Source organism: Hetaerina americana, unplaced genomic scaffold (genome assembly GCF_022747635.1).
Source record: "Hetaerina americana unplaced genomic scaffold, ioHetAmer1.1.p SCAF_7, whole genome shotgun sequence".
Classification (NCBI taxonomy): Eukaryota; Metazoa; Arthropoda; class Insecta; order Odonata; family Calopterygidae; genus Hetaerina; species Hetaerina americana.
The window spans coordinates 64,916,798-65,493,513 of NW_027287316.1; the positions used below are offsets into that span (position 1 = coordinate 64,916,798).

General features: G+C 39.7%; 4 protein-coding genes and 2 long non-coding RNA genes across 13 annotated transcripts in view; 3 read left to right on the plus strand and 3 right to left on the minus strand.

Moving 5' to 3' along the window:
- The first annotated feature begins 44,960 nt into the window (after positions 1-44,960).
- Positions 44,961-50,173, plus strand: LOC139696785 (uncharacterized). The gene is made up of 3 exons (XR_011702658.1): positions 44,961-45,036; positions 47,652-47,746; positions 49,616-50,173. It is a non-coding gene; the product is annotated as an uncharacterized lncRNA (long non-coding RNA).
- On the minus strand, positions 50,166-74,592 carry LOC139696784 (Y-box factor homolog). 4 transcript variants are annotated; one of them, XM_071595622.1, is made up of 9 exons: positions 74,436-74,592; positions 73,450-73,513; positions 71,349-71,382; positions 71,030-71,252; positions 68,809-68,990; positions 66,255-66,596; positions 59,374-59,406; positions 58,985-59,047; positions 50,166-51,829 (listed from the first exon to the last, which is right to left on the minus strand). In XM_071595622.1, exons 1-9 carry the CDS (start codon positions 74,494-74,496, stop codon positions 51,770-51,772), a joined length of 1,062 nt encoding a protein of 353 aa, XP_071451723.1. In that variant the 5' UTR covers positions 74,497-74,592; the 3' UTR covers positions 50,166-51,769. The 4 variants fall into 4 exon arrangements, with proteins under 4 accessions (XP_071451723.1, XP_071451724.1, XP_071451725.1 ...); XM_071595623.1 differs by lacking the exon at positions 59,374-59,406; XM_071595624.1 differs by lacking the exon at positions 58,985-59,047.
- Positions 74,593-75,396: 804 nt separating this feature from the next.
- LOC139696647 (nuclear pore complex protein DDB_G0274915-like) lies at positions 75,397-105,978 on the plus strand. Of its 2 annotated transcripts, XM_071595462.1 has the most exons (10): positions 75,397-76,119; positions 76,200-76,418; positions 77,694-77,793; positions 78,099-78,199; positions 83,389-83,519; positions 89,155-89,324; positions 89,750-90,101; positions 92,948-94,873; positions 100,337-100,450; positions 105,029-105,978. In XM_071595462.1, exons 1-10 carry the CDS (start codon positions 75,446-75,448, stop codon positions 105,127-105,129), a joined length of 3,888 nt encoding a protein of 1,295 aa, XP_071451563.1. In that variant the 5' UTR covers positions 75,397-75,445; the 3' UTR covers positions 105,130-105,978. The 2 variants fall into 2 exon arrangements, with proteins under 2 accessions (XP_071451563.1, XP_071451564.1); XM_071595463.1 differs by lacking the exon at positions 100,337-100,450.
- An 11,578-nt stretch (positions 105,979-117,556) lies between these two features.
- Pino (protein pinocchio) lies at positions 117,557-484,634 on the minus strand. The gene is made up of 5 exons (XM_071594810.1): positions 484,593-484,634; positions 327,069-327,143; positions 123,848-123,917; positions 120,664-120,922; positions 117,557-119,557 (listed from the first exon to the last, which is right to left on the minus strand). Exons 3-5 carry the CDS (start codon positions 123,904-123,906, stop codon positions 119,384-119,386), a joined length of 492 nt encoding a protein of 163 aa, XP_071450911.1. The 5' UTR covers positions 123,907-123,917; positions 327,069-327,143; positions 484,593-484,634; the 3' UTR covers positions 117,557-119,383.
- A 57,668-nt stretch (positions 484,635-542,302) lies between these two features.
- Positions 542,303-548,388, plus strand: LOC139696460 (uncharacterized). The gene is made up of 3 exons (XR_011702623.1): positions 542,303-542,383; positions 542,791-542,965; positions 546,059-548,388. It is a non-coding gene; the product is annotated as an uncharacterized lncRNA (long non-coding RNA).
- A 1,099-nt stretch (positions 548,389-549,487) lies between these two features.
- The window catches only part of LOC139696265 (serine/arginine repetitive matrix protein 1-like), a 50,444-nt gene continuing 23,215 nt past the window's right edge, over positions 549,488-576,716 (minus strand). For 3 of the 4 annotated variants that reach the window (XM_071594955.1, XM_071594954.1, XM_071594953.1), the window contains 7 exons: positions 566,060-566,353; positions 562,240-562,456; positions 557,733-557,831; positions 557,347-557,522; positions 555,698-555,867; positions 552,581-552,848; positions 549,488-550,479 (listed from right to left, as the gene is read on the minus strand). In XM_071594955.1, coding sequence (XP_071451056.1) covers positions 550,379-550,479; positions 552,581-552,848; positions 555,698-555,867; positions 557,347-557,522; positions 557,733-557,831; positions 562,240-562,456; positions 566,060-566,353 — 1,325 coding nt within the window. In that variant the 3' untranslated portion in view covers positions 549,488-550,378. The remainder of the gene's footprint in view (positions 550,480-552,580; positions 552,849-555,697; positions 555,868-557,346; positions 557,523-557,732; positions 557,832-562,239; positions 562,457-566,059; positions 566,354-576,716) is intronic. The other variant, XM_071594956.1, reaches the window with a different exon arrangement.

Consider the following 576,716-nt stretch of genomic DNA (forward strand, 5'->3'; position numbering starts at 1 on the left):
CCCCCTATCACAACAACAAAGTGGAGTTTTATCAGAATATGACAGTCTAACTGGTAGATAGCAAATTTTGCATGCTGACCAAAAGGGTATTGTTAACCTATTTGTGTTTTGCCTGGTGAAACAATTCACTTAATTCTTGTTTTGCAACCTTGTTTGATTGGTTATCAGTTTTTTCAGGGCACAAAGAGGCAAGGAACTATCAGAACAACTAATATACTGATAATGTGATTCTGAATGCTTTTGTCCTCGGATATATATTCATACTATATGCTCCTAATAACCTGGGAAATGACAACACAAAATGATGGTAAACTGAATAAGAGAGGGAGGAAGCTTAAAGGATACCTGCAAATTAAAGAGTAACAGATTGATTGGTTCTGGTGCAGCAGTTTCCACATTTGGAATGCTACCCATTAAGGGAAGTGCATTTCATAAGCACTCAAGGAGACATAAATAGGCTTACTTGGCTAAGAAGCTAAATTAGCTCACAGCATGGTGGATAGGACACCCTCCTCCCCAGCCATTTTCTCATTCCCCTCCAGATTAATGCTCATACATGATGACTCCCCTAACAGTAAATATGATCTACCATATTATCTAAGATGACCTAAAATCTCCAGCACCATTGACAACAGAGTGTGAGTACTAGTCCATATATCACAAAAAGATTACCTTAGGCAAGTGCAACTCTCCTATCAAATCTAGATTCATCGCTTTCAATTAATAGAAAATGCGATTTAGGAGATGAAAATTCAAAAATAAATTCTTCAAAATTTACAAAACGCACATATGTAAAGATGATTCCCACATGATAACCTTTATTAATGACTGGATTCTATCCTCCAGCTAGAGCAAAAGTGTATTTTAAATGCAAAAAATTTCAGAGTGTAAAAATCATTCGCAAATGATTTTTACACTCTGAAATTGTTGCATTGAAATGGATATTAGTGGATACAACCATCAAAGAGCTACCGTTGCGGCATCTCCCGCAGTTTCTTGGAGTGTATCTTAAATTTCAAACATTATAGCCTTATTTCTCCAAAATTCACCTGCATCTGAACATCTGAGCATCTCATCAGAGAATTAAAATTCACATGGAAATTGCGAAATTGAAATAATAATGATATCATGAAACAGAAGGTCATCACATTAACGTAAGGTGATATGTATACACAATAACACTTTAATGAAATTAAGTTATTGGAAGTTATCTTTTACATTCACTTATAAAATAGGAACACAACCTCTCCATGGAAATCCACATGAGTTCATTAAGCTGTATTAATATTATCACATACTTCGATAAATTTCACTCACCTCGAATTAGACAAAATGATTGTGATGATGAATAATCTCTGCAGATGGGACACCCCAATGTTGCTGGAAAAATTTCACTAGGATGACTTTTTGAATATTCTCCTTTCTGAAAATAAAATATATGCTAACATTATGATTAATTAGAAATAAACATATTTAAATTTTCATTATATTCAGCGACAAAAATGTTTTGAAGTAATGTAGTTTTAATGTTTTTAACTAATAACTTAATATGGGCCACATTACTTTTTCAACAATGAGAGCTTTCAATGAATTAAAATTACTAAACATCAAACAGAAATTCATATTCAAGAAAAAATAAAATATGAATGTCATTACCTTAAGAAACAGCTTTTATAAAATCATTTGAACTTGCCATAATAACCGGATTTTGTAATAAATGGCTAGGAAGGACTCCACAAAATTAGTTAATATAAATTTCTTTACTCAATGATTTCAAGAGCCCATTTCTATTTTCCCCATATAATGATATTGAATAGGGTAAGGGCACTTAACACCATTTAAATCCAAACTAAGCATGTCAGGCATGTTGCATACCTCGCCGGTCGCGTTCATATAGCGATAAAGACACAAATAACAACAAAGCTCAATGACGAGCTAAGTACCTCCAAAATGCAATAAAAATACAATAACTGAGTTTCATAACTGAGAGACTTATGAATATTCACTGAATCATTTTTTCTCCCTGCTTGGCTTAATAATGTTCTTCAGCACATTAAATTTAGATGGTTTCTTGTTTGCTAATCTATTTTAATATATTTTTTTTAAATTTGTTTCAAAAATAACCTCGGCGTTTTTATACAAATTTCTGCACAGTATTGGAATGTGGGCAGGTGTGTCACTGCACATAATTAACCAAATATGCTTCTCGCAATTCTAACAATTAGTGTGTGTGCACTCTGATATCATGGCACAATTTAGATCTGCCGTAGAAATGCATTTTACTGAGAAGTTAAAGCTGATAAATAAAAATTTTGCTGTGGAAAAGTGAAGTTTTAACCGAACCATTTGCCAAGTATATTACAAAAGTTATTGGCAATAGATTTTAATAGCATGCAAATATAATGATTCCATAGTACGGACCTTGACTTTGATGCTTCAATACTAATGCTTAATACTAGGAGTTTAATATTATTTTCTCTTTTTAAACATATCGCAGCATACTTTTGAGTTTCTTTTACAAGTTATACAATAATATCACCAAGAACAAACTTCATAATAATGCTGATAGTAACAAAAATATCTTAATTCCATGATTTTACCAGGCTCAATAAATTCCGAGAGTACTCCGTATTTTCTAGTTAGGCCGCGACTATGATCCATATGCATTATAATTGATAATTGAGGTGCAAAATAAAAAAGTTTAAATTTATGAAAAACCCTAGCCAACAGAAAATAATTTCTGAGGTCGTGTTTTACAAAGGTAAATCAATCATAACAAAATTTTTCCAAGAAACAAAAATAATGCCGCCTTAATTGAGAAAATATCCTATTTACACTGGTTTTTGGGACAATCTACAAATAGACACTACAATCACATTCGCAATTGCCGCTTTTGCTCATGGGTAGGGCGGGAACGAGGGTCCAATAGCGTCATCTCGGAGTTCGGGGGAAAACAAGTAATTTCCCCATTGCGCAGTACCATCAATTTATGATTCCGATTATATTTTATGTTTTTTATCCAAACACGGGAACATATTACTCCGAATATTTTAAGACTTTTTCGAAGAAAAGATACACAACAGAAATTCACACTCATATTTTTGTTCCTGAAAAAAGATCATGTTGTAATCAAAATGTTATGAAGAGCCTGCGTCCGACCAGGATTTGATTGCGCGCCTACGTATGTATACGTACCCGCAGAGCTCTGGTGAACAGCGGAGTTGCCCAACTAAGTTTCCGAAGGATGAAACCGTTTCCTAAGTCTACCTAAATCCTTACAGGATTTGCAATTAAGATCATAATACTTTGTACAGAGAGATATGCGAAACATTAATAGATACCGTTACAAATATTTCCAGGAGCTTATCTATTTGTCGAATATTGGCAAACCTTCCTCGCTTACCTCTGAAATTAAGAATGACCTTCTCCAAGAGTAAATGAAATTTAATGAAATTTTATTTGCTGGCAATAATTTATTTCAGTAATAGTGTATGATGAATTTGCTAAATTTCGAAGGCAAGAGATTTGTTTCCACTATAAATTTGCTTTAAGGTGCTAACACTAAACTCACAGAGTTGAAATTTGATGAAAACGAGGTAATGTTTCGCCGCATAATCATTAGAAATCCGTGAATCGAGAATGGAATAATAAGTTCCGTCATTTTACTCCAAAACGAATTCAAGAAGTCACACAATAAGTGGGGCAGTTTTTTCCAGTACTTATGGAGGTCACCCGTTGTATTCATCGCGACGCTTTTATCAAGACGACTAAGATAATGCCAGATAATTGTTACTTATCATATATAACTGCTGATAGATATTAAAATACATCCATTTAATAAAAATGAGGGCACACATTACAAGAATATTAGGTGTAAATTATAAGCTTTTGAATGTACTGAAAATGTCACCGTAACAAGGAACATAGCCTAAGTCAAAGGAATCCATTCTCTGACAAGGCGTTAATTTGTTGATATCAATGTGGCAGGCAAATTCAACAAGATCAGGCAAAATAAAAACAACCGTAAATTGTCAAAATATTCACATTACGCGAGTCTATACTTCTATAATGAATTGATATTCCCAAAAAGTAAGGCTGTGTTACCGTGTGCATAAACAGAATAACAAATTACCGTCACACTGGCCTTGTCTGAGATTTGAGTAGGCAAAATAATTCAGCATAATACTTCAATTCCTTAGGTATTACCTTTAATCACCATAAGGCAGCTGGCGAACGTCACACATTAAAAAACGGAGCAATAAATTTCGCGCTGCGACAGTCATTTGTTTACCCACCATTCCCGTATGACAACACATCAATATGTGAAAATGATATAATTGTAATATTTTTTATTCGAGTGGAAAAAGTGTATAAATTGTGACCATCAATGCTGATTTACATTAATGGAACCTTCGTCTTGACCACGCAAGTGTATTTTACTTTTATAACTCCGAATGAATAGTAGGAATATACATTATACTAACTGCCATACTGCGATGTGCAGTATAAACAAAATTTTTCCATCGATTATTTCGTCTTTCCAATTCATAATTATTTCACTGTCCTAAATTTTCCTGAAGCAACGTTTCCCCTCCATTGTGTAACATTATTGAGCATCAGTTAATGGCTGGATAATGAAGTGTCAAATTTGATGTTTTGCAGGGCAAGATGAGCGCCCCACGATTTGCTAGGGGCAGCAAGAGCCGAATGTTTCTTTACGTGGGTACAGTATTTGCGTTCGTAGTTGCTGTTTGTATAATACATGAAACCCAAGTTCAACTTAACGAAAGTCGAAAGACCGCTGAGAAATGCCAGCATCAACAAGAGTCATTATCAGCGCAGCTTCAAGGTATATTTTGACCCAAAACTTTATTAAATGCAGTTTTTATGATGCTTAAAAGCTTCCTCAATGCCATGGCCAATACCATATCGGCCTTTCTAGTGCGCACACAATGCATTTCCCTATTTTTTCAACGAATGAAGCCGGCCGTAGTTATGTGGGCTATAAAATGTTAACATATATTTCAATATTTGATAACTTATTTCTTTTTATGTTACAGTTATATTCGAGTACAAGACTCGTTTGGAGAAATCGCTTCAGGAAGAAAAGGCTCTTCACCGGAAGAAGAGGCAAGAGTTAGAATCGCTTGTAGACAATGAAAAGCAAGTAAGAGAAAAAGATGGCATCGAATCGATGAACAAATTTACATCTCTTCAACAGCAATATAAAATTCTACAGGTAAAAATTAACCCTCAAGAGCACTTCATTTATCGAATGCATTCCTAGTTTGTTTACTCTAACCTGAGTAATGTTATTTAGATTAGTTAGAAACAAACAAGTGTATAGAGTTGCGATTTTCTTACGCCTAATAATGTGTTGTTATATAGCTACTGTAATTTCACCAACGCTATGATGTTTCATTTTCGTTTAAATTTAATAAGGGTCAGCATGAAGATTTGACAGAAGACTGCAAGAAACTCAGGCAGGCCCAAGTGGTTTCAGCAGGAGAACGCTCACGTCTTGAATCAGAGTTGACTGCTGCTAGGCAAGAATTGGAGCATGTACAGTCTCTGCGTGACAAAGAAGTGGAGTCATTGAAGGTAAATCTTAACCTCAAGACACTTGCTCATAATGCCAGAATTGATCCTATGGCGTTGATTGGCTTGCACTTTGATGCATGCCAGTTAATTGTTAGCATGCATAATGTATCAAATCACATTTGATTAGGAATGAATCTCACCTCTTTGGAATGTCAATTTTCTCCATTAATAGGTATTCCTCTTTAATTTACTCCAGAGGATAGATGTTTAACCACGTCTTGATTAATCTAATGAACTAGAACTTTGTGTATCTTTGGTGCTTTGCTTGGGTTAATAAATGGTGATTAAAACAAGCTATTGGAGTGCAGAATGAGTATTTAAGATTAAAATATACATTTAATTATTTTTAATTGACACAATGCTCTCATACTGTGTTGAGTTCTGGGATGCCATAAGGTATGACAATAATATGTTTTACAGTAATTGCTGTCTTTGTTTTGTTTGTATTTTTCATGACTTCATTAAAAACCAGTTAGCGGTCAAAAGAGGATATTATTATTATTATATTCAATAGCACCGAATCTATTGCTATCTATTTCCCTTCCTTATTTGCTTAATTTTCTCCCCTCAATCACAATGGCCAGCATCCCACTTCCAATGGAAATGCTCTTCATCCATTTTTCCTGCCTCTGTTGGATTTCTCTAAACAATCCTCCCTTACCATGCCTAGCACTTCCTCGTTTTTTTTCCTTTTTGAAGTAATAACATGCGATCAAATATATTAAAATGTTAAGGTTAGTGACTCAAAATGGGTTCAGCAAGATTCCTTGTATGATAACATAATGTGTGTAACACTCTTTTTAATTGAAAGAACATCAGTGTTGTTACTATTATATACACAGAAAATCATATCACAGGAAATTAGATAAAGAAAAATTTCGAAGTGTTCATTATTTAGAATATTCAAAGTAGTCCTGGCTTTTGAGTACTGAAACATTGTTCATGATATTTTTATATTAAGGTTTCTATGAATTGGAGCATTTCATGGATTTTTCCATAGGCTTTACAAGAAAGAATTTTACAGTAATCAACCCAAAAGTTGGTTTGATAGGTGAGGGTAGAGCTTATCCAATACTTGGCCCAGGAGTATGTGAAATTCACAGATTAGGGTAATGTTAATAAAAGATAGTGTGTAGTTCCGCATGTGGCTGATGCCGAGTGTTAAAACTTATGCAAACAAATTCATCAAACAGAGAAACTTGGCGAACCCATTTTATGTCGTTAAACATTCTAACCTTACCATTTTAATGCATTTAATCTAATGTTTGTTTTATTCCTAGAATGGTAGCAACATACTATTTTGAAGGCATTCCTATGGATAGAGTAAACTAAAATTCATTTTTTTTCTGTGAGTCTACAGTTTCTAATGTGTTCTCAGGAACAAAATTCATGACTTTCTTCTTATATTTTAATTGTAGAAGTTGAAAGTTTGCTTAAAGTTTCTTTAAATTAAAGAACCCACAAAATACCAAGAAACAGTGGACTTAATGATAGTTTGGAAATAAAATTTGGAAGCAACAGATATAATATAGTTGTTCTCCAATATCAAGTAATTGTTTTAGGCAATCATTTAATTTAGCTTTGCAGAAACATAAATTTTGTCTTTCAAGATTCCATTCATTGACGTTCATGTTGATTACTGTGGTTTACTTATTTTAGGCATTCTCATTCTGAAATTAACCATGACTTCTATTTAATATATTTTGTAATTTGATAAGAATGATAAATTCAAAGTATTTGAGTTGTGCTGAACTTTTATTTAATGTATTCATGCTAATGTGTGAATTTCAGGACTGCAATTCTTCAATTACGGTTACGAATTAGTAGTTTCATTTTTTCATGAGAAATATGTTACTTCAAAGTTAGTTGTGACGTGGTGATTCGCAATAGGTGAATCAACTCGCAAGTAAAGTAAGGAGTCCACTGTTGTGGCCTCAAAAAGATTTTTTCATCATCATCCTAAGGTGCTTCTGCCTTCAAGTCAGATAATCCCAGTTTTTTGAAATTGTCCACAAAAATTTTTTAAAAAGAGATTGTTGTTAATAAAAAAATTGTTAAGGAGATCCATTAAAAGTTTTAACTCTGCTTTCTATACTAGTTTTCTGTTGATCTTCCCTAGAGAAATTACTTTTAATATTGGTTCTTATATAATATACTTAAATATTTTATAAAAATCCATGTTAATATAATTAAGTGATGGCCCAGTTTTTTTTACTATTACCATAGTAAACCCATGTAACACACTGCTAAAACATTAGCCTGCCTAACACTTTTTTCCTTGGTCCCCTCAACTTTCCCTTAAAGGTGATAACAAAATCTACCATTCAAAACATATTCTATATTGAACCCTCTTGAGACCCTTGCTCATGTTGGCAGCAAGTTGAGCATAGTTTGAAGGTATATTTTATCCCTAAAAAAGTGCAGTTTAGGTTGAACTTTGACTTTGAAGAATTTATTAGACATCATTTCCTTTCTACTAACACTGATAATTGGATGAAATTTATGGGTAATCTAGTAAGGTTGTGAGGTTTTGAAATTGAATGTTAGAAATTAGATGTTTATTCTATAATATTGTTGAGATTAATTGATATATATCTTTTTTAAAAATTTTAATCTGTGTGGTTGAATTTAGTGATGAATAATTTTCTTTAAAGTTATTCAGATGCATGTATCAGATTGAATGTTGTTGGGCATAGTGCTGTTCCATTACCTAGCTTATTTTATTCTTTACTATATTGTGGTGATCTTATTGGAGAGATTAAGTTTCATTAATACCATTTAAATGTGTTGCCTTTCAAGTAAATATGGCTCTGTTGTTGATTCTATTTGAGAAGTCCATTAGGCTGAGGCTGGTCCTGATTTATCTTGAAAAATATGGCACATATATCTCTCAATTATTGAAACTTCTCCTGCAAAATCTTAATTTAATGGAAAATTAGGCAATCACAGAACAAAGTGTTTGTTCTAAACCTACCAATGTCTTCTATTGTCATTTTTTTGCATGTTTCTGCCTAGTCTCAATTTATACCCCAGTGTGTTCAGTTTAATTTTCTGCACATTAATTATTCCACAGAAGCACCATTCACTGTCCTTCCTAAGTTTCAAAAACATATTTCACCTAAATAACCCCAGTGTCAAATATATTTTGAATGAAAGTGCAAGCAAATGCATGAATGCACTCACTGGTACTTGCAGAACTTGGTACGTAATTACTTACTGGTACTTGCATGATGTATTAACTTTGTAATTAATTCCTTGATCATTATTCCAATAAATTAAATTATATCCTGGAAAACAGTTTAGAAGCATTATCCTTTGCATTAACAAGTGATTAGTATGCAGTAGTAAATTCAATCACTTTTAGGCCAGTGTAAGCTCTTCCACCAATTACACAATTTGTTTCAAAATACCACCTTCTTACTCCCCATTTCCGTCTCTTTCAAAGCAACTTTGTCATAAATACTACCTTGATCAAAAATTTCCCGGAATTTATTCAGAAAATTAAAAATACAAGTTTATTCATCTAAATCTATATTGTCCCCTTCAAAGTAATCCCCATCGACTGCAACACACTTATGCCAGCGCTTGATCCAATCCTCGAAACATTTTTTATATTCGGTTTTCGGTATGTCCATCAGTGCTTCCTGCGATTTTTCCATTACTTCCTCTCGGCTGCTAAAACGCGTTCCCCGTAATGGTTTTTTAACTCGATTGAACAGAAAGAAGTCACAGGGAGCCAAATCAGGTGAATTCGGTGGCTGTTGGATGGTATTTGTTGCATTTTTCGTCAAAAAATTACGAATAATGATAGCACTGTGCGACGGTGCGTTATCATGGTGCAAAATCCACGAGTTTTCTGCCCACATTTCTGGTCTCTTTCGGCGAATTGCTTCACGCAAACGTCTCATAACGCCCAAATAATACTCTTTGTTTACTGTCTGGCCTTCTGGCAAAAATTCATGATGCACTACACCGTTGTAATCCATGAAAACCGTCAGCATTGCCTTCTTTTTTGACTGAAAACGACGTGGTTTTTTTGGTCTCGGCTCATTTGGTGAACGCCATTCACTTGCCTGATGTCTGGATTGCGTGTCGTACTCATAAACCCACGTCTCGTCTCCAGTAATGATCCTTTTGATGAATGTGGGATCGGATTCAGCCTCGCAAATCATGTCTTTTGCGACGTCAACACGGTCTCTTTTTTGCATGAAATTGAGGTCTTTTGGCACCAACTTTGCTGCTACACGACGGAAACCCAAATCATTAACCACAATGTCTTGGGCGGATCCATAGGCAATGTTCAAGTCCTCCGCTATTTCTCTGATGGTTAATTTGCGGTTATTGACCAACATTTCTTTTACTTTATCAATTTTTTCACCGACTTTCGATGTCGATGGTCTGCCACTGCGTTCATCATCTTCGATTGACTCACGACCACTTCTGAACCGCTCGTGCCACTGGTAAACGACCGTTTTTTTTAGAGAATCGTTGCCGAAACACTTTTCCAACATTTCCCACGTCCGTGCGCCACTAAATCCGTTTTTTACGCAAAATTTAATACAAGTTCGTTGTTGCAAATTTAAATCCATTTCTGAAATTGTAAAAAATCGCCAACACACACAGAGATAGATTTACTCTTGGCTACGTAACTTTTGCAAATGTCAAGTTATGACACTAAGATTTAAAGGGAATATCAACAACAGATGTACCAATTTAACAAAAAAAACAGAACTCAAATCGGAACGATGGGAGCGCCACACGGGGTTATTCCGGGAACTTTTTGATCAAGGTAGTATGTCCTCCAAATTTGTTCCATCCATAAGAAAACCCACTTAAAGTAGTGAGGAACCAGTTCACCCTCAAGCCAAATCATCACCACCCACTGAAGGGTCTTTTCAGTATATATGTATGTGGAGGTGGTGAGGGAGGCATTGTAAGGCTTTTAGTTAGCCAAGGGATTACAGTCATTGCTGAGCTGAATAGAAAATCAGTGTGATAGGTTTGGGATGAAGATTAAAACAAAGAGAACAAAGGTTATGATGCTTTCGATAAAGAGGAAGGCTAACCTAAATATCAAACTATAAGTTCACAACTAGAGCAGGTGGAACAGTTTATCTTTCTAGCAATGTTCTGGACCAAAATGGTCATAGTAGTAGATGCATAAGATATGAAGAATTGTGTTAGGCAAAGAAGGCTATTGGTTTAGGATAATTTATTTTCCGCAATCTCCTATTAATAAATTCTTGGCTATCCATGATAATGGATGTATGATGAAGGAAAGATAACCAAAACACATGGAAAATATGGCTGTGGCATAAACAAATTCATGTGAATTAAAATAGTTAAAAAAATAAGTGATTGCAATTAGGAAGCAAATAAATATTTTTTATTCCTTGTGATTAATTCGAGTTTTTGAGTAATGGAAAGTGTAATTCCTTTTCCATTTTCCGGAATCCTCAGCAATTAAGAGAGAAACCGCAAGAAATAACTTGGAATATCATCCTAATGTTATTTTTAACGTGGGTTGCATGTAATGCTGATGTAAATTCACTGGGCAAATAAATATAAATGAAAAACTATATGTCAGATAAATAATCAAGTCCTTGGTAGGACATGAATCCATGTTTAAATTTTAAGAGCTAAGAAAAAGTAGAGTTGTATATTACAAGTTTTAAACTCTCTGTCTCTTTCGATAATGCACATGCAAGTAAGTAGTGTTCTATAGCTAGTTTTGGTATGCGTAGATTTATGTTTAAAGGTACATGCTAATAATTACCTCTTTTTGTAGGTATACTTGTTTTAATATCCCATTAAAACCTTATGACATTTTTCTACGTATGTAATTGATAGGTTACCTATCTATCATTACCAATCAGTTCCCCTGGATACTTTTTTGCTAGTCCTTGCCCTGCTTTAATGAAGCTCTACTATTTCTCTTTCTTTCTCTCTCAACAGACACAGTACCTTGAAGTTGTAACAGAGAATGAAAGGTTGAGAAATCAATACAGTGACGTAGAATCTCGAGCACAACATTCTGCTGCTGAATTGAACTACTTAAGCAAGCAGAATATTCAGTTGCAAAGAGAGTTGGGAAACACACAAGTATGTAGTGATTGAGATTAGGTTCAAAAGAATGTGACGTCTTGTTTGACCAAGAGATGACAAAAATTACCAAATTGGCCCGGGCTTGAAATAAAACAATTTGAGTGGTCACATTGTTTTTATCTTACTATTGGACATGTCATGCTTAAATATCTGGGTTAAGTCAAGGCCAATTTGGTGATTTTTTCCGCAATCTCCTATTAATTTATTTTCACTTTATCAGTCATATAAATGATTAAGTTCCTATTCAGTGTGCTCCTGAGTATTTTAATTTTTAAATTATTAATGCTTTGGGTCTTTTGGGTTCTTTTCTGTCCATCTTCCAACTTTTTCCTAAATTTTACAAGTGTATTGCGAATAAATATGCAGTGATGATGTCTAACATGGTAACCATTATGCACATTGCTGTTTTTTTAATGTCATGTCTTTTGACTGTTGTTTTTGCCATTTCACTATTAATTTGTGACTTATGAATATTCACTGAATCATTTTTTCTCCCTGCTTGGCTTAATAATGTTCTTCGGCACATTAAATTTAGATGGTTTCTTGTTTGCTAATCTATTTCAATATATATATTTTTTTTAATTTGTTTCAAAAATAACCTTGGTGTTTTTATACAAATTTCTGCACAGTATTGGAATGTGGGCAGGTGTGTTCACCAAATTCACCAAATATGCTTCTCGCAATTCTAAGAATTTGTGTGTGTGCACTCTGATATCATGGCACAACTTAGATCTGCCGTAGAAATGCATTTTACTGTAAAGTTTAAACTGATAAATGATAAAATTTTGTTGTGGAAAAGTGAAGTTTTAACCGAACCATTTACCAAGCGATTACAAAAGTTGTCGGCAATTAATTGTAATAGGATGCAAATATAATGATTCCACAGGACGGACTTTGACTTTGATGCTTCAATTCTAATGCTCAATATTAGGAGTTTAATATTATTTTCTCTTTTTAAACATATTGCAGCATACTTTTGGATTGGTTGGCAATGAATATTACTTTTCAGCAATGAAGCATTGGTTCCTGTTGCTGTTTTCTCAAGCTCAAGGGTTGTTTTTTTTAAGGCTCTAATTAGTTAATTGATGCATCTCATTTTTACATAGATAATGTAATGATAATCTGTAGGTATGAATAAATTTAATGATTGGTATTCAAATTACGGTAAACTCTTGACTTCCCATGTGCAGATTTTACATTTTGTGGATTAATCGTGCATCCTAGCTCTTCTTAATCACCTTGGAAATTTCGATAAAATTACAATTGTGACGATAGTTGCATGGTTTGAAACTTCAATAAACTTTTTTAAAAAATGCAAGCTTGAAATACTGCTGTTTTCTTAAAATATTTTAATTCAACAAATGTTGTCAATATTATTTGATGTGTTAATTTAAACATTATTTTACCAACCATACTTTCCCATTATCGTTTCCCTATAGATTTATCAGTCCTGAATGTATCATATTCTCTGTTAGGGCAAGCAAATGCATAGCTTTATTGTGCAACAAACAGGGGCGTATTAACCCTATTTGCCGCCTTACGCTATAGTCAATGTCTGCCGCCCCCTAAAGGAATTAATTTTCTACATTTTCATGTTAATAAAAAGAATGTATCCAATATAATGCGAACCAAATTCAATGTGTCCACAAGGTCCTCGCGCCTAACAACAGGAACTAGCGAAAAAAGGAATAGCGTGATCATTCGCAAGACAATGACTAATGTAAACACAGGATTCGCGCTCCTTGCGGCCTATGGTGGAACCTTTTTTCTAAAAAAGAAAACGCTCGGGATTTTAAATCAATATGTTCGCATTAAAAAAAATTGAAAAAGCTGATGAAATAAAAATTCCGGGACTTGTGCCGCCCCCTGGGAGCTGCCACCCTACGCCATGGTGTAGTTGGCGTACTGGTAAATATGCCCCTGGCAACAAATGAGTCAATAACTATCTACAATACATTGTTTAATCGGTGTCACATGATGAATATGAATTCAGTGGAGCAATTCTTTTTTTTTTATTCATCCTTCCCTAGTCATTTGTTTTTCCTGATTATATGATCAGTTCAAGTTTCTGAGGAAAATACGTTTTAGTATTCATTATGTGATATTTCTAGTAAGTAAAAGGAAGTCTATATCTCTTGGTCTGTTTATGGTTAAATACTAACCAATAAGACTTCATAGATTTGATACCAAATATCATATTTGATGGTGATGATTGGTTGTTGCATGAGACAAAGAGTAATTATTGACAGAAAAATAAGCTGGTACAAAATTGAAAAACAGGAACTCAAATTGGCAAACCAAAGTAATTAAGATATTCTGCATGTAAAATTTTCTCTTGTGTTCCTCATGGAGCAAGTGAAAATACAGTACACATGTGGTACATAGTGTTACTTTTGAGTTTTTTTTCATTTCCATTGGTTTAGCCTTAAGGCTAGTGAATTCATGTGAAGACAGCCGTTTCAAAAAACCCTACCAGTGGGAAATGTATTGAAATTATAATTGCCTATGTTTACTGTATGTCTTATCCTATGCAGAGAATCACTGATTTACTTCACTGGTAATTAAAATTTTCACATCGGTAAATAAATATCTTCTGAGTTAAATGGAATTTCACTCCCTTCCAATGTAGAAAGAGCTGGCTTCTTGCAAGAGAAAGTTTGGAGACATCGCCACAGGCGTTGTGAACAAAAAGAATGTGGACATTGTTGCAATTGTGGATGCCCCTGCTCCTAAAAAGTTGGCCAGCTCGAGTCCATCAGTTTCAGTAGCAGTTCCAAAGGCTGAAGAGGACTTGGGAAAGAATGTCCTCCCTCAGCCAGGGGTATTAGCACATCAGGTTGGTTAATGCACACCCGTCACACTAATGGTGATGGACTTTGTATTTTTTCTGCATGGTTGGAGTTTTATTAAGGTGTTACTTTTTTTTTAACGCCAATTCTGTATTATAAAAATATTTTGTGAGTTTATTTGTGGATGAACCAGAAAGCTGTCCATTTAACTCATTGCACATTTTTTTTTCCTTTTCTCGTGTGTATTTATCTCACACCACATTATATTTGAATGCAAATTTCTATTTTACCCTAGTATTATGCCATGCTATCCCCAAATGGTATTTCTCTTAAGGTTTTATTGGGAATTTAATCTCCTGGGTTGTTTCTGTGGCCTGTATCAACAGTGATGAACAGCTACTGGTGGAATAATTTTGCCCATCTACACCTCTTATCAATTTCACAATCCCAAAAGTTTGATGCCTTACATCCTAAATGAGGTTATAATGCATCATCGCCTGGGGTGGGTGTTCTCATCTCACCAAATCTTCATAGAGCATTGGTTCACTAAATTTCTGGTACAGCTGTGATGAATTATGAAACTCTGTTACATTGCATAACACTGTTAAGTTCTCCTGAGTAAATTAAGATATATCAATATGTCTTCACCATCAGCCGAAGGAAAGCACCTACGAAAATGATGATGATGCAGGCCTAACCTTTTTTTAATCAAGGATTGTTTCATTTCTCCTTTCTTCAAAAATTGGCACGAAACAATTTGTTTTATTACACCATTGTTTGTATGTCACACATTTGAGGGGTATAAAAAAATATATTCAGCCTGATAGATATTCATTTACAAATTTTAAAATAGTTATTTACCTAGTTCCATTGTTTTCATTTTTGTGTTTTTTATGTTTTCATGAAAAAAGGCAACAAAATGGTGCCAATTGTCTACTACAATTTACGCATTTTGGATAAACATCATTTTATAGGTAATATTTAATACATAAGGGGGCAGATTAGTTCCAGCCTTATACACACCTTTAACATATCAAGGAAATGTTGATATTACATGTTTTGTTACGCAATGATTAAATGGGTTCAAAAGAAATGAAATTTTCAAATTATATGCTGTTCCTTAAGTCATCCTCCTCAGCTTAATGCAGTAGGTCAAATTAGACATTTGTTTACTGGCAGGTGTTGGTAGTCCTATGCTTTATTGCTAAGGGTGGATATCAAGGGGTTGGACAAGTTATTTATCAATTATACAACAATAAGCGAGTCTTGCTCTAAAAACTGTAGCGAACAGCATTCATCATCCTTTGATCACCTAGGAAATTGGCAAGAGATTATTTACACCAGGTTTATTCTGGCTTCACTTCTTTTATTGGTGTCGCTGACATAATCATTGCTTTGTTAATAATTAGCTATAAATCCTGTTCACTAATGGTAGATTTCCTTTTTTAAGAAGAAAACTGAAAATTCTCTCATTTTCATAAACTTGAGCTTAGTTTAGCAAAAGCATAGCTTTTGCAAGCAACATCACGTAAAACTTGTAGAATATATATCCTTTGGTGCCATTATGATTTGAAATCTTGACAGCCCGATTGTAAGTTTTTCATCAATCGTCTTCAATTTCACTTCCCTTGAGCCAGAAATTGAATTATTCATGCTGTACAGATTTCCATGCTTATCACAGTCACTAGGTATATCTACTCCACCTTCCCATTGCAGAATCACTATTATCGATAGTGGGTTTTCAGTGTTGTTCGTCTTGAGTGATACCCATCACCCCAGCTACAGAATAACCCCAATTGACCACTATATTCAGTGATGGTTGACTATTGTGACCATGTTACACTCCATCCATTATTTTTTACAAAAAATGCTCCTTGGGAACTTCTAGTGTTGCCGAATTAAAGGACTACTGTATTTTACATGGCACCTTTATTTATATACATGAAATTGAAAGTGATGATGTAAGCTGTCAATTACCCAAGGGCACAAATCCCTTTAACCACTCCAGTTATAATTAAAGAAAAATTCTTATGTGAGCATTTTGATCAACAATGATACCATCATAAGGTCATTTGAACTCTTGCTTGACAAAGAAATTAGTGCTGAACTGACCTCTTCCCATGCCAAGCCCGCTGGACAATTTTCTATTCCCAGTGATGGTCACAATACTGATTGAAATATTGACAAAGGGTTCGTGCATGAGTATATTTTTTTAGGTTAAATTATGGATACCCATGGACAGTCCTAACAATTTGAAGAGTAGGACATTAGTCGTTTTTTATTACTGGAAATTTTTTGACATTCTACATTTTGATCCTGAATTAGCTTTTATAAATGAGAAATAGTATATTGTTGGTGGTCTACCATATAAGTTAGATTGAATGGAATCAAGTTTGACCTTCCTATATTTCTTAGTCTTGCCTAACAAGGCGCCATTTGGCTCTCTACACAGTACAATAAAAACTTAAATTCCGCTTACATTCTACTTTCCTTCATTCTGTCCAACATGCATATTCTTTTCTTCCCCCTAATACTCTCCCCCAATGTTCTCTCCTCTATATGCAATTCTTCAACATTTCATCACCAATCAATATGTCCTGCATCCACCTTTTCTGCCTCCTTTGGACCTTCCTCAACACTCCACTCTCCTCTGCCACCATACCTATAACCTCTTCATTTGTTTTCCTTTCAATTAATTTTATCTTTTCCTTTCTCGTAAATGGCCACATCTCAAAAGTCGCCAATGTATGCCTATTATCTCGCTTTAACTTTCTACTAAATACAAGAAACATTCTATGTCCAAGTTTTAACGAGCTTTTTCTTATCATCCATACTCATTGTCCCTGTCATCAACTGCCTCCTTCTTGTGAAAGATTCTTTGCCTAATGCTTTTAGCTTCTTGTGTCCCGTCTACTTAAACCAGCTTGGTCCAAAACACTCCCGAGATAGGTATACTTTCACTTTCTCTTTTTTCCCTTCTCTTTTATCGTTTGTCTTAGCCTTCCCTAAGCTCAAAAACTTCATAACATTTGTTTTGTTCAATCACACCCAAATAAGTCAATACCGACAAATAAATATATTTTGGTTTAAAAGCGGGTATAGCTTATTTTAGTGGCATTGGTCATGTTTATCATGCAAGCTTTGTGGGTGGTTTCTGATTGACATTGCACTTCTTCCATCCCCCCCAATAACACACTCACTCTATCCTAAACCCTTAATCACTTCTCATAAATACCAATAAGATACTGTGAATGAACTCCACGTTGGAGCGGGTGTAACAACTCTTCTATTCTGTTGTGTGTGGAGCTGCCGAGTGATGTTTTTTGTGTACAACACCGCAGTTAATATGGTCACAATCACTTAATACTATATCACTGGAAAAAATGTGGCTGGCATAGAATCCTCCTTAAGTTCTAACCTTGAAAAGTCAATTATATCAACAGCTTGGTTAATGTTTGATCATTTGGTGGAGTGCGTAATTTACTTAATTGGTGAATATATGGTTTTTCTCAGTGGCATAAAACTTCTGTAAACTTCCTTCTTCTGACCAAACTACCTGTCAATAAAATATCACACCTCCCTTTCCTTTTGCCCGACCCTTTCTCTTAGGGTCTGATACAATATATGGATACCCTTGTCTAGAATGAGCCCTGCCTAACTCAGTCATAACAATTTGAAACAGTCTTGTTTTTACTGCTGAGACAATAAGAACAAAGTTGTTTAGCAGCTATAAAGCTCAAAGCATGCTGAAACTCAGGTGTGCATTTTTCATGTGAAGTTCGGTCAGTGCATCAAGTATTACAAAACAAATGCATAGGTCTCGGCTCAGTTTGTTTACATTAAAATAATTGGAGATTTATTTTAAAATGATAAAGCATTTATAAACTTCTCCAACTGTTGGGCCATAGTGATACGCAGCACAAATGTAGAACAATGTGTACATATCTTATTTTTAAGGAAGTTACGCTATGTGTTTTTGAGAAATATCTTTTTTCCCTCTTATAATGGTTTGACATGAATGCAATCAAAGTAATTGTCTTCACTGATGAAGACAAGGAGCATGTGTAAAATTCTTTATCCAAATGTGTCTGGTTTCATTAGTGAAATGAGTTTATGATTTCCTAATTTTAAGTATAAATGTCATATTTTGCTTGTATATATGTCTGTGTTTTCTTTAAGTTTATTGGAGATTTTACTGTTTACATAGTTCACTTTTTCTAAGCGAATGTTTTCCTATTTTTTTGTGAAAGGTCATATTTCTTTCTGTCATTGTTGACATTCTTTTAGATTTCAACTTTCGGTCATTTTTAGTGTTATTCTTCAACTAATATCATTAACTTATTGGAGGAAGTTTTATTTATCATTATGAAAGTATGGAAACTTAAAAAGTTAAATGGTGCAGAATTCAACTTAGCTGTGTGCTTGCATGACACACCATTATTTTAGATTATCAGCATCTTCATCTTATGACTACTATCTTGGCATGAAATAAGACTTTATGGTGTACCTATTTCCTATTAATTGTCTTTAGGGATTAAGTATGCTTCAAATATAAGAAAACTAATTTAGATTTGCATAAGAGGAGAGATGGACTCTTCTAATTTTGGGACTTCTAAATGGGTAATTTTTTTAAGGAAAACTTCCATCAAACTTACTATTGGTTTTAAACTCTGGTAAAGCTTATCTGTATTAAGATTTTGTAAACTTGTCAAAGTCTTTTCTTTCCTGCAATCTTTTTTCTATTACTGTTCATAGTAAATTGTTAATTTATGTAATTTATGCATGCATGTAATGTGCCAAACTTTCAGAACACTTACACTTTCACATGCATTTAAAGAAAGTAAATGATTTAATTTTTTCTGCATGTGTATTTTAATGTGATGTCATTGCTTCTTGATGTTTAAGTATGCGTGTGGCATAAAACATGATGTACTTAACTGCTTTGCACATAATATTTTTGTATCATTTTTTGATGGATCTATGGATGAATAAAAGATCATTTAAGAACAAACATTCAAAGCAAATAATTATTGTTATATCTGAGACTGTTAATGGGGCCCTTGCCAAATTTTAAATTTAATTTCTCCCTTACGTCTTGCATCTACATAAGCTTGATTTACATTAGCCATCGCTGGATTCACAATAATATCATTTTAGTTATTGATCATTGCATTATTATCAGGCCATAATTGTAATTTAGTGATAAGTTCAATCTCTATTGATTGAGATCATAAAAATTGAAGTTAAGAAGTACGGCCTACATTTGTTGGTTTTCCATTTCATGCCAAAAAATCAAAGATAACTTTTTTTTATCTAATTGAAATTGTTGAAAGTGAGGTATTGTTTTAAGTGCCAACTTGCATGGAGTCAAATCTTCTAATGGTGGTGGTTAGAGTGATACATATTGTGCTATTCTTCCTATTCTTTATGTCTGACTTGACTCGGCTTTAGTGGTGTGATTTTTAGGCTTTAAGAACAAAGTATGATGTAACTGTGAAATATAGTATATAATTATTACTGGAGTTTGTTAATTTAAAAATTCAATCACCAAAGAGCTCTATACCACAAAATGTCATGTGAAAGTCTCAGTTATGAAACAGGTTTCCTCATAGGTATTTGAAAAAATGCATAAATGGCTTAAGTTTTTTTTGGAAAAGCTAAGGATGAGGACACAGTATTGGTGGAGGTATAAAATGCTTATTTCTATCGTTAAAATCAGTCAGGGTTGTGAGTGATGTCTTTAAAAAGTAGTTACTGAAAAGTGAGGAAGCTTTGAAGGAAGAGGTGGACCTTGCATGCATGCTTTGTTTATGTTTTGATTTGTTGGTCGCTGTCTCCTCTTCTGGCCCAAATTCTGACCACAATGAATAGGTGAAACAAATGTTGTGTTGTCCTCTGAGTATGGACCTAAAAATGTAACTTTAAATAAAAATTAAAAATTCAGAGAGTATGAAATCTTAAGTATGACTATGGTTTTGGAAGCCAGCCAACTGAAATGAAGGGAAATAGAATCATGACTTTCTTATGTTCACGCTCTATCAAATAGGAAATATAGAAAGGCTTGCCTTTGACTTGCTTTTCTCACAGCATCTCACTTTTGTGTTATCGAGTTCCTTCTTTAAAATTAATCTGCCAACAATTGTTATAAACCACAAAGGAATCAAAGTCAGTCTCCTTCTGTTGGTATTCTGATACAAACTTTTGCTTGACCCTATCACATTGCAGATGCTTTTACACCATTATAAGTGCAGTAGGTTAGGTTCCTTCTCAGCAATCTTAAGAGCAAACTGCCATCAGAAGTAACAGAGAATGCATTGATAGTGTAAGGAGGTAATTTGGTAATAGAGACAGATACGCAGCCAGTAGCTACAATCCCTGGGTCCTGTATTGTGTTCATCAAGCTATGCTGGAAATGCTTTGCATCTCAGTTGATGGTGAAAATCGTTGTTCATTTGTGGGTAAAGAAAGAAACTTTGCACTTCCACATAAAGATTTAATATTTCACGACCACGGTTTTGATGCTTTGCATCATCATCAGGCATCCATCATCAGCGCAGCATCTAAACCATGGTCGTGAAATATTAAATCTTTATGTGGAAGTGCAAAGTTTCTTTCTTTACCCTCATCATGAAGGAATTCCTCAAAGATAAACCTGAAACTGTTATGTTTATTATTCATTTGATTTGGTTTTAGTGTTCATGAGGTTTTTGTTACACTAATGATGCAGTATTGACAGCAGAGAGCTCACAAAATCTAATGGGAGACCAGGGTAGCTTTGATGAGGCTACAGATTGAATGAAATAAGAAGACATGTTTGAGGAGGAGAATCAGAATAAAGATTTCATGATGAGCTAGACAGTGACATAATTGAACCTTTGGATGATTTTGTTCATCTTGGCTGAATGCTTGCAAAAGTTGATGGCATAGATAGAGAGAGAAAAATTGTGCGGATGACAGCAGAAAGGTTTTTGGTATCGGACACTGGGGGAAGGTGAGGTAGAGATCCAAGATCCTACTGATGCCATGCAATTGCCCAAGATATAATACCTGTTCTATTCTGATCAATCACACTCTACCTTAAAATAACCTTCTGAATCATCATCCTACACCTCCAGCAATGTTTTAGACATATTTTTTTAAATGTATACTATACCCTGCCTTTTCAATTGGGCAATACTACACTCAGCACAATACAGCACTCAATATGACACTAAACTGCTAGCACCAGAAGAAATATGCAGGATTAGAGTATTGAAAAATAAATTAGTAAAAGATTATGTTTTCAGAATATACATATCCATCAATCAGACTTTTAATTGTAGCTATTCTGGAAGAGAATTGAATGATGGGAATGGACATACATACATGTATAAATCTGTGTAAGTTTTGGCCATGTTGCTGCATAACCTTTAGTGTGTAGACCACAGGATCACAGGTTCTATTGTAATCCTGATTTCTTTTGGAAATCTTGATTTATAGATAGGAATAATGTAAATAACAGGCAATCATAGCTTTAACCCATAAATATCAGATGGTGGCATTTGTTCAGACACTTGGAGAAATAACTAGGTAGCTGCAAGAGGTAATATCTGAACTGAATTACTCATGGTTTTGGTGAAAATGGTCGGATGTGTTTTCATAGGCTTATTTTGTGAGAAGTGTTGATCTGAAGGTGGTCAAGTGAAATCAGCTCAATTTTAATCTCTATCCTAGAAGAAGGATAAGTGGCAATATTTAAGGACTCTTTTAAGATTTAAGACTCTTAAGTTTTATTTTGCTGTACAGCATGTATTGCACTAAGACTAATAAAAATGGTGTACTTTTGAGTTTTCATTTTGTCATTCCTGTTTAAGATAAACTGCCATGAATTAAGAAAATTTTAAATATGATTCCTCCAAAAGTGTAAAAAATCAAAGTTTTACTGTAGCCTTTTCATAAATCAAGAAAATTGATTTTTAGAGCAACCAGTTTTACACTAGTTTTACAATAAAATAAACTTCATCATTGAAGTTGAAAGAAATTTAATTTTTAGATTAGGTTAAATTGTATTAAAAATTATTATTCACAGTCACTATGTAAATATTAAATTCTGGATACGTGTAAATAATTTAATATGATGCAAAAAAAATCCATGTTTAGTGAGTATAAACCAAAGTGCTCTAATTTTTATGGCTTTTTTGCTTCATTATCTTCAATTCCTTGGTTATACAAAATGGGATACCTGTTTGCATGAGATAAAACTAAATATCCATTGATGAAAAGGGGTTTGTTCTTAGTGAGATATGGTAAAAAACATACTTTGAATGAATAATGTGGTGCATAATATTTACTGTACTTAAAGAGAATGAGAAATTTTTTACAAAATACAGCAATCAACACCAAGTAATTATTGACATTAGATATATGATACAATTCCTCAACTAACGATTTAAAAATTAATATCTCTTTGGACGAATTCTGTTTGCATTTGGCATGATGATTATAATGTGGTTCTTGCTGAATTGAATGTAAATGCAGCAATAATCAGGTGCAGGCATGTATATATGTTATTTAATCCTCATTGTAATGTTGTATGAAATGAACCTTGTGGATGTATATGGAAAGATAGATGAAGGTTGGTATAAGCTGCTCTAAGTCTATGCTTTTGCTTTTTTCTGTAGTAAGGTAGATATTATTTCCAGCTAACCACTGCCTGACTAAAATGCCACCAACCTCTATAAACAAATTTAAGTGAATGTCACATGCATGAAACCAAGCATAGAACCAGAGTAAAAGAAAATTCCGTGAGAGAAATTATTTCAAGAACACTGCTTTGAAAGGTGGGTGAAGAAAAAAAAAGAAAAGGTAATTTATTGTGATGTTGAGAGTGGCATGGGACAGGCTATACGTAACATCAGAATATGATATGAATTTTACTTTAACTGCCATTGCTTCCCTAAATTGGAAGTGTTACAGAATGCTCACCGTAGTCATCAATGAGAATATAGATCTTAATGCTAGTCTTTATTCATAATCTATTGATTGTATTTTTTAATGATGTACCATTATTCAATAATTGTGTCATGTATTGCAGAAATCATGAAAAAGCTATCATAAAAACTTTAACTCATTCCCTAATAGAACACCAGGATTCCCTAATTGAACTCATTTCAAAAGTGTTATTTGTTCCTTTTTAGCAATAGCATTGATAAGTTTTTTGCGTTGTTATTTTTGGAACTTAATCCTTACATGCATAGTAAATGTTGTATTGGAAGAAGTCATACAAAATGCCTGAGAACTACTTGGGATTGGAATTGGTTTAACTTTTACTCAAAGTGTCTTTGCCTCACATCTAAATATCCCAGAATAATTAGTTCAAGAATTGGAATAAAAGATTTTTGTTCATATGCCAAGGAAAGGGAGTAATGAAATTATTTATGTTCATTATTTATGTTCCTTGGGCGACTGAGGATATAAAGAAAGTGACAGGTCACTTAATGGTTTTAATTTGACTCTTTAAAATACCAATTTTTTTAAGAAAAAACTGGTGTTCATCTCTTAACTGTTATATTATATCGAACTCTGCTCTCCCTGAATTTTCCCTCCTGTCTATTCTTTTCATTTATAAATTTTTAGCAAGAAGGATAACCCATTTGTATGGTGCATGTCAACACTACATGAAACCTAACCTGAAGAATAAAAGTAAAAATCTCTTCTCCTCTGAAAATGATAGAATTTGCATTCTTCCTGAATTGTTCTTTCTTTAATATAATGTATTCTCACTGAACTACAGTTTGCACAGAAGTTACAAGACTTAATGATTTATTCATCATTAATCTAAAAACACCCATTTTTTGGCCTTTACGTTGGATTTTCAAACTCGAAAATAACAACAAAGGCGATTACTAACACCCAAGCCCTAGGTAAAGGAAAACCCAGACTGGCAAGAATCGAACCTTTGACCTCTGGCTTGGCAGGTAGAGGTTGTACCTCACTGCCACCGGGTTGGCATTGGTTTTTCATGTAAATCTAAATTATAGTTGTTACCTACTTATTGTAACCACAGAGCAGCATTATCTTTATCATTCTTGTGATCATAATCTTACAACTTTCCATGCAAAAAAAACAAAATTGCCCCATGAACACTGTAGGAAGATCCTTAATAATTTTGTTTTGGGAAATTCATGTAACTAACAGATTAGATATGAATTCTCTAATACTCTACCAGATGGAAACTTTTTCATGAAAAGCTTTGAGGTGGTGTTCATCAGACATGCTTAATGCAAAATATGACCTTAAATATCAATATTTGAATGACTTTTATCATTATTTATGATTTTTTTTCATCCTCTTAGCTAAATAATGTATCATGTGCTCACTGTTTAATTTGCAATATACTTTTGTTTGAAAGAAATTGCCCATTACTGCACCTAGACTCACCAAATTGCACATTTTGCCACAAGATGGGTAGATGGTGGCTCTTACTGAGAGCTTAGCTAGGTTGAATAAACCCTGGACATTTTTTCAAATATAAATATTAGATTTTCCCATTTTATCAGTATGTACTGCTGCCATTCATTTTCAAAACAAATGAATCAATCAATGTTTCTGGTATCTGATCTTTTAAAACAATTAAGGAAGCTTTCTAATCAGCCCTGAAAATCCTAGCCCCATCATAAAATATGAAAACATATTCTTTGGACGTAATCAGCAATTCCTCTTGAGAGTAATAATCTCTGATCAACTAAATAAAACAGTTTCTGGCATGACTTAGTGTAAAATCTTCATATTGAAATTGAAAACTAAACAACTTGGCTTTTCGACATAGAAAATTTTTTATTTGCATCCAAGGTTACATTATGGTATAACCTAAAGATATTATACCATAACGAAACCTAGGTCGTAAATGAAAAAAATTCTACGTGGAAAAGCCAAGTTTTTTAATTTTTAATTTCTCTGATCCCCTGCTGTTCAGATTTGAAAGAAGATACACTTTTAGACAACCCTATTCTCCTGGGCTCTGGTTGCAGATTATTAGCCAGAGGCTTCACTTCATGAGAAGGCCCCTTTTGATGGACTAAGTATAGTGGACATTTGTGGAGGCATTTAGAATGATGGATTGGATCGTAGTGTTAGGCAAAGGAAGGAATGGGAGAGAAATAGGAGAGTACTGTTTAGAAATTAGAAATTATCACGAGAAGAAAGCAGTCAAGTGCTGCATAAGATGGGATTTGATAAAAACTAACACCCATTTCAAACATCACCACAGGCATATGTACACATGGAAAAATGTTGTGAGAAACAGGTAGGTACCAGTACACTATGTCATGCTTGAACATAGATTTAGAAACAGCATTATCCACTCACTCATCATTCCACTTGTGGGTACAGATTTAAATGATAGTTAAGTTGTCATGAAATTTACTTTAAAATTCTAAAGAATTAAGAGGAGTAGGAGAGTGCCAAAATGGAATGGTGAAGGTTTAATTGGACAAATAAGGAAGGAGTAACAAGAAATACTTAATAAATATCTAAGTGAGGATCAGGGAATGAAAATAGTTGGGCAAAGGTAGGTGGAGCTCAGAATAGGATAGGAAAGAGCAGCTTTGACAAATATCAGTTAGGGTTTAGAAATGGGAGAAGAATGCATGATGCCAGTGCAGTGATTTAGTCAGCATGTGTCATAGGCGTTATGGATTTGGAGAAAGCATTCAACCATGTCGAGTGAGCAAAGTTAATTGGAGACATTGGAATGGACACAATGGAATATGGGAGTAGACGGAAGAATAGGCAACTTTTTCTAAACTTGTGCATGAAACTTGGTAATGGTAGCAGAGAGAGAAATGGGATGGGCAGTGATTGGCAAGGTGGTGAACAGGGTTGCCTCTTATTGGTGGTACTTCTCAACTAACATGCTGAGGAAATGTTGAGGGTGGCACGGGAATGAAACTAAATGGATTCTTGAGAAGTAAGGAGGTTAAGTTAAATATCAAATTAGGAGATGAGAGCTTTCAGAGCAGTTCATATATTTAGGCAGTATTTTTAGGGAAAAGGGAGCATTGCAATGGTGACATTAAGAAAAGAATTGCATTGGTAAGGGAGGCCTTTTTAAGAAGAAGAGAAATGATGACAGGTACACTGGGTAAAGATGTGAAGAAAAAATTACTAGAAACTTTAAATTTAGAGAATAATGCTTTGCGAATGTGACACCTGGTATTCAATTGTTTCTGGCTCAACCTTGTGGAAATTCATGTTAATGAAATTAAGAATACAAAGTAACTTTCCACTGTTCTTTATTAGCGTACGACCGGTTTCAACGCTCAAGCGTCATCATCAGGTACAAAATAAATCAGTCGCAGTTCCACTTATAATAAGTGGAACTGCGACTGATTTATTTTGTACCTGATGATGACGCTTGAGCGTTGAAACCGGTCGTACGCTAATAAAGAACAGTGGAAAGTTACTTTGTATTCTTAATTTCAGTGACACCTGGTCTTTAGGCTAGAGGATAAGCATAGATTGAAAGTTTTTGAAATGTGGGTGTGGCGAAGAATGGAGAAAATAAGTTGGACAAAGAGGAAGACAAGTGCTGGAATCTTGACCAGGGTGGGCAAAGAGAAGAAGTTGCTGGAGGAAATCTGAAGAAGGCAGAGAAAGTGAGCGGAGGATTTATTGAAATTTAGTCAGAAGTTGAAGGCTATGATAGAAGGGAGAAGGTTAGGGAAACAGGGTTGAGGAAGGAAGAGAGTGGACTTTCTAGACAGCATGAAGGCAGGCAGAAGTTCTAAAGAAATTAAGGAAGAAATATTTCAAGCCAAAGAAAAAGGATGTTGTCACCATGGTTAGGAGTAAATATTTGTTAGGGACCATCCAAAGCCTACCTTTAAATAGTTAGAATAACTTGAAGGAATTTAGAATGATCTGCATTGAGTGTGCATTTAATGAGGAATTGTTCGATGTAATTAATGCTTTAAGGTTGAGATTCTAACTGTTAAATTATAGCCATCAAGTTTAAAAGTTTTCATTCAGATATCCCTGCCATTCACTAGAATATCTGAGTGTGAATCAGCTCCTCTCTTGGCCTATTTTTATGTGCATTTGATATGATTAAGCAAACTTCCAAATGTATGCGTGGCTTAACTGAAAGGAGGAACAAAGCTTATTCATTCCTTCAAGCTTATAGATGTCACTGAATATCTTTTACCCCCTTGATTCTAATATTAATTATGAACATACGTCATGCAAGGGAATATTGACTGATTTTCCTAGAGGCATATATATGAAACATTTTAATCAATATCACATTATTTGAAAAGTGCCTTAGAAATAATTTACATTGTTTATTCGATTGTGGAATTATTGTTTCAACTAACTGTCATCACAAAGTTGATAGTTACGAAAGATTTGGAGACTTAATTAAATAATTCTCTGATTATTCTTTTGCTTTGAATATTCTAATGGGTAAGTAATAAACCTTGAGCTTTTCCTTGAACTTTGAATATATATTACTTTAGACATAATTAAGCGTGAATCAATGTTGGTGCATGACTCCTGTCACTGTATAGTGTTGAAAAAATGTAATGCAAAAATTATTGGCATCCTTGTGAACCAACGGGAAGAGATCATTCTCTGATGGCACAACAACACTGACTTGAACTGGTAGAAATTCAGAACATGCAAATCCTATATGCTTAGAGCTATTTTACTACATTGCCTACATCTAATTCCAAAAGACCTATATTTCAGACTATAAATGGTTTCCATATCCTTATGTGATGGTAGTTTTCTTTAATTACTATCACCACCATGGTTGCTAACCATGATTAAAGATTATCTCATTCATTAAAACCTGTCTAACCATATCATAGCACTCGCATCTACTTCATGTGAGGTAAAATTTGAGATATTTCACTAAGGGACGCCTTTCTACTTACTGATGTACTCCAACAACTCTATCAATGGAGTTTTAATAATAGCCTTGGTAAATTTATATTTAGCATGCGAGTAGGGAAGTGGAAGGTTACAAAATCTGACTTTGAATTAGAATAAAAGGAAAATATTTTCTCCTTGTGCAATGTATTAAGTCTTTCGGATGAAGTAAGTTTTGAACATTTGCTCCATGTCTGTAATTGAGAATAATGAAATAGTACATTTGAAAGGAAGCAATACGATTTGTCAATTACCAATGCATATAACGAACTGTAATATTTTATGCATATGACTGCACCCTGTTCGGTCATGACCCTGTCTCTCCCCATTTCTCTTTAGCAATTGCCTGTGATTTTTTGCATTGTGAGGTCTCATGTTAGTGGTTCTCATCTGCTTCAACGTATTTGTTTAACACACCTGTTTGTTACCTGTTGAATTCAAATCAGGGCTTCAAGCAGTTATATCTAGCTATGTAATATAACTGTAACCTCAAATTTCCACTTGTGTCCAAATGAGAGTTGTTCTGTATGTGCTAAGTTAAAGAGGAAGTTTTCAATTCAAATTCTATTTTTAGAGTTATAGAATGGAAAATAGCTCTCATGGGAAGAATTCCAATCACAGTTTTTGAAGTTCAAGAAAATGTGTAGAAGCAGTTATTAACACAAGCCCACAAATTGAATTATTGTTAAATAATCAAAATTAATGGACAGAAGTAAGATTTTCCCCAACATTTGGACATATTTATCACTACTTGGAGTCCCCTTCTGCCTTACAGTATAACCGTGGCCCTATGGCAAAAATCCATGCCCAGGTGTGAACCAAATTTCAGCCACTCCTGGCCCATTCCCAATGGATCTGGGATTAAAACGGGAGTTATTAAACCAATAAAAAAATGGGCCTGAAGGGGAAGAGGAGAATGAAGGATGTCTTTTCATCCAATGAAAATTACTCACCTCCAAATTTCCATTCCCATCTCTGCATGTATTTTGGCCTAGGCAGTATGGTGACAATGGGTAGGGCAAACACCTGCTTGGTAAATCCATGCCTTGAATTCAAAGTTAGCTTCCAAAAGATGATTATAAGCTGTTCTATAGGAGGTCAGGAAATTGTTCCATATCCAGGCGCCACCATTGCTGGGAGTAAGGTGTTTGCTCAAAATGTCAACTTAGCCACTTGTCTTCTTCAGCTATGGTTGAGTGCAGCCTCCCTTGGCTGTCTCTTCTCTTCTCAGAATGATCCATATCCCGCATATCATTTGTACGATAGACTGGTGAAAGCACAACACCATCATGCTGTGAATCTCACAGTAGGAAAGAGTCTCCTCCAGCAAACCTACAATCTGATATATTTTCCTGAGGAAAGGATGAGCAATAATGAGCCAGAATTAGAGTTGTAATGTATGTAAATCTAACACATGACAACAGTATGCATCAAGAATCTAAGAAAATTCTGTTCTGGCCTATCATTGTACTACTCAGTAATTAGATATTCACCAGTAAAATGGACTAAAAGGATGCGGGAGTAGGTAAATACAGGTGAATAATCACTAATAAGTTAGCCATGACCCCTTTGCCAGTATAAAAGAGGGACTCCTTGCCATTGGGAAGCTATTTAGGGTTCCATCAAATGCTTCCATTTACAAAAACATCAAACCTGCCTAATTAACCCAACCATGACTATCGTTAATATTTATCTGGATTTTGATGTCACAAGTGCTAGCATCTATTTTGCAGAGGTCGGTTGGAGAATTTAGAATTCTATGAGAGAATAAACTGGCTTCAGCTTCTCTATCAACAAGTAAGGGTGATTTTAGATGTTGGCCATTCTCTTTTTATAACATTTTCATTTTGTGGGATTAATTGGTAGGCTCATAGTTTTATGGTGGATACACCTTTTCGGATTCTCAATAGACCATCGACTTGTTTCAGGATGAGTTGTTGAAAAAAAAGCCTGGACTGATTTATCACCCATGCCTGATGAGATATTTGGTCCTGCTATCTTTTATTGATAGACCAATATACTGCCAACACGATTAAGCTAGTGAAAAAAGATTTTTCTCTTAACAGTGGTGGTGATATGTTTTTTTTTATTTTTGTGCAAAATCATGCACATTAACGCTTGAATATCATTGCAAAAGTACTTAGTATTTTCAAATTGTCAGTCAAAGTCAAGGGAAGATTTATGATTGTACAATGAATATTGTTGCGTAGGCAAAGCCTTCAGAAAATAGCAACAGAAGTAATTGGAGGGTTATGTTTTCATTGTTAATTTTTAAACAAATAATTACAAACATAACAGTTTCAGGTTTAACTTTGTGGAATTCCTTCATTATGAGGGTAAAATCAGTACCTTGCATATATATATTTAATGTCATCTTACATGCAAAGGGTAATATTTCCCATTACAAGTCCAACCACAATTACCATAGTCACTACACAAGGACCTGCAATGACCTGCACCAACCATTTGTCAGGACACACAATACTGCCCATGGGCCCAAAGCAATGGGCTTAAGGTTATTCAATAAACTTCCCCATGAAATTAAATATGAAACAACAGTACCTGTTTTCAAGAAAAAGCTGTTTAACCTTTTAAAAAATAATATGTTCTATTCTGTAAATGAATACCTTGAATTGTCGCAATGCGTCAATTCGGGCTTAAACAATTGATATGTAATTATACTAGTGTATTGGTATGTATATATATATATATATATATATATATATATATATATATATATATATATATATATATATATATATATATATATATATATATATATATATATATATATATTGTATCTCTTCCATTGTGAAATTGTGAAAATTATATTTGACGTGTCCTATATTTGTGTATGTATGAATATGCAACAAATCTCCGGACAAATAAATGTGTTATTATTATTAATGGAACTTAACATTTCCACCAAAAAGATTTAATATTTCACAACCATTGTTTCAATGCTGCACATCATCATCAGGTAAAGTACATCAACATTTTTCAACTTATATAGTCTGGCTCCAAGTGGGGAGTAAGGGAGAGGAGAGGGGGTAAGTTAGGGGGAGTAAGGAAGAGGGGGTAAGTTGAGTTTAGGTGGTCGGTGGAGTGTCTTAGTACCAAGGCAGTGATGATCATCAACGTTCCCTTAATCAAGGTCAAACCATTGTAGACGAACACCCCCCCTAATTAAATGTAGAACACAATGTGTTTGTTTTTTTCCACCTCTATTTCTAAGAACGGTGGAGTGTTACATTGTGTTTTTCATTTAATGATCACTTAATTAAATTAAACTTTCACAAATTTAAGCCAGTTACCTTCTAATACATAGCCTCCCCCTCCCCTAGACAACTAATAGGCTGCTGCACCTAAACTCAACTTACCCCCTCTCCTCTCCCTTACTCCCCACATGAAGCGAGAATATATAAGTTGAAAAATGTTGATGTTGAAAAATACCTGATGATGATGCGCAGCATCAAAGCCATGGTCATGAAATATTAAATCTTTTTGGTGGAAATGTTAAGTTTCTTTTTATCCTCAAAATAATTAAAACTTGTCAATATTTCATAAGAACATTATTAAATGCTTTACTTTTTGTAAGTAAACCCTCCCATTATTCAACTAAGATTCTGTCATTGAGACTTTAAGATCAAACAATATAACAAAGAAATGTTGATTCTGAGGTTTGATTTTCTATCTTGATGCGAGTATATTTCCCACACATCTCCATAAGTTATTTTTGCAGTGTTTTATGTGCATTCAACCTGACAAAACCTCTTCCAATCCAAGAGAATTCCTGACGGCATTGGTGAAAATCCGAGTAATGATATAATTAGGGTTCTCACACAAGATATTTTTCACCTTTTCCAGTGAACAGTAACTACGAAAAATCATTTGCTTAAGTTACAATACTCTATTTTATAATTAATTACATCAGTAACCTTTTCTTACTAATACTGAAATATCTTAATGGACGGTGCCCTCACATTCCCTTGTGGCAATTAATGAATTTTAGCCTTTATTTTGTGAAACTTCATGATTATGGGCAAAATACTTCGTATACTTCTGGGCAAGGAATATGACTAATTGATTAAATTGGTCAAGAGAAATCTACAAGTACACAGGGTGCGGTGCTTAAATCCGGACAAGTTTCTTTGAATAAGATTTGCTCGCCGGGTTAGCGAAACCTTCCCCAGACTTCTCCGAAGCATTATACTTAGCCACAGTATCGTAAACAGTTGATCTGGGGTACCAGAAGAATCGAACTATTTTGAAATATAATGCCTAGCACAAACACTTTCAATAATAGCGGCTCTTTGATTGTACTCCGCACTTGTACATAACATCTTGGCCATTTTGAGGTTATGACTGTTTACTAGATGCCCATAGCTTTTAAGAACACCAATCACAACATCCAGTGGAACTACGATATAGCAGGAAAGAATTTGGAGGTACATTAACCAATTGAATGATGTTTTTTCATACATCCATGGGACTAAAGATTCCTAATTTTGCTTTGAAGAAATATGCCAGCATCATGCAGAAGGCTGTTTATATTAAATGTATGTCTTTAACTATGGGTAGTGACCATTTTGGTGATAAGAATAATGGAAAACTGGTATTGCAAAAATATGTGCAATGATTTACCGTCTGTAATTAGAAATTTATTTTAGCATTAGACTTAGAAAATGTTCTAACATAGCTTCAAACATGCAGGATATGAATATTTTATGTTATCCCTGGTTTAAGTCAGTGTTATCATGCTGTCAGAGAGCAATCCATAGGTGTTAGTTCATGGATAGGATATCACTTTCAGACACCAGTGATTTTTGCTTTAATTTTTCTCCCCCTGTACCATTTCAATTCAGGCAAAATAGTTGCAAATCAAATGCACAATTGTATTTGTATTTCACAAAGCAAACTGTTTTTGTCATGAAAAGAAGTATTATTTGATGTTGGAAGATCAAGACGTGGGTATATTATGGAAGTTAAGTAGGTTGAGGTTAGATGTCTGTACCAAACAGTAAAGACTGTGAGGCTAGCTATTCTTGTCAATGAAGTCCATCCATTGACTAAGTGGAGTTGCTACAGCCGCTCTTGGTAGTCATACCCTCTCATATCTCTTCAATGCATTCGTATATGTATTGTTTCATCCATCTCTGTGCATAGCATAACTGCCTCAAATGTTTTCTTTTACATAATACCCTGTGCAGGCACCATTCAGTCTAAATATTTGTGAAAAAGATATTATCTAAATAAGTTACAGTTAATTTGAAAGTTGCAAATGTGATACACTTAATTAAATCATTCATTTTGGTCTCTGCATTGCATCTAACTATGCATGAACTGGAACTTAGACCTCTTTTTGATCTAAACACTCATTTTGTCATTACCTTAGTATTGAGAACATTTACATGTAGTATGAAAATTAATTTAAACTGAATATTGTAATATCTTTGACGAGAAGCATTTGCTAATTTATTAATCCCTGATTCAAAAAGATAGTCACTTATGTATATTCAAGAAAAACATGAATTTAAAGGTTTGACAATATTCCTCAAAATTCATTTTTTGTTGTTGTATTCATGATCTATATTTTTTTGTGGTTCCAAACATAAATGCCAAAATAAATTTTGTTGAAATTTTCTGGGTGCATAATATCACCTATTATGCCATGCTCCAAGCCTAAATTTATTTAGAAATTTTACAGGATTTTTTATTTAGAAAGATTACACCAAGTGGTTCTTAATTGAAAATTTGAATTGGTGGCTATTAATATTTCCCTCAAGTATTTCAAGTGAAAAGCAAAATAATTGAAGTATTTTGAGTGAAACTCATAAGCCTAGTCTTGTTTCCTACATGGTGTTTAAATTATGCGATGAATCTAAAGGTGTTGAGATTTCTTAGTATAATCAAAATCTAATCATCTCCAATTCTAAAAAAGGGGGAACTTTGAAATGTCTATAGCTCTTGTTTTTGTTTTTAATCTCTGTTTATCTAAAAATTTTTCATTACCCAGCAATGATTATAATGTCAGCCAAAGTATTTTATTCTTTTGCTAAACATCACATTTTGTAACACCTCTTTGTAAAGTCAAATAATATTTGCAATGCCAATATTGAATTTTATGCTATATCTACCTATATTCAATGGCAATATATTATTCTACAGAAACTATACACCCTGAAAATTTGCAGTTATTGGCCACACTATGCTCTGGAATCAATGAATTCATGCCTAAGAAACTTAATGGTAGATGAATGATCCAAAATAGCATGACAGAAAAGTAAGATAGGAGCTAAAGAAGAAAACTATTTCTGCATTTAAAAACACGGCTTAACTTAAATTCAAAATCAAGATGAATATTGTCAGACATTTTGGCCTGGTGACATCTATGAATAGTTGGAAACTGCTCCGAAAAAGCTATCATTTAAAGTATCCATTCGAAGGTGTCTAGAGTAACTATGAATCAAACAGTTGTGAAATCATAACCTATATGGGGTTGTTCTAATAACTGTAGTCCAAACCTAACAAATCCTCTGGTGCAAAAGAGTTACCTGAACGAGTACTGTATGAGTTTACCCCAGACATTGTGCCTTTTTTAGAAAATTATTCTGCCAGTCAACAAGGGAAATTGTCACTTGGCTTGGAAATATCATGCACCACTCCCATGCACCAAACTGTGAGTAAATACAGTCCTGTAAATACAGGCAAAGAATCCACCACAGTCTTTATCAGTATTCAATTCCGAGTAACATCCCTCCTTGATAGTTGAAATTACTTTTACAATCAGCGCCATTTTGAAATGTGTAGACTGTGAAACTTTGGTAGATTTTTGTCATTTACATTGAGGAAAACAAGAAAGTGACTGTGACGTTGATTAATTCTAAAAGTGCTCTTGAATACAGTGAAATTATAAAACAATAAGCTACTAAAAATAAATGAAAGACAAATTATTATGATTAAAAAAGTGTCACCTTTCTAAGGAATTTGATTGGGCCCTCTTTATTCCTTATACAAACCATGGATATTAAGACACTATTAATTAACACACCATTATGTTTTTTGCTAACTATAGGATCATTACCAAAATATAATTCACAGGCAGGCCATAAAGCTTTTAAAAATGCACAATAAATCACAACTGGTAAAAAAAATGTTCCTCATAGCTCTAGAGAATCGTACAGTTACTACCTGCACTAGTTATAATGAAAATTAATTAAGGAAATTAATTAGGCACACGTATGTTGATTATGCGGTAGTATCACTCTAATATAGGTAAACATAATATAAGTAGGTATAAGCAAACCGCCATTTCATCAAACAGAAAAGAAATACGAGTTTTTCGACTCATTACATTAAGGTTTATTTTCAATTAATATGCAAAGAAAAGATCCCCAATTTATCATAAACTATAGAAAATGAATGAAAAGAATTCTTTACTAGGAATCATAGAATGCCCACTCACTGCTCTAAGATTTAGCTTAATGGAAAAAACAAATTACAATTTAAACCCAACACTGAGGGTTTCAAACCTGCATTCCATGGAAAGGTAAGACTGCAGTAATAAGTGAGGGAAATAATGAAGACGGAATTTTTTCCCTATGCTCAGATGATGATCACAGAAGTTGGAGGCATTGGATACAACTATTTATGTTAATCAAATACTAAACTATAACTAGTTACATGCTCAGGTCATAAAATTTACCTTAATATATTGGCATTCCTTCATACATCCCATGCCCCTGTAGAAGTAGGAGACAACCAATGATGGTGGCATATTTTCCTTGCATGCATCCTTCCATTAGTTTCATGCTTCTTCCTCCAGTCCTTGTCTATCCATTTGCCAAAGCTTCAAATATGTCTCTCCATGAGGATTCCCTCTCAATTCATTGTCCTTAAGTCATCCTAGTTGTGTGTAGTATCTACATATTAGCATTTTTCTTAAAGTTAGACATTCTTCCCCACATCAATATCACCATACTCCCCTTTCCCTTCAACTCTTTTCTTAAATAAACTAGTATCACATTCATAATAAAACAATTCAAACTAAGGACTTGGTTATTGTCTTTTGTAGTTATACAATGCAAAATTTCTTCTCAGCCTCCCATTTTCTTTTTAAAATCTATGTATCCCAATTCCCGCTTTTCTCCATTAGTCGGTAGATAGTCAAAGAGAGATTATTTTACGTGTGAAAAGAGCCTCTCCGCGAAATAATAGGGAAGCATTAAATATCAATTCTTTGTCAAATCCAAATCTTCATCAATATCTAAGCAAGTCAATTTTTTTTAAAAGTATATGTCCCCTCAAAAAGGAACTTTTTGTGGAATGTGATTTAAATTAAATGGAAAGAATGCATCTCATTGTTGTTATTCATAAAAAAAGTCCCTTACTGTCGAAGATAATGCAACCGGACATGCAAACTTGTTTGCCATGGCTGCATACGTTTCCAGCGTGCAAATAATAAAACTTGAATCTTACAGGGTCAGGAGGAAGGAGTGAGAAATCTAAACATCTTTGATGCATGACCAAGTAAATGCATAATTTCAGGATGCAAGTTTAAATAAATAATTTTTGGCTTAAATTATTAGCTTATTGAGTGACAAATATGCTGATGTGAGGTGAAAGTCACACTTATGAAAAGTATGTTAATGATGTGTGTGTGAATATATTATATATATATATATATATATATAACGATTGTAAGGAAAAACTCACACGAGCGGCACAATAATGGGCTGACTCACTTGTGAAGGCCTCTGAGAAGGCCGAAAGCTCGAACAATTTATCGTGTGAGTGTTCTTTTAAATGTTGCTATTCTTTTCTATTTGTGTTATATTGTGTCAGCCCATATACACATGTCAACCCATATATATATATATATATATATATATATATATATATATATATATATATATATATATATATATATATATATATATATATATATATATATATTTATATATATATACACATACAACATACATACATACACACCCTCACACAAACTAACTTAATAACTACTGGAAAGAAGGAGGACTGGAACAAGAGCAATTCTTTTAAAAAGAGATTTCACGGCTAATACTACTCATCCTCTCAACTTATTAGCACAGTTTAATCATCCGCTCTGCAAGGAAAACAACACAATTTGGGTGCAAGTGTTCATTGTCTACCATTGCTTTCCTCTTGCATTTAATCTGATTCTTCAGTTGAATAGCCATCGTAAAGTTCTATGATGATGTCAAATATTCAGTTTTCAGAAAAAGCACTGTCGATTGACTGCTATTCCTAATCTGTGAATAGACACTCATGGCAATGTTGAAACAAATGGATATACCCTTCCTAGTTATCTTTATGTTGAATGTTCAGTCTAAAACATCTGAATCTGCTGATTAAATTATTGTACGGCAAAAAGAGAAGCTCCGCGCCCAGGTCAGGTATCTGCCAATGTTTTGGATATTGCTACTGTAGATTTCTGTGGTTACGACAGGCATAGAACTAAAAGGGTGAAGCTTGTAACAACCAGTTTTTCTAAGGCTTCATAGCAATTTTCTAGGTAAGTTGAGGCTGATCTGAGCTTCTTACATTTCAGAAATAAATAAACTAGGTAGTCCCTGTGAAGTAATCAGGTACATAGCACACTGCTGGCAGACTAAATCTTATTACAAGCTGAAGAAATATTGATTCGATTTTTAGTAACATTGATGAATAAGGAAAGTATGGGATCAAGAGCTCTTTCATTCTCCCTTTTGTTGAACGTACTATATTTATTGGACAAAATCAACAACTAGAGGGTACAGCATTCCTTTGCAGAGGGTATAAAATGGGTATTTCCTCTACTACTATTGGCAGTAATTGATTCCTCATTTACTTTACAGAACTCAAACTAAAGTTTACTCAACGTTTTCGCAAAAAATATGATGCTCTTAATAAGGTTCGTTTTGAGGGCATGCAGTGAAAATATTATATTTTGATGCATGTATTTAATTGTTAATTCATGTTTTTTTGGACAGGCAGCAGATTTAACTCCGATATACTATTTTACTATGCTGTTTTTCTTGGAGAAAGTATGATTTATGCAAGCACTCGTTAATAAATGCTGCCTTTTGGTGTATTTGCTATTCTGCATGTGTATGACTACCACATTTTGTGTGTGAGCCCATCTCTAAGAGTCTGGCAATTGTGAATTTGCTGGTCTGGTTCAGTCATATGGTAATCATTTTGTGCATCATTAACCAAAGAGAGTGGCTCAGACATAAAGAAAGGCATTATGTGCTGATATGTAATGTTGTACACTAACAATATTAGCAGTAGTGTTGCAGCTGCAATTTGATTCAAACTTGCAACATGATGGACTTTTACTTTTGTAAAGGTATCAAGCTCCACAACGCATGGTAGTCTTGTAATGCACTCAGCTACGCCTAAAGGAAAGCTTGCGGCTGATCGAGGGCAATCAAACAACGTAATCCCAGTTCCACCACCACAGGGTGCCCAGCTGGGGGGCGCAGCTGAAGTGCACAGTGAAGGAGTGGAAAGGGATGAGGCACAGCAGGGTGCGGTGCAACCACCCATCGATGGGGTGGGAGCCCGTCCCCCGGACTCTCCACATAGACAGCCAAACGATAAGGAACTGCAGCATGAGGATGAGTCGGTATGTGCTGCCACCTCTCTGGGGGCACCTAATGCCTCAAAAGTTTACGGGAGTTGTTTAAGAGTGTGCAAACCAATTCGATCGTTTCACTTGATTACAAAATCCAAAGATGCAGTGTAGAGTGGGCCTCTTGAATTTTTTTTCTGGACCATATTTTCCTAGTGCACAAAGGTTGTGAATTGATATCAATGTTATCCACACAAAATATTTTGAAATACCAACCATGCCAACACTCAAACCCTGCTGCCTTGACTGTGAAATTTGAAAGTGTTGGGAAATTTAATTCCAAAATTCACTGTAAACTTGACTATTGGAGACGGGATATTTCAAGCTAGAAAATTTCAAGAATATTCATTACCTGGGGTGAACGTGGCAGTCCTGGTGGCAAAGCATTGGACTCCTGACCAGTGGGTCAGAGTTCGACTCCAGGGCACCCTTAGTTTCACCAAAGCTGTGTGATTTTTGGGGTACCAGAACTACCTGAGAAACCATAGTTTGCACAGGGAAAGGAATCGTTCCCTTTGTCTATCCTGATGCATGAATTTCCTATGGCATTGGGTTTAGTATTTGGTTAACTCTTCCTTCACCTATCAAACATTCATGTTTAAAACTTGGGTTGGATTTATCACATGAGGAAGAGTCTCTTCAGCTGAGAAGGGGCTAATACTTTTTGTGAGCTAAAGAGGTGAATCTGGTCCAGAAAATATTAATTTGTTTCAGCCCAACTTAATCAATTCTAAACAGTCTGTCAGGAAGTAAAGGAAATAGAATGAACATCCAAACTTCTTGCATACAATTGTGCAAAGTCCATCAACCGTGACGATGTAATAGGATTTCAGTTCACAATGTCCCTGATAGACCCTCTCTCTTAAAACACTTGATTGGCAAAAATGAATGAGAAAACTTATGTTCATAGTTCATTGCATTTGAAATATATTCAGGATATTGGGGCATTAGGGATTCTTTCTGCTTTTCTCTATATTTGGTGTCTAGCTTTTTATTCTAAAAAGTGCTCCCTCTTTTTAAGCCTAAATCCCTTTAAAACTTGTACACATTAAATCAGTCTAAAATTATGGCAGAAATTTGACATTCTCGTTAAGCAAGGAGTTTAATGAGTAGCTTGGGAATGGGTATCTAATAAAGAATAGAAGGATCAAGAGTTAAAGATCCATATCTAAGATTCTTACCCATTAAGTCTCTAGTATGTAGTGATGCAATCAATTTCTTATAAAAATTAAGGTAACTATTCCCTTTAACAGTAATTTTTCCTAGATACTGATATAGGGAAGGGTTTTTTTTGGTAATTAGGGATGGGTCTTTATAGCATCCAGTATAAAGTCAGCTAGTGTCTTTAAAACAAATATTAAGAGTTAGGGCTACTTGGAAATTAGTCCTCTTTTGTGAGTTGACAAAAAGAAACATTAAGCTTATTCATATCAATGCCTCAGTCATTTTCATATCAATAAATCCAGCATCACACACAATGCCATTGAATTACTCCTTGTACTGAAAAATAGAATTCATGATTGCAATTTAAAATATGTACTGTTGATGCACTAAAATAATCAATCATAATGGAAACATTACTAATTGGTGACTGTCACTATGAACCTGATTTATATGCATCCATGAAGCCAAATAAGCGAGTGATATTGCTGAAACATTTGAAACATATCCAAACCTTGATTCTTCAGCATTGAGCAATTTTTGCTGCGGTCACAAAATCTTAGGGATAAAATTATGAATTATTGAGAAGTAATGTGCGCAATTGATGATAGGAATACAATGGCAACCTGGGTTAACCTAATGAAAAGGTCTTTATCTGTATTTTTCTCTGAATTCATAAATATATAAATTTATATTTGAGAAACTCCTGCCCTCTTGAATCTAGTGCCCTTTATCTAGCGTTACACAGGTTAAGACCAAAATATATACCATAGAATTATATGTGATTATATCCCTATCAAAACATCAAGTAAGTATTAATCTCATTCCCACAATTTTGAGCAAAAATTGCAAAGGCTTAGCTGCAATGGGTATTGATAAAGGTGATGAAGAAAATTGCAAGAATCCCAAAAAGGGGAAGCATTCAATATCATTAGATCAATGTCATCTAAATTTGATGGTAAGGTATACATTATTTTACAGTGATTCCATATCATCAGTCACTAGATTTCACATATTTTGAACTTTCTTCTTATGTACTCGTATTTGTTTGGTTGAAGTGAGTGTGCATATTTGATGCATCCTAAATTTACATTGTGATGTCCACAGTGAGTGTAAAAGTTGTGCTGCTAAATCTGATTGCTAAATGATAATGCCTGCATGTGAGAGGCATTACATTTGTACTATTGTGATTGATTGAGTTTTAATTAGGAGTGGACTTTAAAAGTACTGCTCAAGTTTGTATTGATGCATGGTAATTTTTCACACCAGAGTTAAATGTGATCAATTTTTTTACACATCTGTAGTAACGCATAAATGTAACGATTAATCATTTACAGCAACAGTGACATTCCATGTAAATATCCTTCTACACACCTGCATTTCATAATGCTTATACCACATATTCAATGAAGTCCTACCTTTCCACATTATTTTCATGTACATTGAATTGCTAATGTTTCATAAATTCGTGAAATTTTCCAAAAATTTAATTTGTTGAAAATGCTGAATTAATTTTTGCATCAGAAGACAATCCTAATATCAAATAGATTATTTCTTTAAAGACATAACAACTTGGTTGCCAAAATTCTTGGTAGCAGTTCATTAATACTGAAAGCTCCATTTTGAAAATGTCATCCATAAATGGTAACATCCATAAATTATAGTTTACATCTGGTTCCGATAACTATTCAATCTAATATTTTTGTGCAGAAATTGAAAGAGGTTGAGCACCATATGGAAGTAGGTGATGGTGTTGGTGTTGCTCCTGATTTGATGAAGCGCAACGATGACCATAATAATGACAACAAAGAGCATGCATACCGATCGCACGGAGCAGGCATGCAGTGGGGTCTGGCACCGCCTGCTGTATATGAACCTCATCAGCAGGCAGTTGTCCCTCTGCCGTATGCATTTGAGAACCATCTACGACAGGTAAGAAAGAGTCCTAGTGTATTTGATGAATGTTCCTGCATTGGTTCCAAAACATAGTTGGATAACGATAATTCATCTGTATTTTTAGGGTGGGATTGAAACTGAAAAGTCCCTTCTCCCACCTAACAGCTATTTGTCAAATTTGGGTACAAGAACATGGAATATATCATTTTTTAAACCATATTAATGGAAATTATCATAAAAAATAAAGCAAAAATATAAAAATAATAATGTAAACAGGTTAGATACAACTCGAAAAAATAATGTGTATTGAAAATATGTATGAGGATTTTAGCCTTATGTGCTAGACGAAAGGACATATCATAAGGTAGACACCCACATAAAAAAGGGAATAGTTTATCTACCCCTATCTTAACCCTACCTCACTTTACCCCTTCACATAAATCTGAAGGATTATAGTTAATCACCCACGAACAGATGTGAACTTAGGACCCATCAGTGGGATATGTTTTTCTAGATATAGGGGCCTCAGTATTTGTGGTAGCAAAAATACGTATGTTGAAAGTCATTGCTTCAACTGAAGTTTGATAAATAGAAATGTTGTTTACCAGCTGATAATCAGAACAAATAGAAAGGAAAACAAATAAAGAAGTTGTATACATAGAGGAGGAAGATAAAGTCAAGGCAAGGACACAATCAGAACATGAGATGGGGTGTAGTGTTTGCTATAGAAAACCCTGTGCTATTAGATAAATGTCTCTTCCCCTCAATGGGCAGCATTCTATGCTATAGCTAGGGTAGCCAGTATTTAGATGGTTTCCGATTCTTTGTTTTTCAAAATTGCAAAATGCTGAAGAAATGAATAGGCACAAAGTATTATGGAAAAAAAATCATTCCTATTGAAGAGTATTTATCCACCATGGCATTGTCACTCAAAGAAGTAAGTACCTTACAAATACCACTCAGATGTAGTGCAATGGTCGTTAAGAAGGTTTCTCAGTGCAACCCTTGGTCAGCCTGATTACTGGCTTGATTGATCCTTCAATTAAACAAATGTGATGCAAAATACTTGATCTTCTTGTAAAGCGGATAACTTTGAAAGAATCTAGTTTGAAAAATCTCTAAGTAGAAATAATTCAAATGAAAATATTTAGATAATTTCTTCTTCTACCGTGTACTATCTATTTCCTGGTTACTTCTACAAAATTCCAAGTTCTACTGCTCCATTTCAGGTTTTTTCCTAGATTTTTCAGATTCCCAATTTTGAAGGATGGCTGACCCAACCTGTGGACTCACATCCAAAACAAACTCAGCCACTTCGTGTGATGTGATGCTTTCATGTCCCTTGTTCATCATTCAAATTAGCTGGTAGTTTCCTTATCACATGAATATGATATCCTTTTAAATGCATAATCCCAGAACTTGAGCCAGCACATGTGTGAAAACGAAGATAATATTGATCCCCTTCTTTGCACAGACATGTGCAAAGTGAATTGTAATTCCTGTGATGACCGAGACTGGAAGAAACTTTATGACTGCAATAAAAGAGCACAAGGGGTGTAGAGAAACCAGCAACACCTTTTTCTATTGGCTAAACATCTCCATGGTTAACATCAATGTAACGTAGATGCTGAGATCTTCAAATTAAGAAGGAAGGCCTTGGGAAAGAGATATAAGGGCAATTTGGAAGTTGCATGTGAAAGAGGCTCTTTACAAAATGACCATGTCTATGTTATCCATATCCTTTCCCTTTGAAATGACACACTTCCTCTTTCTTGCCTCTGCCCAATGCCCTCAGCTGGACTACACAACACTACCTCCACGGTGACACAATTCACTGGCAGTACTTATTCTTAGTTATAAATAAGTACTCTATACCACTTGGTTTTGCTGTCCAATACCTAACGATGGATTAGTGAGCCAAAATGCTCACCATAATACAATTTACCAGAATAGTGCAATGCTTTTATTCTCGAATAAAGTTAGCAATGTTAATTGATTTCCATGATATTGTAACACTTAATTTGAAGGAGACTGCAAGGGTTAGGGCCTTTCATCAATTTCAGACTCCTGAAATGAGCATTTGGATATAACTTACCGTAAATAATACTTCAGGCCAATTTCAATGTTCATTAGAGGAGCTGTTAAAAATGATGAGACTTTTTAAGCAAACAGTGCTATTATTATTTTATCCAAATCACTAAAAAATCTCACATGCTGGTGCTCAGTGCATTCTTATATGTGAACTTTTGAGTTAGTTGACAGGTAGTATACCTATTAGACATAACACTACTGTATGTACCTTTGTATTTGAAATACACCAATATAGAGCTACCACATCTCAGATGTTACGAATCATGTAATTTTATGGTTAGTACTCTTCTATCATTATTTTAAAATCAATGTTTTTCTCCTTTTACCTTAAGGCACAACATAAACCTTACAATGGAGACATTCTGCAAAACAGTTTATTACACCGCGATGCTGGTCATCAAAGGATATATCACCAGGAACTACCCAAGCTTCAGCCTCCTCTGGCACTACCTCGCAGCCAACATGACACTAATGCTGTCCTCCAGCACCCTCTGCCAATTCCCAACCGGAAGCCTGTTGGTGGCTATGGAATGAAGGAAGTTGACCACCAGCCCTTGGGAGAGGAGGGAGAAAGGGCAGAGGAGGAGGCGAACTTGGCACGCAGGTGGCACATACGAGATCCGCAGAGACCAGTGGGTGGATTGTTTCCATACCATGGTGGCATGGGAGGGGGAGACTATGGGAGGGAGGATGAAGGAGAGGAGGGCGAGGTGGGTGAGGGAGGGAAAGCAGTTGGGAGAGGGGCGAGGGGTCAGTGGGGAGGTGGGGAACACAAGGAAGCCCCGGCCAATGCACAGGAGGACTTACAGCTGGAAGAAGGCGATGAAGATGGTAAGACATATACGTGAATGATTTGCATAAAACAAAAATTGAGCATACTGATTATCGCATAAACAAAAGTAACATGAATTCTGAATCAGAGCACTTGCAATGAATCCCTAATGATTAAATTGTTAGAGGTAAAAGGATAGCATCTCGGATGTGCAAAATATTTGACTACCATTATATTAAAAGGATAAAACTGGTCAATTTTAATTTTTAAGCCATGGTTATGATGACCATGGCTTCATCATAGCCGGTTACTTATCAAGACTTTTGATAATGGACCTCCAAATTGCATGAGTGTGGTGGAAGGGATGGTTGGGGGGGGGGCCTCAAGTACATTTGGGGAAAGAGGGGATGCTGGTAAGATACATTTGTTACCATTCACACAAACTCTGAGAAATCTGATTGAAACGATGTGATTCTGTGAATCACTTCACAGTCTTTGGTGTTGACTTTTCTCCATTAATCTCCCACTTCATTACCATCCTCTCTCACAATCATGCATGGACTGAAAGATCAAGTAATGTACATTTGAAAACAGGCTATGAGAACATCGTAGTGCTAGGTTTCATTCATTCCTTAAAAGTAGTATACTGCCTATTAAAGAAAGGTTTTCGATGGTCCATGACAACTATCATCTTCTATGTATCATGGGAACTTTCTGTTTGTCCAACATAATTTCTTTCATTTCACTATAACTACTTCCTGCCTCCATGTTGTCTGAAGAGCCTATTCTCTTCCTTCCTCTACCCTGCTTATAAAACATTCTCCCAAATCGAAAAAACTACAACTTTTAAAAGGAAATTAATCGTGTGGCCTCTAAGTATGAGTGCACCATGGTCCCATGGCTTCCTTGAACTTTGGTTACGGGAACAGTCTAAGATGAGGATTAAACATAAAAGATGTGGGTATGGTGGAGACTGGAAAAAATTATTTGGACAGGAAGGAAAATAAATGCTGAAGTTTTAAATAGGGTGAGCAGAGAGGAAATTGCTGTGGTAAATCTGAATAAGGTGGAAAAAGTAGGTGGAGGAAATATTGGAAGGTAGCAGAAATGTTGAAGGCTATGATAAAATGGAGATAGATTACTGTTGGGGTAGTGTGGGAGGAAGGAACAGAATAGGCTTTTTATACAGCAGGAAGAAGTTACAGTGAAATGATGTAGGGCAAACAGAAGGAAATTCCCATGCTACATTGATGATAGTTGTTAGGGACCATCCAAAACCTACCTGAAACAGGTGGAATATCTTGAATGGAATGCTGTAAGCAATGAAAAAGCAATTTCCTATTAATAGAATGGCTTTATGCTAATTTTTGCAACAAAATGTTTTGACCAAGTTCTGGAGCCCTAAGAAGCCACATGAACTTCTTCCTATTCCTATATACAGACTGTATGAGCATGAAGCATTCCTCATTTCTGAATTGTTTAAACAAAAGAAATTTTTGGTCAAACCTTCACGATAGCATTACTGCGACTGTGAAACATTACTGAAAACTCTGAATTAATTAGTCTGCAGTGTGTAGGCAGCAAATGGATTTAAGTAACCAAGCTAACAGTATTGTTTACTTTTGAAGTATTTTGTGGTAGGTCATTACTTTTTTTAGTCTGATCTCAGATGATACATTCACAATGTTTAGGCATAATTCTTTCCTGCTTATGACGATGGTTTTCTATTCACATCAAAGCTACAAGCTTTTTCAAGTCGATATATTTCAGTTAAATCTAAAAAATCATGAAAAATAAAAATCCGGTTTTACTGCCCTCCCCCCCCCTTGTATTTGAAAATTTGCCATAAATTGAAAGTCAATTAAAAATAACAGTAGGTCCGGTTGAAAAATGTGGTGCGCACCCAAAATGCATTTTTGCTGGGAAATGTACATCAACTGTAGTTACAATAATTGCAGTAAATCACACAATTCTTTCACGGTTTCTCCTTCTGGGGTAGGCTGTCTTTGTCTTCTTTTCCAGTCGTACATGCTCTTTTGTGAGAGAATTCTAATATACGCTCTAATCATCCTCTTAAACCGCATTTCACCGTAAATGACTGTCTTGGGCATTCCTCTTCCTCCAAAACCTGTTGCCTCTTCTCAACGGATCATTTGGTAATTCAGCTCTAATCCACTCTCTCAATATGAACCGATGAAGTGTTTGCATCCATATTACTTGTCTTTCACCAGTGTATTCAAATCACATTCTGTCATGACCTACTCATGCTTTATCTTCCATTGCCACCACAAGTAAACCATACACACATTTATTCAAAATTTATCATTATCCTGGAATAACCAAGTTTCATTCCTTTGAACTTCTGTGGGTAGGAGTACACTTGATGCTGACTTAGACAAACATTTGGGAAATTTCAGCTGCTGTCATAACATATGAAGAAATTTGCTTCGATGTTGCTTGACAATAATTAAGATGTTGGTTATCAGGCATGAAGCAAGAGATTATTTGCAAAAATAGTCTCTTGTGGCTCATAATGATGTGTAGTCATGTAGTCTCTCTTCAAGTTTTAAATCAGCCTCAGTTGGAAGTATTTACATAATATTCAAAACATATTTTAAATTGATTTATTTTTTTCAATTTAATGAGGTTTCTTCTCACTCCTTCGCTATGACAGATGAGGATGTAGACCAAATTGACTATGGGGCCAATGAGGCAGCAGGTGCAAATCCTGGGGAGAAAGAGCCTAAACACCAGTCTTTGGATAAAATGGTAGGTGAATTTCTTTCGAAGGTCTCTACATCACCAATTCGTGAATATTTCTCAAATATTGATTTGACGTCATAATTAATGGCAACTATCTTCTTTTCATTCCTAGTTATTACTTTGCATATTTAATGAAAAATCGTGGGTTCGCCAGTCTTTCTTGTGTAGAAAAATAATTATCATTATTAAAATTTGTTAAAATTAATCTTCTAGTTGACCTTGGGTATTTAATTCTATTAAGCTGTGGTGTCTTGATGGAATAATTACCTCAAAAATTTATATGGTGCCATCATTGAACAAACATTATTTCAAATCTAATGTTACATGTGCATTTGTGTCATTACAAATCCAATTTTGCATTTTGAAAACCAAATAACCTTAGTATCTCAGTGAGCAATTTTAAGCAAAAGGATGATTTTCATTTAAACCAGCATCATGAACCATGGACATACATGTATTCCTCTCCAATACAATAGGCTTGTTTCCTCAATAGCATGTCAATTAGTGAACTCCCATGAAATGAGGAATTTTACATTTATTTGGAAATTAAAGTGACGGATGCATTCCTCAAAAACTTCTGAACACTGATGTTAATATTTTGATTATAAAATCCTATTTCCCACATACATGCTCGAGCACAAAAATACATAATACCAAGAGCTATTTACTTTGCACTGGTATCACTTCATTTAGAGTGAAATCTATTATATTAGCTATATAAATGTCACTTGAGATACATCACATGTTGAGGAATTTGCTGCATTTTACCATTAGATTAAATAAATTTTGTTTCTTAAATGTCATTAGTTGACAAAAAGCAAAATGTCTCCATGTAATTGTTATGTTAATTAAGCTTAGCAGCTGGGATCATTTTTAAGAAGTACTTTCAAATATTTCCAAGATTGGTTTTTAATTTCTATTGCCAAGTCCAGCTTATAAGCATTCAGTCGTGCCATTAAACTTCCATGTGTGAAAAAGCATTTTGTGACATTCTAATGGTCTATTTCTTACCATCCTCTTCTATCATCACCTAGTGCCTGGCTCCTATACATTAACCATAGTTATTTCAATGGTTTCAATATCTTCTGCCCTATAAAACTCTTGAAGATAAAGGTTATGACAAGAAATCCTACTCCGTGATAAACTGTATTTCCTGTCAATTGCATCTTCTGAGAATCAGTTTTATCAACACTTTATAATCAAGAAGTACTTATTTTCAACAAATTCCCCAAGACATTTTGCCGGTTTCAGTAAATTGCATCTATACTAGAATGCCAGCACTGATAAGGGAAATTCAAGGAACCATGTCTAATGATATTGTAATGGGAATATTATTTAACTATTAACTTTGGTACCAGTAGGATCTGGCACACTACTTACTTAAATGAAACAATATGATAATGGAATTAGCTGAAATTATGAAGTTTATAATCCTTCATGCAAGCACATTGATAATTGTGGAATCATTAAGGAATGTGCAGCAAGAAATAAGATTCCTGATTACAAGGAACTAACATATGTCTCGAAATAACTCTCAATATTAAAATTCTATGAAATGTTGTCTAAACAGAGAACAATGTTAGTTTTTAACAGTAGTCATTTCTCCTCACCATTCCTTCAAAGATTTTTTATTGACCCAATTGCTTCTTCCTCATACACCACAGGGAATATAATTCATGATGCCAGCAACTCCCTCCAGTATAACCGTAATTTCTCCAAATATTTCAAGAGAGGACAGCTTTTTCTATCAAAAAAATAGTTTAATATTACTTTCTGATACTAATCAGCACAATGTTTGATACTATTACTAACTAATACCATTTTCCTCATTTACCTTTTTTGTTGAATATTTTATTAACACACATACCTTTGCAGGACAAGAAGCATGAGAGTGTAATGGTGAATCCAAAGTGACGGGTCAAATCTTTCCTTCCCACCGGCCCCCACAGAAGAATTGGTTGAAATGGTGATTTCTTCATCACAGCTTGTGTTTATCCTACTGTGTAGGAGTGTTCACTGTAGTGTGTTGACTGATGGTGTGTGTGAAATTAAAGGTTTTCTATTTATTGATGGTGAACAATGAGTGACTATTCTTGCCAAGACAATGTCAAGAAATGTGATGAAAATCCACCTTGTCGTAAGATCAACCTATTAAATGCTTCTGAACTTGCTACAAGGAGCAACAATAATGGTATAATTATCAGGTGAAGTGTTTTTTACAAGTTTCATTTGGCTTTTATCAGTGCAAAAGCTGATAAATGGGTGCATCAACTGCCAAATATGTATAAAAAAATTGTGATTTGACCAAATTATGTGACCACTGTGGTTGGACTCTCTTTAAAAAAATCATTTTACTTGTTTTTATGTGTGGCATGAATCCATGGGTTGAAGTACTAAACATCTTGATATCAAATAAAAATAACTCTTTCCATTTTTTTGGCTTGTTTATTCAAAATGCACATGTTTTGTGAAAAATTATTTTTTTGTACAAACGTGGCAGACTTGCCATTCCCATCCGTTCACTCATACCTGAACAAATGTAACGGCAACCAATAAATACATCACTGACCCAAGTGAACCAAAAAAGATGTTTCTTTACCTTTTTTTTATTTCCTCAAGTGCTTTTAAAGCCAAAATGTCGGGTCTTTATCAATGCGAAAAAAAAGTTTGCTGACCAGACATGCTAGTTGTTTTGATGTAAAATGAGTTTCTTTTAAGTTTTTTTTAAACCCAACCCCAATCAACGGGCACTACCAACCACACACCTGCTTCTTCCTCCCTCCCCTGCCCAACCCCCCTAATTCCCACCCACTGAATACCGCCTGTGACCCCCTCCCACGTGTTGGTACGTTTTTCTCAAAAACACATGCATCGTTGGACAAGCATGGGGAACACTGTTGCCAGAAGAGCCAAACAAGACCTTGCCAGCAGGCATTGTCACCACCGCCATCCCACCCAAGCCAAATATTTTTCGCTTTTAAATTGGTATGAGGTGCACGAAAAATTCACATCCGATTCCACCACTTAATCAGGGAAATGATCGCGCGCACATTGCCCTTCATGGCAGTGGGTGGCCTCATGCAGTGACATCTCGAGCCCATAAACTAACAACTAAAAAAACCGCCAAAGGGCTCTCTTTAAATGGCTACATGCTGAGCAGGTTTTCCTGCCAGTTGGCTTTCGGTACACAACAAATTGGAAAAGAAAATTAGTATTACCTGCTCTCAAACCCCAGGCACAACAAAGTGCATGCGCTAGCTATCCTGGGCCCACTTATTACCTCCCCTACTCCGATAAAAACAACAAAACAGCACAGAGGAGCTCCATTACGAATAAACCTGGGAAAATTTTTCAAGCCAAACACAAAGTTCAACACTTAACAAAAAATAAACAATCGTCAGGTTCACTTCCCAGATCACCAAACAAATTACCAAACGAAGCAATTAACATCAATCAATCAAATGCACCACATGCTCACTGGAAAATAATAGCTTTCAAGAAGACTTAGTGCAACAAAAAACAGTTAAATCAAATTGTTTCCCCAAAATTTCAAAGTATTGTCATTTTTTTGTCACCGTAACAAGTCCCATCTGATGTTTCATATCGAGCCTTGACGTTTTTTGGTATTTTTTGTGGTTTTTTTTCCCGTCCCTTCACGGCAGCCTAAGCAAAGCAATACGTAGAGAAGGCGGTGTCTTTCTCGGTTTTTGTTACCACTCTATAAATCAGGTCTTTCATGCACTAAAACAAAATGATGTTTCGAATAAAGATGGACTTGGACAACAGCTGGATCTACTAAAAAGGTTGTGTTAAACAAGACGGTGCTTCTCCACCTTCCACAGAATGCCCACTCGCTCCCTTCCCCCTGCGCCCCTTGATGCTTCCCCTTCCACCTCAACCCCTCAGCCCCCCTCTCTTCCCTCATCCCCCACTTCAACTCTCCATGGCTCCCCTGCCCACTGCACCAGAACCACCTCCTTCCACAAGGGGACTGGGTCAAGGGGAAGGGGGACCACCCTTGAGCTCCCCTCAGGCACTGCTCTCTGCTGTCGTGGTATTCTGCACCTCTTGCACGGGAGCCGCTTCCTCCTACAAAACAAGGCATCAGAGTAATTAACACATTGAATGAAACACTAATAAGGCATTTCGAGTCAACTAGCCAATGTAATTGCCACGATGACAGGCACTTGGTATAGCACTTAACCACTCTCGCATGCGATTTGCATCTCCGCATGCCAGTTTTAAGGGTTTGTAGAAGGACAAAAAAGGCACTTCAAACTTGGCTATTAATATAGATCATGCTACGTTTTGCATATGCTTTCCTTAAGTCTCAAGTGATCACAATGTGGATGTAAGTTGGCACATGCCGTTTCAATTCCCACATGACTGTGTGGTGAGAGAAGTTTTCTTTTGCGCATAGAAAGTGGAGGGGTGAAAACCCAAGAGCCCAGCGGTTGTATTTTTGTACTTAACAAACAAAAACATGTATCCCTCATGACCATGCACAAAATTTTTGGTACTAAATTGCTTCGGGCGATGTTGAACTTGTGATGGATTATTATGGTTTAGGAACATTCCAGACATGCTTTCACTTTATTCTAAGTAACCTTTCTTTACAACCAATCCAGTGCGGACAGCCATTGGTGAAAAAGACCACCAATGGAATTAAGTCTTATGCATAAATTTGTCTAGTTGTGGGGAAAAACAATTTCGATGAACCAAAGAGTTAAATTTCAGATTGCTGTCACAAGCAAGAAAACATATAACATAACTAGAATTGGTAATAACAATCATAGGACTCTCTATCCTTTAACAGCATCAGTGAGTCTTTTAAAATTGTTTTCACTATTTATTCATTAATTCTGAATATAGAGTATCATAATCTTTGCCACTTCAGCAAGCTAGAATCTGCAAGTGTTAGGAAGACAAATCGATCTATCAAAATGATAAATTGAAGATCCACAATAAATTTATAAGAAGGTCAAAGGACAAACTACATAGGTTAAGGGACGCAAACTCTAAAGCAGAATCCATTCATTATACAAGTCTTATTTCAGTGAATAGATAAAAAGGAGGAGTTTTAATTCTTACGTAGATGAAGTATGCATCTTTCTTCTTCCTTTCAAACAACATAAAATTACTGCTAATGTGAAAAAGCATAGAGATCAAGTATGAAGGGTGCTGCACATCTCCATTCTACGCTTAAATTAATTACTGGGTTTCCTGTTTTTCAGCTTCTTGTCACCACATTTACTTTTCTATCCGTAAACTAAATGAATTACAATTTTTTTCAAATTTTTCTTCTCAAGGGACACTATAGAAGTATTTGACATGTCTTAAATTTTTATACCTCAAAAATCTCTACTAAATGAAAGTACTCTGAACAAGTTTCCATCCTCATTGAAAGTAACAATTGAAAATAATTAATTACATTTTCCTTTCCCAGATATGTATACAAATCAAAACCCATTTCAAGCAATGGGATAAAGGGGCTTGAACATCAAATATGCTGTTGAGCAAAACATTTCAATACTGTCAGAATCAACTAGTAGAGATATCCACAAAACTTCCTTGTCCATTTAGTTAACATAGATCATTTGCCGGAAAACAAATAAAATTTCCATTTTCTTAGCATTTGTTTCCTCACACCATATTTCATCCAAACTCCTTTAGTGTGAGCAGCATTATGCATTATTTTACCCAATTCATCCATTTTCTGAGATAAGGCAGTGAAGCAGAAATTTTATTGGAAGTGGGGGGCCAATGCTACAAAGTACCAAATTTTCCCATCGATAACGGGCACCCAGAACTTTGTAGTTATCATGAATTTGTATAGATACCGTGCACCCAGGGCTTCTTAGTTATCTGGAACGTGTACAGATGCCGCGCATCTGTATATGCATATATATATGCATGTAAAAATTATATATAGTGTGTGTAAAAATTCATCTATATCAGATGTGTGTGTGTAAAAATACATTTAAGTTTGAATTATTTCAATTTTCATTACATAACACGCATAGTCATTTTTTCGATCATCTGAACATGTTTGTATAGATAACGCACACGTTATCGATGGGAAAATACGGTAGTTAAGAATGACATTTACTCTATAGAAACAAACCATTGCCACTATTTCTAGATTTATTCCAGAGTTCCAGAACATATTTATGCTTTCAAAATATTTTAAGTGATGACAGCCACTTGGTAAAAAAACAAGTTCAGTATGAGAAATTTAGATAAAAGATCTAGAAAATGATTACATAAAAGGTTGAATATAAATACTTGATTAATAAAATGCTATTCTGTTCCATCACCTCCAATAGTAGTCCAATAACATATCTCTCTACCTTTGCTTCTCCCCTAATGAGAGCCTTTAACGGTCAAAAAACATATCTTTAAGGCTAGACACTGAAAAGTTTGTTCTCATCCTATTGACATGCACAGAAGCAGCCTTTTCATACAAAAAAATTGAAACAAATCAACATAATTGTACATTCAGTTCTCGAATAAAAGATTTAAACAGTGATGAACAGCAGACTCTATGGTTTTGAGTGGCTAATACAACGGTCTATCTTAATAGACACTGTTCCAATGACATTGCAGTCTGTTTTTGTTAGGTTAGACAACAGCAATGCCACCTACAATATCAAATGAACTTTCATCCTGAAATGTGAAATAATGTAGAAGCAATCCAAAACCATGGCATTAGTCAGTCTCCCAATTTCACTCCTGACACGACAAAGAATGAAAACATACCCATCCAATAAGTGCCATCTATTATTATATCTGCAACATTTTTGTGAACTTATGCACATAGACCCCAGTTAGCTGGGGTTGGGGAAGAAAACCACTGAATTGTACACAAATGTTTGGCATCATAGGTAAAAGTGAGTGCTTTTGGTACATCAAGGCTAAGATAGAAAGCTTAGTAGTTACTAATCAGCCTCCTGGAGACTACAAATTATCATGATGTGAGTTCATGTTTGTCAAGAAAATACAACAATAAAAATGAAACTAAAGAATGTAAAATTGAACTAAACAGAACCTTACACATGCACTGAGGGGTATTGATGTACTCTATTCTACTGATAAATTTACACTACCTATACCAAGTTTACAGAGAGATCAAAAGATCTAGAACGTGCAATACTCCAACGGATACAGAAAAATATGCACCACCAAAATCGAAAAAAAGTTTACTTTCCAAATAGTGGGGTCACCTGAATCTCAGAGCTATAGAAAATAATCCCATTTACACATTTTAAGGCACTTTCAAATTACAATTTAAATGCACCTATCATTAAAAACCATACCCAGGCATTCTTCCACCAATAATATAATGAATAATCCATGTTCAACTCCAATTACGCACCTCTTAATAGAGAAAGGCCTTCAACTATGACCAAAGGTAAAATATATTTTTTTAATTGAAAGAGAAGTTGAAACATTGGTTCAAAGCTTCAATGCCAACTGAAATTTCATGGCTTTCCAACTTTACTACTCTAGTTAATGAATACAAGATACATAACTCATTGTTTTCATAAAAAGCAATCCTGCACATAAAGATAAAAAAAATCAACATAATAACTGAAGACCAATTAAAATGTACCATCAAAGTCCTATAACATGATAACAGTGGAATCTGCCATCCTTAACTTTTAACATTACCTAGTTCAGGCTGGTCAAATCAGTGGTGCCTACAATCCCTACAAGTTTTGATGCTTTTGACACTAACTGTCTACAAAGAATGTAGCCTCTAATCCCAGAAGAACCAGACCCTGAAGTTGGAAAGGTCTGACTCAAATATTTAACAAGCATTTTTATCACAAATAATAAAAATGCATATTTAACTAGAGAAATTCCAAAGTTACTATTCATTATCCAACACACAAAGCAAGCGTTGTACATTCCACACAAAAATTCACAGCCAAACAAAAGCTTTGGCAAAAACTAAATAATTTCATAGTTTCTTTTAAATAGTATAATTTGGCATACATTTTAACACATGGATTATTGGTTAAAAAGAAAGCCATAATGATGACCTTACCCTGCCAGCACCAAATATATCATGTATTGTGAAAAAAATTGAGATTATCCATAAATTAAGCTAACGTACACCAGGAAGTGTGAAAATGCATTGGAGGAGGGTATCAGGTTTTTTACCATTCACTCATTGCTCACTGGACAGATAATTTTAATTCCTATTAAACTGTCTGCATTAGGGTAAACTGCATCTGGCAAGACCAGAAGAACCCCATACTTTCTTTGCGAAACCTGTAACTATGTTTGGATATTGGCACAACATCTTAAACTAAATCAACGGTCTTCCACATTCAAATCAATGTCACAATTGTCAACTCGTTCAAATCAGATTTGCCAATTGATAGACTCCTCTTTCCCTGACCCCTTCATTCATAAAATATCTGACGGCCACTTTTTCATGGTAACTATGATAGGAATATATCAATACTACTTCAGTCAAAAGTAGTTTAAATCCATTTCAGGGAGATTCAGAAGGAGAACAATATTATGCATTTTAGGTACAAAAGAATTTTCAGTATTATGTAAAAAGTAATTGCAAAGCCATTAACTGTAATAGTTTATAAGCATGACATCATGATATAATCGTTATATTTCTAAGCTTTAGAATAATCACCTCCACAAAGCCGCACTCCCAGAAATAAATGCCGATGGCAAATTTTTTAAAATAATAATTTTGAACAATCATACCTCCTAGTTAACATTATACACCTTATGAATCAAACTGTTAGTGTTAACGAAGTAACCAAATGCTACATTACAGAAGAAATTGATAATTCAATTCTAATTTGCATGTGCAGTCATTACTAAACTATATTAGAGCAGCACACCTATCAAATGACTTGAACTGAAGCACTTAAAATGTCATGGGGAGACCAATATTACTTTTTAGAGCATATTTCACAAAATATGGCCACAGGCATGGAAAAGCCCTAAAATTTACGAAAACAAGAAAGGGATAGTTTGGTTAGCAAACATGGGATACTTCATCAATGAGGATAGACCTCGAGATATGATGTTCTCGCTTTTACTACTGCTAGAGCATTTTGCAGAAAAGGCAGAATGGCAATACTTTAGAATTTAAATTTCATTCTAGCAAAGAGAAAAACTAATCCATGCCTAAAGAAGCAGGGAAAGAACATAAGACGAAAAAGAAAAAAGATCGAATACAGCAATATCTAAATGCACTTGAGCGTTTACCATACTTGGGTCTTAATTGCCAGTAGTCATTTTATAATTACTTATTAGCTAAATAATATGACTTGCAGGAGAGTATAGCAATTACCACTGATATAAGGATAACAATTGAGTAATTATAAATGACTTCTGGTAAACTTTTATAACTTTGCATGAAATGTCATACTGCACAAATAATGAATTCCAACGGTTGATAATAAGTCCTGAACTAGCTTTATATCATGATCTGGGTTATCTTGCTAATATACCACTACATGATTCCTCCATATATTTTTAATAGGCAATCATGAATGGGAATCATGACTGTACTTAGTTTTTTAATAAATTTTATAGGCTCCGATTCAAGTGAAAGGTAATCAAGAAACTTAGCAATTAAGATCTCACATCCATAACTACGCCACAAGAGGGAAAGTGAATCTAAAAACTACTTATTGCAGGTTGTCATCAACTTACAACACATTTCATAATAAGAACATTCAACTGTATAACTATCTGCCTACTCAGTTGAAATTGGACTGTATCCAGAGTTTTAAGAATAGGGTATATACCTGGTTACTTGCTTACCCACTTTACTTATTTGATGAATTATTTTGTGACAATCTTCGTCACATTTAAGAATTTATGTTTATATATGAAGTAAGATTTATATTGACGACATTTTATATGTTTTACCATTTTTCAAAATGAATGAAGTATTATTATTATCTATCATCTATAAGGCTAGAGGCTAATCACATTATATTGGAATGGGTTGAGAATGTAATATATTAATGGAAACAATATTTTAAACACTTTTCCCATTGATTAACACAAAAATTGTGTTAAGGCACAGCAGATACTGTAGAGCCATATTAGTACTTCTACATGTCTATATTTACTTGGATTATGATTTAATCAAGGTGGATATTTAACCGCCCAGCACATTTCTGTGACAGTAATCAATTATGAGGTTAATTCCAGAAGTGAAAGAAAAGGTTTCAGAATGTATGCATTCATTTCACAAAATTGAGAAGTTATCAGTGATTATCATCAGCACAGAATTACCTATCATCTAAAATTGCTATCACAAAAGTTAAAAAACTTAAGTGGAAAACATTTACCAAGATGCAAAAAAAACTTTAGAACTAACAAACTCACCAAAGCAGATTAGAAACGTATGCTCTAGTATTTCAACTTAACATACTCTGCTTAGTGCTAGGTATTATTATGAAATATTACACTATAACCCAACTTCATTGGAGTTCCTAGAATACCCATCTGCCAACCAGCAAAGACCATATATTAGATAGACAAATATCAAGAGTAATAAAAAAATAGGCTGGCTTGCTACCAGCCTCTATGATGAGTTAATGAAATATGGATTCAATTTTTTATTATTTCATTTCAACATAAACATATAATTAGTCATAGTATGGAGCAACCACTGTTGGCGCAATAAGTAGACTCCACATGTCCAGTTTACAGGTAAGCCATAACTAACTATACCTTATTTGGGCAAATAAATGTACCTCATTTGTATCAAGATTCTTGCATGTGTTTTATCAGGATTCCAATTTGAATATATGAACCTTAAAAAGGAATTGCGCTTATGTTTGGGTTATGTAAGCCAATGGTACACTATAGACTCCCAACCATTGTGAAAATGATAAAAGAGACCACGTGGGAATCATAATAGTTGCATAATTGGGTCGGAAATCATTCTGAATACCAATAAAAATAAACTTGTTGAAATACTAATTTAAAAATGGTGGGTAAACCATTGGATATTTAAGACATTTAAAATATAATTTTACTCCCTAGTAAAAGCTTAACAATTTTTAAACTGGATGCTTTAAAGCCATATTCATTTAAATAATTCAACTAAAATGATACATGGTGAAACATTGGAATAAATATGCTTTAATGATTTAAAAATGCATTTGCCAAAATTTGTTCACTAAGAATTATGCTTTTTAAGTGCTATGTCACCGACTTTTGGGCGTAAAAATATTCAAGTATACTCACTTTAACACTAATAGGATGAGGAGGAGGAGTATCTGGAGTGGATACTGGATCAGACTGCGCAGGCTGAAAGAAAGAAAACGTGCACCATTGTCAACATGCATCCATTTAGGGGGAGTTGCAGGGATTCACAGATAAGAGAAAGAGACAGGAAGGTCTAAAGAAAATGCTCCCATGCCACAATGGGGCAATAAAATTCAACACAGTAATGGATGCAATTTGGGAAATGATGAAAGGAACACCCAACTACTTTCACTAGGCTATATAAAGCATGACAGAAGAAACTGCCTAATACAATGAGTGCTATAGTTTGAAAATTTTAACTAACAATTAACTAAATATTACATATAGATACACTTCTCTAAGTAATTTGATATATATTTAATACTTGCCTTATTTTCCCAATCATATCCATCTCCATCGCCCTTGAAAAAAGTAACACGTTCACATTAAAAACAATTAACAGCTAGAATAAACACGAGTTACTTTTCCCCATGGGCAGATAAAGAGAGTCACAATGATGCCAGCAAGTTCATGGGGTCATTTAAACAAACTCAACATAAAGCATTAGCTTTGATTTTATTATTCAATTTTAGTTAGTTACTCTAATAAACAGAAAACCAAAATGTACAACTTGCAAATGTTAATGATATTTTTTTATGATAATCAATGAAGCCAATTGAATCTAGAGCACATTCATTTTAATGAAATAACTCAACGGAAGCATTCTAATTTAGCAACGAAATTCATTCTATTCAAACTCTTCAGGCCAGAAAAGTAAATATTTCAGGCTCCAAACAAAGCCAAAGCAATTGCAGACAAACAATAATTATGTATACATTATAATTCTGCAAAAAACCAACAAAAATGCTAAAAATTGGTTTGATGGTGAATGAAAATTTAGGTTCAATACATGCATATAGTACTGATTTTTTAAGTATTTACATATGCTGTCACAATAAAAATCCTGCAAAATATATATCATGCAGGCTACATAGGCATGCATGTCATTCAACACTCCCTAACTGGAAAGAAGGCCACAGGGAAACTATAAAAAATGGTAACTTACAAAAATTATTCCAAGTTCATGGCTATGATGATCAAGGGATTCACATGCAGCATAAATATGCTAAATTTTGGGTATAATTATGTTTTATGAAAAATTGGTATCTCTGTATCCTCTCAATCTTACAAGAGCGTTTATGTTTGGTTGAAAATATTATTTTTATAACAAACAACAAGAACTGAAGATGAAATTCAAATTAAAAATGGTACATAATAGTACTAACAGAACAATATTATGAAATGGCAAACAATCCCTTGCATGAGATCCTATTCTAGAATATAAATAACAAGAATTTTCACCTCTAGGATGGCCTTTAAAATGAGACTAAGTCATCTCACATAATTTTATAGAATTGCTACAATTGACAGTAAATTGATTGCAATCACATCACTATTTCACAGAAACCGCCATTATATGAGCATTAGGATGCCAGTCAATGAACAACAAAAACTAAAGAATTATAGGCTTACCAACCAAACACCACACCGCAGCTAACAAAATATCCAAAGATATTATTATCAGTAATAAACGTGAGCACAAGAAATAACTCCTGTACACGACTTTTCTCTCAGAGAGTTTTTGAAAATCACTCTTACCTACTTTAGTAGCAAATATATTTCTAAATCATTAGGTTAAATACAAATACATCCTTGATCGAGCTGCATTTTTGCATACAGTATACATGGTGCGGTGCTTATTTCAGGAAAAATTTCAATTTGCATTTCCTGCCATACTGTAGTTCCCCTGTCGCAATTGCCATTCTTGAAAGCTATAGGCATCTAGTAAACAGTCATAACCTCAGAATGGCGGAGATGTCATGTACAAGTGCGGAACACAATTGATGAGCCACTATTATCAGAAGTGCTTGTCCTGGGCATTATAATTCGAAATAGTTTGATTCTTCTAGGACCCCAGACCAACTGCTTACAATATTGCGGCTAAGTATAATGCTTCCAAGAAGTCTGGGGAAGGTTTCGCTAACCCAGTGAAGAAATTTCAGTCTAGGAAAAGCATGTTTTACCGGATAAAAGCGCCGCACCCTGTATTATCTTTTATGCATGACCTAAAAACCATTCCCTTGACCTAAATTTAGGTATTTACGCAACTTTCTGCGACCCTGGTCTTGCCATTTGATGAGGGGGAATTTCCAAAATTAGTTTTGTTCCTTCAATGGTTCAAACATGTTCACAGTTCAAATGTGTCATATAATGATAAAATCATCATGAAAAAGTGATTATACTTGGGTATGAAAATGGGCACACAAAATATTTCAATTCCAAAAATCAGGAATTAAGGTTTCTAAGGCAGATGCAAGTTAGCATTTAAGGGCCCTCACACTGATGCCCCCAGTGTTAATATCAACATTGAGAAAAAACTTCCAGAGCTACTAATGTTTTACTTCTGATGACATGAAATGGTTATGAGATTGACTAATTTTTAAACTAGTCACTACATCGAATTTGTAAAGATTCATCACAATTACTAAGCAGTTAACTTTCCATTCAACTTTCGCACCGTAAACTCAAAAAAAAATCAGTTAATATTAACCAATTAAATAGAAGACACTAATAGGGCACCCCATTGTTTTGTTTTAATGGACTATCTCAATGAAAATGTTTTAAAATTTAAAACAAAATCGGCAATCTTACTTTTAAGTTTTATCATCAATTTTCTGCTGCTGATATGAATGAATATTAGGCACCATACATTTTCAAACATGCTGGGTATAAATTAATGACTTTGGATAAACTTTTAGTCAAATTAGAGATTAATAGTTTGAATATTTTAAAGAAAAACAAACCATATCACTATAAATCCCATCAAATCATTCAACACAAACATTTTACAAGGATCAGTATTTCTCTTATAATTACATATAAGCATTCTCGAGTGTGCAGTAAATCTTCATTTTTCAACACTTTCCTTTATTGGCAGAGAAAAAAGCCTGAATGTTGGCATAGAATTAGTGTGAATGAAGAGAATACCTTGCAAATAAATAATAAGGGGGTATAAAAACTTATCAAAAACAACCCTTATACTTGTAGGAGAAATAAACAATTCAGTAAAAATAAATATGGAGAAGCAGGCATTTCTTCTGTACTGTGAGTGACACTGCAGGCTAGCGTGATCTGTGACAATAAATTTAATCATAAAGGTGTTTTAAAAGCATTAGAAACTTTCCCTGTTACCACAAAGGTCTAAAGAAAGAAAACTACAGGGATTTCCTCGCCAGGTTAGCAAGAGGTAAAAATAGAAAAATTTTCTTTTTTGTCAACTGCAGTTAACTCTAGATTTTCCATGTGCATATTAGGCAAGCTATCCTCTTCCTCTCACCTCAAAATTTTAATAATTTGCAATCCTGAATACAATTAAATACTCATTAATATTGTATAACTCTTTAAAAATAAAAGTTTAAAATACCTGGGTTACTTCTTTAAAGTTTTCTATTTCATAAAATCAAAACTTGTCAGTAGTATTTGATGTTTACATTTGATCATTTTTGTATTATCAATACTTCATCGTTATCATTTCTCTAGCATTCATTAGCCCTGCGAATTCCATATTCTTTTTAAGTCGAGAAAATACATGATTTACAACACAATAAATGTCATGAGCTACCTAAACCATTATTTTAATTGGTACCAGATGACTAATGTGAATCCATATAAGGAATCCATTATAAAGTACTTTGCCAGTCATTTATTTTGTCCTGACTACATGATAGGTTTAGCTTTCTGAAGAACAAACATTCAGCTATACACTTGATGATAGTTCAGTTTTCTTGAAGAACTATTTTTCCACCCTAATAAAATGGCTGAAAAAATGTTCTTTTTGTCCTTAAAAAAACTTGAATTAATCATAAGGATTGAAAAAGTAGAGACTAACACCATATCAGTTTATCTGATGACCACATTTACTGCATTTTTTGTGTTTTCCGATTATTTAGGCTTCATCATGCATCCATTAGCATGGATATTTGAGTCTACTATACACAGTTACAATTTCCTTCCAATACTACATAGCTTAATTTCATGATCAAGTTCCTTTCAGATAACATCAGGGTGGCAGATGTAATATCCGAACTGAGTAATAAATAAGATGACAGATATTTTCCTGGTCCCTACTCCTTTTACGGCCAAGGAAGTTACCCTACCTTGTTTACGTGCACTGCTGCAAGTACAAAAACTAAGCAACTAATAATTATAATGTTAAAACATATGTAGGAAATAAATAATCAGGACAAACTGAATTTGTTTCCTTAAAAGTACAATATCACCACAATGTGTGGTTTTTTTTCATGAAATGACTGGTTAACAAAGACATTGACATTACAATGAATTAAAAGCAGAATTTTCTATTTTGTTATAAGGCACATTAATTAACTGCCCCTCTTATAGCTACCATTCACCTATAAACTTTATTTTATCAACATCATTGATACTGCACATAGTACACATGCAATTTTCTTTAAGAACCTAACTGCAGTGTATCTTTAACTTTACCCCGATCAGCAACGTGGTAGGAGTAGTTACAAATTGTCTCTCATCAACTACATTTTCTTTTCTCCTTTTCAACAACAATTAAAATTTTCAGACCCAAGCCATATACATCATTTGGTTATTTCTAATGATGCTAGCAATTTTTCCCCACAAATATAAATATAATTTACCAATTACAACTATAAACAGAATACTTCAGATAAAAAAATGTGAAAATAGCTTGACGGCCTATATTGTACTTCAGGGTGTAATAATAACCCAACCCAGGGAGGCAAAATTCAAAAACAATTTTATGCAAAAGGTTATCTGAAATCCACAAAAATTAATAACATTTTATACGAAAGAACTTCCATCAGCAATATCAATTGCTGAAGTCAACACAATTCTTTAATGGAATAATTTTGACCGTTGAGGGAATGGGGTTGGGAAGACAAACAGTGAAGAAAGATCCCTTAAACCCAGCAATGAATAAGTTCCAGAAGTGCAAGATATAAAGAGAATTTACCCTTTAACCAAAAAAAGTTACAATGTGTTTTTATTTTCTTCACCATTTAAGCCATGAAACAAATTTTAACATGGTTTTTTTTGACAATTTCTTTATTAAATACTATACATGTAGTTGAAGTGTGGCAGTAGCAATGGCAGACACGCTGCTGAAAATAACAATCAATCCTAGTCTACTATTATTCCCTGGTAATATCTCCATTAACTTTGCCCACTCAAGACAGTGGAATGCTTCCTCAAAACCCACAAGGCACACAACTATCCTCATATTTACCATGTTGATTTTCACCAGTGCTCTTATCAATGGCATCATCACAGTGCACTGCAACGGCATCATTTCCTTTTCCACTTTATTAATCCAAGCTGATCCTTGCCGAGGTTAGGGTTAACACTATTCTGTAATCCTCTATTGATGATTACTCTAACTTGGCCACAAGTGAAATTAAACTTATCAACCTATGGTCATCCGCACTTTACCTTTAATTTTTGTGATTCGGATAAAAATTAACCTGGGAAATCTTCTGAGCATTTTCCTTCCTTATAAATACTGCAATTGAGTTCAAAGAGAATCCTTTCCTTCACTTTTTTTTTAACTCATTAGTGAATCTGTGGGAATATTAATTATTCCTGCTACTTCCTTGTTCAACATTTTTTCCAAAAGAACTTTTTCAATCTGGTATTCCTGGACCCAGGCTATCCTTATCTAAACCACACTTGATTTCTATTTTGAAACTGGACGGTCTAATATAATTACATTAAGTTCTTCTAAACTTTTCTTTCCACCAACCATGAACCCCTTCTAGCTGGACAGTAATTATATTCAGAAAGATTGAAGTGCTTTAATGTGGTAAAACTTACAGCAATAAAAAAATTGGAATGTTCAACAAAGTCATATGAATGTAAGATCTAACAATGTTTCAAGTTTGGAACAGACCAGTGCAATTCGTACATTACATTACATCCTTACAACAGAGCTGTGTTGAGTGCATTATCATCCTATGCCAGATCAGCTATAATGGAAATTCTTACTTCAATTTATGCTAGTTTAATGGATATCCATTAACAAATGTTGACTGGCTGGGTTGCATTTCTGAATCATTCCTTATGGCCATACCAGTGTGATAGTGCAACTACATCCAGTCTATGGGGTGCAGGGAGCTTTTGGTTCCCATTACTACAATGTCCAAAGTCCTCACAAACAATGAAGACTCAATAACATTTTTGTTGGTCTAGTGAGCTTCTCACCTCAGATTATGCAGTGACAGGTACGTTTCAAGAGCACAACATTTTAGAACCATCACACAACTTTCTTCATGGGAATGACAGAAAAATGCCTTCAGTTAAAAACACAAAAAAGCATTCAAAACAATACATTTTTCACTCTTTTGTTATGTGAGCATTACTGACATTCTGAATTGTAAAAAATGTGTGCTGCATAGGCTCATATTTACACTACAGTGGGTATAAGATGGCTTGATTTAAATAAATTAATTTCTTGATAAATTATTTCAATGCAGAGGAATATTAAGGGAAGCATGCAACCAAATTTTAAACACCTAAATAACTTATGTTCCCCAGCCGCAATGAAGTTGCAGCAATCCCAACGAGAGTATCTTATAACAGGTGACAGGATAAACAGAATAAATACCCATATATTGTGGTACACCTAGCTTTCATAAACCCTAATTTATTTTGCTAAGTAGCACGGTGGGATTAAAATGAACAATCATGCACGGTAAGTTGCTCCACAGTACACTGATGTTGCATATGATGCAATATCAATTGATATTTATTTTAAGGCTTGAAAATATGAGTTCATATTTTAAAGTCATTTCTGAAGAGAAACATATGCCCCATTCTTTCCAGTAGGTCATATTGACATCCACTTCTAAGTAGCAATTTTCAAGGAATGCATTAATCATCCATAAGATGAGTAAAATGATTAGTTACTTTATTGTACTAAATAACCTTAATGACACATTGTCAAAAACCTTTACTCAGTCTTTAAGAGCAAGGTGTGCATTGCCATCATAATAACAAAGCATGCCAGTCTTTGCAACCATGCAGCTACACAGTTTTGGGAAAAAATGTGAATAGAGTATCAGTGAGAACTGTTTACATGAGATGACACCTTTGCATGCAATTCATAACAGTTCTTAACATGCTACTACACAAAAAGAATATGGAAATCACTTATAAGTACCTTTGACTTTTCACCGTCACTCTGACCAGAACGTGCTGAACCTCCACCACGAGATCGAGGCACACGTCGTCGGTTATAGCGCGGCCGCCTATTGCCACCATCTGCACCAGCCCCACCCCTACCACCCCCTTGTGGTCCTGCACTGCCCCCTTCAGCTCCTTCCCACAGTTCATTTCCACTGGTATTCATGCCATCCTGGCTCCTCGGGCGACGGCCACCACCGCCACCACGGTAGTTGCGGCGCATATATCTCCGTGGAGCACCACGCCCTCTACCTGCAGTGCCTCCACCCCTCCCACCTTCTCCAGCCTCTTGCCACTCACCACCTTCTTTCCCTTCACCCTTCACAAAGAAAATGCAGAAAATCAAATATTTATACATATACTCAAACACTTCAATAATATTCCTAACAAACAGCAACACACTTGTTACTTAAATACTGTAAAAAAAACAAACTTAAACATCCCTACAACACTTGGGTATTAGTGCTCGCAAGTTTAGACAGAGAAAGAGTATCAGATTTTTTAAATTATTCATAAGACAGTAAGAGAGTACATGAAATCAAACACAAATGTATTGCAATAAATTTTCTGGATAACTCCAAGGAATATTTTCCAATTAGATCAAGAATATAAAATCAGAAGTTTAAATGTAACCAAATAATTAAGTGACAGCTTTATATTTGAATTCACAGGATCAATACACAACAGTTAATAGTTAAATTCCTTCATTCCTAGCCTGTATGTCCATTTCCCATGTCTCATTGATTCTTGCTCCCCCCAGATAGATGCCATAGGGCGGCTCAAGAAGGATCTATACAAATGTAGTTGACAAGTGCTTTGTAACATCATTAACTTGGAAGAAAGAACTTTACCAGAGTAAAGTTCACCATGAAATCCTCAAAAAATCAATTAAAAACTTGTTTCATAATTAAAAATGGGTTTTTAAAGCATGCTTCATAACATACAAATGTTCTCAGGGCTTGGGCAGCAAAAAATACAATTCAATTAGACCTTTTACAATACCGACTTCCATAGTTAAAACATATTAACTGTACAAGTAATTTTAAACACCCATATTCCCCGCATTCATATTCCCTAAAGATTGCTTCAATTAATTTCAATTTGCAATAAAATAACTTAGTTGCTCCTTTATTTTCCAGTTAAGCTTTCACATTTTTCCTCAGGGATGCTCTCAAATTCTGGAGATTTGAGTAAAATATCTAAGGAAAATACATATATTCACAAATATGCATAATGGAGAGGAGGGCGAGGAAGTCAAAAATCCAAATACGAATTCTATGTAATCTCAAATGCAAGAGACATTGTTTATTGAAATGAGTTACTTCCTTCAAAAAAGGTGACCCTTCTTGGTAAAAGGGGAAATCAAAAGTGTTGGGAATGCATTACTTCAATGACACAATGTCAACACACAATCTGAAGAAATTTAATTCTCTCAACACACACCATAACACGTGAGTATCACCAGCAAAATTTTCTACCCAGCATGACTTTTTCTAAATGACTAACTCTTCATCAATAGGAACAACTCCTCCGTCTTTTACAGGTTCACTCTTCTTGGCATGGAGTTCTCATACATTCAAAGCATCCTCTCTTTAATTTTCTTTTTTAGAACTTCCCAGCTGCCCCTTTTCATAGCCAAGTGACTATTTATCAATTACTTGACCCCACAAGTCCCTGTTAACATATTATGAGCAGTACAAGGCCAAACAGATATATTTCATCAAGGTTTCAACTAACTAAAGCATTTAATTACCCAATTATTACAGGTTTACCATGTCACTGGTCACCATGTCCTTTAAAATAATTTTTTTAGTTCCAACAGCTCTCCAAATTTTTAATCAATTGAATCATAACCTCAAATTTGTATTCTTTACATTTTAAATTCATAAAATCTTGCCACCTTATGAAGACAGTAGCCATTTTTCACCATATTTTATGAAAATATCTTCCTCATTATCAAACTTTGGTTTGCATTGGTTCACTTTACTCTTTCCCTACAGTGAATACCCCTTTACGACATCTCAATCTCACCTTAATTAAGTCAATTAATAAATAGTACCTTCGCATGGTATGCTGCTGTGAATGTCTCTCTTCATACTCCTGTTGTGCACTATCATATTTTTGAAATTTCGTTGACATTAGGCTTATCAAAAATGTTCCATAAAATACACAGTTGAAAGCTGCACTTTATTTTGAGAATTTTCCTCAAAGCTTTTCTCACGGCTACTTAATAGAGCATTGGTCATACAGCTGATGACAAAAAAGCTGAACACCACGCTATTTCTACAACGATCAAGGGTAGAGGGTACTAATTTTGAGTCATAATTAAGGTGCCTATATCTAAAAACTTATAAAATTCCTGCTCATTGGCCATTTATTTATTAAAGTGAAGTAGAACGCAACCCCCAGCATAATTTCACTTTTCAAGCCTCTGAAATATTAAAAAAGCAGGCTGTTTCCTGTAATTAATCTAGAAATGGAACTTTGGTCAAGAAAGAACCATCATTTATAATGATCCATTAATATCCTACCCCTTCCTGTGGTTGACCCTCCCGGTTGGGCATAGATCTTCTGGGATTGTAATAATTTTCTGGGCGTGGCCGGTAGCGTCTCGGTCTCCCCGGGCCCCCAGCACGCCCTTCTCCAGCACCATCTTCACCTTTGCCTTCACCACTCTCATATCCTCCTTGGTTGCCTCCATACCCATCATAGCCTAAAATCAAAATTATGTAATTGAAAATAATTTAAAAACATTAGGGGGCCGAACAAGCATTAATGATTCAATACTCTAGAAAACTGCAACACACCACAGGAAACATTTTTGCTTTATTTGAGATTCCTCTGAAAAGTTAAAATGCAACACAGACAAATTTGTTTAAAAAAATATTGGAATTCAAGGAGTCTTTAACATAGTATCCCACACAGAAAAATAATTTTCAGTTTGATGCAGAACATGATGCTAAAACTAATGAAACATGATTCTGTCAAGCCAATTATTATTATCATAATTCCCTTTCAATCATAAAAATGAAAAGAAATTAGCCTGCCAATTTCCAGTTTGTTATTTCAAGGTTTCGCAGTCATTTCATTTTATTTTAATGCAATACGGGCATGTAATTCATTAGCCCATCAAACATGTATTTACAGCTCCCCATGTCAGATATAATCTTTAAAAGAAATATCAAACAACTCTTCGGATGATGAAACTCGGAACTAATTAATAAATCATGTGCTGGATTTATCAGGTATTTGATTAATGTAACAAAACACAATAGAATTTTTATTGCAGACTAGTTTCGCTGCACTGTTTCATCATTTGGACTCGGCAACCCTTGTCTGCAATAAAAATCCTATTCAGTGAAAATACAAAATTTGAATATTTCTTGTTTAATCATGATGGAATTCCTCAAAGTATTGGCCTTAATCATCTTGAATACAATATTTTTAGTTGTGAAATCCCGAAGAAGATATAAAAGTGAACTTGCTTCTTATTTTGGTTGATCAAATGGGCATCTATGATATGTCAAATAATTGAATGAAAAACTAGCACACCTTTAATAAAAATCTAGGATGCTATTTGTATCTTGAATTACATTTATAGGCCAGGCATGAACATGAGAGGGCTGACATTTCCAGGAAGTGGTGGATGAAGGTTGAAATAAGAAATGTTTAATGATTTAAGGAGGGTTTGCATTAAAGCGGACAAAAATCAAATTTAATCAGGGAAAAACATACGTCAAAATACTCGAATTAGGATATTTTATAATTTTAGCCTGTAGTTTTGGAGTTCCGTTGAAAAACACCTCAAAATGTTTTAAAATGGTCCACACCACATAGTACACAGCTAGCTGCCCATAGCATTTCCATCTTAACTTGATGAATAGAAGCTGAACTAACATCAGCCTCATGATTTTCCCATTAGCGACATAAATACGAAGTTACCACCTAATGTCAACACCTGTAGTACAAATCATTTGAATTTACTGTAATTTGAATACATAGTCAAATTTAAGGTATTCACATCACACTAAAATGCTAATAAATCAAAATGTAGGCAGTTTTAGAATCCTAATGTACAGCTATTATATCGTAGAAAAATTTATTCATGAAGGCAGGTATTTGATTAATGGAACAAAACATTCATTAAGCTATGACATTTATATTCTATTCAATCGATGATGCAAAGGTGATTTCAAAACATGAAAGGCTTGTTGATCCATGGTTTCTTCCAAGGTTTATTATCCCCATATGCTAAAGACAGCATGTAAAAAAAATTGCATCAGATTATTCCACGCCCCAGGGCCTTATGCCGTACCTACCATACCATATATCAGCAGGCCTGAAGTAACTCCACACACTCCAATTAAGTGAGCTCTGGTTTAAAGGGAAGAAATTTTTTGTCTTTGTAAACACAGCACAACAATTGAACCATGATAATTTTAAGCATCCTTGTCTCTAGCCTTTACAGGCTATTTTTTTCAAATTTTAAAAATTAATTATTTGAGCCGAGATATGCTAATTTAAGAACTATTCGATTTGAGAACTTAAAGAATTTATTAATACTAAATGTTTATCTATTGTTTTGATAATCCTACATAGGTTTTCACATCAACCAAGATGATGTGGGTGAATTTTTGCAACAACGATACAACCACAACCGTTCCAGCTCACTGAAAGTTAAGCCTACAAAAATAAATTTCCACAAATGTTAGAATAAAGTCAAATGCTTAATAGTAAATGAACATCACTAACCCTCCCTGGGTCTTGGGCGTAGACGCCGCCGAGGGTAGTAGGTATTGCGAAAGTTGCGTCTCTTGTCAGCAGCATATGGTGAGCCTTTAACGGGTTCTCCATCAGGGCCTGTTACATTTGCTGCCTCATTCCCTTTTTCTCCAACAACAACATCAAACACTACAATTTCTCCATCACCTACACTTCTTACGGCTTTTTTCGGGTTGTTCTTGGTAATGGCTGACTATTTTAAAAATACACCGAAATATTAACACAATTAGAAATATTTTTTTAACCCTTCATAATAATACAATTGCTTAAACAGACAAAATGAACTTACTTGATGGACAAATACATCATCTTTGGTGTCATTTCTGAAAAAGAAAAAACCCAGCAAACTCAGTTCATGTTTTATTAGTGTCAATCTATTATTAAATGATTACAAAGAAATCAATCGAGTTAAATAGATGATTTGGATGAAAAATTAATCGCGTGCAGCAGTGGCTCAGAACGAGTAGTACACCAAAGTTTCCCATGCATTAATAGTGGTAAATAACCTTGAGGGCACATTTTCCCCCAAAATATTTTAAAGTCTTCACTCTGGAATGGATTATTCATTTGTTTGCATTTTACTTTCATTTTCACAACTTATTTTCTAAGGTGAAGGAGTGAATTTCGACATTTCCATCCACTGACGGTAGACCAGGTATTTCGTGTCGTGAAAATAAATAAGCCTATTACGATCAATCATGACACAACATAAGAGGGGAGCGGCAGCATTTACCGCCCCGGGGAACAGCGTGGGTCTTCTTCACATCACACACCTAGACACGTCTAAATACACGGGGCCCCCCTACCTACACAAAGCCAACAAGGTCAACGCTCCCGCGAGACAAGAGCTACGAGCTACCCAACAGACTCCCGCGCGATGGCGGCCCGCGAGCTAATCTTACACAGAGTCAGGGGAGGCAAAGAAAGGCGGATGGAGGGGTACGTGAAGGCGGAAACGGGAGGGGATGGCTGCAGAGAACCCACGGTGATAGTTTATGAGATCGCAAGGAAACGCAATGTAAAAAATGCGCGCATAACAAGCACATTACATTCTCTTCCGCATTTTAAGGTGAAAATATCGCCATTGCGGAAACGGGTGTACGCTACATTAGTGCGTAAGCGCAGGAACACAAATTCTACGTCCTACATATTTCGGCCGGGATCGATTTTCCTTGAAACGCGAGGCAACATTTCAGGAGAATTTTACTAGATGGAATTTACTGGATAAAATGGTAACATATGGATTGCAATATTGCGTAAGAACTTTGTTACTTCAACGCCTTCTGAATTTACTACAGCTACAAATTATATCAAGTCTCCAGAATGCAAAAATCGATTTCGAGGCATCATCTCATGATGGCCTAAAATTCCAACAGGAGAGAACAAATTTCCAAAAGAAAAGTAAAAATTCAAGTTGCGCAGCAGCAATTAAAAATATGTATGAAGCGAACGGTAACACGGCCGTATGAATATTATGGGAAGAGTCAACCCAAGCCGTACTCTTAGAGTCTTATAGTCTATACTATATATACATACGAGTACGCCTGGGGTCGACCCTCCCCATAAAATTAAAAAGATTAATGCGAAAAAAATCAAATATCTATGCATCAAATTGTTGGCTGAAGGCAATGCACAACCCTCTTGTAGAAAACTAATCTTCAGCAATAATGCGGCGATAAATTATTGAATTCCAATTTTTTTAATTGAATGCATTGAACGTTCCCTTTAAATGCTTATCTAGACGTTGCTTGCAATCCTGACAAATCCTATGCCTGCTTACGCCAAAAATTTTAATCGAAACCAAAGATTAAAAACGATCATCGTACCGCAAACGCAAAATTGTAAACGCAGGATTTTTGATCTACGGCACTAGTTAAAAAAAATCACCCGAATGCATTTTGCAATTCCGTAATATGAAACAGGAATCGCAGTGAAGTCGTGGCAATATCTCCGCACGTGCTTTGAATGGAAAAGAGATACGAACGTCGATAAACTCTAAGGTCATCAATTTCATAAACTTGGGTCGAACTTCATCGCGGACAGGCGTACAGAAACAACGAATAATGTAGTGTCCATAACGTTCTTTTGAAACTTTTTGGCTGTACTTCCACTCCACCAGAACTATCGATCGGGGCTTCTGGGGAGTAGGGCGAGAGAAGAGACGCCAAGCGACAGACCAACTCAACAAAGCATTTCCTGGGTTGCTCATACACTCGCGTACCCTTACCACCGAAGACCCCGACCCAATAACCATCAATCCTTCTATTTTTATCACTCCATTCCATTCTCAGACAAAAAAACCTTCGTCTTGCAGTCAAGAAATGACAGCAAGTTACCATTGAAAACAATAAATACAATTTTTAAATATTAATCTGAAATTTGTAACTTACCTATTGATGAACCCGTACCCACTTTTAACATTGAACCATTTCACAGTCCCGGTCACTTGAGTAGCTGAAATAAATAAAGAACGCCCATGAAAATAAATATTCTCAATGTTTAAAAGTCACTTTCTAACAAAAATATTAAATATTTATTTCGGTAGAAATTTCAACGAATAACACACGATGGGTTGCTGCATCCTAAATAGTTGGCAGCATCCCAAAACTGTTGGGGAAGCAGAGAAAGAAAACGAGAGACGGGGAATGGCAGAAGGAAATTCTATAAATATATCGATGGTGTCTTGAGAACAGAAGTGACTAATGCATTTATCGTTTTCTAATTCTTATATTACAAGCCATTTAGAACGCAAAGCGGCTGGGGAATTCCGCCCACGGTCTCAACCAGAATTTTTTCTTGATATACCTTAAGTTGGTAATTAATGTTGAACCTAGCTTAAATTAAAACGAAAATAAACAACATCTCAATTAGCAACGGATAATAGAATATTTAAAAAGATTCGTGGAGGGGGTATATTACAACAAATACAATGAAAAATAAATAATTTCATATTAATAATTTCATTAATTAAATATTCAATTAATGAAAAGGAAATTTTTGTTTAGGGTTATACTTCCCTTTATAACAACCCTCTTATTGAAAATTATTTGTAGTTCAACTTCTGGGCTCCATCATTTATGACGTCATAGAACATCCTCGCGGATGGACGGAGGCAACCGATACAAATTTAATTTATACGCATTTACCACTCACGGATGCCAAACAGGTTTCACTGCCTTCGCACTTCGCCTGCTGTTATTAATTCCCATATACGTGTTTAAATGCGGATAATACATTATTTGCACATTAATAATGAAAAAACCGGGAAGTCGACATGTGATGCCTAGACGCTCACTGAGTTTAAACATGGAGGCGTGTGTGTAAGGCGGCAATTAGGAAATTTCAAGTTGTAGTAAAGAAAAATGCATGCTCTCACCGATGATTTGCTTAAGTGGGGAAGCCTTTGGTTGTTCAGGCTGTTTCTCCGGGTCAGCCATGACGTTCCGGGTGGTGGAAAGGTGTTAAACACGCCGTACCGATGTTCTCCTTCCTTCCTTTAGCTTTGTTACTATCCTTCTCAACATGGCGCGGTGCGCTCCGATAAAAAAGAACAACGGTGATCCTCTGTGATTGGCTGAATACCCTGAACCAGAATGAAGTCAAATTATTTCTCTAAATTGGATCTACGAATCACTTAAACCATGAAACGAACCTGTTTTGGTATTGTTTAATTTATCTTAGTTTTTAATAAAATATTCCACTTGTAATAAAAAATTAAATAGATCCGAGTGAATTCTAAATTGTCTTTCACAAGAATTGATTATAGTTGAACTCTGTTCATTGTAAACAATGGGATGTGTCTGCATATCATCTTGCATCCAACTTAATACTACACTTCTGTGATATCGTATATTCAATGAATATAACGCCGAAGGCTTGCGATAACCAGGGATAAAATATAATTTCGTAATTGATATAATTGTAAGAGCTAGAATACTCCATTCAAAGAGGCTATAAATCTTGCACCACGTCCCTCTAGGCTTCAAGTTTATATACAATTAAGAAGCCAAAGCGAATTAAAATTATAATACATAAAAATATTTACATGCTGCTAAGTACAAAAATGATAACCTGACCATAATTGACCAAGCATTTGAAATATTATTGATATAGCTTACGAAAAAGCATTCTATTCACGCAACACAACATAATTTTGAATTACACTCAACAATTAATATGCTATCTACAATTCTTCATGTATGTCAAATATTATCCATTTAGTCATGATAACAATACATTAGATCATCCTCTCACACAAAACGACGCTTGTCGCTGCTCATGTTGCTTACAAGAAAAAAATTGAAGCGGGTATGAGCGAGCAGGAAGCGCCTCCATGATCAGTTGAATGTGTAAAAGTTTAAACATGGTTATTAACACTTAAAGAAAATGTCGCAAATACATCGCAGAGCTGTGTCATGTCTTATAGTATTCTTAGCTTTTGTAGTGTCTCAATTTTCAACTGTTCTTGCGTTGCCCTTAGTTATTGCAGCGTTTTTGTATCAAGGCTTTAAGATGAGTGACCATACAGTAAATGTTCAAAACAGTCCTCATGGTCGGAGTTTGGTGTCTTCTCTGTATTCGTGGGCTGAGTCTACAGTTTCATCGCTTGTTGAAAAGTATAAAAATTTGAGTGATTCGGGAACCGAACCCAGAAATAGGTTGCCTATGCCAACATCAGGCAGGACAAGAAACATCACAACTCCTCAATCGTTTCGCCCTCCTGCTGATCGTGTTAGTCACATGGAATCTATTTACCAAGGAACGAGTTTCGATCCAAATGCAGTTGGTGATTTCTTTGGTAATCCTACACCTTCGTATTCTGGGGCTACATCCATATCTGAAGGAAGAGGAAAGTCATCGAAATCAAATAGTGAAGGTTTTACTAAGCCCCAAACCAGCACCAGTCGATATGATAATGACAGCTTTTCGCATAAAAGTTCTCCTTGGGGGTACAGTCTTAGTCCCCAACAAACATATAGTGCGGCAGGTTTCAGCCCTGTGACAGTTACGCCATCCACTTTGCCAGCTTCGTCAATATACAACACAAGTAGAGACGCAGAGTAATTATCATAAGTTAAGTTAAGTGTTTTAAATAACAAAATTAGCCCATGTGCCCTAATTTGAATTTTTCATATTGCAGACTCTTTGCAGAAGTGAATAGCCCTGGATTTTGCTCTCGTCTGTTGAAGTACCATTCCGAAGCAGAAAATCGTCAACGGCTGTATAAACGAACCAAACAGTCCCATCTTATAGATGCAGATGCCTATGCTTCACCACATCTGGATTTGCGTCAAAGACCGAAAGTAAGAACTCCTTTTCGTGACCCTCCTGCAGCACAATATGATGACTCCGAGTCAAGGTAAGAACTTAACGTGGAAGACTTAGGTTTCTACCACGTTATTTTGATATTTTTCATTTGGAAGGTTGTAGTGAAACTTATTTAAGTGGTGGCTACAACCTGAGTTACTTATTGAATAAGGGATTTGTAGTGTCACTTATTCCTCTTTAGTTAAGTCAAACAATTATTAACTGAAATTTACCTCAATGCTAAAACAAAATACCATAAATTATTCTTTCTAAGTCATTAAAAAATTAATTGGTGTACTTATATCTGTGCGTGTAAAACCATCACTAAAAGTGATGTGACATAAAAGTGCTGATAATATGATGAAACTACCTAATTATTGTAGTGACTATGTCAGAATGATGCAGAACAGCATGTGATGGGGGCAAAACACCATAAAGAAGGACCAGTGAGAGTCAGTAGTTGGTTACAATAATTAGGTTCTTATTTTGCCTTTTACAACCTGTAAAATTCGCCCAAAGCCTTTTTATATGCTTATCTAAAGGGCTAATCCATTCAGAGAATTGAGTTTCTTGTGGTCACTCCCACCCAAATGTCTAATTTATCCATGTGAAATTGTATATGATGAATGAAATTAGTTTTTGGGGTGTGTGTGTTTGGATATGTATATTCAATTGCATAGTAACATAACAATTTCCTTGTCCTAAATGTGTGTTGACATTTAATTCCAACTATATATTTGAAATATAAGTATTCTATTATGACAGTTATTATTGTGATTGAGTAGTAAATTTGAATGTATGCATGAATAATATTCATGCTAATGAAGCTAACATTTTGAAATGCCTGAAATAAATGAATTATTTTATATGTAAGTAAATGGCACTTGCATCTAGCAAAGATGATTAGTTGTCAAACTGAGAAAAAGTCCGTTTGTATAGATATATTATTGGAATGGGGTAACTTAGTTGAGGAAATCATGACTGATTTTGCAATTAGCTCTATTTTAAGTGATATATCTATTGGGTATTCTCCTTAAAAATAATAACTTACCTATTCTAGTCACAGGGAAAATAATACCGTCACCAAGATGTCTTCTCTTTAGGGAGGGAATTAACAAATTTTTAGTGATGAAAAATGTTCAAGTGGAAGATGAATTCATAATGAATCATTTTGTCCATTGTGCAAATGTGATTTTTTAATTAAACCTATCAGGGTTTATAAAGTTAATAAAAATGTCTTTGGCTACATTTTTATTATCTGGTGCTTGCTTTTATATTTTGTCATTTGAATTAAAACATAATTAAAGGAATCCGTGGTATTTTGCAGTCTCTGTGCTAGGTCAGAAGAGCGGCCAACTACGGAGGAACAATCGAAAGCATTCATCGCAGCTCTGAAGGCATTCAAAAGGAAGCGTCTGAGCTCTGAAGTAAGGATTCTTATGAAATAGAATATAATAACTGTGTTTAATTTTTGAATGCATATTTTATAGGGCACCATAAAATTCCTTTTTAAATTTCTGTGGTCATGTGTTTTGAATTATTGTAATTCCCTCTCTTTAATTATCAAGGTTTTACAATAAGCATTCTTCGGTTTTCTTCATGTTTACTTTTAAATAATAGAATTCAATGTAAAAACTCATAATTAAGAAATAATGAAATTGTTAAGATAGGATCAGCTTTTATTAAAACCATTCTTATCCAATTTTAAATCATCATTTCCTTTCAAATTCAGGATGAGCAAAGTGATGCCAAAAGGCACCATCCCCAAAGTGACACTTCATCTTCTTCATCTCCTGCTGTAATCAATGGCGTGCTCTTGGAACAAACACAAGCGTGAGTGTATACCAATTTGCTGTGTAAAATGGGCATTTCATTGAAGATGTGTACAATTGTCTTCCCTTTTCCTAATCATGCATCTACATCTCCCACCTGCAATTATGAAACTTATGGTGCCTATCTTAATTAACCAAAGTTGAACTCTCCACACGTCTTGTTGCAGGGGTAGAAAGTGGGTTGATTGGGAGGGAGGGATGGAAGGGGTAAAGTCTGCCCAAAGCAGGGCAAAGGAAGAGAAGATAAGATGGATTGAAGCCTTTAAGGTTGTGTTCTGTTTTTTTTAATGGTCTCGAAATCCCTCACTTTACATAGCTTTTATGTATATACTGAAACTGTGATATAGAAGAGATGGGAATTGCTTTTGAAGCAGAGAAAAAAATCTGGTAATGGCATTTTAGTGAAGATTTTCAATGGGAGAAACATTTACAATTTGATCTAATGGTCCATTGAATGTAATGAAATTCATTATTCTCAATCATTAAATCTCAGTATGTCAATTGCCAAGCAATGATAAGCTTAGTAGTTGAGGAGTTAGACCCAAAAATTAATCAATCGCTGTAAAAGAAGTGAGAACAAGCTGAGTGCTGGTTCATTAGTAAACCACTTGCTTGAGATGTACTGTATCGGATCTCTCCCAGCTTTGTGTAACATAAAATGTTGAAGTAAAAATTTTAATGGTATGACTGACTAAAGAAAAGTATCCCAAGAAGTACCACTATCAAAAAAGGCGCAAAAATGACATTGTTTTCTTGTGTAATTATGTAAATAGTGCAGAAGTGAAGGATTGGTTAAATGGAATGAGCTTTACCACTCAATATGATTATTTATTTATTTATTTATTTGCCTGAGGATCTGGGTACATTCATGTTCCAAGATATACGGCACGTCAAAGATCTTAACATAAAATACAATACATTGTTACATATTCAGAAACTCATCAATAGTGTAGAATAAGTGTCGCATGAAAAATTCCCTCACTTTGAATTTAAAGGTTGACATTTTTTCTATGCTCTTGATAACCAGAGGAAGGTTATTATATAATAAGAGTCCCATGTTATGGGGGGAAAAAGTAGACTTGCAAGTTCTGATGAAGTTCACATGTAGATGACTGCAGGTCCTGGTATAATGATTGTGAATACTATTGTTAGTGGTATATAATGAGATATGGCGTTTAGCATAAACAATAGCACTTAGCATGTACACACAGGGAAGAGGGAGAATACAAAGTTTTTTGAATAGGGGGCGACATGGAGCTCTAAGGGGTTCATTGCACATTATTCTTAGTATCCTCTTTTGGATTTTAAATACAACATGAGCACAGGGTAATGGGCCCCAAAAAAGAATACTAAAAATTACGTGGGCATAAAACTCACCATAATAGATAGACATAAGCACTTCATTATTTACAGTTTGCCTGATAGAACGTACCGAATAGCACGCGGAACAGAGTTTTCGGCGTAATCTAGAAATATGGCTTTCCCAGTTTAGTCTACTATCCAGGGTAACACCAAGGAAGGAGGCATTATCACTCCTTGGAATAATCACATTGTCAAAAGAGACGGAAATATCTGTCATAGGCTTATTTTTATTTACAAAGTATATTAAATTTGTTTTTTCCTTATTAATATGAAGAAAATTACGATCACACCACTCTTGCAAAAGGTGGATAATATTGTTAGCACTTGATACGAGGCCGTTGATTGAAGAGGCAGACACTAAGACATTTGTGTCATCGGCATACAGGAGGGGAAGTGTATTAGGTACAGAATTAAGCATCCTTGGGAGGTCATTTATGTATATGAGAAAAAACACTGGGCCAAGAACAGATCCCTGGGGAACCCCGCAGGATATTGTTTTTGCAGGCGATACATGGGATATTCCATCTTTCGTAACACTTACACTCTGTTGTCTGTTGTTTAGATAAGATTTAATCCAATTATATGGAGTACCTCTTATGCCAGATTCTTGAAGTTTCAGCAATAACATATGGTGATTGACACAATCAAAGGCCTTGGAGAAATCAAATAATAAAACAAGAGATTCCAGTTTATTGTCTAGGTCAGACAATATTTTGTTTATACAATGGTAGGTAGCAGTGGTAGTAGACATGGATTTTCTAAATCCATGCTGGTAGGTTGATAGCAGTTTGTGCGATTCCAGGTACGATATTAATTGAGAATAAAACACTAATTCAAAAATTTTACTGAATTGATTGAGTATAGATATTGGACGATAAGAACTCATGTGCTGTTTATTTCCTTTACCTTTATAAAGGGGGATGACTTTGGTGCTTTTAAGAGATGATGGAAACTGACCAAGCCTAAGAGATTCATTGACTAAGAATAATAGAGGGGGTTTAATGACATCAAAGGATTTTTTAATGATGATAAAAGGAATGCCATCTGGACCAGAGGTGTACTTATTTCCCATTTTGTTTAAGATATTAGTTAATTCAATGTCAGAGCATGGGCGGAGAAATAGGGAATTACATTGGCTTGATGTTTGTCTATGAAAGCTTTGTTTAGTCACGTTGGGTGACTGGTGAGAAGTGAAAAAGTCATTAAAAGCCATGGCAATAGCAGAACTGTCCTCAAGTTCGTTACCTTGAGAGTCCAGTAACCTGAGATTGGGGGTTAATGATACACGAAATTTTGACTCCTTGATAATTTTCCATATTTCTTTTGATCTATTTCCAGCATTAAATATTCTACGATCATTAAAAGTTCTTTTTGCATTACGGAGAAGACATTTGTAATTCTTTCTCATTGCCTTATATTCGAGAGGTTCTATAGGCATCGATCTGTTTTTGTAATGGAGAGCCATGTTTTTCATGACTCTGGATGCATACTGGATTTCATCAGTGACCCATGACTTTCTGCCCTTAGACAAAGACGAATTTTTAATTTTAACGGGTAATACAGGAAAACAAAAATCAAAATAGGATAAATATGTTGAGTAAAAACAATTAAAACCATCTTCAAAGGAGCTCATGGAGTAAACATTGGTCCAATCATGACACATAAGCAAATTGCAGAAAGCATTTACATTCTCATCAGAGAACTTTCTCCTGTAGCTTGTTGTAACCTTGTCAGAGGCATTAATGCAGAATGTGGAGAGTAATGGATAGTGGTCAGAGATATGGGATATTATAACCTCGGTTTTCACGAGTCGATAATCAATATTTGTAAAAATATTATCAATGGCCGATGCAGAAGTAGAGCTGACCCTGGTGGGTTTGTCAGTAGTTACATTTAAGTTAAACAGGGAAAGAACATCTAATAGTTCAGATTTTTCTTTGGTGCCACGAAGGAGGTCACAATTAAAGTCACCAGTGACAACCAGGAGGGGTTTATCAACTGAGTTATAAACATTGTTCAGCATGCTGGAAAATTTATCAATAAACACATTGAAATTACCACAGGGAGAGCGATATATAGTTAAGATAAAAAAACTGATATCACAGAAGTGGACAATAGTCACACTGGATTCGAAAACCTGTTCAACATTGAGACAATTATATGGAAAGGTTACAGAGCTAAAGGTTAAGTTCACAGAAACAAGAATTAGGACTCCACCATTTTTGAGTGTGGACCGGCAGAAAGCGTCGGCCACAACATAGCCAGATAACTGGAAAGAAGCAAGTTCATTAGCCGTGAACCAATGCTCATTAATGCAAATTACATCAGGCTGGTGTTGAGAGATAAGCACTTCCATGTCTAGTTGTTTGTTCCGCAGACACTGAATGTTAACATGAAGGACATACAAACTTCTTGCTAACTTATTATGCCACAGTATGGAGGCAGAAATTCAAGAAAATGCATGCTTTATCATTTTGAAGTGCCGATGGTAAAAGACAAAGTTGGTTGTAAAAATTGTTTAAGTTTTCATTGAAAAAGTTTTGAAGTTAGTAAAAAATAATCCTGAAAAAAGTGTTAAACATAGAAAAAAAATGAAGCAGAACATGTCTAAAATATATTTTTAGAAGTGTAAGAAAGGATAGTAACTGAGAAAGTATGAAACTCAACTCCAGGTATCCATGATTTAAAGCAGGATCATAGCAGCCATAGCTTAGAAGTAGAGGCATTAGTAACTTTAATGATGGGTCGTCTCTATGGACTAACTGAAACAGCAGAAGTATTATTTGGCACTTAAGTCTTTTATTTTTCCATGATATCTTACTTTAATTGTAATCAAAGAACTCGTTTTGCTTATTGCATGAAAAAACATTTAATTTGACAGAGGAATATTTTATCATTCTTGTTTGCAATGTCTGACTTGGTTGCTATGCGTAAAATAATCATTTTGTTTTGTTAAATTTATAAATAGTGGAATACCATTGTTGAGTTGCTGGTATTAAAAATTCTTACTTTAATGCAAACAGTATTAAACATTATTTAAAGTTATTTTGATGCTAATTCTTCATTTGTCTGTAATTCAAAATGCTTTAATAATCTTGATAATTTTGGCATTATTGTACTCTTTGGGAAAAACGTATCAAAATATAATTTTTATTTTTTTGGCAATAAATTTATTTACTTTATTATATAAGCTAAGAAGGCAAAGCTCAGTCTGATTGGTAATTAGCTTATGTTATAACACATTTGTCTGGTATGAATCAGTAAAACATAGATACAGGAGATTCAACAGCAGAACAATATCACCTTATACTCTAAACCTTACCATTTTTAAATATATTGTTATTACTCGGGGAGTAAATAATGAAACAGGTTACCTATTGATTTTTAATTAACTCCAGCCATCTTCTGCATTATTAAAAAAAATGTTTCTTGATACAATAACTCTGCAGTTCCTGGGTAACTGCCCTAATTAATGGATATTTTTTTGAAATTTCATCATGATTAATTATGACTATAAATAATCAATGGCAGGTTAATAATTTCTGCATATTCAAAACCATTGTCAGAACCATGTACTCTCTGAAGTTTTGTCTCAACATAAAGAACTAATTTGCTTTTGAGCCTCACCATTGAGATGTAATTTTTCAAAGAAAATGTTTCTTAGACTTAAAAACGGCTCAGTTTTAACACAAAATGTGTAACGGTAACTTGTGGCATCACATTAGCAAGAAAGCGCACTCTGTTTGGAGCATCATAATTGGGACTGGTGCCAATTCTGATTGTTTTTGCTTTTGAATGGTGTTTCTTATTGCTGTGTTCAATTTTCAGGAATAAGAGGTCGAGAGAAGAGGGTTCTCCAAAACTTACGAAGCCTATGGTGAAGAGGACCCGTAACAATGAAATCTACAGCTCCCTCAGCTCAAGTTTGAACATAAAAACTGGCACTAAAAGAAAAGCAGGTAATTATTCAAGTGTAGTTAACAGGCCTGCTATTTTCCCAAAGTGTGTTCTTATGCACAATCTGCCCTATCATCATAATAAATTTCTTGTAATCAGAATTGTGGAATGATCATTGAAGAATTATTTTGTCATGTGGCATGAGTAACATAAATATATCATCTGATATTTTGGGATGCAATTTGTTAGTTCTCTAATTTATTGTAAAATGATTGCAAATTTGAATCTATTATATGGTTCTGTTTCAAATCAAGTGCTATCTAATAGGTTTCAGAGTAGATTTTTCATTCAGGAAAACTTATATTAGTGATTACAGATTCTACTATAGAACATTAAGTGGCTGCACCATTGGATTGATGAGCATTAGCAATAGTTTCTCTTAAGTTAAAATATGTGTTAATTATATTATGTAATTTGAAAGAAGCAGTTTTAATAAAAGGGAGAATTACAGGCAGATAAATGGGAAAGGAGGAAAGAATGGCCTAAGATAGTTATTATGGGTAATCTACCAGTTAAGGTAGGTTTTGGATAGACACAAGCTACCAAACAATTTTCTTGTCCCTCCCAACTAAATACAAGCCAACATCCTACTCTACAATAAGCCTGTCTTCAACTCCATATTCTTCCATGCCTGCCTTCATTCTGTCCAACATCCCTATCCTACTCCTTCCACTTCCTCGACTGCCAAATATTCTCCCTTCTATCACAGTCTTGAACATCCCATTGCTAATCAATGTGCTTTGCGTAGAGTTTTCCAGCCTCCTTATGATTTCTCCTAAAAATCCCCTCTCCTGCCACACCTCATTTGCTTCCTTTCTGTCCCCTTAACATTCTCCATCCTTCTCCACACCAACATTTCGAAATTCTCAAGTCTACGTGTATCATCCTGCTTCAGTAACTGTTTCCACATCAATATACGTAGCTATGCTCTGAATCAATTTCCTCTTACTTGTGGAAGCTTCTTTGCTTAACACAATTCTTCTCCTTATGTCATTATACTATTTTGACCATATCAGTCTAAAACTTTTTCAAGATACGTAAACTGTTCCACCTACTCTAGTTTTTGCCCTTCTATTTTAAGGTTAACTTAGCTTTTCTCTTTCTCGAAAATGTATTACCTTTATTTTATTTACATTTATTCTCATCCCATATCCATCACACTAAATTTCCAATTCACTCAGCAATATTTGCCATCCATTGGCTAACTGACAAACCAAAGCTTGATCATCAACAATCCTAACGAATTCCATTCCTATTTCCAGCTCTTCCCAAGCCTCTTCAATCATTTCCTCCACATGCGAGGTCTGTTCAAAAAGTAGTTCACTTCAGTAACAAATTATTAGTCAAGGTCCCCTTCAAAGTAGTCTCCTACCCAACATATACACTTAGCTCCACAGTTTTTCCACTTTTTGAAACAGTCGTGAAATGATTTTTCTGGAATGCACATAAGCTCCTCTATCTAATTTTCTCTATCTCAGGAATTATGGCAAATATTTCTCTTTTGAGCAGGGTTTTTAGTTTGGTGAACAGGAAAAAGTCACATGGGGCCAAGTCTGGTGAGTAGGGTGGCTGCGGAAGTACATTGGTCTTCTTTTTGGCTAAAAACTCACTAGTTCTGAGAGACAATTGAGCCTGTACGTTGCCATGTTGAAAAAACCACTTTGGCATGGACTGCAAAGTATAGATTATGTGGCTTTTAGCACTCATGTTTAATAAAGAGGGAAAAATTACAATTAATTATTTATTCTTATCATACTGGATTTTGTGGAAAGATTCAGTGTGTGCAGTTTCGGTCTGCAGTATTTAGTCATTTCACTTGTCGTTCCACCCCATGAATGAAATAATTAATGTCATTTATCACATATGTTTTGCAAAATCAACCTTACGAAAACTTTGTAGACACTCCATGTACTTCTGTGATTTGCATACTTGAGTTTTAATGTCTATACGTAAAGGGGAAATGAAAGCATTTTGGTGTGATTCATTTGTTCATCCAGAGGTTGGATAAACTGAATGTCATAATGAAAACAATAGCTCTTTGTGGAGTTTAATCTACTGTCCCCATTTCCAAGTGTGTAAACCTGTTTTTATTTGGAAAGAATGTAAAACCCAAAGCCGTACACTTAAGGGCACTTATAGGGGGAATATAGAAGGGGGTGGGAAAGTTATTGTTTGGCGGGAAGCCGGATGCCAGTGACCCGTCACTCAAACAAATGAAAATTAAAATAAATAGTTCTACCAATTACTCCCTTGATCAGGTATTTGCACACCAAATTGACCTTCACAAGTCGCAACCACACACACACGCAGGGTTTACGGGGCGGGAAGCCCGACGCCAGTGACCCGTCACTCAAACAAATGGAAAATAAAATAAATAGTTCAAACAATTACTCCCTTGATCAGGTATTTGCACCACAAATTGACCTTCACAAGTCGCAACCACACACCCACACAGGGTTTACGGGGTTGGAAACCCGGCGCCAGTGACCCGTCACTCAAACTCGGACGACACAAAAGTACAGTGCTGGAGGGGAAAGTGCCGAAAAACCTGACACCAGGTGTTTCGCCTGCTAAGCAGGCCTCTTCAGAGAAGAATGATTAGTCGGAGCCAAAATATGTAAGTAATAGTTAAGTAGGGGAGGGGGGGATGGTAACGGACGGGGGAAGGTTATGGGGGGGGGAAGCACGGGTGGGTGGGCGAGGGGCCAACAGGAGAAGGTACAATTCTTGGGAAATTTGAAGGTCGAAGGGGGGATTCTTCTCTGAAGAGGCCTGCTTAGCAGGCGAAACACCTGGTGTCAGGTTTTTCGGCACTTTCCCCTCCAGCACTGTACTTTTGTGTCGTCCGAGTTTGAGTGACGGGTCACTGGCGCCGGGTTTCCAACCCCGTAAACCCTGTGTGTGTGTGTGTTTGTGACTTGCGAAGGTCAATTTGTTTGCAAATACCTGAGCGAGGGAGTAAGTGTTATATAATTTTTATTTTATTTTTTCATTTGTTTGAGTGACGGGTCACTGGCGTCGGGCTTCCCGCCCCGTAAACCCTGCGTGTGTGTGTGGTTGCGACTTGTGAAGGTCAATTTGTGGTGCAAATACCTGATCAAGGGAGTAATTGTTTGAACTATTTATTTTAATTTTCATTTGTTTGAGTGACGGGTCACTGGCGTCGGGCTTCCCGCCCCGTAAACCCTGTGTGGGTGTGTGGTTGCGACTTGTGAAGGTCAATTTGTGGTGCAAATACCTGATCAAGGGAGTAATTGTTTGAACTATTTATTTTATTTTCCATTTGTTTGAGTGACGGGTCACTGGCGTCGGGCTTCCCGCCCCGTAAACCCTGCGTGTGTGTGTGGTTGCGACTTGTGAAGGTCAATTTGGTGTGCAAATACCTGATCAAGGGAGTAATTGGTAGAACTATTTATTTTAATTTTCATTTGTTTGAGTGACGGGTCACTGGCATCCGGCTTCCCGCCAAACAATAACTTTCCCACCCCCTTCTATATTCCCCCTATAAGTGCCCTTAAGTGTACGGCTTTGGGTTTTACATTCTTTCCATGCACTCGGCCGTAGTACGTTCTTTATCTATTTACTGTTTTTATTTTGCTAGGAAAAACGAACGACATAAGTCATGTGGTTCTAATGCTTGAATAGGTAATCTTTCCCAAAGGTCACTGCCATTTATCCATTTATTTCACACTTCATTAGCTTTTTTTGTTTTTTCATTGGAAAAATACCAAAACAGTTCAATTATGGAATACCAAAATAGTTCAATGATGAACGCCGCAACTCATCTCGATATTACTTTTATCCTTGACAGAATTCCTTTAGCAAAAGTAGCCATTAAATAGGTGGTCTGTGCAAACAATGCACAAACTGGTGCAATCTGGTGGCCATGACACAGACTATAGCCCCGCCCATTAGCGGCGCTAGTTGCCTGAGACCCAATGAGCTGTTCATGCTTGGCAGATCGTCGAGCTTTGCATATGGTGCCAGTTATGTTAGTTTCTGTTGTCCTTGTTTTTACTGTTTGTCGAAAATGAAAATTGATGAAATCACGGAGCAATGAATCAGCATCAAGTTTTTTGTGAAATTCTGGTAAAATTTATCAAGAAATTACTAAAATATTGACAGCTGTTAACGGTGATAATGCTCTGAAGAAAACATCCGTTTTCAAGTAGATTAAGTGTTTTACAGATGGCCAACTAGATGCCACAGATGATGCAAGGCCTGGACGACCTTCAACCGGGGTCTGTGTTGATGACAACATTGGTCATGTTGTTCCCTTGTCCTTACCAATTGTCAAGAAACTGTCCGAATGATAGCTTGAATTTAGGAAAATAAAGAATGTACAGTATTTTAACCAAACATGATGGGTGGATCCTTCACCATGACAATGCACCTGCACATTCAGCATTGATTGTTCGCCAGTTTCATGTGAAAAATTCAATCATCATCCTTGATCATCCTCCTTATCCGCCTGCGACTTTTTCCTATTCCCAAAATGCAAAAATGTGATGAGGGGACATCACTGGGAAGATGTGGGCACAGTAAAGCAAGAAATGATGAGAAAACTAAAAAGTCTAACTGCCGAGGACTTCCAAGGGTGCTTTGAATGGTGGGAAAGAAGATGGAATAAGTGCATAGAACGAATGGAGAGTACTTTGAAGGGGAGGAAATCGATGTAGACTAAATTTTGCAAAATAAAGTTTTTATGGCATCAGTTCGCATATTTATTTGACAGAGTGGTATACTGCACTCGTATGATTTTAATGGAATATCTTCAAATATGTTCTGTATTAGGAAGTTAGGACATTATCCCAGATAGAAATTTTTATGAAAATATTATTGTCATATAGGAGTGCCGGTAGAATATGCCGGTTATGAGATGATTTTATGCTTTCATGTCACAATTGTTGTCAAAAAAGCATTACTGAAGAGGGTGAGTTTTAAATTCATATTTCAAAGTACTTTTACTCCTTCTGAAATCACATAATACATTATGCTTAAACCAATATTGGTGAGAACCTCAATACATGAATTAGTTTTCAAGGAATGTGGTACAGTGAACTCTTGATTATCTGTGTTAAATAATGCATGATGATGAAGCATGGGCAAGCATCATCCTGATAATAACACAAAACATCCTGATGATTATGCTACATTTTGAAACCTAGGTTCTTTGAACAAGTATTTTATGTAGATAGTACAAAAAGGTTTGAATGAAAACATTGAATACTAGTGACAAATTGTTATTCTGTGGATTCACAAACTTTTAAGAAAGTCGAGGTATTTCAATCTGGTGATTTTTTTTTTGCATAACAAAGTTTCAAAGCATTTAATCACCTTGATCATTGTAATTTTATTAAAATTTTGAGGTTCTGAGACGAAAGTAGCACAGATAATCTTCAGTTTATTGTACTTCAGTTTTAAGAGTCAAAAAAATTGAGTTTTTTTTGATGAATTTTAAATTTAAGAAAACATGCTTCCAAAATGCTGCATCTTGTTATCAGCAAAATGTGTTATCAATTTCCATATTCATTATTCTGATAACAATTATAGGCTAGCTAACTTTGAAGGGAAATATGTCAGCCTTCCGCAGCGTGTTTGTTTGAATCTTTACAATCAATTTGTTTATTGTTGCAGATGACAACTGGACAGAGATTGCCCCAATTCCAATAGGAAAGTATTTGAAGAAAAGTCCACACAAGGAAGGTCCACTAGAGGAAAATGCTGATACAAAAAGTGCAGAAGAGCTCAAACAGAAAAGAGAACCGTCTGCATTGCCTAAGCATGCAGCAGAGAGAAATTTACAGGTAGGTAAAGGCTAATGTGTCCTGCAAAGGTATATATCATGAATAGCATTACTGAACTGAATATTGAGTATTGCAAATTCCGTATTATAAAATTTGCATATGGTAAAATCATATGTTAGTAATTCTTAATAGATAGGATGGTAGGGAAACTAACTGTGGATGCTAAATGATTTTCATTCCACAAAAACATAGAATGTCTTATAGTATTAATGCTAGTTACATGTTTTGTTTTTTATGTGGAAAGCCTGGTATTTTTGCTGGTATATCATAGGCTTTGTTTTGGCTCTCTAATGCGGTCATTGAAAAAAAAGCTATGAGTCATTTGTTCCTATTTCTCTGTGACAAAATAATGGTGAATGCATTTTTTTAACGTCAATCTTAAAAGTGCACATTGATTGATCACTCTTTTTCATTGTTTTCTTTAGAATGTGGGTCAGAGAGAGACATCATCCCTCACTGTAAACGTTCCGAAACAAGTAGATCCTCAGCCATCCTCATCCCACCACATGTTGGAAAGTTCAAGTAAAGAGTCTGTTCCTTCAAAAGATGAGGACATAAATAGCTACCGTGGAAGACTTTTTTTTAAAACTCTATCCCGAGGGAACATTCCCAGTCAAGCTGAAAGGTTGAAAAGAAGAAGTGATGACACGGTTCCATGGGTTACTGCACCAGCTGTCAATAATGAGCCAATATGTGATGACGATGGCAGACCCTGGTATGAGTCGGAGGCAGATAGGAGGAGATTGAATTCCTTGTTATCCGTCCTGCGATCTAATGGTAAGAGCAGAACCTTGCTTAAAAATAGCGATTTTCAAAGCTATTTTACTCTCAGGGTTATAATACTCGTCCATTTTGTTAATTGATTATATAAAGATGGAATTAGCATTGAATTTTTCTATTGTAACTTCTTTTGAGGGAGGTCTGATGTGACGCAGCTTTAGCTTTGAGCTAAGTTTTGTTTCTTCATGAAATGTTTTATTGATTGATGGTGGTATATATTTGTTGAGCATGGAGGATTCCTTCACTAAATGCACGATTTCTCGCACTTAAAATATTAACCAGAAGAAGCTCTGTGCTATCACTTATTTAACCAGACATTGAATTTATGACTCCCTTTTGCCGTATATGTGCAAAAAGTATAATTTTAGACGTCGCAAAAACTTTGAAATCTTGAACTTTAAACATGTTAAAAAGTAAATCTTTTTTGTATAAAATTTGATTTTTTATTGTATCAATTGCATTTGTAGACGGTACGACAACTATCTAAGTTTTTTTTTCTATTTTTTACCAATTCATATTTTTTCCAAACTAATAAATTCAATGCTCCGAAAGCTTTTAGCCTAAATTTTATGTTATTTTCCCTAAAAATTATAATAAAATTTTACAATTAGGTTAGAGTGTTTCTAAACCTTAAATAACAGTTAATTGTGAATCATATACCTCCGTATGTGTTTAATATCTTTTTTTAATTATTTGGGTAGCTAGGAAACATCACTGGAGGCATAAGTTTTGGCTGCTTTATCTTTCATTATGTATAACATTTCCATCAGAAGGCATTTGAGGCAAGGGCATCATGAGAGGGTCATGGTAAGAAGAAGATGAAGGAACAGTTTAAATCCTTCCAAAGTAAATTGTCTCGTGTGTTTATGACATTGGGTAATGATTCTTCCCACTATAGAATGGTAGCCCAAAAAGGCCCTTTGCTACATGCACCTTTTCTCTGAGGCCTCACGTGTCAAAGTAAGAGTTGGTAAGAGATTTAGATCATAAAGGTTTATTTCACAAAGGGCAGTTTTTTCAATTTCATAATTTCAGAAAACAATATGCAAGCTCAGAGGCTGTTGGATAAGTCATCAGCAGAGAAACAAAGTCTGAAAGAATGCAAGACTTAACTAGAAAAGGATTTTAAACACTTACTGATGGAATTACATTTGTGATCTGTTTTATTACATTAATTGCTGTCATGTTAGTTAGTAGATAGAAACACCAATATTAATTTCATACATTTTGGTAGGCTAAGGCTAGAGATACATGATCATTTTTCAGTAGCTACATTTCCTTGGTAATCCTCATAATGTTGAACCAAAACATAATGATCCACTTTATAAAATTCCTCCACTTTTGGCACATATTCAGAAGAATGTGTCAACAATATATCCTCAGAACAAATGTCTATAGATTAATTGCCGATTCTTTGGGGAGGAAGGCTATTTTTGATAGTATATGAAAAGAAGGGGACAGAAATATGTAATGAAACTTAATATTATTACAAAATTGAATGGACTTTGTTAGAATTGTGGAAAGGATGCAGGTTCAGCTGATTCAAGTACGAGGAGAGATACACAGTGGATAGTTTTTCATTCTCTTTTGTCATGCTGTGAGATTGAGGGTCTGGGTATGCGCATTGGTAACTTTTACAGTGATCTAAAAAAGACATTCAACTTGATGGAAAAAATATATCTTCCTCAGAAACTTTCCAAAATGGTGGAAAAGCAAGCAATCAGAAGTTGTGACTAAAAACATTATCTAAAGTTGACATTATGGAATGATATATAGATAATGTATTTGACTGTAATGACCTAATGGACATATTTATGATTTCCTCGGAGCATTACCCAGTAGATAGAGAAACTTTGAAATGGCATCTGTGATTAAGAACTCAGTAGTTTCAAATTCTCCCCAACGACTCTGAAATACACCCCAAATAACAAACTTAGCGGCATTATTCTTAAAATAATACTTTGCCAAAATAACATCTCATTAGTAAAGAAAGGTTTCATTTTCCATTTTAAATTCAAACTGCTGTGAGTCCAAGGTTCAAAGGAAAAAAAATGTCTCCACTGCTTAATGAAAAGAATAAGAGAGAGTGTTGCCTCATGTATCTGGTTTATGATGATGAACTACGATTGTGTCTAATTTCCTGTTTTAGAGCATTTTATGATTTCATATTTATCTAAGAACATAGTAGTTCATGGACTAAGTACATTTTCAAGATCCTTTCTGAATTTTTAAATATAGTTTTTTTATCTCAGAATTTCTACAAATAATCCTCAATAATGGAAAATATTTCATCTAAAATTTTATCGTATGAATTCGAAAGTAAAAACCCTCGTTGTAAATAATTTAAAAAATATTTGCTTCCAATTTAAACCAAAAATTTAGCAATTTTGGACATGGCCTCTATATATTCTATTTCTAAGAAATATAAATAAAATACCATGATGTTTATTGCTTACTAATTCTCTAATGCTTGCATATTTTCTCATGGACCATTACCTGTACCAAGCAGTATTACAAATACTTTTTTCTTTCCTTAATTTGTAATACTGCTTGGTACAGGTCATCATGAGTGGTGAGATTAAAACTAATATCTTTAATTAAGGAAAGAAAAAAGTGTTCGAGGAATATCATGAAATTTTCACTGTGGCAAATATGTTCAAGGCATGTTATTTGAGCTAAATTTCAAAGAAAAAATCCTACAGTATTTTATATAAAAGAATTAATGGTCTCTGCTGTTATAAAATATCTTTGTATCTGAATTAAATGGCGAGGAAATGTTTAAATTTAGGGAATTCAGGGTTCCGAACATTTCCAGCTATTAACTCATCATTTTCATGTTTCAGAATCAGCATCCCATGAACCACCTACGGAGGATGCCATTGATGCTCCGTCATCACAACCGGATGCTCCAAAATTACAGTCGAGCACCCCTGATCCCAAAGGGGCTGCTCCAACCATAAAGTTAACAGAAAAATCAATCTCAAACGCTACCCTAAATTTAGGAGAGCAGCCATTGACAAATTCCAATGCAGTGGGCAGTGATGGTGAATCAGAAGCCCTGGATAAAGCTGTTTTGACAATACCAAATTCCCAGGGTACACCTACTCTTACATTTGGATCAGTACAAAGGCCTTCACCAAGCTCTTCTGCTCTCCTTGTGGCTACAGAAAAGAGTGAATCTGTTCTGTCATCAGCTCAAGCCCCTGCACCAGCTATATCATTCTCTACATCCTTAAACTCAACTTCAGCAACCACTTCTTTACCTGTTACAAGTATTACACCTGCACCAGGTGCATCTTTGGCAACACGGCCCACGCCCACATCTTCGGAGACGACAACATCCGAGGCTCCGTCTAAAATCATCACATCTACTCCATCAATGGCATCATCCGGACTTTTTGCTTCTCCTTCCACTTCCACATTCATTATACCGCAACAAACTGAAAAAACCGTCACCACAGCATCCACATTTACTTTCGGTGTTAGTTCATCTGGTGCTGCTTCTTCAACCGCAGTTTCGAGCTCCAGTTTTGGTTTACCGACATCCTCAGTAAGTACCCCAGCTGTTTCATCTCTGCCTCAGCCCACAGTGACACCCTCCTCCTTCACGACATTATCACAGAATCCATCCACAGCACTCGCAACCAATTTCACCGTTTCCAAATCTGATGCTCCTACTTCGTCAAGTGGAGGATTTTCTTTCGCTCCTTCTTCCTCGGCTGCGCCATCCACATCTGTGCTAGGAGGATTCTCAATTCCGAAAACCACCACTACAGACATTTCATTTGGAATTAGCAATGCTCCCACATCGACCTTTGTGAGCAAGTTGGCCGTGACCTCACCCCAAAGCGAGTCCACCCCTGTGACGACGAGCACCAATGTCACCAGTACCAAATCGTTCAGTTTTGGAGCCACCCAACCCACTGTACCCCAGGAAAGTGGTGCAGCTCCCTCTGCGAGCGGGTTCAACTTTCAGTTCGGCTCCAATGCCCAGTCAAATCTTACAGCACCCAAGGCCCAGGAAACACCTGCCGGGTTCAAGTTCTCCTTTGATTCCAACAAGGAAGGGACAGGGCTCTCTGTCAGTCAGCCAAGTGTGAACCCCATTGCCAAATCGCCAGCTTTCGGTGAAGGTTTTAATTTTGGAGCCAATTCCTCCAACGTAAACAGTGAGGAGAATAAGCCGATGACCTTGGGTACACCCATGGGATTGACCCCCACATTGGCGGGACCTGCTGCTGCTCCATCCACCAGTGGTGGATTTAATTTTTCAGCTGACACCAGTGCCTCAGCATCCATCCCTAAGCCTTCCTTTGGGTTTGGAGCCAGCAACACAGGTGGTGGAGCGACAGGCTCTGTGCTTGGGTCATCGGAAGGAGGTTTCAGTTTTCAAGCCAAATCCACCGAGCCTCCTCAAGCGGCACCTTCTGCTGCAGCTGCACCAAGCCTGGGGTCACCCTTTCAGTTTGGAACGAATTCACAAGCGATGCCATCCTCCACTCTGCAGCCTCAGAATCAAACGGTAAATAGCCCTTTCTCGATTGGGGCAGCCTCGGAGCAGAAGTCTACCGTTCTTGGCGGGGGATTCTCATTTGGGAGTACGCCCTCTGCGAGTATTCCTCCTCTTCAGCAGAGTGGGTCAGCCTTTGGTCAATCACCAGTCCCAAATTTTGGTTCACCCGCAATGAATCCGATGCAGAATCAACAAGCAGCTCCCGCGCCTTCCCTATTTCAATTTGGCTCTGGGGGAGGCGCCATGCCACCACCAGGTAAGTACCTTCTCAAGTAATCAGATTTGCCAATTGTATTTCTTCTGTGACGTTATAACCCCAAGAAATGACTTGTATGTGTGCTCGTTAGGTTTTTCATTGCCCTTAGTTTCATTGTCTGTAGCATCAAAATATGTATATACATAATTCCCAGTAATCATATTTGTTCTTAGTGCTGCTCAATATTATTACCATGTTTAGCTTGCTTAGCATCTTTGCATTAATCTCGAAAGTATGCTGTTGCCCTGTCAGTAAGTTATGTTTTCACTTGAATCACTAAGTATATATGATGTATGTCTATGTGAGGGTATTGTTGGTACGAAATATCTACCGCCCATCCAGAGCCATGTATACTGTGTGGAAGAAAAGGATACCCCACTTAATTTGTCATTCTTAAATTAAATTTGTCCTAAAAAATTTTTTGCATTCTGAAGAAGTATTTTTCTATAACCTTAAAATGTGAAAATATTGTAATTGAAATTTATTTATTAATCTTTCTGTCTGAAGATGGGTGACTTGCAGTTCTCAAATCTTCCCAATTCAGTGCTAATTCTTTTATCCTGCTAAAACTCCTGTGTCATTAATTCCTTTTTATTTTGCCTAGGTATTTGCCCAATGGTCTTTCTCATTGGACCTTTGCTTCTGTTATGTTCTTGAAAAATCAACTCTGTCAAGGTGTCTCGATTAATCTTATTTTTCATCTTCTATTTCTTAATAGACTTCCTCATTCCTCCCTTTATTTTTTTATCCATTTTTCTCGAGCACTGACTTTCAGAGACTCTTATTTATTATTGATCTTTTTTCTGATAGTCCACATATTCTATCCTTTAAGTCTCTCCACAGAAATATTAGTCGTATTTTCATCATGAATACCATCTAAACTTGAACTATTCAATGCCTAGAGTCAGTTATTGGAAGATTTTACTTTTAGTTATATGGCCGAATGTTGATGGCTGCCATTGTGCATTATATGGAAAGCCCCATATTTTGATATGGAACTTAGTATTAAAAGTTTCAGTGAAGCCTGTTGTTGGTAACTTTGGTTAGTAAATGTAAGTGATTAACTTACTGACAAGGTCCTGTTGTAGTTTCAATCGAATGTAATACTGAAGTCCATAGTAAAATACTTATTAAGTTAAGTATGCTCCATATCAAAGTTCCACAAATTTGTTTTATATGGGCATACTTTTAAAACTGTTGCTTGGGATTAATTGCCAAACCAAGCAAAAAATTACAATTATTTAATTTGGTATGTTTAATATTAAAATACATGTTTAGTTTTATGTTTATTTTATGTAAACATGTAGTTTTGCCCTGTATTAAAAAGTACCTTGGGTGAAGTTGTGTGTTCCCAAGGCTTAACCGAGTAATAATTCTCTGTGGACAACATTTTCTGGTACTTTTGACCAAATCTGTTTGCCTTCTCTGCTGCTCAAATCACAGTGCTGCATGATGGTAATTTGTAAGAGGTACTAGGATATTTAATTTCAGTATTGTATTGCTGATTATCAAGAACTATTGAGTATATTTGGTTTACCTTATGAAAGATAAAAGACTAAAACTCTGCTAAATAATCTGATTCATTTGTCTTGGAACTGAAGAAAGAAAGGCAAATGTGTTCACTGTTTCATTATTATCAAAGTTATCACTCTGTGCGCAGAAGACTTAGAAGCAGATAAGTATTGTCATGGGCTTTTTTTTATCTTTTGTCATTATTATTAATTGAATACTGGAACTGAAACAATTTGAGAACATACTTGTCTGAGTCATGAAAATAATCACTTAAGTCATTACCATTATTATCCTTTTTAAAAAGTTGTTACTTTTAGAGTCAGAGCTTGGGTAAACAGAGGAACTATCATTGTCGCAGGATAATTGAGATTGGAGTAGATTATTATTGCTAATGGTGCATGGTAGTGTAAGGACAGTGGAGTTGAATATTGTTCACATGCTGATCTTCTAGGATTGAGAATAAAGAGGGTTTTTATTTAAGATTTTCTAAACAACAGTGTTCATTTAACTTTAGAAATAGTTTGTGAAATGTGTCGGATGAAAGGGAAAGCTAATGATTTCACAGACAAATCTTCCTAAATATAAATTAAAAAGTCTAGAAAAAGAAATTATTACAGGTTTTGCACCAAAGATATGTGAAAAATCAACAGAAAATGATATGTCAAATGCTAATGGGTTGCTATTAGGCTTTTAGGAATGGTATTCCCTGATATTTAAGTTTTTTAAGTCAATGCTTAAACCCTTTTTGAAAAATACACTTGCTAAATGTCATTGCTTTTACATAGTATTCCCATATTTTTAAAATCTCCTACGCATATAGAGAAGCTCCGTCACAGTGTTATATTAACGGCTAAATATTAACTAAGTGGTTAATTTGAGTATACCTCCCTCATTATATTTAATATTTTGTGCATGTTAGTGCTTTTCATTAAAATATATATGATTAATGTAGAAGAATGTATTGGAATTGGTTAATATTTGCTGTAGGAGTTTGATGTATTTCATAGTTTTTATTCATTCCTGTAATATAACATGTTAGTTAATTATGTAAATATGTACTGTTTGATATGAAAATTAAATTTGCTAAAGGTTTTGAGGTTTGAAAGAAATTTGCTACTTACACTAAAACTGAGCCTTATATATATCTTTATAATGGAATAGTTTCTCAATGAAAATTGTTGGTTTTGTTGAGTGTAATGGTACCCCTAGTGTTTTGGCATGCATTAGTGGTGATGAATTTTACAAATGACTTTAATAAAATGTTTGCCAGCTTGCTCTCTCTGTGTATATCTCATGAAGGGAATCTGGGGATATTATTATTTTGATTCTCAACAATGTGCCATGGAGAGACAGGATAACTATCTTATTCCTTTTGTAAATTAGAGTGATTAAAGTTCAAGGGTGTGGGTTGTTAAAGATTGTTGATTGTGGTAATAGTTGATCACTGATTGAGGACAATATTATTTTGGATCAATAAGTAAAGCCACTTTATGATGAGTGTACTGTAATGTCAGGCAAGTAAAAAAATTTTCATGACCATTATTAAAAGACTACCTTAAATTTGTCGTAGATTCATTAATTCAGGTTGCTTGATAGTAATTTTGATCTTGGATCAAAACTTTATTTCCCTTTTATACCTCAATTTGGAAGGGTTTAGTTGTACCCTCAACAGGGTGTGATTCCAAACATTGTGATTCGTGTAGGTTATCATTTTAGTTTTAGGGAACCATCAAGTCTAAATGAATTGTCAGGATTCAAGTAAGGGGGTGCTCATAAGTCATAGACTGGGTAGGCCAGAATGTTGCTTTTACAGCTGAAGTTGATATTATAGAATTAATTTTGAGCATGAATTTGGGGCCATGAATCTGGTCACCAGGGTCAAAAAGGTACTTTTATCATGCTTTATGTACAGGCCATGCAATCCAATTATTTTCAGCTGGCATCTGTAGATAGCATGCCTTCTAGAGTGCACTAAAAATGTGTCCCGAGCATTAAGCATAATACAGACAGTAGTTAATTTTTATAATTTGTGTTATATATTGGTTCAGTGGTATTCAACTAATGTGAAATTCCTCAGGGAGCTCTTTTAAGAGTGAGAATATTAAAATATTAAAGACTCATTATTTTTAATGTTGTAATTATATAGCAAATATACTCATCCGCTATTTATCAAATTTCTTAGCAGGCATCAATGATATCATAATGAAAGATATTGAAAGTTATCAGCATTAAATTCTAGTAGTGCATGAGTTATAATGAAGAGCATTTTGTAATTTTTTTCTGTCTCAAACTATACAAATTGTCAAAGGGTATACTTTCTATCCAATATTGTGAACTCATTGCTCAAAAGAGTTACCTGTGCAGTAATTCTGGCATTCATGATAGAAAACTTTTCATATTGCTATCACCATAGGGCTTCAATATGTGTCTTTTTTATGCATAATGTGTTTTTATGTTTTTATATTAGAAGATGCATTACAGAAATAACTGGTATTGTGAAAGAGAGGATTCAAAAATACAGAAAAGTATTGATAAACATTAATGTGTGAGGAGGAAGCATATGATCCATTCAGTAGATATTCCTTGCCAAGAAATTAATCAAAAAATGTATCAGTATTTCATATAAATCACTTTATTATAACACTCTGCATTAAAATATGGCAATCTGACCTTTTGAAGACCACTCTTCCGTTTTAAGAAAATATCTATCGATTGTCAGCAGTTAATATGAATTGATAATTGGCCCTTTTTTCAGGTATTCCTTAAACTTTGATACAACTAAATTTAATGCATGATCTTTGTGTAATTAAAATATTCCTTGAATATTCAATGATATGCAATACTATGATAGAGTGGGAGGGATTGACGGTAGTGAAATAGCAAGATAGCTGGCCGAAGGTTGCATTTCAGTAAGGTCATACACCTAAAAATGTTTATAGGATATATACCATAATTGAAACACTAGAGCATGAGTTTAATATATATAAATTGGGGTGCCTACCTTAGAAAAGGGTAGGTCAGGTAGACTAGGGTAATTTAAATATGGCATGTGCGCATGTTCTTCAGAGTAGACGTAACACAGAAGTGCCGAATAGTGCATTACACAGTAACAAACAATATAGAAACACAAAAAAAGGAACTCTCACACGTTATTTCTTGATAATTTCGACGGAATTCTACTCCGTCTTCATCGGAAGATAGAGAAGTAATCTAAGTATGTATGTGTGTGTGTGTGTATATATATATATATATATATATATATATATATATATATATATATATATATATATATATATATATACAAATATATAAAAAACACAGATGTAGATTTTTAGAATATAGAGACACAAAGAAAGGACACTCACAATTTGTTATTTTACGTTTCGACAGCACGGCTGTCGTCTTCAGAATCAGAGATATATATATATATATATATATATATATATATATATATTTATATTATTTATTTATAAATGAAACTGAGAGAAACAATCATGTTCCTGAATCTTTGTAAAATTTAAATTTATTACTCTAATTTTTTACTAATAAATAATTCCCTTCACTTTCCAATTCCCTTGTTCTTCAGATTACTGGGTAGGGCAAACATTTTTCTTCATTGGGATCACTTTAAAAGTATTAAGAAGGCACTATCAAAGATCATGCTTATAATATTTTGTTAGATTTTTGAATCTTCTCTTCTCAATCGACTTTATTTAATGCACTTTTTAATGCTACCGCAGTAGATTTATCTCTCATAAGTATAATCATTCACTTATGTCTCACTCCTTGAAAAAAGTGGTGGGGGGACTAAAGAGAGCTTTTAAAATGTGCACATGGGCTGCCTTTCATAAACAATTTGAATACCACTGGCATAGTTTAATGTAGACTAGTGCAATTGCCACTTATTTTGGTTTCCTTTCTTCTGGACTCTGCTAACCCTTTCTTCATTAGGTATGTCCTCAGGGGGCTTTAACTTTGGGGGAGCAACAGCTCCTGGAGCTCCTCCATCTGGCTTTAACTTCAATCCAACGGGGCCTTCAGCCACCACTCCATTCCAGTTTGGTGGTAAGGGATAAAATATACCTTGTACCAAACTTCCATCAGGAAGCATGCCCAACTACCCTTGGAATGACTGTAGTCAAAGCACATGAGATCTGTATTTGCATGACTATTATGTATTTTTGTGATGGTGAGGTCATCTTATGGTCCAAATGGCATAAAATTACCCCAAATTAAAATGATCTGGGATATGTAATGCATCATATGCTGAAAGTATGCAATAGGGTAGTTTCCTATGTATCTGAACTGTGAATTGGTGTGCTGCAGAAATTAAATGTACGAATTCAATGGAAATAATATGGAAGGAGAAACCTTCCAGTATGAAGAAATTTAGTGCTCATTTTCAAGTGAATTTATAAAGGCTATTTACTTCATAGGTATCTAGATGACCATGTTGATGACAAGTCCGGGACCAATTTTTTACTGCTTAACGCTGAATTTCCATTTTTTGCTTGTCATAATTTTTGTCCAAGGTTTTAACTGAGTGATATTAAAGTCTTTAGTTTCAGATTTTATTAGAGGAACCTTGGATATTATTGTAAAGATAGATGTGACTATTTTGGTGAAGTATATATAAGAAAGATAGTCATTTGCAATAGTCTACAAGGTTAGGGTAGGTTCTAATGTTCCACAGAGCCGCACACTATTGCTTACCTAAGCCATACTAACATAGCACAAAATTTAAGGAAGATATGCCCTATGATATTGTCTCAGTAATTTACAACCTATAATGAATATTGGAAACATTTTACTGTACTGCGTATTTTGAATAAGTGGCTTCTATGTTTATCATGCAATTTCATCTTGTTCTTTAAAACGTACGGGTGTATTTCAATGATACTGATGTTAAAATGGCCTGTACAGAAATCTAGTTTCTATTGATTGACTGAAAAGGTTTTCTAGTGACCCTAAACCACATTTTTTTCATTTGTTGAGGTATTCTTTTTTGCATTCACAAACTGTTTTCAAAATTCATGGCAGAAAAAAAGCATTAATAATCAGTTGTGTAGATGTCCCTACTTCATTACTGTAGCAGTTGTCTCTGCTCGCAGAGCTACAGTGAGACCTCACCTGCAGGCAGAACCGTATGAGATGGCGAAAGCATGTGCAACACTAAGTCACTCGGCCAATGGCCAAGGTTCACCTTCATCTCGGCAGTTTGACCTTTATTTTTCTGCAGTTAGGCTAACGCTAGACCTAATAATATTTTATAGATGCAGGAGACAAATGAATATTAGCATCACCCTAAAAGATGTACTTATATTCTTCTTGTATTAGAAATCTGCCATCTAATAATTGTTTTCCCAGTGGCAGTGTGTGGACTGCCTACCAGCATTCTCAGTTTGTCATCACATTTTCATGTAGCTGCAAATTTTACTTACTTCTAATTCTAAAAAAACCATGCAGGTATATAAGTGGTACAGCTTCAGACTTCTTGTCATCTAGGTGCCACATTCGCTAGGTGCAATTTAGAAAAGTACTTTAGGAAACTACCCTAGTGCATGTTTGAACTTTTTTTTAATATTTTGTTCTCAGAGTCAAGAGTTCCTTTTTTGCTACTGGAAACAGTGCACACATTGGTCAAAAATTTTTCTTATTTTTGATGCTCGGTATGCTAATTTTGATTTCACCTTTTGTTCGAGAGCATAATTAATTTAGAAAACAGTACATTTCATATTTTCTTGAAATGAAAAGGGCAATTTAAAATATAATTGCATTGTGAGTGCTTGCTTTCTGCCCCTCCCAAAACCAAGTAAGAGTGCTTGGACTAGCAATAGTATATACTTGTCATTTTTTTACGCTAAATATTTTTCCGAATTCAAGCATTTGGAGTTGTTTTTTTTTAACTTATGGCGCAATACTTTCCCAGGGGTGGCCCACATCTTTCTAAAACAGCAGTAAATTCTCCCCCTCCTCGGTATTCTGTTGTTTATATGTCTTTTAATGCATTCACAACCTGCACAAGTCCGAGTACTCGAATTTTTGATTGAATTATTGCAATTTATTTTCATGAAATGAAGAACACAATGTATTTTTTCACTTCTTTATTTTGGAACTATTAGTTTCACTGCTTAGGTTTCATCATCTGGTACCTGATCTTGACGCCTAAGCGTTGAAACTTGTTTTGCCAAAATAAAGAACAGTGGAAAAATACATTGCGTCCTTCATTCCATGAAAATGAACTTCCACCAAGTTGAGCCTGAAACCATTGAATTGCAATTTATGTATGTGACAACTTTACAATTATTTGGCAGCCAAGGGTCAAGCTCTTCCCAGGAATCCAGTTCTTCTAATACTGCACATTCTATATTTATTTAAATTTCTTTTGGTTGCCCTTAGAAGTTCCTTTTCTCTTTGACGAGTTAATATGTGGTATCTTTATCTTTTTCCCCTTGTTTTAAAATTGTTGTTTTCTTTGTGCAGCGTCAAATTTCACGTTCCTACATAAAATATATTACAAAGAGCGATCGTTAGCAGTTCATTTGAATGACTCTCATGAATGAAAATGATTTAAGCAAAATCGTAATGAAATAAATCATTTTTATACCAATCCAGTTTTCATGTTTTGGGAATATTTCTGTCCTTGCAGTCAGTCTGCTAGGATAACCTACCACCCTCACTAAATAGGAAAGGTTTTTTTTATATGGCTATGAAAGTGATTATTCATGTTTTTTTTCAACTTAATGAGTTTCTGATCCCTGAACAAATTAATCTAACTTCTCTGAATGACTATATAGATACTAAAGTCGCAAGAGTTTATTGAATATCTTCATTTCTGATGCATGCCAATTATAAGATTGGCAGTGCCAATATGATGATGTTCTTCATCTAATCAGGTGTAACTTGTAGTCATATTGCTTAGTCTTTCGCCCAAATCCTTATCAAAATCTTAAGAATGGTGTTAAATACTAAAATGTAGTGCTAGATGCAACATAGAAGATAATATATATCATCTTGAGAAAGTTCTTTTGTATGATATGTACAGAATACTCCATGAATGGTGCTAGTGTAGTCATGCTTTAGAAAATCTATTAATGAGTTCATTGTAACTTTAATAAAGCTTATCTACCTTTATTATTTCTTGAATAATGACACACTAAATCAACTAGCCAAAGCCACTTTTTAGGAATTTATATTCTATCAAAGCTAATGACTGTAAGTCATAAATATATGCTTCTAAATAATTATAGTGACAGTAATTAATATCTTACTCTCTTACATTTTTGTGCCATCGTCATCACTTCATGTAGCAAAATTTTGGCAAAAATATTTTTGGACACATTAAATCTGTACAAAATTTGATGATATGTACTGTAATTTCGCTAAGATATTGACTTTTGAACCAAACTTCTAAGGATACGAAAGGATACAGAAATAGTAGTGATGCATCCACACATCTAGGGAAATGAACCGAGTAACAATCGATTTTGTCATGTATAATGCAGCTGAATACCACAGCAGTATTTCAATAAGATATTTACCTATCATGAATCGCCCAAGCGTAGAACATTATGATTAGTCATAAATGTCCATATTTGATTTGAAGGTGCATTTAACTCAGCATTTGTCAGTAAATGTCATTTTTAGCTCCGGGCTACAAAACCCTATCCAGAGACCCTCAAAGCTTTCAGAAATACTCTTATAACACTGGCATTAATTAGAAATTGTGTGACTTGTTCTTGTATGAAAATCATGCTAAATTTAAACACTGAAAATAAATCAAATTTTAACAGGGGATTGTTAAAATTATGTGATATTCATACTCAGTCAATTCCATCTGAATTTTTATCAGTAATCTCAAAAAAAGGAGGTATACCACAGGAAATAGTCTCAGGAAATGACCCTCTCTGGAACAAGAAAGCTTTTTTTTGCAACCACCTATTTCTAAAGCCACTTCTGTCTTGAGAATTCTAACTCGAAAAAGCCCGTTAAAAAGCATGCTGTGTGTGCATCATCTAAACCTACTCAACTGCTGTTTCAAGCATTGATGATTTCTCTTTGTTAATGATTTTATCGTATCCAAATGCAAAAGTTGTATTAAAATTAGAATGTCCTAAATGTTACCTTTGAAGAAGTTTTCATTAAATAATATCTCACATGAATCAGGTTAGTATATTAAAAATTTTACCAAAGCTTTCATTGTCATTAACTTATCATTTTTATGTCTTCTTTTATGGAGATTTCATTTTGGAAAGCAAAAACTTTTATTTGATGAATCATAATGTCTCTAATCCTAAAAGCATGGATTTAGTTGAACCTCAATCTGTACTTAATCATTTTAATGTCTTTAATGTACATTTTCCATTGAATGAAACCTATGCAATGCTTTGTCAATTACAGAAATAATCAGGATGTTGCCCACTTGAATTTATGGGTCATGTGAAAATTGATAAAGTATGCTCAGTAACCAACCATGAAAAAACACAGGCTACCTTAACATCCCCATACTTGCTATTGTATTTTGACCAGTCAAATAATAAAATGGATACGCAACTTTTAAAAAAATATTGCAGCGTCACCATGAAATATCACGGTCTGAAAATAATTATTCTTCTAACTTAGGGATTTTATTTCCACCTGTAGCAAACACATTGCAACCAGGCATGCAAGCACCAGCCATGTTCAGTATTGGTTCTGGATCTACTGCCCCACGTTCAAGGTCAAGGAGTCGTCGACAGAAATGAGTGAAAAGTCCTGCTTTCATGAAACTTTTCAAGAGCTAAGGCCAGGGTGACAGCATGGAAAAATATATTGCTGGTAATACAAGAGGATAAGTGTGAAAAGTTAAGGCGATGACACTGAAGTGATAGTTTTCAAAGATGTTGGAACACTGCATTGAGCAGAAACTCTGAAGAAATAAAGATTGAAAGGTCATGCACCCCTGATTATTGCTTAGCTATTTGTGGTCAGTTTGAGCATTTTCACTCTCTCAAAATCGCCTGAAATGGTTTCTCTGTGCTACTAAGACAATTATTTATTGTCGTGTAAAAAGGTGACTGCCGTTGTGTTTTCCTCATTGAAGAATATGGACATCTATTTTGGTGAATGTATGAACATGATTATGGAAAGTTTTTGATTTTTGGGTATTGAAAATTTGTGGTAGAGAAATAAAAATTGTGTTTCTTGAGCTTTGATTCTCATAATGTTTAGATTTGGCTGGGATTAATTATTTTCTATGTTACCAGAAGAGTGAGAAAAAAATGCTATGTAAAAAGTGAATGGGGCTGTGTATCCTTCAATGGAGAAAATTGTTTTTATTTTATTTTTTTATTTTGTGAATATTGTGCCAATGGTTTTAATGCTCTTGGGTATTGGGGAATGAATGATTTCACTTAAGAGTACCAGTCGCATTCATGGATATAGTTTTCTGAAGTATGAAACGAATCGTCTTTTAATAAGGGAATAAAAATGTTTCGTCAACCTTGTGCAAAACGTTTGTGTGTCTTGCTGTTGATTTCTCTCAGATGAAAATGACTGTATTGTGATTTTTTTATGTCTCTATATGTCATAAAGGTTTTAATGTTATTTTAAGAAATTATGTGTATTTAATGTTTTTGCAAGACTTATTCGTAAGCTGTGAAAATTTGAAATAAACTTAGATAGAAGCTGTTGCTTTTTATTTTGAAGGTGTTATGATATATCGAGAGGGAGAATTGTTATAAATTCCAATAGTACCACTAAAGAATATAGTTATGTAATGTTTTCAAAGTAATGTTTTAATGTTAATGTAATGCTTTAATGTTTCAATGAACACGGACGTACATGATGCCATTTCTTTTCATGTTTTCTCAAAGCAATTTGACGACACTAATGAGCTGTAGATATAGTGCAGACAAAACATTTGCTGTATTGTGCCAAAAACAAGGAAATTTAAAACCTCATTTTAAGTCAATGGGGTAATTTGATATTTTTGGATCAATGCATGCTGTTTTTGGTCCAATTTATTCTAAGAAAATTCAAGAATTTGGAGAGGGTTAACCAGGAATGATCATGCATTTGAATGTTTCTGGCTCAACACTGTGGAAGTTATTGTTCGTTAAATGATGAACACAATGTATTTTTTCACTGTTCCTTATTTTGGTACTACTAGTTTAGGCGTCATCATCAGGTACCCTAAGTGTAAGTACCTGTTGATGACACCTAAGCGTTGAAACTAGTAGTACCAAAATAAAGAACAGTGGAAAAATACATTATGTTCTTCATTTAATGAAGGAATGATCATCTTTGACAGAGATGATGTTGAAACAAAAAATAAGAAAAAGTATTTTGAAGTAATTGATGGCATCATCGCGCAGGTAATGTACAATAGATATCAATCCCAATCCAGGGGGCCAGCGGAATGTATCAGGCAATTTGGGACTGCAGTGTGTGTTGTAATACTATAGTGACATTTTATGCTTTAGGCAAGCAACGCACAACAGATGAATGAATGGAATAGTATTTGAAGTAATACTATTCCATTAATGGAATAGTATTACTTCAAATACTATTCCATTCTGGGAATCGAACCCAGGCCCTCTGGTCAGTAGTCCAATGCTCTACCCCCTGGACTACCGCGACCCACCAATGATGAATATTAGGTTTAAATTATTAAAGGTCTGATTTTAGACTTGTATACTGTATTGCTGTTATTTCTACTGCTCATAGTTCTGCTAAATCGAACTTGAATCTAGGCAATAACATTTTATTAAAAAAATTCGTTTCATCGAAACAAACAAACTGGGAATATTTTTCCCTTCTTATCTTATAAAGCAGAAATAGATAAGTATTAAGCTCCCTTATGCCTTAATGTGCATGTCACCAATATGCTCTGCATTTGAGGGGAAAACCTTTGTTTTAGGGAGTCAGGGACTGGGAGGTATTTCATCAATTCGTCTTTAAGTACTTTTAAAAACTTGGCAATGTTGAATAAAAAAAACCATAAATACAGTAATCAACCTGAAGGTCGGTTTGGTTGGTGATTGTAGAGTTCACTCAGTACTAAGCCCAACGGCGTGTGAAATTCACACATCACGGTAGGCCAGTTCCATTCCCTATGCTGGTTATGGTTTCTCTGGCAGACCTAGAACCCAAAAAATCTCATAGCTTCGGTGTAGGTATGAGATTTTCACGGGCAAGCCTCTCCGGGCTTGCCTGGGAATCGAACCCAGGCCCTCTGGTCAGTAGTCCAATGCTCTACCCCCTGGACTACCGCAACCCACCAATGATGAATATTAGGTTTAAATTATTAAAGGTCTGATTTTAGACTAGTATACTGTATTGCTGTTATTTCAACTGCTCATAGTTCTGCTAAATCGAACTTGAATCTAGGCATAAAATACAATACTGATAGTTATTAGTTCAGTTTCTTCCATTGTTTTAATATTTTAACTACGTAAATGTGGAAAATTACAAAAGCAATCTTACCTATAAATATGAGGTGTGTCAGAAAACTATCAGACCTGCATTCATATCTCCGCATTGGTACTAATCTTCATCATCCGGGCCGCGGCATCCTTCGAAGTAGTCTCCATTTGATTGAACCGCATGCTCCCAGCTGTGCTTCCACATCCTAAAGCAGTCCTCGAACGCAGATTTCGGAATGGCCTTCAGTTCACGCATCCCATCATTCTATGTCATCGAACCGCTTTCCTTTGAGTGCCATTTTCAATTTTGGGAATATCCCCAAAAGTCGCAGGGAGCTATTTTGGAACTGTACGAAGGCTGGCGAAGCTGTACAATCTTGTGTTTTGCCATAAATTGCTGCTCAAGGTTTGATTAATGTGCTGGCGCATTATTGTGGTGAAGAAGCCAGTCGTTGATCATCCAACCTCTTGGAGCAAATTCATAGTGCACAACACACAATAAAAAAAAGAATTGAAAGTGCAGGTCGAATGCTTTTCGGACACACCTCGTATATCATTATTGGCTTGAGACCGACATGGCAATGCTACATGGAATATTTGTACATATTTGTCTGAAAGGTGCTTGTAGAATGGAACCGAAATTGATGAGTGAAATAGTCGCAACATGAATAGATGTCCTGTGTGAATTTGAGGGGTATTTGATGGCCCCCTCGTGAATGATAATGGTATAAGTATTAATATAATAAGTATTGTGTGCGTGGAGAATGGATTTTCCTCAGCACATGACTGATGCATGAATCTACTATTCATTTTTCTGCATGAAAACGGTGTTTCTTATGAACATTTTTGATCAGTTGTAGTGAGTGCTAGTGAAGGATATGATGGCAATGACAGGTGCTGAAAGTTGAGCAGACTAAATTGGTGATCTCAAAAGTTGTTCTGGAGTAAAAGTTGGTTGAAAGAACGAGTAAAGCTTGTAAGCTATTAAGGCTGTTGAATTGAAAAGCTGTGGGATAAAACTGTATGCATATGGAAAGAATGATAGACTTTGGATATGCTTTACTCAAATCAGGCAGAAATGGCGCTATCTATTGAAAATGGAACTTAGAGAGATGTATAGTACATCAAAAGGAATGATTACTGAATATGGTCAAAAAGTGTGCCAAAAGAGTACAGTTGGGAGAGCATACAGTGATGTGTGGTGAAATGAAGAAGGGGAAAATATTGTTTGTGGGAAAGTAGGGGCACATAAGAGGAAAAGCACAAGGTAAGGAAGCTTCAGAGCTAGTACAGGATGCTCAGCAGTGATTTAGCAAGGACAATGTGATCACAAGGATAGATTAATAGAGGGGACAGGTCAATTTGATGTTAAACAACCCTCATCATATATTATTTCTGTCAACAGTACCCAAGAACTCTTCCCAATAAAATAATTCCTTGCTGGCTCCATACAGTCATTTATCAAGGATTTTTTTTTATTTAAGTGGTGGTTTCATAGACTCAATGGCTTAAGGAAGGTGGCCATAGTTGAAATGAAAAATCAGGAGCTATCTGAACACTCAAAAATAGTCCATAATTCTAATTCTGCCTGACTAAACTAATTAATTCATGCAAACCACTCCCCAACCCTGCAAAGTCAGCAGTTCTTGTTGATGTACATGAGGTCAAATCTCAGAGATTCGAGGGTCACAACTCCCCCATATCTATACCACTGATGCTTATCATATAATCTAAGGGAAAAGAACAAATGCAAAAATGTTTTGAAAGGGAGGGAGAAAAGTAAGGGAGGAATGCAAATGATGGAAACAGAAAATATGCAGAATGATTTTTGATTTCAAAGGAAATAAGAACCCATTTTGGAGAAGAATAAAAAGGACAAAATTAGGACATAGCATAGAAATGAATGTAATTGATAAAGAGAGTAGTGATAATGAATGCATATACTATAGGTAGTATTTTTATGCTAGTGGGCAATGTGGTAAATACCATTGTGGAATTGACTGTGGGGAAGTTTACATCACCAAAACTGAAGTTAGAAAAGCATTGAGAATTTTGTAAAATTGTAATTGTAGACAATATATCAATCACAATACTGTAATGAGGATACAAGTTATCATTATCTTGGTTTTGTGAATTATACTTATATTTTCAAACTTTAGCATTACCAAAAAACTGGAAGAACAGAAAAAAACCATCTTTGTATAAAGGGAAAGAAAGTAAGGAGGAATATAATTATTATAGAGAAATCAGTCATTTCAACATATGCACTGGGGAAAGTATTCAGTTAGGTATTGGCTGAGAGAAAACAAAAGGTAGTTGAAAAGTTGACATTCTACAAAAGTTACTTGAAAAGTGAATGGATGTATAAAAGAAGGTATAATGTGTTTTTGTAAATTTTGGGATGGCAAATGGCATGGTAAGTGGACAAAAATTGTGGAAGATTTTGCATAACATGGGAGTTAATGAGCATCTATTAAATGCTATAAAAATCATGTGTTGTAAAAAGTGAGAGAAAACGATGAGTGACTTGAACCCTGAGCGACTGATTTGGATCAAAGCATTGGTGTGAAACAAGAATGCAAAATTATTACCATGGCTGTCCAATATTTACATACATGCATGAACAAGGTAGGTGTAAGGTTCGAAGATCCAAATACGAAATTGCTCACTGAGGGCACACAAGACCTTCAGGGAATGGATAACTTCAGGGAAGTAAAAGAATTGAGGTTAAATACATTTAAGAAGAAAATAGATGTGTGATATGTTTGGGATGATCAATTGCATAGTGAGGAGAAAAGGTGCAGTAACGGCTCAAGTGGATTAGTTCGTACATTTCTGTAGAGTGTTTGTGAAAGATAGTAGCTTGGAATAGATAATAAAGGTACTATATACATGAAAGGGAAATAAATTGAATGTTTGAGTAGGAAAAATAAAAGTGCCCAAAAATTTTCAACTCCCTACATTATTACATGAAAACAAAATTAGGGTGTGCCAGGGTAAGGGTAAATATCAACAAAATGAGGGCATTACCATTAGTATTTCACCCCTAAGATTAGTTTCATGTAGCCCTCTATTGTCTTCTATTCAGTGATAATAACCTCAACCCCTGACAGCTTTTCTGTTTTAAATACTTGTTAACTTATCCTATACACTTTCCTATTTGTCTTCCCTTCAATTATGTTTCCAACTAATTCATGTTGACTTGATGTGTGTCTAATACATTCATAATTCTTCTTTGCCATGGAGTTTTCGATATGATCTTTTCTTCTTCTGTATTATTCCTCACTTTGTGTGCTTTTTGCTGTTCAGTGCAAAAAAAATGGTGGTGTTTTGATCCTACTTTCTGAATGTTTTTCCCATATTCCAATTGGCTTCTCACACGAATTTCTCAATGAAGAACAATCATTTGAGTCCTGTGTTGCCAGCTTCAAAATGGATACTACAGTTTTTATGCGCTGTCTATTTATCGTTCGCCTAATAGTGACTTTTCTGTTTTCCTGACCAAACTAACGAAACTGTAGGAGATAATCCATGCGTCAATCCATGACCTTTGCATAATAATTAGAGGTGACTTCAATTCTAATTTTATGAACGATTCTAAAGCTAAAGAGGTATTGATGGATTTACTAAAGTCATTTAACAACTATGCTACCAACAGTGAACCTACTAGAGTGAGTGCTAGTTCTCAAACCGTTTTAGATAATGTATTAACTAATATCAAACTTGAACTTGTGCAAACAAATACCATCAATGCCCACCTATCAGATCAGTACCCACTTCTTTCTACAATTGTTGTGTCCACATCCAACGAAATTAAAAAATACTACAAAAGGTATTTCTCTGATCAGAATATGATCGCCTTTTTTGACTAATTAAATTCCCATGAGTGTTCCGATTTGTTTTTCCTAGAATATTTCCATGTTTGTTTTTTTCCAGAATATTTCTATTCCACCTATCTACATTACTTTGAAATCTGCTTTCCCCATGTCCTGAAGCATACAAATAACAAAAGCTCATCTGTTAAATACAAAAGTCAATGGGATTCTGATGAAATTCGTTGGCTTTCAAATAAAATGAAAGATGAAGTGTATTACAAAGGCAAATCAAATCCAGCTGACTGTCAGGAAATTTCAGTACTCAAGAAAAGTTATTGCCAAACCCTACAGTGTGCTAAAAAATCTTTCAACAACCATAGACTTACCAATGCAGGCAATAAATCTAGAGAGATCTGGAAAATTATTAACAAATACAAGGGTACACATAATTTACAATAAGATCATTGACTGCATGACTGTTGGAAATTCTATTCCAGATTACTCTAAAATGGCCTCCATTCTGAATGATTTTTACCTACCCCATCAAAATCTCACAGTTTCAGTTGATTCGGCTAATTATTCTCAAATTCCTAATGCATGCAATTCATTATATATATTCCCCTGTTCAACCATGGAACCGACCAACATTATCGATAAATTCCCTAACAAGTTTAGTACTGGATTAGATGACATCTCAGGGATAGTCATAAAAAGGTCATTTTATACTATTAATGATCAGCTGTTATTCTTAATTAATGAATCCCTAAAAACTGGAATTTTCCTAAGCCCTTTTAAATCAGCCAAAATAGTGCCAATGCACAAAGGCAAAGGTTGAGAAGTGGCAATGAATATATACTTATATACTATGAATATATGCTTATAGACCAATATCCCTTTTGAACCAGTTGGGGAAAATATTTGAAACAGTTTTCTATCACCGTCTAGTATCATATCTTGAAACATATAACCTATTAACCACATCTCAAACATAGATTAAGAAAAACAAGGTCCACTACAACAACCACATAGTGAATCTAATACTTTTAGGATTGGATAATAGAACTGAAACTTTGGGATTATTTTTATGATTTCACTAAAGCTTTTGACTTTGTCAATCATCAACTACTCTAGTATAAACTGAAATGCTATGGTATTAGAGGCCCACCCTACAAATGGATTGAATCATATCTAAGTGAACGGCATCAGCATGTGGAACTCTCAAGAAATGGCTCCAAATTTATTTCTCCAGGTAGAGAAGTAACACTGGGTGTTACCCAGGATTCTTTACTTGGCCCTATTTTATTTTTAATTTATATCAATCATCTACCAGATAAGCTTAAGTCCATTAAGGGAATACACCCGTTAATGTATTCTGACGATACAAATATTATTGTATCAGCCTCCTCAGTGAACACTTTGACAGAAAGAGCAGCTGAAGTAGCTCAGAATTTCAGTGAATGGTGTCTTCTTAACTTCCTAAAACCCAAAAGTCCAGCCTGATTTATTTCACTAATAAAAACAAAGTTTCCACTGCAATCTCAGTAGATGTAGGAGGTGTAAGCATTCCCCAAAATTCCAGTACCCAATTCCTGGGAGTTATCCTGCATAGAAACATGTCTTGGGAGAAACACATTTTCAAATTACGCAGAAAGTTAAGTTTCCTATGCTTCCTTATTAGAAATATTAAATATTCTGTAAATCTAGAGGTCCTTCTATGCATTTACACTGTGGTGAATTTTATTCTCGAGTTACTTTTAGTCCTCTTCTTGGGTTCCTCTCCCCATGTGGACATAATCTTCAAAATCCGAAAGAGGATACATATTATGAGCAATGCTCCTTGCGATGCACCATTTAAACCTCTCTTCAAAAGACTTGGTTTATTACCAGTACCTTGCATATATATATTTAATGTCATCTTACATGCAAAGGGTAATATTTCCCATTACAAGTCCAACCACGATTACCATAGTCACTATACAAGAACCTGCAATGCCCTGCACCAGCCATTTGTCAGAACACACAATACTGTCCATGGGCCCAAGCAATGGGCTTAAGGTTATTCAATAAACTTCCCCATGAAATCAAATATGAAACAAAAGCACCTATTTTCAAGAAAAAGCTGTTCAACCTATTAAAAAATAATATGTTCTATTCTGTAAATGAATACCTGGAATTGTCACTACACATCAATTCCGGTTTAGCCAATTAATATGTAAATATACTAGTGTATTGGTACGAGGGTCATCCGGAAAGTAGTACCCGTTCGTGCCGCATGAAGTGCTGACGACGCGAGTAGCCGCTGGACGAGGTCAGATAGCTTCAGTGGCTTGTCTGCCTTCTCTGAGCCAAGTTGCGTGACGCTAGCATTGCCTGTGTTGTTTCTGTGATTGTTTACAATGTTTAAAAAAATTGAGAACGCCGCCAGTTGTGAAGTGAGGGCAGTGATTAAATTCCTCAATGCAAGAAACGTTCGCCCATGTGATATTCATCGCCAATTAAAGGAGGTGTATGGAGACAATGTAATGGACGAGTCGTCTGTTCGGCGGTGGTGTCGCAACTTCAACATGGGGAGGGGGAACACACACGACGATGAGCGTTCGGAGAGACCGTCTGTCATTACAGACCAACTGGTGAGCTCAGTTGACGAATTCGTGAGGAACGATCGGCGCGTCACAATTGATGACATCTGTGAGCATTTTCCCAATGTTTCTCGAACAATTGTTCATGAAATTGTTAAACACCATCTGCATTATGCAAAAATTTGTGCAAGATGGGTCCCTCGCGTATCTCAATGAGCTGGCGGCGAAGGACTATGCAGCAGGAATACAGAAACTTGTCACACGTTATGACAAATGCCTTAATTTGCTTGGAGATTATGTTGAGAAGTAGTTTAAAGTATCCTCTTTCAAATAAAATTTTTTATGTTTGTTAATATTTACTTTTGTGTCTTTATTTCACGAACGGGTACTACTTTCCGGATGACCCTCGTATATATATAATTGTGAAATTTATATCTGACGTGCCCTATATTTGTGTATGCATGAATATGTAACAAATATCCACACAAATAAATGCATTATTCTTATTATTTCTCTGCCTATTTGATTTTCAGCATTCTACTTCACCACAATTTTCGAAACGCTTCTATTTTTTGCTATTCCACTTTTCCCAAGTTCCATAGAGTGCCATGCTCCATACATTTTAAAGAACTGCTTTATCTGCAACAACAGGTTCTTTAAACATAATAGATACCTCTTCTTCATGAACACATTCTTAGCTTGAGCTATTCTTTAGCTAATGCCAGCCAAACTTCTTCCATACCAAGTTATACTGCTGCCCAGATATGTTGATAAATTGCTCTCATTTTGCTTTTTAAATTATGATATCTGTCTTCAGCTTCTCTCCTCCAGGGACAAGGTTTTTTGATGTCTTCTTGCTGATACCCAAATCATATTCCTGAAGTAATTGGTCCAAAGCATTCAGGGTTGCTTGCAGGTCCTCTCCTTTTTCTTCAACTACAGCAATGTCATCTGCAAACCGGAGTATGTTGATCCCTTTGCTATTCACCTTGACATCTTTTATGCTCAATTCATGTGCTTCTTTTATTACCTCATCAACGGGTAGGTTGAATAGTACTGGCCAGAGGTTGTTGCATCCTTGCTTAGGTATTGCTTATTTGGGCTTCTAGTTTCCTTTCATTTTTTATTTAATGAATGCTACCTTGATTACTGTAGAGGCAATGGATTATTCTTCTGTCATTGTAGTCCATTCTAACCACTTCTAGTATTTTGAAAATCACATTCCATTTGATATTATCCTATCCACATGGGGTAGGTGTGGGACATTTGAAGGGAGTCCATGACAAACATATGGAAGATGGGTGAGGAATGGATGATTAATGAAAGTATGTGTGTTAAATTCACAAAAAAATAGACATGCATGAAAGAGGAGTGCTATGTTAGTTTGATCATGTTGAGAGAATGAAGGAGAATCAAATTAATGAAACAGATGCATGTAAGAGGAGAATATGGTTTGAGACATATGAGTATACTGAGAAAGACAAGAGTGAATATGGTTGTGACATGGTGGTGGAATAAACTAACAAAATGAGAAATATTTAACACATCTCAGGATCAAGATAGCATGTATGAAAATGATTTATACATGCAAACTAGGCAAAATCAACAATCTCTTAGAATATGCAAGGATCTATTAACATGGAAAGGACTGTTACAAGGTAGCTGTTTCCTAATTAAACCTACAAAAGCAGGTTTTCTTTGGTTTTCCCTAGCTTGAAAGGGAACGATTTATAAATGATGAAATGATCAAAATGAATCATTAACACAATTTTGCAATACAGAAGAGGAATACAATTGGTGAGAGGTACAAAGAGTTTTATTTTCTCTAAACCTTTTTATATACTACATGTACAGTCAAAGGCCTTGAATGAAGAGGCTACAGCCCTTGGCCATTGGCATTTGCCAGTCAAACCTTAGCCAATAAAGTGTAGTGGGGAAGGGTAGACATCACCAAAGTGACCTTTAGTGAAACCTGGTATTTTAGGAGACCCAGCCACTGGAGTTCCATGGAAAAGGAATCCATATGATTAGGAATATCCCAATTCATTTTATTGTTGTTTAGGTGCCAATGACAATGAAGTCTTCAGTGAAGCAAGGTCTGTCCATCATTCATTAATACCACACACATTTAAAGCTGACCTTTGTGAGGAGGTATCTAATCAATTCTAATTAATTCCATCATTTACCTACAGTGAAACCTTTGTTAAACACTCAAAGAAAAGCTCTAAGACTTTTCAGACTATCTAACTGGAATTTTGCCATGGGGCCATGATGATTGTCTGGCTGCTTCCTGATGTACACACAGATGTATATATGTAGGTGTTTTTGTAAATATATATCATTTATACTACTCATTCAAATTATTCACATGTAAATATCATAAAAATGTCAAACTCATATTCATGCGATATATTTCAACCAAGTTTTAAAGCCAGAAGAACTTCTTGAGGCTTTGCTACCAGCCTGATCATTTGAAAAATTCATTACCTTGATTAAATTCTTTGATGACTACCTATATTATGTCAGTGTTGGTGTCTAGATGTCATCCAATAAATGACATACTCAACTGATGTTGAACCTTCATATGGAATATCTGTTTCCAGGTGCTTTACTCAGTTTAATGGCTTCCGCTTGTAATGGTCTGGATACCACATCAATAGAACATTGTCATGTCATGAACATTCAAACCAGCATCATGGAGCCTCATTAGACTTGTAAAAGTTGCTTTCATTTCCTTCCCGAGATGTTGAGACAGAAGATAAATATCTTAATATGAAAGGACATTCATGATCCCAGCAATGATATTAAAAAGCTTTTATAGCATTGGATTTTAAGCATCAGTAGGATTAGAAGTCAATCAATACAGAGAAGAGCCTTACAGATAGGCCCCTAAAAGCAAAATGTTTAAATACCATTTTCTACATTTATCTAATTAATTATGACAACTCGAAAGAAGGGAGAATGTCAGGTATTTAGTGAAGTGCAAAGGGAGCAATTTTGAGTCAATGCCACCAGCACAATGCATCCCAAGTGCTTTTTCCAGACAGGAAAAACTTTGTAATGATCTAACAAGGAATTACTATACACATCTAAATTTTTTCTTTTAGCTTGCCAATACAATATTCAGGTTCTACATCTTAATATTACAAAATATTTTATCTTTTAAAGACGTTTTTATTACTTATTTTATGCCAATATGTTACTGTAGTCTTTTCTTATACTTTTCAGGTTTCTTTAATTCTCAGAAGTTGAACATAATACCTTTCCACCATCTCGTTGGCATTCATATAATTTCCATTCAAGAGGAAATGAAGATTCAAGGATATAGTATAAAAAAATGGGAATAAGGTTTCCAATAAAAATGACATACTGTTTTGGTGTAGATACTTTATATTTTGAATAAAATTAATCTATACAATCTGCTCATTCTGCAGGCTATATACAAACAACAGCCTTAAATGAGTACACTCCATTTACTCTTCCCAATGTTTATCAGCGCATGTTTTATAACAGAGGGCATTTCGTTAACATGAAATGCCAAGGCTTTTGGTGGGGAAAGAAAGAGTAAATCCGTGGAAAAGAAATAGATAAGGACAAGGTGATGATGGTTACATATAAAGATCTTTTGGAGAATATATATAGAGGGTAATTCAATAAAAAAAAGCACTGAAACATAAATTATTTACAGCCATTAATACAATCAGTCAGTCAGTCTTTGAAAGATAATTAACAGCACAAGGAGAAGACAATGATGCATATTTGCGGTGAAGCATAAATAAGAAAATTGTGTAAAAAGCATCACCCAACTTCATGAGCACACTAGTCTCAGTCAAAAATCACAACAACTGCTTTTCTTCGGTAACTTCAAGATGTTTACTCTCAGACTCACCTGCCCTCTCTCAAATTAACTCTCAACATATTTGTTAAATGCCTATTGTACATCATCTAGGAATTTCCTACAGACAAGGATACATCACCCATAAAAAATTTGGATGTTGGCACTTGATAATACTTGAATTATTCATTTCGATGCTCTTTTTAATTTATATTACGATTTGAAACAGTTTTCAAGTTCTCTAATAGTGGCGATAACAACACAAAAATGGGGAGATATAGGGTTGAAGGAAATTCATTCGCATTAAATGTATACCCTCAACTACTCAACAAGTTTCCTTATGCTTCGTTTACAACATTTTGATAACAAAAATTTGAAAAAAAAATGGTCAACTAACAATTCTGACCAGAGTGTTTTTATTATAAAAAGAATGCAAGATAATAGAATGCACTTTTACGTCATGAGCACTGTGTGGGATAACAGCAAAGATCAAAGAGGCTCACACACGAACTTTCTATGAAATTTGATTTAACACGGAGATGACATGAAAAAACCATGGCTACGGTGAGCATTTATTTTGACACGAAAGCCTAGGAATCGTTACATATTAAAAAAAAGTTGTTAGTACAAAGGAAACAATGGGGCCATTGAAAACAAAATCTTGCTAATACAACCGAGTGAAATAATAATGCCCTAAAGAGCATGAACAAAATTCAGTACTTTACACACTTCAGTGTTAAATCTAAGCAATTACGACAACTCTTTCGTAGGAAAAAATGCATCGTAAAAAAAAGTAATTTAATCAAATACAGGTAAAAAAAATGACCCCCCAGAAAGACAACATTCATACGTGTGAAAAAAGTAAAGCAAAACGTATCGGGCTGGCTTCCCTTACTGCAAGCACAAGCTACATGGTTGTCCTCCACCCTGCATTACCCTACTTAATATTTACATTTTTCTCACATAATGATGATGTTGGTCGTCGCTGAGAAGACCATATATAAGTCTTGTCACTCACTTAAAAAGGAAGTCCCATTCCTCTCTTTATCACTTCTATTTCTGAGACATGGCGTAGCTTCTACTTCATACACTATTATTCATTCTGTGAGATGCATGAAGATCAGATCAACTGCTCTAAACACGTTTAAAGGGTCATTAAGCAGCCAATGCAAAAATTTCTGTTGTTATCTTTCCAGTCACTTTTTTATTTCACATCACACTGCACCACGAGGAAGTGACCAGCTTGAACATCAACAGTCTTTTGTTTGTCAGAGTTCCTTGCTGGAAACCCTGTGGCAAAGGTCTGATGGGTGACTCCATCTCCGCTTCGGTACTCCTTTGCCCAATGGTGAATGACTGCGTGGTCATGTTGATGATGAAATAGGGGAGAGGGCACCCAGCCGACTGCTCAGTTGGTCAGCTTCGGATGAAACCTGACCAAGGACTCGAAGGGATGTCAGGACAACAGCAGTGGGGGCTCCTTCGTCCTCAGGCAGGCCACACACACCTTCCCAGCGAGCTTTACCAGAGGCATGCGACTGTGGAAGACCACAATGGGGTTAATGCAATGCCAATAATAATGGCAAAACAAGCAGAATACCTTTGGCAGTATAATTGCTCACTCATGACCAAGGCAAAAAAAACTATGCATGATTGAAGCACAGGATATTGAAGAGGTGTTAATTAATATTAAATTATTTCATTCACTCTAATTCGCTGTCGTTCGATATAAACGAACTGCTTAACAATGTGAGTGGGCTTTTGAAAATGAAAATGAGCGGATTTATGGATTTAAGTTTCAAACGTTTCATCTTAGTTTAATTTTAATGAACAAAATCATTTTTTTCGGTGCAGGAAAAATGCAATTAGGGAAACAAATCTGCAGGAGTATACACTTAACCCGAGAACATACACTCATGGCGTAGAAAAATTAAAAAGAGTTCATATGGAGCGAATAAGAGGATCATTAATTTGTCCACAACAGTTTCGGCCGGATTCGAATCTCGATCTCTCTCCAGCATGCGGCGATTTTTCTTGGCGTGGAAGAGGGGAAAGCAACTAAGGTTGTCGCTTGGATATCATAAGTGTGTCGGCTATGAATTTATTTCACACGGAAGGAAGGCCCAGAGGATCTTTTGACGCTCCGGGAAGGGAGGGAACCCGCTGCGTTTCCAAAGGCGATGAAAAAAATCACACCGAAGACATTTACGATGAGTTTACATCATAAGCTCCAAACTCAAAACAATTACTGTTCCCCCCGGATGCAATTTAGCAAAGAGAGATAAATTCCGTACTTTCGAGAATCCACAAATTAATCAATCCATGAGAATATGCCGCCAGTAAAATCAAAAGAGTCGCGAAATTTTTTCCGCACACATTTTTTTACACTCTCTGTTTTGGCAAGCCGAGAAGGATGCGAGATGTATTTCGACCATTCGAGGTGAAAGAAATATTTTTCCTTCAGAAGCAAGAAATTCATATTTATTGTCCCAACATCTATCCCGTAAGCCACCGGCATGGTGTATGGCAGGAGGTTCCAACGCGAAAAGTTGTGGTCACCTACGTGAAAGATTCATGACACAAGGGGCCACTTCCCCCTTCGCCTCTGGGGCAGATCCTCACCACCAATGCTACCACTACTCACCAGGGTGAGGTTGCGCCTCCACTCCGTCTGACACCGGCCGCTGCAGCGAGGGCACGGTCTCGAGAGGGCGTATCCGCCACATTCCCCGCAGTCGAGGGAGACGTGCTCCTCGCGCCAGGACACGCCGCAGGAGAAACATGACTCCTGGAGCTGGGCACGCACCTCCTCGATGGAAAGCACCACCTCCGGGAAGTGCGGGTGACCCTCGGAGCCAACCTCGCCTCCGTCCTCCAGGGAGTCTACTCCCTTGGGTGCGTTGCTGCGAAGGAAGAGGAAAATGGACCACGTCAGGGGACTCAGCTTCACCCGGCGAAGTTTTGAGATACACAAGGGCATTTGTCTTCCCTGGTTCTCTCTCTCTCTCTCTCTCACACACACACAAACCCTTAAAATCTTTCGGGAGAGGCTATTGTCAAGAAAATACTCCCGCTTTTGGGTCATTCAGGTGACATGACAACCTTTTATCAATTCCCTCGACAACTCCTCTTCCCAAGCCTGCTTTTCGCACATCTGCCTCACTCTCTCTTCCTCTCTCACACACACACGAACTGATTCATACACGCTCTTCTGTCTCTAAGACACCCAGCAATTTCTCCTAGTCTTCGTACTAGCTTCACAAACGAATAAAACTGTCTCTTCAGAAACTTCGCGGAATTCCGTCATAACATTTCGTTAGTTTGTTATAAAGCGGCTCATAAACAAAAGAATAATATCCAACTCACGACTTGTGCTCCAACCCATTCACCGAAAAACGAAAAAAATATAAAAAAATAAACCAAGTGGTTAGAGATCTTCTTCGAACACGTTAACCATCAAACAATTCCCTCTATGTATTCCTCTCCCCTTCCGATTTTCAATCGCGGAATAACATTCCTAGAGCAGAAGTAGTACGCTTTTCCCGAAGGACCAGCCACTCTATTGCGCGCGCGACGCTAGGACACCGGTCTTTTGTTTTTCACTTTCCTATCGCTCTCCGGAATTCCAATTGGCCGGGAGAGTCCATGGGATTCCCCGACCGGCCACCTTCTGCTTGTCATAAGGATTCCCATGGAACGCGCACAATAAGAATTCACTCGGCGGAAACACCAATTAAAATGAGACGATTGCGAAAAAACTTAGAATCAACGAGCGAGCGCGATATTCTGATGACGAAAGCTGTCGGTGACTGCAAAGATTAACAAAAAAACCACTGCAATCACGACTTTCTCGCATAAAAATTTATTTTCACGATATTTCGAAAGAATAGTCAACATTTCTCCTCGACACATTCGCTTCTCTGTCCTAAACAACCACGAAAACTTTGCGGGCATGAAAATTTGAAAGTGAGACTATTCCTGTGTGGATTTTGAGGGAAAAAGCGTGCAGGGAAACAAGTTTTTCCATCTACTTTCCCCCCGTTTCCCCGGTCAAAAAAAAGCCAATTATAAGTGTTTCCAGATTTGTCTACGCAACGATTCGAATATTTTTAAAAGACTTTTTCCTGTTTTCTTCGGTAGTCAAGGACTCGTGGATCGTTGGCCACAGTCCGCCGTACAGAAAGACTGCACGAACACGTACTTGTTTCAGATGCAACCGCCTTCATTTCGACATCCGCATTCAAGGAAGGCGCGCGTACGTTAATGCCAATTGGCCGTTTACTCGAAACCACAATTAAACTTGAGAGCCGAGCATTCATATTTCAGGAACATTTTTACGTCACAAAACAGATACGAGCTAAAATAGCTACACGAGCTATTGACACTACACACTTTTCGAAACACACGAGGATGTCAATAAATTTCGATGTTACAATAAAAAAATTCTACCTATCTCCGAGTTCGGTAGAAGAAAGTACAAATAAGTTAATTGAAAACGGAGGAAAGAGACTAATCGGGGGTAAAAAAAGAGGGGTGGAAGACAAAGTGCGATGATATGGAAAGTCTACAAAGGAAGGCAAATGATTACTCAGGGGATGATCACTTTGGAATCAGTAAGGGGAGAGGCAAGCGAGATGCCGTAACAGTAATCACTAATGGAGAAGACATAGAATATAATAAGGATGTATTCGCTTGCTTCGTGGATTTTTAGAAGGCGTACGATAGGCATGGGATGAGAATATATGTAAACAAAACAAAGTTTGTGATGAGGTTTTCAAGAAAGTCGACAGCCAACCTAAACATTAAAACATGAGGGCAAAAACTAGAGCAAGTGGAACAGTTTGCCTTTCTCGGAAGTGTTTTGGACCGAATGGTTATAGCAGTAGGAGGGACGGAGGACATGGGGTGTGGAGAAGAATGTAAAGGATGAAATGCACGGAAAGTAAGATAAACGAGGAAGTGCTAGGCATGGCGGGGAGGAGAGAGGAAATGGGAGAAACCCGAAGGATGAAGGAGAGAGATGACTACAGGGTGTTTTGATTGGCATAACGTAAGTTGAAGGCTGTGATACCGGTGGGGACGCAAAGCAAGCGAAGGGAAGGATTAGGCATGCTGAACGTAATGAAAGGAGAAAGGTAGAATGCGGAATTGAATTAAGGTTCACCATAGCGTCGGATGTTAAGTTTTGTTTTGTGAGTAAAGGCAAGGAAATGTATGGTTGTATCGTTGTATAAGCTGCAACCATCAATAACAACACTTATCGTAATAATGAAAACATTATTGTGGGTCGTCCGCATTATTTAATTCTTCAATAATTTTATCGAGGATATAACAAACATAACGGGCGGACAAAGTCGCGGTATTACGTTACAAATAAAACTCTGTTCACTCTCGCAAACTTGCGATGCACGCAACCTTGTCTACGGCGCGGCATTTGCGCGGTTTTTCAAAATCGTCGGCGGAAGCAGGCAAGCTGGCTTCAGTCGGAGATGGTGGGGGGCTGGAGCGGATGTCGTCGGTCAACAGTTCTAGTGGGTTAACTCCTTGCGGGAAACTTTTCGCCGACTTTCCTAAGTCACATTTACCTAGCTGCGGGACTGTCGAGAACGTTCTTCTCATCAAGAATAAAATAATGTGTCCGCGACAGGAAAATGATTCGCGCCATACTCTCGCAGGAATTCTCCCAGTTCTAAATTGGCGACCTTCGAGCGAGTGATTAAGTCCACAACGCCCGACCACACTGCACCTAACACGGCGTACAGGCACAACAACACCCAAAGTTCGAAGAGAGAGAGAGAGAAAATAACTAAAAGCTACCATCGACTTACTTGATTATTCTTCTCCTCCTTCCGAATGGATCATGAGGCTGCACACTTGTCAGTGACATGTTGGATGGATCTGGAATGAAAAAAAAATCAAGAAATTAAAATTCGCAACTTCAAACATACAACCCGAAACTCTGAAAGAACACACTTAAACTAAAACAAACTGTGACACGAAATATTTCCGTGGCGGCATGTTTACGTAACCGATTGCCAACGCGAATACATCAAACATCGATCGTAACTTTCTTTCACTCTCGTACACTTCAAAAGTACTCCGCGACAGTTACGAACACAAGAGGTTAAACGATCAACTTCGCAAACCCGCCCCACGATATTGCCGCGGAGTCGCCGCTAAGACATAGCGGAGACGGAACTTGAGACCGTTTGAAATTTGAATCGGAACCACGCCCGATAAAATTTCCGCTCCTCTCTCCTCAGTCGATCCGAGAAGGCGCGACTATTTGGGCGCAAAAGATGCGTGAACTCGAACCAATCGCGGAATCAAAGTAAAAATCCTCACCCTTTACGTCAAGCACGCCAGGGAAAAGAGAAGCCAAAACAATCCGACTCTCCTTCAAGTCTGCTTGTCTATGTCCACGGACGATAGCACTTTTCGTAATCCACAATGTTTATGGTTCCTCAGAGCACGACCGAACAGTTCGCCGACGAATGCTGTACTGGTTGTTTGCCGTCCGCTTTCGCCACGAGCCTGCCTGGTGAGAGGAGGGGAGCAAAAGGACGAAGGGGAGGGGGGAACGGAAGCCTGGAGGGGGGGAAGGAATGATAAAAAAGAAACATTCCCAAGCCTGTGCTTCCATCTAGCGGCCCCACCCACAAACTGCCCTCCCCTACGGTCTGGCGCCTACGCTGTGCTCCTCCCCCCACTCTCTCTCTCTCTTTTCCTCTCCCACCCCTCCCCCCCTTCAGTCTGACGGCTAAGCCACCCCCGCAGCATACAACAAGAGAGCCCGCCCGACCTCCAACGCGGACCGCCGGCCACCCTTTCCATCTCCCTTGCCCCACCCCCTTTACCATCCCCCCCTGCTCTCATCCTTTCTTTCCCGAGCCTGTGGAATTTTCCACGAACGGGTAGCATAGGTGCATGAAAAGGGGGAGGGAGAACAGAGGGGAGGGGAGAGCGTTGCAGCGCGGGGGTTGGTGGACTGGAACATTGTTTCGTGTCCATTGTTACAACGTCGATGCAAACACAGTGGAGTTTTTGATTCACAAATTTGAACTTTTAAAGCATCCAGAGTGGTACAGAAAAAAAACAATGAAATTAAAAACTGATGAAAAAACGAATACATACGAATTTCCGAGCAGTGCTGATACGGTGATCTTTATTCGACAGATTTCTCAGTTTGGAGAAGTTCTAAGGGATGGATCGTTGTAAAGACACCATTTTGAAACCGAATTTTAACTTTCAAATGATTCATTGTTAGTCCGTGGGATCTCACGGATCTCGCGAAAACTGCAAGAGTTACATTCGGTGATTCGCGGTAAACTGACACCATAAAAAAAGGTTACCCTAGAAAGATACTCCGCATGATCTTGAAATAAATGGCGGTTTATTTGGTGACTGTTTCGAAATTACATACCGATGGCGAAATTAAGAACATAAGCAGTTTGACAGCAGTGCATACGGGAGTTGCATTACGCCAAGGATGCACCATTACGTATAAAAAAAATAGAATTCTCCAACTGCTGACCCTTGAAGGATGAATCGGTAACACTGTTTACAAAGTAGCATTGAGGCTATTATAATTAGAAACCTACCATTCAAGCAAGGTGTTGGATTGACAGACGCATTCGTTCTGTTTCCCGGACGTAAATTTCTGTGCCTTCCCGAACAAAAACACAACCGGACATCCTACTCTACAACAAAATCCCTCTTCATCTCTATGTACTTCCTCCCTCCCTTCATTCCGTCCAACATCCCTATCCTATTTCTGCCCCTTCCTTACTTGCTTAATATCCTCCCCTCTATCACAGTCTTCAACATCCCATCTCCAATCAAAATGCTCTCCATCCATCTTTCCTGCCCCCGTATGATTTCTCCTAACAATCCACTCACCTCCCTCACCATGCCTAGCACTTCCTCGTTTGTTTTCCGTCCATTTCACCTATCCCATCTTTCCCCACGTCCACATCTGAAAAGCCTTCAATATACATACACCCACCACCTCGTTTCAACAATCGCGTTCCCGCGCCTTACAAAACGATGCTCCATTTCAAAGATTTCACTAATCTTTTCTTAAGCTCCTTACCCAACGTCCAAGACATCAAACTCCTTGTGAAAGCTTCTTTGCCTGAGGCAATTCTCTTCCGATGTCCCTACTTCTTAGACAATTTGGTACCAAAACACTACCGAGGTAGGTCAACTGTTCCAAGTGCTCTAATTTTTGCCCAACTATTTTAATAATTTTTAATTTTATTGAAGTCTTTCTCGAAAACTGCAGAACTTAGTTTCATTTACATTTGAGTTAACGTGGCAAATAAATCTAACAAGGTAGATTTATTAGGTAATGTACTGGTTAAAGTAGGTTTTGGATGGACACAACTACCAAATAAATATTTTGTTACCCCTAACAAAACACAACCCAATATCCCACCCTACTAAAGTTCCTCTTCATCTCTGTGTACTTCCTTCTTCCCTTCATCCCGTCCAATATCCTGTTCCTGCCCTTTTCTCGTTTGCCTAACATTCTCCCATCTATCACAGTCTTCAACATCCCACTGCCGATCAATACGCTTTTTATCCATTTTTCTTGCCTCCTTATGATTTTTCCCAACAATCCCCTCTCCTTACCCCCCCCCCCCAAACATGCCTAGCACTCCCTCGTTTGTTTTCCTTTTGGTCCATATAACAAGGTTGATATATAGTTAAAACATTTAAAAACTGCCTAGGTAATATCGTGCAACAAAGAGGAGCAAAGACTTGAAACGCAGTTCATAAAACATCACACTCGTTAGTAATCAACGCTCACTCTCAAATACCCGACTTTTACAAAATTCACGAGACATTTCACAGATAAATATTGAACAATTTTCTATTCGATTGCTGACCTAAGCGAAGACTCCAGATTAAACAGTCGGCGAGAAGATGAATAGGAAATTCAGCTACTAACATCATGTTATTGGCCCTTCTTAGTTTCCGGGAAGAGTATGAAAGTTTAATAATTGACTTAACACGCATTATTGAAATACATAGTAGGCCAATATGCTTCGATATCTGGTAATTTACAGCTCTTTATGATGACACAGTATTCACTATAGATAAGACTCGGATGGAGATATGAAGCCCAAGGCCCTAGTTCTATTATAAATTGTTTTGAGTAGTAGTAGTAGTTTTGAGGGGAGGCGACCGACAGCTGAGGTCATTTGCGCCATAGGGGATGGATAGGAAAGGATGAAGGGTGGAGAGAAACCCGGCGTCGGCATTAGCCTACATAATGGCACTACTGCATTAAAATGAATCGTTATTTCCATCTACTGAACGTGAACAACAATACCACTGATAGCGATATTCTATGAGCAAATTACTAAGCCAGATGGTCTAGTTATTTGCACATATAGTAGTTAAGGGTATGACCGTATTCAAGAAAACGATACAGAGATTTTCTGTTACAAACAGAAACATTAAGCTACTCGAAATATTATTATTTCGAACTGAATAGAGACAGTAGTCTCCAAAACACAAAAACAGGCCAAGGGTCATAGGATTTTCACAATATTATATCTTTTTCGGGCGTTTATATGTAGGACATGGACAACTCGGGATCTCCCACACCTTCCTCGAGACATAAAATGTCTTCTTTGACTCAAGCCTCCACAGTTTTATCGGCTGATCCGGAATGTTTTCTTTTAATTCGGCTTTAACGACTCAAGAGCTCTTAAAAACTCGATCATCCGCTGATGCAATTCCAAGTTGACCGTGGAAAACCTAACGAAACGTTCGCGTCCAACCTTGTGGCTAAAAACGAGGTAGGGAGGAGAACCACGAACACTTCACACGTATGGAAGGAAACACGAGAGTTCGCCCCGATCCTCATAAAACTCTTTGACGAGAGACCGAAACGATTAGGGAACCCTGCCTTCAAAAATAAATGGGGCCGCGAATACAAAATACGGAGTCGGGAATTGAGTGAGTGATAAAAAGAGAGGGTGACCAGGGAGACCTAGACGAAGAGAAGTAGAGCAAGGTGTCGCTGGCTAACTAGATTTTTCGCCCATCCTGAAGCTATTATTTTCGCTTCAAACAATCCATCTTTCATCCCGACGCGGGGATGGAGGAGAAATAGGGTTGTGGCGGATGACACTTCTCAGAACTTCGAAATTGGCACTAGATAAAAATTAAACCACACACACACAGAGGGGCAAAGAGTGTAGGGGAAGGGGGATGTCACGTGCCAAAATATACCCCCTCTCCCAGACCTTACAATTCCAAAGGGTTTTTCGGAGGATGCGAAAATTAGGTTTGCGTCCGTTCAACTCGACAACAAATTCACCTCTCGCATCACGTGAAAAATACCTTTTTTTCTAAGAGGGCGATGAAAGAAAAACGGCAAGGCCTCGGCCCCCATCCCTCGCGAAGAGTCCCTTTCCTTAATCCAGCGGGACTTAAATTTTTCTCCAGCAATAGCTTTGGCATAATTGAATTAAGATCCGACGAGTCAGTCGGGACGGGCCAGATTGGCTTACCAAAAGACGACTGACACTGTCAATTACTCCTCGCCTCGTCTCGGAGTTTCTTTTGCTCTCAATCAACGTCTTCCACAAGTGCGCAGCATTCCCACTGCGAGGGCGTGGTGGGGTATGTTACGGCAACGGCCATGAAAATGGGATGAAAAAAATTCATAAAAGGGGAAATGTTTTCAAGCGCTAAGCCCCTCCCCCTTACTTCTGCTTGCCTTACAGTTATGTTTTGTCAGGGGTAAAACGATTAAGCAATGGAATATTCCCATCCGCTTGTCGATTTCTCCCATTACATCCCCATTTTTTTGCCTGCAGACTTGGATCATTTTTCACGCATGTAAACTCGTAAAACTCGTAAAAAATGACACCATCACCTTAAGTTCAATCCGGCCTCGAAATCTTTCTTCTTTTCATTCGCTAAACCAAAATGTTTTCTCGCAGCTCTGCGGAACACCACCTTGCATTGTCATAGCAACTTATCGATAAAACCGCCTCGAGGCGATTGCGCAAGGTGCAGAAAAAAAAAGTATCGAAACGAATAACCTCGAATCATTTGAATCGACGCAAACGAGGATCCTTACAAACGTCGATCGAATCCCTCTACTGAGGGAATACAAGCTTTTGTTTACGTCGGAAGCGCTAGAAAATTTTGGAGGTCAAAATCTCGAGTTTTTGTAAGGAAGGGGTGAGGTGCAAGATGCCGAAAATGCGTGGGCGGGGAGTGACGATCTTAACAACTCCTGCTTCCCCCACCCACGACCCTTTATTTCTGTAGGGCACTGTTGTGTTTTCTCTAAGCTCGGCCGCAAATCGTCCCCTTGGCACAGTAAAACGCCCGGCTGGCCCTCCCCCAACGAACGGTTGGGGAGAGGGGGGGGGTCACCAGGCCTCCAAGGAAAAAGGGTATTGGTACTTTTGATGATGGACGCATTGACACCGATACGACAATAGCGATATCCGTCGATACTAGACGACTCTCCGCTAGGCGAAATCTTCGGCAAACATTCCGTAAAAACCTCCATGCACAGAGCAACAATGCGAAAACCTACAAGAGAGACAACGGTTCAGGATCTCGAAATAATAACAACAATATAGATTTGAATATCGATACTGAATAAACACATCAATAGTTAACATTGCATAGCCTTAATTTTAAGACATCGCTCTCTCCCAAGGTACGTACTATTCAATGTAGGTACGTCCTAAAGCAGTTGGGAACGGATACCGTGTTAATCTGCAATATACAGTTTTCAAGGGCCTGATGCTTATACGTGGCCTAACCTGTGACACCCAGTGCTGGCTAGTATCTTACACTCGGCGAAGGCGAAAAAATTAAACCATTTTTTTAAAGTTAGTGGCACTACAGTATACTAATTCGGCCAATTAACGAGCCCGAAATCACTGATTGAATCGCGAGGCACAAAACATAAAAGTGAGTTATTACTACGGTTAAATCAAAGTGAAGCATCCGAGAGAGAAGAAAGCATCACAGGGATCGGTGAAAACGACAGAACTATATCGACGGAGCATTATAAAAAAAATAAAAACAGAAGTACCGTCAAGTGCTTAAGATGAATCAAGTCGATCGTGAAAGTTTTAAAATCTCATCATCATAAACCGCATGCGCCTATAATTTAATTACGTTAAAAAAACAGATGTACATGCACCACCGATTTAGGAGAACATTACATAATCCGAGCCAGGATTGCCTATGAGCAACACTCAATATTTTATCCGAACGCTCAAAAAAAAATGACCACCAAACGTTTATCTTGAGGAAAGTAAGAGCTTTGGGAGGAGCGATTCTGTGTAAGCGTTCCGTCTCCGCTTCTTGCATCTTCCGCTACCAAAACAACCCATTCAGACACGCTGATTTGTTTACTTCGCCCGAACGAATATCCGCGAAGATGAACGCACATGCGAAAAAAAACACGAATGCGATTGTCAAGGCCACGCGGTCCCTCTATTTGGATCCCGAAAATCTGGACAAAAAATGTTCCTGTCTCATCGTATCCTTTACGCAATCGAAAGAAAAGAGCGAGGATGATAGCGTGGATTAGTTTTAGCAGGAAGGAAGGGCAAGGGAAACTGCGAAGAATCCTTTCTGCCAAAGGTCACAGCGAACAAAAAGAGATCCCATAGCTCCGAGGTCGATGACGATGAAGGCACGATGCTCGCGAGCTCGCCGGACTTGAGTGAGACGGTCGCCGAGGTCGTGGAGGGCTTCCAAGCGTTTATGCGGAGCGATGGACGCACTGAGCGAAGAAATAAACAGTTCCTGGGCACGGGAAGGGGAAGAGGGCTTTATGCCATTCAAAACTGCCAAAAATCCTCCACCAAACCTTTAACCCATCCCGATGTTCGCAATGATCAATTGGAAACGATCAATCCATCTGAATACGATCGGAAGATCGACCAAGATCACGAGAAAATATCGAAGCGACCTTAATCCCTCATGCTTAACTGGCTTAAGCACTAGACCGCGGACATTGAGAGATCCGGGTTCGAATCTTGGTCGTGGCGAACGGTTTTTACGCTTGTGTGCACACCAGCGGATGACACCGCCAGAGTATCTCACGCGAATTTTTCTCGCAGTTCCTCGTACAACCCAAATGCACGACAACCCAGCGAACGTTTTCAAATTCCCCAATACACAAGCATACCGTTGACTGGCTACAGACTTCAGAGAATGGCTGTACACCTCCTGTCGACCGGGAACGACCCCGGCGATTGATTTCCACCTCCCGAAAATTTAATAAAATACCACCGACGCTGCTTCGAAATCGAGACCCCCCTTCTCTCCTCCTCCCCACCCGAACCCTTTTTTCGCTCACGACGACCCTGGGCGGAGGGGATGCACACACGCACGACGGTCGCAACATCGTGACCGCAACACACATCGGCGGAAAGAGGAGTGGATTATTCGTCCGCGGTCAGGACGAGACGACGCCGATGCCTCGGGAATTCGACGACGAAAAAACGTGATATTACGGTGAGGGAGGAACGAAAAAACAACAATCCCGCGGGATCGTTTTTATTTTAATTTTAACCAATGATGAGGCACGACAAAAGAAAACGCGCAAAAGTGAGGAATTGGAGTTGGCAAACGGTTATGAGGAAAGTGGGAGGACGACGAAGAAAGAGGATACCGCTCCCGTAGTTAAAATGTTCACGGAAGTAGGGGATACGGTCAAACGTCAACACACCCTCCCAAGAGGGTCGTGTGTCGGCGCTGGAGTTTTTGAGGGTGGCGGGGAGGAGAGAGAAGGGGTGGGGAGTGAAAATAAACATCTAGGGACGTGGCGACGGGGATTAATATCCCGAGAGAAGTAACCACGGGAACAGGTGACACCGCAATGCCGCGAAAGGAAGGAAGGCGGAGAGCGGGGCGGGAAAGAAGGGACGGAGGAGAAAGGGGGTGGAGAGAAAAGACAGAGAAAGGGGCCTGAGAGGCGAGGAGTACTACAAAGTGCAAAAAGTCGAGGGGGGGAGGGCGAGGATAACCTTCCTTCTTCCCTACCCGGAGTAAAAGTCAAATTCTATCAAAGTTACAATTGACGAATGCGAAATGTCCGCCAAATTCATTTTCGTCAAGACAGTCTCGACACTATTAAAACCCCTTGATACTTATTTCATGGCGAAGAGGTTGAGGGATTGGAGATTCTAAGGAGGGGGGGGGGTGGATTTTGGCGTCATCTCAAGGCAAAGCCCATGAGTCGGCGAAGAGGGGGGGTTTAGGATGGAGGGACGGAGGCCTGGAACTGCGCAGGGAAATTCAAACCCAAAAAGCAGTGTTTTCATATTTCGAAAAAAGGTTTAATTACCGAGCGAGCCCGGACAAATAATACCCCGACGACCCTACACTCCAGAGGGGGAGTTATATCCACATCATTCGGGTCGTAAATTATGTTCAGTGGGGAATTTCAACCTTCACCTCATGACGGATGGGTTTATCCCGTCCCATTGACGCACGGCTCTCGCAAATTGCCCCTCTCCCTCTCTCTCGTATAATCTCATTCCTTTCTTTTGCCACCTGAGATTCTAATATCAACAGAGAAAAAGTTAAGAAATATATAAATTAAAAAAAAATCAGAGAATAACCACATGCGACAGGACGAATGATGCGATAAATCACAATCGGAATTCACTCTTGACGGTAGGAATCGTACAAATTCGATAGATATCGAAATTGACTTTTACGGTAACAATAAATTGGCAAAACAAGCATTTCAAAACCAGATGAATTTACAAGAAAATAACCATTTAATCTTGGAAACCAGAAAAAAAGTTCATCGAAACGTTCCTTTGGAGTGTATTGTTTTATGAATGTGAGATATGGACGATCATGAAAGCGGAAAGAAAAAATCTTGAGGCATTTGAAATGTGGACTTGGAGGAAACTAACAAAAACAAGCTGGGTAAAAAGAAAAAGCAATGAACAAGTGTTGGCAGAAGTGAAAGAAAAGAGATCGCTCTTAAGAAAGATCAGACAAAGAAGGACAAAATTAATCGGATATTTACTACGGCATAAGCAATTCCTTAAGAACATATTTGAATGAAAAGTTGCAGGGAAGAAACCAAGGGGACGTTCTGGAGCTGTTTTCTTCAAGAACACGGAGCATGAGATGGACGCATATCATATGCCAGCAAGAAGGAAGAAGCAGTGAATCGAGAGACGTGGCCACTGCGACAAGGCACTGTCTTTAGTATTTGATTATGCTAAAAACAAATAAGGACAAGGGATATTATGGCGTTCATTAAATCTTGCGCCTTATTCGACTTCATTTCAAGCACTTTGAAAACATTCTTAGAAGAAAAGACCGATCGAAATGGAATAATATTCTCTCGAAAAATTTCAATCTCGCACACACCTCCGACCCAGCGGCCAAAGACTCCCGAACGACACCGGAAGCTGGGTAAACCAACCGTCCCACTTCCGTTTCGAACTCGCCGACCACTGAGACAGTGAACAATTGAACGATGAGCAGACCTTCCGGGCAGCAGAATGAGAATATTACCATACATGTATGCGGTCACCTTCATCAACAGCGGGGATATTCTAATTCGGAGGGTTGATGGGTGAGGAAGAGGGGCGGAGGTCTGCGGTCCGGAATCGCAGGAAACGGGGCCAAAAGTGAGAGAAAGAAAGGGGAAGGGCTCGCACGTGAGACGAGCAAACCAAGTGACAAGACCGGGCAATGTTCAGGACGCGAGATCCCCGTCGCCGACTGACATTGGGTGCGTGGCGCGGGCTTCATTTTTTGCGGGAAACACGCGTTATTAAACCTCGGCGAAGGTCGCTGCGCCGCTGTTGTTGCCGCTTGGGTGCCGAAAATAGGTTTTCCGCGACCGTTGGGGACGGATGAAACGAGAGGCCTGAACACGGTATCTTCGCCCCGGGATGAGACGGGGGGTCCTCGGCGTGACGCTTAGACCTTAAGGGCGAACCTCAAGGGTACGGCCGACCGTCGGATTGAGTCGTCCTCCGGGCAAGTGAGCGACGGGCCCCATTAAATGTGCGTCGCGTCTTCGCGGAGAATCCATCGCGAAAACAGATCAGAGGATAATCTAAAAGAAAAAACCCTTGAACTTTGATTTCGGCGGTGAATTTTAACCGCTAGAGCATGTTGCATGATTGAATGTAATTGAGAGAATTAATTTCTCGAACTCATCATTTTAAAATCTTCGCAAAAAACTTTTTTTTAAATTTTTTCACTTCGTAAATTGGTCTCGAATGACACTGTTATCTTTCAAGGACGTACGAATTGGAATTGCTTCAATTTTTGACCGCATGAGTATTCAAATCATACACTCGATTGCATATTTTCCTCAAAATTGTACATTCACCATGCACTGCATTTTTTTTAAGTTTAAGTGAAGCGTTAATTGCAATTTTCTTAACATGAGCATTGGAAATACCACATTATTGTCCGAATTTACGAGAAATGTGAACAAATTTGCCAGTTCCCATGCAGAAAGGTTTTCCAAATGATTTCGTATTACCATCATAAGAATAGCATAGGTTTATTTTTCTCACACGTAATTTTAAGCATAACTTTCATCCATTTTCTTTTAAATACGAGTAAATATTGACAGTTCCATGGCGCAATATTAAACGAACATTAAATCAAAGCTCATAAGGAGGAAAACTCCATTACTATTGATCTTAATAGTGCTAAAGAAGTGGTTAGCGTTGAGGGAGAAGGCTGCACGGAAATTTCCTCCGAGGGTGCAACGCAAATATTGAACCAAAGTTGAGGACGCGTCGATAAAATGCCTCCCAGTTTTCATTGGCCGACGGATCAAAACAAACGAGGCGAGCACGCGCAACCGAAAACGCGCGGAGCACGCCTATCGTTTGGGAAGAACCACACACTGACCCAATTCCCACAAAGGACTCGGAAGAGGTTTTAAAGGAAAAAAAACCACGGAAGCCCTCTTAATGAGGGTGGGATGGGGTTGAAGTGGGTTTGGGAGAGGGTTCTCGACTGATTACCGCTTGTTTCCATTTTGAAAAATATCAAAACAAGAAAGATACGTGCGGGCAGCTTGGGATCAATGATTCGAGAAAGAAAACGAAATGCCCTTTCTGAAGAATGATTAAGTCTCGCCAGTGTCTCGGGATGGTGTAGGAACGGAGGAGACACGGGCGAAATTGAGGACTTGAACGAATCCGGACTTATTGACCCAGGAAGCAACTACGTATCCGTTGATACTAGGACGGCAGAGGGACAAAATACCTCTCCCGAATCGGATCATTTCTCCGAAATCTCCGGAGTTCAGAATAATTCAACGGGTGGTCAGTTTGTTTCTGGATTCAATCGATTTCATTTTCAAGAAAAATAAACCAAAATCTTTTCTCTTCCACGATGTATAAACGCACACTGACTCCAAGTTACAACCATCATAATGATAAAACTTTGTTTGTTTGGGTAATTTAATTCTGTCGCTGTTCCACGAAACAAAATCTGCGGAACGACTTCTGAACCAGCCTTGACGTTCATTAAGGCCATGTCACCGCAAAATTTGTTTATTTTCCGTAGGACTAAATAACATTACATCAAGATTCGTTTCGCCCCATTTAATTCTTTTTGCCCGCCCAACAAGAAATAGCCCAAAGAAACATTAAAACCACGATAGACATACGGACCTGGGGAATAAAATTCTTAATCTGTGTCACGTGGCTGAAAACAACCCGCAGCAGCGGAATGCATTCCCGAGAACTTCCATGATTGGAAAAATACTATCCGGTCATCATTATTCGAAGAAAAGTCAACTCGAAATGCTCTGTTCTGCACTCTCAAAGGTTCGTAAAAATACGTTCACCCGACGCGAAAAACCACGAAAGGGAAGTTCTCACACAGAGTTTATGGGCATGATTTCAGGTAAACCTCTTCGCCGATGCGTTTATTTATAAAAACACGTGTCCGGGGCGAAGATCGCACGTTTCAAAACATGGTCGGAGTGCTAACAAACAAAAAAGTGCGTTCCGAAATGGCTCACGCCATGTTGGATTTTTCGTCCCGAGAGGGGTGGGGTCCGCGAGACTGTTTCGTTAAGGCGGGGTTTTTTTTCGCCGCGGCGATGGAGGCCTGACCCGTTTCTTAAGGGACGTGGGGAGGAAGGGGATGGCGTGCGCCAGGGTGTAGGTGGTGTACGAGAACCAGGCCGGTGTAGTACTTGCAACTGGGTCACGAGGGATTTCCTGCTCCATTGGGTTTACTGCGCAGGGCCAAGGGTTTTTTCGGGGGTACTTGCGTGGACTGGGGGGGGGGGGAGGGAAGGTCGAATTCAAGAGGGAATTGGGGGGGTGGGTGCACAATGGGAGGGGAAGACGTCGTGACAGACAGAACTCGTGCGCAGTTAGATTTCTTCAGGATACATGAGTTTTCAAATACCATTTCAGGTCCCGCAGAATAAGGTTACAATTTACATGAGCAAAACTCTCGCCAGTTAAACATTGAACGTCGAGGATTCCCGTCCTCTCACGAGGAAATACACAATTTATCGTCCTGGAATGAATTCTCCCTCTCGACGTACGCGATTCGCGATCAATTTAGCCGTCAAAACACCCAATTAGCTCAATTAACAACACGGATATCTTAGATGAGATTGGCAAACTGAAGACTGGGCAGGAATTTGTCGCTCCAATGCTAAGATGTCTCGGAAGTCAAGAGGGTAGAGTGTTCGGCTACCGACCGGAGTGGCCAGGATCCGGGGGACACCTTGGGACGCCTCCAGCTAAAAATCAGACCTGCTTGATCTTCTGGATATCAGAACCCAGTGGGAACAGGAGGTGGCATAGGGAAAGAGATAGATTACCCCTGTTCTGAATGGGCGAATTTCGCATGCTACAGTGCTTACGTTATAGTAGACAGAAGGAGAGATCTGCCCTTAATAATGCAACCAAACTTCAAGTAGAATACTCTTTGAGATGATGCTACGATTAGTCGCTAACGGTATCATTTAAGCTGCAACATTATGACCCTGGAAATATTTCTTGAATAGCTTTATATGAATGATAACATGCTCAGTATTCAGAGAAATTATTATGTTTTGGATTCCTAACGCGAACGGCGCATGGCGACAAAACGTTAAATAATACATTTACATGGAAATATTTCATTTCAGAGAATTAAAACTTATGCTTCTATCCATCCTTTCCAGAAATAGCGGGCTTCCTGGCTCGAATTTCGGGATCGGGACAATAGGATCACTTATGGTGTCTCGAAAACGTTTCGTTCCCGAATTAATTGAGTGTCCCCAATCAACTCGAGAAGGTCAAAAAGTCATGATTCGCGGGTGGGAGGCTTACTTCTCGCGGGGCAGCTTTCAAGAGATGAAAATACAAGCTCCAGATTTTCGTACGATGTGGTGGCCGAGGCCTCATTCGTTTCGGTAAAGGCCCTGGGGAGCCTACGCTGTCACGATTTCAAGCCCGGAAAAAAATACACGAAAAGAGGTTATTTGTGGCCACAGTAGAGAAGCATTTAGAAAAACGATTTAATTTTGCCAGCCCCGTGCAACGAGGGCTATTCATATCTCTCACAAAAATAGGAATTAACGTGACCCCTAACATCCACGGAACACTTACAACGGCCAGGATGAGGAGCCAACGAGATGAATCTTGAAAATTCGGTTTGCCCAATTTACCACGAGCACACGAGACCCATTTAGAATAAGGGTGGGTGGCCACCAGGGTATTAAGTTGAGATGCACGTATTTGCAACAAAATTTTCATTCTCTGTTCTTCACCCGAGAGTCGACGAAAATAAAATCCAATCTCTTTCGTAAAGTATTGAAAACTTGTCTCGTATGTGGGAGGATCATATACACAATTAGGGAGTTAGTTTCTCAGGGAAATGACCGACTATTACGTAATAGATATTCAAACTGACTGGATATTTGTACGCCTCACTTCTTCGACTTCAATTGTGCTTCTGTGATCCACTGATCGTTTCACTGGGGATATAAAAAGAATATGGAATAAAGTAATTTACCCTAGCTTTCCCCTCCAGCGTGTTTATTTTCTACAACGGAGGCTACCTTACGGCACGCAACCTTGGTGCTAATATAAACACCGCCCGCCACCATAACGGAGGCTGAGATCACCTTCCGAAAACGAACGAGGGAGAGAAGACGAAAGAAGTGACAACGGAAAGAGGAGGAGCGAGCGGAGGGGAAGACTGGGGCGGGGGGGGGAAGAGAGAGAGAGATTTTTGGAGAAAATAGGGATAGGGACGGCGGTAGATAACCAGAGACCAGAACAGCTGTGGGGGGTGGAGAGGGATTGGCGGAAGGGGGAAGAGTGAGGGTTGGGGAGGGAGGGGCGGATGTGACGCAACGGGAGGAGGACATCACAACCCTCCCGCCCCACTACCGCGGTAAACATTGCCCTCATCCCTCGAGAGTTAACCCTCTCCACGTGGAGAGCAGGGGAGAGAATACACGAAAGGGAGGGGGTGGCACAAGCCATCCCATCTACCCGACACTCCCCACATGCGGACGACGACAGGTGCACCGGACAGCCGCCCAGATGACGGGGCGGATGGGGAGGGGGGTAGGGCGGGAAGCGGAAAGGCTCGGACGAGGGTCAAGGATTCTCCTTCGCTTCTCCCAAGGCCCTGAGCGACACCGCTCGCTCGCCAATTCTCAAAACTGACCTGCCCGGATGAAAACGGCGCGCGTTTGCAATAATGCAGATTGTAAAACCTTCACGCCAGCAATGCACCCGGAAGAACAGAAAGCGACGCGCGGCACGAAAAAGACGTTGAAGACCTAAAAGAAATGTCGTGCCATCTCTCTTACTGTTTCCTTCAGTTTATTTCAAAGAAAAGTCACAAAGAATTGAATAAAGGAATGATATAGGGCACAAAAAGGAAAACGTCTGCTGAAATCGAAGTAAATGACTGTCAGAGATCGTACAAAACCTACCTTTAAATAAGTAGAATACCTAAAGTGAATTAATTTTAAATATGAAAAGGTATTTAAAAATATGGCATCTCTAAATTTTACGTTTAAAAGTTAATTCTTAAAGTTTTGTTGGTCGATAAGCACTCTAAGGTTATCAGGTTGCTTCCGTGAACAGATCCTTTTGGCTGGAATCGCTGGCGTTGCAGCGATCTTCTTCAGGTCCGAAGATGCTAATTGAAGACACTTCGGACCTGAAGATGCTTGACTGCACATGCCAGCGAAACTGTTACCCAGGCAAATTTATCAACACCGGAGCAATCCCATAACCCGATTGGTGTCATCGGTACATCGTTGCAAAAGCCTTCGCAACAAAACACCTAAAAATTGTAAAAAAATTGATTAACGTAAAAATTGATAACATCTATTTCACCAACACCATGGAGTGAAAAGAGAAAGGGATTAATATTTCCAATGTAACTTGCTGAATTCGCTGTCAGGCGAGGAGAAAAAAAACAGCATTCCATTTATGGTTGACCTATAAATCGCCTTTATTACTGCAATCGGAGAGGGCGATTGAAACGAGACAATAATAAAGGCGGAAGCACTGTCCCAGAAACATGTACAGCCCCTTGAATAAAAAATACTTCTGGATGCAATTTCCTTTTAGAACGGCCGAGGAGATCATAAGTTCACACGGACAAAATGTTTAGATCAATGAATGCAATTTGAGGAGATATATGCAGTCAATACGGTTAAGTACGAGAAGAATATGCGGGTCAGCCTTAAATACAGGTAAGAGATAGATTCCAGGGCAAATACATACAAATACTCATTTTTTCCCCGAACAATCAGAAATCATAATAGTAAGAAACCGAAGTCACTTTAGAAATACTAGTATTAAAAACATTGAATTTACAAGTCGGAACAAAATTAAACATTGCAAAGATGTTAGGTATACTTTCAGGTGCATGTGTATGCTAGTTGGTAGTTGGGATGTTTGCATGTGTGTGGGGTGTCAGTGTTCATGAATGTATGCCATGCTTTTTTGTGGATGCATGAATTTGTGGTATTTGCATGCGGTTTTTTTTTGTTTTCTAAATAACGGGTGGTGTCCTAACACCCCCCGCCACACGCCCTTGCGGTGGCTCGCGGGGTATGATGTAGATGAAGTTAGGTTTCATCATCCGGATGGTGGGAAGATGCAATTGAAAGGTAAAAGAGAGGTGTTACCACGCTTTAGTTAGGTCACGTTAATTAATTTATTTATTTATTTATATACATCCTGCAAGCCACCACCAGGGTGAGTGGTAGGGGGTGAACATACTCGTGCACCAGAATAATTTTACCCCAACATGACCCTGCCGCGGTCGAACAATGTTATTGTGATCCCTTATCGTTCATGGAAAAAAAAATGACAGCTTAAATCTATCCGTTCAACACTTAATCTCTCTAATTTTGTTACCACGTTTGAAATACACGGATAGTATTTGGGAGCCATGGATAGAAAACGTTAATTCAGGAATTGGAAAAGATTCACAGTAAATCCACCAGATAACTTAAAAATTACTACAAGAAACTAATAAGGGAGGAAGAATTAGTTTGGGAGCCCTTTGATTTACGAAGAGAGCAAGCAAGACTTTTAGAAAGGTACGGGACAGCTAGGTTATCTTGCAACACAAAGGGAATTATTATGTAACCAAATTAAATTTCTAGATTCGACATTCAGGATAAAATAAGGAAGATGGGACAACGTCACAGACAGATTCAAGTATTCGTTTCTTCCTTCGCAAAAATCGCAGTCATAAAAAAATCGAACCCAAGCTCCCGAAAAAAATGAAATAAGACACAAATTTAATGATTTATTCAATTACGGCATGATATATAGTACATACGCATGCAAGCGTGATTGTATCTGCAAGAGTATTTTTTTAGTATTAGTTAATATAAATTCAAATGCACGAATGAACTAATGTTTCTGCACGTATGGATAGAGTTCTAACATTCCCCGCCACACCGGTTTGTGGGGTAATGCGCAAAGTTGAACGCAATTATTTTGAACGGAACCTTTAGGTTGCTGCTGCTGCAAGGCCGTCGAAGGCGAGTGAGGCCTTCTCGCATTGGGCTCGAAAAGCAATGATATATACGCCAGCCAACGAGTTTTCTCCTTCAATTTCAACTCTCGAGAACAGTTTTAAATCATTCCCCGGTAAATCTTCTCATCGCGAACGTTCAAACTTCCCCGAAGTGGAAATACATACGACCTTCACTCCGTCACAACGCCCGAAATAGAGAACTTGGGTCACCTTTCCGAAAAGCTCGGGTTAGGAGGAACTTTATCGCGAAAGATAAACTCATGGAAGGGACAATGTAATTTTCGGTGATTCACGGAAGGGATAATTGACCAGCAGGTGACCTTCATGAGTGACTACATGGAGTTTCCTGATCTAACATGTCCAGTGGCTTGTGAACTCTCTGAGTCACTCTGCATGGGTAGGCTAGTCAACTGATGAAAGAGATGGCGGCGGTCGGGGCACAATGGCAGGCCGTCGTAAATGCGTAGAAGCCTCGAGGTGAAAGCTATCGAGAGAAAGTGCCCAGTTTAGAATAATTTCAGATCGGAAACATTCACATCCAAAAGCAACGCGGGGCATAAAGCTGACGTACGACGGGTTAGGGTGAAGGACATTCGAAGTGTGCGACCTATCGCTACGTGGAGGCCCTCATCAATAGGTTTGAAATGACTATATGGACAAGAAGAACTTGGACGATCCGAAAATCTACACGGAACCTACGGAAGCCAAGATCTAAACGGAGGAATAGAAGAATGAAAAGATTCAACTTTGGGTTATTCTGTGTTTTTCTCAATGCCACGTAGATCGTGTAGTACTGAGTGGAGTACTGAGACAGACAGTATAACGGATAGATTTAAAATGTAGTTTTTTCCTCGTACCATTAGAGATCAAAATATACACGCCACAAATCGCGTAGGAGATAATTAGTAGTGACGGTATATATATATTTGGTCGATTACCTTCAAGACCCATATTTTTAACGGTTCTATAGCATGATTTGAATACATGTATTCTGTTATTGAATATTTTTTCATGTAAGTGCCTTCCTTCGTGAGATTAACTTTACCCCAGTGAATGATGACACTAATATTTGTGTATAGGGGACATGATTGGGATTGTGTAGGCACAGCTGGTGACCTAACACCCCCCTCCACACGCCCTTGCGGCAGCTTCCGTGGTATGATGTAGATGTAGAAGGTTGAGTAGATGTAGGCAATGCTTTGATTTACATAAACGTTCGGATGATAGTATATTTCCAAATATATCACAGCAGTTTAATGTTAAGGTAGAGATAAAACGAAATCTGTTTAGCTTTATTCATTTGGTAAGAAAGAGAGATAAGAAATTCTTTTCCTCAATAAATTCTTTCTGCTTGTTTCTTCTGAAAAGAAAAACCGACGACTTTTAGCTCAAGGACGACGTACATAGTAACACTAAGAAAACCCGCGAAATATCATAGGCTAAAGGAGGCTAATCAAAGTATTGACGCTAGGGAGAAAAATAAACAGCGCGCGGTGCAACGCTGCAACAATATCATCAAGCACGTGACCTCACCAAGATGGAACGATTCCCTTCATTTTCTCAGCAATTTTAATGCAATACTAATTTCCCCCGCAGGCAAAACTGAATTCAAACAATCGCGGCAGGCACCAATACTTCCAGAACGTGAACGGAGGATTAATCGCTGACCATTTTTCCACTTCCATCACATTGAGGACATAAATTAAAACACCGCTTGAACAATTACGCGGGCATTGAGAAATTCCCGAAGAAAAATAAGCTTCCAAAGGCTTATTCTTGAAGGAGTTTACGTGGCCAACGCATGTGCAGAGAATTCTCAAGGAATTGCTCATTGGGTAATACTTATGGCAATCCGGCGAAATAGGCGCCACTATCCTGCGAGCGCAGTGAAATAACCATTACGAGCGAACTATTAATACGAATCAGAGGAAATTTCCATATCCTTCACTTCAGTCCCTTTCAATACATTCGGGATTGACCAACCATTATTTCTCCCCGAGACGACGGGGTGCTTATTTTCGCTGCCCCGCTATTACGTACGTACGATCGCACTGAGAGTTGAACTTTCGTTTTTAAGTATCAGAATGATGAAATCCGAAGTTCACACCGAATCACGAGATACAGAATGCAATGCAAGAACATGCTTTATTTCGGTTGCCACATTGGGCACTGATTTTCGCCATCGACTGTGTGAAATTCGGAGAGTTGATCGAAGGAAAAGGACAAAAAAATAACAAACTAAACGCACACCTGAAACATAAAGAATGTTATTTTTGCAATTTAGAACGATAGAGAGAAATTTAGTGTGCAGAATGCCACGCGGTAAAACTACGAATCAAAGGTCAACCTTAGATCTGCCATGACTTCATGAATGGTTTATATATATATATATATATATATATATATATATATATATATATATATATATATATATATATATATATATATATATATATACATATATATATATATATACATATATATATATATATATATATATATATATATACATATATATACATAAATATATTTATATATATATATATACACATATATGTGTATGCATATCTATATATACAGATGTAGATTTTTTAGAATATAGAGACACAAAGAAAAGACACAATATGTTATTTGACGTTTCGACAGCTCGGCTGTCGTCTTCAGAATCTTCTGATTGACTGAGAAGATTCTGGAGACGACAGCCGAGCTGTCGAAACGTCAAATAACATATTGTGATTGTCCTTTCTTTGTGTCTCTATATTCTAAAAATCTACATCTGTGTTTTTATATATTTGTGCGTCGCCGAAGAGCGTTCCATTTCGAATATATATATATATATATATATATATATATATATATATATATATATATATATGTATGAATACGTGTACGCGCTTACAGTGGAGGGCAAGTAAGAACTGCGTTCCCTGGAGACCAACCTCCAGGGGCACGCCAACTTGTTCACTCGTAAAAGTGACCTGTCTAGAGCTCAGTTTATCCAAGAGTGTTGGTCACACACCCTCGTGATGTGAACATATTGATGCTTGGTTTTCGCAATGCGAGGGCCACTATTGTGCAAACACTGCACCTCGTTTCAACGTGTTCATTCAAGGCACAGGAAAAACTTCAGCACAAAAAGTTACCGAGACAACGAGCACAAGGTTGGCATTTTTCATAAGAAAAAAAATCAACTTAAAAAATAATTTCAATCATCAAAAAATATTACGCAAAATTATGTATTTTTGAAATTGCGCAAAATTATATATCATAGAGATAATGTCTCTACGATCATGTCGTCGTGAAATGCAGAGGGGAGGGATTGCCAGCGAACTGCTTCGGATGAAAAATTAAAATACCACTCGCACAGAAAGAAATATTATATCTGCACGCGCATCAAGGCAATTTCAAAAAACATTTAAAAAATACAAATGAGGAACATCGCACGCCAGCGTAAATTATGTACCAGCAGACTTCGTAACATTTTACGTAAACAAAAGCTTCTCAAATTAAGATAGTATAGCGAGATCTACAACGAAACTACTTCATTTCCTTTTCGATATTTATCGTTAGGTTCGATAAAATTACGTCACTCCTACATGATACATAAAACAAGGAACTCGACCAGAAACATTTTCTGTGACTTTTTCCTGCATAAATTCAGCAGCTGCTAAACGGGTGGCATTTTAAAATAAACTGCTACTCGTTTAGCTACAAATTCACACATGCTAATATCGACACGGATCAAAACTGACCCTGAAATTCTCCAAAGGCGCAATTCCCATCCAACTATCCACCACGGGACTCCACGGCAAACGATAATACATCGCCATACCGGACGTAGGCGATGGCCACTCCTGACTCGCCAGCCAAGCGCAATCTCTCGATTTCATGGAATGAAAACATCTTTCCCCTCACTGGACAAGGAGGGGAATTACTCGAAGCTTCTGGAAAAGAAAATTTTCATCGCGAGGGCACCCCGATGCCTTGCCCGAGAAAACGCTGCCGTAACCGGTCGGGGAGTCGGGTGTTGGGGAGTCGCGGCTGGCGGTCGGTTGTTGGTTGCTTGACGCACGTGCGAGCTTAAGCTTCGGGACGCCGGGTGCAGGCGACGCGGGAAGAGGGCGGGGGGGGGGGGGGGAGAAGGAGCGACTGAAAAACACACTCACGAGGGTAGCCACGTTTGTGTCTGACGCACGTGAGGATGACTGATATCCCGGGAGGAGATTCGGATATCGCCCAGCGACAGCCATCTCCCAAATCGACCGGAATATCGTATTGGCTAAGGTATATCGAAGTTGCGTCCACATCGTTAAGAACATCCATCGATTCTATCATCAATATATCTTATTGAATACAACTACTACGACCACAGCACATATCGATTATATCTTTCATAATGGAAAATATATAATATCTTCGATATCCTGACGACGATATAGTTTGATATTACACATCGTTAAATGCCATATTGACTATAATCAACATTCGATGTGTCAGTTTCTTAAAATTATTTATATCGTTCGAATCGATATCAAATAACATCGAATGGTGTCGATATATTATCATATCGAGCAGCCATCCCCGTCAATGCGATGGAATGATGCAATTTTTGAGTTTTCGACGACCCATTGCAGATCAGGGATATTAGAAATATCAACGTGATATATTCATATAAGCAAATAAACCGGGCAATTACTTTATCCAAAACCATATTTCGATATATTTCGCACAAGTTAGGGTGAGAATCGATGTACCTGAATATTGCTGGATCGCAGAACTCTAATGGACATGCACACTTACATTAAATTTATATTGCGATGTGGATGCATCGACTTCTTACGATATTCATTTCACCTCGCGCCGCGATTCTCAAATGGGTGATGGCCGGTAGAAGATGATGGGATGGTAAATACTAGAAGTAAATAATGCGCAGCATATACGCGAACGTTTTACTAAAAAAAATCAAGGCGAAGACTGAAGAGCTTCGATATTTTCTCTCAATACCCGTTTAGGTAACACCACAATGTGTTTTTTTTAATGTTCTTAGGTCATCTTGCACACTTACTGAACGAGATTTTATTGAATTTCCGCGTTCGAATATTAAAAAAAAATATAACGCATCGATCAAAAGTTTGCTCACGACCACAACGATTGTCAAAGCACTACTTAGCTTACCTCAGTACTCGAAGAATAACCAAGGAAATGGATTTTAATAGGCCTCTTGGATTTGCAACGCACCGATGAAGGTTATACACTATAAGTGACACTAGTGAATCACCAACTACTTACTACACTGCGTTATTTTTATTGAGTACAGAGAGTGCACGTTAGTAGTGACTTTACTCATAAGTTAGCGAACACGTGACCCACGAGTTAGCAAATACCATCTCAAGGCCTTCCAGCTCCATCTCAAACATTTAGGAAGACTGTATGACTTAAAAAAAATGAGCCGTGTGGGTTCCAATAAGTCAGTGAAGGGAGCGCTGACCATGGTTACACAGTAATCAACTTCTCCTGGGACTTGGAGATTTCCTCATGAGCGTGTTTTCACCAAAGCAATGAAATAGTTGACCGCTGACTGGTCTGATCCCACACTACAGAGTTGAACTCTTACAATTGAAAATGCGTTACCTGGGCGTAAATGATGGCAACGGCCAGAGGGAATAACAGAAAGCATCGTGTATAAGAGATAAAAAAAAGACTGTAGCATTGAGCTTAGTCTTCGTAAAATTTCTTAAAATTCCTAAAAAATATAATCCCGTAAGAGAAAATAAGTAAATACACAAAAAAAATAGTGAAAAAGTCGTTGGGATGTAGTCATGTACGTATCGGAAACTTGGCCGTTGAGGAAAGGGGATAACCGTTGAGTGCAGGTTTTTGAAAAGAAGGCGTGGCATGGGAGGAAAGAAGGCTGCTGGGAGAAATATGCAGGAGGCAAACAAAGTTGATAGGCTGAATGTGGCATTAGAACATTGAAGACTCTGGTAGAAGGAAAAAGTCAGGTTAACGAAGTGGATGGAGGAAAAGAATAGACATGTTGGGAGGCAGAATGTTATGTGGAGTTGAAGAATGATTGATTATAACGCAGGGCGTAAGAATAAGTGTCGGATATGTATATACGTCGAGTTAGATTAACATGCGGAACACCCGAAATAATAATAACAATCCAACAACCAGAGATCGAACGAGCATTGGAAAATGGGGAGGGGGGGGAGGAGAAAATAGACCTTGGGAGATGGGGAGGAAGAGGAGGAAGAGAGGAGTGAGTGCCATAAGTCATTGAAGAATCACCTAAGCCACTCGGAATGACGGGCGAGGACTGGTGACCGCCTAAATTACCCCACTGGTGCTTGTGTCACACGCAGGCGTACACAAACCTTGGCGGCGGAGAGTAGCTCCGGGGGTAAACTACGACGTAGAATAGTCTAACGGACCCAGCGCGGGAGTGGTGGAACCGGGGGGGGGGGAAGGGGAAGTCTCAACCTGGATTCCCATGGACAGGTGCGGGAGGAGGGAAAAGTGGTGCTCTCGAGAAAAAGGTTTGACACATAAAATGCAAGCGGCGCGAAGTGCGACGTTCGTCTCGACGCGGCAGTAGGAACAATCGAGAAGCGACGTCAAATGGGACACCGAAAACGGGACGCGCCCACTGTTCCGTTTCAAAACGCTGACACTCCCGAAGGAGTGGGAGACACGAGGAAGCGATAGGAAAAGAGAACGGGAGAGATGAAATGGAAAAAGAAAACACTTCTTAGCTCTGGGTCCTCGGCCTCGCCGGTTTTGGATTTAGCTCGCAATGGATCGGAACCAAAACTAACAAATCAATCCCATCGATTGACATCCCCAGGTAGTCCTTTGGTCAGCGTGGTTTACCGTTCAAAATATTGACAGGGAAGGGAATGCCCACGCCGAAATCACCCATATCTCGCTATGTATTTATCTCATTTCTGATGTGACACTGTTGGGATCGAGTCGATAAGTTTTCCGTTGATGATTCGAGAAAGAACATTATGAAATCATTCTTGGAATTTATCTGAAAACGCAATTCAGTTTTTTTTATATTTTGGCTAAATTTTGCAGAGCTAAAAACGTTGATTATACCAACTATTTGGACATAATCTGTGGATTTTTTTGCGTATTGATTAAAGGCCAAACGTAATTCCAATGGCGAAACGAATGCTTACCTTCTCTCCTACTTCTTTCCACTTTCTTCAATCCAGTCCTAGAGCATATTCCGTTCGTCCATCATGTTCAATGCGTGTACTTTTGATTATATTTTAATCGCAATAAAGCACTCTGCGATCTCTTGAGCTCTTCTCGTGTTGTAACAATTTCCCAAATTGCACATCGGTCGTATTCCGTCACCTCGTGAATACAGACATTGAGTGCGCCATCATGAAAACCAATCCTCTTAGGTTATCATACACTTGCACGGGGATTTAAAAGCGATGATGTCACGAAACACCATGGAAGAGAGATCCAGTCACTCGACGGAAGAAGCAGAAAGTGACCAGCTTGGGTACGAAAGCAACACTGACAAATGACAAGGCGATGAATACTACGGGAATTCAAATCATCTCTTGGCGCTGTTCCATCTATAATTCACTTAATCACGTGACGAAATTGAAGCTGCTATTAGTCATTTATGAGCTGGTTCCAAGAAACCCACGCGACGCATATTGAGAAACTCCGCTGAGGTTGGCGAATTTTTTTTGGACGGAGAAATATGTGAGTACGCTCCAGAAATTTCCCAAAGCCTTAAACGGTGACGACGTGGGGGCCAAATACGATGCGACAGCCGAATGCTGAAGACACGAAACCACTGCCAGCAGCCAATGCCTGGAGTGACCAGGAATCACGACCAATATTTACCATCGGGAATCAGTGAAATGCCAACAAAAATCAAGACATTACAGAAGACTTCCTTTCAAGTGAATGGTGATTGAATTAATTTCGCCTAAAAAGATGTTAGGCGAACTTAATTAAATTAAAAAATAAAGATCTGATACGAAATGAATTAAATAAATGAATAAAGTAGAAGGGAATGCATGTATGCATTTAAGAGTATTCCCTGACATTGTTTTTCCCCAAAAATTCAAATTATTGACAGTACAAATCACTGTTTTTTTTACTTTTAAGAAATTTAACCATAATCTAAAACCGAACGACAGTTTCATACGCACGATAATTTCATGAGGTTTTTACGCACATCGTCGACGGAAAACTTGCCAAAATTATAATTACGAGAGAAATTAATTAAGGTCACCGCGATTGATGTTCAAAATGAGCAACGAGGACCGAGTGGAAAGTTTCAAAGATGGCAGAATATAATATCCAGCAAAATTAATTTAAATTAAGGATCCTCATAAATTCCCTGAAAATTAAAAAAAATGCACGTAGACCTATTGAAACAGGATGCTAGCGAAGGGGGCGGAATAATGGAGAAAATAGGTCGGGAAATGGAGAACTAGGTCGGGTAACATTGAACTAGGTCACCGTAAAAACCTGCTTCCATTAGCCCGGGAAGACGAAATTTTCTGGGACGCCAGCATCATCGAAATTAACGACTTAACCGCCGTATTACGCCGTTACATTCGCAACAATGTCGAAAGGCCTATTCGATCGTCGAATGCATCAGAACGAAGCATCACGGAGCTCTACGTTGTGCGACATTGATTGGGTGCGGCGTGGATTGGAAACTGAAACGGTACGCGAAGGGAGGAGGGTGGGGGAGGGCAGTGGGAGGAATGTAAAGGGTTATAGGGGAGGTGGAAAGATTGTGGGGGGGAGGGAAAAAAGGGAGAACAAACAGCTGTTCCGTGTCGAAACCAAAAGGACGGCGGCAAACAGCCTCCTTTCTCCCGACCTGAATGCGGCCCTACGATTTTTATTTTGTTTTATTCCTATGCAGCCGTGCACGGAGGCTCCCAACTAGGTGGCGCGGGGGAGGAGGGGAGATGCGGCAATCGAAAACAATTGCGCAGCGGCGGTCGCAGTAGGCCAGGTTGAATTAGATGACCGTGCTCCTCCGCCATGTTGTTGACGGCAGCCTTCGGAGAGTGAACGACGGAGTTCTGCAGACGTTACTGCGAAATAATTAACTCAACTAATTCATCAGCGGCGCACTACAACTTAGCCGTGACTAGCATACTAATGCAGAGTTGGTCACGGACTGTGATTGAACAGTATTAGAGATTTGGCGCTAAAGTATCCACTTCTGGACCTCATATTCGAGGGATGAAATGTTTATGTATGCATGAACATGTCTCGAATTGAACTCTAGACTATATTCAATCATGAAACCCTGAAAAATCATCACAGTAAGGATATAAAGCATAACATCGCCACCGGAGAAGATCACTTCGGTCACCACAACTCAATCCGAATTCGCGACCTTGTCATTCACGCGCACGTATTTTAGACCGGTATTCGCGTCTTGCTGATAAATGTAAACATCATCCTATCGATCAATGTAAACACGCTTTTAACTCACTCTAACTTGCAGTATTCATTAAACACATCCCGACCCGTCCGATTGTTGTTGTAAATTATCTTAATTGCATCTTAGTCTTTACAAATATAATACTTTGATTGGTCAAAATAAAAAATCTGCTGCCAAATCGTTGCTATCAATCATAACCAACGATGTTTTTTACTCACAATTACTGAGCTTTCTCTTTCTTTAGAAATTATACAGTAAATTGCTATATCACGCAATTATGAAGTGCATCTCAAATGATAATCCACATTAAAAATTAATAATTCAATAATGCTTTAATAAACAGAGAGAAATTTGACACAGTTCATCATTTGCCATTACACAATAAACAATTTCGTTTCTATCACAACAACAAACATTTCTAAACGTTCTCCGTCACATTTAAATTTATACTGTTGGGTTTAAAATAAATAACGGTTTGTCTAAAACGAAGATATATTATCTTAAGGCCTGTGTATAACACTTTCGAACACTATGTCAGGTGAAGGAAGTAATGATTTGCTTAAATGTAAAAGGGGTACGAAAAAATGTTTTACTGAAATTATGAAAATGATATTAAATGAATTTCCGAAGGGTCACAGAATTTGTAATGAAAGTGTGCAAAACAAACGCGGTCGTGTGATTGGCGTCGTCAGGACTTTAATCGAGCCGACTTCGATAAAATCGCCCAAATAATTTGCGCATGCAGTCGCGGATTTGAATACCTTGCCTACAAGGGAAGAGGGCCATCTTCTCGCCGCGAAAATGAGGCCTGTCGGTCGCGACAGGTGAAGCGGATCCATCTAACGTGAGGTGTATTTTAAAGGTTAGTGGAACAGAGCCCGTGGAGGCGTTGGTCATGCGAAGAGGAAAGTGGACAAGTTACAAGGGGCAGCGGGAAGGAAAAAGACGCGCGTGTGGGAGGCAGGAATTAAAACGGAGAAATTGGCCTGTGATGGAGCAGACTCGAACTGTATATCTCGTAAGAGAACCACGCCCACCGCATTGCGCAAGTTCCGCTAGTAAATTACGCATACGCTGATTGGTATTTCAATGACGACAGCTCGCTTTCTCGATATGAAATACGAAACACCCTGGACTCTCCCGAAAACTGAGTTTGGCCAAGTCTCTCGAGAGTCTGTGAGGACCTGAAAGTCTATCAATCAACACGATGCAATCAATATCTCTTTCTTCACAAAACGTGAAAGAAAACAAATTGCAAAAATTAACCGACAAGACCCACAGTAGGTGGTGATAAGAATCGGGTTACGAAAAACCCTCCAGAACTCACCGCTAGCTTCATTACAAAATATATAAATAAATAAATATATATACATACACATATATATACACACATACATATATACATATATATACACACACATACATATATGTATATATATACACACACATATATATATGTATATATATATATATATATATATATATATATATATATATATATATATATATTTCAATGCGTGTCCTTTTACGTGTTATCTATTTTATTTTTGTGTCCTATTATGCCGTCCAAATGTTATATTGCTCTCGTGAGTGCTTCTGCGTCATTGATATATATATGTAACGACGACAGAATTATTCTTATTTCGAAACATGATTTGTACATGTCATAAACTTTCTTAGTTGTACCCATGGTTTCGTCTACCATGTTCAGACGAAAGAATTTCAGGAATTAGAGGAGTCCTGTTAAAAATGGGCCGCACAGAGACCTACTGACTTAGCGGAATAAGTCTAATTTGAGACTCCAAAACAACTTGCAAACACCTCCGAACAGCATTGGAAATGCACAAATGCTGGAAATTTAATGATCGTCAAGTTCTTCAAGATTTCTGTAACTACCATTTCAGCTGAGGTCGGAAGTAATAACTGTGGTTTGCAAAAAAGTATGGCGTAGCTGTGGATGGTAAATCCCCGCTAAATTAGACATTTTCCATGGAAGCTGGATAGAGATTACCGGCAATCAGTCGAATCTGAATGGAGGCCTCGATCACCCACAGACTCTCCCCGGGAGGCCCGATTTCAGGGACGGCGACGATGGGTGCCCATCAAAGTGGGCAATGGCCCACCCTACATTCCGAAGGCGCACCCATTCGGCCTGGGAATTAAGAACTCGGAAAAACTCTAAAATTACTAATGCTCGTTCAACAAAATAAAACCCACCACGGAGAAAAATTTCCTGGACCCCAAACTCCCTGAGAGTATTCGATAACGCACCATCCTAGCCGCCTGGCATCCCTGTCCCATTCCTGACTGCTTCTATTTCCGTCATAGGAGACCGGAAATGCTCTACAACCGTAAAACTTAGACAAATCGACCCAAAAATGCCGATGGACGCATACGCAGAGCCGTCTATTCGATTTAGAATTGTCTACATGCAAACTCTACCAAATCTTCTGGCAAAAAAAGAGAGAATAGTGGAAAACGGATAATGGCAGACGTAGTGACTCGGAATCACATGAAAATTGCAAGTCGCAGTGACCCACCAAGCAAACCGAAGAAGTCTGGCGTTAAAGTGCCCACCCAACTAGTGTTGATCGTTTCCTATTAATTTTCCAATATCGACCGCGGATTCTGAATGCATAGATATTAAAGTGGCAACGACGTATCGAGAGCTATAATAGCCGAAATAATACATAATATCGAAAATATCCTCATTGAATACATCCACAATATTGTTATCAAATATATCGTCCATATCAAATATCCATGATCATAGATCGAAGATAATTAATGAGACTCTATGCATCGGTTCCTGAAAATGATAGAGATAGAGAAACGGATGAAAAATAATTATCGGCTCTCCAATCATACGACGGCTAAAATAATAGATATCGACCTGTCCGATTTGAGGAAAATATCGACATGGTGTGGATACTGGTAGTATGGTATGGTATGGTAGTATGGTATGCTAGTATGGTAGTATATCGTCATTTCGCACGGTTCTCTACCCAACACTCGCCGCGACTCCCTAAGGAACCGATTCGGATCCCAGACGATGGTCCTAAGAGGAACAAAACAAACTGAAGAAAGTCATGCGGACGAGCAAACAAGACACCGCCAAACCCCCCCTCCCCCCCTTGTTCGGTGTTTCGCCACTTCGACTCGACGTATTTTCCCGACCGACACGCATCCTCCAAACCACCCCTGCCCTTTCCCCCCTCTCCCCCCCGGGAGAAATCCGACGCGGGGCGAGAGGGAACGTGAAAGGCCGCGCGGATCCGAAAGGCAGACGAGCGACAGAGAAAGTTTTAACGGAGTGGTGCGTTCCCAACCCCCTCCCCCACCCCCCATCCACTTGGATCCAGAGGCCTCTCTTCCACGAGGGATATCAAATGAGCCATGGGATCCCATCCCGGGAAGAATTTGGAAGGATGGTCGCACACCCCTCAACGCGGAATACATTAACTCCCAAAAAAACATTAAAGAATAAAATAAAATACCCCAAAAAAATCTAGTCCCTCAGGGTTTAACGGTTGAATGTGAATGGTGATGAGGTGGTGCACCCTGTGGTGAAAAATGCACGAAATCACTTATTAATTTCAATCGCATTCATTCTTAATTAAAAATCCTCCCGTGAAATGTGCTCATGAGGAGAAAACTCTACCGGAACAAAAGAAATATGTACCAATCCGCCCAAATAGTACCGCTTGCTGGGAACCTATCTGAAAACACATTCCCTTTCAATCGCCAATCCACCACGCTCGAGTATTCACGCCTTTCCTACTTGTGACTCCTTTACATTCTCGTGATTAATTAACATTAAATGCACAAGAATATATCAAATGGCGATCACGATTTTTTTTGCATTCGCATGATCATTCATCTTCAGGCTCACTTCTGCGGGATCCTATTTTCACTGATGCGAAACCAGAGTTTTTTTGTATTACGAAAGATTTTAATAAGTGAACGTTTTGAACGGATGTCCGCCAGTTCTGATGAAGGCATTATTTCATAGAAACCAAAATTAAAGATGGGCAGTTACATGCGTTACTTAATGGAATTCATCATGCTTCAATTTCAATGCAACAATTTATTTTTAAACAATTTATTAGCGGATGACTCCGTTAAGAGTTTCTGTTGCAGCATCTCCTGCAGTTTCTTTGGAATGCTTAACTTTATTCATATTACAATGCAAAACTATAACTTTTTGATTCCAGAATATTTTATCTGGATAAGATCCGCGTTTCGACTCCAAACGTCATCATCAGTTTAGAAGTGAACTTGAGAAAAAAGTAAAGTTTGGTAAAGTGGTAAAGTTAGTAGAGACTCACCAGTAGTAAAGAAATTTTCACACTTTTTATATTACACAATACTCATTGAAAAAAAATCAAACCTTGGTATTCAATCGCCGTATTTTTGAGTTCATAAATCATATCCCGCCCCCTTTGTGTAAGGGCCTGGGTTCACCCACGAAGTGAGACCAGACCGCCTCCGCCACTATCGCCACCTAAATCATCGTCCTCCGATCAAGCACACACACCTCGCGCACTTCCTGGTTTTCGAACGCTCGGGTGATCGAGGGAGAGAGGTAGACCCCGTACCCCCTTCTCCGAAGCCGCCACCTCATCTGAAAGCTGTCCCGAACTCACCTCGTTCTCCTCGTTTGTAGGTCGAGGACGAAGGAGGCTTGCTTCGCGGGTCTGAAGGGAGATATTGGACGGGAGGAACGGATAGGAGGGTGGGGGGGGGAGGCTGTCGCGGCGTGAGGGAGGGAGGGGATGGGTTGAGTGGGTGGAGGAGGGGAGAGCTATGATGAGAGAGACATCGAGAAGACAGGAGCGGACGAGCAAATCAGAAACCCCTTCAGGGCCAGACAGAGGAGAAATGAGGGGTGAGTGGGAAGGGGGAGGGGTTGTTACAAAGCGGTTAACCTTGAACTTACGTAAAATAAAAGATGAGTCACACACTACGAAAATACCGGCCCCGAATTTGAGGGAAAAAATTTGCACCGAGCTTTCGCTAAACGGGAATGGGTAAAAAAAATATGATGCTGTCCTGCCTTGAATAACGAGCGACTCCACGGGCGATACTTCCACTATCGAGACGTATTGGATGGATATTGGAGCGATGTCGACGCCAAGCAACGAATGAATACTTCTCAGCCACTCCCGGGATGGGTGGAGAAGGGAGAGCGAAAACAAGGAAGTCCCATTTTCGGGGATATTCATGGGAATCCGGAAAGGGTGATGTTTAAAAAAAAATGGTCCCAATATGGAAGCACGATTCAAATATTAAAATGGAGCATTGTCATCAATGACGAAGGCAGGCAGGTGCGAGAGGCGAAGAAAATTCCGACCGCCTATGGATACAGATTTTCAGATGGAACCGAAACGATGCCCGCCGATAAAATTATAATTATCCCCCCCCCTTGCTTATTTTTATGAGCTGACGTATCGAAGCTCGCTTCCGAAGGCTAACGAAATTTGCGTGCAATAACAGGCGCAATAAGGCAATTATATTCATTGGATACCAATGCAAAAGTGAGTGCTTTTTACAAAGCCACACGTAATTGGAAGCAAAAATAAACCCGGCATGCTGAAATCATCTGGCAAAAAACAACCTGGGGCCCACAATTTTCGACAATGGAAGGCAAAAAAAATCAATTTTTGGCGATTATAGTTCTGATATCAACATTGAGCCCCAAGTTTAATTAATTAAAAATCTATGTCTTACTCTCAAGGTTTTTTAACCTCGACGCAACAAACAAATTCCAGTACACGCATTCAATTAAACGAGTGAGGGAATGCTTAAATTTTACTACCACCAGACTTCCTTTTACATCCACATCCGTTATATTTGGAGAGGCGGAAGAAGTTTGGAGTGGACCCGTTAGCAGGAAATTCTGCGGAATGGCACCCCGAAACACAACACTCTCCCTTCACCTGGAGAAGGCCCGCGAAGGGCTTGGTCCAAGTACGTACCCAGACTCGCGAACTCATTGACTCAATGAGGGGCAGACATCAGCGAGACAAAACAAGGCCGCTCCTTCCCTTCGTCTCAACCATCACTTTCTTTTCACGACTGCGAGACAAGACGAATCAAGCTGAGTGGGAAAACGCCGACAAAATTCAACTCGCGGATCCATTACAAAACGACGTAATCGCCCGAAGCTCGGCATCATATAGTCACGACTTGATCGGTATCATACAGTCTTTCTAGTTGTCAAATTCTAGCTTGAACGTTATTGGACAAATATTTACACTACATTCTAAGGTGCAATCGTTTTTTAGTTGATAGTACATGTATTTGCATGCGTGTAAGTTGAAAGGGTTTTTGCATGAGTGTATACGTCACTGTGGGTGTAGGTTTTGCATGGATGTTTTGATTTTGCATGTGGTTTTGTTCTCTTTTACTGGTGGTGATCTAACAGCCCTCGCCACACGCCCGTAGGGCGGCTTCCGAGGTATTGTGTAGATGTAGATGACACACGGGCAAACTCAATGTCACACTTTGTGTGAAAGAACGTAATTCAGACGAAATTCCACGTTATTGCGAGCAAGTTTCATGATTTATTTGCAATTTCCTCATTTCCCATCGCCCTCTTCCAGTCACACTTTCCAACACCCTCTAACACTCGTATAAGAGCTGAATAAAATTTGGCAGTAGATCATCCAACCCTGGTCATTTAAACCCGCAGATTGGTTTAGCAGGAGAAGTTGAGATGGATCTACCAAATCAAACAATGGTCCGTTATATCGCGGAAGCTAGAAGGGAGATTAGTTCATTTCCCTAAGCTGCCATTTGATTTCTTGCATCAATCTGATACCAAGAAACTCGGTCATTTCACCGACGGCGTCCAACCGAGCGTGTCCGGAGACCTCCACCAGATTTGGACACGAATATCTCCGGGCAGTAAGCAGAGAATTCCCTTCCACCAAAAGAAAAAAAAACAAGATCATCCCTCTTTGCTCTGGGGTCGATTGCGAACTTTTTAAGTGATCAATCATTGTTTCCGCCATTACAGAATTTTCCGGTTGAAACAACGGTCGGACTTCATCCGTGTTAAGCCTAAAAATGTCGGGCAAAAGTCCAACGGAAATCACCAAGCTCTCAAACCATCCCGTGCTAGGCGGTACTGCCCATTTAGCAATTCCATTGTCACCCTTTCTCGACAGAAAAGTTTTTGCTTTAAGCCACGACCAGAAGGGATATGCCAGTTCGGAAATGCGACCGGAAAAAGAACATGAATTTCCCAGGTTCTCCGACCAGTAGAATGCGCTTTGCTTTCTTCCTTCGTTCTGAAATCAATTCGCTTTTCACCCCTTGCAACATGCCTCATTTCGAAAGTCGAGAAAAAAATTGCAAGCCACGAAAGTCGAGGAGAAGTAATAATGCCTCGGGTTGTACGCGAAAGAAACGAAAGTAATCTTCGAGTAATAGTCAGTCCCCTCGACTCCAAGATCGCTGGCCGCGAGGTCCACGCCCGTCAGAAAACCCCCAACAACACTTTCACCATCCTCATGCGCTTCAGCAAATTATACAAACGGAGAGGAGGGCGAATCGAAAGTACTTGCAGTGCATTGGAGACCTGTGGGAAAACAGAACCAATCAGGCCGTCTGACCTGATTACGTGTCTCCGGTCGCTCGCCAATTTAGCTCCATTGACTTCTATCGGGACATTATGTCGGAAAATGCGCAGTTCGCAAAGCGGTCGCAAAAATGCCCACATCAAAATGAGTAAAACCTTCACAATCACTGAGGGAAAGAGGTGAAAATCATGCCTATCACACTGAAAATCTTTCGGATGCATGCGATTTCATGATGAGATCTTACTCAGGAAGACATCAAGAGGGTGAAGACAACTGAGTGCAGGGCTGTAACTTCTGACGAATATTTTGGGACAAAAGGCTTTTCAAGACAAAAACATGGTATGTTTCCTGATGCAGATTCTATTTCGCTTGACATTTACAGATGCGAATGAAATTAAACGCGGCTAGTAGGATAGGACAATGGCGAGCAACCGGTCATTTGTGGTCCCGGAGAGAGGAACTCCTTCCTTCACGTCCTTCGAAACTTTACTCTGGTCGTGGGAGCCGGGTTCAAATCAGTTTAATGTTTCGGCCCAGCCTTACTCAGACCCACTGGAATTTTGTGTGTTCCAGGACTTTCCAGAATAGTTTGCAGAACGTCGTAATCAATGCCGAAGGCCCGCAGAGAGAAAGCCAAGGATGATTTACGAGAAGCGAACGGAATGCGTTGGCGCAAGGGACGACTATGAATGGGTGAACGATGAAACTGGCTAGGAAATTATCTTGGAGAGTTACTATAAACAAATCATAGATACAATGAACTATGATGACGAGGGATTGGTGCTAGCCCAGTTGAGCCATACCCTCACCTATCATACCAACTGAAACAGTAGGTGATTGCAGTAGTGCGTAAATGAATGTACTTAGTAGATGGAATAATTTGAATTGCATTCGCAATGCATGTTCATTAAATTTACAACACTTTACACAATATAAATAAACACTTCTAACAATAATGTCTACCTAATCCCACAACACTTTTTCAATACCTTTTTCCGTCAGTGTATCACTTTAAACGGATATTACTTGTACACGAGCCTCTCGCAGTTTATTCACACGCGGATATGTGTTTATATTCAATATGTTGAGGGTATAACGTTTTGGAAACTGAAACAAACTCACGTTTTGCCTACAATGAGACAAATCAATTTTCCTCTTCTAGTTCGATAAATTTTTCGGACTAGGAGGCATGCTCTGATCTCTGAAAATTTATATTTATATTTTTATTTTTATTTTACACAATTACGTTGCAATTAGGCAAATTTCCTGGTGGCAACGGTCAGGTTAGGTCAAAGATAACTACTAACAACGAAAATTACATACGAACACATAAAAACAGATAAGAGACAAAATATTTTTACATAATGACACTTCCACATCACATACAAACAAACTTCCACATCACATACAAAATACCATCCACATCACATACAAACAATATTTTCAAAACTACAGTGTAGTTTATTACCCAGTGGCTACTTTACATTTAAACTTAAAACTTCTAAAATTGGATGGAAAGGGCTCAAACAAACCTCCAGGCAGCTGGTTCCAATCAATAATGGTTCTATTTAAAAAAGAGTATTTTTTCTTATTGGTTTTTTGAGTCCTTATTTTTATTTTGTGGCTATATATATATATCGTATATATATATATATATATATATATATATATATATATATATATATATATAGCTATTACGACGCGACCGACAGGAGGACGTCTGCCTTCGCAAAATGCCACTCGACCTCAGTTATGCAGATTTTGAAGGATGAAAGACTCCGGGAACGTTCCTCCACTCGGCATTTCGAAACGTGCTGGAGCCGAGGGGTGGATTATAATGTTGCTGCGCCTGCGTCGATTGGACGCGAGGGACGAACGACAACGGCCACAACATTTCGACCAGTGCCCACCCAACAACGGAGATTCCTAACGGTCGTCGCGTCGAGCCAAATGTGCCCCCCTCTGTGACGTCACCAATCGTTTCTGAGAAAACAAACAAACCCTGGTCGAAAAGCGCATTCAAAAAAAAGAGAGAGAGAGAAAATAACGTTCTGGAGACGAGCTGACACTTGGCCAGAAGAAATCGAAGCCGTCACTTTCAAATTTATCCCAACGGCCCAAGTTCTGCACGCGATTATTCGCTCCCGTAAATTCTAATTATGGCAAACGAGGGTAAACTGGCTCTTTTATCGCCGGGTCGACTACAATCCCTCCCCCACCGTCTGATCGAAAGTTATTCGGGTTAGTTCAATGATCAGCGAATGGAAAGTCACTGGAAGAGACTAAAAGAATTTTGCTTTAACAAATCAATCAGCGCTTTCGCGAACGCTGTCGAACATTTCTTAGGAACTTTTAATCCTCCACTCACACGTGACCTTCTTCACTGTCTTTAAAATTCAGTATCATTCTTCTAAGAACCATCACATTTCGCAGTAAAACTCACCTGTATCAGCAGTTATAAATTCATTAAGAAAGTTAATATTTACATGAAACACTGAGACCAACCTCGCCTTTTTTTTAAATAGGTACACAAAACGAAAGCTATCGCTGATTCATCATTGACTCACTTAAAAAAAAACTCACACCCGCAAACAAAATGAATAACGCACGTATGTCCATTATAGCTGCATGAAATTTAATCACTCGATTTTGCTATCGTAACTCACGATTGCCGTAAATATCACGACATGTTATCCTCAAGGCGAGGATATCGATAATGCGACATTTTTACCGCCGACGAACTGCGCAGGAGGAAATATCATCCCATATAAAACACCGCGTTTTCTAAGATAATAACGAGGTGAAGCAGGAATGTATACGAGGGCACTAAAAACGCAAGAGGGAGGGGGCGGAGGTTGCCTCAAAATGACTCAACAATGACACGCAACACGCCCACGAAAACGCGTCGTCATTCCCAGAATGTAAGAAAGGATCCTCCCCCATCACTCACAAGGAACGGGGGGGGGGGAAAGGAGGGTGAAAAGGGAGAGGGGGATGAGAAAGTGGCCTCCTGGCTGGGGTTGAGTCCTTGAGACGCTCCTCAAGAGGCGACGACACGACAGCAAAGGAGACTCTCTTATGCAAAGATGAGGAATAGCGTAGCAAGGACGTGTTCAGACGAGAGGGATGGGAACTCTCCTTAAAGGGTCCCAAGTCCAGCCGCGTGCCGGGGCAGTCCAACCGACACCCAAGGCAATGAATGGCATTCGCACGAGCCGACTTAAATGGTCGTTGGGGAGGAACGGGGGAGGAGTGCGAGCCAGCACGACTCACCCACGATGACCTAACCAATCTCTGGCTTCGGTTTAATCTGCCCGTCACCGTGAGAATATGCCATTACACCAAACAATACCACAGCGTTCACTCTATCCTATAACATGCCTTCACATCCCTGTCTATTGTCAAAACGAAGTACTTCTAACTTCACTTGTCAACCAAATTTATTTGAATTTCAACAGCGTTAAATTATCATGAAAAAAATAGCAAGTACCAGGGAACGAGTTTGGTTTCCCGAAGATAGGGATATTGCCAGCAATGAGACAACGGGTGAGGATGTACTGTGCGATGAAATCGAAATTAAAAACAATTACGTAATAAAAATAAACACGGCGCAGTCATGACGAAATATAACTTCTGATTCTACGGTGCCACAAATATTCTCGTAAATAGAACGCCCAATTCGATCAGCCGTTAAAGATCTGATTTGAATAAATGGAACCGAGCAACCTTTCTATACCATTTTTTCGTTGAAATTTCACTATTCCGAAAATTTCGGAGCTAAATATTGTAATTGATAATCGTCCTCTGCCACTTGCGATTGCGAAAAAAATGTAAGACCCGACAGGTATTCTCCGAGAAAACGATGTTTTCCGATTCTTGAGTTTTGGCGGATCATTTTGCGCATGGATCTCGGGTTTTTTTTATAAATTATATTCGGATATGCTCTCTCCAGCTCTTTTCCCTATGATTTTTTTTCCAAATCGCAGAAGATTCGTTTCTTGAGATCCGAGATCACTTCCACCTAGTCTCTCGCTCTTTGACCGTCTGGGTCTCAAGCATCCGCCCGTCGTCATCACCTTGGCTTTGTTTTCTTTTATCCTCGGGCTGCACTTACACATTACCTACAACCTTTACGTAAACAAAAAAAATATGTGAATATGCTACCACGAGAACGGTGTCTAGTATCACGCCCATCATTGCGCCAAGCCAATAAGGGATGGGAGGGAGTGGAGAGGGGGTTGGTAGGCGGGGGAGGGGGGAAAGAGCGTAACTCAATTACGTGATTGGCTCGATCGAGGAAGGGCCGCCAACGGAGACTCACCGCGCTCGGGGGTACACTTCTCTTCCTCCCCGGCCTGGCACGCGGGACGAACCAAGTTTCCCAATGCCAGGCAAGGTCAGCGGTTCTTCCCTGGCGCGCGGCACGTTTCCCAACCACGAGCGAGCCAACCGGCAACCTCGAAACGAAAGAAGCCGCTTCCTCCTGTATGGGGGGAGGTTCGGAGGGGGATTGAGTACTTGCAAGGTGACTTCTGGTTAGCGCGCCTAGTTACGTTCGCCCCATTACGTAAGCTTCCAACTGCCTGCGGGCAATTCCACGCAGAACCCGAACGATACCCACTCTTTTGGATCTATAAAAACAAGAAAACTCGGAGAAAGAGACCGAATTCGGGGTAGAAACACAGCGAATCTCGTCCATATGTAGACGAACCACGAATGCCAAACCAAGGTGGAGTGAAAAGTTTTTATACCGAAAGGAACACACGAAGTAAAAGTATAAATTTGAAGGGTGATATCTATTAGGGATGAATTTGAAAATGTATGAAGAGCTCTATGGTGGGAGAGATCATGTCAACAAAATCAGATAGATAAGGTGTGGAACATATTTGAGATGTCATTTTTCCCATGAACGACACGGGATCAAACTAACATTATCCGACCGCGATAGGGAGGAAAAATAATTAACTTCAAAAGTAGTCTGGTGGGTGATTACCCGCTGTTACGTACCCTTGCAGTGGCTATCAGGGTACCAATTACATGCAGATATGAGTAAGTAGGCGAAGGGGGAGAGACCTCCCCCAGGGCTGCGGGAGGATCGAAGCGGAGGACCATCTTGCTCTTTCACGTGTTTGCATTACGAGTTTGTGCTCATAAATTTATTATGGATCAATTTTCTTCGTCTCCAAGTTATTTTAAATTTCAATATTGCCTCCCGATTCCACAATAGTCTCTATTTCAATCCGATAGAAATAAAAGATACAAATAAATCCACGAAACCAAGGTCGAAGCATCATTGAGACATCCCTGCAGTGGACGACGTTTCGCTAGAGAAAGAAAGGACAGAGATTTCGAATGCCAGCGGGAGTCTGAGAGGGAAAGGGAGGGGGGGGAGATGGGTGAGGAAAGGGATTCACGTGCCTCCGCCGACCGTACGAAAAATCACGTGGGGCTACACGCGAAAGGGGGCGCGATTTCCCTGTTTGCATTTTCCTGCTTTGCATGTGGCAGGTGCGAAAGGGGGGAACATCGCATCGTTCCGGCGAATTTTCCCGCGCAACAATAGGAAAAGGTGCATCACTGGAATGAGACATTTCCTGGAGTTCGCTCCACAGAGGGATAAGCGTGATCTCTTCTTCTTTTCCGGTAACCTTCCACCTGAAGATGAGGACGCTGGCGAAACAATCATCACATCGAAAAAAGGGAACGCGGTGCGAAGAGATCAAGGTCTCTTGGCAACGAAACCTACGGATGAAGAACAGGAAACAACAAGGGTGGTAAAGCAGCCCATATACCGGAGTCTCACGCCGTAAGACCTAACTTCGAACCCTGGCGAACATTTTACCTTTACCGATCCCGAGTAGTAGTAGTAGTAGTATTAGATACAACAGAGGCGACCGCCAGCCGAGATCATTTAAGTCAATAGGATGAGTATAAGTGGGCAATTTGGTAGAGCCCAGGGGCTTAGGGAAGGGGAAAGGAATGAGCGGAGGGAAACCCGGCGTCGGTATTACCTTACCCTTCAAGAAAGAATCCGATGGGTTGAAAATTTAACGTCCCTTCTAACGTATGGCTTATTGCACTAGAAGTACTCTCTCCGTGTGAAGTATGCAATGGAAAAAATCCTTGAAAAATTACCACTGAAAGAAATGGGATTCGAACCCCGAGCCCTCTGGGTGGGGAGAGCCATTGCACACACCATCGCACCAAATCCATCACCGCCGATCCCAACTATAATAATAATTGGAGACAATGTTCAATTTGATGATACGTACAGAATCCTGTCCTCCGGATAGGGCATTAAACCGTAAAGGAACCCTGCGATCAGGTCAATGCCCACGTATCTCTCCACCCTTCTTCACCTTGTTAAACTCCTATCGCCAAATTATCCTCGATGGAGCGAATGACCGCCTCCCTTAACTATTTTCTCTCGGGCGAGACTTCCTCCATGACCGCGGTGGAAAAAGGAAATGGAAACTTATCGGCGAATGTACTGAATTTCCGCTTTCCAGCAGGCTATCAGCTCGGAATGGCAATCAACAAATTCGAGAATGTACCGCGCTCGGCAAAAATTTTCTGTCGATATAAATGCAGACGACAACCCTGAGGGTGCCACTAATCCCAGGATATCTACTAGGGGAAACGGAATTAAGAATCTCGACATGCCCTTCTTCAGACTTTCCGAAAAACAGCAGGAATAAAATATTAGCCATTTAGCTTAAGGAACGCACAAGGTCAGAGGCATTGGATATAGATACATTCTTATTTGATTTTGGGTTAAAAACTTTAATCGTTAAGTGGATGGGTAAGGCACTGGGAGGCGGGAGCTCCTTATCATGGTCCACAGCGACGTCACCACTGGGTGGGGGTGGCGGTGTATACAAACAAACGATATGTGCGCGGTTTAATGCCGGATAATGGCGTGATAGTGACAGCAGTTTGAGTCGTAAAAATGTTTTACGACGGAAATTTCTCCCCAAGTCTATCCCATTTCCGCTGGACGCGCCAAGGAATCACAAAATCCCACGTGACAGAACTTTAGTCTGGGGTGGGACAGAGAGTGAATGGGAGTTGTTGGGTTGATTGAGCAAAATGAATGACCTCTATCGTGAAAACGACTGGGCAGAGAAAATTATGTTACCGAGTAGTCCAGCTATAGTGAATCTAATATGTATCGCATTTTCCTTCCTTAAAGAAAAAAAAAGACTAATAGTTCACATCCGTCAGGGTCCGGTTATCTTATGAAACATTGCATTGGGAAAGCGTAACGCTCTGTAATTAAGGAAGAACTCAATACTACGCAATGACTTGAGCAACCTATGAAAATACTCTGCGTAATTCGCAAGGGCATCGGATAATTCCACCGTGGAACTTGGTGGATGGTGAAATGTCTGCGTGCGCCACAAAACAGCCAGTCTAGAGGATTCCAGATTGGGAGGACAGGAGGGCAGCACATTAAGCCGCCAAGCACATCAAATTCTTTCAAAAAATATATATATGCTACTGAATTTTTCATTCGCTGGAACTTCAATGGATAAGGTTTCGGAGTCGGTTACTTAAAGGAAACAAACTCGTAGGTGGTAAGGGGAATTCCAAGGAGAGATTTTCCATTAATATTCGACCATTCACACTAAAGTTGCACTGGACTCGAGAATAACGTCTCGGTCGTTGACAAGCGTTGTAGGATCGCAACAAAAAAACAGTGATCGAACACAATACGTCAATTTTCATTTCACTTAAACCTGCTCCTTTGATGGGCCATTATAATGGTCTTTTGGTGCGGGTATCCATTTCATATTGAGCATTCCCCATTTCGCAGTAGCCATTGCTGAATACATTAACAATCATTAAAACGCAGCGAAAAGTTTATCCGATGAGATTATCAAAATAATTGCGTGTTTTATTCTAATTCTTAACAACAGCTCGTCTCGTATGCGTTCAGAAGTATTTTACACCTGGATGGCGTATTAAATGTTATTATTATTTAGAAATATAACATTTAAGGCACGTTTTGGATGGAAAAAAGAAAGTGAAACCCTAAGCCTCACCGAAAAGATAAAAAACTGACATCCCACACTACACTACACCGTTCTTTCAATCCTAATGCCTACTAAATCTCTTCATTCCATCCATATGCATATCCCTCCCCACACCGTTGGCTCATTTGCGAAACCATTCCATCGATCATTAATATACTCCGGATTTTTCTTTTAGCTTTACAATAACGCATGGAAGCCGTTGTAAAAACTATCAACAATTTGTGAATTTAACATTTCCATTGGCAACCTTCATTCATTTCAATGCAACAATTTCAGCCTGTAAAAAATCATTCGCCTTGACCGGTCAAGGCGGATACAATTTCCTGCATTTCAATACATTTCCTGCAACCTGTATACAATTTCAAGCATTCGCCTTGACCGGTCAAGGCAAATGATTTTTACACACTGAAATTTTTGTATTGAAATGCACATTAGCGGATGACTCCGTAGAAAAAAATTACTGTTGCGGCATCTCCCGCAGTTTCTTGGACCCTTCATTCAAGCAACACTTAATTTTGATGTTGCATACCTTGTGTGGAATCCCCCCCTGCCACACACCCAAGAGGTGGCTTGTGGGCTATAATGTATATGTATGTTTTGAACAATATCAAGTCTGCTGTTAACCCCATTGAAGAACCGGGCGAAATGATCACCGGGAATGCACAGTCGACCGGGAATGACAAAGAACCTTTACTCTGACACACCTTCCGTCTCATGTCACGGCGATGTTTAACCAGAACGAAGGCCTCCAGAGGTGTGGAGAGAGGAGGAAGGGGAGAATATTGACCATCAATCGCACATTTGGCGACTCGGAAGGCATCCCATCCCCTCCGCGGTCGGACCGCTACGAGCCTTGTCGGGAGCGGGTCGAGCTCGGGGCGCCCGACAAATGCTCGCGAGTCGCTTTCCCATTATCTTCGCGATATTTACCCCCGCAAGAGATAACGAAGGAGAGAGAGAGGGGATTGTTTGCCCTACGGGACGATGAGGTGCCGGCGGAGGCACGTCGGGTTATGTACCACGGCGCCGCGTGTCTCACTCCGGGGAAGAGAGAGACAGATAATGAGGTGGGGAGTGTGGAGGAAACTTACTGCGTCACGGAGATGAGTCAAAGAGGAGAAGAAGAGAGTTTTCCAGGTGTGAAGTCCTCGGGAAAGGGGAAGGGGGGGGGTGGGACGGGCGGAGACAATGGCATGGACAGTACGAAAAAAAAGGCGGAAGGGTGGGCAAACATTCATTAATACGCCCGGGTGGATGGTGGTCGTGGAGGGTTATGGAGTCATGGCGCTAAGAGGCGGCGAAGGGAAACACGAGTCACTCTTCCGAGTAGCACACGATATAAAAGACTTCGCAGCAAACACGCGCGGGAAAGGAAGAGAATGCATCCCCACCCGATTTGGCGAAGTTTTTAAAGTCTCCCGAATAAACTCATCGTCTCTCTTTACCTTCTCCGACGCCGACGCGTGAGCGAAATGAATTCCACGAAAACGCATAACTACGGATGAATCCGTGCTTTTAGAGTCGTCAGAATTTTATTCAAGCACTTAAAAAAATAATAGAGCGCCTTCTGCTTCTTAAACTCTTTTTCTCACTACTGCACACAATTCGGAACTTCACGCTTTCTAATGAAGGAAACCAAAAAAAAGGTAGGAATATGGCCGAGGGAAATTCCCACCATTGGTCCGAGGCACCTGCTTAAACTTTTAGGAATTTCATGAATGATGATTAAAAGATGCTTGGTTATTTTCCAGTCAAAATTTATTTTATATTGTACCGTGGTCAACAATGTAAATATATCGTGGGGAAATTACGGAGGATCTTATATTAGCCACATACCAGTCTCTTCGCATTCACGCAACAAACACTATATTAACGTGGACAGAAAGAAATAACACTAGTAGTCGAACAATTCAGCGCTCAAACTATGAAATTTCCTTTGCATTAGCACTCCAAATGGCCAAAATAAATACGAAACTTGTATTGATAAATCAGTCAACATATCCGAAAGACATCGGGAGAAATTGTGGGCAGAACTTCGTGACCTTGACCTACGAGTATTCAGAAATGGATCTCTACATTTCATCTACATTTGTAACTTAAAACTGCCACTGGACATTAAGCTTAAAAGTTTAATTAACCGTTTTCTTATTATTACATTCATTACTTCGAAGCGCAATTTACCGTACGGAGACCAGTCGTTAAAAAAATATTTTGTTTAACTCGTGGAGGGATTAAGAGGTTTCACGTTTTTCGCGATAGCGTGAGTGCTTGACTCGATGTAAAAACATCTATTCGCCAAGATCCCAAGGGCACACCTGTCGCTTGCTGAAAGGAGTGGGGCGGAGAGGGCATTGTACTCTCAAAGCTGTAAAGCCACTGCACTGGAACTAATCGCGGTACGAGCATTTTATGTTTCGGAAACTCCCACAAGGATAAGATCTGTGCATAAAACTCACGTGGTGACACAACCCCATGCAAGTTGGGCGGAATTAGGAAATTCCCAGGGCCTTTCTTCAAGTGTTAAACCCATTCTGAAGAAAATACACCGAAACCTACACCACTACTCTGCTTGCAGTAAAATGTTTGCCGTTGCGAACAATACCGACGATAACACTACTCTCTATTGTTTTCATGTCGCTCTCTTGTTCCAAACGCATTCTCGCCAAGTGAACGCATCAGGCGATTGGGTGAAAGTCTGCCACGTTCGAATCGTATAACGTCATCATCATCGGTACTTCAATCTGAATATTGACTTCATGCACCCCCCTCCTCTTCCCTTTCTAATACCCTAACTCCATTATTAACCCCGGTCTCCTACCCCCTCCCCCCGTACCAAACCGATTGCTCTACCCTCTAACATCCCCCTTTACTAGCTTTACGCATCTGTCCCTCGATGCCTCGGTGAAGGACACATAGAAAAAAATGACATTCAACAAAAAGACTTTTCTGCGCGAATAAAAAAAAATTCCCCTCGCAGAGCACTTCGAGAGGTAACGTAATATTTCTGAGAAATTGCACGAGCAAAATGATGCCGCGGGGACAAAAAAAAAACAGATGGCCCCTCGAGAGCTCACCCATCTGTCAGCAGATGACATGGGTGCTCGAGATATCGATCGCGAGGGCGTTTTAGGCAAATTTCCAAAGGTTTATACATATACGCCACAGCTACCATAAAACCCTCCCTTAATCCACCACCACCAACAACCCTCTCACCCAAATTTCAAGGTTGATACACCTCCAATTAACCGAAAAACGACAACCTATTACTATACTGTCAATTCGGAACACCCCTGTCGTATGAATATGTGATCACGGCAGCCCCATTAAACTAAATTTGCATTTTTGCACAAGTTAAATTTGGAGAGTGACCCAATGGGTGGGACGTTTTGCGTTTGGGTATGAATCTTCGGTGATGCTTTTTTAGGGAACCCAAACTAAAAATCAGACAGTGAACATTTTCCTGTAAAAAGAACTTGAGGGAAATCGCACGTTGAATAGGAAATGGTGTCCAACCTACATCTAAATCTACGCCATACCCTGCAAGCCGCACAGGAAGCGTGCGGCAGGGGGTGTTAAGTAACCGGCATTTGGTAATCAAATAGATTAATGTTCGAGGCTAATGGTTTGTATCTCGGTTCATCGACCGCAGTGTTTTCTTCATTCTTCAGCTTTAATTTTTTGTGATCGCAAATTGCAGGAGGCTAAGGAGAGTCCCTGTATCTATTGGCGCTGCAGCCTATCTCCCTTATCTTATCCGAATGGCCCAGTCTGCCGATATAATGAAAGGCATTAATAATTTCTTCGGCGTCATAGGGGCGGATCCGGTTTTTCGCCGCACCCCACCAACAGCCATTCACATTAACGGCCGTAATTAACAAAACAAGATATTAACAATTTGGCGATAGGGAAGTTTCCGCGGACCCAACACCTCCAAGCGGATGAAAAAATAACCAACTGAAGGCGCGCTATTCCAAAAAAAACACGTGTGGACGTTTTTTAATAGACCTCGTAATTCCAATCTAGTATCTTGCACCTCCTAAATAAGACTAAGCCTCGTCTTCTCTATTCGTGCTTCGAGGGACTCCCTTCTCATTTCCTTAACCGATAGCGTTACACTCAATTAGTGGTATTTCATCACAAATCTTCATTGCACCTTTTCTCTCTCTCAACTCCATCACTGATGGGTCCCAAATGGCTTGACGCATATTCCGAACTGCGGCCTCGCCAATGCCAAATAATGTTTCTCTATTATTTCATTATAATTACTATTACACACAGTACCCTACAAGCCCTTGGTAGGATGAGTGACAGGGGGTGGTTACGCACCAAACTACTTTTGACCCAAAATTCTTTTCCTTCCTAGCGAGGTCGGACAACGTTATTCGGATCCCTTATCATTCGTGGGAAAAATGACAACTTAAATCTATCCGTTCTACACTTAATCTCTCGAAATGTATTGAAATAATCCTATTGTAGTACGATGGGGATAGTAATACATTTTTAACGTCATTATCGTGTACATACAGTATGTCATTTTGATAAAAAATTTCGTTTTTGATGTCCTTTAAGTGCGGTCTGTCAAATGAATATGATAACACAGGATCTCCACGCCTTAGTTTGCGTAGAAATTGACATGTTCGATGTCAATTTCTACGCAAAATAAGGCGTGAAGATCCTGTGTTATCATATTCATTTGACAGACCGCACTTCAAGTACAGCAAAAATGGAATTTTTTTATCAAAATGACATACTGTATGCACACGATATCTCGATGCAACATCCCTTATTTTCCAATGGGGTCCGTTTGAGGGAAGCATGTCTTGGGAGTTGCCCGCAAGTGAGGGTGTGTCCGTTATCAGAGGTTCTCCTGCACTCACACGTGAGGAGGACACGTAAGGGGATCGGACTGAGATGTGACCCGTGAAACCCCTGAAACGGGGGAAGACGAGCTCGCCCACCCACTCGGGAACTCCCCGCTAGACACACACCAGGGCAGGACTGAAGCAACTGACACGACGTTGAGTCCAGACGATACCTTCTTTCCCTGCTCAACCCAGCTGAATGTCCGTCTCGAGCTTGCCGAGACATGCCGATTCGCCGTCTTGGTGGTGTAGCTGCTGACTAGGAACAACGGAGGCAGATGGCTCCGTGAAAAATCTTCAGTCCGGAATGTCTCATCTCTAACCCTCAGCTTTTTCTTCAAATTTCAACTAACTGTTCCCACAATCTGATCTCCTTAAGCGATAATATGGACAATGCTCACATGAGCTGAAATTTGATTATTTGAGCAGATCTAAGGTTAAAGAAGAAATATTCTAAGCATGCATAGGTTTATTTCGTATCGTTCGTCTGATGGGGGGGGGGGGGAAGGGCAAAGGAAGACCACCACGCGCGCCAGAGAAATGCACGACTAGGCGAAAGAAGAGGAGTGCAAAAACAAACAAAAAAAACACGAGACCCGCCGCGTCGGACGTGCACCGCGATCCATGGAAAGTCACGCACGCCCCGGCGACCTCGCCGGAGACTCTCCCCCCCCCCCCCCGTGAAGGAGCGCGTCTACGGGGAAAAAATAAAGGGGAGGAGCGAGAGGGGGTTGGGGACCGCGGCGAACACGCGTGCGTCCCTGGGATGGAGGGCGATGAACCCGCACGGGGTGCAATGGCGGGGAGAGGGTGGGGAAGGGGGAAGGGATGGAAACGAAGTGCGAGGGCGGCACGCACGCACCGACTCCCGGGCGATCTTCACCCGAGCGTGTCTCCTCCCTCTTCGGCCACACCCCCCAATCCAAGTGAAACAACCCTCCCCCCAGCCCTCACCCCGAGAAGACGCCCCCCCGCCCCCCAGAGAGAGGCCGCGGCCAGGCCCGGCGCAGTAGTACACGCGCACGCGATGCAACCCGCTGGAACGGGCGCCCGAACCCCTTCCAAATGGAAACTCTCCCCTTGGTTATCTACATCTACGCAATACCCCGCATGGACGTGTGGCGTGGGGTGTTAAGATCTCCATGACTGTATGCATGAATACACACCTCTGTATAAATTTTATTTGCAGCAGTTTACTACTACCGTGTGTGGTGAGGTGGAATTGTTCAGTATAAAGAGAAGCGATGAACGTAGGAAGTATAAAAGCGAAGTGGAACAGTATAAAAAAGCGGTTAAGGTTAGATGCGGCTGGGTGACCAACCACAATTATCAACCCAAAGTTTGGTTTGTAGTTGAGGGTAGAAGTTAACTAGTACTAAGCCCAAGGGCGTGTCAAATACACAATTTCAAGAAAATAAGGGCAGTGGTGGTCAGTTCTCCCTATGCCGACTGTGGTTTACCCGAAAACTAGCAAAGCCTGAGTGAAGTTTGAGAGTACCTGGAGGCGTCACCCGGAATCGAACCAGGGCCTTGCGGTCATTAGTCCAGCGTTGGACCACCACGCCCCCTTAGTGTACTACGATAGGGTATATTTTTTATGAAGTATGGCACTACACACCACTGTACACCTACGCTCTACCTATTATTACGAAATATTATTAATCCCTTAACTACAACTCTAATAATTCATTCTTACCGCTGTACATTCGCTACCTCCCTCATAGCAATCTAAATACTTATTATATTCCTCCCTCTGTCTCGCATTCCTAGAACTCTCCCATTAATTATAGCCTTCAGCAACCCATTGCCCCCAAGTATTTCATGCACACCCATTCTTGTCTCACCATTGAATCTCTCCCAAAAGCCGTCTCTCTTATCCTACCCAGCCTAGAAGTGTACCACTAGTTATCACAAATATATATATATATATATATATATATATATATATATATTTGCGCATGCGCACAAACACACAGGCTTATTTACACAAAGCATTAAAGAGTGTGTGTGATTCACGCTTTGAATTTATCCATTTGAATTCAAAACTGAATGTGGTTAGTCTACATGTACATTATCTGACTTAACTTAATGTAATTTCATACATGCTAGATTTCAACAGAATTTTAGAACAATGTCAACCGGGATTCCAATGCGTACATATCATTTTCAAGACAAGACATTGGGTTGAAAATGACGTATAAATACGTGACAATGCGTACATATCATTTTCAAGACAAGACATTGGGTTGAAAATGACGTATAAATACGTGACAAGCGTGTGAAAAATACCTAAGTGTTTATCTAAGTATTTGGAGGAGAATAACTTGCATAAGATATCCCGGTAGTGAATGTCAACAAAGTCCTGAAAGAAACTGAAGATTATTGCCAGTTAAGGTGCGCCAGAATAAATTACTCATTCCTCCCAATTCTATTGACCAAAAAGAACCTTTTCCGCCATCGTGAGGCTCTTACGTCGGGGACACGGATTACGACACGATGTCAAAGTAACAGTGACGTGTGAGAGCTAAAACCCCTATTTCCGTGACGACGCATCACTGCTGATTATCGCCTCTGAGAGACTTACGACATCTGGATCATTGCGCAAAGACACTCAATATTTTCGCTATCGTTACGTTTATGACACAAAGGACTTTGGCAATTGGCTAACTCTTGACGCGAGTATTTTTAACATGCATCAATTAGGAGGCATTAAGATTATAAATAAACGCCCATTTCAAGAAAACGTAATACAGTGATATGCGGCAATAAACTTTTAAAAGGGTAAGGCATTAAAGTATTAAATGCTGGATGGGTAATGTGGTTTGTCCCCTGGGTAACAACCACAAGGACCAGGGTTCGAATCCTGACAACGGAAAGATTTTTTCGGTGGTACCCTAAAATGAGCCATGCGGAGTAGTTAAAATGGAGACTACCACCCTCCGTCGGAGGAGATGTGCCCACTTGGCGTCTTTCGTTAACAGTAGGATATCGCCGATGCCTTTCCACTACAACCACACCTACCACTACTCGAACGCGCAACTATGACCAATTTTATCACTCGTACTAAGGGGCTAATTCAGGAGAAGTAGTTTACCTATATTACTGTGGGAGGCGAACTACATTTGCACCATATTTCGTCTATTGAGAGAGTTAAAAAATGTTCAGGGAATGGGGGAAGATTGTCAGAGAATTAGAGGAGAGAAACTCGGCGACGGTATTAGCCACCTTCAGATGAAAGACCAACAGGTATTAACGTCACATCCAGCTGAAGGCGTGCTCGGAACTTTTCTCATCATGACACCCAAATATGGATCGGGATAACACTGAAAAATCCTGCGACCTTCGGGATTCGAATCTAGGGCCTTTGGGGTGGGAAGCCAGTACACTGCCTACCGCACCAACCCGGTTACATTCGGAGGAATCACCCTAAGGCTCCTCATTCAAAATTCAAACCGGTGCTGGTTGACGCGTACGTCCCCTCGCGATCCCCCCCCCCACACACGAGGCAAGGGGAACCTACGCACGAATGGGACGCCATCAAATCTCATTGTGGGGGGAGAGGAGCAGAAGGGGACGGTTGAGGCGAGAGAGAGAGAGAGAGAGAGGGGGGGAGGGGTTGGGGTGAAGGGAAGGAGTTGGAAACACGACACGGTGACGGCCGACCGTCCAAAGGATGCAAATTGGGCGAAAGCGGACGCTTTTTGTGCATGCGCGTGACGTCAGCGGTGGGCGCATGTGGGCCCGTTTCCCCAGGGAAGTGGAAAGGGGGGGGGGGGTACTCGCATATCGGGTCAAAGAGAAGAGTCTGTTGCTCAGACAGGGCGGTAGCCAACGGCCGATCGGAAGAGAGGGGCGTTTGTTGGTGGGGGGGGATGATGAGAAGGAAGGGTGGAGTTCGCCTACATACGTCACACCAGATAGATGCAGACGCACATCACGACGCTTATCGGCAAAAAAATGAAAATAAACGTCAATATATCAGCATATACGCATGTGTGTATGTGTGTGTGCGTGTGTGTGTGTGTGTGTGTATATATATATATATATATATATATATATATATATATATATATATATATATATATATATATATATATATATACACGCCATATGATGTAGAAGCACTCACGAGAGCAATGCAATATATGGACGGCACAATTGAACACAAAATAAAATAGATAACACGTTAAAGGACACTCATATTTAAGATGGTTTGAGCTTTCGACCTTCTCTGACGCCTTCGTCAGGTCAGACTGGAAGGTCTTGGACAGTGACTATGGAGTCTGGGGAGGGGGAGGCGCGGGGAATGCTGGGAAGGGAATTAAAGATGGTAGTTAAGCGTGGGAATTTTAAAAGATCGGAAAGCTTATTAATTATGCGGATTCGCGAGTTCTCACCTCTACATTGGTGACTGAAACGGGTAGGGATACTAGGAATACTGATGATGATCATATATATGTGTACGTGTGTGTGTGTGTACTACATCAGTTCCTTCTTTCCGCAGAGAAAGGTGGTCTTGCCACCGGAATTTCGGAATACGTGTGAGTGTCCTTTTTTAAGTGTTTTTCTATATTTTCATTGGCTAACGCCATCTCGATCCTTCGTTTGAATTTTATGTATGTGTGCGTGTACATAAAACGTGTACGCACAAGTTTATTTAAACAAACACCAATATAATTTGAAAGAAAACTGCCGTGAAACTGACGAGCGCATCCTCTTCTGCTGATGGTGGTGCCGCCGCCTGGTGCCAGAACGTCCACTGACCGTGATCCCCACGACAATTATTCTTCTATGTACTTATTTAAGTGGCTGTTTAAAGAAAGTAATTTGAATGACTTTATGGGAAAATTACTCATTATTGCGTGTACGTTCATATGTATAAACAATTACTTATATATATATATATATATATATATATATATATACACACACACACATATATATATATATATATATATATATATATATACACACACACACATATATATATATATATATATATATATTTATTTATTTATTTATATTGCACATACGCATACCTATGTTCTGTGAGCCGTCCGTAAGTTCAAATGACATCTCCACATATCGTTGAAAAAGGAATAAACTTTTTTTTTCGGTCCAAGGATAGCACGTTTCTCGACGTCAACGAATTTTAATTTCCTGCGCAGGCGATCGCGGAAGGAGTCCCGCCCTCAAGAAACCCATGGGCGAGCGAAAATCGGCGAGGCGAAAAAAATTATATCCAAGGCCTCATCAAGCTTCGGACTTCCGGTCATCCTTCCTTTCGTTTCGGCGCACCCCTGAGAGAAAAACATCTAACCATACGTACCATATTACCTAGGGTAACAATTAATTTGAACTGAAATATAATCGCATAAAAAAATGAGCTTATATGTAAGCGTATTTTATTAGGAAATATTTCGCATTATTTTCCCCGGATATGACATTGACAGGTGGGTCGCGGTAGTCCAGGGGTAGAGCGACCAAAAGCCTCTCTGGGCACCTGCAGCTCCACCCAAGCTATGTAACTCTACCGAAAACCTACCCAACCGACCTAAGGGTTGAATACTGTGTGATCACGTTAATTGAATTTGCACACGCCATTGAAAAACAATAAGGGAACTAGATATTTTTTCCCTAATCAAATCCGGGTAGAATTATTTTAAGAACAGTTATTTATACTTTTCACTCATAATCACTGAAAACGATTTTGGTTTGGTCACATTTCATTCCGTTGACGAAGCGGAAACGGGCCGTTATAATCAGATCACTTCAAGTACATGAACGCCAGTGCACGCCAGCGCCAGTTTATGAGTACAAACTTCTCATAAACTGGCGCTACTAAAAAAATGATGGCTCGTATGAGGAAAATTTTAGCGCGAAACTCTTGCACTTTTACTGGCTAAATAATAGAGGCTAAATCTATTAGATCTTGTCCAGACAATACTGAAAAGTACGTGACTATCAAGAAAGTTCTTAATCGATGAATGACGAAAGCTTTCGCCCGGCGGACGATAACCCTATCGCCGGACGGACACATGTGCCGTGTGAACCGAAACATTTCCGCGTTATGACCACACTTACATGACTTGAGGGCGGAAAACAATCCTCGGGGTTGCTATGATTGCACGTGAACTTCCTGAAAGAGGTCACTCCCTAAGCCAAGGACGACGCGGGCGAAACGTCAGCGTCCCCATGCGAACAGCTGGGTAAGTGTGAGGGGATGCGAACCGCCGCATAAACCAAGAGACGCGGAAAAGCCGTCCATCATTTTCTGATCCACGCTCTTGCTGCCAATGACGCGATTTCCCTCCGCAGAACACGGAGGAGATAAATAAAACAAGAGTGGGGGGCAGGGGAGGGTTAAGAAGAGGGTAGGAATGAATCCCACTTCCTCAACGTGATATGTTGGTCGAGGGGCGAGAGATACACCAGGGCGGAGTCATCGCGATCGGGGAGAAGTGCGCAAGGGATAAATAAACAAACGAACGGATACGGGCGGAATCCCGACGTGTTTGAACTCCCCCCTCCGCTCCCCCCTTAGCAAGGTCTCCGAGGAGCTACTATAATTGCAGGTTGGAGGACGAGACGGAACCACAACAGCCGTAACTCCTCTTAAAAACTCTCCCGCCGTCGAGAACGTTAGGAACTCGATAATTGGCGATGCTTGATCTCGCGCCTACGGGAGCACAAATACATTCATTCACGGGCTCATACAACTTACACGCATGCCGGTATTAACGGCGCCAACACCGTCCTGCACGCTCGAGAATCACGCCAAGGTGCCTTTGCAGATGTGGGCGAGAATTGACCACGAGGAAAACGCATCGGAAATTTTACTTCCCCGAGGATGATCATCGTGAGAAAGACGCTTCATATCAGATATCCTCCTTTTCGAAAATTTGATCGACGTAGGGCCCCGGCGCTCATTGGGCGGGAGTGGGGCACTTAATGCCAAGTGGCCGGTTGAGTGTTGGATGGGTGGAGTTGGGAGGAAGTAACGACCAATCTCGAACAGGCACCCGAACTTTTTAAGGGTGTGGAAATAACTAAATACCTCCCGGCTACCGTTACTCACCTATATTCCCAATACTTACTAATTTAATCATACCTAATTAATTCAATTTTCCCCATCTTACTTTCCAGTTCTGCTAGACCTGTTTTAGCACGGTGGAGGTCTATGATATTATTGGTTGTGGTTCATTTTTATTTCCTCCTTTTTCGTATATCAAAGAACGTTTTTAGTGGGTGAAATAAACAATTGCTCGGAACTGAGTTTTCCTCTAACATGCATACCGATTTACAAATCTTTTTGGGTTGTTTATAGTTCATGTTTTTTTCCTCTTCTCGACCATTTAAACGTCCTTCCTCTCCCTTATCCTTTATCCATTCCAACCGGTTGCTTGCACCCCCTGCCACACACCTTTTTGGTGGCTCGTGGGTTATCTGTGTAGATGTAGATGCACTAAATGCGTGAAGGAACTCGAGGAGGTATTCATTTCGCAATAATTTAAACTGGCGGCAGTGGATTCTATGATTCGAGTCATGGTAAGCAGAGTGATGCAAAAATTTAATTTAAGAAAAAAAAGAGAAATACATAACATGACATAAATCATGTAATTTAATATGTTTGACTCACCCAGTGTCTTCTATTTATTTAGATAAAAACGATCGTTTTAATGCCTTGATATCCCGCAATTTTTTACACACCTCATGTCGCTCTGTAATACTCCGTCTTTGAAATAAACGAGAAAGTCGTATTTATACGACTTTCTCGTTTAGGTCAGTAAAAGCACATTACTGTCGCATTAAAATATAATTTGACAGGGATCGAGACAAGATCATTTACCTTTAACAGAAGCTCCGTTGTATAAAACAAGGACAAAAAATTAATCACTCTGTTGCTATTTGAACAATAAGTTCATTATAAGCACTCCCCCGTCGAAATATTGACGACAGTTAAAATTCCAAGACTAACAAGGTTTAATGGAAATTCGGTTATATAACAGACCAAACATTTTGTTTACCCTCTTGATTTACAAATAAAGGGCATCTCGATTGTATTTAATATGGGCAATAATGTTATTAGGAGAGAATTCGATATTTATGACATCGAGTGCATAATAACCCTCCTTCCTTCATTAATGCTCTTTGAAATGGCAACAAAAAAGTCGATATAATAAGTCACATTGAGCCAATGAGAATAAGTTTACGAGCCTTTAAAATGTCACGATCCGACCTTGTCGGAACGCGAACCACTGGACCAGTGAACAGCAAGAGTCACCGAAAAACCACCGCCCATATCCTCGCCGACCCTTCCGCTCTCCATCGCCCCCTCCTCCCACTCTGGGCCGCTCCAAAAGGCACGCAGCTCGGTGACCTTCACTCCACCGTCAAGAGCAGAACCCATTACGGGGTGTGACATGACCGAGGGACAGATATCGCCCGACCAATTACCGCGCCTCCCGACCCAATATCTCTCGCTTTCAGTCTGGTGAGCATCCGCCCACGCCCCCCGCCACACGGGAGCATCTCCTTCGTCCATCTTACCCTTCCCTCCATCCCTCGTCATACCCATAAACACACCACATCCACAACTCCCTCGGCGTGGGACGTGGGAGACGGTCGAATACACATAGGTGCAGACGGGTGAGGTCGTGCCGAAATAAATGGTGACCTTCTCCCAAAAGCGGACCTCTTTTGCCCATCTTTTCCAGCATTTTAAACCACATGTGCGAAAGGTTAATCTACGTCGACAAGAAAGACAGCAAGGTGCCGCAAGGGCGTGCGTGGTGGTGGGTGCTATGACACCAGGAGACCATTCAGAAGTATGGATTGGTACATGCATATTCATATACCTTTTGCTCGAAACGAAAACAGTCGCACACTCACACACATTCATGCCAAGACTCCAACTTCTAATTTTACGACAATTTTATTTTTAAATAAATACATTCGGATGATTGGGCCCGAGTTTGCTGTGATATTATTTGCGTATCGTGCGAGGGAAGAACGAGTACTTTAACCAGTCCGAGGTGGCGTCAATCACTTTTATTCATTCCTGTTTGCCCACTGTGTGAATGTAATGAGGGAACAATATACATACGTGTAATTCTCTCGGTGTCGAATACAAACTCAGGTGTCCTGAACCTTTCTAAAAGTCTTAAGTATTGCCTGATCTTTTCGCAAATTAAGGAAATCCCTACCTAATTCCTCCAACATACCTGTCACGCTCACTTTTCTTCATCCGAGCGCTCTTCCCATGATTTGTTTCATACCATCCATCAGAAATTTTGAAGAAAAAATATGGATATGAAAACTAGCAGTTGATCCACAACAAAATACGCTTTAACTATCAAAAACCTTAAAAAGAAAAAAAGCCATCGCTATTCATTAATGATAGCAGAAGAAGACAAAGAAGAATAATCAGACGATATTAATTAGCACATCATGTTTGACGACGCTAATATAAACGGGTGTCGTAAGGTTCACCCAGCAAGTATGCATTGAAGAAAACTTTTTTACAAGCAATAAAAATATATTTTTCTCTTAAGAATCAGAGAATGTCGACACATCGACTCGCGATATGAATGAAAGGTATCGCACATTGAACGTAAATTGACGTATTATTCAACAAAAACGGATCCGAGCGTTTATTTTAGTTTGCATTCACATTTGTAGACACCTCGTATTCGCATTTGTTTACGCCTAAGTCGATCGAATTCTCCCTAAATATAACGATACACAAATATACTCTTATTCCATCGATACACACTCTCCCTATCGCATCACCTCGATAACTCTTTTTTGTGAGCCGAGGTTGGAAGTGGCAATGTGAACGGATCGCGTCAGCAAGGGGACAGTATGTGCATTTACATCGCCATCCTCGACGACTCTCATACACCGTAAACACATGCACAATCAATGATTCGATATTTCGAGCTATCGCACGAAAAGGACCGAAGAAGAGAGAAGAGAGATTTGAACGCTTCGGGAACCTGCTCCCATCCGGGCGGGCGGACAGGTGAGGTGAATGATCGATCGGATCAGAGTTTTCGAGGATTCATTCATCCGCGGAGTGGAGGGGTAGGGTGGTCCAGTACGATCCAGTGCCCCGGAAATAATTAACGAGCGCATGCAGGGTGCTCCGGGGCGCAAAATGAACGGGACGATCACACGATTTCGCCCGGATGGACCCCCCGTCGCCGTGTCGCGAGTAAACCAAAAGAAAACACCGACGGCGACTTTGACAAATTGAACGCAATTTCGGATAAATTGACGAGGAAGGCAGGCTCAGTAAATTCGATAAAAATCAGGACCTAGTCACCATCCCCGCCGACTTTAATTACACGAACAGCTGATCCGGCGATGCAACGACAATGCGACGTAAGGATAGACCTAATAAGGAGAGTCCATTGAAACTTTTCTGAACGAACAATAACGGGATTATGAAGAGAGAGAAGGAGAGTGATCCGGCTTGTACAATGGCTTGAGTTACACCTTTCCACCCCGAGTACCAGGGTTCGAATCCTGGTGGTGGTAGAATTTTTCATTCCTATCCCGATCTCTGCTTGTGGTGGAAATGCAGAAAATGCGACAGATGAAGTACGCCGTCCGTCGAATGGGACGTCAAAATGTGTGCCCCCTTGGCGCCTTTCGTCAAGAAGAGGCTAATGCCGATGCTGGGTTTCTCTTCACCCATACTTCCCTTAAATCCCTGAAAATCTGGCGCCTCTGCAAAGTTACCCACCTATCCGTGATGACATAAGGAGCTTCAGCTGTCAATGGTCTCGCTAAATAACTATTTAAAAAAACCGCTTAAGCATACACCGCCTTATAAACTTTTGATACCCCCATCGCGTGGCAACTGAAATAAGCTTGGTATAAATCAATGATCGATCATTTGCCTATATGCATGCCTATCTGACTATTAGGTCACTGACTACAAGATCACTGGGCACAAATCTTGCCCCGATGCCGACACGAAAATTTGCACTTTGCTAAAAAAACGACTGTCATTAGCAGCTGACAATTATATCTTCCATTTTAAGAAACCCTAGCATGGGACCCCGTTAAACGAAATGTCAGAGAGTCGGGGGCACAAATTTCATCTCCGTATCTTAGGTCGGACACGGATGTCTCAAGAAAGAAGAAATAAGTGAAGCGATCTCATGAAACTTCTCAACGAACAGAGGAGAACTTACTACGGTTAAAGAATCCATAAAGCTCTTCCACGGTGCACAAAACTGTCAAAAGTGGCCCAAAGAGGCAGGTGGTGAGGGGGGGGGGAGTTTGGGAGGGGAATAAAAAAACCCTGGGAATTCCCCCGGTCCAATTGAAGGGATGAGACCGAATGACCCAAATTCCCAACATGCCCTCCCGCCCCCGCCGACCTTCCATCCACCCACTCGCGGGAGATATCGTTCTTCGGGAAGTTAAACAGGGCCGACCTGCCGACGGCGCCGGGCCGTCCTCCCGCGCCGGAATCGATACTGCGTTCCCAACCAACCCGTTGCAGCGGCGCAAGGAACGCAGCAAACCTCCCCCGACCGAGTCAAGAATTGGGTCTCCCCGACTCTTGAGGATGGATAGAGGGAGGGATGGTGTAAACAAGAAGGAGTGGGGAGGGGGGAGCTTATTCCCACCCATCCACGCCCTAATACGGATCGCACACGACGGAAGGTGCATCCTTCAGGAGTCTACTGGACCAATTCACGCTTTCCGATCTTTCGAAAGAACGGAGGATAAAAAGAACTCTCAAATGCATCGCAATATCCTCCGTCGGCACAGTGATCGCTAACTTAACGTCGAACGGAGAAAACTTTTGAACGCGGAACGATCTAGGCACATATCCCCGAATTAGTCTAATCTTAACTTTTCCAATCGATAAAAAAAGAACGATTGAATCTAATCCTGAAAATAAATTGGATGATCTTCGATATAGTTTGAAAATACTTTTCCCAATCACGAAACAGAACCGCGTACAACCGCAAAATGTACGCAAAATCTCTTCAGCTGTATTTATGCTTTGATGCTACTCATCTTTAGTTTACGAGCATTTCCAAAAGATTATTACTTGTTTAGTATGCCTTCATGAACCTGCCTAGTACTGAGCGCCAAAGGAATTTGCATTAATGAAACATTCTTGCCACAATCTCTTTAAATCGTGCCATTTGAATTGAAATTTTTGGTGAGTCTCTGCGCCAGATGACTTTCATACATATGCATTTATGTTTCTTTCGTCGAATAAAAGAGATAAAGATTAAAATAAGATACCGCTGTATTTCATCCAGCACAAGGACCACTTATGATCGCAGATAAATTCTTGGGATCTCAAAGCGTTTCCTTAATATAAAACTTACTAATTTCAAAAGTAAAAACTTATTTGTTTACACATAAAACGGATCACATACCTGTAAAACTCTCCCGCCTGCAATGCGTAAATCGCAACAGCACTGGGTAAACCAATCGAAAACGATTCAATTATACGGTAATGCCCACTTCAATAATAAAAGGTTAATTCACTACACATTAAACAATAAGTTTTCCGCCAAAAAATTTCGCCGAACGAAATATTCGAATATTTCGGTGGAATCTCTCTTAATGTTCTTCGCCCATTGGTTAAGCTTATTCTAACACTCAACCCTAATGCAAATACATAATTAATAAAGTTAAAACCGGTAAAAGGCAATTCCATTTTCAGCAACACCTAAAGTTAATAACTTTTAAATGGAACTTTTTTCACGGGAAAATTCATCGATACTTCGGGCCCACACTAAAATTAAGTTCCCTAAACCCTGACAAACTTTATCGCAGTATTCGTGCAATATTTACTCATGGAGGAACAAATATTATCTCATGATTAAATAATAAACCTCTGGGAAAACTTTTCGCTACAAAAATCCTGCCCACAACGCACCCCGACCTTAATCTCCCGACCCCGTGGCATCCTTAAGTGCCGGCTGGGAGGGCCTCGATGGTGGGGTGGGGAGGAAGCTGAGTGAACGAATGGCCGCGGGAGTAAAGGGTTGAATGCGGGAGACGCTGCTGCCATCCGCCGGGGGCCGGTGCAACACCCAAGGCGCGGCAAAGCGACGCAAGCCAACGAAGAATATTTCCCTCCGAAGGTAGGGCGGGCAGCAAGCTCCCTCCGCACCACAAAAGGGGCGGGTGCGCGTGGCCCATTTCCGAGGGAGACAAGAGGAGAGGTGGGGGACCGAGTGAAAGGGTGTGTTGGTGCGGAGGCGGGATAGAGGAGGAGGGGAGAGACAGAGAGAGAGAGAGAAAGGCCCCCGGTATCGATTCGGACGACGGGTACCCTTTACCCCCACTCTTCCGCCCCCCTTCTCCCCCCTGGAGGAACCCCACGAAAAACCCAACGCAAGCCCCCAAGGGGGATGCCGAAGGGGGGACGAGGGGATGTACCGAAAAAAATGGCCGAAAAAGCGTCCCCCCTTCCAAATCCCCGACCACGCACCCTGGGGGACATACTGCTCCGGTTTGAGGGTGAGGTGTGGGGGAGGAGGGTTGGTCCATCGGCTTGATGGACGCCATGACCTCGGTGAGGGCGAACCCTCGCGAAAATCAATTTCCCGCGGCTCTAAACGCGCGAAAATGGATGAGGAGAGGGGGCCAGGGTGCTAACGTGACGGATTCGACGGTGAGCAAAGTGGTTCCTCCACCCGCACACCCTCGGGATCACGCGGGGCGAGATCGGTACGATTTGGAAGCGTCGACGAGCTCCTCGTGTTACAAGTGACTCAAGGTACGGGTCCAACTCGTACGGGTCGAAATCGTCTCCCCTCTTTAAACATTTAAAACCGTATTATAGCGGCTCTATTGGAAGAACAGACTCTCCATAAGCCTCCCGTAGCACCAAATAGGCCTCAGGCTTATGATTCGTTCAGATCAAAATTTCAATGTATCCTCGCGTATTCCCTAAATCGTTACCGTAGGCAAACTGAACATGTCGCAAAATACAACGGCTTCCACTGACGCAAATCTGGAGTCAAATCAATGAAACTTGTACCACTTACACAATGCACAATAAGATAAAAATACAAAACAAAATCAAACAGACACTTGCAAAATAATTCAACCGGATAAAAATCTACATATTAAACAGACATAAATATATATATATATCCGATATATATACGCCACATTCGACTTTCAGACAACTTTCGTTGGCGGAACTAGTTGAAGTGGCACTAATAATTATTATGTGCGCACATTATAAAGTAATTATTGTCATTTCATAATATACCCGGTTTTTGAGTTATTACAAAACTCAATGTTCAATATAACAATAAATAATAACATCCGTAAGTTCTAAAATGGCGTCTTCCACCATTTCGACCTCCCACTTTTGAATGCGTAACTAAGGAAACACAGTGAATTTAGACAACGCCGAATTGATAGTGCGGTGAGAATGTTTAATGCGTCAATATACATAAATTATATTGATTTATCAAAAAAACATCTAATTTGATCCGTTCATTTTATTTATATACACTTTAAAGGAAATATTTCATACTTAAAATGTTACAAAATGCCGAAAAATAGGCAGAGGAAGGCGGAAAATGTCACATAATTGGAAGTAAGGCTATCAACATGATTTACTCAGGTGATTGGCGATGTGCGGAGACAATGCAAACATTGAAATGTAAGTCATTATTGTAGAACGGTACTCCATACTTTTACTCTCTCATGGGAAAGTTTTGATTTAACAGACAGGAATTTTTCTGAATCCAAAGGGAAGAAAAAAATTTAAATCACGGCGAGAATGAAAAAATATTCATCCGCAGAGGAGGACGAAGAAGAGAGAAGCTTTATGCAAGCGAGCAAACCCCACTTACGAAGTTCGATCTCCTCCGATTTCCCATTACTTCACGCATTTATTTATTGGGATGGCAACATGTTTATGACCAGTTGAATGTGATAAGATGACATAGGGACCCGGGGGCGTAATACGAGCATTATTTTCCCTCAGAAAAAGGAGTCACTTGACGTTAAAGCCGTTACATAACGAGAAACATAATCAAGAGGATTTCACGTAGCCAACCCGAGGTTGTGCGAACGGACTTGTAACAATCATCCGTCGTCACACAACCAATCACATCTGTCTGTCTCCTGCCCCAGCAACAAAAGCCCGCCGAGTGGACCTGACCTTTAGAATTTTGACCGTGACCTAGGGGAGATAAAAGGTCAGAGGAATAGCTTCTCTTGCGTACCATCCGATGGCGCCGACCATTAATCAATAATACATCGGGAAAATCTCACACCGATTCATTGTCGGTCACATTGATATCCCTCTGTGGAAAACAAAACAACAAAAAAAACCAAAAACGCCTTTTGAGGATGAAAACAGGCCGAGATTTTAAACGTATGGTCTGATATTATCGCATACGTATCGATCGATAAGACGAGTTCTTGTTTGCAACCCAGACCAATGCTTGAGCACTTTACGGAGCGCACTTTTTTTACGAAAAATTTAAAGTTTAAAATCGAAGCTAAAAAAAAACCCTGACCCGGTACCCCTTCGAGCATGAGGGACGCTTCTAAAATTAAGAGCTCCGAAACATATTACACCCACCTTACCCTTAAGGGTTACTCGCTATTTTCGGGCGCACAAGGAAGCCAACTAATGGGCCAAGGCGACTCCTCGATGACTGGCGAAAATACTCGCGAAATTTGGGTTGCTAAATGACATGTCGCCCATCTGTTTCTTTCGTTCGGCAGCTCATGAGCATCAATCCGCATTCGCAGACGGAGGGAGTTGAGTCCACCCAGTGACACATTTGTCGAGCACCCTGCTGACAAGAGCGTCCACAGAGAGGAAACAAACATCTTTTCTTTACGCATCAACACTAGTCTCGGGCAAACATTCGGCGATTCTCACGAATTCTCGCTACGACCAAAAATGTCGACGCTGGATATCTCCAATTCTCAAAGCTTCTTCAAACACAGTTAAAAATCACATCACAACGTGACTAAGGCTGAATCGGTAAACCTATTTCAGTGGCTATGAATCGCAATCCACGAATCTGCTAATACAAATTAACTTGGCCGGTGAACATAAAAAGTTGCCAGGTGACGACGTTCACTCGGGTGAAGCCTCGATATTTTCCGCTAGAGCGCGTATTTCATTTTCTCCAAACACGGGCTGCATCATGGCTGTACCAACTCCGTTCTGAGAAAGGTGGAAGACGACACACGACGGTGCAATCTTGAATGCCACGTTGTCACGCTCTCCTGAGACTATTTCATCGGATTCGCCATTAAAAACACTCACACTACGATTCACAATATGGGAAAGCTATACAATCATCTCGAATAGGAATATTCCAGGATTGATTTTACAAATGTAGAACACTGCCATCATAATTCTACAAAGTACATCAATATAAATACCCCGTGATCCATCAGAAAGGTGTGTGGCAGGAGGTGCGCACCAGGTGGGAAGGGCAAGGGATAAGGGAGAGAAAGGGTGTTTAAAGTGTCAGGAGAAGGGAAAAAATAATCACTAAACATCCCTGAAAAGACGTATATGGTGAGGCAAACTCATGTAAATCAAAAACTTAGTTTCAAACAAGTATTACATTCATCCTCTAAAGAAGTTGTCGGGGATACTAAAAATGAGAGAATTACAATGAACCACAAATATTCATTCAACAGACCATCACCCAACCAAGACAGGTAGTACTCAACGTAAATTGCACATAACAAATGCCAAGTAAGAAAATCAATACTGAGAGGATTAAGTTAACAACGAAGCTATAGATATGTTTTTCACAATGTTTGGGAATACCTATTTGCCACTACAGGAGGGGTCGTGGGTACAAATCAGAGAGGTTCCTTTTGGCCCGGTTTTAAGTGTAATACACCTCGTTAAAATAAATCGTTAAGTAAGATGGAAATCAAATTAACGTGGAGATCACTGACAAATCCGATATAATAAACAATCAATATATCATTATTGAATGTGAACATCTTTACCGTAATAACATAATATTCAACTAATTGAACAGTTAAGCGGTCAGTCTTTAACTTAACCAGGGGTCACAAAACTGAGTTTTGGCCTAAACTGGATGTTAAAGTACATTCAAAGTTTACGAGAAATTAAAAAAAAAACTGGCCTTAAACGCGCACAGATAAACCGAAGGTGTCGGATTTTGCGGGTGACAAAATTTACGGGAAAACTTTACCTGTCACGGAGAAAGGCACAGCTCCCCCTGCTCCACCCTGGCCTGATATTTTCACTAACGTTGTCGTAGGCTTGGAACGAGATGAGATTACGCATTAAGTTAAAATTCGAGTTAATTACTGCGAAAAGACAGGATAGTTTTAATGGTGACCACCAACACTTAACGCGCTCTTGATAAATCTAGAGCACGACTTGCGTCATCATTTGTGGTACGGGGTCAGTGCTACAGGGGAAACTGGGATGCAACACTAATAATAATAATAATCATACACACGAGGGGTGGGGGGGGGGGAGGCCACGGGATTAGGTCATTTCCCCGATGAGATGCGGGCTACCGCATCGAGGAAGAAAGTGACATTAAAACCCCCGGAAATTTCCGAAGGAAGAGTCACGGAAGAACCGATCGATTTCACGAGTGGCGCAACACCCGTTCCCAAGGGGGGGAGGGGGTAAGGTGGATGGAAGGAGGGGGTGGAAAGGAGAGTGGATCGATGCACTCACTGACAACCCCCTCCTCCCCTCTCCCCCAAGAGTGCACTTGGCGCAAGTCCCCGAGAGGCGATCCCGGTCAGGGATTCGACGCGGCATTTGGGAAACATATGGTAGGGAACAGGTAACGCGACGTGGCGCAGCGGGATGGGGACAGGCACAAGCGCGCGACCCGTTTGGGCCTCCTACTTAGATGGATGGATGGATAGACTGATGGGGGGGCGGGCTACCAACCGGGCGACCTAGCCGAAGGGGGAAAGTCGTCGGCGACTGGTTTCGAGTTTGCTCGCTCCATCGCTGGCAGTCGGGCTATTCAAAAGAGTCGACGGTTGAGAGGGGGCAGACAGTTTCGCTTTGAAAAGTAACGCTGAACATATGATGGATCACGAAAACAAACATATGCTGGGAGGGAGGAGTTGGGGGACAAGTGTGACGAACGTTACACTTGTCCCCCAACTCCTCGTGAAACGTGACCGACCGTTACAAAGCTTGGGGCGAGTGACGCCGTGTGACATCCCAGCCACAAATCGTGACCGGCGCGAGCTGCTCAATACAGCGTGACGAGCGTGACAAAATGACCGTATTCGCACACAAATGACAAACTATAATTTCCAAATGTTCGTGGGCAATCACTTGTTTAATGTAAATGGGTTAAAATTTAAAACGCTCGCTGCTCTGGCCTTCAATGGTTGACAGACAGGTCGCCTGAATGGTTCGACTGAATACATACGTATTGTGGCACGCAAACATGTATGGGTGGAGGAAGGAGTCGGGACGAGTGCGACAAGCAATGCAAGACTCGGTACCAAGTCCTCATTAACGTGACACGATGAGACTTAGAGACAGACTAGTAACCGGCGTGATGACAATTTGCGAGGGATCAAAACAGATATTTCGGATGCGATAGTTTTACGACGCTCTGGGTGCCTTCTAGGTATTAATGCCAACATAACGTAAGTTCGTCTCCACCTTTCCCCAAATCTCGTCGTGCCGGTGACATATAAGCCCACAGGCTTTGAAAAATGACAGTACATGTTGCAAAATGAACACGACAAAGACAGTAAAATATCATTATCGCAAAGCAGTAGCAGGGACATCGGCTTCTGACTGGATAAGAGCCCAGGTTCATTCGTGTGATGCCTCACCCTATCTGTGGTAGAAACTAGCTACCACATCTTCCCGGGAAACCGAAGGCGGGATAGGGAAAGAAAAGCCCCCCGCCCCGCAGCATGAATGTGTGAATTTCACATGCCCTAAAGGGCCTATTATGAGGTGGCCTATATCCTCACTTCCATATCAACCTTTTGGTTGATTACTACGGTTTTAGAACACTGTCGCGAGGAAGGAATGATAACAAACTGTTATCAATGGAGATAGATTTGGAAAGTAGTTAAAGAGAAATGTTGGTTGAGGTGTTGTCGAATATTTCTGGCAAAGCCTGACATACTAGAAAGGTAAGCAGGAAAGGTAAAATAAAAGTGGGACGTAGAATATATCCCCTGGGAAGGCAAAAGTGAAATTGGTGGATATAAAGTCATCCGACTAAGTGCCGCAGTTGGCACTAGAATAATTGTATTGGTCTTCTGAAAAGAATAGCACCATCTAGGTCGCTCGGTGAGATGGGTGGGAAGCTATAAAAAATGCTTAGGAAGAGAACGATATTTACGACGAGATAGAAGGAATTGAGGGGGCAAGAGCTAACCCCATATCATTCAACTCGAAAACCCCCTCTTTTCCAAATAGCCACAAGAAAGTACAACTGCCCCTCGGGAAATTGCAGAGAACCAACTGGTATGGTGCGGAACGTAAGAGAGAGAGAGAAATTGATGGGCGGAGATTCTCTAACGCCTTTCGGAGGAGAGGGGGTGGGAGGCCTACAAACACCTCTCTCCCACCCCGACTCCAGCACACCAACAACACCTTACCACTTCGCTCTCCTCATTTCCTGTTCACGATGCAACCCAGCGAGTCGGGACATCGTCTAACGGCAACGGAACGGGAGTGCGTCCCAATTACTAGATATACGACGCATTTCGTCGACCCGGCCAACCGCCACAGGCGTGAGGAAAAGAGTTTCCCACTTTCGGAGGGCGCATCGAAGTCATCCGGAGTCCGTGCAAGAGAAGGGACGCTGTGGAAAAAAACCTGAGGAAGTTAAATTTCCCCTTTGCAAAAAGGTACATCCGGTTCGCAAAGTTCGCAACACACACTGCTAAAGAGAAAAGAAATTGCGGTTTGTCATCGTCGTCTACTACGAGTGCGACGTGATTTTAAGAGGAGGGATATGGAAAAAATGAAAGAAGCCACCACGCACATAGAATTGTCAAATATTCAACATATCTATACATATCATGAAATCGCATTCATTTCTCCGTTAATATAAGGTCTGTATAAAAAAGATGAGACTGGTCTTTCTACGCGCCAACTGCTTAACGGATCACAATCAGTGAGATGATGCCTCATAGCGGCGTCTGTTAGAAGTAAAACACCGCCTTCACCCGGGCCCTATCTCGACTTGTCTCCGCACAACAGCGATTCTTATCTGAGCTTGAAGAAGCTTTCCGTACAAATTGTCTTGTGTCGGTGAGAGTGAAGTTAATAGAGAAACAGCGCGTTTGTATTGAATATTGTTTTCACTTTGTAGAGCCCAGTATAAACGCCGCTCCCAGAATCAATATGGTCCAGATTAATCTCAAAATCGTCACTCGCGATGATGATGCTGTTTGTCTCAGCATACATACGTAGAAAGCATCGCTTAGCGAGCTACAGAAAACAGCAAAATAATCATCGGCTACCCTGATTCAATTATCCCGATAAAAATCTTTAACTAATCAACTTTTCTCACTTAAATAATTTAGTTGACCCCAATTTTATTTGACGTAAATTCCGCTCGTCAACTTTCGAAGTCGTCCTTCCAAGCCAAATTTCAGCATTTTTCACATTTGGCGCCAAAATGGTCCGTGGGAGCGCATTTGCAGAGGTTGAGGATGAAATCACGACGGGGGGCTTATTCAACTTTCCCCTCCACCCCCACCCCCCTCCTGTACCTCCCCCACCGACATCCGCCTTCCTCCCTACGACGTGTCTACGGGGGGAGGGGGTGGGGGTGGGGAGAGAAAAGGATACGGAATTAAGAAGACTAAATTTAGCGAGTCTGGTTTTAGCGGCTGATGATCCCGAGTGTCTCTTCCTTCGGGAGGGGGGAAAGTCGAGGGGATCGCTTATGTTACCTCACCCCCCTCAATCTCACCCCCCTATCAATCGGCCACCTTCAACCCCTCCCATCCTGCATGCTTGTATGTAAGTTTGCTTGTATATATTTAAGCGGTGGACGCAATTAGAAGCAACTACTTGAGGATAGAAATGCGAAGCGGACTTCGCGGATGGGAAACCTAATCCCTGAACGAGACTGCATTCCACGGTGTCACCAGCCATACGCTTCGAAGCAAAGAGGGGGGAGAGGGATATCGGATTGCAGAGGAGACCGCCAACAGTCTAAGCCCCCCTCCCCCCCTACGGGAAAGTTAACGGCATATTTTCAACAAGTTCTCGATAATTTTCCCCGACGAGAAACTTGATACAGGATGTAAGAACGAAGCGAAACCATCAGATAGGAATAAGCTTCGATCGCGTTATGGATTAAGATGAATTTCAATAGCTCGTCATGCACCCGAAGGGCAGCACCACCTCTTGCATCCAAGTTTACAAGGTTGCTGTACAACACACAACGTCCGACCGGTCCGTGAAAAATTTCAACAGCTCAAGAGAGCTTGTGCCACAAATACATGGAATTTTCCGCTGAACTCTCTCTCTCCAGTCAGATCGCATTCCACGCTAGACTAATGTAAACAAACAAGACTTACCGGCCGAGGTGTAAGTGGGTCAGCCGAGCGTCGGGAAACAAACGTTGCAACTACTCGTGATGCTTTCATTAATCTCGATGAGGTGTTGCCAATGTACACAAACAACATTAAAACAAAAGTCCACTTGAACTCAGTTAATTCGTCTAATTAAATCTAAATCGGGCCGACATTACAATAAGCTCACTTTCAAACAAGAATAACAAGAAAATAAGACCATAAATGGCAGAGTCGAAATTAATTCACGAATTCAATTTTATTCTTTGTCTCACTGCAAATAGCGAGGGCACTTATCTTTCTAGCATGGGGGCGATTTCAAAACAAAAACACAACGGTTGGCGCCAAAGCGGCTTAGTTTCGAATTTGGTACTGGACAAAAAAAATATTTACGTCATCGGTAAATTGAGGGTCGGCAATCGATTAATAAGTCGATCAATCAATACGTCGATTAAAGCATCGCCCACAAATAAATCCACGCGTCGATGTGAGATATCGCGACCAGTCCTTGGTGGGATTCAAGGAGTGGATAAGTGCCCTTAATTTTGAAGTCTCCCTAGAAATTTCCTTCGCGATCCCATTGAAAAAAATAATCTACGAAGCGAGTCCAACAGCTTTCTCCAGTTAGAAGGACAGACGGTTCCGAGGGCATTACACAAAAAAACACTTTCTCCCGAAGGAAAGGGATCTTGTTTACCAACAAAAAAAATATACGTCGCAGCATCAAATTGTGGAGCGAGAGTGGAAACTTTAATAAATAAGGTGACGGATAATTTGAGCAGTCCTATGAAAACACGAAAACAGAAACAATCGGAACGGATACATATGCATACAAAACAGCACTGACTGGATCTTAAAAAATATTTTTTTTAATTGGCCAATTAAAATACATGTTTAAACAATCACGACGAACCAGCCCAATAATACTTGCAGACTCTCAGGAGAAAAAAGACATTCATGGACACATGCCAGACGTAAATGAACAAAACGAAACAGAATCTCACCTTTCTGTAAAATCCTTGATGAAAACAAAAGGGCGGGTCTTCCTTCCTTCCTTCCTTATTTCTTTACACGACGAGCAAAATGCCTAGTCTGAGCTCGAGACTTCAGCCTAAACAATGGGCCCGAACACTTCTGGTTCCTCTGGAGGAGGTACCAGCGAGGTCGACTGCTCTCCGGACAACCACGAGGTGGGCAAAAAGGTAATGTTTTGGTCCGCGAGCGGAACCCAAATACAGTCCATAAATAGCAAAGGAGGCGAGGGGGTGGGGTGGGAAATAAACAATCGAATCTCTCGGGGTGGAGAAAGATTGAATGTTTACGCTGGAGGGCGTCCGGCAACGCGACTTCCTGCTCGGGCAGCAAATTTGCGACTGAGCGCGACGGTTTGTGTTCTATAGATTTCAAAGGCCGTGGGACTGGGACGTGAAAGGTAGCGAGGGGGGAGGGGCGGAGAGGGGGGGGGGAGAGGGAGGCCGCGGCTGGCGGAAGGGAGAGAGAGTGTGTGTGCGGGGCGGGGGGTGGGGGAGAATAGGATAGAGGAGGGGGTGTTATGTTTGGAAGGGGAGTCTCTCTCTCTCTCCAGGAGAGGAACGGCGAGTGGATGTGGGGAGAGGGATGGGATCGAGAGAAGGGGGGTTGAACCAGCCACTCATCTCCCGCCTTCATTCCCACTCCCCCTACTACGGACGAATCCTCCCCCTCTCCCATCGCGAGGCTGGTGACGTAGGCCGACGAGAGAGAGAAACACAGAGAACGGGGGGAGAGAGAGAAGAGAGGGGGGAGGACTTTGAGGTCAGAGAAGATGGGGTGAAACTGGAGGGAACTCTGGGAGTGGGGGAAATAACCCGAGGGTGGGAGAGGTGGGATGGGGGGATGGTGGTGGTGGCTGGGAGCGGGGGATGAAAGGATGCGAGAGGGAAATTGGAACCCCCATCCTCCCCCCCCTCCCGAGATTGTGTAGTGCGCAATAGGAAGGGCGAGGTGGGCGTACTTCATTCATTAGAACACCCTCGCCCACCACGCCCCCCACCCCGGCAAACCACTCGCTCGATTCCCGCTTTCCCACCCATTCCGACTACTCCCCCACGCCACACCCTTTCCACGTGTAACGGGGGAGATCCTGGCCCGCGGGACTGGCCGGGAGGGGGGGGAGGAGGTTTAGCATCCTCCAGGGGTGTTCGTTCATCCAGACTTGCGGGGAGTGAATGCGTGTTTCTTGACGGGATACGATGCCACCCCTCGAGATTGAGTCACGAAACTCAACTTCGCTGTCTGAAAATGCAAGAGGACATCAACGGAGCGTGGATCTACTTTGAGCCAACTTTAAATAATTAGACTGACATGAACGATTATCCATCAAACAATCTCAAAATATATTTCTGTTGAGAGTTTCATCCTCGCGCACTGTTTTTGAGTACAACTTTTCGCTGAAGTTCCAGTCGGCTTCTTCGGGTGAAGAAGCAGACGAAATCGTTGGGCTAAAAAGACAGCAAACGAGGGCGAAATTCCAAACAGAAATCCAGTCACCAACACTATTCCACGAAATATTTCATGAAAAATTTATCAAAGGTGTTAATGAGGGAATTATAAATTTTAAAATAAAAACGCAATTTACGAAGAGTAAAAATTAAATGTTGGATACGTAGAGCAGAAAGAAAAAATACTAGTATTTGCTCTGCAATGGCCCTCAGAAAAAGGGAAATATTGCAAAGAGATCGAGACTACCGGCTAACTACGTGAATAACACGAGAAAAACAAAAATATCAATCTTAAATAGATATAGAAGTACAGAAATAAAGTAGAATCTTAAAAAAATTCCGAATTATTTAAGTATATCGTTATAACTTCAATAATATCTAAGCTATGTCTTTCAAAAATGTTTAGGTTTACGCATATCGTATATATATATATATGAATGAAAAAAATTATAAAGGCATTTTCCGGAACATTACAGACTGATCCAGAAACTGAGGAAATTGAAACTAACGCAGGATTATTTCAATCCAAAAGTCATTAACAAGCGTCAAATTGTAAATACCACTAAAATGATAAGTTTTTGGGAAAACGCACATTTCTGATCCCTGTAAACCACATTGTACGCGCATTTGAAACTACGCCCCTACTATACAACTAAGGCTTTGACGCATAAAATTGAAACACTGAAATTTATTCTTTTGCATCATATGATTACGAATGCTATTCTTCAGTACAATGACTGTAACTGCAATTGCAACTTTCGCTTCAATTAAATAGTCACTATAAAAATTCAAATACGTGGAAGACAAAAAGGATTCAATTGAAAATCTAAAAATATAATCTACGGGAGGTACAATGATTTAACGACTAAATTTGAAACATAGCAAATGCTCAGTCATACGCGCCCTATTGTTCAGGAGAACTTCCATGATTGCTTCTCAACTTCTACGATTATCTCTAACATTACCCATTATTGCATGATGTACATAGACAGGTGTGTATAAATGAGTAGGTGTGATTGTTTATGTGACAACATGCATATCTATATGCGTGAACGAATTCATATATCTGCATATAAGACTGGTACCCTAACAACCCCCGCCACACACCGTTAAAGCGGCCAACGAGATATTGTGTAGCTGTAAATTTCCTCTTCGTGAAAATCTTTTCAATCACATTCACTCATAACTTTCTGGGTGTACCCATTCCTCTAAAACAATTTCTCTCACGTTTCAGTAGGGAGGCGCACTACTTCATTTGTCTCAGGCAAGACACTTCCAAACCGCATTCTTTCATTATCCATACAAATCCCCACCAGATAATTCCTATTTTTTAACTCGCAATAATTTTATAAACCAAGTCTATTCTGAATTTCATCGAATTTCAAACCATCTTCTCCCTAGTGTTCCCCAACGCTGACCTGGAGATGTCGCGATGACACATTTAATTTAATCGCCAACGCGCCTGGGGTAACATCGGCCTGCCCCACGTTCTACGTTCTCGATGCTATGGTGACCCAGGGCACCCGAAGCGGGCAACAGGCCGGGACGTAGCCCGGGAGAGAGGCCGAGGAAAGCGGAGAGGGTCACAGGAATGGGACCGGACAATAACCAATCGCGTGAACCACTCACCCATAAAAAGTTCCGTTCATTCTTACCCGGGCGTTCCTTCGAACAAAAACGTCACATTGCGTGCCAGAGTTTAAGAGTGGAAAAGGGAGAGTATTGCGCCGCACCTTGCACGCGAATATCACTGGAGAGGGATGCGGAGTGAAAGGGACCGGCCTCCCCTCCCGCCCCTGCCCAGGGCCACTCCCTCGGATGAGAGAGAGGAGATGTAGCTGCCGCCGCCCTCGGCCGCCCACGCTGCCCCCCTTCCTGTCCGCGCTCCTCTTCCACCCGCCCCTCGTACTTACAATCCAACCGCGTAAACCCCGAGGGGGGAGGGGAGAAAAGGGGTCGATGAGAAGAGCGACCGCAGGACCCTTACCCACTCCCTCATCACCACAAACCCACCCCGTCCCCTGTATGTATCTACGATGATTTCCGAGAAACTCTGGAGCATTTCCGAGTCGCAAAACAGTGAAACAAAATAGAAGAACAATTTCCCCAGAAGATGAATCAAAGGCTTCGTGAACAAATGGTCCAAATTACATGAAACTAGAGAGACCCTAGGGCCAAATTTTAAAGGAGTTCTCCATGCTTTAAGGGAATTGAGAGAATACGCTTGGGATACTGAGTAAGAAGAAAGATGAAGTGTGATCAAGTGAGTAAGAGGAGATGAAGATGTAACGGGGGGAAATTCGTGGAAAGCACAAAGGGTGAGCGGAGGAAATATTCAGCGGCAGTGAGATTTTAAATGCCAAATGGTAGATTCGACCACTGGGACGAAATGAGGGGAGGTGGACACCGTCACACTCATACCAGAGTACTCGTTCTTCCCACCAACGATACGCAATAACTGAACCCAAGATCCCGAAAACATTCATTTAACTTGAATATTAGAATTTAATAAACTGCTCAAACACAAATATTACTGCATGATGTATGTAGGTAATGAATGTGCAAGAAAGTCCATGTACATGCGCTAACAGGTACTGAAGTGTATGAATACATTATTTTTCTGCATGCTGGTGCCCTTACAACTCCCACCACACGCCTTTGCAGCGGCTTTCTTGGTATTGCGTAGACGCAAAAGATAGAAGGGACAACGTTGGAAAAGCGGTCTGGAGATGGGAAGAGAAGAGGTATTTGGTTGGCATGAATTTAGGTACGAAGATCTATGAGAAAGAAATAAGAAGCCTACTCGATAGGTATTGCACAATAGTTGTCACCGTCTTAAATCTACCTTTGACGGGTATTCACCCTTTTGAGTGATTCCCATTCTCGAAACGTTCCCAACTTTTCCGGCGAACAAGTCGACCTTTCCCGATTTTTCTAGCGGATGCTTGGCACCAGATTTTTCTTTATGTGGATCACTCTTCATTGCTTCGCGAACCACTGCTTTATCTGAAGTCAATAAAGCTTTAGTTTCAGGTTTTGGGAGGTCCTACAAGCGCCATGGACTGGGGTAGTCACGAACTGATCTCACAACTGAAAGAAACGTCCTTATTATTGATAATTACAGAATTTTCATACCACATACACTATGAGCATATCAAATTCCCAAAATGTTCATAATAATCGTCCACTATTCCGATTTTTGTCCCGAAGTTTTGAAGAATTTGAGTAATTGTCGACTTTTTCCCGACTGAGTGTTGAACATGAGGTAGTTTAATTTCGAACGAAGGCATTACTATCACCCCTGGGGGTTGACATCAACCAAAAATCTCTTCCTCCACCGATCCACAGTTCTCCTGATCAGCATACCATTCCAGCCGACGACAGGACCCCAGGGAGTGAATTTTCAAGTCATAAGTCGTGTAACATATTCCACTAAATTGTGGAATAGATAGAGAATGTATTGCACGAAATACATTCAATGGAGAGCAAATAGTCAAACAGACATGGTTGCGGGGAATGAGTCTGGGTTTCGTCGTAGCGTGCTAATCGATACCAATACTTCTTTTGGCGGGCTAATTAAAAAATCTACACTCCGAAAATACGCACTCGCATTTTGGAATATATTAAGCGCGTCAGAGCACTTGAACAGTTACCATACAAGTACTTGATAAATGTTGTCGGCATGGATTGATTGAAATTTTGAACTCGTATATCGGTGTAATTTTTTCACTTAGCCCTCTACCATGCACGTCAAAAACATAATTTTACGAAAAGTCATTGATAGTTAGGGGGTAATTGTTGGAGTCGGTTTCTAAATCGTTAAATTGAGAGAGTTGATTCAGGACATAACGTAATCTGTGACAAACAACGCCACTCCTTAACACTTTTTCAACACATTACCTCGCTGTCCCTTTTAACGACCCCTAAACACGACAATGGATTCATCTGCAATTACTGCGGATAATTAATAGCAACGAGGAGTTTGCCATTGCCCCAGGAGAGTGGTTAAAGGCTCGGATGTCCCGCGCGAAATCTGCCCACGCGACGGGTGGGCGTGCGGCTGGAGGTGGAATGCCAGGGGCGGCCGCCCGTACGCCCGCGCGGGAGAGAAGCACGCGCCCTTTCAATCGACCCAGCGCGGAGGGGAGGAAAGGGGATAGAGAGAGAGAGGGGGGGGCCTGTTGCGTACGCCCAGTGAGTCGACCATCGCAAAAATAGCAACACCGAGACAACCCTTCACCTTATGAATGACGGAATGAACTAAAAAAAAATTAGGTCCCGACTCGCTGAACGAGCGATTGACGCGATCTGATAACCATTGACGCCATTGCTTATAAATGCCAACGAAAGCGATGGAGAATAAATTTAAAAAAGGGGTGAACATGCACGGGGCGAAACCGCAAAATTTCCCTCCAACAAATAATGTAAAGGTATCCGCCCATAATGACCCTGAAGAACTCTGTCGATTACGATACATCGGACGAGGAGCAAAGCTTCTATGGAAACCAAAAACGGCGATTCACCGGCAAAGAATGCCATCTGGGAACCGATGCACGTTACCCTTACATTATATGTACAAGTAGTTAATAATATTAAGGCCATTCGACCATTTACGGTAGGTTTTACATAAACGCACACAATACCCACTGATACATTTTTAAGCATCGCCTAATAAGATCCAAGCGAACGTTCAACACTACAAAAACCCTTATACAATTCAGCAAACATTCTACCTCTCTCTTCCCTTCTGCCCAACCTCCCTATCCTTGCCCCATCCTAACCTCTCTTGCCTAACGTTCTCCCCTCACATTCTTCAGCATTCCATCGCCACTCAAAAGTCTTTGCATTTCTCTCAACAACCCTCTCTCCTTCCTAGTACTTCAATGTGGGTTTTCCTTTCCGTCGATTTTACTTTTCCCACCATTCTCCAACCAACATCTTAACAGCCTTCGTCTAAGCCTATCATCTTACCTCAACGACAAATTTTTCTGCGCCGCTGAAAGTTACACTCCGAATCAAAACTTTCACAAATCCTCTACATCTACGAGTATCTACATGACACCCTGCAAGCCACCGCTAGGGTGTGTGGCAAGGGAGCGATTCAACAGCAGACATACGCAATATCAAAAACATTTTCTCAATCGGTAGTTACCAACAGATATACACATCAATTATAATAGCAGAAATAATGTTAAGCCCAGGTACATACACTTCAGTATATTAGCGTAAAATTCTTCTCTGCGCATGCGAGACGAGCTGCTTGGAACAAGAACGACATCAACTAAGGTGAAATGAAATAATGCCAAGACACTAGGCTACCTAAAACGGAAATAGGAAAATGCATTCCTCCCCACCTAGCGTAGTCGTCCTACCCCACCTTAGTAGAAGTAGCTTTCAGGGGATGCGACCGACAATTAAGGTCATTTGCACCATTAGGGATGGATGGGAATGGAAGGGTGGAGAGAAACCCAGTGTCGGCATTAGCCTACTCTTGTCGAAAGGCGCTAAGGGGTCAGCAGTTTAACGTCCCATCCGACGGGCGTCGTACTCACTCAAAATGCTCTCCTCAAGTACGGGACGGGGTACCCCTGAAAAATATTTTGTCTCTCAAGGAATTGAACCCATGCCTTCTCGGTGGGATTCCTGTGCGTTAGCCACCGCACCATCCCGAACACCTTCGTAGTCGATTACGATTATTCTTATCCCTTATTTTTCCTCAGAACAACCAATTTCCAAAACATTTTTATTTCATCCTCTCTCCGTTTTCTTCGCGTGGGGCATAATTCTGGTCGGGGGTGACAAATGTTATTATAGATTTGTAAAATGTTGTTATGGTAAACTTAGAAGCGTATCCAAAATATTAGAGAAGCTAGGCTGGGAATCGCTCAAGGAGCGAAGGTTGAATTACAGATTGAAGTCCTTGCATAAATTGAATGGAGGTCTCTTTAGCAGTGATGTTGAAAATGTATTATTACCCCCACCGTACTACGGTAGGCGAGATCATGTAAATAAAATTAGAGAGATTAAGTGTAGAACAGATAGATTTAGGATGTCATTTTTTCCACGAACGATAAGGGATCATAATAACAACATTGTCCGACCGCGGTAGGGTCATATTCAGGTTAAAATCAGTCTGATGTGTATTCACCCCCTTCCACACACTCTGGCGGTGGCTTGCAGGGTATTAGAATAAATAAATAGAAATACTTCCATTTGCTTGTTTAAAATTTTAATCAGGCTGGCATTTACTGGACAAGAGGAGTGCCATAACTGCTAATACCGTGACAACAACACGTAAAGGTTAGTTTAAATATCAACACCCCCCCCCCCTTATTCAGTATTTAGATGACAAGATGCAACCACATCCACAGAAACAGCTACAAGTATTTTTTTAGAAAAATAGAAAACATCTCCGTCAACGGGGAGCTCTCGAGTCAGGCGCAAAAACCCAACTTGCGTGTCGAAGTGATGAAGTATACATACTTGTATATCGATGGAACACCCAAACGTCGATTTCATCACCCTCTTGGGATTTCGCCCATCCTTCCCGCCCAAGCACGGTGAGAGGACGCTCTCACGTTAAGCACATGAGCCCAGTCGGAATGGCGGTGTTTGTCACTCCCTCGACTATCGAATCCTTTTCGATATTACGTCACCGCGCGAAGCGATTCGAAGTTTCGTTTGTTCCACCCGAAGCCGTATCTCTCTCTCTGATTTGCATCGCTCCCTACTCCGCGGTTCTTGCCGCGTCCAACGATGAATTTCAAACACATTGACATTTCCGAATATCCAGGACGAAGTTGACAACAGGTTCATGCATTCTTTCCAACAACTTCAGAAGTGATAACACCCGAATAATGAACTTGAACAAGGGCATTTTTTTAACGCACGTCGGCAATAAATATTTCACACGCGACCAAAAAAAGAAGTAAAATAAATGAGGGATTAAATATGACTCGAATTTATCACTGCGAATGTGCTATCACTCAAGCACTCGACGACCACACTCAAGCTTGTCACAGGAAGGTCACCCCGACAATAGATCGATTAACATAATCGCGAGGCAGGTGGACCGACTGGGGAACACGCAGTTCCATCGAGCGTGTGTCTCAGGATTTTTCGGATTAAGGCAGGTTCCAAATTACAGTGCATAAATAAAAGAAATTGGTTCAACGACGAGGAAAGGGCACTTGACGTTCTTCATGAAAACGCCCACCGAGGATTCTAAATAACATAAGCAAAGCGATCTAACAAGTTAGTGAAATGAACTGCGAATGATTTTGGTGTCAATTGTGTGGTACGCGATCGTTTTTAAACGATATCCGAGAACAATATTGTTCCCTGGTTGAATACACTAGAGAAAGAAAAAAATGAAACGAATAAATGAAAGGAAAAGATTTGATATTTTTACCCTTTTATGCTGGCTATTTTGTTGCTCTACGGAAAACAAATTGCTTACTTTTGAGGGCCCTTCCGCTTTTCATTGGTTAATCTGTATTCTCATCCTCAAGTCTTCTCGGTCATTGCAATCTTCCTTTCCAAGCATCTATCCATCAGCACTAAGGTTATTTCTTCTCTCCATGTTTTTCTTGACCTTCCACGTTTCCTTCTTCCTGGTGGTGACCATTCTAACATGGTCAATGGCCATCTTTCGACCTCCATTCATCGAACATAGCCTTCTTGGAAAGCTCGTCTCTGGATTCTTTGTACCACTGATATTGTCATGCCCAATACTCGTTTAATACCCTCATTTCTTTTCCCTTTCCAACTGGGATATCCTCGCTGATCTCCTTATCCACTCCATTTCCACAACTTGTGATTTGCTTTCCCAGCGTTCTCTAAAAGTCTAGTCCCCTAAGTCTTCACATTATCTACTACTATTTACAGGATCCTCTTTTTTATCTCCTTAGGTATAATAGCAACTCTACTCCATAGAACCCTATTCAGTATTTTAACTTCTCCCCAAGCCAGCAGTATCCGGTATTCTACGCCTTATTCACACCTTGCTGATTCGTGAACAATGGAGCATATAAACTGCTAACTAAACTGTTTTACTACCCCGACGATACCTTGGGGAAAATCAACATCTTTTCCAACTCCTCCTTCTCCCAGATATTCGATTTTATTCATGTTCACTCTAGGTCCCTCTCCTTCAAACGCTTCCAATAACTTCCTTATCATAAAATTAGCATCCTGCAGGCTTGGAATATACCCAAAGTCTGATCATATGCAAGCAATAGAGGGTATATTGTTCCATGCCTACAGGGGAAGCCGACACCTCCACAGAATGCATTCCATTCTTTCAACCCTCTGCACATATATGTTAAAAGGTTTTGAAAAAGTTATATTTTACTGATGGATTAGTTTGCAATGATCGAGAGACCACACGGAAAACACTCACAATCGTAGTATAAAACTGACTTCAACTTTAAAATTTAAATAACCAATTTTTTACCTTTTAAAATAACTAATTTTTTACCTAATTTTTTAATTAACTAATTTAATTAAATTATAGTAAAATATTTTGAATAAAAACTATCGGTAAAATATAGCAAAAATAAAATATTCTGAGCAGAGGAGTTAATTTTGCGGACATGAGCAATACATCGGGAAAGCCAATTACTTACCCACTGCGCATTCAGAAAACTCCACGCATCTTTTTAAATGCGGAATTTTGTAAAATCAATTCATAACTTTTTACGTATTTGTTCATAAAGAGTCCCTGGGTATAGAGGGAATTATCTGGTTCGGCCGCAAGTCAGCCTTCATTTCTCCACTTTCCATCAAGTTTATTCTCCAAACAACAATTCTACACCAATCCCAGACGACAAATTAGTGAGATACAAAAAAATGTGACAAAAAATTCGTATTGATTGAAAATACCTGAAATGACGTATGCATCGAAGCGGAATGCTTCGCATTTGAGTACAATAACCGCTGAATATCCTGCTTTAATGATTATTTCATTATAAAATCATAAATTATTTTCTCGAACACAACGTTTACGAAAACGCGGGTTTCATCAAATGAGACAAGAAGATGCCATAATTTCCATGGAATTCCAAGTCTTTTATAAATTCAACATTTTTTCTATCCATTTTGAGAATTAGCTACATCGGCAATACACCTTATTATTATAGATGGAGGCCGGTCATGTAACACTTTGCTTGCATTTTTGCGAAGTCTTCTGCGGAATGGTGACGATGAAAACATTTATGCTGAGGATTTCATCCGCGCACAAAACCAAACGGTTCTGCCGACGTTCCGGCCGACTTCTTTAACCGAAGAGGTCGACTGGAACGCCAGCGAAACCGTTGCGTTTTCTAACGTTATACGGGAAAGAAACACCCAAATGAAATGCATTAATTTGAATTGCATAATCAGGACATATTATACCTAAATGATAAGCGGTCAACCGTCAGCGAGTAAGTTTCGGGCGACTGATTTGGGTTCTTAAGGGCCTTTAACTTAATGAGGCATTTTTTTTTAAAACAAACATATCCGAGTGAGGAAAATGAATCCGTCAACATCCCGTCCATCGGAATACGGAGAAATACGAGTTAGATGAGGCTGACCAATGACGCGGGGTACTGAAACGATTAAAAGCCAATTCGAGTGGAGTGTCGCGTTAATCGAAGGGCGGTTTGCGCTGGTTAACGACCGGGTGGGTGCGACGACTCTCCGGGCGGGTCTCGGATCTAATTCAACTGATGACGCGACGCAGTCAAGACGCATTATCGACCGCATACAAAGCTGCAAGCGCTGCATAATTGCCGATGTACTATTTAGAGTTGGATTTTGGGGACAGGGCGGTGACTTCCTCCTCGGTTCTCCGAAACACTTGACGCAACTGCGGATCCAACTTTCACGATCCGCAGCCCGAGATCAACGTAACTTCCCGTGATAAGTTTTTACCCAATAAGAGAGGCTCCAAAAGACGGTCACGACCCATCCCTCCCCTTTCTTTTTGGCTCTTGACACTCAAAAGAAAAACCTCAAGGCTTTCAAAACTTGTAAACAGGAGATGAAGAAACGCCGGATGAAACTCCGCTTGGGTTTATCACGGGTATTCTTTTGATCCCAAACGATTTCGATCAGTGTGGAATGCCTATCGCACTCAAAAATGAGCTCATTAATTAATGTTTCGCATGTGTGTGTGCACGAGTAGTAATATGAAAAAATCACAAACCACCAATAAAAGAAGGATACACATAGCATTCATTGGGAATATGGAACCACATAATATACGAGCTGTGCCCTAAAAGTAACGGGGGTTTTGTAATTTTGCAGGGTGCATAGAGCACGGCATAGTGCACCACGGGTTCTTGTCATAAGGCCAAACGATCAATAGAGATGAGTTCTACATAAAAGTTCAACGTCGTTTGCGTTAAGGAGTACGAAAAAAAACGCCCGTATTTGTGGCGAAACAATTCATGGCTTTTTGACCACATTTTTTCACGATAATACACCAACTCATACAGATGGTTTTTTTAATATTTGGCCAAAAACAGAACTGCAATGATGTCCCAGTCACCATATTCGCTAGATCTGGCTATGTGGACCCGCGTCGGGTTTTTTCTGTACCAAAAATATAGACAGCCTTCAAAGGACTGCCGTTTTACAGGCATAGATGAGATTAAAAACGCTTCGCTTTGAGAGCTAAAAACCATGCCAAAACGATCAAGTACCAGAAATGTTTCGAGGATTGTGCAAGCGCTGGCATAAGGGCATATAGTATCCAATGGGGATTACTTCGAAGGGGTTGGCACTGAAATAGACGAAAGAATAAAATTCTTTCCAAATAACTCAAATTCATGTTATTTATTGAAAAAACGTCGTAAATTATTGCTAGCAACTCATCTCGCATACGTAAATCAGTATTTTCTACTTCAACTTTTTCTAGTATCCTGCATGCTAGACTAGGGCGGGTGGTATGGGCGTTATTCCACACCAGGAATGAAACATCACCATTATGTTTTGCATAAATGAGAGTCACCAGTAAAACAAGAAGGGAGAGAAAGAAAAGAATGTAGGGCACCGGAAGAGGATGTACTCGCGAGACTTTCGTTTTGTTTCGCTCTTCCCTCGTACGATATACAACGATAACAATACCGCACCCAAGAGTCCGAATACGTTCTTCTTTAAAAACTAAAAATTTAATGATTAAGTCAAACACGTTCATTACTGAATGATTTACAAACACATGCGCACGTGTTCTGTGTGCGTGCGTTAGCGTATGTGAGTATATACATATTCATACGCACGAATGACCTCACATTTGCGCATGAATGGCTGGAGCCGCACGCATTTACGGCAGCCCGCGGGGTATTGCGTAGATGTAGATGAAAAATTTTTCAAATTGTTAATTTATTTAAATTTAAAAATAAATCATATATTTTAATACTGTTTTTTATTTTTTTATTCATGGAAATTTTCAATATATCACATTACTGGGGATCCACCTTTATGTCATAAATACAAGCTCGAAAATAATAGAAAACATTATTCCACCGCGTACCACTGTGATTGTTGCTGGTTCCAGCCAACTCCTTAGGATAACGGTAGAGTTCATAGCAAAGCTCACGACAAGCGGTTTACTTGACGGAGACCACCGAATAAGGAGTGTCTCTTATTTGCCATGTGCATACAAATATTTCGGGTTGTCAAATCCGTGATATGGAATATTTTACGCGGCCACAATCGTGATTTTTAATTTAATATATCCTTGACCGGGAATTGAACCACGGATCTTTCGACTTGCCGCCCGATGCTCTAACCACTCGAAATATCGAGGAAACGTAATTTACACTGAAATCAATAGGGGGTTTATTAAACCAGGTGCCCCGATTCTTTGGCCAGAAGATGGCGTTAGGGAGCAGTTTCACCCACCAAAGGAGAAATGGACGACACAAGAGAAAAGGACAGCAGGGAAAGCAATCAAACAACGCCATGAAGGATATATACAGTGCGTTTCGTGCGTTGGTACGAATAGCCAAAAGAAGTAGACGAGCCAAATCACACACACATATAGTATAAATGTGTTTGGTTTTACTCTTCCGAAAAAGGTAAAGGCCACGTCATGTGAGGACTATAGGACAATTAGTTTGATATCCCACGCAGCTAAAGTTGTTCTCAGGATCATAAACATAAGGATAGAGAGTAGGGCAAGATTACTTAGGGGATGATCAGTTTGGATTAGGAAGGGGAGAGGTACGCGTGATGCCATTGCAGTAATGAGATTATTAATCGAGAGGAATATAGAACACAACCAGGAGGTATTTGCCTGTTTCGTAGATTTCGAAAAAGCGTTTGACGGAGTGAATTGGGAAAAACTAATGAGTATATTGCAGAAAATAGGAATAGATTGGAGGGAAAGGAGGCTAATCCGCAACCTGTACATGTCTCAGACTGCTCAGGTGCGGGTGGGAAACGGGGAGTCAGGATGGGCACTGTTAGGAAGGGGTGTAAGGCAGGGTTGCCCATTATCACCGTTGCTGTTCAATCTGTATGCAGAGGAAATGATCAAAGAGGCATGGGAGGAACTCGAGGTAGGAATGAAAGTGGGCGGGGAATTCGTAAAATCAGTTAGGTTTGCTGATGACCAAGCTTTAGTTTGTCAGTCAGCCAAGGGGCTGCAAGCATTGCTGAGTGAATTGGAAATTCAGTGCGACAGGTATGGGATGAGAATCAATATTAATAAAACAAAGGTAATGCGATTTTCTAGAAAGAAAAAGGCCAAGCTTAACATTAAAATAGGAGGGCAAAAACTAGAGCAGGTAGAACAGTTTACGTATCTCGGTAGTGTCATGGACCAACACGGTCAAAGTAGTAGGGACGTAAGGAGAAGAATTGCGCTAGGCAAAGAGGCTTTCACAAGGAGGAGGGAGTTGATGACAGCGACTTTTAGTAAGGATGTTAAGAAAAGACTCGTAAAAACTTTGATATGGAGCGTAGCTATGTACGGTGCGGAAACGTGGTCATTGAAGCAGGAGGATAGACGTAGATTGGAGGCTTTTGAAATGTGGATGTGGAGAAGAATGGAGAAGGTGAAATGGACTGAGAAGAAAACAAATGAGGAAGTACTTGGTATGGTGGGCGAAGAGAGGGGTTTGTTGGGAGCAATCCTATGGAGGCAGGAAAAGTGGATGAAGGGGGTGTTGACCGGCAGTGGGATGTTGAAGACTGTGATAGAGGGTAGAATGTTGGGCAAAAGAGGAAAGGGAAGGAACATGATAGGGATGTTGGACGGGATGAAGGGAGGAAGAAAGTACTCAGAGATGAAGAGGGACCTGATATAGAGTAGGATGATGGATTTTGTTTTTTTTAGGAGTAATAAAATATTTGTTTGGTAGTTGTGTCCATCCAAAAACCTACCTTAACCGGTAGATTACCTTAAAAAAAAAAAAAAAAAAAAAAAAAAAAATATATATATATATATATATATATATATATATATATATATATATATATATATATATATATATGTCGCGGTAGTCCAAGGGGTAGAGTGTTGGACTACTGACTGGAGGGCCCGGGTTCAATTCCCGGGAAAGCTTCTCTAAGCACCTGCAGCTCCACCCTAGCTATGTGATTTTTCGGGTAGCAGGTCTTCCTGGGAAACCATAACCGGCACAGGGAAGGGAACAGGCCCCTCAACCCTGAGGTGTGAATTTCACACGCCATCTATAAATAAATATATATACACATATAAACCATAACCATGCCCGGGAATCGAACCCGGAACCTTCCGGTCAGTAGTCCAACACTCTACCCCTTGGACTACCGCGACCCATATACAGGTATATTTTTTAATGGATACCTGTATATATATAATGGATATATATATATATGTATATGTATATATATATATATATATATATATATATATATATATATATATATATATATATATATATATATATATATATATATATATACATATATAGACATATGGACGTACTGACCTACTCTGTGCGTCAAAACAGCGACCAATTGGCTCCCTCCACAACTTCTCACGCTACACGATAACGGAGATTACTTTCTGGACAGCTATGGTACACGTTGTGACGGCAAGACGACCATCTTCAGATTCTGAAAATGGTGTTCTTGCCGTCGAAATGTCAAATATATTCGTGGACTCCAGATAAACTTCAGCAACCATTAAAAATGTTCGGAAAAATCTACTGCACCCAATTAGCTTGCAACGCTGAAATATTTACACATAATACTATATATATATATATATATATATATATATATATATATATATATATATATATATATATATATATATATATATATACTATATGTACTTGTATCAGTATTGGAAAACAAAAAATATAAAATTCACGCTCCTCGATATTTTATCTACATTTCAAGTGTTTACAGGCGGATAATTTTCCGTATGAATAATGATTATTTGGCAAACAAAAACAGAGATTTTCCGCCAATTTCATTGGGTTCCCTGAATTTTGAGACAATATATCTTTTCGATACATAACAGCGAAGCCATTGTAGTACCAAAAATGATTCAATCGAAGGCATTTAATCGTCGTGGGTGAAGCGTCCACCAGCTAACCCAAAACTCAACGAATTCAAATTCCACCCTCAGGGTTTGATTTCGTGTCGCGTTGAAATTTTGTTTAAGCAGTTGAACCTTCGAACGATAAGATTATGAGAGAATTGAAAAAAATAAAGGAAATACTCCGACCACTACGCGAAGCGAGTGGTATTAGTTACACACGCTTGCGTCGTATTCGCGCGTCGAAACAATGAGAACGTTTTCAAAACAAGTGAGCGTCGTCGCCCGACGTTGTTGGGAGTCGGGAGGGATGGGCAGGGGGGACAGACTAAGGGTGGCGAAGGAGGGAGGGAATGATGATGCGTACGGAGGTCAGCGACCCCCCCCCCCCACCCTCTCCCACGGCTAGCATTCAGACCTCAGACCTTCCCCCTTTCCCGCCGTCCGTAAACCGCCATCAACGAGAGCGAGGCGCGGCAAAATGGTAGTGAACGGGAAAAGGGGGAGGAGAGGCGAGGGTGGATCGTATGAGCGTACGGTTACCCTCTAAGGGGTGGCAGCGGGGGCCCCAGCCGGGAGGTAGGGCTGGCAGGAGTGGTGGAGGCAAAACACGAATGCAGTCGCTCAGGGACCAGAGTGGGAAAAGAGTAAAAGATCACGGGGGATTGAGGAGGGATGGGGTGACGGGGGTGGAGGGGGGGGGGGATGGGTACGGCGTCGTTGGGAGTGAGAATGGGCTCGTACGTAGAGGCTACACCTCCGCTTCAAAACCGATCGATATTAAAGGTTCGAACGGATATTTGAGAGAGAAGTAAACTCGGGACGAGGGCGAGGCAAGTCCTTTTCCCTTCCTTCCTGGAGTGGAAAGAAAAAAGACGCCGCGCAAATCTTCCAGACATGCCAATCGATGTTGAGCAACAAAGAGGAATGAGTCGGAGGGGAAAGTTTCCAACACGGATGATGAAAAAGAGGAGGGGAATCGAGTCCGGGAGTAAAAATAAAATAATTTCTGCATCGTATTTGCAACCTGTAAGCCACCGCGAGGGTGTGGGGCGGGGGGTGATTCTACAACAGGGATGCAACGTCTAAGCTTTGTCTGCTAGTTACGATACCAATGACAATGAAAACTATTTCGAATAATGGCATTAATGTCAACTATAGCCACATGCACAAATATATTGGCGAAAAGGGAATGAAAATACAATATCCATATTTCCTCGCCTTTTCAAAATGCATGAGGTCAACTTGCAAATCAGACATGACAGCTGTACCAGTCGCCATGTGAACATTTAGTGCGTCATCAGGATTTTACAAAAATGAATCATGATTTGGAACTACATTATGATTCGTTGCGCATATTTTTCTTTAGTTTTAACAATATATCAAAGGAAGAAGCCCTTACTAAGGAAAACGGAAGACAAGGATATGCCACGTACTGGCAAGTGTAATACTTCCCTCCATATTATACGTTATCATTCAGCTATCACCATCAACCACAAAACGCCAGGCATAAGAGAGGAAACATGAATACAATACGAGTGTTGCAGCATCAATACTTGCAATATTGCGTGATGTGTCGTTTCACCGAGCGGTCAGCAATGCCGGGAGAAGACCGCGGTGGAAAGGACAAGACAAATATTGTCTGAGGGATTTGATCGAAATTAAGTAATATCACTATCTCAAGGAATTGTTTCGCATACATGCGATTGTTGATCATTATTTGGTCCATGGATTCCCTCAAGTGGAATATTTAATTAATTAAAATTGATGAAATGTTTTAGCATACATGATCTACATTACCAGATCTTCCTGGGAAACCATAACCGGCACAGGGAAAGGAACTGGCCACCCTACCCTGATGCGTGAATTTCACACGCCGTCGGGCTTAGTACTGGGTAGACTCTACCATCACCTAACAAACCGACCTTCGGGTTGATTACTGTCTTTTTTTATGATCTACATTATATTACGTAGAATAAAAATAATTACTAACGAAAGGGGTTTCGGGGATAAGTCGAATGGATGCCCCAAGATGCATCATGGGATATCATCAAGCACGAAGAAGATAGCCCAATTCGCGGTCGAAAAAATCTGCAATGTGCTCTCCCAACAAGAATTATTTTATTAAAAAACAAGAACTATTTTATTATTGTACCAACAAAGAATTTCGTCTTCACTTGAACTACACATATATCTAAATATGTATGTGCGTGTATAGGTATGTATTTAATCCTTCAAGGAAATATTTTTCACTTGTGATTTGCTCGATTCCGCCTTCCCCACCTCTTCCGTATTTGTCTTTAATATGTGTTCATGTCCCTTTTTTTACATCTATTTCCATGTGAATTTATATATGAATAAAATAAGGAAGAGGGCCGAAAGCTCAAACAATCTACAATGTCAGTGTCCTTTTAAGTGTGTTATCTATGTTATTTGTGTTCTATTGTGCCGTCCAAGTGTTATATTGTTCTTGTGAGTGTGTGTATATATATATATATATATATATATATATATATATATATATATATGTATATATATCTAGAGAGAGAGAGATATCACGGTGAATCATACACACTTAATAAACAGATTTGAATTGGTTTATAACATGATTATTTTTCGTGAAATTCCAAAAACCGCCTGGAGTAAGAATTTGGCTGCTCCAAACTAAGGAACTCTCTTCAACAATAAAGATAGTAGCTCCCACGCTCGGCGTCGTAGGGTGTGGTCGCTGCGCGGTGCCCCAACTTTCTACTCGCCACACGTCGCGGAGCACACCACTTGGGTGGGCGAGTTGATACTTATACATCTATAGGGGTTTCTACGGGGCTTCTTAGAGCTTTGTCTCCAAGAATTTTCATGATTTAAGGGCGGATTTTCAATTTTTCAGCTGAGATTCAACCTTTTCCCAAGGGATAAATTGCATACTCAATGTAAACGTGTTTCTCATATTTAAATTAACATAATGCATTACAAATGTATTCATATGAGTTTCAATTATAGGATCGTGGTAGTACAAGGTTAGAGCGTTAGTCTACTGACCGGTGGGCCCAGGTTCGATTCCCCGGCACACCTCTCCCGGACACTCTTAAGCTTCACCCGAGCTAAGGGATTTTCCGATTCCAGAACTTCCTGGGAAACAATACACGGCACAGGGAAATGATCTGATGCGTGAATTTCACACACCTTCTGGCTTAGTACTGAGTAAACTCCCCCATCATCGATAAACTCGACCATGGAGTTGAAAACTGTTTAATGTTTTATACTTTAATCACACAACTGTTTTTGATTGTTTAATACCCACTTATATATACTACCTTGATCAAAAAGTTCCCGGAATAACCACCGTGTGGCGCTCCCATCGTTCCGATTTGAGTTCTGTTTTTTTTGTTAAGTTGGTACATCTGTTGTTGATATTCCCTTTAAATCTTAGTGTCATAACTTGACATTTGCAAAAGTTACGGTCGGTTTTCGGTATGTCCATCAGTGCTTCCTGCGATTTTTCCATTACTTCCTCTCGGCTGCTAAAACGCGTTCCCCGTAATGGTTTTTTAACTCGATTGAACAGAAAGAAGTCACAGGGAGCCAAATCAGGTGAATTCGGTGGCTGTTGGATGGTATTTGTTGCATTTTTCGTCAAAAAATTACGAATAATGATAGCACTGTGCGACGGTGCGTTATCATGGTGCAAAATCCACGAGTTTTCTGCCCACATTTCTGGTCTCTTTCGGCGAATTGCTTCACGCAAACGTCTCATAACGCCCAAATAATACTCTTTGTTTACTGTCTGGCCTTCTGGCAAAAATTCATGATGCACTACACCGTTGTAATCCATGAAAACCGTCAGCATTGCCTTCTTTTTTGACTGAAAACGACGTGGTTTTTTTGGTCTCGGCTCATTTGGTGAACGCCATTCACTTGCCTGATGTCTGGATTGCGTGTCGTACTCATAAACCCACGTCTCGTCTCCAGTAATGATCCTTTTGATGAATGTGGGATCGGATTCAGCCTCGCAAATCATGTCTTTTGCGACGTCAACACGGTCTCTTTTTTGCATGAAATTGAGGTCTTTTGGCACCAACATTGCTGCTACACGACGGAAACCCAAATCATTAACCACAATGTCTTGGGCGGATCCATAGGCAATGTTCAAGTCCTCCGCTATTTCTCTGATGGTTAATTTGCGGTTATTGACCAACATTTCTTTTACTTTATCAATTTTTTCACCGACTTTCGATGTCGATGGTCTGCCACTGCGTTCATCATCTTCGATTGACTCACGACCACTTCTGAACCGCTCGTGCCACTGGTAAACGACCGTTTTTTTTAGAGAATCGTTGCCGAAACACTTTTCCAACATTTCCAACGTCCGTGCGCCACTAAATCCGTTTTTTACGCAAAATTTAATACAAGTTCGTTGTTGCAAATTTAAATCCATTTCTGAAATTGTAAAAAATCGCCAACACACACAGAGATAGATTTACTCTTGGCTACGTAACTTTTGCAAATGTCAAGTTATGACACTAAGATTTAAAGGGAATATCAACAACAGATGTACCAATTTAACAAAAAAAACAGAACTCAAATCGGAACGATGGGAGCGCCACACGGTGGTTATTCCGGGAACTTTTTGATCAAGGTAGTATATATATATATATATTGTGCGCATATGTTTATATATTAATCTATGTTTCTTTAAAAACACCGGTCAAAAAGCGAGATGCGCGTCATATACAAATTACGCTCTCTTTTTTCTAATAAACAAATTCCGCCATTATTCGCGCAAAAAACGCAGCCCAAAATTTTGTCACGAATGCTGGAAAAAACTATACCCTCATGCAGTTTATTCTCGTCCGTCCCGAATCCGCAATCACACAGATAAATCGGTTGATTACTACGAACATTAATAAGTGGTGTACATACGAGTATATCTAATGATGCAATATCCCGAAATTGCGAATAATTCGCACAGCTGACTCAACCCTTAAGAGGTTAACATTAATGACATGAGACCATGCAATTTCCTGAGCACCGTACAAAGGTAAAAGGAGCAGGCAATTCCCCGCATGCAAGTCAGCATTAAAACACGTAAAAATTCATGTTGCTGTGACTCAACAAAGTTCAGGACTAATGATGAAGTGCCACGCTTGGATAAAAGGACGAACAATGTGAGAGTTGAAGTAGAAATGAAAATGATAAAAAGAATTTTTTTTTAATTCACTGAAAAGTGAAGCTTCTCAAAGACGAGAAAAGGCGGAGGTGTACCGAGGGAGGCATGAGAAAAAGTGAGAGGGCCAGATAAGCAGAAACATCCGCCAGCGAAAACGGTCTTGTTTCGAATGTTGCTACTTCATCTCGCGATGCTACATTTCGTGGGCGATCTATGTGCGTTATCGTGCGCGCACCCGCTAAATATAATATAATGCAATGATGATGCAACTTTATGAAAAAGTAGGAGAGGTTCGACCTGAAGACGCCGAATGCAACTTCGGCGAAACTGTTGTCTGAATCAAACAACGACGCGGTGAAACCCGACAATGCAGAGTACTTCATGAGATTAGGTACACGAAAAAAATTATATTCATATGCGCGTACGATTTCACATTTGTGTGTACATAATGCCTGGCCCCTTAAGGTTTCTGGAAAGGCACAAGTTACCAGAGTTTGCGTGCGACACCGGGGGAATTATTGTGGCCCCGAAGTACACCTAATGGTAGATTTTACCACCTGGATGTAGTCATTCCAAGCGAGATATCGTCACAGACGGATTAAAGTACTCATTCTTTAGGGTACGCAAGATACACAGCCATAAAAAAATAGAACCCGAGTACACAAATATATTTACTTAAGAAAAAAACAATTAATGATTTAATCGAGCACTACCATTTCCGCAGGAATGCATGTAGGCATGCATCCGTGCGTATGAGTTCTTTTGAAAAATACAATATTAGCATGCACGAAAGAACTCGTATTTGTTCATGCATGACTTGTAGCCACACCCTCCAAGACACACGTTTTTGTGGCGGCTTGCGGGGTATTGTAAACTTAGTGCAATTGTAGATCTAGATGGAGTGACAATACTGCCGACTACCCCGGAGAATCATCAAAAATGAAAGCATAAGTTTCACCTCGCGTAATTATACATCACTGTTTATTTTAGAGACTCTGAAGTGTCGAAATTAATTATACTCGGGCACACAAAATTGGTCGAGTCGTCACGCATGAACTCCCGTATGGTACAACACCATTCACGGGAAACAATTACATCCCGAGCGTTAATTAATTAGCCACACCGCAATGCACACACACCTGCTCTCTTCGTGAAACACGGGACACCAGCATCATTCCTCCAACATACCCGCGGCACTCTATTCTCGCACCCCTTTCTCACAGACCTAGGGGACCTTCTCCGAATCTTTTCCTATTCCTAAAGTGAGGCTTTTTCCCAAGGATCCCAAATACCTAATCCACGCCCACGCAAATAGCTCGCGATCCACCACAAAGGTGTGTGGCAGGGAGTGCAAGCACCAGGTTGACTAGGTAAGTGGTATGGGAGGAGGGGTGTTCTACATCTACATCAATACCCTGCAAGCCACCAAAAAGGTGTGTGGCAGGGGATGCAGCACCAGGAGGAAAGGGTAAGCGATGATGGGGTTAGGGTTTTAGTTTAATGGGTTTGGAGCACGGTGAAAAATTTACTAAATTACCTGAAAAGACGTGCACACCTATATGTATGCTAGTGGAAAACTTAGTTCCAAACAAGTTAAGATAAATTTCCACCATTGAAAAAGTTCTCAGGTATACTAAAAACTACTTGACGCATGCTATATCAAAGGTGGCCTAACTAAAGCAAAGCCTTACCGTTTCATTGAATTTTTCTACCACCCTTCTCGGTGAAAACCAGATTCTTTAAAGCTAACCCCCATATGTTTCTGATGTGTGTAACCTATCAGAAGTTTGACTCCAGTGTAACAACCCAAGTATTCGACACGTTCTGACATGCTCAACTCGAGACAATCTATGTCATAGCTTATATTTTATCATTTCTTTGATTCCAAAGCTTCTGTGTAGTACATTTTTCTGTATGTACATGTAATTCTAACCCCTCCTTCTTTACGCTAGTCCGATGTCTGGTCTTAATCACCTGAAATCAGCGGGTATCATTATGTAAATCACTGAGTTTTAAGAAAATAATCAAAGGTTACTGCTAACGTGCGAAATTATGCAGATAATGTAAATCTAGAAAAGTACGGGCCCTATAGCACTTCCCAGGGGCACTCTTGAAGTTACTTCTGCCTCTATTGAATTCGACCAGTCGACGACAACTTTTTGTTTACGGCTCGTTATGTCCATAATCAAATTATTCACTTTCTCGTTCATATAATAATATCTTCATTGAAATGTGAAAATTATGCAACCACTTGAACGTTCCTGATTGCGTCTCCGAGTTCAGGATAAGATGAACAAAAAGTCCCAATTGTGTTTCTCATTACCTGCTTTTCCTAAACTCGCGCTGATTACGACCGAGTATGTTCCCACTGTCGCGAAAGGTCATTTATATTGATTTCATGTTATTTTATAAGATTTTATTGGATATAGATGCTGAAGAAATTGGTTGGCAATTATTGAGGTCATTTCTACAGTTTTCTTTGTAGAGGGATGTTATGTGACCTAGCTCCTCTTCGCGAGGCATTGTACTTCTACTATCGACTCGTAAAAACGGTTTTTTAATGAGGTGCGATTTTTTCAGCAAGTATATTCACAATTCTAGCGAGGATTTCTTCTGGACCTAGGGTGATTAACAATCGTGACTCGTAAGGGCTTAACTAAGATGCGGGCAGTAGTATTGAACAGATTAAAAATCATATGTAGATAAAAATATACTTATCATGGCATGGGAAATATTTATCAATTTATCTTTTCACGGGATCACTTATGTTTGGGAATTTCCGCTGTGTGTTCAGATTTAAAAAAAAATACTCAACATCTGTTTAGTAGAACAAATATTTTTTTTTTTATACTTAGTGAGCAGCACGGAATTCCGATAAAATAAAGACGCCACCAATCGCTGCGAAAACCTTCCATAATAGCTTTATATTTTTATTTATAAATTATTTATATTTTAAATGCTTCTTGTGAGCCGCACCACGGATGTATCTTCGGCATCCTGAGTGATTGGAGCACCACTCAGCGGGAATTCCTCCTTCCCCCAAATCTTAAACGTGCTTCGCCAGTTCCAGGGGTCGTTTCAAAACCGAGACAGTTGTGCAAAGGGGGGAAGGAAAGCAGACATTCTGAGAGGAAGAAAAATTTAAGTGGAAAAAATAGACGGATGGAATTCGAGGGACGACGACGCACTTCGCTTCGATGCACTCGTCTGGGGTCTGGCGCGAGGGCAACACGGAGCGCGAAGGTCCTGTCTGCGCTGCGGTACGGAAGGCTATAATGAGACCCAAGGCATTTTTCAGACGCGACGTGGAAGCACCTCAGAATCCTCGCGATTTTAAATTTAAAATGGCTCAAACTGGGAAGGACAAGAGAAATGAGGCGTTTGGGAGGACGGGATGGAAACTCGGATTAGGGAAGAAAGGAAGGTGACCCTGTTGCAAGCGTACCTTGCCGAATTTTTTACTGTCTACCATTGCTTACATTAATTATCTCGGAGATTAAGCCCATCTGTCGGAGATGCTGAAAGCCTGCGGGATGTTAAATGCTGCGTGATAGAGAAAAGAATGATGTGAAAGGTGGGCGGAGAAAGGAAGAGAAAAGACTTTTTAAACAGCACTAAGGTATGAAAACGTTACGACGACATGAAGAAAATAATGAACGGGATACAGAGGAAAGTTCTCTATATACGTAAGAGATAATAGTCGTTAAGGTAACATCTCAAATCTACCTTAAAATAGGTTGGATACCTTGAATTGAATTGGAGCCAATCATCCGTTATTTCCATATAAGATAAATTGAATTGCAGGCAATCGACTATGAACAGACTACCCATTACAAATACAACACTTAAATAAATAACACCTAAGACATTTAATATAATATAAATATTATTGTACTCCAATATCCCTTCGACACCTTGTGGGATAAATACTGACCAGCTCATTCGAATTATAATGGGGACAATTTTCCACTAGATGATGATTTATTACAACGACAGGTTTCGATGCACTACAAAAAAACCGGTCGCATAATAAATTATTATCCAATGGAAAACTGTTACCATTTAGCCATCATTATGTCACAATTACACAGCATCAAGCCTGAAAGTACGCAATTCATTAACGCTATATTCTCCGCAAAAATACCATATGCTACCTAAGGCAATTTTCGCTATTGTGAAATGACATTGAAAAATGAGGATGGGTTTGTTTTCCTACGAAACAACTTGGAAGTCGGATTAAGCAATTTTATTGTCCGTGCGCATTCAACCGCGGCTTCCCAAATGGAAACCTGTTCCGATGCATGGCATTTATGAAAAAAACTATTTGAAAATCACTGAGAATGGCTGTTTGACAATGACACATATTTCTCCCGGGGAGAGTGGGAAGAAAGGAAAGAAAAAAATGTTTCGAGAAGACGACGCCATACTAAGAGAAGTAAGCCATATTCAATGACCCAAACCATGCACGTACAAAAGGAGGACAAAGGACGACCGTGAAGTTTCCGTTGAAAATAGGGTATCGTAAAAGTTGGTGTAGAATAAAATATTTTGTAAATGGTGTTTAGGCGATTACTCTCGTAATTTAAAATGATGCAATAGGCACAGAAAATCTGTAGGAAACCCGATAGTTAAAAGATGTATATAAATACCCCGCGATACTCCAAAAGGTGTGTGGCAAGGGATGCAAGTACCAGGTGGATGGGTAAGGGATAAAGGAGAGGAAGGCTTAGGGCAATGGGAAAAAACATTTACCAAAAGTTCATAAAAAGACGTGCTGATCCATGAACATACATGCTAGCGGAAAACTTATTTCCAAACAAGTTTTAATGTCACCCACGGTAGAAGTTCTCGGGTATAGTAAAATGGAGGGAATAAAACTGAATAATTCTAATATCCCAAGTGAAACTTCGGAACTCTTTTTCTCATTGCTCCAAAAAGTTAGAATAGTCGGGTGACGACGTTACAGGGTCGAAAAATTAGTTGTATGTACCAAAAAAATGTGAAAGTCAATTACTTGCAAATTGAAATACTTGGAAAAATAAAAAATTAATAGAATTAAAAATTAAGAATGAATTATTCAAACAGTTAATTAATCTTTTGATTCGGAACCAAAATTTAAAAAAATGACATCGACTTGAAAATATTCCGTGATAATATTATCCTCATCATAAGTAGACTTAAAAAACTCTTATCAAGTTGTCAGGCCAACGAAAAAACTTATGAAGTCTGCAATTTTATTCATTGGCTATTTTTCTAATCGTCTATTAACCAACAACAAATAACTGAAGCATTATTGATAATGAGATCATTTGACCAGATAGAAAAATAATTTCTATTTATACACTCGAGTCTTTAAGTAATGAACACACCTGCAGTAAAAACGGCACACGACCCGAATAGGAGTTCAAACCCAGCCTATTCTTACTAAAAGGTGACTTCAGGCGCTAATAACACAACTGTACCGCTTTGTGTGAGACATGATGGAGAGCATGACACGCGTGCTCAGTACATGATGCACCAAAGATAACAATACAGTTACAGCAATGGGATCGAAAAGTACCTGCAAACGACTTAAGTAACGAAAAGTGTACGTCGTTAAACGAAGATACGCTATAAAATGTACGAAATACTCTATTTTTCACTATATATATATATATATATATATATATATATATATATATATATATATATTTATATACATATAAAATATACATAAACACACACATATATATATAAATATATATAAATACATAAGTATACATTTATATTCATGTATAGCAGCACAGATTAGCATAAATAACTGGTATGCTAACACTTTCTGCCGTAACCCATTGCGACGGTTTGCGGAGCACTATGTAGATCCAAATGTAAGCCAAACGTCCTAAATTAAATTTTTCAGGAAAAACCTTTATTAAATCAATTAATACGCAGGTTACACTCCACATCAATGTTCCGAAAAATACAATTCGATTGGCTCTGTGACATCGACTAAACCTGAGCCAAGGAAATTTCTTTCAAAGGGGATCGCAATTGAGAACAAATAAAATAATACGAACACAGTCAATGACCTTTCAAAATTTCCCAGAATTTTCATTTAATCCGGCTGACAGCTCGCTCGAAGTCATTTCCCGAATTTTTGGATGTAAATCGATTATGGGAACAAAAGACATGGGCGAGATAGGGTAGACGACATCAAAGTCACACACTAAAGGAATAAAAAAATCAATGCTAAAAGAAGTCCTCCACCGAATTACGACCCTTGATTCGCACTGGTCTTACTAGGGATTCCGCAGGACACCCACAGCGTGTTTCCGGGTCATTAAGCTCGTTAATGGCGGAGGGACTAGGGGATACGTTGAGGTTTGAGGAAAGATTTCCTCCTGGTATTTAAACAAGGGGAAGAAGAGGTGCTTAGTCGGCGGGGGGGGGGGTGAGGAAGAAAGCCCGCCTACTGCGACTAACATAAGACGGGTTACGCAAGGTTATCGCGTCTGCGTGAGCGAAACGCGAGTTCGTCCTTCTGACGAAGCTTGAACCCAAGTGAGGGTAGACCAGACTAACTTATCGCCCCTGGAAAAAAAATATCCGAGGACATTTTTTTAACAATAATAAAAGAGCAACTCGCAGAATAAAAGGAACACTGGAATCGTTCGCATTCAGCCTTCGAAACATGAGACGGAAATTTCAAAACACTTTTATTTATTTTTCCGAGGGTAGATTAAAAATGAATAATGAAGTAAACAAATTAGCCAATTTAAAACGAGTTAACCGATGCTCACGATATTCGGATTGCGCAACATTAAAGGCCTAACATTTTGCCTTCGGAATTTGTCATTTCGAGCTCCGTGGGACACGCCTTGTAAATAATAAAAGAAATCCTTTTGAAGAAAGACTACATAACTGATTCACGTACTAGGTTCGACAATGCTTCGAATGACCCGCTGACATGATGCAACGACACGCTCCCCGTTGACGGGATGAGCGTTTATTAAAACTTCAAAATGCCATGACGCGCTCTTTTACTTCAGAGATAACAGTGTAAGGATGAGCTAGACATTTCCTAAAGCATTAGGGAAACAAAAAGGTCTATTAGCGAAAGATAAAATGAATACCCTTACACAAGCACGCGAGAGAATCTTTCCGAGAAATACACGCGAGCGACTTCATTACAGCCATGATACTAATTACGAGGGGAGTCGCTTGCAAAATCATGAAACGAAAACGACTACTGAGAGTAACAAGAAAGAGAAAAAAAACAAGGTCCAATTTTATTATTTCCCTAAAAAAATAGTCGTTTCAAAACAATATCATTGGAATTAGAAAGTAGTTTGGAAGTTGAATTCATCCAATTTTGGAAATACTACCATTTTCCGCGATACCTGAGATGGGGAAGATATATATGCAGGGAAATGTCCACCTTTGTTTTGGAAGATCAGAGTTTTCAAAAAAGCTTGTATTTGAAGCTTCAATTACAATGAAATCCTAGGGCATTACTATAAATAAAGTTAGATTTATTTTGCCATAAAAAATCTGTTATTGAAAAAAATATTGATATTGTATTTATAACACTTTCAATTGCAATAGATTGACGTAAGTTAACTTTTTAATCTACTTAAAAAATGAGAGCTGAATTTTTTAGCAAATTTTTTCAGCGTTTTGGAGGTGAAACAGCACGCATGCCATAGTTTCATTTGTGTCAGAATTGCAATCGGTGGAGGCAGGGGGAAAGGACCCCTTGCTACGTGCCTCCCATCTTCGTCTACAGGTACTTTTTAAGCCTAAATTTTTGTAACACTAACATGTACATTTTCAGACAATATGTCAGGTTTGAAAGCTAAACTCAGCCTGAAGGGTTTTCACTAATTTTTGAAAATTCACGTGCAATAAGCCTTAGGATGGTAACACCGGTGAAATAATTTTAACTGCCCATAATATGCGCCCATCAAAGATACTATCATACGGAATGTCATAACTAATTTTTAAACCCTTCGACAATTCGCATTTTGGATAGGAGCTAATCATTAGTTTAAGTATTTTAACAATTATTACTGAAAAATCGGAATTCATTTTGTTCTTCCTACCACGAACACATCAACATCACTCAACAGTAAAAACCTATTAAAGGCTGCTAACCTAACAAACCCCGCCACACAACTTAGGTATCGTAGGATTTGCACTCGCCAAATTAGGAATACGCCGCAAGTACATCGAATCCTTGGGGAAAAGTGTTGCCAAAAGAATCACATTAAGTTCAGAGAAAATCCGCCATATTCGCCAATTTTAGAGGTATTCGCCAATTCTAGAGGTATTAGGCTGGGAGCTGCTTGAGTTGCGAAGAGAACAAGCGAGACTTAGACTTTAAGAATGGTTCAGAACAAACGCGTTTAACAATTACAAAAAATGAATTATTATGGCCCCACACTATTTGGGTAGGTTATACCACAAAAATAAGATAAGGGAGATAGGACTCCAGTGCAGATGGATACAAATATTCCTTCTTTCTTCGATAAATCAAGAATCATAATAGTAAGAAATCGAAGCCATTATAGAAATAGTAAAACATTCGCTTTAAAGGAGAGGACAAGATTAAACGCTGTGTAGGCATAAGGTTTACTCGTGAGTGCATGTGCAAGGGTATGTTAGTTGCTAGAAGATGCATTTGCATGCGCGTAACTTAAAATGGTTTCGCATGAATATATACGCCTCTGTGGATGTAAATTGGCAGGAATTTGTCAGTTTTTCACGTGCGTTTCTTCTGTTTTACGGGTGGTGACCTAACACCCCCCGCCACACGCCCTTGCGGCGACTTGCGGGATATTACGTAGATGTAGAAGTACTTTTGATTTTCGCTCCACGATCAAAACAATCGCCTACTTGACTCACTTCTTCCAAATACAACCGGTGGGGGTCCGCGGATCCGTGGAGAAACGACGGAAACGAACCCGAGCCAACCGCAAATCCGGCATTACAGCGGAAGGCACACGCCGCAGAACAGAGGAAACGCGCACCCCCGCAGAATAAGTTATTACGCCGATGCCGTCGCATCTGACGATTAGGGACGCAGGAATGCGTCGAGTCGCATTGCAGTACCCACATCACCCCGCTCGTACCCCTGCTCCCGGCCCCCGCCACCACCCTCCCCGCGACGCGGCCACCCCCCGCCCTCCAAACTCGGCAGGTGCGCATCAGGGGCAGCTGCAGCAGCAGCGGTGTGCTGCATGTTGTGTGCCCTCTGGAGGAGGGTGAGAGGAGGGAGGGATGCAGCGGCGTGTGTTTGAATGGGAGAGGGCGGAGGATTGAGTGGCAAGCGGGGAGGGGCAGGAGGGGCGTCGCGGGGGAACGCCAGGGGCACCCAACGCGGCTTCGATTGCGGCAGTCCGCCTGACCCGCGCGCCCAATAAGCCGGCCGGCCGGCATCGACGGGTACACTCTCTCCATCCATTTATCTCGCTCGAAAAACCATACAGTCGTATCACATTTTTCAACAATTTTTACTAAGAATAATTTATACCACAGTATGCCTAGCCGACTTGATAGTCCAGCGGGTAAAATACTTACCCGCTGGACTATCCCGGGTTACCCGGGAATAAAACCCGGGTTCGACTCCCGGGCATACCTCTGGGCATCCTCAGCTCCATCCAAGCTGTATGATTTTTCGAATACCAGATATTCCTGGTAAACCATAACCGGCACAGGGTAAGGAACCGGCACCTTTACCCTGCCCCCCCCCCCATACACCGATGCGTGAATTCCACACAATGTCGGGCTTAGTACTGGGTGAACTCTATCGTCACCTACCAAACGGACTTTAGGGTTGAAAACTGTAAAGGTTACGCCAAACCAAACTAGAGAGTTGGTTTGATAGGTGAGGATGGAGCTCAACTAAAACCAAGCGCAACGGCGCGTGAAATTTTCGCAGCTACGCATTACCCCACAAGCCGCCAGGAGATTCACGCATGAGTAGCGGCTTATAATAAGTATGAATATATATAATTGCTCATACACACAAACACGCGTAAACATAAAGCAGATAACATCGAGAGGATGGAGAGAGCGCAATCAGGATACCAAGCGGAGATTAGGTCACGTTTACTGCGAAGAGATGACTAACGTGCTCACAGCAGATTATATTAGAACCGAGGAAGAAGCGATGTAAACAATGCTAGGCTTTATTCCGAGGATCGTTTTTCATCATCACTCCCAAAAGTGGAATCAACGAGTGTGCTGTCCACATTTTCAGCTTAAATTGGCCGTCCAAAGCTTTGAGAATGACGACAAGCGTTGAAACGTGTTGCGGGGATATTCGAAGAAGGAAATAAAGCGCATCATGAGAAAGAAAAAGAACAACTAGGATTGGCCACACCGTGAGAGATAACGGGTTTGTTTGAAAATGAAATAGGAGGGAAAATAGAAGGGAAGGTGTCATGCGGACCACCGGGTGACACATAAGAGTCCGTAGGCCAAGATAAGAGGGACGGGAAGTGTGACGGAAGAAATAACAGCTCGTAAAGGGAGTGAACAGCGTGAAGGGGTGCAGTGGACCATTATTTGGATAGAGGCACATGATGATAACCACTTGAATTAATTAACTGAGAAAAAGCTATTTTATTGAATCCCGCTTCGATAGATAAAAATACTCGTTTCACACACTCTGACAATTGGCATCATAACAAAGTACCCTATCATTATTAGAAGAAAAAGGGCATTCTTTTATCTCACTTCCATCAAAACTTGATGAAATACACGTACTCGTAATTCTCTGAATCTAAATAATCAACGGTTAATATCCCTCCCCCCCCCCACAGACACATTCCCATGTGATGGCGAGGAGATTGTGATACAGATGTAGAGATCTATAGAAGTTGGGGACCAAGATGATTTGATGGATTTTGCACCAAAAGGTCCCGGGACCGAACCCCAGCGGTGGCAATGTTTTTCTGAGGTATCTCTACTTGATATATGTGGAGGGAGCGTATCAAGTAGATTACGCAGTCGGTAGGATGGGGATAAATATTGTGTTACCCTTTGGCGTATTTGTTAAGAATAGGCTAATGCCGACGACGGGTTACCCTCAATCCTTCTCCTTCCCCGAATACCCTGAAAATCCTAACTCTACCAAAGTGATCACCTACCCCTAATGGCTCAAATGACCTCAACATATGGTCACCTCCCTTCATAACTTCTAACGAGGTCAGAGATCAGTGGGTGACCTCAGGAGGAAATACTACAGGATTCGTTCCAAAAGTAATGAAATTGAATTTCCCGCGCCGCTCCTATTGGTCGGAGTGGGATCAAACCACATGGAGTAGTTGGGGGGGACGCCGCCGGTCTCAGTGCTTTTCAAGCTGTGGAAGCGGCAGGACGTCAGTTATTGTTAAACTCTGCGCGCCGAACGTGTCACGAGAGACCAACCGAGCGGAAATTTCAAGTGAACTTTTGCAACGTATAGAAAATTAACCTGATGATTTGGACAACGTCATCACTGGTGATGAAACCTGGGTTTTTGAATACGACCCAGAAACAAAATGCCAAAGCTTTGACAGGCACACCGACCAGTCTCCCAAGCCCAAAAGGGTAAGAATGAGAAAAATCGACAGTGAAAACAATGGAGTTTGTTTGTCAATGACAGAAAGTTAACGCTGTCTACTACGTGGATGTAACTCCGAAAAAGGGTCATCAGGACGAGAAAAGACATCTCCACTAACTGGCAACTCCATCACGACAACGCGCCTTGCCACAATGCGCAACGAGTCCGCGAGTTCCTGGCCAAACAATAGGTGCCAACGCTGCCCCAGCCCCCTATATTCGCCCCCGCAGACTTCTTTTTGTTCCCCCGGATTAAGGCAGCCCAGAAAGGAACCAGTTTTTCTTCAATAGAAGAGATCCAAACATTTGTGACGAAGACCTTGCGAGAGGTACCCTAAGACGCCTTCCAGGGCGCGTTCCGGTCATGGAAGAGTCGCTAAAAAAAATGTGTAGACGCCCAAGGACAGTACTTTGAAGAATTTGAAGTGTTTGTGCAAATCTGTTCAATAAACTACTTTAAAAAAATAATTGCATTACTTTAGGAACGCAACCTGTACATGTAAGTGACTCCTATCCATTCGCAGAAGTTCACGATACCTTAGCCTTGCGTCATATTTTCTGCACAAAAAAATGAAATATTTTGGCTCGGAAAATGATGCCAGTGATTGATAATTTCAGAGACTCCCATTAAAGTGAAATTCGCAGCGACTGTGAGGCAGGACAGAGAGTTTGAGAATAGACGCATTTTCGATGCACCTAATGTATCTTTCCGGCACATTTTCCACGGAAGGTAAACTAATCCCAAGATTGATGACGGCAGCTCATAGTGAATCATTTCATGGTCTGGGACCTTTCCACTGACCAATCAATCACTCGAAAGTTCGACAGGAAGTGATAGATAGGTACCAATACGAGTTCTCCTAAACGGATGGAATTCTCCATATATTAATCACGTCGCTGTGCCCAATTGGGAGCTCTTGATGTGCTGCCTCCGAGGAGATGATTAAAAAAAACAATTAAGTGAAGCGCTAATGATCAACTTTCCATGGATTCCTCTAAGCACTTTCATCTGAAATACGCCTGGAGAGCATATAGATCGATGGAAAAGCAGGCATCTGAACGCGGAGTGGTAATTACAGTGAAAACGCCAAAATCAAAGCTTAACTCCAAGCATAACAATAATGTACAGACCTAATCAAAGCAGTTTTGTGTCGTCTATCTTATGAGCTCTTCTAGCCCTGACATGCTAATCGGGGTTTAGGAGTGCATTACTGTGCTGGGTCAGGGTCCATCAAAATCCAGTGCCATACGCCAGTGGACAGCTACTAATAATATCGTTTATATTCCATCATCAAACTAAGAATCACATACAAAATAGCCTTTCTTTACCGGCCGCATTGTAATTATCACCAGTTTAATTGATTTTGAACACAATTTTTAAATCCAAGTCGACATCATCTTGGGAAAAATTTGAAATTTTGGTCCGCCCTAATACCGAATCAAGACGGTAAAGATATGTTTAGTACGGCATTATTATCTGCCGGAACACATGTATGGAAAAAATGAATAAAACAAACAGTAAGTGGATACTTTTGGCTATGCGAACTATAGCAATTTAAATGGAAAATATTCCCAGCATCTATTACATAATATATTAAATCATCATCAGCTCACGGTATTATCTCCCAAGTACTAACAAAATGAACCCGAAATGGAGTCTGTTTACATGAATCAATGAGAGAGAAACATTTAGATAAAACAATGGTAGAATTATATCCAACACGATTGGAAACGCACGATATACACGTTCGCGCTTTCGGCCACGATGGTGAGTCCGCCATCCTTCTTGACGATTCTTCCGTGCCACCGCTCCCCCACCAGCAAAACAACCCCCTTAGAAATTCGGCTTTAATTCTTTTAAATCGAGGCCAATTACTGCATAGTTGGAGTCGGCCTTATTTTTCGGGGAGGAGGAGGGGATGGGGAGGGGGAGTAGGGCGCAACGCAAAATGAAACGCGAAAGGCTAAGCTTTAAAAAGCTTTACGGTCAATCAAGAAAAGCCCGGTGGTCGAACAATCTTCCACAGGAGCAATGACCGTATTTGCGACGGAGAAGGGAGAAGGAAAAAAAAAACGTCTTAATACCTCAATTGCTCGGAAAAGCGCACTGCACAAAACGAAGAAAAAAAGACGATTTACGTGAACTTTCTCTCAAATCCTGAAATTGTACGCAGTTCTATTTCTCAAGAGGGCATATTTTCTATGCGCTCGACCCGATTGGACTGGGAGGGATGGAGGAGGATGTGGCGGCGGGAGCGAGGGGGTAAGCGCGGGAGACGGAAAGGTGAGTGCGCTTCTTTGAAGAGCGTTTAGCACGAGTGAAATTGAGACCGCCAAGTGTGTTTCCCTTCGCCACTTCAATTCTCTCCCCTCCCTCGCTCTGCAACGCGGCTGATGGGCGACGAACGCCCTCCGCTTTCAGCGAGAAACGGGAAGCGATCGACGCGACTAATTGGCTACGCGGAATCCATCTCCAATGGGGGGAGGAGGATTTCCTTGGGAGCGCTCTCATTTCGGATACAAATTGCGTCGAAAACAAACAGGCGACGGCGATCAGGAAACAATAATACTCCGAGAAACAGCGAGAGACACGACGAAGGTAACTTAAACGGAGTCATCAGATGATTTGCACCAAGATGCTGGAAATGCACAGTTAACATATTATCCTCCTTGACCGGGAACCGAACCCAGATCCCTCGATGTCCGGTCGAGTGCTTCCGACAGTTACTACCGAAGAGTCCCGTTACACTGTGAATTTCAAGGAATTTACAGGAACAAGACGTTGCGACGAATTACTGTACAAACAATGCTACAATTAATTGTAGTCGGGCGTGTTGCAGTACAGGCCACCAGGACAAAGCCTACGTTTTAATACGTTGGTGTTTTGCTTTGAGAAATTCAAAGAACTGCCGCAGTTACCGCAACAGTTACTTTAACGGAGTGGTCCCATTAACATTATCTAATAGCAATGTAACATGCTATTGACATTAATTCAACAATTTAAGTATTTAAAAAAGCACTTCGATTGGTGTTTATGAGTTATTCAAGTATGATCCTTTGTCCATGCAGTTACCTTTTTTTTACATGTGATGCAAGAGGGATCTCTTCTAATCAGTTTGTGCATTGATACTGTCAATTTGACAATCGTAAATGTAAACATGTCATTTGAAAAATGATATAGCTGCACTATAATTGTTCGGTTGCTTGGACTTCAGGAAATAATTATATAACTCACTATACTCGAACATCTACAAAAACAGAATAGGCCACAAGCGGCGGCAAGGGCGTGGTGGGTTTGAACCATTCATTTAATTCTAATATTCAGGTTAATTTAATTTTTCCGGGCTTCTGGGTTGGATTTTGGTGTGTTGCGTTTCACGCGAGAGGAATCTTGCTAATAGTCTTAACCTTGACTGCTCTCTTCGAAATACAAGAGGCTCCCAGCCTAAATACTCCAGCGTACCCTCGACGCTTGCTCTCTTCTCACAACAATTTTTAATAAACCTAACACATTTTCCTGATGATGTCGTCTATACATCGGAACCGGCAGTAGTATCATATATTTTTTTTGGGTGAAAAAATACTAAGTTTATTTATTTAGTGCTAGCAGACTTTCTCTGTGCCTATATAATGCTTATATCGACGTTATCTCTCATGGACCCTAGATACTTGCCGCGTAATTCTAACGTCAAATGCCTAACTAAAGCAAATCAATACCTCAATTTTATTTTTTCGTCACATTTTCCTATAACCCGTCGAATGAAACCTAGCTTCCGCAAGGCTAAGGCTTCTTCTAATGCGTGTGCCCCATGAAAGATTTCATGTCAGTGTAATACCCAAGTATTTGACCTGTATAAGATAATAAGTTCCAGGGTTAATGTAGTGGAAGAAATCCATTACAAAGCAAGGACAAAGCACTTTTCCTCTTAATAATTCATTTATTTTTCGGAAAAGTGCTATATAACCTTGCTATATTATTTGACATGTTCTGAAATTCTTAACTCGATCCCATCTATTTTATAATTTATGATTTCCATTATCTTTTCTTTAACTCCAAATTTTCAGTGCTGTATATTTTCTGATATTTAATCCCAACCCCCCCTTCTTCACAACAATCCGATACCTGGTTAAAATTTTTATAGGGTAGCATGCTATTATGATTATAAATAAGGCTCATTAGACATAATAAAATAAAGTGCGGAAAAACACTGACCGAATTATGAGAATCTTGCTGGAATGGCTGGGGAAAGGGAAGATATTATCTCTGGCATAAATTAGAGGTATATCGCCCATGAGTTGATGTTAACATACAATGTTAACACGATAGAGAGATAGTGAAAATAAGATTAGGGAGATAACCTTTAGAACCGACAGTTTTAAAATGTCATATTTTCACAGAACGATAAGGGATGAATAATTGCCAATTTTATTTTTATTCTGAGTAGCCTAGTTTTTATAGCCATTATACTAACTATCTCACCATTATTTTTTGCATACCTCATTAGCAATTCGTCTCGCAAGCATAGGATAGTATTTTAACCTTACATGACGTAGTGCATGTGGTTTGTAGACATTAGCTCGTTCGTATGAATGAAGCATCTTCTCCGCTAGTCACTAGCGTATAAGTAACACGTATAATTTAGATTGTCATGCCCTTATGAGAAATCACTTTCTACCACACGCTTTAGCGGTGGCTTTGAGGATACCATGTTGATGAATATTCGTGCCTGTGAAATATCTATTGTATTCCAACGGACTAGTAGGTATACTCAGGAGTTGGGAGGCCTTCCCAATGACTGGTACTTGTTTGGCTCGGGATGTCCGCACTTATCAATAGAATTTTCGGCGACGTAGAAAAACGAATACTAATCCGCCCCACGTGTTGCCCACGGTTTTACCTTAATACGTACAAGGGAGAATATGTAAAACGGATAACTATAATAAAAGAAAAAATACTCTAGCACAAATTTAGGCAATGCAAATGCAATTTAGGCAAAATGATTTCGTAATGAATCAAATGAATTGATAAAATACAAGTGAATCGTACGCACAATTTACTTTTGGTTTTAAGGGCATGAAAACGAGAAATATTAAGAAAGCGACACTGAAGATGTTAAAAAGACACCAAAACTTGGACACAACACGTTTTTAAATATGGATTATGGACTAAAACCATGATTAGAAATATAAATACGATCAGAGCAATAAAACTGGATTACTAAACAAGTCATAATAATTTTAAATATACCCTTTACTTTCAAAATGAGAGACAGACAAAAGACAATGTCGACCTCATTCTGTGCGGTTGGGTTCACAGTATTGAGACAAATTATTAGAAGCTAATGTGAACGTGGTGAAAATATATTTGCTTAATTTTACGAGCAGGAGGGAGTTGACGAAATGGACAGTGAGTAAGGCATACACAACACATTAGGGAACACATCGATACGTTTGGAGCACAGTGCAACTCTAGAATCCTAGACCCTACATAAAAACCTCGAAGAATTACTCTTACACTACCCTCATTAAGACGCGCCAGCGTTGAAACAGTGGTCAAACTCTTTAAATAAATTGGTGTGGAAAATAACCAGGTGTTTTATTTTTAATTTTGGAGGATGTTGTTGAATGGGTGCGAAAATTCGCTGTCGGAGAAATAAGACAAGCACAGATTGGACGTTTCCTGGAGGTCAGACGGACTACAATCTAAAATTGACAGAAAGGAAAACAAACGAAGACGTTCTGGGAATGGGAATGGAAGAGAGAAGGCTGTTATAAGAAATGTGAAATGGTAAAAGAAGTAAGCGAAGGAGATGCTGTTGAGCAATGATATCCTGAAGACGGTAATAGAGGGGACAATGATGGAAAAGCAGGAAGGACAAAAGGAATAGGCAATTAGGGGCTTACTGAAATGCGCGGATGTTAGGCTGTTCAGTGGTACGTAGGTGGAGCGTTATGATTGCGGCAGAGATTATTCTCCAAATCCATCAAAATTCTACCCTGACGTACGCAATGCAAACAATAAAGTGCTAAAAGTGGCGCATATCAACCAAAATCGAGGCTTTTGCGAGGAATATTAAAAAAACGTACCTTTAAGTAATGCGACCAAAAATATTTCTAAACAACGTGCAACCAAATACAAGCGATAAAAAAAGAGAAACCTTTTGTCAACTCAGAAATAAATTTTATGGATTAAAAAAAAAATAACGGCAGACAGCCGAGTTGATACGCAACGAAAAAAAGAACACGCATACAGCTTTTGGAACTGCGCGGAGATGCTGGAGCGACCATCTCGGGAATGTGGCACAGACGCCTGTAGCACTACCGAAGAAGGAACAGAAAACACGAACGCCTTGGCGGCGGAACGAAGGCTTCTCCCGCTCGCTCTGTCACCCCCCTCAGCCCAGGAGGCAGCTTGAAGGGTGGAGTCGCGGACTGGGGACCGACTCATGAGTGAAAAATGAAGCTGGCTGCGAGGGGAGGGAGAGAATAACTGGAAGAAATAGGGTTCCCGGGTATAAAAAAAGAGAGCGAGAAAGGGAGAGAAATCTCAGAGATAAATATAAAAAGGTCTATGTGTGTCTATATACACACACACGCACATATATGTATATATATACACAAGCATATCCTATGTATGTGCATCTAAATACATATATCTATATACATATATATATATACATACATATATATATATACATATATATATATATGTATATATATACATATATATATACATATATATATATACATATATATATATATATATATATATTATAACTGCGGGTATATAAATCTATATTATATTATTGTATGTGTGTATATATACATACGTATGTATATGTATATACACACACACATACATACTCGTATATGCAAGCGCACACGTCACGTGGACCGTATGGAGAATGAATGTTCAAGAGAGCACGTCAATGGCTCAAGCGATCGCTCTAAAAAATTCCCTAAGGTTCGAAGTGATCCACGAAGGGGTCTTTTGGATGACTTTTTTTGCGCCACGTACAAAATGCCCTTCGCCTACGGTTCGGCAGTCTCACGTATTCGCGAGCAGTTACGTTTTGGGAAAGGAAAGCAGCGGAGAAGTGGGATTTTCTTTTCCATCTGAAACGCTGAACCTTCTACATATATGGTCCTTATTTAATGGCGTGCGGGAATATTCCGAAACTCGAAGGCTCTGGTATCCCTTAGTTGAGCGAGATGCACTGGAAATGTGGAGGGAAAAAAATCGACGTTCGGAGCCGTCTAAGAGGGAAACCTACCGTTTCGGTTCGGAAATCAGGATCATTTTCATGAAAAGAGTAAATTTATGGTCTCAGAAAGAGGTCAGAGTGGACAACTTATGGTCAGTTTTGAAAGAGAAGTCGTGGGAATCACATGATTTTTTGCAAGGGATACCGCCATGATAAATCATGATTTACAGTCCGGCGGTATTGTAATTAACGAGCCTCGGTAATGTGCTTTTAAAACAATCCTCTTTTATTCTGAAGTCAATATTCTTCAGTTTGAATTTGAAGCATATGAAAATTAGCTTCGCTGAATTGTTCCCCAGGTTTCATAATATATTCATATTATCCTGTGTGGCAATTATAATTACCTCTATCTTATCTTCATTTCATACAAGATGAAAGGTTCTCTCAATGCTTACTTCCCGATTGGCTGATTTGCTGCGGTGGAACCAGAGTTACCACCGATTTCCAAAGGAGGTCTTTCCTTGGAAGCGACCACGTACGTAAGATTCGGGTGGCAGGTTGGCCGAAATGCGCAACAACGCACAACAATACCCATGCATCCGTAATGGGCGTCCCATAATCCCCAGCGAGGACATATCAAGAAAAATTAAACATGAACGTTTTTATATGTAAAATGGAAACGTTAAAAAAAAAAAGAATCGGCATCCGTCATGGCTTATCCCTATTCTTATGATCCTTTCTTTTATTCATGAATTTGACATTCGCGAGGCTTAATGCTTGCCAGTAAATTCTTCTTCATGAGTAATTCAACGAAAGGGCGACGACGAAATTAAAGCGTCCCGATAGACAGGGCCTCGTGCCGGGTCACCATTTTCGCCGCGCGACGGAAAACGCGACGAAAAATCGTTAAACGCTTGACGTCAACGCTTTGCCGGCCACGTGCTCTCGAGGTGAATCGGTATTTGAATCTTTTTTTTTGTCTCAGAGACAAATAAAGGTTAAAAAATCGGATGCCAACTCGCACAAAAATCTGAACTGTCGGTGAGTTACGAAGTCAGTCGGATGGGTACGGGATGAGAAACGGAATCATTTACGACAAGAAAACGTGGTTCTTAACTATTATCCTTGGTGATAACGCTGAAGCCGTATACAGAATGACTTTGTTTTTAAAGGAAGCCGACCTATTCCGGCTTGGGTAATACCTTTTACGGTGGATTTAGTTGTAGAAAAACGTATATATATACGATACAACATCAAAGGATTTACATGTAGCATATTCTAACCTATTTCGTTTCCTTTCTTTTTCTAAATATGGACCGAGTAAGGTGCAAACGATATTAGTCCTCCACGCACCCCAAAAATTAAATTACTACTACACCGAGGTTATAAAAAATATGAAGTCCAAATACTACAAAAATACTAACTTGATGTTTCCAAATAAGAGCTCGAAAAATAGTTCGCCTACGATAGGAAGACGAGAGTAATGGGATTTTTTTCAAAAAATAATATGCTAAATTAAGCCTTAACGTTTGAAGGTTAAAGTTAAGTTCAGCGTTAAAGTTAAAAGGAGGACACATATTAGACCAAGTAGGACAGTTCAGCAAATACCAACGAATTGTATGAGACGAATGCGGGAAAAGTAGTGGGGGCATAAGGAAAAGAAACGAATTAAGAGAAGAAGAGGGAGGAAAGGAGTTAACATTCAGGAACTTTAGTAAAATTGAAAAAAATATAATGATAAGATTGACGTGGAGAATAGTTTTCATTGACTTGGAAACTTGTTCGTTGAGACAAGAAGATAGGCTAAGATTGGAGGTTTATGAGATGTGACCATGGAGATGGATGGAAAAAAATAAAATGGACGAGAAAGGAAAAGGGACTTATTGCTAGACATGGTAAGGGAAGGAGAGGGTTGTTGGGCAAAATAAGAAGAAGACAGGAAAAGTAAATGCAGCGGCAATGGAATATTGAAGACTTATGAGTAATGGGAGGAATGTTAGGCGAGGTTGAGAGAGGAAAATATCAGCTATGTTGAACGGAAATTAGGGAGAGAAGAAAATGTGGCACTGCAAAATTTTAACCCGTTTTCCTAAAGGTACGTTTATTTAACTAGGTGCTAGGCGGAACTATAAAAGTAGAAGTATGTATTTAGTTCGTGGGTCTGTCAATAAACTACCTAAAAATAATTCTCTTGAAATAAGTGTCCTCATCCACCATACTTGCAAATAGTTATGCACAGTGAAAAAAGATATAGTTTTAATCACCGAGCCAGGAAAATGAAATAGCGAAACGCGTGAAAAAAGAAATCCAATTAGGCTGCCTATAATAAAGTACATACGCATGAAAGGGTTGGCTCCCCTGAGCAGCGAGAGTTACTGGTAATATAAAACTCAAAAGAACGTTTACTCTGGAAAGTAAAATACCAACATTCACGCTAAGAAGAGTCTAAGGCATTTAAAAGTTATGTGAATAATCAGGCAAAATACTAATCCACTGCTGAACGCTTAATGAGAAGAGGCAAACGAAACATAAACCACGAATACACGAAAGCCTTACATAATGCATATATCGCAGGATAAGGCCATAAAAAAACACTCGATGAAAGCGTACGGTGTTCTGTAAATTTCGTGGGCACAAAAGTGCCACGGATGCAACGGAGGAAGGGAAGTACCCTGCAGCACTTAAAAATCTCGATACTAAGACTCAACGAGAAATAGACGGGTTGAAATCGACACAGGAGGGGATATACGCGAGCTTGATTCCCACGCGGGGTGTGCCTCTTCAATTTTGGTTTCGACATATTCAATCTCTATCTTTCTTCAACACGGACGGACAAGTCAAGTTCGCTAAGAGCTTCCTTGTGGGAAATGAATGTGGAACGATTCTCGGGAGTTCCCCGAGAACAACTCTCTCGTGGAGGCCAAAGGTGTTGTAATAATTAGTGGTGACTGCTAGGTGACCGCAAAGCTTCCGCGCGCCATCTATTCTCAAACGTGAACGTTCAATCTGTACCAGATTTGTTTTCTGATTGCCAGTTTTTAAGTATTAAAAAAAAGTTTTCTTCGAGGATAAAATTAGGCTGCTATGTTCATAGCAAATAACTTTTCCCATAATTTCGGTACCAAGCGACAATATCAAATAGCCTTTTCCGTAGGAAAATCACGCAACTCATGACACAGCGATAGACGGGCGGCTATCTCATTGTGTAATACTTCGTTGGTTCGGATAACTAAACAAACGCCCCTTCGAAGCGCAAATGTGCAGAGGAAGAATTCTATAACTTCTGGTTCAACAATTTTAAAGCAAAGAGGTTTTCAGAAATAAATCGCAGAGTTAGTCATTCATTGAAGCGATAAATTACCAATAATTTTTTAATTATGTTGTCCACTTCGTATTTCCTACAAAAAAATAATTCTTTCAATATTTCCCCGTTCCCTGCTTCTCCTCGGTTTTCTAGAATTGCTCACCACCCTATTGGACGCGATGGGAAATCGACTCTGTCTTCAAACTAACAAAAATCAATTTCCAGCACTGCTTCATTCCCGCACTACCTCAGTAACGACATGATATAATTTAAAATGAAAGCGACTTAATCAGTTATTAGGGGAGGTGACAGACACCCGAGGTAATTTGCGCCTTTGGAAACAGTTGGGTATTTCGGTAGGGGTAAGAGTAGAATGGTTGGGGAGAAACTCGGCGTCGTATTTTCGTTAAGACTATCAACCCTTCCTTAAGGAAAGACCCCAGGGAGTCAAACAGTTTAATGTTCCATCATTAAAGGACGGCATTCTACTTAGAGTGCTCTCCACATACCACCCAATATGGGATCGGGAAAACAGAAAAAAAAATCTGCCACCGGGCCTCGTGTACTGGCTTACCACTTCGGTGGGACGCCAGTACACAAACCACCGAACCAACCAGATAGGAACGCAACTCATGGGTTGCAGCAGTTCAACGGCTAGATTAGATCATTGGGGACTTGGATCCTGTACCTTAATGTCAATGCTGAAATAAGATTTTCGCCAAATAATATTATCCGACGGAAAACCCCCTCTAAAAATGCGCTCGGAGACCTACTCGTAATAATGGGATATTTCATGAGCATTTGATTTGATGCCCTTACTTTTAACGCCAGAAATAGTTATTTTGGAAAAGCTGGAGTGCTTTCATATCACACGAAATAAAACATTGACCCAAATGACCTAATGCTGGCGCCGCGTAAAACCAACGCCCTTAAATATTAAGGTATCAATTGTTAATATGCGGTACTGTCCCGTATTGACAAGAAACATCTTTCACTCCACCTACTGTGTCCGACTGGCATGATATTTCCAAAGTTATTAACTTGGAAAATAATATATCGGGGGATTTATTATAGCATCGAAACTAGGAAAAATACAGACGTCATTAAATGACAAACGGAAAGCGCGTTCCCTGTCACTCTCAACACCTCTAATTATAAAACGAATTATATTCGACCATAATGTTATCGGTCGTCGTCAAGGAGACCAATAAAGTGATATAAGGACCATCACAAAAAATATCAAAATTTCTCAACCATTAGATCACTTTAATGGTCACTTAACACCGGTAAATTGAAAGTTGAGAAACTATTAAAATCACTCGAGCGAATTTTTCCGACTACTTAAAAAGGGGAATGTAACCGAACGATTCGGCACCAAAATTATTTACTTCTTTTCCATAATTAAGACGAAGACAAATTTCGTGACTCTCTTCGCTTTATTAATCGTGTGCCACGACCGGTTTTCAGCGGCTTGGCCACCGGCGGCTGTTTTCCCAGCAGCCACCGCCTCACACAGCAGCCGAATCTCGCCATCAGCCAATCGACCCACATGGCGCGACCCCAACCTCCTTTTGATTGCAAAAGGAAGCAAGCGGACACTCCGGAGAGGGGAGGCGCGGGAGGAGGGGGACGTGGGATATGGCGGCTCAGCCCCTCGATTTCCAATCGATTCATAAGCCGAAGGCATCCCAAACCATTTGCGGAGGGCAAGGCAATAGCGCACCGTGCAGTGAGATCGAACGACTAATCACATCCGCGACCTTCTCGACAGAGCCTCCATTTTTGAGTCATGCTGCAATTCCGAGGGAGTTGTTCCTCAAGGACCCGGACCCTTAATATCCAATTCATTCTGTACGATTTGGCTAATTTAAGGACTTAAAACAGTTCAAATACTAATACGAACCTTGGCTGGGGTCTATACCGCAGTATTTAAACAAGGAAGAATTTCTCAACTGAAGTCCTACCATGCAAGTCTCATATATAGTATGGCTCGGAAACGGTCGTTGAGGCAGGAGGATAAGCGTATACTAAAGGCATTTGAGATGTGGGCGGGGAGAAAATGGAGAAAATAAACAAATAGGAAAGGAGAACAAACGATGAAGTTCTATACTTATGGTGGGCTTTTGGGAGAAATTCTCCGAGGAAAAGTAGATTTACGAGATACTGACAGGCAGCTGAAACGGGTACTGAGGTATATAGAAAGTATGCACAGATAAAGAAAGAGTTTTTGTAATATCTAGGATGGGGTTTTAAGATATTTTGTGAGATGTCTGTAATGACTGCGGAAAGCTTGGGTACAACAAAAAACTTACCATAACCCGAAAGACTGCTGCTAATAATAATAGTAACCCCACAAAAGCCATGAGGGTTATGACTGGAACTGTTAGGTTACCAGTCTCTACGGTAATGGGAAGTTTACAAAAACGTATACGTAAATCAATGAAAGAAAGAGGGATTTTCACTCAATTCATTACGTTTTCATTTATTTTCTTCCCGAATGGCTAACCATTCACATTGCTTGCGACAATGATCGCAGTGATCACGGGAAAATTCACTTCCTGAGAGCATCATGACTTAAACGGCATACGGCACACAAATCTGACCAGCTCATTAAATTATGAACCCAGAAAAGAATTTAGAAAAACTGAATTTATGGGCAAGATTTCTCTCACGATCACTAAATCTGAGATAAATGGGCAATATTATTCCTAGAAATTATCGGCCTCCAATAACATACGGTACGTAATTACATTTATAGTATATTTTGAATATTTGAGATTATTTGCACCAAAACTACGCAACACTCATGACAATATTGCATATTACCAGCTTTCTAAAAATAATGTTCAAGGGAGAAAATGAATATTCACTATTGCACAACAACGAATAAAGCTATCGTAACTATCCAACAGTAAGCAATTATTTTCCTTGGATATATTGACAAGATACTAACTTCTAGAAGTGGTGCAATTAATTAATATCAGATTATGAAGGAGAAAGTATGTTATTCCCTCGTTAATTTATGTTCGGTTAAAACGCAGGAGATTTCATTGGCTATTGCATAAAACTTTTGGGCCAAGAAATCTATCATTAAACACAAAAACAAAAAAACCAAAAACCTTTTCTAACGCTATGGATAAAGAAAGCACATCAGCTGCATTAGATAAGCGAATGAATCAAACGTTTGAAAAATGTAAACACAGTCGCATCTCAGGCGAAAATACAGAAGGCATCATGCCACCTCTCGATACTTAGAACTGAAACTTCCACAACTCCGAACTTATCTAGGGTAAGTGTAGTGCCTTAAAAAGCAGTATGACCCTACGACATTCGCCATCCTCAGGTCTGGTCAACATATGCGAATTCCATGAAATCACTCACGAATCATCAACGCTCAAATTCTCTCATAATATAAGTATTTGTATATATACGTACATACATATATATGTATGTATGTATGTACGTATATATACATATGTAAATATATATTATATATGTATGTATAAATAGATGATTTCGTCGAAGTAACACGGAAGTGTTGAACAAAAAAAATTGCAACAGTACTTCCGTTTCTTCCGATGAAGACGGAGCTAAATTCCGTCAGAATTATCAAGAAATAACGTGAGTGTTCTTATATTGTTTGTATATGTATGTATGAATGTATATATATTATTATTAGGTAATCTGCCGGTTAAGGTAGGTTTTTGGATGGACGTAATTACTAATTAAATAATATGTGGCCCCTAGCAAAACACAACCTCCTACTCTACATTAGGTCCCTCTTCAGTTCTGAGTACTTTCTTCCTCCCTTCATCCCATCCAACATCCATGTGTATATATATATATATATATATATATATATATATATATATATATATATATATATATACACACACATATACATGCATATACATTTTATATATATATAACTTATGTGAAAGTCTCACGGATGTGAATACTAATGCATATCAAGTTAGCACTAGAGAACAAAAACAAAGAAGCAACAAAAAAGAAAAGAAACTCACACGTTATCGACTTTTTGGTGGTCAAGCCACCTTTCTCAAGGACGAGAAGGAAGGATATCGAGAATGGATCCACACTAGGCATGCAGACGTAGGCTATTAAGACGAAAAATTCACAGACACCCAATCAATGCATCTCAATTCGCTAAATAATGACCCGTAGTAAGGAATGCAAAACATAACGGTGTGTGTGCATCATTTCATAAAATACCTCGCGCATGTTTCAAAAATAGACTAATCTATTTAAACCTCGTTGTGTTGTTAAAGTTGTGACCTTTGAGAGCTGTACCGCTTTTAAAACAAAATGAGTGCCAATTTCTCACGAAAAGTGTTTTCCACATCATATGAAGTGTCGCAAAAATGATGCCCAACAACGTTAAAAATATAACGACGTGATCAATGCGAAGAGAAATCAAACTGAAATCATTGGAGTGGAAAGGATTTCCAACTTGCGGTGAGCACTTTCCTGGCAGACTAGGGATAAGGTTTTTCCGTGAGCTGAAAAGTCTTAACGTGCAGAGACAAAGTAGAGAAGTAGGGCGATCGAGAGCGTGAGTGCAAGTAGGAACGTGCAGTGAAACAAGATAGGGGTTCAGCGGCGGCGGTAGTAGGGGGGGTCACGAGGGGGGGCAGGGGCAAAGAGAGAGTGAAGTAAACACCACCCGTCACTCCGTCAGCCACACTTTTCTCTTCCAGACGAAATAAGAAACCTCCCCGCTTGGATTACGTCTGCGGGTCTGCTTGAAGATGTTGCAACAGGAAGCATTCGGTAAACGCCGTCTGCGGGTCATCGCCATTGGTCATCAATCCGAGGTTTCGGTCTGCAGCAAACCTCTAGGGCATCCTGTTACCTGCCTGCCATTCCTTCAAGGTCACATATGACGTCTTCAATCTTCTGTTCTCGCAATTAAAAAAAATCATGGATCGGATCAATAATCCATTAAATTATTTGAATTCCAATACCAAACCCATCAATTCGACACCATGAATTCCCAACGAATCTTAGACCATTTACAGTTATCGAGAAGCAAGTTAATCTCATAATAATATAATATCTTTCCCTATAGACTTATGTATCATCAACACGGGTATCATCGACATGAGGATTGATTTGTATCAGCTTTCCAACTCTCTTGTTCCCTGCCAATCTCTTCATTCTCTAATGGATCCACGCATCGACATTTTCCACTATATGCTTCCTGCAGTTCATCCTAGGCCTTCCTCTGCTATTCTTCCCCTAAATATTCCTAATGATGGCCTTCAGCAAACCATCGTGATTCAGCATGTATCCAAAAATGTTTCCCCGCATTTTTGTGCGCCTTGAGTAGGTCCCTCTTTATTGAATCCTGGAAATGTACGAGTCGTACAATTTGCTACTCTAGTTTAATCTTTTAGACGGCACACAGGCGAAGGGAAGCGCAGGCCAAAGAAAGAGGAAGTTTCCCCGTGAAGCATAGAAGGCAATATACTTTAGGGACCGTCCAAGACCTACCTTTTCATATGCATTATATCTGGAATTAATTCACTTGTAGCAAGACATTTTCACTGCCTATACGAGAAACCTTCTCTTCTCCACTACTGTTCTCATCCACTTCTCACAGCCATGGAAAAGTGAACTCGACGAAGGAGTAAAATTTTTCGACTGTTTACTCGATTTAAATATCTCACTCCAGCTTCTTCAAGCAACCAAACAGTACTTCATTTAATGCATTCATCTATTGACTTTTCAGTCATTATCCTTCTAACATCTACTGTAATATTGAAGCACGAAAGCTCTTAAATACATTTTAATAGATTGGCTTATCTGTCTCTCAACAAATGGTCCTGCTCTAACTGACTAAGTTTCTCATTTTGGCCCCTCACAGACATTACTGCAAATAGCGACAGTGTCGTACTCTATGTAGATCCTATGAATTATGCATCTTACAAGGCACCTTGCAAGCCACCGATCGCTAAGGTGTGTGGTAATGGGTGATTCAACGACAGGGATATAACATCAAAGTGTAAGTTTTACTTAGCCGTTGGTAATTAATACATATACATACATATATTTCAAATAATGGAGATAATGTCAACCAAGGATTACATTTCTAAGGTATCTATGAGTGAAATACAAGTGAGACGGGCCGCTGTTCAGTAGAAGAACAATAAATTAAGGTATAGATAAAACAATGAAAACATTCTAGGAAACTTAAAAAAAATAAAAAGAAAACTAGTTACCCCTAACTGGGTCATTTGCAGCCATTCTAATCTCTCATCGTTCGCAAATAAAATGGCATCCTAAATCTGCCAGTTCTTAATTTGCTCTCTCTAACCTTATTACCATTATATCTCTAATCTTAAATTCATGATCTCCTACTAAACGATGGGGCTATTAATAAGTATCGTCGTCGAAGAGACCTGTTTCATTTTTAAGCAAGAGTTTTAATCAGCATTTTAACCTTATCTCCGTGAGCTATTCCTAACCTAGTTCCTCTAATAATATAGATGCGCTACTCAGTTTATCAAAATTGCTTTTTATAAATCTAGCTCCTCGACGCTGCACGCGATCTAATTCGGCAATCGATCCAACTTCATGAAGATCCCATACACTAGCAAAAACATATTCTATACTAGGCCCAACTAGCGAAAGATTTCATGGCTCTTTAAACCCTCCCTTCATATTTCCACAATAATCTTCTAATAAATCCTAATGTTTCGCTGGATTTCCGCATATTTCTTGTATATGTTACACCCAAGAGAGAAATTGTAAACCCTAAGTGTTTCATCGAGTCTACACTTTTTATTTCGGTAATTTTTATGCATTAGGGGTTCGGAAGAGAACTATTCCTATTCCAAAATTTCATTACCACACACTTATTTAAACACAATTTGATTGATGTGTTGAGTAAAATTATACTTAACAGCTTAATTCTTTATTTTTTTCTTGCTGATTAGGAAACTGATGTGAACGAGATGGGGATTTTCTTTTTTTTTTAATTAGAGATTTATGTCCGGAAGTTTCCTTTAAGTATATTTTTTTGCTGACTGATTTTATTTATTATCTTTTGTGATATTGATTCATGTCATGATATGTCATGTTATTTTTTTCCAAGGCAAGTTTGATTATAATACTGGGGACTTGTGTGCCACCTGGCATTGTCCATCTGCAGATGTAAATTTTAATAATAATAATAATTCTCATTCTCACTGAGTAGCACGTACGCTGTATTTCATTAAGGTCATCTGCTAATGCCACCTTAACCTGACAACTACGAATACCTCTGGTTTAGTATCAACTCTCCTAGCGTGTGGAAGTTAGGAATCAATTTATTCGAAAGTTATTGAAACACCGCAAACATAATTTATTCGAAAAAATTAATTAGTACCTACCGAAATACTTGACCAGTTTTAGCAAAGGGTAACATTGATCAGGTAAGAACTAATGAAACCAAAATACAATTAGGAAAGTAATCGAATTAATTTTCAGGTTAAAATTATTAAGGGTTTAGTACGAAAATTTGACCCCTAGAAGGAGATACCAGACGTCTTTGGATCCGGTAAGAACAATTTTCCATTGATATTCCTGTCTTTGGGTGTGTCGAACCAAAAAACTGCAGTCCGATGTTTAAGACGTTTACGGTTAAGGCCGCAGATGCCTATCGGGTTAAGTGGACTAACGTGGATGGCGAATCATTCTTAACACATCGCTAAATTCCTTCTTCTTCATTTTCTTTGCGAATGATGTAGCCCAAATAACAAGTAAAAGGGTATTATTTAGACCCCGCAGTTACTTCTATCAGAAATAAGTACTAAATTAAATCATTTACAATAAAAAAACACCAAATATAATAGCATTCAAGGATGGATGCATAGATAACGTTAACAATTGGTGATTAAACCCAACGTAAGTGCGGCGCATGCATGTTGCGTGACTTCGTGTGCTGTGAGTGTCTGGCGTGGATACACCCCCTGCCACGCACCTTAAAGGTGTCTTGCGGGGAATTACGAAGATGTAGATGTAGAAGTGCTTGTAACTGGTAACCCTCCACGTAGCTTGCTTTCAAATCTGTGGAATGTAATGATTAATGTGTTGAAAGTACTTCCTTTAGGGAGATAATTGTGTCTATGTGAAATCTACCCCATCTGAATTCCTTTTCCTCCCCGTCAATTCCAACTTGCATCACTGAATACGTGAAAGTAAGTCATCGTGAATGAGGAAGAATATTATCGACTATTGGGGCGCAAAATTTATTTCATTGCAGTTAATTAAAAAAAGGGAAGGCAAGCAGAACAAATGTAACGGGCCAGCGTGAGTATTGGAACGAGACGAAGAATCCGACGAGAACCCCATTGAAGAGGAAAACCAGGCAGACAAGTCTGGCCTTCAGGCCACACCAAACAACACCCAGTTATTTATCAACACAAACACGTTATCGCGAGAAACCTTTTAATATTTTCAAATAGAAAGCAAAAATACAGTTCACACGTGTTTGATGGCTTGATAAGGGAAGCTTCCAGGTTCCGACGAAGTTAAGCATCATTTTTCTAGTCGGATACTCGAAATTCTACCAACAGCATTAAATTGTCCATTCTAATCGAAATGGTTCATAAGTGAAAACAACCTAACCGCAATGTCTTTTTAGAAAAAAAAGGCGCCTCTCTCGACGTCTGCAAAATTTTCTTTTTCGTGGAAAATTGACTTATCGTGAAGCGTGTTCATTTCCCACGCGAATAATTTACCACTTTTGCGGCTCTCGCAAATTGGTTTACCCACAGATTCGCACACGTTGATTACAGATGGGGAGTCTTAAAACGTCCTCATATTATGACACCGCACTTTTGCTGCGTTATATAAGCCGGTGCGTTCTGAACAGACGGCGGCAAACTGATTGCGCGGGAGAAGAAGAGGCCAATAAATTCATTTAGCCACCACCGCCAAGGAATAAAGAGCACTGAAAACGTTGCACTATATTCCAATGGTAAACAAAACCCAGTGAGGATCGCTTGTTTCCCGGCCCACTGACGAGTTCACAACGAAACACGAAAATAATTGCGAAATCTGAATACATGACAAAGACAATCCTTCTACGGTTATGGGTCCAACGCCCATTCTCTGTCATCGACCTGACTTTCCAGTACCGCGCTCTTTACGTAGCCTATCGACGAGACTGTAACAAGAAATTCTTTCATCAGGCGAGCCTCCTTCCACAACAAAGCCGAAGACCTATTAATCTCTCGCGTTCTGTTCCCGTGGCGAAATGGAATACGAAGAGATTAATAGGTCACTTTTACGCGTCGCGGTTGTCACTGTGGCGTCTTTATCTCGTTTCTGAGGTGGCTGACGCACTTTCCGCAACAGAAATTTACGCCACGAGCATAAAAGGCTTCGACGTTATCATTCATGCTCGTAAAAACAACCAAGGGGAAGTGGAAGGGTTCAACGGCGTTGATATATGAATCTACAATTAAGTAATAGTAACCGTAATAATAAATACGACATCAACTTTTATTATCAATTATTATTCAGAGTAGTCGATCGGTCAAGTTATTTTTTTCGATGGATCCAAAAACTAAGCATTCTTCTCTTCTCTAAAAAACAATTCACGCGACATTAAATGAATAATACAGCAACAAAAAATACAATGAACAATCTTCAACTCCAAATACTTCCTGTCTCTCTTCATTCCATCCAAGAAGCCTATTATTTTCCTTTCTCTACGTCACTTATTCCCCCCTCTAGTACTGTCTTAAACCTTCCATTGCCTCAATATGCCCAACACCCATTACTCCTGCCTCCTCAGAATTTAACCCGAGAAACCTTTCCTCCTCTCCTACAAAGCCTAGAACTTCATCTTGTACTTTCGCTACTGTATATTTCACTTTTCCGACATTCTCCACACCCACACCTCGAAGGCCTCCAAGTCTAAGCTCCTCATGCCTCCACGGCCAAGTTTCTAATCCAAACAATATCACTCTCCATAAACGTTTTCGCTGGTGTCCCGCAGAAAAGAATTCTACCATAGATAATCCTCAGCAATCGCGTGAAAATGGAAGAAGACTCATTAGATACACATTTCTGCATACACAGAATAACCCGCAGGCCGCCTCATTGGCATGTAGCGGGATAATGTTAGGGCACCTGCATAACATGCAGAAATACTCGCTCATACATGAATCAGCATAAATAATATGTTATATGCAAAACATTCGAGCATACACACACATACATTCACACATATTTAATTCAAGAATTGGAGTGTTAGACTAAAATATTTAATTTAAGTCTCCAAGTAAAAATCTATATAAGGTTACTTGGGATTGATTTTGTTATAACTGCGTATCGCGCAAGGAAAGAATGAGTACTTGATTCTGGTGGTGACGGTGTCTGGCGGTGTCTGCTTCTCTTATTTTAACACGGTGGTTGAATCTACTAATACAATTAGGTACCCTTGGTGTCACACAGAAACTCAGGTATCCCACACCTTTTTAAAAGTCTGTCTTGCCTGCACTCTTCGAGTATCAAAGGTATGCACACCTAATTCCTACAATACTCCTGTCACGTTTACTTTACATATTGTGACTGAAATTTAAGAAAAACTTAATTTTTGATGTTGCATACCTAGTGTGTAATCACACCCAACGACATGGTACATGGTACCCTGCAAGCCAAAACGGCGGCTTGCAGGGTACCATGTAAGATACGATACGATACTCGTACTTGCCGCGTAAAAATACGAGGGTCATCCGGAAAGTAGTACCCGTTCGTGAAATAAAGACACAAAAGTAAATATTAACAAACATAAAAAATTTTATTTGAAAGAGGATACTTTAAACTACTTCTCAACATAATCTCCAAGCAAATTAAGGCATTTGTCATAACGTGTGACAAGTTTCTGTATTCCTGCTGCATAGTCCTTCGCCGCCAGCTCATTGAGATACGCGAGGGGCCCATCTTGCACAAATTTTTGCATAATGCAGATGGTGTTTAACAATTTCATGAACAATTGTTCGAGAAACATTGGGAAAATGCTCACAGATGTCATCAATTGTGACGCGCCGATCGTTCCTCACGAATTCGTCAACTGAGCTCACCAGTTGGTCTGTAATGACAGACGGTCTCCCCGAACGCTCATCGTCGTGTGTGTTCCCCCTCCCCATGTTGAAGTTGCGACACCACCGCCGAACAGACGACTCGTCCATTACATTGTCTCCATACACCTCCTTTAATTGGCGATGAATATCACATGGGCGAACGTTTCTTGCATTGAGGAATTTAATCACTGCCCTCACTTCACAACTGGCGGCGTTCTCAATTTTTTTAAACATTGTAAACAATCACAGAAACAACACAGGCAATGCTAGCGTCACGCAACTTGGCTCAGAGAAGGCAGACAAGCCACTGAAGCTATCTGACCTCGTCCAGCGGCTACTCGCGTCGTCAGCACTTCATGCGGCACGAACGGGTACTACTTTCCGGATGACCCTCGTATGACGATGGTACCGTGGACTCTTCACAAAATTAACATAAGACAACATTGATGGTTTGTTTGATGGTTTCCGGCGTAAATTTATGGAATCGATTCATAATCGAAATGAAAAAAGAGTAACTTTGTGATTCCACTGAGAATTTATTGCGATACGACCCGGGTTTCAACGTTCAACGTTGATGACGTCGAAACCCGGGTCGTATCGTAAGAAATTCTCAGTGGATTCACAAAGTTACTATTTTTTCATTTCCAATAAGAAAAAATTCTTTAACTTACCTCAGTTACCAAGAATTAAAACCAATCAATCAATACATGCGGCCCGTCGGGAGTGAGAAATAGGTGAAAGATCAAAGAAAATCCGCTATGTCTGCGAGATATTGTTTCGGGAAGAAATCAATTGCGACGTATTAATCGAAGACACGAGGTCTGGAACTTTTTCCGGTCACAAGTGAGACTAGAAATTTCAGCGATAGAGAGAGGGAGGAGGCATTCGAGGTCTATACAAAGACAGAAGGGAATCGGTGGGATCCCACGCTGTATCGGAATATTAAACCCTTCCATATCGGCAAACTAGAATCCGGAACGGAGAGATTAAAATACTCGTTCCTCCATCGTAGGATTCGTATTCACAAGGAAACCTAACTTATCACCATATAAACCTGTCACCGTTATCCGGTGAAACCTGTTATTATCTACCAATTAGAGACTGAATACTCACTTCCATATGAACTTGGCGTGGTGGTTTGTAGAGTAGAGCATGGGTATGGTTTCACTGTAATCATGACCAAACGAAGAATAATCAGCTGTTTTCTTGTTTTTAGGATTAGCTTGCGGACATTTTCTTCTTTTCTCGACACAATCAACGCACAGACCGCATGACACCGTAATGCCAAACAGATAACGTGCCTCGAACGAAAGTGTATTTGTGTCCTCTTAAGCAGGGAGAAGTTGAGCTATTGCGTATACCAGACAGTGGATAATACCAGTGGAAGAATTTATTTGCATAGGGAATAAATCGCCCTTCGTAACTGAGCTTAACGTGTCATCTTGAATATCTTTTTATTCATTTTTTAAAGTCATATGATTATGCCCAATCTGTTGTTCAGCCGAGGAGAGTTATTTGAACGTGGACCGCAAAAAAAAACAAAGCTGATATAACGAAGATGTCAGCTAAAAATAATTCAAACATGATCCCGGCTTTCCTCCAACACCAGCCTCATTAATAAATCGGTTTCTAATTAAAATTTTTCCTGCTTTAAAAAATCAACGATATTTTTCACGAACTAGTAAGTAATTGAAAAAATAAAATACCGACACTGTGTTATCACCCGTATGCCCACCATTACATTTACATCATAAGATGAGAATAAAGAAGAGAATCAATAAGGAAATTACTGGTGAGTTAAAAGCAATAAAATTTATTAAAAAAATAAAACTTCTTCGGCAGTTTACCTAAAGCAATTGTGTGGATACTTTGATGTACTTTTTCCTGGGCACCGGGCTCTAGGGAACCCTTTACATTTACGACTATTCCATATACAGGTAGGTAATTCTTCCTATCAATAAACTCGAAAGAAATCATCCTAAAAAAAACATTAAACACACGAATAGAATTTTACGCCTAAGGAACAAATTTTCCACCCCTATTTCTACATGGCACCCTGCAAGCCACCGCTATAATACGTGGCAGGGGGTGTTTCAACACCGGGCATACAACATTAAAATTAATTTTTAAAAATATCCTTCCCCAGTAAATCACATAGCTTGGGAGAATATCTTTGCTGTAACAAAACATTGCTCCTCCCGTGTGTGTGTGTGTATAGAATGGTAGTTCGAAATACAAAAGCTTTGCATTGTCACATCAAACAGCAATTTTACCAAAGATACTCGTTTTTCCCCTAATTATTAATATATTGCCCTGCAAGCACTCACGAGGTTGAATATTATAAAACCGGTCAAAACGTTATTTACCATTTAGTAAACATTTAACACTAAAAACCCTGTCTTTCCCTTATCCCTAACCCTTTCCACTTCGTGCTTGTACCCCTACCACAAACCTTGGCACATATGCTCGAAAATTCACCGTAAATATTTTTTTTTTAAATGAGGCTTCTTATATTTAATATGTACGTCAGCTGATTACCGAGAACGACCACGTAAAGCCAAGGCCGTGCGATACTCATTTTTCAATTTCGATATGAAATAAATATCCAGGTGGCAACGACACGAAAACATGACGGCTTCAATCGCATGACCTTGAATTCTGCCGACACGTTCCGTTGATTCATTCACCCAAATGCATTATTTTTTCGTCAATAAACTTGATTAAGAGAACATACGAAGTGAAAGAGTTCTCCAATGCTACAGTGTAAACTCAGTCAACGTTTGGATGGGCAAGTTTAGCAATAAGTCATCACTAGAAGGAATTAATTCTCCTCATAATAGCATCTTTCAAGAAAAATAAATAAATTTTAAGGAAATACAATGAAGGAGATGCCACATATTTCGTGAAACGTATTCAAAATCAAGCTGTTAAATATGACTGTACTTTGTAAAATAGATATTGCAACGAAATTTCAACAACATTCTCCTTCTACAAGGTAGCTGTCTGTAAATAACACGGCCAACAAATTTTCATTCACATAACCGGTTATGAGAAGGATACTTTTCATCTTTTTCATTCATCAAAAAATTAAATAAATTTTATAAAAGGAAAAAATATTTCTACATGTACATAAACACCCTGCGATCCATCACAAAGGTTTGCGGCATTGGATGCAAGTACTAGGTGGGACGGGCAAAGCGATAAGGGAGGAGAAATATGGGAGAGGAAGGGAAAAGGGAAAAAAATATTCAGTAAAAACCTCAAATAACGAGCAAACTTTTAAACATGCTGGAGGAAGACACAATTCAAAACAAGTGTTAATTCCCCTAATAAATTAGTTCTTTGTCATACAAAAGAGGGAACAAAAACGAACCACAATCATTTATACGACAGACATCCACAAGGACAGATATTAACATCAACAGGACAAATATTACTTATAAGTGATCGCTTTACTAAAAATGGAGAATTAAAATTTCTGTACCCATAGGTTGGATCCGCTATTGTTGAAGTTTTTTTTATGAGGCAGAAGAACACTGAAAAATAGTCTTCGAACTTCATCGGCAGTTATTTTCAACCAATATTTCGTAATTTTTACCCTTGCACTTTTTCTCCATAACTCAAATAGGTATTCGCTTACCAGTTCATTTTATTTGTAATCAGTCCCACAAATACTCCTTCGTCAACCTGGAAAAACCCTATTTGTTTTATCTACCTATCTACCTACAGGATACAACCCTACAAGCAACCTTTAAGGTGTGTGCCTGGGGTGTGAACAGTTTTCACTAGGAAGTCTGTGAAGTAATTGAACAGCCTTCACTAATTTCAGTGGGTGATTGTAATTCACCAGGTATCATTCCTACTATTCTAATTATTCCCAAATTTATGAAAGGTGCATAGGAAAATCTGGTCCAACCGACAGTGAAAACGTTTGCGCACCACCAAGAAACGTGGTCTACCCTGTTCTATTCTGGGAGTTTCGAATAAGTACATCTGTCTTTATCAACACCGGAAAATTCTTATTCTACTGTCACCATCCACATCACCCGAATAATCGCACCCATCAAATCCCTCTTCACTATCATCAATGATTCTACCACCGCTTTCAAAATAACTCCATCTTCCGTTAAAATCTTCCCATTCCTCCTGGCCGTTATTGACAAGAGAAGCAAACGGATGAGTGGCCCAAAGTGCCTCCGGGTCGCGCGCATCATTGCAGTACCCCAATTATGCGCAGAAATTCGACCTTTCGGACTTATTTCAAAGAATAAGAAAAAGGACATGAAATAAAGTCATTCTATATCAAAACTAATATTTCGATAAGTTATCTTTTACTGCATTGTAGGAAATTTTCTGATGACGCATCAGGCTAGAAGATCTTTTGTTTTGTTGCTACTATGGAGCTAATCATGCTAACATATCCTGCCTTCTTTGTCTCAGCGAGACAAGAAATCTTTGGCATAAGCCATAATACATGTCATAGGCCATATATCAACAGGCCAGTTGACATAAGCCATATATCAACAGGTCACCGCTCGGAGAGAAAACTGCTAAAGGATGCGAAGCGATGATACAGATTTATCTTCAAGTTGCACAGCGACGGCGCGAAAATTTTACGCACAAGATGATTACACATTCAATGGCGAAATATGAGCTGTCAAAATATCACGCATTGGAAACATTGTAAGAGTGCTGAAAAAAATTAAAACTACGGGACCCGCGAATTGCCATCTTTGTAAGCGGCGGCACTTCCAGACTCTCTTCCTTCATATGCCAACGGTTTAACATTATCCGCATCGCCTTTCTGATTGTGTCGATACATGGCCATATCGCACGGACGTCTACGTGATGCTGCACCTTCGGTCGGAGGACGATTAGCAAGTGCAATCGACTCGAGGATCTGAGCCGATTGCCACATGCATATTTACATACCCTGCCAGCCAACGTTAGGGTAAGTGGCAGGGGACCCATTGCACGGCGATTGGGGATCGCTGTTCGCCCTCCTTCGATCCGTCGCCGATGGAGTTGCACGAACCAGACTACGTCACGCGGGACTCTCCCTTTCCCAAACTCCCCCACGCAGGGGGGGGGAGAGAGAGAAGAAAAGAAGACGAGGAAAAAATTAAAATAATACACATTCATTAATTCAAGGTATACTACCCGTGAAAGGTAGTTCTTGGACGGTCACGGACAGCTTAAATCTTCTTAGTGTCACGAGAAATTCCTTTTGTTTTCCCCGAATTATTTCCTTGTTCATTTCTTCTTAGGTTCTACCTACGCTCATGCTGTCTAAAAAAACTCTCTCTCCCCCTTCCTCTACCCTTCTTACCAAACGTTCTCCCGTCAATGGAGACCTTTAACATTCCACTATCGTACATTTCAATATTTCCTCCACCCAATTTTCTGCATTCTTCGGATTTCCCCCCCACTCCCCCCTGTAACTTCCTCTCTTCGTCCACCACATTTAAAACTTCATCTTTTGTCTCTCTCTCTCTCCGTCCAATTAATTTCCTTCATTCTCTACCCTATCCACATTTCAAAAGCCTTCATTTTAGATTCAACATCTTGCCCCGGAGACCAAATTTCACATCCTTAAATCGAATTATAAAGTTTTAAAGTTTAAAACCTCCGAATTAAAGTTTTTCCTAATTATTTCTTCACAGCTTGACTCAGTGAACCAGTCATCAATTCTCTTTTTTCTTGCAAATGCCTCTGTTGCTAACGTGGTTCTTTTCCCAATGTCCCCGCTACAATTATACTTTTCGTCTAAGGTACTAACCAAGTATATGAACTGCTCCCAACAGCTCTATTATATATTGTTTATTTTTTATGCGTTTATTACCTCCTAATTTAATATTTAACTTATTTTTCTTACTCCATGAGAATTTCATTACTTTCGTTTTCTTATGGTTAACATTCATACCATACTCCTCGCATTGTTCCTGTGAGCACTCGATGATGACTAAATGCCTTGCCTGACTAATTATATAGATATTACTTAATCATCTGCAAACCTTTTTCATTCCAAGTCCATACCCGTCTCGTTCCACCCTTAAACAGGATAATGTTTGCTCAGTGGTTTCTGCGAATGAATTCGACGAATTCCACATATTTCTCGGGATTTCACCGCGTTCGCTGGCTTGAATGGACAATAGTTTTGCCAGCATTCCAGCCGGCGTCTTCAGATACAAAGGGGTCCATCTCCTTCGCCGAAGGCCCCAACTTTGATCTAAAGATGTCCGCGCTGGAACTTCGGTGAAACTGTTTGCTTATTCATGCCAGCAAATGCAACGAAAGTTCGAGATATGTGGAGCGCTCAACATTAAACTATATAAATAAACGATAATAAAAACAGAATGGGTGTTATGGACGAGGGAGATTGGGGGTGGGGGGCGCTCCTGTTTCGCAATGACCACGTGCCGGGCGTCCTTGCCCCGCCGCCGTCGGTGGCGACTAGAGGCGGGGACCCTCAGCACCGAGAGGCGCCGCCACGCTCAGGCGCTCCAGCGGACATCGATGCGACAGAAACCCTCCGTGAAAGCCTCTCTCAATTGCTAGCACATATTAATGATTAACGCAATCATGCAGTACTTTTCCGCACGCCACGGGAATTCTACGCACACCAGTTCCGGCGTTAAATGTGCTATCCGCAAAATTATACGGGTGCTCACACTCATCATGAGCAAATTCTATGATGCTTTTCTTCTAACAACCGGTCGTTATTACTCGTATCAACTCATCGGACGCTTGATGTCTCCCTGAATCATGCAGATGAGCAATTTTCCGTGCTCTTTCAGTCAGGGCACCAGTTGACGTCAAAACTACCACGCAAAATCCTTTCGATGTTGGTCATTTGGATATTATTCCCTCGCTTAAAACCGTCACTGCCATCTCTGAGCGCTGCACTCGATGGTTTATAGCTGAAAAGTTAAAAAGATAGCCGAAACTTTCATTTCGACAATGTAATTTCAATCGATAAATATCCAAATTTTGGAATACCTTCTGCACAACTCGAAAACTCTCGTCAACTGAATACAAAACTGAATAAGGAACAAGGATGGGCTGCCAGATTCTTGAAAAATTCGTATCAAAGAATAAAAGGCCTTACGAATTTATTAAAACTGGGTTGGGCTACTTTTAGATATGCGAAAACTAAGAACATGATTAAACCTATTGTAAATATACTAATCATACGGTTTTACAGCTGAGGGTTATAATTAAGTCCTCAAAAGTTACATAGGCAGAACAGACAATTATCACAAAAATAAGAGAGATTACCGAACGTATATATTCAAGTATTCGTCTTTTCCGCGGACTATTCGAGGCGACAACTCAAGGGGGAAACACTAACATATGAATGCGTAATTACTGGCGAAAACAGTTAGAAATAAACAAGTTACATTCCCGTTCAACTCATTTAATCGCTGGCGTCCTAACGCCCACCGCCACTCGCTCTTGTACCGGTTGGCGGTATGTCGTGTACATTTAGGTATACAGTTAATGTATTTGTGAATTGTTCTTACTGCACGAGTAGCATTCTAACTGCTAATTAGCGACAGCGTTGCGTGTGAGCCCACCCTATTTAAATCGGTTACCTCGTTTGTCTCCTTAGTGCAGTCAATGGAGTCGTTACTAACAGTATATTATTCGCCATGAGAATAAAAGTCGCACGAATGGGGTGTTCAGTGGCACCCTTTTCCACGTGCCCTTTCGGTGTACCGCGCGGTGCCATCTGTATGTGGAAGTAGTGGTGGAGTGGCAGTAGAATGACAACCCCCCTCCCCACACTTACTTGAGACAGCTTGCGGGGTAGTATATATATACGTGGATATAGATGTCAAGAAATGTTATCAGTAATTGGTGAATGATAAAAAAAATACGATGAATCAGGTGGTCACTATTCAGATTCGTTTCTGGAGTGAGATACCCATTAAAAAAACATGAAAAAAGTTCCGTTTCACGGTCCAGTTTTGACTTTAGGGCCCCGTTTTGATAGAAGCGTTCTATATGGAAAACAACATTAGCAACACGCAATACTTAAATGTTTGATACGGGTGAACTGCCATGTGAAGTACTTGTGACGCGATTCAATGATAGTATAAACGACAGCTGAAATAATTCCTAAAACTATAGGTGAATAATAATGAATCGTTCCATTTCAGTCGAGCTAATTCCGAGTTCAGACTATGGCAGGCAGCTCCAACGGACATGGAAGCAGTTTACCTTGCCTCCGATACGAATTTGGAATCAACATTTGAGGTTTGCACCACAAAATTCACTTCTCTGCTCGTAGAAAAGCAGACAAGTAAATTCTTTTAAATTATTTTTGCATTATTTTTCTTATCTCGTACTTTTCGATTGACTTAACTACATTGCAATTTCACCAAATATTTTTCCCCACGAGATCCAATTGATAGTTAAACAAGCGAATTTCTGAAGTAGAGGCTTTGATATAAAATTTACGAGTCAACTTTCTGGCAATAAAATACTTCGATACGAATTCAAACACACCCAAACACTGGCAACATTGAAAAAACTCAAAGGTTCACTTCTTAGAATTATAATCCACTGGTAAGCTACGCCCAGATGGCAAGAATATTGCCATTTGGATAAAATGAAAAAAGATAACTACCATCTAAATTCATCTTCAAACGAGAGGTTCCTTAACGGTGTTCAGGTTTTTTCCCAGTATCCACCTTTGAGCACCATGAGGAATAAAATTGCACCATTCCATGCTGTCCTTGGATCATTTCGCAAATCCTTCCGTTAAAACGTACAACGCTTGGTTTCCCTCACCGAAGACGGTGATTTAATTCGCAGTATATCACCTCCCCGGGGCATTTATGGCAAATGCGCCACGTGCAGACGGACGGGGAAGGACAAGGGTCAAGTCGGTCAAATCGGCAGTCTAATGAACGGGATGATTAGACTTTCCGGGACCCTCCCTTATAAGGAAGCGGGTTTTAAGCACGCGAAATCAGGTTTATCCATTATCGCCCTCCGCCTTTCCTGGTATCGATGCGAAAATGGTGCTTCACCTCATAAGACGACCCATGGAGAGTATTATCACTCTTACCCCTCAGGAATTAATTAGAAATGACTTTTTTCGATCTACCATTACAAACCTATCCCGCAAGACCCTCGACGGGGTATGACAGGATGATGGGAGGCTAAGAAAGACTAAATGATATGAGAATTAGATGAGAAACTGGCTTTGGTGTGGACACCCTTTATTATTCGCATATTATATTACCTACATATTATTCGCGGGTAAAAGAAGCTCACTGAACCACTCACTGGTTGTGGCTTAAGTTAATCTATTCTCAAGTTCGCGGTCCTTACGTAAGGATATAAGCAAACGTCTTGTGAATGTTTTAGCAAACATTTTCATACATAAATAATAATATTAGCAAACATTTTAACCATAGTCTTGCATGGCACAGTCCAACTTAGTCGTTAAGACAAGAGGAAATGTGGTGAGTGTTTAGATGTAGAATTGGAGAAGAACGGAAAAAAATTAAATGCACAGAAAGGAAAACAAATGATGTTTTAGGGAGGGAGAAGAAATGTTACATGGGAAAAATTATATTAAGGGCGGAAAAGTGGATTCAGAAAATGCTGAGAGGCAGTGGAATTCTGAAGACGGAGATAGAGGAGCAAATACTGGAAAAGCGAGGTGAATGGAGGAAAAATACAGGCATTTTGAATGGAATTAAGAGAGGTAAAAAATACGCAGAGATTTATAACGAGTTATTTTTACATGTACTATGGGGCTTAAGGATACCTTACGTCATGTTAGTCTACATTTACACAATTGCCCATAAAATACCGCGAGGGCATGTAAAGGGATGGGGATACCTCGGAAAAATTCTACCAACGCCGGGATTCGAACCCGAGCCCTGGGGAAACTACCGCACTATCCTTCCAACTAAGGCCTGAAAGTACTCTAATGACATATCTTTTCGCCATAACCAATTCGAAGAATCGCATACACAAATTAACTTGCTCATCTTCTCCATGTCACGAAAGGTGTTTGAGATTAAGCGCCCATGAAAAGAACTTCATCTCAGAATTCCTCTACGCTTTTCCGGATGGTTACTCAGGGGACTTTCGACACTGACAGCTGGTGCAATCTGAACTGCCCTGAACTATCCAGTTAGGTTCAGCCCGTGACACTGACTGAGAGCCGCCAGAGACACTGCACGTCCAGTGAGAGGAAGTGCAAAATCCATAACTAAAGTCGGCCAGGCATCCGATTGGGTCCCGCCAACTGCCAAGGGTGAAATCGAGGAAATTACGAGACGAGGCCGCTGAAAATAGATGCGGGTTCCCGTCAACTACCTACGCGTGGCATCGCCATGCGGGGTCGCTTGTCTTTCCTGGGGAATTACGAAATTTTTAGCCAATGAGGCGGCGATTCGGCGAGATTTTTCCGTAGAAATTCGAGATCGTAAGAGGAAACTACAGATATACTATATGAATGAAAAGTGAAGTCGTTACTAAACGAATCTTGGCGCAGAGGCTACTACATATGGTTGTAGCTAATGTGGGAGGATACATCAATATCTCTCTTTTCAAAGTAAAAAGTTAATTGCAGAGGGATCGAAACTGTCGTCTGTGATATGATATACTTCTTACATAGCATATTGCAAAAATGGAAAAAATGTATGATTTTCTTAAAATATTTCTTTGCATTAGAAATAAATGTATCGTTGGGCTTTTGTACATTCTTTGTCCATCAAGAAACTACCTGAAGACTTAGAATGCCAACAATAATAATAATTATAATTAGAAATCACTTTTCCGTAGGTCTACATGAAATTTTAAATTGGCTTGCGACTTTCAGAGAATTGCCCAACATTGAGTAACACTTAGGAATTCGATCTGCCTAAAAAGTCAAAGTCCATGAACTTTTAATTATTATCAGAACCAACTGCTTCATAGAAATTACTCTATGGAAGGAGCAATAATAACTATGCACTGGTATTTATCTAGTGCACCCTACCTTTCGGCACCCGCGATGGGGTGCCGAAAGCGCCAATAGGCAGTTTACGTGAGTATTTTTTTGAACATTTTCACAAGTAGGGTTTCTTAAAAAAATGAACTGAGAAGAACCTCATGTGAAGCTCCACTGTCGTAATTTTCCCCTTACCTATTAGGCCTATTCATCGTTAAAAATACATTCTTACACATTAAAATCTAATAACACCATGATAACAAACGTATTGCAGCAATGTTGCTCATAGTCATTGCGCCTAACATAGCCTTACACATTATAATAATCTCAAGTAATACAATATCTCTCTTAATTCAAAACTATTTCTCCAGTGTGGCAGCACCTCTCCCTCGAGTGTATCAGAATGCGAGGTACGAATGAATGAGGCACGTCAAACCACGAGATATCCTTCCTAAAAGTGGGAATACGAGTCGTGGGAATGTGAAGGGGGGAAGGAGAGCGGTGGTTTTGAACACGGGAGGTGATGGATTCTGTTTGAGGCGACGGACGCGGTTGAAACGAAATCATTCCCATCGAAAGCCCATGAAACCGAGCGAGAACCTTGATCTCATCGAAAAAATTCCGGGCGGACGCAAACTCATGATTGTTTTATGTTGCCATGTCTTGTTTTACTGCCTTGGCATTGAAGTGACCTCGGTAACCAAATCCTCCCCCCCCCTCAAGTTCAAAAAAGAAACGTAATGAGTATGTAATAACGCCGAGACGAAAACGTAGCCGAGATTATGCGTCCATGACAATGGCCACATTCCCTCGCGTAATTAACTTAAATTGGTTATCCATATGGCGCCAATGTAAAAAAAATTAAACACCGAGGAAGATAGGTTCGAATGACGTGATTTCTAGGTTGATTGTTTCGAACCGTATGTACCTATATACGCGATTGGAAACGATTGGTTGGCTTTGTTGTCGGCAAAATCAAGGTCAGGTGTGGGAATTCTCAATAAAAAAATCACTATTGTCTTTCCCCTGCCTCGACCCTCGCTTTCTCTTACGAAATCCACTCGCGAAATGGGGTGAGCACACACGCCACCAAATATGAAAATGATCACTCATTCATGCACTCATTGACGGCTCTTACTGACTTCTCGACGGAAATTTTGAAAAGTAGGAGTATCTAATGGTACAATTCTATCACAAACCTCGCCTTGATTGAAGGCTTCCATACATGGTTCGCGGTCCAAGGGTAGAGATTTGGACTACTGACCGGAGGACCTGGGTTCGATTCTCGGGTAATCATCACTGGTCACCCTCAGCATCACCTGAACTGTGTGATTTTTCGGGTACCAATTCTTCCATAATTGGTACAGGGAAAGGAACTGGCCCCCCTACCCTGATGTGTGAATTTTCACACGCCGTATAGGGCTTACAGGTAGTACTGGGTGATCTCTACAATCACCTACGAAACCGACCTTCGGGTTGATTACTGTGTTTATGGTTTATATATATATATACATATATATATACATATATATATATATATGTATATATATACATATATATACATATATATATATGTATATATATATATATACACATATATATATATACACATATATATATATATGTATATATATATATATATATATATATGTATGTGTGTATGTATATATACATATATATATAATATACATATATATATATATATATATATATATATATATATATATATATATATATATATTATGTATGTCTATATGTGTAGATATAAATAACTTCGAAAACGAACATTACTACGACGACCCAAATACATGTATGTGTATAAACTTAGGTTCAAAACTCGAGAACGGCATTCTGTAGATGGCGACCAACCCGTAAAAACGTCAAGCATATTCATAATCGACTTTTCTTTACATCGGTGTTCACTTACGTTTTGAATCAAAGTTTCTACTAAAACTTGAAAAGATCATTTCTCTAAAAGGATGCTTCGTAATTAGATATGATTTCATAATTGGTTCATTTAATAAAAAAATTAATATTTTAACAATTTGATGAAACACACCAATTATTTCATGGTGCATATAGATTCACACGTACGTGTTTTTTTAGTATTTCGTTTGAGCAAATATAGATAGACATGCATTTATGGACTAGTATTTGTTCATTAATGATTGGTGCCGTAACGCCCCCCGCCCCTCTCTCCCCTAACACACCCCCGCGGACGGAGTATCTTTCAGATGTAGATAATCCGAATTCATTTGAAAATTTGCAAGAGTAAGGCGAAAAAACCCAGCGCCACCTCACACTTATTACACGGATTTCAAAATACATATATTTCAGCGATTTTCGCGATTGAGTGGCCAGTTCGCGGAAATCATAAATTCAGAATACGGGAGAGTTGGTGCGCGTGCTAACGAAAACCGAAAGATAAAGAAATAATTTGATCGACTGCATTTCGAAAGATGAAAAAAAAATAAACGATATCAGGTACTTATCCGAAAAATCATCTCCAGAACAGAACGTCACTTAAAAAAAAAGTCTTCGAAAGATAAGATACTAGGACATATTCCTAACTCACCCCTTAACGCTTCAATATCATCATCCGAATGGAGTTTTATCTTTTGATGGAATTACAGCACAGCGAAACCTTTCGAGACTTCGCGGACAGAGGCTTTAATCGTCGCCCAGCGCGGTTCACGCCCCGTCGGAAACTTATCTCAACCGTATCGTCTTTTATCTTCGGAGCAACCGTCTCCGGGAACCAAGAGTCTTCCAGGAGACCGGGCGCACCCTCGGCACCTCCTCGCCTGCCTCGATTAATCTCGAGACGCTTTATTGATTTTGCAACGAACGAGAGGCCGGAACGTTCTTGCGGATCGGATTCAGAGAAATTGGCAAGCGTCATAGTGGAGCGTGGGCGACATCTTTCCGAGAGCGAAACAACTTCGCGCCATTAAGGTGACGGGGAGGGAGCCCATTAACCCCACAGAGCCCCCCACACGTGCCAACGTCGTCAAGCCACTACTGAAATTGAGCCATTCAGGAGAAATAGCCGAGGGAAGGAGTTTAAGGTAGGGGTGACGGAGGGAGGGAGGGAGGGTGGGTGGAGAGAGAGAGGAAAAAATACAACAGACAAGGTGAGAGTCCATTGAAAAAAAAAAAACGCGAAACTCCCCTAGCGAGAGAATTCCATGGAACCACCGTCCATTCCTTCACTGGAAAAATTCCCCAAGAGAGTGAGAAACGCCGCCCACTGGGTATAAACGCCCACGCGGGAGGAAAAAGGGTTTGCCTGGTAAAAGGTGTAGCATGGGAGGAGATAGAGATAACAAAAAAAGGGAAGGAGGAAAAAAAATGTTTAACTCGCTTCAGGTCCCTATGAAAACCTTCAAATTTCCCAGAAAGGATACCTCCACTTCTCAATCCCTGCATCCGTCCCAAGAATCCGGCAAGGGATTCCACCCACTTGCCACGTTCGGGTTAATATGAATATTCATAATGAAGCTAGAATTTCATTCGCTTGCCTGGCAGCCTCTCCTCCTTCCTAGCTCTGCCGCCGTTGACAAGAGGCTGAGCAAAATCACAAGAGATAATTAAGCCCTTCGGAGATTATTTTTTGACTCCTGAATTATTACATCACCTTGAAAAAGACCTCGGGGTTTGCCCGATATTTATAAAAAAACTTTCTGCGTGGCAAGAATAATTGCTTTCGATAATAATTACAGCTTGAACTCGAGTCGAATTATTTTCCCAGGAACAATGGACTCCGATTTTAAATTTTCCTCCGATAATAATTTCGAATGAATTTTCGGGATGGAGTCATGACGACGAAAATACACGTTCAGGAGAACCACAGGTTGATTCTAAAGAAACGCCAATCATGCTACATATTTGAGGCAGAGAGGTAAATTAACCCGATATGTACTTTTATATATTTCTGTCATATTAACTGAATAAAACATCTTAATCGTTGAAAAGTTTCTTATAATTTCTGCTTTAACATTATACAATGAATATCTGCAATAAATCGTGGATCGCGTAAATTTTACTACACTTTTTCAGTTCAAGGCATCGGAATAATTGAACCTGTTGACCGAATTCAATAAGATCCAATTCAATAATCTGTAGCAAAGTGCGCTGATTAGATATTTACCAAACGATTCACGGTTACGATCAGAGGTGTTTTATGCTACTACGTAACCACTGCCATTACTAGTGTACTGCCTCTAGGAACAAGTAATCATAAAATCAGCTAATGCTTCATAGATTTATTTTTATTTACGGTTCAACGAATGAGAAAACATAGCCCTGATCAATAGGAAATTTATGACAGCTACACGAATTTAATTAAATCATATACCCTACTCTCGATCCTTTGGTTGATGATCCTGAGAACAACTTCAGCAGCGTGGGATATCAAACTTATTGTTCTGTAGTCCTCAAATGATGTAGCCTTTATCTTTTTCGGTCTACCTACTAACTAACTAACACATCTCACAAAGTCTACCGGCCAGATTCCTTCCCTATAGATACTGGAAATCAGTCCATACAGACTCTTCCTACCACATTTTCCTAAACCTTTCTGTAGTTACGCAGGATTTCCGCAGTTCTACCCCCAACTTATTTGATTTTATCTCCCTTTCTGCCCTTTCTATCTCATCGTCGAGTATGCCTGGACCTAAGCTATCTTCCTCGACGTCATGTTCTCTTTCTACGTCCAACCATGTTGGCCTAAGTTCTTTACCATACAGTTATTCTATATATTCCTTCCATCTCTCTTGGATATTTTCTGCGTCAACTATTATCGTACCCGACTTTTCTCTGACTGCTAGCACAGATCTTCCCTTCTTACATCCCGATAGTGATTAACCTTGCTATATAGCGCACCAATTTCACCCTTCTTCTGCAAACCTTCCATATCATCGCACTGCGTCTTCCACCATGCTTCTTTTGCTTTATATGCTGCCCGTCTAAATTTATTATTTAACTCTTTGTACTTCCTTCTGCCTAACTCAGTGTTTACATTCTTCTGTTTTCTTCTCTCATTAATCTTTCTAATCATCTCATCAGTGATCCATGGTTTCCTTGTCCTTTTCCTATTTACGATTCCTATAGTTTCTATTGCAGCTATCGATATCCCTTTTTGATTACATATGTATATATATATATATATATATATATATATATATATATATATATATATATATATATATATATATATATACATATAAAAATACATATATATATTGTTTATGCGCCCATCTTAGTTTTAAACATGTGTTAATGACAAATTCCTTAGCCTAGGAGAGAAAGAAGCACGCTACCTTCGAGAACCGATCCGTAAACACGTTTTCTGGGCACCTTAACCGGATAAGATTTGGAAAATAATAGCAGTGTTTCAAATCGATAGACTACTTTGCAGCAAAAATATCACAATTTATAAGGAACCTGCAAACTGAATACAACTTTCGACCCTCCCGTGCTATTCTCACCCCCAGCAAAACGATCACAATGGGACTAGAAAACGCGAGATCCGACGGCACGTGCCGAAGCCACCTCCCGTTTTAAAATTCAGCAGCGATACACTTCGGAATAAACATTCTTCCGGCGGAATTCTTATTCCAACGGATGAAAGGGAGAGAGAGATCCGTCAGCGACGATTAAATCCATTCTGGTTTTTCCGTGGAATTATAAAAATATCACGAATTCTCGGAAAGCACAATGACTGATGGCCTATCCTCTCTCCAAGTTGCGATCCGAAGCAGGCGGGAAAGTGAAGTTATCTCGAAGGCCTTGACTAAGGCATTAAGGAAAGAGGAGGGAGTAAGATGACCAAAGATCGCGACGGAGAGGAGGGAAATGAGAAAAATTGACTCCGTGACTTGCAATGCAGGTTCTTCGTTAGGCGGCAAATGCGAGCCGGCCGCCTTATCTTCCCGAATCCCCAGGTGAGGGAGGCGACGTACTCTTCCGCAAGGGGGAGCGGGGGGAAAAGACGAAAATTTTCCATCCATTCGAGGCGCCAAGGGGAGACGGGAAAAAAATGTACACACCCACACACACACAAGTGGGGGAAGGAAATGGGTGGGAACTGAAAGGCGCCAAGTGCCGCTGGTATCGGTTGCAGGGGCTCTTATCTCTGGGGGGGGGGCAACTAAACAAGGGTTATTATGAGAAGGGGAATGGAGAGAGAGAGAGAGAGAGAGTGGGGTGTGGGGTGGACTTGAGCCTGGGGAAGGGACACTGTTTCCTCGAATCGATTCTTCGATGCAGACCGTGTCTCGGAAAAATTCCACTTCTCGACCGCTTAACATCCCGCGTGGTGAAGAAATAGCTGCCCGAGCACGGCGGAACAACGTTCAGAACTGCGTTTAGTTCCAGTTTCCCATGACGAGTCTTTTTAGGTGCTCATGCGTCCAAAACAGAGATTGCACGGATGAAAAAATTCCCGTACAGACGAATGAAATTGTTAATCACTTCAGCGAGGGAATACGTGTTTAATCCATATGCAACTCCTCGGTTGGCGCATTCTGATTAATTTTTAGGGATAGCAAATTATTCTTAAATATTTTCCTTCGTTGCATGATATTTCTATTAATGGCGATGTTGCTTTCTCCACAAATTTGGCTCGGGCATTATTTAAATGAGGCAAGAGTTTAGGAATAGACTGGAGTCCTTTAAGATTTGGGTGTAGACGACGATTGAAAAACTGAAGTGACGGAAAGCAAAACAAACAAGGAAGTTCAAGGCGTGGTGGGGGGCGGGAGAGAAATTTGTTGGGAGAAACTCGAGGCAGGCAGGGAAAATGGATCCAGGCCACATTGAGTGGCACTGGAATGTTGAAGACTGTGTGGTATAGGGGAAAATATTCAGTGGAGGGGAAAAGGGCGAAGAATAGGCATGTGTGGTCGGAAGCAGGAAGTTTGTGGTTTTGAAGAATGGTTTGTTGTAATCTATGTTAAGACGTTCTATTTACGAAAGAGGACAAGATTAAACGGTGCGTAGACATAATTTATACTCGTAGGTGTATGCGTATTTTAATTGATAGTATATGCATTTGCATGCGAATAAGATAAAAAGGTTTTTGCATGAATATACATGTATGTACGCCTCAGTGGGTGTGGATTGGCATAATTTGATGCTTTTGCATGTGGTTTTATTATATTTTATGGGTGGTGACCTAAAATCCCCCGCCACACGCCCTTGCGGCGGCTTGAGGAGTATTATGTAGATGTAGAGATCTACATCTACATAACTGAAAGATGCAGATTAATTGTTTGTGAATGTATTTACATGTGTAAGTTAAAATGAGTTTTGCTTGAATGTATACGTCTATGTGGGGGTGCACTAGGATGTTTTTTGTTGGTTTTCCAGGAAGCTGCATTCTATTTTACGGGTAGTGTCCCAGCAGCCCCCGCCACGCGCCCTTACGACGGGGGTAATGCAAGTTTTAGAGTAGTTCTATTTAGGGTTGCATTAGATGGGCTTAGAAATATAACAGAGTTAGCTAGGAGAGTATTGGCTCCATCAGAAAACCTACCTTGACCAGTAGATTACTCTTAATTAAAAATGATGCGATCGACTTTTTTCATAATTACCAATCTTACATGCACGTACATCTAATGTGCATGCCCGGTGTGGATGCACCCCCTGCCAAACACCATTCCGGTGGCTTGCAGGGTATTAAGTACACTCTCATGCATCACTACTTAAATAAAAATTTTGAAGACTAGACATTAATCATGAAAGTTTACCTGGAGTAAATAGACACTGACATACTTGTACAGAGAATTTAAGGGCGTAAGAAGTGACCCTAAAGGTTCCAGGCACGCGTTCTTCACTCCCTCCCTCTCTATTTCCCTTGTGTACGTTTTCAATCGGAATTGTTTTCACTCCTAGCTCATTTCATGTGCAAAAATACGAACTCTTCTTCGAGAGCTCTTTCACAAATGTTAATCACTCAATACAAAAAGGTTCCGGTAGGGTTATTCTGTAGTTCCATACGTTCGCTTGCTAACTCAGTTTGCGTATACGAAACAGCCTGAAGGGGAAGGCATGTTAGGTATTATTTTGTCAGAGATCACGCGTGAGATAGGGCCCATTACGCTAGTTCGCCATTAATAAAGAGCACAATGTATTATAGATGCTATTCAGGAAAATGAGAACAAACAACTTTTTTGTGAGATTGGCATCGATGGCGGCAAAGGCGTCAGCGGGATAATTGTTTTCTCGTTGTAAAGTCTTTAATCACGATTTCATGCCACCGAACTCGTCCAAAAAGGTTGCCCCACGTGTGGCACCATTTCACAGCGCACGCGCAAAATGGGGCGTAAAAAATTGTCTATTTTTCCCTCCAGTCAACGCACAATGAGAACATTCGCATTTTCCCGTTTCATTTAATTTTTTACGCAATTAATTTTTTTTCCTTCTCAGATATTTTCCTTACACTTCAAGTGTCAACTTGGCTTTATCTGGTGTCTGACACGAAGAGTAAATGTCATTATCTAGCGGAAGAAAACACTAGAACCACTAAATCAAAGGTGCGTATGTTGTGTGTTTAATCTGAAGAATGTTGACGAACATTCATCATCCTACAGAAACCACACATTTTACTCTGTTGCTTCTCCATGTGGCATTCATGAGTCTCCTGGATATTATGCAGAATATTATAGCCAGGGAACAAGAAGGTTGATTTCTCAGATGAGTAAAAATACGAATACGCCAATAATGCGAAGAGAACAAGGGATACTTTTAGCAAGGCTCAGAACACACGAGTTTAACTATGACACAGATAGGATACAATGATAAGGGAGATTCCAGTACAGATAGATACAAATATTCGTTCTTTCCGCGGACAATCAGGAATTGTAATAGTAAGAAATCAAACTAATTATGGAAATAGCAAAGATTTTAGAATTACAAGCGAGGGAACATTTAACTCTGCGTAGACACCTGGTACATTCATCGGTGCATTTGTGTGTCCGCGGCTAGTTTATGTATTTGCATGCGTTTAAGTTAAAATGGGGGAATAATATACGTCCACGTGGGTGTGAATTGGCATGATATTGCTTAATTTGCTGGTGGTTTTATTGTGTTATGGGGATCTATCTAATACCCCCTCGCCACACGCCCTTGCGGCGGCTTGCGGGGTATTGTGTGGATATAGATGTAGAAAACGAGTAATAAATACTGAAGTATCTCCTGCCACACAACTCTTTGGTAAATCGCTGGGTATTTATGTATATGTAGAACCGATAATTAGCTGAACTTACGATTTATCCTAAAATTCAGAGACAAATTTAGGCAAATTTTCATTTTTGGAGAGAGGGAAAAGCTCTGCCCATTGTTCCCTACAGTTCTGGTTAGGATTTGTTTACGGGAGATATAATTACGCATATTTACATACATTTCACCACGCACCACCGCTGGGTGTCGTATAAATAAAGTTGTAGATAAAATGCATTTGCCAATTGCCCGTCCCGCATGAATAGAATGCTACCTGGTAATTAGTTATTGCGTCATTTGTCTCGTTATTTTAGTCGGGGAGGGAGTGACTATCTGCATAATATTAGCAATGTGTATAACGGATGTCGCATGGATGGTGTCCGTTCATCTCTCTTCCGCGTGCCCTTCCGGTGAATCTAAGGGTTCCACGTGTTTTAGCGGTGGTTTCGGAGTATATGTACTCGTAGTGTGACCGATGTCCTAACACACCCTGCCATACGTCCTTGCGACCGCTTATGGGTTTTTTTTATAGATATAGAATTATAAATTTACTGTACAATAGTTCATATCACTTCATACTCTTTCCATTACAGTAGAGCCGTCCAATTGAATTAAGGGCTAGAAGTAATTCATTGGTGTGACAGTTACAATAATAATACATTACCTGTATGTATACTCATACGATATCTATTAACCTAGTATGCTTCCTGCCGAGAACACGGTCCGTGCTGAGACCCAAGTTTTCTTCTCCGTGCTGCTGTGTTCTTAACAAGAACATCCATCCCCCCCACCCCAGATGGGCGCCTCGCCGACCGAAATATACTTTTAGGTAAACTTTCTTCATCATAATTACGAGTATATTGACTTAGGATATGCCACAAACAACTCAATAGCTTAAAATCTTCAATTTCACGTTTCCACATATTCCCTGTGAATCTTCTTCCAAATCATCTTTTACATTAACACTGCATTGAATTCTCTGTTCCGAGGAATATTCGAGGAAAGAAAAAGATGAGAATCTTAACTGACGCGAAATAAAAACTCTCTCTTAACATTTTAACTCGAACGGTCCCCTCAATTTGTTTCTCAAAGCCAAATTTATTTAATGCAGTTCCAAGGATATTGCGAATGTGCGGATCATAATTCCATAAATAGCACGGAGACGTAAAATCGCGAACTCAGGACAATGGCTGAAACTGTACACGCAAGATTGCGGACGTAAAACGGCTAGTGGGAAAGCATTTTGCTCGATACACACGGCCACTATGAACTGGATGATATAAGTACACGTGCATGTTCCACGTGCAGAAAAGTTATTAAAAAAAAACACTGGCCTAAGGAATAAAAAGAGACGTTAATTAATTAACTGGCCTAAGGGTTTCCGTAACGCGCGCCTTTCTTTCCATATTTATATCTTAGAAAATAAGTGAGCGTGAAACGAGAGGCCGAGTTTAAAATATAATGGCCATTGAATGAATAAATATATATACTTATATTTCCAATATAATTTTACAAGAAGACATTTTTCGTGCAAATCTCACGTTCCGTTCTTTTATCTCCAATGATTTGACTGCCTTACATCGGATACCTACTAATATGTTTAAGGCGAAAAAATGGAGCAAAAATGGCCCTTTCAATGCAATACCAAAGTCACATTTTTCGAATAAATATGTAAAAAATGAGTGCATTTGCATCCATTAAATCCGTTCCCGGTCGTTGAAGGCACTGTCAATAAAAGCCGTGTTTTTACGTTACGAAAGAAAATGCACTCTCTTTAATTATTTCCTTCCATACTGACATATCCTACACAAAATAAAAATGTTTTTTTTTATTTTGCGTACGATATGTATTTTTTAGTATGTTTTGATAAAAATAAAAATATATTTTTATTCTGATTAGATCATACTACACATGCAAAAAGCCATCAATTCATTAATTAACAGAGGAAAACTTAATGCATGCTAAAGGACAATTTTCGTCAGATTGCCCTTCTTGTTATTAACAGATTGTATCACATGCGTTCAGAAATATTTTACACTTAGATACCGCCGTGAATTCACCAGTTGTTATCATTATCTACACAATTTGAATTATTTTACATATTTCCTGTGACTATCACTTATGAAAAACTTTTGGCTGCCACATGTCTAGTGTTATAATACCCCCTGCCACACACCAACAGCGCTAGCTTAAATGGTACTACGCTAATGTAGATGAAACTAAACGAGGTGAAAATTCTAAGGATTTGGACAATAGACGGGAAAGTTTCTTCAAATACGAAAAGCACCGCATCGTGCGGCTAAAATAGTATCATGGCCATTCAACCTTCTTTCGCTTCTGAGTATCGAGGAAACAAGGCACACCTCTTGGGAAAACTAACGCAGAGCTTACGGACGACCCAACTTCAATTTTTTCATAAAATGAATCTTTAGGCCATCGGAAATTTCCGTCCGGGGGTTTATGCATCCGGAGAGAGTGGCCACTTCGAAGGAAACGTTGCCGCACCCGAAGGGCCGTCCGACGGGACGGGGAAAGGGGGTGGGGGTGGAATTGCGAGCCAGCAAGGCGCCACCAAGCCCGTGGCAGGAGCAGACGACCTTAATGACCCTCCAGAGTTCCTTTCTCTCTCCCTCCTCCCTCACTTCTTTCCCCAAAAAAAATTAGAAAGGGAAAAAATCCTCGAAAAAAAACCACCCTTATTCCCACCGGCACGCGATCCCAAGAGGCGCTCCCTATCATGCAATACGTATCCGGAGGAAGAGGAATCGATAAATCGATGAACTAACGACGAAACGGGGAAGAAAAGAGGAACACGCCACGGGAACCAGAGGTTCCGGGGGTCGGGGGACATTTGAGTGAGGGGATAAGGGGGGAACACACCGTAACGGCGAGTGGGTAAACGAAAACATTTCCCTCACCAAACTGAACATCTTTCTAGCGGGTAGGGACGAGAGGACTCGTGACTTCACGCCGCGACTGTCAAAGGGCAACACGTGTAATTTTTTTCGCATCATGGGGCGTCCAAGGTCACGAGCCACAAACAACAATTTGCAGCGAGGAACCCACCAGCTTTCTTAAGTGCTCATACAGCGCTGCCGGCGCGTTTTTCCTCGCGCTGCCGGTTAATTTCGCCATTTCCGCTGCTTTGAACGGATTTGACATCCGATGAAATTTTACCTTTGTCGAAAGAGAGGGAGGGGGGAGAGTAATACGAGAATTGTACTCGTATCTGAGAGTAATTTGGAGTAAATGTGTAATGTTTGTCGCGTAATTGAGAGTAATCGCAGAAAACTTTTTTCCGGGTGGCCAATTAGATGGCTTCCGATTCAAGGTATTCAAGGATAAAAAAATCTCTTTTTCAAGTTTTTGTCCTCCCATTATCACCACCTCGCATTCCTTTTGGCATCAAAACGGGTAATGCCAAATTTACGTGGGCAAATATTTAATCATTTTTCCCTGTAGAATGAGTATTTGCGGGTATATAATGTCCAGGGAACAACCGCTTTTTTGCCAAGCATTGCTACGAGAAATGAGAAAGAGTGACGGGTATACTGGAAGATTAGGATGGAGGTCCTAGGGTCAAAAAAGACAGCAAGCAAGACTGAGTCTATTAGAGAGGGACAGAAGAACAGAGTACAGTCGTGAAATCGACACAATTATTACGGTCATCATTAAATGACAGTCCGGACAACCGGGATAAAGTAAAAGAGCGTCACAGACAGATTCAGGATTCTTGCCCTTCATTCGCAAGACACTTCGTCTTAACAAAGAAAGACGTAACCCTTCCTACTTTCTAAATTCAAATGGCCATATTGAAAACTTGACGCGGATTCACTCATTATTGCATGATGTAAATAAACAATATGTTTAAGTTGACGTGTGTCCCCTGCCATACACCGGGAAGGTGTATGGCAGGGGACATCCTGCATAAATGTATGCATGTATATATATAAAAGATCATATGCTAAAAAAACTTGTACACATACACATGTAAATGCCCAAATACATCGTGCAATAAATGACTAAATAATTAACTTTTTGCCTTTAAATAAATACATAGGATTCTTGGGATAGATTTTGTTACTACTGCGTGTTTCGCGCGAGGTATGAACGAGCGTTTGTCTTAGACGATGTCTATCTCTCTTATTTTAGTCCGGTGGGCAATACTACCCCTGCAATTTAGGGACATAACAATTCCCTCGTTGTCGCAAAGAAACTCAAGTACCTTTCCGAAGTTCTAAACCGTGCCTCTTCTCTTCGTGAATAAAAGGGGCTCTCGAAATAAATATTCCAGCACACCCGTCACGCTTCCTCCCTTCTCGTAGTAATTTTTAACAAACCCGGCGGATTTTCCCTTAACCTTTTCCGATTCCTTAGATCAACGTCTTCCCCCATGGATCCCGATTTCTTCCTGTGTCTTTAAATGTGGAGTAACACCTCTTTTTAATCTTTACATAACATTTCCTAAAACCCATCCAAAGAAACCCAGCTTCTTTGAGGGCCACCCGCACATTCTTCTGATGTGTGCGCCCCACGAAACATTTGATTTCAGTGGAACACCGAAGTATTTGATCCAAATACTGACCCCTATTCCTTTTCCGGCAAAATTAGTTCTCCGAAATCCAAGGATTTTCTGCTGAATCAAAGATATTCTTCAGGATTACTCGATGGATTTAACAGACCCTGTTCTCAAGGATTCACCAATGTCTGGCCACAGTACCTTGCTTTACGGCCAATCCATCAAGGAGTAACGGTTTTTAATGGCAATCGGAAATGTCATAAAACCAAGTCTTCACCGACGGTTCCATTAGTCCGGTTTCTATGGGGTTCCCAGGGCTGTGGTCACATGGTTGTATGCGCATATCCGAAGTAAACCCAAATAGAGGAATCAATACGCCCTTTAATGGGACGGGACTTGATCCCGTGACATTCAGATTGACCGTCTCAAGACCCTTTCCCGACGAGCTAATTCGGTCGCGCGAATCGACCAGATTTTAACGACCCGACCTTTTTGACCATAGTGCATCATATTCAAGAGAAAGGGAAACTTTTATTACGTATCGACAAAGCCATTCTTAGATTTAAATTCAAGTAGCAATTTCGTTCTTGAGACGTGAAGCGAGGCAAAAAGATTGCCACTGCTTAAGTGCAAATAATAATACGTATGCATGCTACAGAAATGAGGAAACAAAGCGACGGTGCAAATGGCATGCGATTCAGACAATTAATGTGAATGCATTTTTAAAAATGATGGCGTTTTATTTGCAGTGGAAAACTTGTACGTGTCTTTTTATTGCAAAATTACGTCAAATACAAGACTTTTATGACAAAAAATGAGAATGATATGACTATTCTATCTTATTCAAAACAACACGGAATACTATTTGTGTAAATATAATAATGCATCTTAATTTATCTCAATACAAATTGATATTTAGTGGCTGTTCGCACGTACACCACCACTTATTCTGACATCTTTATACGTTATAACCGCACTATGTATGACGTGGCAGGGAAAGACGGGCGTCTGCTTGCGGAATTCCGAAGAGGGCAGGACAAGTGGAGAGATAATGGATTGCCGAAGACAGTAATAGAGAGGAGAACGCTGGAAAAGAGAGGAGGAGGGTGGAAAAGAATGTGCATATTGGCTGGAATTAAGAGATGCATCAAGTACGCAGAGTTGAATAATGAGTTATTGTAACACGTAATATGTAGTACAAGGATATTGTTTATCATGACTTATGAGTACAGTGGTGTGTTGTGCCAATTAAAAATACTCTAAACAGCTACACTAATGTTAGTAAACGTAATAAAACTTCACTACATTTCATTTATCAAGAGAAAATAAAGTAGATAGTCGAAATAATCATTGTGATATAAAATTTATTTGCCGTTGACCCATAGGTATAATATATGCATATTAGCATTCAATGCACTAGAATAACTGTCGTGGATTCTATTTCAGTTTTTAGATAACTTGCCGTTTTTAAATATGCTACAACTACTTCACCGAAAAAACCTTTTGGAACATTTAATAATGCACAGATGCCGATTTTATAAAACTTTACAACACATTTTCAAATCTATTTTCACCATAAACATAATCCTCTTTCCATCATTTTAAATATTTTTCGGAGAAGTTCAGTCTAATGTATACCCTCCCATCGTCATACAAGACTCTCTCTCTCTTCCTTAACGAAAATATAATGCACCGCGTACGTGGTTCCAACCTCAAGTACCTAATATTTGAGAATAAAACTCAGTGATATTATTATCACAAAAAGAGCGAGGTGCAACATTATCCGCACGCTGCAAAAGTAAATAAACTCGAGACGTCGCTGCGCTCCAATTTCCCCGGCACTTATTACACATAACCTACGCCATTTCCTACGATTATCTCATAAAGATTGCTCCGCGTTGAACGACTTTGGGAATTTTTACGTCATCGTTTACGGTAAATACTCCGTACTCAGATTTTTAAGGTCGGAATGAACCTCAATGAACAACGATGAAAATATACCCAGGAACCTCTATTATAATACTTTTATCCAGAACTCTTGATTGCAAGATAAAAAGGTAATGGGAAATCTTTTGGGTCGTTCCTATTTCTCAACAACGAATTTGATAAATTCCAAGAAACTGCGGGAGATGTCGCAACAGTAACTTTTAACGGAGTCATCCACTAATATGCATATGTAATATCCCGGTCAAGGCGAATGATTTTTACACTCTGAAATTGCTGCATGGACGAGCTGGAATGTATATCCAACTCTCATCATGCACTCACAATCTCAAACGAATGCACCTTCCATAATAGATATTACGCATCTATAAAGCATCAATGTACCCCGTAAGTCGCCGTAAGGGCGTGCGGCGGGGTGCGTTAGGGTACCAACCATGCATGCAAAAATATTAGTTTATACATATATATATATATATATATATATATATATATATATATATATATATATATATATATGATATACTAATGTACGCATGCTTGTGTGTTGGTGCATGAGATTTTTGCATGTTTGCCCAGAGAGATACAAAAAAACTCGTGCACAAACACACAAACAAGCCTTTATGAATACATACACATATGCACTGTTGTAAATGGCATATATGTACAGCAGTATGTATGTATGCATACATACATACATAAAAACTGTGTGTATACTCATAATTTCGAAATGGGGAACTCATAATTTCGAAATCTGAGGAGGTGGAGGGTATTATGAAAGTTACAATCGACCAGAGTGCATTTTAAAATGAACGCAATCGAAATCAAAGAGCTAATCGCTTTTTTAATCGGGGATATTTCCGCGACAATATCAGCCTCAAGAAGCTCAAGGCACGAGTTTTACATCGAAAATACTACCTGCGATTAGTTGAAACTTCAAGAGAGGAGAGATAAATACCAAAAAAAAACACTGTTTTCCCCGCCGTTACATCAAATTTCAACGACCGGGGAGAAAGACTGAGACTGAGACTGAAGTAAGAGGACACTGAGAAGACTGAAGAAAGAAAGGGGATTGCAGCCACTCCCGGATATCGTCGAGAACTACACGACTGCTTGGACTTCTCTGCATTCACCCGTAACGACCGGACCGGATTATTGGATCTACTCTCCTGGCTGACATTGCACTCCTGGACCTTTCTCACCGATCTGCACACTGACCTGGACCCGTTGGACAACTCATATCTCCTGGAAACGACCTCTGGACCGAACGGACATACTCTGATTGTTGGAAGCGGACGGTCCTTTTAGGGACCATATCTCCTGTCTCCGAGTGGGATCATCCATGCTGACTAAACTGATCTTAGCATCGCGAATAAGTATTATCCTAGTGTAAACACTACGTGGCTGAGGCTCCCGGTGGGGAGGGCTAACCTGTCCCCTCTTCTCACTTCTGGGTGGTGCTCACGCACGTTTTGTCATTTTGGTCGTCTTGTCCGGGAAGACCAGACAGAGGGCTTGCACCTCCACTGCACGTCTGGTTGAACCGGAGGGTCCACTCATTAGGGCTACACTATACAGACACTATATAAACTCTATTTTTAACATTGTTTTAACAAATCACTGTTAGAACAATGGATCCCGACAAACCGGATCCCTTGGCTCCTGATGGAGCAGAACCAATATCACCAAGCTCCACCTCCTCATCCTCACTACAAGAATTCCCGTCTCCTTCACTGTCTTCCCACTCCGATAAATCCTCACTCTCACCTCGTCCTGCCTCCCCTGAGCGACCAATCATTGCTCAGCATACTTCGACCATAATAACCAGACTGGCGAAGAGACTACGACAACCTGCTCCACCTGCCATCAAAAAAGGAAAGGCGAAGAGACAACCTGCCAATCCGAGTGACAACAGCAGTGCTGCGCTGGTGACCGAAGATCCACCTACCCAAGAGAATCCACCCGCATTACCAGTTAATAGCCAGGTTAATCCTCAGTATCTACAAACTACTCCTCAGGATAGTCCTCAATCCCCACCCACCTCTCCTTCTGACTGGATAACAGTTGTTAAAAAACGCAAATTCTCTAACCTAGCTCCTACCAGCCCTTGTACTGATACCACCCTTCCAATGGAAGACCGTCCAGCCAAAAATTTACCACCTATTCGCCTAGCCGCCTCCACCGCATACCAGCAATACCTCCTGAAGCTCCAAACTATCACCAGCTACCAACCCAAGATCTCCTACAATAAATCCTTCATCCTTATCCATCCTCAATGTCCGAATGATCACCGTAAAATTCGTTCCTTCCTAGATACCAACAAACTTCCCTATTTTACCAATCCAACTCCCTCCGAGAAAATGAAATCCTTCGTCATCAAAGGAATCCCGCCCGTAACTCCCTTAGACCAAATAGCCAGAGACCTTGAATCGGATGGTTTTATAACTAAAGGTATAATACGAATGCAATCAGGCCCTGAACATCCCAAACCTTTCTTCTTTGTAAAAGTCACCTTGGAGGATAATTCGCAAGAAAGCGACTTCCTGGCTTTAAAAACGTACTGTGGCATAGATATTTCGATCTCTGAATTCATTCCCTCCTCTGATCCTGCGCAATGTGTGCAATGCCAAAGATTTGGACATACAAGGAATTATTGCCGCCTTCCCTTGAGATGCAGAAAATGTGGTGGTAATAATTCTAGAAACAACTGTCCGCTACCTCCCTCGAGTCCATTCTACTGCTGTAACTGCGGCGGTGCTCATACCGCAACTTACAGAGGCTGCCCCACATTTCTGGAGGCGAAAGCTAGCAAATTGGGTATCTCAGCTCCAACTCTGACCCAATCGTCTACAATTTACCCCGCCCCCCCCCTGAAAATTACTGGGACAAAAGACAGGCTTCATGCTCAATCGATAACCTAATAGTACCGATACCTTCCTCTACAACCTCCGCTTTGTTAGCTACACCTCCCATCTGTCCACCACCTCCGCCTCTAGATGTTACCCTCCCCCCATATCCTGATCTAAACCCAAATGACACACTTCCTACAACCTTCATCATCCCCCCTCCCCCTGAATTCCAAGATACCAACCGGAATGACATCCCCGAACCATCCACCTCTTACCTTTCCTCCCCTTTTCAACCTACAACCTCTCTTAACAACCCACATACACCGCCTCTTTGCCTAGAAACTAGGAATATTCCCCATATCCAAATACCAACCTTAGAGTCCTCTCCCGACCTTGATTGGCCTCAGCTTGTTCAGCAAACCGTGTCGCTCTTAGCCGATATTACGAAAGCACCCCCGCACGAACGCAGTACATTCTTTATGAAGGCTTTCACCTCCATAGCTCAGCAATTGTCACAATATGGCTGCAAATAAGGTTAATGTGGCCCAAATTGCCCATCTTAAGTTACTGGCCTGGAATTGCAATGGAATCCGCAATAAGCTTGAGCAACTCCACCTTCTCATATCTAAACATAAACCGGACATCATAACGCTATCGGAGACGCAACTGGCTTCAAATCATCATCTCTTCACACCTGGTTACTCCATTCATCGCCTAGACCGAACATCAAATGCCAGCAAACACAAACTAGGTGGTGGAGTTGCCATTCTAATTAAGTCCTCTCTTAAACATACACACCTTCCTTCTCCCATGAGTAAACTTGAAATCATAGGCCTTTCCCTACACACTTTACTTGGACAAATTAATATATACAGCTTATACATTCCACCCAAATCGACCGACATAGACTCAATCCATCACATTCTTGACTCTCCTCTTCCGACTATCATTTTTGGCGATCTCAACAGTAAACACACCTCCTGGGGCTGTAAAAAGTCTAATCCTAAAGGCTCGACCCTTCTTGAACTCGCTACTGATTCTGACTACACAATTCACGCGCCTTCAGAACCAACCCACATTTCTGAACATAACAACGTAGACACCTCAGACATCTTAGACATTGCTATATCAAACAATTACCCCTACATTATCTCCTCTAAAGTCATTCACCATTATTGTTCCGACCATCTTCCAATCATTTACTCCATTGAAACTGCACCGGTATTATCCCTTCCTATGCCTGCTAAAGGTCATAACTGGAAAAAATTTTCAACTATTATATCGGAAGCATTCCCATCAGTTCCTCCTGTTGTAAACTTGACTCACGCATCTATAGACTCCAGTATACAGTTTCTTACCTCCAACATAAACACGTCCCTTGACCGCTCTCTAAAACAAACTCCTAGCCAGCCCCTACTTTCACATGCCCTACCCCAACACATTCTCTCCCTGATCAAAGACAAAAACAGACTCAGAAAGTTATATCAGAAGACCAGATCACCTCACCTAAAAACACAATTCAACGCAATATCCAACATTGTTAAACTAGAACTTCAAAACCACAGATCCCAGGAGTGGAATGAGAAAATAGCCAACCTTTCCAGAAACGACAACTCGTTGTGGAAAATGGCCCGGACACTCAGAAATCCAACAAAAACCGTACCTCCTTTAAAAATAAATGGTTGTATATTAAACTCAGACAAGGAACGTGGAAAAGCCTTCCTCAATAGAATGACCAATACATTTGCACCTCATACTATGCCAACCAAAAACACTGACATCATCACCTTTTCTTCCTCCATTCTCTATTCCCCCACACCAGAACCCATAACTTGCTCCCCTAGGGAGGTTGCCAATGCTATTGCATCATTTCCCAATAAATGCTCCTCTGGTCCTGACTGTATACCAACAAAAGCTGTTAAATTACTCCCATCACCATACATAGACTTCCTCACTGACATTATAAACTCCTGTTTTGCAACCTCGTACTTCCCAAAAGCTTGGAAGGCCTCAGACATTATCCTTCTCCCCAAACCAGGCAAGGACCTATCCGACGTGGACAGCTACAGACCTATCTCTCTCACCTGCACCCTTGGTAAGCTCTTAGAGAAACTCATTCTGAACCGCCTCAAACAACTTTCTCATCCACTATACAGAAACGAACAATTTGGGTTCACAGCCAAAACATCCACTGTTCACCAAATTAACCGACTTACGGAATTGATTACCTCCGGTTTTAATACTAAACTTGTAACCTCTGCAGTATTCCTTGACATTAGCCAAGCATTTGACAAAGTGTGGCATGAAGGTTTGCTTTACAAGCTGAGCCAAAAGAACATCCCGTTATACCTCCTAAAATTGACTCAATCCTTCTTATCTAACCGCACCTTTTCCATTTCCCACCATTCCTACAAATCGAGATACCATAATATCTACACAGGTGTACCCCAAGGTGCCGTCCTAAGTCCATTACTGTTCAACATTTATATAGATGACATTCCCATCCACCCTGATACTCACCTATTCCTCTACGCCGATGACACAGCCATTGCAGCTCAGAGCTGGTGGCCTTACAAAACCACTGACGCTCTGCAAGCACACCTTGATCTTATCGAGTCCTGGCTTGATGAGTGGAGATTATCTGTAAATCCCTCTAAATGCACCAAAGTATGCTTCACTCGACACCCGACAAAATATAACAATACCTATCTTACCTTAAATCAACAAATTCTCCCACAGAAACCAACCCACACATTTTTAGGTGTAGTAATGGACTCTAAATTATCCTTCGTTCCTCATATTAATCATAAAATTTCCAAAATCCGCTCCACCGCATTTGCCTTACATCCTCTTCTTACTCAAACCTCAAAAACCTCTCTTTCGAATAAATTGAATATCCTAAAGTCAGTATTACTTCCTCAAATTCTGTATGCATCTCCAATATGGGCCACAGCCCCTGCATTTGCGTTAAAGAAAGTACAGACTTGGCAAAACAAGATTGCTCGCCGGCTTGGAGGAGCACGCTGGTTTATTCCAACAGTGAATGTTTTCAGAGAACTTAACCTTCCAACAATAAATGAAGCCATTTATGCCGCCCTAATAAGTTACAGGAAGTCGCTTGAACAGTCAAAAAATCCTCTCATCGCAAACCTTTGGTCCTCGTCACTACCTTCTGGTATTTACCCCTACCCACACCAACTGGTAAAATCTAAAACGTGCATCCCTAAAAAGAAGAGACGCCTAAACCTGCCGGCAAATATAACCTTTCATCCTACCCTTAACCAACCTCATCGTAATTTCCCCCCACCGAAGGAAACTCCTCAGCAGAAAAAGACTAAAACGAGACAAGGGCCTGGCTCTCCTGATATCCCTAACCTACTCCCACCCGATCCTACCTGAGAAATGTATCCCTCACTTCACCCTTACTACCAAATAAATGAGCTTTCACCAAAGTAAAAAAAAAATTGATAAATAAATAAAAAAAAATTATAACAATGAACTCTACGGGGAAAAAAAACCATTAAAAAACAATAATAATAATAAATAAAAAATAATAAAAAAAGAAAAAAAAAGTAATTGAAATACAACAAGACAACTGAACTATCCTGTCACCCTACCAACCTTATTAAAAATTACCACAACACAAATACCAACTCTGCCTCTAAAGGATGTGAATCCGAAGGAGTAGTTATAGGTTTACTGCAAATGGTCTGGTCTGGACCGGGGAGATTAGGGCGCTCGATTGAGGGCGCAAAATGACATTAACGTCGAAAATAACAGCAGAGTGACGGCAGCGGGTTAAAAGATGACAGGTAACAGACGTTCGATACCTTCGCCTAGGGTCACCGAAATAAATAGAATGGCAGTCCCAATTCGCGACCAAAAAACCCAAGGAGTCAAAATAAGAGAGAGTCACGATCACATATATTCTAGTCCTCGTACATCCGTCAAACGATAAGCAATCATTAAAAAATTGAACCCAAGACCACAATTTAATGATTTCTTTAAATACACCAATTATTGCATGATGTTAAAACAGGAGTGCATGTGTGCGTGTGTTTGTGTACATGAACAAATGCATATTCAAGAACATGTATGAATTAATATTTGCGCATGTATGGCTGGTGCCCGAACATCCCCAGCCACTGGTCATTTCGGCGGTTTTCGGGGTGTGCGTACTTGTAGACGAAAAAGGATCCCTTACTACAAGGGCTCTTCGTGTCTCTTCGTCCCAAACGAGAAAATAATCCCTTCTTTTCCTCTGAAATAACGTCGTCATTTTCACGCAATGACACATATGCTTCTCGCTATCCATTGCCCTGCAATGTGCTCTGATTTTGTCGGGTGACGTAGGCGTCTGTATTTCCGGTCGAACTCCGAAGGGCTTTAGTCGCCTCCAGGGCCGTCAGAATGAAAAACTACAAGAAGAGAGAAGGATCGCCTGCTCTTTTGGTTGACCTACTCATCTACATCTACACAATACACCGCATGCCGGAGCAAGGACATGTAGCAGGCGGCGTTAGGTCACCAGACAAGACGCACTCCTGAACAATACAGTCGTTTTTTTAGAAAAAGAGAAATGGTATTTGGTGGCAAAATCCTTACCCCGAAGCGACTGACATAGGCATAGAAGAGTATAGCCCTGAGGACCAGGGTGATTACTTAAACATTAAAAGCAATACGTAAAGTAAAAAAAAACGTGAACTCAACAAAAAAATCAACGCACTACTAACACAATTGCGACTTTGCAATGTCGAGAAATTTATTCATTCACTAATTTTCTCACCAATTCACCATTATTCATTCATCAATTCACCATTATTCATTCATCCACATTTTCATCGGGAGAGTCAACGATACGAGTATATGTCATCCTGAAAGAAAATCTTGAGGGTCATAAGGTCACGGTTCAAGGTTTTCTAACTATTTAAGTCTTCTCATAATTCTATTTACTCTCCAAGTGCCAATAGCTAAAATGACTCATTCGCTATTGATTTAATTTTTCGTTGATTCTATCAGAATAAGAAAATTATAGTTAGTATTCTTTCATTTAGATGCAAACATTGCTCTTATGGAGCAATCACATCACGGCCCTTTCTATTCACTGTATAATGCATAATTACAATAGTATTTCAATTGTCACCTTCGTTCACTGAACAACATGACGATCCAGGATAACGAATTTACTCAAGGCGACCTGCCACCTTTTCCTAAACGAAAAACCAGAGATCAACAACGGGAAAAAAAGAGTGAGATTCTTGCGTACGTTATTTTTCGTTGCTGTATGCAGAACGCAGAAGCATAAAATTACAGGAAAAAGGTTTAGAATTGTCACGAAGGCATAAAAAGCTAAATGGAAAAAATGAATTCAAGTTCAAGGAAGAGAATTCACAATCTTCTTTGGAGTAAAGCATATCCTATCCGGAGGAATGAATACCAGATCACGACCTGAAAACTTAAGGTCAGATCCGTGTTTGACCGTTTCAAAACAAACAGGCATCATAATATTACTGACTCCATTCGTCCAACGCGTAAACGATTGAGATATCGAGGCGGTTTGGACCAAAACTTTCAACAGTTGAAACCAAACCTTCAATCGGTCCTTACGCAAACAGAATTGCGACTCGCGTCGCGACCCTCTGGGACCGTGTCACTCACACGAGACGTGACCTTTCTCCTTTGGCTGAACCCGCGTGGAAAAAAAATAATGCCGATGATTATCCTGCTGAAAAAACACAGAAAAGGACACTGGAAGCGCACGTGAGTAATCGAGGCCTGTCCCATCGGGTAAAGGGACAGCTTCCGGCCGGGAATGGGAAATTCTTGCGCAGTAAAATATCCCCTGCACGCATTTGGGGAAGTGTTTTTTTTATATGGCTAACTGATGTAGGAGGAGTTGATCGTTCGGCCTTGAATCCACAATGAAACGCAGAAGCTGGTGGGTGACATCCGGGTTATTTCACCCCTCGGTCGCTCACATCAGCGCAATTTATTTAAGAAAACAGTCGACGATTTCCCATCCAAGTGGCTAAAGTTGTAACTTCCTCTCATGGAAAGTTCAAGGATACCTACAACTTATTTCACAAATAAAATCTAAACTATTCCTCGGGAATAAGAACAAAAAATGAACGACTAGGAATGCATTATCCCATAAAAAAATTAATAACTGCTGGGAAAGGCTGCTTTTGAAGTTTTATCGAAATTTTACGTCAGTGACATTAAAGAGGGCCGGCGAAAGTAATTTTTTTTTCGATGTTAAAAATATTAAACTAAGTAGCTTCCAATGGTTACGATAAAACAACGGGATCTAGTTTTTAATTAGGTGGATGCAGTGCAGCAAAATGGACACTGTCCATTCAAGTTAAGTTTTTAAAAAAGTAAGTCGTTGCTAAGTTTTGTTGGAAGTAAAGTTTTTTTCGACTGAAAACGTATAACCTTCAACACATTTCGTATTTGGAAACTTCATCAATTCAAACAAGAGGAACAAGTCAGCCGCGTCACTAATGCCAGAGTTAAACATAAAAGAAGGACAAGACCTATGTACCTACTAACGTCATCATAGTAATTCTTTGAATTCTCCTAGGAGGAGTTCTATCCGCTTATATTTATCTTGAAAAACAAGAGGCGCGTTTCCACGACTAGCGTCGTCATTAGGTGTACAATAGTTGTTTACATGAGTAAGACTCCCAGGTGTTGAAACGCGTCATATTCCTGAGAATAAATAAGAGGACAGTATCAACCAAGTTCTCATTAAATTTTATCTGCCATGCGCTTGACAAGCAAAGAAAAATAATGAATCCATAAATAACAAACTTAACCCCTGCTTTTTCGAATGACTGAACGTTCAGAGCGTGTGCATCTTATGATGAACCTTTTAAGGAACAACTTCAGCTCTACCCTTGAAATAGGGGGGAAGTAACGAGTATTTTAATCTAGCTACCCATCAGGATATAAGGATTTGTTATAAATTGAGTAGCTTCAGGCGTAATGTGGCAGAAGTCGAACAAAATGAATAACTGATCGTGGCACTCACGTTTCAAGTGGAAAACTGCTACAATCAGTTTTTTATCAAGTATTATTATATTGGCAATCGACTTGTGTACATGGACTTAAAGCAATTACCCGTGCTACATACATTTTTTGATACCTACTATCTAAACCACGACTACATACTACCTGAAGTCGTACAGTCCAGGGAATAATAAAACCTGGAAAAAGTTTCAGATTATTTTTATTATTATTAACAAATAATTTAGCGCAATAGTTTTATTCCAGTAAAATTTACAGGGTGTTTTATCAGCAGTAAAAGATCACTAGTTCCTTTCCCACATGGATTTTCCCGGATAATTGAAGAATACAGAAATTTCAAAAAATTTTCCCGATTTTTTTCGATCCTGTAACACCATTTAGTTAAAGTATTTTCGACTTCTCATCTTATTTATAGTGATACATAGTCATTTAACGCTTGCATCAAGGTAAATACAATTACAAACAAATTATTTTATCTACGACTGCCTAAGAAGTGAAACCATTCCGCCCACCACTGCACTCTGTCACGGATAGCATTATCACTGGCAAATGAGGCACAGAAGGACCGAGAGCGAGAACAGCGACACTTCTGTCACTCTTCTTCACCAAGTGGCACGGACGGGTGAATGAAGTGAGGCAACAAAGAAGAGTTCGCAACACGATTTTACGACTCCGAGCACTATCGCCAAACTCTTTACGTTGAGCGAAATCCGAGCACAATCCCCTCTCCCCCCCCCGGCCGCACAATCTCTCCCGCTATCTTTCGCGACAAACGGAGGGAGGGGAGGGGACGGCCGAGTTTCCGCGCGACGCGGCGACCGGGCGTCCTGTTTCCGCGAATCCATCTGAGTCGAGACCGCGACGGGCGCCGCGATGGTGGCGAGTCTTTCAAAACGCAAACAGAACGTGCCCCGCTCCCTACCCACCCACATGTCCCACCTCAACCGTCAACTGGCCCCCCACCCGACCCCGTCTCTCTCTCCGGCATTCATCTACTCGCACCGCGCGAAACGCGCCAAGCGTCCCTCAGATAGAAAAGGCGGAAAGCAACCCTCCCTCCTCCGGCTATATCAGGGGTGTCCAACCGCTTAGGTCTTCTGAGTCACTTATGCATATGAAGAATTTCCTCCGATCACACGGTAAATTCAAACACTAGCCGATGAGCCCAAAAAAAGGTATGTGCATAATCTTGGATTTATCTACGGTTGCATTAATAAAAGAATGAAAACTACACCGGAATGGAATGTGCAGGCTAGATTAAATACTTAGGCGTTACCCTAACTCACGGCTTCTCAGGGGTGAAACATTTATTTAGCTCTTTAACGACGTTATTGGCGCGAGATTGAAACTTCCTATTCCTTTCTTCCACCTAACCTCTGTACATTACATTGAAGACAATCACAACCACCCAAGCCCTAGATGGAGGATAAACCACCTAGGCGGCAATCGAACCGGCGACCTATGGGTTGGCATGCGAGGACGTTACCTCCCCCAGCCATCTGTGCCGGCAAACACGGGGAGTATGTGGACAAGCTAACAAACAATTAGGATTTATCAAAAGAGTACTAGGTAAATGAGATAAAAAGGTTAAACGGAAATGTTATCTTTCGCTGGTTGGGATTCATTTAGAATATGCTACTAGGATATGGGATTCCCTGTGACGTAGGATTGAATGCCAAATTTAATCACACGTAGCGTAGAGGAGCTAGATTTGTTAAACGTTGCTATGACAAAACGAGTAGCGTATCCACAATATTAGAGAAGCTAGATTGGGAATCATTTGCGGAGCGAAGGTTAAATTACAGATTAAATCTCTCGCATAAATTGGAAGGATGTCTCTTTAGCAATGATGCTGAAAATGTATTATAACCCCCTTTGTACTATAGTAGGAGAAATCGTGTCAATAAAATTACAGAAATTAAGTGTAGAACAAATATATATAAGATGTCTTTTTTCCCACGAACGATAAGGGATCAGAATAACGTTTTCCGTCCGTGGTAGGGGTAAAAATATTAGGGTCAAAATTAGTCGCACCCTAGTGGTGGCTTGCATGGTACTCAAAATACTAATACCAAACGCTAAAAGTACTAATGTATATTACGCACAATCCTAATACCCGTTTGCGATATCGAATAAATAAAATCAAGTTTATTATTTACAAAAATTTTTTCGCTACGAAATAAACGTAAAAAAATAAGCATAAAACTACTTGGACGTTGGACACATGTTCGGTAAATTTCCATCGCATCGACATCATGGATCGATTGGCGCAGTTAAAATTCAAAGCTACTTTCAAGGGGCTTATCAGATTTTTTGGCTTTCATTAAACTTGCGGTATGTGTGCTCCATACATGGAAATAGCTGCTTAAACAAGTAGCGATATAAGGGATGTGCATGCAAGGCTGGTCACCTATCACCCACCGCCACACGCCCTGGTGGCCGGCTTGCACGGTATTCAGCATATGTAGATGTCGCACAATAAAGTTAAACTGCAAAGACTTTGCATCCGTTTCCAAAGGATGTTTTTTTGTTCAAAACTTTCCCATGCTCTGAAATAGTTGGCTGATCGCGGACAATCAGGGAGGATTGTGGGGATTCCTCTTCGCCCCATCCCCTTCGCGGATAGGTGCACGCCTGATTCATTCGCACCGTTTCCAGCAGAATGAGCCGGAAGGTGACCGACGGGAACATATGGGTCCATTTACCCCGGACGCAACAATAGAGGGCGGCGGGAACTTGAGGCGATAGGGCGTGAAGCCATTGAACAAAAATAACGAAAGAATGCGACCTGTCTGCCGTCACTGGATTTGAAAGGGGGTGCCAGAAATGCAGATACACTGAAAATTGCCCTTGCTAACTGAGGGGTGAAAATGCGCTTCTCTTACCCAATTCCAATTGTTTAAAAATCTATTGAGCCGATAAAATCACTCTAGGAGCGAAGGTTAAATTACAGATTGAAGCTCTTGCATCAATTGGAAGGAGGTCTCTTTAGCAGCGATGTTGAAAAAGTAATATTACCCCCATCGTACTACGGTAGGAGAGGTCATGCTAATAAAATTAGACTGATTTAATGTAGAACAGATATATTTAAGATGTCATTTTTTCTACGAACGATAGGGGATCATAATAACATTATTCGACCACGGTAGGGTCATGTTTGGGTAAAATTATTCTGTTGTGTATTCACCCCCTCCCACAAACCCTGGCGGTGGCTTGTGGGGTATTTATAAATAAATAAAATACCAGCTGTAGAGAAAGTATTTGGTGTATTTGGTGAGCTTGGTGATTCCCAGCCTAGCTGCTCTAATATTTTGGATACGGTACTAAGTTTATCACAACAGCGTCTTACAAATCTAGCTCCTCTACGATGCAATCGATCCGATTCGGCAAGTAATCTAATTTAGTGATGATCCCATTTACTTGCAGCATATTCTAAATGACGTCTAACCAGTGAAAGATAACATTTCCCTCTTACCTTTTCATTACATTTACCCAGTACTCTACTAATAAATCCTAATTTTGTGTTAGCTTTTCCACATACGTTATTCCCCGTATGTGTTTCACCCACGAGAGATCGTGAGTGAGGGTAAAGCCTAGGTATTTAATTGAGTCTACACATTCCATTTTGGTGTTCCCAATGCAGAAAGCGTTTGGGTAGGAATTGCTCTTTTTTCCAAAAATGTATGACTACGCACTTTTTTAAGTTTAATTCTACTTGCCAAGTGTCGCACCAGTGCTGTATAGCATTAAGTTCACCTGATTAAACTGGTGTGTCCTCAGGATCACGGATAACACGGTAAGCCACTGCATCGTATCAGTATTATGTCAGTTCTGTCAGCGCACGAATTATTAATTTAAGCATGCGCACCGCTCTCATTTCAGTTAATCGAGAGGAATTTTGGGAAATCATAATCACGACTAATTACCCCAGGTGGATGAAAGAACCTTGACTCACCGCCGTCTCCACAGATACGCATCATTCGAGGAGGATGCACTGCGACGCAAATTCCGTCCGACGTCATCTGGAACGACGCCATTCCGGGGCGTGGGCGTCGGGTTTTAACGATGCGGCGTCGGGAGAGAGCGTCGCCGAGGCGGGAGGGAGAGCTACGGCAAACGGGAAAATATCCTGAGACGAACGCCGCAGCCGTCGTCACTTGAAGGGGTGGTTGGGTGAGAATATCCCGCTCGGTCATTCGGATGAGCGGGAAAACCGCTCCACGGGAGAGTAGGCCCGAAAATGAATCCGCGTCGCAGTTGGCGTGGGCCGCACCCTCCGTCCGGGGATGATTACTTGTTTTTCGCCGAAATACTACCCTGGGAACCATCTAAGCGGAGTGTGACGCGGTGGAAGGACACCGCTGGGGGGTATTAATTTAGAAAACAATATCATTACGCAGTGAGTACTCATCCCGGATAATTAGCATTAAATCATTGATGGAAGGTTTTCGCAACAATTGTTTGCTCTACATAATCTTTTCGGAATATCGATGCTGAATATTTGGCATTCTATACGACTCAACGATATAATCTCCCTTCTGAAAACGAAAGAATGAATCATATAGCAGTATTGATATCCCGAAAAGCTTGTATAGAGACTTTAAAATAATGATGTTTTTAACAGTAACACCGGTCAAGGCATGTTTCTGACGGACCCATAAACTAAACGCCACGTACAACACAATAAACACCAAAAATCAAATGTTAAGAACTAACCATTCATTCCTGAACTACAAATTATACCTCCCTTGATTACTTTATAAATGAAGAACATATTCAGTAGCCTAGTTAATAATTATCTGTGGGTCATGCTCACGCTGAATATGATTCCTCCTCCTCCTCTCCTTTACCTCTATCTATCTGGATATTCTCCTCCATTAAAATAATGGTGCTAATGCAATGCTAATCTAATGCTAAGTAAAATAATTCGACGTGTAGAAGAGAGCTGGAAAAAATTATTCAAAGCCCTGGAGTCAATTTCAAATTTAAAAAATTGCCAAATGAGAGAGCTTCATTTACTAAGTAACTCATCAGACGCGTTATCACAAGGAATAATGCAAATAAAATGCGAATAAATAATACTAAACAAGCACCATGCATACCAAATTGGTGCCAAGTTGTCCCATGCTAATGATATAGTACCGCCTACCAAACATTAGTTTGCTGTGCCTACGCCATGGATTTCCACCTTGTTGCTTCAGTGGCTGAAGTAGTTTTTTTTCAAAGAACGAATTTTCTAAATATTCGGCCGTGCAATGGACATGGGAGAAAGAATTCCTCGTGTCGTTCGGCAAGCTACCTCACTCTTACATTCTCAACTGATCTCGACTCATAATGAACATTTTTCAGACTTTCAATTATTTCGTCGTAATTAGATGTGAACTAACTCAAGAGAGAACTATTTTTTTCCGAAACATAAAAGTTCGGGATGAAATATTTTTACATGGAAAGGCTCCCATCTCGGATGAATTTCAATAATATAGTGAAAACATTCCGTCCGTCCACATCAATTTCTTTCTTTTTTTAACGAATCGCGGAAATTTTACATTTTTTTCCAATTTACGAATCAACTCCCCCACCCCCTCGCAGGTCCATAAGGAATCGGAGGAGAAAGGACGATGAAGAGAGGGAGGGGGGGGTGGAGATAGTGGGGGAGCATGAGAGGGGAAACACCGCCGCCATCACCTCGGTTAATGCGGCCGCCGTGAAAAATTCAACAAGAACGTTAATGGAAGGGAAATGAGGGGACGGAGTGGGGAGGGAAGAGGTTACCTTTATCTGGAAGTGGGCTCGTTATAGGACTCGATAAAGTGGGAGAGGACGTTTCGGGGCAACAACGGAGGAAAGGGGGGGGTGCAACCAGGGAAGTGACGCAGCACCGCTTCAGTAGGCCTGTGGCGCCTCTTAAAACCCTCCGAGAATCTGCAGAACGTTTCCTTTAGAGTACAAATATGATACGTAGCACGTTGCATCCCACTAGAGACCACTAGCAATTACGCGAAATTAAAATTTAACAAGAGTGCTTATTTTACTTATATTTTGAAACTGAGGAATTCTGATGCCCTTTATGTTCTTTCGGCCAATCTTGAACATTGATTTATACCGTAAGGGCAGCAGCCCAGCTACAATAGGACTATAGTAGCGCTTGTAGTCTCTCCGAGAACTCTAGATAGGGTCATTTAAAAATGCGATAAAGTGGCTAAGGAGCACATTAGAGCAGATCCCTATTGGATAGTGAAAGTAAAATAAAATTTACAGAAGACGCCAATGTTCATAGGCGTTTTAAAATTGAGATTATAAAGTAGCTATACAAAAAGTAAGATAGACCGGTTGCGAAAATAACTTGCAAACAATGTGGAGTGAAGATTTATGCCATTAAATCAAAACCCATGGCATATAAAGGGTAACACTATTTAAGAGCAACGATATTGTGCTAAGATTCAAATCTTGGGCAGAGTTAAAATTTTATAAAACAATATGGGATGCAAGATCTCATGTGATTATGTTACTGATTGGGATATTAAACCAACAAGGCTCCGAAATTTAAATTGGTACAATCCAGAGATCCCTAAGAAACCTATTTAGAAAGGGAAACCGCCATAAATTTTATAAAAAAAACAGTTTTTTCAACATCACTGACGTGCGAGAGATATAAACCCTCGGTAAAAAGGAAAAAGAGAAATGTCGAAGCAGAAGAAAGGAAATTTCTCAGATGTGCCAAAGGTTCTCCCCCGCAGCAAACAAAGACTATGAAAAAGATTTTAAATTCAATACTTAAATTTAAAGATAAAATGATGCAAAGGAACATACGTACTTCAAGCATTCAAATAGCGCGCAAAAATGGAGACCGAAAATATAAAGATATGCGAGTTGAAATTATATTTCGTCGGTCAAAGTCCATTCCATACACGCATTCATAGTTGCCAATTAATTGACAATCATGGCTGGTGCCCTAACAACCCCCACCACAACTCACGCGCTCATACCGCGGTTTGAGATGCATTGCTTGGATGTATACGCAACCAAATAGGAAAGAGACATATTACCATTCCGAACGACGTGAACATCTTTTCAGGGATTTTGAGTGGATGTTTTTTCCCATTCCCTAACCCTTTAAAAACCCCTCCTCTACCTTATCCCCTACCCTTTTCACCTGGGGCTTGCACCACCCGTCACCCACAATTTCGGTGGATCGCGGGGTATTTATTAGATGCAGATGGGAAGGATCCCGGAACAGGTTGACCAGGGGTAATTCCCTTAAGTGAAGAAGAACTTTGAAATTGAATTCTGAGTTTTCAAAATGGGTTTTACCGTAAAGGGAGAGGCAGCGCTGCAGTAAATACATACTGTCTGTAGTCGCGCCTAGAGCCTTCAGACTGCTTTATATAGACAGACCAATAAGCAAGTACCACAGTGCTACAGCAAACCCATACCGTTAACGTGAAATAAAAATAGCACACCACGATAACGTTTACTGACACTTTGACATTGAAGAATTCTAACGCCTCGTATAGGGATTTCCGGTCAGTGTTGAACATATTTTTACCGTTGGTTTCTCTGATACATCCGACATATAGCTGTCCTTCACCATCGTGACGGCGACGTCCTAAGGACTGGCATGGGCGGATACCTTTAGCAATAGGAATGAACTTACGATTAGTTCCCAGGAGAATACTCATTTTTAATTATGAGGTGAACGGTGATGAAAAATAGTGTTGGTAGAGTGCAGTTATTTCTTGGATGATGGTGTTTTTATTTGCATGCATGTGGAGTGAAAGGTTTTTTGCATGAATGTGTACGCCACTGTGGGAATGGATTAGCATATATGTTTTGATTTTGCATGTGGTTTTGTTCCCTTTTACGTGTGGTGACCTAACACTCCCCGCCACACGCCCTTGCGGCGGCCTGCGGGGTATTATGCAGATGAAAAAAAAACAATAAGTCTAATGTGATCCAGCGGACGTAACTCGCTGGTACATCACCAAGGAAATAATGAGATGAAAACCTCAGATAAGAGAAATCGCAAAGAAAAATAAAATTCGAAAACAAACATCGGAAGCGTTTTCCCCGGGGAAAATAAGAGTTCGAATTTTGGAAAATACAGTGAAAGGGAAAGAGATGAAAAACTAAAATACTGACAAATTATTCACAAATTTTCCCCTCTCGATGTAAGATGGAAGAGTAAATTTTCCAAAATAAACAAAAAAAACAAAACTTAAAAGAGCACACGTAACCTTTTAAAATATCAAAGGAAAGTACCTTTCTCTCTCTCCCATAGAAAAACATGTTAACTAATTTTCTTGGAAATCGCGCCAAGGTTCGGAAATAATAATCTACACCCTTTGTTTTCTATTTTAATTACCTATTTGTTACGAAAATAGTAACTTTGTTGATGAAAAACATCAAACATGGGACTGACTATTGCTTGCGGTACTTACTTAATAGTAACGGTATTGATAACAAAAATAATCGATTATAACGGCATCTTTCTGCATGACAAACGCTTAAGCTCCGACTTCAACTCGCCGGCGACATGAAGAAGACACTCGCATTGAAGTGGCAGACATAGGCTTGTTTGTAGCAAAACCATGAATTTCAGTATAACTTCATTTATAAAAATCCCCAGAAAATCCAAGCACGACCGAAGTAACACTGTTCGCCGAAGAAACGTATTCATGAGACCAATATGGAGATCAAACATTTCATTAATTATGGCTTGAAAAATATTGGATAGAAAAACGAGCCAAAAATACGTGAAGAGCATGAGCGCTCCGTTCCAATAGGAGTTCACATTAAATGTTATAGAAAAACTTTCGCTGGGTCATAACACTTCAAACTCGAGGTCACTCTCAAAAGTGGTCGGAGTCACGTGAACACTTCTGGCAGGGAATCATATTAACGAAGCTGTGGTCGTTTAAATTCCTTCGCGGTTCGCAAAAGCGTCATACGCCTGGGACAGTTTCAAAAACTTTTGGAGGACGTGATATGAGAATATGAGAGATTATGCAAATCACCGCCTGTGCGCAGGAGCGTCTCCTTGAGTCAAAGAGATGAATAATTTAGGGGAGAGTGTGCTACCGCGCCAAATATTCTCACCAACTTCATCAATCGAAACGATGTTATGCAATTATCGCGCTTGACTGCTGCCCTCGGGTTTCATTTGCGTACCTACGTACATTCAGATATCGTCTTTAAATAGCAAGTTTGTTGCCATCATAAAAATAGCATTTTTACTGCCTTAAGGGATAGGAACCTTATTTTATCCAAGTGAAAACGCCAACTACTTAGACACCCTCGATATCCTGAGCTTAATTTAAAATAAATACGTAGCATCACAAAGAACCTTAGCCTATGGTATTATTACTTACATTAATTACTAACGAGTTTTTGTTTATATGTGCAGATATACATTCGAATGCATCCATGAACTAATATTAGCGCATGTGTGGATGGTGCTCTACCACGGCCCGCCACACGACGTTGCAACGCAATGTGTAGATGCAGATTACCAATGGTGAGAGTATGCAGGAATGTACAGCAGCTTCTATACGTATATTTATGACCTACAAGTCACCCAAGCAATGCCAAATGAAAATTGTGAAGAATGAGAAATGCAATTAAAAGATTGATTGAGCATTGATTCAGTCACAGAGGAAACTTCCAACGGCTACATCCTAAACTGAAACTCTTGGGCTCACAAGAGCAAGATAGTAACCTTCAACTGCATCTGAAAACAGAAGGTTTAACTGAACACATACCTTAAAATGAAATTAACCACATGGTACCAACTCTATACTTGCGTCATACCAGAAAACGGAGACTTCCGGGTGCGAGGGGGGATCTAGCAAAAATGAAGGTATATCCCCTCATAATCAATGTATTCCCACGATTTAAATGCCAATATACTCGTATTCACAAAACAAGAAGCAAGCTTTTGTTGTCACTACTATATTTTTCTCAATCAAGACTGATAAAAATACACATTTGTTAATTGAAATGAGCCGTTAGTACATTTAGTCAGCAGTTGAAAGTATGTACACCGTGTGTATCATCATTATTTCATTTATATCAAATTTTATCTGAAAAAAAGTTGAGAAAGGGGAGGAGTAGACGCATGTTGGGAGAAATTCGGAGAGGGCAGGATAAGTGGATACAAAAGATGCTCAGAGAGGCGATGGGATGCTGAAGATGATAATAGAGAGAAGAATACTGGGAAGGTGAGGTTGAGGGAGGAAGGAAAAGGAGAGGCAATATGGATGGAATTAAGTGGGGAAGAAAGTATACCATAGAGCTAAATAAGAATTTATCCCAATATGCAGTATGGGGCCTCAGATTTCGTGTCCTGTTAGTTACGGCTTATGGGCACAGTCCTGTGCAGTATCAGGGTTTATTTTACTTACTCCACAAGCCAGCAGAAAACTGCTAATTAATTATTTGTAGAAATCGAATAATTTCCGACTTACGTGCGATTTTGCTGGCGCACCCTGACGTTTCTCTCTCCCGTCGCAACACTAGCGAGAGATATCAGAATGAGCCAAGATGGACTAATTACTCGAAAAAGGACACGCCTAGTTTTGAGTTCGTTTCCATCTTAATGACGTTGCAACCCCCGCAGATATTTACTCGCAACCAGCGCGGAGGGTATCTCTCCGTATTCGATGGAGGCGATGGGTCGACCAGCCACTGGCATTGGCCAACCCCACGGTCTCTTCCGATTTCGAAGTCGTCGGCAGCCCTCCTCGGCAGCTTTTATTCATTATCTGAACGAGATTCAATTACTTTCCAGCGAAGCAGACGGAGGGGGCCTGGGGAGAGCGGAAAATGTGAGGGTGGGAAGGGACCAGCGGAGTGGTACGGAGTGGATGAGGAGGAAAGAGTGAGATAAGGGAGCTGCGGAGCCGAAAACAAACGGGAAGCAAGAGTCTGCTGGTGCGGCGAGGGCGGGAGGGCGTGGGTGCGGGGGATGGAAGGGAGTTCGGAGGAGGGCAACTGCGGAAACGGGGTTGAGGGGAGGGGGGGAGGAGGAGCGACTTTTCCTGCCGCCCTCGTAAATCCTCGTGCCCGACGCGTTATTAGGGCGATTAATCTTCTCATTCTGCGTCTAATTTTCCCATTAATGCGAGAATACGACTTCTCCCGCGGGGGTGGAAGCTGGGAGTTCTTTCCCCGTTAAGGATTCAATCCGGCAGTAAATGCCATTATCGGTGGCCTTGAGCGAGAGAGGGTTTTGGGGAGGGATGAAGGGATTGGTTGTTTGGGAAGACGACTACACACGGGAGGCGATGAATCCGGATGTTGAGGAAGGGAAGCGAGAAACTACTGTCGTGCAACCTCGGACGGAAGCTTGGTGATATACATACATACAGAAGAATGCTGAAGATATCTAAACTTACGCAACATCCCGAAAGTTACCGCAAAGGGCGCATAACGGGGGGTGTCAGGGTCCAAGAATTAAAGGGCCAAATATGAGTGCATGCCAACTTTTGAGGGAGAACCCCACGGCTTCAGCCTAAGATCTCATGCTCTACATCAACATCGTCATCTACATCTTCATAATACCCTAAAAGCCAAAGCTAGGGCGTGTGGCAGGAGTTGATGTTGATTCAACACCAACCATTCAACATCAAAAAGTTAGTTTTTCTTAACTGTTAGTCACCAACAAATATGTAAAATAACTCAAATATTACACGAAATAATTTCAACATAAATAATATATATTAAATGAAATAATTACTTCATAGTAGACTACTTAGAATGAAAAAAGAAAAACAATACTCCCTTCCCCCCAGCGCAGTCGTTTTCTGCTATTCTGTCCCCATGTCGTTCGTGATAAAAATGTTTTCATAAAGATTTCGGTTCTACACTTGATCTCTCTAATAGAATTTTCATGTCTCATACAGTAGTACGATTATACGAATGTAAAGTCCTCAGATTCATTCCAAAAGATATAGCTTCCAATTTATGCAAAAGATTTGATATGCAATTATACCTTCGCTCCGGGAGTGATTCCAAACGTAGTTCCCCTAACAATCTAGATGCGCAACCACGTTTATACGGTAACAACCTTAAACAAATCAAGCTCCTCTACGCTCCACATGTTCACGAAATTAATATGTATGCCTCCACTCAGATTACTTTTAATTATGGCTAGTTTCTATTGAAATGCGTCATATTTATGCACCTTGGTATTAGTTGCAAGGTACCTAAAGTACGCTTTTGTACTGAGAGTTACTACACCTGAACACAATTTTAGCGGAGGAATACATAGCGTTCTTCAAAAGAGAGGGATATTTACGAGAGAAGAAGTAGATCAGAGGGATTCAGAACCCTTCAAAGGATGTTTCCTGAAGCAGTTCGTAATAAGAAAAGGACAGCTAATGAGACATACTCAAGCACGATGGGATGATGAAGATAATATTGGAAGGATCGAGGAAATGGAGAAAGAAAGAAAAAATAACAGGAGGCCTCGTTTACACAACACAAATTTTATACAATATGAATATTGTTCGGAATGGAATTAAGGATGAAAGCGAAGGAAACGACGTGAGTGGAAAGCTTATTGAAACCGGTCAATGTCAACCGGTTTAACTAGTAAGAAAGATTTTGCACGGCTGTAGTATGGGGACGAGTGAAGAGGAGTACATCGAATTAATAACGTTAAGTTTCGAGGCATTATTCAACACCCGATGGAGTTATGGAGTTAACTTCTCCAGTAAAGCTTTACCTACATCCACATACTCGTATTATCCTGCCAAGCCGCGTCTGAATCTGCGACGTGGGATACTCCGATACAATATTAGCATCAAACAAAACGAGATCCAGCAATATAAATAGCTGAGACTTTGAACAACCGTTGCTAAAGTACACGTAGGGCGCTCCTACGCTTCTCTCTAATTAGTTTTAATAGTAATATTTCTAATTAGAGAATGCTTAATAATACAAATATTGATTAACACCTAACTAATTAGTGGTTTTACTAATACTTCTGCAACCATGGCTGGTGACCTAACACCGCCCAGCACCCACCCTAGTGGCGGGTTGTGGGGAATTCAGGTATATATCTACTACTATCGGTCATCTACCGGTTAAGGTAGGTTTTGGATGGACACAAGCGACCAAACGGAACAGCGACGATTTCCTTGCCTCTCCAAACAAACCACAACCCAACATTTTACGTACACTACAATAAGCCCCTCTTCAATTCCGCATACTTCCTTCTACCCTTCATTCAGTCCAACATGCCTATCCTATTTCTGCCCCTTCCTCGTTTGCCTAACATTCTCCCCTCTATCACATTCTTCAATATCCCATCATCAATCAATATACCTTACATCCACCTTTCCTACCTCCTTTGTGTTTCTCCAGCAATCCCCTCTTCTCCCCCATCATACCTAGCACTTCCTCGTTTGTTTTCCTTCTTCTTGCGCGAGAGAAACCCTGGGATCGGCTCGTTCGCAATACAACACACAACAATACACTTTCCGTTATATACACCCTTTTCCTTGCAATGCGGTAATCTCTTTTAGTTTCAATCACTGCTTCCGGATTAAACTAGACATTGTTTTTTTGTTTTACATTAAATCTAATACAAATTATCTGATGACGCTTATAATTTTTTATTAGAGTGTTTTTCAAGCCTGGAAATTTATTTTAATATTCTTTACTGACAGATAAATTGCATCTGTGATAGTTTTGGAACTTTTGATGCATTTTCAATGTTTAGTCCGACTTATGCAAAAGTAACATACAGCTTACAAATTTTTGTGCACACCATTCGCCTAATGAAACTGAAAGCACCTGAATGAAGAAATTTACGTTATATTGTATGGTGGACAATAAATTACTCATTTACGAAGTGGACAGCTGACCTAAAGTGTCTTCAAATGGGATCTTAAAAGTTATCACCCACAAGTGTTAAACTGAACATGCATTTAAGTAGTCTACTATCGCGGTCGAATAAGACTCGGTCCGTCCAGACTGCTCTACACAACATGCATGAGCGTTAGCAAACTCATGGAAAAAAATTCCGGTAAATATACGCAATACAATAAAATTTGACCGATCCGCCGCTAAACACTCATCCACACGACTCGTGCATTTGGATATTTAAGTATTTCGAATTACAAAATTTAGTAATACAACAAACTTTCTTCCACGGTCGCTCTGGCAGAAGAGTTGACATGCACTTCATTTTAATGCATCATAAATTCTCATGAATGCGTGACATAATCTCTAGTTGCATGTAATGCCGGTGACCTAACACACCCCTAGACGTAGTTGCAAACCTAACGCCCACAGCCACGAATCCTTACGGCGCCGTGTGAGGATTGGGTCGCCGTAGGACAATGCATAAGTTGCTTAGAAGGAGTAGAGCCAAATGAGGACTAGATCGATGATATATCCATTAAGGGGCATAGGTTTCCAAAATCGATCTGATACCGCTGACCTAGGCGGGTCTAAATTCGGCCCGTAGACGGGCGAACACGAAGGACCACGGATTGGAAAATTGCGACGCAGTAAGATTAGAAGAACCATGGCCCCCGAAAAACTCTCTTCTACGGAGACGACCGTCACTACATTCGAAAGGGAATTAACAAGAACATGGCAGTGGAAATTCTCGCAGAGAATGCCCTCAGGGATCACCTTCAGACGCTTCATAACAAGCATGGCTGAAGAGGAAAACAGGATTTCCCTTTCTTCTATTATTAGGGCGAGCGAAAACAACGAACACGAGCCACTCGCTCGTTGTGGGGGAGTACCCGCTTGTACCCGCCGGCGGCGCCGAGTGATTCTGACCCGCGGGGCGGGGGGAACACTACCCTACACCCCAGAAAGCAACGCGGACGTATCGCTCCAGTGGGTGAGACGGGATTGCGCAACGCCACCAATTCGGTCGGGGAAGTCGAAGAGGAAGAAGACGAGACCGTTACTGGCATTAGCACCGAGGAAGGCCATGGGATGGAAACGCAGCAACTTGCACTCCGCTTGTTTCCTCCCTCCTCCGACGCTGAGGTCGGTGATGAAGGTGTCCGCGTTCCCTGCATCTATATTCACGCAACACCCTGCAAGCCGCCGCAAGGGCGTGTGGCGGGGAATGTTTGGTCACCAGCCTTACATGCACTTGAATATACGCACATTTGTTCATACACCGGGAAATAAGTACATTTGTGGTATACAGGGAAATAAGGAGCCCATCAGATTGCGAGCTACTCTCTAGACACTTAGACACAAAAGCGGATTGGTGTAAGGCATGGGGATTAGTACTTAACATAACCAAATACGCAGTTTTGAAAATTATGGAACAAAGGAAGTGATGAGCAAAACATAAATGGTGGCGCTCTAATACCCCCAGCCACACGCCCTTGAAGGCGGCTTGCGGGGTATGATGTGGATGTAAATTATGAAATATAGAGTTCCGTGATAACTACGGCAGATGTTGTTAAATATTTGGGGGTAGGTCTAAAATCGCGCCTTTCATAGAGAGCAAATATCAGGACAATATGCCGATCAGCTTTAAAGGACCACGGCTTCATTAAAATTGTGGTAGGGCAATATAATTAGAAAGTTAAGCCACATTTGAAATACGCCGCAAGTATTTGGGACCCTTGAGAGAGAGAGCGTTCCAGAAAGAATTAGATCAAGTTCAGAGAAAATCCGGCAGATTCGTCAAAAATTGCTACGATCAGAAGACGGTTATGACGCCTTTTAAAGGAAATAGCCTGGGAGCCACTTGAGATTCGAAGAGAATATTCGATTATTAGACTTAGAGCAAGGCTCAAAACAAACGAGTTTAACAATGACACAAAAGGAATTATTATGACCCCCCAACTATTAAGGTAGTTCAGACCACAAAGATAAGGGAGATTAACTTCAGTACAGTTAGATACAAATATTTGTTCTTTCCCGGGAAAATGAGGGATCATATTAGTAATATATCAAATTCATAAGAGAAATGGTAAAGTCACTCGAATTACAAGTGAGGACAAGATCAAACGATGCGTAGAAATAAGGTATATTTGTATGTACATGCGTACGTGAGTTGCTACTTTATTCATTTGCAAGCTTGTATGTTAAAATGACTTTAGCATTATACATATACATATATGTGTACATATTTATGTATATAAATATATATATATATATATATATATATATATATATATAAAATTTATATGAATCCGGTCATGGAAATATTTTTGCACTTGTGTTCTACTCGATTCCGTCCACCTTCCTCAACTCTCTTGTGCTCGTCTTTTACATGTGTTCCTATCCGTTTTCCTTATGTCTATTTCTTAGTGAATGACGGTATATATACACGTATGTATATATTATATGTATGTTATCATTACTTCTATTTCTTCCGATGAAGACGGAGCTGAATTCCGTCGAAATGATCAAGAAACAACGTGTGAGCTATCTTTTTATGTGTTCTTATATTGTTTGTCGCTGTCCAAGTTTGTTATATTATATACATATATAAAAATATATGTATATATGTGTGTGTGTGTATATATATATATATATATATATAAATATAAATATCTGCGAAATGTAACGCTCTTCAGCGACGCACAAATATATAAAAACACAGATGTAGGTTTTAGACTACAGGGACACAAATAAAGGACACTCACAATATGTTATTTGACTTTTGTCAACGTCAAACGTCAAATAACATATTGTGAGTGTCCTTTCTTTGTGTCTCTATAGTCTAAAAATCTACATCTGTGTGTATATATATATACACACACACACATATATATATATATACATATATATATATATATATATATACATATACATATATATGTATATATACATATATATATACATATATATGTATATATATACATATATATATCTATATACATATATACATATATATTCATATATATACATATATATATATATATATGGGTCGCGGTTGTCCAGGGGTAGACCGTTGGACTGCTGATCGGAGGGGCCCGGGTTCGATTCCCGCGCAAGTCTCTGGGCACCTGCATCTCCACCCAAGCTATGTGATTTTTCGGGTACCAGATCTTCCTGGGAAACCATAACCGGCACAGGAAAAGGAACTGGCCCCCCTACCCTGAGGTGTAAATTTCACACTTCAGGGTAGGGAGGTCAGCTTAGTACTGGGTTAACTCACCTACCAAACACCTTCAGGTACCAAACCGACCTTCGCGTTGATTACTATGTTATATATAATATTATAATTATATATATATATATATATATATATATATATATATATATATATATATATATATATGCATCTCTGGGCGTGTGGAGCCTACCTAAATCACTACTAACTATGTGGGCAGTCTCGTAAAACCCGTCACAACGACTTACTCAAACGATTGTCAAACAACAACAGAGAGTTCAAAATGGCTGAGAGTTTGGTGAGTACCTTTCAACGCATGCTCAAACACATTCCCCAACTTTTGTTAAGAGTGCTAACATCTTCATGTTGAAGTCGGAAAGTTTTCAGATAACCAACGTATGAATAATGGAATGTTTAAATTTAGGGTTTTCATGACCTAAAGCTATTCCTCGATAGCTGTGCAAAAAATAAAACACAAGCATGAGCAGAACAAACTTCACAATCGGTAAAAATATTCCAATTTATTTAAAAGAAAATCTCAATAACAGCAATCCCGTGGCACATTCAGGGAAATCAAGTAATTACAGTAACAGATAACCTATTCAAAGGAAGGATGTATTAATTATACATATACATTGGTCACTGTAGTTTCCATGCGTTAATCCCTCTTTCATGGAATGTATTCATTAAGAGTTTTATCTCGGATTCCGAATGAAAATTATTTCCACCACGCATCTACGTATATTAAGATTCAACAAAAATATTTGAGAAAGAATTATCTTGGCTAATTGATACTTTTCATCTCCCTCCGCAATAGCTGGCAGTACATTAGGCAGAAGCAGGATTGTACATTATTTGTGCACCAAACGTTGTTATCCTTCAATGACAATGAACGTAGGACTTTTTTACGAGAGATATTAATAATAGTGTATTTATCCCTTGACATTACTTCAAACATTCGGTATTTCACCCATCTTATTCAGAACTCTTCCAAAAGTTAGGTTATTCAACCCGAATCCGCAATGAATGCATTTTAATTTTATTCCAAATCTCACGATAAAAATCCACGTTTTCATCCAAACAGTCTTGAATTTTTATACGAAACATATTCCAGACGGCTTCCACTTCTGAGCCACTGAGCCGTGTTGGACGGCTCGTTTTAAGCAGCTTTTGACGCCACAAAAGAAGACGATAAGGGGGAGGGGCGGGAGCGCAGGGGATATAGCCTCAACTCCCCATTGGTTGAGAGCGCAAATAAGACGGGGGAATAAGGAGACCCTGGGCCTTTATCTCTGGTGCACTACAATACGTACTTATCTGGACCATGGGCAAATTAAAATACCATTAATATTAAAAGAATTGTCGTTATCACTTTCCCCCATCACAACTCTGAGCTGAACTACTCTGTATTACATTTTCATGAAAATTTTCACCTTAATTAGGATTTCAAACAATGATTTTACACTGATAAGTACTGCATTCCTTGATGTTGAGAGAGCGCAAGCTTGACATTCAGCGGTTTTCTATTATCTTGAAATTTTCACGCCGCATTGCGAAAATCTCCCGTCTTGAAATTTAGAGAAGAAAATTATTTGAGAATATTTAGCAAATTTCCTTTACCCGGAATTTCGCATGCTTTAATATCGAGAATAACCCTACGTAAATGCGCCATAAATAACTCACCTCAAATGAGGAACAAAACCTTAATGCACTAAACTCCCAATGGTTATACGTACTATCCTTCTAAACCATCTCATCCGACGAAATCTCCCCAATAAATTATTCCGGAGGAAAAAAAGGAATTTGAACCTACTAAGGTGCACAATTGGCACAGATGATATCAAGAGGATACTGAAAAATTAACAGTAGCACAAATTTTCCAGGGGTGGCATTAAAAACAAAACGCGAAAACAACCTCATATTTCTCTGCTGCTTCAGAAGAAATGTGAGGTCTCACCGACGAAATTTGGTAAAGGACCAAGAGCCCCCCGAAAAAAACTTGAGTTTTGCATAGACGGATAGAACACCATAACATTTCCAAGCCTAGCCTATAGATGTATATAAATATATACATCTATACAGTTCAGCGAAAGTACCCGAATGCCGCCGATGTGTGGCGGGGGCTGTTAGGACACCACAGACTTTTTTGCTCTCTTCGTGAATCGAGAGGTTTCCAACATTATCCCTCCAGTATAACCGTCACGTTTACCCCGTTCTAGAGGAATTTTCTTCTATTAACCGAGTGGATTGTCTATGATGATAAATTTCAAGAGCCTAGGATACTGCCTAGGCGCATTCGGGCGAATCCTCGATTTACCGATAGGCCGAATATGGCGGCGCAATAACCCCAGGTCGACCGCACTTTCTAATCCTGGCGATGGGGTTAGTGGCGCCTCGCAGCGGGATTATGGGAAGTAAACTCGATCGAAGGAGCGGAAGCCGGGTTTGTGTGTCAGGAGGCATTTCCGCAATTCGAAGCGTGGAGGAGAAGGTGGGGCAGAGAGGAGCATCGGGGGGCAAACGACATCACCGCCATCGTCACCCACCTAAAACCATACGTCCTTTAAACGGTCGCCATACGACACGGGCAAATGACCCCTGGGTCTCTGTGCTGCGTAGGGCGGGGGGGCTGCTCAACGGCGCTCTACAAATTAACGCCGCCCCCCCCCCCCCATATCCCGCATACTCCCACTCTCAACTTCCTTTCCTACGAAGCAATCAGCGCCCCCGGTCGTACGACCGGCGACAAGTGTACTAACGAGCTTTTAGGCTTAGGTGCGAATGGGAAAATCTGGAACAAATATTTGCTTCGTTTCAATCAGGTTGATTAACGGAATAGCCACCTGCGTCACAGAGTAAGATGGCCTCCGAGCGTGCGCAAACCGCGTCTCAGAACCAAAACAATGGAATAGGGCAAAAGTCCATTCACTCGGGGGAAAAAACTGTTACAAGACATCCTTTCGTTAGAAATTATAGGATGAAAAATACATCGCAAATCATTAAAGAATATATGTTGAACCCCAGAGTCGGCGGTTGTCATTTTGTCCAAAACATCAGGATGCAAATGCGAGTTTGCTAATTATGAATTTTTTAAACGATTGATAATATTCCAAGAAACTGCGGGAGATGCTGCAACAGCAACTTTTAACGGAGTTATCCTCTAGTATGTATTTCAATGCAACGAATTCGAGGGAGAAGGGATCCGGGTTCGATTGCCGGTCAAGGCGAATGATTTTTACACTCTAAAATTGTTGCATTGATTAGCAATATATTGAAACAGGTGTTATTTGTACCGTGAGTTAAAAAACGTGCGACAACGGTACTTAATAGAAGTAAATACTATATCTTTGCCAACACGAGATGTTTCCACTTCACCCATAAATATAAATAAATACTTTCGCACTACTCCGTTGCTCACGAAGTAAGTTGAACGAGAATATTTAAACAACAGGGGTGCATATGTGATTATTATTATTATTAGGTAATCTACCGGTTCAGGTAGGTTTTTGGATGGACACAGCTAATAAATAAAACATTTTATTACTCCTAACAAAACACAAAATCCATCATCCTACTCTATATCAGGTCCCTCTTCATCTCTGAGTACTTTCTTCCTCCCTTCATCCCGTCCAACATCCCTATCCTGTTCATTCCCTTTCCTCCTTTGCCCAACATTCTCCCCTCTATTACAGTCTTCAACATCCCACTGTCGGTCAATACCCCCTTCATCCACTTTCCCTGCCTCCATAGGATTTCTTCCAACAAACCTCTGTCCTCGCCCACCATACCAAGTACTTCCTCATTTGTTTTCTTCTCTGTGCATATGTGATATCAAATGAAAATACAGACACTTAAAAAAATCATTCACGCAACAAAAATCCCGGAGTTTGTTTTGGAAAAGAAGTCGGAAGGCGTCGAAAGGACATGATGTTTTAAATTTAATGAAAAGTTTTTAATATCCGATAACCAATCAAAAAAAATCTGTAAAATCATACTTTTTCATTTTATTAATATCACTAAATTATCAAACGCTAAAAAAACAATTGCACATTTTAAATAGACAATCTATGGGTATAAAATCGAATGATAGGTCGACAACGGAGCCTGAATAATATGTATGCATCAAATAAATATATGGCGAAGGGAAATGGCTACCAACATGCATAATTCAAAAACGGGGAAATACGGGTAGAAAATTTGAATCGTGAAAAAAAGTAAATATCTAAAATGATGACATGAATCTGTTTGTGTCATTTTGAACTGTAAGAGGATCAGAAAGAGGAATGGGAACATTGACTGATTTCTACAGTTCCTTCAGGGCCAAGTAAACTTTAAAAGATTTTTCTGTTGGAGATAGCGTGGGCTGAACTATTTATGGTTTCACCCTCTCTACGTTTTGGTAGCAGAAAGAAACATATCTGCTACTACCACGAATTCATAACGGTAATAAGGCTCGTTACCGAACAATAATGTTATTGAAATTTCTGAATTCTAAAATGTCAGTTATTTAAGAATTCAGAAATTTACGTTCGTTATTTTAACATTTTAGTCACGTCACTAATCCGTCCGTGGATGCGAATTACATATTACAGGCCCCATTTTACAATGGTAGATCAAATCACGTATATAAAATTAGGGAGATACAGGGGATCGGTTTGGTGCGGCGGCTAAAGTACTGGCTTCCCACTCAGGGGGCCTCACTCGAATCCTGGAGGCGGCAGATATTTTTCAATGGTATCCCGGTCCCTACTTGAGGTGCTTTGTGGAGGGCACATGGAGTGAGAACGCCGTCTGTCGGTTGGGGCGTTAAGCTGCGGACCCCTTGGCGCCTTGAGAGTAGGCTAATGCCAACGCCGGGTTTCTCTCCACCCTTCATCCTTTCCTGTCCATCCCTAATGGCGCAAATGGCCTCAGCTGTCGGTCGCCTCCCGTAAAAACTACCACTAGAGAGATAGAATGAAGAATGGATACATTTAAAATGCCGTTTTTTCCTCACACGATTAGAGATCAAAATAGATATGATCGCAGTCTCGAAGAATCTGATTGGCATCGGTAAAGTATATATTTTGTCGTTATCATGCATGCATCTTCAATATACCCATTTTTATAACATCACTCCCGCAAGATTTGTACACAGTATACTGAATATATTTACATGTAAGTAGCTCATTGCATAGTGACTAACTTTATTCGATTAAATGTGTAGAAGTAAATGCGATGATTGTGCATGTATGCCTGGTGACCAAACAACCCTCGCCATACGCCTTTCCGGTATAATTAGAAGATGTACATGAGCCTTGCTTGATTGAAAATCAAAAAAATGGGCTGGCGCGGTTTAAATGTTGCTACTTAATAAAACGTACGGAATACTGGTTTGTAGAAAAGAAGAAAAATAAATAGGATGGGGTCCTTGTAAGAATAAGAGCAAGTAACTAGAAGGATAAACACGAAAGCATGAACTTGAATGAATGTACGAGGGAAACATTAATAGAACCTGCAATCACACACATTCAGGGACAACTCGAAGAGAGTAGTGGGGTGCTCCAGTCATCGATCGCCGACCTCTTTTGTCTACGAAGTCTATTTGCCGCAGCTCGAAATAAACTCAGCCTGAGAGGGAGAGGGAGAGAGAAAATCTTCTCTCCAACTCAGCTGTGGATAGGCAAATCACCAAGTTCTAACCGGAAAATAGAAAGTAGTGCCTATAATTTTAGCCATGGCATAAATCTACTCAGAACATTTCACCACCACCAAATTGAATACAACCAATAAGAACCACACATTAACTGATCAGACGTGGAAGACACCGAAATATCCTGGGTGATGCACCACCTTCCCAGCGATATAAAACACCAGGACAAAATCACTCCGCCCATTTACATGCCAACTAGGAATTAAGTAGTAGGATATTCAAAAACAAATGAACTTGGAATAATTGACCAAAAATTTAAAATGAGAGCACTTGTGGAGGAAAGCGACAAATAGCGAAATTTGCCTTTTTTAAACCGGACTGTACATGGATGAATGAATGGAGTGCCCTAACTGAGGAAGTCTTAAACTCTTTCGCGGAAGGTTATTAGGATTTTCATTTCTGCCGAATTTCAGCAAGTAAATAAGGTAGTTAAGACTCTGGTTCTCACTATAGGAATTTGAATATATAAAATGTACGTGATAATAAAGTTCAGGCACCGGGATGCCATTCTGTTTCCAACCAAGTTTAGGCGAAAGGAAATTCGCAACATTTTGTCCGCAGATATCACTCAGAATTTGAACCGGGATCCTTCGGGTCAGTCACTTTGAAATTAATTTTCTATTCAAAGTGATATTCTGGTTTTGACAGAGTTTCGAATCGAAAACAAATCAAAACAGAAGGTATTTCGATATCGCATACTGAATACCCTTGGCTTTCGATCTGAAAGTTTGTCCGCATACTCTTGAACAATATTTCTCCAGAAAATGAAAGAGATGAAGGCAAGTGAAGAATAAAGATGAAGTGACGTACCGTTAACAATATTCTTAAATGGGTGATCGCTCTGCTGGATAATCAGTATATATATATTCGGAATACTTAAAATATTGGGAGACCTTGCGTTGAAAATGGAGCAATCGAACTCATTTGAACTATCGAAGCATGTCGTCTCGTGAGTGATCATTTTGTTGCAGGTCCAAAATTCCTGAAATCCGACGAATTATAACATCTAAATCTAGATTTATTCCAATTATTATTGAAATAATCTTCACTCTTGGAAAACATTTCTAGTGAAAAGCCACTGAAACGGAATGATACGCCACTCCAGTGAACTGCGGTAAATTCTGTTGATGTGGTTTTATTGATATAAATAAATGACCCTAGCAATGGGGTGAATGTTTTCCTCGTACTGTAGATAATCTCCGAGTGTTATGCAAAAATGCATTCTGATAAACTGAAACGACGCAAATAAAGGTTTATGTGAATTATTTCATTTATCTTCAGAATATCAAATGCAAACTCATAAAAATGAACGTTGAAATATTCTTCCTCCTCATCCATTTCTCAGGAAAAAATTCAAAATCAAACCATAATACCTCGAATTTAGGTTGGGTACTTTGTATTCTTAGAAAGGCAGAAAATTATACAGAAATTTTAATTAATTCATGTTTTTCAATTTGGGATATTTCTAATTCATGGTGCATAATAAATTTGTTGAAAACAATTCCTGATAATTTCGTACTTTTTCCTGGGTAAACTAAATTTTTCTGTTCTCATACAGAATAAGAGACTTTAGTTCATCGGAAACCAATAACAATTACACTTTCAGCTCAATGCCTGCCGGATTATCAAAACATTTTTTATTATAACGTTTAAAATGATTTGTGGAAATCGCCCACACACTATAATCTATATAATATACAATTTACACGGTGAGGGTGAAAGAAAGAGAAAAAACAACTTTGCACTTCCACACACTTATTTAATGTAACACGACCATGGTTTCGATGCTGCGCATCATCTTCAGGTGATGATCTCCATCTCCACCTGAAGATGATGCGCAGCATCGAAACCATGGTCGTGTTACATTAAATAAGTGTGCGGAAGTGCAAAGTTGTTTTTTCTCTTTCTTTCACCCTCACCATGAAAGAATTCCACAAAGTTAAGCCTGAAACTGTTAGCTTTACAATTCACACGGCAGCCACACGATATATCCGTGAATTTGGTAGATTCAATAAATTTCACAGCCATTTAAGCCATGGCCTGGCTACAAATTTACTTTCCCTCACTTTTTTTGCAAAGCGAAGTAATTGCGGGTTAAATCCGCGCACGGCGTCAAATAGGCATACACATAGCAAAGCATCATTTCAGCTCCAACTAATAAAAAAGAATCTATACTGATATTTGACATTAAAAACTTCCAATTACCAACTGCGAGCAGTACCTGACAAACGATCATTTCGTGATTTGATGCTTGAGTTTCGCGAAATCAATTAAATCTATGGAAAAATTTTTACTAATATTATTAAATAATTATCCATAAATCCAACAATCAATGAATACTGGTGACTACTAAGACAAAATGTTGATGTCAGTAAATTGAATGATAGGACGCGATCGTTGATGAAACGATCGAGAACCAACAAAACGACTTGGCGAAACTGGCACCAGGCGAGCCAACCGTCCAGGAAATGGCGAACCCAACTACCGTCACCTCGACGTGGACTCTCAAACCTCCAGCAGCTACAACGGCCGTCGGAAACTGAGCAACCGACACACTCGGAAGGCTCAGGAGGAAGTCTCGTCACCTCCGTCACGCGCGCGCATCACGGCCGATCCCCCTTCCCTACCAACCAAGCTGAATCACGCCGCGAGGGTCGAAAACAATGGGTTGCGGAAAGTACTGGAATCGCTATCTCGAGTTGAAGGGAGGTCAACATTAAGCTTGGCAACCCTGGACACGGTTTTCCCGGTAGCGCTCGCGCCGTTGGTGGTCGGTCGGATGTTTTGTGAACTCGGGCGCTAATGACAGCGCCGGTGGAATGGGACGAAAGGCGGAGGGAAATGGGGTAGACGAGGGAGGGAGACATCCCATTGCTCCGACGGATACTGTCGTCTCCTGTAGCCGGGAGAAAAAGATGAGAGGGGTGGGGATGAAATGGGAGTGGAGTAATTGAGAAGGCGAGTATGGGGTCATCAATCACGGATGGCTCCGAGTATGCCTTCGCACTACACGATCACAACATGGTGCTCGAGGAGGGCGCGGCGTAAATGCATTAGGCTGTCGCATGTCAACCCAAACTGATGGTGGAATTAATTGATTTGTCAAGAGTGGAGGGTTGGGAGAAGTAAGTTAGGTACGTTTACGAAATTGGGTTGGAAACTTTACAAATAAGGATAGTGAACGGATGGAAAATTAAACATTTCGGAGCACTTGAAAATGTAGCAGCGTGGCGAAGTATTACCAGTGCTAGTTTTATTAATAGTAAAGTTCAACCAGGTCACGATAGGCTTTGATCAAGGAACTAAACACTGTGTACTGGCTCTCCGTACCCTCTGACACACAACCTATCGGTGGTTGCTTGCATTTAGAAGAAATAGAAAATTTCCTAAGCTCTAGCTAACATTATACAAAACATTCTTAGACCAAATACTTCATATTACAATAAATCGTTTTCTAACCCTGCATTTTTTCTTCCTCCCTTCATTCCATCCAAAATGCCCATCATTTTTTTCTCTTCATCTCGCTTTCTCATCATTCTCCCCTCTTTGAAGTATTCCACTATTTGAGTATGGGAAAATGCACTCAAGACAGCTGAAATAAGGTAGTATTTTAGCCATTCACTTGAAAACATCAATCTATCTTATGTGCCCTGAGTGGGGATTCTCTACCCTGAATCAATGAGTTTATCAAAAAGCCTTCATGGTTTGCATCTCACAAAGTTATTGAAATGATAATCGGTGATTAATATCTTACAAAATAAAACTCGTGCAAAGTAAAGCCTAGTTCTTTGTTCATAACACATCCCTATCGGTATTGGCTACACTTTACAGAATATGTGAACGGTAGTCATTACCAATACATTGCATGTTTAGCATGTGAGAATTTGAGAATTCTGCAGTGCATAAATACATTGAGCTCTCCAATGAAGAAAGCCTATAATGAATTTAAAAAATTATTAAGCATTTCATGAACATATTTTCGCTTAGTGCTAAGATTTCTATTCCAATGTGACATGAGAATACGCCACTCCTTTGCCATAATATTTTCTCCACAAAAGAACTCCTATTAAACTTAATTACGCACATCAAAAAAATTATTACATTAAATTTTATAAATGTGCACTTAAACGTTTTGCAGCTTTTGTGTACCAAATATATCTTTATTTTAATCATTCCATTTCCCTAAAAATTTGACTTGGGGATTTCCATTCACTTCATGCTATGAAAATCTAACGCATTGACGTAAAATCAGGCTATAATAGTTTCCAAGCAACGAACGCAAACTTGACACTTGCGGGAAAATAGTGACGACGGCAAATAGGGTGCTTCCGAAAAAATGACCCACAACAGAAACGCCGATCGAAATAGACACGCTCAACTATGACGCCACGAAATGTAGCACAGAGATGCGCACTGCGCAGCGGGAAACATAGCAAAGGGCCTGGGAAGATTTTAATGTTTATTTTTCACTCGACCGCGGTGCGGGGAAAGGAGAAATAAACCCACCACCGGTGGAGAGCTCTGCGAAAGGGGATGAAATTGGCGCGCAGTTGGGGAATGTGGTGGAGGAGATATGGGGGTTGTCGCGCGCGAGGAAGACCGGGGAAACCTAGTTTTGAGGCTATACAAGGAAGGAGTCTCGAAATAGCAAGGGGGAGACTCGAGATCCCAGGCCATCTTCCTCCCCCTTTTCCACTTCAAATAAAGACGCGTCGGAAGAGAAACCCCTTTGCGCCAGACGCTTATCTCCCATCCTCACTATCATCTCTAGCTAAAAAAAGAGAAGACGACCTGACCCACTAATAGGTCAGGGTTTAAAGCGCTTCCTATAAGTGTGGTGCACGTACCAATGGCATATCCAACGATACGGGAGAGTCGTGGGTGCAGTCACAAGTCCCTGTTCAGAAACCCTTTTCTGGTTTTCCATAGGCTAATCAAAATTATCTCTATGCCACAAATACGTTTGACCGTCTTCATTAAGTTTGGTAAGATCAATTGGGATAGGCGTTTAAATTTATCGAGGGAGATAGGGTTTTCTGGGAATACGGGAAAGAATGGGCGAAGAGAAACCCAGCGCAGTCGTTGATCTAGTCTTAAAGAAAGACTCTCAAGGGGTCACACAATTTAACGTCCCATCCGACGGATGGCGAACTCCGCCTGAAACGTTCTCTGCATGATACCCAAGCAAGGCTCGGAACCTTCACGGGGCCTCTGACGTACAACGTACAACAGCTGACGCACCAATCCGACCCCCTGGTTTCCTACTTCTATCAAAACAACCTCTGGGGAGGGATACTACTGACGAACCTAACAGCCTTCGCAGCACGTGATTTGGTTTCAAATAGCAGACGGACACACATTTCAATGCTATTGTGACGATATATTTTTATTTTTTACATTAACTTAAATCGATGTATTCAAATAAATCGTCGCCAGTTCAGAAGATAATAATTCAGTAAAAATCATCACAGATGTAATTCGGATGCAGTTAAAACAGTGAAGTTACAAGTTTGAAACACACTTATAATCTTTCCTTCCCTGGTTCACATTTTCTCTGCAGTTTTCAGGCCCCTTGAGCACATGCCCAAAGAAATTTCCGCATTGAAACACTTTCAGGAAACGATTGAGGGCAGAAACACGAGCTATTACACGCTACTAAAGATGAAAATGGAAGCCGATGCAACGAAAGTCATTACAATTCATGTTATAAACATCAGATTTTGAAGACTTCAATGAAATTTCTCCAACTCGATTACGAAACGACGAGGAAGACTATTTTGGGAGAGAATTAAGCTTAGAGCGTAAAAAAACCAATCACGTGATTTAAAATTATGATGGAATCAAGTTATCAGTAGTGAAAAAAATAATGAGAACACTAATGTTGGCGATACATTTAATTAAGGCCACAATGATCACCTTCGTTTAGCAAAGACACAACATTAAGATTTGAAGATACTCATTAAACGTACGAATGTGGGGGTGTACAATGCGAAAAAATAAGATGAGATTCAAGAAACTATTCAAAACATTCTTAACGCGTTCTTCTACTTTTATATGGCAGCCTGTCAGCACCCACTAGGGTGTGAGGCAGGGTAAAATTCAACATCGCGGACGTGGAATCAAGAATCATACATGTATATATGTGTGTGCCTGACGCCATCTCTTGGCTGAAAGAATCGGGGCGCTTGGCGACATATTAGACCCACGGATCTCAGGGTAAATTGACTATCCTCGATAGCGACCATTGTTATCGTTGTTAACAGTTCGATGTAAAGGCCAAAATGCGCTGTTTTCGGACTAATACTGAATAAAATAAAAAATAGCTCAAGTGGTTAAGAGCATCCGCCCGGCAAGTGGAAAGATCCGGTGTTCGAGTCCCGGTTGAGGAAATATTTTTACTCTTGTGATCCGTTCGATTCCGCCTTCCCCACCTCTATTGTGTTCGTCCTTTATATGTGTTCCTATCCCTTTTCCTTATATCTGTTTCTGTATATATGAGTATTTATTCGCCGTTTGGCGGGATTTCGTGTTTGAATGTATATATATATATATATATATATATATATATATATATATATATATATATATATATAGTTCTTATAAATTTTTAGTTACCGACAAATATGCATAATACTATTAAAATTGGAGACAATGTCAACTATAGGTAAATTCATTTCGGTATCTAAAATGAAATACTTCTCTACGCATACGGCACGAGCTGCTAACAAGAACAATAATGAATACATATATATACATATACACACACCTCTGTGTACATACATCGTAAATATATATATTCAGAATCATACAAAAATTCATTTAAGTATTTATTTGAGACGAGGTCAAGAAGAGTAATACCGTTTTCATAATTCAATCTTGACATTCCCGATACTTAATTTTCAATCTAATTGGAATCGTTGAACCATTCCTTTACATATACCTGTCACAAATACATGTGCAGGGATTTGGGACGGAGGATGCAGGAGACGAGAGAGAATACATTAGACAGAGAAGAATGCTAACGCCAAAGTTTCAAATACGGTGTGCGGTGAGAGAAAGTTGATGCGGAATATCCGAATGAAATCAGAAAAAGTGGACTGAGGAAACATTGAAAATTAGTAGGATGTTGAGGGCCGAGACAGAAGGGAAAACGTTGGGTAAGCGGAGGAGAGGAAGGAAGAGAACTGACTCCTTAAGACAGCATGAAGACAGGCAGAAGTTACGAAGATCCGAGGAAGGAAATAATGCAGCGCAAACAAAAGAGGAATTTCTCACGAAGATAAGTGGAAGACAATAGACATTAGAGACCATCCGAAATTCAACTGTTATATTTATCAGGCATTGAATGAAAGCCGTGAAGAGTGAATGACAGGACTGGATACGAAGGATTAGCATAAGAACATCAGTATTTACGGGTCAATAAAATTTCGTCATAAAAATTTTAAAAAATATATGCTGATAAAAATAAGCATAAAATGACAGGCGGTGTACTGAAAACATGGAAAACGCCACAATTCTTTCAGTAAAGGCTATATAAATAAGCACTTAATTTTACTTATAACCTACTTTAAGTAAACGCTTAATTTAATTTATAAAATGCATTTGAAATGTTAAAAAAAAACCACGAGAAATAATAATAAGCCACACATCCAATGTTGTAAGTGGAAACACTACATTCTCCACAACTACACATGGCCGTGCATTACGCAATATCTTTTACGGCGACTGTACACAAAAGATAACGTGGTTCATATGAGTAAAGATAAAGAACTAGCAGTAAGTACTCGATAAGACGAGGGAAGATTAAACGTGGACTGGCGGTTCAATGCAAGCGACTCGCAATTAGACATGAGGGGACGACCGCCTTAGCTGGAAACAATATCACAAAATGATTTTTCATGGTGGATTCGAGAGGCAGTAAAAGGTATTTATCCCACAACCATAACATAAGAATCTGCATAAGGCAATTAGTTTTAATTAAATGCCGTGTTAATGGTTGTGGTTCATTTTTATTACTCCTTTTTCCTATTAGAAGGAACTGTTTTCTTCGGTGAAATTGGTACTCGTTTCTTCCTCTCCCTCATCCCTTACCAATACCGCTAGGAGCTTGCACCCCTTAACTTTTAGATAAGTTGAAATTTGACATCTGTCGCTAAATCTATTATTTAAAACATTCAAAAACTCTATTTATTCGCCATTATGCCATTTCATGCATTTTATTATTCCATGAAACAGTATATGACAACATTAAACGATCTTCCGTGATAAAAGCGGCAATTATGTCATGATATCGCGTACTACTTTGTCTCTATGCTCACGAAAATGTTTTCTCATTTTCTCTTCGTTCATCCACGGTTGACACCGTTAACAAATTATTCTTATTTTTTCCTATACTTCCTTTGCCCCAGTAGAATGTCAATAAAATAGGCGAGCGTCGAAATCTTTACTTACGTATCGTTCATACATACATCACCCCACCACTGGAAGACTGGTACCGCCATGAATTTTATGGCTTAACTGCCGTACATATCGAAGGTTAAATGTTTGACTGGGCAAAAAAATTCACAAGATACGATCAAAACTAAATTACGCCCAGTCGGCCTATCAAATCAAAAAAATAACACATCAGCGAAAACGTAATAATGCAGAAAGCTAACTGTTGGAAAACTATTGAAACGTTTCTGGCATACGGCTATTACATCAACAGCAAATATATATTGAATATGTAGTAAAAAGCGATCAGCAAATTTCTATCGATTAATGATAATTATGCCAATTAGATATATTTAAAGATTGGCAGCTCGCTTTGGCACGGGGATGCCACAATTTCAAACGCTGACCGAGTGCGAGCAACATTAAAACTTTCGGCACGGCCGCGATAAATGGGAGGTAGGTTACACGGACGTGAGGTGTGAGGGAAGGAGGGATGGAGATGGCGTGGGCAATTAAAGCTCCACTTCCCCTCGACTCTCTCTTCCTCCTTCCACGAACATCAATTTGAAAAAAATAGGAAGAAAAAAAATAGACGATTTATTTTTTTTCCTCTTCCGCCCACCCCGACTCCCTCTCGAATAAAACCTCCCTTCTTCCCCTTCCAACTTCCAAGGGATGATGACGGATGCTCGCGGAGAACCCATCCCACCGCACGCCTACCTCCGGGTAGTACCGCCTCTGCCCCTCCCACCCAACCAACCAACCCCCTGCCGAGCAGAAAACAACCTAGATGCCGCCGCCGACTGGGAAGAGGGCTCCCGCTGCTCCCTCTTCCGCCGCTCTTCCCATAACCCCCCCCCCTCTCGGACGACAGCTCACGGGAGAGCAAAACATTGTCGAAGCAGCCGGGCGAGCGCGCCACGAGCGGAACAAACACGCATCTGGAACTCCAGAAAAAAAATCCCACGCTCGCCTGAAACGAGATTCCGTAGAAAAACGATATTTCGCCAGTGCGATCGTCAGGATTTTCATGTTTACGATGGGCACGGCTCGAGATCGAGGAAAGCGCGATTTTTGAGGTGACACGCGGTGACCGTGGCTTCCGGGAGAAAAATCAAGGCTGGCAGGCTTTTCACATTTGAGGGGGATATGACCACACCTGCAGATGCAATGCCAGACTTGGGGTTCGATTGCGTCAGGGTTCAAAACCGGTCGAAACATGTTTAGATGTCAAACCGGAAAATTATTACTTGAGAATGTGGCGTGGAGTAATCAGCTTGTCACGAGGCATACTGTATAACGTTACTGCAAGGGAAAGGAATAGGAAAAATATATTTCATATTATCATATTTGGTGTTGGTATATATCGGTTGGGTTGGTATACAGGGTTCGTCCGGAAAATAAGTGTACTGATTTTTTCCCGCCGCTCCAGGCGCGCCCAGCACCGCTCTGACGGGCTGCGATTGGAGGGGGGTATGTTGGCAAGCGACGCTGAAAAAGGCAGTCGGATCTGAGCTGTGGTGTAGTGAGGAGCTCTGTTAACGCGAACCTCCACGCTCGACCCACGTCACCGAACGCGATGCCGAAGTTTTTGGAGCAGCGTAAATCAGCATCAAATTTGCGGTAAAGCTTGGGAAATCGTCTACCGAAACTGTCTGTATGATTAACCAGGCTTACGGGGAGTCAGCCATGTCCAGAAACATGATCTTTCGGTGGCACAAGATGTTCGTGGAGGGCAGAGAAGAGTTCGACGACGAACCACGGCCTGGACGCCCATCAACGACACTCACCGACGAAAATGTGCGAAAAGTTCGCGATGTACTGAACTGTGATCGTCGTCTTAGTGTTCGGATGATAGCAGAGCAGTGTAATGTGCCAAAAACAATAGTGCACGAGATTATTAGGCACCAAAAACATCTGGCGGCTGCATCACGACAGTGCGCCGTCTCACACCGCGCTTGTCGTGTCGGACTTCTTGGCCAAGCACGGCGTGGCAACGCTGCCGCACCCGCCCTACAGCCCGGACTTGGCACCACCGGACTTCTTTCTGTTCCCGAAGATAAAGAGGAGTTTGAAAGGAACGCGATACGGGACTTTGGACGCCGTCAAAGAGGCCGTGACGACGTGTCTTCGAGAGGTTCCCGATGATGACTTCGCGGGAGCGTTCCAGGAATGGGAACGCCGCTGGAACAAGTGTATCGACTCACAAGGGTCCTATTTTGAGGAATATTAGCTTAAGATATGTAAAAGTGTAATAATTTTTTTTCCTGAGCTCAGTACACTTATTTTCCGGACGAACCCTGTATATTGTTTGGTATAAATCTACCGGTTGAGGTAGGTTGTTGGATGGATACAAGCTTCACAAATATGCAATGATAGATGTATCTCCTAAAAAATACAACGTGACATATAATACTATAACAAACCCAATTTGTAACCCACATACTTAATTACTCACTTATAGTATACTATATACAGCTGTACACCAGTAAAAACCTAATTATTGAGTTGATTTCCTTTTTGGTCATTGATGATAAAGAAAACCATGATATACAGGATGCTCTGATACTCAGGAAAATGCACATCATGACGAAGAACTAAGTAACGGAGTAGATAACTGTCGGAGCATGGATAGAATAATCCGATACTGCAGCTAGTTACCTATTAAATATATTGCCATAACCTTTTGTCGACGTACAGGGTTCGTCCGGAAAATAAGTGTACTGAGCTCAGGAAAAAAAATTTATTGCACTTTTACATATCTTAAGCTAATATTCCTCAAAATAGGACCCTTGTGAGTCGATACACTTGTTCCAGCGGCGTTCCCATTCCTGGAACGCTCCCGCGAAGTCATCATCGGGAACCTCTCGAAGACACGTCGTCACGGCCTCTTTGACGGCGTCCAAAGTCCCGTATCGCGTTCCTTTCAAACTCCTCTTTATCTTCGGGAACAGAAAGAAGTCAGGTGGTGCCAAGTCCGGGCTGTAGGGCGGGTGCGGCAGCGTTGCCACGCCGTGCTTGGCCAAGAAGTCCGACACGACAAGCGCGGTGTGAGACGGCGCATTGTCGTGATGCAGCCGCCAGATGTTTTTGATCGCTGGCCGGACGCGAGCGACTCGTTTTCGAAGCCTGTCGAGCACTTGGACGTAAAATGCAGCATTTACAGTTTGTCGTTCAGGTACAAATTCGTAGTGGACGACTCCCCTTTTGTCAAAAAAGACAATGAGCATCGCCTTGATCCGAGATTTGCTCATGCGAGCTTTCTTTTGACGGGGTGATGATGGGGTGTGCCACTCCGCACTTTGTCTCTTCGACTCCGGGTCGTACTCAAAGATCCACGTCTCGTCACCCGAAACAATGTTCTCTAAGAAATGTGGATCATTTTTGCAGTGATCCGCAAGTTGTGTCGCGATTTCCAAACGATTGAGTCTTTGATCATCACTGAGCACTTTCGGCACCAACTTTGCACAAATTTTTCGCATCTGTAATTACTCCCTAATAATCTCGTGCACTATTGTTTTTGGCACATTACACTGCTCTGCTATCATCCGAACACTAAGACGACGATCACAGTTCAGTACATCGCGAACTTTTCGCACATTTTCGTCGGTGAGTGTCGTTGATGGGCGTCCAGGCCGTGGTTCGTCGTCGAACTCTTCTCTGCCCTCCACGAACATCTTGTGCCACCGAAAGATCATGTTTCTGGACATGGCTGACTCCCCGTAAGCCTGGTTAATCATACAGACAGTTTCGGTAGACGATTTCCCAAGCTTTACCGCAAATTTGATGCTGATTTACGCTGCTCCAAAAACTTCGGCATCGCGTTCGGTGACGTGGGTCGAGCGTGGAGGTTCGCGTTAACAGAGCTCCTCACTACACCACAGCTCAGAGCCGACTGCCTTTTTCAGCGTCGCTTGCCAACATACCCCCCTCCAATCGCAGCCCGTCAGAGCGGTGCTGGGCGCGCCTGGAGCGGCGGGAAAAAATCAGTACACTTATTTTCCGGACGAACCCTGTACTTCTTGAAGAACCCGAAAAAAATAATTGCAGTTAAACTGGAATTCAATTTAAACTACATCCATATGGTACTTTGAAGCTACCACTAGGGTGTGTGACAGGGGTCGATTTTACAACAGGAACGCAAACTCAAAATTAAATCGTAGTTGTAATTAATAACATTATCACTAAAGATTAACTAATTTAAAACGAAGATTTTTTTCAAAACAAAAGTTTATACTATTTTATGTTGAATAAGTATTACATTAAAAACCAATATTATTCCTTTTTTTTCTTTTAAAACAAAAATCCCTCTCCTGTACCAGAATGCATTTCAAAACGGAAAAGAATATCTTTCCACCTCCACAGAAATTACAGGGGAATAGGTAATGTGAACTATGCGCGACTGACTTGCATTAAGACGAGTTTACTGGTTTTGCCAGTACCAATAAAGCCAGTTTTACCAATAAAATCTTTCGAATCCGAACTGTGGAAAACTTGGGCGATTGGGAGCGAAATAGGCAAAAACATACTGTAGGTACCTGTTCGGAACGAAAAAATGGAATTACAAAAAAAATACAGAAAGGAACGGGAAAAGACATTTGTGGCATTTGGTCCGAACTTCCGGGCTCCAAATTATTAGCAGACGCATGGTAAGGGGAAAATATTCTGATGACCCCAATGGGAATGCTTTTAAAAAATTCATTCACGGAGAGAAGTACATATTCAATCCGCAACTCACGTCCTGCTCTTGCGTACGTGCGTGGACAGATCGGAAGGGGGATTCCGTCCGATGCACTCCGAAAAGCGGAAGTTATGACCTCCCCGCTCTATTAGTCTCAGCGGCGATGTTGGTAGGGTGGGTGGAGGGGGAGGGCAGAGCACTGTGGAGGGAAGGGTATTCTGGTAAATGTGCTCCCGATCCCGGGGGAGGGGGGGAGAGTAGGGAGAGGGGTTCGTGGGAAACGGGTCGAAGGCCGAAGAAGGGGGCACGGGAAAAATACACGTGCGTGTGACCTTCACCGTGTGGCCTTGTGGGACGAATGACTCCCGAAAGGTTCACTTGCGGGTAAGGTGAAGGGGTGAGGGATGGGGCGGGGGCTTCACGGAAGGGCCAATGTCCCCCGTAAAGGGCCGAAGAACTTCACAACCGCTGCCTCCTCGCCTTTGCATTTCTTTGGAGCGATGAACCCGGGCTTCTCAACCCGTCCTGCCGGGTACAAAATGATGAAACCGCGGACGTCCCATGCCCAATGCAATATTATGTAATATTGTATGATGCAATAATTGGCGTGTTCGAATAAATCATTACATTTATTAAGTAAATATATTAGGGTGCAGAGGTTCGATTCTACGTTTACATAAATGTCCCACAATCCACTGAGGTTTTTTACTGAATATTTTTTCCCTTTCTCTCCCATATCCTCCATTATCACTTATCCTTCCCACCTGGTGCTTGCACCTCCTCCTACACATTTTTTTCATGGATCGTGGAGTATTTATGTAGATGGTGTAGAAAAGGCGTGTGACAGGGGGTGCAATCACGAGATGGAATCGTTAGTTCATAATGGAGAGGAACAGTACCTTAAGTGTTAGGAAAAGCGAAAAAGGATACACTAAAATCCCCATCAAGACGAGCTGATCCCAATAAATGCCAGGCGGAAGGGAGGAATGAGTAACACAATTACCTGTAGAACCCGTCAGTAGCGTCGTATACTATATCTCTCATTTTACCATCGGTGGTCGAATGTACCAATTTTTCTTTGATAACAAACCAAAAAATAATTACACTACATCTGTATACTATATGTATACACTTACAATAGACATACAATACAATATAGACATACAATAAGTATGCATATATTTCGCCGCAAGTTTTTAGGGCCTTCGGAGAAAGCGTTTATGAAATAATTAAATGAAGTTATGAGAAAATTGGCAATATTCCACAAATATTTTTACAACAAGTAGACGAGTTTGAAAGGCCTTTTAGAGGAATCAGGTTGGGGCCGCTTGGGACTTGAAGAGAACAAGCGAGACTTACACTTTTAGAAAGGTACAGAACGCACGAGTTTAATGTAACCATGACACAAAGGGAATTATTATAACCCATCGCTATTTAGATATGTTAGACCGCAAAGATAAGATAAGGAAGACTCCAATACAGAAAATAAGACTCCAGTACATATAGAAACAAATACAGGTCCTGTATTCCTTCTTTCCTAGGGAAATCAGGAATTATAATGGTAAAAAATCGAAGTCACAGTAAAAATACTACAAAAACTCGTATTATTTGAGAGAACATGTTTAAACGTAGCATAGACATCTGGTACATTCGTTAGTGCATGTGCTAGTGTATATTGATTGCTACTATGTATATTTGGATGTGTGTAAGTTAAAATAAATTTTGCATGAACATATTCGTCCGTTTGGGAGTAATTAGCATGTTTTTCTGACTGTTTTGAATGAAGTTGCATTCTATTTTACGGGTGGAGTCCTATCACCCCCGCCACACGCCCTTGCAGTATAGATTGTTCGGATGAATAAAAAACATGTATTTCATATAGCATACAAAATGTATACACACAATACTGTATGCATACATTTTGTAATTTTGCATATGCATAAACTATCTTAATTACGTTACCAAAACTATCCCCAAACTTTATTTCCTTTCCTATGCACTCTGAATGAAAACCTATACACGAGGTATTCTATTTATCATTACCGAATCAAAATATGTTTCTTATATTCCGTAGTTACGCAACGCTTCCATTGATAGTGGCTAGGACGTTTCGACGAGGGATGTTGACGGACAACATTGAGGAAACGGGCAAAGCTGAAAGCGGCTACTCAAAGGGGAGAGAGAGGGAGAAGAAGGGAAATTCCCCGAGGGGGAGACATGATGAAAAGTGCTGCGGGTGAAGCGGACGGCCGGAGCGTGGATCTCCACGTGATGGGCGATCGCGCAAATGCACGAAATAGTTGCGTGAGCTAAGGCGATAAGCGGGAGAGAGGACTGATGCAAGGGAATCACAAGGATTTCCAAAACACACACGAGGGAAATAAGTGCTTCCGTCCAGAGATTCGAGAGTCAAAGAGGTTATGATCTTTCCAAGTGAGACATTAAAAAAAATCCCTCTTTGCACACGACGATAAATATTCAAGCCAAACAGTTTCTTCGTTCGAAATTGGATGGAAGTCTTCATATTTAACATAACATTCGTCACAGACTAAACCGTTTGCATCAGAAAATTTCCCAAAATATGCGCTGTTTACAATATTCGCCGTCCGCTGTCAACAGCGGGGTGTCATATTTTCTACCTGTGAGTTTAGGGGTGAGGACTGTGTGTTTGCATGGCCATGAATAAATAGAACTTCCCTCTTCTTTACTTTCCAGTTCCGCATGACCTGTCTTGGTATGGAGGTGGTCTACCGCATAAGTGGTTGTGGGTAATTTTTATCCCCTTCTTTTTCGTATACTGAAGAGGATATGCTGCTAGCATATGGGATCCTCATCCAAGTTGGATTGATCGCCGAATTAGACCGCTTGGGGCGTAGAGCAGCTAGATTTCTAAAACGTGGTTATGATGAACTGAGTAGCGCATCAACAATATTAATGTAGCTAGGGTGGGAATCACTCACGGAGGAAAGGTATGATTACAGATCAAATTTGTTGCATAAATTGGAAGGATGTCTCCTTAGCAATGATGTTGAAAATGCTACGGTTTGAGAAATAATATCAGTAAAACTAAAGAGATTAAGTGTAGAACAGATAGATTTAAGATGCTATTTTTTCCACGAAAGATAGCGATCAAAAAAGCGTTTTCCGACCGCAGTAGGGGTAAAAATATTCGGGTCAAAATTAGTTTGGTGCTATTCACCCCCTGCCACTCACCCTAGCGGTGGCTGGCGGGGTACTTAAAGAATATTTTATTGACTGAAATTAGCACTTGTTTTGAAGTTTTCCTTCTAGGTATCTGAACACTGCTGAGAGCATATTCTTCAACTCCGGGTTAAATGAACTGCTCCAGCGATAGCTGACGACAATTGGTGAAATTTCGATTCAATTACTATATGAAATCACACTGCTGATTTTCAATCCATCTTTAAATCAGCAGCGATTAAAGGATGTAAAATACAAAAATGTTTTGCAAACGGACGAAATATCCTTATCCAAAATACAAAAAATCATCAACACTGAAATATGTAAAAATGCTCTCATTTCAACGAATGTGCAAAAAACAATTTATCCGCAAAATCCAAAATTGATTCAATAGTACTGAAAGTTAGTCACCATATTTATATAAAATGAAGTTCAGAAAACTTCCTTTTTCCCAAATCCACCCATCGTCAGAGTCCGTGTGTCGACTTACGAAGCCGATACAATTCACTTAGACTATCCTGATCCTTCAATCCTCGAGCCGAGGCTCTTCTCACATGCTTATAGAACACCACCAGATATCAGCCACTGAAGAGTCTTTACCCATTTTGCAATTAGGCTTCATTCCGGGAAATGTATAACCCTGAGGAAATGACGAAGTGACGTTCGTATCGCGAACGACGGCTTGGAACGCCTCAGAAGAAACACACCAGAGGATTTCAAAGTCAACGTGGCGATAAAAGACAGAAGAAAGTTGACAAAAAAAATTGAAAACGCAAAGTACGCTACGTGCGTTTTACTCTATTTCCGCTGAGATGACGAATAGACTACAAAGTGAGGGCATCATGCTCCATAGAACATCAACATAGAGGTGTTCTTGGACTCTAAACAAATGACTCGTTGAAATATTTCATATTTATAACTCATTCAAAACTTTATTTGCAAATATTTGTTTGATTAGGTCTGAGGCAACCGAAAAAGATGACATAGCATGCATGGGGAAAATATTAGCACTTTTACTTTACAACACGCGAAGAATAGAGGGGACATGGAAGGAGGAATAGAAGTAGACAGAACTACATTCTCTGTGTACGTACTCTTGATTGGAACCTATTCTATCGTAAGTTCGTTTATGAGGTGAACATTTTTCCCTAAACCGAAGAAAGCACTTGCTATACTTCGCCTGTCGTAGGTTAATGGCGATAGTGTGAAACAATTTCATTTCTTGGTCAGCACCTGACGCTTAACCAACAATTTTGAATCATTTTGCAGGGCAATAGTTCGAAACATCCAAATAGTACGCTGATTACGTGAGATGGGTAGTGCTAACTTGTAATGATAGCGCCTGCTAATCCGTTTATTCCCGATGCCATTGAAAATATTCAATGAAATCACCCCGCTTTGATTTCCTTCCCGCCTACTACGCAAGGCTGTTGAAAACTCACCTCAAAGCTGACCGGATTGTGAATTCAGCCTTACGGCCCATTTAGAAATCACGTGGACAGGAAATGACAAAGTTTTGGGACAGGGATGGATTAGCCAAGATATCTCTTAGATACGTTGTCACCTCTGGCGAAGTACCCACTCAAGGATTATCTAATCAGGAGTGTGCAAAATTTGCTGAGCATCGTTCGTCGCGAACTATAGCACGCAACCATATCGATTTCCGATAAGGCTGAGGAAACACTGAAATACGACGTCGGGAGGTCGGCACGAAATGAGCGACTGACTATCCTGGGCTGCATTAGAGTAACAAAATCATTCGGCCAACTGCGTAGGTGATTAGACCCATCCTCTGCAAATACGCAAAGTGTTTACTGGAAGGCATTTATACAAACCACTCCATCTCATTGATGTTAGCACTCTTCCTCTACTCAGGCTTCGGCGCAACACGTTATTCAAAGCGAAGAAACATACATGTATGATAAATTTGGCTGACGGGTAAACTAAAATGCGTGATAAGAATCCTACGCCTGATTAAAATTATACTTGTTACACGGAGAGATTAGGCCAGACTTTAAGATTTTGTTTTAGAAATGTGCAGAACAAATTATTTTTTTTGACACCGAGAGAATTGTTATGGCACCAATTGGTAGATTCGACCACCGGGATTAAAAAATATGAGGGATAGGCACCGTTACCGACAGATTCGATTACTCATTCTTCTTCCCTCGCACCCGAATACATTTTCTTATACAGAGACAAGCATTTAACGATTTAATCAAATATTGCATGACACATATAGACATGAATGAGTATGATATTATTCTAATATATATTCAAATTCAAATATGAACTAATAACTTTGCATTTACGGCTGTGCCCTGCCACACGCCCTTGTGGCGGATAGCGGGGTAATGTGTACATTTACTTAAATATAAATAAAATAGGACAAAAAGGAGACTTTCAACTGTAGATTTAAATCGTTTCTCTGGTAAAGCGCTGGGGGACATTTCCAATATGAAGCTCTTAAAAAAGTGAACTTTAGTAGTTCTGAGTTATTTTTTTCCAAATCTTCATTTGTTACATCTTACTTGCCAGTATCGATTCTCTCCCTCTGATTAATTCGTTTACCCAAAAATCACCCTTCAACATCCCATACACACAATACTAGATGAATGAACAACCTACTACCTTCCTACATGACCTCAGTCTACTTTGTCTGTCTGCATGATCCCAGTTTTGCCTAACTTAACTCTCCTCTTCCCTTTTTTTTTAAAACCATTCATCCGTTTTCCATATCCCCGTCCACCTGGTTCAACGTTGATAGAAGTCACTTGGCGAATTCTTTCACAAGTAGGGTACAGAGCATCATCATCTAGCCAGAAGATTAGAATATATTCTAAACCGGTCACAAATAAATTTTCATTAATCAGTGGAAACGAAGTGGTCGTAAATAAAGGTTTAGTCTTGAGTTATCCTTGTCCCTTCACCTCTTGTCCTCTATCCCCAAATGCGGAGGAATATGATTTGCCGATAGAATATTTCCTCTTTGACATAATATTAATAATATCCCCCGCACTCGAATCAAATACGGTTTTCATTTATTCTGCACGGTAGTATAAATTTGAATGAAATGGATTACTTTCACGCCACTTAACTAATGGAAACGTTTTTGATATCAACCGTAAACTTATGATAAACATTTCTTCAACTTCGAAGATGTCAGCTTGAAAGAGATTTTGCCGCCTTTAAACTCGCCATAGTACGAGATTGGAAACATTATATAAAATCTATACTTGGAAAATACCATGGTAAAATCAAAAATGGCACCTGTCGCGTACAAAATTTTTTACGATATTTTTTATTCCGGTCAAGGTATTAACAGTTGGAAAACAGCCTAGGTCATTATGATAATAAAATTCCTCTTTGCTACGCCTATCACGGTACTTAAGGGTCAAACGATACTATAAGTGGGTGAACACAAGTGCTTTTCACAACCATTTGATAACTGCTATCGGTAATTGTTTCAAAACAACGGCACGAGGCAGAGTGGAGATGGAAGTAGGGAACGATAAAACCAAAAAACTTCGACATAACGGTCAAGAGTATGAGTACTTACCGTAATAACAGAGCTTGGACGGAACATAGTCCTTCAAGATGCGAGGCGACTTGGGCGAACGGATCAAGCATTCTCCTGTGGAAGAGAAAAAGACAAAAAATCAGCGTCGAGTTCGGGAATTATAAAACAAGAGACAGCCGAGGAATATTCAATAAGCTAGCATGTACGCGACATTACGTTCCGTAAGTGGAATTGCCCAAGTTTTATTTGATAAATTGGTTAAAAATTAGGTTGATTGACCCGAACTGTTTTCAAACATTAACTTCATTTTTTAGAAATACCCCAACATAACATTATATCTGTTCATTTATTATTTATTAAAACGTGCTCAAGCAACTACATATACGTTTATTACATGCATACACCAATGCCTCGTTTCCAAGGACTTTCTAAACACTTTTTCAGCAAGTAACTTTGACATTTTTAATACTAACATGAAATATCAAAGGTGTAAAATATTTGAATTCAAGTTTATGCTTTGTGTCCATAAAACATTATTTTGTCAGTTAGTAAGACTTCCTGGATATTTTCAAATAAATACATACATATTTAACACAAAAATCACTGAAAATGGCATTAACCTCGAATAATACGCAAAACGACTGTAAACAGCATTTTTAAAATATATTTTAAAACATTAATGGCAAAGATTCTTCAGCATTACTTACCGATTTTCATAAATTTTCACCATTTGGAGGACAATATTTTTTTTTCAATTCAAATTCTCACAGTTACCGATAAACCGAATGCATAAGAATAACTTAAATTGGCACTTTTGACATTACTTATGTTGATTATGCTGGCTCACCATGGCCAATTTCGCACATTGAAAGGGCAGATTAGCTTCAATTCCATTCCCGATCAGAAGTAATTAAGTTGAAAATATCCAAAGAGCCATAAGTAATTTATTCTGAAGACAAGGTATTTTTCTTGCTCACTCGATCACAAACATCGTAAGACAGTTATATCATCCGTAACATCGTGGAAAATATTAAACATTAGTGAAACAACTTGGGATCATTATCACAGTAGTATAGTTAACGTTCATAAACCGGATTCGAATTTGAAATTCCATCATCAGTTGTGACGATGATGGCACTACAGTACTAAAACCGGATAGTCGAAATTGAGTCAGTATACAGATTCTGGTAGAAATGTATTAAACAAAGTTATTTTTACTATTGACAAATTAAGGTGGAATATTCGATCGAATTAGTATAGTGAACAGTCTTTATATTATTTACACTTCCAATGTTAACTTCATGGGTATTCCCAAATATTTGGGGACATGGTAGTCCAGTGGGGTGGTGTGCGCGGCAACTAACCGAAGAGAGATCCAGGTCCAAAAGCATTCTTTCTAACATTTCGGATTTGAAAGTGAGACCCAAATACAAATTTCGAAAAATGCACTGAAAATGAATTCAATTCCCAGGTATACACTTTCACACATGTTGCATTGGAGGAGAAAGGGTTCAGGAGGAGATTCTGGAGAATCGCAATAAAGGTAAAAATCCAATTCAGAAGGAAAACAGATTAAATGCACTGGGGTGTATGAAACCCAGTGGAAATCCCAAATTGTATGAATATGAATTTACGCATTAAACCCCACGGAATGTCGCACCGAATCCGTCACATGTCACATTTGGGTGGGATTCGGTACGAAATTCCACAGGATTCAACATACCAATTCGGCTCCGCAGGGATTAATTTTGAAACTTAAACGTGCAAAATACATTTGACTTAACGTACCTCTAAAATGGACTTTGTAGCTTTGGCTTCACGTTCCTCTAAAATCTGTTAATTTTAAAGTTCGGAGTAGTAGTAGTAGTTTTGAGGGGAGGCGACCGACAGCTGAGGTCATTTGCGCCATAGGGGATGGACAGGAAAGGATGAAGGGTGGAGAGAAACCCGGCGTCGGCATTAGCCTACTCTTTACGAAAGGCGCCAAGGGGTCCGCGGCTTAACGTCCCATCCGACGGACGGCGTACTCACCCAAAGTGCCCTCCACAAAGCACCTCAAGTAGGGATCGAGATACCTCTGAAAAATATTCAACACCGCCGGGATTTGAACCCGCGCCCTCAGGGTGGGAAGCCAGTACGTGAGCCCCCGCACCATCTCGATCCCCTTAAAGTTCGGTTATCTGCAGATTTTCATTATTTGTTTTTCACTTCTGGAACCGGAACTTAAATACTCGGAAATATTTTCGATTCTATTTAACGAACGTGCACTTTAATATTTTGTTTTTAGTCCAGGAAGCTGAATCTAAATGCATGGGATCTTTTCGTTTCGAAGCGGAACACTTCCTGGAACAAATAATTCAGGTTCCGAAATGAAAGCAAGCCTTTAATACATTCAGTTTCACCTCACATCCCAACTCGAGTGGTTCTGAACATGCTCATTGCCAGAATTAGCAGAGATGTGTAATTTTTTTGGGTACCAGATCTTCTTGGGAATCTCCAAGGTGAATAAACTGCCCCCCTTACATTGAATGCGTTACTTTCACGCGCCGCCGACGTCACATTGAGGTGAGGGGTGAGCTCTACACTCATCCATCGAACCAACCCTAGAGTTGACTACACTTGTTTACAACAGTCCTCCTTCCGGAGACGAAAACAAATGAGATGGCAGCAGTGTCCGCACCATCGCGTGGGATTCTCGAGAGGACCGGAGTGGACGTAAATATCCGTCGGCCACGCATGACTGCAATGGGAATTAGCACGGCGAGTGGTTGCGCAACGCATTCCAACTGCTCGCATCCGCGACCAAAGGGGTCGGTGATGGGGGGGGGGGGAGAGGGAGGGGGAGGAGAGGAGGGAGAGAGATATTGGGGGGAGGGTGTGGGGGGTCGACAAACCCTGAGACGGTTACGACAAAGAGAAGCAGCGCACTCACCACTCGAACCCCTCCCACAACTCCCCTCTTCCCGAGCGTCGCGACGGATGGAGGAACGCGATACATTTCTCTTTTGTTTTTTTTCAATTTCTGCGGAAGGCTCTCTTTCTCTCTCCCTCTTTCTGTACACGGGATGGGAAAGGGTGGGTGGAGGTGTCGAGGCGGGGGATGGGGGGGGGGGAAGGGGAGAACGGCTTTCGTCCCCGCTGCATTACCACCATCACCGATTCGGTCCGGTGCGCTCCGGCTCGGGTCGGGATTCTAGAGGGCGCCCGTGACCTCGGCTTTACGTCATTCGTGTGGCGGGCGCAACTGACATGACTACCCGTGAGGCCGCGAACCCAAACAGGAAGCAGCTTTTGATTCGTCGGTGTCGGGGCGAAAAAAATATATAATTATATGCGGGCGAGGACGTGAGGAGGGCACCGAACCACAACTCCTGCCAATGGTTGATTTTGCAAAAAAATAATAAAGGAAGGCACGATTGCGAAGATCCCGCCAGAGCGATGCCCCAGCTAGATTGTTTCTTTTTCCTTTAACGAGGGACACGGAAAATACAACACGCTGATCTCTAAAAAAAAAATGCGACACCGAAATTTTTCTTTTAGGAAACGACATTTACTTCCCCAGATGATTTACCCTTGTAAGACAAATAAAATAATCCCTACGAACAAAAGGGCTGCAATAAATATTCTGGAAACATTCCACATTCAAAATAAGGAATAGCTCATTTACGTAAATAACATAAAGCAGCATCTAAGAATTACAACACGATTCCACCTTTCGACCCAATCAAAAGGGAAATAGCAATAATTAATACGTGGCTTAATGAATTACACTATTACTGATACCTCACAATTCTGGATTTTCTCAAAGACATGGACCGATTTTCATCAGAATAGAGTTTATCATCCGAAAAAAAGCAATTTTTCCCGATGTATAAAAATAATGATAACTATATTTCTTTCTCAGTTTAAATTCCACTTTATCGAACCTATATAACAATTTAAAAATTGTACACGATTGATCAACGATTCTACCAAATGAAATATAGTACATGGCAACGCTACTACTCGTTATAATAGTTACCTTGAATCTGCTACCCACTGTTATTTTGTACACACGATCGACATGCCTATTCGCCCTCTTCCGAAGAGATACCTGTACCTTCTCCTAAGGATGAATACAAGACCTTAGGACTCCAATGTTTTAGCATCCAAAACCCTCTCACGACATACTGTAATACAACTCCTAAAACGTTGACCTAGGAGCAAACCTGTTTGTTCCTTGACCTCATCGATTACTTCAAGGCACCAAAAGTCACTTAACTTAAGTGGAGCATAGCGGACGATTACATCCACTCACCGCTTGGTGAGTAGGCTCCCCTAACTTCCTCGAGTTTTTATAACAATTTCATAACCCACCCTCGAACGGTTCGTTCAAACGCTAACGAATGCTGACAACCGGTTTCAGCTCCACCATGGCGAAAGTCATTCAACGAGATATCCCATTCTTTCCAGACTGTTATCGGCAAGTGGACTGCATTAAAACGTAATGGGCGAAGAGCTTCTCGACCGTGTGGACTTAAAATTGGACTGAACCGACGAAATAATCGCCACAAAATCAAGAGAGCTCGTTTTTGTTTATTGCGTATGATTTTTCTATGGACCTCCGTGCATGAGTAGCGCTACGTAAACGTGATGAATACTACAATGCAGAGAAAATCACGACATATAGTCGGTGTAAGATAAACGAAAAGAGGAAAATAAGAAAACCAAAGAGAAACATATAGTCATTCGGGGAATGCCTACGAGACTCGCACGCAAAAAAAGGTTGAAAATAATAACAAAGGCCCTTGGCCATAGGGAGAGCGTGGATATCGATTGGCCTCGTTCCGTTGTGACCTCAAATATTTAGCCCCGAGATGGAAAATCGGCGGGTGCGGGCAATCATTTGACTCGTTCCTTTTTATTTTTTTAATCATCCTCCTAAAATTTTTTTTGTACCCGTTTCACTATCATTCCTTCGTTCCCAATTTCCGTCGAAATTATATTTTCGACGGGAAACCCAAAACTTGGGCATCAGGAAAATAAACAACGGCCGTTATCACATTGATCTCATTACATTGAACGCCATTGCCGGAAATGCATTTTTCAACCGGTTCTGCGTTTCGCTCACGCGGTTCACAATTGTATTGCAAGGTTCAGAAGACACGAGTTTAAATATGACACAAAAGGAATTATTATGGCCACACGCTATTTTGGCAGGTTAGACTACAAAGACAAGATAATGGAGATTCGACTCCATATCCAATAGAGATAGATATTCGCTCTTCCCTCTGGCAATAAGTAACCATAATAGTAAAAAATCGAAGTCACATTAAATATAGAAAAATATCGAATTACCAAAGCTGACAAGATTAAACGCAGCGTAGACATCTGGTACATTCGTAGGTGCGTGTGCCTGTGTGTGTGTTAGTTGCTAGTATATGTATTTGCATGTTCGTAAGTTGAAATGGGTTTAGCATGAACATACAAGTACTTGTATTCTTCTGTGTGGGAGTGAACTGTCATGCTTCTGTTTGCTTAGAATGAGGTTGCATTCTATTTTACGGGTGGTGTTCCAACATTCCCCGCCGCACGCCATTGCGTCGGCTTGCGGGGTGCTGTGTAGATTTAATATATTATCACCAAGAAGGTAGATTTGATGGATCAAAAAGTCCAAATACATACTGCTACGAGTCGGGCATCGAAATGTCGGCCAACATGGAACCCCTGACTCGGTGGAAGACCCGAGAAAACTTCATTAAGCAAATACGCCGGGAAAGCACCAGATCTTACTTCACATACTACTAACCAAACAGAAATGGTATCTCTGCTCATGAAACATTGTTTCGGTGGTCCCTAAGTGGAATCATTCAAAACACCTTCTATTGAGTGAATTGAACATACTTAAGCTACTGTTCGCCAGAATATATTTGAAATTTTTCATCATAATAAAACGCCTGTTGCGTCTTCAGTATTTAGCCTTCAAGAAGAATTTTTCTGCATATAATTCAAGAATATTCTTTTTATTTTTTAATTCATGTGAAATATAAAAATGTATTCCGCTTTCAGCAAACCCTGCGAGGAATATTAAAAGCTCTAAATTAAAATAACTGCGGGAGATGCCGTAACATTAACTTTTAACTGAGTCATCCACTAATATGCATTACAATGCAACAATTTCAGAATGTAAAAGCCTTTGAAAAAACCCCAAATATTTCCGAGTGCAAGAGGACACCTACGTAGCTTGACTGGATCAGGCACTCTGCTGGACATCGAGGGATCCGAATTCGAATACCGGTCAAGGCGAATGATTTTCAAACTTGGAAATTATTTAATTGGAAAGCTCTTAATTTACGCTCTTATTGTAACATATACTCGTATTAGGGGATCAAAAGATTTTTTGTGTCACGTAAGTTAAGAAGATTAAGAGTAAAGTAGTGTGGAGTGAAAGGGACCATTAATGGTTACCCTACTAAGCCGGTAAACTTCAAGTTAAGAAAAATCACCCCTCATTCGCTTCGCGTTCCACTGGAATAATTAAAATCGAGTCGGACTGTAGTTTCAGTTTTAATCTGGGCCGACGTTGGGTCGCATTCCCTGCCTTTTACAGTCTCTTCGGGGGGTAGAGTGTTTTGTGGTGCATGTTCATGTGGTATTGGTGTTTCACATTCTTGCTTGTTATGTCCTGGCTTGCGTGTTGTTGGATGGCTTTCGTGCTGCATCCTGGGGTGCAGTTTTTAGTTGTTTTGCGGTATAAGTGTTTGCATGAGTGTTGGATGAAGGGATTTTTGCATGAGTGTGTGCGCTGCTGTGGGTGTAATTTTCCACGTTGTTGTTTTGCATGTGGTATTGTTCCTTTTTACGGTTGGTGACCTAACACCCCCCGCCACACGCCCTTGCGGCGGCTTTCGGGGTATTATGTAGATGTAAAAGAACGATAGTCTTAGTTTAAAATACGAACTCAGCTCAAAATAAAAAGGCATGTCGGTACTATCGGGTGTTCTAGATTCCCATAACGATTTCCAAGCTTAAAAAAAAATATTCATCCTTTTCCCTCATGTTTTTCCCAAATGTGTTGTAAATTTGATGAATTCAAGACCTTTATCCAGATTTTCCCGAGCGTTCACCCTGAGTAAAACAGTCAACACCGTCGGCTATATTCGGGATACGGAGAGAAAATTCTCGTCTATCGCCGCAACCACGAATGGCAGCATGAGCATTCCACTCGTCAGCCCCCTCCGCTTCGGCAACAATAGATTTTGCTCAAGGTCGACTGTTTTGCCTGCATGCACAGGCAATAAATGTGCAGGGCCTTCGCGAGTACAGCGATCGCGCAACGCTCTCCGACGATGTGAATAGCTGCGAGAGAGCGAGGGACCCCGGTGGAGAGAGAGGGAGGGTGGAGGAATGGGGTAGGAATATGTGAGGATGGAGGACGGTCAGAGGATCGAGGAAAGAGTGAGAAGGTGAGCAGTGACGGCCAATGAACGCGGCAGTGGATCCAACAGGGACGCGAAACCCTTTTTTTCTTTTCCCCCTCCTCTCTTCCCCGTGTGAGTGTGTGCGCCTGCCTATCTCCCACTCTTGTGCGGATGTCGCCCGCCAAAACATCCGCCCCAAGAGACATTTCACAACGTGACGGAGCCGACATTTTGGTTTGAACCCAATCCACGAATAATGGGCACCAAAAATAACCAGCGGCCGAGGGAGAGGGGGGGGGGGCGACGATTCTTAACCGATGGGAGAATGAACCAGACAACCGTGGTGGAATGCTGGGATCATGATGCCAGCCAGCATCTATCTCTTCGTACCTGTCCCCGGACATAATGGGATCGCTTCGATCTCTCAAGTGATTCTTCTAGCGAGAAAGCGGTGAATTTCTTCGCCGTCGGAATAGCCAAAAAAAATTACATCACAAGGACGACCTGTAACATTCCCTTATGTAGGACTCAACCCTAAAGATAGGCGAACGCAGAGCTAACCCGAAAAAGCCTTCATCAATTAGTGATCGAGGCAGACTAAAACCTTCTGAAAAGCAAAATACTTATTACAAAAAAATCATGATTTTCCTGGGCGAGTTACACAGAGCACAAGTCCATTTCTATACCGATGCAGTGCATGCACGAGTCACTGATGATGCATTTTACTGAAACGCCTTGCATGTCTTAAATCACCGAGGTAAATCATTTTTTTAAATTATTTGGAATAAGCTAACATCATCATGGGTTATCAATCCGAGGACGGGTAATTCACAGCTTCCTCCAAGCTCTCCTGCTATTAATTGATCCAAAAAAATGTAACTTTCAATTATTCATGACCTGTCTTGGTATTTTGCAGGTCTGTCGTATAAATGGTAGCGGCTCATTTTCATGCCCTCCTTTTTCGTACACTAAATAACTATTTTATTGGGTGACATTGGCAATTATTTCAAAATACGTTTTTCGCCAGCATGTACATAAACTTTACATAGATTTGCAAGCTTTTTCGAGGTTTTTTAATGAATATTTTCCCCTTCCTCTCCCTTATCCCACATGGTGTATGCACCCCCTGCCACACACCTTTTTGGTGGATCGCGGGGTATTTACGTAGATGTAGACGAACTTAGGTATTCTCTCGGAGAGTCCCGAACTGAATGTGGGATCCAAATGGAGGACTAAGTCAACTCCGGAATATTTTACCAGAAAGGCTTGCTATTCAAGTTATGAAAAGCTGAAAATAAGAGAGCCGCTTCTCTTCGTGAGAGTAATGCAGTTTCCCGCTGTCTTCCACATCTGAGTGTTGCAGGCATTTGATGCAATTTGAGATACGCCTGCGGTGAAATAAATGCCGCCGTGATCGTCGCCTTCACTCGTATGAAGGAGGACTTCTGCCCCTTCCTCTGGGTAATTGGCGATCTATTGTTGGGCGGCATCTACTCGCCGAGTCACGACATCTTATGAATAATAACATTAAATAGGCAGGTTAGCCTTTAAGAAGCTAGGTTCCATTATAGCAGTAGTAGGAAAATGCCATGAAAAAGAAGGAGAGCGGTTCACGCTTTGCTTTACGCTCAGAGAAAATCCGCTAGGTTGTTAAAATTGATAGGAGACGCGATTAAACGTCGCGGGTATAGTGAAGGTTTTAGGCTGGGAGTATCTAAACTCACGAAGTATTCAGGCGAGACATAACACTTTTAGAAAGGCACTGGACACACCAGTTTTCTTGAGACACGGAAACAATTATTAAGGCACCAAATTATGTTGGTAAAATCGACAACCAGAATAAAATATTGGACACCGTCACAAATAATTTCAGTACTCCCGTCTTCCCCCGTACGATACGCAAGAATAACAAAATCGAACCCAAGAGCCCGAAAAAATTAAATAATAGATTTTAACGAATTGGTCAAGCGCAAAAAATATTCCAGGCTCTATGTAGGCATATATGCACGTACACGAGTGTTTTCGCATATGAACGAACTTATGTTCAAGTGTATGAATAAACTACATGTCTGGTTGGTGCCCTAACAACCTCCGCCACACGTCCCTACAGTGGCTTGGGGGTAGTAAGTAGACGCATATCTTCGCAGGATTCTGTAGGGGGGGGGTGGAGAGGTTGAATATGAACAATGGACCATTTCATTTTCCCATATCACTTTCCGATTCCCTCATAGTCCTGGCATTCAGATCCATGTCTCGGGTTTAAATGGAAATGTCCAAAGGCATAGCGTCGGGTTTGAGTTCTAGATCCTCCACTTTGAACGCTATACGGAAAAGGCAGCCGTAAAGTGAATATGAACGAAATAATATATATACTAAGAGGTGTTTCATGATAATACAAGGACCATCGCAAATTGAATCGCTAAAAGTTTAGGAATTAAAATTGTTAGCCGAATATAGATTATTTTAACAGCTACTCGTTTCCCTCGTAAATAATTCAAATTGGGGATCATATGAATGCCAATTAGTTCCCCAGATACAAGCTTTCTTACGATTACTTCAAGCTAACTCAACTTTAATTTTCTGACAGGTGTATGAACCTTCAGCGAGGAGTCACTTTCCTTTTGACATGAGTCGATGAAACTAACCAATACGGATTTCTAGATAAAAAATATTACAAATTTAACGCAACCTCTTCAGTATATTTCACGATAATTGGTTTTCCAAAAACATTAAGTACGGCTAAGAGAGCACCACGATCTAGATGCATAGTTTGAATTACCTCTTTGAACCAAATTGGAGTGAACAACCCTCAAAACATAAGGGCGATATATTTATCCCCGAGAAGAAGAGGAACACTTAATTTTCACATTACGCGACAATGATATCCACGTAAAACAACGAAAATAAAAATACGAGGCTATGTTATGGAAGGACCATTAACATGACGGGAATTTGCGTCAGACTGCAAATGAAAAAGATGCTATTTATACTTCACAAACGATTAATTTGTTATTTTTTTAGAAAGGAAAATAATACGAATAATCTCTTAATTTTTGAATGGCATAAACATTAGTAAAAGCTGCAAATATACAAGAGAATGCATACAAATATCAAAAGGCAAAAAATAGAATATGGACTCCTAGCTTCCCTTCCTGCCAAGGCTTACCTTATGACACCATAAGTTCCGTGATCGTTGTACTAGGTAATACACATTATGTGCCAAGAATTCAAGTTCATTTCACAGCGTGGTATCTCATTAAACGTAATCGTTACTTGTTCCAGTTTAATGTGACTAAATTCTAAACTGGGATAAAGAGGGAACTAACGTCACACGTACTAAGCTACCGCGCATGCAAATATCCTTAATTTCCAGGTTAACAAATTTCAGAAACTGACTTAAATGAATCCATCGAAATCCTGAACTGTCCGCTGTGACGAATGCCCTCCCAGTATCTCCTTGACCAATATCGAACACGACTGTCCTAGACTGACGCATGTGTCACAACGATATTCCAAAAAATTCCGAATGGGCCCCTTGACCGCATTAACAAGGTGAGGAAACCTGTGGAGGGAAGACAAGAACCAATTACGTTTCACTGCCAGAGAGCCAGACATCTTTCGCTCCCATGGGAAGCGGCGAGAAGGCAACGACTGGCCCAGCTTTGCGGGGGAGAGGGACCGGGAGTGGGGGGGGGCGATTTTCGTGAATGCATCATTGATGGGTTCCGACCAAAGAATATTTCGATGGAATTGGGTTATTGAGGGCAAGGGAGAGCTACTGCGGTTTAGATAAAGTCGGCATCGTCTCGTATGAGGTCACAGCCTCATCAATTTGCGGGGATTCATGAATATATAAGAGGAACCCTAAGTTGGGGGATACCTTTTGTTGCTGTGACTGGAAAATTCCCCACTTGTTCTTCAATCGAAAACCTAAACGGTGCGATTTTATAGTTGATGAAACTTCGTGGTGGGAAACAATATGTTGGGAACCGGACCATTAAAATTTTCCCCGGTCCATGCTTGGTTTTCGTTGTTATTGTTATGCTATTATTGTCTTTTGTCCTCTTTCATGTTTGTTATATTTTTCACTGTAAAATGGCGCTACTGCTGTATGTGAATAATGTTTTAAAATAAAATAAAATAGAAGATAATTAGAACTGAAAAGGAACTGACACGTTTAGGGTAGGGACAAGAAAGCTTGGGAACTAAGATTTGTATTTACTCATCTGCCTTCACTTGAATCGAGCTGATGGTTTGTTTTTTAAGGTTTTACGCCATCACCATGCATACCGATACGAAAACATGTGGAAAGCAGCTGCGCAACTTTTCAGAAATTAAGAATATACAGAAAAAACAAAATTATATAAATGTACAATTGATGACTGCGATATATTTGCATGGTTAAAATGGGTTATATCCAAATATGGTGGAATTACAGGAAAAACGTTATCCCACTTAATTTTTAAACTACAAGCAAGTTATGCTTTACGCATCATGGGAACATATTGTGCAAAAGTGCAATTATTCACATAAATACAGTCACAAGAATGATTAACTTTAATGAGCTCGCTGATGATCGTACTTCAGTTGAGGTACCTTAAGTCTGTCAAAGTCCAGAACCTTTAGCCCAATTCTCTCAGTTGATTACGTATACTTACTTAGACCACCGGGATCCTAGCAAACAAGGAAGACTAGAGGAATAAAGCACAAGAACGATTTCTTTGTCATCATCTGTGGCGATTGAGGAATTTCTCTAAGTCATCTTTCCAATTGAAAATGGTGAAAGGGGAATCCTTGGGTTGACATTGGGGATGCTCCGCTGAGATGGGATGAAACTAAGCACCATTTGCGATAAATCTCTAAAGCATGTCTTTTATTCCAACGATGAAAAAAAACTCTCAAAAGACTTCCCGAAAAATAGAGCAGAGATTGCATTGAAATTTTATCCAAGCACATGCAATTTATATTGAGAAGGCGAAAATGAAAAAAAAATAATGTCCTCACATAATAATCACTGCGTTATTATTTATTGAGCTTTCCAGACTACAACTCAAACTAACATCATTCCCATCTGGGAAGTGAAGCTGAGCCACTTACCACAATATTGAACCACTGAGTCTGAAATCAGAAATTTCATTTTTTTCTACTTTCAATTGTGATCAAAACCTTAATTACGTATACTTTAATTTCAAAAATGGATTATGATCCACTCTAATCGATATGAGAAATATTTCTTCTTCAAGCCATGACGGCTAGAACGTTGAAAATTGCATAGTTTTCGAAATCAGAACTAAGTATGTAACTAACTTTCACGTATGCTTAACGGTTGTAAAGCGTGCGAAAATTTCTACAATGGACTTCAAACAGTTTTAATCACGATTTTCATTTTATTTACTCATTTCAAAAATGATATAATAAAGTATCATACGGGAATACGACAAATCTATTGAATCAACACATATGATCAGCTATCAAAATTAATTTTATGCATATTATTTTAACCTCATTTACAGTGCGAATTTTTCCTTTTTTCGCTGCCGTATACATAAGGTCCGGAAGTGTTGAATTAAAGTAAAGCCAGTCGGGATAAACATAAAATTAAATGAATATTTTGCCTTTAAGATTAAAAAACGGGCGGGCGTCATTTCGCCACGCATCTTATTGGCTCTGGATACTGCAGTGATAACCTTAACACTCCTCTAAACTCGCACTTACAGAGAAGAAAGATGGAGACCTTGGAAATACTCCTCCACAAGGAAATTTTGAGCATTGAAAACCTCATCTCCTCCTACTACCCCGTCTTAGATATCCCTCTGAGCTTCTGCCACCTACTCCTCCTGAACGACATCATTCACCACCCCAAAACGGGCATTTAACATTTGCCTATGCACATAGCCACCTTCATCAGGGTACAAGGAGTCCCCCGGTACCCTGATTAAGATGGCTGGGAAAGCCGAAATATCGAAGTGAGTTGTGTTTTTGTGTTAATCTTGTCATTTTTTTTACTATAGACAAATGCAAGGAAGCATCAAGAATATCTACGATGTGTGTGCATCTGTATAATTATAAATACATATAATTTTCATAATTATGTATGTGTAATGAATACAAAATAATACTAACACATGCATAATTATATGTATAGTATACTCGTACTTAAATACATATACTATTAATTGGGATTGAAATATTGATGTGTGTATAATTAGAGTAAAATAAGGATAAGCAAGTAAATGGAGATCTGACACAAAGAAATCTTAGGATATGATCATCTTTATCTGGGTATTGAAATAGTTTGTAGTCTCTTCTATGAATCATCGTCATCAGTATTTCAACCCTAAGATTAGCTCACTGCAGGAATCCATTCTTCTCAATTCAGTGTAAATTCACTCATCCCCATGTGTCTTCTACGCTTCACGTCCGTCTTAATTTGCCCTATGTACTTGTCTCTTGGTCATCCTCGCGGGGGATTCTCTTCAAATTTCCCTTCTATTTTGTATCTAACCAATCCATTGTGCCTCCAAGTGTGTGCCCAGTCCATCTAGTTCTTATGAGACTGAGGGTTCTACACATTTTTCTTTCCTCTTTCCCTCTTCTATATACTCGTACGATACTTCCTCGTTCCTCGCTCCGTCTGAACATTTAAATCTTCAGCATTCCACCAACGCAAAGAATTTTCTCTACCATTTTAGAAAATGCAACTTTCTTTATAACCTTTTTAATATGCCTAAATTTCAGCGGGATACACGCAGGAAGTTTTATGTTTCCCAATTGCAAACTGTAAAGGAAATAAGCAAATGGCTTGCGGATTAGGCCCCCAGGTATTCCGATTCCTCATTGTTTATTTGCTTCACGTCACAGTTACACGAAGGAACACGACGGGAACATCCGCGCTCCACGTGGACAAGAATAGTCGGATGGGGAAACGGAGAGAGATGGAGAGAATAGGGATTGAATCGAGTAGAAAAAATAATTCAGCGTGCGGCAAACACGAAATCAAAGACGCGCCGCACTCGAGGAGGAGGAGGACCGGGAGGGTGGAGACTTCTCCATTTCCCTCACGCAAGGTAACCATTGACGTCCCTCACGTCCACTGATCAAACCGCGACCCCCTCCTCGACTCGCCACTCCTCCCCGTGAGAAAACAATCGTCCGACGATTCCCTTTTTGACCGCACCAATTGACCGGTCAATTCAGCGGCGTACATGCGGCCGGGACGTGTCGGATGCAATGAGGAGTCGAATCGAGCAATGGCGGGGGAGGGAGAGAGAAGAGAAGAAAGGGCATGTCGATAACATGGGGGGAGGGGCCCACTTAAAAGTGCACGAGACACGCCGACTGGCGCAATTAGAGGCGAGACCCCTGGAGGTAAAAAAAAAATGACACGAGAACGGCGTCTCAAACACCCCCTCTCCAAGCTTACGGTCACGTGGTCGGGATTCCTTCGACCCGCGTCCCGTGCGGTAGTAGGGGAGGACGCCGGAGACGCGACGTACTCAATGAACCCTGCCACGGCACGGTGTTTTGCTCCCGAATGTTACGGTGCATGTGTCGATCCATGCGGTGGGAATCACGAGGCGCGAGAGATGATGCTGTCACCAACAACCTGAAGAAGGCGCCGACTCCTGCTAAAGTGTCGCAAAACGAACGTCCTCGCGACGTGTGGAAATCGGTCTTGACGACAAAAGCATGATAATGGCATTCCGAAAACGTCGAAGGGGAAAAAATCAGGAAAACACGAGAAGCAAACACACGTACGTACGTACGTGTGTTTTCATTTACATTGATACACGTTCGCATTTGTTGTGCGAAGTGTTCGCAAAACTACTTCAGAAAAAAAATGCGCGAACGCTCCCGTGTATTTCCTGTGGAATCGATTGGATATCCCAAAGAGACTAGTAACAGAAATCTAACTTACAGGATATACGAAAAAGAATGAACTCAGATTAACAGATCGCATGACTCTACATATTATGAAAAGAGTCAGATCGGGGAAAGAAAATAAGAATGGGCGTGGTCTTTAAAGATGAAAACCACTCCACAGAGACAATTAAAACAAACATTCGAATCCATTCGCGTGAATTATAATTTTAAGCTTCCAGGCATCAAGCCTAAATGATATTGCAAAGGATGGCGATCACTTAATTTCCTCATTAGCACTACGACATCGTAATTAAAACCCAATCTGGTAAATTGAAAATGTTCAATGACCTCGCTGATTTGCACGATATTTTGTCATTTCAGCTGCATTTACGATTACCTTTTCATACATATAGGGAATCATCGAGCATAGAAGTTAAACTATCGTTTTATTTCACAAATATAATGAAAAATCAAGAGTAGTTTCCCCACAGATTCCTCCTCCGCGCAAGACTGTCGAATCGGGGCCGGCTGCGAAAAAATCCCCGCGCCATAACTGACCTACACAACGTATTCCGTCGGTTGCAAACCTTGCTGCTGCACCCGAGAGGGAGTGAAGGGGGCGACGACTCGGGGAAAAATATTTACCAGGGGGTGAGGGGGGGGGACGAGAAAACCCCAGACGCGTCGGCACGCATTTCTTTTTTTTCGTCAGGGAACCGAAGCGGAGGAGACACGCGCACGAGGGATTGCTTGTATGTTGACGGGGGGGAGTGAAGGGGGCCGGGGTGGCAGAAGGGGGAAATAAGGGGGGGAGGGGTCGGTAGGGAAAGCGACGCGTCGCCGGGGAGTACACGAGCGAGTCAACGAACTCCAGTCAGTCCCCTCCCGCCGACCCCAGTCGTAGTAGCGTAGCGGAGTAGTAAGACCCGCGCCGAAAAAGAGAACAATAGAAGAAAAAAATAAGGTGTAGGGGGAGGGGAGGGAGTGTGGGTGAAGTTGAAGACATGAAGGAGGGAGTGGGGTGAGGGGAATGGAGGTGGCAGCGGAAAAAATCAAAGGGGGGAAAGCGTTGGGGGGGTGGGGCGATGGCAGTGGGAGGGCCGGGGGAACCTCGAAAAGAGTGAAGGGGGAGGAGGGGAGGAGGTTTTGGGGTGGCAGGGAGGCCGATGTGGGGAGAGGCGGGGCATTAATCACCGCGCAGAGTACAGACGTCTAGACGGATCGAAGGGGTGCACGGTGGGGAGCCAATCAAAAGCACCATCTCTGTCTCGCTCACTCCAACCCCCGTCTGTCCCTCTCATTTCAAACGCGACCTGCCAACCGCGCGCCCCCACCCCCACTGCCCATTCGTTCGGAAGTAATTTAGTATTCCAAAGAATATGTTCCACCGCATTATTTTTATTATTATTATTTATGTACCCTGCAAGCCACCGCTACGGTGTGTGGCAGGGAGTGAATGCACATCAGAATAATTTGTACCCGAACATGACCCTACAGCGGTCGGACAGTGTTATTATGATCTCTTATCGTTCGTGGAAAAAATGACATATTAAATCTATCTGTTCTGCAATTAATCTCTCTAATTTTATTAGCATGATCTATCCTACCGTCATACGATGGGAGTAATAATACATTTTCAACACCACTGCTAAAGAGACCTCCTTCATATTTATGCAAGAGATTTAATCTGTAATTTAAGCTTCGCTCCGTGAGTGATTCCCAGCCTATCTGCTCTAATATTTTGGATACGCAACTAAGTTTATCAGAACAACATCTTACAAATTTATCTCCACGACGCTGCACGCGATCCAATTCGGCAATTAATCCAACTTCGTGAGGATCCCATTTACTTGTAACATATTCCAAATAAAGCCTAACCAGCGACAGATAACATTTCTCTTTTACCTTTTCATCACATTTACCAAGTACTCTTCTAATAAATCCTAATTTTTTGTTAGCTTTTCCACATATTCCCGGTATGTGTTTCACCCAGGAGAGATCGTGAGTGATGGTAAGGCCTAGGTATTTAACTGAGTCTACACATTCCATTTCGGTGTTCCCAATGCAGTAGGCGTTCCGGAGGGAATTGCTCTTATTCCAAAAATTTATCACAACGCACTTTTTTCAGTTTAATTCTAATTGCCCATTGTTGTACCAGCACTGTATAGCTTTTAGGTCATCTGATAAAGCCGCTGTCCCCCCAGGATCTCAGATATCATGGTAAACTACTGCATCATCGCCAAATTAACATATCTTACGTAGTGACTACGGAGTCAATGTCGTTAACGTAAAGTAGGAATAAAAGAGGTCCAATGACACTTCCCTAGGGAACACCTGAAGTCACGTCTACTACATTTGAGCTAACTCCATCAATCACTACTCTTTGTACCCGATCATTCAAAACGTCTTTAATCAAACCCGGGATATTTTTATCTATGCCATATGCGTCTAGCTTTGCGTACGAGTACGAGTACGAGTACAAGGTACGAGTACTTTGCCGAAGGCTTTCTTAAAATCTAGAAAAATCGCGCCCACTGGGATATTGCTCTCTCCTGAAGCAAGAATATCATGAACGAAGAGCGCAAGTTGTGTCTCGCAGGACCTACCTTTTCGGAAACCGTGCTGATTTTTCATTGATAGCTCCTGATTATCGAGGAGTCTCAGGATCGAACTAGCAACTATATGTTCCATAACCTTGCACGAAATGGATGTGAGGGAAATAGGTCTGTAATAGGTCTGACTCGTCTGTAACGTTCTGAACCATTAGATGAGATTTCAATTTTGGGCATCGGTTGACCGGCACGATTTGGTAAACAATCGGATGCATTAGCAGCGGTCAACAGTGTTGGGGTGTGTTTCCGATGTTCCTGGCACTATACACTAATGAGCTATCAAGACCAAACCAATATAAAATTCTCAAATATGACATAAAATATCCTTAAACTCCATTCCACAAATGACAATAACTCGTAATTTGCCTCAGCATGCTTTCTATTTCCCTTAATCCCAACCCAAATGCCTATCTTCCCTCATACGTAACTCACTTTCTAGCATTCTCCCTTCTATCACCGCATTCAGCATCCCAATCCCCAACAGTGCGTCTCTTTTCCCTTCTTCTTGCCTTGTCTTCCGCTCTACCTGGCCCTTATCTTCTTCAAATTTCCCCAAATAGTCACCTCTCTACCTCTAACATGCCTACTAACTTCATTGTTTTGTTTTCCTTTCCTTCTATTTCATTTTCTACATTAGTCTCCATACGCACATCACAGACGGCTCCATTATACACGTGTCCTCTTGCCACAAAGACCAAGTTGCCTCATTGAACAATACTGCGCTCGATATTAAAGTTTTAAGATGCCTCGTCACTAACTCTCGCTTCTCCGAAAAGCTCATTTACGTCACTGACTTTCTAATTTGGGGAAAGTATATGGATTGAAAGACAAGTATATTTTATTGTGATAGTTGTTCTATAGGGTACGATATTTAGCACGAATTTAGTAGGGGTTTAGAAATGTAACCGTGCTTAGTCCCCGAGTCCCCCACGACGGTGGGCTACTACTGTTACTTTATCTACAAGCCGCCATGAGATCGTGTGGAAGGGGGTGTTAGGCCACCGGCCATCAGAGTAATTATTGATTAATTGATCGCAAATTACGTTTTAATTAAATCGCAATTCAATCGGCGTTTGGATTGTTCCTCCCGTGTCAGCATCAAAATCGAGTGATCTGTGCTTTTTTTAGAGATTAAGTAGAGCCTTTAATTTTCATTGTTACCATTTATATCTCAATAAATAGCTTCCAATGACAATGAGACGTCTTCTCATTGTCATTGGAAACCTGTTGACTGTCAGTTCCTGTTGACTATTCGGGAAACGAGAGCCTTTTCTCTTACAATAGTTTTTATTGAACTGAGAGAATAAACACTGCCACACTTCCTATATTTAACACCCTCGCATCCAAATTACAGTGAACAATTTTCAGATCCACACATTTCCCCGCCTCTCTCCATTCCGTTACTCCCTATTTAAATCTAATTATAGCAAATATAAATGTACACTGCTCACATAAATTCGCTTTTAATGCTTTCACAGAATTGATGGTTTCTCTTTACTTTTCCAATGACGCTCGTCGGAGCTTTATTTAATCACGAATTAAAATTTTCCTCCCTCTCTGGCCCTGTCGCCCCTCCCAAAAACTACCCCGATTTAACTCCCTCTCCCACCAACCCCCCACCCCTCTTTCCGAACACTGACGCAGTCGCGGGTACATGCGTAACTATGCGTGCGTTTACGATCCAGACACGCAGCAACACCACCACAAATCACGAGTCGACGCCACCGCAGCCGCCGTCGCCTCACCCCCTTTCAACCCCCTCCAGAACCGAGAGAAAAATATAAAAGTGCGGTGGGGGGCGGGAAATGGGAAGTAGAGAGGAAGAGGGCCCGGAGGGCGTATGAGGTGGGGTTGACCACAGTCTCGACCACCCCTGGCGTACGATTAAAAGGAGCCCCCCTCCCTCACAGTAATTGTCACCGTGGAACCCGTGGGACAATGCATGCGAACGAGGAAGAGTTTTCTTCGATTTCGATCGGTGGAAACCATGGCGTTATTACATCCTTCAAATATATAAAAACGCAGCGCGATATTGGTCGTCTGGAGCCGCCGACCTTTGCGCCATTTCCTCTAGTGATCTGTTCATGGTGCCAAGTTTATTGCCGCGAGTGCGGCGAGGATTTGAGCCCGCACACATCACTGGACTTCCGAGAGATATGGCTATTTCAGTAACGATTCAACGACGCAGGAAATGGGCTATGAATACCAGCTCGTCGCGACGCTTCACGCAATTTTCAAAAGAATATCTAAAGCCATCGCCATTTCCAAAATTTTGAATAATCGTTGCCTGAGACAATTAAAATAGCGTACGTTAGTGAGGAAAGGTTTTTATTTTATTTTTGTGGAAAAAGCAAAATTTAACCATTTAGTATCAAACAAGCTAATTATTAAAGGATGAACATAGATATGTACGATATAAGCACGCATGCTTGGGAACGAGCTCGCAGAAGAAGCACTATTTTTCAGGGGAGACGACAGAGCTGAGGTCATTTGCACCATTAGGAATGGACAGGGGAGGATGAATGGTGGAGAGAGAAACCCGGCGTCGGCATTAGCCTACTCTTAAGGCGCAAAGGAGTCCGAAGCTTAACGTCCCATCCGACGGACGGCGTACTCACTCAAAGTGCTCTCCACAAAGCATCTCAAAGAGGGACACCACTAAAAATATCTACCGCCGCCGGGATTCGAACACGAGCCCTCTTGGTGGGAAGCCAGTACGTTAGCCACAGTACCATCCCGAACCCCAAGAGCTCGTATACGAGCACGTGGGCATTCATATGCACGTATGAGCTTACGTTTGTTATATATATATATATATACATATATATGCATGTGTAAAAGTTAAAATAGTTGTTGCATGAATATATACGCCTCTGTGGGTGTGGATTGGCATGCATTTGTTAGAGTTGCATGTGGTTTTATTGTTTTTCTGATGGTGACTTGACACCCCCCTCCCGCCACACGCCCTGGCAGCGGTTTTTGGGGTATTTTGTATTTATAGATGAGTGTTTGGGGTCCTAACACCCCCACCCACACGTCATTTCCACGGCGACTTTTGGGGCATTTCATAATTGTAGAAAGGTTTTTAAAATGGAAATGCTTAAAAAGTTTCTCGAACTAAAATAAAGGTAAGTACATTACAGTCATTCCGTAGAGTGGATCATTGAATGGAGGCCTAAAATATTCGATAATTATAAATTCCTATCTATAACCATTAAAACCTTCTCCTCCACCATGAACTTTTGCCTATTTGACTACTGGGTGTTGAACTTCAGGCTTGAATTTTAAATTCTAAAATGACTATATTTGCATTATGGTGTGTGTGGACTGAAACTAAACGTCTTCTTGGGGTATATTCACGCAAATCTAATGAAATATCATCCATAAATTAATAAATTCTATAATCACACGTCTTGTCACAAATTTATTTCCCAAATTTACAATTAAAGACATTATAGGTATTCTTCTCCAAATAAGTTTCCAGATATTCAATTGTTCCCGGCTCAGTTTTTTGCTCATATCCTAAAATCAACACGGTTCATTTTACTAACCATGGTGATATTTTGAAAAAATAACATGACAGTAAAAAATAATTTATATAGTTATTTTACTAAAACCAACATTTCTACATAATTTTCCTTCGATTCTAATCACATCACCAACGAATGAAAAATGAGATAATTACGTTAACTTGAGAAAACATCAATAAAATAGCAATTTAATACATTCATAAATCTTAATTCAGTACATAGTGTAGCAACTGGTACATATTTTATCAATCGCTCACTGCGAAAAAAAACCCTGAAAATATAGAGCAAAATGTATTACGAAAAGTGCAATGTAATGGAAAACAGTGCGTTTCATTTTTTCCCAAGATTTTTTTTCAAATGTAAATTGAAAGAGTAATTCATGTGGACCATAGAAAAATGTAACTGTATAATGTGACGCTTATTTCTGAATAGTGCGCAATGCAGACACAGCGATTAAATTCTCTGTCTGCCTGGCCTCGGCAACACTAACGACGGCTACTGTGTTGATTGCTTTTTCGATGAGGCACGATACGAAAGGGACCGGTCGTAAGAACATCCCAGCACATAACCTGCATTGAATCAAACGAGAGAGACTTCCTGCTGTCGGTGAAGGGTACTTTGACCGAGAATACCCCCTCTTTGTGTTTAAAATACAGCGCTCCCCTTGGATATGGGCCCTTAGAAAGTTGCATACGATTTCTCCTTTGAGATGCCACGAGGCTTACAACCCGTTGCGCCGGGAGTAGGTCTCTCAAACCACAGAACATCCGCTCCCTAATTGTCTGGGGAAAATGCCAGGATCCATCCGCAGCACGGAGAAAGGCTAAGCATTGCGGCTGCCCGGGTCTTTTTCTTCTCAACACGTGGACGCCCCCTGACGTAACCCCCTTCCCCTTTGGGAACGAACGCGAGTGAAATACCGAGTTAACCTCCGCTCTTCGCTATGCATGCAATTGTTGGATGAGTGGGACAACAGGAGATTTCTGCGGTCATCGACGGACCTGGCTGACAGAAAGCATAGCAACAAAACAAGGACTTTATTTTAGAGATATAAGGGGAATCTCAATTTACTGGTCAAAATCACCCGTATAGGCGTTTCGAAGGAAGTTCGGTAATAAGTTCGGTAAGTGTGAGTTCTAGACTTCCCAGTTGTCACGTTACTTGATCCATACTTCTTCCGGAATTTGCCGTCACGTACGTTGATTTCGGTGATAACCACTTCGCTCTCTCTCCCCCGGGATGACAATTTTAGGTTGCTGACAATAATTACTGAATATTGGTACACAATAAAATGATTCAAAGACACGAAAGAAAATTGCGTAGTGGTCAAAATCTTCATGTTCTACTCTTCAGCAAGGACATGTAAACGTAACGGCCAGAAGAAATAGTGGCCGCTGATTGCGGTGAATTTTTATTCCTGCTCTCCTCACACAGTGTTTTGGAAGTGCATCCATATGAGATGGCTTCCATGTACATTCTAGCGAAATCCGAAGGCGAAAACACTTTCTCTCAAAACATCAGCAAATTAGTTTGGTCTGAACACGCGATTTAATCCAACGCAGCCTGGCAACATTGGATGCGGTTACGACTGTACAACATCACGTGGCCCTTGGAAACCCTCTTGCCTCGACTAACGCGCGCATATATCGAGTACCCCTATGAGAACGTGCCTCAGTGTAAATGAGAAATTCAGAAACCAGGCCCCAATTACTCGCAAGTTTAAGGCCCCTACAAAATGCCACGCAAACAGGCCAGACTCAAGGATAATACTACCTGCAATATCAACTAGTACCCCGCTGTTCATACCAACAAGTCACAAGAACGCCTAGATAGAAAGCAGTGAAAATAACGTGGGATCGGAAAATGCTTATTTTATGTCAAAAGGACAATTACCCACGTAAGTTACTGCAACTTCGCTTCCTATTAAATCACGTTTATCGCTTACACAAATACAGATTTCATAATATTATTCGTCAGAAAATACTACAAAAGTTACAAGCTATGATTCTTATGGAGGCATTATTGTACATTTTCTCATGGGAGAGGCCATGATCTTGAGCTTTCTACTCGCCGGATTACTGGGCATTAACTTTTGATGCCATCAATCTTTCCATCATTTAGGAAACCAATAAACTTCTTAATAATAATGAAGGATTAAACTTCTGAATGGCATTCATAATCATGAATATTGGAAATGGATCAAAGTGGTTTTCACAAGAAAATTGATCTCTTCATAGGGTAGCATTACTACGCAATCCTGCTGGAGGCGACTGCGAACAGTCCGCCGTTTCATACACGTGGGTCGCGGTTTTAATACGTGCGTACGGTGGCGCATGGCTGAATTTAAAAAAAGGCGAATAACGAGCCAGCGAAGCAGATTGTTAGGTCCCTAATTAATAACAATTCTAATTCCCAAAATTGTTCCAACAACAATAAAAATTCTAACTCCCAACTTTGTTCCACAGGAAATGTTGCGCCATTTGATATACAAATTCGAACTTATTATTAGGTAATCTACCGGTTAAGGTAGTTTTTGGATGTACACAACTACTAAATAAATATTTTGTGACTCCTAACAAAACACAAAATCCATCATCCTACTCAATATCAGGTCCCTCTTTATCTCTGAGTACTTTCTTCCTCCCTTCATCCCGTCCAACATCCCTATCCTGTTCCTTCCCTTTCCTCTTTTGCCCAACATTCTACCCTCTATCACAGTCTTCAACATCCCACTGCCGGTCAACACCCCCTTCATCCACTTTTCCTGCCTCGATAGGATTGCTCCCAACAAACCCCTCTCTTCGCCCACCATACCTAGTACTTCCTCATTTGTTTTCTTCTCTGTCCATTACACCTTCTCCATTCTTCTCCACACCCACATTCCAATGCCTCCAGTCTACGTAAATCCTCCTGCTTCAATGACCAAAAAATTCGAGGTAGTGCTTCCCAAATGAAACCTTGAAATATTTGTGTGTGGCCTCAAGATTTTAAATACACCAGTGAACTTAAAAATAGAGAATATCAATATCATTAGGCTATGTCAATTCACGAGAGCTGTGATAATGCGTGACCTGGATATATATTTCTAGTATTTAACATTTAAGAAGTTAGTTGTCAATGTAAAAAATTAAAAATATCAACATTAAAATGCATAGCGACGAATGACTTGAATGATAGCTAGGCTATAAAGAAATAAGAGGGATAAAAGCTATTTACTTTATTGATAAAAGGCTTGTATGTTTTGTATCAATTCAAGAAAATAAGGGATAAATAATTTCAAGACAAATTATTTAAATGTACATGAAACAAGTTTCTTTTGTACGGCATATTATTACTTTGAAAATATAAAAAAATATTCAAACGCCAACCAACAATGATAGTTGGGTTTTTCTAACACAAAAACACGCTGACGACATTACATTTTCATCCTCGTGTCTTTGCTCGAGAATGATATTACGAAGTGGGTTTAAAGACAACAGCAAGTGGCTATGGTGCGTCCAAAAACTTGAAATTCAAATACATAATCGAAAATTCCGACCCAGCCGAAGAGTAGATGAGCAGGATGTGACACACACGCGGTGTTTATCGCTGCACGTCAACACTCGTCGACGGAAACTCCGAACCCGAGAGCCGGCAGCTGACCTCGCATTTATCCGGGTTCACTTAAGCTCGGATCTCACCAATTACTCCGACCTTTGAGGATTTTCAAAGGCCAAAAATCAAATTATTTCCACATTGAAATTTCAGTGAGGGCAACTTAACACAATTGGAAACTTGGCACTCCAATGCACTTTAATAGGACGTATGCATATTACCAGGACTAACACGTTAACCATGCATGCGCGACGATTAGTTCATACATTCATTGGAATATTCATGTATATAATTTACATAAAAAACTCGTACGAATTAACAAGTAGTCATACGTGTCTATCCACACTATGTATTTAATAACAACATTATTAAATGTTTTCCTTTAGGTAAATCTATTCGGGAGTTTGGGTTCGATTTTGTGATAGTTGCGTATCGTGCGAGAGAAGGACGAATAGTTGAATCTGTCTGTCTATTTCTCTGACTTTATCCCCTCCGTCGGATCTACTAATTAACAATTACATAACAAAATAACGTACCTGTCCTGTACCTTTCTTGAAGTATTTACTCTTTTCTTTAAGAATTAAGAATCTCCCAACCTGATTCCTCCAGCACAAACATTCCCACACTCTTCTAATAGATATCTGAACAAATAAGAGAATTCCCTCTAAACATTTTCCATTCCACGAATTGAAGTTTTCCCCCATGGATCCCAAATACTTTCCGCATATTCCAGACATGTCTTAACTAAAGCGGAGTGCAGGTAACATTTTGGAGATCTCTGGCATACCTTTTCATTAAACTTTCCTACAATCAGTGAAAATAATCCTAGCTTCTTTAAGGCTGACAAGCACATTCTTCTTCCGTAGAAGTAGGGTGAATCAACTGAAAAATATGAGAAGCACTAGACTTATCTACCACGAGAAATGTTACCTGCACGACATACACATTTGATGATATGCTTGAACGACTATATGTTGCACCGTGATTACGAAACCGTCCATTAAATATTATTATGAAATCTCCAAAACCAATGAATGAACTTTACGAGTATTTCACTCGTGAAATAGGAGACACTCGAGGATGTTGACGAATTACAGCGACCTTCCGGGTTCATGAAGCTTAATAATTGACATCACAGGGTTTCCCCGTTTTTAAGCGTTCCTCGTTCTCGCGGCATCTCTGTTTTACCTTGATTCGATGAGCTGTTTGTCTTGGGAGTGTGGGAAGGGCTCGCAGCCGGGTCTTGGCGGAATAATCTGCTCAGAGCCAGCGTTTACGGGAGAGGGACGGATGAGCCAAGCGACGCGCTCGCTACCGCCACCCCCCTCCTCAGCCCTCGGAGCGGATATGACGGAGAACAATACAATTGAGGGACGAATGAGAGCTCTCCAACTCCCCCGCGGTTGTGGTACGAATTGCGAGTCGTCGAATCTATGCTCCCAAACAGGAGAAGCGATACCAGAGCGTAGGTACAAGGCTGAGAAAGATTATTATTCATAATATTACCCTCGACTCATTTAGGGTAACATATTTCTATGAAAATTCATTAATTTTTATATCTTATCATCATTATTATTAGAAATAGTCTGGAAACTTAGCGTAAGGTTTTGATGGACCATGACTAGCATGGCACAAAATATTCTTCATATCCATATTTTAGTTACTCATTCTTTATCTCCGAGTACTTTCTACCCTCCTACTTTTTATCAAAAATCCCTATTCCCTTTTCCTGCCTTGACTTCGCTTTCCCAGCATCTGCCCCTATAGTACAGTCTCCAACATTCAACTGACTTTCTCAGTATCTCCTGAATCCACTTGTCCTGTCTTCTTCGTATTTCTGTCAACAGTTGTGCTTCTCTTCTCCTACCACACCCAGGACTTCAACGCTGGTTTTCCTCTCCGTTCATTTAATATCTCGTATATATGAAATCAACATGCTCCAGTTTGCAGATGACATCGCATACGGCATCATTATGAATATAATATAAACATCAACAAGAATAAAACTAAAATCCTTGTATGTGTCGAAGAGAGAAGCTGAATGCAGAAATCACAATTCGAGGGGTGAAACTCGAGCAAGTGGAATCCTTCACTTACCTGGGCAGCAGCATAACATGGGATGGCAGAAGTTCGACCGACATCAAGCGAAGAATAGCCCACACTACGAACGCCTTCATGAAGAAGAGACAATTACTATACTCAAAGAACCTAAGGCTGGAAACAAGGAGACAATTCGTCAAGACTTTCGTGTGGAGCATGGCCCTTTATGGTTCCAAGACTTGGAACATTGGAAAAGTTGACCAGCGAAGAATAGAAACGATTGATTTCTTAAATTCAAATAAATTGAGTGGCAAATTGATTTTAAATTTCCCTTCACGGCACCAGACAGAAAATTTCTGTCCCTCGAAAAAGATGCATAGCGTTCCCAATAATAAAGGATGTTGCGAGAGCTTTCAGGCGGTTGAAACATTTCAAATCATCCAAGTTTTATCGGGAACATTTGGAATTTATCGAACATATTTTCGTCTAAACTAGATAGTGATTAAGAGCAAACCGTGTAATTAGTGCTATCTTTAGTGACGCACAAATTAGGACAGAAGAATGAGTACAAGTGTCGATTCGTACGTCGAGGACAGCCAGCACCTCTATTCCCACATTGTATCTTTGTAATGTATATGAATGATTTGTTGACGATACTTAATACCAAATGAGGAATAAGTATGACGCAAGGTACGAAAATGATACAGCAAAAATCATCTTCAAAGCTTCAGCTTAAAAAGTATCATTGCGGGCATTTGGCTTCACCACAATTACTTCAAGGAGGTGGCAGCAACTGCTGCCGCTGGGGGGCAGTGGAGGGCAACGCGGCAGGCTCATTTTAAAGCATTTTTTTCGACTTCCCGTCTCCTCTCCATACACGGGAATCCAATCGCGGTAAATCATCTTAATCTCACTCTTGTTCTGTATCACACCCCATTGATTGAAGACCAGGGGATAAAAAAAATAAGATGAGGAAATTAACGACGGGAGACAGTCAAATCGGAAGAAATACGCTGTTCGCGTGAGAATGAACCTGCGATACGGAAGTCAGGTCTCCAGACACTGCGGGTCGTTTCCCCGTTTCCACCACGGTCACCGATCATTGGCTTCGGAGAAATTCTTTCGACTCGTACTCCAATTGGATTGGAGCATTCCCTTATCTCGCACATGGCGAGAGATGCGGTGAAGAAAAGAGCACGGATGAGAAGGGTAGAGGAATGGCATAATGTAGGCAAATAGCCATATGAATTACATTCGGGAGGAAAGGAGTATTATTGCATTTGTAATGACACATAGAGAAGGTTCAACGCCGGGCAGCCTGTTTCGTTAAAAACTCACGGATAAAACGAAAAGCGTTATTGTAATGTTTCTGGAGTTAGGATGAGAATCATTAGAAGAAAGACGATTCAATGCTAGGTTGAACTTACTTAATAAATTCAGATCCGCATGTTTCAGCGCCGAGGTCTCGCAAAATATTCGCACTCCAACATATATTGGGCGCTTGGATCATTCATACAAAATTCGAGGAAGAGATGGACTTCTTCTTCCTCAGGGACTTCTTCTTCCCAGGGACAATACAGGATAGCAACTGTAGTAGAGTTATAGATAGCAAAAATTCCCCTTGTCACCCTCAGCGTCTAGGGAATGATTAGTTTTACTCAATTGCATATACTTTCAATAACCTCGCGTGTTTTGTCGTCAAAACCTTTCCCGCATGACCGCATTAGAATACCATTTAATAATTTAGTGCTCGTTACAGTATTGCTTGCTCTGCATTGCCAGTTTTTAAGTTTCCCCTTCCATCCCTCGTCTCTCTCTGTGGCGGGCACCCTCCCGCTACCTGCGGCGTTGAATCACATTCCATAACAATGTCTTAGGGGGAGGAGACCGTTGTACGAGTATGCTGCATATCCATATGGTAGTGGGATTTCGCCTTCTTATTTTTCAAATTCTAGTTTGCACGTCATTGGATACATTTTTACTACATTCTAAGGTGAAATTCTTTGTTAGTTGATAGTATACAGGTATGTACTCGTATTTGCATGCGTGAAGGTTGAAAGGGTAGTTGAATTAATGCTACCGTCACTGCGGGTGTAGGTTTGCATGGATGTGTTGATTTTGCATATGGTTTAGTTCTCTTTTACGGTTGGTGACCTAACCCCCCCCCCAAAATCTATGCGGCGGCTTGCGGGGTATTATTTGGGAAATGTTACATTTTGAAATCACCGCCTAAGGCGAATGAAAGAAGAAAAGTCAATATCACTTGCGGTAATTAAGTAATCAACGCTTCCAATACGACACTGATAATTTAATTTGCTCGTCATTTCACACACACACACACACATATATATATATATATATGTGTATATATATATGTGTATATATATATGTATATATATATGTATATATATATGTATATATATATATATATATGTATATATATACATATATATATATATATATACACATATATATATATATATATATATACACATATATATATACACATATATATACATATATATATATATATATATATATATATATATAATATTCATTTGAAGGAGCTCTGATAAGTTTATCAATGAAATATCTCATTTGCTTCCCTCCCAATGAACATTTAAACATTAAATCACCATTAATGTACTTCCTTGCGAAAAGCTCTTTCTTAAATGTGGAGTACATTATTATTCCATCTCAAATGTATTAGACGGATGCAGATAAGTATTAGTACTAAAAACTACACCCCACGTGAGTTAATGGATATTCGGCCGTTATTTACAGTGTATAACAACAAAAAAAACTTTATTTTACTACAGTATTTCGTTCATTATGCCATCGAAAAGTGCAATTTATTTTATGCTTTATTCAACGCAACAATTTCAGAGTCTAAAAATCATTCGCCTTGGTCAAGGCGAACGATTTTTACACTCTGAAATTGTTGCATTGAAATGCACATTAGCGGATGACTCCGTTAAAAGTTACTGTTGCGGCACTCCCGCAGTTTCTTTGGAATTTATGCTTATTGATATATTTGGGCCTACGACTGGTTACAAAAGTTCAAAATTCTCACTGCCAGCTCCGAAGTTATCACTGAAGGTCCAGGGTTAACGCTACCATATCGGGACCTTCCAGACGCCTAAAAAGAGAAATTCACTTCTGCATCGAAAATTCGCACACTTGACAACGGATGGAAATCTCTTTGCCCAGAGCCCCAAACTTTTCGGATAGCTCGTAGATTATGCAATTGACTTCCGCTAGCAGCAGCTTGCTTGCGGCACTAAGTTAACACTCGACTCCTTCGAATCAATACAACAGAGTGGCGCAGTGGAATCGCGTTGGTCCCATTAACCAGAGGACCGTGGATCGACACCACACTTTGATATGACATTTTTTTTCGTCTCCTCTATGATTTGAGCAAAATTAAAGAATCCGAACGATATAACTGAATATCATTAAAAAAAACAACGATAAACATTCAAAACAGAGATAGCTTGGGATACGTGATGATTACAACAACTATTTAACCCTAGAACGGTAACGGGGGTGAAGAAACACCCCAGAACGGGATGTTTTCTCGCGCCAAACGAAAACGGTGTTCGTGTTTCTCGCCTTCTTAATCATTTTTCTCTCATCCGATAAACTTTGAAAAGAAAATCTTTGGGCCACGTGATTCTACATCAAAAAACGAAAAAAATGAGCCCCTATACGACTCTCATAATCATAATGGGTGTGAGATACGAATATTTTTAAAGTGGGTTTTTTTCACCCCAATTACCAGAATAGGGTGAAAAAAATAGCGTCGCCGTTCCAGGGTTAAAGAGCCTCACTATTTACTCTGTACTAAAAATTATGAGTATACCCTATGAGATCCTCAATAAAATAAATATCATTTTCGAACACAGCTTCCACATATTAATGGAGGGAGAGAACATTGAACAAAGGAGGGAAATAAAAGATTGTAATCGCCATGGTGTGCGGCCCAAATGCCGGGATAACGACCCTTGAAAAATTATTCACAGCCTGTGTTGAAACATTTTGCAACCATAATGAAAGCGATGAAAGGCAAATGGACGAAGTCGCCACAGTGTTACTACCTGTTTCCTTTCTCAGAGTTATAATCCAAGCTCTAATTCCTTGGAAAAACAACAAACCTTAACTTAAATGTTTCAGGCGAAATCGCAAGAATCAACTTTTACCTGTTCAATTTACCCTTGGATCAAAGTGAGACAGGTGAAGTTAAAAATGTTTCATATCATTGGACCACTTTGATATAAACTCTCTCTGACATCGCCTACAGCTTATTTTAGTCAAACAGTTTCACCAAAGAATGAAAGGGAAAAATTATAAAAGAAGCCTGATGCCGCAAGTCGGTGAAACGCGTTGTACCGTATAATAAAATCTGTGGAAAAGTACGAGTCTTTCTTTTTAGTATGGATACAAAAGAAGCGGTTAAAAAATATTTCCGAAATAATATCTTTTAACAACAGCGTACTTTGATCACGGACATTACCTATTCCATGAAGAAATCAGAAAGAACATAAAACCTACTTTTTGGTAGAAGTTAAAACGAATTTATACACTTATGGACTGTCTTTAAAACATTTAATTGTGTAATTTTAAAGCAATTGTATTTTTGCTAAGGAGAAAAAGTTGAGTCTTCAGTTGGTGTTTGGTATTTCACGCCTAGAGCTACATCTCCTAACAGTTGTCGAGCTTGAAATTAATCATTTGATTTCGTGGGCGAACATGAAAAAACAAAATAAACCATCTTAATACTTACATACAAATACGTGGTAGCGGAATCGAATTCTGTTTAAAATATATATAAATCAATCACAAATGACCTACCACGCACACAAGTAACTTTTCCGATGTTTTAGATCGCATTCCCAGTAATGTTGATACATGCAGATAATATCTTACGCTGAATTAGGCGTGAAAAATAAAATTTCAATTTAATTACAATAGAGCTTCCTTTCATATGAACCTTGAATACATTTTGTATGCATTGGCAAGGCGTTTTGGATTAAATGGAGGATATTACAAGGAAAATGAATCTATAGAAACATTTTCTCCTCAGAGGATCAACCATTGAAAGATATATTTGACAGAATCAATGCCCAGGTTTTTTCTGCATATTCCAAAGTTAATTTAAAGAAATTTATCTTATATCGGTATTCGAAAAGAGGATAAGAGTAGAAAGGAGGACTTGGGTATATGGGTGTGGAGAAAAACGGAAAAAATAAAATGGACTGAAATAAAATAAACGAATAAGTTCTAGGCATGGTTTGAAAAGAGAGAAGGTTGCCGAAACACTGCGGTAGAGGCAGAACGTTAGGTAAGTGAAGAAGGGATAGGCAACAATAATATTAATAAAGGTATTCTTCATGGAACTATGGGAGTTGAACAAGTATGCGGAGCTAAAGAATAGGTATTTAAATACGTGTGACTGGGTCAGAATAATTTTTCCGTTGCTTGGCTATCTCGTATTAGTCATAGACTAGACTTAGCTACAGTAGTGTACGGCGTTAGGGCATACCGAAAACCATCTGCCAGACGGTAATATTAATGATAATTCACGAATTCAACGACCGACGGTCGTGATATTAAAGTCAGAAAATGACCGACATGATATAGAATAAAAGTGAACATTTAATGAGAATGACGGGTGTAAGCATCAAGTGATGAGCAACATCAAATCAATCCTTGGATTGATAGGCCTCCTGGTGTATTTTCCCACTAATGAGTCCACGACGGGCAGTTTGGACCCGGAGAAGCTATCACTCGACACCATTCTCACGACCCGATTCGAGCTATTACCCACAAATAACAAGTAATGCGGACCCATAGGCAGGAGAGCTCCTGTATATCTCTTAGCCGTCGACAAGGATACAATCTCCCTCTGCCTCTCCCCTGACAGAGAGTGAGAATGCGACGGAGTCTCAAGAGCCATCGAGGCTTCTTGTTCGCAGAAAAAAAATAAAAGTTAACCTTCGCCACGACGGGGAAATAAATTGGCGAGGACGGAGAGTGACAATAATATGCGAGGGAGGATGACACGAGAGACTTCGGTGGATTCAATCAATCGTAAGTGGACCCATAAATTATGATGAGCTTCAACACGTATCGAAATGGCTGTGAGACGAATCTTCCCGAGATAAACACTGGACTAAACTACCGCAGCTACAGAGGGTACTGCATAATGCCGGTGTTTTCACAGGATGGAAGTCTAACAATCCACAGCCGGTGTACAAGCGTAAAGTACGTGACTCCTACGTTTGGACAGTAGAGACCTATCAGGCTATATCTTAGCTACACACAATTTACGACAAAATCCAAGACACTGTGGGGAAATGCCGCGACAGTTACTTTTAACGGAGTCATCCAATGACATGAATTACAATGCAACAAATTCAGAGGGTAAAAATCATTCGCCTTGACCAACATGATCAATGGAAACAGCGAGATGGCTTATAAACTAGTGAAGAGGCGATTCGGGGAAAGAAAAACAAAATCGCAAAACATCCGAGCCTCTACTGGAGAAATACCAACAGATGATGTCGATATTGGGAATAGATGGAAAGAATGCATTGAAGTACACTATCACACTCCAAAACCACTGGAAGATGACTTAATTAAAGATGAAAGCATGATGGATAAAGACGATCTGGGTCCGCAGATATTAAATAGTGAATTCCAGAGAGCCTTGGCAGAACTGAGAGACAACAAGGCACCAGGAGTTGACAAAATAAACGGAGAAATAATCAAGGCACCCGGGGTCAAAGCGATGTATGCCCTCTATGGAATAATCAAGATAGCTATAACAGCGGAAATACACCAGAAGACTTTGAGAAAAGTGCAATGATTGCGATACCAAAGAAACCGAAAACAGATAAATGCGCCTGAGCCAGGTGACTGCAGCATCGAAAATTCTTACTCGGATAATTAGCCGAAGAATAGAAGGAAACCTTTAAGACAACCAATTCGGAAACGGGAAAAACCGAAGAGCAAGAGAGGAAATTCTCAGCTTGTGAGTTCTGGCCGAAAAAATGAGACACGTAAATTAGCCATTATATAAGGCATTCGTGGACTTGGAGAAGGCCTTCGACAACGTCGAATGGAACAAGATTTTCAAGATACTAGAAGCGATTGGGTTGGACTACAACGACAGAAGAATTATCCATAACCTCTATAAGAATCAGGTTACAACAATGCAAACGAAAAATGGAAGAAAAATAAAGCCAAAATAAACGAAGGAGTAAGACAAGGATGCAACCTCTCGCCAGCAATATTCAACGCATACCTGGAAGAGGGAATAAAAGAAACACAAAATTGGGTATCAAAGGAGTCAAAATATTTATATACATACGTATATATATTATATATATATATAATATATATTTTATATATATACATATACGAGAGTGGTTTGAAACTTTTCAGACCTAACAAAGATACAAGATACTTTTTCCGAAATTTTCTGAGGTCGAAAACTTTGCAATATATATCAAACAATCATCCGATATCCTGAATGGAAAAAAATCAAGATATGGTTAAAAGAAAGAAAATATTCATGAACTAAAAGTAGAGAATGCCTATGTTCTAATTTCCAATAATCCGTTTCCAGGGTATGAACTCAGCAGACACATCTACTCTATAATATTTTGTCAGCGATGACACAATGTGGCCAGTCCTATTTGTCGGCTTACGGACGAGTGAGTAGTATGATTATGACCTAGTTTCGGTACTAGGTTGCCATTCTACATGGAACGCGTTCTGCAAACAGATTGGGTTTTTACTGGCAGGCGTAATAGGACATCAGGGCAAATTTTACGATCGTGAAGATGACTGACCTACAAGGAAGACTTTTTATTTACCCTAGTTGCCACGGAAATACCAGGATGCGCGAATTGGCTAAAATGACCCATCACTAAAGTGGATTTTGGAAAATAACCAAAAATTATTATTTATCAGAAAATTGTATTATTACTGGAAATATTAGTCATCGGTCTTTGATCTCAGTTAAAATACTGTGTTGTATTTAATCCCGGACAAAGTATTTAAGTACTATCTAAATAAAAAATTACACCTGTAAAAAGTAAAAAATCTTGGTACTTTTGCGGAGTTTATTATCATATAACTCGGCATTGCGTAACAAAATCATATGATTTTGATTGAACTCGTTATTAGTAAATTTAAAATTCAATTGAATAAAAATAGCAGTGGATTCACTGATTGAATTTTCCAGTCATTTCAGGTTTACTTCGCTAATATCATCCTCGGCTTTTTATTCATAAAATACGTATATTTAGGAGGAAAGACTCAACAGAAAGCAACTTTATCGACTACCATCTACCTGTTACTTCAAAACCCTAAACTTTTCTACGGTCCCCTTTTAAATATGCTTTGATGATATAGTTTGCACCGTTCGAAGTTTATACATTATAAACCAAAGTAGACGAGTAACTAGTTATGTTGTTTTAGTCTTCATATTTTTAAAAAAATCCCCGACGAAAACAACGGGCTTACATCATTGCAGTTAAGTATAGTATGTCGGTTACATTATGTTACGAGGGAGTTACATAAAGACACGGCCTGGTCCAGTAACACCATTCGCTCTTTCAGAAATTCACAGACCCTATGCTCATTTGCGCCATTACGAAAATGGGATAAATGAGGGAAAGGGATAAGCGAGGGAAAATGATGACGAGCAGACATAAATTCAGCGAGTTGCTGCGTCACAAATGTAGGTCTCCCAAGCGCCCACTATACGTGTACTTCGGGCCTACGCACCATGCGTATTCCTTGGACCATTTTTAAGTCATCCTGTTAGGAGTAGTAGTATCATTGTTTGAACAGCAGCTGTGGTAAGGAATCATGGAATGCGGGAGAGTTAAGACAGAAACTCAAAATGGGAATTGGTCTAGTCTTCTCCATAGCAAAAGGAACTATCTTTTACCGTCCATCCCAACAGACGCACATAGAACGTAAACGGCCAAAGCATAGGTAATCGAAATACGACCCGCCTCGGATGGGAATCGAACTGGGACCCTACGTTTCAGAAGCAAAAAATACAGAACCCGAACATTCAATTAAATTTATTTATTTACCAATCGAACGCCGCGTCAAATCGATGGAAAATCCGATTCATTTTCGTCAAAAATGCTGAATGGAGATGAATCCTCATGATTACAACGCCGGCCAATCGGTCTCACCGTAAAAATGATGAGGAAGGTTCACCGAGTAGACCTAGGCCAAGGTCTTCCATCGACTAGAAGGGAGGGTGTTGATAACAGATTCTGGTTAGAAGATAACATCTGAATGGCAAGAGAGCATCAATCCAAAGTGTAATAGAATTCCACTACTGATACTCGGTCACATAATGACGACGTGCATTCTTCTAATTCCTCCCGTTCTTATCTCTCCGTAATTCCCAGCTTTAAATACTCCTTCCACGGACTCATATCTACGGCTGAATACCTCATAATTCATCTGACAAGCAGCAGAGCGCAAGAGATTCCGAACGACCCTCGACTCTATCTAACGAATGAATTTTGTGCGTTTTCGCAAGGCAAAATCTAAGATGTTGCATATCAACACTGAAGTATGCAGGGTCACTGAACCTTCCTCGAAAGGTTTGGACTCCAATGTTCATTCGCCAATAAATTTAACGAAAATCGCAATTGCCTCGATTGATGATCACCACCGTACATCGCTGCCCACTAGGGACAATATTACCGTTAACCAAAGACGGCTTGATCAATCACTAGGCGCGTCTTCATCATCATCGCAAATACCAGGTATATTTATCATTAAGAGGTACTTCAAATCATGAATTCTGTGTACAGGAACCAGGTCCTTATTCCCTGAGCCGAAACCAAAACAACTGGTACCCAAACAAGTTCAAAAATCTGAAGTTCAGTGCAGAGATCTCAAAGATAAATTACGGAGATACCACCGACTGGTAACAGAAGTCATATCCCTTGATTATACGGCTCTGGACCGATAACCATGCTTAATAACTTCAGTTGCTGGATTGTGTTTTGTTAGGAGTCACAAAATATTTATTTGACAGTTGTGTCCATCGAAAACCTACCTTAAACGGTAGACTACTTAATAATAATAAATGGCATATGAAAACCCGCCTACCTCATCTTGTTGCCATTTGGTCATAACCCGAAGCCCAATTCACAGAAAATAATGTTAAGGAAGCAGATGACAGGCCAAGAAGGTTTCCCGGAATAAGAAAAGTCAGCTCCCATTGCAAAATATTAATTTTAGACAGATGCAAACACCCTTAAGATACAAGAGGTCTGGTCTAAAAGTTCCAGAATTTACTTTTGAGAAATTAACTGAAAATGCTCACAGGTTATTCAACACCGTTCCCTTAATACCCCAAATTACTGGAAGATGCCACTTCTGTAAAGCTGTTTAGCTCCATTAGAGTCCTGATGTGACAGGTCTGGTGAATAGGAGACCTGGAGGACGACCGTCATGCTGTTTTCCGCACAAAAATCGCGAATGAGCAACGTCGAATGAGCGGCAGCGTTGCCGTGACTCAACATCCACTTTCCTCTTTCCCACAGTTCAGGTATTTACCTCCTCCCAGCCTCGAGCAATCACCTCAGAGTTTCCAGGAAACGGCAACGATTAATTGTTTCATCTTGTGGAAGAAATTTAGAGGCTGACGTCACTCTTCCAGTTGAATAAAACAGAGAGCATTGAAGCCGTCCGCCGAGGTTGACGATCTTCCCAACGAGGATTTGTATCCCGACGATTCCCGACTTTTTGAATCTCACCCAATCACCGCACTCATTCGAACGTGAACAACTGAAAATATTCATCTCCGAAATCCTCCCGTAATATTAGAAAAAAAATTATATTAATTATTTTCATTTTCACATCAGAACTATTTTCTTAAAACAAGTTGAAAATGTTAAAAATATTAATAATATTAACTATTAAGAAGATATGGAGTGACTTTCTTGTAGAATCGTATGCTGGGTTTTGTTTTTTTAGGAGAGACAAGAGAATTATTTGGTGGTTGGATTAATCCAAAACCAACCTTAGATTGCCTAATAATAATAAGTATCTGAAAACGTTTTTCCCAACTTCACAAACACGTTCACACAAACTGCGAGCTGCCTTTCCTGATTCATATCTCAAAATCAACGAAAGTGTTCGTTTCACTAAAACAGCTTGTAACTAAGACGGTTACCGAGATTCTGCATAGTTGGTCAGTCTCGTGAATGCTCGGCCTAAACATATATAGTAGATCAACCGCACCGCGCGCTCACTGGGAGCGCAATTTGTCAAATGTCCTGGAACTTTTTGTTCCAGGACATTTGAAAAATAAATACACATGCGTACTTGTCGTGAGGGTGCAGCGGTGGAGAATAGAAACTCTTGAAGCCACGGAGCGTGGTACGACTGAGTATAGGTGAAATGAATCCATCGAATTACCAACAGAACATTTTTTGCGAAAGAATGACGAAGAGAGAAGCCCGTGGAATACGTCGAAAATAAGAAGGCATAAACTCGTCGGTTACACACACGAGGAGGCACAATAACTGGATGAAAATCATTCTGGAAGGAAAAGTGAACGAGCAGAGCTACCGAGGAAGACATCGGTTAGATGCACGCGACAGACAATGGCAGAGGCGAAAGCAAAGAAATATGAAGATATCAAGAGTTCATCGGGCAGGAGAATTCAGATGAGAGTCGCGCCAAATCACGTACGAAACATCAAGATGACTGAATCGCACAGAGATTATTCTATCGAATAATATTATTATATTAACTTCGCCGATGAGATTATGATAGCACAAAAATGTCGCTAAAGACAACAGAAATTCTAAACAACCAAAATAACATAATAAGTGAACATCGGTTACACTTTAACTAAGGGAAGCGCCACTGTACAGAGAATACCAATTCAGCCTCAAAACATCCAACATTATCATGATCATTTATAACTTTCGAAAACAAGACGAAGTCTCCTTTTCGTTATTAATAAAAAATTGGCAATTTTCCACAAAATATCATTATAAGAGAACAACTATTTTGTGGAAAATTGCCAATATTTTTATTAATTATGATATTCCAACATATCACACCTGAAACGTCTCTTTGCATTCCTTTTCGTTAGCCTGTCATGGTGCAGTCCACCTTTCCAAGGACCCCCGAAGACACCTTTGTGTTGACGACCTAAAAAGGACTTGTATATTATTTTATCAAGAATTAAAAAAAAAACAGTTATCTTCCCGAGTGTGGACTTACTGGCCCAAAAAAATGTTTTTTCAAACATGTATCAACGACGAAATGCTGCGCGTTATTTTCCAAATTGGAACTAATATGCATCTATCGCTGTGGAAAGCGACCCATTCCCGAAATACGTAAATGTACGAAAAGCGACGCTTGCTCCCATTCCACAAATCCCGAGAGCTTCAATTTTGAGAATACTTATTATCGATGAATTATTGATAAAAGAGTCAAATGCTGAATTAAATATAATACTCAAATGTGTTGCACATTATGATTGCATTTCTTTCGTGTGCGTCAGTTTTTAAAAACGAGAGAGAGAATCCTAACAACGGAAGACAATAAAACTTAAGTTTCTGATTGATACTGTATGAAGAGTTCCAATTGCGTAAAAATAAATATCTTTACAACAGTTGGTATAACAGACAGCCAATAGCACATGCGATAACATAGATTGATACGCCTTCAACTCATATTAAAATGAAATGAAATAATTGACATTGTAATTCCACCCACTTGGTGTGCAAATTTGTGGGCAAATAATTCCACAAACTTTTCAAAGTGTGTGGAATTACAAAGTCAATTATTTCATTTCAATGTGTTACGCAAATTCAATAGAGTTACGCCTAAGACAACAAACCTTCTACTCAATTTACAAATGGTCATTCAAATACCCTGAAGGCTACGAAAATTCCTTATTTTTGCTGATATTCCCTAGAGTTCCACGATTGGGGGGGGTCCCACCCCACCATACATGTGTGCACCTTGACGTGGTGTCTAAGGAGACCATGATGGGTGCGCTTGACCTCGCAGTGGTACTCCCACGTCCGACTGCACGTTCATGAAATCATCAGCCTGCCTCGAGCTTTGACCTTGACTGTACGAAATTCAAAGGAAAAGAGCGAGGGCCCACAGACATAGGGGCGGGAGGGCGATGCAAGGAAAATCGATTTCGCTGACGACAAAAGAGAAGCGGGTCGTCTTCTGCTTCGAGGACACTTAATCGAGGCGGCCTTCCCAGGGCCTTGATTCCATAACTCGCCGAGCCTTATGAAAGAAAATAACGTTTTGTTATCTCATTTGGCACCCTCACGGTTATTGAATCATGGAGCCACTCGGCGGACAAATCAGCCGACGAAACGAGTTGGTCTCAAGGTGGAAAGGAGAGACAGAGAAAAGGCAGAAATGAACACTTCCAAGGGATTGAAATTTGGAAAACGAATCCACCGCGCGTAATGCAAGACAATGTCAATCATGGCATGCCAATGCGCCCTATAGGCCGTCTTAAATCATGTTTACTACATTCACTGAAATCAGGATGTTCAATATCACATGCGAAATTTGTAAAAACCCTTTTGTTTTATGTTTTCTTCGACTCCAGGGTTTCCTTTTGAAATTCAACAAACATTCAGTAATACCCATCTTCGGTTCCATCCATAGTTCTGACGAGAAAACGGCTCGTGGCATTAGGGTCAATGTGAACCGTCAACGATGTCTACGACCCCGAAAACAAAAAAGGCAAGTCTGGGCAAGGAATTGGCTTCGCAGGAGAACGTTTGGGGAAGATACGGAGATTTGGCGAAGCTGTTAAATTGGCACGGGCAGTTAAAAAAAATATTTAGGAAACTTTATTACAATTTACTATTGGGGGATAAAAAATCTTTGAATGGGCTTCTCTCGACTAAGAACACATGTTTGCGGCACATCACGAAGAAGGATGATGATACAAAAATAATATGAATTTAAGCATTAGCATATGGATTTAAGCATAAGCATTAAATATCAGTAATCCCTTGAAATCAAATACTGATTTGCGATTGGTAGTAGGCTTCAAGAACGAGACGGAGAATACTAGTAAAACCCACGATTATATCTGAACTCTTGACCGGAACTGGAATGGACTGAAAATCGAATACAAATAGTTTATCGAATACGAATTCCCTTCCCAAACGATACGACTTTTATAATAAATAGTATAATGTATCCCGGTATACATTATAATGACAAGTATAATGTATTCCGTACTGCTATCAGGAATGAAATAAGCACAGTATAAACTGACCTTTAGACATGCATGATTATTAAATAAAAGCATAACATCATCGGGTGGCTTTGCACATGACACCCGTAGATTGGAAACCCAAGATTCTTGGAAACATCAATAGGGGTATCTTCAATACCGATTGGCCCGTTTCATATTCATAATTAGATTTTTTCCTGTCTCCACGCTACGACGCCTAAATTAACCGTACCTAATCAGTTTCAAAACCGGTGCAGAATTCTCTAACCGTCTCCGCTGAAGTACTTTATTGGCAATTAATTTTTTTTAGAAAACCAACCGTTATTAACAAAATAATAAGTAAAAGTTTAAATTTTCCCTAGGATGATCATTTCATCTTTAACGGCTAGTCGTACTAGGACTATTCATAGAGAGAAATTATTAACAGCGGTTAACTGGAAAATTCATATTACCCTGCATTCACAGCAGGGGGATTTAGAAATATGTTATAGACATGGCTTTAAACAAATATTGGTGAATGAAGCGATACACGTATAAGACTATTTCTTAACTTATTAGTTCAGCAAATGATTTTTCGAACAATAAAATAACAATGGATGCCATAATGTGTATGGCAAAAAATTAAAATTAATCATTCCAATTTCAAACGGATGATTATAATATTTTTGCACTCCAAACTGATTTTAATACTCCTTAAAGTAACTTTACGAATAACGTCAGGCTGGATACCAAACCTTTTTATCTCTTTTTTAAGCAGTATTTATCCCCAAAATTTTCGCCGAGGTCTCCCTCTATCAATGTCATGTGAGGTACGGAGTGGAACGGTGCATGTAAGGAGTTCATTTTGAAGACTGATACACCTAATTACAAGATATTTGCAACAGATAGCGGAAGGTTTTAAATAATGTAAACGTGGAGAGACAGGAGAAGGTTGAAGGGGGAATGGCCGAAAGGCGTGAACTAACACATAGAAAAGGGATAGAGAGACGGATATCAGTATAAAGAGACCCTACAAACTTCGTACATTGGTTTTCCCAAAATTGTTTCCTTCAGACTTCATAGTGTCTAAAAATCCTATTCTCTTCCTTCCCCTTGCCCGCTCATTCTCCCTTCCCTGTCACTACCTTTCAGTATTTTCCTCAAATCCACTTTCTCAGCCTTTTTTTTAAATTTCTCCCAGCAACTTCCTCTCTTCGCCCACCCTGTTTAACATCGACGTTTTTCTTCCTCCCTGTCCAACTTCTCCATTCTCCGCCACACCCACAGCCCAAAAGCCTCCAAGCTACGCTCATCCTCTTGCCAAAGAGACCAGGCCTCGCATCCATTTAGAACTACGCTCCATCTTAAAGTCTTTAAATATTTTCCTCAATTCTCTACTCAATGCATCCATCATCACTTCCCTTCTTCTTGCAAATGCCTCTTTCTCCAACGCAATTCTCCTTCTCACTTCTCTCTCCCCCCTTCCACTCTAAAATACTGCCCAAATACATGTACTTCTCCACCTGCGCGGGTTTATTCCCTCTTGCTTTAATCCTTTACCGGAAGATATAGACGTAAAACTTCATGAAGCAAACATACATGATTTCTCGGACAGCAATACGGATACATCCATGGACTACCTACCCATTTTGACGATAAAGTTAGCGCTTAAGAAGAGTGACTCTAAATTACGAGTAATATCTCTATTAGACTATGATTACGCAGTTTATACATTGCATCCCATGAGCAGGTTAAGATTTGTTTTTTTAAAAAGATCGCACTGTCGTCACCAGAGGACGATGCGTCAGCCGCCGCGATGGTCAGGACACCAATGATACTTGATGAGATGGGAGAGTCATCCACAAGTGGGGTAAACCTTCACGGGAAATACGGGGCCACTTAGTCCAAGGAATTCACGCACCATGACGTGTCACCGCTGGTCTTTTGAGGAGCCCTTTGATGGGGAGAGCGTTGATTCGATACAATTCGGCCCGAGGCTGACCTGACCGTGGGCCTACATTAACGTGCTATTCAATAGGTAAAATGAAGTTCCGGATTACGACACGTAACTAATTCAATCCACATCAACAGCGGCTCTTATAATGGCATCTTCAATCCCATCCCAAACATTCGCACATGGAATTATAATATCATATCCTTGAAAACAAAAGTGAAACAAGTTGGCTTTGTTCCAGTAGGGAAAAAAAATAAATGTACACATTAAAAACACATTGATAATTAGGTCATTTGTACATCTCGCACAATAAAGTAAAAACGAGTAGAGAATAAAACAAAAGGAAATAAAAAAAGACAAAATATGCCGTTTCTGACTATCGTTAACTACCTTATACTTAGTGCCTTTTCATGGGAGTTCTTATTTACATTGGAGCCAATTGACGAAGAATAAAATATACCTCTGAGTAACGAAATTTGTATTTTCTCAGACTAAACCTTATTGCTTCGATGCATACACGACATCATCCGTCGAAACCGTTAGTACGGTAATAAAGTTTAAAAAAGTGAACAAATACAAAGTTTACTTATTCAGTGGCCATGCATTTTCACAAAGTTGAACCTGAAACCATTGAATCAATAAAATATACGACTACCTAACATTCCTCGAAAAGAAGAAAAATAACTTCTATGGAGCTAGTTACATTTCAAAAATCATTATCGTATTCTTATAGCCGTTAAAGATAAACGCTAAATACGTACATCTCTTTACATTAGTTTGAATTAAATTTACAACATTAACTATAATCCCATGATGTTCTATGGACGATGCTTGATGGGAGTATTAGTTGTCTAAATAAACAAGGTGAATATTAACACAATGACGCGGCAAACTGCAAAATACTAACTGATTTAATCACTCAAGAAAAGCACAGCACCAAATGAGTGAGGGATTTCAAATTTTCCCAATTCGGAAATAGAATATTACATTTTGCCAAAATTCCGATAAACTTCCTGTGCTTCCAAAATTGAGCAAAAATTCTTTCCGATTGAAAAATGAAATCCGCGTCAATGGTGAACGTAATATAAAAGTCACACTTTAATGACATATGATCAGTGGCAGAGACTCAGGAGCGAAGAGGAGTAGACTTTAGCACTTGATTTTGAAATTTAATCGAAGTTCACCATCTACATATTGAAATAATATTAAATCCGAGTTATCACTCAGGTAATAACAAATAAAATGCATAAGTATAATCACTGTTAGCGTCGTCCAAAAGATAAATTTCCTAACTATCCTGAAAAACGATTCTACATCTACAGAAATACCCCACAAAAAATGTGTGTAGCAGGCGGTGCAAGCGCCAGGTGGGGTGGGTAAGGGAGGATCAGGGAGAGAAAGGGAAGAGGGAAAAAATATTCAATAAAAATTTCAAATAACGTGCAAATTTATATACATGCTGGTGAAACACATAGTTCAAAACAAATGCTGATTGCACCAAATAAAATAGTTCTTTGACATACGAAAAAGGAGGGAATAAAAATTAACGGCAATCAATTACACGACACCCCTCCACCACACCAAGACAGGTCGCGCAGAATTGGCACTGGCCGAAAAATATTTCCAGCCATAACACCACAAACACATTTGAATTCCTCCTTGAGAGACGACTGCAAACGTTTCGTAAAGGATAAATATGTACATTTCTATTCCGTTAAAAAAAAAACAGTTCGAACATCATTTATGCTAAGTCAATACCTTCGACAATAACGGGGGCACACGATTATCATGCAGCAGTAACACGTTGCAACACAAGACACCCTGTCGCACAACTCAGGGCTTGCCTCATTTAAGCAAATTAGGACACCGTCGCCGCTCTCCCTTTCCGGCACCTTTAGCGGGATGTAATGCGGATCAATCTGATTTGCAATTAAGACCACGGGCGAGCAACCGTCCTCACTGCGGCGCGGCGATCGCCCTTTTGTTTACCAACAAGAACTTGAGACGATGCCGCCCGCTAGAGGTGACGACTGAGAAGGTAGACAGACTTCTTGACCTAAGTTATTCGGGACAAGGGGTGGGGTGGGGGGGGGGAAGGAGGAGACCTCATGAATCCGAAGCCGCAAGGCAGGGGATGAGGGAGGAGGCGACCATCCCATCGTAGTCATGCATAAACCAAAGCGGGCCTCAAGACGCAGAAAGTTCTTTTACTTCCCCATGCGTGGTAGCAGAGGCAGTAATCAGGAGAGGGGTGACGATCGACAGCTGAGGTCGTCTGCGCCATCAGGGGATAGGTGGAAGTAATTTGGTGGAAGTAGGATGCTCAGGAAATGGGGGTAGAATGGGCGGAAAGAAACCCTACGTCGACGCTATTCTTTAACGAAAGGGGCCCACGATTCAACGTCTCACCCGACGTACGGCGATTCTATCCGTATTGCATTCAGTAGGGAGCCGGGATACCACCGAAAGTGTGTTCCAGCGACAGGATTCGAACCCGGAGCCGATGGAGGTGGAAAGCCAGTACGCTAGCCACTTCACCAACCCGATTCCACTCACATGCGACATAATGGAATGCGTGCTGTAAAACGCAGAATTTAAAGAAAGGAATTTACATGAAACATTTAGGTCTCTCATTAATTAGGACCTACCCTTTTGCCATTCCTTTTCCAGGGACGTTATATTATCAACGAACATCATTGATAGACATCATGATGCTATGCCAACAAATTGAATCAAAATAATCAGAAATATATGAGAACAGAGAAAATCAAACAGGAGGGGTGGGGGTCATTTTTACCTCCCTTCTCATGCCGAATATTACTGTAACGGCTATCCAAATAATAAATACGTGACAAATGACCACGCCCTCCTAGAGAGACACTTCCCTCATGGGACAAACGGGATGGGGTTTTTACAGTGCCTGGAGTACTAACTTCCAAACTTTAGGGCCCGGGTTCGAAACACGAAGGTGGCAGAATAGTTTTCAGTGGTATGCCAATCCCTAATTGCGCGTCACGTGAAGTGCGCTGGATGGAATATGTGACCTCTTGGCGTCTTTCTTAAGGAGGAGACTGTCGACGTCATGTTTCTCTGCACCCATTCTTTCCCCATTGCCTGAAAATCCACCTAATTACCCACCTGTATCCTTATAAGGGTGCGGACGACTCCGGCTTTCGGTCGCCTCCCTTAATAACTACTGCTTATCTCACCGGAAAAAAATATTTGCACTTCATCGCCTGCATTGACGCCACGCTCATAAGAGAAATTTCGCATCCAGGAAGCGCGGTTCACCTTCCGCGCCACGGGGTTGCGGGGGAGGCGCCGCCGTAGAGGGGTGCGGAGGACCAATTGGCGACGAGGGGGGAAAGAGAGGGATGGGAGGGTGGTGGTTGGGGTGGAGGGAGGGAAGAGTGGGCGCAGGTGGGGGAGGAACATTCCCCAACGACGTAGTTGGGGTCGCCGCCCCCTTTCCTTTCGTTAGTCCGGTCGACGGAGGACAACGCACCCAACCTAACAGGAGAACGGCGAGTCACCCGCGGAGGGAGGGATGTTAAGCTCCCGTGGAAAAAAATTGAAAAACCCCTAACCCCCTCCATATCCCTCTCCCCCCTCACGATTAATCGCATACTACGACTTTTGCGAAGATGATATCGCAATCCGGGCTGCGGCGTATCCGCAGATGACCGCGGGGTGACGGAAGAAAAGACCGACATTACTGGGTAATCACAAAAATGCGTGCTTCAACTAGCAATTTGCAAGGAGAGACGGAATGAACTGATAGTTTGATATGGCTTTTTTATTTAATGATTATTTTAGTTAATTAAATATAATTGAGCAATTCATTTAGCTACTTTAATACTAGCTAGTAGTAGTATTTAGGGAAGGCGACCGACAGCTGAGGTCATTTGCGCCATAGGGGATGGACAGGAAAGGATGAAGGGTGGAGAGAAACCCGGCGTCGGCATTAGCCTATTCTTAACGAATGGCGCCAAGGGGTCCGCAGCTTAACGTCCCATCCGACGGACGGCGTACTCACTCAAAGTGCCCTCCACGAAGCAACTCAAGTAGGGATCGAGATACCTCTGAATTCAACACCGCCGGGATTTGAACCCGGGCCCTCTGGGTGGGAAACCAGTACGTTAGCCCCCGCACCATCTCGATCCCCTTAATACTAGCTATCCAGTAGGATTCATTTAGCTACTGCTTGAGATATTGTTTCATATTTTTTCCATGCCATATAATGATACGTTTCTTAGTTTTTAAGCCCAAATAACAATCGCGGAATAACTCAGCAAAAAAGCTTTGATACCATTTCACCTTCACGCTTGATGAATCGTTATTTCCGTTTCGTTTCACTCACACAGAGATGCTTCACATCCATGCTCCATCAACCGTTCGTTCGTCCAGGAGTACTTCCCGCCCGCTTCAAAGTTCTAATAATGGCGAACGCCCTCCAATTTACTTTGAAGCCGGAGACTCTGTGTGCGTTGATTAGCGGGTCCTTTCTTCTTCCCTTACAAGCATTATGAGATCAAAGAGGTCCGTGGAGTAACAAAAACACCCATGGTGGCATTAAAATGTTCGAAGGAGGTCCTATTTCGAAAGGACGGAGGCTCTACTAATGTAGTCATAAAAAATATAAACTAGTTCGATCACATGCATTGTGAAAAACTACACTAACCCAGTAATGACAATAATGATGATGATGATGATCGCGCAATGGGGAAGTGTCAACTGCAGTAGCCTTTATTGATGCCACGCAAATTCACACGACTCCTCATGTGAAACTCCAAAGACTAAGAAATCGATTGATAGCTTCGAGAAATCCAAAATCGCCTTTTTTCGACTATCCGAGACATTAGCGGATTTAGAAAGCCTCTAAATTAGCCCCTAATTATAAATTAAGGGGATTTACATGGGAACTAGGGGATTAATATATTTAATGCACTCTTAAATATTTCCAAATGTATCACATAGAACCACGTAAATTAAATGAAATTCCTGTATTTTTTAATGAAGTGATTTCATACGTAAATACGGATGGATAGTCAAGTGGTGGTTTGACTTCACAAGTACAGGGTAAAATAGTCCCAAATATTTATTACAACTCCTCCAATGACAAGTGTGCACTCACTACAAACGAAATTAATTTAAATTTAACAGCATCTTATTTAGAAGGACGCTGCGTTGACAATCCTGTTGTCGAATGCAAGGAAAAACTACATCACTCAAAAAGTATATTTTCAGGATAAATTAGAGGACAAAATTTCCGCTGTCATAACCGTGGAGAATGATGGAAATGAGAATCTCGGGCCGGGATTAAATCAATGAGGCGATCGCATAGAAATATTAAGCCACACGTTTAAAATGGCACAGTATAAGGGATGACATCAGCACTGAAATCGCGTGGATTCATGGGAAATATTGAGTCTCCCCCAAGTCTTGGGGAGTTAGTAACATTCATCGATTCAAGATGGGAAAATGAAAAGAAATTAACCCTGATGAACTTGCGATCTTTCGGTACACCTTATTAAAAAAAATAGCGCATAAACTTGCAATTACGCATAACCAATTTTTCACGCCGATTTTTGTACCAGCGCATTCAACTGATCTTCCGCACTAACCTCGCGAAAACTTTCCATACGCTTTACTAAATTCTTACCTTGAGTCTTATTCATTCATTTATTGAAAATGCAGAGATCTGAGAGTGAAAAAGGGAAATTCATCATGAAAAACTTAAATATCGGCTTTAACATGCCACTTATTTCGCCTAAATCAAAATCCGCAATTTATATGAATCAGTGCTTCAACTTATTCCAGGTTTAATCATTTATATATTTCGCAATACTAATAAGTATCCCCATAAATACTATTTCTTCGAGTGTTAGTAATGCCTAACAATGTGAAGAGTCCCAGTTCCCTGACGGGCACCCAACTTTTTTACCTGAACCAATTAAGGTTCGCGACACCAAACACTGGCTGTCATCCAAAACGAAAGCCAGACTTTCGGACACGAAAGAAGTATACTGATGACGGCACAGTGCCTGAGCTGATTATGGAACGAATAAGATATGCTAACTTTGAATTAAGGGACGGTGGTTTTACGTGAGAATTTACATGATCTCAAAAGCCAAACTTTTTGGCGATAAGTATACATCAAACTAAAATGCTTAAAAAGCCTGTGAAAAATTGAACGCGAATAGAAATTAACCTCCAGAATCACCGAAGGGTGAAATATAGTAAAAAATATCCTTTCCTTTAAGAAAATATTCACTAAGGAAGTTTTTAAAATCATGAACTAACAGCTAAGACATGCGTTTAACTTTGTTAGAACTTTCAACGTCATATCCAGACTCGTATAGTATCGATCCAGTACTCGATCCGTTGTTCCCAACTCATCTTTACCGCATTTGGACAATATTTTAAATGGCTAGAACGATTTCATCAGTAATTAAAACGTTCAATTTCATTTATTTTCATTCTTCGTAAATTTATTTCACATTAGGTTATGGTTTATGAGTTTCAATGCCAATTACATTTTATGACACACGTGTGACACCTAAATCGATCCTTAACTACATAATAATTACGAAAATTACCATCAATTACACATTTTCAATTAAAGAAACATAGCCAAAATACAAGTTTCCAAAGTATTTACCAGAACGTCACTTCTACACATCGGGGTACATACCAAACATGAAGCTGACTCCGTGGGTACTGAGCATTAGTCGATGCAGTGAATTTAATCGCTCGTAATAATTGTTCGCTGGCCAAGTAGAACGAACACCCATGCAGTCCGCCTTTAAGGCGAGTTAATGTGAATCCCAGGACCAAATGTCGCGAGCCAAGACGTCGATGTTTATCCGCCTCTGAGGCACGCCGTCGCCGAAGCCAAATTTAAAGGAATTCGGGTCCAGCTGTGCCCGATCCCCCCTCTTCAATGGGGAGCGCGATATTTAGACGAGCGCCGACGCTTGGAAATGCTGGCGCCCCGTTTCGAGAGGAGTTTGGGGGGGGGGAAGTTTGAGGGCAAGAGGGGTCGAGAAAGAGAGAGAGACCAAGGGGGGAATGGATGGAATGGAATCCAGGGGGAGGGGGGGGGTTTCTCTTTTCGGTTGGATCCCAGGGGAGGTTACTGGGAACTCCCCGACCGCAGATGCGTGCAACTTCTACATGATTTATGCAAAGTTTCTCATGAGGCAGGGGATGAACTCGGTCTTAACTTACCTTCTTCTCGCCACGGGCAGGATTCGATTCCCGTGCGACTTCGAGGAATTTCGTACGAGATGCAGTCGAAACCTATGAGGTCACCGAACTTATTTCTCAGGACTTGCAGTAGAACTAGAGCAGCGAAGGGGCTTAAAATACGCGACCACTCATCATCATAAACATAATGTATAATAGATGGCTGCACTGTGCAGTGCACAAGGTTCTCATAGCTACCGCTAGGGTGAAAAGCGTTTTCAATACTTTAAATGGCGTCGTTTAGCGCCCAAGAACAGCGCGCGAAATCATTCGTCTCATCTCCCACTTGAGTGATCTAACACCATCGAAATCCATCGTCAATGGGGTGAGACATCCGGTGATGGTGCCATGGATGCTCAATATCAGGGGTCCTGGTCAGTTGAATTCGCCTCAACCAGATATCCACTAGCATTGCTCAAGTTGATGCTAAAGGAAATGATCAATATTGAATCCAAATGAGTCCACTATGTTTAGAAGTAACAAAAGTTTCAACATTTTGCTGTAAGCAGCCTGAAGGGAAAAAGTAAATAAACCTTAGACATTGAACGTACCTAGTGGAAAAGATTTTTTTTTTAATTTCGGAAACCCAAATATTTTACGACTCATTTTTCGTTTCGCTATTACGACGCTGAACACCCCCCATCAAAAGCCCTCTGTAGCTGGGAAAACGAGCATTGGGATGCACCCATCAGGGTCTGTGGTCCATAAAACGGGCTAAACTCGCCTCGACTTTGTACTCCGAACGGTTTAAAGCTTTCCCCTTAATTGGAGGACGCAAAAGTTTAATGCTCGTATTTCTATACGACTTTAAGGGTAAGCCCTTGACTTCCCCTTCCCAACATACTTTGAAATACAAGAGTTATTTAAATGAGGCCATTAAGGGAGCAGACACTAAACAATTCAACAAGGAGAGAGGACTACTGGAAGATAACTATTAATCCTCCTCAAGTGATGGGGGGATGGCACTACGGAGACCATTATCACGGAAAACGACTTATTGCACAGCAGTCACGCAGGACTTACTATTATTATCCAAACTATTCAATACTGCACTATCCAGCAATACCATCCACCTCCATAGAACGCCTTTGCATCACCATAATGTCGTTAGCAACTCCCTTACGACAAGGAAATGTATCCTTGCTCCTAAAAGGCACGTTTTGATGACTTCCTGGTAATAAGGAATAGCCGCGGAAGAAATAAAAAAATATCGCTCCGTACTGGCATTGGTAAAAGTGATTACTTGACAGATCACGCCACAGGTGATGAATGAAGAAAGCTCTTCAGAAGATTATTTTAAGTCCTCCAATGGAGTGCCTTAACGACCTTCGGGACTTTATTTCGGACAAGATGCTGCAAAATTAAGACAGGGAAACCATTAGTTAGTCTATGCATGCAAAAAAAATCATTCGCCACGGCTTTATGCTCCGAACAAATAAAATAATCTCTCCGTTTGCAACAAACCCAATAAACTGCCTCGTTCAAAGAGTCGTTCCCATTGTCTGTATTCAACTCTACCCTCGCAGTGGCTCGGAAAAAAAACATTAATAAGAAAAACTCAGTCGGTCTCGACTTGGGAGCACGAATCCAACCAGGCGAATGATGGATGCTACCCTCGGGTGATGGGTGGAACTCAAAAACAATAAGCGAGCGACACGTGTGAGGTGGATGATAGGCGGGACTTTTGAGTTGCAAAGAATACTTTTCCCGAAAGCAAAGAACACGCCAGAACAACTTTACGCACCCGAATGACTAATAGCTCTCAGATACGACGCCGAAGTTACAGCACGCTTGTAACCGCAATGGGCGTCTCTTGTTAAATAGGGAAGCAGGCCATGACAACGAGGGCTACCTAAAAAAAATGAGGGGCAGATGCCGCAACATTAGAAACAATCCGAAACGATACCTGAATCACTATCGCATGTCCTACCATGATGATTAGGAAACGACGGCCAAGGACAACAATTTTCACGGTCATTTTCTCCGCCGGATGCTCTAGCAACGAGCGTATAAAACGTCGAAGAGGATCAAATTATTACGCCAATTAAACGATGAGCCCTTGTAAGGACGACTTAACTACCCTAACGGTTAAACATAGGCGAGCGAGCGTCTTAAAGTAGGTAAAAGCATTAATGACTGACAAAACTCGTGCTAGCATCAAGTCGTACGGGAGATATTCGCGTGAGAAAGATACGAACTTGAGGACCCACGTTGAGAAATTTATGGGCTGACCCTGTGCTCTTTGCGTCGGAACACTATTGCCACATACAAACGGACTTTGTAAAGTATCAGATTTTACGACTACAAGCAAGCTGCCGTACAGAGAAAATCAGCCATTGAAAATAAGAAACGAATTGAAAGAAAGTTATTATTATTATTGTTTTTTAGAATTACGTTGCAATTAGGCGACTTTCCTGGTGGCAAGTCATTTAACACATGAGCTGTTCTCCCGTTTCGTCCAAAACCTATTTAGTTTGAAATCTTAACACATTCTCCAAGTGAAAAATGTTTGAAAATGAATCCCACATAATCAAAATGTCATAGAAAGGCATTGATATGCATTCGCATCCTTCTCAGAGATGTAAAATAGGATTCCATGACTGTGGAATTAATTCAATCAGAAAAGAAATAAATTTGTTAAATTATAAAATGGCGCGGTTGGCAACTTAGGAATGAGTACACTGGAGGGGAAGTCCCTACGAGGATGTCCAAGGATCAAACACAAACACCAAGCATCTAACACCCCCTGCCTCACGCCTCCTTGGCGACTTTCGGGGTGCGTTGTAGATGTAAATGCAAATAAAGCGGAATTTGAGAATGATAAGTTTGGCCCATAATGATTGGAGGCTTCCACATTAGGGTTCAATGTTTGATGATGATGAAAAGGTCAGAGACATGCAGATAGAATAGAAAGCGGCCGGTGAAGAGGATTTCTAAAAGATATCAAATCGCCAAAACTAACAACCCGAAAGTAGGTTGAGGCGGGTGAAGATAGAGTTCACCTCGTGAAATAAATGCAATGCGCGATTCGCGAATTATGTACATAGAGTACGACTAATGAAGAATAATACCCACAACGGTTTTTTGTAGTCATACACACACTAATATACAAGTCAGGAGCTTACTGTCATCGGCGAGCATGGAAATGGTAGCATTGTGTCCAAAGGACAAACCTCGACAGGTTGCTACAACTTACAACTATGCACAACAATCCACGGACGACGGTCAACAGTTGACCGGAATACAATTATTTAAATATTTCATAAAAAACATAAATTGACTTTGGGTCTCATTGGGTCTCAGAGAACTATTGACTTTTTGGAAGAGTAATAGTAGCTTTTATTGGCAGTAAATAAATGAAAATTCTATTTATCAGAGAAGGAAATCGTGAACGATGCTAAAATATAGATCCCAAAAATAACCTCAAGAGCGATAATTTCTTTTATTATTAACAATGGTAGTCTACCGTTTAAGGTAGGTTTTGGTTGGAAAATGACCAACTACCGCTACATTTCTACGCCTCCCATAGCAAGACACAACCAGACACCCTACACCACAATAAACCGTTCAACAACACCGCATGCTTTCTGTCTCCTCTTAACCCGTCCAACATGCTAATTCTTTACCTCCCACTATTTCAATATTGCGAGTACATCTCAACTATCTCAACCTTTTTGCTGAGGGATGATTTCCAATATTAAAATCATTCCTTTACGGCAATAAAATCTATACAAAATATAAAAATTCCAGCCCCGAATCTTTAACAACTGTCAGTATTCTTGCTGAACCCAGTGGCAGTGGGGGTATCGTCCTCACCTGCCAACCCAGAGGTCGCGGGTTCGATTCTACCCTGGAAGGGTTTCTCTCCACCTATGTCTTCCATGTTTGTGGTAGTCATTGTTTTTATTGCATGTTTATAATCCGATAGGAAAGCCCGAAACCAGGCTGTTTTCGGATTAGAAATTAAAAATTTCTTCTAACCCCGCCGATAAATATGATTAAGATATTTAAAACTAAAAATCCCACGGTTTCGCATTCATTTTCACAGCTGGTTACGTTAGGCGAGAGTTTTAACGCAAGAATTACGATACTGTGAGCCAATCAAAGAATTTAAAGCATCAACTAATCGAGCTACCGGGACCAAAGACGGATGAAAGCCAACGAAGCGCCGATTAAGGTCACGCTGTGATGCAATTCAACTCAGGCAGCAGTCATCGGATCGGCACTTATAAGGCAAGATCAGCTCGCTAATTGGGATATTAAGGGCGCGAATTCACATGCGTCACATCAATTGAAATATGTAAGCGGAAAATCATCTTAAAACATACGAAGGTACTAAGCTACTATCCCTGAAAGCTGAAAATCTACTCTCATGCGAAAAAATACCGCATTTTTTTCATTTGCTTTAATGATAACAGTAGCCGCGACGCCTTAAATATGCTGATGTAAAAAAACTGAAGAGTTCGAGATGAAAAAGTACCAATGTGAGATGCTGCAATGTGTAGACATTTAGTATAGAAGAGTGTTCACAATAGACTATGGGAAAGGTCACCAAAGAACATTACATCATGATATAATTTGTAACGTATGAAATCCAGCAGCAATACATCATGCAAAACATGCAGCAATTTCAGAGCCGTCAAAATCATTCCCCCTGACCGGGACAAATTTTTTAACTCTGAAATTGTGGCAATGAAATGCATATTAGCGGATGACTCCGTTAAAAGTTACTGTTTCGGTATCTCTTACAGTTTCTTAGAATTATACAAACCATATTTAACATAAACATGATAATTATACAAACAATGCATATAAATGATACAAAGAAACATTTTCTTCAAGTATAACAAATAATTTTATTTCTTCAAAATGAACGTACGTAGAACTCTTACACCAAGTGACGCCCGATACCATTTCTTAAGCCAAAAAAGATAAATGAAAACAAAAAAAAAACGCAAAATTCATACACCACGTTATGTTTTGAAGGACATTAACCTCTAGTTTACAGGAACACATTGACTTCCACATATATCGCACACCCGAGTCGAATTCCTGACGCACGCTACTCTACGTGCCAATGCCACCCGATGTTGTAGCCGGAAATCAAGTCTTTGCGATTTAGCATTTCCACTATCGAACCTTGAATTGAAAATATCGAGGTTACAAGGATTCTGAGTGGGAATACGGACGGGGTCAACATCGGTAGGATCAAGGGGGGGAGGGTTACTAATATCTTTAAAAAAACAACCGCGAATGCCAGCCAAATATATATACCGTGACGTCCAAATTTGAACAACCAACCCTGCACAAGTACTGGGGGGAGAACAATTGTCAAAAGACTTGGGCATTTGGGAGAGGGATGCTTCGCAGGGGGCGTGGGACGAAGGTTTCCGCGAGGGGACGGTCAGGGGAATGATTACGTAATCTCTTCGCTCCGTCGTTGATGCTCCTCTTGGCGCGGGAGAAGGATTGTGTGTCACGGGATGGCCGTCTGTTCGTGGGAGGAAGAGGAGAGAAGCGCGCGGTGCCTTTGGACGGCGCGCGCTGGAATGCAATCACACTGCAACGAGTGCTCGGCACCGCCTGGCTTGTACTTTGGTCACATCTCCTCCCTCTCTTACCCTCTCGAACCCCCTCCCCCCACACGCACGCCCACAACCGTGCTTTACCGAGCGCCGACTCGATGACGAGGGAACACGTCACCACCGGATGACGTTTTCGCGGAAGTTTGAAAGGGGAAGGGAGAGCGGGGGTGGCGGTAGAAGAAAAATGGGAGGGATACCGATAGAGGAAGGGCGACCACTCCATAAATCGTAGAGCATGAAGAGCGCCCTGGCCAGAAATCACGTTTGGGCTCAGGGCTGCGTGGGACCACATGGTACGGACGAGTTAGATAAGCTCGTGGTGGCAATGAGATGTGTGCGGGGGGAAAGGGGACTTGGAAGGAGGAGAGATGAGGGAGGAGGAAGAAGAGGGGGAGGGCGACGTTGGCGAGGGAGGGCGAATGACATCAATGGGAGTGTAATTTGAAAAAAAAATCAAGTATCCGACCGACGGTTGGATTCATGCACTCGCCGATTACCGTGCATATTGAACGATTATATATTACAAATCAACTACGCCTTGGTCTTGGTTTTCTTTCAAGTCCTCATCACATTTCAAATAGTTATGCTTCATATGCGTAAATATCGACCCTTCCAATCTTCATCGAATCACAAGAAATAAGCCACCGAAGTAATTGATTTTCACATAAATGCCAATTTTAAATATTTTTATTTATTTAATTTAGTACCCTGCAAGCAACCACTAGGGTGTGTGGCAGGGGGTGAATAGTACACCCCACACTAACTTTGACCCAAATAGACCCCTAAAGCGGTCGGACAATGTTATTCTAATCCCTTATCGTTCGTGTAAAAAATGACATCTTATATATACTATATGTGTTATAAATTTGATCTTTCTAATTTTACTGACATGATCTCTCCTACCGAAGTACGACGGGGGTAATAATACATTTTCAACATCACTGGTAAAGAGACGTCCTTTCAATTTACGCTAGGACTTCAATCTGTACTGTAACCTTCGCTCCGTGAGTAATTTCCTGCCTAGCTGCTCTAATATTTTGGTTTCTGATTCCTCGTTCAGCCCAGCCGCTCTATTATTGTTATATTTTATATAAAATATATAATATAACTATAATATACATATATATACAAACATATATACCTATATTACTTATTATTATAAGGTAATCTACCGGTTAAGGTAGGTTTTTGGATGGACACAACTACCAAATAAATATTTTGTGATTCCTAATAGAACACAATCCAGCAACCAACTCTACATCAAGTCCCTCATTATCTCTGAGCATTTCCTTCCTCTCTTCATCCCGTCCAACTTATATATATATATATATATATATATATATATATATATATATATACTCATATATACAGAAACAGATATAAGGAAAAGGGATAGGAACACATATAAAGGACGAACACAATAGAGGTGGGGAAGGCGGAATCGAACGGATCACAAGAGTAAAAATATTTCCTCAACCGGGACTCGAACACCGGATCTTTCCACTTGCCGGGCGGATGCTCTTAACCACTTGAGCTATCGAGGAAACGTAATTTACCCTGAGATCCGTGGGTCTAATATGTTGCCAAGCGCCCCGATTCTTTAGATTGTGTTCGTCCTTTATATGTGTTCCTATCCCTTTTCCTTATATCTGTTTCTGTATATATGAGTATTTATTCGCCGTTTGGCGGGATTTCGTGTTTGAATGTGTATTTGGCCAATGTGGCTCATCTCTTTCTTCTGGCTATGCGTGCCACGAAACGCACTGTTCTTTTCCTGTATGATGTTGTATGAATTCTAACCACTATCCTTTCCTCTTGTGTATTGTCTATTTCTCCTTTGGTGGGTGAAACAGCCCCTTGACGCCATCTCTTGGCTAAAGAATCGGGGCGCTTGGCGACATATTAGACCCACGGATCTCAGGGTAAATTGACTATCCTCAATAGCTCAAGTGGTTAAGAGCATCCGCCCGGCAAGTGGAAAGATCCGGTGTTCGAGTCCCGGTTGAGGAAATATTTTTACTCTTGTGATCCTTTCGATTCCGCCTTCCCCACCTCTATTGTGTTCGTCCTTTATATGTGTTCCTATCCCTTTTCCTTATATCTGTTTCTGTATATATGAGTATTTATTCGCCGTTTGGCGGGATTTCGTGTTTGAATGTGTATTTGGCCAATGTGGCTCATCTCTTTCTTCTGGCTATGCGTGCCACGAAACGCACTGTTCCTTTCCTGTATGATGTTGTATGAATTCTAACCCACTGTCCTTTCCTTTCCTTGTGTATTGTCTATTTCTCCTTTGGTGGGTGAAACTGCCCCCTGACGCCATCTCTTGGCTGAAAGAATCGGGGCGCTTGGCGACATATTAGACCCACGGATCTCAGGGTAAATTGACTATCCTCGATAGCTCAAGTGGTTAAGAGCATCCGCCCGGCAAGTGGAAAGATCCGGTGTTCGAGTCCCGGTTGAGGAAATATTTTTACTCTTGTGATCCGTTCGATTCCGCCTTCCCCACCTCTATTGTGTTCGTCCTTTATATGTGTTCCTATCCCTTTTCCTTATATCTGTTTCTGTATATATGAGTATTTATTCGCCGTTTGGCGGGATTTCGTGTTTGAATGTGTATATATATATATATATATATATATATATATATATATATATATATTTATTTATTTATATAAACTTTTTCAGATGATGTACAATTTTAAATAATTAAAATTTTTTCATAAATAAAACTTAATATTTATATATTTTAATTTTCGTCAACATTTTAATCCCAACTGCATTCACAACAACTCCCGATTTTAAAAAAGCACCGGAGACGTCTTTAACATAATACATATTCTGTACCATATTGCCTAATGGATCAACCAGATAACAATAACATTATAAATAGGGCCACTCTTGTCCTAAATGCATCCATTGCCATAAATATCGTTCGTCTCATGAATACAGTATTTCGAAGCAGGCGTTTCCTTTGAAGTATCTTGCTGGACCTCATGACTTTCCCTTCTCACAACGGGGATCTTCATCTCAACAGTATACGAGAAGTGCGACTGCGAAAAAACATGACAGCATGCAACGCTTTCAAGATGGTTATTACGACTCCCTTTCCCAGGAAGGGACCTGCACACACCAGCTGGCTATTTTATATTGACCTAGTGACAACCTAGTCGTTTGGTTATTGATCAGAAAAACCTGGGATGTAATTCAGCGTTATTTATTGAACAGCTCCACATAAAATCAGAGCTCGGTGATTTTCTGCGTACCCTATCTTCCTGAGAAAGCGCAGGTAGTACGGGGAAAAGAACTGGCCTCTCACGCATGAATTTCACACATCATGGCGCTAACTTCAAGAGAGCAAACCAAGCTATGTGGAACCATGGTCATGAAAATTCGTACGCTGCGTTTTTTTTTGTAAGTGATGGATATATAATGAAAATGCTGACATTATTAATGGTGGATTCAAAATAATGACCTCAACTCAGGTATTTTAAAACCTTTATCCCGTAGTTTCCTCCAGAATTTTGGTACATTATGGCTTCCAGGTAAGGTTGATGTTCGGAATTCGTAAATTCCTCAAATATAACGTAAAACACAGTTATTCATGGCTAAATTTTTCAGTAGTAATTAAAAATTATTTCATTTAAAAACATGTTTTCCTATTACTGATATACGATATTCCAACGCTAATAAATAGCATTTCACTGCAATCATTTTGGGCGAAACACAAAACTATAGCCGCAACTAGTCCAAGTGACTTTCCACATAGTAAGAAATGGAGGATAATCTATTGAAAATATCGGTATTGTTTTAAGAATACGCCTACAGAGTCATAAAAACTAAACAATTTACGTACATACCATACACCAGCATGTGGCCTTTATGGATGTTATGTACAGGTATGCACGTGCGGTAATATCATAGCATCACTACTGACAAAAAAAGGAAAATCCTCCCGTTAATTCGCCACCGATAGTAGAGCGAGCAGCTATTCCATGGATTTTTCACAAAACCTCGACTTTATACCCTGAAAAAATTTTATTTGCAATTTAAAGATGGCAAAGTATATACATAAAAATATTCTTATGTACATGTATATATATACACACACACACACACACACATACATATATATATATATATATATATATATATATATATATATATATATATATATATATATATATATACACACACACACAAATATACGGGCACGGTTCAATTGAATAGAATCAACCAGAAATACTTTAGAATTTTTGAGGAAGTTTTCCGATTTGATCAAATCTGTAGAATTGTGCGACTTTATTGACTACGGACACGGTTAATTCATATTAAAGTATACATTATAAAACTATTTTTCCAACCTATTGAGATCTTCCACCAATCTCAAAAATGAGGTGGGGATTTTTTCTTAAAAATCAAGGAGACTAAAAATGGGGACAGAATAGACAGCTATTGATATCCCATTTTCTATTAGCACTACGGTTGCAGGAGAATTATGATTTTAAATCATTAAAACTGTTTTCAGGAGAGAGGATGCGATAGTATTCAAATAATCTAAGGCCATTAGGAATTCGAACCTAACTGATCGAAAAACATCGAAACGTAAGGTGCTAAATGACCATTCATCCCTGTAGTATCATCTAAACTCAGGGCGAAGTAAGAACAGTTTTCAAGTCAACACTTAAATCACGCATCTCGACATTACAGGCAGACGCCAGCTGTTCTTGGACGGCAATGAGTCGTGATTGTCAAAAATGAAGTGGTTCCAGTGCAAAGAAAGAAATTCAACAGATTAATACGACACAGCTACCAACTCGGGCGGTCGACAGTTGCATTGAAATGAAACTGGTTCACACCGGTTTCTTTGTAACGGCAATAGAAATCAAAAGAGTGACAGATTTCCCGCATCCTAGCATTACTCACGTGTAAGAAAAAAGAGAGAATGAGAGTACTTAAGCCATCGACGTGACGATAAGAAACGTCTGACATCGTTCCGTATGACCCTTGCGGAATTCAGAAAAGCATTGATGAGGCGTCGCAGGCCAAGATGAAATGCGTCATTACTGCGAGTATGTAAATGGTTCTGCATCTAAATAAATACCTTTTGATCCACCAAAAATGTGTGTGGCAGGGGTGCAAGCACCAGGTGGGAAGGGTTAGTGAAAACGGAGCATGTGGGAGAGGAAGGAAAAATGGCCAAAATATTCAGTAAAAAACCCTAAATAACGAGCAAATGTATAAGTATATACATTCTTCAGGAAGACTTGATGTAAAAAATAAAGTGTTAATTTAACCTCGTAAATCATGAATATGAAAGTTGGTCAATCGTTTTTGGTCGACTTCCTCAGGATTCATGGATCCTTAAATAAGGTTAACCCGCATGTGAAACATTACATCATTCACCCAACGCATCGATGTGGAAATTCTGCACTAAGTATCACATAAAAGAAAGGTAAAAAGGTTACAACCAATGAATAACATTGATTTTTTTAAATTAAAAATGACCAATCGAAGGAAAAATGCCTAATCTAAGCACTACGTTGATTACTCTCCCTAGGAAAGAAAATTAGCGCCATGCAAGGGGATGTTATTCGAATTAATTATGCTTTTAATTCGGTAGAGTAAGTTAATTCACAGAATAAATATCCTATATTACTTTCATACCTGTTTCGCTAACCTAATTTTGTAGCCCACGGACACTACAGATCGCAAACAGCTTGAACATATTAGTAATTACTCAAGACTCCGTGCGAGCAAACCTTGAAAACTATAATTATGGTACAATTTAAAGGCAAGGTAGGTTTTGGCTGGACACAAGCTACACAAAAATACAGCCACAATTACCTTCCCTCTCCTTGTAAAACATAACATGGCATCCAATACCACAATAAAAACCTCTAAAAATCCCGATACTTTCTTCCTCTCTTTATTCCGTACAACATGCATACTTATCCATTTTCTGCCACTTACTCGCTTGCCTAACATTCTCCCCTCTATCACAGTCTCCAACGTCCCATCACCAATAAAAACGCACTTAATCCATCTTTACTGCCTCTTTTAGATTTCTCTGACAATCCTCTTTCCTCCCCCACCATACCTATAACTTCTATTTCTGTTTCCTTTCCTGTCGACTTCATCTTTTTCATCATTCTCCCGACCCACATTTCAATAGCCCAATCTACGCCGATTATCCTATTTCAATTACCATGTTTCCACACCGTACATGACCAAGTTCCATCATAAAGTTTTTACGAGCATTTTCTTAGCATCCTTACTCAAAAGTCTTTGTCATCAATTCTCCACTCTTTGGGAAAGCATAACGCAATTCTTCTTCTTTCATTTCTACTACTTTGACTATTTTGGCCCATAACACTTCCGAGATAGGTAAACTACTACTCCTTCTCTAGTTTATGAAATCCAGTAATATTAAATCCAATTTGAAAATTAATCCGATTACCATTTAAAGCCAATTCCAAATTTCTTCCGATTGCAAGTGTGTATGACAGGATAATATTAATTCATAGTTAGTAGTTTTACTTGAAAATGCCATAATTTTCTGACTGTAAAAAGTAGTGAATAAAGTTTACACTATGCTTTGAAATCATTTTACGATAACTTCCCTGAAATTAGATTCCAATACGTTATATCCGTCCAGCATGTACTTATGGTGAATCAAAAGAGATCAAGCTACTTACATCCGAGCACTAGGGAGATAGATGAATGCGAAAGTACATTTAAGTTGAACACATTTTAGCGTGAAAATCTCCACCAATTGACTCCGTGGAGGAGTGAAACTTGGCGCTCAGCCATTTCGCCCGAGTAAATTATTAGTCCATTTCACAAAATGATGCCAGGAAGAAAACATAGTGCAGCATTAGCTGTAACGTACGATGGTGGCACGAGCCTTTAAAATGTGAGTTCTCGCAAAAAAAACCGTACGCCTGATACGTACGTTTTGATGCATATGCAAGCCGTAAACATGTCAAAAAAAAAAACAAACGCATGACTCGACGCGAAGTCGTCAGCCTGCCACGAAACGGAACGAGAATATCGCCTCCCGTTTAATCAGCTGCAAGGGATGGAGGAAGGAGGGAGGGAGGGAGGGAGGAAGGCGGCCTGCTCTCCTCGTCGAAGCGGTTGCGAAAACCATTTGGACCACTGATGAAGAGAGACAAAACAATGCCTTGTGACATAACATCCCCTTCAAATGGTACTAAGGAAACGATGAATGTACGCCTTTCAACCCGCTCGCTTCCGACACGTAATTGAGCTGAAAATTAACGACATTCCTCTCGCAAGAGGGTTTTCACTGACCAAGCTTATGGTTTACACCTAATGAACACGTCTTTTCAGCAAGCACATCATTACTACCAGTGCACAGATGGTGTTCCAAGGTCAATCGAAGGTCAACTTGAGAGCAGAGGGTTAGCATACGAGAGGTCTACCCAAGGTATGATACCACTTCTGCATAGAGACTGCGTTGCGATTACTTGGATCCTCATCGGATGAGATGATATTATGAATTCCAGTAAGACTTGGCTGGATAAGGGCAAACAGTAAATCCAAAAGAAAAACGTTGAAAGATTATTAACGAATGCACCATTTTAAGTAGAAATCAGAAAAATATTCTTAAGTTGACAGATTTAATCCGACTTTCAATGATCAGTGAAATAAAATAAACAATACAAATTATCAGCTGTTCAAACACCTACGGATTTGACTATTTGCTCAATCGTTTGGTCCTTGGCTCTTCCTTTAAGGTTTCACGCATTAGCTTATTGTCCTTCTGGTCACCAGCTGCTCGTGTCTTGAGAAGTATTTCAGGCGTAGATACCGAAGTGCATGATCTTGAAGGGATCATCTACTCTATTTGAATTATTTTAATTATCCACCATAATTAAAATTTTGAAAACCTACTTTTTGATGCAGAATGTCTATTACTGATTTATCCCATGCCACAAAACCCAAGCGGTGGCTTGAATGGTTCCTCGTAGAAGAAAATGAAGGGTCATTCTTGCACTCTTGGGGATTGCTTAAGATAAATTAACGCTCAATCAAGGCTGTAGAATATTTAAAGAGACAGCTATTTAGAACCAGAACTAGGCCACGGCGAGATAAGAGAACCAACCACGAAGAGAATATTAACAAAATTCACGAGGGATGTAATCTAGAGTAAAAACGAAATCCTTTCGACACCGGACAAACTCTCCGCGGCCTATTTAGAAAATTCGCAATAACGTCGATAAGACGATATAGGGTACCCTTATCAGCAGAAAAAACGGTCCGCGGTTATCAAACGTGCGGTTTTATCGCCGAATATTTATATGACTTCCTACGCATGCACCTTGGCACAACGCACATCAAAATGGGAAACCGCGAGTGAGGTAAAGCAACATCAATTCATGGTGAACTACGCCGTAAAACACTCTGGAGGTCGAAGAGATCCTTCTGAGTGGCAGCCAGCTCCACGCTAATCGAATACGATTAATTCCTCTCAGACAGATGTGACCTCTGTTGCGAGACGGACACCATCTACACGATCCAAAAAATAATTTTCACCTTCTTTCATCCATACAATGAAAACAAATCACTCACGTTTGACATTATTAAAAAGAATGAAACCAGGCTCCACGAGCAAAGGAGCCTGGCTAGCCCCTAATCGACGGAATCATCAGGCGGAGGGTCGGACCAATTCCCTGAGTCTTGAATCTCGACCAAAAATCCTCGTTCTCGCTGACGGATACGCCAATTCCACCACCAGCTTGTTTCTTCATTTAGTTTGAAAAAGGTTCACGGATGACCGATTCTAATGAAGTGTGGCGATTAGTTCCCCATTAAAAACTTTCCTGATACAAAAATACGCCCTCATGCCTGAGGGCAGTCGACAGTTTAAGAGAAAATCACGTTTAAATGTTCTAAAAATAGTCTGGTCTCCACCGATGTGGCGGAGTGATTGGGTATCGGTCCTGAGATCACCGGTTTACAATCCCAATACACGATTACTTTACTTCGGCCTTGTTGCCTTTTGATTTCTGCGACAAGAATCTCTTCAAGAGTCTCTTCAATAACTCTTTAATATTATCGGTTGTAGTGTTTAAAATTTCAATATGTCGGATGGTAAGTTTTGGCTTCCTTTCGTTTATTTTTTAATACATTTTCGTGGGATTTTTCTAAATTCAATTTTTTTTATTTGCTCAAACATTACCGCATTTTATTACCACCTTTGCATTCACTAGTAAGATACGTACCTTAATAGCAACGAAAAAAAATTATTATTTCATTTGGAGAAATTTGCAACATCCTTTACCCCCATAGCCACGTGCATATTTGCTTCATATCGCATCTTCAACCACCTGCTTCACTTTGCGAAAATTATGAAGTAACCCAGGCAGAGTAAAGAATTGGTTGGAATACTGATGCAGATAAAAAGTTGTGTGTCAAGGCATGCATTCTAATCTTGCCCATCTGGTTAGTGATATCGCCGTTGTAGCATTAAGTTGCATTTTCAAGATGCTTTGATCTATTTTTTGGTAAAAGAAATATGAATCATCAGACATCTGCACATTTCTCAGACAGATTTAAACACGATTATCTCATACTATTGGTCGTCTATGTCCATTAGGGGATGAAAGATCTGGTGCTTTCCCGGCGTATGAGTTGGGTGAATTCTTCTCGGGTATTCCACAGCAATGTCTCCATAGCTGCCATAGGGCAGCTATGGAGACATTGACCCGGTGGAAGACCCGAGAAGAATTCGCCCATCAGGGGATGTTTTCGTAATCAGGGAGTTAATGGGAGCATAAATACGAAATTTCAAGGAAATCGTTTGTCTGTAGACAATCCACCACATGTGACACCTATAGCCTAAGTACAATGAGGCGATGTCGTGGTTATTACAAAGAGTTCAGTGGCACGAATATATGATGGACGGAAAAATGTGAACAAGCCTGCCGAAGAAATAGGTTCAGCAGTGAACTTACACGGAAACATGGAGTTACAGTTGATTAACGTTCGGGAAGGGTTTGGACTTGTAATAGACAAAAAAGAAAATTGAATCTTTCGAGACTACTATCATTATGAATTTATTCATTTATTTAGTCCCCTGCGAGCCACCACTAGGGTGTGTGGCAGGAGGTGAATACGCAGCAGACTATCCTTGAGCCAAAACAACTTTCTCAAATGATTCACTCAATTTAGACGAAACTCGCCTACCAGATCGTCAAAAATAAATATGAATACAGTTAAAATAATATTTTATTCAATGCCAGAGAATACCTGGGAATATATATCCCCCAACCCTTAATACGGAGCAGGGTTGCAGGTTAGAGGGTTTTACCTCTGGCCTATCAAAGTAACCTCCGGTTCGGTACCAGGGGCTGGTGGTCAAAAAATGTTAGTTTTCATTTAAAAAAATTCCACCATTAAGATAACCTTGACATAGCGACCACAGGGTTCGCCCATGGTGGATTCGTTTGCGTAAGATTTCCTCATAATCGATCCCTTAAGAATTCTATTGATTCCATACAAGTTTCTTTGTTAAAGCTAATGGAGTTTTCGGGATTTTATTTCCCCTCATCGTTCAGAAACGTTCCTATGCTAGGTCGGAAGGAAGAGCGAAAACGAATCTATTTGATGGAAAACAGCCGCTGTCTTAGAGAGAATGGCAAAATCAAAAGAAAACTTATTACAGGGGAATGTGGGTGGCAACAAAGATGCTCAGAGACCCATTTCTTCGTTGAAGATTATATAATTTTAAAAATGATTTTTCAGCACTAAATACGTCGAGTTACACAGTAGTTTGAGCTTTCCAGTGCAGTCAATAGCATATATTACGAAACGATGAGGATACAAAATACAGCAAGAGGGGAATTTATTTTTAATTGATTGCAAGGTGAACACCATAAAACTTTGTTCGAAGTGCTGCACTTAGAAGGGCTGGAGAATTCCATAAATTCTTCCTACATGGGAATATATCCATATCCAGACCCTAAAAAAATGGCGAAATCCAGATCCAAAAGAATGCACAAAGTTGTCCTTTCCGCATTTCGGAGTTTAAAGAGATAAATAAAGAAAGGTTGTAGATTCCATGGTCTTTATGGAGTCTTTTGGCATTCTACTTTCGGTAACTGAAAGTCTGGTTTAAAAAAAAACACATTGTCACGACCTAATTCAGGGCCATAGTCAAAGATATACCACGGAACGTTATTTTGGATTCAATACTTTGCGTCTTGCATCACAAAGTACATATACATTAACCTCCATCAAATGTGCAAGCGGAGGAAGGGCTTGCAGGGCATACTCTCGCCAACGCGTGCCGTGTGGGCGGATGTGGGAGGCTGGGAGGAGTGGAGGGAGGAAAGAATGCACGTCGCAGAAGAATGGAGATCCGAAAATAGGCACGCGGGTGAAACGGCGCTAAAGCTATCACGGGCACGTGAGTGAGTCGGACGAAAAAGAAATTCAAGAGTTCGAACACTTCCAGCGGTCCAGGGATCCTGGAGTTGATGGCCCAACGTTATGATCGCGATCGGGTTAAGGAGGTCGGGTTGAGCAACGTGAGATAACAATAGTCCGTTCCATTTCTACCCAGCAGTAAAGAAAATACCAAAACAACATTTTGAAAATTTAATTTCCATATAATTCTCTCAAAAATTTAACTTAGTGTGGGTCTGGGAACAACAGTAATTTATTTTTCGGAGGGAAAGTCATTTACGAAACGTTTCTGCAATTTTTCTTTTATTCAAGTTTGATTTTTTCCTTCATTGGTACACATGAATGGTTAACGCTATAAATGAAAAGGAAAAAAAAACACCAAATTCCCTGGTCATCAAGGCGATCGCCGTTGACCGCGGGTTTTCGCAACGACTGGGTGAAATTAAGTCGGTTTTCGAGCATCGCTGCATCATGGACCATTTTATGGCTCGAGATGCTTCTTTCACGACGAGCCACTATGAGCTCCAAACGCAGACATCACCGGAAACCATCTCCGTAGCAGCGCGGTTGTTTATCACTTAGAAACTAGGTATCTATGTATTATTATTAGCTATTCTACCGGTTAAGGAGGATTTTTGATGGACACAGTCTACACAACGGTACAACGATAAACTCACACACAAATAAAAAAGGATGACTGACCGTCAAAACGTTGACATACATATAATATGGTTCTTTTTACTTTTCTCCAAGTTTTAATGGTATTTTTAACATCACGCCAATCTACGTCTATCCTTCAATGTTTCCGCGCCGGATAAAATCACGCCACATATCAAAGTTTTGATGAGCCATTTCTTAAAATTCTTAATCAATGATAAAGAATTAATTAATTAGAATAAATTCTCTCCTTGTGAAAGCACCTACAAAGAATGCAATTCTTATTCTTTTATCCCTGCTACTTCCTTTCTCTTTCTCGAAAACGACAAAGTCTTTGTTTTATTCATATTGATTCGCATCCTATATCAATCGCACTGACTTCACATATGCGCTCGGCAATGTTTGCAACCCCTTCACAGACTGACAAACTTAAGCTTGATTATCCGCAAACCTAACTGATTTTGTGAATCCCCCACCAACTCTCATTCCTATCTCCAGTTCCTCCCTTCCCTCTTCAAGAACCCTCCCTCTTTCGTACCATTTCCTCCATATGTACGTTGAAAAGCAAGGGTAATAATAGGCTCCTCTCAGTGACACTGCCCATCTTGAATCTATAGCAGCCATGCATAAACTCAATGCTCTCAATACCTACAATGTTTAGGCAGCGATTTCAACTTGAATGCGTTTAAAATCAGCCTTATACCTTTTTAAAATAGACAATAATCAATCTCCGGGAATTTTTAAGGTATTTTACTCACACACTTTACCTATATTTCATGCGCGGACATTTTACGATGCCGCTACAGAACTGTTACCATTCAAAAGAATTTTTCACCGCCGACACTATGCATTTCATGTGCACGCGTACCAATCAGACTGAATTATCGCATTTATATCTATTCGAATCGTCTACGATCAAATATTTCATTTCAGCACTATTCCCATGAATAAAAATCACATTCATGTTACACGCCAAATATTATTTGGTACATCATTACTAATTACATGTTAACTAAATTTTATATTGTATTACCAACTGATGCATCAATTGAGTAACTTTTTTTAAAGTCCCTTAAAAGCCGTATGCAAATAAAAATGTTCGCGTTTTTTTTACAGAAAGATAGACTTGTCACCGACTACAGCGTAAATATACAGCTGATTTATTTTTATTCAAGAGAATAATTGTGGCATTACTTCAATGGAAAAATTCCAGTGAAACTGAGATACTGAAATGTTTAAACGAGTAACACTTTCGACAGTAAATGCATTTCCATGTAGTTGTGGTACAAGTACTCGGAGAGAAAAGAGACTCATCTCACATGCGTCAACAAAATATCACCCGATTCAACGATCAGATAAAGCAATTTCCGAAGTTCAGCCTCCCTTGACCTTATGCGCATGCCTTAAGCAGAAACTTTTAAGTGTACTCAAGCTATTTCGGTCCGTATTGTATTGGGAAATATGGCAGAATTAAGGGAGCATGGATGACGTCCTATTATTTTTAAAAAAATTCTCTCTAAGAATAAAACGAGCTATTAAAATGTCATTACCTTCCGAAAGGTCGATAAATATAGCTGCCACGTGAGAATTTACTTTCGTACTCCCCTTTTTTTCCTACGCATGCGAAATCAAAACCAGTTCTCAACCCCGCTCGTTGCGTTTTCTTTAAAGCTAAATTTAGACAGTTTTGCGTAATGTTTTTGAACTGATTTTTTTCGGTATGCCAAAAGATTATTTTTTCCGTCCCGCAAATTGATTTTTTTCCACTTTTGGTTGGCAGCCTGCGAGTAGGTCCTTGAAGTACAAGCGGCTATAATCAAGTCGCCACCTAAAGACATTCTATTCCCTAGTAAAATTATCATATTTTTTGTGACACCATAAATGACACAATAAAATAACGCCATCATAAGACTGCATTAGTTCTAGCTGCGTTGAAAGATGCTGAACAGTGAGAAAAAAAACAATGATACAATAAAATTCGATACAGAAGACGTCACTATGTGCTAAGGAACACAATTTAAATGACTTTTTAATATTATTGCAATTTGTAATTTTCACATCCACATTCGCAGGAAAGATGGATTTTGGGTGGATTCAGAGCGTTTTGAATGGTAATAGGATGGCGACATGATGAGGGAGAACGTAAAGTAATAAGAGGAAGGGGAAGGAATAGGATGGGTATGTTAGATTGAATGAAGGCAGGAATGAAGTACAAGGAATGGAAGAGGGACTTACTGCAGTGTCCAATGCCAGGTTTTATTCTCATGTTTTAGGAGAGGTAAATAAATGCATTTTTGCACGATTGTGTAGGCTGTGCCCAACCAAAACCTTAACCGGTACAATAGCAATAATAATAAAGTAATGCTTTACCCATTGTTTTAGAGCTATTAGCTTACAATCAGGTATGCCGACTTTTTCCACGTAAACATGCTCCACGTGTGCATTTATGAGGCAGTACAATACGAGCCCAGGCGGATAATTTAAGATGTAACGGTAGGAAGGGCAGAAAAATGAATGCACGGAGGCTAGACCACTTGAGAAGTTGCACCTAAATTAATAAATAACATTTTGCGAGGAAAAGTAATCGACATCATTTTGCTAATCAAATGTATAAGAGGCGTTTAAGTCATTGGAAAAAAAATGACAGCTCATCGAACTTTTTGTGTTGTGAATGCGTATTGATTTATTTACCTTCACCTGAACAAATGTCCCAAGACTTTTCTTTTTTAAGCACACACAACCTTCCTCCCGATCGTTTCCACAACGAAATGGGCGAATGAACGTACGCGTTTCGAACGAATGACGTCTTAGTAGCCCACATCTCACCACCGACGCTCGCGATGAACAAATTGTGTGACCGCCGAACGAATCCCCTCGGCTTCGGAAATTTTTCAACAAAAAGACCGTGGGGGAAGAGACTTACGTCATTGGCTGGCGACCCCATCCCCTTTCTCGGAATAAAGATAAATGTGCCAAGATGAAAAACCTCCGCGGAGCACGGGGTTATCGGAGTGGCAAGGAAATGTGTTCTACGGGCGCTCCAAGCCCTCCCTGCCTCCACCCGGTGGGCGTGGCGTGGAAGGGAAGGGATATCACCGCCCTCGCGACACTCTCGGGAGAAGGGTTAAGGGACTCACGCCTTTCCTCGTCCACTCGTTCAACACGTAGGCGACCGAGGGGGAGCGATAAAAGCGTACGCATTCAGGCATGCATTTATCAATCAGAAAAGATATCTTGGGAAACCACTAGACCTCCTCCTTAGTCGACGCCTAGTGACACGAAAACCAGAGTGAGGTTAAGGCTCCCCTTCGCACTGCTACTACTACTGTACGGTGTCCACTGATCTTTTTGATGAGTTCCCTGAAATATTTCAGGATTTTTTTAACCGGTTTTCCAGATGAATTTCCTAGCCATAACCCAAACTAGTATTTTTTGTTGGGGAGATATTTGGGGGGGGGGGGTTTAATGCACCTTGGAAAATAGAAGTCCCCGAATTTCGCACAAAATGTGTATCTGATAACGTGAAGAAAAGTCGAAATGCATAAAATTCGAGCAATGGAATAACATTCGAAAAAAAGGCATTGCGTTCACACAGAGCTACTATCTCTATGACATCTCAAACAAGCGAAGAGCCTTATTTTTATAAATGACTGTAAAACAATAAATAACTGATAATTTGGAGACGACAATAAAATATACACAATTAAATTTTGATTTATATATATTACATATAAATCTACATATACATATATATAGATATATATATATATATATATATATATATATATATATATATATATATATATATATATATATATATATATATATATACACACACACACACACACGAGGGTCATCCGGAAAGTAGTACCCGTTCGTGAAATAAAGACACAAAAGTAAATATTAACAAACATAAAAAATTTTATTTGAAAGAGGATACTTTAAACTACTTCTCAACATAATCTCCAAGCAAATTAAGGCATTTGTCATAACGTGTGACAAGTTTCTGTATTCCTGCTGCATAGTCCTTCGCCGCCAGCTCATTGAGATACGCGAGGGACCCATCTTGCACAAATTTTTGCATAATGCAGATGGTGTTTAACAATTTCATGAACAATTGTTCGAGAAACATTGGGAAAATGCTCACAGATGTCATCAATTGTGACGCGCCGATCGTTCCTCACGAATTCGTCAACTGAGCTCACCAGTTGGTCTGTAATGACAGACGGTCTCTCCGAACGCTCATCGTCGTGTGTGTTCCCCCTCCCCATGTTGAAGTTGCGACACCACCGCCGAACAGACGACTCGTCCATTACATTGTCTCCATACACCTCCTTTAATTGGCGATGAATATCACATGGGCGAACGTTTCTTGCATTGAGGAATTTAATCACTGCCCTCACTTCACAACTGGCGGCGTTCTCAATTTTTTTAAACATTGTAAACAATCACAGAAACAAAACAGGCAATGCTAGCGTCACGCAACTTGGCTCAGAGAAGGCAGACAAGCCACTGAAGCTATCTGACCTCGTCCAGCGGCTACTCGCGTCGTCAGCACTGCGGCACGAACGGGTACTACTTTCCGGATGACCCTCGTGTGTGTGTGTATATATATATATATATGTATATATATATATATTTATAAACAACGACATTAACTTAATATATATATATATATATAGTATATATATATATAGTATATATATATATATTTTAATCGGTTATAATATATATTTAACCGGTTCGTCCGGAAAATAAGTGTACTGATTTTTTCCCGCCGCTCCAGCCGCGCCCAGCACCGCTCTGACGGGCTGCGATTGGAGGGGGGTATGTTGGCAAGCGACGCTGAAAAAGGCAGTCGGCTCTAAGCTGTGGTGTAGTGAGGAGCTCTGTTAACGCGAACCTCCACGCTCGACCCACGTCACGGAACGCGATGCCGAAGTTTTTGGAGCAGCGTTATTCCATCAAATTTGCGGTAAAGCTTGGGAAATCGTCTACCGAAACTGTCGGTATGATTAACCAGGCTTACGGGGAGTCAGCCATGTCCAGAAACATGATCTTTCGGTGGCACAAGATGTTCGTGGAGGGCAGAGAAGAGGTCGACGACGAACCACGGCCTGGACGCCCATCAACGACACTCACCGACGAAAATGTACGAAAAGTTCGCGATGTACTGAACTCTGATCGTCGTCTTAGTGTTCGGATGATAGCAGAGCAGTGTAATGTGCCAAAAACAATAGTGCACGAGATTATTAGGCACCAAAAACATCTGGCGGCTGCATCACGACAATGCGCCGTCTCACACCGCGCTTGTCGTGTCGGACTTCTTGGCCAACCCCTTCGTGGCAACGCTGCCGCACCCGCCCTACAGCCCGGACTTGGCACCACCGGACTTCTTTCTGTTCCCGAAGATAAAGAGGAGTTTGAAAGGAACGCGATACGGGACTTTGGATGCCGTCAAAGAGGCCGTGACGACGTGTCTTCGAGAGGTTCCCGATGATGCCTTCGCGGGAGCGTTCCAGGAATGGGAACGCCGCTGGAACAAGTGTATCGACTCACAAGGGTCCTATTTCGAGGAATATTAGCTTAAGATATGTAAAAGTGTAATGAATCTTTTTTCCTGAGCTCAGTACACTTATTTTCCGGACGAACCCTGTATATATATATATATATATATATATATATATATATATATATATATATATATATATATATATATATATATGAGTTAATTACGATGCCTACAGTTTGACACGCACTTCAATGTTTTTTTCGGGGAAAAGTTTCATCTCCCGCTCATAAAAATCAACGAATGATTAAAATAAATCACTGCAGCAAACATTAATTTTATCTACGCACCTGAAGTTTAGGATACATTATGTAACAGCGGACAATGCGTCTGAAATTGTAGATCACTCATCCAAAGACATCTGAAAACAACAATCACGATGCCGGACGAGACAAATAAAAAAAGACGATCGAACGATCGACGGTATGATAAAATGAGTATTAAGTGACGAAAAGAGTTAAGGGAATATCTCAAGTCAATTAGCTTGACTACTGTCATTAATATATTCACACAGAAATAAAAGATATTTATTTCACCTCAATTCAGCGATCTTTCATTTTCTCAATCTCCAAATCTAGCCGTTGCTGAAAATAGTCGTTGAAAAATACATCTGGCGTTTCAAACAAAACCTTTTATTTCGTTCACTTCCTTCACAATTTAACGACCAAACCGGGCGTACGCCAATTGGCGCCAGTCCCAACGAATACAATAAAGAATACAATAAAGAACGCGGGAATAACTACATTACAATCGCAAAAAAAAGATTAAATTTTTTGGTCTGATTAATGATTTTAATTATCATTAACTAAACCGAAAATCTGACTCGGTGCCAGGCCCATAAAAACGTCGAGAGCGGCTTGACCGCCTAATCTCACTACAGATGGCTTTGATCAGCTGTTAGGAAGTTTTTTTTCTGAAACGGTTTCTATCTGTAGCTTGTGTTCTCACCACGGCCACTGTCAACTGTGGGTGGGCTTAGAATGTTAACACGGAGGTGTCTTTGTTAAAATGGAACAATAAAGAGTCCGCTCTATGAAGAGACATGAAGTCACACAATATTTTTACGTGAAGATAAATCACCTATGTATTGCTAAGTCCAACGGTTAAGGAGCATTCTTAAAATGATTAGACGGAAAGAAACGTTGAAAATGTATACCAAAAGTGTGGTCGTAGTAGTATTTAGAGGAGGCGACCGACAGCTAAAGTCATTTGCGCCATTAGGGATGGACAGGAAAGGATGAAGGGTAAAGAGTAACCCGCCGTCGGCATTAGCCTACTCTTAACGAAACGGACCCTGCGCCAAGGGGTCCGCAGCTTAACGTCCCATCCGACGGGCGGCGTACTCACTCAAAGTGCCCTCCACAAAGCATCTCAAGTAGGGATAGAGATACCACTGAAATATATTCGACGCCGCCGGGATTTAAACCGGGCCCTCTGGGCGGGAGCATCGAAAAGTGTTTAATGAAAAAGAATACTGGCCAAAATGTTCACAATGTCCACTACTTCCATGCATTATATGGAAACAAAATGAGATTTTAAAATGTCGACTCTTAGAAAAGAATATTATCAACCAAGAACCCAAGTGATGTCATTGCACACACAAAAATTCGAACCAGCATGAAAAAGGTTGTGCCAAGGCATATGCGTACGGGACACGGCCGGAAACATGCAGTCTTAATACTAATCATATAATATACTTAAATACTTGTACTGCTATCAAGTTAAGAGCATTTCACCTTGAATCGCATCTATTCTCTATTAACCCTACCTCTGAATGAGAAAAATCCCATCCATGGCAACCAAGGCCATAAAGAAAACGGAGGGCAGAGAGACTTTAAGGAAATACAAATTATAGTTTTTAAAAAAAACGACAACAGGTGCACTCTCACACATCAACATTAAATTTTAGCAAATAAAAATGGACCACGCGTAATTGAACCCTCTTTCCGGGAAGAGCGGGGGGGAAGACCACAGAATTACGCCAGAGGACAAGACAGGGCGTGGTAGTCAGTGAGGGGTGTGGCCACTTACGTGTGAGAGAGAGACAGAGAGAGAAAGAGTAAGTGGTTGGTAAGAAGTTGGGTTTCGCGACGGCTGTTCATATGGATGACCTCGAGGTCCCAAGTTCCGACCCCGCGGAGGCGGTATCGACTGAGGGAAGGAGTGAGTGATTAGGAGAAGAGAGTGGGAGGGGAGGAGACGAAGGAGGACAGACAGAGGGTGGACACACATTTGTCCCTTACCTAAGACGAGCCCTCCTCCCCGCAAGGGCGAACCATCCGACGGAGGTGGGCGCACGAGAGGGAAGTCGGGAGCACGCCCCGTGGGCGCGAGGTGTGGGCCTGAAATAACCCCCTCCAGTCCCTGAGTGCCCGTGGCCATTAGCGGGGACGACCTAAGTCCAGTTTAGCCTTCGGGGACTAGCAGGTCATTTGAAAGTGCGGCCGGCCATCATTCGGACCCCACATCCCTGGCCGCATAAACGAAGGACTTAATCCGTAAACACTTTCAAAAGATCATTTTGGGGGTATAATTTGATGACAACATTTATCATAAATTCGAAGAAGGCAGGAAAAGAGTGTTTGGCCTTTTTTTTAAATTGATCGTAATTACGCATGGTGGCAGGGGATAGTTTTTTAAATAACACGATACCGCCATGGCTAGCGGTACCTTCTACCTGTGGCGTCAGGGATGGGGACCATAAGTCGCATGGCCATGGATTAATACACTGTTTCCCTTCTTGCTTTCCAGTTCTGCTTGACTCATCTTGATACGTTTATTTCTATCGTATAAGTGGTATCGTATAACTGGTTGTGGTTCATTTTTATCCTCCCCTTTTCAGTATACCCGAGAACTTCTATAGCGGCTAAAAAGAACACTTGTTGTACATGGATCTGTACATCTTTGAAGGGTTATTAATGGATCTTTTTCCCTTGTCCTAAACATTTGAGCATCTATTCTTTTCCTTATCACATATCCATACCATCTGGTGCTTGCACCCCCTGCCACACACCCTTCCGGTGGCTCGCGGGGTATTTATGTAGTTTTGCTTTGAACATTTGACGAACGATCTACGCATTGAAGAAGCGGGAAAGAATTAGTGCCCAGTACTGCAGTCCATAGGTTAAGGAACGGATAATGGCTTCTATTATTAGTCTTTAATTAGGAAGTTCAGAGATTTCTCTGGAAAATAAGCTTTTACATAATCATGATTAACGCGTACTCAGCAATAGAGAGTCGGCCAGATGGAGGTGGAAAAGGAAGGAGACATAAGGACATCTTTACAAAAGAAGCGAGCATTAGGGCAATTAGCTTATAACGGCTTGTTGAGTGGCAATGAATTGAGTTGCAGACTGAAGAGTGGAGAACGGATGGAAGAACGTTGGATAAGCGAGGGAGAGGGAGGAAAATATCAGCCATGCAAGATGGAATGAAAGGAGGTAGAAAGTATATGGAGTTTAAAATTGCTCACTAAAATGCAGGGAGTTGATGTATTAAGTGTGGTGCTGGGCTTAGAAGTGTAGCAGTCTTTTGTTGGTGGATCTATCAAAAATCCAGTATGATGAGAAGACTACTGCTGTCTTTAATTTGATGTATAACTTTTTTTTATGAGAGAGACTAAGGAAAGAGTACAATCTAATCAGTGGCAAAGTTGTGCTTTTTTGACATCAAGACTAACAACGGTGGAAAACCTTTCTTAAGATAATTAAACTCCCTCAACTATAATTTAATTAGAAAATGTAATTACAGAATTGTAAAATTCTAAATTTTAATTTAAAATTACACTGTTTCTCTTTAGATCTAATGCCTACTATAATGCGAACATTTGGAATATTTTTGAAACTCGCAATGAATTAAAATACAGAGAATAAATGATGCTTAAGAGTATATATTGGAAAACAATCCTAAGAAACAACGTATGGGTGTTACTCGATTCCTACGCAAACCGGGATGAGGACCATCCGGAGGACCGAGGGTCTCAGTGTCCGATTATAAAAGTCATCATTCGTGTGGCCTTAATTGCAGCATAGGAGAGATAATACATATATCGGTGGGGCGAACAAAATATATGAGAGAGATATATTATAGATAGATTCAAGAGCTCCCATTCCTCTCCAAATTTACGATACAGCATAATGGGAGTGTTTAACCAAGAAATTATAAATACAAGTACTTGTATTTCTCTCCAATAAGGGTTACTTCCTCTTATTTTTCACGGCTGGTATCCCACCACCCCCTGCCACAAGTAACCTAGTTTTCGGGGAATTGTTTGCATGTCCGAGGAGATCTTTATGCTCTTAGGGTGCGGCATATTTAAAGAATGAATACGTTTACGCACGATGTTTTTGTAAAATCTATTTCATAATGTTAGTTATTAACTTTTTTAACACGAAATATTTGATAGGCAGATTGCATTATTAAAAAAATGGTTATTGCAGGAGTTTATGATAAAGTTCCTAAACTATGACTTGTAAAGTACGTATCTGTTGAGGTTTTGCTCGCGAAAACCGTAGATTTTTTGACGGTCTCCACGCGAATATCTAACATTTTTTAACCCTCTCCGTCCGTTTGATATTTTTTCATTTGTGAACAAAAAATTAAACGACAACAAGTAAACTGCTCAAACTTCAGCGCGGGCCAAATTTTATTCCGTACATCACAATTTGCTTCAGCTTTCTACACTTCAATTTAATATTATATTAACAATTTCACGAGGCACATAATTTGCACATGACTATCTTTAAACAATTTCGCATCGTTAGCGATTTATTCATAAAGATTGAATCAAAATCACGACGAGCGCACGTAATACATTAAGGAAAACAAACGCGGAATATCCTCCTGGAATTTAGCGCAGCACATCGCGACAATTTTAAAATGATTTTCTCCTTTTTAAAGCCAATCTGGTGGGATTACGAAGCTTCCGACGGAAACACCGACTGGTACGGATGGCAGGAGATAAGAGAGATGACGCTACTGAAGGATGTATCGGATTCGGAGGAAAGCACAGCTCGCGCAGGGATAATTTGTATCGCTATCTCCCTTCCCCCATCCCCTTCCCAAACCACATGATGGAGACGTACTCTGGTGAAAGTCGCGATTCCGGACCGCGAAATTACGTGTATTATGACTAGACATTCGACCTCACCCTACGGAATTGCAACCATTACGCGGGTGGAACGATTGGACGACTGGGGTCTCATGCAAAAGCTTTCCGGGTCGTAAAAAGAAGTCGATGCATAAATTCACCGCTGGAAACACACCCCCAAAACTGACCCACTTCCCGAGCGAATTTCGGCATTACTTGGAAGAATTCCCATACGCTCACAGGGTGAATGGCACAAGATTCGGGAGTAAGCATCAAAATTCGAATTTTCATCACCAAAAGTGAAACAACGACGACAATGTTTGGATCCCGAGAGACGCCATGGCGACGCTGAAAAATGCAGCGGATATTGGGAACAACATCTTTGGGAAAACAGAAGGAACGGAAACGCGTGGTACGTGACAAAATACGAAAAGGAGGGGGTGAGGAATTACTACTCGATGGGGTGATGGCCGTTCTTCCATCCTCTCCCAAGGTTAAAAAAGCCCGCCCGCCCGCCGAAAGATAAGATTCGGATTTATTTTTCCCGAGATGCCATTAATGCTTGCCTTCAATTCACATCTCAGTTCTCGTGATGGGTTGAGAAAAGCGAGAGATTTTTCAAGCGACCGATTCGCTTTTATAACAATCACGTGCCCTGCGGAAAGATCAGGAATGTTGGTCAACACCAACAGCAGACAAAATACACTTTATGTGTTTACCGTGATTTGAGGAAATGGGCGAAATTTCTTCCTTCGTGAGTATTGTTCAACGGTTACAGAAGAGAAAGCGGGAAAGGCTTCAAGAAGGTACGCAGCAAAAGAACGAAATACGTAAATGAAATAACTTCTCTGACGCCATTCCTTGCAAAATACGACTCTTAAATCCCTATAAGAATGTTCAAATGGCGCATTTTGATAAAAATTTCAACTGCAGTACATGCTGTAACAATAACACAACACAGCTCAGGATATAATAACGAAATAAAATTCAAATGAATGACTTATTTATTCAAGGATAAAACACAAGTAACGAATCCTCGTTATCCTCACAATCGCTCTGCCCAGAAGACCGTCCGACCCAAGTTTTTATAACGGGGGAAGCCTCGGTGCCTGTGTCCTCCAGTATCCTCAAAAGCGCTATTTCCATTAACACCTCCTTTCGAATCAATCAATTCACTAGAACCCTTACTCGGATGGCGTTGTGTTCTTGATACCGGGTCATTAATTATTGGATATAAGACCACTACAGAGACGAAGGGCTTTGCACCAAGGCACGCTAATCACATAATAGATTGAGGTGGGGCAGACATACTGAGGCAGAGAATATTTCCTGCTATATTACGTCACGACCACCCCAACAACCAACATTCAATTGCCTAATCAGTTCAAGAGAGAGGGACGGAGATTAAAGAAAAAGGAGAACGGAGTGAATTGGTACAGTATAGCAAAGGAAGAATGTTCAATTAAGAATAAAAGGAGAGAAAAGAGCACACATAGTTATTAAAGTTTAGAGGAAGCCTAAAAAAAAAGAATGCGCGTAAGTAAAGAAGGGCGTGGTAGTAGAGGGGATGTTTTGAAATATCGAATAATTATTACACCTTTTCCGAGTATATTATAGCGGTTGGAGGAGGCAGGGCTTGTGTTAAACTGGAACACAGACCCCTCTATTAAGATTACCTGAAGATACTAACAATAAGGCCCGATTTCACCAACGAAAAGAAATACTGTTCATCATGGCCAAATTATTAAATTAACAATTACGAAAAAATCCACTCACGATAGAAGGAAGATTGTATAGGTGACTAACATATCACTATTAATGAGTAAGGTGACTATTATTTTTCTTCAGTTTAATTCCGTGCCTTATAATTGTGCAAGTTTCGAATGTAAAATTACTTTGACTTATTTAAGCGGACGATCTCTGCCCAATGACTCTACACATTTTTTTACTATCATTATCAGACATAAATAAATGATAACTTATGATAGTTGATCAAGGAATTGAGGAAGGGTCAGTGGAACCGGACGTGAAAACTACACGATTAAGACATAAGGATGAAATAATCGTCCAGACCAAGACTCTTTTCGTAAAAGTCAAGGGACTCTCATTTACCTAAAATAAATTCGTTATGAAAAATGAGGGGACGCGAAAGGACAAATTACTGATCGGTCAAAGGCCCTTTTTTTATCAAATCACGACGATATTGAGAAAAAAGCGATCGCTCATTTAATGACAGGCGATGCCGCTATCATCTTGGGTCATCCCGAACGTAAACAGGGTGGGGCATTTACGACATGTGGGTCATAGCCAGTTGTTTACCACCATGGGGGGTAACGACACCCGTCCCCCGTCACCCCCCCCCCGCCCGGACAAGCGGGGAAGGCCACCGCATACACAAAATGATGACACCACATCCTGAAAATACATGTACACTACACGTCGTTCGTAATGTTTCTCTAAATTTCAACATGCGTTAAGAGTTGTGATAAACATTTAACGCAACGATGATAGATTGTAAACTCGAACTTCAACAGAAAAGAAATAATGCACTGTCATTTGTTATAAAAAAAGCTTCAATAACGAACAAGGTTGACGTCCATCGTTGCGCCGATAAAACTACCCAGACGTCACGAGGCGTTGCACATTCCTACCAGGCAAGCAACACTGGTCAAAAGGCCGAAACTGATTAGATTAACATAAAAAAAGGATTGCGATCACAAAAACCTTCACATACGAGTATCTTAAGTGCATCCAAAGAACGAAGGAGAGCGAAGGAGAATTTCCAAACTCCTACTTTAGGAAGCTAAAACAACGAATAGCTCATAACATAAACGTTAAAACAATTTCCTAAATCTAAAAAATACCCTGCAAGCGTTGGCAAGGGCATGTGGCGGGGGGTGTTAGGTCACCAACCATGCATACACACTCGCAATCATGCAACCTCCACACAAATATTAGTTTGATCATACACTGGAACAAAGCTAAGCAAATGAAATACGGAACTTACTTGCAAAAATATTCAATAACAGGATACGTACATTCAAATCATGCGGGAATGTTGAGAATATTGGTCTTTTTAAAATGCATCCAGGATGTCAACCATATATATATATATATATATATATATATATATATATATATATATATATATATATATATATATATATATATATATATATATATATATCGATTACACGGAAACACTCACACGAGCAGTATAATAATGGGACGGCACACACGGCGCATGTGTGCCGTCCCGGCGCAATGGGACGGCGACAACTTTTCACAAACGTAGCTACTCTACTACGTTACCCTCGATCTCGTTCCAACATTAATCCCACCGCGTGAGGATCCCTTTCACCCGCATCTTACAATAAGCGGAGCCTAACTGAATTAAAATAACAAAACTTTTTAACCCTCGCTCCTTGAAACTATACGTAAATGTTTCACATTGTTGCTTTAACTTCGCTAACATACCATTCTACACCGCTGAACACACGTGAAACATAAGGGAGAGAACGTATACAACATCACTTGGGATGGAGTCGAATATTTATCCGCACACGTCAAAAGATATCTCAAGAAAAGCTCATCAACAGAGCCGATAATCCCAAGACTAATCGTTTAATGAACTCGCTTAAGAAATCAAAACCTTCATGAGCATTTGGAATAAACCAATCTTCGACCATCATGTTGTCATATTCCTAGAAGCAAATGTATACTCAATAAGTATTTCCTCACATATTTTTCTTCAAGTTGCACCTGTAGAGTTAATTTTAATATTATAGATGGTGTTATGTTTGAAATTAAACACAACAAGAAGCATGTAGCTGCCGATCAGTACAAAAGTTTAAAACATAATATTCACATAACCCTAAGTCAAGTTAAATCATACTTCCTGAGTAGTGGAGTGCGTGTTCCTCTAATCATTGTATCTCCAGGCTAATAAAATCAAATGCCGACAAGAACACAGGATGCTGAGGTTTTTTTACCGAGAAGTCTTCTGAGCATGTCCTAAGGTGTCACCTGGGTTTATACCTAGGAATCTTTGGCTGGAAAGTCAGGTCTTTTACTACAAATATTCGTACTTGCGCAATTTAATCCTCGCACCAAATACCAAAGCAGCAGCACCAAAATCAGATGATCGAACGCATGTTATTAAGTTCAAACCGTTACTTCAGCTCAATTTTATTCGCATATGATTACAAAATCCGTTGGTAAAAAGAACGAATCAGTTGGATAATGAAGAACCAATTGGATTTTTGCACATCTTCATAAGAACACTGACTTTTTTAAAAAACACGATGGAATCCGAGACAGGCATAGTAGGAAGGTCGAGGGGGAAATACGCAAATAGCCCTAGTAGTGACGTTTGACTAAAGATCGTGCAGGACATGAAATGGAGGCTGAATTCAACCAATCTTCAGATTAAATTACAGATGGTTCGGGAAATATTTTGCAATTTTCTGCATACGACCATTCATCTGCATCCACACGATGCCCCGCAAGTCGCCACAAGGAAGTGTGGCGGGGGGTGTTAGGTCAGCCAAAGAAATGCCATTGCGACCATTTGAGGTACTGACGACCATTTACGCAAAACAGGCAACGAAAAAAATCGATCATGCGCTGACAAATCGAATGGCAAGGCAAAACCGTATCGGCAACCTCCAACCTTGTTTATATCCCACATTACCCTCCGTGAGCTACCCTTGATAAAAAGAGTGCCTGGCCGTTGGATCGGCCGGCGAACGAGCGGCAAATTGGGTTCCGCCGATGAGAACTGTCTCCCTTCCGTGTTGAGAAACGTCAATTGGCGCCGGCCAATTGCGCCACCGGCATCTCCTATTAGACCTCCCGTCAAAGGATGCGGGGCGGATGGAGAGCGAGACGACGCGGGCAAGAGGGATAGAGTTGATATGGGAGGAGGATTTTTATTGGAAACGCAAGAGCTTCGCGGCGCGATGGATAGAGGAGGTTGGTGAGTGGTCGCGGCGGAGTGGAGGCTGGGTGTCGGGGCCGAACAAAAGAGCGATGCATAGCGAACGTCAGAGAGGCCCGTGCCCTTCGATATCGTGCCAACAGCCGGAAGATAGGGAAAATTTTATCCCGCTGACGCATGGGAGTTCTGCTCAGTAGGAGGGAAAAGCGTACAATTTTCGCGGGGTTCGCGATACGATAAGAGAGACTTCGATCTCACGAATTTTGAGCTTCTTTCCACCAAACCGATCTCTTCTTAATTCTTCTCGTCGCCCAACTACTCCACATTGATTAACACGAGCAATACAATTTTCAACACCTATGAGAATACGCAGGATAACGGAATCGCCTCCCGAACTCGCTCGGCAGATGCGCACATACAAGAGAATAAAACGACGACGAAGAAAATATATCCTCTCGCCTTCGAGATAAAAGCCAATGACATTCGGGAGGAAACATAGCCGATGAGTAAACATCTTACGGGGAACCAAAAAAATGACGGCGCCACCAATACACTGGCGAAATTCTATTGTTTCAGCCCCTCCCGGGTGGCGGGCGAGCCCCCCTGGGCGGAAGGTTTGCTCGCGTCGGAGAGGCTGCGGAAGATTGTGCAGATCGAACGGGGTGGATGGCTGGTAAGGTGGAGGGGGGGACAAAAAATTAATATAAATTTTTTTATATATTTATAAGTCTGACCAGTAATATATGTGTGAGCGTATGTATATGGTAATATACTATATATATTATTATACATGTGCATCTATACATTCTGACCCGAAGAAGGCCTCAGAGAAGGCCGAAAGCTTAAACGTTTTGAAATTTAAGTGTCTCTTACGTGCTCTCTATTTTTTTTATCTATCGTGCCGTCCAAATTATATATATTTTATATATATATATATATATATATATATATATATATATATATATATATATATATATATATATATATATATGTGTGTGTGTGTGGGTCGCGGTAGTCCAGGGGGTAGAGCGTTGGACTGCTGACCGGAGGGTCTCGGGTTCGATTCCCGGGTGTGGCACTCTGGGCGCCTGCAGCTTCACCCAAGCTAAAGTGATTTTTCGGGCACCAGATCTTCCTGGGAAACCATAACCGGCACAGGGAAAGGAACTGGCCCCCCTGATGTGTGAATTTCACACGCCGCCGGGCTTAGTACTGGGTGAACTCTGCCATCACCTACCAAACCGACCTTCGGATTGATTACTGTGTTCATGGTATATATATATATATATATATATATATATACCATGTATATATATATATATATATATATACATACATACATATAATACATACACACAAACGCCAGTCACCCGCCGTCAATCAAAATTGCACGACCCGCCCAGGGCTGTGGAGCCTGCGTAATGGGCGGCTGTAGAGGAAGAAAAACGGGGGTAGATGTGTGCGTGCATAAGGGGGGGGGGGAAGGGAGGAGAAGGATAGAATGGAGGAAATGAAGAGGATGCGGGAGAGGTGGAACGTAATCCATTCACTCTATCAGAGAAGGGCGAAGGTGGGCGGTGGCATGTGAGAGTGAAGGAAGTAGGCATTAGGGGAGACGAGACAGAAAGGGGACAGAGGGGCGAAGCATTCGCCGACGGTTGAATACATGTCCTTGATGTATGTAAGCGGCGTCGAGATTTCACAGGCGGGCTTCCCCCCCCCCCTCCGCCCCCTCTCTCCTTCCCTTCAAGGTGAAAGGAAATCGCCAAACATATGCTCGCATTTGCATGGTCTAATTGATGGGCCCAGCTTATATTTGAATGCGCCTTTTGACTATCGTGGAATGGAGAACAAATTCAAACCAGGAACATAAGATACATCCGCGACATTTTTTTTTCTTCCGCCCACCCCCTCCACAAAGATCTTCGTCACACGCGGTGCGGCACTTGGCGCGGGACGCAATGAATGAACGTCAGATTTGATGCATGCCCTCTGAGAGCCTTCTTGCTTGCGCATTGTGAATCCGGGAGACCAACGGACGTGAACGACCAACAGGAGCGGCCGTTTATCATAGTAACTACAATTCAGTTTCCAAGTCCTCCTGATTTTCACACATATGGAGTCTCTCGATGTTCATAAATAATGCATAACTTGTTACTTCCTTGCATTTCACAGTACGCGGATTACGTTCTATATTATACTTAAAACTGTGTTCAGAGGACTTAAAAATCCACTTGTAGCTCTGAGAAACGGATCCCAGCCCAGGCCCGAGTTTACTGCTCCAAAGCTTAAAAACCGTTAATGATTTCGCTTAGGTTGAACTTTGTTTGGTGAACTTCCACCCATGAAATTACACGTCATTCGAAATACTGACTAAATTCTTTTAAAGAATTTCTCACGAAAAACTCAAATATAACTGGAGGCTTTCACGGCATTCTACCAGAGTTTGAGACACGTTAAAGTCATGATCACTGAATAACTGAACCCGTTTGGAGACCAAAAGGAAGCTCAGAAGTATGTTAAAGAATATTATAATTACAAATTAACAAGACTCCGATGTAGGAAGTTTCCTAATCGCATTTCAGATAGAATTCCGGGATATGTAAGACATTCGAAGAGGACTTTTCCACTTGCAGGACTGTTGAATTCCAAATAGCTATATTATGTCTTCCTATGTACGCCTATATGACTGAGGAGAGCGATGCCTACATTGCATCACTACCAAATTAAATGCAGGTAATTAAACGTTTGAAGGAAACAATCTTGCCAAGTGCCAAGACGACACGGTGCAACCCGAACCGCTGAGGAAAAGCGGAAACACGCCAGAGAAGGCGTTCCAGCGTTAGAAAAGGAAGGCGAAGAAAACGTACTAAAATTCCAATTTCCCACGATAATATTCCAATACCAACCAAGATTGACAGGATTAATTAGAACTACGTGAGTGCTCTCCTTTGACTAATCATTATACTACCTTGATCAAAAAGTTCCCGGAATAACCACCGTGTGGCGCTCCCATCGTTCCGATTTGAGTTCTGTTTTTTTTGTTAAATTGGTACATCTGTTGTTGATATTCCCTTTAAATCTTAGTGTCATAACTTGACATTTGCAAAAGTTACGTAGCCAAGAGTACATCTATCTCTGTGTGTGTTGGCGATTTTTTACAATTGCAGAAATGGATTTAAATTTGCAACAACGAACTTGTATTAAATTTTGCGTAAAAAACGGATTTAGTGGCGCACGGACGTTGGAAATGTTGGAAAAGTGTTTCGGCAACGATTCTCTAAAAAAAACGGTCGTTTACCAGTGGCACGAGCGGTTCAGAAGTGGTCGTGAGTCAATCGAAGATGATGAACGCAGTGGCAGACCATCGACATCGAAAGTCGGTGAAAAAATTGATAAAGTAAAAGAAATGTTGGTCAATAACCGCAAATTAACCATCAGAGAAATAGCGGAGGACTTGAACATTGCCTATGGATCCGCCCAAGACATTGTGGTTAATGATTTGGGTTTCCGTCGTGTAGCAGCAAAGTTGGTGCCGAAAGACCTCAATTTCATGCAAAAAAGAGACCGCGTTGACGTCGCAAAAGACATGATTTGCGAGGCTGAATCCGATCCCACATTCATCAAAAGGATCATTACTGGAGACGAGACGTGCGTTTATGAGTACGACACGCAATCCAGACATCAGGCAAGTGAATGGCGTTCACCAAATGAGCCGAGACCAAAAAAACCACGTCGTTTTCAGTCAAAAAAGAAGGCAATGCTGACGGTTTTCATGGATTACAACGGTGTAGTGCATCATGAATTTTTGCCAGAAGGCCAGACAGTAAACAAAGAGTGTTATTTGGGCGTTATGAGACGTTTGCGTGAAGCAATTCGCCGAAAGAGACCAGAAATGTGGGCAGAAAACTCGTGGATTTTGCACCATGATAACGCACCGTCGCACAGTGCTATCATTATTCGTAATTTTTTGACGAAAAATGCAACAAATACCATCCAACAGCCACCGAATTCACCTGATTTGGCTCCTTGTCACTTCTTTCTGTTCAATCGAGTTAAAAAACCATTACGGGGAACGCGTTTTAGCAGCCGAGAGGAAGTAATGGAAAAATCGCAGGAAGCACTGATGGACATACCGAAAACCGATTATAAAAAATGTTTCGAGGATTGGATCAAGCGCTGGCATAAGTGTGTTGCAGTCGATGGGGATTACTTTGAAGGGGACAATATAGATTTAGATGAATAAACTTGTATTTTTAATTTCCTGAATAAATTCCGGGAAATTTTTGATCAAGGTAGTATGTCGTAATATTCGGCCCTCGTTCTGCTTTTTATTATCGCGATAACGGAACTACTTGGAAAACTCTAACAAAAATGTGTAGCACCCAAGGATAATTTCCGACCCTTCTTCCCTACAGTGGTTTTTTTTTCTGAAAACGGCACTTTATTAAAATTCATCATCGATCATTGATCAGGAAATCAATAATATTTTAGTTTAAAAATAGTCAATGCAAGTACAATCATGGTGAGGGAAAGGAGATGATTGTTGAGGGAAATTTAAAGGAGTCAAGAAAGGTAAATGCAGAGTATTTCCATTGAAGATGGAATGCAGAAGGCTGTGATAGAGTGAAGAACGTTACGTAGATGAAGTGGGGGAAGGAAAAGGAAAGGCATAGAGGGAATGAAGGGAGGTAAAACGTATATGGAATTAAAGAGCAGTTTAATGAAATAAGGTCACGGTATGTCTTGTCAGGCGAAGCTAGGATATGTAGTGATGTTCAATCTATTTTTATCCAAAGCTTTAATTTAATACTATAGACAACCAATAATAAAGAAGTACATGCTGAACTGTTCTCCATTAACATTTCGATTGTGTTAACCGAAATGTTATGAAATTAGTTTTTCCCTAAAAAACAAAAAAAAAACCATTGCTACCATCCCTAGTTTTAGGAAACAATAAAATAATGACATAAGTAGATTTATAAAATGCTTCAATGGGTGAATTAGTAGCAAAACTAGAACATTATAGGAACTTAACTGAAAACCACTCAAGAAGCGAAGATTAAAATTACATATTAAATCTCTTAAACAAATTGGAAGAAGGAGGGGCTAAAAATGCACATTTTTATTATCCCCATTTTACAACGGTGGAGGAGATCACAATAGGATTAGAAATACCAAGACCTTCCGAGACCGCGAAGATTTATACCAAATTACTAAGTACGCATCATATTCATGAGCTCGCCACATAGGGGAAAGGGGGTTGCATTTCAGTATAGCAGGATTCGCAAGAGTTACGAGGTGAACCGAGTCAACTCCCTGTAAACTTCCCTACGGTTTCAAGGCAGAGTCATCCGGAAAACCGCGACTTCCCGCCACTAAATATTGCGCAGTGGAGGAATTCCAGCAACTTCTACATTTCGGCAAGTACAGACGAACCCGATGCAGTATGAATGCGATTTGGAGTTTGCTGCCGACCATAGCGCAGTTAGAGCGCAGAAATCCCGTTGGTAGAATGAAACCTTTCATTCTATCGCGATTGGAGCACGGAACTTCAAATGAACTGAGCACTGAGGATGAAAAAACTTCTTAAATATCATAGAAATCATAAAACATTATACTATTATTCCAGGTACAAAAGCTTTTGACGGATGGATGGCATCGTTAACCACTGAAAAAGTCATATACACGAGTTTACTTAGAAGAGTAATAATGTAATCGATTTAATATTTGCAAGTTTTTATTCATCCTTTACCATTTAGAACCAAACGCTGAGATTGACACGGAAAACAATTAAAATTGGGAAAGGGAACATAGAACACAGGGCACTTAAAAAACACGATACTTGAAAATGTCGATGAAAATTAATGTCACTTGCATTTCCATTCCTCCACAAGTGCTTGCTAATTCATAAAATTATTCCGATGAGATAATGATCGGTAAGTTAGAAACAGTAAGTGCATAGTAGACAAATCATTTGAATTTTATCACGATTTATCGTTCGCATTTATTCGACCTGTTTTAATAAATCGGATTCCTTATATCCTTGGCTTTCATAAACTACACGAAAGACAAGGATGATTTCTCTTTTCTCGTTTTTCAAGACAGGACATTTTTTCATAACAGAAAGGCAATAATAAAGAAATAAAAAAGTGCTCCATGCTTGAACTTCACCCATGTCTGTTTGTTTTTAATGTTTGTCTAAAACTTCGAATACGCTGACAGCCTTGGGGGCTCTTCGAAAATACATTCAGATGTTGGCTAAGAACAAAGGTTGAATGCAACAAACGATTCAAAACCGAAAAGTAATCAGACGAGTCAAAATTTTTTAATTTTTTTCTCAAAAACTTGCATCGCAATTCCGCGAAGACCCTGGACTCACGAACTGTCATACCAACTCCTTCACCTTGTGATACACGCACGATGACCTACGTCTTACATGCCTTGGATGGAGCCCAGACTGATTTGCAGCGGCAATGCAGCAAGTATAAGCATTTTCCGGAATGAAAGTCCAAACATATGAAGAAATAAATTTAAACACAAAATAAAATTAAAATACCCAGAATAAGAGATAAATACGTCGAAGGTCAACGATTAATGATCAGTAGCCTTTGTCTTTGTCGTCGAAGGAATCACATGTAGACATTTCTTGCCAAAAACTAGAGGTGATTGCAAGAAACTCTTAAGGACCAACATGCACCGTTTACCTCCAAGAAAACGGCCACCAAAGATTAATTCTGATTAGAAGCACGAGAAAAACATTGAATCAAGACTAATTCATATTCAACTAAAAGTCAATACGGCATGGTATTCGCGACATATCAGGTTTCACGTGAAATCTGATGGACACGTCTAAGCCAATGAAGAAAAATAAGTACAAAAATAAGAACAGTGAAAACCATGATATGGAGGGTCGTATTGTGTGTAATGGAGGGTGGGTGATGTGATGAGTTGCTTTGTGTGGTGTGAACCTGGGTCGTGTGTGATGGTACAGGTACGGTCGATAATTTGGAGAATCTTTAAGTGCCATTGTTTCTAATTTCCTTTTGCTTCAAATGCGTTCTTCTGGCGCATTATAAGGGTGCATCACTAGAGCTTTGTCATTTGCCTGATTGTAACGAAATGTAAAAAATAACAATAATAATAATAATGTAGAGCTCGGAAACTTGGTCGTTTATGAAAAAAGATAGGCGTAGATTGGAAGTTTTCGAGATGTGGATGAGGCGAATAATGGAGAAAATAAATTTAAGGTACAGGAAAACAAAAAACGATGAAGTTCTTGCATGATGGGAGAAGACAGACGGGATGAATTCGGAGAAAGCGGGACAATGGGATGCAGGAGACACTGAGAGAGGCGATGGGATGCGGGAGATGGTTATCGAAGGGCTGGGAAAGAGAGGAAGGAAAATATTAGACATTTAAAATGGAATAAATTTAGGTTGAACTAAAGACTGAGTTATTCTAATACACATGTGATACAAGGTTTAAGAATATTTTATGTCATGCTAGTTAGGGTTAAGGTGTACAGTAGACTGTAGTGCAGGGGCCTTACCTACCCTAACTCGGAAGATTACAGCTGAAAAAAGAGGGTACTAGGCCACACTTGACCCATTATCGCGTGATAGCAATCAATCCTCATAGAAAAATACGCGAGGAGCAATAAGGAGAAGAAACCCAGTGGGGACACAAGTGAGTCGGTTTCTACTTTAAATGCGGTAGTTCTGACGAAAGAGATTGTACTCTAGGGGGGGGGGGGGAGAGGGGCACTGTTTTAAAACTTACTTTATCTTCTTCCGAGTGATTTCCCAACTGGATGTCGACTCCGTGACTTCCTATACCAAATGCCTTCTTTGCTTGAACACACGGGCACCGTTGACTAATTCATCTCGTGCCTACCGATCGTGCTATTAATCTCATAGTTTTTAAGAAAAAAATACGACTTGAATTCTGCCTTTTCATAGGAGATGTTACGCTTGTAAATTTACACCATCGATCTAGTGTAACTGCGTCACACGTGCTACACGCCACAGTGCCCTTCAAGACAGAATTAAGGTAACTTTCGGACCCCGGAAGATAGGCAAGTAATGGTTGGAGGTGAGTGTTTACACATTTGCTCAAGGAACTGGCATGGACTGTAATGGAGCAGAAACAGATATATTTTGGATGACACGGTCATTTCATAGCACAGCTTCCCTTACGTCAATGCAATTGAGAATGATAATTTAATTTCCAGGTGCCTCGTAACGTCGCGCCGTTTATGAGGAAACACACATGAAAAATTACTAAATAATTTAGAAATCACAATTAATTTAAAGTGTACAATGAATTTCGCTGTATTAATTTTCGTTTATTAGAACAAAACCTAGGCCGGGCTTAAAAAGCAGGGAATGAAATAAGCTATATTATAGTTTAATTTCAGTTTTTTGAAAAAAAAATTCAAAATACTCGTGTCTTGGGCTGAACGAATTTTATCTTGGAACAGGAAGTTTGATAACTACAGATTTTCCTTCTGACTGCACACTGCGGGAGCCATCTAGCATTTTTTACACATTGTTCTTATTGCTTACGTAAATCGACTTTCGACACTAATGTTCACATTAGCGCAAACATCAAACCTAATTTTAAAAAAAGAACCGATAAACTAGGCTTCGTTTTCATGAACTGCTCATATAAGTATAACAAGTATGTTCTGCATTTGCGATATTTCTTTGAGGGTCAAATATAAGTGGTTTTTGCACCCCCTAAGTTTGAGATGTCATTGTCAACTATGGAGAAACTCCGTAAAACCGTAAGCCGTATCTTAATTAATTCAAATACTAGACATTAATAATCAACAATTCCGCCACAGATGAGTGGCTGAATACTGGGAATCAAATCAGTATCATTCATGAATATTTTTCACGAAGCGTAATTGATGACGGCATACCACACACCGTAATTTCCCAATAGCGAAAAAATATTGTGACCGATACGCGAGAACAACAAAACAATTAGCTTACGATAATTCCTTCAGACGTAGACTGGAGCTCAACTGTACGAGATATCAAACTTCTCGCTTGGATGGCAAAATTGGAAAGGCTTTACAAATCCTCAAAAATGAAGACGGGCACTGAGGTAGAAGAGATTGTTGTCGGGGTAACAGCGGGGGACATCTGTTTATCCACCGCTCGTACATTATCTCTGGATCGTCCATAGCAGGTGATTGGCACTTCGGAAAGGAGCAGTCGAGCTCTTGGCACGCGCATTGAACCGGCGGCTAACACGGTTTGGCTAGCCTCCAAAGTGACGTACTGTCAATCTCCAGGCCGAAATCACGGACAATTGTCCATTTGTTCGAACAATCACTACTGAATGACTTAATGCGCCGTGGGCTAATGTAAAGAAAGAAAACTATCCGGAGCGAAGAGCGTTTCCATAACAGTAGAAAGAAGATCCCGCCACCGATGGGAATTTTTTTTCGTCATAACATGAATACACAAAAGGGACGCTGAGCGACGTAATGATAGTAGGTACTAAAACCGATACGAGTTAAAAAGCATTTATCACACATGCAAGAAGAAATAACGAGAGTTAGTTTAGGTCTTGCTAATACGAAAATAAAGGAGGAACCAATGGAAACTCAAAAGTGCCCTTCGTTTACACTGCTTCATTTTTCAGAAAGGACGGACCATTCAATTTTCCATTCCCTCAATAACACCGGCGAAATGAGGAAACTGAAAATTTTCCGGTGAAACCATTTCCCTATTCGCATTTCCGCACTCGCAACTTCCCCGCCGATCCCCCTCATCCGCACCCCACACATACACGCACCCTCTCCAAGATTGGCGACCACAATCTCGGGGAATCATCGGCTTTTCAGCCCAGAAGATATCCTCTCCCCACACCGTCTTTCGTCCTTGTCTTCGTCTCTCTTTCCCCTCTCTCGCGACTGCCTGGCCGGTGGAGTGGTGAGCGGTTTGACGAGTCGGGAAAATGAAGTCTTACACTCACTTTCGAACGGCGAACTTCTGAAATGCGAAGGTCAGGATATCGTGGGCAGGCATCCGAAAGGGGGAAACGGACGCGGAGAAAGCGAAAGTCGAAACTACACTCAAGACGCCACTCGGAAGAGCAGAGAGAGAGAGGGCACTGTGAATGAGTGATACAGCTTTCGGGGTCATACACACTGTGATGTTAGGATACGACGTAACGGTGCTAACGCATTGGTACACAATTATTGGTATTACTGAATGCCTAATAGATGATTGAAATAATATTAAATACCAATAAGTTAATATATTTATATTTTAATGCATGCATATGCGTGCATGTGTACATGTGTACTCGCATGTCTATGTATATACATGTACATATGCGTATGTATATATATATATATATATATATATATATATAATATATATATATATACATACGTCTCTCTCCCTCCCTCTCTCTCTCTCTCTCTCTCCCTCTCTCTCTCTCTCTATATATATATATATATATATATATATATATATATATATACACACACACATACGTCTCTCTCCCTCTCTCTTTCTCTCTCTCTCTCTCTCTCTCTCTCTCTCTCTCTATATATATATATATATATATATATATATATATATATATATATATAAAAGAGGAAATATTTTAACGCTCGTGATTTACCTGATTCCGCCTTCCCCACCTCCCGTGTTCGTCCTTTATTTTTGTTCCTATACCTTTTCCTTACATCTATTTCCATGCGAATGAATATATATAGTGTACCACGGAGTACTAAGTACTACTGTTTCTTCCAAGGAAGACGGAGCTTAATTCCGTCGAAATTATTAAGAAATAACGTATGTTCATTTTATGTGATCTTATATTGTTTGTTGCTGTCCAAGGTTTTTATTCAATACTTCCGTGTTACTTCGACGAAATCATCTATATATAAGGCATATATTCAAAGCAGTCGAGGCTATATTTAACAACAAACATACACTCTTGTTACATGATTTTACTAGAAATGGTGTCATGTTCATTCCTCTCGAGGCCGATAAGTAGTTACAAAGTTTTCCCAAGAAAGATAAGAGCTCAGAATAACATTTTACGACCACGCTAGAGGGGGAAAGTATTTAGGGTCAAAAGTAGTCGGGTGTGTAACCACCCCATGCCACACACCCTGGGGTGTGGCTTTAGGGGTACTATGCAATGTAAAATGTACAAGTTCATTTTCATTTCGGAATTTTTTTCTGCAGAGGTGTCTCATGCATGTTCCGTGAGTTTCTGACCGTGCATAGTGCATGTCCAGCATGGACACACCCCCTGCTACCTATCTTCTTACTGGCTTACACAGTATTGAGTAGATGCAGATGTAAAAAATAAATTAAATTACATTCATCCTTTTTACTACATTACTAATTCTGAAAGTCTAAATGATACCAAGATGGTGCATTTTGCATTTGATTTTGCAAGATTAAGCAGCCTGCTTAAGTTAACGGTTCGAGAGAGGGAATCAAGTCGGGCTTTGTCGTTTGCTGCTATTAAGTTCGCCAAACTGCACGTAGGTGAAAAGATGTGGTCACAACTTAAAACAGCGTTCCCCCCCCACATGATAAAATCATATCCACCACACCCATGTAAGTCAATTTTTTTTCTTCCGCTGACTAATGTACATAGTTTTGAATCCGAATCACACGAATTCCGCATAGCGATTCGGATTCCAGAGGAAGCTAGTTTTTAAAGCTGCGTGTGTGGTCGTCAGAGCCTAACAATTTGGCCAAACCTAGAGTAGAAAGTGTGTAAAAGAAGGGAGTAGATTAAATGGAAAATTATTACGACGCCAACATTAGAAAGTGGCGACGAACGATGAACATCTGGTGTCTCAATCGGTTCATTTCGGATTTCAGAGAAGTGGGAGAAACTCAGGGGAAAAAAAGATATCTAATCACCGGGTGAATGCCGATCATTCCTTGATTTGATCACAGTTAAAACGATACGATGAAACCTCTCGTGTAAATTGGAAGGATGTCTCATTAACGATGATGCTGAAAACGAATTATTATCCCCATCGAACCAGAGGACATTGTGACAATAAAATTAGAGAGATCAAGTGTAGATAAAATAAATTCAGGTTTTATGATGTTTCCCACAAAAGATAAGAGATAAGAATAACTGTATCCGACCATGTTAAAGGGGAAAAAGATTTTTCATTTTATTTATTCTAAGTAGCCTTATATGTTGTCATTATCTCATCTAACCTTAGTTTATTGTCCTTCTTATCACTATATCTCCGATCGTATGCGTGGAGAAGTATATTGCACTTTGATACTGTAGTGCATGTACCTGTGGTTATCATATATATATATATATATATATATATATATATATATATATATATATATATATATATATATATATATGTGGGTCGCGGTAGTCCAGTGGGTATAGCGTTGGACTGCTGACCAGAGGATCCCGGGTTCGATTCCCGGGCAAGGCACTCTGGGTACCTGCAGCTCCACCCAAGCTAGAGTGATTTTTCGGGTACCAGATCTCCCTGGGAAACCATAACCGGCACAGGGAAAGGAACTGGCCCCCCTACCCTGATGTGTGAATTTTCACACGCCGTATAGGGCTTAGTACTGGGTGGACTCTGCCATCACCTACCACACCGACCTTCGGGTTGATTACTGTGTTAATGGTTAATGTTAATATATATATATATATATATATATATATATATATATATATATATATATACTATATATATATGCACATACTTACAAGCACACTGCCTTCAAATTAAGAAAAACGCAATTTAGGTGATTTTGATGATGTACGCCTGGTGTTGAACCACTTACCCTCGTTAGACACCCTAGTGGTGGCTTGCAGGGCACCACGTACATGTGAAATCGGGACTTGTTTTAGTCTAACGACGGAGTAAAACTCAAGAGCCAGTTCTCTAGGCTCTTAATTTCCACAGCAAAGGGAATGTTAGACAGATCGTAGAACTCTTAGTTTCCCTCAATAGTTCCGGTCACCGACGCACAAGATTTCATCCACACCCGAGTCAATTCCAGGAAATGAAGCAAAAGCGGCTGAAAGGTTTCTGGACTCGACCTCGAGAGATCGGCACAGCGCCCATTTAATTCAAGCCACATCTAAGTTTATTTCAGTGCCAAAGGTTAATTATAGTAATACATCTGGAAAACAAATGACACATGAGAACAAAAATATCGCAGGAAATCGTAATTACTAATTGGTAGGAGTTAAAAAAAATAATAATTCAACAAATTCAGTTTACTTGCGACCATTCTAGACGGTCACGACTTGCCAACGAGATTAGCTTCAAGTGAATAATCATTTAATAACAGTTCAAAGCCTGAGAATTATTTATAGATGACTTTTGGATCCGAAAATGCCACCGGTAGGATGGCCAGAAACATGTACATTTTCCGCGCTCAAAGGTGACCCCGGAATGATTAAAATAAAGTGTCGATGCTTTGGTGTTCAGCAATCTCAAAATACCACTAATTTCGATTGGTAATTTCCGTTAATTTCCAACACTTTAAACATTCTCTTCTCTCATACGACACCTTCACGGCGACGTGTACCTGTTCTCTGTTTCTCAAAGACGAAATTTCGAGGATCAAACAATTTTCGGGGGGGCAAGACATGCTATGGCCAATCCAGGTGGAGTCCTCGATTAATAAAACTCGTCTGAGAAGGAAAGTGTCGCTTTCGTTTATTTCGCACCAACCAATCTCACGCAAGAATGCATCTCAAATTATGCACGACCTTGACTAGGAACAAGCTGGCAACGCATCCAATGTATCATGCCCATTCATTTGCCATGACGTCAGCACACACGCTCGAGATGAGTTGATCGTGAACAGTTTTTAAGGTCATAACGGGAAATAAGGAAATGGAATGGCGGGTGCCGACCTTTAAACTCATGCAATCAACGAGAGAATGGAACAAATGGAATGGATTTTAAACGATACCGGCACAGGATGCTTACGACTACGGAACAACAAACATTTCTATTGGCTGCGTAGATTTTCGCGGCGGTGGCTTGAAGAATTCTGCATGTCCGGGTTTTCACCGCGTTGTTGTTTGAAGCCGACAACAGTTTCGCCGAAGTTTCATCCGGCGTCTTCGACCTGAAGACGCCGGATGAAACTTCGGCGAAACTGTTGTCGGCTTCAAACAACAACGCGGTGAAAACCCGGACATGCAGAATTCTTCAAACATTTCTATTGCTCTAGTATCAGATTATTGACTCTTCTTCAATTTATTTTTTCCATTAACAGGCTTTCCATCCCTCCCTCCATATTTCCATTCATCTACTACTTTATAGACATATCGTACCTGTATATCATCTTAATTCTTCTTTACCTGCCGATTTTCTGACCATCAACTTCACCTTTCTTCAAAACATGTGATATCCTTTTTTACTTTATTATGTATGTCTGTGCAATCATATGTATTTTAATGTACTGTGCCCCATTTTATATCGTATTATACATGTATCACCATATTGTTTCGCACTGTACCTCACAATGTTACCTATTTAATTGCTGTACCTTTTTTATTTTATCATTTCATTATTATTTACTATCTAGCAGGGTTTCCGTGGGTTTTTCACACCCCCTTATTTGTGGGTGTTTTCCTGTGTGGGTTTTTACTAGGGTATTAATCTCTGAACTCCATAGGTTTTTCCCACAAAATTACATCTTGTGGTTATTTCTTTAATCATGCATGAAATTACCATTATTTTTTCTTTTTTATATCGCCATACATTTCCTCTTATCACTATGGTTGTTATTGTGTTTATGTATAAGACGAGGAGTGAAATGGAAGAAGGGACCTTATGGTCTCAATTTCGGCCGAATAAAGACATTGGGAATTGTCTCTGCATGTCAATGTCCATCAGGTCGGCGTGTCTTTTACATTCTTCTACTTCATACTCACTCTCTTACTACTTCGATTGAACAGTCCTGTCTCACATTTTCATTCCTTCCTGTCTCTCAGTGCTTTCCCTCTGATTTTTCTGCATACTTCCACTTCCTCAGTCTCCATCTGTCGCTTCATTTTCTGTTTTCTGCTGCATTTTTTAGCAAATGTCTCAATAATGATCGCTAGATTCTTCCTTTATTGCCCAAAGAAGTGAATCTGTTGTTGTTCCATAAATAAACCTGCCATGCGTTAGATACCAAGTTATTCTGTTGGTTCTATCAGTTCCCTCATTTATTTGCTGATTGAACCTTCCCTTGCGGCTCCCTCTTGTTTAATCTACGTCTACATAATTACGCAAGCCGCCGCAAGGGCGTGTGGCGGGGGGTTTCAGGTCACCAGCCATGCATGCACAATCCCTAATCCCATGTGCTTTGTCGCCAAATCCCTTCTCGCATGACCGCAAGGTACTGCCCTTTAATGAAATTAGGGCTCGGTACAATACTGCCCACCCTTTTATTTGTTTTCAAGCTTCTCTTTCCGCTGCCTTCTTGTTGCGGTGTGTCACATTCCCTGACCCTGTCTTTGGGGGAAGAGGCTATGCATGCCCATGTGATTGTAGAGTTTCACCCCTCTTACTTTTCAACTCTCCATGACCTCTCTCGTTACGGTGGAGGTCTGTCGTATAAATGGTTGTGGTTCATTTTTATTCCCTTTCTTAGCATAACGAATAACTAATTTATTAAAATAATTAAGCCTTGTTTTGAATTAAGTCTTCCTCCAGCATATATACAAATTTGCACGTTATTAGATAGTTTTTTAATGAATATTTTGCCAAGCAGACGGCTGTGTGGGTACCATTACGATACAGACCCATTGAACGTTTATGTATGCCCTTGCCAACCGCTTCAGAAGTAGTTGGTTACGGGCGGAGATCGACAACCGCGGTAAATTTGCGCCATAAAGAAGAGAAGTAGTAGTAGTTTTGAGGGGAGGCGACCGACAGCTAAGGTCATTTGCGCCATAGGGGAAGGACAGGAAAGGATGAAGGGTGGAGAGAAACCCGGCGTCGGCATTAGCCTACTCTTTACGAAGGGCGCCAAGGGATCCGCGGCTTAACGTCCCATCCGACGGACGGCGTACTCACTCAAAGTGCCCTCCACAAAGCACCTCAAGTAGGGATCGAGATACCTCTGAAAAATATTCAACACCGCCGGGATTTGAACCCGCGCCCTCAGGGTGGGAAGCCAGTACGTTAGCCCCCGCACCATCTCGATCCCCATAAAGAAGAGAATGGAGAAGAATATGGGTGACGAGAGAAACCCGGCGTCGGCATTAGCCGGTCTACACTGTTAAAGAGAGGCGCAATGGGACTCCATAGTTTAACGCCTCATCTGATGGACACGTACCCCACTTGAAGTATTCTCTATAGATGGCACCAAGGTAGGGATCGGCATCCCAATGAAAAATCCTGCCACCGACGGGATACGAACCCGGACCATACAAGCGCGAAGCCAGCACACTAACCACCGCACTATCCCGATCAGAAAACTGATTCAGTTTCCCCGAAAACATTCAAAGACACTGGTTTTGGAACAATCGTGCATTTCAATAAAAAATGTTTCAATTTCGAGGTCCACCTTTTCGATAGATTTCCGCAACCTTCCAGTTTTTCGAGGATCAATATTTAGCTCCATCGATTGGTACAGATTGCCCAACTTAAATGCCAAAGATTTTAGTAACCCTGATACGATAAATAGGCGAATGAGAAATGGGAGAAAACTTTGTTACGATAAGCTTAAAAAAAAACTCTCACCCGTGACCACAGGCGTGACAAAACTTGAATTGGAACAACTGAAGGGAACGTAATCGAACGATGGAGGGCAAGGTTGGAATTCTGATCGATACACTGGAATTTCCAAATAGGAAACGAATGATTGGTTCACAGAGCACTACTTCATCACCATTCAGCAATATGCCTCTTTTTTTTCCTAATGTCAAGGAAGCCGAATACCCGTGGGATAGGGCGTGGCTTGACAGAAGGCCACTTTCCATCATAAGAACTCGATATGAGAAAGTCAATATAGAAGGGAATAACTATTAATAGAATGAATGATGCCCGATCCAAAGAAGAAAAACAATACTATGATGTAAGAAACAACCCTCCAAGATGTTAATAATCAATTAGGAAATAATACACAAATTCCTTGGTAATATTCAATTGAGTGACTTCAAAACGTATCCCGAAAACGTTACCTTGGTGTCACTCCCATTACGATAAAGGGGTTGAACTAATTAATATACCGCAGGGCGCAGATATCAACTGCGGATCAGATGAACTTCCCACTTGCATTCGCGCAAATATTCTGAACGTGCTGAATAATCTAACTTAATTCAGCCCCTTTTAACTGGCTCGAAACAAAAAAACAACAGCTCACTTTACAGTTATTGCCGTGGACATTTACAAACAGATTTAACGACGCGAGACACCATTCGCAAAAAAAAAACCACTCGAAATCCGCTATAATTAACCACATCCCCGACCATTTTCGGAAGAAGGGGAATGATTGATGGAGGGGGGGAGGGGGGCTAGGGGAGGGGGAGAAGGAGGATGGGAGACGCCAAGCCGGGACCCCGACAAAAGTTGAAAGTGACGGGAACACGAAAACCTCTCCAACTCGGCCGTCGTAGCCACTTCTGACTTGGACAGCAACCCGGAATACTAACCAACTCCGGTCTCCCGCCGTCGGGGAGACAAAAGAAGAAATATAACGCATGTAAGGTAAAAATAATAACAAAAAGACAACTGGGACCTCGAAAGGAGAAGCAAATAATGAGAGGAACGCACGCGCGCGAGCATAAACATCGGTGAGTCGAGAATGCCAGTGTCTGTGGATCTGGAGCTCTGGGCTCGCGGGGATGGAGGAGTGGAAATCTTGCGTGGGAAGGACACAACAAAGGGGAGCAAAGAAGCGGGAGATGATCAGAGGATCACAGAGACTGGACTGGATTGCGAGGATATGAGGAGAGTGGTGTTGGGTGGAGGGGGATGAGGAGAAGGGAGGGAGCCTCCTTGGGGCATGGGGGTGGGAATGGGGAGGGAGGGTTTAGGCGGGGCGTGGTTCCATCATCCCGAGAGTCTAGAGCGTGGGCAAGGTCGGTTTTTTGGCTCGACAGGGAGGCGCCCCTGAGAGCAGGGTGGGAGGGGGATGCGAAACGGCGAAGACAGAAGGAGAAGGGGATGAGGAAGGAAGAGAGAGGAAGATTGTGGAATCGCGGGGAGGGTGGGCCTAGTCATGAGTTATTGTGGGAGTCCGCCGCGGATATCCGCGCCAGCCAGTACAACGAGCATCTATACCACGGCAAAGCAACATTCTCCGTGATAAGGGGGAGGTATAAAAGATAATGTAATAAACTGGAACCGGCACTACTTCCTTACTAGCCACACACAAAAGGTAGTAATATCTCAAGTTCTAATTATAAACAAGGAACATCCAGGGTCACTCAGGGTAGCGTTATAGGTCCATTACTATTTCTTATTTACATTAATGATATAACCTCAAAAATGAAATGCTACAAAGGACTTTCTTCCGATGGTACTGTAATCTACGGGGATATAGCGAACGACACAGATCGTCAAACACAAAATAATGACTTAAACAAGATTAAAATACGGTGTACAGAATGGGATTTGGAATTAAATAATTGTGGATTAATTATTAAGTAAAAAATATCACCACAATTTACCTATTTACACACTCGGAGGTGCTCGGTTGAGCGTTGCAGACCACTTAAAATACTTGGGTCTCATCACCGCCGGAACCCAAGTGGGGAGAAAATATTTTTACTATTTGCAGAAGGGTTCTGAACAAGTTGGCATTCACCAACCGTATAGCTGGAAAACGTAGTGATGATAAAGTGAACGAGTCGTGAGTGTAAGACCCCACGTAGAGCATTCGGCGAGGACAAGGGATCCAACTCAAAAAAACACTTGACTATAGAATTGAACGAGATACAGAGAAGGACCTCCAGATTCGTGAAATATCCGTATGAAATGCGTCACACGATTACCAAAAGATTTAGAAAGGGACACCATAAATATGCGAATATTCAGAACACAAGTAAACCTATTGCAAATATAACAACTGCGTGGTTTTGCATCCAACAAAGGAGATATCATTCAGCCCCCCAAATAGTATAGGCAGGTCAGAGAATTGTCACGAAATAGGAGAGATGCAGTACATTAGTATCCGGTACCCTTTCTTGTGTCTTTTCGGTGAATGGCGGGTTGTCGAGTTTACTGGTACGTGGAATTAGTGGAGTGGCTGGTGACATAAAACCACCTGCCACACCTACGAGGCGACGGCTTGCGAGGTAGTGCGTAAATGTTTATGAGATGGCCATGACCTCTAGAGAACGTTACGAACTCGTATACCCATCTTCCTCTAACGATGAATGTTGCCTTAATAACCGCAGGGATTAAGGCTATTAATTAATTAATCAAGCCCCTTTAGTCTCGCAATTAATTTTAGGGTCATCGACAGCATTGCTAGACTAAAATTAGTAAAAGAAAATGAGTAACAAAATCTCATATTGTGATAGAGGAGATATTGAGTGAAACAATGGGATGCTGACGAGGGCAAGAGAGATGAACATGCTGGTCAAATGGGGTAGAGGGAAGAGAATAACTGCCACCTTGGATGAAATGAAAGGGGGTATACCGTGTGCAGAGCTAAATAACGAGTTGTTGGGAAATGTGATGCTGGGTTTTAAAGCATTTTGTGCCACGTTAATTAAGGCTTGGAAGTAAAGTAGTGTGTTATATCACGATATATCAAAAACCTCCCCCAACCCGGTTGACTGCTGCTAATAATAAATGCACATGCAAATATAATCTATGCTTATCATCTGCAAATGATATGCTTAGGATCTGCTTATCAATCACACCTTATAATACATGCTGTACCTAAAATAATCGCATTTCTGAATCAATATAAATTATAGAAAATATTTGCCTCGCGGAGGACTATGAAATCATTATATATCTATTCGAAAGGTGCCCTCAACTAAGACCCAGCATAATTACGTTAATATATTAATGAGAAGTGTCAGTGACGTAAACTGGAGGTGGGGGGGGTTACCTGAAAGTGACAATTAGATCGGAGTCTAAATCGCCAATTCACTGAAACCGAGGAAGAGGCAGTGGGGCTGGGAGGTTTGGATTTGCCACTCATGCACTGGGCCACCGGAGGATGGATGAGAAGTGTGAGACGCTGGTTCTGCACAAAGTGAGAGAGGGAGGTACGCTGGGAAAAGAAAAATGCAGAAAGGAGACGGCGAGTGGGGGTGAGAGAGAAACAGAGAGAGGAGAAAATGAAAGCCAAAATACACACGCGTGGAAACACTCGCCCGGAATCACGTGCCGACCGGATCGCCCGTCACGTGATCCCGCAACCAAAACATCGACGGTCCTCGGAAAACCGGGAATTCTGGGCGAACGGTGCCCCGGGGGTGGGGTTGAGAGGAGGGGGACGCGGGTGGCCGGGAAGAAGGAATGAGAGGAAGGCGAGCCAATAATTAAGAAGTTATTTCCGCACGGGAAAAGAAAGAAGAGGGCAAAATCCTCCCGAGGGAAAAAGTACGTCTCCCCTCAAAAAAATAATCGGGTCTTTCCTCTTGCTCCTCGGATTGAGCAACAACGCCTTGACAAAGGTGAAAAGAAAAGAATGAGAAGTTCTTTGAGGAATCGTTTCGAGGGGAGCGGGTCATGATTTTCGAGCGGGAGGGGAAAAAAATAAAATGGACGACTCGATCACAGTACCAATGGAAGCTAACGTCAAATGAACGCGACCTTCGAAACTCGAAACCAAAACTGCGCGGTGTTTGAGGGGTAAACGTGAAATAGGGGAGTGGGCTGGCTGGCCGATGAGCACCAACGACGAACTTGCCCCCGCGAAAGGATCGCTCTTTCAAGTTTCGTTCTTCTCCCATTTGAATCGGCGATCTCGTTCATTTTCAATCATAATATCCTCGATCCTAGAACACAAATCCTCGCACAGGAAACAATTTGAAACTTAGGATACAATTCGAACGTTTTCAAAAATTCCAATTGAAAACAAATACCCATCTTGAAACGGGATGAGGATGAATTTGGGAAAAAAATAAATTAATTAAAATAAAAATAAATTACAATCATCATACGTGTAGACAAAATTGAAGAGCAAAATTTGTGCACAAACCAATGATTTACATAACCATTATACAACGATTGAAAAATCAAGCTGATCCGATTGAATAAAAAGGGGAAAATGTTAAGGGAAAATTCGCTAGGATTCTAAAAAATTATTTTATATTTTATGATTATGCGATTATTTTAGATACGGCATGTATTATAAGGTGTTATTGATAAGCAGATCCTAACCACATCATTTGCAGATGATAAGCATAGGCTATATTTGTATATGCGTTTATTATTAGCAGCAGTCAACCGGGTGGTGGAAGGTTTTTGATGATCCTAATATGAACACTACTTTACTCCCAAGCCTTAACTAACGTGGAACAAAATTCTTTAAACCCAATATCACATTTCTCAACAACTCGTTATTTAGCTCTGCACACGGTCTACCCCCCTTTCAATTCATCCAAGGTGGCAGTTATTCTCTTCCCTCTACCCCATTTGACCAGCATGTTCATCTCTCTTGCCCTCGTCAGCATCCCATTGTTTCACTCAATATCTCCTCTATCACAATATGAGATTTTGTTACTCATTTTCTTTTACTAATTTTAGTCTAGCAATGCTGTCGATGACCCTAAAATTAATTGCGAGACTAAAGGGGCTTGATTAATTAATTAATAGCCTTAATCCCTGCGGTTATTAAGGCAACATTCATCGTTAGAGGAAGATGGGTACACGAGTTCGTAACGTTCTCTAGAGATCATGGCCATCTCATAAACCCCATGATTAGGGCCCATCCATGAGTAGGGTAGGAAGATGGAATATCCGAAAAGGGTAGAGGAAGTGGATAGAGAATATATTGAACCGTAGTAGGAAATTGAAGGCCGTGATAGGAGGGAGAATATTTGTTAATTGGGGTGGAAAATAGGCTTTTTGGACCGCAGGTAAACAGGAAGAAGTAATTCCTAAATTAAGGAAACAATGCAGGAAAAACAAAAGGAAGTTCTTTCAATATGTAGGAGACAAGAGCAATTGAGGACCATCCAAAACCTACCTTCAGTGAGCAGAATGCCTTCTTGAGTGACATGCTCTTGAATTAATAGAAACATTTCAACATTTTCCGTAAAAGTAAATCATTTTCCGACTGATATTCTCACATCATAGAACGCTATCTTTTGCAAGATTCAAAGTTCATTCGGACTCTTCAATGAAACGTCGACGGAGCCGATGCATGAAGCTGTAATCATTCATTTAGCGACATATAAGCACTTGACCTACAAATCAAGAGGTAATCTAAAAAAAAAAGAACCTGGAGCCCTGTCGCGACGAGCTAGGTTACGCGCGTGATAGGGTAGCTCACCAATTCAAACACGGAAGGCGTCCGTCCGTTTGAAGGAGGAAATGTAGAGCATAAAAGAGGCGATACGGACGACCCTTCCCACCTTTTAATCGGAACGGAATAGACTACAAAAAAAACCAAACGAACATATCTCTATCGGATCGAAGATGGCTAGATAGCTCAGAGCGTTTGGCTATACCACCGACACAATCCCTGGGGAGGAGGCGAAAGTGAACGGGTGGAAGTTTGACGTGGGAGGGGTGAACGGGAACACCATGGCACACGCGCGACAAAATCAACGGCGAGAGAGATAACACCGGCGCGAGAGATAACACCGGCGCCGGGGAATGAAATGACCGGCGGTGCGCGATAGCGAAGAAAGTTACACGAGAGATGAATTACCACGAGGGGCGGTTCCTGAAGAACTGTTTCTGTGGACAATGCGTTGAAGGATATTTGGGGGGGGGAGAAGATGACATACGGAATTAATATCTTGCAATGAGAAAACCTCTTTGAATCGTGACGCGGCAGTCCCGGACTCAGGAGAGATGGAAGTCCAGAGAGATAAGAAGCGCTCGGGCACCGCTCTGAGTACACGTAAGATTCGACTACACAGACGTGAACTAAAAACAATAGGACAAAAACAGTGGATCATTTGTGTTTATAAGGCATACTGCAAAAATTGATATTACAGTTAAAATATCTATGGTGATATTCAGGATTTTCAGGATTACATGATAAACTATACCTACAGTGGGGCACACACTCATGCAAAAATCCCTTCATCCCACACGCATGCAAACACATACACCATAAACTAACAAACAATTGCACCCCACGATGCAACATGAAATCCATCGAACAACGCGCAAGCCAGAATATAGAACGTAAGAAGGCGAAATTGTACTACTACATGAACACGTAACATAAAAATCTCTCCTCCCCAAGGAAACAGGTAGGGAATGTGACCCAACGCTGCAGGTAGCGGGAGGGGCCCCCGTAGAAGGTACAACAGCCCACAATTTATTCTATTGTTTAAGGTATGTTTTGGATGGATATATATTGCTTAAGGATAATGCGACATATTTATTTCCCAAAAGTGTGTGATGACCATGAAAATATTTCCATGCGTAATTATATCTGGTGACGTTTCCTGATATCTTTAATGTCAACTACAAACTACCCGACAATACAACACGAGCAATGCAATCCATAACGAATTCGCAATTCAAAAGAAATACTCTCTTCTGGTCATCATAAATATTCTGGATATTGAAATACGTACATCGACAATAAACACCGTCCAATTTTTTCGTGGATCGCTGAAGCGCTCTCAACGTCTGCCCAAAGCATATGCATTCGAGATCTACCACCGGATGAGTGAGACTAAAACATATTTATATCCCGGAGGAGAGACGTATTGAATTCGAGTGAAGTTGCACTGATAGACAGATCCTCCCAGTAAATAAGACAAACGGGCGTTTGGATTGAAAGTTGTTTACTAAACAAACCCTAGGGTAACCCTCACATTTAAAGATGAGGTTAGTACAGGTTATCCAAGGTCAGACGAAAGGACACACGCATTCCCGTGTTCGCGGCCAGTTCGTGGACTCCGCTTACACGTGAGTTACGCGAAGTGTGCTGAGCACACCGGAAGTGAAACTTGCGCGAAATTCTCTCGATTCCGCGTCACCCAAGACCACGCGCCCGAGTCGAGATGGAAGTTAAATTTTTATTTACGACCAGGAAGAGGAGAAATTAAGGTAGTGTTATCTCAGCAAACATCAATTACCTAATATGCAGCGTCCATACATCAAAAGGAGGTGGTGAGGAAGGGAACGGGAAATGCGTTATTTCGACTGAATTGCCAAACGACCACCCAGCGACAATTTCAAACAATGAGTAAACAAACATAACTCAAAACATCATTTTTGATTCAATTGATTGTTTGCAAAGAGTCAGTGCGCGGCTTATGGTTCAGCTGAGGAATAATGGACTCGACGAGGATTGGAAACGTAACGCGATCCCATCGAATGCATAGGAAACATTTGGATGCAGCAGACCGTGTTTCAGCTACGCTCGACTCTCCCACTTAAGGAGGTTAGATCGCGATTGCACGAGTCAAACGCGTCACCTTAGTTCATGCATTAATGACGAGTGATGAAAAATAATGTAACACCCATCCATGAGTATTTCGTAAACAGATATGACGTCAAAACACAATTTTTAAGAACACCCGAGGTTCTTATTAATTTCTTAGACACGCTTAAAACTTATTTTTGACTGGTTCTGGGGAGCAAATTTCCGAAACCATTCGATTTCGACTGTTTCTTTCCTACCAAAATAATGCATATCACATAAACATAGGCGTGTAGACACAGGTGTGTCAAGACCATTAAAACTCTAATATACTTTCGCCCATGATATCAGTTCTTCGTGTGAAATAAATGTATTTCTGAGCCATCTATCCATAATTCATCCTGGAAGTCCTCCATTGCCATAAGAGCACGTATAAAATCTTACGTTTTTGGAGTCAATTCCTATGAAAACTAAGACGGGAATGTCCTCTTTCACCATCGCCATTTGATAAAGTGTTCCTGTGGTTACAAATAAAGAAAAGTTTATGAAGAAGACACATACCTTTCATCAGGATGCAACCTCTTTAATGTACACATCACCCTTCTCATCTCAGCGACAATGCGACAGTCACGTGAACCGCGACGATACTATAGAGGGTTAGACGATAAACACACGAGAGAGAGAGAGGGACAAAAGGGGTTCATTCAGGACCGGAAAAGGTCAATTTTAGAATCGTAGAACGCTTTCCGTAACGAAGGTCGTTCTCGTCGCTGGCAGAGTGACAAAAAACAGAATTCACTCCCGCGGACCGCTCTCTCTTTCTCTCTCCCTCGAGAGAAGGACCCAAGATTTGCAAACATGCGATCATAGCCCCCGTCATGCATACGCGATAGGGCCATCATCGCCAATCTTCCAACGCAAACATTCATTTTTTTCAAATGAATCTTTCCAATACATTATGCGGCGGAGAAACATTACGATGGGCTGACGGGTATCTCTGAGAAATATAGCGAATACTGACAAAAAAAAGTCAAATTTCATCGACAATAAAGACAGAAGCGAAACGGAAAAAAAGAAAAAACTATCGCACATTTACGCCGGACAACCATTAATGGACTGAAAGAAAAACAGTTGTTTCAAACTTTTCATTGCCCCTAAACGTCAACACGTTTGACCGAAACACAAACCACTGAAGCTACACCAGAGTCAGTCGCAACAATATACAACAACGCACAACACAGCGAAGGAAACCTGCATGAAGCTTTAATATGAATCCATTGTGACGATACATGTTTTCCCTTATTCTAGAATAAATCCTCCACGCAAGTGCCAAATGATCGAAGGGTATAGTCTCAGTTTCAAAACATAGACGGCAAAACATTATCCGCATTCAGAACAAATGTTGACCTAGGTCCCTCCGATATACAGCATGATCTCGATTTGTTTTCTAGATTCGAAGGAGGTGATATTTTCGAAGACCCGAAAACACGAAGGGAACGATGGCGTGTGAAAATGACTATTTCGTTTTCACACCCGAGAATTATTTATGAAATACTTAAATTTAATTGTGTACGCCATGTTCGTGAGTTAAAAGCGAACAAGGACACTTTCCGACCATTGTTAATGCATGATGTTTTATCCCATAACACAGATTACACCTCCACTAACAGTATTGACTCACGCCGGAGCCCCAAACTATTTATTGTTCTCAGCTAGTACTTTAGGGAATCTGTTTTTAGAACGTGCATGAACCTGAGGCAGCTTTTCCCAGGACAATATCCAGCTCAATGCCATCAATGGTTTCTGCGTTGTAACGCCTCTTCTATCCATTCCGTTCTTACTTATTGCACGTAAATTATTTGTGCCTGAAAATACTAACGTTGAAGACGCCTCGCCTCTTGGCAATCAAACGATTTTTGGTCAGGGAAAGGCAATATAATCTTCCATGATAACTATGAATACGTTATGCGTCAATACGTTATCCGTGTTTTCATAGAAAATGATAAAGAGCTCCATTTTCCTCCCAAATGTAATGTTTACATGTATAAATGGTGAGGTATCATTACTTGGGAATTTAAATTCAAATCAGCAAGTTATGCGGCCGCAACATGTACCTACGTGAAATATTCAATATTAGTTTACACACAAAGCTGCGAAGACGGACTATGTGACTCTTCAATGAATTACTGCCAAGAAATGAATACAACAGCAAGGAAAGAGTATTTTCTCTCTTGACAGTCCAAGAAAAGTTTACAATAATGAGTCATAATCATCTCTTTTTACTGTAAAACCATTGCCGATTCGCACTTATCACGTTCACATAGGTACATAGGCAGGAAAACGTTGGCGTAAAAATAGCTACATTCATGCTTAAAAAAGATTTCTGCAGGTCTGTAATATAGAAAAAGATTCCAACGGCGACATCCCAATTTTTACGTAATCACTGCACGCCGGACCGACTCCCCAGCTCCCTGTCAGAAATACTCTCAGTCCCTTCATAAGCCAACGAAAAAGAAAAGTTAACAGACGAACACGACAATGTCGCGAAGTTTTACAAAATAGAAATATCAAAGAAAATATTTATCTCCGAGCGGAACGACAAGCAAGGAATGTGAGGGACAATGAATATATGTACATGAACAAGAATGGAATTCACCGTTGAAAACATTTTGAGAACTTGAGGCTACGGGTTTGTAGGACTTGACTGATTCTGCACGTACGTAAGACATGAACGACTCTGGAGTTATAAACGCGACGTGTAAACGTAATTCGCAACGTTATATTAACATTATACGCAATACAAAATAATATCTCAATACTCAGAATTTATGACAATCCATATGATATTTGGTTTCAAACTTCCGCCTTTTCACACAGCAATACCCGTCGCAAACACGCTAGCAAAATGTGCGCTAAACTGGTACATTTCGTCTATCATTAAACAGATCGCTTACAAGTTGCCTTTCCATGTATTTTAATATCAATTCCATCGACGTTATTTACCGGTAGGCGTAGTTATGATACACTTGACTCGAGCACATTGCATTCGAAATTGAGTAGTTAAATCCGCTGCAGCTAGGGGAGCCACCGATTGGTGCCGAGATCGCTGAAATGGCGTAGTTCGTCTCTTGGTCGCTTGGCGCCAGGTGACGGCCATTCCGTAGCAGGTTCCGCGGAACTTTAAGTTTAGTTTTTTTCTTAAACAAGAGAGAAAAGTAGCTGCAAAACTTTAGAAGAAATTAAAGCACTGTGGAAAAAATATTCATCCCATTTCAACTTCTAAACTCACTGAAAATGAGCGTACTATACTCATTTGGCAATGTTGTCAAAGGGACAAAACTGTAAGGACAAGAGAAATCAATAGGTAGATACGCCCCGGCGAGTTACATTTTTATTTCGATCATAGTGTACTTCTGTATATGGGAACGGATATCTAAGAACCAATTTTACAAACATGAAATCTTCTACCACTGATTAATGCGACTTTTAGTTTGTGGAAGAAAACAACAATTTTCATGAGTAAATATGACAGTTATATGCATTTAGTTATTATCATGGAGATAAATTTTACCGATTAAACTCGGAACTATGCACTTTTTACAAAAATATCCCCTAGAATGAGCAAATTAAAATTTTTCTAGCGTAGAAATATCCAAGATGTCCTATCATAAAAGTTAATAACTATTAAATATAGAAAACTAACCTAATGAGCGGAAATTTGAACTTGACGTCTCTAAATTGTCTACAGGGTACCTACTTCCGTCATCGCAAATAAAGATGCTTGCACCCCTGTGCTGGACGGCCCCTTATATAATGAAACTACATAACACGAGTGATATTTGGGTTGCATATACCACAGGAACTCGTTAAACCGAAAGGGAAAAAACTAGAACGGAATAATTTCAATAATTGATACCCTGTTGCGAAATTAAAATCATAATTTAAGTGATACCCCCCCCACAATTTTAGTACAATTAAACAACAATTGAGAAGCTTTAAAAGCTGACCTTAGAAATCTTAAACTTTAATTGAACGATTCCAGAAGATAAGATTTTTCGCGGTGCTGGTAAAATTATTTATTGTACCCCATACACTCGTACATAAGTTTTTAAATCAAGAAAATTAATACAGAAGAAAAAAATATAGCGATCAATACTACTTGCTCACAATGAAATTTTAGAACGAAAAATTATATTTAAAACATTTCGCCATCGATAAGAGTGAGTTACAAGTCGGAACAAAATAAAACACTGTAGAGATGTTAGGTATACTTTCAGTGGCATTTGTATGTTAATTGGTAGTTTGAGTGTTTGCATGTGTGTGGGGTGTAAGTGTTCATGCATGACTGTATGCCATGTTTTTTTTGTGGATGTATTAATTTGTGGTTTTTTGCATGCGGTTTTTTTTCTTTTCTAAATGACGGGTGGTGTCCTAACACCCCCCGCCACACGCCCTTGCGGCGGCTTGCGGGGTATTAAGTAGACGTAGATGGATGTTTCTCAGAGGCCTTGAAAAGGTGAATTCATAGACTCAACACTCAGTTCAATTAAAAAAATTAAAATCACAGTCACTTGAGATTATTAAGGAATAAAATGAAAGTAATGAAAGCCTATCAAAAATCTACGAATAAACGTCACGAATGAGACAGCGAAATCAATTAAAGTTACGTAATGACTATTAACATTTACCAAGGCGGACATGATTACGCAATGATACGATATATATATATATATATATATATATATATATATATATATATATATATATATATATATTATATATATATTATATATATATTATATATATATATTATATATAATATATATTATATATAATATATATTATATATATATACACATATATATATACACATATATATATACATATATATAAATACATATTTCGACCGAGACATTTCAAAACGCCAAACTACGAGAGTGGAAACGACAGCATATGATTACCTCATGCATTCAAGCGTAATAACTACGGCAATCATGGCTGCAATGCACCAACGACTCGAGAGGTACTTTGAGAGCGGGATTAGGTTTTAAAATGGATAAGCATTTGAAATAACCACCATTATTAGGGAATCAACAAATATATATAATTTGCACTGAATAGTTGGTCCGCGATGGACGAAAACTCATGAAGGCACACAAATGATGATGCTTTCTTGAAGGTCACGCTGAAGGCTTTTTCAGACGCAAATACATCCATCATCAGATTGAACCGGAGTTACGGCCTAATGGTAGAAAGGTGTCGTGTAACCGAATATTCCACAAAAAAAGAGACAGTGATCAAACACAAACAAGATGTAATAATTTTGAAAAAAAACGTTGAATCCATTGTCGAGTTTTTCTTTCCCTCATCATTTCCGGTTTGGTCTCATCATCGTAGACATCAGCAATTTTTATTTGCCATAGAAATTTCTAACCAATATAGATCGCCACATAACACTTTTCGTTCGTGATTACATCCACTGAAGCTTTACTAGTTAAGAGCCTCAAGGAATGGACACGAAATTGAATACGACAGGAACGATTTAGAATCGTTTGCCTTGAGATTCTACGAACGTGAGTTATATATGAAAGCCATTGAATTCGCCAAAATACGAATCATCGTGCCATTCCACCCTGTTAGTTTGCAACACTGATAGCCATTGTTTAGTGTGTGGCCCACTGTTTTAAGTACGATGACAGAACGCAATAATGCGGAGTTACATGGTGGCTCCACTTGGAACACACACCATAGTTGAACAGCGTTCTCTCGTTCGTTTATCCGGTAGTTGAGCGGTGAAACGCATCAAAATTCGTCGACAAATGATATGTCAGTATGGTGACTCTCATATGCCACTCCAGCAGTGATACATGGACTAGGACGTTTCTAAACAGCGTACTTCTGCACCAGACTCCTCTCAAACAGGTCAGACACATCGAGTAGTGACGCCAGCCAGCAGTTGAAGTAAGTTTTTTTACGGAAATACCCGTGAAGTATCGAAGCGTTGAAATACTTCCATTGCACACCATGGAGTCTACCCACGAAAGTTATATGATTGAGAACTTTATAAATTCAAGAAATTTACGAGGTAAAAATATTAAATTTTACAGTTTTCACTTGGTTCTCCCACGTAATTAAGGATATAATTATAACCGAAGATTTATTTTAACTAGCTGTAAAGCAAAGTGATAAATGTCTATGTAATCTATAATGACTTAGCCGTTTGTCTCTCACCACCATCACTTAATGAATGCAAACACGGGTATGGTTTAAAACAAAGAGCCATTTTCATGGAGTTCAATGTGGGTAAGAAACGGGGGTCGTAGGCACTGTACAAAAATGGAAGAACGGCGGATGGATACGGAATGCAGTTCCCAAAAAGAGATGAACACTCGTATTGGTCATGGAAAAGAATAAATTTAGAATTAGACGAGTCGAGTTTTTAATTGATTATAAAGCATTCATGTGGTTATGGTACACAAGAAACTATTCCCTCTTAAATGACGGTAATGTGCCGCTGTTTACAGAAATGTTGTGTAGCGCAGTTGAATTATTTATATAAAATAACATAAAGAATACCCAGCCAATACCGATTGATGTGCTCACGAAGGAATTCAACGACATTATTCCAACCGAAAATATGACTACCACTACCCCATAAAAAGGGAATCTGACAGAAGACGATCACGAGACATTACTGTTAAAACACGTCAAAAAAATGAACGGAACTTTGGATGATTTCCTAACGATATAGTTGGCAGAGAGAAGATGGGAGGCTAAACAAAATAGGTATAAGTACTTTTTAAACATTTATACGGGATGTACGTGATGAGGTTATGAATGATTCTAGTGGTTATCCAATGATTTTTTTTTAACCATCGTAAACCGCAAACAGACCGCATGCGACGATATGTATACAAGTATCTCTGCGAAGTGACGGCTGAGATGTCCTCTCACATGAAAAATGACCTTGAAAAGACATTTCACTGTATATAACCGTACCTCCAACAAAAATACGAATTTTACGGTTCCGCTCACAAAGCATGTAATTTATACGCGGCAGAAAAATAGTAGCGTAATTCTACTTTTTGTGAAACAATTGAAGTCACTCAAACGCTGGAATCATCGAATATCACTAGAAGTTCAAGTTGAATGCGGAAATATTTCACGAAATTAATCACTTTTCAATGATGGACACGAGCTGTAGTTTACTTTTTATCTTTACGGGAACTTCAGCAAAAGATTATTTTTATCTAAAAAAATTGCATCAGCGTATATATGATGTTTACATTTGAATACTTTATGAGGTAGTAATACCTAAGCAAATGGTCTCTACTTCCTAGTATTCTCCTCGATACCTGTTACTTTGTAGAAAAAGATATTTGCTACTTTCCACCCCTTAGAAATTCCGCTCTCAACTACTAGTTGATTCATATTGCCAGATATTAATGGAAGGTGTAGTATACGGGTAAGATTATTTTCAGATCCCAGATCATGGCCAAGGTTATTATGTCGCCACAATATGAATAATGCACCAGCATCAGCAAGCAGGCATTAAGTATGACCTTAGAAGGTCAAAGTTATTCAATTTCGTACTTTCTTTAGAGTTTTCAAAACACTTTGCAAAACTTGAAAAGAAAATCTCTTTGTATAATTGAATTCGTGTTCTTTCTCAAGTAATGGCATAATATGAGTGATAAGAAAAAGGCTCATTGACTCGTAATATATGTATTGTATCATTAAATAAAAATAAATAGACTTATCCAGCGTGACCAGGTTTCATGGGGTGATATTGTTCATTACGGGACAACAAAACGTTTGCCATTTCCCATCAACAATATTTTACTCTACATCGTATTGAATCACAGCATGTCATTAAAAAATATTGAGTGGGAAAAGATTGGCTGACCACCCAGCTCCTAAGTCACGACATGGGACGTAACTCATAAAACGCTAAAAAGAACATGGCTCAAAGCTAAGCAAAAGTGATTCAGTAATAATTGCTTTACTTGGCAAAATATTTGCAGAAAAGATGCAAATAATGAAGGAATAAAACCGAATCCGTGCTGCAATTGTAGATTTTGAAACAACCTCCTGTTGTAAATCTTCAGAGTATATTGTCAATAAATAATAAATTTTTAAGTAGTTTTTGAAAATTTCATTCGTCAAATTACGTGATATCAGAATTATGGAATCGCTAACTACAACACTAAAAAATATAAAGAAAGAAAGAAGTCATGATGATTAAAATGCACAAAAAATCAATTAATCACATATACAGATTGTCATAACATATAGGAATTTTTAGTTCCTACAATTCTGCGGGACCTCGGAGCAAACTAAAAAAAATGCCACAAACAGGAATATCTGATTTCCCACGAGGAAACTTACGATGGATCCATTCTGTGCTGCCATCTCTTGAATGTCTCTTTCACTGCATGCTTGCCCGTGCCCGGTGGGAAATTTAAATGAGCGTTTTCAGCTGCGCTGGATTGTAGCGAAGTATATCCGCAGTCTTTCGTAAAAAAAATAATAAATACACATAATGATTGAAAAAAAACGCACCCCGGAAAAATATCATTCAAAATTTTAAAAATTCATATTTTACGGTGGATTTCCAACAAATGTTCTCTTTCCCCAGTGCAATCGAACGGAAAAATCTATTACAATTTGGAATAAAAAATCCGTGGAATTAATGCCTTAGACAAAAATCAAATAGGAAACATTTATGACCTATTGCATTCGATTAAATATACATTTATTAAGTCTAGTTCCCTTTTCCTTCCTTTAAAACAAAAAATGTCCACACTAGCATATCAATTCCTCGCAGCTGTTTACTATCCTCTATAATAAGGAGGTTGTGTCTACCATCTTCATCTTTGATTTCATCGCTATTTTCTCCACTAAGATGTCACTTAACGTGTTGACTGGAAGAGCTCCTTTTTCACTCAACCAATTCACACATGATGAAATCACAAACTAAGCCGTGTCTTCGGGTAATTAACATAATTACTAGACTGGACGACTAAGCGAGGAGGCTTAAAAGATACCTGATCTTAGCATTTAGTTTCATGTTTCAACGAAAAAAAACTGAAGCGTTGCTATAGTTTTCTTTACTCTAACAGCTATGACAGGGAATAGCATATAACGGACCAGACATTATAACTACAGGTTGTTACTACTTACTCCAATCATAAATGTAAAAAAAAACTTTAATTCTCTCCGAAGATTGAAGTCGCTTTTGCAAAATCTAATAATATTGTACCAATTACTCCAGAACAATGTAATCCGTGTAGTATATCTGCGAAAAACATTAGTTAGCGATATATTTAAATCTTGTTAACTTAATTTAATGCATTTGATTCATTTGAAGGATACTTTACTACATGCAATCAGCACCTAAAGTAATTTTAAAACGTGGGAAAAGAAAAAAAATATGAAAAAAAACACACGAAATTATGCTGGGTCCAAGATCAATACCCATGTTGCCGCCCTAAATACGTCACTTCAATAAAGTAAGATCCAGGAAATTACAAGCTACAGCAAGCATTGATACGAAAACCCCCAATTATATCAAGAAAACAACTGCCTCTATTTCATACGTTTTTCTATGTCTACGCTCAAGATACATTAAAGTTTAAGGTAGACTATTCCCACTTAGTTGGTGGCGCTCCTCGTGGAACTTTGTGCAACTAACAGAACCAATTTCTTCGAAATAATCTGCAAACCGGCAGACGGGAAATTTACGAGGGTCATTTAAAATTTGAAAAGAGTTTTCCAAGTAAGTAATACCCTCGATATTATTCTGCTCGTGTGATGCGAATTTCTTCCTTGGTAACCTTTAATTTCTTTTCCGTCTGATTTCGAAACGGAAACAAACGTGGGAAAATATACAGTCTCGAACGAAGACTTTATTCGCCTCATGGTCAAAATAATTAATTCGAAACATTCAATTTCCACACAAGGGCACCAACTTATAATGATGTCATATTCTACAGCGCACGTCGGTTCTGAACCCTAAAGCATACGAACCGTCGCGTCTCAAGAAATTCATAATTTTTTTTATAATTTTAAAATTCATTTCAAGCCAATATCTTTTTGGTAATGTAAACACCATTCCATTAAACGAGGAAAACGCTACACAACATAACGATTAAAGAAGATATGAAGAAAATTAAAAGTTAAAATCATGGAAAATGAATCAGCTTATAAGAATTTATAAGCGCGATCAACTAATTTGGGAATGGTGAGCATCTAAACTAAAATGAATAACTCTGCAACTCGGCAAACTAAATAGAAGTCAACGATGGCATTCTAAAAAATCTTCGAAAATCGCGCTTCGAGTTCTCAAAATATCATCGCCAATCAAGACAATGAAGACACACAGAATCGCACACATTAAGAGGAGTTTATGCGGCGCTAATACGACGACAGACCATTCCTAAACGTCGGCGAAAAACAATTTTTTTCCTTCGCCCGGAACGGAGCAGATTGCCAATCGTAAACAGATTCATTCTCGAGAATTAAGGAGAGGAAATTGAAGGAATGGGGGGTGGGAGATGGGAGTAGAGCTGGGGGCGGGGGGTGAGTAGGGAAGAAACATCCATTCCGAGAATCATTTGCATCCCTCTTCATCTGATTTCATGCCCCAGTAGCACTCTTGATTGCCGAAGTCACGCAAATCGGAAAGCGAACAGAGACAAGACGGCGTGGAAATCTACACATAAGTGCCCACGTCGCTCGCTACCTCACCATTTCCTTGGGGATGAATCCGTCTTCAAAAATTTACTACCAATTCTCAAAACTCCTTCCAGATTTTAGGACGTGATCACGGCGAAGAATGGAGCAAAGAAAATGGAAGGAGAGGAGGACAGAAGACGAAGTCTTATTCATGGATGGAAAAGGGGACAGGTTGCCATGAATATTTCGAGAAGGAAGCGAAGTTCAAGAAAAGGTGAAGGAGACGCCTAGAGGTTGAGCAATGCCGAATGCCGCATTAGATGGCGGAAAATTTGGCCAACGGAAGAGGAAGAGAACTGAGTTTTAGACGGCATGAAGACGGAAAGTATAAGGAGAAGTACGAGGTAGCATAAAAAGAGCAAAAGACCACGCGAAATATTACATGTTCCATCCAAAAATGGATCCATCCAAAAACCTCCCTTCAATGGATATATTACCCATTATGATGCTTCAAAAAAAAGCCATATTCCGATTTCTTTTTAAGGAATTAACGAATTTTTCGATTTTTTTCTCAATAACGCTGCGGAGTGGGTCGAGGGTAAAGCTTGTGCCCGGAAGGTGAACCCTCCAAATCCCGGTGATTCCTCTGGAAAACCCCGGGTTTACCCAAGCACAGTGCTTTTTTCGGTTGCCAGATCTTCATGGAAAACCGAAGGCGACCCAGGGGATGAGAAACAGACGCACAATACCCTGATAAACCTATTTCACACACCGTGTAGGACTTGGCTCGAGGGGAGCTTAACCTTAACTCATTATATCAAACTCCAAACTGTTCACCGCGGTTGGTATTCTTTTGTAAAAAATGGAGCCTATTGTATCGTACCTGTGGTGTTAGGTAACAATATGCACCGGTAACTCCTAACGTTTTTTTAGCTGAGCGGATCCAGAAACTATAAAGTTAAATTTTTAATCGCATCACGTACAACAGCAACAGTACATTCCCAATTATCTGCAGCGATATAAACATTATTGCTTTAAACTGTAACGCATCAGTTTATGACATCTATATGAGTCATAATTCAGCTTTTCATGTCCATTTAGAATCGCGTCATCAAAGTCGGAATTCAGGGGAAATAATTGTTCAAAAAGCACTAGGAAACATTTTAAACTGTAACTTAAAATGACACATATTTTAGTTATATTTGCCAACCTAGCAAAAAACTTGAAGTGGCCAAGGTATTTCTTTCAGGCATAAATTGAATAAATTAAAGACGGCCTGACTCCGACTATCCCCTTGCTATACATGGGAGAATGTGACTAATGACGAGAACTTCTACAAAAAGGGTACCGAACCCTTTTTACCGTACACCCTACTTGAATCCTAAGTGAAATACTTAGCTCAAATTTTGCAACGAGTTACATCTCTCTGATTATTCAAAAAATTACTAGATCACGCGTCTTTACATTAAAAAGTAAAAATGTCATGGAAATGGCTAATCTTACTATTACTTTTTCGATTCCTACTGCAATTATTAAAAATAGAATGTTTTCCAGCTTTCCTGCGTGAATTTACTTCGTAGTCTCAACAAAGTAATCGCTATGCTGGAGAACAAAACGCACTAATTTAAATGGATTAAAGCAAAAAAGAAACTTTTATTATTTGCATTTTTAACATTGTTTCCGATTTTACGATAATAGTTAACTTTTCCCATGATTAACATACAATTTCATTCACCGGCGATTATTTAACGGTTCTAAATCTTCTTAAATGCGTTTCATAGGACATCTACGATTTGTCCGATCAATCATTCATACCCAAGTACGTCATGTATTTTAGATTTTCACATAATGAGAGTTACTATTCCTATGTAAGCATACTTCCAAGTTAATTCAAGTAGAAATCAACGTTTGGCGCTGCAATGATGTTAAGCGCTAAATACTTACAGACTGACTAACCCGCACCTTCCCTCCTTTCAATTGTGCGCGTGTTGCCGACAGTTAATCAACGACGCTTCTCACATGCTGCATCAGATGACTTCGAATCAAAAAGGACCGCTTTAAACACTTCAAAGGTCCATAGGAGAACTTTCGGATTCTGCTGTATCATTGATTTTGGCCGATACAACTGAGGAGAGAGAGCCTGAAGACAATGCTACGCGAATACATAGATTTTTTCGTGAATTCAAAGGAATTAATCAAACAGTCGGAGACAAAGCGGAGGTTTCAAGGCATTCCCCCATCTCATCAATAATTAGGAATAATTTGCCCAAAAAAAACTAAAAACCAGAAAGGAGACGACTGATCCATTGGCTATGAATGTGAAGTTAAATAAACTTCTATAGCATATTATAAGAAAACTTTCCAATAACGTTATTTCGGTCATCCGATGACCATCAACTGGGAGAGGTAAGGGCTTGACAGCGAGAAGACGTCAGTTTCGTACCACTGTTAGATGTCAAGTGAACTGTACAGAACATGACATACAAATACAGATAGGAATTTCTTTAACTTCAAAAAACTAGAAATTGCTAGCCTGAAGGAGAAGAAATCACCGACAGGAATAATTAAATAAGAAAAGACGGAGCAATATTGATAAAAAATGTTTATCGCGCAAACCAGCACTTTCTGTTTTCTCCTTATCACCCTGGAATCCTACGCCAAAGAAAAATGTCGCAATAGTTGTTTATAAAAATACGCACACGAAGGAACAGAAATTTCATTTGGACCAGTTTCGCTTCGATTTCTATGAAGTATCTATAATGAATTATAATCTCATGTCAGCAAATTGATACGGAGGGATTCAATCCATGTGAGGCAGCGATCGAGTCCGGCCTCTAGCACGTATAATGGGTTTTTCCAACTGTATTAAATGACACTTTTTTTATCTAAAAATATTTTAAACGGAAGGAAATATACTTTTCTTATCTTAAGGTTTTCATTCAATGTACGCAGATGCAATAACGGCAAGAAATAGACATTATATACGATATCAAGTGGATAAAGGCAGGTGACCTTTTTTTTGAGATATAGAATAGAATGGAATTAAAACGACTATTTACTATACAAGGTCTGTCCCAAAAGTTGTATGAATTATTTTTTCCCGGATCGACGGACGGACGGGCGACGGTTTCTCTGACTGTGTTCGAGAAAGGAGAGTCTCAGGAAAGGCTGAAGGCCTCTGGCAGTTGGATCCCAGCCTTTGCAGAGTGCGGATCGTTCTTTTGCGAAACCTTCATGACGTGACCGCGTTACACTCCATCATGAATCGGTTATTGGCACAGCTCTACGTCATCAAATTTCGCGTAAAACATGGAAATACTGGAAAAGGGACTCGTGACATGCTGAATGCAGCTTATGGTGGTAACGCGATGGGTAGATCGGCTGTTTTTGAGTGATGCAAGTTGTTTCGTGAGGGTAGAGAAGATGCCGAAGACGCCAAATGTTCAGGACGCCCTTCGACCTCAAAAAGTGACGAAACTCTTGCAATAGTGAAAGCTTTTTTGGGCAGGGATTTCAGATTACGTGTTCGCATGGTCTCTGATGAATTTGGCATCCCTAAAAGTGATGTGCATCTATTTGTGCCCGAAAACAAGGGCATGAGAAAGGTGTGTGCGAAGTTGGTGCCGCGAGTGCTCGGACGAACTAAAGAAAACTCGCACGCGGATCTGCCAAAAGCTTCTCGACTATGTGCTTGAAGATTTATGCACGTATGTATGTGTATATACACACACACACACACACACACACACACACATATATATATATATATATATATATATATATATATATATATATATATATGTGTGTGTGTGTGTGTGTGTGTGTGTGTGTGCGCGCGTATATATATATATATATATATATATATATATATATATATATATATATATATATATATACATAATTTTACAATGGCACCAAGCGGTAGCCTACTATACTCAATGTTCGAGTATTCTAACCGATAAAATGGGCGAAGGGTGTAAACCTTCAATTTACCAATAAAGATAAGATCAGGAAAATATTCATTATCTTATCCCCCAATTTCAATTTCTTTCAATGTTACCTCGTACACGCTAACAATGAATAAGTAACACTGAGTGTATAAAAATCTTAACCACATAACAGGAAGGTGGAGATGGAGTAGACAGACAATGTTTAAGTATCAGGCAACCGAGGACACAGGAAAAAAAATGCTTGAGGGAGGAGTCTTTGAAAATTTCCAGGCGAAACCCTGCTCAAACATTCACAAGGAACTCTATCTAAATTGAGGCTTCCCGGAATGTGGAGGCTAAGTTTCTGAAGGTCGCAGTGTAGCGGTAATCCGTGTTGTAGGGAGACATTGAGCATGTGGCATATATAATCAGTTCTACCCCAAGCGAAGGAGACTGGCGGCTTGACTACAAGGTCGATTCAATGGACTTCTTAAAAGTCAAGATAGCGAAAAGGTGTTCAAAGTTACGAAGAGAAATTTTCCAATACCAATGACTTGGCAAGTGCGGGCAAATTTTGAAAGTATCCCTCTATAACATAGATTTTCAACCATGTTTTCCTCACGGCACACTCGAACTAATTACTAAATCTCTACCGCGCAAAAAACATACTTATTTTCTTTCGCTGTGTTACTACTTTTACCGTTATTCGAGGACTTTTACCGCTCTTATACGTATTTTCCGTTGGCCCCAAGTTAGTAACGTGGAGCTGACCTTCCTCCGTGAATTAACCAATTATTTTTGTTCACTTCCAAAATATCAACAATTAAATGATGCATCTGGGCATATACATGTAGAAATGATATCCTACTTCCGATGAATTCGATCACGATAAGTATTAATTTACGATGGTCCTGATACGATTTACGTAATGGCGTAACTTTTGACTTCAGCTCCTCACGTGGTAAAGGTATTTCATTTCTTTGAAAGAAGTCAACTTCAAATGATTATTAACAATAGCTCCGACTTTACATTTGATTTCCAAATATCATATATCATATTAATCACAGGCAAATTTTGACTAATCTCATTTCAAACTGTTCAACTTCTGTGCACTATGAAAACCTGCATATGAAATGCCTAATAAACCAAATCTGGTAGGTGCATTTGGAATGCATATATAAATACGCCTAGGGAAATTAACATGTTTTTTTGGGTACCAGTAGAGGGAGTGGTCCATGACAGTCGATATAAAAAGTGCTACCATAACGATAGATTCGTGCAGGAAATTGTTCGGAAAGCCCATTTTCCAATCGTCCCAGGAGATAAGCAATTGTATTTCTGTATTTTTGAGTATCCTGCAAGCCACCGCTAGGGTGTATGGCAAGCGGATAATACACATTAGACTAATTTTGACCCGAATATTTTCTCCTCCTGGCGCAGTCGGACAATATTATCCCGATCCCTTATCGTTCGTGGAAAAAACGACATCTCAAATCCATCTGTTCTGCACTTAATCTCTCTCTAATTTCATTGACATGACATTGACATCTCGTCTACCGCATTACGATGGGGTTAATAACACATTTTTAAAATCATTGCCAAAGAGACATCTTTATCCAATTTATGCAAGAGATTTCATCTGCAATTTAAGCCTTCGCTCCGTTAGTACAAATATACTATTTTAAACTTTTGAGAACATCTAGAATAAATTACCCACCGGGTCCAGAGCTACGTACAAGAAAAATATTATTAAAGATTGTGCCAAAATGTTTTTAGACACGCCTGCGGACCTTTGATCGGCTAGCCACTGATCCAAGGCACAGCGATTGAAAAACCGCCGAAAAAATCTGGAACAAATTTTGAAAAAAAAACAACCGCTCCATAAGTACGTACGCAAACAGTCACACTAGCCTCATAAAATGGGTGCCTACTGTACGACTCTATTAACGTTCGACACTTACCCTGTGGAAATTAAGACTCCTTGCTGCGAGAAAGTCATGGTACCAGACCCATCACATTGATAAATTTCAGTTAAATCCTGTCGAGTTTCATTTTATCCAGCGAAAATTAATTCCATGCCTTAATAACTTTAGTAAGTTACCTAATACAGCTGAACGGAAGGAATCATCACGCTCAATGGTGTGTGAAGAGACAGTCTAGCTATGGGATGCGAGTCATGACAAATCCTCTTACTTATAAATTAACCTTCGGAGGAGAATGAAGGGTGCGCGTAAGGAGGATGAAGACAGAACGTAATGCAAAATGAGCTGCGGTGCAGAAAACTGATTAGCCGATTTATTCAAGCTTCTAATCCGAAACAACCAACGTTCCGGAAAATAAAAAAAAAATTGCGAACTACAACACGCAATGGAAAATCTCTTCTACGAATCTAGTTGCGATGTTACGTTCCCCGAACTGGTTTATTTGTTCCGGTAGCAATTCAACTCGGAATAGAAATGATCAAGTATTCCGGCAATCGAAACAATTGTTTCCATTTTGTTTTCAAAAGAGAACTCGAATGAAAGATCGAAACATAATAAAGCTTATCTGAAACATCGGCGGTTCCCATCGCGGAGGATTATACTAAATCCCAATCATTCCCCCTCGAGTCGTCCATCCTACCCTACAACCATCAATCACAGGGCACCACAATGGACTCTTTGACTTCCAATTGTGCATATCCAATGCATTCTTGGACACATTCAAAGACCACCGGCACTTACTGCAGCAACAAAGAGACGTGCGAAACGTCTAACCATCAAACTTTGAGAATTACCGCGGATGATTCAGAGATTTCGGGTACCAACTTTGACCAGAAAGGATTTCGCACAGGCGGAACGTCGCAAAAGTTTCCCCGTTGGAAAAGCTTAAAACGCTTATCCCTTGAATGCGACGGATTTATGAAAAAAATTCAAATACGTCTCCCCCACAAAAACAGGTGGCAAAACCTCAACGCGACGAGGTCTCCTTTACCGAGGTAAACTCCTTGAGGCGTCGGGGAAGAGCGACGCGAGCGGAAAATAAATACGAAAAAGAACAAAAAATAATGAAGAAACAGTGGGAAAGAGGACTAAAACGTAACTGCCCCGGGAAGAGCCTTACAAGAAAGAGAGGGATGTTAAGGGGTTGCAATGAATATGCAGCCACGAAGGCCAACCGCTTGAGAGCACAAGGACGGGGGTGGGAGTGGTGGAGAGACGAGAGAGAAAGAAAGAGGGGATGGGGGGATGAACCTCGTCTCAAGATGCCGGAACGGGGGAGAATGCGACGGAAGGGGAAAGCGCGGGGGCGGCCACAAGCAAAGCAGGGCGGCGCGTGTGTGCATGTGTGTGGGTGAAGACGGGGGCGGAGCCAGCGCCACGTGCAGCGGAGCGGAAACAGAACGGCGACGGCGGCGGCACCTCGAGGAATGCCAAGGGGAGAGAGAAAAAAACAATCGAGGCGAGAGATGCGAGGGAGCGTTCATTAAACTCCCACGCCACCCCGCCACACTACCCTCCCCGCACCGGGATGGAGGGGGGGGGGAGGCGGAAGGCACACCGCGGGGTGCAACACGATTCGGAAGGGATGAAAAGGGTATGGAAACAAAGAGGAAATTATACTTTACGATTCGGCGGGAGAGGGAGGACCCAGCAGGCATGGGGTGTGCGCACGCAGTCGTAATATAGAGAGTGTCTCCCAATGACGTCGGCCATCCATCGTCAACAATGCACCGGAGTTAATGGACTCCAAATCATCTTCACCGGTCATGAATGCCAAGATTAGTCTTGCGTCGCTCGACCGCCCTTTCGGCGATCCCCTTTGAAGTGATGTACATTTCCTCTTCAAAGCCTATTCTTCACTTATTACATTTCTTCCACCCCGCAAGTGTTTTCTAACCATAGTTTTTAGCTGTATTCCCATGTGTTCCAATTAAAATTATCCAAAAACGTGGGCTGACAAGATCTCCCAACCTTGCGTAGTTACTTTAGTATTTTTTTTAGCACCCTGCAACCCACCACTAGGGTACTTGGCAGGGGGAGATTACACACTAGACTAAATTTGACCCGAATATAACTTTATCCATTAGTTATTATATTTTTAGTATTATATTTACATTACTTATTCAATACTTAAATCATTACAAGTTGTTTAACTCTTGCGTAGTCAATAAAAAGCAATGCATATTGTTGAAAATGACAATTTTTCTTTCCTAGCCCATAAATTAGCGTATTCCATGTCATACGCATATTTCCAGGCACGTGTGTTTCTATTTCTTCACAAACCGCATGGTTTTCCTCGATGTCCTACGTCGTGATATACCGCAATACATCAAAATAAATATTAAAAAAGGTTTACTTCTACACTAGACAATGTGCAGATATAATGAGAAGATCACTGAGTGATTTACCGTTCAAAAAATATAACTATAAGAAAAACTATATCTATTCAAACGTCCTGCAACGTCAATTTTTCTGTCCTATTTTATTTGAAAATATTTCATTCCTAGCTTTCTAGTGTATGGATATAGTTCGGAGGCTTATTTGTACTCTTCGCGTTGTCCTCAAAAGTTAATTTATCACAGAAAAAGGAACCCCATATGACGTTCTAGCATCACAAATGATGAAGCAATCAGTATCTCGAAGTAGGATCATCTGTCTCTGGCACTACCTTTCATTGTTCCCAGCCTTATGAAGGAAAAAAAACGCTATGCTAAAATTAAAATTTTCTTTCACACAACCCAGTTTAGTCATCAAATCATGTTAAACTCTGCACTCAATTTACATGAGAATACACCGGGCATTCCATGGGGATTATTAAACATTTGAATGTCCCGGGCAAACCTCTGGATTACTTATCAATCATCTCCTGCTAACTGAGAGACCGAAACTCCTAATTGATTGTTCACGAACACAGATAATAATTTATGAAAGAATTTAGTGATTTGAAGGAAGTTGATGCAATTTTAAATACGCAGAAATTACATCAGAAATCTGGGATGCGACGGAGTACCAAATGTTACAATTGAAACGACTGCTGAGGATTGTTAAGGTGCCGGAGATTTTGATTATTATCCTTTTTATCACACTAGCTGTATTTCGTAGTCTATTATGCACCCATGCAACTGAAATAATTCCAGCATTGTAAAATTATATTAATGACGTATTGAGGCAGGAAACGATGCCGTAACTAACCAGAACAAAAAAAGCTGACTTTTAAGGTGAACATTGAAGCATTTACACTGCTAACATGAGGTAAAAGACGATTTAATAATAATAATAATAATATTATAGTACGAATGTTTCAGATTTTTAGTGTTCTTCGCGCTGGATATATATAAATAAATAAATAAATATATAATATATTTTTTCCAGAGGTATCTCGATCCCTACTTGAGCTGCTTTGTGGAGGGCACTTTGAGGGAGTACGCCGTCCGTCGGATGGGACGTTAAGCTGCGGACCCCTTGGCGCCTTTCGTAAAGAGTAGGCTAATGCCGACGCCAGGGTTCTCTCCACCCTTCATCCTTTCCTGTCTATCCCCTATGGCGCAAATGACCTCAGCTGTCGGTCGTCCCTCCTAAATACTACTACTACCATATATGTATATGTATATATATATATATATATATATATATATATATATATATATATAAATGTATATAAAATATCTTCGAAATGGAACGCTCTTCGGCGACACACAAATATATAAAAACACAGATGTAGATTTTTAGAATATAGAGACACAAAGAAAGGACACTCACAATTTGTTATTTTACGTTTCGACAGCACGGGTGTCGTCTTCAGAATCAGGCTTCTGAAGACGACAGCCGTGCTGTCGAAACGTAAAATAACAAATTGTGAGTGTCCTTTCTTTGTGTCTCTATATTCTAAAAATCTACATCTGTGTTTTTATATATTTATAAATGTATATATATATATATATATATATATATATATATATATATATATATATGAGTGTGTGTATATATATGATGTAGAAGCACTAACGAGAGCAATATAACATTTGGACGGCAAAATAGAACACAAAATAAAATAATTAAGGCATAAAAGGACTCTCACATTTTAGACTGAGCTTTCGGTCTCCTCTGAGGTCTTTGGCGTGTCATCTAATTTGTGTTCTATTGTGCCGTCCAAATGTTATATACATATAGATCGACCATAAATAGCCCACGGAATAAATAGGGGGGATTTATTTTGACAACTATGGTCATTATAATTTGTCTACGTCCGTGGCGAGTGAATTTTTGACGCTTCTTTTCGAAAAAAGCCATTGAAGATAGAATAAAATACCCGTGAGCAGCAGCGATAGAGCTCACGAACGTGACTTTTCACCGCGAATTATTCGAAGCATCTATGATGCCAGGCCAGTGCACATCACTCAAGCTGTCGTCATTCGTTAAAAATAGCAAGGCTGTGGTCTTAACAGAAGCAGCCGCGAGAAAAAAAACTTCAAAACAAACGGGCAACTTGATCGTGCCCCGACACTCACGTGGATGTATACGTCCTTCATTTAAGCCGATTAGTAATGTCATTCCTAATTTTTGAGCCTCTAAATGCGTGAGGATAGAAGTGACCTGAGCCTAAATTAGAGGTTTATTACCGTGGAATTCTCCCCTCTTGAGATATTATGAAAAAAACGACGAACGATATGATATTTCAGCGTTCCTATTACGAAACTGCACGGGTTTTTTTTAACAACGCGAAGTAGGAAAATAACTTATTAAGTAAAAGATAAGAGGACATTTAACCCAATTCGAGTCACAAGACGGACTGGTTAGGCTATTAGTTATCAGTTTCGTCGCCCGTGCTCGTTGTCATGTATTCGAGTAAGTTTGACGAGGTTCCTTCAAGTACTAAGGTCTCCTCATTTATTCCGAAACACTAATTACACCAGAGGTTTGAAACGTATATTAGTCTTCAACATAATATCCCTGTAGAAATAGGGTGTGCACCACGTAAGGAAAAAAATTCAAAGTATAATCCGCAGACATGGCTCTTTAAGGAGTTTCATCCGTCACTATGAAAGCCGTTAAAAATGCTATCATATTCGATTCATAAACATTCAGTTTTTAAAATATTCCCTCATTCCTCGGCAAGAAAAAAATAATTATTGATATCGGTAACCTCCTGGTTTAGGTAGGTTTTGGAAGGAAACAAGCTGCCAAATGGTTCACTGAAAATGTCCTTGCCTCTTTAACAAAACACAACCTTACATCCTACCCAACAATAAAACCCTCTCCAAATTCCGCATACTTCCTTCCTCCCTTCATTCCGTCCAACATCCCTATTATTTTCCTGTCCCTTCCTCGCTTGCCTAGCGTTCTCCCCTCTATCACAATCTTCTACATCCCATCGCCAAATATTACGCTCTGCATCCAACTTTCTAACCTCCTTTACATCTCTCCCAACAAACCCCTCCCCCCATGCCAGACACTTCGTTTGTTTTCCTTTCTGTCCACTTCACCTTCTCCTCACCTCCTACACCCACATTATAACAGCCTACAACCTACGCCAATCATCCAGCTTTAATAATTATGTTTCCGCGCAGAAAAAAACTAAGCACCATATCAAAGTTTTGACGAGCATTTCCTTACATCCTTACTCAAGAAGAAAAAGATGTTTAACTTCAAATATATGCTCGATGTTTCGGCATGAATTCAATCATGCACTTTATGATGAATAGTCAAATGCGACGCAAGTCCCAGCAATGCTGCCAAATGGAATTCTATCCAAATGAAATATTCACTTTTAAATGCTTTATACCTAAGATGTTAAGTAAGAAATTGTATTCCCTATTTTATTATTCGGTATGTATTGAGGCCAAAAATGTATTGAGAAAAATGGGAATTTATTGATGAAATCTCAATGGGAACTCCTCAACAGGCAAACATATATACTTAAATGTGACAATGATATTCTTATGTTATTTGGATGACTGTCGTTTCTTGATATCCTACTGGTGTATCCGTGGTTGACTCGGAATGCCGCTCTTTGTGTAAAACATTGATGGCTTTTTTGTCTTATTTTAACTTTATTTACACAATAATACACCGACACATATATAAATAACTTTCATTTTCATATTTAATTCCAAAAAAGTAACCATCGTTTTGCGTTACAGAAAGAGGGTCCCCAGTAAACATACAGGAAATGAGCAAGGCTGCCACTTCATGTAGCAATGGCAGTTAGAGGAAATTGACCTGTACTTGCAATAACAAACAGACCTCCTTAAAGAACCAATACTGTGGGGAGTATTAAAAAGATAGCGCGTTCCAATTGGTACAGGTCCGAATACCGGCGATGACGAGCTTGGTTTTAAAAATTCAAAAGGCTTCTTTTCGCAGGAGAACAATTTCTGAAACCGTACTCCGTACTTTGGATCTTTGCCTTTTGACCACTTAATACTGCACCGTCCGTCGCAAAAATCCATACACTGCAGCACCAAAAAAGATTTTTCTGTTCACCTTTACAAGTATGCATGTATATTCTCACAGGGCATTGCCCTAACACAAATGAACGCGGTAACTCTAGGCAGTAACTCTAGGACTAGGCATTTGACTGCAGTAGTCGATCCGACTTTCCTAATAGGCATACCCCGTTCAGAATCCATTCCCTATGGCTTTTAAACACGATATACGCCTTTCCCCAGATCCCCTTCAAAGGATAAATCTATCTCAACAAAATCCACACCTAGCATGTTTCATTTAATTCTCGTGCAGACTGATGGAACTCGCTCAAAATCACAGCTCCCACCGGGTCTTTTGAATTGTTTCGGGATCTAAAATCGGTGCTTTGCGGCTTAGCTGAGAGACACCGCCCACAAATAAATACCCACGGGATCCAGACGTGTGTCGTCTCGCTTTGTTATCAATATTATTATTAGGACGCAGCCCCGGCCGCCTGGGAGGAGGCTCGCGCGAAGCAGACGGACGACTAATATGCTGACGCCGGGTCGCGAAGGGAACCAACGACGAAGGACAACTGATGCTCTTCATAACACTCGAGACGAAAACAAGTCGTGCGAATTACACCGATACACGAACTAATTTCATAAGAACAAAATTCGAATTCGAAAATAAAGGTATATATAGGTATGTGTATATATATATATGTGTGTGTTTATATATATATATATATATATATATATATATATAATGGGCTGACACAATTTAACACAAATAGAATAGAATAGCAACATTGAAAAGGACACTCACACGGTAAATTGTTCCAGCTTTCGGCCCTCTCAGCGGCCTTCTTCACTTTTCAATGTTGCTATTCTAATCTATTTGTGTTAAATTGTGTCAGCCCATTATTGTGCCGCTCGTGTGAGTTTTTCCTTGCAATCGTTATATATATTTATATATATTTTTTTTATACATGTATATATATGTGTATGTGTGTGTGGGTCGCGGTAGTTCAGGGTTAGAGCGTTGGACTAATGACCAGGTTCGATTCCCAGGAACGCCTCTCTGGGCGCCCTAGACCCAAGATGTGTGATTTTTCGGGTACCAGATCTTCCTGGAAACCATAAGCGGTACAGGGAAAGGAACTGGCCCCCCTATCCTGAAGTGTCAATTTCACCCGCCATTGGGCTCAGTACTGGGTACTTCGTACACACACACACACATACATGCCCCGAGGAGTCATATGAGTGGACAGAAAAATTGAATAGTTCAAAATTTTACCATGATTTAATAGTAAATACGAAGGTTTGTTTCATTGGTTATAAGCGAAAGAAAGAAGTGCAACACACAATAAGCAGGGCGGAGGTGTTCGAGAAAATTGGCCAATCCAGTGAGTAAAAAAGAGATGGTTAAAATATACCCCAAAAAATTCTGGTATTTCACACGAAAACTTAGAAAAAATTAACCTATTTGATTTTTCTGGTTATTGAGGGAAGTGACCAGCAACTAAGGTCATTCACACTGTTTGCACTTATTATTCGGTTTTTATTTGCTTTACTTCGGGGTCCGATTAAGACTTTTCACCACGTCTCCACGTTTCCTCAACGTCTCGCGAAGATAAGCAGAGAAAGCATTCGCAAAAATGCTTCGAATTTCCTTTCTTATCGAAATCCAAAGCTATTTACAAACGCCCTTGACTTTTCGGCGCCTGAACATTCTCTTCAAAAACCATCATGGTTAAGTCCTATGAGGCGAAAACAAAATGGCACTTTCTTAGAAAATGGTGACTTTTATTCCTTAAAAAGAACACACACACACAAGAATATAACTGTTTTTTTGCATTTTGTCAGTTTCATTTAAATAACTTCCGTGAATATTGTGTTACTCACTAAAAATTCTATTAACGCCAAAAACATCGGCGCAAACCTTTCTTAATCTTCGCTTAAATTTTCCACTTGAGCAGATAGGTAGCTAATTTCTTTTTTGAAGTTCCCCACAAAAAAATTAAATCGAAAGATTTTTTTGCGTCTAAAATTCATTGCCACTGTTGAGACATGGCTGAGCGGCGATATCAGTGTCCGGCCGTCCCGCACACTTACGACTTTCCTTCGATATCTTTCTCCCGGATGAAATTCGGATTTCTCGGTTGAAAACACAATGGCCCTCAATGGAAAACGTCTCCTTTAAGGAAAGGCAAATCGAATCGTTCCCGTTGGACAAGTGTTGATTACCCCAGGGTCTTACCCTAACTCAGGAAAAGAGGAACTTGCAATGAAGGCTTGAAAAAAAAATTGCAAATTTTCTCGCGAAGTAATACGTTGTGCGATTCTGATGACATGCGGGTAATGAGCTAACAGTTACTGATGCGCCCGCAAATGTGTGAATTTCTCTACGCATAAATCATCATTCACCTTTCCCTGCGAAATTTTCGCGTTTGTGATATTGGGCGACTCCACTGAGCGAAAAGACGGAAGGCTAAAACGATAATGCGTCGGGTTAATCTTGACCTTGAAAGACAGAGAAGAGAAGGGAGCGGGAGGAGACGGAGTTAGCTCTGAGAGGAGAGGGGGAACAAGGAAAGGCGAGCGGAAGAGAGACCAATTCCCGGGACCACCTGCTATAAATTTCGCGAATCCAAAACCTCAATCTACTCTAATCAACGGTTCCATTAGATGAAGTATCTAGTTTCACTAAAATCAGAACAAAAATTTAATGGAAACGAGATATTTACGGATGAGTCTCCCAGTATTTTAAATGAGGATAGAATCAAGAAAGCTAAAGATGACAGGCCTCATGGTCACTGTTCCACACGTTCTGAAAATTTCAGCATATCATTCTTTGAAACATTTTAAACGACTGAGATGATTGAAAAATGGGCTGACTACCCAAGGTACTCTTAAAGATAATTCTTCCTTAAAAGTTTTCGCTTTTGAGGTGGGCTCTTATGGGCGACACAACAACTAAGACCCACAAAACGTTCTCGTTTCAATGCGTAAAATATATTTCAGACGATGAGAATAACTGATAATTTTATAACTTGATACTCCCAGGCCACCTTTTCAGTCCTGGCCACGCAAGAACATACACATCAAAGGGGATTGGTATTACATACTTCGCTAGAGCAGATAGGTAGCCAAATGTTTCAGAAGTTTCCCAAAATATATACGCCGTAAGATTTTTTTTTGAGACCCGCCCACGCCATCAGACACAGTTGGCAGAGACTCACTGAAAATCGACCGTTTTAAATAACTGGCTTCCGAAATATTTAGCCTGTAAGTTTTCCTTATGGCGAAATTAAGATGAACAATTTTGAATAAAAGATGTAAAAATGCGAAAGATTTTTAATAATTGGAAATGCCACAATTATTGTTTATATCGTACATACTACCTTGATCAAAAAGTTCCCGGAATAACCACCGTGTGGCGCTCCCATCGTTCCGATTTGAGTTCTGTTTTTTTTGTTAAATTGGTACATCTGTTGTTGATATTCCCTTTAAATCTTAGTGTCATAACTTGACATTTGCAAAAGTTACGTAGCCAAGAGTACATCTATCTCTGTGTGTGTTGGCGATTTTTTACAATTGCAGAAATGGATTTAAATTTGCAACAACGAACTTGTATTAAATTTTGCGTAAAAAACGGATTTAGTGGCGCACGGACGTTGGAAATGTTGGAAAAGTGTTTCGGCAACGATTCTCTAAAAAAAACGGTCGTTTACCAGTGGCACGAGCGGTTCAGAAGTGGTCGTGAGTCAATCGAAGATAATGAACGCAGTGGCAGACCATCGACATCGAAAGTCGGTGAAAAAATTGATAAAGTAAAAGAAATGTTGGTCAATAACCGCAAATTAACCATCAGAGAAATAGCGGAGGACTTGAACATTGCCTATGGATCCGCCCAAGACATTGTGGTTAATGATTTGGGTTTCCGTCGTGTAGCAGCAAAGTTGGTGCCAAAAGACCTCAATTTCATGCAAAAAAGAGACCGTGTTGACGTCGCAAAAGACATGATTTGCGAGGCTGAATCCGATCCCACATTCATCAAAAGGATCATTACTGGAGACGAGACGTGGGTTTATGAGTACGACACGCAATCCAGACATCAGGCAAGTGAATGGCGTTCACCAAATGAGCCGAGACCAAAAAAACCACGTCGTTTTCAGTCAAAAAAGAAGGCAATGCTGACGGTTTTCATGGATTACAACGGTGTAGTGCATCATGAATTTTTGCCAGAAGGCCAGACAGTAAACAAAGAGTATTATTTGGGCGTTATGAGACGTTTGCGTGAAGCAATTCGCCGAAAGAGACCAGAAATGTGGGCAGAAAACTCGTGGATTTTGCACCATGATAACGCACCGTCGCACAGTGCTATCATTATTCGTAATTTTTTGACGAAAAATGCAACAAATACCATCCAACAGCCACCGAATTCACCTGATTTGGCTCCCTGTGACTTCTTTCTGTTCAATCGAGTTAAAAAACCATTACGGGGAACGCGTTTTAGCAGCCGAGAGGAAGTAATGGAAAAATCGCAGGAAGCACTGATGGACATACCGAAAACCGAATATAAAAAATGTTTCGAGGATTGGATCAAGCGCTGGCATAAGTGTGTTGCAGTCGATGGGGATTACTTTGAAGGGGACAATATAGATTTAGATGAATAAACTTGTATTTTTAATTTTCTGAATAAATTCCGGGAAATTTTTGATCAAGGTAGTATTCTTTGTCGATTTATTTGAAATAAACGGAAAGTCAACTTCCGTAACGAGTAGAACTGAAGTCAAATTTGCGTCTTTACGTACGAATAAAACCATGAAGATTCGTGATCGTGATATCGTGATATACCATATCGGTAGTTCAACACCATTAATGCATGCTTAGACGTAATATATGACTGCCACATTATCAGGTTTTTAATATTTAAGAAGTCAACGAAAACAGTGAGTAATTTCACGGTGAGCCACCTTAATGCCATGGAAATTCTCTCGACGAGGCGAAAACGCAATCAGACACAGCTGGCTGGAATTCACTGAAAATCGACCAGAGACATGGAAAGTGAAATAGAACGGCCCTGGGCAGTCAAAGCAGCGGAATGTCAAGGAGAGCGGAATATTAAATGAAGACTAAGAGTGTTTCCATGCGCATTTCGATATGTCATGAGAACCACATCAGAATGAATACGTGAAAAACTTCACGGCTTAAGTTGGCGCACACATAGGATGGGAAAACGACGTTAAATGCGCAGTCACTGAGTCCAAAAGCACTGGATGGCGAGACAAAAAAATATTTCGGTAAATGAAGTCGAACAAAGCAACTGGAAAAGCTAACGTCAGTATTTCTCAAAAACATATGTTAAGTTAGAGCAATGAGAGACCAACTGGAAAATGTCTTAGCAATATCGAGGAAAGAGTTTGAGTCGAAGAAATGATTCAACCAATTTCACACAATACAAAAGAACAAAATAGCAACATCTAATGAAGCGGATGCTTATAGGATGGGGAATCAAGATAAGATTAGAGTACTGGGAACATTACTGTTAGCCATATTAGTAATAACTGATGTAAATGAAAATTGGCCAGAGGATATAACCAAAAACACAGTAATCAACCCGAAGGTCGGTTTAGTGGGTGATGGTAGAGATCACCCAGTACTAAGCCCTATACGGCGTGTGAAAATTCACACATCAGGGTAGGGGGGCCAGTTCCTTTCCCTGTGCCGGTTATGGTTCCCCAGGAAGACCTGGTACCCGAAAAAATCACTTCAGCTTGGGTGGAGCTGCAGGTGCCCAGAGTGCCTTGCCCGGGAATCGAACCCAGGACCCTCCAGTCAGCAGTCCAACGCTCTACCCACTGGACTACCGCGACCCACTCCAGAGGATATTTGAGTTAATAATTTAATTTTTATAATTTAAGTTTTAAATTTATATTTAAGTTCGAGGAATATAAATATTCTCGCATGGGTGAAACTACGTCGTACTTGAAATTTATTAAACGATTCATATCGCAAACATAAATGTAGCGGAATTGTAAATCGCGATCGGTAGTGATAGGCAGCAGAGTAAGACACCGTTATCCACCTTGTCTAACAGCTTAACGCCAGATGATGGCTAGATAAACATGGGAAGAACTGGGAGTACAATTATGAAAGGAAACAGGTTCCGATGAAGTCATATTTGTGGGTGATAAAACTTTAGTTGACTGGTCAGTCAAAAGGACATAACATTATCTAATGTGAGGGATATATCAGGAGGATAAACGACATAATAAATGAAATTATGAGACTCCCGGGAAGTAGGAAGGTTATGATGAACGTTAACGTTAAAATTTAGTATAAACGCAGGCTGGCATACATAGGAGTGGGTGATATATTGTGCTTGCCAATGTTTGAAAAGAAAAGGGCATATCAAGTAAGGGGAAAAGGAGAGAAATACGTGAGAAAAGGAAGCAGCTGCACATGGGTGGGAACTGATGACATAATTTGAGATATCAATATAAAGATTTTGTAACTTAAGACTGATACGCAGAGTAGCCTTCCCTGTATATTTCCGAAACCAATCTTGAATAAAGAAGATGACCGAAGAAGGGAGGCTTTTGAGATAAGAGTATGGGGAAGAATGGAGAAAAAATTACTTAACATTACAGTCGCTTGTGTAGCCTTAAGATATGGGATATATTTCCAGCAGTGCTCACCGTATTAAGCAAGCCAAAAGTAACTCCAAATGTTCAGGATGGTATATTCATAGTTCTTAAACTTACATCCGTTGCTGAAGTTTCAGAGAACAGTTACCCCATGACTTTTAACAATTACCCAGGGCTGGTTTTAAGAATTGGAAATGTCAGTCAAGTTTTACACAATTGAATGTAGCGTAGAATTTAAGCAATTAACCTTGCACAATTTAACCTAAATACAATGGATATTCATTGACTCGAGTAGACCTGTGTTTCTTAACGTGGTACTTGGTACACCTTACAGGGGTGTATTGCAAAATAATGTTATCATCACCACCATTTCACTGCTATAGTAAAAAAATAATCCTTGTCGCTAAATTTAATTATATTTGCACCCAATCCGAAAAAAATTAAGAAGCATTTAATGAATGAAATAAACTTAGAACTATGGGAAACTGTATTTTATTTTACGAGTCCAGTTTTGATTAATACGAAAGTCATCTTCAAGCTATTTTAACAGTGGATAGGTTTTAACCTCAAGCACGATTGCATTTTTTTGCGAACATGATAAGACATTTTTTGTGGGAACGATAAGGTGAAGTGTCAGTTTGAAAACAACCAAGGGACAAGTTTTTGGTGGGCAGTAATGAGTTTTGACATAAAATTTACCATATATATATATATATATATATATATATATATATATATAATAAAGCATGCGTAGTCGCAGGACTTTTTTGCGGAAAATGTTGCCACGGTTGACTACTGGGTGAAACATAAAGGGGGTATATGTGAAGAAGCTAGCAAAAAATTAGGATTTATTAGAAGATTATTAGGAAAATGTGACTAAAAGTTTAAAGTGCAATGTTATCTTTCGCTGGTTAGAACTCGATTAGAACAAGCTACAAGTGTATGGAATCCTCATAAGGTTGGATTGATTGCCGAATTGGATTGCGTGCAGAGTTGAGGAGATAGATTTGTGAAACGTTGTTATGATGAACTGAGAAGCGAATACAAATTATTAGAGGAGCTAAGTAGGGAATAACTCACGGAGCGAAGGTTAAGTTACAGATTAAACTTCTAGCATAACAATTGGAAGGATGTGTATTCAGCGAGAATATTGAACATTAACCATTAGCCCCTTTGTTCTACAGTAGGAGATATCATGTAAATAAAATTAGAGAGATTATGGGTAGAATCGATAGAATTTAGAGGTCATTTTTCCCACAAACGATAAGAGATCAGAATAATGTTACCCGACCGCTCTAGGACGGGAAAGTATTTTGGGTCAAAAGTAGTCTGGTGTGTAAGCACCCCCTGCTACACAACCTAGCGGTGACTTGCATGGTGCTCTGTAACGTAATGCATGCCACAAACACAGACATCAGCTTCTGCCTAGCCTAGCGTCAATCTTTCTACACCAAAAGGTGAGCGAGTGGCCTTGTGAGCGATCGTGATGACAAGTCGGATTCGGATGCCACTTTTACAAAAGCGACATTTAACATTTTAGAGACTCACTCTCGTGTTTCCTGCTTAGGAATAATATGAAGTCACCTCTAATTTTAAACACGCATGCGTGGGAAGCTTTTAACGTGAACGCACACATAACCGATGGTAAAACAACAGGTGTTAAAAGAGGAGAAACTCAAATATTTTCAACTACTAATACATTTCCCCAACCTGTTCTCCCTCAAAGACATCGGTGCACACAAATAAGCATTGAAATCTAACAGATAAGACTCACTCATACATACATGAGCTGACCAACATACTTTGAACTATGTTATTCTTCAACATAATTTACAGCACAAACTGTGCCTTTTGTGTTTTAAACGATATTCCGATGATATGATATGATAATCCAATTCAGGATATCGCCGACAAAGTATTTCTACAGGGGATACCGACTGACAAATCTAACAAATACACAATTTTAATTATTATGAAAGATCCACCGGGTTAGGATAAGTTCCTTATGGGCCCTGATAAATACATACTACTGTACTTTTGATTCTTAACTGACATGACACAAAAAATATCCTTCAACTCCATATTACACAAAAAAATCCTCCTTCCAAAAAGCTCTAAATACTTTCGAACTCCCAACAATATGGTGTCATAGTTTTTGAAACTATAAACGGAGGCTTAAATCTTAAAAATTTGGATATTTGCGCGAGTACAAATGATTCAAAGATTTGCTCTAATAGATCCTTTTTTTACAAATTGAGTAGCTTCAGGCATGATGTGGTGGAAGTCGAATATAATGGATAACTGATCGTAGCACTTATCCACTTGATAAGTTTTCCACTTATCAAGTGGAAAAGTTCTACGATCAGTTATTCGTCAGCTTTTTTTTAGATCGATTTAATTATTACGAACTTAAATAGTTAACTTATTTAAATGATAGTTCAATTAAAATTAAATAAAATTTTGTTATAATAATGAACTATTTAAAATGAAAGAGGAGTTGTGGAAAGTAAAGTGGATAGAGCTAGTGTCTAATGGCCAGAAGGTCAGGGCTCAAATCCGCGTAATACATCCGCAGGAACCCCTAGCTTCACTCAAGGCACTTGACCTTTCGGATATCAGATCTCCTACCGAAACTGCAGACGGCATAGGGTAAGAAATTATCACCGTGCGAATGTTACACACCTAGTGCGGGGGTTTAGTAAGAATTTAGCTCCAAACTTTCCAATTAAAACAAACGTTGGGCTTATTAAAACTAACATTGGTCTCATTATCATAGTTTGACAAGTGCAAATCGTCAGGCATTGCCTGTAAATGCCCTTTTTCGGGTAAAGTCAGTATTATCGCGGAAATACCTATTCATGAGACTTTATCTGAAGAAAGGATCTTTATTATAGAACATGACTAGTCTGTAGACTGGCGTTGGGTGCAGCGTACGCATCCATACGCGTTTCCTTCGGATGGACCCATTTCTTTTCAAAATTCAATCTCATCTCACGGCGGGTATCCAGGACCTATAACCAGGAACGACTAACTGCTATGATAAAACCTTTACCGATTTCCAAGGCGAAACAAGAGTTAATCCGTATGCGAACGGATGTATCCAAACGAGTGCGAACTTTCGAGAGAGAACCACGCCCTTCTCGGTTTGTAGAGACATTTCACCTGCGATCCATAGTCTCGGCAAGGCAATCTGTCCGAATGATTCTTATTCCAGGTACAGTTTTAACTACAGCGTGAGCCACCCACTTTGGAACTTCCACACTCAATTCGTTACTTTTATTCACAACTAGCCGACTGACTCCGTGACAGACCTTGCCACTTGGCATGGAGCTGAAACAACGGACACCAAGCAGTTGTTGAAAATTGTGAATCTCACGGGTCCATGAGAAAATCTCAATCACTTGTCGAGGGCTGCACTCACTTACCGATCAGGGTCAGGTTGATTATGTTCATTATCGCTTCAATTAAAATTCCCCTACGTTACCCTGAGAGCTAATTTAGCAGAGAAGTGGTAAAATTTATAAATTAACCCGATCACATATTCTTTAATAATAAGAAAAAAAAATGATTGAGCGGGAAGAGTAATTTCTGCAACGAGACAACGACATTGTGAGATGTATTCCCATAAATATACATTACTAGCCTATCTCACTAGTTCTATCCCATATATATATATATATATATATATATATATATATATATATATATATATATATATATATATACACAGGTGTATATATATACAGGTATATATATATACACACACACATATATATAATGATAAAATAATTAATACGGCCAATTTTAAGGTTTGTTTTCAGTAATTTTTTTACAATACCAAAATCTACAATTGCTCATTTTAAATTATTGGAATATCTGAACAAATGACAATAAATATCGTCTGAGATGGTCAGAAGGAAACAATTTCTAAACGCTTCATTGAAATTCACTCATCTCTGAATTCAATGAGAGAGAATACGAAAACAGCTTCCAAAATTAATTGAAGGACTATTGGTAAAATAGATATCTCTAAGGAAGGATTATGGCAGCGGAGATGATTAGAAGTTACGTACCACGCAGCAAATCAGCACATGCGGAAAAGTATTTCGAAACATCTAAATTTGATTGGTGCCAAATTAGAATTTTACATCATCCAATATCCACCTTTATTTTCTTAGACGAATATTTCGTTTCAGCTCGTGATAAAACATTCCCCATACATGGACGCACCCCGTCCTATCATTTTTATTTCTGGCGATTTTCCGAAGAGCCATACATTTATGGACGGAGGCAAGAGAGAGAAATGATACGAATTAATCGGCGCGGGGCGAGAAGGGCTCTAATTTGCACAACCACGCAAGCAAGCGATTTGCACGTTGGGATGCACGAGCGACGAAAATCACGCGATGGCCGAAGGAGACAGCCCATTGGTCGACGGCCAATCCGACCTCAGAAGCCGAGGATGACCGCGGCTGAGGTGGACGAGAGATCAGCTGAAAAAAATCAATGCGCAGAAAGTGTCGCGAGTGGAGACGACTGAGAACTCGAATATATTTTTTGAATTAGTTGTATTCACGAGATTTCAATGCCATTTTTAAGGGCCTATACGTATTTGACGACCAAAATGTTTCTCCCAACTGGCTCCCTAAGTACACAATCAATTCGCCTTTACGTTCGTTAAGAAAACACACATCCACATTAAATAAATTGGCAATAGAAGCATTAATTACGTTTGTAATTCAGAAGTGAAAGTAATTTTTTTCTCTTCAAAATCAAATAAACAACATTGCCGACAAAACTAGGTAACAATCTAACATGAGTCAGCGTATTACATTTCCTATTCTTGCGACATTCGCATTTTAATAAAGCAGGACGCACAACAATTCAAATTAAGTGCCGATTAATATAATAATGTGGTCAGCGCCCAAGAAAAAGAATTTTTCTCCTAAGTACGAAGTTCAGGACGTGTAACTTGGGATTTCCTTATTGATGAATGCGGTTTAATGCCAATTGTTAAGTTACTTCCAGCTACTAAATTTAATACGGTATATATTTGGGAACTTTTACAGATGTCAACAATTTTTAAAGTGTGCATTAGACTTAGACCCCATCTAACAGAAATGGCAGAGAAAAGCATTCGATAAATCAAGTTTTCAGTGCATATTTTAGTTTACAATTAAATTACATGACTTCCTAAATTGTTTTTTAATTTTCACCAACGTTTCTTGTAATAACTAAATGTTTGATCTATAATTCTACTTCTGAATGAAAGATTTTGTTGTTTGAAGATTTCCACTTGAAAAAGTTATTTCAAAATGGAATTATACTCAATCAAAATTCTAATGGCGTTTTTGAACAGTAGTTCTGGACTTTAAGAGAACAGAAACATGAATTTTTCATTATTCAATGACGGATGACTTGTAAATTTGATGACTTTTTTTGCATGATTTTTTTTAATTTTGCAACAGTCCAAGGTCTTCCGACGAGACTTAAGCATCAATTACTCAACACCTGAGCCACCCTCAGCATTATTAACTATCAAGACAATGCAAGCAGTACGCAGTGACAGTAAATTTAGACGACTTTACTATGTCTAATCAGTCATCTGAGAGAGAGAGAGAGGGGAAGTGAGCTGCTCTGAACAATCCTTCCCTTCAGTAACTGTGAATGATGGAGACTGATAGAAGGGAGAACGTTAAGAAAGAGAGGCCGGGGAAGACAGAGAATATGGCATCGGACGGAATAATGGGAGGCAGAATGTCTGCGGAATTGAAGAAGGGTTTATTGTACTGAGGAAAAACGGTAGACTACCAAACAATAATTAAAAGTTCCTTGACATGGCATACCTGTTGCCTGATTTTCAACAGGCCAACTGGTTTCGGGTCGACCAACGAAAGGAGGGAGATAAAGAACCGAAAGTTCATTCCTATTGATAAGAGAACCGCTGCGTACGAAATACCAATCCGATTGGGAAAAACTCTCCGCTCGCCCGAGAGCAAGTATTTTGTCTAAAAAGGAAGCGTCGATAAAACCAGAACACCTAGGCCGAAGCAGACGGGTCACAAGCAGTGGCGCGTGGCGCGATAACGACAATACGGGAGGGTAGGCTCGTCGACGAATAATGACTGTTTTCCGATAACAATCGCCAACATCGACGAAGTGGCAAACAATGATGCGGACAGCTACACACGAGGACCTTGGGGAAGTGGAAAGGGATATGCAGCCAGTACGAGAGAGAGGGGCACGCAAACAAAGAGAAGACAGGCAGACGAATCCAAATCCATTCATCGGGAGAGAGACACACACGGGACCTTCTCACCTCCCGCTCCCAACCCCCAATAACTGGAAACGTTTGACCGAAAAAGCTACTCTTTCCCTTGTTATTGTTTTCGTTTCACTGCACGAAAGAGCCTTTTCTTTTCCTTCAGTTCTCCGGCACGCGCGAGGGGATTTTTCCAAACACACACCGTTGCATCCCCATCCCAAACAAAGCCTCACGCGGCCTCGCGAAACAACAAAAACACTTCAAGAACAGCAATAAGCGAGACTCGCACGACGCGGGGCAGACTGAGAGTCACTCACAAACGGGAGGAGATAATGAAACCTTCAGAAAAATTCCATCGAATAGCTTCCCAGGAGGAATACGTCCACAGTTACGCGGGCGATAAAAACGTCTAAACTTCGAGCTGTTCGTGTGGGATCGCTGGTGTTGGTCAAACCTTTTTCCATCTGTCTCCATTGATGGAACATGACCAGGTTGCGGTGCGATCATATCAACTTTCAAAACAATCTGATCAATCTTTACATGCATTCCTATCTCCCAACTTATGGGAAAACCACAAGAACAACTTCTTCCAGCGTAAGCAATCCTCTAGTTATTTTTAATCGAGTAAACAAACCACTAGAGCCTTTGTCTCCCCAATCGTCTCACTCATTCTAACCTCCTTCACCGTTCCTCTGACTCCTTTATTAATTACTGCCTCATCGTTCGACGCCACGCAAACAATGACGAGGGTTTTCATTTCCTTTGCACCCATTCTATCTTGTAGCCTTCCTGTAAGTTTCCGTTCGATAACTAATTGTGAGTCTCGCAATCACCACATTTTTCACCTTCTCCTTCCGGCCCCTGAGAAGTTCCCCTGCCACATGGTAAAACTGTTACCTTTCTTGAAGTCATCCAACCTGCCCGAATTATACTGGTAATTTCATCCTCTGAGCACCCCAACTTGGTCATAGTGGAGCCAAGATATCCCAAATTCCTCTACCGCTGGACGTTCAAATACCTTGGCTCGACCATAGCCCAAGGTCTGTCCCTTGAGGTATGAAATATTAAGCAGTATCGAAAATGACTAAACCATAAGTTCACAATATAAGGAGACTGAACTTTCCTCAGAAATTCCAGTTGCCACGGGTGAGGAACACTTCCACACTTTCCTGATTTTTAGATGGATGTAAATTAAAAACGGGAGGTGATGGTGATGAATTCCACCCAATATCATTTATTACTGGATTGCTGCTTTGCCGCCACGTTCATTACTTCATAGATATACCATTACTTCAGGTGGAAGGTCCACGGCGGTCAATTGACTCACCCATAAAAAGACGGATGTAAAAATACCATGCCCGCAGATTGGGTTTTACGCCTTCTGCAAATTCAAAGCTCTAAAAAATATTACGGCAACAAAACATCAATGGGCTTCACACCACCGATGGACACTGCCATTGTCACGTTCAATGTTGCCCATACGGGATCCAAAGGATCCGGGAGTGCGGTCCAGGGGATTGAATGGGAACGGTTCTACCAGTGGACATATCGCTAGTATCAAAATCATTTTGCCCTTGTTTCTTAACAAATTCCACTCTCTTCCAATGCTTAATTTCAGTTTGTTGTACAGAAGAGTGTACTAAATAATATAACTGTTAGAAATATATCATTGTAATAACTATATCATTGTTCAGGTTTCCGCAGCGTAATCGGGATAAAATAATTCTTCCCCGGAATTCACCGTAACCGTATCGTTGACTTTGATCGACAACAGTGGGCGAAACTGTTATCTATCAAGGCCAACGGCGCGTCAATCTCGGAAGAAGACCGCCTTACATCATCACTATACGACCGATAAAAACTCGAGCAAAAAATTGTTAGACATCAAATAAATCTAAATACTGCCACGAATTACCAGCATAGCCAATTACAATTTTTCCAAAACTCAACCAGATGAAATCACGACGTACTGTTTTGTTTATTTTTGAACCATTTATACGAGATACCACACGGCGTGGGAGTCTAGTGGACAGAGCGCTGGGCTATTGACAGACGGGCAGCGCTGGGCTATCGACGGTTTCGATCCTGGATGATGTCTCTGGGCACACTCAGTTTCACTCAAGCTGTATGATTTTTCGTGAACCAGATATTTGTGGGAAAACACTCACAGGCGACAGAATGAAAGGAGCAGAACCTCTTTCTACCCCACACCCAGATGTGTGAAGCTCATACGCTCTTGTGCTTAGTTCGGTATGAGCTCTACCCTCAACTATCAAAACAACTTCCGAGTTGATAATCGTGGTTTACAACTTGACAATGTATTTCAGAGAGCCACTAATGGATTTTCTCGTTCATACACATGTGTTTTACAGTGCTGAAGATAAACATTTAAAGTTGGGGGCATACAAACTAGAAGAGGAGGAACAGTTCATTTATGTGGGAAGTGTTTTGTACGAGGGTGGACAGAGAGTTGGTGACATTAAAATAAGAATTGCGTTAGGCAAAGATGCGTTTACATAAAGGCGTGGGTTGATTAAAAGGCACATTTAAAGAACAGAATTACAAAAAAGAGTAGCGAATACTTTACTGTTGAGCGTAGTTTTGTATGACTCAGAAACTTGATCGCTGAGGCAGGAGGCTAAGCGTAGATCGGAGGTCTTTGAAACGTTGGTGTGTAGAATGATGGAGAAAATAAAGTGGAGGGAAAGAAGGTCTAGGCACTGCCGGGGATAAGACATAGCTGTTGGTAAAAATATCCGAAGAAAGTAGAACAAGTGTAGGCAGGGGACTCTGAGACGCAATGGGATGTCGAAGACGGTAAAGAAAGCTTGTTTAGAGGTATTAAAATAATAGTCATTTTGGATGGAATTAAGAGAGGTATGCAGAGGAGAGGGATGAGTTATCATAATACTAAGTATAGGTCTAAGTTCTATTTAAAGATTAGGATTGAGATAGTGAGTGAGGTCAGCGCCCATCAAATCCCTACCCTACGCGTAATACTGGAGTTGCTGGCGAACAGAGTGATGAACTTGCACAACTCTTTGTGCCAACCCTTCCACCCTTCGCCGGCCTCTCATCTCGGTCACTCGGTTACTTTCCTCGGGAGGCTGCGAACGGAAACACTTCGGATTCCGAAGCCGACGGGTGGATTCGCGGAAAATAAAAGGTCAGTCGGGAGAAAGGAGGAGAGAGAGAGGGTGGAGACCGCGAGAGGGAGAGAAGAGGACAACGCTGGATAGACACCCACTTAGCGTCGTCGGGGCATCGGGTAAACAAGAGAAGGGTCGAATAAAAAAATAAGGAGAGGAACAGCCGTCGCAAATTTCACGTCCAGATGCGAACTGCATTCATTGTGTAAACACCCGTCCCTCCTGCTTAAAGAGAAGAGCACGGAAGTTGCATAACATATTTAATCGTCGAATTTAAGAATAGCAATGCTTTTTTTTCACCCCTTAAGTTAAGAGCGTAGCCAAAAAGGCAAATCGAATCCATGATGGTGAAATGGACCTACTCCAGGACTAAACGAGAAATAAACGTTTTCTCAAAATCAATTTTGGATTTAGGTTTCCCCACGGCTCCTCAAACATTGGAAAGAGAAAAGAAATGACGACAGCGAGAAACTCTTACTAACAAGGCTCAATTAAAAAACCATTTCTGTCACCAGAAAACCTGAAGAGTTACAACTGTGTTTACCCAACCAATTTGGCAACCGTTTGCATAGATTAAAAACTGGAAACCACATCAAACCTAATAATCTAATAAATCGTACGCTCTCAAAACAATTCTCTTCTAAGTGAAACATTAACGAAAAACAACCGGTTTTAATCTGTCCTCTTCATGAGCGACGTGCAATCGTATTGAGTTTCCTGTCACCCTCCCTCTACAGCCGAAAGAAATCCTTCCCAAGACAGTTTTGAACACCGCTTATGTGACTCAACAGTGACGTGCAATAATCGTTTATACAGTTTTTTTAATTTACGGAGGTTATAAGGGTTATTTTGGTTACCATGCCAAGATTTCGAAGGTCGAGACAGCCGTAACTGTGGTATCACAACCTTAACAAATTCTGACTGATGACTAATGATGACAGTAATCAACCCAAAGGTCGGTTGGGTAGCTGATGGTAGAGTTCACCCCGCACTAAGCCCGACGGCGCGTAAAATTCACACATCAGGGTAGGGGGGCCAGTTCCTTTCCCTGTGCCGGTTATGCTTTCCCAGGAACATCTGGTACCCGAAAAATCACATAGCTTGGGTGGAGCTGCAGGTGCCCTGAGTGCCTTGCCCGGGAATCGAATCCGGGCCTCTACGGTTAGCAGCCCAACGCTCTACCCCCTCGACTACCACGACCCACACACACACACATATATAACTATATTGAAATATACACACACACACACATATATATATATATATATATATATATATATATATATATATATATATATATATATATAGAGAGAGAGAGAGAGAGAGAGATCATGATTACTACACTCGTATGCCCTGCGTTATCTAAGTGAGCTCTACTTCCCTACGCATACGAGAGGAGCTGTAGGTAACAAGGGCAATAACTAAAACCAGAAGAGATAATAACAACATACTAGGCTAATTATAACCTTTAGTAGTTATTTTACCATAAAACGTCAATTATTGAAAAGAGACAAATACTCCCCTCAATGGCGATCGGATATTGTTATTCTGATCCATTATCGTTCGTGGGAAAAATTACATCTTAAATCTAACTGTTCTACCATTAATCTCTTTTATTTTATTTACATCTCTCCTACCATAGGATGATCGGGTTTGATAAATGTTCAACCTCGGGTTAATTTATCTATTATACCACATGACACTTGATGTATTCCCTAAGGGTTAAAGCTTATTCAGGATATACGGCGTCTCCTATTCCTTTTCAATGCTTTTTCCTTCCAATAAACAGTTGGGCCATAAGAAACCTTAAGAATATCCAGTGACTTAAAAAAATAGCACACCTTTCATTCATACAAATGGCGACACAAATTAAGTTAGAAATAGCAGGAGAGACAAAGGAATTAATTCTTAGGCACCACTTGGACGTAGAGACAAATGGAATGCATCTTTTATAGAATTTTTTGGGAGGAAAAGAAAAAGACCATTAACCGACCACAATTCTCTGCATATATCTTTCATTATTTAATGACATTTAAAATTCAGGATTCATTAAAAAAATGGAAGAAGTCTTTTATTTAGTTATTCTTTATTTATTTTTACAAAGTTGCCTCCAAGCCACCACTAGGGTGCGTGGCAGGCAATGATTACACACCAGACTACTTTTCCCTCCTGGCGCGGTCGGACAATGTTATTCTAATCAAGTTTACTTACTAGCGAATCTCGAGCCGAATATCGGAAAATGTTTCACGAGAACGAACGAAGCAAGTGGAACCTAAAGCGGAGTAGGATAATGGAAGGTGATCATTAAACCTAGCCTAGCAATTGAACACTCCGGATCAAGCTGGTTTTTCGAGCGCGAGAGCGAAAGTCCATAAAAATAGCTGACAGAGATGTATTATAAGGGTTGGGCAAGAGCAGATGACGATTTCACATGCTTCCACATGATCGTTCCCGTCCCCTTCGGAGTCACCCTACAGATATGGTTCTCCGAAAGCCCCAGGGCATAATGTCATCATGAAGCAAAGGGCGTTCGATAGTATCGTTCTTGGGGCGAAACTAAAAGGCGACAGAACAAACGCGGAGAATGAAACATACCAGACATTTAAGAGCAGTTCCATTTACAAAGAGTACGTGATTTTCAAAATCAATTGGAATTTCACCGAATGCTTTTCAAGCGATCGCATCCCTCGTTGACTAAACCGTATAATTTAATGATGGAATCAATAGATAATAAAAGCAGTTCGTGATCAATAATAGTAGTTAAATAATAATTAATACTAAAAACAATTAATACAAAAAGATAAATAAAATAAATAATTATAGTAGTTCGTAAATAATAATAGTTCCTGGAATAATAATACCAAATGTGATCATCACACTAATGGAACGTCATCACGGAAATGCTGATTCACGTGCAAAATGTCACGAATTGTCAATGTTATTTTCAGTGCACCTATTCGAAGTAAAATTTCAAGAGACAGAAGACAAACAGAATCACATCCACCGGTTTGCCCTTCTACCTCATCCTCTGGTAGCAGTTTTTTTTTAAGTCCTGGAAGTTTGGAATAGTAGTCTTAGTAATAGTAATCACAGCTATGCGGTCGCTTCCACTAAAAAATACAACTACGAAAGAAATCAAAAGAAGAAAATTAACTTCCATAAGAATTATCACAAATCTTATATATTATGTAAACCAATTAGACACTAAAAATCGCAACTATGCATCTCGAAGAATTTATATTTGGTGTACTGCATTGTTTAAACAAACAGGGTGTGTTCCAAAAGTAATGCGACTATTTAGTAATCAATTGAACAGATTAGCACAAACACTAAAAATTCTTCAAATTACTATCCTTAGGCCTCTACACATTTTTTCCAGCGACTCGGCCATGACCGGTACGCGCCCTGGAAGGCGTCTTCGGATACCTCTCGCAAGGCCTTCGTGACGGCTGATTGGATCTCTTATATCGATGAAAACCGGGTTACTTTCAAGGCTGGCTTAATCCGAGGGAACAAAAAGAAGTGTGCTGGGGCGACGTCAGGACTATAAAGGGGGTGGAGCAGCGTTGGCACCAGGTGTTTGTCCAGGAACTCGCGGACTCGTAGCGCGTTGTGGCAAACACCTCGAGCACGAGCTTGGCGAAAACCTTCCTCATCGCTAAATCTTCAGTAACAATGCGTAACACAACAGTAGACGACAATCTTCAGTAACAATGCGTAACACAACAGTAGACGACAAGTTCAGTTTATTGAAACCATCTTGATACTCAATCGACGGTCAGAGTCCAACAATTGTCGAACACGAGCCACATTGCTGTCGGTTTTGCTGGTTGACGGCCGCCCAGAGCGTTATTAGTCGTGAACCTCTTCCCAGCCCTCCTTAAAGGCCTGTAACCACCTCGAAACTTGTGAAAAGGACAGAGCAGGGTCCCTGTAAGCCTAACGAATCATTATTTAATCTCCTCAAGAGATTTCTTTAGTTTAGCACCAAACTTAATCGCGTAACTTTCCTCGATCGTCGATTACATTTTTTTTCGTGACACGGTCGGCGCGCAGAGGTTAATAATAACTGACATCCTGCAGCTTCCACAGCTTGGAGACCGCTGAGACCGGTTTCGTGGCAAAGCTTAGCGTCCCCCCCCCACCTACTCCAAGTAGTTCGACTCCACTCCAACCAATAGGAGCGGCGCGGGAAATTCAATTGCAATACTTTTGGAACACACCCTGCATATTCTTTAACCGCCATTTTTACTGTAGTGGCCTCATCCCACATACACACTCTTCACTGCACTGAGATATTAGTCAACATTTCTATTCGATTGCATAAGGGAAAAAGTTTGCACCACTGAAACAATCTATTGACTTTAAAACAATCAATATTAACGATTACATTCATTTGAATAATCAATATTTTAATTTAAAGACACATTGATATCGGTATGACATACATCAGGAGATTGTTACTGTTGAGTTCCTGGATTCCGAACCGTTCCAATATAGAAACCACGGCGACTAAGGTCAAAATTTTAAAAATAGCATTTCTGTCCGAGGCAAATTGTATCTCCTTCTCAATAGGCTTCGGTCTGCGTGGATTTCGCTAGCCGAGAAATGACCGAATCACGTCAATGCGCGACTGTTATCCGCGAGGGCAGCCACGACATAAGGTCAAAGAGGAAGGAAGAGGTTGCGTGGGAGAGTGTGGTAGGTCAGTATCTCATTACCATTTACTCAATACCAAAGCCGACCTCTTGAGTTGACTTCTGCAGACATTATCTCCGAGCTTTCAGACTCGCTTTTTTTGCGAAGTTCTCATTGTGTAAGGTTTATCGTATTGGGACTTAGAAGCTCCCGTTAGGACAAAAATATTTCATAATATATTTAATACACCAGGGTGACTTTTTTATCAATGGAAGACAGCTGAAGAGACTTTAATGATTAAGATGGCAGATTAAAAATGTCGGCGTTCCACCACCACCAAGAATTTCGATACCCGTTCACCGGAAGTATGAGTCTTACCGTATAATATTGACTGTTTTCCAACAATAAAAGTAAAAACAATAATTAATAATCAACTTATTGCCAAGAATGAAAACTCTCTCTGATTTTCAATCAGTCGGAAATCAACATCGACATGAGGACATTGAAATTACGTCTTCGCACAGTATAGTTCAGGGGTGATGATCGCGCACCATTCAAACAATTCCGGCAAAGAATTCACATCGTACCGTAAGCACAGATCTAAATCCTTTCACTTTTATTATTCGCCGAACGTCCTTCGCAACACACTTGCATACATGCGAAAGTACCTCGGCGTGCTGAATCGACTATTCAATGCGCAGATTTCGCTGAATTTTGGCGAATATGCCTCTAAATAACTTCAAAAGGCATGAACTGAGGAAAAACATAGATCAACTGGTTCGTTTCAAAGTTATTCAAAGGTTAAAAAGTGAAAAACTTGGTCAACATAACCTTATGGAGAATACGATATTTTACGCGTTCATTTTTTTTCATTTACATCTGTGTCCAGATGCTCGGGTGATATTACGTAGATACGTCATAACACCTGTATCAATATTTCTTTATTTATGAAACCTTTTTGTTCCACTTATCTTTTCCCATCAGTCAACACGGTGAGTTTTAAATAACTTTGCTCTGAACGAATCAATTGGCGTTTTGAATTTTCGCGAAGGTTCAAATGAATCAAAACGATTAATTATAAATTGGCAATTTTCCACAAAATTTAATGCGACCGGTTTCAATGTAACTGCATCATTGTCAGGTAACAGTCATCACTCCGAGTCCAATATATATGCTGAAAAACAAGTAAGGGTAGGGTAGTGGAAAAGAGAGTTTTCCACTACCCTACCCTTACTTGCTTTTCAGCATATATACTGGACTCGGAGTGATGACTGTTACCTGACAATGACGTAGTTACATTGAAACCCGTCGCATTAATATATTTTATTTTGTGGAAAAATTGCCAATTTTTATTTAATCATGATATTCCACCATCCGGGTTCGATTCCCGGGGAAGGCACTCTGGGTGCCTGCACCTCCACCCAAGCTATGTGATTTTTCGGGTACCAGATCTTCCTGGGAAACCATAACCGGCACAGGGTAAGAAACCCTTAATACCCTGACGTGTGAATTTCACACGCCGTCGGCTTAGTACCGGGTGAACTCTACGATCACCTACTAAACCGACCTTCTGGTTGATTACTGTGTTTATGGTTTTCTTCATTCCACCATATCACGCCTGAAACGTCAATTTTTATGAATCAAAACGAGTTTTTAACGAACGTAAAAAGTTCGATTCATAATCTCTAACTCCTATAAATTAATAGGCGATATTTAGTCTCAATTATTAAAACTGATAGATATCCTCACATTTTAAACATTAAGAGAATATCAGAATGATCACTACACTCAATGGACCGCGAATGCCGCTCCAAAAAACTCACTGTTGTGCGCCTCACGAAACGTAGTAGGATAGAGAGAACTACAATTCACGTCGTTCTATCGTGCGCTACTTATTTCCTGTATATTTATTAGCAACAGGTAGGCCCTTTTGGTCCATTAATGCGGTATCTTCGTGAGGCAAAATATTAATAACGGAGACGGAAAATCCTCCTTTGCGCTATGATAGATCTGAAATCAACGCAAGATGCCGCCATAGCTTTCCCGAGATGGTCGAGACTAACTTCCTACGCCCCGATAGGCGAGGAGAGAGGTGCGAAGTTCATTTGCTCCATGCGCTGCGGCGGCTGAGACTGACCAGGCAACAGATTAAACGCCTTTCCTCAAGCGGCAGCAAATCCACCAGAGGTCACCTTTACAATCGCCATTACTCGACCCTCGAGCCTTTTATCTCAACCCCTCGGTTATGACGCAAGGAGAAGGAGCACTTAAATGTGCAGGGCAGAGTAATTAAAATGGGCGACGGGCTCATTTTTAAAGCGACAACTGTAAAAATGCTAACGATATCTTAGCAATATCAAGTAGAATTCATGCACATATCAAGCGTCTTAGAAAAATTCCTATTTATTTTATACAACCAAAAAAAATGGATTTGAATGGGAATGAAACCTGTTTCCTAATTTTTGAAGTGTCATGAAAACTCTAAGTAAATCTTTAGCATATGCAGCGAGTCAAGGAATCGGAAGATAGAATCACGTCTAATCATTGCACTGCAATCAAATACACACTCGAATTGAACGACTTGTGAGCAACGTTGATGAAACATATTTCAACGATAAGGTTAATCATTGAAACTCATGAAATTGAAAATCCTTACACACATGTAATTGTAAATTACAAAATCCTTTGCAAAAACGCTTATTTGGAATACATCATTATATGGATGTGAAACTTGGACATTTTGGAAAAGATTCGGTTGGAAGCAATGTACGAGTCTCGTAAATGTGGATTTGGAGAAGCATAGCAGAAGAACAAGATGGACGGACAAGACAAGCAATACAGAAGTATTGAGAGAAAATAAAGAGGAAAGGAATTCAATAAAATAGATGGAGAAAAGGAAAATTAAATTTGTTGGGTAAGTTCTCAGACATAACGACTTCCTGGAAACTATAAGGGAGGAAAAATAATAGCATAAAAAGGGAAAAGAAAGGCCAAGAGAGAAATTTATAAATGATTTAAAAACTACTATGAGAGTAAAAAAATACAAGGAACTGAAAAGGGGCAATGGAGAGAGACCTATGGCTGCAACGACATGGCTCCGCCTTTAGAATATGATGAAGGTTAATCGGAAACATCAGAATAATATATTTACTTCTATTTGAGTACACGATCGACTGAATAAGAGAAACTGCCATAACTTCCGCAAATACTTGGGTTAAAGGCAGTCTTTAACAAGAAATCTATGTAATTAATCGGAGACGTGGAGCATAAAATGAATAAAATTTGCCTGAAAGGCCTGCTCTATAAATACAAATCAGATGAAATCTGCAAAATTATAATGAGCTGTAATTTTCAATCTTCATGCACGTTAAAAATGGGTGGTTATCATTCAAAAATAAATTTTCCATTTCAAAAACTTTTTCAGTTATTTAATCCAAGAATGAAGCAATATCAACACCCAAGATCATACACTTCAATTAAGAGCAGGATCTTACCTTCCCATTTACTTCTAAATCACTCACAGCGAGCAGAAAACTGAGCGATTATGAATCAACCTCCACTAAAATTTGCATATATCCGAGATAACGATATAAATTACTCTTTTAACTGATTGGGCAGGTAAATAGACCCAAAAGATAGTGATGGGACCGTCTCAATTCTTGGGACCGAATAATCCTCTTGTCCGGTCCGGTAATATCCTTATTTTATTAGAAAAGTGTAAAAACCGGATTAGAATACGTTTTTGATGGACGTTATCCTTAAAATGAGCAAGACTTCAAAGGAACAGGTTGTTATGACGGAATACCGTACATGCATAAAATGCCACAATATCAGATTGTAAGAGGAATGTAAGGAATTTATGCATTTTCTATATTAAACCGTTCATTAATATCACATGTTTCCTTCCTCCCTTCATTCCGCCCAACATGCCCCCTTCTCTCTGGCCTAACGTTCTGGGGATCGAGATGGTGCGGGGGCTAACGTACTGGCTTCCCACCCTGAGGGCGCGGGTTCAAATCCCGGCGGTGTTGAATATTTTACAGAGGTATCTCGATCCCTACTTGAGGTGCTTTGTGGAGGGCACTTTGAGTGAGTACGCCGTCCGTCGGATGGGACGTTAAGCCGCGGACCCCTTGCGCCTTTCGTAAAGAGTAGGCTAATGCCGACGCCGGGTTTCTCTCCACCCTTCATCCTTTCCTGTCCTTCCCCTATGGCGCAAATGACCTTAGCTGTCGGTCGCCTCCCCTCAAAACTACTACTACTACTGCCTAACGTTCTCCCCTCTACCCCAGTCTTAAAAACGTTTTTAAATGCCCCAAAAGTCATCCTGCAGATTAAAATAACTCAATAACTCTTCAGACTTTCTCCTTCCCTTGATTGCATCCAAAATGCCTTTCCTTTCCCTTCCTCCACCGCGCTTTCCCAGCATTCTCCCCTCTATATATCAACGTCTTCTTTATCCCATTGAGTCTTAGTATCTCCTGCAGGAGACTTGCCCAGTCTTCTTCAAATTTCTCCCAACAACCTTACCTCTTCCTCAACCACGCATTGAGCTTCTTCGTTTGTTTTCCTTATCGTCCACTACTGTTTTCCCCATTCTCCTCCACACCCACATCTCGAAAGCCTCCAATCTACGCTTGCCCTTTTGCCCCAACGACTACGTTTCCGAGCCGTACAAAATTACGCTCCATTTTGAATTCTTCAATAGTCTTTTCTTTACACATTTACTTAAGGTGCCTATCATCGACCCCAGCCTCTCTACAAACGCTTCTTAATCTAAATATTTAATTGCCCCTAATACGAGTACTCTCCTCACTCCCCAGAACACTTCAAAAACACTTACCAAATAGATAAATTGTTCTAATTTATGTGCCCAAACTCTAAAATTTTATCTTAGCTTTTCAATTTCTAGAAAATGTAACTCATTACCTTCGTTTTCTTATACTTGAGTCTCATTCCATCTCTATCACGCTAATTCTCATGTGCGCTAAATAATGTGTATCCCAATTACGACCGTGAAATTTGCACAGGAAACACGAGTATTTCAATCACTTACGTATTTTCGGATCTACTATCAATTATTCCGAATGGAATGTTCCGCCGACAATCGGCGCCGTTTCAACGACGTCCCAGGCGCCAAAATTAATCGTGACGGTCACGTAGGCATTCCTAGTCTAGTCCGCACATAAAACGTGTAATTTTAATAATTCCCTCGGTGCCAAAATTAAACTTGGGAGTGTCACGCACACACCCCATTAAGATTTCCACTCCCCCCCCCCCTCCCCTCCCTTTCCCCCGCACAACCCCCGGAATGCGAAGACTTTTTCAAGGGCTCAAGCGATCGAGGGTGCCGCGTTCCGAGTCTTTATAATCCTTTGGAAGGTAAGAGGGGTGGGGGTAGGCAAGATACGACTGGGGTTTGGTGGGGAGGGACGCGGGCACCACAGGCGCATGCGCGGACCGTCCCCGCGAATTCCTCGCCGCGATGAATCACGGCGGCGATCGGCTGGGGCTTCGTGCGTTAGGAAGGAAGGTGCGCGGAGTTTTTAATAAGAGGGTGGTGCGAGGATCTTACCGGTTGTTGCCCTGAAGGGGTGGCTCAGCCTACGTCCCCCGACGCCCCCGAAGCCGCCGCCGCCACCACCACCACCACCGCCGCCTCCTCCTCCTCTACTTCCTCCTCCCCTGCCCCCTCCGCCTCCGCCGCCCCCGAGGGACACGAAGTCAGGGTCGTCCAAGTCGAAGGCGATGCCCTCTTCGTATTCGGTGAGGGAGAGGGAGGGAGCGAGGCGGCGATTCTCACGCAAGCTGCTCAACATGGCCGCGAAGTCTCTTTCTACGGATCCTGTGGACAAGTCGAATGGAAAAGATGTGTTAAAATTATTCCTTGGCGAATTGACTTTGTGGAAAATAGACATAGGCAATGAAATGAACACAGTTTGAAGTTTGGAATTTTGCAGCGTATACATATTAAAAGCAAAGTATCGAAACTTACAAATACATAATCTCGTATTTCTGGAAAGGTTTTGTTAAGATTGTTTTCTTTCTTGCCAGAAAAAATAGATATCCACCAAAATAAAAATAAGAATGCCGGGTGCTTTAGGATCCATATAAGGAAACCATTGTAATACTGAGATCACTGGCCAAAAATTCGTTGCGAATATTCAATTTATATTGGCATTAAATTCCTGATGATAGTTTTCAACATGCAAAATTATAATAATACATTTCAGAAGGAATAATATGGGAACACCAGAATAATATGGCAAACCCCAGAAGGAATAATGAAAGGAAAATGTTTTCCCGTACAGCACTGATGATGAAGAACCTATAACCACTTTCTCAACATCCTGTAGTGTGGTGAAGACTATTTGGAATATTTAATGCTGAAAGTGGAATTTAAAAAAATTAAGCACAGAGCCTTATGTTCCATAAATGGACGTACATCGGGTTTTTTGGGGTGAATACCATACTGACTTCCAATCCCGATAGCCCGGGTTAAAACCCGGTGGGGGAGATTTGTTTTCATCGGTATCCCGAATCCTGCTTGGGTGCCACTTCAAGTAGAGTACAACGTCCGTCAGATGGGGCGTTAAATAGTTTGACGCCTTGGCACCTATCTTGTAGGCTAATGCTGACGCTGGGTTTCCCTTAACCCATTCTCCGCCCATTCCCTGAATATCCTACCTCGGAAAAATTACCCACCCATGCAAAATGGTTCAAAGTTGCTCATCTGTTGGTCGCCTTCCCTTACCACTACTTCTTTGATGCTAAAACTAATGGCCTACACGACGCTGTGTGCAACATACTTCTACAATTTACTCACTTTAATCAACATTTCACGCAATATCAGCAATTAGATTAAAGCAAGAATATTATACGAGGAAAATTATTTCCCGTACTATTCCGATCGTGTAATGTAAGAGTCTTTAATGCCTAATCGGCAGCCATTGTTTGACTTTTCTTATGTTAAAATTGATTATGATGTGAAGATTCTTAATATTAGTTTATAATAAACTAATAGTAGCCCAATATGCACTTGCTTGGCAAATTAACTATTAAATTACTAGAATTAGGTAATGAGAATGGTGGCCACTTCCATGAGGGAATAAACTTAGTAAAGAATCTTATTGAAATGATACCCTCTTTTTAGACATGCGAGTTGGGGTGGGGGAGGGACCTTGCTTTTCATTCTTGCGCTTCGAATACGAGAGGGAATAACATTCGGTGCCTTGGATTCATTCAACAGGTGAGGAAATTTTGATGAAAGCATAAAAGAGACTTCTCGAGAAATAATTAATCGATGACGAATAAATGGTTTGACCTAAAATAAGGCCACAAGGAGGCTAATAGCTTGAAAAGTTTTATTCATCCCCACTGATCCTGCATTCAATTTAGATACATAGAGAGGTCTTTATTTGGACGAAATTGAGACCAAATGGTCCCTTCTTCATTTCGCATGCAACCAAATTGATAATATTTATTACCCCGAAAGAATCATTTCAGAAAGAAGTAAACTATTTAGGAGATAGCAATATCTTCTAACGCCCACAAAAAATGTTGAATAAGCGAAGCTAAAAATTTGATATCCTGTGAGTTAAATTTTTCTTCGCGATGTCAGAAGAATGAATTTACAGCATATATGAGCACAGTTAAACACAATACTTATTGATACTTGTGTGAGAAAGAGTTATCTCTGATGGAATGTTGAGCTATGCATAAAGACACAAAATTCTAACTACCACGAAAATTTAACTTCTATGTCCTGGGTTTTGATTCCTTCGTACATATTTACCCCGGCAATAAGATTTTCCTCCAAGAGTCGAGCCCCAGCTCGGAATAATAAAATTTTCGTTCTTATTACAAGTGATTTGTCTATTTCTTTCATCTTCTCCAGGAAAACAAATGACTACGAATTGTGAATCATTCTTATTTCACGGAGATGAATAAAACCGAGTTTGCGATATTTTGCGGCTCCGGAACACATAATTTACGGTAAAAGGTGACATATTATGACGCTGTACAATTATTACTAAATTTAGTCGAAACGTAGAATTAAAATTTAGTCAGCTTAACTACCCAGGTCAAGATATTTGACTAAGCAACATCGACATGGAAGAGTTATTTTATTTTATTAGCTTATTTTATCGGAATTACACTTTAGTTTTAATGAAATCGACGCGGGCCTTTGCGGTATGTCGTGAATTGCGCATAACTTGCAGGTAATACTATATTCCTTATTTACCGTTCTACCCTGAGGCAAGAACTCATGATGCACCACGCCCCTGCAATCGAAGAGAACTGTAAGCAAAACTTTCACATTCGACCGAACTTGGCGCACTTTTTTCGGTCTTGGCTCGTGCTGCAGCTTCCATTGGGATGATTGAGCTTTAGTTTCCACGTCATAAACATAAAACCATGATTCGTCACCAGTTATGGCCCTTTGGAGCAAATTTGGGTCGTCGCGGACAGAGTTCATTAGCAATGTTAATGCGTTGCTGTTTTTGGTCGAAATTGAGCAATTTTATTACGAATTTCGCGGCGACCCGTGTCATGCCCAAATCATTGGTAAAAATCGAATGGCACGAGTCAATCGATATGTTTCGGTCCTTAGCAACTTCTCTAACGATGATTCCACGATTGGCCAATACTATTTTCTTCACCTCATAAATGTTTTCGCCTGTTGTTGACGTGCTCGGGCGTCCGGCACGCTCTTCGTCGTTCACATCTTCTCGGGCTTCTGAGAACATTTTGTATCACCGATAAACGTTGTTTTAGTCTAAGGAAGCTTCTCCATATAGCACAGTCAACATTCGGAATGCGTCCGCGCACTTAATTTCGTTTTTCACACAAAATTTGATACAGATTCTTTGATCCATTTTTATGGAACAGGCAAAAATCGAAGACAAGCCAAAAACACGTCCGAGCAAAACAGCTGTCAACAATTAACGGAACATTCAAAATGGCCAAACTTTTCGGGATAAGGGAGATAATTAAGTACCATACATAACGCCACAAAAAATGAAATACGCGTAACTCGCAGAAATTCAAAATTCGCGAAACGTTTTGGACAGACCTCGTATATGGGAACTGACATTAAATAGAGTAGAATGGAGGGCTGCAGTAAAATCAATCCTAGGATTGAAATACTGATGATGATGATATACATTTAGAGAGAGAGAGAGTCTTCCCACGTTTCGATAAGATTGACATTCAATAAAAACAAAAAAAACTTAAACATATCGTAACATCGTCTTGAAATTGATCCCCGCCAATCTCTTTATCTTTTCTTTCGCTGGAAAAATACCACAGCCATTTCCGCGCACCCATGCCGTGCATGGCGTAACTCACACGTCGGTCGATACGCGGATGGATGCCATGCATGAAAGGAGAGAACTCAAAAGTCTGTCACGAGGAGAAAAATAAATCCTATCTCAAGGATCAGAGCATCCGGGCAGCTGCATCAAGCTGCCACTTTGATCACGTTCATATACCTGCTGGAGCGAGGAGAATCTCGACAGAACTGATATGATGTCAGACAGACTTAAGAGGCGAAGGGAGCACGCAATCCCTTTACAGTGAAGGTGAAAAACACAACAAAAATATCAGAAGCAATTATGATTTAATACTCTGAATCGAACCAACGACTGGAAGAGAATTCCCGTTAGAACGAACGTCCGCTGTGAGCGATTGAGGTATGGTCGATTAACAAGCGGAGAAATAACCTTCGGTTAGAAAACATGCCGCTCTTAGTGATACAGACCTTGGACTTAACCTTGGTCAGGGTTGGCTATCGAAAAAGCTAGGAGATGGCCATTCATAGATCATAGAAAAGGAACATATGAGAGTGATATATCTCTAGCATCAGTGCGAAATTCAAAATAAAACACATCAAAATCCCACATTCCGTGTGGGATTGTCAAAATAGCGCCGTTTTAGACGAAGCCAGAGATGTGTAGCAATTATCAGCCTGTGTACTCTACCTTTAACGGTGACTACCAATAATAAAAATAATAATCCCTCTTATCTCGAGTTGCATACTTGACTTTTCCCCACCCAAACAAACTTCAATCGTCATGGATCAAGATGATTTCAATGATTTCATTATACCTGTGGACTTTGAAAGATATTATATCCATAGAGAAGGACCCAATGTTACCCAACGAATCACGTGCCGTCAAACGCGAAAAAGGAAAAAAAATGTAAAGTTTAATCTTCGCTCGATTGAGACTTGCGTTTCACCTAAAAGGAAAAGTCGGATGAAAGTCATTGACGTCATCGCCAGTTAAAACAACTCCTTGCAAGACGACTGCAATCACGATTCCAGTTAATCTACCTTTTCTAAATGGGAAGACACCTTCATCTCCAATCCATTATTGATTTTCCTCGGGAATTTCGAATGGAAATTCGATTCCTAAGTATTGAATTCAGGTTGCTTACGCGATTGAAACAAGCCAGGTTTGCAAAAAAATTATGGGTAACAATTTTTTCTTGACGTTTGCGCTAAGCGTGCAGACCGTCGGTTAAGTGTGCGCATGATCGCAAATCGTATTGGCATTGATAAGATGATAGTGCAACCACCATTATCACTGAAAATTTGGCGATTCGAATATCTGTGCTAAACGCGTCCCAAAGGTCTTTAAGGGAGACAGCATAGTCCAGTGCCTGATTGCGAAGACCTTCTGAAACGGTACCGCGACGACTCTCCAACCCCCTTACAGTCCCGGTTTGGCACCAGATATCAAACGCAATATTGCCGTGCAAATGCTATATTGCTCTCGTGAGTGCTACTACACTATCGATATACGAGCTCCAAAAATCTCGTATATCGATGTTGCAGTAGCACTCATGAGAGCAATATAGCATTTGCATGGCACAATAGAGCACAAAATAAAATAGATAACACGTGAAAGGATACTCACATTTTAGATTGTTTGAGCTCGTATAGTTATACATATATATAACTATACGTATAGTTATACATATATATAACTATACGTATAGTTATATATTATATATATATATATATATATATATATATATATATATATATATATATATATATGTATATAAACCATAAACACAATAATCAACCCGAAGGTCGGTTTAATAGGTGATGGTAGAGTTCACCCAGTACTAAGGCCAACGGCGTGTAAAATTCACTCATCAGGATAGGGGTGCCAGTTCCTTTCCCTGTGCCGGTTATGGTTTCCCAGGAAGATCTGGTACCCGAAAAATCACATAGCTTGGGTGGAGCTGCAGGTGCTCAGAGTGCCTTGCCCGGGAATCGAATCCGGGGCCCTCCAGTCAGTAATCCAACGCTCTACCCCCTGGACTACCGCGACCCACATATGTACATATATAGATACATATATACATGCATACACACACACATACATATACATACATAAATATAATGGATAGCGAAAACCAGTCATCTTGTAAACTAGCAAATCTCAGGAGAAAAATGATTCCTGCGGAGAAAAGATAATTAATGCAGATCATGCTAAGTCTACCCGGGATAATGGCAACCCAACTCGAGATGTGAAAACAGTTGTTGAGGAAGCGACCGTTTTTATCAAACAGCTGAATTATCCGAGTTATATGAACTGATCAGAGGAGCATTTACGCATAAAATAATACTTTGTCAGACTCCAAATGTGAAAGCACAAACGGAGCACCATCGTATCGACTTCTCCTTTCATTTATTTCATCAAATATACTTGTTGATTGGGATAGACAGCGTAGTGCAATCTCCGACTATTAAACCCGAAGCCTAGAATAAAATTCAAGTTTAATAGTCTTCGAAAAAACGATCGCTTAAACCCCGGTGTAATTTCACCAAATTTATCTTTCGGTTTTTTTCAACAGTAGGCATATGTGCAATTTTTTCATGGCTATTTTCTCAGAATACGAATAATATTTTCGTTTGTGTTGACAGTCAGGGACCCAAAAATCCCGCCTCTGACCTTGACTCAGTCGTATGGCTTTTAATCGCCTTGGGAAATGGTTTCATCAACAAGAGAGTCTTATAATGTACAACTGTGTCCATCGGGATCTTATTTCCCTTAACCGCAGAAGTGTTTTCTCCCGTAAGAAGAATATGGTCAGTTATTGGAGACAACGGAAGTTATATGTTCCGAAAAAATATGAAAACTTGCTGTGAGGTGAATACGAGATGAGAGACGGTTATGTTGGAGGAATTATATTGACTGCCCCTTGATTCACGAAGCGAGAAGGCTAGACTCTTAACAAGATACACTCCACTCGAGTTTTCTTGAGGCACCGCGGGTATTATTACGGAACCAAATTACTTTGTTAGATTCGACAACCAGGATGAAGCAAGACAGACGGACACCCTAGTATGCGGATTCAAGTACTCGCTATTCCCTCAGACACCCAATTATGATAAAATCACACCCAAGTCTAAATTATATTAAGTTGAATACAAATACCTAATGATTTAGCCAAGTAATGCATGATGTATGTACGCGAGTTCATTCCCGAACGAATAGTTTTGCATGAATATGCCGTTAGTATATGATATCTTCATAAAGTTGGATTGATTGCTTAATGTATGGCGTGCAGAATAGAGGAGCTAGATTTGTAAAACGTCGCCATGATAAACTGAGAAGCGTATCAAAATTATTAGAGGAGATAGGATGGGAATCACTCACGGCTGCATAAATTGGAAGAGAGTCTCTTTAGCAGTGACGTTGAAAATGTATTATATCGTACATCGTATTACAGTAGGAGAGATCATGTTAATAAAATTAGAGAGATAAAGTGTAGAACAGATGCATTTAAGATGCTATTTTTTCTACAAGCGATAAGGTTTTATAATAACTTTGTCCCACCGCGACAGGGGTCATATTCAGGTGAAAATTAGTCTGGTATGTATTCACCCTCTGCCATACACCCTAGAGGTGGCTTGCAGAGTACTAATATGCAGGTATAAAGAAAACTATGAATGCCTGGTACCTTGACAACACCCATCACATATTCTTAGAAAGCAAATATATTAACAAATTTTAAGGAGGCCTTCGCAATGGTGTCCGCACAGCCAAAGGATAGTTAAGATGAAATCAAGGGGGAAGAATAATAACGGACTCGATTGATTTCCAATGAAACAAGGGTCATTTTTTAAGATACTGCACACTCTCCCTACCCGGTGTGTGCTGTCGGAAATTGACCCCTTATGAAACGGCATACATAATTAAACAATTCACTATGCCCTATCATTAACGTCTCAAGAATCAAAACTTCCATATTTCTGTGACGATATTAATTTTAATTGGACTATTTCCACATCCTATCTACGTGAATAAAATGTCAATACCTCATGTATCTAATTCCCCAAACTATTCGAGCATACTATGAACACCAATAACTATTTACCAAGAGTAAAGTCAATAGCGTTTTAGGATATAGTTTCCCCCATTAGGTAAAAGAACATGCAAACTAGCACTTCATCACCTTAACTGGTTTGGATTGTGCTCCTGTTACAGAACGCACTGCCATACATGCTGGAAAGGCAGGGGTCCAGGAAATCATACCAAAGTAGAATATGAAAAGTTTTCCGTGAACTCCAACAGAAAAATAAACCTCTTAAAAAAATCATGGATATCACTGAGGGAGAATTTAAATGAAGGTTAGACCGAATCGACCTTCCGCGAACCGATATAATCTCTTCCATGCACGGTGGGTCTCTTTAAAAATCGGAGGATTCAATGTATCGTTCACCTAGTTCGTGACCACAATCATCGAGGCCTGAATCATCGAACCCTCTTTCGAACGGCAAGGCAGCGGTCAGAGCACGAGGACATACAAGGTCGCTGCGGTTATACATACAGGAGGTCGGTGTGGTTCTTCATTTATCATGAACTAAACATCCTTTTTATTCAAGTAAGTTAATTTTTCCAGCCAAATATTATTGAAAGGATAATAAGTCGCCGAGGACATTTGGAACCGACGTAAATAATTGATAATAAGTCGTTCAGACCTAATATTAACGAAGAGAGCAGGCAGGACTAAAACGTTTACAATGGTAAAGAGACACTTGAGTTTGCATGAAAAAATAAAGGAATTATCATTGCAGAAAATTACACTCGGATTCGACCAAATGGATAAATTAAGTGAGATTAAAACCGTCACAAAAATATTCAAGTACTCGTTCTCCCATCGCACGATACGCAGTCGTAAAATCCTACACTTTAATTGATAATACACAATTGTAAAAATGAACTCACGCAACAGAATGTATCACCACAGTTGTGCGAATTTTCGGGTACCAGATCTTCCAGGGAAACCAAAGGCGGCACAGGAAAAGAACGTGGCTCCCCTGTATGATGTGTGAATTTCACACGCCGTAGAGGGCTTAGTATTGGGTGAACTGCCATCACTTAAAGGCATGTAGGTGTGTGCGTGAATGTGTGTGTGTGTGTGTATATATATATATATATATATATGTATATTTTATATTTTTTTACATGCATATTGTGTGAGTATATATATATATATATATATATATATATATATACACATTCAAACACGAAATCCCGCCAAACGGCGAATAAATACTCATATATACAGAAACAGATATAAGGAAAGGGATAGGAACACATATAAAGGACGAACACAATGTATATATATATATATATATATATATATATATATATATATATATATATATATATATATATACATGCATATTGTATATATATACATGCATATTGTATATATATACATGCATATTGTATATATATATAAAACTTGGACAGCAACAAACAATATAAGAACACTCACACGTTGTCTCTAAATAATTTCGACGGAATTTAGCTCCGTCTTCCTCAGAAGAAAACGTAGCACTGTCTTACTGTGCGTCGAAGTTCGTCATTATGAGAAGAAAAAAATTTGCACTTTTCCAATACTTTCCAATATGTTTCAATAATATTTCGAATAATATTCCAATACTTTTACATTAAATCTGTGGAAAAGTGCTAATATATTTCTCAAAATTCTTCTCCAGCACTGCATCTCCATTGCCTCCAATCTTCTATTAATGCCGCCCGTATTGCTCCAGTCTCACAGCCGTAGAAATTGGATACACCATTCAACAAATTTTAATTAATCGCTCCCATACGCCTATGCTAGGAAAATAATACTGTATGACGCTAATTTTTAAATGGAAGAAGGGACCTTATTGTCTCAACTTCGCCCGAATAAAGACATTTATCAATCTATCCATCAGTTGCTATTCTTCTCTGCATATTTACAATAAATTTACATCCTCAAAAATATTGTGACTTGCCCAGGCTTTCCATACAATTTTTCAGGCCAGGGGAGAGCACAACCGTGACGCACCTTCCCACACGAACACACACAGCATGAAACCGAGTGGAGGAGAGGCGGGCGAATGGGAAAGGGGGGAGGAGAGAGGGATAGCAGAGGGGAGGAATATAGCGATCTCGGTACGAAAAAGGGCGCGGAATGCGCATCCGGTACACGTGGCCGCTTGGAACGTCCTTCGGGGAAGGGTCGTGGGGTGGGTCCGTCGGTGGAGAAGATGAAAGGGCGAGGAGGAGGAGGGCGAGACAGAGAGAGGAGTGACTCAAGCGAGAGAGCAGAGAGAAAGTGAGACTCCACGAACTGACCAGCCCCTCCCTCCCTCCTTGCGAAAATTTCGCACCAAACAGAGAAGGGGGCTCGTGCAGCTTGAGTGGAGCCGACGAAGCATTCGGCCTCAAAATCGAATTCGCGAAACGGACGAAAGCGGACGTATTAGTGAGGCGAAGGCGTAAGTAGTTGGTGATGACCAGTCTAAAATGCGATATCCTTGATGCGAAAATTTTAACTCGTGCAAATATGACGACGCAGCTCGTCCATTATTAATTAAATCGCAAGCGATGGCTGCTTAATAATCGCGAAGAAAATGCAGCGCACACAGACATACTTCTTGAATATGCATTCTAAAACCCACCAACCTAGATTTTTCGTCGAGTCAATCGAGAGTACCTATAAATGGAGTCGTGAGAAGTGATTTTTTTTTAATTTCATAAGAGAAAGAGAGAAGACGATATATAACCTTTTGAATATTATTTCAGGTTAAAAATTCGGCTTGGCTTAATTTATTCCGTAATTCTCGCTAAAAATGTGTTATAATTCACGTTAACTCACTCCACTGCCTTATAAGAATATTCCTCCCATCATAATTCCGCATTGAGAAAGAAAAATCACTCGGCAAAAGAGTTCCAGTCTCGAATCAAACCTGGCGGTCAATAACATTTCATAGTTTAGAAATCAAAATATGTTCAGGCAAAGAGCCTCATCCTTGGGGAAGAGACCGTTTTACGTTGCATGCCCATATGGTAGTGGAATTTCGCCATCCTACTTTTCTAATTATTGGATAAATTTCTTACTGCATCCTAAGGTGCCATTATTTGTTAGATGATAGTATATGTATGCATTTGCATGTTTGTAGACTTAAACGATTTTTGCATGAATGTATATGCCACTGTGGGTACAGCATTTGCATGCATACGTTGATTTTGCACGTGGTTGTGCTCCTTTTTACGGGTGGTGACCTAACACCCCCCGCCACACGCCCTTGCTGCGGCTTGCGGGGTATTATGTAGATGTAAACTTTCACGCCCGTAAACTTATTCGCGACTACGGTCATAATTGTAGGTTATATGATGGCGTGCTTAACGTCGTATAAACATTACACCAAATGGATAAGTTTATTATTCCGAAAATTTTGGGAAAACAGATTTATGAAGAAAAATGCTTTTACGAAATATTACTGATAGAGCACGGCGAACATACGTACATTTAACATAGAGTTTTCACACTAAAATGAAAAGCTAAACGAAAAGCTTATTTCGGAGAAACTCGGGAATCTAAGCATTTTCAGAGATAATAATTGACTGCCTTGAATATCGTAAAACTCTTTGATGTAAAATAATTTTTAACCGAGAGTGAAAGGGAACAAGGAAAAATACTATTTCTAAAACATAACGGGGTGTCATGGCAATCACAAAAAAATCATGAATTTAGATTGGTACCCGGGAATCATGCACAGAGCATAGACATTATCAAATACTACCTCCTCTTCCCTCGAGGTAGGAACTTTGGTAAGAATATCTTGATCCCCAAGATGGGTAAAAACTCTCATTGCCGGTATTGGTAGATACAACCAGAGAACTAAAATAAGAGAGGCAAACACTATCACAGAAGTAGTACTCGTTCTTCCCTCGCACAATACGCAATCAAAACAAAATCTAACCCGAGCGCCCGAATATAATTCCTTAAATGACAAATATTTAACAATTTATTCAATAATTGCATGATGCGTATATGCATGTACGTGCATTCAGAGCATTATCACCGTATACAGCTGTCAACATTTCAGTAATTTCTTGATACCTTTTACCGCACATCAACAAAAACTAGATGATGTTGATTCCTTGCTCCGTGATTTCGTCAATTTCCATTTTCGCCAAAAAGTAAAAGCAAGGACAACAGAAACTAATATAACCGCCACCATACGCACAGCTCGACGATCCGCCAAGCACAGACGGCTCATTGGGTCTCAGGCAACAAGCAACGCGCTAGTGGGAGGGGCTATAATCCACGTCATGGCCACCAGATTGCACCAGTTCGCGCATTTATTGCACAGACCACGTATTTACCGGAGTGTTTTTGTACATGGGCTAATATATATTCAAATGCATTTACGAACTAATGGTTGTGGCTTGTGCACTACCGACCTCCGCCATACGCCCTTGCGGCAGTTTGCGGGGACTTATGTGAAAGTAGATCACCGCCTAAACTCCACAATATAAAATCTCCCAAAGTCACCCACCCTCCATCGTAGTGAACACCACTTCTTCCAATACGACGTCAAATAACCACGGGGTGAAATTCTAAAAACTTTCATCGAGAACGCCAACGACAAACGTTTAAAAAAAAAACCCCGCATAAATTTGAGCGAGGACGATGATCCCACGGGGACGACGCTGAAATTAGGAACCTTAAATTATTCGAATCGCTGCAATAATTCCGCCCGTCACACGTCTCTCGTAGGGCAACCCTCCAATTCATTCGCATCGTGGACACACTAATGAACGAACAAAATTACGACCGCTGGATGCGACTGCAGTTTTGCGATGCAACGACAACGGTGAGCGATAGTCACGCGCCATCGCACTGCGATCTTGCTCCATTCGGGTCGCGAGATTTTCCGTTTTAAAATATCGTCCCTTGATAGAAAAAAAACATCCGAGTTGACGATGAAAACGATCAGAAGCATCGAGAAATATAGATACGTCACGTCACAATGGCATGGTAACATAATTATTGAATATTAGGCACCCTGAGTGATCTATACTTTTTGATCAATTGGGAACAGTTAAATTAACAAAACGCCGCTCGATTATCCATCATCAAACATTGCTGTCGATTTTCAGGACAGACATGTAAGTACTCCTCGAGCCAAAAGTCATGAGACGCAACAATTCGACAATAATCGAAACACATTCACTCGAACTGTGTAACCCCAATGCGAAGGCCGTATCGAGAAATCGTAATCGAAAAATGGCAACGTCAAATCAAGCATCACTGAATGAATCTGATACGCCAAGCGAATGTTGCGACGCGAATGGAATGAAATTCTATACCATCCACCCACAACGTGACTCTGCAGGAAAGTGATGAAGACGAAATGGAGGGACTGAACAACTAATGAAGAGGTTCTGAGAAGAGTGGAACAAGGAAAGCGTCTAACGACGATTCCGAGAACAAGATGGAATTATTACCTCATCGGACACGAGTGTCCGATAAAGACAGTCTTAGAGAGAAAATTGAACGAGAGAAACCTGCAGAGGAAGACCCTGATTGAAAGAGATAATGAATGGCTGATGCCGAAGAGAAGTATTACGCAGATATGTAAAAGTTAGGGACCATCCTTAAGCTAGGGACGGCCAGTATTGGACTGTTCTTACTCCCTGATCGCTCCTATAAGGATTCGTATGAGAGGACTCCCTCCTCTTTCTCCCCCATCTTAAGTAATTATCAGATCTGCCTCAAAGTATTAAGCGTATACCCGTATCAAAAAGAAAATAAAGCACATTTAGATTTCACGAACTCATTTTTCAATACGTTTATCTACTGATCAAGCATTAATTTAAATGATTTCACTATACCCAAGGACTTCGACAGATGTGAATTTTCCCGAGAACCAATCAGTACCACTCAGTAAACCGATCATGTATCGTATTTGCGCTGAATAAGGTAAACTGTCATGAAATTACACCTCATATATATTTTTTGGGCCATCAGAATACACACGCAGCGATATGCAACAAATATTTTCATTCTTTTTAACACGTTCATAAATGTTTGAATAATTCTGATGCGAGGGTTTCATCCGAGACCATTTGCATGATATGTGCCTCTGTGATCAAAGATAATTAAAATTCTTTGCAATAAAAGCCATAGAAACAATGCCAAAATTAAACCTTGGGTTTTTATAAATAAAATAAAATTCCTCCTGCACTACCCTTCAACACCAGCAAGGAGAAGTAATGAAATGCCCGATCCCCCCCCATTTCCCCAAAAAGCCTTAAATAATTTAAGGACACCACCTTGTCGGTAGCGACAACTTAGGGGGTTGCGCACCACTTAATTAATTCATGAGCAATTAACAACATGGCGTCAAAGCAACCTGCGCACAAGCTAGGTTAGAATTTTGTTGCTTTGACGTCGGATTGTTCATTGCTGATGAATAAATAAAAAAGGCGCGAAACCTCCAATTTTTCACTACTCTTGTCCGACAGATGGATCGGAGAACCCAATCCTTGATAACTTAAAAACACACCCCAGTTGCAGGTGAAGACGTGATAGCGAAAACATTGTCCCGTTCCCTTGTTCCAATATGCTCAAATTCGAACACTGACGGGCACCACACTTGGTGCGCTTCCCTCGGATGCATGGGCGGACTGCGACGGCTTCTCCTGATGCAGACGGCGAGCGGAGAAAGTCGGGTCGTGACTCACGCCGGAAAACTCCCGCCCACTCGTTCGAGGGAGTTGGCTGGGAGAAGTCGTCGAGGGCGCGGGGGGAGGAGAGGCCGACCACCGCCTTCGGAAGCTGCAGCTGTTGGCTCCGTCCGCATGGCTGGATTAGGAATCAACATCTCCTGGTCCCTCCACGCCGCCGGGATTGACTCAAGAGTTCCGCCTTCGATGAATCGCTCCCGGGAAACTATCGGTTCGCGCAATGAATTACAGCGACGCGAGTACATCATTGATGAAACATTAACCGAGCCATAAGAGAATATTTGGAGACACTTAAATTTACTACCATAAACGAAGCTTTCACGCGTTTTTAACCTAAAGCGTGTTTTGGTTGATATCGGCATAATCCACGAGAAAATCGATTGAGGCAAATTAGTCTTCAATCTTGCTACTGTAAAATAACCATTCCCGTTTTTTAACCTAAACTTTGCTTTAAATATGCATTAGCCACAAGGAAATGTTTTGAGACACTTTCACTGCGATTTTAATACCGTTAAATGTGCTTTTGGGAATTTTAATATAACCTATTCTTTCATTTAAATGTGAACGGGGGAAGAAAATAGTAGTTATAGTTGTTAGATACGGGAACCCGAATGCTGAAGTCACTCGCTCCAAGAGAGATGGGTGGGTAAAGCGGTCGGGGTAGGGTGTTCACGGAATGGAGGAAAGGTGGAGAGAAACCCGGCGTCGGCGTAAGGCTAGTATTAACGATAGGTGCAAAGAGGTACACAGTTTAACGATCCATCTGACCGACGGCGTACTCACTTAAAGTGTTCTTCACATAGCACCCCAAGTAGCGATCGGGATACCGGTGAAAAACCCTTTGATGTGTATTTGCATGCGTGTAAAATGAAAGGATTTTTGCATGAATGAATGCGCCGCTGCGGGTATAGATTCGCATGTATGTGTTGGTTTTGAATGTGGTTTTGTTCCCTTTCACGGGTGGTGACCTAACACCCCCCGCCACACGCCCTCGCGGAGACTTGCGGGGCATTATGTAGATGCAGAGAACCCTGCCAACATCGGGATTCATACCCGGAAAGTCGAGGTGGGATGCCAGTACACTAGCAATCGCACCATCCCGATCCCTAAGGGAAGCAAAACGCTCCTTTACGGGCGACGATAATTTTTCCTTTACGATCGACACAAATGCGCCTGAGTGTCAGGCACGAATACAGAACTATCTGCCGTTGCCGATACGTATATCCACGCTTCGGACTGATTGTTGTAATGTAGTTTGGTGGTTCAATGACAACACGTTTAAATTAAGGCAATTGACATTCCCCAAAAGGGCGGTATTGTAGAAGGCCACCATAAATCAGCAGCGACAAATTCAACTTGAAAGACACTGGGTAAGCACCACACCCTCACTTCTAAAATAACCTGCAAGGTGTTCCATCTTACGTTTCCTGGGGTTCCATCTGCATTTGTTTCCTGGGGTAACAACTGAGGCTTCAAAACTTACGTGATTAACGCATCCCTTAATTCAACCAATAATAAACTGAGCATCCTCACAGGGCCTATTCCGTTTTATTCTTAGACCCGAATGGACGGTTGGCCAACAAATGGACTCGAGACGAGAACTACTACCGTAAAATTAGTTTTAGTATCAACATCAACTGAATAAGTCATCCAATAAACTCAACAGCATCTTCGTGTTAACGAAATCTCTACATGTATTTCCTTATTTGCAGCATCATACAATAAATAACCTTTTAGTTTCGACGAATGAAAATTTTAATGGATTTTCCATATTCCCCATGATCAATGGAGCATATACACGGGACCGGAAAATATTAGGACTACGGTGGACAACAGCACCACCATTTCTGTGTAGTAAGATTTCATAAAGATCTCTTAAGGGACAATCAACACCAAACTCGATGCTTCTAAAAACTGAATGAGAATTTGATGTATGTGGACGGTGTGGTATTTACCATCGTGCTATAAGATTTGACGAAATTAAAATTATCTAAATATTATACGCAATATATATGCTACCGATATATCATACGTAATATATATCACGCAATCAGATTAGAGTCTCAACTGAGTTATATCGATACTGATGCATAGGACACATACAATATCGATATCACCCATCCATGACCAACACATCCTTTAAGTCTAGTGTAGAATGGAAAGGGCACAAACACGACATCTAAGCCAAGATATCATCAAAATTTAATGTCGCATACAGAGGTGACAACGCCTAATGCGGATATGTCACAACTACACCTGCCCGGGCAACTTGAAGATCAATAGAGCACTTTGAAGACCACCACCACCACCTCTTCAAAATCTCGTTAAAACGTGCGGTGGGTGAATTAATAATAGACAACGCAGGAGCAGAGGAGCGAAAGGCTTCAGAAAAGCAAGCAACCGGAAGCTACGGCGGAACACGAGGTTCATTGGTCCCATTGTGACGCGGTAAACGATGACGCGGCGTGTTCTCTCAAACGACACAATGGCACGAGGCAGAGTTGACAAGGTGTGTGTTTGTGTGTGTGCGCGCGCGTACGTTCCAACGATCGACACAATACGAGTAGACTGTAAAGCGACTAGACTTCAAAGCGAATTAAGGTAATGAGAACTTCGGACACATGGCAAAATTATATCATTTAACTGCCTTAAACTAACGTAAAAACGATAAGGCTTACTTTACTAAATGATTATAAGGACACGCGTCCCTAAAGCCGTTGTGTCACGAAAATGCACTTCCGACGTGAAATAGCATTTGGGCATTATTCCCCATTGAACAACGCCTTTATTAAATCTACAGAATACCCCCCAGGCTGTCGCAAAGATGGCAAAATTCGGCGGTTGATAAGGTACCTGCATTACGCGCAAAATTACTAGTTCATGCATGCACCTTTATTTATTTTCATAGTACCCTGCAAGCCACCGCCAGGGTGTGTGGCATGAGGTGTGTACACACTAGACGACTTTTGACCCAAGATACTTTTCTCTCCTCCCGTGATCGGACATTATTATGAACCATTATCATTCGCGGGAAAATGACATTTTAATGAATGACATCTATCTATTCTACACGGAATCTCTCTCATTTGATTAAAATGAGCTCTCCTACCGTAGGACTTAAGGTATTATACATTTTCAACATCAATGCTACAGAGACATCCTTACAATAATGCAAGAGATTTAATCTGTAATATTTATTTACGCCTCGTGAGTGATTTCTAACCTTGTTCCTCTATCCGTTCTCAGTTTGTCATAACAACTTTTTACAACTCTAACTCATCTACGCTGCACGCGATCCAATTCAATTCGGCAATTAATCCATCTTCATAAGAATCCAATATACCAGCAGCATTTTCTACACACACACGTGCCTACTACACATTTCATAAAGTAATTGACAAAATCATTCAACGTTTGCGCTTAAGTAAATCTATTCAGGCTCTTGTTAATGCATCGTATTGAGGAGTATAAAACAGAAAGGGGTATACACGTAAAACATGCGGACGCATTCAGAGTAAATAAGTACTATGTAACATTTTACAATTTTTCTTACAGTGCATTTTAGGAAGACAAGGTATTAATTTATTGTTACGGTTACCAAGAGCAGATTATTTCAACATAAGTAGGCATGATTAGAAAGTCATTTCGGTATATTTTCACACGAGATAACGTGAAATATAAAGAACACTATGCTTTATTTTTAGAGTAACAATACTTTTTTTACATCCACACAAACCATGGGACTGTAGAACAGAAGTAGGATAGTTTTATTAATATTTTCATAGGTTGGGACCCAAAATTTGACTAAAACGTAATATCTCAATGCATTTTCGGCGGGTTGAAGCGCAAACGACGCCAATAACAAAACACATTCCAACCGCGACCCTAAGCGCGACAAACGTCCTATCTCACTTTTCCGGACGATTAATTTCACACACGAATGGCGTTCCCCAGTCTTCGTCACTGATCACTTCTCGACCTGAGTTTCCGGCAACGTTGGTCGTGGAGCATTGCCATCAATACGTATGTCCTTTATTTTTCTTTTTTAAGGCTTTTCGATGAGGGGACAGAGAAAGAACGAGGTCGCCTGGGGCAGTCGAAGGAGGGATGGGGGTAGATGGGGCATGAATAGCCGATGGCAAGAATACACCAGGCGTCGAACCGGGGATCGAACAGCCTTCGCTTTCACCGGCGTAGATGTCACCACGACCCCGCTCGAGGCAGCCAATGAAAGGGGACAGGCGTATTTTTAGCAGGTGAAACAACTAGGAGAGAATGGCGACGGAATGCCAGCCAAACAAACCTAGTTTTGGAGGAGGGAAGAGAGAGAAAGATACACTTCTCCGATGGGGACGGGGAAGAATTGAAATTTCTGACACACGCGCAAAGTCGCCTTTTGGACACCAAAGGCGATTTAAGTGCACAGGGAATATTTCAACCGACGCGCCAAGCTGGGCGGCGAAGTGAGATGGCGTGACGTGGTCCGAAAACCAAACCTAGGAATAGGCGATATACAGTTTTGGTCGTAACTTAAGGGGGAGTGGTGGCCTGGGGAAGAGTTTTCGGCTACCGTTTGGTGAGACCGGGTGGGAGATGCCTTACACCTTTGGGCATCGTCAGTTGGTGTAACGGTGTCATAATTTTATATCAATTACTAGCGACTATGCCCGGCTTCCAGATGGATTTAATTCGTATTCCCGGCAATTCTGTACGTGGTAAATTTCCTCAACACGGTACGGTCTATGGGCACGAGATACTAGCACATATACTTCGGACAAATGCGATTTGATATTTCCAGGCAAAATTAATACTGAATACGAAAAAACGAACTGTTTCACTCCTACAAGAGAACTTTTTATGAAATAGTTCAACTCCATCGAATTCCGCAGCAGCAGTTAACCGAAAAAAATTATGCAATATTTCAAAGTAATCATCCGAGACTAATGAATTTTGCAGCAGCTATTCACAATGTACGAAGCATCACACGTTCATCTGTCGGGATAAATCATAACGTACTCGGAAGCCTTGCCTCCCCCGCTGCCGGGCACGACACACGGCCGATTGGGCCGAGCCCCGTAGTTGCCAGGACTCAAAATCTCTGTATTGTCCATCATGTTAATCTTGGGAATGACAATTGAGGTGGTTTCCCGTTGCCTTCCTCAATAGTGTTTTTAACGTGACACCTTTACATGTGACATTTACTGGCCGCCCCATTGGGGTCAGACGCAATTGCAGCCGCCTCACTGAGGAACAGACGCTGCGGGGACTGCCTCTCGTCTGGCTCCTAACCTTCGACATATCTGGCATGGGTGACCCTACCATGAGCAATAATTATTACTCCCGCCAGCACAGCTCTAGGGGTCATCGGAACGCACAAGACCTTCCACCACGTCAAGGTTGTAGTCCGGGGAGGGATATATATATATATATATATATATATATATATATATATATATATATATATATATATATATACTCATATATACAGAAACAGATATAAGGAAAAGGGATAGGAACACATATAAAGGACGAACACAATAGAGGTGGGGAAGGCGGAATCGAACGGATCACAAGAGTAAAAATATTTCCTCAACCGGGACTCGAACACCGGATCTTTCCACTTGCCGGGCGGATGCTCTTAACCACTTGAGCTATCGAGGATAGTCAATTTACCCTGAGATCCGTGGGTCTAATATGTCGCCAAGCGCCCCGATTCTTTCAGCCAAGAGATGGCGTCAGGGGGCAGTTTCACCCACCAAAGGAGAAATAGACAATACACAAGGAAAGGAAAGGACAGTGGGTTAGAATTCATACAACATCATACAGGAAAGGAACAGTGCGTTTCGTGGCACGCATAGCCAGAAGAAAGAGATGAGCCACATTGGCCAAATGCACATTCAAACACGAAATCCCGCCAAACGGCGAATAAATACTCATATATACAGAAACAGATATAAGGAAAAGGGATAGGAACACATATAAAGGACGAACACAATAGAGGTGGGGAAGGCGGAATCGAACGGATCACAAGAGTAAAAATATTTCCTCAACCGGGACTCGAACACCGGATCTTTCCACTTGCCGGGCGGATGCTCTTAACCACTTGAGCTATCGAGGATAGTCAATTTACCCTGAGATCCGTGGGTCTAATATGTCGCCAAGCGCCCCGATTCTTTCAGCCAAGAGATGGCGTCAGGGGGCAGTTTCACCCACCAAAGGAGAAATAGACAATACACAAGGAAAGGAAAGGACAGTGGGTTAGAATTCATACAACATCATACAGGAAAGGAACAGTGCGTTTCGTGGCACGCATAGCCAGAAGAAAGAGATGAGCCACATTGGCCAAATGCACATTCAAACACCACCTCTATTGTGTTCGTCCTTTATATGTGTTCCTATCCCTTTTCCTTATATCTGTTTCTGTATATATGAGTATTTATTCGCCGTTTGGCGGGATTTCGTGTTTGAATGTGCATTTGGCCAATGTGGCTCATCTCTTTCTTCTGGCTATGCGTGCCACGAAACGCACTGTTCCTTTCCTGTATGATGTTGTATGAATTCTAACCCACTGTCCTTTCCTTTCCTTGTGTATTGTCTATTTCTCCTTTGGTGGGTGAAACTGCCCCCTGACGCCATCTCTTGGCTGAAAGAATCGGGGCGCTTGGCGACATATTAGACCCACGGATCTCAGGTAAATTGACTATCCTCGATAGCTCAAGTGGTTAAGAGCATCCGCCCGGCAAGTGGAAAGATCCGGTGTTCGAGTCCCGGTTGAGGAAATATTTTTACTCTTGTGATCCGTTCGATTCCGCCTTCCCCACCTCTATTGTGTTCGTCCTTTATATGTGTTCCTATCCCTTTTCCTTATATCTGTTTCTGTATATATGAGTATTTATTCGCCGTTTGGCGGGATTTCGTGTTTGAATGTGCATTTGGCCAATGTGGCTCATCTCTTTCTTCTGGCTATGCGTGCCACGAAACGCACTGTTCCTTTCCTGTATGATGTTGTATGAATTCTAACCCACTGTCCTTTCCTTTCCTTGTGTATTGTCTATTTCTCCTTTGGTGGGTGAAACTGCCCCCTGACGCCATCTCTTGGCTGAAAGAATCGGGGCGCTTGGCGACATATTAGACCCACGGATCTCAGGGTAAATTGACTATCCTCGATAGCTCAAGTGGTTAAGAGCATCCGCCCGGCAAGTGGAAAGATCCGGTGTTCGAGTCCCGGTTGAGGAAATATTTTTACTCTTGTGATCCGTTCGATTCCGCCTTCCCCACCTCTATTGTGTTCGTCCTTTATATGTGTTCCTATCCCTTTTCCTTATATCTGTTTCTGTATATATGAGTATTTATTCGCCGTTTGGCGGGATTTCGTGTTTGAATGTGCATTTGGCCAATGTGGCTCATCTCTTTCTTCTGGCTATGCGTGCCACGAAACGCACTGTTCCTTTCCTGTATGATGTTGTATGAATTCTAACCCACTGTCCTTTCCTTTCCTTGTGTATTGTCTATTTCTCCTTTGGTGGGTGAAACTGCCCCCTGACGCCATCTCTTGGCTGAAAGAATCGGGGCGCTTGGCGACATATTAGACCCACGGATCTCAGGGTAAATTGACTATCCTCGATAGCTCAAGTGGTTAAGAGCATCCGCCCGGCAAGTGGAAAGATCCGGTGTTCGAGTCCCGGTTGAGGAAATATTTTTACTCTTGTGATCCGTTCGATTCCGCCTTCCCCACCTCTATTGTGTTCGTCCTTTATATGTGTTCCTATCCCTTTTCCTTATATCTGTTTCTGTATATATGAGTATTTATTCGCCGTTTGGCGGGATTTCGTGTTTGAATGTATATATATATATATATATATATATCTGCAGAACTATACAACGATGGTGGCGTTTAATAGGTAGGAAACCATAGTTGTCAATAACTAAGAATTTATGACATTAATCGCAGACACCTAAATACCCTTACAAAGTTCAAACTCCTCACCTTTCCAAAAAGAAAAATAAAAGATTCCAAAAAAATAAAACACCTACAGGTTGTCAGGGGCAACGAACGCGGTACCGGTACAATGAGCACACATGTTTCCAACAGTAGACGGAAAACGTTAGACTACGGCTGTTAATTAATGATGGAACAGCTATCTATTTACACGGTGCTCAATAAATTAATTAAATAATGAAATGCCCTGCCGTAACATCTTAATTAGGACGAGACAGGCGTGACAGCTGCTTCGGCTGAAAGCTTAGTGGTAACGAAGAGGTCGTTAATTGAAACAAAAACTTCGAATACACGATGATGGAGACCTTATTTTAATTAATTTATGCTATGCAGTCATTCATTTTCAATAACTTTCTTTAATTCACTAACCTAAAGAAAAAAGTACGTGAAATGTTTTGAGAAGGACGCATTACCGAAATTTTAATAAAATGTTACGTTTTCTGAGGAAATTAGGAGTGTTGAATATAAATGGATTTATGAGTACAAGATGCGAGTTATTATAGATCATTATTCATAAGCTAAATCTCATTATATATGTGGACAGATTGCTCAATACCTTGGTCATAATGTTATTTCCGACATAACCTAAGTCATAAATTACTACACGATGACAGCCAACTAAATCATATGCGTTCAAAATCTGAAGTATCTTCCATATAGCCACGAAATGAAGGAGGAAAAAATAATTTCAGAGACTTTCAAAACTTTTTCAATATCTTTATCACAAAATTAAATTGAAATTTGTAGTTTTTCGAAATTATAAGAAACAATTACACCGAGGCTGATAATTAAAATGACAACTGTATATTTCCACTTCTTTACGGAAAAAAGACGATCAAATTTACTGGTTGGCATTGAAGGATTTTTGAGACCGCAAGGTACATATTAATACAAGATACTCGAAGCAAATACACAAAAAACCGAAAATACTCGAATATACACGGATTTTGATCACCGAAGGACCAATTTTCGTGAGAATACATGTAAACTCATACTTATTGCATGTATGTTGGCTTGGAAATATCTTCTACTGAAATCAATATTAGCCAATGGCTTGCCTAAGTTTTTCCAATGTAATGAAACACCTAACATCAGAAGAATCCTTAGATAAGCTTATAAGAAAGATTATGTTAGAGATTATTAAGGGGCTACGCGGCAATTCCCACACAAACAAAATATCACCCATTAACTGATACTGGAGTAAAAGAGAAAAACATTTAAAAAAATATCAATTTAGACTTCCTCTCTCATATTCAAGCTCTTTTGAAAACAAGCATCAATAATTGCAAGTTTACTTCTAATAATAAAAGTCAATTAAAAGTTTTGCGTGGCTGAGCATATTACCGAAAGGCCCAAATTGCGTACTGCGTCTGTAATGAATGCGTCTCGGTTGTATTATACGCTCAAAGAATCGTAGAATTAAGTCAGCTTCAATCGCTTGCATTTCATTTTGTCGGATGGCACGAAAACATTTTTACAATGGTGAGGGCTGGAAGGCATCCAATTGGAGCACTGATAGTAATATTGATTCAGAAATTGCGCGCTTGACACCACGCGTTAGGAATAGAGCAACCAAATGGTATACTATTGGGTAGCGCGGCCCGGGATAAATATCTTTTGCGGAATACCTTCTAGTCTAAACAAGTTTATGGAATACGTATTCCAACGTTCATGGGGCGGGAGATCTATTGATCGATCAATAAGAAAGATGCGGAACAATGAATAGAGAAGAAGAGTATAGGGATTTCTTCAATATTCAAACAACTGCACGCATCATGACTGTGATTTTCATAATAAATCAATGCGCTGATGTGCAATTGAGATTTTTGCCTTCCATGCGTTCACATAGCGCCGATTTGTGGAGCTGAACTCGAGGACCTGTGATGTCCGGAGACACCTTAATGTGCGGTACTATTGCTGGAGACTAGTAATAACCTTAAGAGGAATTCATTCAAGGTGTTCCAAAAATTAAAGGTGGATTTTGGTGATTCCATTACGACTAATATCTTCTACGTATCATGAGGACTTCCTTAACTTTACCCCACACAAGTTCCTTCTTCAATTCTTAGTAACTTCTGCCTACATGTCGTCGCCGTCTTTCTACTTACCCTCTTCCTTCCTCTACCCTGCTTACCCAACACACTCCCTTCTATCAAAGCCTTCAATATCCCACTACACTTCAATTTTTCCTCTTTTTCAGATTACCCCAAATAACTTCCTCTCTCTCTTGTCGTCCACCTTGTACCTAAAACTTCAGCGCTTGCCTTCCTCTCTGCACAGCTTATTTTCTCTGTTCTTCGTCATATCCACATCACGAAGTCTGCAATCTAAGCTCATCCTCTTGCCTCGAAGACTAGGTCTCACACTAATAAAGAATAGTATACTATAAACGCAGTAATCAAACCGAAGTTCGCTTTGGTACATGATGGTAGAGTTCACAGCCCGACGGCGGGTGAAATTCACACATCAGGGTAGGGGGACCAAATCCTTTCCCTGAGCAGGTCATGGTCTCTCAGGAAGTTCTGGTAGCCGAAAAATCACACAGTTTGGGTAAAGCTGACGGTGCCAAGAGAGCCGTACCCAAGAATCGAACCCGGGACCTCCGTTCAGTAGTCCAACGATCTACCCCTGGACTACAAGGTCCCAATATAAAGAATATCAATTTACCATTTCAAAGGGAACCAAGAACGATAAATGATTATTAATATTTAGAGTAATCTACCGATCAATATAGGCTTTTTGATTGATCCAATACCTAAGCTTACTACATATACCACCATATCTATGCCCAACACTGAATAGATACTCTAAAATCCGCATTATGATTAGACGTTAATTAAATAAACATGAATTTCTATCTTTTATCCCATCCAAAATCCGTACCCCCCCCACTACCTCGTCTACCCTACATTCTACGCTTCACCACAGCCTTCCACAATATTATACCACTCAATATACCCGATATTCCTTTTTCCTATTCGCTTTTGGCTTCTTCCGGGAACCCCCTCTCCTCCACCACCATGCCTAGACCTTCTTCCTTCGTTTGTTTATCTCTCCATACATTTCACTTCCATCATCCACTTCCACGCCATAATCTTGAAATAACACCGATTGCCATCATCAGAATGTATACCTCAAGAGCAGACAACAGACAAAATCCCACCCGCCCTTCCTCAAAATCCCCCACAGGGCAAAACGAAAGGGGTTTGCCAGGAGTCGTTTGCCATTCGGCAGAAAATCGTAAGCCGACCGCACCCCGACCAGAGACAGGTACGGGGACCACCGAAGAGCAAAACGAGAAGCAAAGAAAAAATAAATCACCAAGACGTCGCGAAGATAAGCGGTCACTTAAACCGGCCGAGCATAGGAAACGACTGTTTTAAGTAAACAACCCCGAGAATCGCGTGCCGACCTCACGATGAAACTGTAGATTTACGGAAGCGGAATGGATGCACTTGTACTGCCATTCACGAAATCTGTCACAAGATAACGGCTTGAATATTATCACGGACGAAGAATTACCTCTGGGTAAGCCCAACGGCAATATTTGGTGCATAACCGGAATGAAAAACGTATTCGCCAAAGTTCAACTGCACATTCTTAAGTTCATGGGAGACAAGGAGAGCCTTTGCTCGGCGGGCGACTGAGAGTATTTATTACAGCTCGTTATGCATATTATTTCATGACGGTTGCCCACACGGTGGTCAAAAATTCCCATTTTATCTTCGTCGCATTTCTTTCACTGCTGCCGAAAGAAAATAAAAAAAATCAAATTATTACTGTCGCATAGAGATTCGAGAGAATCGCCATCCAATAAATAGCATTAGCAACAGACAGGGAAAAACCAGCAAATATTCATTTTTTGGTGACATAGCTGTCGCAGCACCATCTATTTCCAAATTAAAACGGTGACTTGATTGAGTACATCCATGCTCGGCTCGGTGATAAATACGAAAACCAGGTTCGGAGATGATGAAAAAATAAAAAATTAATACAAAAAAGTTACTTTTCTTATACCCCGATTCTTTGGCCAGAAGAAGGCGTTAGGGAGAAATGGACAACGACACAAGAGGGAAAGGACAGTAGGGAAAGCAATCATACAACGTCATAAAGGCTAGGAGAATCGGAGCACTCGGCTATATAAACCCGCCGCAGATTTCGGTGTAAATTATGTGTCCTCTCTCCTCCCTCTCCCTATGCTGTCCTCAGTTCAAAAAAACGATTTAGGTCGAGACATAACTTCAGACAAACTGGACGTCTCCTCTATGTTCCCAAAGGACAAAGAACCCGGCTTTGACGGCCTCCCATTTGAATTTTATTTCGTGAACTGGGATGTTTTTAAATCTATTTTAACCCACCTTTTTAATTGCATTTTAATTAGCGGCTCTCTGACTGCAAGTCAGCGGACCGCCGCGATGACCCTTATACGAAAGATGACGCGCCCGAAGTCGTTCCACGACTTCCGGCCAATCGTCATTTTAAATGCCGATTATAAAATATTGGCTACACGTCCTGCGCTATAGAATGACGGCCTCTGCCGACATCGTCCTCTCTCCATCCCAGTACGCCGTGTCGAAAACGCAAAACATTTTCGATGCCGCACCTATAATTCACGACGTTTTTTTTTCCTCACCCTCGTACGGCGATCGTTGCTATCAGCAACGATCAGTGCCAGCTATTGATCTTGAGAAAGCATTTGATCTGGTCCGGATCGAATGGATCCTAACCGTGCTCAAGACGATGGCCTTCCACGAGTACTTCATTCGTGCCGTCTCAACGATGTACACCGTAACATCCTCTGGAAATAGGATAAAGAATGCCACCTCGCCGCCCATTCTCGACAGTAACTCCGTTCGCCCTGCCCGCTGACAATGCTGCAGTTCGTCTTTGCCTTAGACCCCCTACTCGGACGACTGCAGAGCAGAGGAATCTGGGTACGCCGTCACGGCGCCGTCTGCCTGGGCGTCGCATACGATAACCCTTTCCATAGACGGACCCGCCCCACATGGAACTCGCCCACGACATTGTTACGTCATACGAGCAGGGCGGTATCTTCCTCAACAACCGAAAATCCAAGTTTCTACTGCTGAAGGGCAACCGGTCCCCGACCTCCATCGGTTGGTCACAAGCGCCCTCCCTTAAAATGTTAGGTTTCTGGTGGGAGAAGGAGTTGGCTCCCACGATTGAGCGAAACTGGGGAATTATAGACCACCACGTAAAATGGAGTGTTGGAAAACTTTCACTTCCTTCACTCCCGATCGTGACCCGCGTCCGCCTCCTCAACCAGGTTGTCTTCCCGAGGCTATGGTACGTGGCCCTTACCCGCTAAATATAATGCATATTTTATTAGAGCGACCAACCAAATAATCGGGAACGGCTGCGTAAAGAAAGTGTCCCACAACCAGCTCTATGGCCAGTTTGAGCTGGGTGGTCTCAATTTAACAGATACAGCTCTAAAGGCAAAGGTGAAGCTCAGCCTACGCATCATCGAGGATGACCACGCGTGGCGCAGGGCACACGTCAAGGGCGCGTTGCAGGAACTCGCGCGCAACGAATGCCACCGGAGGGCATTTGAAGAGACAAAAAAGGTCGCCTCTTTCCTGCGAGATGGAAAAGCAATTATGGTCAAGACCCTGTATCTCAGAGCGTTTGCCGAGCAGCTACAAGAGACATCAAAAGGGACGTTGTCTAGGAAAAACTGGGTGACCATCACGGCGAACAATGAGGCAAGTAATCGAATCTTCGACGTAATCGCGAACACGGCCATGACGAGGGAATTGAGGCAGCATCTACAGCAAGCCGATTCGCCCCTTTCGCCGTCATGCGGTCGAATATACAACGTCGCACATCTGATTCTTGGCAGCGACGATAAACTCAAAGAATGGGAAGCCCTGAAAACATATGATAGATAAACCATGGGATGTATTCGGTGGTGGTGCCTGTAAATCTGATCATACTTAACCTTCGGTTCTTAGCGAGCTTCAAATCTCTAATAATGACCACCCTAATCGTGGTATTCATACAATTGAGAACTGCGAATGAAAATTAGGCAAAAGGTACGAATGCAAGCATTGGTGGAACGGGTGTGGCAGCCCCCGGCGCTGGACACACTTCGCCCGTGGTTGAAGAGTTGTTTTGCAGAATGACTGTGGTCAAACCTATCGATAATTCTTACCATATACAGGTATATATATAATGTTAATATATATATATATATATAATGTTCCGTTGCCAGTCCACTTTTTCTTACTATATCTAGGGAACCATGCCTGCATTTATATCTTTCCGCAGTAATGCTCATGGTCACAATTGTATATGCATGTATATGAGTGTATGATTATGTATGTATGTGTGTATATGCATATTTATCTTTATGTGTACGTATACATATATCTATATCTATCTATATATATAGATGCAGATTTTTAAAACATAGACAAACAAAGATTCTATGTTTTGAAAATCTACATCTGTGTTTTTATATATTTGTGCGTCGCCGAAGAGCGTTCCATTTCGAAGATTTTTTTAATATGTATATATATATATATATATATTTATAAATATATATATATATATAGGAAAAATGGATTAAGGGCGTATTGATCGGTAGTGGGATGTTGAAGACTAATAGAGGGGAGAATGTTAGGCAAACGAGGAAAGGGCAGGAACAGGATAGGGATGTGTTGTCACAAAATATTTATTTGGTAGTTGTTTCCATCCAAAAACCTACCTAAACTGGTAGATTACCTCATAATTTTATTAAAAAAAAAAAAATATATATATATATATATATATATATATATATATATATATATATATATGAAATACTATTGTGTTAATGTTGATTACATATTTCCAATGAATGGCGCAATGGCATCGACTCCAGTATTCTTCTTCATGCGTCAAAGTTTATTTCTACATATCATTTGAGATAACATTCTAATAATGCATCGCTTTTCACTATGGGGGGACTTAAAACGGAAGACACAACTTACTGCAATCTTATCAAAAACCTAACGGTTGACGACTTCGTTGCAACCACTCGGTCACGCCTTAAGGACAGTGACCTCATCCGGACGAAAATAAAATCGATTGATGAATGCAATAAAGTTAAAGCTGAAAGATAACCGAAATTTATGAGACGCAAAGTGGCTTCTGCGTTATTTCAGTCCATGCGAAAAAACTACACGCTAACATTTATTAACCCCGTTGCCACGGCAGCGGAGCCTAATATAGGTACTTCCTTGTATTATGGTAAAGATCTTCCGAATTCAACTGACTTCGAGTACTGTGAGCTAAAATCCTGGACGTAACTGACTGAAACGCTTTACACATACGAGCCATGAAGATTAAATATTAAGGCTTACGACCGCCCATGTATGAAACAGCCGTCTATTCGAAGTCTGACTTAACTGACAGTTGAGGTTAGAAATAACTGCGCCCAATGGAATTGTAATTTCTACCCTGACCTGTCTCAGGGTGCCCAAAGGCATCACGCAATGAAGAACCCGGGACCTGCGATCAGTAGCCCAGCGCTCTACCCACTGAACTATCACGTTCCCCGTTGAAGAGTGTAGTCATAATGCTCTTTGGGGCCATTGATTTGGCGATCAACACACATCAGACCCTTCAGAATACAATAGCTAGCGAAAGATTGCCAATTTTTTTATTGTCGCTCCTCATCGCAATGACTGCATTGCAGTCTTATTTTTGAGTGAAACATGTTCCACTATCTTGGAGTGAAAAACTTGTTGCTTATAAACACTGTCCAGAAAGGTGTATGCAAATCGGACGTAGCCTTAATTACTTCGTATATTCTTATCCTAACTATGCAAACAATTAAAAGCACTTAAACCGTCTAGGCGTGATGCACCCATTCACATGGATACAGACATAAGGAAAAGAGATAGGAACACACATAAAAGACAAACACAGGAGAGGTGGAGAAGGTGGAATCGAACAGATCACCAGTGTAAAAATATTTCTTTGACCGGGACTTGTATACATATAACTACATATATGTATATATAGCACATAGGTTTGTGTGTACATATATATATATATATATATATATCTTTATATATATATATATATACACAGAGAAAGGAACTGGCCCCCCTACCCTGATGTGTGAATTTTTACACACCGTATAGGGCTTAGCACTGGGTGATCTCTACCATCATCTACTAAACCGACCTTCGGGTTGATTACTGTGTTAATATATATATATATATATATATATATATATATATATATATATATATATCACATTCACATATATATGGAGTACGAGTAGTTAGCAGTATACATTAACCTAAATATAATAGTTTTTAGGGATCGTCGATCGTCTGATAATTGGCTTGTTATGGCGTGGTATATTGCAGGCATGATGATGAAGAAAAATTGATAGTAGGTTACAAGCATAACGAATGAGACACCATAAATAATAGAAACAACACAAGCAACTTAAAAGGAAGGCGAAGGCAATGATGGTTCAAGGTATCGCGATGCGGATACGCGATTCAGATTGGCATAATCTCGCAGAAAAACAAATCACCAGGGAATTGAAAACCAAATGAAAAGATATCATCAACCACCGATGGCAAAACGAGAGGAAAATATTTACGATCACCAAGCCGGCTCGAAGGTACGCGAGACCAACAGGGTTGTATTGATGACAACGAAAGGAAGGAAATGAAATTAATCCCGTCCGAATGGTGCAAGACGTCTGCGGTGGGGATGAGGGTGGAGGGTTGGATGAGTGGGGCGGGAGGGTGCGATGGACTGTCGGCGGCGGGTGATCGCCGCCTTTTAATTAATTCCTGGGAGACGAAAGGACGATGGGTTGCGTGAGACGACGAATGGTGAAGATAAGGAACCCAGGGCATTATCGGGGAAGCTTCCTTTCCGCGACATGCCTCGCCTCGAACAATTAGTCTCTGCTGTCCGCCATCTCCTTCCAGGCATCCCAAGCCGACGTGACGGGACAACAGACAAAGAAGTCATCGCGAAATGAGGAGCAACTGGAATGAACCTCAAGGCTCCTGCTGAAAGCGACAGTTGCCCCAGCGGTCCAACTACCCCTGTACTACGAATCTAGGAGCATTTAATTTGGTTGGTGTATCGACAAGTATGACTTTATCGCACCACAAGCAGGTCTCTTACGCGCTGAAACTTTATATCTGCATAGAGAAAGAATACAAGTTAATAAAAAAGGCTAGTTAGCAAAAAAACTAACTGCCGAAAAAAATTAAATGGATTCTATGCCAAAGAGGAGTTTTAAAAATTAATAATCGGTTAATAACATTCATGGAAAAATATCGATACGCAGCTGACATCCTTAGTGCCATCACCAATGGGGACAAGAGCTCCAATTACGTCAACATGTCGCCATCAGGCATCAATCAAATGGAAAACATATTTCCTTCGGGCTCACTAACATTACCCATTTGAAATTTTTAAACAGAATCAGACCCCGACCTTAAGCTAATAGTGTCCAAAATTCGATTCTTCTTGCCAAAAAAACCTTTTTGTAAGAATGTGCTTACGAATTTTAATAGCATATCCATTATTCCAACAGAGAAAGACGGCTCAAATTGCGGAAAGTACATGTATGCAGTTACACAAAAAGGCAGGTTTTCTGTAATTAACAAAATGGAAAAAACATTAATATTATTTTCTACATAAAGCTCACCATTGAATTATACCCGTAGAAACACTTCACTAGTATGTAGGGTAGGTTTATGGCTTTGGGTAGGTTTCCGATGGAACATGGCACTACGCACTACTGAACTCATAAGCTCTACAAAACTAATATGACACAAAATATCCTCCCCAAAACCCATACTTCTTTTCCTACCCTCTACCTCGTTCTCCTTTCTATTGCCATGTCTTCAGCATTCCATTACCTCGACAATCTTAGTAACACTTTCCCAGAAACAGTTTCACGGAACTACCCCACAAAATTACATCTTGAAATCGTCATAGCAACTTCGCATTCTTCAAAAGCTTTGATTCCAATATTCCGCAATGACAATTCGTTTTTAATGAACTTCTAATTTTTTTAAGTGTGTAATAATCTCAATAATAAACCAAACTCAGTTTTTAAGAACCCCGATATCACAATCTGAACGAATCACCTAGATATACACAAACTTGGGGGGGGGGGGGGGGGGAGAAATTTCTCGATTGACCCTCGGGTCGCGTAGGCTCGAATCGATAGGGCACAATCGATTTCGACTGAAACTAAAGGAAGGGTTATACATTCCGTACGGCAATTTAACATCTAACACCACTTCAATGCTTCGTTAGGAAACCGCGTGACTAAATCACCCAACCAATGTAAAACCCGTGACTGAGCCGATGCACACAATATCTAAAAGTACACTGCCCAGCAATCCGGTCAAGCAGCAGGGAGGTGTTCGATAACTAGCCTTCGAGTGATGATTTCATTGAGTTGTTTTCTACACTCGTGTGATACCAGGTAGATGCGGTGGCTTCCTAATCCTCGAACTAGGGTTCCGATCGGAGCGGTGGAAGAATTATCCAGAGAACCCGCGAACCCTACATGTGTGCCACGTGGAGAGCAATTCGGATGAGACCATGAAATAGTGCGACTCTCTCCACCCACTCCCTGAAAATCCCACCTCTTCCACATGACCCACCTGTCCTCAATTGCGAGCAAATTACCTCAGCAATCGGTCGCCTTCCCTATAACAACCAATATAAAGTTCACCAATCAAGCGAGAGTATAAGGGTTTATCCGACGATCTACATCCCTAAAAACTCATTACATAACACAACTAAAACCGTAAATATGCAACATTCGGCGCGGATTACAAAATGTTGAGTGGGACACACTGGTCCAGAAATAACTGCATAATACGTTGCGACAGAGAATACAAGCTACATAAGCCAAACTAGGTCACCACACCGCGCAGCTAGGCTGGGAGAAATCTAATAGGAAAGAGAACATTTTTTTTTGGAATGTTGCCACCTGGACCTGCGGCGAGTTACGATTAAGATAGCTTAATCTTAATTCCACAAACTAAATGGATCCCATCATTAAAAATGAATACAATTAAAATAATAAAACCTGCGTAAAAAATTCAAGCAGCGTTAATCCCCAATATGTAATGCCCTGGTCAAACTCGACTCCCAGGTTGGAAGAGGGGGAACGATATGGTGGAATTGACGGTGAGCCGAAGCGCTATCTGGAGAATAGAAGAGCGCGGAGGTCACCTTTCTCCTGAGAAGATAAGACAGAGAGAATTTTTTCCGGAAGTTGACAAGTATTACTTTTTTTGGAAGACCCACATTCATTTGACAAATGGTATGGTGTATAAAGTTAAACCTACTATGACACGGATCACTCCCCGAACATGTCGTTCTCTCTAATCTCGTTCTTCCATAAGAACAGAGACACCGACGGATTTCTTGAATGATTTTACATACATTAGGCTAGTTATAAAGAAGCCTCTCGGAGGCATTAACATTCCTGCATTCATGAGAATTTTAAAAGCTCGACCAAAATAAGTTACGTAGATTTGGGATGTGGAAAACGCTGAACGTCGCTTCAATAGTGATAAGCGATCGCTGCTGACCCTTCGTTAAAAATAACTTTTCTCGATCAGCAAAAATCAGCTAGGGTCCAAGGTCATTCGTAGATGTAAGTAGGATATAATCGCAGACCTAGATAAAAAATGCAGATCAAGGTCGAATTCAATGAGACATTAAAAAATTAAGCTTGAACCATAAACTTCCGAAGGTACCTAAATTTTACACGGAGAATTGATTAATAAGACGAACTCATGTAATACAGAACTACAAAATGGAAAATTTTATGCTACAAAAACGATTGACAATTAATTTAAAATTCATACTTTATCCGACTCTTTACGTTTCCGACTTTCATCGGAACATTGATTTTTTTTAACAGTTGAAAAGCGGAGTATTTTAACGCTAGAAGACTTTGGACAACATAATAATCATCACCACGGGCTATCCATTCAATAGCTATCCAAACTACCCCGCCTCACCTCAATCTCTTCATGCCCTCATAATTCCTCGCACAGGCATTCTACATCGGCTTCTTGGTTAATTCTAGGCCTTCCTCGGTAATTCTTCCTTTCTATGATTCTTTCATATACGGCCTTCAGTAAATTATGTGCCTCAGGATAAATACTATTAATTTCCCTCTTATCATAAGTGTCCTCCATAGGCTTCTCTCTTCGACTTATTTACCAAGTACTTCTTGCTTCATTGCTATCCATTTTATTTTCACATTCATTGGTGAAACATTGTCATTGCCTCTAACATTCTCTTCTTCGCTGGTCCTATCGTTGAAGTTTCACATCCAAAGAAGAGTAGACTCCATATATGCAGTTCCGGAAGAAATAACTGCTAGAATATTGAAGGAATTAGCTGAAGATGTTGCCCTGTTTTTATATAATGTTTTCGTAAAATAGATAGGAGAAGGTTCAGTACCTCGTGACTGGAAGCTAGCACATATTAAAGTCCTGCCCATAAAGGAACCAACCAATTACCGACCCATTTCTTTAGCATCGATCTCTTGTGAAATATTATAACCCATTATTGTCAGGAACATTATGAGATTTCTCGATAGTGGGAAGATATTAAGCCACAACCAGCATGGATTTAGGAAGAGCAGATCTTGTGAAGCAACATTGGGTCTTTTTATTCTCGATATACTTAGATTGGGAGAAAACAACAGACAAATTGATGCATTCTTTTTGGATTTCAAGCAAGCCTTCGATAAAGACCCACATAAAAGAATTTTCACACAAAAATAAATGCTATAGTATCAACGAGAAAATAATAAATTGTATTAGACTTCTTGTCAATTCGCAAGCATCGACGGATTGACTCAACGGATATAGATGTAAATTCAGGCGTCCCCCAGGGAAGTGTAATAGGGCCATTTCTATTCTTAATATACATTGGTGCCTTAAGCTCATATGTTAGTAGCAACCTTCAGATTATTTGCTGCCGACTCGGTGGTATACAGGGAGATGAGGAGCCAACTAGATCAAGAGCTACTCTCTATAGACTTAGACACAATCTCGGATTGGTGCAAGGAATGGGGATTCATGCTTAAAAAAGACAAAAGCACAATTTTGAAATTTGTAAAAATAAAGGAAGAAGCGAATACAACATAAGGTATGAAATAAAGGCTTCAGTGCTAACTACAGCCAATCAAGTTAAGTATTTGGGGGTAGTTCTAACACCACGCCTTTCATGGGGAGCACATATCAGGGCAATATGCGGATCCGCTTTAAAGAAACTCGGCTTCATGAAACGGGTGGTGGGGAAATGTAAAAGAGAGGTGTTACTTCGCTCTAGTTACGCCTAATTTGGAATATGCCGCAAGTATTTGAGATCCTTGGAAGATAATTTGGCAAAAAGAAGTAGATAAAGCCCAGAGAAAATCCGCCAGATTCGCTAAAACTTGTTATGATAAGAACAAAAGTGTGACAGGCCCTTAAGGGGAATTAGGCTGGGAGCCACTGGAGATGTAAAAAGAACACGCGAGACTTGGACTTCTAGAAAGGTTCAGAACAAACTAGTTCAACAACGACAGCAAAAGAATTATTATGGCCCAACACTATTTAAGTAGATTAGACCACAACGATAAGATAAGGGAGCCTAGATTCCAATGAAAATAGATAAAATACACGTTCTTTCCCCGGACAATCAGGAATCATAATAGCAAGAAACCGAAGTCACTACAGAAATATTAAAGACATTCCATTTACAACTCAGGACAAGATTAAACCTTCGTAGACAAGGCATATTCGTAGATGCATGCGTACGTTGGTTGATAGTATATGTATTTGCGTGCGTCTAAGTTAAAGAGGTTTTCACATGAATATCGCATTTACCTCAGTTGGTGTAGATTTGCATGAATTTGTTGGTTTGGCACATGGTTTTATTCTCTTTTACAGGTGGTGACCTAACATGCCCCCGCCAAACGCCCTTGGGGCGGCTTGCGGGGTATTGTGTAGATGTACATAGATATGACTCGTGACGATTCGTCTCCTCATGTCTATGACAATATTGGTCGCCGTTATTAGTTGCTTCCAATGACAGAAAGCCTGATTCGCCAATTATATTCGCCGTGATATATTTCTCTTGCTTCTTTTATCACCAGTGATCATGCTTCCTTAATGGCAAAACTCATCTAATTTTTTTCAGTGTGACTTTCCGTAGCCTTAATTAGAGATTTTTCCCATGATTCGCACGCAGACCGTAACCTATTATTACATCTTTAAGATAAGAATTATTATTATTAGGTAATCTACCGGTTAAGGTAGGTTTTTGGAAGGACGTAATTACTAATTAAATAATTTGTGACCCCTAGCAAAACACATCATCCTACTTTACATCAGGTCTCTCTTCAGCTCTGAGTACTTTCTTCCTCCCTTCATCCCGTCCAACATCCCTATCCTGTTCCTTCCCTTTCCTCGTTTGCCTGACATTCTCCCCTCAATTACAGTCTTCAACATCCCGCTGCCGGTCAATACCCCCTTCAGCCACTTTTCCTGCCTCCATAGGATTGCTCCCAACAAACCCCTCTCTTCGCCCACCATACCAAGTACTTCCTCCTTTGTTTTCTTCTCTGTCCATTTCACCTTCTCCATTCTTCTCCACACCCACATTTCAAAAGCCTCCAGTCTACGTCTATCCTCCTGCTTCAATGACCACGTTTCCGCACCGTACATAGCTACGCTCCATATCAAAGTTTTTACGAGTCTTTTCTTAACATCCTTACTCAACGTCCCCGTCATCAACTCCCTCCTCCTTGTGAAAGCCTCTTTGCCTAGCGCAATTCTTCTCCTTACGTCCTTACTACTTTGACCGTGTTGGTCCAAAACTTAAAAATGTAAACGTTGATGCACTGAATTACAAGATGGCCACGTAAAAGGACACAAAAGTTTCTTCTTCTTCTCTGAGGATTGGGATCGTATGCCCATCAATATGCTTCCCTTCGCAGTGGCGGAGCATCCACGCACCTGAATGGCAAATTCGGACATGGCTTGAGCAAATACGAGTGGCAATCATCGAAATGTCCGAGGAATTGGCACGACTGTCCAAAGTTTTTTTGGGGAAGCGCATCAAGGGTTTAAGGGAAAACAATTCCCACGTAATTCACACATTCGATGGAGAAGGCTTTGGATGTGTGGAAGTCGGGGGATGACGGCGAAAGACGGTGGTGGTCATGGAGGAGAGGATCTTACCTTCTGAGGAATCTGCAATGTACGGCTGGATGGATGATACACGTACTTTTCCAGCCTATCGAAGCAAAGTTTAGATTCGAATGACGCGTCGCGAACGAATGGTTCTGAGATGGATATAACGAAGAGAATGTGCTTTCAAGGTGAAATAAGATATCAGCCGACATGAGAACTAAATGCCTCATTGGTAACGCTAGCTTAATTCAACGCTAAGCGAAAGAGGACGTTGTCACGGTCACGGAGAATAAACTGTACCCTCCACGGCCGTGCATGGCAATAACGGAAGATCAAAATATAAAGATTGCACGCGCCATACCAAATATAAATGAAATTCAATTAGTAATGACTGAAGAAATCACGGACGGGAGCATGCATAAGTTGATTGAAATAATCGGGTACTACAGTAAGTCCCTCTTCAATTCCGCATGCTTCTTTCCTCCCATCATTACATCTAATGTCCCTCTTCCTATTCCACCCCCTTTCTCGTTTGTCAAACGTTCTCCCGTCTTATCAGTAAATTTCTCTTTAGTTTATATCCGCGGAATAATCCGTAAATAAGACTTTTGACACCTAAAGCTGAGTGAATAAACCTTTAACTCGACCTTTTTGATTTTCCAATTAAAATAATTTCAATAGAACACCGTATTCTTTCGTCGATGATCACCCAGTCCATGTCTGAAAACGTTGAAACGTTAATGGTGAAAATTTCCATCATTCAACATTTTTAAAAGACTAACAACGTAATATCGTCTCGATTTAAGACATGAAATAATCCTGTGACAAACACAAAATAGTTGACCCGTAACTGACTGACTGCTGTCGAATCGAAAGTCAAATCTACGTAACTTGGATGGTGGGCCGTTTTTACATTTTTTTAAACTTCCAACCGTTATAATCCGTGATCAAAATTATCATCAGTATTGTTGCAGAAGGTTAACATTAGCTGCAAAAGTCATCAATCATTCATTAAATTACGACAATTAACTAAATTATGAAGTATCATAGTAATAAATAACTAGTTTCCAGCAACATCTATCCCCTACTAAGTGCTTAGACATATTAATTTCACTGAATAAATGTTTGTTACAGTTGTTCTTGTACTTAAATACTGTCAAACAACCAAAATTCGAGTTTAATATTTTGGATTTCTGCAAGAGTTTCAAAATATAAGCAGAAAACACATTGCAAACATTACGGAAAAATCGTAAAAATAAAAAAAATGGCCTTAACTCTTCGCCTACAAGAGCAAATGAAAAAAGTACAAGAATCATTCTGCATGGAAGATGTAAGTTTCATGGCACCAACACGAGTGAACAGAGTAAACACATGGAGATAGACAATTCAATTTTAATAACATATATTACAAGGTGATGTACATTATTCCTGATGGAAACGTTGAAAATGTCGATGTTCAAGAGTCTTAATCCCAATGATTTCGTAATTTCCCGGCAGGCGTGTGTTCGATAGCGAAACTCGATAGCAGGAACGGATGCGATACACGTAAAAGTCGATCTCATAAGTGGACTCACACATGCGGGTGAGCTCCAGCGTGCGATCGTTCAATCGTTGCCCCACACGCGGGCCGCATGAATCACACGATCACATGAGGGCCGTTGGCTCGGCGATCGAATCAATCGCGACCTTCCCCTTAAAGTCACGGCGAGCCCTTTCCTCCTGATGCAACTGTCCCCGAGGGAGGAAGGATGACCCCCCTCCCAACTCATCAATTGGGAGCAATCCGGCCACTCCCGGAGAAAAGAGGAGTCTTATAAGGAGAGCGGAGGAGGTTGCCTTGGCGGGATGGACAAGCCCGTTAGGGTTAGGCAAGACTTCGCATGGACTTAGGAAACCACCCGTGGTTCGATCCCTTCGCCCTTAACCACTCACTCCCTTTGGACAACTACTCCACGAAGTGTTCACCAGGGTAGCAGTGTTGGGCTATGCAAAATTGGATATCTGTATATAGAATACGACTCGCGCAGACAGATAAACTGAGGAACGAGGAATTATAGACGAAAGAAATATACGGAGAACTCAACTGCAAAGAAGAGCTAGCTGGATTGGAAACACCTTGACACACAATTGATTAGTTAGAAACATAAAAGAGGGGACTTTTGAAGGGAAGATCCCTCGAAGGAAGACCAAGAAACTAGGGCATAGAGAAAATTAAGAAGGACGTAAAACAAAGAAGTTATGGGGGCGAGTAAATTAACACAGAATAGACGTCTGCAATAAACCAACTTTAGGATTGAAATGATGATGATAACGATTATATATAGAAGAGACCACACAGTAATTCGATACCAATGATAATGATCATATCCTAATATTTATTAGTATCAGATCTTCAATCTATGCTTTTACCTGCCTCTCTCTCCATTCACTCTTAATTTCTCCTTTTGGCGTTTTCCATCACTTCCCCCCAAACCACCCCTGGACTATCTCTGCGGCCTTCAACACATCCGCCCCTGAGAATATTATACTTAATCATTATACTTTTTCATTTGTCCAATATAAGAGCCTAAGACAGACTTCATTACACGCCCAGTTTAAAAAAAAATTCAAAATGAACACTCGGTCTATCAACTACAACTTCAATGCTATTCTGTAGCACTGCAATTCGACTCCACACATTCTCCCTTTCTCTGCTGCAGCTTGTCCACGCTTCGGACCGGTAAAACAGAACACCCCATTGTTTTCGAAAAACTGCCTCGAGGTATGCAAGCAGTACTTCCAGTTCGGCGTTATTTGCAGTTGTAAACCATTTCCTCTTCTCACAGAAGGCATTCGCGGGGGCTCTTCGGCTAAATATTATCCTCTTCCTGGAATGCTACTCACCAAGGCTACTATTTGGCTAACCTAAATTATCCTATTTCTTGGTCGGTATACTTCTCTTATTTATTACAGTATGTCAACCTATACTGAACTGTCATAAACGTGAATAATATTTAAGATAACACATTCGTTGCTTGGCCCTTTTGTTTCCGAACACCATTTTGAAACCAACGTTGAACAACGTACATTATTTCATGCGCAAGCATATAATTTTCATAAAATGATTCTTCTTTCATGATGATTTTGCAAACATGGTAGAGATGGTCATATTCTAAATATTTCCCAAATGAAAAATTGCCAAATCACAATACCTCAGAGGTAGCATGAGGGATACGTCCACATCAGTAAAAGAGATTAATACTGATAAGATTATCAGATTGAATAAAGGACCACAATTTTCCTTTTATCTTACGTCGATCGCCTTTGAATCAAAAGGTTGGTATTGCACGTTAATTTGCTGTCCTTTAATATAGTATAGAATTCAAAAGTATATATAACGTATGCGTATATTACATATGAGTGAGATGCCTCACAAATAAACTGCCTTCTATTTGGAAACGAACGTAACCAGAAGCAAACATGTGTACTAACTTAAAAAAGAAAATAGCCTGTTCATATAATTTACTCACGGGCGAGATACTTAAGACGCGTTGTCCAACTGTCTCATACTTTTATTGATACTACGGAAAGGACAATATTTTTCGGGTTTATAGATACGTATTTAAAATAACTTCAAGGCAGTAAACCAACCTGTAAACGAAATAACTCGCCTGACATGAACGAATGAAATCAAAATGTGTGCCTTAAATTCTTATTCCTTTCCGTATTGCTTTCTTAAATTACTTATGCACGGAAATTCATAGTTGCAGAAATTCATTGCAGCAGCAAATGAATACGAGCAAAAACTGTCACATTACTGTCTTCAATCGCAATACGACAAACACTCACGTGATGCAATATGAATTTTTCCACAATTAATAATGATTCATATTTCTATTTTACAATGCCCAAAAAATGGCAAATAAATATATTAATACACTTGCTACGAATAACTGCATTTCAGCCGAATATTTAGAATGTTAAATTTATGGGTATTTAAATTTGGCATCCTTATCTTCCCTTGTAAGAAACCGATAGTTTGATAAAAGATAACGCTAGTATTATCTTGATGCTAATAATGGTTTTTGCTATGGAATAAAATTGAAAAATTACCCAAAACCTGATTTGGAAAACGCACGATGCTGGCTTTCCTGAAGTGCTGGGATTTGCGGTTTGCTTCCCAACGCCATTTCCGAGTCCCGCAGGCATTTAGGGTCATCGGTCACTGGACAAAAGAGGATGGTCCTTCCATCCAATTGCCGCCTCTAAAGGAACAAACCCGACGCCGCCTCTGCCCACTCGGGCCGGGGGGGTCAAAGGCGAAAAAGGCTTGAGGTCGCCAAGCCAATTGGCGAACGAAAGCGGGGATGCCGGATGGAAACTTTTGTGTCCCAATGGCATCGTTTGACAATGGCGCGGAAATGCAGACAAACGGTCCAAGTGTTGAAGGCACGGCCCGCGTGTCCTAAAGCAGTGAAGCCCAGCGTCGATGACGACGTTGGGACGTTCCGCGTTTAAATTATTCCCACGCACAGCGGAGACTACACACACGGGGATCACCCGCAATGGAATCCACTCGTAAGATCGTCTTTTACGAGCACCACCCACATTCGCATACTAGTCCACTATCGAACGGTCCGATACTTGGGTGACGTAACAGCAGAGGTAAGGTGATTCAGTACGCGTATTATATAACCCGAAGAGGCACCGGAATCGTTGCCAAAGGATCCCAATGGCATGTGACCTACGGTTATTGGTATGACCAAGGTGTTGGAAAAAATTCAAATTTTAACGAATTTTTACGTCATCATGGTTGGAAAACATTCAGCATATTCGATACTAGCGCCATACCGTTCCATAAACAAAGCACATAAAAGAACAAGATAAGAACTAAGCGCAATGTAAAATTTAGTTACATCAGCAATCTTATCGCACTACGAACTGTATCAGCTACGCTACGTACTAGCCAAGTTTCAGCGATGTGTCGTAAGGAATCAGTAAAATTAAGAATGATTTTCGCGAATATGTAGCTGACTGATGTCATTAATTGTGACGTGAAATCACTCGCATCGGACTGGAAAATAACGAACACCGACATATTTTCGTTCAAAACTTTCATCGAGGATTAAAGAAATAATCCAATAATTGATAACTTATTTAATGTTCACAGAATGTTTGAGTTAACTTAAGGCTTACAGTATGGTGTGGATTGCTGTCCCATTACGTTAGTACAATTAATTCATCGTGTACTCGTAGCTCATTTGCAAATTGAAACACGATTGTCTCGTGCTTGCAAAAGGATAGTTTTTTTGTACGCACTGAGTAGTCGCATCACGCGGGTAAAAAAATTCAAATACGATTGAACGGTAAATTTTCGGAATCCATCCCAAAAGAGGCACTTAGGAAATTTTCCAGGACTTGTTTTTTTCATATTTCTGCACTAATCTCTCTTGGTTTATTTTATATGCGTAGATCAGGAATAGGTAATGGGGTTTCACGCGATAAACTCTTGTCCTAATGTATTTCTTTCATGATTCTGCTTTTGAAAATCGGCATTTACACACGACTCGTGGCCTAGCAAAAAAAAATACTTTGAGTCAACCAACAATCAAAGCATGCACGGCTGCCAAAGCCTTTACGAAGTAGATCCGAGAATGTTTCGGCCAGCATCATCCATCTCTTTCGAAACTAGTCTTTTCTTGGCGGCCCGCAATGCGCCATGACCGGGACATTCATTGCCGAGGAGTAGTCAAGAGAAATAATATTCAACAGAAAAATTAGTAAATTATCTGGAATAATTAAAACGTTTTCCCATTTCATGACTTCTACATAACATCTACTGCATCCTTTTTTTCCCCAATTCAAGCTTCCAAGAAACTGCGGGAGATGCCGCAACAGTAACTTTTAAAAAAGTCATCCGCTAATATGCATTTCAATGCAACAATTTCAGAGAGTAAAAATCATTCGCCTTGACCGGGTTTCCGCTCGGCCGGACATCCCAGAGGGATCCGGGTTCTAATTCCAGCCAAGGCGAATGATTTTACGCTCTGAAAATATTGCTTCAGAAAAGATTATTAAAGACAAATTATCAAGATTCCCGCGAAAATCTCTAGACAAGGGCGTTTTTTCTAAAATAAATAAGACGTGAAAAATCATTTAAAAAAAGTCACTAGATTACTCTGAGTTCACACAAAAAAATCAAAACATTAAATTATTGGATATGACTGATTGCAATTACCCTTGTAAATATTCCTGAAGACAGAATAACGGGAACAATAATCGTATGGGAATTAACGACAATAACCAGGACGAACTTTTTTCCAATTTTTAATTCGGTTACTACTTCGCAATAACTATTTTCCAACGTAATCATATGCAGTTAGTCGAGCTGCTTACAATAGACCATTTAACACTGCCGAAGAAGAAGGCGGAATCCTAGCTTCACGAAGTTAAGGTTTTGGTTCCGACCCGAGTTATTCTGTTAAGTCAGATTTCATTTCAGGGAAGAGAAGTTAAAAACAACCACGCAGTCGGTCCATTAATGTGTCGGTTTATTAGCACCATCCGTGGTCATTCGCGAGATGAAGGTGCTGAGCTACCGGTTGGAAAGCAAACGATTCGTTTGCCAAACAATCCGCAGAGCGTGAGCTTTTTTTTCAGAAGTGACTTCACTGATTTGTTTACCATTTCTCACAAGCTCTTGAATAGCCAAATAAAATTTCTTTAAAGTCCGCTTTCTGGATCAATGTGAGGCTGGCAGTTATCGGTCGAGCGAGGGAACACGAGAATGACCTCACGATTCCGTGTTCTCCATTTACATCCCCCTCTTTTTTTCAAGCTGAGGGAAACGTATACCTATGCTACCATAATAATAAGACCATATAAATATCTCACAATGTAATTTACAGCTCTAATATATATATATATATATATATATATATATATATATATATATATATATATATATATATATATATATATATATATATATATATATATATATATATATACACCGTCACTGAACGAATCTCCGCATTAATAGACCACCACCTTCAACCAATAGCCACTTCACTCCCTTCTTACATTAAAGATTCGCACCACTTTCTGGAACGTCTACACTCAATCCCAATTCCGCACAACACGACCATTCTCATGGCCACGATAGACGTCACATCTCTGTACACCTCCATTCCCCACAAAGAAGGCTTAGAAGCCCTGAAACATTACCTCTCCCTACGATCCACACCACACACCCCATCCACAGATTTCCTCATCGAATTGAGCCAAATCGTTCTTATCAAAAATGCTTTTCAATTCAATGACAAAATATATTTACAAATAAAAGGCACTGCAATGGGCACGCGTATGGCTCCTGCATACGCCAATCTTTTTATGGGTTAACTAGAACACGACTTTCTGCAACAACAAACCCTAAAACCACTCTTCTGGGCCCGCTATATCGATGATATTTTCCTCCTTTGGTCCCACGGACGCGAAACTTTATCCTCTTTCATTTCCTCTCTCAACTCCTCCTCCTCAGTATCATTCACTTCTTCTATATCCGACTCGAATATTACCTTCCTAGATATCGACATTCACCTCCAAAACAATACGTTTCACACTTCAGTCCACATTAAACCAACTAACAAGCAACAATATCTTCATTTCGACAGCTGCCATCCACCTCACACAAAGCGCTCCATCCCATTCTCACTCTCTATCCGTGGCTTCCGTCTCTGCAACAACACCCCCTCCCAACAGAAATACTTGGACCAGCTGCATGAATCCCTCAGAAAATGTGGGTACCCTGAAAAATTACTAAATAGTAAAATCCTCGAACCGTCAACCCAATACACTCCCCTCCCCAAACCAAACCGCCCAAAATGCCCTAATCTTATCACCACTTTCTTCCCCGGAACACACAAAATTAAACATCTAATCCGTGACCTCTTCCCAATTATCAATAACACTCAGTCCACATCACTTTTATTCCCACACTGTCCCTCTGTTTCGTTTAAACGCCCGTCGAACTTGCGAGACATCTTCAAGTCCACAAATCCAACTTCAAGCACCCCCGTCTCTCCCCCGCCCCTATCCGCACCATGCAACCGCCCACGCTGCAAATGCTGTCATCTTTTAAGACCCTCCCCCTCACTCAGTACCAACTCCCAACCACTCGCCACCTGTACCTCAAAAAATATTATATATCGCCTCTCCTGTAACTTCTGCCCGGCCTTCTACGTGGGCGAATGCACGACCGCACTTTCCCTCCGCATGAATAACCACCGATATTCCACCAAATCTCCCACTTTTCTTAATTATCCCATCCCTACTCACACCGCTTCCCACAATCAATCTTTTGACGACTGCTTCTCCGTTTCGGTGATTGAAATCCTTCCCAAATCTGCGAGTATAATAGAGGTGAGAACCCGCGAGATGGCGCATATCTGGGTGGCCCAATCATTCAAACCGCCCGGGCTGAACCAAGCCCACTGAATGCATCAATTGGCTGCCTACATATCCCCCCACCCCCTTGTTCATTTCCTATTGGTCCCTTTACCTCTCCTTCCCCCACCTCTCCCCCGCACATCCTCTCCGCTCTTCCCCGAGAACGCCATTCTGAAGACGACAGCCGTGCTGTCGAAACGTCAAATAACAAATTGTGAGTGTCCTTTCTTTGTGTTTCTATATTCTAAAAATCTAAATCTGTGTTTTTACATATTTGTGCGTCGCCGAAGAGCGTTCCATTTCGAAGATATTATATATATATATATATATATATATATATATGTAGGTTGGACTACTGATGGGATGGTCCCGGGTTCGATTCCGGGTGCGACACTCTGGGCACCTGCAGCTCCACCCAAGCTATGTGATTTTTTTGGGTATCAGATACTAGATGGGTACACGGGATATACTACCTTGATCAAAAAGTTCCCGGAATAACCACCGTGTGGCGCTCCCATCGTTCCGATTTGAGTTCTGTTTTTTTGTTAAATTGGTACATCTGTTGTTGATATTCCCTTTAAATCTTAGTGTCATAACTTGACATTTGCAAAAGTTACGTAGCCAAGAGTACATCTATCTCTGTGTGTGTTGGCGATTTTTTACAATTTCAGAAATGGATTTAAATTTGCAACAACGAACTTGTATTAAATTTTGCGTAAAAAACGGATTTAGTGGCGCACGGACGTTGGAAATGTTGGAAAAGTGTTTCGGCAACGATTCTCTAAAAAAAACGGTCGTTTACCAGTGGTACGAGCGGTTCAGAAGTGGTCGTGAGTCAATCGAAGATGATGAACGCAGTGGCAGACCATCGACATCGAAAGTCGGTGAAAAAATTGATAAAGTAAAAGAAATGTTGGTCAATAACCGCAAATTAACCATCAGAGAAATAGCGGAGGACTTGAACATTGCCTATGGATCCGCCCAAGACATTGTGGTTAATTATTTGGGTTTCCGTCGTGTAGCAGCAAAGTTGGTGCCAAAAGACCTCAATTTCATGCAAAAAAGAGACCGTGTTGACGTCGCAAAAGACATGATTTGCGAGGCTGAATCCGATCCCACATTCATCAAAAGGATCATTACTGGAGACGAGACGTGGGTTTATGAGTACGACACGCAATCCAGACATCAGGCAAGTGAATGGCGTTCACCAAATGAGCCGAGACCAAAAAAACCACGTCGTTTTCAGTCAAAAAAGAAGGCAATGCTGACGGATTTCAACGGTGTAGTGCATCATGAATTTTTGCCAGAAGGCCAGACAGTAAACAAAGAGTATTATTTGGGCGTTATGAGACGTTTGCGTGAAGCAATTCGCCGAAAGAGACCAGAAATGTGGGCAGAAAACTCGTGGATTTTGCACCATGATAACGCACCGTCGCACAGTGCTATCATTATTCGTAATTTTTTGACGAAAAATGCAACAAATACCATCCAACAGCCACCGAATTCACCTGATTTGGCTCCCTGTGACTTCTTTCTGTTCAATCGAGTTAAAAAACCATTACGGGGAACGCGTTTTAGCAGCCGAGAGGAAGTAATGGAAAAATCGCAGGAAGCACTGATGGGCATACCGAAAACCGACCGTAACTTTTGCAAATGTCAAGTTATGACACTAAGATTTAAAGGGAATATCAACAACAGATGTACCAATTTAACAAAAAAAACAGAACTCAAATCGGAACGATGGGAGCGCCACACGGTGGTTATTCCGGGAACTTTTTGATCAAGGTAGTATATAGAAGAGATCGCGAGAGTCCGAGGGTAGAAGAGTGTGATGATTTTTTGGGCACCAGATCTTCCTGGGAAACCATAACCGGCACAGGGAAAGAAACTGCCCCCCCTACCCTGATGTGTGAATTTAACACGCCGTCGGGCTTAGTACTGGGTAAACTCTATCATCACCTACCAAACCGACCTACGGGTTGATTACTGTGTTTATGGTTTATACATATATAGTATATATATATATATATATATATATATATATATATATATATATATATATATATATAAACACATGTAGATTTTATATATTTGTGCGTCGCCTTCCATTTCAAAGATATAAAATGTGTTTAAAAATTAAAAGTTATAAAATCTACATGTGTTTATATATATATATATATATATATATATATATATATATATATATATATATATATATATATATATATATATATATACATATATATATATATATATATATATATATACATATATATATATATATATATATATATATATATATATATACATATATATATATACATATATATATACATATATATATATATATATTTTATATCTTTGAAATTGAAGGCGACGCACAAATATATAAAATCTACATGTGTTTATATATATATATATAAACACATGTAGATTTTATATATTTGTGCGTCGCCTTCCATTTCAAAGATATTATATATATATATATATATATATATATATATATATATATATATATATATATATATATATATATATATATATATATATATATATATATATATATATATACACACACACACACACACGAGGGTCATCCGGAAAGTAGTACCCGTTCGTGCCGCATGAAGTGCTGACGACGCGAGTAGCCGCTGGACGAGGTCAGATAGCTTCAGTGGCTTGTCTGCCTTCTCTGAGCCAAGTTGCGTGACGCTAGCATTGCCTGTGTTGTTTCTGTGATTGTTTACAATGTTTAAAAAAATTGAGAACGCCGCCAGTTGTGAAGTGAGGGCAGTGATTAAATTCCTCAATACAAGAAACGTTCGCCCATGTGATATTCATCGCCAATTAAAGGAGGTGTATGGAGACAATGTAATGGACGAGTCGTCTGTTCGGCGGTGGTGTCGCAACTTCAACATGGGGAGGGGGAACACACACGACGATGAGCGTTCGGAGAGACCGTCTGTCATTACAGACCAACTGGTGAGCTCAGTTGACGAATTCGTGAGGAACGATCGGCGCGTCACAATTGATGACATCTGTGAGCATTTTCCCAATGTTTCTCGAACAATTGTTCATGAAATTGTTAAACACCATCTGCATTATGCAAAAATTTGTGCAAGATGGGTCCCTCGCGTATCTCAATGAGCTGGCGGCGAAGGACTATGCAGCAGGAATACAGAAACTTGTCACACGTTATGACAAATGCCTTAATTTGCTTGGAGATTATGTTGAGAAGTAGTTTAAAGTATCCTCTTTCAAATAAAATTTTTTATGTTTGTTAATATTTACTTTTGTGTCTTTATTTCACGAACGGGTACTACTTTCCGGATGACCCTCGTATATATATATGATTTCATAATTTCACTGTACACATAAAAGTTCCTCATGCATGCATTAGAAATTAAATAATAGTTTTTAATATGACAGTCAACAAAATTTAGCAATTTTTAAGGTAAGTTTATGAAAACAATATTTACATATGTATAATGCTTAACGAGTATTATACATATGTGAACATTAAACACAAAACAATGTTTTAATGTTTTAATGCTGCACAAAATATTGTTTTAATAAAACGAATTTGTAATTTTGCAACCCCCCAATAAATCCTTATGCTATCATGAGGAAAGCCAAGACTGTGTCCTGACGAGCGGAGGAGGTTGGACTCTTTGAGGCAAGAGCTTCGCATCTTTCGAACCTCTTTATTCAACGCAGACAGATGCAAAAAAAACGAGCAACGCAGTCGTTTCACATTGTCCTAGTGTCGACACATTTAATGCCCCGAGGAATGTTGGCTGAGCGTTCTGCACCAATGGCTCTACTCATCAATTTACTTGGCCAAGAGAGAACTCTGCGCGGATTCCATTCTTCGGAGAACATTCTCATATATCTATCTTACAGAATAACATCTCGGCGGGGTACTCTATTGAATCCTGATCACCTAATCGAAGGATGTTTAGCACGATTGTGAATGAGTAATTCATATCGCTCCATTCTCTACTGGGGCTTGCATTAAGAAAACAAGCACGCGAATACGGACTTCGCCAATCGAATTATACTCGTGCTGCAACTTCATACCCCTATCTCCTTACGCGCTTTATTTAGATTCGTCAGGAGGTAAAAGGATCATTCTCGATCTCTCGTTGACGGGTCCGGAGGTGTACCGACACGCCAGCGACTGTTACTACCAGTGTGGACACTATACTAAGGATAATACATACATACTTTCTGGCATAGTTACTTTATCACGTCGGAGGAATTCTCGCGCCATATACCATTTGCGCCATACAGAGACTTGAAGGGAAAATCAAAAGTGCCGTCAAGGAAAATAGATCTGAATTGACTGATATGCCATAAATGGAAAGAAACGACAGTCAGTAAGATTTATTTCCATATATTAAAAGCGAAAATACATGAGTATATACATCACGCCGTTAATTGTTTTTTTTTGTATAATACACCTCCATAAAAGTAAAAGTAAACGTTTCGGAATCACAAATAAGCTTACCTTAACCGTTTGCAGATACGCTTCGTTTAGCCAAGAGGTGGACATGAAAATATTTGCACAATCATAATCAGTTAGATTTGCTGACGATCAAGCTTTAGATCGTCAGTCCGGTTGGAAGCATTGCTGAGGGCATTGAAAAATATCAGTGCGATAGGAATGGAACGAGAATAAATATAAAGAAACCTAAGTTTTAAGCTGCGTAAATTCCTCTGGGGTCCTCCCGAAGGTCGGTTTAGTAGGTGATGGTAGACATATATATATATATATATATATATATATATATATATATATATACACATATATATTTATATTTATATATATTTATATATATATGGGTGATACATAAATTACCAATATGTGTACTTAACTTTAGAAAAGAACGAATAAAAGAATTTCATCATAACGTCTCAATATTATTCCTGCACATTTCAGTAATTTTTATACATCAATAATATAACTATAATGTTAAACGTGAATTCCGAAGAAAATATTTAGTTTGGTTTTGAATAAATATAGTACAGAAGACAGAGCGTTTTGGGATCGGATGGAGATGTTACGATACTCAAGGTTTATATGCAAGCATTATTTTCCTTCGGTGACAGCTAACCTTGGCACGCGGCCTATGTTCGTAAATATATATTATTATACAGCAGAGAGAGAATCTTTACTACTGTTAAGCGGGGTTTACATGAGGCAGGAACTAGCAATAATAGTCTATTTACGAGCAGAAAATACTCGATTTCTTTCGAATTTTTTTCTATTCGCTGTGAGGTGCAATATGTTATTAAACTAAACCAGATGTTCATAGTTCCATGTACTCTTTTTTGCTATTGCAGGCATCGTGCGAAGAAGCATTTATGTGAAAGACATCATTTAAACAGCAGTTTCGAAATTTTTCTTAAAAATTAAGGAGTCGTACTAAAATATGGAGACGACATAATTTACACTGTTTAAACAATTGGTACTAACATCATAACTTCAATACTACGAAATACCACGCGATTCACTTTAATAGGATCGTTGCTATGGCCGACATTCTCCGAATTTTCTGATCGTGCCGATATCTCATTTTCGTGTAAAATTCCAATTCCCGTTTGCAAATTGTGTTCCAATTTTAATGGAATTTTTTACTATGTGTGTCACAATTAGGAAAATGCAATGGAGGATAAATGACACCCGGGCATTTGTTAACTGGCAGTTTATTAACTGGTACGTATCAAGCTTTTAAAAAATCATCACATCTTCCTCTCATCGTCCATCTTTTGGGGACGATCGCGACAAATTTGGGCGGATGCGGGAACTTGACCCAGAGTTAAAGAAGCTACAGAGCAAAGGTCACGAGGGGCTCTCGAAACGAGGAACTGGTGTGACCTTGGCCCCCAAAGAGGCCGCGAGGAATTGAACACAACAGAAATTTCCTTGGAAACGGTGCAGAAATCTCAATTCCACCATCGCAAAACCGTTTGGTCACCGGAGTGACCTGAGGCACTTGGTGTAAGAGCTGGAGGCACAGAAGGATACGGCAGTCCAATTTCGATTAGAAAAACTCGAGAGAATTTCAGTTTCATTTTCATGATCTAGTTAATATTAACTCCTTTGATTTCAATTTCCTCGAGATAGGCTATGCAACGGATTCAATTACAACCGCTACCTCAATTGACATGAAAATCGCAAAGCTAACGCAATGCTGGCATAGAAGCTGCTCGTACTTGGACCTCCAAGACATATCTAAGAGAGAAAATAATAACCTTCTAAATGTATTTTTCAGTTGGATTATCCACTGGTGTACGTAAATTGTACCTAAGGATATTTATTTCATACTCAAGAAATATGGGATTTCTTTCCGCGGGTCCAAACACATTCGAGCACGGATTAATAAAAGAACTCCGATAATTCTAAGACGAGAGGAAAATGAAAGCCACGCATTTTTCTGAAAAATGTTGACTCTTTCCCACAGCGCACTGGGGCCCCGATTGAATCTCAAATTAATGCGCGGACATAACTCTCTACTCAGTGGACTCCTGACACCCCAAGTGGAAACGAATCGCTGGTAATGGAATGAATAGACCCGCAGCATTCTGTGCATGCTCAGGTTATCCCCGAACCTACGTCGAGAGCTCGAATATGCTAGAAAAAAAGTAAATATATTACAAAATGAACGAACTTGGGAAATTAAGCTTATCCTTTTCTTACCCCCTCCACCCCCACACACACAAAAAATACGTGATGATGATTTGCAGCTGAGAATTTTCTCCACAGATGTGAGATAATACGAGCGGGCCAGATAAAATGTTCTAGAGCACAGAAATTATCACAATAATTTGAACATAACAATTATCTGCAGGTGATGATAAAACAACAATTTCCTTTCTTGAAGAACAAACAGCATGTATTTCGGATGAGATCCTCGAGATAACAATATTGGGCATTGCAATATACTTACCCAAATGGGTTTCGTCTAATCTCGGGGTACTTTGACACCCATAACAACAAGCAACGATTTGAAACGAAACATTTGGCGAAGTAAACTCCAATTAAGTGTTCGAGCAAGTTGGGAAGTTCTAATCGCATTAAGGCGCAGGTGTCAATTGCGGTCGACAATTTTTAAAAAAACATCAAAAGCTAGCCACCGCCATAATTCCCCTGTCGATAAGAGCAAAAGGAAAGGTGGGATGGGATTGTGAGACGAGTGTTGGTGCCGTTGCAAATAAGATAAGACGCCGCGATGGAGAAAGGTGAAGCGTTTAATATATATTCTTATTTTCATCAAAATTATTATTTTTTTAATTAATTAAAAAACGAATCAAACATCCAAAATGAGGGCATCCAAATTAGTCAGATGAATTTCAACAAGAAATAAGATGAAATGTGGTATATACTCAGAAATATGATCTAAACCTATAGCATTAATATTTAGGATACAGCGAATAACATTATACCAAACTATCCCTTTTTGTTACGAGAGACGCGCGCTCTCCCTTTTCACCAATCAGAACACCCAAAAAACGGTCTCAGTTCACGTAATGAAGAGCCTCGAATATTGCTGTGCTCAATCAGACGTGAATCGGCAGTTGCACCGACCACTATAAAGACGCCCAAAAAGCGGTGGCGATCACTAAGGGGAGGGTAATTAAATTGAAAAAAAAAACATTTTTTTCAAAATCCAAAGATCACCCAGCTGTGGGCATGAAACTTGCGCGTTACGACCGGCGTTAGGATTTTACGCGCAGGAATTCCCTGGCTCCCTGCATAAAGTCGTATTCCTCTCCGATCCCATTCCCCCCTCACCCTAAGCCGCCAACGAACAGATCGATCCAATCCAATCCAACCCGATCCGCTTCGTCTATTTGCTTTGTCGATCGTTAAAAACTATTTGCACGCCTATCGGCCACACAGCTGGGTAAATTGGGACTGCGCCTATTTAAAAAATATACGAACTATGGCAAACAAAAGAACCTAGCATCACTCCACACAGCATCTTATTAACCTTGTCCTCAACGTCCTTCTCTTATCTTTCACAGATGTCGGCCGGAAGAGGACCCAAAGTGGAGGCCAGTGCGACATTGCGATGTATCGACAGCTATATACGATATCCATGCGAAAAAGGGATATCGATGAGGGCTTTTCTATCGATATCATAAGTATCCTCAATGGTGACATTGACTTTGTTCATATGAATCCGGGGGACGACGAGGTATTACTTCCAATAGCGAAAAAGATTAATCACTAAACAGCATGTGTTTAGCTGACGGACGTAGGTGGTGTGAATGTTGCTTGGATACCGACTTAAATGGTGATCTTTAACCTTCAATAATTATAGGGGATTTAGAATTGAATTTAAAGAGGTAGAGGATTTGAATTGGTAGAGGATTGGTATATTGGTAGGTGACATACCCGTTCCGGCTACGGAATACGGAACAGAGAAAATCGAAATTTCCGAATAGTCACGATAAAATGACAATGGAAAAGGATTGGGGTTCCGGGAGGAAAAATAATTCTTTCTCTCTGACCATTATTACGCATACCCGCGTAGGAGGGAGAATGCCGGACGATTCAATGTCGTACGCCAAATTCGCAATTTTCCCCTGCCGGCACTTTCAGCGATGTCCACTTAGCTTTGAGCCTCACGATCTTCCTCGTCACACCTCTATTAGCAGTGAGGGATGGAGGGAGAGGGGGGCGCTGGTCCAGGCAACAGCCCACGGACGCCACCGACCGCACGCAAGCGCTCTGCGTAACCCATCGCACGCCTCAAAAAACACCCCCACTCGGCTATCATCGAGGCAGGGGCCCAAGGTCGACTTGGAACAAGGAGCGGTCGGCCGGCATGGTTTCGGAGAGGCGCCGCCGGAAGAGATGGGGAGGGAGAGAGGTGAAATGGGAGTGTTTTCTGATGGGGTGGAGGGAAGGAAGGCTGTCACGACCATGGTCACGTAATAATCGTGCCATTGGAGCAGTGGGATACATGCAAACCAATTCCACGCCTGTCCGACCCGTTCAGACGTGGTTACCTGAGAGCATGGTGTTATCTCTCGGGAGACCTTTTCTGGTCGCATTCGGCGACGGGACGGAGTATAACGCGTGACACATTCTTGACCACTAGCGGAATTTTCTATGAGAATTCAAAGTCCCCGCGGGCTCCACACCGAATAAGGAATGTACACGCGAATTGTAGATGCAATTAGTTCCGGTGACATTCGGAAACCCTGCCTGCGGCACGCATTTAGGGGTCGTGTTGACAACGCATACAGAAACATCACTGGCAAATGAGGAACTTTCAATGTTATTCCAACGCTCGATTGAAGCACTCACGAAAATGGGAATGATAGAAGTCGCGTAGACGGTGCAGCGCTGCTGGGGAAACACGTGGGAACCCACTATGCCAAGCACAGAAATATGTAGTAAAAACAGAACACACACGATTAGATTTGAATAGTTTGACGTTTCGAAAATAAGTTGAGACATGTCTCAAAAGTCGTGGGAAAATGTGACAAGTGGCAGCTGCCACATCAACGTTCAGAAAATAATTTCGATAAATCTAACAATGATACTTCATGTGTGTGTTACCCCTTCACCTTGTAAACTAGACGAGAAGTTGGATAACTAATGAAAACAATTTCTTCAGAATTTTGTTTCTGAGAAAATTAATAATTTTTTATAAACTATTTAGAAAAAATTTAGCACATTGACTCAGACTATCGATGGAAACAAATAACATTCCCAAAACTGTTGGTATGGGATTAAAAATAATGTGAAACATTCAATAACCCATTAGGTAGTAATGATACATTTGCAGTTATCCACACACACTAAAGCTCAAACGGAAAAGCATTCGCTTGCTTTCAAGAACTACGCTGGTTGAAGTGCAAGCACTGAATGCTTTGCAATTGGAATGCTAACAATTTTCAAAAAAAGCATACTCAATCTTTTTCATTGAAAGACCTTACTTGACATGCGCGAGACGGAAATGATAAACTAATTTACAACTTGATTTGTACAGAGAAATAACGTTATTGAGAGCGCATTAATCAAAAAATGGTAGGAAATTAATTCGTGCTCGTTTTACTGTCATGACAAAATCAGAGCATTAAGCTCAGCCAAACTTAGTGAATTCTAACATTGCACCACTGTCTGCGGCAACCGGCGATGAAGGGGGTGTGGTTAAAAACAACCAAAACGAGGGTAACACCGAGCAGTGTGCCGACGGGACTTTTTGACACTGGGAATTGAATAAGACATGATAACGTAAAAAATCAAGGTAGTCAAAAACTATAATCGGGAAGGAAAACGAGCACACGCTACAATGAAATCGACGAAGGGTAAATAAAAAGCAAACAAAGTGATCTAGCACAACGATATACGCTTGTTAATAATGATTTATAACATTCAAAAGTGACAGATATCAAAAGAATACAACACCGCATAAAAACAGTGAAAGGATTGAAGGAACGCGTAGTTAAACGCATTAACTAACTACAAATTGAATGGAAGGAGGAAGAAAGGAAACTATTTAGTGAGATAACAATCGGAAGACAATGGGCATGACGATATTTTTAAAACGCATAGCATACCTAAATCACGACCGGGATCTAAGGTAAACAAATACAACGTGCTGCACAAAAGATATTTCACAGAGCTACATTCAAACTGGATGACCAAGTACCGGATATCATCCGCATGGGCAATTGTAACACTTAATCACATGAAAATTGTTAAGTTTAATAATAGAACGACACTCAAATTACCCCATTGAATTTGTGACACACGAAATAAAGATTCTTTCGGTCTTACCTTGAGATGATTTCGGCGCCAAAAATCACGTCAAATGGTGAAACTTGAGGAATTCTGAATGGCAAGTTAACAATTCGCTTTATTTCCTGCCCGAGAGTATTGAGCACACTCCGATTTCACCAGATTCATTAGAAAAATACAACAACGTTCTTCTCCCAAACAAAAACACTGTCTCACATGCTCACGCGCGCAAACCAACACTACACACAATTACCAACCTCACACGAGACCCCTAGAGCATACTACTGGAACTAAGAGGGTCAATACCCGGGGAGCGTCAATGGAAATCTCCTTCAAAAGCTTATCTAAGGCGCATGCGCCAAACGTGAAGCCATTTAGTTCCAATATAAAGGCGCTATGAGCGTCCTGTTTTTTCTATGCATTCAAATTTGAAAGCTGCGAGAATTTGAGTGACATGTACGACAGCTTTTATGCCTAGGAGGAAGGATGTTGTACTTTCTATGACAATTCAAAATAAATCCTCTACTATCAATTACTGTGAGTTCATATTTAACATCAGCTCGGTCAATATTTCAGGGGCCGAAGTGTATAACTTGTTTCTCCCGAGAAAGGTGAAAGATGATTATCTCTGGAATAAAATCAATTGTTGCCAAAGCCCGTAATTTGCGGAGCAACTGGCAGGAGAATTTATCACGTAGATCCAGCGAGGGGTTCGCTACATTTTGTCCCAGGAGAAAGTGCGTAATTCGACAGTGGTTTGTTAATCCTTTCTGAAGTGAGCTACATTAGGGAGGGGCATTTAATATTAATTTCCGCACTTAGGAGTTATTGCATGAAAGCAATAATGCTTAATTCTCTGGAATAATTTTAACTTTTTTTATTAGCAAAATCTCTTCGTTACCCGTCTCAATGGTAGTGTTATTGTGTCGTGTCTTCTTAAGTTTGTTTATAATTGTAGAATTTCAATTTCATGTAAACAATAACTAGAATGTATGCACTGAGCAGGAATTTATTGATGGGTATTGCTAATTGCGGAAAACGAATCGTAACACCTCTGGTGCAAATGAGTAATATTGCAGCCAATGTAGATGAAGTAGTTACTTTAACTATAGAAATTGTTCTTTTAGGTACCCCTTCTCCTGTATTGTGAACTTGTGCCAAATACCATAGCTAAACATTTGTACCATAATATTATCGTGAAGGGATGAGCGTACCCCTTACCTGGAATAATTCTTTTTTATGATTTTGGGCTATGATAATAGATATCTTACACAGTCTACGTTACAAAAATTTTGAACCTAGATTGTCAATCTTTGCAGGATTCAAGCTATAAACTGTCTCTGAATTTGCATCATCCATGGTGGAGATTCATCTAGCATCAGCTCAGGAGGGGCTGTGGCTCCAATGCCTGATGTTGAGAAAGTTTTGGTTTCTGATGGAGATATTATCAAAGCTGGGGATAATTTACAAATCATGATTTCTATTAAAATGGAAGTAAGTTCTGGGATATACCAATGACAGTTTTTTGTCATTACTTCTTGATCACTGTCAGTCAAGTCACACTGCATTCCATCAATTTTTTTGACATGTAGCAGACTACAAATTTAGTACATTCGTACAATTTTTTAGTCTATTGGCATCTCTAGTGATTTCATAAATGGACTAACATTACGTGCGCACAAAAAAATAGAATATACGGAATTATCATGAATTTTGTGTATTCACATAGCATGCTAATGTTAAGCTAAGGTTAGGGATCATCTTTGCAATGCAAAAATCACACATTTACCGACAAATTGCTGTAAACCAAGCAAAATAGGATTTTTATGACAGTTTGCAGCCTATTATTAAAGTGAAGTGTATGTTTAGAAATCCTGGTCCCTTCAAAATAGCTATTAAAATACAAGTTCTATGAATTGACTGAGAACGTGGAAAGGAAAACAGCACAAACCAGCTCACTTCCCTCGGCAAATGGTATTACTTCGGTCGACTCTTATTTTGTGAAAAAATAAGGAAGAGTAGATTAGTGGAACAGGACAACACAGTAATTGATGTTCTAAAAAAGGGTGATACCACAAATGTTTCACCTATTCAACGCAACTTTAAATGACTATGTCTTGTCAAGTGATTGGAATGAAGGATATTAAACATATTTTTATGAAATGAGATAAAATGATAGCTAGATACAATGAAAAATATGGGCATTACCATAAGTAAGATCATGTATGCAGCATTTTTCAAATAAAAATAATATTCCTAAGAATATTTACACTCATTTTGGAGAGAGAATCCTATGTAGAAGAAATTGTATATATTTAGGTGTTTACCTAACTAAGGAACTTGTTTGGGGAGTTTAAGTTGATAGTAAACGTGTAAGGCATAAAAATAATAAGAACGGAAAAAACATTTGGAAAAAATTTTTGTTTTTAAATAGAAGTATTGTTGACTGAAAGCAGTGAACTGGAGGGTTGTTTGAGCACTTCCCATCAAATATTAGGAGTTTTAAAGAGTAAGGTAGCCATGGAAAATTGGATTGCTTGGTAAACTTTACAATCACTGTGAGAGATAAAGGATTGTAAGTGATGTGAACAGTGGCAAGTGGGACTGGGAAATTGTGTAATGCTTGACAGTGCATGATAATGAAGGGGCGTGATCTTGGTCAGTGCATTGCTGGGTGGTAATGACTTGGTATTAATTTAGATAACCTTAGTATATAGCAGCTTAGTGTTGATTTTTTTTATAAATGCTCCAAATTTTTTAAGTTTGATTATGATGCTAGGCATTTGTCTCCAGTCAGTTGTCCAATGCTGTACCCCTGGACTACCGTCACCCTTTAAAAAGAAATATTGGGTGCATATTGGAACACCATCCTTACATCCTAACTGGTGTGATATTTGAAGTATTCATAGTGAGATATATCACTAATTATAATCATCTCAACAGTTTCTTGATAATGTGCCACTGTACTTCATTATAGTACACATGTCATGAAATAGGTATTCATTGGTAATTAGATAATTAACCTAGGAATTTTTCATAAAAACATGGTCAATATGACCATCAAAACATGTTTAATTGCCAATATTTACCTTTCAATAACATTAGACATCCAAACATTCAACCTGCATCAAAAATTTCATGGTTGCCTAAACAATATTATACTCGTACACTGTAAGCTCCTCGTCTTCCAGGATTTATTCAAGGTAAGGCCATTTTTGGAATACACTACAATCATTACATTACCGAGAAGTCAACATTTTTCGAATATACAAGGGTAATCCCAGAAGTACCCGACCCAACAAAGAAAACACAAAACTTAGGAAAAAAATGTATTTATTTTTCAACATAATCCCCTTTCAGCTCTATACACTTTTCCCAGTGATGTTCAATAAGTTCGATACCCTTTTTATAATAAGTCTTGCTCCTTAAAATAGCCATTAACTGCCGACATCACTTCTTCACGGTTGGAAAATCTTTGACCTCCGAGCTATTTTTTCTAATTTGCAAACAGGAAATAATTCAAGGGGGCTAAATCTGGAAAATAGGGTGCATGAGGTAGCAATTCAAACTTTAATTCATGAATTTTGGCCATTGCAATAATGGATTTGTGAACTGGTGCATAGTCTTGATGAAACAACACTTTCTTCTCAGCCAAATGCAGCCACTTTTGCTTGATTTCTTCACTCAAACATTGCAATAAATTCACATAATACTCGCCGTTGATAGTTTTCCCTTTTTCAAGATAGTCAATGAAAGTTATCCCTCATGCATCCCAAAAAACCAACACCATGATCTTGCCTACAGATGAAACAGTCTTCGCCTTCTGTGGAGCCGGTTCTCCCTTATGAATCCATTGTTTTGATTGTTCTTTTTTCTTGGGTCTGAATTAATGGACCCATGTTTCATCCATGGTTATGAAGCAGTGCAAAAATTCTGCTTTGTTGCTGTGAAACTTTGCTAAACCCTCAATTGAAACATCTTCACGACACTGGTTTTGCTCGAGTGTGAGCAAACGCAGCACCCATCTTGCACACAGCTTTCTCATGTCCAAATTTCAGTTAATGTGCGATGTACTGCTCTTTTTGAAATGCCTACTATGTCAGCTAGCTCACTTTCAGTCAAAGATCATTCAGTGTCACTTTGTGGATTTTTTTCACTGTTTCTGGAATCGTCACCTCATTTGGTCGACCCATGGGGATGCTCGTCTTGACAGCTCGTACGGCCTCGTTGAAACTCTGCTACCCAATATTTTACTCCTGCAAACGAAGGAGTAGACTCAGCCAGAGTAGAACCCAGTTCAGCTTTTATATTTGTTGGGCTGGGCTTTTTTTGTATTTGATGATTTCTATACCAACATGGTATATAACTGAAGTCCAAACCTCATCCTTGAACATAGGAAAATAGTGCGCCTATTTCCCAAGTGGTGGAATTCTCAAGCAACCCTCAAAAAGAAATTAAGTTCAAAATATCATCCTTGAGATCCAGGAAACCCACACGTATCCCTTTCGATGGCATACAAAGGATTCTGAAGCCTTTTATTGATTTAAAAAAATGTTAAATTGAAGTATATACATCCTGTCTCCACAGGTATTAGGTGCTATCGGAGGATAGCCCTGTGGTATCTGCAGCCCCTATTTCTGCTCCCGTGAGAGACCTCCCAGAAGGAACCGTAAGAGTGAGAAGGGGTGCATTCTAGTGATATGCTGCTGTAACTTCAGAAGTGAAATGGTCCTATTGCAGGAGAGGGCAGTCCATGAGGGTAAGAGCCAGTACCTGATTTATTCCAAGTGCTGATGTGCATCCCCAGGTGACGAAGGCGGTTGGAGTGGTGGCTGCAGGTTGTGGCTCATGTTGGCATCAACGATGCCGTGGACTTGAAGAGATTCTGGATTCCTTCAGGGAATTGAACTTGGAAGTCAAGTGGATGGGTGCTGTCGAAGGGGGTTTATGTGATGCTCTCTATCTACAGCCTTATCCTGAGGATTGATCGTGGATGTCTGGTTTGGAGCCAAGGAAGGATGCCCCAATATCCCTGCTGCTTCCTTCGTTGACCTTCAGCTGGCGATCCAATTCATGTAGGAACCCCCTCAGTCTTTCAGTCTTCTTTGCAAAATTATGTATCTTTAAATGAAATTAGTTAGTGCTAGCTTTAGTTCATTTAACACCAATCAGATAGCATCGGATGGAAAATTTTATAAGGGATTCATTTTGAAGATGGAAATGTTCTTCATTAAAATTAAAAAAAAACCTTAATGTCAAGAAAACATTTTCTGCATTGGTAATTGATTGCTGAAATAAAAAACATCATTTTCCACATTTTCCCCACCGCTCACCCGGCCCAGATGCTCTCAGCCCTAAATTTATTCGCAATTGCGCTTCATCCCTCTCACAACCTTTAGCCATCTTGTTTAATCGCTGTTTTTCCCTAGGAACCTTCCCTCCTCAATGGAAATGCGCTAATATAATTCCAATACATAAAACAGGTCCCAAGAATGATGTTTCAAACTATCGCCCTATATCATTGCTTCCAATCCTGTCTTCCGTTTGTGAACGCATTATTCTCAACAGGATTTATTATTTCACCTCTCCCTTTTTATCTCCTCGGCAGCATGGTTTCCTCCCAGGCAGATCATGCCTGACAAATCTCACTGTCTTTCAGCACCACGCCGTCATGGCAATAGACAAATCAAGTCAACTTGATGCCATCTACCTTGACTTCTCCAAGGCTTTCGACGCCCTGCATCATCAACTCCTCCTTCATAAACTCAGCCAACAGTTCGGCATTCATGGTATGTTCCTTAGCCTTCTCTCTACCTTTCTCACCCACAGAACTCAGCGTGTGATACTCTCGGATGCTTCTTCCTCCTGGTCTCCTGTCACGTCTGGGGTTCCCCAGGGCAGTCCTTGGGCCATATCTTTTCAATTTATTCGTTAATGATCTTCCTTCCCAACTCCTTTCCTCCCAGGTCCATACACTTCTCTATGCTGATGATTGCAAGATCTACAAGCAAATTAATAACATATCTGACTGTACTCACCTTCAACTTGCCTTACATAAAATTTCCCTATGGTGTGATACCTGGAGGCTTAACTTAAACCCTGGAAAATGCAACATCATGACTCTTGCTCTGAAAAAAAACCCCTTGATGTTTAACTACTCAATTAATTCAACTCCCTTAAATCGAGTAACAGCCATTAAAGACCTTGGCGTTCTAATTGACCAGAAACTAAATTACTCCGGCCACATACAGACTTTAAAAAATAAAGCAATGTCCCTACTAGGCCTTCTTTACCGCTTCACAGAAATTAAAGATCCAATTGCACTCCATTCGTACTTCTCATTAATTGTCCTTCCCATCGTATCATATTGCTCCCCCATTTGGTCCACATCATCCCCAACTAACCTTAAATCCCTTGATTGCATCTCTCACTTCTTTACCAAAATAGTCCAACACCGAGTCCCACATTACCGCAATATGTCCTCAAATGCTGTTCTGTCTTCCCTATCCATTTCTAGTCCCCAAAGCTGCAGACTTAAAGCTGATTTAAAACTCCTCTACAAGACCCTAAACTCGGCTATTGATTGCCCTGAACTGCTATCTTTCTTTAACTTCAGAATACCAACCCGATCCACCCGCACCCACTCCCTACTCCATCTGCCTATTCCTAGAATATCTCTCACTAAGCATTAACTGTTATTTCGCCTCTCCTCCCTTCTAAATTCACTCCCTCACACTGTCGACCCCTTTAACCTATCATGCAAAAACTTCACCACCCAAGCTTTATCCCACCTTTCAGTAAATTAAAATTTTCCCCTGTCCATGCTTGGTTCTCGTTGTTATTGTTATACTGTTATTGTCTTTTGTCCTCTTTTATGTTTGTTATATTTTTCACTGTAAATTGGCGCCACTGCTGTATGTGAACAATGTTTTAAAATAAAAAATAAATAAATAAAATTAATATCCCACTGCATTTTCCCCTTGACATAACCTACTTTACTCTCCCTCCACCCCTACCTTTATTCCTCTCCCAGCAATTTCCACCATCATATAGAGCTGATCCAAATTTGTTTACGATTCAACTGCACCTGATGAAGTCTTAATGGGTGAAGGCATTGCTGGTCAAGATTTTTTTTCTAAATTGTGCTATGGTACTAACAAAGATTATTTTAATTTTGCGACCATGTCCTGTAGCCAGAGTCACACCTGCAACCTTCTTATTTCACACCTACCGCACTTACTTTCCAATTCACTCAGCAATGTTTGCAATCCCTTGACTGACTAACTAAAGCTTGATCATCAGTAAAACTAACTGATTTAATGAATTCCCTGCTAATTTCCTTTCATACATTTCCTCCACATATACATTGAAAAGCACAGGTGATAATGGACACCTGTCCTCATTATACGGTCCATCCAGACTCTCCATCCCCTACCTGAGCAGTCTGAAACATTTACAGATGGTGGATAAGTTGGCTAACCTTCTCATTTACTTTAATCTATTCCTTGCGATATATTCATTACTTCTACACAATTTTCTCTGTCAAATGCCTTTTTGAAATCTCTGATTTTATTGTTCCTTTTTATTAGTGGCATCATTACTGCTATGGCATCACCCACGTCTCTAACCTTCCTGAATCCAGACTGATCATACCTTAAGTATTCACCTGCCCTGTTCCTCATTCACTTGAACCTGAGAACCAATTTAGCTGCCAGCAAAGTCAACCTTATTGTCCCAAGTTCTCACATACGGCTGCCTTTCTTATATTGGGATATTAACCATCACCAATCTGATGGAATTTTCTGGCCAAGTGGTGGTTCTTTACCGCACCCTATTCCTCAACCATTATTGGATAGTAAATGACCTAATTATTAATGCCATAATATGTAATTGGTTATCATCATCAAGGAGGTAAAATGGATAAGATTTCCTGGTTAAGATCAATCATATTTTAAATAAGACTCAAGTAATGAGGCAAACTACATAGAAACATTTTTATTAAATATTCTACACAGACCACTTAATAATGTGTGTACTCAGTCTTCAATGAGCACACTTGAAAGAGTAATGATGCACATGAAATGTGGTCAAAAATGAAAAGATGACATGAAGATTTTACATAACTAAATTACTTACAAAAATACATAGGAACACAGAAACATTTTTAGATCAGGTATTACAAATTCCTCTCCACAACTGGTACGCAATTATAAAACAATTAAATACAAATGTACAAGGAACACTTATAAAGATGCTTCACAATGCTGTGATAACATTGCAATACAATATGCCTATGAATTTAATCAGGTTAACCATGAACAAGTTCATAGAACTGGATCATGCAACATTAAAATTCATAGGTCTCACTAGGAAAATTTGTGTATTGTTCCACTTAATCAAAAACTTGATTACAAACATTTAAAAAAAAAATCTCCATTGACTATATGGAAATAAAACATGTACAATTCATATTATTCGCAATATGGGCAAAGATGATGAAACAATGTTTTCATAATATTTTAACATATATATGTAACTAGAAAGTAAATTGAATGTTGCTTGGGTAACAAGTAATGTCTAACTTGTAAAAAAAAGTCAAAATATATTTACAAGAATAGCAAAAAAACATAAAACTGCTTTTAACAAAGATTGTTTTAAAATTTACCAAAAAATAATTTAAAGCACAGCCAATTTTTTCCAAAGACAGGTCGACTTGGGGACCAAATAGTTCAAATTTATATTATCAACAAAATAGCTGCAATGCACATAAAATAAATTTCTGAATAGGGAATCATAATAGTTCCACTCGAAAATCTATCATGAAATAATCCCTAATATTTAAAATAAAAACAAGTATTCTTAACAGTCAATTTGCAGCAATACTCTTGGAGAATTCAAATCTCCACACTATTTCTTCTTGTCACTTGTACTTGTAGGTCTGTTCTCATCTGAAGATAGGTTCTCGAACATATCATGTTTCCATAGGCTTGGTGATGTGGCCTTACCACCTGTAAAGGCAAACAAGCAAATCCTTCAAAATGATTTAACTTCATAAAATATCTAAAACAAGAAGTCCTAAACTATAATATAGCATGCGAGGTGATGAGAACCACCAAAATTACCTAAAACATAAGCTACATAATTACATATTTGAAGAATTACCACAAAACAGCCCATTCGTAAACACTATCACTTTCATAACATCAGAAGTAACTCATTGATCCCTTGAGAATATCGACCTTTCACTCTCATAAATAAGGAATTTCACAATTCAACAGCAATAAGAAAAAAATTGAAAAATAAAAGCCCAACTATTTAATGGCAAGTAATGACATTTAGAATACATCCATTCAGTAAACGTATAAACAAGCATTTGTGCGTGCATATATATATATATATATATATATATATATATATATATATATATATATATATATATATATATATATGTGTGTGTGTATGAACATGTGTGTGTATGTATATATTATATACACAAACCAACACACGTATATGAATCATATGTATATCTATCTTTCCCATTGACTTCACGATGGAGAGATGCCCGCATGATGTCAATGCAGCAATGAGATCACTAATCAAGAGGAATATTAGCATACAATCATGACTGTGTGTATTTGCCTGTTTTGTAGATTTAAAAAAGGTGTTTGATAGAGTGGATTGGAAAAACTAATGAGTTTATTGCAGAAAATGGAAATAATTTAAGGGACAGGAGGCTAATCTACAATCTGCACATGTCTCAGACTGCTAAGGTGCAGGTGGGGAATGGGGAGTCCAGATGGGCAGTGTAAGAAAGAGGTGTAAGGCAGAGTTGCCCATTGTCACCAGTGCTGTTCAACAAATATTTAGAGGAAATGATTAAAGAGGCATGAGAGGAACTGGAGGTAGGAATGAAAATGGGCGGGGAACTCATAAAATCAGCAAGGTTCGCTGAAGACCAAGCTCTATTTTGCCAGTCAGCCAAAGAGTTGCAAGCATTGCTGAGTGAATCGGAAATTCAGTATGACAGATATGGGATGAGAATCAATATTAATAAAACCAAGGTCATGCGATTTTCCAGAATGAAAAAGGCTAAGCTTTACATTAGAATAGGAGGGCAAAAACTAGAGCAGGCAGAACAGTTTACGTATCTAGAAGTGTTTAGGACCAACACGGTCAAAGCAGTAGGGATGTAAGGAGGAGAATCATGCTAGGCAGAGGCTTTCACAAGGAGGAGGGAGTTGATGACAGGGATGTTGAGTGAGAATATTAACAAAAGACTCATAAAAACTTTGATATGGGGCTTAGCTATGTATGGCACGGAAACGTGGTCACTGAAGTAAAATGATAGAAGCAGATTGGAGGCTTTTGAAATGTGGGTTTGAAGAAGAATGGAGAAGGTGAAATGGACCAAAAGGAAAACAAATGAGGAAGTACTAAAAATGGTGGGCAAAGGGAGGGGTTTGTTGGGAGAAATCCTAAACAGCCAACAAAAATGGATGATGGGCATATTGATCAGCAGCTGGATGCTGAAGACTCTAATAGAATGTTAGGCAAGCGAGGAAAGGGCAGGAAAAGGATAGGGATGTTAGACGGTATGAAGGAAGTACTCCGAGATGAAGAGGGACTGGATGTAGAGTAGCTTACTGTATTGCGTTTTGTTAGGAGCCACAGAATATTTATTTGGTAGTTGTGTCCATCCAAAACATACCTTTACCGGTAGATTACTTCAGAAAAAAATTACACATATATGTAATTATGTAACTTTCATTGTAAATTTCTAATTCAAATGGAATGACAGGAATGCCATATGGTTTAGGAAGAACATATAACATCCTTTGGCACCAATAATGTGCTCAATATAATTATATCAATCAGGTAAAACAATACATCAAACACTACACATCACATCCAGCACAGCAACAAAATCAATGCTGCAATAGGCACATCAATTCTGGCCACTGTACATGTCATCTTCTAAAGCCAGGTCTAGGGAAAGAAACTTATATTGGTGCATGGATAATAGAATGACTTAAAAAATGCAGAAATTCACAAGCCAGAAATATTGGGCTTCACGGGACATGACGTTGTGACCCATGAAGATACACTTACGTGAGTTATTACTGCTCCCACCCATCTCTGGAGCACCAGTGTCAACAGCTCTCCTAATCCGTCCACCTCTTATATACCCTTGGTTTGGCCCAGTACCCCCTGCGAAGAACCCTCTGCCCCTGCCTCTGCCCCTACCCCTTGCATTGTATCCCCTTCTGAACATCCTGCCCCTTCCTCTTCCTATTGAGCCAGAGAAACGGCCACTCCTGCCCACCCTGGGACCACCACCTCTGCCCAATCGCAACCACTCCTCATCTCGGTTATCATGCTTCAAAAATTAAAGGTGCACAATTTCACATTACAATGAAATCAATGTTAAGTACCTCTCATATTACAATTATACTTCTACATAATGCAAACCACTTCAAGAGCAACAAAACTTGCATAACATTCATTCATGCACATGGAAAGAACAATACAAGACTCAACATATTTCTCAGAAAAAAATTAAAACTTTTTCCTCACAAGTAATACTGTTTTTGCATTAATGTTGCAAATTTTATTCACATTGGCAGGTTAGAAAAAAAGGACATTTAAAGATTCTGGGCCACTAAATTTAATTAAACGAGAGATTGAAAATTATGATGCAACACTTCACAGAAGACATTTCAAAGGAGTGCAATTTGAGGAAAATAAAATTTGGTATCTTTCTAAAGAGTTTCAGTTAAAAAGATTGAAAAACTAACAAGTTAAATCATGTAATACTTAGGAGCAAATTTGAAATCCTCTAACACTTTTCATAAGAGTTTTGAAACAACTGGAGTAAACTACAGGAATAATTATAATACTTTGAACAAAAATATTTTAGCATGAAAAATCAGAAATATTTATCAGGAAAATGAGAAAAGAAGTTAGTAGAATGGAATATGACAGTAACTGCATACAGCATAAAATTACACAAATGTGCTATAAGACTATCAAAAAAGATACGAGAATTAGACCTTAGGTAAGATCAGCTGCACTTATTTTTGTTTAACATTAACCCGAAAACAGCAGTTTTTGGCCTTTACATCGGAATATTAATAATGATATTTATAACAATGTACACCATTACAAAAATCCAAGCCCTAAGTAGAGGAAAAGCCACCCAGGCCATGACCTGGGGGTTGGCAGATGAGGATGTTATCTCACTGCCAATGAGCTGACTAAAGAAAACAGTGTTTACTACTGTCAGCATGAATCAAATTGACAGCTTTAGGAACATTTCAAACATATGAGTAAGATAATAATATCCACATGAAACATTACTCATAGACACCGAGCAAATTACCCTGACAGAAAAAATTGAGTCCACAAGCTGATCTGAAGATAAAGAATTACCGCACACTGTTCTGTAACTGTAGAAAATAAGTTCAAAAATAGCATTTGTAGTTCCTATATCATTAGAGATGTAACTTCCATGACGAATAAACCTAACTCTCATATATAGCTCCAATAGCTCAACATATACAGGGTCGCACCAAAAAGTGGTAGGACTGATTTTCTCTGGCGCGAACGGAGCGGTGGAGGGGGGTCTGCCTAGCAGGGTAAGGTTGAGGGGGCTCTTAGCAACAGACTGACACCAACCTCAGTCGCCTGCAGGCTGTCATTGAGTGAGGACACCGTTTTTAGTGAAGGTTTAGGAAGGTAGAAGGTTTTTGTCCGCGTCGAAAAACAAAATGAATCTGAATTTAAAGCAACGTTATTCCGTGAAGTTTTGTGCGAAACTCAGGAAGACGGCAACTGAGACCCTCGATATGATCAAGCAGGCTTATGGGGACACTGCCTTAAGCCGTTCCACAGTATTTGAGTGGCACAAGTTGTTTAAAAAGAGGGTAGGGAGCTCGTTGAAGACGACCATCGCTCCGGACGGTCGTTGACGGCAAGAACCGACACGAATGTGGACAGAGTGAGGACACTCCTGAACACAGACCGACGCTTAACCAGTGAAGAAATTGCAGACCAGTTGGGTCTGTCTGCATCCAACGTCCAATGCATTATTTCACAGGATTTGGCCATGCGCAAGGTGTGCGCCAAGATGGTGCCGAAAATTCTGCCATGGCGCACTCGTCGTCAGACAGCTCCTGGCCAAATACGGCGTTGCCACGTTGCCGCACCCGCCCTATTCTCCCGATCTGGCACCACCGGACTTCTTCTCCTTCCCCCTGATGAAAAGACAGCTCAAGGGACGACGTTTTGACTCAATAAAGGCCGTTCAAGAGGCTTCGACGAGGGTCATCAACGGCATCCCCAAAGAAAATTTCCAGCGGGCGTACGGGGAATGGGAGCAATGTTATACTAAGTACGAAGCAGCTCAAGGAGCATACTTTGAAGATTTTTAAGTCGATGTAAGTATATCGTCAATAAAATTCTTGTAAAAAAATCAGTCCTACCACTTTTGGGTGCGACCCTGTAGCTCAGGGTAGCTCCAATTTTTTGCATGAACATAAGAGCCTCCCTTTAATTATTTAGAAATATGACTTGGTATTTCAGCTCAGGCATCAGAAATGGATGATTTGCATTAAATCACTACATAATATCAGAGAACACAAGTTATTCTCAACTGTTGTGAGGACATCTGTTAACATACAGTGACATACAATATTTGATGAATGGTGTTAGATTGATTTCAGATTTCTTTATGCCCTTATTTCATTATCATCAGCCCATAAACATTGCAGATGGAAAATTCATCACATTCCAATTTCATAACCAAATAGTCCTTTTTTTATCCGACTAAACACCATTATTTAACAATTAATCAAGAGTTTAATCTATAGTGTGCCATACGTAAATGTTTACTTTTGTAGAAAAATTTGTCAAGCTAATTTAAAAAAATGCAGAATTAATGAAAAATACCCATAAAAACATTTTATTTATAATAATTTTCTGAAAATAAATAAAACTTATATTCGAGAATATAACATAAAAATAACAATTATTCAATGTCTATTTACATTTATAGCCAACAAAAAAAGTCACTTTCAAGACTATTAACCATCAAATCATCTTTTGCACAACAAAAATGACATTGCCAGTCAGATAATACAGTTTGAAGCAAACGTAAAAGCTAGCTTCCAACTCGCCAGAGTCAAAATCTCAACTGTTCTATTTACACCTTACTGTGGTAAACATTACCTCATAATAGGCCCTTCCCTTGGGCACATATTCGGGATTGCCATCCCAACTTGGAATTGAAGAGGAGCTGCTTTTGTTGTGAAAGCTGCTTCTAGACTGAAAATCTTCAGTGATCATTTCTTGTTCAGGTGGAATGACTGAATGGTGCCCACCTCCATGTTCATTAGGCTCTGTATTGATCAAAGGAAAACACAGAAGATGATGCATTTCCTTACAAAATCACTAGCTGCTACACAATCTCCTTATGACTTTCATATTTAACCTATTATTCTTTCCAAATTTCAGTTAGATCTTTGATGGCCTACAGCATCATCAATCTCAAAATGCCAGCCACCCATATGATTTTTTTAGGGTCCAGAACTGATGAAAACCACTTGGGACTTGGTACCGTATGGTGGATGTTCCAAGCATTCCCAATGAAATGTTCGTAACAGCTACTGCATTTGTCTTGCTAAAACATGTGACTGGTTGACTTACCCTCACACAAATTTAGAAAATGAAATATTTTGCCACAATTTAAGTACATGCTGCAGTGAAATGAATGGTTCTTCATCAGATAATTAATAAGAATATGAAATTAATCTTAAAATCCGAAAAAATAGTGGTTTTGATTTTAACCCAAAACGACTTCTGTCTTTCCAATCAGCATGAAAGCTATGATGAAAATTGTTCAAGTGCCATAGGGAATTATGCTGGAATCAACAGAAACTATTCAGCAGTTGAAAAATATTCTTTACAAAGTATGCATTACCATCTGAAAACCAACATATTCCACTGAAATTGGGTAACTTCTAATGACACGCTCAAGACTGCAGAATCCCAAGACCTACAAACAAAAATACTCAACCACCTATTAAATACAAACACTTTGTGGTACAGTTTCAAATATCCCTCCTCTTTGAGTTTAATAACTACAGAATGGAGACACAAACGCACGAGAACATCATTACTTCTTCGTAAAAAAATTAGAAATCAAAACAGGGAGGGATGAAAACAGATTCCCTGAGGGGGGAGCAAAATGAGAGACGAGCCCTGGTTACCTTCCATCTAGTGGACCCTGTTTGGCTAAAAGAATGGCACACCCTGGACATGAAGTTAACAAAGAGGGAAGAGGAAATGACAAAATGTCAACAAATCGTTGATTTTTTTAAGAGAGAGAGAGTTCAGGGCCCATTTGCCTAACTGCCTCAATCCTTTTACTTTCTGCTCCCGAATCCTGTTGTTGCATGACAATTTTCACAAAATTAGTCTCGTTACCTTCTTACCACAAAGCCCACATTAACAATTACATTTCATATATTCAAGGTATTTAAACTACTAGATGTAGATTTCAGATGGTCCCTAGTGGTTATTATCTTCTACATACCATGAGAATATCCTTTTGTTTGCCCACCTTTTCTTTTTTAAATATTTCTTCATTCTTTCCGAATTTTTCTGCCTACCCTGTGGCTGCCTATAAATCCTATTCCCTTCCTTCCTATACTCCACTTACCAAACATTCTCCTGCCCATTACAGCCTCCAACATTTTCATACATCGTGATATTTTCTCCTCCTACTTCTCAGAATTTCCATGGGAACTCCCACTCTTACATAAAAAAATATTTTACTAAGACATGAAATTGGTAATTGTAAGAAATGCTGGGCTTACCCCTATGCCTTTGCTCTGGAGGGCCATCACCAAGGCGATGACTGACAGCATAAGCTCTCTCGCTGGATACCTTGGAGTGAATAATAGGTACGTCTTCTCCGACATGGTAATGACTAAGAGCACGGTGATTAGAAGTGCGCTTCTCTTTGATTCGCATCCGTAAATCACTTGATTGTCTGTAAAATAATCACAATCAATCATCATCAGTGTCAGCTGTGGAATGCATTCATCATATTCCTCGTTATCAAGAACAAACTTCACGAGCCTTTAATTACAAACTTCTCTAGTAAAATCCCCAGATCTTGCCAAATATATTTCAATGAATTACTATGTTCTTTAATTTTTTTAAATACTGGATTTAAAAAAAACATAGATACAACACATACCCATCTGAATCAGTCCTTGATTCTTGATTTCCCCTTTTATATGTACCATCATCGCGGCGCCGATATTCAAGCTCAATACGGAGATCATCTCCACGTCTCCTATAAAGGAGAAATACCATGAGGTGTAAACATGTTCTAACCAAAATTGGCAATGGGGTTTTTAAAAGATTCCAATGATGTAATTATAAATTCATAATCAGGGAAGTCTAAAATTCTTATTGTTACTGAGATAAAATATGAATATCATTAAGTGAGTTACTTATGTTTTCACTGAATCTTAAGATAATAAAAAAATATAATTTTCACGCCAAACTTCACATTAGGATATTTCACAAAATAATGCGGTGATCTAAAAGTAATTTTAGAGACAACTGGAGAAGAGAAAGGCAAAATATTTCCTTCAAAAAAATAACATTTACCCATTGCAAAAAGACAACTAATTCCAAACGGACAGGGCAAAAAATATAACATTTTATTTACCAGTGTTCCCCACTGTGATGACTCAAAAATAGAGTGAACATGTGCACCTAATTTAATTTGCATACATTTTCATCAGAAGAAACATTACAAGTAATTATGAGGCTTCTTTTCAATATTATATCTATGAAAATTCTGATATTCTTTGCACTGGCTTTGAGCAATACTTTTAATACCTCAACTTAATATTAGCAAGTGGTTTAAAGCAAATTGACAGGCAGAGATTTAAGGATTACACTATAATTTCTATCAATGTGAAGTATTATACAAATGGATTTGATGGTTTTGAGGCTCTATTTTGAGAAATTTCATGATCACTGAATAAATAAAACTTAGCATATTTTCACACAAAAAACTATATACTACAACTGGTTTCGATGCACATGCAACATCATTAGGTATAAAATCTCATATATGGCCAGGAAATATATATACTCTTACTAGAAGGGGAGGTGGGCTATATGTAAGAAAATTTGCGGCGAGAAGGGTTAATCAACTTGAGTAATTTTTCATCATAGGGTAACCAATTTAACAGAAGTTAATATGAATAAAGAGATAAAACTGCTGGAAAAAGACTTTAAAAATATGTTCCTAACATTCCAATTGGCCACAAAGAATTAGAAAATCAAACCGTAGACTATTGTTGCCTTAAAAACTAGCAAATATGGCCGTAAAACCTTTTTACTCATAATATATCCTCTATAATTAAATAAAAATGTCCCAATAAAAAAAGCACATCCACAGGAGTTAGATTAGTAGTGAAAGACCACTGATATAATTACCTAATATTAGAAAAAAGCAGACAAGGGCAACTCAATTGTGGTGATGAACAAATCTCTGGACAATGAAAATTGCTACTACTTCATTAAAAGCTACCAAATAATGAGACTACCAAGTGATCCTGCCTCCAAAGTTTCAAAGAGCAATGAAAAAAGCTCTTTTGCTGACCCTACAATTTTTAAGCCCAGTGAAGTGTACAAAGTGACAATGATGAACCCCAAGGCTCCCAGATTTTATGGTCTTCCGAAAATTCAAAAAACTAATGTGCCCATCAGATGAATGGTTACCAGTGTAGCTGAACCAAAGAGGAAATATTCAGGTGCTCAACACTCATTTCTAAAAGATTTTGTGTCCCAACTGAATTATGTATGGAGCAATTTATTTTCAATTCAATGATGAATACTATGGGCAATGGGCTCACCTCTCCTGGTGAACCTATTTATGGATGAACTGCAAAAAATCCTTTCCAAAAAGTACTCCTTTTCAAAATTTATTTATTGCTGGTACAGGTATGTTGATAATGTATTTGCAGTGTGGACTGGTATGGAGAGACAGCTGGACATTTTTGAGCACTTCAAACACCCAGGGTAATGATATAAATTTCACTTAAGAAGGAAGAAGGAAGTCAAAGGAAAGCTCAATACCTTTGATATCACAATCTCAAAAACCAGCTAAGGCTATGCTTGTTTCAATTCACCGGAAGAAAACCTCAACAGACCATGTTATTCCCTTTAACTCCCAGTCATATTTCCCAAAAACTGTCCAATTTCATTTTATGTTGAATAGATTGCTAAGTATTCCACTTTTAAAATGTAACTTTTCCAGAGAAATTAACATAATTAAAACTATTGCAGTGAAAAACAAATAGTCAGGACTTAATAGTAAGAATGCTTAATAAGAAATGCTTGAAAGAAATCCAATATATTCATCCCAAGGTAATGAGGAAGAAAAATTTCACTTGAGCAAACTTCCAAATTATGGACAAAATTATGGACTCTGAAAAAAATAGCCAAGTCTATTCCGAAAAGACAAATTTAGGATTGCAAACAGCAACAGAAGCAACCTACAAACGTTTTTGAATAAGGGCAAGGAAAAAAGATTGCATCATCATTGATATCAGGAAGATCATTCAAGCTATGGACCGAGGAAGAAAAGCAGAATATCTGTTTTGACACACAATCCATTTTTGCCAAGCATCTATGGGAGATGGACTAAGACAGGGATTTTGACCATAACATCCTTCACCTTGAGGAAAAGGGACAAAAAAATGGACATGCTGGAACAGAAACAGAAAGTACTACCGGACATTTAGTGAATGAAAACATCTTTGTAATAAACTCACCGCTTTTGGAAGTTTCATTGCCCATCAACAAAGTGAATTTGTGAACTCTCTCCCCCCCCCCCTGTTCCTAATCCTTTCCTTCCTACACATTGTCTCTTTGCCTCCCTGAACAGCCACCTCATTGGACTAACTCATGCCTCTCCTAACCAATACTGGCCCCTTCCCACCGTTAATTCCCTTCCATAGCCCAACCACCCTCCTGGTAAGAGTATACATATACTTCCAAGCCATGTATGAGATTTTATACCTGATGATGACGTCGCCTATGAAACTGGTTGTAGTATCAAGTTTTTTTGAGTGAAAAAATACTAAGTGTATTTATTCAGTCATAATAAAAATATCAATGGCAACCCTCTCATGATATAGTTTGACACTAACACTAGCCATAAAATTTAGCTTTTATCTGACAAAGCTGAGTCCTACTTACTGTAACTCAGGAACCTATTAACATAGAATTATCCAAAATAATCAAGAAACAAGCAAATTTTCCAGAATACGTAACTGACAGAACACAAGATATTGTATTACATGTGACATCTAGAATAATGATTCTAGAGAGCACTTAAAGCATCTCCATATTTATTAAGTTACCCTACTAAATGAAACACCTAGCAAGCTGGTTCAAGTTCACCAAATACTATAGCATAACAGAATATTCAAGTCCCCTGAGGAAAAACTGGGCAAGATATTTAAATATTTTTGCTAAATATCAGTACAGAAGAGAGATAATTAAGTCAACTAAATTAAGATTGTAATTAGTTTGAAATATTTCTTTTTTGAAATCAGAAAAAAATATTGGTACAGAGTAAGTAATGTGCTCGGTGCATCAAATTTTTTTATTATATGATTAGGCAGCAGCAGAGGTGATGCCTTAGGCACTGGTTGGAAAGCCATGCATTATACTGATCACAAGGAATTACAGGATGTCACTAACTGTAAAGACCAATTTTACTGACTTTTAAATTTGAAAAGGGGACTAATTCTAGAGCTTTTTCACAGAGTTTTAGGATTTTAATATAATATAGCTGACATAATTAAAACCAATTACTTCCAAAAAGTATTTTATCCAAGTGTTAAACTGAATTTTTAAGTGAACAAAACCAGTACCTACATAAATGCATATAATTACATTAGTTATGCAAAGAAACGAAGTTTGCCTACAGTGTAATTACTTATAATACCTAAATACATACAAAAGGCAAGTCAAAGGGGAGTATTTTTTCAAAGAAATGCATAATATTTTTTGGCTGTATTTTCATCATTAATAAACAAAACTTATAACAGACATCATGATCAAATAAAACATAAGTAATGTGTAAAACACTGGTCGGTTGGCATGAAGCAACACAGGCAGAGTAGGTGGTAAGATAGGAGGGGAAATGCACCCTACTTGCTGTGCCAGGCAGGCTCATAAAAGAATGCAAGAGAATGCTTGTGATGCCTCAGGTGGGGGGAGATTAAACAATACACAACAGCTTAACTGATAGCATTCTCTGTCAGCACCACAACTCTATTCCAATACATACAGTATAAAGTAGAGGGTTTAGAGTAGAAAAATGGATCAAGGAAAGGGGAGACAATAGGGCGCAAAACAAAGTAAGGCAGGTTACCACAGGAGATAATTCTGGGCTTACTATAATCTTCATCATTTTAGGAAATAATGGATTTTTTTTGCAAAAAAAGTCTCATTAGGGACTTGCTAGAGCATGTGGGCAAGTCCCTAATTAAGATAGAGAGTGGCAGTCCTGGAGAGTCAAACACTGCCATGAACTGATAAAATCCTGAGCAATTCTCTAATAATTATTTGAAACACAGCAACTTTGAAATATCCTAGGAAGCTGTGGAGCAGTAAACACAGTTGAACCTCAAGATGAAAAAAATATTTCAAATTAAGGAAGGTGGAATTACCCTTCTTTGTGATGGGACTGAGAAGACGTGCTAGGAATTGGACGTGATGGGCCAGCTTGTTCATAATCCCTTGAACGTCCGCTAACAAAACTACTGGCGATTCGTGGAGGTGGTGATGGAGACATGTTATAATACGAAGGCCTTGAGTCTCCCCTTCGCTCCCGCCTCTCCACCGAAGGGAATGGGACAGGTGATATTGACTCCAGCCGTGCATCGCCTGTTGTGGCATAAACAGAGGTTAGGAGAGGGTTTAGGGAATGAGGAAGGTATACAATATATTGGCATTGGATGGGATGTTATGAACAGATATAAATTCATGCACAATACAACATTAGATTAGGACAGAGCATGGACAAACAGTGTGTGCACAATATAAGCATTTCATTCTGGCATTCTTGGGGCTAATTTCAAATTTGTTTTTGAAAGATTGCAAATCACTCTCCTGGGGACTTGATGCCCATTAATGACAGAGAAGAGTTATTCATACACAATAATAAATAGGGGTCAATTTTTAAAAAGTGCATTATGGGTACGATCCTCATACTGAAGTGGGCGACAACATGCAGATGAATCACTTCAAAAATAAAGATGAGTACCTTGAAATCTGCTATTTATGAATGCCAGACATTGGAGGTTATTGCATGTAAAAGGGGTAACCACTATTTTGCACTTCTCATATGACTGCTATTAGCAATTTAAAATTGAGGTAATTGCAAAAAGACAACATTTAGTATTTATCCATATGTTAAATGATAAGCTAATCAATACATGCTCACTATAAACTAAGCAAGCCAAATGTCATGTTGGATAAAAATAATTTAAAATAAACATGTAACTAATATTAACATTTTTTGTCCAATAAGCAAAAAATTTTTCCTTTGCGATCTTTAAAAAAAATGTTTTAGATGGTTTTCGATGTTTATGTAGTTGTTGCAAATTTCTGCTGTTCAAATCTTGCCTGGAAGTGCCATTATGACAAGGAATTACAAATACCTAAGGTAAAAAAACAGTCATCCTGCACTCTTTTGTACGAGTATCCAATGGTATTTTTTTATACTTTTCAAAGCCATTTGACAGGATTTCCATACAGGACTTACAGAAGTATTTGCAACTTGACACGGAAGGATCTAAATGTGCAATGTCATTATATTGCAACCTGCATTCAGAAATGCATTTTTATATTTGTGAGCATAAAATGATAAATGCAGGAAAAGTGTCCACCAGGCACCTTACTTAATACACACTTCAGTTCACTTCATAACTCAGCATGACACTCGGGCACATGAAAGGTCTTATTTAATCACCAGCTTTGAACTTATCAAAAATGCATAAATTGATGAGTCAAAACAATTATCACCTAACATTCTGTGACTGTTATAGAAGGAAATCCTAGTTTTTAGCAAACTGAAACTTAAAAGTTCCTTTCATTTGTGCAAAAGCCAAAAATCAAATCTAGGCGAGTTGGAGAAAAAAATAAAATCGACAACAGTAAAATCAGTAATTATATGGTACAAGCCTAAATGCATATAAACAATTGCGGCTCACTCGAAACTGAAAAAACAACATGATGCTTGACCAATTATACCTGAAATATTTGGAAATCCCTATCACATATTAGTAAAAATTATCATTGTCAGTCCCATAACTCTCATTATTACACGAGTGTCCAAAACATTTCTTGGAATAAAAGATATTCTATAATGAAATCAGAAAAAACTAGACGATTCATGTCACCTTGCATATGTTCTACATTTTTAATGACAACTGAAGAGAATATGATGTTCAATTATGAAAAAATATTTTGGAAAACATTCACACCTACCATATTATAAGTAATAAAAATGAAAAATAAATACTTATACAGTCAATAAACCTGATATCTTAAAAATTTGTTGATCAACTACAAGGTTTGTATAGAGAGTATCAAAAACTATTTTTTCCTGACGTGTGAGTGAAGAGCTAAATTCAGACCATTGGTTACGTATGTGCATGATCACAGTTCATATCGGCATTGATTAGATTACGGTGCGCACCATTATCAATGAAAATTTGACGATACGAAAGATCTTGACAGACGACCAACAACAGAGTCGAGTGTCTGCCTGCGAAGACCTGCAATAGCGTTGTGACGATTCCCCACCCACTTACAATCCCGACTTGGTACCTGCAAACTATTTCCTTTTCTCAGAAGTAAAATCCTCCCTCAAAGGACACCACCATGGTACCTTAAGTGCCTTCATAGAAGCTTACACGCATCCTTAAGGACCTTCCAGAATCTGCCTACAAGGGAGCATTTGAAGAATCTTGAGGCATCGTAGCAATATCTGAAATTTATTTTTCCAAAACTTTTCCTGATACTTTTTATACAAACCATGAATTAACTTCTTTATTTAGGATTTGAGAACAAGCGGGGAAGATGATTTCTTACATTTCTGACATGATTTACTGTGTCACTCAAAATAATTTCAAGATAGACCATTCAAGTTTTTATCATCATGAAGTTTGAGGCTTACGCAGGCCAATAAAAACTTGAAGACCTTTGATCACAGTAACCCTAACGTCACCCATTAAATTAAATTTTAAAAAGCAAAAAAATATTCAAAATAAAGCTTAAAATGAAAGAGGAAAACCTTAACACTTCCCTACATCTAATTATAAAACAGGGAGCCTTATGGAACCAATTAACTAGAAAATACTACCAATAAGGTCACCATTACTCAAGCAGCACAACAGACACCCTACTAGGCCCTTCACTACGAAGGTGCACAATATTAGGCTCAACACCAACTAAAACTCTGCTGTCACTCCATCATTTAATCGGGCAGTTTAACATAACCAGCACGTTTTGTTGAAAATGGAAACATGACGTAAAATATACTGGAGAACTGGATTGGAGCAAATACAGTTTAACATTGGAAAACATTGCCTTTGATAAGAATTTTGCCTTCAGCTGAATCATTTTTGCATCAACTCTACTTGTGTAAGTGGTGAGATTTTTCCCAGCATTTCCTTATTGTTATAACTCTCACAGCCCAATAATTTTATATTGGCAGTTACATTGTTTTATTACGGTATACTGAACCTCGTAAAATTTAGGGCAGCATGTCGTATTTGTTCAATAACGTAGACGGATGATCACTTAAATGCAATTACGAGCCAAAAACTAAATGGCTGAAAAAGTATAATGATCAGCATTTTGTATTTTTACTGATACTACAAGACAAAAATATGTAATTGATAAAACTAAAAATAATCAACAATTGGCATTGCACTTGGTACTTCATTAAGAAAATGGATGCCAAGTCCAATGCATGGAAAACTTTACGGAGAGAGCACAGCATTAATGAAGAAATCATGGGATTGCTGTCAGTCTATACCACAATTAAGATTTGTCTTAAGAAATAGGGCAACCCAGTCATTTCTAACAAATAGTAATGGAAAAATAACATGACATTACTAATGTCTCCATCAGCAATGCAGTAATATTTATTTCTATTTTCTTCATAGAAATTATTTCTGAGACTGCCAAACTGGATATCTATGACTCTCTGTACACTCTCCTTTACAAATGCTTTCCAATATTCCTAAAACACTCCCCTAGTGCTACAACATTGGATATAGGTATCAATTTTGGAAAGGTATTTCAATAATCATTCGATCATATCCCACCATCATCTCATTCGATGACGAACAAATGGAACACTTCACTATTCTCCACAACTTTTGCAGATCAAATCACGACCAACACCCTCAGCATTTTGACTGATGTTGTCAGCCAAACTTATATAGGAGCACCACGTCCTTCCCCAAAGAAACTCACCAGCACGTGAAGTTGAGGGTCGCGGGGAACGACTACGATGACTTTGGGCCTGGAGAGAGCGATGTGAAGACGATGCTGCCAGCATGGTTGGGTCATCATTACAAACAAGTTTCACCACTTGCTCCCCAGCCGCTTGCCGGTGACGTACCACCGCTCTATGGTGCTCTTCCCCACCCGAGTGATAATCCTGTCGACTTCTCCTTTCTCTCTCAACATAATTGTCATCCACGTCACCAGCAGGCTTGACCACCACTTGCAGTTCTTCCCGCGCAAAAATTGGCCTCGAGCCTTCACCTGAAGGTCGTTTATCATTCCCCGCAGCACAACAGCCAAATCATGAGATTTTTCAAGGGCGACCCAAATCAAAAATGGACCCATCCAATTCACATGAGTGATGATGGAAAAGAGAAAGAGAGGAATGGGAGGAGGGGTGGGGGAAAGAGAGTACTTGGTGTTAGTTTTAAAACTCACGAGCCAATACCCATGGACCCACCAATCCCATTCAAGACAAATAACCAAATGGTTTTGGTAATTTCATTATTCGATAACATCACTGGGCCAATCAAATGAATTTAGCACAAATTTTGTTTGAAGAATTTTTTTGAAAAATTCACGGGAAATAATTTTGAACATTTTTGTTAAATTTTGATCATTTGTTTTCTAACCATAATTAATTTAATACCATTAGAAATAGAAAACAGCACTTTCAAAACATTTATGTGAATGCAAAAGTATTGAGGAATTTTAAGAAGACTTAAAAAAATTTATTTTTAACTCCAAGAACAGAAAATTATATTTTAAAATACTTATTAGACTTAGTCCTAGCCTCAAAATTTTAACTGCCGAAAACCAGAACTTGGTCCAACATGTTCACAATACCAACTCAAATGCGAATAGTTAGTTACTGTATTTGCTCTACTAATGTTTTTATAAAACAAAGGACTGACTGATTAAATACATGCCTGAGGTTAAGAAAACTGTTGTTACTTTGTGTACTTTCACTGTGTAGGTTCAAAAGTCATAGATGTGAGAAGAAATAGTACGAGATCCAGAAGACATTCCACCACAAATATAACTGTATATTAATAATGAAATCGTTAAGGTATGTCTACAGAGTTTGTGAAATTAATGACTGTAAAATAAATTGTTCAAAGGACAACACATACCATATTTGGTACATCAACATCAAATCAGAAGAATCTCTCACAAAATTTTAACTTGTTTATTACTTTAAAAAAGATATTTAAGGGTCAAGTGAATACGTGAAATATGTTAACTACATGACATTAATTAAAATTTCATTTGTGCTGCTTAATATATTACTGATAATACAATACTGACCAAAAACAAGAAATGTTATCCTTCCAAACACTAGCATAAAATAGCTACCTTAAACCAAACAGGAATGCCTGCTTGCAACTTAAGATGGAAATATTAAAAGCTGGTCTATCTTTATAAGATTTTTTGACATGAAAATAGCAACAAAACATAATCACAAATACCCAAGCTTTAGAAATGGAAGAAACCCCCCCAGGCAAGAACCGAACCAATGACCTTAAATGATGGAAATCCAATAAAAATAAGATAATAAAATTTTGACAAAGTTAATTCAAGATTGTTCAACAAGCAAGGCATTTCTGTTGGTATAAGAGAGAACCATTTTAATTCCCTGCTAAGGGAAATGAAGGAACTTCAGAAAATTTTGAACGTAATGTTTATGTGGCCATCATCTCCACCATTTGGCCTTCACAAGGATTTCTGACCAGAGCCAAAATGATCTAAACTTACTTTTACTTACTCTGGCATTCAACTCTACCTACAAAACTAACTCACTTGCAATTATTAAAATATTAGCGTGTTATAGCTGAAAAAACAGCAGTATTCTTGCAGGCTTAAACTAAAGTGAAAACAAGCAATGGTATTGAGTTTGCTGGACCACATCCTGGGCATAGGTGGCTCCCTCACTCACCCCATCCCGGCGATACAAGGGGTCATGAATGGGACCAAGTCAGAAATCAGAGTTAAGATTTTCCCGACTGTTCCTCATAAAAGACCCCTCCTCTTTTCACAAGGGTGTCTTTCCGAGCGACAATGTGACTTTTGTTTACCAACCGAGGGCTTTGGCTAGGAAAGATTTCACACAATCATCCGCGATGGCTTTAATTGTTCACACCAAAAATTCCGCGACGCTGCGTAAACAGGTAAAGAAATGTGGCCCTATCAGCCAAATGTTAAAATAATAAAAAAATTCCAGCCCAGAACCATTTATATCTGAAAACAAGCTCTTAAGAACTTGACCAAAACACTGAAATAGCCAATGAGAGATGGAATTTGAAATAACTGTTTAAATCCAAAGCAAAAAGTCTAATTCTACCAGCAGTCCAAGCAATGCATAGCTACTACTCCTATGTGAAATTTCATTGAGAATTCAAAAAAATTGATCGATTTAAACAATTAAAATAATCAAACAGAATGCAAAACTTCACCTAATCATACCCCTCACCAATGCTTACGTTGCTCTGGGATTGCTAATGGGGAATGAAGAGAAAAGCAGAAATAATCATTCATGCCAAAGATTCAAAAAAATATTTTTTATGACTTTTGCCATACTGTTCCACAAGATCTAAAAAAAAGTATTAAGACCTAATTGAAAATGTCACACTGTCAGAAGCACACATCAATCATCAGTAACCTCTAAATCAATCAAGAATGCTAAATAATAATAAAATAATACTTACGAAATATTCATTTAGACTAATATATATCGCCAGTGAGTAGAGGTACTTACAAGGTAAAGAAAATAAATTTTACATGTGACAAAAATATTAAGGCAGTTAAGCTAACAACTGAAACATAATATACAATATACCTGGAATTTTTCTGGTACATTCATTTTCTGTATTGTGGCATGGTAACAAATCTCATTAAATAAGTAACAAGAAATTATGTGCATTTCCAAATCCTGAGGTAGTTTTAATATCAATCACCAATGTTAACTAAATAAATATTCTAAAACTATATTGGTCGGTGGCAACTCTATTACAATAAAAACATCCCATTCTCTAGAAAATAGGAAAAATCTTGAAAGAAAACTCTATCCTTTGAATAATCACCTGAAAATTGAAAATATCTCGCATTAAGTTTGGGAATGATTCATAATTTTTTAAAGGTTCTGTAATTTTATTGAAGAAATAAGGTTACAAAAAATATTACCACATAAATAACAAGATAAAATAGGAGTTTGAGTTTACAGATATTAATTCAGAGTAACTCAAGTCCTACATACTTGAACTAAAAGAGTAAAATAATTTAAAAGTGTTTGCAGCAAACACAAGATTAATTATTTATTGACATATTTACAAAAACCTTTATCTTTACTTTATGAGAAAAAACTGTTAAATAAAAATTAAAAATAGTAACCTACTTCCAAGCATACTTTCTAATGAGTGGCTTAAAAAAATAACTTCTTGCAATACACAAAGCATCCTACAAAACTGGAAATTCACTTTTGATAAACATCAATGACTCAAAGACAGAAAAAGATGAGAGGAAAAAAGAAATTAAGAAATGTCCAATGTCTCACATTAGCAGTTTCACCAGCACGGATTTTTTCTCCATACAGAATTGAACAAAATATCTCAAAATATCTATTTTGACAAAGGCAAAAATTTACAACTAACATAAAATTTAGTGAAGTTTGAAAACTGTAAAGTAATAAGTAATCAAGAATAAAATGCTCTAGGGAGAATCATTATATGTAAATTTTAACTGATAATATTAAATCTCTTACCTCCTTGCAAAAGACTTATTTTTCTTAAGCCTTTGAAAATTACTATGAATTGGCTTATGACAGTCAAAATATGACAATATATGAATCAAATATTGTGAATGCATAAAACAAGGACTTTGACCATATGACTTTAAAATCATAACGAACAAGGTTAGGATAAAATCACATTAATACATTCCATATTTTACAACTAGTGAATCCTCATGGTGCATTAAAATGAGAAGATGTAGATGAAATATAGTCTTACTTGACATTAAATTTCTGGCTAATAATAGTTTTGACCAAGATAATCATTAACCTATTTCCAAAACAAAAAGAAATACAGGACTACCAAATGAATTTTTATGAAAAACTAAATGGATTAGACTTGAGGGATAGTCAAGGAATTCCATTATAATGAACAAGGAAGAATCCAATAACCATCCATTTCCACAGAATAGAATTCTTATTGTCGACTAGTTTTGCTACTGTGAAGCATCATCCAGATGATGCTGTAGCGTAGTGATTAAAATAAATGTAGTCACTAAAATAAACCAAATGGTGATTGCTTTTTAATGGTCTCCTATTCAAAGAAATTTATTCTAATGAAAAGTACAAATACGCAATAAATCTGACTTTTAGTAATTTAACCACAAACAGTAATTCACCATAATCTCTGATGGGCATACTCTCAGGAAACACTTTGATAAGTTTACAAATTCACTATTGGTGAAGGATAGTTGACGGCAAAAGAGGATAGTTGAGAACAGGAAACAGACCCTTTTAGTTATCTTGACCGATTTGGAATTGATCACGAGGTGACTCATTTTATCCACACGTATTTTTAGATGTCACCTACTTTGTAATATCGAAGCTACGTTGCCTATTTAGGTGTATACATCATTAGTCAATGTACTTGATGGCGTTCATAGATTTTTCCTTAATGGTTATGATGGTATTTTCATAATTTGGACACTATATTTACCTTAAAGTTACTCATGCTTTTAGAAATGGCCTTTCTTAGAAAACAGAAGGAAACAAATGAAAAAGAAATACTATTACATTAATTACTGGTGTTCCTAGGGAGAATGAGGATACATATGAATGACTGCGGGAATGGATGCTTTGACGGTTTTAAGGACCATTCTGGTGACAGGGACATTATTATACTTGTAAAAAAAAGCATTAAGTGGCAGTGCTTTCAATTGATTCTGACGCTAGCAATGAATGTGATCTGTCCAAATGAATGATTTGGCTTCTTCATGAAGATGACAATTATTGGCCTGAAAATGATATTCTACCTGTGTTACAAATTTTTTACGGTCATCCTTGGATCATTTCATTTCCACCTCATTTAGATCCTGTAGTCTCTGTGACTAGCCTGTTGTTTGGTGTGACTTGTACGTACTGTTTTACCAAGAGTTGTGTACTTATCATGATCAAACATCTGTAAAACATGAAACACCATGTAAAGCACTCAAGTGGTTTCCTGCTAGAAATTTTGTGATGGAGCCCATAGAGTTTGCTGCCCAAGGACAACATGATGAACCAAGATACACAGTAAACACAATCATCTCTGCTAATAGATGCACAATGAAGCACGAATGATCAAAAAACACCTATAGCCAAAATTTACGATCATGATTGAAAAGGAGAATATCCTTGTTGAGTTCTTGTGATAAATTTGTGGGATTGAATTATAGTTTAACAAGAACACAGCATTACGTTTCCCATCAAGTGAATAACAAAATATTTTGTGCTGAAGCAAACACGTTGCTAGGAAAAAACACTGACTGGCAAAGGATGAATTTTGACAAAGGGTTGCTGATACAGATTCATAGTCATCATATGATACTGACCAAAGTAAGGTAGTGTAGATAGCTAATGACTTACTTTGGCATAGCAAATTTACATATTTCATCGGCTTAAAGGAGAGTGTGGTATTCTTAGGGCTAATGAATGCAAGGGATGAATGCTGGTAGGAGATTTTGGACAGTACAAAAATGTTTAAATTTAAACATTAAATACTGTTGGAAACTTGCATACGGAATATACTTTTATGATTTGAGGTGCTAGGAAGTGAAGAGCACAGATAATCAACGCATGGCCAATCAATAATTTACAGTTTATGCAAATTCCATAAGGTTTCTCTTTAAAGATAAAAAAGGTTTTATGCACTATAATACCCTAGGAAATTTTGTATTTACAAGCTCTAAGCTAAATACATGGAATATTTAGGACTATAAACACTAAAAGATTTCCTCAATAAATCAAATCAAAGGGCACAGGGAAAATTTTAGCATACTGTTTGTGTCTCAATGCTGTACTAAATGTTGCTAATAATGGCAAAGTGTGTTAGTAGGAAGCATCACACAGATGGACACTACAGGAATGAGCGTATTTTGTGGCGATTGTAGTTTTATTCAACAGTTGGTGAACATTAGAATGGATTATTTTTTTATGCAGATGAATTTCACCAATATTATAGCTAATAAAAAATTACGAATTGTAACATGCCCTGCAAATTATTGTTTCACAACTTTATATAACGTTTCACATTGAAAATCCTATAGTTAAAAATGCATTCCTTAAACAGTTTAGACCTAAACTCATTTATAGTTGACTGCAAAGGAAAAGACCATTTGGAAAATAAAGAAGCTACTGGGTTAAGATGGAAAAGATATGTGATCTTTGATTAGTCAAGAAGTTAAAGAATTCCATAAAAAGATAAAACACTGCAATATAATGATCCCTAATTTTGGAAACAAACATTTGAAGCTAATGGCCCAATTAATGGGACAGCACTTAAGCTACCATTCCTGCATTTTCTTAAATTTCTAATTGTATTATTTTATCAAAGTAAACTTTGTTTATAAACGATTTGTCACTAAACTGGCTATAGTTACATGACAAAACAATAGAATATTACCTGTGATTTGCCATTTGTCTTTAATGGACAACTACCCATAATTGACTTACTCAAATGAAAAAATGAGAGTCAGTTCTGAAAACTGATTCAAATGCTTAAAGTGGTATTTTTAAGTATACAGACAACAGCTGGGCTAAGAATGTAAAGAAAGCCTAATGCAGGTAAAGAGAAGCCAAAATTCAAAATACACACAGGTGCACTTCATTTCTGACAAACATGCATATGATTTGTGGGTGAGAAAACTTACTATCACACACATTGAATATGCAAAACAATAGGCACATCAGCTTCAAATGGAGAACAAATAATACTAGATTGAAATAAAATACCAGCAACATAAGACTTAAAATAAAATTAGAAAAGGGGTTAATACGACTTACTAAAATTAATGACTTAACCAAAAAAATTTTATAAACAAAATTACCAGAAAGGTGTCTTGAAACTTAGGACGTCTTGCGTAAATTCTGCACTGATGCATCTTCTACAGTAAAAATACATGTACTTCTACAGGAACAATATATGTAGAATAAAAATAATTGCTAAAGAATGTTAAGTCAAGGGGATTACTAAATACATTGAACATGTATCATGGAAACAAACAATAAACAGTTGACATCAAGGAAAAATATGCATAAAAATAAAACAACACACTATTTAACCACACAATTGAAGGCAGTTTCTCAGATAGTGTCAGGAAGACCATTATTACAATACAGAAGAAAATTGGGAAAGTAAGAGAAGAATGTAATTGTTTCACTCTTCAAGAAGACAACTTAAGATTTGCAAAAATCTCGAAACTGCTAACAGCATCTCTGCTGATCAACACTCATATTTCACCAAAATTAGCTCCTACACATAAAGAATTTCGAACATGTCTCCTAAAACCAATTCCCACAGCACAATAAAATCACACAGTAGAATGTGTACCTCTGCTGCAACAGTAATTGCCAGTGGTGAGAAAACTCGGTACTTTGTACAAAGATTTCTAAAATCCATTGACATCAATATGTATGCATGTGATACACACACTACTTGGGATAAAAAATAAACCAAGGAATTCAAAATCCAAAGAGGAATGAGTCAGATCACTTCTCAACTTTCAGATGTCATAACATTTAAGCTTGAAAAAAGTATTCCTGTTAAGTTCTAGATTATTTGAAAGCTATTAATGCCGATGTTCATTTTCCACTAATTCACAGGAATTCACTTCACTACATTTGTCATTAACATAATTAATTTGGAAAAATACATGTCACTTCCTGATGATTCTCTAGTGTAACTCTTATTAGATAACACCATTTTGATTTTAAATGCATTACGTACTCCTATATTATAAAATTATTATATATACATAATTCAAACTAAGGTTCGGGATGGTGTTAGCCAATAAAGATATAGAAGCACACTTACATAAGGACCCTCACACAAATTCAGAAATACACCTTTATCAGTCCCTTCTTTCCACTGAAAATTTCAGAACATGTGCGAATGTTGTTTGTGGGTGGTTTTCTATAATTTTGTTGGCTGATGCCACCTCAGTCCTTTGTTTGAATAATTATTCACGAGAAAAAATATGGCTATCACTAATTATCACTAAGCAATGAAACTCAGCTTAAGTGTTTGAGTATTTACTCATATTTTCATAATATTTCAAAATATTTAAACACTTTAAGTTCCTAAACTAGTATCGCAGACTTAATCTGTATTAAGTCATAAAAATACAGCAAGTCTGTCGGTAACTATGCACTTATAATAAATATTGCTCTATTAAGAATTGTTGTACTTATTTAAGAACAGTTAGCAATGGATGTCTACAATAAGATTTTAAAATTGAAATTTGAACAGATATATTTTTGAAATTTTTATCATGCAAACCATTTTCTTAAATTATCGGTTTAAACTATAGGCTTTATTTGAACACCCCTGTATTAATGTGTACCAAATGGCAATTGCATAAGTTTTGGACATCGCAGGGGCTAACATACAAATAGACAATATAAATCCCACCTAAGCAACTTCAAAATGAAAAACTCTCCACACAAAAACAAAAATTTCAGATCTGTGTACAATATTTTCTAATTGAAAGCTTCCCACAAGCTAAAAATGTCATGAAAGCATTTTACATAAATATCCCCAGTAGAAAATTTAAGAGAACAATACGTTGCTGTGGTGAACAATCATAGCAGATCATTTTCAGATTCCAAAGCATCATTTAGCAGTTTCACATTTGAAATTTTCTTATTAACTTTACCTTTGAAACTGGATTAGTCATTTTAGGATTAGCTGGAAACTTTATTTACCTCATTTTCAATATCATTTTCACCCGAGTAGATATTTATAAATGAAATTTTTACTTATAGATGCCCAACACCAATGCTAGAGTGGCATTATTTGTTTTAGCATCATAAACACCAATTAAAGATTTACCTAATATTAAATTTTGTAACGTAAATTACTCAAATGAATACTAACAAGTTACATGAGTTGATATCATCTTCCTTTCCTAATATGTATGCACATTATATAGTTTTCATGAAGCAATTAAACTAGGCAAAGGCTATTCGGGCATCATTATTTACATTTAGTTCATTTATTATTTACGAAGTAATTAAATATGAACTTCTAGCAACAGTATTGCGGACAATTTGTGATGAAAACTTTCACCAAAGATGTGACCACCAGAAATGTCTGCAAGGCACCGATGTGCACATACAGACCAATTAAATACCCTAATCTGAATATTCATAATGCTTTTAAATCTGAAAATGCCACATTTTTCCATTATACTGATCAATAGTAAATGAAAAAGTCCATGGGAGGTCTACATATCACAGAAAGTTTAAATTAACATATATAACTGAATTTATTAGCTACTAGTAACGAAAAATGAATTTTTGTTATAAAAATGGGATCATATAAAAAATTCATACTTAAAAAAACCCATCAGATAACTAAGGTAAAAGCTATGAGGTCCTAATTGGAAGTTGGGCACCCATGGTATACAGACTTAATACCAAACATTTTTGAATGTCATACACATACTTATCAAATTATTACACCAAAGTAACTATCCCCGGAAGACTGACATTTATTTTTAAAAAGTCAAAGGTTACTGTTATAGCTAGGTCATTGGGAACCATAATGTTTAATTATTGTTGTATATATAATAAATTTGAAACTCCAATAGCCGTAAACAGTTTACCTTTCTAAACAAAGTGAAAATGAAATTAATTGGCTAGCGCCACAAGTCAAAAAGGGGTAAAGGTAAAAAAGGATAATGAGGTAGGTAAAAGGGGTAAAAGGTAAAAAGGAGAGGATAAGAAAGGTGAATACGAATACGCGTATTTCGGCCACAAAGTAGCCCTCTTCAGCGTACTGAAGGGTAATCGTCACTACAACACAAGTCGAAGTGAGTGACTCATTTTCACTTTGTTTAGAAAGGTAAACTGTTTACGGCTATTGGAGTTTCAAATTTATTATATATTACTAGCCATAAGAGCTCATTTCTATCAATATATTGTTGTATATTTTAAAAAACAATCCTTCCTTCTACCATTCTTTTTGTACTGAAAACAATCCTTAAGCCTCCAAGTCTGAGTAGCCTTGATTAGACTAAAAACATGAAAATAAAATTACTTCTTATTATTCTTGTCATATCCAAAGTGGTACGAAACATATATATGAATTTATGAATATGAGTTACACGAATTTTGACAGGAAGGTCATTGGTATTATGTGGATGATATTAAAAAAAAGTTTTCCTCCCTGACGATTGCACAAACCCATCTTTCGTAAATATTCCATATATTTGCTCTGCATCTTCCACCACGCTTCTTTCATCTTATTTGCTGCCTACCTTAGGTTCTCTCTCCTCTATCTTCCTTATCCTTTCCCTTTTTTTGTTCCTTTAGTTTTGGTAGCAGCTTTCAAAATGCCTTTTTTGAATTGTGCCGAAATTT

Bases quoted from the DNA above. Each gene is read 5' to 3' on its own strand.
- Pino (XM_071594810.1), bottom strand. From the start codon at position 123,906: ATGTCACTGACAAGTGTGCAGCCTCATGATCCATTCGGAAGGAGGAGA. The intron at 120,923-123,847 runs GTAAGTCGATGG...CTTCCTTCGCAG, and splicing joins AGGAGGAGAAGAATAATCAA to CAACGCACCCAAGGGAGTAG. The intron at 119,558-120,663 runs GTGAGTAGTGGT...GGTCTTCCACAG, and splicing joins GGAGGCGCAACCTCACCCTG to TCGCATGCCTCTGGTAAAGC.
- LOC139696784 (XM_071595622.1), bottom strand. From the start codon at position 74,496: ATGGCTGACCCGGAGAAACAGCCTGAACAACCAAAGGCTTCCCCACTT. The intron at 73,514-74,435 runs GTGAGAGCATGC...TATTTATTTCAG, and splicing joins CCCACTTAAGCAAATCATCG to CTACTCAAGTGACCGGGACT. The intron at 59,048-59,373 runs GCAAGTATTAAA...TCTTTCTTTCAG, and splicing joins GATATGATTGGGAAAATAAG to CCTGCGCAGTCTGATCCAGT.
- LOC139696647 (XM_071595462.1), top strand. From the start codon at position 75,446: ATGTCGCAAATACATCGCAGAGCTGTGTCATGTCTTATAGTATTCTTA. The intron at 83,520-89,154 runs GTAATTATTCAA...TTATTGTTGCAG, and splicing joins TGGCACTAAAAGAAAAGCAG to ATGACAACTGGACAGAGATT. The intron at 100,451-105,028 runs GTAAGGGATAAA...TTCCACCTGTAG, and splicing joins CACTCCATTCCAGTTTGGTG to CAAACACATTGCAACCAGGC.